The sequence below is a fragment of the Pleuronectes platessa genome, chromosome 8 (assembly GCF_947347685.1).
Source record: "Pleuronectes platessa chromosome 8, fPlePla1.1, whole genome shotgun sequence".
NCBI classification, from domain to species: Eukaryota; Metazoa; Chordata; class Actinopteri; order Pleuronectiformes; family Pleuronectidae; genus Pleuronectes; species Pleuronectes platessa.
The window spans coordinates 15,217,724-15,702,967 of record NC_070633.1 but is presented as its reverse complement, the minus strand read 5'-3'; the positions used below and the strand labels follow the sequence as shown (position 1 = coordinate 15,702,967).

General features: G+C 41.8%; 36 protein-coding genes, 2 long non-coding RNA genes and 3 other non-coding genes across 60 annotated transcripts in view; 22 read left to right on the top strand and 19 right to left on the bottom strand.

Moving 5' to 3' along the window:
- The first annotated feature begins 2,522 nt into the window (after positions 1–2,522).
- Positions 2,523–4,152, top strand: map1lc3cl (microtubule-associated protein 1 light chain 3 gamma, like). The gene is made up of 4 exons (XM_053429004.1): positions 2,523–2,712; positions 2,822–2,877; positions 2,983–3,089; positions 3,293–4,152. Exons 1-4 carry the CDS (start codon positions 2,655–2,657, stop codon positions 3,480–3,482), a joined length of 411 nt encoding a protein of 136 aa, XP_053284979.1. The 5' UTR covers positions 2,523–2,654; the 3' UTR covers positions 3,483–4,152.
- Positions 4,153–7,836: 3,684 nt separating this feature from the next.
- Positions 7,837–21,882, bottom strand: ehd1a (EH-domain containing 1a). Its single transcript, XM_053429009.1, has 6 exons — positions 21,101–21,882; positions 15,992–16,089; positions 11,387–11,628; positions 10,436–10,606; positions 9,307–9,471; positions 7,837–8,965 (listed from the first exon to the last, which is right to left on the bottom strand). The coding sequence occupies exons 1-6, from the start codon at positions 21,487–21,489 to the stop codon at positions 8,429–8,431; spliced, it is 1,602 nt and encodes a 533-aa protein (XP_053284984.1). The 5' UTR covers positions 21,490–21,882; the 3' UTR covers positions 7,837–8,428.
- A 3,668-nt stretch (positions 21,883–25,550) lies between these two features.
- Positions 25,551–29,767, top strand: ubxn1 (UBX domain protein 1). Of its 2 annotated transcripts, none has more exons than XM_053429091.1 (10): positions 25,551–25,640; positions 26,069–26,133; positions 26,232–26,285; positions 26,458–26,585; positions 27,128–27,209; positions 27,375–27,566; positions 27,929–27,980; positions 28,101–28,223; positions 28,303–28,486; positions 29,146–29,767. In XM_053429091.1, the coding sequence occupies exons 2-10, from the start codon at positions 26,075–26,077 to the stop codon at positions 29,184–29,186; spliced, it is 915 nt and encodes a 304-aa protein (XP_053285066.1). In that variant the 5' UTR covers positions 25,551–25,640; positions 26,069–26,074; the 3' UTR covers positions 29,187–29,767. The 2 variants fall into 2 exon arrangements, with proteins under 2 accessions (XP_053285066.1, XP_053285067.1); XM_053429092.1 differs by lacking the exon at positions 25,551–25,640 and adding an exon at positions 25,870–25,957.
- Positions 29,768–31,445: 1,678 nt separating this feature from the next.
- si:ch211-114c17.1 (pre-mRNA-processing factor 39) lies at positions 31,446–39,036 on the bottom strand. The gene is made up of 15 exons (XM_053429090.1): positions 38,949–39,036; positions 36,844–37,094; positions 36,593–36,718; positions 36,385–36,503; positions 35,882–36,049; positions 35,501–35,681; positions 35,268–35,372; positions 34,967–35,084; positions 34,719–34,873; positions 34,411–34,537; positions 33,775–34,046; positions 33,214–33,398; positions 32,783–32,857; positions 32,147–32,318; positions 31,446–32,037 (listed from the first exon to the last, which is right to left on the bottom strand). The coding sequence occupies exons 1-15, from the start codon at positions 39,034–39,036 to the stop codon at positions 31,966–31,968; spliced, it is 2,214 nt and encodes a 737-aa protein (XP_053285065.1). The 3' UTR covers positions 31,446–31,965.
- Positions 39,037–39,804: 768 nt separating this feature from the next.
- Positions 39,805–57,078, bottom strand: ganabb (glucosidase II alpha subunit b). Of its 2 annotated transcripts, XM_053429522.1 has the most exons (25): positions 57,021–57,078; positions 56,111–56,212; positions 55,895–56,003; positions 52,481–52,608; positions 51,609–51,788; positions 51,380–51,445; positions 50,115–50,172; positions 49,910–50,003; positions 49,698–49,794; positions 49,405–49,585; positions 49,060–49,213; positions 48,608–48,843; positions 48,333–48,459; positions 48,108–48,187; positions 47,632–47,772; positions 47,237–47,333; positions 46,541–46,642; positions 45,555–45,798; positions 43,707–43,771; positions 43,359–43,435; positions 43,117–43,191; positions 42,836–42,949; positions 42,626–42,735; positions 42,161–42,261; positions 39,805–41,357 (listed from the first exon to the last, which is right to left on the bottom strand). In XM_053429522.1, exons 1-25 carry the CDS (start codon positions 57,038–57,040, stop codon positions 41,248–41,250), a joined length of 2,868 nt encoding a protein of 955 aa, XP_053285497.1. In that variant the 5' UTR covers positions 57,041–57,078; the 3' UTR covers positions 39,805–41,247. The 2 variants fall into 2 exon arrangements, with proteins under 2 accessions (XP_053285497.1, XP_053285498.1); XM_053429523.1 differs by lacking the exon at positions 51,380–51,445.
- Positions 57,079–59,200: 2,122 nt separating this feature from the next.
- ints5 (integrator complex subunit 5) lies at positions 59,201–64,683 on the bottom strand. Its single transcript, XM_053429521.1, has 4 exons — positions 64,453–64,683; positions 63,210–63,462; positions 60,614–62,590; positions 59,201–60,341 (listed from the first exon to the last, which is right to left on the bottom strand). Exons 1-4 carry the CDS (start codon positions 64,545–64,547, stop codon positions 59,622–59,624), a joined length of 3,045 nt encoding a protein of 1,014 aa, XP_053285496.1. The 5' UTR covers positions 64,548–64,683; the 3' UTR covers positions 59,201–59,621.
- Positions 64,684–65,376: 693 nt separating this feature from the next.
- LOC128446460 (phospholipase A and acyltransferase 3) lies at positions 65,377–68,709 on the top strand. The gene is made up of 5 exons (XM_053429520.1): positions 65,377–65,534; positions 66,323–66,376; positions 66,652–66,760; positions 66,883–67,151; positions 68,031–68,709. The coding sequence occupies exons 2-5, from the start codon at positions 66,362–66,364 to the stop codon at positions 68,139–68,141; spliced, it is 504 nt and encodes a 167-aa protein (XP_053285495.1). The 5' UTR covers positions 65,377–65,534; positions 66,323–66,361; the 3' UTR covers positions 68,142–68,709.
- A 493-nt stretch (positions 68,710–69,202) lies between these two features.
- Positions 69,203–80,099, bottom strand: scyl1 (SCY1-like, kinase-like 1). Its single transcript, XM_053429519.1, has 18 exons — positions 79,908–80,099; positions 79,155–79,295; positions 77,668–77,790; positions 77,314–77,540; positions 76,997–77,087; positions 75,710–75,865; positions 75,245–75,403; positions 74,931–75,038; positions 74,362–74,475; positions 74,103–74,258; positions 73,807–73,995; positions 73,052–73,127; positions 72,297–72,494; positions 71,988–72,139; positions 71,772–71,852; positions 71,312–71,632; positions 70,858–70,936; positions 69,203–70,670 (listed from the first exon to the last, which is right to left on the bottom strand). Exons 1-18 carry the CDS (start codon positions 80,013–80,015, stop codon positions 70,546–70,548), a joined length of 2,604 nt encoding a protein of 867 aa, XP_053285494.1. The 5' UTR covers positions 80,016–80,099; the 3' UTR covers positions 69,203–70,545.
- Positions 80,100–95,145: 15,046 nt separating this feature from the next.
- On the bottom strand, positions 95,146–101,275 carry LOC128445402 (uncharacterized). The gene is made up of 2 exons (XR_008339454.1): positions 97,289–101,275; positions 95,146–97,031 (listed from the first exon to the last, which is right to left on the bottom strand). It is a non-coding gene; the product is annotated as an uncharacterized LOC128445402 (long non-coding RNA).
- An 8,338-nt stretch (positions 101,276–109,613) lies between these two features.
- Positions 109,614–110,043, top strand: LOC128445401 (uncharacterized). Its single transcript, XR_008339453.1, has 3 exons — positions 109,614–109,736; positions 109,826–109,892; positions 109,988–110,043. It is a non-coding gene; the product is annotated as an uncharacterized LOC128445401 (long non-coding RNA).
- A 5,288-nt stretch (positions 110,044–115,331) lies between these two features.
- rom1b (retinal outer segment membrane protein 1b) lies at positions 115,332–120,373 on the top strand. Its single transcript, XM_053428329.1, has 5 exons — positions 115,332–115,478; positions 116,867–117,109; positions 117,611–117,798; positions 118,316–118,562; positions 120,134–120,373. Exons 1-5 carry the CDS (start codon positions 115,332–115,334, stop codon positions 120,371–120,373), a joined length of 1,065 nt encoding a protein of 354 aa, XP_053284304.1.
- Positions 120,374–122,664: 2,291 nt separating this feature from the next.
- ccdc88b (coiled-coil domain containing 88B) lies at positions 122,665–164,802 on the top strand. The gene is made up of 28 exons (XM_053428543.1): positions 122,665–122,905; positions 124,057–124,199; positions 125,672–125,780; positions 132,178–132,247; positions 132,439–132,497; positions 133,680–133,763; positions 134,541–134,681; positions 135,928–136,073; positions 137,195–137,276; positions 138,192–138,350; positions 140,769–140,915; positions 141,227–141,407; positions 141,606–141,721; positions 142,056–142,118; positions 143,432–144,136; positions 144,971–145,150; positions 148,345–148,685; positions 148,873–149,032; positions 150,130–150,528; positions 152,467–152,628; positions 153,008–153,285; positions 153,531–153,674; positions 154,326–154,512; positions 157,696–157,841; positions 159,946–160,053; positions 161,739–161,890; positions 163,658–164,002; positions 164,614–164,802. Exons 1-28 carry the CDS (start codon positions 122,846–122,848, stop codon positions 164,649–164,651), a joined length of 4,905 nt encoding a protein of 1,634 aa, XP_053284518.1. The 5' UTR covers positions 122,665–122,845; the 3' UTR covers positions 164,652–164,802.
- rnaseh2c (ribonuclease H2, subunit C) lies at positions 145,210–310,725 on the bottom strand. Of its 2 annotated transcripts, XR_008339499.1 has the most exons (6): positions 310,613–310,725; positions 309,807–309,961; positions 309,572–309,684; positions 309,053–309,172; positions 308,277–308,415; positions 145,210–145,219 (listed from the first exon to the last, which is right to left on the bottom strand). XR_008339499.1 is itself a non-coding variant. In XM_053428556.1 (5 exons), the coding sequence occupies exons 2-5, from the start codon at positions 309,958–309,960 to the stop codon at positions 308,392–308,394; spliced, it is 411 nt and encodes a 136-aa protein (XP_053284531.1). In that variant the 5' UTR covers position 309,961; positions 310,613–310,725; the 3' UTR covers positions 308,177–308,391. The 2 variants fall into 2 exon arrangements, 1 of the variants encoding a protein (XP_053284531.1); XM_053428556.1 differs by lacking the exon at positions 145,210–145,219 and having other exon boundaries at positions 308,177–308,415.
- macrod1 (mono-ADP ribosylhydrolase 1) lies at positions 176,113–287,917 on the bottom strand. Of its 3 annotated transcripts, XM_053428552.1 has the most exons (11): positions 287,332–287,917; positions 286,414–286,512; positions 285,439–285,546; positions 224,715–224,744; positions 212,970–213,086; positions 193,367–193,488; positions 191,082–191,112; positions 187,793–187,866; positions 183,405–183,486; positions 180,739–180,768; positions 176,113–176,542 (listed from the first exon to the last, which is right to left on the bottom strand). In XM_053428552.1, exons 1-10 carry the CDS (start codon positions 287,738–287,740, stop codon positions 180,764–180,766), a joined length of 1,077 nt encoding a protein of 358 aa, XP_053284527.1. In that variant the 5' UTR covers positions 287,741–287,917; the 3' UTR covers positions 176,113–176,542; positions 180,739–180,763. The 3 variants fall into 3 exon arrangements, with proteins under 3 accessions (XP_053284527.1, XP_053284526.1, XP_053284528.1); XM_053428551.1 differs by lacking the exon at positions 180,739–180,768 and having other exon boundaries at positions 287,332–287,916; XM_053428553.1 differs by lacking the exons at positions 180,739–180,768; positions 212,970–213,086 and having other exon boundaries at positions 287,332–287,916.
- Positions 231,436–265,468, top strand: flrt1b (fibronectin leucine rich transmembrane protein 1b). 2 transcript variants are annotated; one of them, XM_053428545.1, is made up of 3 exons: positions 231,436–231,527; positions 258,758–259,787; positions 262,480–265,468. In XM_053428545.1, exon 3 carries the CDS (start codon positions 262,495–262,497, stop codon positions 264,688–264,690), a length of 2,196 nt encoding a protein of 731 aa, XP_053284520.1. In that variant the 5' UTR covers positions 231,436–231,527; positions 258,758–259,787; positions 262,480–262,494; the 3' UTR covers positions 264,691–265,468. The 2 variants fall into 2 exon arrangements, with proteins under 2 accessions (XP_053284520.1, XP_053284519.1); XM_053428544.1 differs by lacking the exon at positions 231,436–231,527 and adding an exon at positions 236,078–236,435.
- Positions 289,085–299,498, top strand: fermt3b (FERM domain containing kindlin 3b). The gene is made up of 15 exons (XM_053428546.1): positions 289,085–289,292; positions 290,391–290,515; positions 291,362–291,595; positions 292,881–292,997; positions 293,620–293,788; positions 294,425–294,527; positions 294,662–294,769; positions 295,138–295,272; positions 295,414–295,460; positions 295,656–295,780; positions 296,108–296,214; positions 296,422–296,643; positions 296,828–296,952; positions 297,403–297,544; positions 298,379–299,498. The coding sequence occupies exons 2-15, from the start codon at positions 290,392–290,394 to the stop codon at positions 298,556–298,558; spliced, it is 1,938 nt and encodes a 645-aa protein (XP_053284521.1). The 5' UTR covers positions 289,085–289,292; position 290,391; the 3' UTR covers positions 298,559–299,498.
- Positions 290,869–290,940, bottom strand: trnaw-cca (transfer RNA tryptophan (anticodon CCA)). Its single transcript has one exon. It is a non-coding gene; the product is annotated as a tRNA-Trp (tRNA).
- Positions 292,348–292,419, bottom strand: trnaw-cca (transfer RNA tryptophan (anticodon CCA)). Its single transcript has one exon. It is a non-coding gene; the product is annotated as a tRNA-Trp (tRNA).
- Positions 299,922–303,294, bottom strand: trpt1 (tRNA phosphotransferase 1). The gene is made up of 7 exons (XM_053428554.1): positions 303,033–303,294; positions 302,740–302,821; positions 301,631–301,800; positions 301,039–301,216; positions 300,880–300,936; positions 300,675–300,785; positions 299,922–300,582 (listed from the first exon to the last, which is right to left on the bottom strand). Exons 1-7 carry the CDS (start codon positions 303,096–303,098, stop codon positions 300,560–300,562), a joined length of 687 nt encoding a protein of 228 aa, XP_053284529.1. The 5' UTR covers positions 303,099–303,294; the 3' UTR covers positions 299,922–300,559.
- zbtb3 (zinc finger and BTB domain containing 3) lies at positions 303,317–308,133 on the top strand. 3 transcript variants are annotated; one of them, XM_053428549.1, is made up of 4 exons: positions 303,317–303,393; positions 303,671–303,785; positions 304,151–304,974; positions 305,164–308,133. In XM_053428549.1, exons 3-4 carry the CDS (start codon positions 304,154–304,156, stop codon positions 306,188–306,190), a joined length of 1,848 nt encoding a protein of 615 aa, XP_053284524.1. In that variant the 5' UTR covers positions 303,317–303,393; positions 303,671–303,785; positions 304,151–304,153; the 3' UTR covers positions 306,191–308,133. The 3 variants fall into 3 exon arrangements, with proteins under 3 accessions (XP_053284524.1, XP_053284522.1, XP_053284523.1); XM_053428547.1 differs by having other exon boundaries at positions 305,161–308,133; XM_053428548.1 differs by having other exon boundaries at positions 303,346–303,393; positions 303,649–303,785; positions 305,161–308,133.
- Positions 310,726–310,840: 115 nt separating the features above from the next.
- Positions 310,841–315,303, top strand: LOC128445732 (seipin). Its single transcript, XM_053428542.1, has 10 exons — positions 310,841–310,935; positions 312,348–312,595; positions 312,696–312,774; positions 312,873–313,016; positions 313,143–313,178; positions 313,774–313,908; positions 314,022–314,119; positions 314,431–314,587; positions 314,728–314,809; positions 314,940–315,303. The coding sequence occupies exons 1-10, from the start codon at positions 310,861–310,863 to the stop codon at positions 315,038–315,040; spliced, it is 1,155 nt and encodes a 384-aa protein (XP_053284517.1). The 5' UTR covers positions 310,841–310,860; the 3' UTR covers positions 315,041–315,303.
- Positions 315,304–315,603: 300 nt separating this feature from the next.
- On the top strand, positions 315,604–321,693 carry si:ch73-22a13.3 (inositol-trisphosphate 3-kinase A). Its single transcript, XM_053429294.1, has 7 exons — positions 315,604–316,630; positions 317,467–317,551; positions 318,307–318,520; positions 319,006–319,207; positions 319,313–319,414; positions 319,807–319,878; positions 320,064–321,693. The coding sequence occupies exons 1-7, from the start codon at positions 315,731–315,733 to the stop codon at positions 320,337–320,339; spliced, it is 1,851 nt and encodes a 616-aa protein (XP_053285269.1). The 5' UTR covers positions 315,604–315,730; the 3' UTR covers positions 320,340–321,693.
- Positions 321,694–321,836: 143 nt separating this feature from the next.
- On the top strand, positions 321,837–334,039 carry nxf1a (nuclear RNA export factor 1a). Of its 2 annotated transcripts, XM_053429292.1 has the most exons (23): positions 321,837–321,954; positions 322,123–322,217; positions 323,766–323,855; positions 324,322–324,532; positions 324,785–324,968; positions 325,056–325,139; positions 325,346–325,450; positions 325,713–325,793; positions 326,467–326,536; positions 326,722–326,810; positions 326,929–327,036; positions 327,129–327,238; positions 330,360–330,396; positions 330,773–330,841; positions 331,013–331,068; positions 331,255–331,362; positions 331,977–332,035; positions 332,336–332,451; positions 332,546–332,588; positions 332,692–332,770; positions 333,191–333,373; positions 333,464–333,524; positions 333,606–334,039. In XM_053429292.1, exons 2-23 carry the CDS (start codon positions 322,154–322,156, stop codon positions 333,642–333,644), a joined length of 2,046 nt encoding a protein of 681 aa, XP_053285267.1. In that variant the 5' UTR covers positions 321,837–321,954; positions 322,123–322,153; the 3' UTR covers positions 333,645–334,039. The 2 variants fall into 2 exon arrangements, with proteins under 2 accessions (XP_053285267.1, XP_053285268.1); XM_053429293.1 differs by lacking the exons at positions 321,837–321,954; positions 322,123–322,217; positions 323,766–323,855 and adding an exon at positions 323,474–323,700.
- A 1,610-nt stretch (positions 334,040–335,649) lies between these two features.
- Positions 335,650–356,399, top strand: atg2a (autophagy related 2A). 2 transcript variants are annotated; one of them, XM_053429291.1, is made up of 42 exons: positions 335,650–336,211; positions 336,560–336,722; positions 337,568–337,717; positions 338,210–338,312; positions 338,692–338,836; positions 339,220–339,456; positions 339,559–339,658; positions 340,481–340,645; positions 341,049–341,191; positions 341,526–341,604; positions 341,779–342,028; positions 342,210–342,351; positions 343,052–343,150; positions 343,907–344,062; positions 344,214–344,487; positions 344,804–344,876; positions 345,074–345,242; positions 345,342–345,484; positions 345,752–345,873; positions 346,010–346,158; positions 346,357–346,489; positions 346,636–346,820; positions 346,902–346,982; positions 347,350–347,456; positions 347,552–347,644; positions 347,788–347,858; positions 348,417–348,493; positions 349,249–349,419; positions 349,667–349,793; positions 350,313–350,536; positions 350,620–350,849; positions 350,942–351,077; positions 351,532–351,759; positions 351,964–352,065; positions 352,460–352,544; positions 352,813–352,966; positions 353,170–353,239; positions 353,359–353,441; positions 353,624–353,745; positions 353,858–354,012; positions 354,307–354,465; positions 354,682–356,399. In XM_053429291.1, exons 1-42 carry the CDS (start codon positions 336,041–336,043, stop codon positions 354,916–354,918), a joined length of 6,063 nt encoding a protein of 2,020 aa, XP_053285266.1. In that variant the 5' UTR covers positions 335,650–336,040; the 3' UTR covers positions 354,919–356,399. The 2 variants fall into 2 exon arrangements, with proteins under 2 accessions (XP_053285266.1, XP_053285265.1); XM_053429290.1 differs by having other exon boundaries at positions 339,205–339,456.
- Positions 356,400–357,196: 797 nt separating this feature from the next.
- On the top strand, positions 357,197–360,086 carry trmt112 (tRNA methyltransferase activator subunit 11-2). The gene is made up of 4 exons (XM_053428950.1): positions 357,197–357,387; positions 358,380–358,481; positions 358,856–358,948; positions 359,703–360,086. The coding sequence occupies exons 1-4, from the start codon at positions 357,313–357,315 to the stop codon at positions 359,802–359,804; spliced, it is 372 nt and encodes a 123-aa protein (XP_053284925.1). The 5' UTR covers positions 357,197–357,312; the 3' UTR covers positions 359,805–360,086.
- A 2,219-nt stretch (positions 360,087–362,305) lies between these two features.
- On the top strand, positions 362,306–372,863 carry tgfb5 (transforming growth factor, beta 5). The gene is made up of 7 exons (XM_053428927.1): positions 362,306–363,786; positions 365,000–365,163; positions 365,769–365,901; positions 365,997–366,107; positions 367,832–368,012; positions 368,364–368,517; positions 370,173–372,863. Exons 1-7 carry the CDS (start codon positions 363,423–363,425, stop codon positions 370,329–370,331), a joined length of 1,266 nt encoding a protein of 421 aa, XP_053284902.1. The 5' UTR covers positions 362,306–363,422; the 3' UTR covers positions 370,332–372,863.
- A 4,225-nt stretch (positions 372,864–377,088) lies between these two features.
- kcnk4a (potassium channel, subfamily K, member 4a) lies at positions 377,089–389,402 on the bottom strand. 2 transcript variants are annotated; one of them, XM_053429492.1, is made up of 9 exons: positions 388,914–389,402; positions 388,273–388,435; positions 385,721–385,859; positions 382,879–383,165; positions 382,440–382,557; positions 381,087–381,247; positions 380,568–380,754; positions 379,895–380,031; positions 377,089–379,804 (listed from the first exon to the last, which is right to left on the bottom strand). In XM_053429492.1, the coding sequence occupies exons 4-9, from the start codon at positions 383,065–383,067 to the stop codon at positions 378,710–378,712; spliced, it is 1,887 nt and encodes a 628-aa protein (XP_053285467.1). In that variant the 5' UTR covers positions 383,068–383,165; positions 385,721–385,859; positions 388,273–388,435; positions 388,914–389,402; the 3' UTR covers positions 377,089–378,709. The 2 variants fall into 2 exon arrangements, with proteins under 2 accessions (XP_053285467.1, XP_053285466.1); XM_053429491.1 differs by having other exon boundaries at positions 382,879–383,191; positions 388,914–389,400.
- A 346-nt stretch (positions 389,403–389,748) lies between these two features.
- si:dkeyp-115e12.6 (centromere protein F) lies at positions 389,749–406,703 on the bottom strand. Its single transcript, XM_053428677.1, has 18 exons — positions 406,688–406,703; positions 406,330–406,506; positions 405,351–405,547; positions 404,733–404,836; positions 404,361–404,422; positions 403,734–403,998; positions 402,299–402,495; positions 401,591–401,716; positions 401,310–401,438; positions 399,289–399,411; positions 398,261–398,396; positions 396,347–397,791; positions 395,235–396,038; positions 394,714–395,048; positions 394,465–394,555; positions 393,486–394,056; positions 392,561–392,692; positions 389,749–392,472 (listed from the first exon to the last, which is right to left on the bottom strand). Exons 2-17 carry the CDS (start codon positions 406,489–406,491, stop codon positions 392,574–392,576), a joined length of 4,866 nt encoding a protein of 1,621 aa, XP_053284652.1. The 5' UTR covers positions 406,492–406,506; positions 406,688–406,703; the 3' UTR covers positions 389,749–392,472; positions 392,561–392,573.
- A 4,930-nt stretch (positions 406,704–411,633) lies between these two features.
- On the top strand, positions 411,634–413,846 carry zgc:162144 (RD3 domain-containing protein). The gene is made up of 2 exons (XM_053428676.1): positions 411,634–411,941; positions 412,619–413,846. The coding sequence occupies exons 1-2, from the start codon at positions 411,634–411,636 to the stop codon at positions 413,004–413,006; spliced, it is 696 nt and encodes a 231-aa protein (XP_053284651.1). The 3' UTR covers positions 413,007–413,846.
- Positions 413,847–414,578: 732 nt separating this feature from the next.
- Positions 414,579–420,598, bottom strand: stx5a (syntaxin 5A). 2 transcript variants are annotated; one of them, XM_053429067.1, is made up of 12 exons: positions 420,474–420,598; positions 419,766–419,993; positions 418,609–418,679; positions 418,281–418,336; positions 418,103–418,173; positions 417,864–417,980; positions 417,565–417,621; positions 417,362–417,443; positions 416,307–416,393; positions 416,054–416,157; positions 415,828–415,949; positions 414,579–415,553 (listed from the first exon to the last, which is right to left on the bottom strand). In XM_053429067.1, exons 2-12 carry the CDS (start codon positions 419,826–419,828, stop codon positions 415,394–415,396), a joined length of 990 nt encoding a protein of 329 aa, XP_053285042.1. In that variant the 5' UTR covers positions 419,829–419,993; positions 420,474–420,598; the 3' UTR covers positions 414,579–415,393. The 2 variants fall into 2 exon arrangements, with proteins under 2 accessions (XP_053285042.1, XP_053285043.1); XM_053429068.1 differs by lacking the exon at positions 416,307–416,393.
- Positions 420,599–425,426: 4,828 nt separating this feature from the next.
- On the bottom strand, positions 425,427–439,244 carry vegfba (vascular endothelial growth factor Ba). Its single transcript, XM_053429014.1, has 8 exons — positions 438,293–439,244; positions 434,685–434,736; positions 434,395–434,591; positions 434,229–434,302; positions 434,079–434,114; positions 431,245–431,328; positions 429,602–429,835; positions 425,427–429,294 (listed from the first exon to the last, which is right to left on the bottom strand). The coding sequence occupies exons 1-8, from the start codon at positions 438,368–438,370 to the stop codon at positions 429,273–429,275; spliced, it is 777 nt and encodes a 258-aa protein (XP_053284989.1). The 5' UTR covers positions 438,371–439,244; the 3' UTR covers positions 425,427–429,272.
- A 2,181-nt stretch (positions 439,245–441,425) lies between these two features.
- dnajc4 (DnaJ (Hsp40) homolog, subfamily C, member 4) lies at positions 441,426–446,671 on the bottom strand. 2 transcript variants are annotated; one of them, XM_053428659.1, is made up of 8 exons: positions 446,582–446,636; positions 446,102–446,221; positions 445,892–446,009; positions 445,363–445,453; positions 444,785–444,966; positions 443,980–444,147; positions 442,604–442,690; positions 441,426–442,500 (listed from the first exon to the last, which is right to left on the bottom strand). In XM_053428659.1, exons 3-8 carry the CDS (start codon positions 445,981–445,983, stop codon positions 442,404–442,406), a joined length of 717 nt encoding a protein of 238 aa, XP_053284634.1. In that variant the 5' UTR covers positions 445,984–446,009; positions 446,102–446,221; positions 446,582–446,636; the 3' UTR covers positions 441,426–442,403. The 2 variants fall into 2 exon arrangements, with proteins under 2 accessions (XP_053284634.1, XP_053284633.1); XM_053428658.1 differs by lacking the exon at positions 446,102–446,221 and having other exon boundaries at positions 446,582–446,671.
- A 1,473-nt stretch (positions 446,672–448,144) lies between these two features.
- nudt22 (nudix (nucleoside diphosphate linked moiety X)-type motif 22) lies at positions 448,145–452,030 on the top strand. 4 transcript variants are annotated; one of them, XM_053429268.1, is made up of 7 exons: positions 448,145–448,217; positions 448,920–449,104; positions 449,868–450,573; positions 450,650–450,772; positions 450,996–451,093; positions 451,431–451,524; positions 451,641–452,030. In XM_053429268.1, exons 2-7 carry the CDS (start codon positions 449,016–449,018, stop codon positions 451,743–451,745), a joined length of 1,215 nt encoding a protein of 404 aa, XP_053285243.1. In that variant the 5' UTR covers positions 448,145–448,217; positions 448,920–449,015; the 3' UTR covers positions 451,746–452,030. The 4 variants fall into 4 exon arrangements, with proteins under 4 accessions (XP_053285243.1, XP_053285245.1, XP_053285246.1 ...); XM_053429270.1 differs by having other exon boundaries at positions 448,164–448,217; positions 448,947–449,104; XM_053429271.1 differs by lacking the exon at positions 448,145–448,217 and adding an exon at positions 448,221–448,354 and having other exon boundaries at positions 448,947–449,104.
- si:ch211-107m4.1 (heterogeneous nuclear ribonucleoprotein U-like protein 2) lies at positions 451,814–456,903 on the bottom strand. 2 transcript variants are annotated; one of them, XM_053429267.1, is made up of 11 exons: positions 456,257–456,903; positions 455,859–455,935; positions 455,496–455,738; positions 455,285–455,397; positions 454,913–455,179; positions 454,135–454,257; positions 453,886–453,987; positions 453,382–453,550; positions 452,770–452,997; positions 452,625–452,677; positions 451,814–452,218 (listed from the first exon to the last, which is right to left on the bottom strand). In XM_053429267.1, the coding sequence occupies exons 1-11, from the start codon at positions 456,757–456,759 to the stop codon at positions 452,159–452,161; spliced, it is 1,938 nt and encodes a 645-aa protein (XP_053285242.1). In that variant the 5' UTR covers positions 456,760–456,903; the 3' UTR covers positions 451,814–452,158. The 2 variants fall into 2 exon arrangements, with proteins under 2 accessions (XP_053285242.1, XP_053285241.1); XM_053429266.1 differs by having other exon boundaries at positions 451,814–452,677.
- Positions 456,904–458,110: 1,207 nt separating this feature from the next.
- Positions 458,111–462,252, bottom strand: zgc:153018 (Transmembrane protein 179-like). The gene is made up of 4 exons (XM_053429017.1): positions 461,790–462,252; positions 460,636–460,773; positions 459,653–459,731; positions 458,111–459,506 (listed from the first exon to the last, which is right to left on the bottom strand). Exons 1-4 carry the CDS (start codon positions 462,110–462,112, stop codon positions 459,306–459,308), a joined length of 741 nt encoding a protein of 246 aa, XP_053284992.1. The 5' UTR covers positions 462,113–462,252; the 3' UTR covers positions 458,111–459,305.
- Positions 462,253–464,497: 2,245 nt separating this feature from the next.
- Positions 464,498–464,570, bottom strand: trnaf-gaa (transfer RNA phenylalanine (anticodon GAA)). The gene has a single exon. It is a non-coding gene; the product is annotated as a tRNA-Phe (tRNA).
- Positions 464,571–465,240: 670 nt separating this feature from the next.
- Positions 465,241–467,996, top strand: hs6st2 (heparan sulfate 6-O-sulfotransferase 2). The gene is made up of 2 exons (XM_053428857.1): positions 465,241–466,144; positions 466,583–467,996. Exons 1-2 carry the CDS (start codon positions 465,570–465,572, stop codon positions 467,376–467,378), a joined length of 1,371 nt encoding a protein of 456 aa, XP_053284832.1. The 5' UTR covers positions 465,241–465,569; the 3' UTR covers positions 467,379–467,996.
- A 2,526-nt stretch (positions 467,997–470,522) lies between these two features.
- On the top strand, positions 470,523–475,001 carry rack1 (receptor for activated C kinase 1). The gene is made up of 8 exons (XM_053428674.1): positions 470,523–470,744; positions 471,511–471,682; positions 472,762–472,909; positions 472,998–473,093; positions 473,662–473,772; positions 474,165–474,305; positions 474,544–474,654; positions 474,889–475,001. The coding sequence occupies exons 1-8, from the start codon at positions 470,636–470,638 to the stop codon at positions 474,952–474,954; spliced, it is 954 nt and encodes a 317-aa protein (XP_053284649.1). The 5' UTR covers positions 470,523–470,635; the 3' UTR covers positions 474,955–475,001.
- Positions 475,002–475,089: 88 nt separating this feature from the next.
- LOC128446200 (nucleoside diphosphate kinase homolog 5) lies at positions 475,090–477,086 on the top strand. Its single transcript, XM_053429189.1, has 5 exons — positions 475,090–475,640; positions 476,105–476,310; positions 476,467–476,567; positions 476,653–476,771; positions 476,862–477,086. The coding sequence occupies exons 1-5, from the start codon at positions 475,515–475,517 to the stop codon at positions 476,958–476,960; spliced, it is 651 nt and encodes a 216-aa protein (XP_053285164.1). The 5' UTR covers positions 475,090–475,514; the 3' UTR covers positions 476,961–477,086.
- A 2,456-nt stretch (positions 477,087–479,542) lies between these two features.
- Positions 479,543–481,489, top strand: nme5 (NME/NM23 family member 5). The gene is made up of 5 exons (XM_053429273.1): positions 479,543–479,806; positions 480,278–480,483; positions 480,936–481,036; positions 481,122–481,240; positions 481,337–481,489. Exons 1-5 carry the CDS (start codon positions 479,681–479,683, stop codon positions 481,433–481,435), a joined length of 651 nt encoding a protein of 216 aa, XP_053285248.1. The 5' UTR covers positions 479,543–479,680; the 3' UTR covers positions 481,436–481,489.
- Positions 481,490–482,480: 991 nt separating this feature from the next.
- hnrnpaba (heterogeneous nuclear ribonucleoprotein A/Ba) overlaps positions 482,481–485,244 on the top strand; it is a 3,686-nt gene continuing 922 nt past the window's right edge. The window contains exons 1-8 of one of the 3 annotated variants that reach the window (XM_053428238.1): positions 482,481–482,566; positions 483,068–483,328; positions 483,742–483,910; positions 484,003–484,161; positions 484,245–484,373; positions 484,464–484,554; positions 484,686–484,841; positions 484,942–485,027. In XM_053428238.1, coding sequence (XP_053284213.1) covers positions 483,084–483,328; positions 483,742–483,910; positions 484,003–484,161; positions 484,245–484,373; positions 484,464–484,554; positions 484,686–484,841; positions 484,942–485,012 — 1,020 coding nt within the window. In that variant the 5' untranslated portion in view covers positions 482,481–482,566; positions 483,068–483,083 and the 3' untranslated portion in view covers positions 485,013–485,027. Of the gene's footprint in view, positions 482,567–482,807; positions 482,948–483,067; positions 483,329–483,741; positions 483,911–484,002; positions 484,162–484,244; positions 484,374–484,463; positions 484,555–484,685; positions 484,842–484,941 lie in introns of those variants that run through there. The other 2 variants (XM_053428237.1, XM_053428236.1) reach the window with 2 other exon arrangements.

The window sequence follows — 485,244 nt, the reverse complement described above, 5'->3', positions numbered from 1 at the left end:
AGCATGTTAAATCATCCAGTATCTAAAATCCAAAAATATAAAAGTAACTTTTAAGTAAGGCTGTCAAATATTTGTAGAAAAGTAGAAAATATTTTCTCTGAAGTGTGTATCAAAAGCAGCATAGAAGGAGACGAACACACACACACGATAATTTGTCCATCTTCTTATAATGTTTAGTTCCTCACAGAAATCAGCAGGTGGTTTGGCCTAGTCATTAGGGAGCTTGTTGTCCAACATGAAGGACCCGGATTCAATCCCCACTCTTTCCCATCTTCAAATTGGCAATATACTGAACTCTTACAATTGGCAGGATTTCTCCTATTAATTGCAAAATATCTTACACTATGTAAATTAAATTAATTAAATATAAAAACAGAAAAATTAAATTGAAAATAAAAAAAATAAGCTTCGGGCGCAATTCCTGCGCAATGGCCTTCTACGCAGGAAGCCCATTAAAAAAAAATAAAAAAATAAAAAAAAAGAATAAAATTAATTAAAAAAATAAAATAATCCTGGGCAGTCCGCTTCTGCGCAGGAAGTGCGCACTTTACTTCTGCGCAGGATTAAAACATTTATTTTAATTAAATTAAAACAAATGATTAAATATATAAAAATTAAATAACAGAAAATAAATGAAAAGTAAATTTTCACCACATTCTTATTTTCTGCAAATTTTGGTAAGAGCATGTTAAAGCCCTCAAGAAGCCAATTAATTTGCCTGAAAAATTATAATAATAATCCTTGCAATTTCAATAGGGTCTCAATCTCTGTAAGTGCCTGTCAGTGCTCGGGCCCTAAAAAGCATTTTTGTAAGGTTTCAAGCCTTAGTGTTAGAGTTTTCCATGATTGAAATCATTAAAAAAAAAAAAAAAAAAAAAGGGTTTTGAGTTATTTATATATATACGAAACTATTTATATATACAGAACTTTGAGGAGGTACAACTGCATCTTACTGCGGTTTGATATTCCAGAGTTGAGTTTAATGTTTTCAGTTTTAAAGTTTTTTTATTTCCCCACACGTTGTCACATGTGCTTTTCCATGCTCTTCTAAAGCCTAGTGGCACTTATAAAATGCAATAAATGGGTTGATAGGGATTCAGTGGCTATGGTTTAGAGTGGGTCGTCCACTGACCAGAAAGTTGGTAGTTCCTTCTCCATATCCTCAGTTTGCATTCCAAAGTGTCCTCGGCCAAGATACTGATATAGTCTACCTTACAGTTGTACTGACAGTGTATGAGTGGTGTGAAATGCTGTATGAATGTGTACGTTAATGTTTAAATGTGAGATGGAATGTAAAGCACTTTGAGTGGTTAATATTGTTGGTGTAACAGTCAAGAGGGGTTTTCAGTTATTTAATCAGAAATTAATAAAATATTAATATGATAATAACTTTAAACTGAGGGGACCAACCTTCAGAGGAAGGGAAAGAAGCCAATTCACTTTGGCACACTCGGTCTCATAAAGAATTACTATCAATATGGAGCTCTGGTAAATAACTAACTTGATAAATATAACCAAAATCACCACATCAGTAGTCAGCAGAGGTTTAATGGTTTGGAGTTCTACTGAGCAGATTCATCATTAGCCAAATTTAATGTGAATGAACGGATGAACAAGGCCCAACAATATAAAAGTAGATAAGTATAGTCTATTTACCATTTAAGTAAAAGCAACTGTATATGAAAAACCAGCAGCTATAGTGAAGTAAATGGACAGATACTCAGGTCCCATTTGCTGCTACAGTTTGGAGATACTACCCCTGAAAGACATGTGGGGGGTGTAATAAGGATGATGATGATTGGAGCATGGCTTTGAGGTCAAAGGTCAGGATTTAACTTAATGTTTGCAACAAATCTTATCACGAAGGAGCCACCAGCCGTGTCTGAAGACTTAGGTTACTGTGGATCATCACTGTCATGTGTTGTTTATGCTCTTCATATGCTGGACTGCCCTTGTTACTCTTGTGTTCTCCTCTCTCTGTGTGTGTGTGTGTGTGTGTGTGTGTGTGTGTGTGTGTGTGTGTGTGTGTGTGTGTGTGTACGTGTGTGCGTGAAAGTGGCGCTGTACTGTCTCAAGTAGATGTGAGAATGCTCTGCGGATAACCAGTACGTGTGAATCTGTTCCGAACCAGTGAGGAGGGAACACACACACACAAACACACACACACACACACACACACACACACACACACACACACACACACACAGAGTCGTGTCTCCATAACTTCAGAGGACATTACATTGACTTACATTTAACCTAAACCTGACTCTAAAACATGTCTTCATCGTAAAATGTAATGGTTTTCGTTTCTGGTGATTTGCTCCCATTATGTGACTGTTGTGACACAACAACATAAGTAATAACTGAAACATACACATACACACACACACACTCACTGATGCACCCCTGCATCCTCGCGCTGCCCATCAGGCCTCAGCCGCGGCAGTGTGGTGTTTTTGTTTGTGGGTGTCACATTTTGACTCCTCCCAGCTCCGCGGCCTATAAAACTTCACCGCTCACAGCTTCTCAGTGGGGTTTGCTGACTTCCAACCTGAGGGGACTTCACTGTCAGCCCAGGCTAAGCCTCCAACCAGTGCCACCAGCCTCCATCCCTACTGGTCTCTGCAAACCGCCCCAAGAAACAAAGAAAAAAAATGGCTCCTTTTGAGAAATCCATGGAGATGATGCCCTTCAAGCAAAGGAGATGCCTTGGTGAGTCATTTTCAGATCGTTCTTCAATGTTCTTGCGTCAGCAGTTTGGCTGTGCAGTTCATGGATGTATCTTTAAAATGTGTTTAAATTTGTACTAATCTCTGTTTAGAAACAAGAAAAGATGAAGTGAGCAGCATTCGCTCTAAATTCCCCAACAAGTTACCTGTGAGTTATTTTGATTCAGTTATTTTACAAAGTAAATGCATTTTACGCCTAGTTTAGCAATTTTTTTGCACCACTGGCTGATCACTGGCATGTTTTTATGTGCAGGTAATTGTTGAACGTTACATCCGTGAAAAGAGTCTCCCCCTGTTGGACAAAACAAAGTTCCTGGTTCCCTTTGAGCTCACTTTGGGTCAGTTCCTCTGCCTGCTCAGGTAAATGATCTGTGAAACTGTGTCATACATCTACCAGATTTTTTCTCACCTTCTTTTCTCCTCAGTTCAACCCTTCCTCCTTTTTCTTCTCTCGGGCTGTCAGACTTATTGCTCGCTCACCTCTGTCTCTTTCTCACTCTCTCCCCCTTTTTGTCCTTGGTGAATCTGCTGTTTCCTGACTTTTCATCACTTCCTCCTGTCAGGAATAAGATTGACTTGGAGTCTACACAAGCCCTGTTCCTCTTGGTGGCAGAGAGGAGCATGTCCTCTATGTCCTCCAGCATGGGAGATGTTTACTCTCGCCACAGCGACACAGACGGCTTCCTCTACATCACCTACGCCTCGCAGGAGGTGTTCGGAGCAGCCCAGCCGGCAGCCAGCCAGCACTGCTGAGCGTGAGAAAGAAACGAAATTAACTGAACCCAGACCGATGGTGCACAGTGACACCAGACAAACAAGCAAGGACAGACTGAGCCCAGCCAAGACTGATTTGTCCACTTTAATACCCACAAACTGCATCTCATTCTACCTCATGAACCCGCCGGACATTTAAACACACACAAAAATAACTGATTCCAAGAAACCAAGACTGGACATAATAGGACAAAAATCCCCCTGCTGAAGACATTTGTTATAGGCTGATTGATAATTTGATTTCTATCAGGAGATATCAGGAGAAAAAACACTGATGGGACTTGTTTGAGTTCTGTAAATCAACTCTGAGCATCGTGGTCACCCACTGTTGTTTGAGCTTCAGTGCAAACCTCCCAATTTTCACAAACTTGCACAGCCAGTTCTTGCAGGGTTAAACCAACACCTTCTTCTTCTTCTCCACTCTACAAACAGACGAAATGCAGCCAGTGTCTTGCTGGTAATCAAGCCCCTTCTTAGCACTTATCTCTCCTTCTTCCTCTCTTTTCTCTGATCGACTCTTTGTCTCTGCTTCTCCAAAAAATGTGAAATTGTACTCTGAACTCACGCAGATCATTGCAGGGACTCTTGATGTTTTCTGTCTCCAGCTGTCACTATTTCAATAAAAAGAGAAGACCTCTTGACCTTTAAATGAGTTGTCTTGGTGTGATTTTTTAGCTTAAATATGAAATGATGAAATATGACGCACTGCTGGTCTCTTTTACCGCACTTTGGTTTTTCTTGCTTGCTCGAAATGATGTTCCACAGATGTTTTGAGCTCATGAGCAGAGATTTCATCACGTTTAGCATCTAAAGCATCATTAACAGAGGTTGTTCTATCACATTCTGGGCTTCCTAGTGCAAATGAGTATGAGTCAATTCCCTGTGCTCATAAGCTTTGTACTCATGCATCCAGGGGCCTCATTCCTCACCTGCCTCTGAGAAGTGGCACTCCCTCAACACAACGGCGTTATATAAGCTCGACCCGGTGGACTATCTGCAGGGGTCAGTGTGTCAGAGGGCTGGTGGGGGTGATGGGGGGGAAACGTTATTTTTAGACATCCAAGGGACAATTGTGACCCAAAAACATGGAGAGGCGGCGGAGATAGAAAAGAGTCGAGGGAGTGACAGGAATACAGACGGAAAACAAAGAATCAGAAGAAGAAAAACAGGGAGACGCAGCTCTGCATAAACAGTAGAAGAAAAGGAAGGAAGAGGGGGATAAAGAGACGAGGGGGAAATAGTGACGTCCCTGCAGGAAAAAGGAAACAAAGTAAAGGAGAGATATAGATGGAGGGGGAGGGCCACAGCTATCTAAACACACAGTGTACAGAAACGCATGCAGGGGCGTGCGGTAGGGCCCCCGCTCACTTCACACCGCCGTGGCCATTCCAACAGCTTTCTGTCAATGTATTATCACCAGCAGAACAACAGGCACCACGGAGCTGCTTCCACATGTAAATCATCTATTCTGACCACAGAGGACTCAGGGTTGTCTTAGTTCACTCCTGTGCTTCATCGTCCTTATGACATGATTTGACATTTATCTTTTAAAACACCAAAATGCTTTACTCCTGATTTGAGGATCATAATCTCACATGTCGCGCACAACATCTGCGTCAAATTACATAAAACATCATGGAAGTTCAGAGCAGCACAACATTGTTTCATCATAGCTGCAGTCTGGGTGGTTATTTTCATACAGTTTATATAAAAGCAGGTGAAATGTAAGGTTTTCACAGTCCATCATGCTCCACATCATTTTCAAAAACTAGCTTCTGCATTTCGATGACATAACACGTCATAGGCTTATCAGAGCAACACACGTGTGTTCACCACTGGATTTTAATCACTGATTAGAAGATCGTCTGTCTCCACCAAGACCCTACAGTCTCCTTCAATTCAGTCAAGCTGCACCAATAGATATCGGTCAGATTTTATTCATCAAGATCCATGAACTTTTCCCTGGGAAATTAGTGAAAATGTTAACAAAACTGCTTCTTACCTGAATGATACAATATCATTCCACCAAGTTTCCTGGTAGTCTGACCGGTTTGTGTCATGCTGCTAACAATCAAACAAACAAACTAAAACAGAACTCCTTGGTGGAGTAACACACTAACAGACATTCACCTTTTGATAGTACTGCGATAACATTGAGGCAAATCGCTCTCGCTCTCTGTTACTGTTTAATTTGTGGCATTGACACGTATTGAGATCGATGTTGTTAAAGATTATTTTGTATCTGTTTTATGTAAATGTATTAATTAATACATTTCAGGAATCGCTATTTATCAACATCAACATCCCAGTTGGAAAGGTGAACTGGTTTATGTTCACAATTCACTGTTGCTACAGCAGAGGACACAAAACAAAACCATACATAGAGTTCCAACTGGCCCTAATATGACTCCACAGCCAGACACAATACCTGTAATAACCAATCAAGACACAAGGGAGCGCCTCTGGACTTTATCTGACATGACATTTCCTGCTGGTGAAAGCCGCAGGAAATGATGAGATGAGACAGTACTGACTGAAAATCTACTGGTTCTGTGAACAGAATCCTGACAAAAAGTGTCCCGATGAAGGAGAATCACACGTCGCTGTGTGTCATGTGAAAATAAAAGGAAGCACTGAGGTGTTGAGAGGCCGACTGATGCCCTCAACTCTGATTCCAGCTACAATTATCACCCTGCAATTACAAGCCTCCTCCAAACAGTGCAGTTTCAGTCTAGATACATTCTTACCGAGCTCATATGAGGTCACTGTGACGTTTGACCACTGAAATAGAATAATTGAATCAAACGTGACAACTGGTGAATCTGAGAGGAAATTAACTTGAAGCGACATGTTCAAGAAGCCAAAAACATGTTTTTTGTTAGGCCAGTGTGTCCTTGACCTTTGACCACCTAAATCTTATCAGTCGATCCGTGAATCTGAGAAAACATTTTTGCCAAATGTGAGTACTGAACAGAATATTGAAAAAAAGTTGTGAGGTCACAGTGACTTTGAGGTTTGACCTCTGAATTTTGATCATATCTTCCTTGAGTCAAAGTGAACGTTTGTATCAGATGTAATGAAATTACCTGAGGGTGTTCTTCATATGTCCCTTACACATGAGCATGTGGTCACCGTGACCTTGACTTTTGACCTCCATAATCGAATCAGTTGAATGAAGCTCAACATGTGTACTAAAATTCCCTCAAGCCTTCTCTGAGCTGTGGCATTCACATGCCCAAAACAAGTTTTGTGGGGTTGCAGTGACCTTGACCTTTGACTTTTGATCACCACATTCTAGTCAGATCAAGCTTGACTCTGAGTGAAGAATTTTATAAAAAATGAAGAAATTCCCTGAAGGCGTTGATGTGGTACTGTATTCACACAGATCAGGACGGTAAGATGTTAAAAATGAAAACGGGCTGTCGCCGGTGTGGAGGCATTAAAAAAAAAAAACTCAAAATGGAGGATAGGGGATGTGGACATGTGGAACTAGGTAACCACACATGACCTGACATCTCATGAGAAATATTCTGTTATGTGGAAATGTGTTTATGCAATTCTGTCCTTATATCACTGCCCCCGGTGATGTAAGGAAAGAATTTAAAACATAAAAATCATCATTTCCTTTTCTGTTATCTTCTTTATACGATTTACATTTCAGTTACTTACTTCCAACATCCCGTTTGAATTATGCAAACTGACCTCAGAGCAACTTCAGGCTTGCACAGGTTAAAATATGACACGTTAAGATACAAGACACAAACTGCATCTATAGTTAGACTCAAGTCTGAGTCTCACATGTGAGAACTTCCTGTCTTTCTGTTTATGATCTGTGCTCGTCTCCCTGGGCCCGCACTGAATTTTATTCTCTCTCTAAATTGTCTCCATATGTCTTCGTCTGAAGTTCTCCACAGAATGCGACGAGTGCCTGTCTGATCCACTGTTTTTCCATTTGCCCTCGGAAATATGCAGCCACTTGTTTCATGGCTAAATGGCCTTATATAGTAGATCCTCATGAGGCATCTGGTTCGTGTCTTCCTGAACTTCAGAGGGCAGTAGACCACATTAAAACTGTTAAAAGGAGGTCATTTCAAAATAAAGTTCAGGATGTGGATGACCTCTGAGTGACACAGTCCTTGGAATGACCCTTAACGACAGAGTACTACAAATAAGAAAAACCAAAACAGGATTCTTTTCAGATTTATTCTCAAAATTTAATTTATTTGAGTAAGTTTTCCCTCCATTTAATATGTAGCTGTTCCAGTTATGCGCTTCCTATTTGATAAAATCCAACATTATTAATCATAGAAATAAAAAGTCACATAAGCCTGAGCCGGATGGTACAGTTCTCCTTTTTATTTATCTGGCAAAATAATGAAAAGGGAAGCTTTTGGAAAGAGACAGTTTTAACAGTCAGGAAATACAAAAATATAGATAAAACAATTCTAACAGTTGTTTTGATTCATTTCCTCTTTCTCTCTCCAAATGGAAAAAACTATATTTTCTTTGGATGAACATATAATAATAATAATAATATGGACTGGACTATGCTTATAAGACATCTTTTACACAGGATGCACAAATCCATGTTCATCTCTATCATGCAACCTCCCACTATCCATCAGAACACAATCCAGTAATGTCCTTTTTTAATCAGGTGGTGAATCAAACCCCGCCCTCTTGTTAATTTCTAACAGATACCTGAATGCTTTTCCCTCCCTCCCTCCCCCCCACCTTCTTCCAAGAAACCCTCCAGTCTCTTTCTGGTGAAAATCACAGCAATGCCTCCTCGCGATGGGTCAGGAAGCCTGGAGGCTGGCAGCTTTGTGGCTGATGTTGTTGTTCATGCTCCTGGCTGGACTTGTCTGGAGAGTCCGAAACATGAGGCAAAGCGCTGATATTTCCGGGCTGCTACACCCCCTTCTCTACTCCTCCTCCTGGACTGTCCCACGTTTGGATGGCGGCACTAGGTGTTCGGGCAGCGTCGGTGGCAGCTCGTGGCCCTCCAGCTTCACCTTGATGAGGTGGTTTGCTAGGGCAAACTCCTCATCGTCCAGGAGCCCGTCTTTATCCACGTCGGCCAGTTTCCAGATCTTTCCTAGCACCGTGTTCGGCAGCTTAGACTTCACCATCTCCTTCTTGGCCGCAGCACCGGACACCTTGCCATTGATGGGAGAGAGGGTGTAAAAGATCTCGTCATATGTTGGCTTGTCGCGACCCACCACCCACTCCAGCTCGTCGATGCCCTCGCCGGCGCCCTCTCCATAGCCATGACCAAAGGGACCGCTCATGGTTCCTTCAAAGGCGCCACCCTTGACGGACTGGGTGGGCATGGCGGCCTCTTCCGTGCGCACCATGGACATGAGGCGGGCGATGTCGTTGGCGAGCATGTCCTCCACAGCCTCCAGCAGCTTGGGCTTCAGCGGCGCAAACTTGGTGAAGTCCTGGCCATTCAGCAGTTCCTATAGGGATGGAGAGGGGGTTGGGTGAGAACAGGAATTTGTGATAGAAATAGATCAGTCTTCAATGGCTACCAATGGGAGTAGCATACAAGAAACAGGATTTCCTGACAAACCAGGAAAAATAAATCTCATCCCCGTCCTGGCCCATCCTGGAAGGCAAGGGCAGGAAAGAGGGGCAAAGATGTGAAGAGAGCAAAGGTCAGAAGGTCATTCTACTCCGAGATAAGCACTTTACATAACACGCTGAAAATAGCCCAATTTGGTATATCATCAGGTCTGTAACTCTGGGTAGTACATCCCTATCTACTGCTGTGTACGTCTGGATCTTATCCTCATCTCACCTGCATCTTGAGCAGTTTGGGGAAGTCTCCAGGTGAGATCTGGTGCTCCTTCTCAATCTTAGTGTAAATCTCTCCCAGGTTGGCAATCAGCTCCTTTTTCTTGGAGTCCTTTCCAAACACAGTGGGCATCTCCTTTTTCAGAGAGCTGATAATGTAGGCCTGCACCTGGTCACCAAGAAAAAAAATGCAGAAACAAGTTAACTTTTGTGGATAAATGTCATTAGACACATTATTCAAAGCAGTCTATTTTAATATGTCTTTAAAACGTATCGGGGGGGTATTTCTACAGGAAAGATTTATTCTGTATAAATATAGACGGCAGCAGAAACAGAAAATAATCCATCTTACTCTTCTTGTAAGTCTTGTAAACTCTATTATCTTATTTCCCTTCATGGCCTTGAAATGGTTTGGATGTAACTTTACCTGTAACCTTTTAGAGTTTTTGAATATGCAAACTGTCTCAACCCCCTCCCCAGCTGCTCGCCTGCAGCTATGAGTCTGATCAAACTCAAACCTCTGACTCTGAAGACAAAGTAGAAGAATGAAGGAACCCAGAAGCCACAGGTTTATGTTTAAGAATAGTAATGTATTTTATGCATCAACCTCTACAGCCTGAGTAACATAATGGTAATAGATAAAACGAGCCGTATGTGAGGCTATGTTATCACCTGAGCTAACCTAGCTTGCTTCTCCACTCATAATGTTACAGCAGAGCAAGGGGAGAGGTATGATGAAGTATGACATGTAGAAACAATATGGAGAGCCCCGGCTCACACGTTGACACGATGGCTTTTGAAGTATATGACGTGTCACCCTGGCTGTGTGAATCCATGTTTTTCACATCCACCAGGAATGTTAGGTTTCATCTGTTGGTCTGTCTCTCTATAAGTTAGCAGGATTACGAAAAAATTTACTGGACTGGTTAGTAAAGAAGCCATAAAATGTTGGTTCAGATGTGGATCAGGTGGCAGATCCAGGATTATTTTTTTCTAGAGATTTTTTGCAACATTTGCTAGGATTTATCTGAGCAAAATAGATCTTGATGAGAAAATCTGGCATGATTAGGGGACTGGTATTTATGAGTAATGCTGCACCTAAAGGAGCTGCTATCTAACACGGCTGTACTGACCTTGGCGAGGCGTGCACGTTTGATGAGGTCGTTGAGTTTGCGTAGTGCTGCGTTACGTGGCAACGACTGGATGTCCATGAACAGGTCCTGCTCTTCCGCCTCAAACAGCTTCCTGTTGTCTGGGACCAACAGGGGCTGGGCCCAAAACGAGCCGATGTACACCCGCACAACCTGGAGTAAAAAGTTGCACAAGTTCATCACCATTCACCTTCATTGTCCCGCACGACCTCATTCGAGGAAATTCTTGCACAGTTCACAAACTTGATCCAGCACTCTGGCCAAAATATGAAGAGACTCAAAATAAACCAAAAGAAACATAAACAGGATTCGTGTCAACATAAGAAAGGAAGATGTGGTAAAAAGTGAAGCAAAAACAAATGAATAAATCATGTGCATTGTGGTCAACATCAAGTTGAGAGACTAAACAACTCAACACACCCTCAATGTCAATGAATAATTGTCTAAGTGATCCAAAGGTTTTTCTGCAGCCCGTTTATGAATATGGCCCTGGATCAAACATTAACTAAACAGTCAGTAAAAGAAAATCACAAGACAAGTCGGGTCACATGATGTCGTGTGGGACATAGAATCTAACGCTAAAGGTTTTTAAGCTGCCTTTCACTTTCATTACATTCACACAGTTTGTTTCGGACAAATTCTGTTTTAGTGACAGGCTGGGGCCATTGGCTGGAATGATTGAGAAATATATCACAATTAGATCTCTCTCGTCTTTGAGTGAAAAAATTCATGTGACCTCTGTCTAGAGCTGCCTAAGATGGCTGCCTTTCCCCCTCAGTTACAGGCTGTGACCACTGTGCAAGTCTAACAACTGATTACCAGCTGACAAAGCCTTATTCTGGCACATGATGCAGAAATAATTATTTAACTGTCGAATTAAATAAATGTATGGACTACACAAAGGCACAAGTGTGAAATGGAAATATATTTTACCTCAGGTGTGTTGATGATTTTGCCCAGAGACCACATCAGGGCTCCGTAGACCCTCATCAGCTGCTGAGTGCTGATCTGGTCCGCCTTGTTCAGCACCACGCGCATTTTGTCCTCGTGGTTCTTGAGAGCGCGGATCACCTCGGAGAACTCATCAGAAATGTCCAGCTTGTGGGCGTCAAACAGGAGGATGATGCGGTCCACGCGCTCGGCAAACCACTCGAGCACCGCGGCAAAGTCGTAACCTGGAGAAAGACAAGCAGAGGGGAGCGGATGTTAAAAGATGGGATCTATACGTAGTGCTGTGTGGAGTTCAAACGCTGCCTGGTGTACACAGGTGATAGTTTTATGTAACATGGTCAGAATAACATGAGGCGTGAACGTTTTTAGGCTGAAAACAACAGCCTGACATTTGCAACATTCCCGAGGTAGCAGCAGTGCAAAGCTCCAATCAGGGTTTTTTCAAAAAAAACTGTTTTTAGAATTATACTGGATGTGGTCAGGGTGTATAGATGGTTGTTCACTGCTACAACACACTGAGCTGTCAAACAGATGCCTTTATCTCAGTGGCAGCTGGAACATGGCTTTTAGGTCTGACGTCCCTTGTTCTCCAATGAATACAAACTCAATTAACAATTGCCCAATGCCAATTTCCGTCAATACAAGTCACCTCATATATTCCCCTCTTCCTTATTTCCAATAGCAATTTTAAGCTACCACGGAAAAAAAACCTTAAGACTTCTTTCACAATTTCCACATGCAGGTTTCCTTGTATTGCTGGGCTATTCATCTGCAAAGCTCAAGGAAATGTTAAATGGTTGCTTAACATCAGTCAGCAGATTGCTGAGGAAGTAAAACTACAGAAATCAATAGCAGTATAAACAGAGACTGGGAGCAGTTGCGGAGCCTGCAAGTATTTTTTACCACATTGTTGTTTTGTTAATAGGACAAATCTTCTCCTTTTTAGGACAAATAGCCAACACACACTGAAATAAATTAAGCTTTAAAGATTGTCTATGATTGAAAATTCAACTTGAAAGCTTATTCAGACATGCTGCGTATTTGCAAAAGGCCGGTAGTGGGAGATGGGCCAAGTAAAGAGAGAGTGTCAAATATAATAATATGTGTGGAGAAACACAGAGTTCAACTTAACAAAGAGCTCAATGGCTCCAATCGTTCAACACATTGTGTGTTGGAGAAGATTAAACTGAGGGTTCTAACGTTCATATGCCAACTTGTGTTGATCCAATAATGTTTAGATAAGGGCTTTCGAGAGGCCGGCCTTTTCATTTGGTTACCGATTAACCAGCCTTACTCAGACAGCAGGAGAGCGGCATTTGGAGGTAAAGATCATTTGAACCTGTCAGCGATGACACTGACCTGGGTTGAGCTAGAAAACATTTCTCTCACTGCCACAACAGAGAAACCTACTGTGCTGTGGACATTTGAGAAGCAACAAGGAGTTAACTCAGATTTCATCATACAGGACTTTCTCTGAGCTCTCCTCGTCCCCGAGGAGCTGTGCAGTGCAGAGAAAAACAGAGAATTATGGTTTTGATTAGAGTCCGTGTGTCATCTGATCAGAGAAGAATGCCGTTGCTCTAAAAGCTCATCTCAGCTGCCACACTATCAGTGCCAGATCTGCTGCATATGCATTCCAACATGGCCGTCTTTTGTCTGCGTCCAAACACGTGAATACAAAAGAAAGAACGAGTAATACAGTCCATATAAACAGAAAGAGAGAGGGAGACAAAATGAGAAAAAAGAAGAAGATAGATGAGGGGAGGAGATGGGGACAGGAGTAAAAGGGAAAGGGAAAGGGGGAGAAAGAGAAAGTCAAGGACAGAGTTAAAGTGAAAGTAAGAGAAAAACTGAAATGTAATAAGAGATGGACCCAAGAACATATCAGAGGGGAAAAGATGAGTAATCTTTTAGGAATTTTTGTAACACTACTCATGATGTGGGAATATTTTAAGTCCGGGAACCCCAAGGGACCCAGATGGGGACATTTGCACATTCTCTCTTCAGTCGGTTTTTAAAACACATGTCAGGGAATCAGACAGTACGACAGCTGCTCAAGCTTAGACTTACTTATAGCACATAGCATCAACCACTGCTGTCTCCCTAACACGTGCATTGACATTCTGTGAAAAACTCAGGCACTCGAAACGGGCCTCAGCATCAGAGAAGTTAACAGACGAGGCGGCTCTTATCTTCTTTGGTTATCAAATCTAAAAACCTGTTCATCTTAGAAAACACATTATCATTCAGATCTCCTGGTTCAACATGTTCTAGTGCTTTCTTGCTTAGAGTTACAGCCAGCAGACTGTTATCTTAGCTTAGCACAAAATTCGAAATGGGTAAACAGCTACTCTCAGCATGCTGTGGGATCATATTTAATATACAAACATGACGGTGTAGTCTTCTATTCAAATTTTTGTCCAGAAAGCAAATATGCTCATTTCCCGAAATGTCAACCCATTCCTTTAAACAATACTGCTGAGGTACGTTACAACTAACAATACTGAAAGTCTTTATTTAACTTCTTTTCTCACAGCGGAACTCGCTGAAACGGTTTTAACATGTTAAGAAACTTCTGCAAAACACTTTTATCGCTTCATGGTTCAACAAGGAACAAGTTGGGCGGAATACTTGCTGACCTAATCAAAAATAAATCCATAATCCAAGGATTATGCAATAAACAAAGCTCAGTGTACATGAATGGACATCTCAGTTTCACTGTGTCACAGGAACTTCTCTTTTAGACTTGAAGTAAATCTATGATATTGCTTTAACTTTTTATGTCAAGAAAATTTTAAACCTGGGGAAAGTTCTGTTACTGAGTGTCATGCTCTATGAATATATACCACGCTGCTCGACACACAGATGACAGAAATATTTGGTTATGATATTTAACAAGAAGCATGCAGCTCTTGTCAGGAGATTACAGCACTGAGGGAAAGTCTGAAATAACAGAGTAGCTTCCTCAGGTCTAATGCGAAGTACAGACACACACACACACACACACACACACACATGCGTGCCCGATACACTTCAGCTGCACTTTCCAGTCTTGTTTATATATATGACACAGGCTGTACAGTACTGAGGTTTGCATCTGTGTTTATACAGAAACAGAGCACAGGATAGTGTGTGCATGACAGAGTGTGTTTAAGCTAGAGAAGGGGAATTCATTTGTGTGTTTGTGTGTGTAAGAGAGTGAGAGAGAGAGAGAGATAAAGAATGTATAAGTATGTATGTATAGAAACAAAACTGTCTGAGGTATGAGGTGTCAGACCTCATCTGCTCTGCTCTACACAGGGTCACCTTCATGCCCCACGCATGCACGCACACACACCCTTTGGTTTATCATCTGATGACATTCATTTACGCCTCTCTATTTACAGTCATTAATTTGGCCTGTTGGGTCTCTTTGACAACCATCATGCTTTACTGTTGTCCCCTGATCCCTATTTCTTAGGACTGAAACTATTAGTTAATTATATTATCAGTTAATCTCACAATTATTGCCGTCGCCCAGGAGGTTCTGTTTTCACCCCCCTTTGTTTGTTGGCAGGAAAAATTCCATATGATGATCAATTATCAGAATATTAGCAGATACATTTCTGTTTAAGCTCTAATCCTTGATATTATTCTTTCATTTTCATTACAGTCCTGTAAGATATCTGACTCAATAAAAAAGATTGACTGACTGATGTGTCATCATTCAGTGCATCAGCGGTGGTGGTGGGAGGGGGGGTAGTCTTGGGAAACTCTCTGCTAAGTTTCCTATTTTACTCCATTTCCTTTCCCTAGAGTTCACAAAAACGCAACTGCTTGTAAGTGTGCTTCCTCTTAAAGGGACTGAGATCAGGAGAAAAGCAGAAGCTGTGTTGAGACACACAGTTATCTTCTGCTGCTTTTCTGTGGGATCATCAAAAGCAACCAGGAAAACTGAATCTGGCAGATCGCGGGTTGACCCTGCAGGTCACCACATTGTTTAGAGAAATGGATAAAAGAGTGATTTGATTTATTTCAGCAGAGCAGAGGGAAATGACTCAGATATAAACTGATAAATGACACAGCATGGGACAAACAGAGAGGGAGCCAAGAATGATGGCTACATAGTTTTTCCAGTGATGATAAATCATACTATTTGATGTATAAACCAAGCGACAGGCTGATCTGAAAACAGAAAGAAAAACAAAAAGGGGGAAGGAAGTAACAGAGGAGTGTTCACAAGAGAACCGCAGGTATAGACACAGGAAATGAACTTCAAAGTGCTCTACGTGAAGACCAACATAAAACTGGCACGACCTGTTTGACTTTGAGCTGAGGGCTTCCAGAGTGAAATATAAATGAGACTAAAGGTGTCTTTTAGAAAATGCTTAAGTTGCTTCAAAAAAAAAAAATCCTTTAGTTATTAATCCTTATTATTAAGACTTCCTGTGGTTTAGTTTGCGTGTGTGTGTGTGTAACGCTTTCTGATTAAATATTGTCACAGATTCTGAGCTGAGAGTGCGTGGCTCTGGTGGTGTAGTAGTATTACAAGAGAGCAGGCGAGAGCGAGAGCGGGTAAAGGAGTTTGTGTATGTGTGTGGAGCAGACCTCTGCTTATCCTCTGTTTCTCCCCGGACAGGATTCCAGGAGTATCGATGATACTGATGCTCTCCAGGACTGGGTTTGGCATCTGGGCACACATGAATCTACCAAGACAAAAAAACAAAACACAAGGATGAGAGAGGAGACAGTATAAAGCACAGATGGAGAAGAAGAAACAAAGAGACGAAAAGAAAGAAATACGGGATTTTAGGTGTGAGAGGGTGGAAAAACTGGTTTGCTGAGAGTATTTGTACATGTATATGAAGATTGACAACATGACAATTCCACAAGGATGAAGCATAACATCTCAATCACCCCTAGTGCCTGCCCAGTGCCCACCCTAGCTTTTTGAGGCTTAACTAAAAAGTACATGTCAAATAATTTTTTTATGGACATGGTTGTTTAAGGAAGTTCTTATCACCATTGATTTAGGTCAAAAATTCTCTTTCTATTAAGATTTGTTTTAATTAGTCATTTGACGCTTTGACGAGACTTCATGATTAACAGCTGATATTGACTCAAGAATGGATGGACCCTTGTATTGGTGGGAAGATAATACCATGGCTCCACTCCACAATCACTACTGCACAGACACTGGCTTCAAATGACATCACCAGAGCAAGATGGCAGCACCCAGGTCTAGAATACTTTAGGTTAATTATTGTAATATAGGAGGAAGTAGAAACTGCTTCAGTGACAGAATGTAGCTGAGGTTACGCTTCAGCTTGACAGGCTCTGCACAGGTATTAATCAGTTGGTCTGAAAGCTGACAATTTAATATGCACCTTTGTGAAGATTTGACTTTTAGATCTTTACAAGAAGTTTAACTGAGGACATCTCCTTGGGCCTGAAGATGTAATGGTCTGAAGACGTCATCTGGGAGAAGCATCATGGAACTGATTCCCTTTTGTGTTTACAGGCCAAACCATGAAATGCACTACTTGTGAGTTGCAGCCCTAGCTTACACCTACTCTAGTTGTTTGTATAGGAGAGAAGAAGAAAACACAATGGACAGAGTCATTTTTCCCAAACAGTGGGTGGAGTATTAGCTTTATGAGGTCTCCATTGATATAAGAATGTTAGGGAAACACCAGGAAAATACTTCATAATTCATTATTGGCCTGAGTCATACCCAATGTAACATAACTCACTACACAATGGTCAACTTTAAGCTGGGGTTTAAACTTTAAAGGAGAGTATCACTCTCCAAAGATTCATTCACGAACCCAAACAAAGACAGATGTACACACTGAGAAGCAGGAGAGGCAACGAGTGGGTTTGTGTAAACCCACGGTGTCCCACTCAGGACAAAGAAGGAGATTGTTCCCTTCTTCTCGCTCTGCTGCCTTTTGAATCTGTCTGAACCGATACTCACAACATGAGCTGAGAGGCACAAGGTCATAAGACCAGGGAACCATGCTTTTACATTCCATCTGAAACCGCACTGAGGGCCAGACGCACCACACACCCTAACAGAGGTCTTACACCACACGCAGAGGGGAAAAAGGAAAAATCAGAGGACAATGAACAAGTCCAAAAAAATGTGAGCAGTGTGCCTTGCATGGGGATCCTATGTATGCTATTACAATAGAATAGCAGTGACTGCCAAAGATAACAAACATGCAGGTTTTCCTCTCCATCTCAAAGCTGATGTGTGTGATATCAAGTTGGAACTTTGGCTCAGGTTTTCCATTGCACTATCTGTCACAACATTTTCCGCGCAGTAGGAAAGAATGCTCCAATGAACTTGAGCATGAATCCTTAGCAACAGAGCAGGAACCTACCAGGCACGGGGGCCCGAGGGCTTAAACATATCTGAGTCCTTGGCTGTTTGATCATGTCTTGTGAGAGGGAGAAACCCATCCCCTCTGTGAGGCCACGGTTCATTTGGAAAATCAGACCTATTCCAGTGATACTGGAAGTCTGGTTCCAGCTTATAACAGAAGGTCTTCCTCTCATGCCCCACCTCCTGATCTAGACCTTCCCAGTCATCGTAACCTCCGCTTCCTATAGAGAAGAGGAAACAGGGCCCTGGGAGGTTACAGCAGAGCCACTTTTCCACGACTGCCTACTCTAGATTTGTCTGGTTTTTGTGTATAAATGATGTATATACAATATATATACATATCTACACGTTTTTACTTATATTTGTTTGTTAAGTCTCTGCAAGGCTGTGCATATGACAATTTTCTATCTGAGCAAAGTGCAGAGTCAGTGTCCTGGAATAACAGGCCATGAGCAGGACAGGACGGAGCAGCACAGTGTGGGCCGGGGTGCGGAACTTAAACTTTGCTGACTATGGTTTTACTGACTAATGGCTTACAGAGAGAGCACAAACACACAGGGCCCCTCTGACTGCAGTGACATTTCAACTTAAAGGGAACGAGAGCTAAAAGATTTGAAAGCGGAAGAGAAGTATCCATCCCATCCATTTATAGGGAGGAGGTAGGATTTATGACCTAAACAGCAGCCAGCGATCAAGATGCTTTGGCTTCGCTTTTGGAGAACAGTCGTGTCATCCAACTTCATACAGTCTGTGGTATAAAATCACTGTGCAGGGGTGGGACGCAAATCCTGAATCCAGGCGGCTACAAAATACAAATAATGGTAAACTGTAAAGCAAAAACCAAAAAATTGGCAATGTATATCAGTTCAGTCCACTAGCTGTTACCTTTTGGGTCTGTCAAAGAGCAAACTGTAGGTGTGAGAATCCCAAGACTGATTTCTGTTTACCCTTTTCATAAATGACTGCTTATACAGAGGGCAAATCCTATCCCAGTCTGGTAGTTATGGGCTAATCTGCAAGTTGAATGATTATAGTTTAAAAATTACACCATGGGCTTGCCATCACAGCCCCCTCCACCCACCTCAAATCAGTCATTTGACAATCTGACCCTCTTCGTATCCCCTATCTTTTTTTTATGAGTAAAATACCTCTGACAAACCAACAGCTGAAGGCATAACCAAATACTTTCGGTCTCATGAGTGGAAAACTGGCCCCCGTCTGAGCTAGAGAAACATCACTGTTCCAAAGTTCTGTCTGTCTGGATCTGGTTTAATCAGCTGGAGGCCTGGTCCACGCTACATGCCACTAAAACCGATTGATTCAGCATTATGCCCGTACACAGTTCATGACCTGTACGAGTAGGTCAAGCACCTGCGGCTGCCATAAACATATATCCCGGTATGTATAATCATGTGAGAGTTCCCTGAGGCCGGTGTGCGACCACTCAAGTGTGAATATGCCACTGAGATAGAGATGCAGAATGAAAGAGAGCCACAAGTCCAGTGCAACACATGACTGTGTCCAACACTCTGATAAATGATGCTGGAATGGACAATAGCCTTTGTTTACCCACAATCTTATCTGGTTTCCCCTCAAGTCTGTAATAAACTCCAGAGAAGTGAATCGTGGCCTGAGCCTAACAACCCCCCACACGCACAGACACACGCACAGACACACACACACACCTTTAAAGTTTTATCTGAAATGCATTACTTCACCTTCCTGAGTTTGGCAGCCATTGACACTCATGCAAGATAAAACAAACACTCCACATAATTGAGGGAAAGGATTTCAATAGATAATGGGAGATAGGCCTCACTAGGGAAGTGTCAACTTTTTGTACTAATCCAGCACACAGCGACATGACCCACCTGATAATCTGATGCTAAAAACAGACCATGACAGTTCCCGTAGTTTTTTGAGTAATAATGTTTTCCTGGTGAAGGGAGGACACCACACTGGCTACCAGGAAGAGAAGGGGATATGCCCACCACATCCTCCACAGGAAGTGACACCTTCAACAATCAGATGTCAGGTATCTGATGTCATCACACACACACACACACACACACACACACACACACACACACACACACACACACACACACACACACACACACACACACACACACACACACACACACACACACACACACACACACACACACACACAGGATTAAGATGTTTGGCTGTCACCAAGTAGCTGGCTCTGATTCATAGCACCTTGATTATGAAGTTTCACCTTGTACACTGACTTGGGAGAAGGCCATGTCATAAACCAGGTGAAACACCGGCTGCTGTTCTTCATGGCTCCTTTTTCCTTTCTTTTTGTGTAACGTTACACTTCTCCATAATTTCCAAATCGTTGCCGCTGCTATCTTGCATTAATTGCTGAGTAAGACGACTTCTGAGTCATCAGATTTTTTTGCAATGACGGGAACACTGTCTCTGACGGATTAAATAACAGATTTAAGTGTCATCTGGAGTGATTCATCAAGTTTTTCCCAACTCGTCAGGCAAACTCCAATGGGTTGAATGTCCTTTCACTAACCTTCATAAAACTGAAAACTGCTGACTCAATGTCACAACACGGCAAGATGATAGGCTGTCACTCCAAAAACCTTTAACCCTCTGTGATAAGGCTTCACAAGACTCACTCAGGGGCAGTGAAATAAGGGAGTTGGCTCGTCGGCATCTAGTGATGTGGCAACACCTGTGGCACCGAGGACATGCAGGACAAGGTCAGCCTGCTCCTTGGCAACATGACTAACAACTATCCCTCTGCTGAAGGAGCCCCGCTGAGACCCTGAGACTGAAACCATCTGTCACCAGTGACTCTGCCAGGGGCTTTCAGACTGGGAAGAAGTGCATGAAGGAGGCCTAAGGTGCTCTGTGAACTGGTTTGGCAGAAAGTGAAAGGGAGGACTGGTGTGAATGATCAAATCCTGGAAAGCACCTTCCTGTGCTTCTGCATACACAGACAGGCTCTTCCACCTTATTGTTGACACTAAACACCTGCATTAGCACAGGTCGATGGAAGAGAGGGGAACTGTCACACACACTTGAAGATTGTGCAACAGCATACATACAGAGAAACTACTTGTACAGAGCGTGTAGGGACCTGCAAGGGGGCATTTAACCCACAGGTGAGTTGTTGTGACAGGGTTGTAAGCACACAGCTGTTTAGAGAGAAGCATGAACGGTACATACATATAGCTTCGCTTACAAATGAATAAATAACCGTTAAGATCTAGTTGTTATAATCCTAGTGTATGACATGTTTCCCACTGAACTCTTTGGTGTGGTCGTGGACTTGGCACCGGCTTTACCTGTTGAGGAACGCGTTCCCGAAGGCGTTGAGTTTGCGGAAGGGCTTCTTGGGGTCGACCACCAGAGCGTTACCCGGTATCACCCCGTCATGCTCGCCGTGCATCACCGCGATGAAAGAGTCAGTGGTCGGCTCGGGGCCAATCCGCATACCGGGGAAGTCCTGCTCCATGAGGTGCCGGATAAAAGTGGTCTTACCGGTGGAGTACTGGCCCACCAGGAGCACCATCGGCTTGTTGTCGAAGTCGGCATCTTCGAGAGCGGGGGAGTGGAAGTCGTGGAACCGATACGTGTCCTCCAGCGGGAACAGTTTGGTCCGGTAGAGCCGCCGCAGCCCGTCGGCCACGTTCTGGAACAGCTCCGGGTCCTTCTTCAAGTTTTTCCTGAACATAATTCACTGGCGGTGTCGGTGTCCCCCCCCGTTTAAAATCAAACGCTCGGGTTAAGAGGTGTGGAGCTCTCACACCGTCGAGAGAGTAGCTGCCTGCTGGAATGAAGCGACGGCTGGGCGAGGTCTCGCAAGTTTTTTGTCCCCACCTCCTCCTCCCCCTCGCTAGCTAGCCACACACTCACTCCGTCACCCGGTGGGACGCTCCCTCTTTCAGCTGACGTCCTCTCACCGATCCCGGGCAGACACACCCCGACCCGAGCGTCCAGCGGAGGGTAGTGAGGTTAAATCTAAAGCTACTCTACCGTGACAGCGGTTCGATCCTTCTGACGGGGGGCTAACGAGAGACCGGCGGACTGTTGTCGAGCACAACCGAGGAAGAAGGACGCGGACACCGGAAATCCACTACTTGATTTCACAATAAAAGCCTCAACTTTGCCATAAGTTGGCACAAACATCTATGAATGACTAAATGTATGTTTATAGCAATATAGTAATTCATGTATAATAAATATGTATGCTCCGAGCTTTAAATATAACAATTAATGTGTATTTTGTAAATTTAAAATTCCAAACGTATAACCTTTTTTTAGAAAGGTCGAAAGTTATATTGTGTATTTCTCACGTTTTGGGCCTGACAGAATTGCAATCTTTTCTTTATATGTCTTGTCAAGTTCTTTAAAATTAGTCACTCATTTTATTTCTTCCAATTTATTAACTTTTTTGAGTTTTGATGTGTGCACTTTAGGTTTGAATTTAGATGTTTGATTATTAGAAAAGTTTGTTTGACATTTATGTGTTATCTGAGCAAAAATATACATTCATTCATGTGAGGAAAACTCCCAGTCACTTATTAACATTAACAGGAAATGTTGCCTTTATAGTCACATGTTGTTTTGGTTTCAATTTCAAAGAGCTATATCAAACCGCTTGCGCAAAAACTAGCACACACATAACATATTGTAATGAAGAATGAATTGTTTGTCGACATCATTGTTTTGTTTTCTCTGCACAAACAGTAAGAGGAATAAACATCAAGAGAGTTATACAGGATTTGCTTTATTTGATCAAAAAGAGCAAACAGTACAGAAACAGGAAGGAAAGAGAAATTGAATGGAAGAAACAACTAAAACCAGCTCTAACTCTATTAACTTTTGAAAGTCAGATGTTGTAAGTGGAGTCCCGGCAGCATTTCGATGATAAAGGTGTCCCTCCAGAGATAACAGCAGCTCCACTGGAGGCCAGAGTTTTTCCATATGGAGATGCTGTTACAGCTGGTGAGACCCACAGAAACAACAGAGCTGACAGCGCTCAACAGGATTTATTTCACCACAGGATTGGCTGTGCAGTTTTCTGCTGACATATATTATTCAATGACACACAGAGATTTAAGTTGCTTGGAAATATTTGCATTTGTGATAATCCTCATTTGATTATGTTCCTTTTGAGATAATCACATAATGTATGATGAGTGTAATGTTCAGGTCTCCAGCCGAGGCCAGAATTATTCATTAAACTGCAATATTGTCACACTGGTTCAAAGATAAATATGTCACTAAATTACTTAACACACATGGCACCAGTGTCACAAGTTTCACGCATGTGAAATAATGCTGCCCTCTTTTGGTCGGGCATCACAACATTAAATAAAATCATACTCTACAGATTTTATGTATGAGCTCGTTTGATAAAACAACCCACACCTCATAAATAGTTAGTTGAGTATCATGCCCTTCAGCCTATTGTCTCATGATCTTAGTTTTTACTGCATCTAAGGTTACATGACACCCTTTAGACTCCATAAAACCAGGGTCATTCACTTAGTTAAAATGTGCCATGAGTGGAAAGGGAGCGCCACCCCATCAGATGAATCCTGGCCTTTAGTCCATTAAAATTAATCTTTTACATATTGGCATTGATATGGCTTTGAAGATATGTAGTAAACAGGAGACGACTCATTTCCTCGTGTACACCTCATGTCTCTAGTTTTCCAGACCGTCTTCATTTATCCTGAGTCAACTTTGACCCTTAACGCTCTCCTTCTGTAAAAAAACAGAGCCATAAATCAATTAAAGGGAGGAATAAAGAGACCTTTACCCCAATTGTGTCCTTTAACTTCACTCATTTGCTTTAGCAGACAATTCCACTGGAAGGTTTGAGGCTCTCTATCATTTACACCTTTGCTCTAATTCAAATGAATGTGAATGTGAAATCAAGGAATTCCAGTTTGAGAAGAAGTGTGATATTGTGATCAAGACATTTGCTCTGCAGGCTTGACTCATAACCTCCAGACATCTTTATGGTTACCCTTATCACAGGATTAAGTTGGCTTCAGAGTCCAAGGACATTACATTTTATATCCAGAACAATGGATATTCCAGTCAACGTAAAAACAAAACCTCTGCAATAGTTGCTGTGGTGGAGCAATATTTCAGGTAGAAGCCCTGCTGTTATTGAAATGAAACATGGAAAGTTTACTTAAGCTCCATTCACAGATGTGCAAATCTATTCAAATCATTCTAAAACACAATTTATAGAATGAGTCTACATTTATAACCACAGGTGTCAATAATTACCCCAACATTTTGTGTTTCTCTTTATAGCAGCTCGGGTCTTTTCAAATTATACAGCCGTTTTCAGTGTGATTTATAATTTGGGTAATTGGATTCCTAAAGACTAGTTGCCCAGGTTGCTGTCAGAGTAGGTGCACAGTATTTATCAATACAAAATACAAATGTCAGTTTAAAAACAAACAAGAATTTTCTTATATATGTAGCATACTTTACAAATGAAATATTTGATGCATATGCATAAGACTTTCTTTGAGTTTATTATATTGAAATATATATTTTAAAAAGTTCATACTCACCAAGTAAATGCAGGAAACAAGGCTTATTTCATAAATTCTGAGAGAAAAGAGGAGGATCAATAAGAAAAACTATTGAAAGTTTGAGGAAAAGCAAACAAGTGCATAGAGAGAAAAAGAGTAGGTCAACAAATCTTTCAAACAGAAAATAAGTGACACAGACGTGAGCAGACACACGTCTGTGTCAGAGTAATGGTGGAGTCGTGAATGAGGGCTGCTTAAGACTGTGTGGGGGGGAGAGAGAAACAAATTAATCATTACACTTACTGTAAATATGTAACAGACCCAACCTGCTCTTAAAGCTCAGCAAATTGCATCGTGTTTGAACATCCTTGGACTCATGCAGATGGGATACAATCATTCAACATGAAGAACAGCAAATATGAAACACCATTCACCCTCAGGCCTCTTCACTATGAGGCTGTTTTATAAAGTCATTAAATCATTTCTCTGCTGATATATTTTCTACAACCCTACAGAGATAAACCTCATGTGGAGCCAATGTAATTCTAATGAACTGATTATATCGATTAATGGAGAGATACTCGCAGATGACGAAACCAAGAAGAACAAGTCAAAGAACGGTTCCTTTTTTTCTGTTACTATAGGGAACTCAGAAAAATAGTTTAGGTAGGTTAGGTTGTCTCAGCCACAGTCCTAAAACTGAATTGGTAAGAATGAAACTGAAAGGGTTAAATTGAGTTCAGTCTGTTCTGATCTACTTTATGAGACTCAGACACATTAGAAACTAAAGGTTTGGCCATTTTCTTGAAGAACAAAGAGATCTGAAACACTGTGAGTGACGTTGGATGCTGATGCGGAGTATGCTATACTTATATATTTCTTAAAGCAATATTATTTTATTGCGGGCTACGATTTGTGTGAAGATCGGTCACAGGGAAACCTAGGGCCTGCTTTCCAGGGGGCGCTGTTGAGCCATTTTGTCACACCCATTTAAAATGATTCCAGAATAGTAAAGTCTCACCACTTTCTAATTTTCTGCAAAGTTTGGTATGATTTTGAGCAAGCCCTCAAATAAACAATTCATTTGCCTGAAAAAATAAATAGTTCTATCTAAACTGACTAAACAGTTAAAATACTACTTCCAGTTTGTCACATCAATAATAATCCAATGATTTAAAATATTTAACGAGAAAACGCACAAACACGTGACTTTACGGTAAAAAAGGATGACGTTGGGGTTTTGTGTTTTCGGGTTTGATAATCTCGTTCCGTTCGGTTTGACCCATCTAGGCTCTCGTACTCTTGAAGCGGTGTTGGCTGATGTGTGAGTAGCTAACTAACGTTGTCTTAACTGGTTTATTAGCTTATATTAGCCATGTGGGAAAAAGAACAACACTCTTGTGTACCTTAACGTGTAACATACAAACACACACTCGTAGATTAAGTGACGGAGCGCGTATGTGACTTCCTGGTCGTGTTTAATCGTGCTAGCTTCCCCAGCTAGCTTTCGTAATCTCAACGTTAGCCACATTGATGCTAATTTTAGCTCCCATCTCTAGGTTGGTTATGATATTGAACGGTTTCAACTGAAGACTTAATCCTCTACACAGCGCTGAGCCAGAGAAACGGTGTTGTGCTGAAGTCTGTGATATTACGATTCTCCCTTTTCCCCCACCAGCACGGTAACAATATGGCCACATGTTAATAACGAAACCTCAGTGATCGTGGTGGCGTGTTTACCATCTGTTTCAGGTCAAAATGGCAGAGTTAACAACACTAGAGACCCTGCTGGAGATGGGCTTCGACAGAAACAGAGCGTGAGTGACGACACATCCAATAACTGGTTCCTGGTTCATGTGATTTCAAGTAAAACGCCACAATGACCCTGCATATCCTGTTGTCTCTGTGTCTGTAGGGAGAAGGCAGTGGCCAACACGGGAAACCAGGGGATAGAACAGGCCATGGACTGGTGAGTCAGACAGAAAGCAAATAAAACAACTGCTCCAGTTTTTCTAATTCTCTCTGCCCCAGTCCAGTTCCACACTTCCCCCGTAGAGCCACCCAGTGCCTCTTATTCTCCTGGTTCTGGGATTCACAACAGTTCAGCCCTAACCTTTCTTCTTGTGATGTGCTTCCTGCAGGTTAATGGAACACGAGAACGACCCGGACATTGATGAGCCCTATGTGCCGCCTGTGGCCAAGGTCCTGGGAGGAGAGGCAGAAAGCCAGATGAGCACAGAACAATCCACACCAGCTGACGCCACTGAAGGTCAGTGATGTTGGGTTTTTTGAGGGCAGGAATTGCCCTGTTAATGAGATGGAAACATCTGAGAAGCCACCATTAAAACAACGTACCTACTGTAGATATGAACCGAATGACGACACGTAACTTGGGACTTATTTAATTAGCCTACCGTATATTTTCTAAGATATTAGTACCATGGTAACTATCTTCAGATATTTCTGGGTGCTGGTTATAAGATCATTGTAAACTTCTGTGTGTTTGCAACAGATTCTTAATTTGCCAGGTACTCAAGTCACATGATTAGACACAATCAGACATAATCCAATTGGTTATTTTATTTGTAAGGTTTCTTAATAGATTTTATTTACAATGTGAAAGAGTATTTTTATTCATATCGACCACGTATTTTTGTCAGTTGTTCTTTAAGATGTCATTTCTACCTGTAAAGGAAAAATTATATTTTAAATAGCTTAAGTAAAATTACATTGCTGTCGCTGTTGATTTTCACCGAACTTAATATTATGTGATCTTTCCCATGTCCATTTGTTTTCGCTTACCGACAACAGGTGGAGATATGCTGTACAATGAGGAGGACGACAGTTCAAAGCAGCCAATGACAGAGGAGGAGAAACTTGAGCAAGTTAGGAGGTCAGAGAGCATTAACAGTTGCTTTTACTGATCATGCAGGTTTTCAGATGTTGGCCATGACCTTTTATCTACAAAAATATAACCAGAGAGTAACTGTGTAGGTAGAGCGGGGGAGATTTACCACGCTTGAGCCTCTTTGTAATTAAACTCTCGTCTCTTTTTCAGACTCGAGGAGCTGATGCGGGTGAAGCAGGCGGAGAGGAGAGAGCGAGAGCGGGCAGAAGAGGTGGACAGGGAGAAGTCAAGGAGGAAGCATGGCCAAGAACTGCAGCAAATCCGCCAGAAACTACAGGACGATGATATGAAGAAATTAAGTGACCAGCGCATGAAAGAGAAGATGGAGGACAAAATGGCGAGGTAATATCTTCATTAAAAACATCTGAGTAAGCAAGGGTAGGTTTAATAAACCAGTTTATCATAATATGTTAGCCGTAGTTAAATTACCTCAAGGAGGCCATAGAGAAAGATTTATAAAAAAAGGCCAATTGATTGTTAGTCTGATAATCAACCTTGACTGTTGTTTTATTTTTATAATAGAAATAATCCCATTTGAGAAAATTCATGGTCAAAGCTCATAGCACTGTGTCAGTGAAGAAACTCATGGCTCAGGACCAATGTAGCCAGTATGAACCAACATTTTCACTAAACTGCCACAGGTTACAAATTTTTTCAATCATATTCTCAATGTCGTTGTGGTGCTTATGTTTATTTTCTGGCAGGCAAAGGGTTAAAGACAAGATTGCACGTGACCGAGAGGAGCGAGCGCAAAAGGTAACGCTGTCATTAATGTAATTCTTTTTTCCTTTTATTTGGTTCACTTCCCATTTCGTCCTATTTTCACGTTTGATGAAACCAGTAACTTGGATGACGGTTGTTTTTTGTCCCGTCTAGTTTGGAGTGGGCGGAACCCAGAGCGTGGCTACATCGTCCCAGCCTGCCCAGCCCAGCCCGTCATCACCCACCAGTCAGGGTCCTCCAGCCACTAAGAGGGATTATGATATGTCCAAGATACAGGTACAGTCTTCGGACCAATTGTTAGTTTAGACCAACTGTTTAGTGTTAGACAAACTGATGAGAATATCGCTCTTCACAGGTACGTCTGCTGGACGGCACAACCCTAACGACAGTCTTCAAGGCCCAGGAGCCACTGGCGGCCGTGCGCGTCTACGTGCAGGTGAACGGCAACACACCTGAGGGTCAGGACTTCACACTGCTCTCGCCATATCCCCGACACGTCTACACCGAACTGGACATGGAGAAGCCCCTAAAAGAGCTGGGTGAGCACTTGGCCTTGGAATGGGAATAGAGAAAGTTCTGGGTTCCATCATAGCATAGTGCACGACTGCAGCGAGGAGCATTGTAGCTGGGCTTTCTTTCACTGCACTGCAAACGGGCAAAGCATCAGGCTCGGGTTTGTTTTTCAACACAAAGGAAAGAATGCTTTTCAGGTCGGTCAGGCTGGGTTAGATTTCACTGCTCAATAATCAGGTTAATCAGATAATGGTGTCCCAAGCCGTGTTCTAGTGTTCACCTGGTGATCTTTGTCTGAATAGTTTGATGCAAGATACAAACGCAGACAAATAGTTTGATGTCCCTAGTTGGCTCATTTCCAATCCTTCCACCAAGTTCCATGGAAATCTGTTCAGCAGTTGTTGCATCATCCTGCTGACAAACAGACAGTGAAAACATAATCTGCTTGGTGGAGGAGGTGGAAGGCCCATTGTTCACAGGACAGATTCACACACAGATCCCAGGCTCATAGCAGGAGTAATTGGAGGCAACATGCACCTGAAACAAATGTGATAATGGCTTTTTTTTGGGCAATATTCTGAAAGGTATAAAAGTCTGTTCACATGATCACACAGGTTTTTCTCTGCTCAGACACCCACAGACTGTGTCGTACATTTTCTCAACCTTCCTCTCTGTCAATTTTTAGGTTTGGTGCCTACAGCTGTGCTGGTTGTTATCAAAAAGTGAGACCGGGATGATCTGCTCTGTGAGCCTACCTCACTACTTCCACCTCTTCACCACCAGAGACACCAGGAGCAGACTGATCCAGGAACAAAGCAGCCATGTTTTAGTATCACTCAATAAGCCAGCTAACTGAACTTAAGAACCAGAGAGGGAACTGGAGGCTGTGTTACAGTGTGTATAGTATCAAATATTTTTCAAGACGAACTGAAAGCAGCCCCTTGACATTCTGGGCTGATCTCACTGACTGTAGACATGTGAGTGCAGTGAGTTTGATAATTTATCAATTAGAAACAGAGTGGGGGTAGCTGGCTACTGACTGATACTGCTTCAAGGAGCACCGCACATGGTTTCAGCAACACATTTAGTCGACAACCGTACAGAACAATATCGTTCAGTTTTACCTTGATTCTTGCAGCAACGCACCACACATGACCTTCTCGATTGGTTCTGAAAGGGCCTTAAATTTAATCCCCACAATCTTCCTGATTTTGTGACATTCTACTTTTTTTATAACTTAAAATATGAAACTGACGTCGGCATTATCACCAAGAATCTACTGACAATAAAGCTGACTTGGAGAACTATTATGTGAACTGGATATTTCTTTCCTTAAAAAATCTAAATAAGTAGTCCTACCTTGTTTCATAATTTAAATATATTATATGGTATTGTGCATGCAGACTCACCCTCCCCACTTATTGTAACGCCTGGACAGAAATAACATGTTAGCAACCGGGTTTCTAGAGTCAGCCGCTTTCAGAGGCTCTAGTTTTAACTTAAACCTGCAGTCACTGAGTTTTTGGTCTCTTTAGGAGCAGCAGAAACCAGCTGTGGACACAACATCAACATAACATCACAGTTTAAGTCGATGTGACAATATCTTAAGAACCTTTCTTTGCTTATGTACACATCCAGCAGGTAATGAGCAACGTTTTCATTCATCTGGAGTCATGTTTGTGGGAATCTGATAAATGTCAAGTCCAATATTTACCTGACTGAGTTTTGACTTTTGGTGTCAACCAACTCCTGAGGGAAAAATGACTCAGGCTGCTAAATGCTCCTGCTAAATGCTGCTGTGTACACCAGCATGTGGCTTGGTGCTGAGCAGGAAGTGCACAGCAGGATTTTGAAGAAGCCAGCTAAACAATAAGCTGACACTCACTATAAAGTCCAGTACAACTGAAGGTAGTTGCAGATGAAGGGGGTAATCCTCTAGGTTTTTGCTACAACTGGTGACTCATTACATTATCATTTGAAATACTAATTGGAAAATATACAGGTTCTTCCACAAGGATATAGAGTAGTAAAAAATGTGGTTCTTCTGTAACATTCTAATCCCATCTTTCTTTTATATACACGGATCAAAATGATTGCACATTTTTATGAGATTGTCTAACGCGATGTTCAAGGCACTAATTCTCTCACATGCACAGTGAAATATGGCCAATTACACACCTCAGACAGAATTAGAATTAAAGGCCACAACGAGACTTAATAAAGTAACCGGCCAGACTTCAGTGGGCTACTTGGACAACAGCCGGTGCTTTGGAAAGCACCAATATTGATTTACGTATAAGATTCTGATAATCAAACTTACTGGTAAATTAAAAGAAGGAAGCATTACCCTCAACTTACCTCTTCTAAAGTTCTGTTATGGCCCCCAATGTTTTGTATATGAAGAACTGAGGTCAGAGACATGGACTGGTAATGATGCAATAAAAAGACAACCTGAGTGTTTTTCCTACTGAAAGTTACAGTTTACATTCAGCTAATGAGATGACATGATATTTTAGGTAGTATAATCACTCACAGAAATGTCAAGACTCTTAAAAGACTACTCGGCAGATTCTCAACTATGTATGGTTATAAAATCAAAACTATATGAAGATAAGCAATATCCAATTTGTCAAGTTTGTATGGTTTTTAAAATCTAAAGTACATGAAGATGAGAAATATTCCAAATCCCACTGCGTTTCCTTGACAAGGATGTCTGATCTTTTGTTGCCCAAAGTCTGTCGGGAGGATTTTTGTATCACTGACGGACTTTTCCAGTTTCTCTTGAACTACAGCCGACACTTAGGTTGTTTTCATGTAACCGCCCGCCGACAGTGGGAGTGGGGTGCCAACGGAATCCGAACACACTGGTGGAAATCAATCCACTACAAAGACAAGAGGACCATCGCAGGAGGCAATATTCTCATTGATATGGAAGAAAAAGGATTTTGAGAGTAGTTCTGGACTCGAACATTCAGGGTTACACAGTGGAGGAACTACAGAGTATGGAACAGGACACACAGGCCTCAGGTTCTAGTATTATTGCAAATAAAGACACTCAACACAAGGGAGAGCTGTTGTGACACACTATAAAAACAACTTTATATACATTAGGAAAAAAAAAAAGCCTATTGTGTGGAATGGTACAAAATGTCAATCATACGTTACCTGAAGAATTGTGGACAAACTTGGTAACTTTAAAACACGAGCAAAGGGGCTGCCTTGCAAACAAATACAAAAATAGTTCTGATTAAAATGCAGAGACATCGATGTACTGAAGATGAATGTCACGGTTTCCTTTCATCATCTTCCCATCAGTCCCTCAGACTCAACACTGAAATGACACGACATGCTAAAAAGAGCTCCACTCCAGCCTCTTGTTCTCACACATCCACAACTCGGAGGACGGACGGAGAGGAAAGCTTGCTTCAGTTTGTTGTTCAGCTGAGAAGTCGTCCCGGGTCAAACTGCTTCCTGTTGGCTCTGGGTGCCACAGTCGTCGTTCTCTTTAGCTGGGAGGATAGAAGCCCTGGTTGTAGTTCCAGGTGTTCTGATAACCGTAGTTTCCGTACTGCGATTGCTTGAAATGAATCATCAGACGCAGGAAATGAACATGTTTAACAACAGATTTACAAATAAGTTTTACATTCAAACAATCTTATTTTCAGAAGTGTTCAGATTATTTTTACCTGGTACCAGTTGCCGTATCCTCCGTAGCCGGCCTGTGCGCTCGGGTCGGTGCCCATCACAGGAGGAGGGGGCGTGGTTATTGGGACGTGCGGCACGGTAGGGGGGAGTTGTGTGGACACGGAGACAGCAGAGTCGTCCTCGCTTTTTTCAAGTTTCTCTGAATCCTCATCCCTAAAAAAACAAAACACTGAATCAACAGCAGGCAAACACTTCAACCTACTCAAAATCATCCTCATTATCAGTGTTATGCTGTAAGAACACAGCCATGAGTCTGATATGCACAACTGCCCTGTGGCTGTATTTCTCTGGCAACCAGTGCAGTTTCAGTCCACATTTATTTTTGGTCCAATGTCACGAGGTCTCCGTGATCTTTGCTCCCTGAAATCTAATCAGTTAATCTTTGAAACTATCAAACTTTGAAGAAATCTTCCTAAGGCAGAGAAAGGTTTAATAGTACTCTCTAGTCGATCTCAGGGTGACACGATCACAAAGAAAATGTTTTGAGAGGTCACAGTAGCCTTGACAATTGACCTCCAAATTCTGCATGGTCATTTCTGATTCCAAGTGAATGGTGGCAGATGAAACGAAAATCCCTGATTTATTACGTTCGCAAGAACATAAGGTTCTCCTCTCACCCGTTTTCTGCTCCTCTCTTTGTTCCACCGAGCTCCTTCACCAGTTTCTGATGCTCCTCAAAGACAGACAGCACACTGCAGAGGACAGAGGTCGATGAAGAACAGTCAGGTCAAAGAAGATGAATGGTTTGTTAGATACAAACAGGGTTTACATGACTGATAGGATTCAAAATATTTGCTAACTAGAACTAGAACTCAGCCCAGCACATACCTCCACAAAAGCCCAACAATTCCCTTATGAAAACAAATTTAAATTCACTGGGTCCTGGATAATTTGGATTGGCACTTAATTACACACACACTATAATCAGTCCCCTGAACATGCCGATCTTTTTCATTAAGATCCATGAATTATTGTCTGAGAAATCAATGAAAATGTTGAAAAACACTCTATTTCACAATGTGAACATTGTTTTACAATATATAATGACCTCTCAATAGAGTTGCTGTAGTCCTCTGCAAACTGCAGACCTCTCTGTGAGAAGAGGATCTTGGTGTGTGATGCGAGGGGAGCTGCAAGAGCTCGTGCCACACACTCCTGCACCGCCTCCGCTGAGGCCCAGGGGTCCCCGGACACCTCAAGCTCCAACAGGTTCAAGTGCAGTTTATCATTGTCCTGAGGAGAAGAGAGGTAATTCAAATAAGAGCTACCATATGTCTTCACCACCAAGGTTTTACTCCCTGAGTTACAAATATAGGGAAATTCATTCGCCAGGATGTGACGGTGTAAACATATCCTTTATACTGCAAATGAGATGATTACCACCGGGTACTTTCAGTTATTGGAAACTAGGAGGGGACACTATCATTCAGTCAATCGTTGTTAAATGTGAGGCTGATGGACAATCTGAACGTTTGGTGTGCAACCTCCAGATGTCACGAAATCAAGACTTTTTTCAATTTAAGGAACAATAGAAGATCAAAGTCCTTTAATGAAATTATTTGCTGAAATATTTGTGGTAGTTACTGTGTATATGTGTTAATTATCTCACCGGACTAATCTCCAGCGCCTCCTGTAAAACTCTCCGCGCTTTGCTGGGGTTCCTGCCGAGTTTCAGTAGCAGGCGAGCCAGCTTGATGGAGTAGAAAGCGTGTAACGTGGGCTTCTCTCTGGATCCAGCCACCGCCTCCTGCAGCAAGGCCTCGGATTTTTCCAGGTTGCCTGCTCGTCTCTCCAGAGCAGCCCGGCGGAGACAGACCACCGCCAACCCCGGCAGATTTTTCTCCAGGTCCTCCAGCACTCGCCGAGCCTCGGTTAAATCACCTGATGGAGAAGATGAAGGTGGTGGTGTTATTGCATCAGACTGCTTTAACATGGGTTTCTTCCCGTTCAAATAAATGGAGGAGCATACATGTTAGAAACACTTTCAAATATACAACACATCCAGAGAACACAACCTAAAAATGACCACACAGTTCAACCAACATCTCAGTGACACTGACAAAAGCTGCTGAAATTACATGGTTGTTTATTACGTCACTATATTACAATACAAAGTGACTATTTCATGGCCCTGCAGGGTTTTTTATCCCCCTGAAAATTATGAAGTGATAGTTTTACTTGTGGGACCAACATTTAGTTTGTGCTCATAATAAAGATGATCATGAATGTAAAAGATGAGTCGTACCGTGCCTCTCCTCAAAGGTGGCCCACTGCAAGTGGATGTTGGGTTTGTGCGTCAGGTGAACCTCACAGGCTCGTTTGAAAACAGCTCGTGCTTCATCAACACTCTGAGGCTCCAGGTACTGAATGTACTAAAAAACACACACCAGCACACGTTAAGCAGACATCTCTCACACACACCTTCTTAAGTTATCAAGAACATGCACACAAGACATTAATCAACAATAAAAGATTGATGATGAAGATAGAATGTTATTTTAGGAATCTTTCTCTACATGTGCGTGCGTTTCTTAAAGCACACTTTTTTCTTACCCTCATCCAGAACTCCTCATACAGAGCACAAGCGATCAGACATCGCTCGAACAGGATGCGAACCCTGTGGTCATCGGGGGCGACTGCAGCTTCCTCTGACACTTCATGAGGCTGAGCAGCGACCTCTGACCCCTCTGTGGCTGCCTGACTTGGATCTAGTAGAAGACAGTGGTGTCAAAAGTGCAAATGCTTCCAGATGTTGACACAAATTCACGAAACTCTGAAGACATCATCATGCTTGTATTCACCTGGGCCGGGGTCTTTGGTGTCCTTGTTCAGCTGAGCGATCTCCCAGTCCAGGTAAGAGTGCCAGGCTCGCAGCTGATGGCGGTCAAGTGACTTGACGTGGAAGTACGGCCGCTTGATCTGCAAGATGGAGAGAGAAATGGAGGCAAAATTAGATGTGTTTTTGATGAAGCACCAAGTGGGTGGGAGGAGTACAATTTGATTAATGTGGGTGAACTCAAATACTGTAAAAGAAAATAAAGGGAGTATAAGCAGAAAAAGACACAATAAAGTACTGGAAGTTCATTGGAAAACACAACTCACAGCATCCTCAAAGTTCCATCTTAGACGAACTTCTCCTTCGTTGTCCTGGTACACTTTGTCCCTGCGAACCAGCACTTCCTCCCTGATCTTCTGTATCAGTTCCTCCTAAACACAGGGACAAAAGTTGAAAAAATATATTATAAGAAGAATTAATATTTAACTACTTTATTTTACTATTAAACTAACTAAACTCTTAACCGGGTTGAGTGAAAACTAATCAGATCGTTACTCACTGTGTCTGTGCCCTCAGGTGTGGCCGGCTCTTCCTCCCCCGGCGGCCTCTCCGCCTCCTCCTCCTGGGCCTGCTCAGCGCGCTCAGCCTTCTGACTCTGACGGCACAACGTCCTCAGCTCATCGTACTCCTCCGGGGAAAGCACCTCTTTGGGTTCCTGGCTGTTCAGGTGCTCCTTGAACCTAAAGGGAAGGAAGGAGGACAGAGCAGGACACAAAGTGAAACTCATGAGAGGAGCAAAGACTAATAAGGGAGATGAAACTCAATGTGGAAGAACAACAGGGTTGATTTAATATATCTGTTAATATAGAAACTACTGATGAATGTCTAATAAGACATTCTGGCCGGGTACCATTTGGTCTGTGTATGTGTGTGGCCTCACTTGTCGTAGTGCGTGTTGTAGAGCTGGGTGGGGACTTTGAGGACTCTGTCCAGGATGGCTGCTGCGTTCTTCATGTTCCCCTGCTCCTTCTCCCACTCGACATACAGATCCCAAAGCCGGTCTGAGTGGAAGTCCAGACCTGCTGCTGCAACCGCTTCCTCAAAAACACTGAGGGCCGAGACCAGAAAACCATTAAAACACGGAAACAACTTTCTGTTAGTCTCCAAGTTTGGACGATCAGATGAAAATCAATCAGCAGATACTATAGATAGTTTACTTTAAAAGTTAGCAAAGAATAGGTTGGTCAAATTAATGTAGTTTATCTGCTATCAATTCGATAAAAGTTAAATCAAAAAACTATTTAGCTGAGCTCAGTACTGGAGACCTAATATACCTAACCTGTGTTAAACAAACAGTGATACTTCTTTTATGAGATCAAAATCTCACCAATCCTGGTGAAAACAAAAATTACAAATATGACTCAAATATGTGTTTTTGTCTACCTGCGAATCCGCATTGGTGACTCGGTCAGGTTCATGTCCAGTGTTCCCAGCAACAGATTGATGTAGTGGATCCACAGATCTACACTCAGAGGGATTGCTTGAAGACCCTGAATACACACCTAACACACACACCACAGCCATACATAAGAAACTGTAAAAAAAAACACTTCTTTATTTCACTTCATTAACATCCTCGCTGCTGTTTTACCTCCTCTGCTTTGCTGTTGTAGCCTGCACGGCGCTCCAGATCAGTGTATTTCTTCCAGTAGCCGTAACAGAGCGGGTAGCAAGTGAGGAAGGACACCAGCGCTCTGCGTGAAGCTGTCATGTGACTCTGAACAGGTGAGAGAAAATGTATGGCTAAATGTCATGAGGCTAAATCAGGCCTCCTGACCAAACAATATACACAAAGGTTTCTTATGCTCAACACCACTGGTTTTCCTCTGTCTCTCAACATACCTCTTGCTCACAGTATTGCAGCAGGTCGGTCCAGTTGGTGAAGTCATGAGGATTGTCCTGGGTGACCTTCCACAGACGCTCAAAGTCAGCAGGCAGTTCTCCCTCCTCATCCTCCCCAGCCAGAGGCATGGAGAAGGAAGAAGGGTCGAGGTCCACGGGAGCCTCAGGGGCCACAGTGGCACTGCCGTTCTCTTCTGACATCTCAGTCATCTCAAATGGAGGCGACGTAGGAACCTCAGAGGCCTCCATGGCTAAAGAGGGTAGAAAATCAATGGCTCTTATCTCAAATAAATCTATAAATCTCTATTGATAGCTGCTTTTACAAATAACTGAGATGACGAACGATTGATCATTTGTCTAGTTTAAGCAATTTATCTTTCAAAACCGCGAACATTTTCATGAAAGGTTCAAAGATTCACAAAGTATGTTTTAAGTGTTGTTGGGTTTTTTTTTCAACCAACAACCGAAGATTTGATTTAATTTATAATATTTAAGAGAAGGAGAAGAAGCAATTTCTCACAAATGTGAGAAGCAGAAACTACTATATGTTTGACATTTTTGCTTGATAGTGCATTTGACTTAAGCTGCTAATAAATCATTGATTACAACACTGGTTACTTTCCTAACTCATTGCGTGGTCTATTCACTCAGAAAATTATTGAAATTACAATTTTCAGTCACAATTTCTGAATCCCCAAAATTACTCATTTAAAAAACAATAGATATTCAGTTTACTATGACGCAAAACTATTTGACTGGGAAATTGATAAATAACTTCAAGACTAATAGTACTTCATGATCATTGACAACTAAACAAGCATAAACTGCACAAGAATACCAGCCTGCCTTGATACCCCTCTGTCAACCAGTAAATCAGAAATATCCAAAACAGCTTTTCTCACACAATAGATGAGAACTGAGTATTGTGTTGTCATTTTTGTAGCTGGCTGCAGTTCATGCTGAAAATCATTTAGCCTGTTTTTACACTTTAATTAACCCTCCCTCACACTAATTGCCATTGTTCATGAGGTGTGGTGCTGAAGGAACACAAAGCAAACATCTATGGATATGCTCCTCGACAGGTTGAATGCAGATTAGAAAAATTGCATTCAACCTCGATAAGAAAAAGGCATTGGCCAATTGAATGCAATTTTAAAATCATTCTTTCTTTCCTTTGTACATATCCAAATCAATTTCTTATGTGTTTGTGTGTCAAAGATAAAAACATTAAGAATGAGCTGTCAAACCTGTTGTGCAGGTGAAACTGAAAGTGAAGTAATTACTACCTGCAGCTGCTCATCCAACAAATCAAAAAACTGAATCAGTGTCAGTCTAATTGTGGACCTGCAGAATAAACTCACTCAGACTTCACTTCATTAACTGTGCAAGACTCTATTCTATCAGTGCAGCTGCAATCCTGATACATTGTATACATTCTGTTTACACCTTATACATTCAGATTTCACTGGATATATTCTGTTTACACTGCAAACATTATGTTTAAACCTTGTATACCTGGTTTGGATTGTAGACATTCTGACAGTCGGTATATATTATTTACATTTGATTAACTTCCTTGTTTTGTTTTGCATGTTTACTTTACTGATGTTTCTATTTTGACGGTTCTCTTTGTTACTGTAACAAGGCAGATGTCTCCGCAGTGAGACTAACAGATGATCATCTGATCTCAGAGCTGTTATCCTTGTAACGTGTCTGCACCTGTCCAGGTAGGTTTCATTCATTAAACCGCTCAGAGACCTGAGCTCCGGCTGCAGGATGTGTATGTGTGTGTATGTGTGGGTGTGTGTTTGTGTTCGGGCTGTGGCGGACGTCACTCTTGCATTTTGTGATGAAACGTGATAAAAAGCCTCGATAAACAAAGCGAGGTGAGTTCATGTTGGTTCAAGTTAGTTCACAGACACACTGTGGCGCTGGAGTCACGTTAGCCTAGCTTAGCTTATGCCGCTTACCCACAGGAACAGGTCTTCACTGAACACACCCGCACGTGAGGCCAGGGTCCGCACACACGCGCGGAACTGCACCTACGCGTGGAGCTCCACACACATGTGCGCGTGGTGAGGTGGACGCATGTTTATCAAACTAACCTGGAGACTCCTCGAGCTCCCCGTTGTCGCTCAGCTCTTCGCCGCCTTCAGCCGCCATGATGAGAAACCTCTTGTTGACGTCATCCATTCGCGACCAGACGCCGATGACGAAAATACACAAACGATGAGAACTGTCATTCTGATAACAGGTGGCTTTTTTTTAAAGATTTAAAATTCACTGAACACTTGATTTTAGGACTTTGGGTTTGTGTTGAAATTGCAGCAAACACATATTGCTTTAAAGAATTTCAAAAGTGGATTAAATAAGTAGAATTAACCAAATCTGGTCACAAGAACAGTACTCGTTACAGGCTTGAGTTTTTTTACTTCAAAGAAAAATATCATTCTACAGTTACCCGATTTATTTGATACGATTAGTTACTAGTTACTCAGTCGATTCAAATGAATTTATCCCTGCAGCATATAAAGCTGTTGATACCTTCCCGTTTACCAGCAGCATCAATAATTCATCAAAAATTAAAATCCAGTAATAATATTTTATTCAAAGTTTATACTTTTACTTGTAGTACTTGAGTTACTTTGTATATTCAGATCACAGAGAATATGAAAAAATATGATGTATAATCATTAATAAGTTCAAAATTACCCAACCTTTACCATCCACCACATTGAACAACAAATAAACTAAGTGTCACTGAGTGCAGGCTAAGTTCAATGGAAATCTGCCATGAATCAAATTTACTTGTGGTAAATGATAAAGTTAGGCACATATCTATTAATGGGCCCACTTGTTTTTCAGAGCTAAACTAATTTCCTAATGTTTTAGAAGTAAAATGTCACCTATGAACTGTTAAATGAAGTGGGCACACATGTTAATTCAGTCAAAACCAGAGACTTCTTCACATTTGGTCAACTTTATTTTCACTTGGTCTATTTTAAAGTACATCTGATAACTTTGACAACTGATATCCGTTCCTTCACGTTCATTTCCACCAGTTTGGGCCATCAGCAACCAAACTGAAGCAACATGTAACTTTATAAGAAACTCGGAAGAAAAATATCCCCCTGAAAAAAGGACAAAAGACTTGACAAGATGGGACAGAGTCTAAAGAGCATCATTTGAACATTTATGACTCAGTTTGCATTTAAGATCAATTTTCATGAAACTAAGAAGGCTATAAATTGATAATTGCCAGTGACATACCTTTCAAAAATGTAATGTGAACCTGCTCATTAAGATGCAAATGACACACTAGAAATCCTCGACAGTCCCAACATCAAGTTACACATGAAAATCTAAACAACTTTTACGTTCTCTCTCTTGGTCAAGTGCATTAAAAATAATCTAGTAAACAACCTTGAAAAAAAAAAGATGGAAATCTATAAACAAAGAAAGCACATCATCAGGATGATCCACACCATCAGTGGTTCAGTTCCCTGAAGTGATTGACACGGTCACGTTTTTTTCAAAAAGAGCAGGCAGAAAATCTCCTCTGTGCAGCAGCTGAATGACATGAACTATTGTGAAGCCATTATTATGAGTCACTTCCATGCACACAGATCATGAAGTCATGAAGTCAGGGAGAGGCTAAAAGAGAAAGAAATGGCTGGGATTAATAAGAAAGAAGATCCTTTTGTCAGTATCGGGAAAATTTGGGAAACTGCAGGATGGAAGTCAAAAAGAGAATTGTTGACATTATATAAAATATGGTATGGGTGTTGAAAGTCGAGCCCTCATGGCGTAGATTGAAGTGCTTGGCTTAAAAATAGAGGAATGGGATGAATGTTTGAGCAGTAATCAAGTCAGAAGCAGATAGAGGGGATCACCAGCAGGTGGAGCATGTGCTCTGAGTGTGAACTTTCATTTAAAAAAGGCAAACAATTCCTCCTACAATGATTTTTCGTCTGAGGCAAACTAAAAAGGGAAACAAAGAAGACAACAGAACCAAAAGTGAATGATTGTTTTGTTTCTTAAGCCCATTTGTTACAATGACGTGAATAGAGTTGCTCACTTGTTATCTTTCAGAAAAATGTTACAAACAATTTACTATCTAGTAATAACCGTTTCTGTCAGTGCGACTGAACAGGGGGACATGGCAGAGGGACATGGCAGAGATGTTATGTGGCTTAGTATGACTAACAGGTCTACATGGGCTTGAGTGCGTTTAAAGAAAATTTAAAACTGTGTATTCAATGTGTTGTGAGTGTCCTTTGTTTTCAATGGTTGTTATCCTGTTGTCTCGGTTTAGTTAGTCTTGGGTGTTAGTGCCCTCCCTTCTCTCTCCTCCTGTTAAATCCACTTCAGTCATCTTCTCCTCCTCCTCGCTCGTCTCCATGGTTACTGAAGCGCCACGGTCCAGGCTGCCCCCAAGTTCATGCCGGGCTTGCGGAGCGTCAACACAGACATGGACGCGTCAAACTCAAACTCAATCTGGCTCTCTTGACCATCTGCAAAGGAAAAGGAGACAGTATTAAAGACAGCAGACAGACTGAGGGAGAAAATATCACAAAAGACAAATCTCACAGTTATCAGATAATTTTTTCGAGAGCATGGAATTACAAAGTCTTAGTAATTCTAAAGGCTCATTTAAGCTCAACATTATACAGAAACAAACAGAGCCTTCTATCCGTACGCTGCGTTCATTTCATCTGTATTTGAGCACATCTTCTGAAAGCTCTGATACGGCCAAGGAAGACATTTCAACAATGGTGGAAGTTGTTGAGGAGAGAGTTGATAACAAACTACAAGCATCTATGCACCGGTAAAAACAGCCACTTGGTCCTTTTTCTTTAAGGGAACATTATAACACCCTCCTCGAACCATCGCCATGTTAGCTGCCAATCTCAACTGTGCATGGCCCTCTAGTGGATGTATTGCTTAACAACTGACAACTTTAAATCTGCATGGAAGAATGAGATCGTTTGAAACAGGCAGATCTCTTTTCATATGATAGAAATCAAGTTAAAATTCGCTCATTATCCACTCAGCACTATGCTGATGAATGGGTGGGTGACGTGTTTGATTCAACAAAACACTTTCGGAGTCTCAGGACTAAAAAGTTTATTATGATTCTGGGAAGTGAGTTTCTTCACTTGTTGTCATGTTAAACTGGACCAAAAAATATTTACAAAACAAAATGGTATAAAACCAATTGAACTGGCCCTTGTGACACAACAACAAATTCCATTTGCTTGTTTACAGACTAAACTATGAGACCCAACATGTGAGAAATGCAGTGTATAGCACTCACCAGCAGTTTTTAGGGTAACCTTGCTGGGTTTACTGGCTCCCAGTATGATAACACGTTCAATCCAGGAGAGGGTAGTAAAATGGGCATCTGGAGCCAGATCACTGAAGAACAAGAGAAGTGGATTTAAGAGACATTACAATCCAATAATTAAAAAAAAGAAAAAAATCACACATATAATGCAAATTATAAATGGTCTCACAGACATATAATAACCTTGAACACTCATTAATATTCTGATCACCTCCACCAAGGACTTCAAGGGAACGATTGGGCCTTGGTGGAGGTATGTGCCTACTCTGTGCCATTCTAGCTGTCACTGTTTTTTGCTTTTATCACAGGAAAGGCACTTTTAAAGTCTCTAGTTGTCCTATTGTGTATTTATCTCTTATCATTTTGAGTTTGTGGCAAAATAAAAAGGCAAGCAGTTTTCAAATGAACAGAAAGAAGAGAGTACTCATTACTCACACAGAAGAGAGAATGTTGTTGACGAAGGAGAGCCTCCTGTGGATGAACTCCTTCTTTTCATAGTTGAATGTGTGGCCGTCGTCTATGTAGAGCTCCCCCTCTGCAGTTCTCTGTCAGACAGAAAAGGTCAAAACGTCAAGGATGACAATTTGCCACTTGGCATGCAGCGTGTCACAATAACAGCAGTGAGTGTGTACACGTTTGAGTTACCTGGGGGTTAAGAGCCACATGTAGAGTGTACGGATCATGGTCCATGCAGGAGGAGGACCTGCGAACTCGAAGCTTCCTGGCAATAATGGAGCCACCGCGCTGGAAAACAGGGATCTGGAAAAAAAAGACAGACAACCTTGATTTAAACCTGAGAATTTAAGGAAAACACCTCAAGAATTCGAAATTTTTAAATTTGTAGAAAGTTGTGTTAATTATCTCCAAATATTTTCAGACACATAGAACTGTACAAAGGCACGTATACATCTTTGTGTGCATCTTACAGAACTCATGGTGACAGGGATGTAAAGGTTCTGGGCTCCATTGTGCTTCTGGAAGGTGTTGACATCAAACCAGACCTGAGGAATAAACACAGGTTAAGATGAGATTGGTCCACATAAGAACATATCAATCTATAGATATATCACTGACATGAACCATTTAGATTTAACACTGAGGTTCAGCCCCCCAAAAAAACTGAATGATACAATAAATTCAAGATGTTTAAACTTGTGTTTCCTCTTACCTCGTCTTTACCAGGCAGGTAGGCGGTGACTCCCCTGGCTCCCTCCTCAGTAACAGGGTGCACTAACAAGTCTCTCCCTGAAGAAGAGTTTAACAACTTCAGTGGAAACATTCAACATTTTGAAAAGCATCTACCTTTTTGATCACGGATTTCACATTTAAATTCTGGATTGTCCTCCTTTGCCTCAGCAAACAGGCCCGATTCAGATTAACACCAATGACATCAGTGCAGTTATTTTTGTGCAACGAGTTGCAGATCAGTTAAATTTCCAGCAAAACTTGGAGGCAACTTTGATGTTTCCAGTTTAGGATAAGGACAGCGTTCGAGTTTAGGTGGTTTGTGTCTCACCGATCAGGAACTCATCATCCAGAGCGAAGGTAGCGGGATCCTGAGGATACTCCACCCACAGAGGTCTGCAACAGAGACGCACACGTGAGCAGAGTAATATCAACACATTTATAATACGTTAATTTTGTGGGTGAGAGTGACATGTTCAAACACCTGCAGTAAATTCTAATTAATTTCACAATGTGTTGTGAACTGGCCTATGAAGCATAACTATTAGAGCTGTGAAAAATAACGCGTTAACGCGTTATGATTAAATTACAGGATTAATTCTTTTCTTTTTTTAACGCATTTAACGCATGCGCAGAAGGACCTTCCAATTCCGCCGCCTCTGCACTAGTTGCCGCTCTAACGCCGGGTTCACACCAGACGCGGAAGCGACGCCGAAGCGAGGCGTAAGCGCAGCGCCAATCCTCTGGCTCCCATCCACTCCCATGTTAAACCGCAGCGCTGAACACACCGGAGGCTGAAGCGTAGCGTTGTGCCGCGGCTGCCTAGCGCCGTGAAGCGATCGTTTCGGCGTCGAGTCTATTTTTTCCGCTTGACGCGAGCGTATCGCGACAGGAAACACACTGAAAAATGATTTTAAACGATATAGATGACATATTTTATATGATATAAATGATCAAATATACATCCCATACTTTGTATTCACGTTCTGTTGTCTTGGAGTTTTAATTTTACCAACCACATTATTTAATGTCCCCCTCTGCCCATTCACTACAGCCACACAAGCAGTCATAAAGATAAAAAGAGAGGGGGGGGGGGGGGGGGGGGGCTACGTATTCTCCACATAGGCTTGAGTGGAGAATACGTAATTTACCCTCGACACCCGACATTTACCGGAGCTAACAGCGGAGAAGTTCTTCAACATGGATGACATTAAATTAATCATTGAAGTGGAGAAGTAACTTGAGTTGTTGATTCTCAGCATATGTTGTATAAAGACAACACCAAAAAAGACACATGTTGGGACGCTGTTGCAGTTAATGTTGGAGCAACAAGTAAGTATATGCTTGAAAAAAATGATTAAATGCCGTTTTTACTGCAGGCTGATAACAGCAGAAGTATGTGATATTATTAGTAATGCGCGGCGCTTCGGCGGCGCTACCGCGTCCGGTGTGACCAGCCAAGCGCCGGCATTCAAGTGGAATGCGCCAAACCAGACTCACTCGCAGGACACATTGTGCAAAAGAAGCGGTCAGCTTTACTGTCAGAGAATTTGAACAAGTTAGTTTGCCTCACCACCTGGCTAAAGAACGAGTAGCTAAGAGGGCCTTTAGAGGCATTAGATTGTATCATGGTGCGGTTAATGGTTGTGTGACAAAAAATATAAAAAATGTCAACCATCCTATGGCTAAGAAGCTCAAATAATTTGTTTGATTTTAAAAAAAAAAGTTTTATTCAACCACACAATGGCTAAGGAGCCCGAATATTGTTTAGGATGAAGATTATATTAATGTTCCATATGGAAAAGCAATGATAACTGCTGAAGAACTGCTGAGTTGCAGCACAAAAGAAAAGTTAAATGTCATAAATCTTGTTTTCACAAAAATATTCCGAGAAAATCGGTAATGTGATTAATCATGATTAATCCATAGAAACCTGTGATTAATTTAATTAAAAATTTTAATCATTTCACAGCCCTAATAACTATATTTCAGATTAGGAGACAAGATTAGATTTAGAATAGTGATTTTTATTGATTTAGTCATGTGAGGTTTAATCAAAAAGCCAGGGCAAAACCAAGTACTGAAATCTGGATTTGAATGATTTCAACATAAAAGATGATTTTCCACTCCGGGTGAGTTCACATGAAAGAGACAAACACTCAGTCTTCCCCGCACTCACCTCATGACAGGTTCTCCGGTGTGGTGTGCGTGGTAGAATTGCAGGTACCAGTAAGGCAGGAGGGTGTAGCGCTGGCGCACTGCATCCCGAATTAGCGCTGTGTTCTCTGGACCAAACAGCCAGGGCTCACGGCGAGGAGTGTCCAGGTGGGCGTGGGCCCGGAAGAATGGCTGATACGCCCCCGTCTGGTACCAACGCACTAGCAGCTCGGGGCTCGGTGTCTTGAAGAAGCCACCAACGTCAGCTGTGAGACAGAGGTTAAGAGTAAGTGAAATCTGCGCATGAACTCCCAAGAATCATGTTTTGAAAAAACATAGCTTCTCCTCTGTTTTTAGATATTGAAACTGGAACTGAAGGGAATGAATTTCAGATTTTCTTGTTATAAAATTCTATTTAATTTAATGCATATCATACGACAACCAATTGGATTATAAATACAAGTCTCATACTCTGAATGGAACACGAGATTTACAGCTGGCATAGTTATTAAAGAGAACTGCAACTAGGTAATGCAGGAAAATGGACTTCACCATGGTAACACCTCCTTTGCCTTTGTCAGTGGATGTTTCCATGGAAATTGGGAGATGTGTACCAAAATCAAATGAATTTAATAAACTGATTTCAAAAGGTTTTGATGGTGCGTCTATATTATAAGTTCTGCTGTGAAGTGTGGCTCCACCTTATTTACATCATCATTAGCCAACCCTCTTTACATGTGCATTTAAAGATTGTGAAATCTAAACAAAAATGGCTCACACATTGCCAAACAGATTAAAATATCCAACTGCGATGTTTTCTAAATATGTTTTTCTTTTAACTATTTGGCTATTTAACACTCACAAAAAGGGAAAACTAGCAGCTGCACCATGTATGGAGACATGAATCTTTCCCACTTTCAGGCTTAAGACTAAAATGGCCAAAATATCAAATTAAAAAAAGATAACAAACTACCAGTGTAGCAGCAAACGACGTGTGATAGTACTCACCACCACAGAAAGAGATTCCAACCAGGCCCAGACTCAGACACATGGGGATAGAGATCTTGAGATGCTCCCACTCAGCAGCATTATCTCCTGTCCACACGGCACCTGCAGACACAAAAAGAGTGAGTTTCAATTTAGCCTTATAAATATACCAGTAAATAATGAACTCATTGTATTAATACAAACGAATTGCATGGCCACTGTGATTATAAGTTTGAGAAGATAGATTAACAAAAGACTGCAGGTCACTATGGACATTAATTATTTTGTAGTGTGCAGATCAAACTTCCAGCACAGTATCAGACTTTTGGATCCTTCAGATTCGACTAAAAACAGCCTCATTAACACCATTTTTTAGCCTAAATGTCCGCTTCTGAACTAGCAATGCTACTGCATACTCTGCATGCATCCTTGGGCGAGAGCATGAGTGTGGTGTGCAAAACTGTTTACCCCTGAAGTGTTTTCTGGACTCAAACACTTCACCAAACCCTCTATTGGCAAAGTGGTGAGTCGATAACTAGTGCATTTTCCTTTTTCTGTGAACTATCCCTTTAAGCACTTTCACAGCTGAATCTGAACAAAACTCAAACTACAGTTTATTCTGGCAAACACTGAATGTGACCTAAGACGATTCTATAAACGGGCGAGGGGATCATAAAACGTAAGCCGATACATTGATGTGTGCAGCAAAGGACTCACCATAACGCTGGGACCCAGCAAAGAAAGCTCTGGTCAGGACAAACGGTCGCTCAACTCCTCCCGACCTCTGGATCAGACCCTCAGCTGTGGCCATTTGCTGCAGGTTGTTAGAGGTATTTTTTACCAACATCACTTCATTTTTAGAGCATAGTATTAGTCTCTTAGAAAGCGGTTTATGATCAATGTACAGTATTACATGGAAAATTGCACTGTTTTGCTAACACAATGATTAGTGTTTAAAGTATCGTACTGGTTTCTGCATGGTACCAACATTTCTATAATTTTAGATAATTTTCGCCCAGAAACAGTTAGATTCATGCATTGATACTGGACAGAATTCATCTAAATATTTAACAGAGGAGTTCATTTTTCCACAAAAAGCCAGATGCGCTCACCACATAGAAGCCATAGATGTTGTGCACGTCCCGGTGCTCCCACTCTCCGTGCATTGCATCCTTGTGCATGGTGACCTCTGGCCCGTTGAAGACAGACGGTTCATTCATGTCATTCCACACGTACAGGTTCTCCATGGAACCCTATAGGGGAAAGAGATTGGGGTTGTCTCAAGGTCAGACTAACCATATTATAAAGTGTCATCTTTAAGACATAAACAGACTTGGTAAATCTGGGCCACAGAAGTTGAAAGTATTCTTCAATAATGTTTCAGATCCAAAAAGCGTTAGAAGAAAATTGGGGCTTTTGAGAACTACAAACACCACTAGGTGATGCAGAAAAAGTGACACATAAATAAAATTTACGGGGATTCATGATCATCACAGTCTTTTTGAATCATTGTCTTTTACTAATCAAAGCCGTGACATAGAGCACCAGCCAATATGCTTATCATGTGAGAAGTGCTCTCTATACTCACCTCATACTGGTCGTAGGCGAACATGCTGGCCCACCAGGCCCTCATGTCTGCACGGGTGAAATCCGGATAACCGGCGCTACCTAAAGGACAGCATCCGTCCCAGGAAGAGAGGAGGAACAGAGAGAGATGATCGATATAAGGAATATGTTTCTCACCGAAAACATAATTTGCAATTTATATTTAAAAAATAGTTTTGTGTTTGATGCAGAGCAGTCAGTCTCTTACCAGGCCAGCACCAGCCCTCATAGTCTCCACCATCTTTATTCTTGATGTAGAAACTCCGAGAACGTATTTCATTATGGATCTTGTAGTTGCTGTCTACTTTGATATGAGGGTCCACAATGGCCACCATCTAGCAAAAAGAAAATCATTTTAAAAAAGGAGATGTAGCAGAAAGTCTTGACAGTGTAAACATCTTAGAAGAAAGCCCACGAAGCTGTGGAGGCCAACAATCGATTGCTGGTACAGTGATGCTGGATTATTCATCATACAGTATGTACCTTGCGTTTCTTGTCCATGATGCCCTGCAGCATTTCCTTTGGAGTCGCAAACTTGTGTGGATCCCAGGTGAAGTAGCGCTTCCCGTCTGTGTGCTCAATATCAAGCCAGATGAAGTCATAGGGGATGTCGTGCTCATCAAAGCCTGCATCTACTGCCTGCACATCTTCCTGGTCATTGTAGTTCCAGCGGCACTGGTGGTAGCCCAGGGAAGTCAAGGGAGGGAAGGACTGGGTTCCTGAAGGGTCACAAGGAAGAGAGTCGAGGAAGAGGAGTCAAAATATGATACCCCATTGGACAACAACTTTACAATAGTGGTTTCAGGTAGTAAAACATTCATTTACATTAAATAACTAGATTATTTTGTTTTTAACTGAGCCAACCAAACCTCTTGCATCGGCCGTCTTAACCTGAGTTTTAAGAGAAAAGTAAAACAGATTGTTGATCTTCCTACCTGTCAGGGAGGCATACTGAGAGAAAACATCCTTGGGGGTTGGTCCAAGCATAATGAAGACGTCAATGATGCCGCTTTCAGAGATCCAACGCACATCTGTCTGTGGTGTCTCACTGGAGCCCTGAACATAATCCAGCATTTTCCCAAACACAGTCTGGGGAGAGACAAAGCAGGTGGACAAAAATAATTAAAAATATGAACATGACAGACAGTTGCTATGGTCTTTTTAAAACAAACACTGACCCAGGACCCAGGTTAAGTTCCTGCAGTCAAAGTGAAAATTCCTTTGTTACTAAAAAAGGTCCAAGGCTGTATGAGAAGGTTTTCGCAGTGGAAAAGACATACCTTTCCAGCTGTGTTGGAGCTGATGTCCACCCAGGTTTCAGCAGCATTGAGCCAGAAGATGCCTGTGGTCAGCTGGGCATTGTGAGCCAACATAACAGGGACGGCCCCGTAAAGGGCCATAGGATTATACAGCTCATACTGGAACACATCCAGGTTGTAGAGCCGATATGGATCTCCATTACTGGAACACACAAACACACATTGTCAGTGCCGTTCACTTTACATGTAAAAAGTAACATGGAAGAAAACTCCATAATCATTTTGTATGAGAAATATGACTTGTTGTCACTCACTCTGTGGTTTTGAGCCTGAGGGTGTCAGCGTGCTCTGGGATGCCGTAGACATGCTCCACCCCCGGCAATGAGAAGTCTAAGCTAACAGCAGATGGACCTATAGGATTAGATCAACCAATTATATGTGAGAGAAATGCAAAGTAAAAAGCTGCTTTGTCTAAAAAAGATGTTGCAAACACTAAACAATCCAACATGTAGATTGAATGACTCACCATTAGGTTTGCCGTCCGAGTGCGACTTGAAGGTTTCCTCCCACATCCCATCTTCTACTTTCTCTTCTTCTGCTTCTTTTTCTTCTTTTGCGGTCTAGAAACAAAAGCAGGACGAAAAGTCTTATACACAAGGAGATTGAGGAGGAGATACAGGGAAGAAACTTTGTCTTCTAAATAAGAGTGGCAGAGGAAAATTATATGGTACCTCGGCCTGGTTAGCCGCATCAGCCTCTTCTTTCTTCTCAGCCTCTGGCTCTGCTTGACTGCTCCGTGGCACAGAGAATGAAGGGAGAGGTAATTTTTTTTATTTAATTCTTTATATATTTATAAAAAATTATAATCACATTATCTTGCTAAAGTGGCAACTAATGGGAGTATGATCAAACTATGATAAAAGGAAAAGGATATACAGAGGGAGGTTGGTGTCTGCCCTCTGACTCAACACTAAAAACGATCATGTTCACTACAAGGCCTTGGATGACAAAGGAGACTGAGCAACTCCCTGCCTTTTGGCTATTTCAAGCTTGGCCTCATGAGGCAAGAGCTCTAGAGACGGCGGCATCTGAACGTAAGACTAGTTAGAGAAAAACAAAAACTGAAACCCTGGGAATCAAACGTACTCAGCTGCATTCCAGGCCTTAGTGCAACACCAAAAACCCTTTACACAAGCCTGGAACTGTGAATATTTTTTGATAGACAAAGACATTTGTGGCAGCACACATGCATGAGGCAATGGTGACAACGTTCTTTTACTGTACTCGAAAAGGTAAAATGTCCCCAATTCAAGGATGTTGAACACCTAATAAAGAGGCAGAAATGAAAACATAACCAAAAAGAGAGATGTTGCTGGTGGGTTTGGGAAGTCAACAGCGATGCCTGAGAATAAAGTGAAACCTAACTGGTAGGACACAGACTATATAAACACTCAGTACTAGCATCATTTTCAGCTATCGCGGTTAGGTCTACCCGTTAAGTGTGCAAGCGTAACTCATAGTTTCAACATAACTGTTCAAAAGACTCATTTAAGCAGGTGCAGTGTTAGATCAGTTTATTAGACGAGCTGCTGAAGTGACACTGAAGGTGTGCGAGAGATTTAGTTAATCCGACACAGTTAAGTCAGAGCTAAACCTAAAGCACATGCTGCAGTGTAATCTTCACGTGAACGTGCTTTCTGAAGATCAATTTTTTGTCCTTGTTTCATAAATTAAAAAAGTTCTCATTTATTTCTGTATTTAATTGATCTGTGAGAAAGAAAACTTAAGGACAACAATCAGGGAGTGATTAACTTAATCCTGGATCAAATCAAACACTGCCATGCACTCTCTCACCCACACCCCTCTCTTTCACTCACACTCATTGGAGGGTAATTAAAGAACTTGGTGTAATGGGAGTCCCTAAATTTGATGTCACTACTGGCAGCATTGGCAAGACGAACAGAATACACACTTACAAATCTTTAAGGATCTTTACCTAGTGAATACCCTCTTGATATTATCCCACACGCTAGCCACTGTGCTAGTTACTTTATAGGAGAAACTAGGATGATAGGGAAAAGAGGACAGAACAACGAGTCAGAGACAATACTCAAAAAATAAACCATTTAATGGGAACAAAAATAGAAATCATCCACTGAGTGAGAACGTTGATAAAAACGAGGGGGCTGGTATTTGTGAACGTGTGTGCATGCGTGGTTTCTCACGTGTCCTTGCGCATCCTCAGGTGCTCGAACGCCAACAGGCCGCGTGAGTTCAGCGACATCAGCACTTCATGTCCCTCCATGATGTCCAGTCGAAAGGGCTGGGCGCTAACGATGACCCTCTGAGACTCCGACCCCAGGGACAGCACCACCCCGTTCTCGTCCTGAGACAAGAGAGACAGGCTGAGGCAGAGAGGAAGGAGGGAGGAAGAGAGTGTCAAGAGAGGATTCAGTTTTGATTTTAACAACAGTATGAACAAATACCAAAAGAAAGAAAAAAATTGAAATATCATTTATCATTGGTCCTTTATCTTTACCAAACATGTAAGTGCTAATATCAAACCGAAATCGTACTCAACGTTCAGGTTGGACATTAAGATGAGATTGGCAGAGAGAAGATAAATGGTGAGCTCTTTTTCAAATGGCATACTTCATTATAAAAATGAACATTCAGAGTTTCCGTACCCACATTCCTGAAACCTTTACAGTAGATTTATGCACCATAAGTACAGAGAAAACATGTGTTTCTTCCCACTATTTACAGTCAACTAAAATGTTCTCGAGTGCCCCTCCCCCCTGGCCTTTTTCCAAGCAGCCAGTTATGCTGCTGAGGCTGCTTAATGGAATTCCATCATCATTAAGATTATTATTTAATTCCCACAATGATCCTGCCTTTTCTTCACCTTTTTTAAAACATCTCTTCTTCTCATCAAAATAGAGGCAGCAGAAGAAAAGAGTGGGTTTTAGCTACATGAATAAAACTGAAAATGACAGGAACCAATACAGACTGTTAACTTTGCCACCAGACCTCCAATATCAAAACCTCCACCTGCCCGCCCACACCACACAGTCACCAACTCCAATGGGAGACTTACGGCTCCGTGGGCGGTTCCCTGATGAGCACGTCTGGGACCTCGTAGCGAGGCTTCAGCGGCTTCAGCTCGTTAATCTTCACCCTCGTTATGTTTCCCTGGAGACGGTAGAGCTCGAGCAACAGACGCACCTGAGAGCCAAACACAGAGAGTGGGGGAGCGGGGGTAGAAAGAGGCAAAGGGGGGCACAGAGAGTTTCATTATTCTCTTTTAAACACTGAAGCAGAGGTTGGCCAATGACCACGAGGTTCATTATCACCTCAACATTCAAAACATAATGGAAGTGTAGTTTTGCAATAAACTATCATCATTACACTTAAAAAAATTATTCTCTATATGTTGTTTTTCTTTGAGCCCATTATTCAGTGGCCTGGCATGTGCCTGCACTGATCACTAACTGTTAACACATTGTAAAGAGTTAGTAATGTAATGCCACTCCAGAAAAGTACTGCTACCTCAGCAATAACTCAAAACCCAAATGTACTGGAGGTCTTCATGACATTAATAGGTGACTTTGGTGTAAATCCAATGTTAAAATATAGGTGATTTTGCAATTCAGCTTTAACTGGTCAGGGTTTCCCCCAGCACTATCTTGTTAAGGCGGCCGCCTTAACAAGACTAGGGCCCCGCCTTGACTACCAATGTATTAAAAAAAAAAAAAAAAAAGTTGAAAAAAAAAAAAAAAAAAAATGGCATTGATAATACTCAGGTAATACTGTTTACAACATTAAGGCCTCAGTATGCTTCTCCGAGTCCGTTTCGGAATGACGGACGGACGGATCGGACGGACCCTTTTTGATTTATAGTTCTACGAGCCTTTTTGTTGTGAAAACAATTCACCGCCAGAACAGTAGATGGCGAGACGGAAGTCGAGCTTAGACAAGCCTACCTCATGAGGTATATAGAAGAAGTCCACGCTGGTTTATTTACGTCCTCCCGGCTCCTCACACACAGTGAACGATGGCAACTAACAGAAAAAGGATGTTGATGACGCGACAGTTTTTGCTGAATAAAGTGACACCCAGCGGGTCAAATGCTTTTGTTATCGTGTCTTAGCGCAGCGGTTCCCCGGTCTTGTTTCCAAACTGCGTTGCTAATTCAACAGCTGCAACAGCTTGAAGCTACACGGAGGCAGCTAGCTCCCCCCAGCTTCCACACACAGTCAGCACGGACACCCGATACTAACTACTACCAAGTGTTTGCTTCTAACCTGACGGTGTTTGAGAAACAGTGTCATGACAGCCGTGGGATTAAAGTCAGCGGGTTTTTGCGCTGTTCCCACCGCAGTTAGCATGGTGGCTAGCCCGCTAGCCCCGTTATCAAAGTTCGTTATAACCGTATGTGACCGTACACACATGCTGTAAGTGCTCTAACCAGCCACCGTCAGCCGGACAACGCCGCTGGCTTAACACACTTGTCACATTAATCATAGAGTCGTAGTTGTGATTTTGGTTTATTGTGATGTAGGGAATGGAACAGGAAGTTTCCATTCCGAAATGCTGGCGTTAGCGGACCAATCACAGCCAAGTGCTATCCGTGGGCTGTCCGTCATTTCGACGTGTAGTTAGAAAAATGAGAGCGGCACGAAAAGCTCTCCGAGGAGCCTCGGAGAGGCACGGAGAGGGCGTTCCACGTTGGAGAGGGCGGTCCATCTGGTGGTTGAATATATTGTTGCATAGTCTATCATAGTCACCTGTCAATCTACCGCCAGTGACGTGCGGTGAGGTCAGTGAGTGGGTAGGCACTGAGTTCTGAAAGCCAGATTTCTCTAAACCTATATATTGTTAAATCAAAAACAATAAACAACAAACAGGCACGCACGGCCGATTTCAAATAAGTTCCTCCCTTTCTTTCTTTCTTTCTCTCTCACTCACTCACTCACTCACACACACAGACGGGACGTATATGAAATGTCACGACGGTGACTTCAGGTTTGCCCGTAGCCTACTGTAGTTTGGTCTAAATGATTAAACATCGCATCCATCGACTTAACGGACCCGTCCCTCACACCGAGGGCAGAATAAACGTAAGGCAACAAGTCAAACCTTCGCCGATTCAAACTACCGGTACTACTTCTATTCAACTTAAAAATAAAAGACAGCATTCATCATTATGTAGGACTACAGCATAACTGATGGCAACTCCACTCCATAAACTTTATCTTAATAGATATAGTACCAGTAGCATATGCCCCATGGACCTGTCCAGCATCAGAATGTAACCATTTATCCACATTGCAGAGCTTAGGTTTGTCCGTCAGTAACAATGAAAACACAACTGCTCAATTGAATATAAAATGCAGAATGGATTGCACTCGGTATCAATTCATCCAACTTTATTATTAAATAAACCCCCAAAAAGTTTCTGACTCACCAATCTGACTCCCTGGCTGTAGAAATAAGCAATACGATAGTAATCCAGTGACAGTCTGACTGACAGCACAGCTAGCTAGCATCCTTTAAAATGTTGTATTTAAAATATTAAATACAACATTGACTTCATTCACTCTATGTGTAGATAAAGACAGACCTGCGAAACAGGCTGCAGGGCAAGAGTCTTACAGCCTGCATGAAGATCAGCATCAATGGCCCACCAGTGTCTAAGTTTAATTTCAGCAGGGCGCTGGAACTGTTCTTTGCACAGCCACGCAGAATAGCATGCACTGATGCCTCTTGTCAGCTGTGCCGCAAATAAGAAGATCCAGAAAGGAACTGTAAATAGTTGAATTTGCCCTTTTATGTGCATACAAAAGTTAAGTGTATTGTCCATTATTTGTATTTAATTTGCACTGTTCTTTAATTTTATTTTGTAGTGTCTGCATGTTTTCCACAACATTTGTACCTACTGTTGTTTATTTATATTGAAATAAACAGTTGTTTATTTCATTCATGCGTACTGGCATCTTTGAGCAAAATACCCCCAAAAATTTTCGCCGCGCCGCTATGCGCCGCGCCAACAGCACCGCTGCGCACCGCGCCAACAGCACCGCTGCGCACCGCGCCAACAGCACCGCCACCTGCTTACCACCTTGACTGAGACATTTACTGGGGGAAACACTGCTGGTATAATAACTCAACGTGCTTTGATTTTTGTAATTGAGGTTAATATACTGTTACGATAAATACAGAGCTGGAAAAGTTGATATTAACCATTTTTTCGAGTCCCCCAAGAAAGTTCATACTTCGTTAGCCCATATCTCCCTTAATTATGATCCAAGATATACAATACTTGGATCTGTTGGTTTCTCATGTGACAAAATCACTGCAAAAATATTGAATAAAGATCTTTGACGCAAGAATGGAAACTGAGGAGGATAATGCACATAAGAAGACATCTCGCAAGAAGTGCTCCATAGTCAGTGCCTTACTGGAAACCAACACCCATCCAATGTTATCGGCCTTTTAGAGTGAGAGTTACCTTGTTGTTGTCATTGATGAGCTGCAGAGTGAGCCTGGTGTTGGTCAGCTCCATGGTCTCCAGCAGGGCTCGATAGGGAGACTCACCGGGCTTCAACGCTCGCTGACGCCTGTGCAACATTAAGGAGAGAGCAAAGTCACCAGGTTGTTTTTAGTTTTTAATTCAGAAAAACACTATGAGTACAATGTACTATTGTTCTCCCCATCTTGCACTCACTTGCAGAAGGAGCTCTGGTCACAGGTCTTGAAGTTGCCCTTGTCCACGGCCCACGTCCCACTGAGGCACACAGCCAGCCACAGCACGAAGACACACGCCATCCTGCAAAATAACATGAGGGAGACGAGCTCAAATTAAAAGAAGATTGGGATGCAACCAGGTCACCTCCGCAATTCAATGATTCACATTTGGTTGAGCAATGGCCGAGTCCAACTACAACATATATTCAGGGGTTATACAACACACACACACACACGGACTTTGATCTTTCCGAAGGTAAAATGTCTTCAACAGAGAGACAGCGCCAGAAAATGTCAGAGGCTGCAAACTGAACCATTTCCCGTTTCGTCGACCTGCTGCAGCTGAACTGCGCATTTACTAACATTTAAATCCGGATCCAGAGTTTCTCATGTAACACAATGAACATGCAGATATTCTCAGCCCTCGCTCTCCTGTCAAATCCGGGTCGACGCGATGAGCCGGTAATGATGCCAGGGGACAGCATTAGCTAACGTGTCGGCTAATATCAGCTAGCTCGTCTTAAATCGTTTTTTGAAAACATTACCACAAAACAGAAGTATGCATCATTAATGATGCAGTAGCGGCGTATTCGTGCTTTATGGTCATATTCGCCCCAGTGTCAGAGGGGCTGTGGTTATTTCGCCCTCTGGATCCTTCAGGATGTCATGCTAGCTGTCTGTCTGTCAAGCCGCTAATTCAATTGAAGGAGATTGAGACTTTTCCTCTCTGATTTTCCGCCCTAGCGGCCGTTAAACCCCCGAAATGTTCCGTTCGCTGACACGTTTACCGAGTGTGAACCCGGAGCAACCATCACCGGCTTCCCCTGATCTGATAACCTATCAAACACTCGATAAACCCTCGATGAAAGAGCGGAACTGCTTTGTCTTACCTTTCAGTGAAGGAGGCCATCTTGATTAGGCTCGCGCTTGACTCCGCCCATTTCAGTCCGTATCAAAGATCGTTAACGTAAGAGAGTGCTCACTGCAGATCCTTATATTTACGCTACTAAAACAATATATAAAATATCGATGAAAAGATTCTTCGTACTTTATGATAAGATTATTTTAAAGTATTTAAAGATTATAATTTCTGTGTTATCTGTTGATAAAGGATATGTGTGAACTCCGTATGAATGGATGACACGTCATCTCCGCCCTCCAGTCACTGAAGGGCACACAGTTGCTCAGACTTCAACCAATGCAACGTTCAAGAGCTAAACACACTTCCAATGCACTTCAGTAACCACGTGAAACAACCCGCGGTCCTTCAACAGCCAGTGTTCAGAAACAACATGGTTACAATATTTGAGAGCTACTAACTAATTTTTATTTTCACCATCATTCACTTAGCGTCCTGGAGCCCACTGTGATGTCATTGAACGTCTCGCTTCGTCTCTTATAAAAATCTATAAAAAACAGCTCAAGAATTTGTTATTTCTTTAGCACTTTTCAATACACGTAACAAAGTGCTCTAAAACAAACCCAGAAACGATCAGAATAAAATATATAATAATAAAGACACAGATAAAAATTGATTTCCATATTACCGTGTGGGAATTGTTTTCAGGCAGACTATTTAAACATTTACTTCTCTCTGGTTAATTCTAATGCCACTTTAATTAGTTTTTTCAACCTCATAGTCAACATATAACAGGTAGTGTGCATGTGTGCAAATTGCGGCTTTATATTATTGTGAGGCACCTATTCAACAGCCAGTGTTCAGAAACGACATGTTATTGTTATTCTGTTGCGCACAGCCAAATATAGCTGACTATATTAATTGTGCTGTACTTAACTGCCCCCAAAGATGGTTTTAAAGATATTCGATATTTCTTCATTATGAATAGAAAAGTGGACTGTAAAATGTCCTACTTGTTATACAATTTCAGGGTTGGGATTTTGACCCATCGGGCATCCCCCTGGGTCCAACAGCTCCGATTGTCTCCAGAGGGATACAAAGTACATTCACTTAAATAGTTGCATATTAAATTAATCCTGTGCAGTCCACTTCTGCGCAGGAGGTAAATAGAATAAAACAAAAAAATTAAATTAAATTAAAGTACATGTATGTTGAAGCGCTGCATGCGTTTTGCCTGAGAAAAATTAAAATAATGACTGAGGAAATATTGACACAGAGCTGTTCAGGCTTGGACTCTGATCATGAGACAGAAATTTGTCTCTCCAAACTGTCTAATTTTCAGCAAATTTTGGTAAGAATTTGAGCATGTTAAAGCCCTTAAAAAGCCAATTTATTTGCCTGAATAATAATAATCCTTACAATTTCAAAAGGACCTCACTGTCTGTCAGTGCCTCTCAGTGCTCGGGCCCTAAAAATCAGTAGACATCACATGATAAAAGCTTTTTCATAAAGATGTGTCTAAAATGCCTCCAGCAGAATAGGGGGAGGATCATAGAGGACATTTAGGCTCAAAATAAGATGTAAATGACAGATTCAAGTTGAATATGAATGTCGGTGTTTACGGACACTTGGATGACACCACAGGAACAGTATGGGGTCATTTTATGTTTTTTTGCCATGTTTTTTATGTTGGTCGCCATTTATTCAAATGTATTGGGTTTGACTGCAATGCTGTTTACTCCTTAAACTCCAAAAGTGTTATGTGGACTCAAACACTTCACCCACCCCTCCATCTACATAGTGGTGAGTAGATAATGAGTGGATTTCCATTTATCATTCCATTTAAGAAGTGAGACAACTAGTCAACCAGTCATTGACATTTCTGTTTGTTTAATCTTTAACATTGTTTTGCATGTTTTTGTCATGACATGGCATCTTTTGTTGCACAAGATTATACATGTATCTACTTGTGATTAGATTTGATAGGGTGTTCCTTTTCATTTAGCAAACGCTCTTTGCAGTTTTAAGCCGGAATAAATAAAAACTTAATAAATTAGAGGGAAGAACCACCTCCCTGTGATTTAGTGCTTTGAGTTTAAAAATGGCTGGAAACCACTAGCCAAGAGGACATATGGCATAGAATGCGGTAATAATAGACTTTGACATCATAAATTACCCTTTCAGCACCAACAAGGATGCTTAGTGCAAGAAATGTATCAGGAACAAATTTATTTTGAAAAGTGGTTGAAATAACATTTTGCGCATTACAACAAGAGATGCAAGCGATGGTTGCAGCCTTGATAGACATCGGCTATCATACAAAACTGTCTATAAAATTATGTTTTATTCTCTAAACCAAACTGAAAATGAAGGCTTTTGTGTAGAGCACACTCTGTATTAACACAATAAACAGAGCATGTGTTCCATTTTGCTTGTCCGTGTCTCTTTCTCACAATACATTTTTAAGTCGAAAAAAGATGGTACAAAAGGAACACACACACACACAATTACACACACAAACCCTACTTGTATGAAACTGAAGTACGGTGGTAGCAACTTTGCAGTCCGCTCTTGGAGCAGTGTAACAAAGTATTCCATCTATTTTTCTTCACTGTTTGCTCCCTACTTCACTTTAGAGCTGGAAACGCCAGCACAGGTGTCCTAATCTATCAATGTTTTTATGCAGGACGCTGTGAATCGGCGCCACGTATCTCGCCACATCGCCGTCCCGTGAGAAATCCCTGCAGAACAGCCCCTTCTCCGAGCTGAAGACAAACTTCTGGGGCATTGGTCCATTACCTCTCACATACTCCCACACAGCCAGGAGGAGCAGCCGCACCTCGAAGGGAGTGAGGTGGGGGAAGGCTTCGTGGACGTTGGCCATCACAGGAGGCAGGAGCTGGCCCTCTCCCATGCAAGACACCAGGAGGCAGGAGGCTTGGAGGTGCCAAGGGGAGTCTGTGGATAACATCTCGCGGGACGACTCCCAGTGGGCCAGCAGAGTGGCCAGGAGGCCTCTGAGCACAGCTGAGCAGTAGCAGAGAGCCGGGCGTCCAGCTGCTACCACCTGTAGTAGAGGGAAAATCACTGGGTGGGCCTCGAAGCAGCGTCGAATGTGGATGTCTCGCTCCACCGTGGTGCGGGCATGCTCCTCCGGGGGCCAGGACAGCTCCCCATTGGCCACATCCGGACACACGTTTTCCACCAGTGTGATTGCGACAACCTTGGCTGCCTCAGCGTTGATGGGCGACGGCTCGTCGGGGTCAGATGGGGGTCGTGAACCGTTGATAGATCCATTGAGACCATAGGAGCTGCAACACTGGACTACGACAGTCAGAAGAGTCTGGACGTTCTACAGAGAGAGGAAATTACAATTACATTTTCTGCTGCAACACATCAGACTCAAAATACACATAATCACAATTCTTATACAAATAAGTGATTGCATGTGATTTTTATTTTTTTTCATTTTCAAATACTTTTGAAGTAAGGGAATAACACAAATCAATATATTTGCAGTGTTTAAAATATACAGAGGTGATCACGACCTTTAACTCTACCAAATAAGAGAAAAATTTAATTAAGAAATTGCACAATAAGTAGCTTTAACTTTGTCAAACTCACCTGGATGACCCTAGATGGTTCAGGCAGCTGTGTTGCAGTGCGGACCTTCAATCCCTTGCCGATTACCCCAGCATGAAATACGGACCACACGCTACCAGAAAAGTTGCCCGTGGTGCCAAACCGACAGTTGATGTCTAGCAGCGAGGCTCCGACGCCGGGGGACACAGAGGGGGCAGGCAAAGGAGCACCAGACATGTCAGCAATCTGACCTCCAAACAGCTCAGCGTTGCCTTTATGTAGTGCTCCCTCAACCAGCTGCTGAAGCACCGCCTTTAGAGTGAGCGGGGAGTACGCTGCTAAACGGGACAGGAGCAGGACCGAACAGTTCACCGCCTCACCAGCCTGCCCAACATCTCTTCCCACCGTACCAGCTTCTCCTCTTCTCCGCAGTGCCAGAAAGAAATGAGTGACAGCAGCACGGGACAGCAAGAGCAGGTGTGCTGGCGAGGAGGTGCGAGGGAGGGGGCTACAGGACAAGAGGCGCACTGTGGCATGAGATACAGCCGGGTCACCATGGAGAAGTAGTGGACCGAAATCATGGAGGTATACTGAGACCGCTGAGCCCATCTGGATGGCCATGGAGGACTGAGCACCGGCTGATCCTCTTCTCTCCTCATCCTGACTCTGGATGGCTGCAGCCAGGTTAAGCAGGAGCTGCCTCAGCTGCCGGGGCCCCAGAATGTGTGTGTGGATCTGGGCCACACAGCGAGTCACTGCAGCGGGAACGAGTCCCGCCATGCAGGAGGAGAGCGTGGTGTGAAGCTGCCAGGCCAGAGCCAGCTCCTCTGGGTTACGGGCCTGTGTGAGTAGCTGGCAGAGGGCCTCGGTGGCCACACGGGGACCCCCATAGACTGAAAGCAGACACAGAAGCTGGTGCAGCCAGAGATGACGTTTTCTCTCCAGGCGCAGCGTCTCAGCACAGAGCTCACCCACATGAGACTGCAGCTCCTCCAAGAAGGGGATGACCCTCTGAGGTTGAGATGAAGCTGAGTGATGAGATTTTCCTTCTACTCCATCCGAGCGGTTGAAAACCAGTTTATGGAGATGCAGAAGCAGCATCTGGAGGAGGCGATCACAACCTTCTCTGACTCCTTCATGAGGGGAGGGTGTTGGGCCAGATATGATGACAGAGGCTGGAGTCGCAGTGTCCGCCAAAAAACGGAGGACCCGGGCCCCTCCTGACGGACTCTGGCTAATGAGATGGACAGCAAGGCCCAGCATGTTATCCAGCTCCTCTCTGGGGAGGCCCTGCAGCAAGGCCTGCAGCTGGAGTAGGACAGGGGGGCGTAACAGCTCTACCAGCTCTGCAGACACAGCACCAAAGAGGTTGGGCGACATTGCAGCCAGCTGCAGCAGAAACGGTACTGCAGCTCGACGAAGTTGAGGGGAACTCTCCCAGGAGGTGGAGGATGAAGCGGGGGAAAGGGGGCTTGATGGACTCAGGCTCTCCTGAAACATCCTGAGGAGCTCCTTCCTGATGCTGTCTGAGTGATGCGCTGCAAGGTGCCCTAGGATTCCCACCACTGAGCCAATTTTAGGAACTCTGCTTCCTTTATCCACTCCCATCACCATTAACCCTTGGTCCTTGGCACCATGAGAGCAGAAGTCCTTCAGTCCACATGCCAGGACTCGGCTGATAATAGTACCAGGGAAGGCAGAGCCAATGTGAGCCACCACCCAGTCAAAATGCGGGGAGTGCTGAACCGAGGTGTCCAACAATGCATCCACACAGGCATCAGGGCACCACGCCAGCATGGCCGCCAAACACTGTGAGTAGGCCTCCATGAGGGACCGGGTGGCAGCACAGGACATCCAGAGCTGGAGCAGCTCATTGAGGCTGGAGGAGTGGGGGGCCACTCTGCGGCCAGCATGCTTGCTGCTCAGCTGCCCTAACAAGTCCACAGCCCAGGAAGAAACCAGGGGGGCCCAGGCCCGGGGATTGAGCCGGATGAACTCCAATAGGACGCCATGGACCTCCTACAGACAAACAGAAGGAATTTAGACCATGTTCTTAAGAATTTCATAAATTTTTCATATTTTAAGTGACTTTGACCCCTGCGTTATGCACGTGGCTGTGAAAGGGTAAGGTTGTCCCATTTCTCTATTTGTTACTCCAGTGTCTCATATATGAACTTTAAAAAGATCTTCACCACTCATGTGATAATGTTTTCAGTCTAGGGAAGAAGTTTCTACTGACGGGATTAACCTTATATTGAAATAACCGATGTTAACACGCTGACTGATCAATAGATTAATCTGTGTGGTTTGTCCTGCAGTTGTCAGATTTGTCACTTTTTTAATGTTGGTTGAAAACGGTTGTTGATATTGTTTATCCCTGTAATAATGTGGTTAGCTGCTGATGACGTAGGGAGTGGTGTGTCAATTTCTCCCTTGCGGCTCTGTTAAGAAGGGAGCACTCCCAGTGAGGGCACTTCATATCTAGGGGTAGGGCCAAGGGAGAAGAATTGGGAGAGGGCGTAAATATGATTCTCTTCTATACGAAAACACCTCACTTGATGGATGCAAGCAAACATTAATATCTCTTCAAAGAGGAGTAAAAATGCTTGTTTCATTAGAAGTCACATGTATATCCCACCTTTATGATGTCCTCCAGATTGGAACTGACTCCAGCGCTGGCCTCCCCCCCGGTCTCCAGGTTGTGCAGGAAGGCGGACACATGTTCGTCGTACACACCCCTCAGATGCTCCAGAACGGCACCTCGACAGGCCGGGACCGAGCGCAGCAGCCGGACAGCACAGCGGGCGTGTTCCCGGACACTGAGCTTCCGGCCCTGAACGGTGTCAACGCCACTGATAAAGGACTTGATTTCCTGAGAGAGTTCCTGGGCACTAGAGCAAACACAGATAGGATGAGTGTAAAGGTATCAACAGAGTTGTGTTTGTCTGTAATGTATTTATGCAACATTAACAACAAGAAAGACGGACATACTCATAGTAATTTGAAGGGGTACAACAAACAATTGTTTTTGTTATTGATTATCTTGTCTTTTAATCGATTAGTCTATGAAGTGTGAAACAGTGGGGAAAGTACTACTGAGTATATATGTATTATATATATTTTAAGTTGTTAGACAATCACTATCTAATGAATACATTTTCTCTCTAGTGCCTAGTCAATAAAATACTTTAGCTCTCATATACATAGAGATAAATTGCTTATCAAACAATAAGACATGTAGCAATTTGAGTGAAATACAAAAAATATAACAATAAACAGTTTGGCAGCGGATTGACAATGAAGTTATTTATTGTGCTACAATGACACATGCTGTCCACAACTTTTCAAATTTCACATTTTGATGGCTTTGATGCTTTTAACGGTTTTATATCTTTATCAAATCAATATTGTGGTTTCTGGGTATTGAGTTTGGCAAAGAAAACATTTTGCTGACATCACTATGAGGGATCTCTGAAGTTTTGACAGTTGTTTATCAGTATTTTCCTGACAACTTAAGAAGATGATTATATTAACCAGAAAGGTTATGGCAACTAGATATATGAATTAACTATCTATACAAATGGAAACGATACTTAACTGCAGCCTAAACAAACATATTCGATTTATAAACTTAACATTAATATGTTATATTTGGCTTTTCCAAGTTGTTTTAGTCTCTGACATTTCATGATGGTAACACAGCTTTTCTATAAATCCTTCACTCGACTATATGCATAATGGATAATCTGATGAATACTTTCTGCGTGAGGTGGCTCTACAGATCAACAGGGTGACAGGTTAAACGTCTCACATCGTCGTCTACAGACATGAAGCCACAGACAGTGACTGTGTGAAGGGTCTGCTCCTCCAGCAGCACTCACCTCAGGGCGCTCTGCGGGCTGTGAGCGTGAGAGCTCTGCATCGCGTTCAACGGACTCCCGTCGAACACCACAGACATCGTTTGGTCTTTCAACATGAAGGCGTCACATTAACCTCCTCTCGGCTCACGGGGCTTCGACGTCAACAACTGAGGCTGTTTTTGTTAGTTTTTCTGCCCTGATATCAGATCACTACCACGGCGAAAGGGCGCAACAAAGCCGGAAGATGGGACTTCTTCGTTGCCAACAGAAGACACCGGACACAGGCGAGTGGCGTCACTGTCGACACCTAGTGGTGGTGACTTAATAACTGCACCGATGAGGTGGTGTTTTCATCTCTGCTCCGTTTATTTCATGGTCTGTTTGTTTGTTTGAATCTCGTAAGTGCTTGGGAACGTGGTGACGGATGTGATGATCACATTTTGGTGTGGATCAGGATCCAGTTTTTTTTAACACAGTCTTTTGAGATTCTGCATTGTTGAATTTCTCTGATTTCACACATCTTGACGGATGAACTCAGGCACATTTAGGGAACCGGCTTTTGTGAGCATGTGCAATTGGATGTGACTTGAATTTTTATTGAATTTAAGGGAACTATTGGGCCTTGGCAGAGGTGACATTCTGATTAATTCTAGTGTACTTACTGTTCTCCTCCGAGAAGACTTCAAAATGTCCATATCCTGTATTTATGTGTCTTCCCTTTATATTCCATCTATCAAAACGAATACAGAACCTTTTAAATAATGTGCTTTTATTGTGAACTGCAGCCTACAAAATAAAGTTTCACAAAAAATCATAATGGTCAGGGAAGTTGTATTGTTGGACTGTTGCTTCAGACTGCTTTATTTTTAACCAGGTGTACCTAATAATAACAATAATAATAATAAGATGACGATGATGATGCAGAAGAGGAGGAGAAGGAGGAGGAGCAGAAGAAGGAGCGAACTGGTTTTATTGTGAAGGTCACGGGCTGGCTGTAGGAGTGGTGGTGCATCGGACTGACACAACCAGTCGTCTGTCGGTGCCGGTGCCGCTGAGCTGACGTGGACAGTACAGTTCAGCGGAGCAGGAGTCACCGTCAGAAGGTAAGATGTCCGGACACGACCGTAGATCTCGTGACGTCGCGGGTTTTAACGTGAAGTAACGTCACCGCTGTTGTTATTTATAACCATCGACGCCGATCAGCTGACAACAAGCAGCTCAGTGCGACGCTTTTCGGTCGCATAATATTTGTTCATTTGTCCGCTAAAACTGTCAAACTATCTGACATGATACCGACACATGTATACTCACTCTACTGTGTCTAAATAACAGCATCTTCAGTCTCATTTATTATTTATTTATTTATTTTTATTTATTATTTTAGGTCATTCATGATAAATGCGGTCAGCACACAAATTCCAAAACCCTGTTGTAAACGCCTTCTCCTTCATGAAGGTTCTTAATGTTCAGAGACCAACTGTTGCAGACCGTGATTGATTGTGTTTACATTGCAGGCTGCACCTAAGTTTCTAATCTCCCCTCAAATGAAAACAAGGGATGACAACCTAAGATGAAAACCCACGTCCTTTGTCCGAGACTATGAAATCCCGGAAAAAGGACGTAGGAGAGAAACGAAAGGGGAAAAAAGCGAAAATGAAATGAAACAATCAAGCTTTGGTTGACTCATTTCTTTGCTATTCACCTTTTCAGTTTCATTATGAATGTCAACACCCTATTGTGGCCCCTTGTAAAGGCCAGCCTCAATAGGAAAAATATGAACTACATCCGTGAAACACTGATCTGTTTATAGACTCGTGTGCTTTTGACCTGACACATTTGATCTCATGTGATGTGCTGATATGTTGGCCAATAAAATCATTTCTTCCTGCAGAAGCTGAAAGTCAAAACTGGTCCAAGACTTACAGACAAAATGGCCCCAACTCTGGTTTGGAAACTATTACTTCAACTTAACTCAGAATACAGTTTAATATCACTCCATCAAGCTGTTTGTTTGCTGTTTTAGTGTTTGCTATAGCAAGTATTGGTTGTTATGCACTGAATAACTTTATAGCCTGTCCAATGTCTTATTAATTTGAGTACATTTAAGATACTGTATTTTTTTTCTGTTTAGCCCTGACTATGTCAGAAAGTCCAGACAGATCAAATGTGCTGCCGTTGCTGTAAAGTTAAACAGTTTTTTTCTGTGTGTTCTAATCCAAGGATATGGAGAAACTGCGGCTCGGGGACTTGATTGAAATTTCCCGTCCCATGTACCAGCACTGGGCTGTGTACGTTGGCAATGGCTACGTCGTTCACTTGGCACCACCCTGTAAGTCCTGCCACACAACCTCCTGGACTCACAAATCCTAGTCAGGCCTATGGTCTGGAACAAAAATCACCATGATCTGATGATAAATCAATAATTGGTGACTGATTCCTTTTTATTCACAGGTGAGGGCCCGAGTGTAGGCTCCAGCAGTGTGATGTCCGTCCTCGCTGACAGTGCCTTGGTGAAGAAAGAGTTCCTGTGGGCCGTAGTGGGAGATGACGAATGGCATGTAAACAACGACCTGGACCGAGAGCACAGTCCCCGTCTGGGTTTTGTCATTGCGAATGAGGCCATGGGATGGGTGGGCAGGACTGTGCAGTACTCCATCGTCAGCGGGAACTGTGAGCACTTTGTCAACAACCTACGCTACGGCAAAAACGTGTCCCGTCAGGTAGGTAAAGACAAAATGGTCTTCTATGTACAAGACGCTTTTTGGGACCAGCCGGTTTGGTTTGAGATCAGAGGAGGGTGAAGAGAGTAAGGAAAAATTACTTAAACTGTTCTCAGACATGACCTCCGGAGAATAGGGTGAGGACTTTCTCTGGAGTTTGACTTTCACACATAGACCCTGAGCAGGAGGTTCTCCACTCAGACGTGTTCAAAACAACACAGAAATCTTGTCATAATTGGGACGTAACGTATTAATTCCACTGCAAAGATCACGTTTTTCTTTACAGCACATCAATCTTATCACCACTCTTATCACCAAAAATCTTTACATCATCATCGGTGTCTTCCATGTGTATGGCACCTTTTTATTAATCGTGAGGTTTTTTATTTTTGTGTCTGTGGCGTGTTAGAAACGTCATCTTCGAACCCACACATTCGCGGTGTCTCCCGCTTTGTTCATACATCATTCGGACATTCTGTAGACTTTGTACATTGGGACTGGCCGGGGAAACTCCACAGGAAGTCCGGAGGCTTCCAGTCAAATATTTGCGTTCACACATACTGTACATGTACACAGCCTCAGGAGAATGTCTGGAAACTCTCTGGAGTTTAGTTCATGTCTGAAAGCAACTGTTTAGATCTATAGGATATAAAAACCAGTGGATATTTTTTCAAAAAGTAGACACTTCTACATTTCTTCTGACCATTATATTAACCAAAAAATGTCACTTTAGTTGTTTGAATAAAATGTAGCAAAACAAATATATAAGACCTAATCTGGAAGTTAAATTATTTTTCAATATGTGGATATTTTTATTTTGGGTTAAGCAAGTCAAGAAAAAGTCACTTCTTAATAAAAGATGCATGTTTGTCTCTAAAGGTGACTTCAGCAACAAATGTTGCCTTCGGAGTGGGAGCGGCCGGACTCGCAGTCTTCGGCATCCTGGCTTTGGCAAGAGGCCTCAGAGGAGAGAACAAAAACACAGAGTGATGAGTCACAAGTCGCCTGTTCGGAACCAGTGCCCTGATAAACTCATCACCAGCAAAGTCTAACTGGCCCTTATTATAATCAAACTAGAGCTCAGATTACTTTTTTCACCCTGTTTCCTAACTTTACATAAATTTGTCTCTAACACCTTTTGTAAGGTTTGAGGCAAGGCGGTTTGGTTTGGATCAGGTCTCTGTATTTTTTTTTACTTTTTGTAACATTTCTAAAAATAGGGATTTTCACTTAATAATGTGCCAAGATGAAATATGTAAAAAAAAAAATAATGTAAGAAGACAATTTGAAAATGACTTTCAAATCTTTTCTACAGATTGTGATTGTTGTTTTTTTAATTCTTTTTTTTCAAACTTTTTTAAACAAGATGTTTGGTAAAAGTTACTCATGAAGAAGTAATAGTGGCTATTAAATCTAAATGTGACCGATGTTTGCTGATGAAGAATATATAACAAACAATGAAGTTGTTAACGTCTCACAGGAAGGGCACTTTAATGTCATGTCACATCACGTGTTACTAAATTTGTCATCTTCTGATGATTAAAAAGAGGAAAAATCATTTGTGCGAATATCTGTTGTCATTAATGTTGTGTATTCCCTCTCCTGTAGTTTGTGCTTTTCCCCTTTGTGATTCTGCAGGTGTCTCTCACTCCACTTCTGCAACAAGTACTTAGCTATTACCATTAGCCTGTCACCAGAATTATTATTATTACTACTGTCAACTATATTATTATAGTTAGTCATTTTAGGGACTGTTACATCTCTACAGTACTCTACAGTATTGTTACATCTTTTACGATTCAAAGTGTTTTGTTCATCAGTGTTAACAATGATTGTAACAGATGATGTTGGTGCCGAGCACCTCTTGTGCCTCAAATTCTTTGAAATCGTCAGTGATTCATCATCAGCTAAGATATTAAATGACTTAATATATGAAAAGCTCAGATAATGCAACTGATACAATTTTCAAACATGGTTAATCAGAAGTCAGAGTGAATAATGTTGGTATATCACACCCATGACACAAGTGTAATGTAAACAAGAAGCAAAGGTTTACTTTTGTTCTTTTTATTTAATAACAGCTTACATGCTACATGATTGAGATACTCTGTAAACCACGTCTGCCATCTCAATTATGCAGGATAGTTTCTGACCCGACCAGCCCAAACCAGGACGTTAGCTCTGGTGGTGATGGTTACTGATTGTGTCAGCGGGCTTTTCTTTACAGTAAGTCGTATTGTAAGTGACACCAGACCGTACAACTGCATATATAACACAGACAGGAGATATTAGGGGCCACACTGGAAAGTTTGTTGGAAAGACAGAATCTTCCACGTTTAAGACATTTCAGGTCCACCTCTGAAATGTGCAGAGCAGACCTGCGATTAAATAAAGGCACAAATAAAAAGAGTAAAAGATGATTCAACTTTAGCTAGATCAAACCAAGTACTGACTTGACACGTTAACATCCTCACATAATCCCAAAGGATTTTAGGGAGATCTCTAGGATTATACATCTAAAAGAACTTCAATAGGTCCCAAAATAAAACCTATTGGATTTTAAAACCCCTCCACCGCTGCACTTGACCTCATGAGACATAAGGAATGGCGTGTGGACACAGACATTTATTTCCTCACTTCTCTGATCTGAAACCAGTCACAAGACCCAGGTCAGGTCAGGTCGGTTCAGAAACATATAGTGTTGTATGTCCAAAGCAAACTCAGCACATCAATAAAGTCTTTATGCTAAGACACAAATGAACAAGTGCATGCATGGATTGATTTTCAGTCTCCAATCTGTAATTAAGTGAAAGCTGAACTAAAACATTCATATCCACTGTGTGTGTTGTGTTTGTGTGCACATTTATGTACCATTGTATGTTTGCTTCTAAAATGTTGCTAAATATACTATATATTTCTCTCAGTTAAAAAAAAGGTATGATTTCTTTGTGTCATTTTAAGACAAGATGCACCATTTATATACATATACTTTACAACGGCAGGAGTTAGGAATAATTAAAAAAAAGAGTGGACATTTTGTTGGATCACTTCTGCTCTAAAGAATACTGCTCTGTGTTGTTTCATGTCTCTCTGGGTTTTGTTTTCCTCCATCACCAAACCTGCATTTATAGAGCAATGGATTATCACCCGTCATCTGTCATGTCCTTCAACGTTGAGAATCCTCGTCCTCAGCAGGGGTTTAATTTTCCCCATCTCAACCTAGAAACCTCCATTACAGCAGCATTTCACAGTATTCACAGCTGACTCTTCTTTCTGGTCCTTGACTTGTGGAATGTCAAGCCTCCATCACTGCTCTGGGATCAGTGATCAATCAGCAATCCATGCTCATCCCTATCTGTCCCCAACCTCATCTCTCGCTCGCTCTGCATCCTCGTCAATCCAGCTTGCGTGCACCCAATTTGAGAGGACCTTTAGCAGCTTTGCGCTCTGCCCGTTTCACCTCCAGCTCTTTCCTCCTCTCCTCCCGTTTCTTCTTGGAAAGCTCCGCCTTGCTGAGACCTGGGCAGCAAACCCGACCCCCCCAAAAGACAGGCAATTCAAGGCAAAGACATACAATAATAGCCATCTACCAAGAGTAGATAAGCATTAGTAGTGTGAATATAGGAGATGTGAAAATAGGTAAAACTGTCCAGTGATGTTTTACAGCAAATGGTAAGGTATAAGGGAGGACAGCTGAGAAACTTACCCTGGGCTCCGTCCACTGACTCCCAAGTCTCCTCAGCTCCCCAGTCTCCTGTTGCCTCTGCACTCCAGCCACCTCCAGCCTGACCAGAGGAAAACACTGAGCTGAAATCATCGTACCCTCAAGAGACCCTCAGCTCTGTTTAGCTTACTAATACCTTCTTATCTTTCAATTTATCTGCTTTCTTTCACTTTACAACTGCAAAAAGAAGTGTTTTGATTATTTGCCTCCTCCTCACCTCCATGTAGTATATGTGATGGACATCTATAGTTTAGTTACACAGATTTGATCTAACTCTTTTGAACTGGACAATTGTGAGTATTTTACATGGTACATTGGAACACTTTAAACCTGTGAAATAGATAAATATAGACACAGCTCTTTTATCTCTTTCTATTTACCACTAATTTAATCTGTCTGCCTTTTGCTCCTTTGTCTGTGTCTCCTCCATCCTCACCGTGGCAGCAGCAGCACTGGCTGGGTTTCTCTGGGACACACTGGCGAACAAGTCGTTGTGACTGGCTCCCTTCGATGCGCTGCTGCTGTCCCAGTTGTAATCGCTAGCTAACCGCACCCCTTCTGGAAGGCTGATTGTCTCATTGGTCAAAGTTGTATCTGTCTCCTGCTCTCCCCAGTCGTTACCCCAGCCCTCTTCGCCAGCAGAGCTCTGTCCCTGGCCTTCCTTCTCATTTGACCAGCTGTCGTCAGCGTCCCACCCTGAGCTGCTCCAATCAGAGCTCTGCTTCTTCACCGTGACGGGGGCGGTCGACCGGCCCACCTAGATATTAAAGAGACGATAAAAGACTGATGTTTAGACTTAAACCATATAGAGAACACAAACAACTACATAGACTACATTAAGTCCGTACAGACAGGTGAATGCATTTTGTGATTTATCCAAATTAAAGAGCTCGTACTTGTCGGTCACCAGCCTTCTTTTTGGATGATGACCAGTCAGTGTTCCAGTCTTCGGGCTCTGTGTGAGCTTTCTCTGGCTCCTTTGAGGAAAGTCAAAAATCCATGTAATTTGATATGTCAGTTACATAACAGTATGATCTCAAACCTATGTTCACACATGTATCTAAATGAACATTTTTAGTTTTCTATTTCAGTGAAAAGTGGTGAAATCCAACCTCCAAACTTCCCCAATCCTCCTCCTCCTCATCCCAGCGTTCTCCTATTGGCTCATCATATTTGTCTGTTACTTCAACAGTCTGTGATTGGTTCGCATGACTAGAGGCAGCATGGTGACTCAGAGAGACCTGTGGAGGTTTATCATCTTCACCTATGAAAGGAAGAACAACACAAGATAACGTTTCAGGTATCCTATCTATGACTTAGCTGGTCTGGGATAAATAATGACTGGAATTTAGTTCAAGATCAAAATAAAGACACACTCCGATCATCATTTTCTCAACTAGTTATCTAAGTTTGATAACTACCAGGTGCAGGAGCAGCGTCTGTGGTAGTAGTTGGGCTGGTGGTGTCAGTGGGCTCGCTGCCCTCAGCTGTTGCATCCCCCTCTGTCCCTGGAGCATTGCGGATCAGCTTAGAAGTCAGCGAGGACATGCCAGTTACGGCCCAGCCGGCCCAGCTAGAGGAAGCCCCTGCAGGCTGAGCACATGACGCTACATCCTTTTCTGCAAGACAGACAAATATCAAGTTTTTGTTTTTAGAATTTCAGAAACTAGGACTATTATGTGAGTGAGTCACCCTATTGTTATTACTTATTTCCCCGATTAACTTAGAAAGATAATAATATACAACATATCATCTGTAATGGATAATTCCACTGATCAATGTCTTCCTGCTGTTTTCTTTGCACTTAGCACACTAAGCACATTGTTCCTGCCCTTACTTTGTCATTTCACCTCCTGTTGACCCTTATCTGTTCAACTGTGTGCTGGGTTGGATTCATCTTTTTTGAGCAGTGACAGAGAGCAGACATTTCCTGCCTGCTTTCTGTCTTGTTTCCTTTTTATCACATTTTATAAAAACCCTCCTTCTTAACTACTCGTGGTTGCGCTCTGAGCCATGTTGCCTACTGTGTAACCCTCTGCAGAGCTAATTAATTAAAACTCTAAGACAACTCCGGTCTGAGAAACTCATAATTTCAAATCTCGAGATAAAATTTCATGCGTTTTCTTTGCTCAATCGTATAGAGAAAAAAGATCAGACTGCAGCTCAGACCACAAACCTATATCAGCCAGCTTGGAAGGGTCTTCTGACACAATCTCCATCTTGGAAAGGAAACTCTTGATGGCTTTGAATGCCTGACATAGAGAAAGACAACAGCACATCATGAGCAGAAACACATCAGCATGATCAAGTAAAAACAAAAACGGATATTTACAAATAAGGCAACAATTGTAAGAAAAGTTTGAAGCCAAAAAACGATTTGGCCAAATCAAAAACAGCTGGTTTCACATAGCCAGCTCAGCAAATTTGAAACTCACTTCCCTGCCTCGTCCAGGAATTGTTTGAAATTGGAGAGTAACTGATAAGTCATCAGTAAAAATAATCTACCTTTGCATTGCTCTGGAATGAATCATTTTCTCTCCTACATTATTAAGCTGCCACAGTTTGTCACTGTAGAATCTTTAATCTGCCCTTGCTTGAAGAATCAATGAAGATCTGCCTCTTAATCTTAACAGAAACAAATATAGTTTCTACGGGTCTATCTTGTTCTGCTGGTAAGAAGATGTGACTCATGCAGTGCTTACATATTGTGTTATTGTTGGAGGTAATACATGAGCGTAGTCATCACAACACTGTATTTACCATAGCCGTGTTCTTTCATGCAACGATAATGACAGTTAAAATGTAATTAACTACGAGCTTAAAATAAATGTATGATATGATGCTGATATTCAAGCACTCAATATGCTATAACGTTAAGAACAATTATATGAATAATAATTTTGATTCAGTGTTGTGTAATATCATGTTTACCTGGTCCCTGACGCTCTTATCAGGGTCAATAGTAATGGCACAGAGGGTGGGGAGGATGCGGGCAGCGATCTCCGTTACACTGTAGTAGTTGTGTGTGGCAGCGAAGCCCAGCACACCAGCAGAACGGGAAGCGGGGAAGGGGTCTTTCGTGGCTCGTGAGAAGGCGGAGATCAGAACACGCTGTCGAGTCTGTGAATGGAGGGATTAACATGTATTTCCATTTGAACAGATTCTTTCGTGTTTTTTTGTTGCTGTAAATGAATGAAGTGATGCATGGTGGCGTGGGTGTGCTTTACCCCGGCGTTGAGGTAGGAGGCGATCTTGCCCAGACAGACAGTGGTGTTACACCGGATTGGGCCTTGTTCATCTCGGGCCTGAAGCCGGGCAAAGTGACGCATGAGCTCCTGGTTCAGGTTGGCTTCATTCAGTTTGGGAGCCAGCAACAGCATCGACTGAAGAGAAGGGAAAAAGGAGAGTGGTGGCTATAGCAGGCTGAAACCTCCAGTATACTAGTCAAAAATTCCTTCTGCAATGTGGTTGTGTTGTGCCAACTACCTTAACAGTCTGTTCTCTGATGGCAGGGTTTGTGTCTGTGAAGCCATGAACAATGTGAGGAAAGATCTGGACGTTGACTGCTGCCTCATTCAGATACTGAATGAACTGCTCCATCTGAGATACAGAGAGAAGGACAGAAAGAAGGAACAACGTTAGAGGGAATTACTGCATTTTCTCCTTTACTATAGGCTAATAAACACTGTAAATGATTCTACTGCATTTCATTCTACTTTTTTTTCCTGGCTATAAAATCCAAGAGTTGCATTTGTTAAATAGGAGAGCTGAGGGAAATAAAATAAACACTAATTTCCCTGTACAGCATTTTGTCTAACTAAAACCCCAAATTAATACATATCTTCAAGTCCTGCATGAAGCTAAAACTGCTTCTCTGGGTGCAGATGAAACAGGCCTATATTAAATACACACTGGAGTGCGGCTCAGGCAGCAACTTTTTGTTGCTGAACCCTAGCCGAGCCCGTGTAAAAAGCATCAAGTATAAACCCCAGCCAACATGACTGCACCCAAATATCATTTCAATTTGTATTCTGTATCCACATTCTAATACACACCTGCTGCAGCAGTCGTATTCTCATGGCTCGGTCTGTGGAGGAGAACATCTTCACGATGACAGGGATAATCTTCTGTTGGTATTCTTCTGCCGAGAGGAACTTCCCTACCTGGAACAAAAGGACATACATAAGGAAGCTGAAAAGACGTGTGCACTAAGACATGAATACCAGTGTTACTATTTTATAACTCTGACTCATTTTAGACAATTACTTTTTTAAAGCTTTACTTTGGAAATATTCTGACCTGCAAGGAGATTCTCTGGTAAAGTCATTGATATTTCATAGGCTGTCATAGTTGCCCAGGGATGATTTACCTTGAAGAGTGGCGTGAGGACGACAGCGCCCGCACTGCCAAACTCGAAGGCGGTGAGCAGCTGAGGAAGAACCTTGTGTTTACAGAAGTCTTCGGGGAAGGAGTCCAGATTGTCACTCAGATCCTGGAAGAACTGCTGCTTCTCAGCCGGCTCCTTGATCTAGACAGGATCATTTTATACTTTGAATTTCACTGTTATTATATAAACTGATCAATTATGCTTTCAGATTGTTTTACACAATGAAAAAATAAACTCAAAGAAACATCTTAAATTGATTGTTGGAGTGCTTCTTGGAGTTAATTTTTTTTCTTATGTTGTGTCTAAATTATATTCTTCTAAACTTTTAGAATAAATCCACAGGAACTTTCTACTTTCAGTTTCTGTCTTAGTATACAATAATGTAGGTTGTGACTGTTCTAATGGGTGTGACTGTAGCTCTGATGTCTTGTGTTCAAGTCTGTGGACCTGTATCTCCTCCAGGAAAAGATTGCTTTCGACAAAGCTGTTGCTGAGGAATCCCCCGGCGGCTCTGCAGTTCTGAAGAAACCGGGATGGATTGGGCCGAGCCCGGGGGTTGGCCCCCACCAGCTCACAGTAATGAGGGACCAGGGCCTTTGGAACCTGCAGACACGAAGGTGACAAGAGAGATCTCAACTCTGTACATGACACGTCTCAACACTTCTTTTTTCAAACACGTTTTTTTTAGATCAGAAATAAAGGTTTTTATATGCGTTATAAGTTGCGCAAATATATCCTGTGGTATTTGGTGACTCAAAAAAATCTCAAAATATAAGGTATTATTCTCTGCTGGGGCGAGGAAGTTGATGTATTAATAAAAAAAGAAATGCGACAAAATATAATTGGAAACGACTTAATTATTAAATCATTATGCACAGTGGCTGTCGTGAGGCAAGAGACAAATAATGCTAATACTATGCTATTCGTTGTTTCCCTATATAAAATGCAAATTCTATAGTCTGCGGGAAAAAAAAGGGCACAGAGCTCACTGCACCTGAAGAACCTGAAGAGCCTGAAACACCTTGCTGGAATGCATCAACTTGCATGTCACCGGGTAATGCGTAACAAGTCCTACTGGCTAGTTTAGCTCAAAATAGCACAGCGGAATCACTGCTATTGTTACTGCAGCTACAGGTAAGGGGTGTGGCATTTCTGACGCACGGCCACCCATTCACACAAGCGAGGGCCAGCTGACCAATCAGTGCACACTGAACTTTTTGGGAGGCGGGAAAAGACACCAAACCGATATATTCCGTCACACAGCTAAAAAAAGGCAATGTACCGTTTGAGAAGAACAATGCATATTTTAAACATTACAGCATGTAAACATATTCATATTGATCCACAAATTCTAATTATGATCCTGTTCATGGCTAAATTATGGATATTGTCAAAAAAGTTGTAATACATTAAATAAATAGAAATACCATATTTACATCATGTTGTTTACATTTTTTCTCCGCTTGAGATTTAAACCGGTGCTCTTTCTATTGCATCATCTTGCCGTGCTCTCTTCTTCCGCAACTGTTTGATGGAAACTGCCAGTACAAATAGTGCCACCAGTTGTTTATCTACATGAACCAACACCTAATAATCAGTAATGGATGGAAACAAGCATCCATTTAAATGTATTTCCTACATTTGTATGGAAGAATATTTAGAGGATCTAAAAAGATATTTCATTGAACCCATAACAATTGTCAAGTAATTACAAAGAAACTCAAGGTGACGTACCTTTCCCAGTGAACGAAGGGAGGAGGTGCGAGGTAGTGGCCCATTGAATACTTCCCAGATCAGGCAGCCTAAACGCCACACTTCTCCTGCCCTGCAAGACGTGAATATAGTGCATTCAAAATGCAGAGACCAGGGTCAGGTTTACCATCATCTACTCAACACTTCACTCATTGATCTTTACCTCGTCCTAAACCTCCTTTGCCATTTCTACACTTTCTCCAAATATTCCTATTACTCCTCCCTTTTTATTCAGGAGTAACATATTATTATTCTGACAAGCTCTTCTCACTTTGAGATTATTGAGAATACTCTTTTACCATTTCTCTCCAGTGCTGTTGGACAACTCTGGGGGGTCATATTTCTCCATGTCTGGGTAAACAGCCTTCGGTGCCGGAAGCGAGACCCCGCTTGGGTCGCCCTGCTCAGGGGCCACATGGTCGAGGGCCCCTAGTTTCCACTCTCCAGCACGATCCACGAAAACAGACCAGACACCTAAGTTGTTATGAAGTAGGTGGCAGTCGTTGACCAGGAAACTAAGAGCTTTCTGTGAGACGGGGCAAAGGTAGATTAAACAGATAAACAGTGAGAGAGGGCCAGAGGAGGACAGTGACAGAAATGGCAAAACTACAGCTCATCTGAAAGTATCAACTGGCACAAAGTCCCATCCCTACCACTATCTGGTGCAGTCCCCAGGAGATCTCCAGTTCCCCGGAACCGCCCTTCTCTGCCTGGGCTTTCAGGTGGACTGTCAGGGGCGTCACCTGCTCCGTAACCAGGTAAAGGCTCTTCTCTGTCTGTAACAACCACAGAGAAGAGTAACTGGGATTTAATAGCTATTTTGTTGGACCAGCATCACTGTCAAAAAACTCAATAATGAAAAAGAAAGTACAGAAATACAAAACACACCAAAATATCATAGTTGAATTAATAGTGTGTCAGTTGTCCATTTATTCAATGCAACAATGTTACAGAAAACAATGCTAATTCATCTCAACAGGTTTCTATTAAAAGGCTATAAAAGCTAGGGCTGAATTATTATTCAACTACAGCAAGTGAAAAACTACAAGGTCGTGTACAAACAGTAACAATTAAAAAGACTTGATGTAAGGAATCATACTATGTTAAGGAGTTGGTAAACATCTTCGTTGCTACTCAGTTTCAGGCTGTTTATTCAGTGGTCAGCATCTTCTGAATTATGAGTACGCACAAACACAGACAAGAAGGAAGAAACTTAATATGGAAGCTATTTTATTTCAATATACGGTTCAAATTCTCTTGACAAATCATTGGTGTTGATGCACAGATTACTAGTTCTTAATAATAATTAATAATTTGATTTAATGTATGATCCAATTATAATCTGGTGGAGCAGAAAAGCTGAGGAAACAGCGCAAGAAGCTGAAAATATTAAGCATACTATTCACTACAACTATTGTAGGCCTAAGGTGGAATATTCAGACTCACCCCAATCTGTAAACATGCAGAAAAGAGCAGATGGTGGAGATGAGACACAAATAATTATATTTAAAGGGATAGTTCAGCGAAAAAATAAAATTCACTGATTTCCTACTCAGCACTATGCTGATGGAGGGGTGGGTGTTTTTGAAGTGTTTGAGTCCCCCCAAAAAATCTGTAGTTTCAGGGGTAAACAGCGCTGCATCCGAATCCAATACAATTGAAGTAACTGGTGACCACTTCTTTAGACGTATAAGAGATCAAATGCCTCCACACTGCTTCTGTGGTTTCATCAAAGTGTCTGTGAGCCCCGAAATTCAAATTCGACTCGAAGCAACGTCATTTACACCATGTTGACAGCCTCCTTGAAGGTGCGTTCAATTGCTACGTCCAGCAGTGGACTTTTAGTCTTAAAACACAAAGTAAATTACCTCATTTCGAGCCGAATAGGAATGTCTGGGCTTGCAAACACTTGGATGACACCACACGTGCACTAAGGAGGCATGTTGTGTTTTTTTTCTGTTGTTTTATTAAGTCTGCAGAAGAGGTCACTGCCTACCCCTGAAACTCCTAAAGTGTTTTGTGGACTCAAACACTTCGCCAACCCCTCAAACTATCCCTTTAAAAGGCATTACAGACAGTGGCAGCGTGCAGAATTGATGACGCAATGGTGCAAACGAACACACACAAAAAACACACAAACCTCTAATCCATCCACATAGGCCAGGATGTTGGGGTGTCGCAGGGTCTTCATACGCTTGAACGCAGCCTTGGCCAGCTGTGTCTGCTGCTCTGTACCCTGAGCCGAGTCGTACACAAACACAGACACCGGCTCTCCATTGGTCTGAGGAGACAGGATGGGGCACATGAATCACTCCTTTAAATTAAATTACTCATTTAAATTAAATTGACAGTTTTTCAACATGTTTTTTTATTATGTTCTGTAACCAAATCAAGTTGCCTCGTGTCACTACGTCATATTTAAATGAGCTGGATCAGGACGATAGAAACAGGAAGTTGTTATTTTTGCTGTCATTGTGCAGCCCTGTGAGGACGGCTGTCTAGATTCAGCTTCCCAACGCAGGGTTCTCACAGTGGGTTGTGTGAGGTGCTGTCAGTCGTCGATGAGAAACGTCCCCTGTTGAGTTGAAGCTTCAGTCGGAACAGGGATTGGATAAGAGGCGATAACTCGGTTAAAACCGGGTGACGTGGCGACAAATACGTGTCTGTGTGTGCAAGCGGGTAAACAAAGTCTGAGAACTGATCACAAGCAGCGCGAGCGCAACATTTATCTCGAGGCAGACATTCACACCGACGTGGACATATTGATGTTGTAAACACGTCAGTACGACACCTGACAACATAACTACAAGCTTACTGACTGACAGGCCTCCACAATGAAGCGAGCTGAAGCTAACCGCTAGCGGAGGCTCTGCAGCGGTCTGCCTCTTTTTACCTTCCTCTTCCCGCGGTGTAAAGTCCATATTCCAGACTTCTCCTGGGCGTCTGGAAGAAGTTCATAAGCGAAGTCTTTGACAGGATCCCTTGCGAAAAAGGACCACATCTCCTATTTCCTCCTCCACACCTCATCAAACACTACGGAGGGCTGTTGGAGGCTAGCTGCTATGTAGCACGGATGTGATATGGCTCCGTGGGAAACGTGTTTCTGCCCTTTAGTTCCGCAGTAAATTGGTGTCAGTAAAAATATAAAAAATCTTATTAAACTGTGTATTAAAATTGATCCGAATTTCTACATCTACATCAAATCCTGAATATTGTAACGTGCAATGTCACGAAAAACGATATGTAGGTCTAATAATGACTTTTTAAATAATAATAACATTTATAAAACATGTAGGATAATGAGATTGAGATTAAGGGCCTCTGACTCTTGCTCCACAGCTGTGAAGCAAATAGGCTCAAAACACAACTCACTGATTGTTTGCCATTTGATTTGAGGCAATTTGTTTTATTCAATTTTGGGACTAAATAAACTAAAATGTTAGAGGTTTCATGTAGAGACTGGCCGTTAAATTGGTTGGCTGATGATATTGGCTGATATGAGCCTTTCACAGACTGCATCTGTATTTATAATTTCAGATATGAAAATCTTTATACCACAGAATAAACAAAGAAGAAAAGCTATTTGTGTTTTCTTATCTTTCATTAAGTTTTATGGTAAAACATCAAGCCCCAATTATTCCTTTATACGATCGTTTGACAACCACATTTCGGGATTACTGTTGTGTTCTTTTTATATATGCCACTGCCAGTGTTTAAAAATCTGAACAATGTTAGCATCCATTTATTAATTATTCTAGTTTTATGTTATTGGAGAAAAGGTACATTTAGCAACACAAATTTTAAATGCATACGAGTTAGCTGTAAGATAAATTTTCATCAGCAATCACTTTGCCAGATGATATTAGGCATCCTGCACTTTCAAAATATCGTGGAATAGTAGAATATAATTTGCATCACCCTCGGACAAGGTCTACTTTTAAGGCATGCTCAACATTGTCAGCTTAAATTGAACTGTCATTATTTTGTTTATTTCTATTTTTGATATGGTAATACCTTGTTTTTACAGATTACCTTTACCAATTGGGCATTTCACTGTTAAAAATGTTGCTACTCTACCACTTAGTTCCCCAACAAAAGGACTTCTGCCAAATGTGTTCCATAAAATGAATAATCCAAACTCGTTGGGAACAAATGTCTGAAGGCCCCTCAATCAATCAATCAATCAATCAATCAATCAATCAATCCATCAATCAAATTTTATTTGTATAGCCCATATTCACAAATTACAATTCGTCTCATAGGGCTTTAACAGGGTGTGACATCCTCTGTCCTTAACCCTCAGCAAGAGTAAGGAAAAACTACTAAAAACCCTTTTAACAGGGTAAAAATACGTAGAAACCTCAGAGAGAGCCACATGTGAGGGATCCCTCTCCCAGGACGGACAGAAGTGCAATAGATGCCACGTGCAGGAAAACATCATCAAGATTAAAGTCTTCAAGATTAAAGATTAAAGTCTCTAGCAGCATTTGATGAGGGTAAGTATCCCGAAGTATCCATGCCAAGCAGTCCCGCAGCAATCACAGTCCATGGTCAGCAACCAGCAGGACCACGATCCACCATCCAGACCAGAACGCCACTCCAGTCCTCAGTCACCGTCCACCGCCGCCCACCACGAGCCGCCGCCGTGGTCCTGGTCCAATGCCCGTACCCGATGCCAACGCGACACAGGGTCCGCCACCACCACCACGATCAGCCCACACGACACAGAATCCGCCACACTGGGTCCACCACCGCGACCCCCGGTGCGCGATTCACAAACCGCAATCCATGGTGCGGCCACAGAGGCCCTGGATCTGCGGGTGATAAAGCAAAGGGATTCCGGGGAAGGGGGATAGGGATGGAGAAGAGGAAGGAGAAGCTGGAAAAAGAAGCTCCGTGTGTCATGTGTTATTAAATAGAACAAGTTACGTTCTGCCGCACTAATTAGCTCTAACTGTAAGCTTAATCAAAAAGGAAGGTTTTGAGCCTACTCTTGAACGACCAGATGGTGTCTGCCTCCCGAACTGAAAGTGGTAGTTTATTCCACAGCAGAGGAGCTTGATGGCTAAAAGCTCTGGCTCCTACTCTACTTTTAGAGACTTTAGGGACGACAGTAGTCCTAAATTCTGGGAGTGGAGTGCTCTAGGGGGTTTATAAGGTACTAACAGCTCTTTAAGGTAAAAAGGCGCTATATTATCAAGGGCCTTGAAGGTGAGGAGGAGAATTTTAAATTCTATTCTAGATTTAACTGGAAGCCAGTGTAGCGATGCTAATACTGGAGAAATGTGCTCTCTTCTCTTTGTTCTCGTCAGGACACGTGCTGTGGCATTTTGGACAAGCTGTAGAGTCTTTAACGACTTACTGCTGGAGCCTGATAATAATGAATTACAATAGTCAAGTCTCAATGTAACAAAGGCGTGGATTAGTTTTTCTGCATCTTTTTGCAAAAGGACATGTCTGATTTTTTAGATATTACGCAAGTGGAAAAAGGCGGTTCTAGAAATTTGTTTTAAGTGACTATTAAAGGATGAATCAGGATCGAAGATCACTCCCAAGTTCCTGACTGTTTTGTTGGAAGCAAGGGCAATGTCGTCTAGCGCAGCTATATCATTAGATAATGTATCTCTAAGGTTTTTGGGGCCAAGTATTATAACCTCTGTGTTGTCTGAGTTTAATAAGAGAAAATTGCAGGTCATCCAGGTTTTTATGTCCTTGAGACATGCTCGAAGTTTAGTTAATTGATTACTTTGTTCAGGTTTTATTGATAAGTATAACTGGGTGTCATCCGCATAGCAGTGGAAATTTACCTAGTGTGTCCTGATAATGTTTCCTAGTGGAAGCATATATAATGAGAATAAAACTGGGCCGAGCACAGAGCCCTGTGGAACACCATGGTTTACTTTGGTGCGCAGAGATGACTCATCATTAATTTGCACGAATTGGGAGCAATCAGAAAAGTACGATTTAAACCATTTAAGGGCGGTTCCATTAATGTTAATCAACTGTTTGAGTCTTTGTAATAAAATTTGATGGTCAATTGTGTCAAATGCTGCACTGAGATCTAACAGAACGAGGACAGACACAAGTCCCTGATCTGAGGCTATTAAAAGGTCATTAGTGACTTTTGCCAAGGCTGTCTCTGTACTGTGATTGGATCTAAACCGAGACTGAAAGTCTTCATATATATTATTTTCCTGGAGAAACTCACACAGCTGATTGGCTACCACTTTTTCTAAGATTTTAGACATGAAGGTGAGATTAGATATTGGTCTGTAATTGGCTAAAACCTCTGGGTCTATGGTGGGTTTTTGGATTACTGCTTTTTTAAAAGACTGTGGTACATAACCTGATGATAATGACAGATTGATTGTATTAAGTAACGAACTATCAATTAGGGGCAGAATTTCTTTAAGTAATTTTGTAGGAATGGGATCTAAGATACAGGTACAATCCAAGTAAACAATGTCATTATGATGACCCCCAAGTTATCACCGATGCACAAATGTTTTTTTGGTGGCACTTTGCTAAGCTGTCATGTTGCCAAAGTCAGACTAATGACATCATTCATTTAGGGCTATACTGACAAAAAGAAAAGAAAGTAGATATTTATGTACTCTTTTATTCTCAGCTGTCATTGTGCAACGTAAAAGACATTTGCAATCTTGTGCAGTTAACTAATTTTAAAAAAGCCCTTCTACCCACGGTGTAATCTGTCATCTTTGATTCACACAGTTAAATGCAAATAAGTAGTAAATAATGTGAAATTCTAAGAATTTAAACTGGACTGGGACACACGAAAACTTTGATCATTTACATATCTTCTTGTTTACAACCAAATCTTGTGGTTTACAAATTCAAAATGGGACCAACTTTCATTCCAATTTTTTTTGCACCCCATTGCACAGCATTCTTAAAAGCAAGACACCGCAGGGAATTGAACCCTGTCCTGACAAAGTCAGGAGTGCCACCACCGGAGTCTTTTGCTTTTTTGTTTTTGCTGTAATAAGGGCAAAAGCAAAACCTGGAGGAACAAAGCCAAAACTTTGTTCCCCCAGGAAAAGAAAACCACTCAGCACCTGGCTGCTATATATTATATCACCACATGGGGATTTCTCTCGGGCAGGAGGCCCTGTGGCCGAGGAGAAATGCTAGTAAAGTATTATTGTTACTAATTATTGGAGGTTAACATAAAACCAGTTCCAAGATGTAGTTTTTCAACTACAACATTGCAGAAGTTCATTAAGATAAGTAAAGCCAGCATCTTACTACATGCTCCAGGTTAGAGGCCTTTACTCGTTCTTGAGCCAGTCTCGCACTCTTATTTCTGTGAAAAGAAGTGCAGGGATAAACCCAACCAAACCCAATAGCAATATAAACTACTGCAACATATTTGCACTGCATTTCATACAAATTGAAACTGCACCATGCACAGCCTTATACATGAATGTTATCAGAAATGCGAATAAATTCAGTGACCTTACGTGATGCTTGAAGCGCAAGCGTTCTTGTACAAACAATGAGTTTGGAGTTCCTGGTGATCTTGGGTATTGGAAAGCGCACAGGACACAGCACACTGAAAAACGCAAAGGAAACAGCCTCTCCCCACAATACCCTTCCCCAAATACAAGCAGTACAGCACTACAAGACAATCACTGGAATAACACTTATCCTAATTACAACTGCCTTCAGAGTGCCAACTGTCTGAGTGAATACAATTCAAAGTGGAAACCTTTTTCCAGAAGAAGTTTTTAAATACCGCAGACCTGAACGCGAAGGATTCCTCCTTTATGAACCGGAGGTGTAGTATTTAATGTAGATTTTGCAACGGCGGCCCATAGAACTTAATCTGCAAGAGTCACAAATACACAGTCCCCTCCCAGTCAAACAAAGCAACTTGAAGCCTGTATAGAATTACAATGATTCTAGTAAAGAGACTTGTTACCGCACTCCCTGGGAAAACAGAACGTTTTGCTACATCTGGAGACTAGTTCTGAAGCTGCGATAGTGTCCATCTTGTTGGGTGCACCTGGACGTTTCCTATACAAGGCTTTTTGTGCCGGTAACATGGAGCTGTGAATTCTAGGGAGAGACTGATTAAGACCCCCCCCCCCCCCACCAACATTACCCAAAGCATGATACCCCATTTACAAATAAAATGTTATGCAGAGCTGATGTGCATGTAACATGTTGAGTTACACATTTAAGCTATTGCGTGTTAAAGAAAAATCAAGGGAACCGAAATTACTTAGCTTAGCACCCTTGAGACTCAAGTGATGCAGTATTAGGGAGACAAGCCTGCAGCTCTTGATCTTGATGTGACTGGATTCTCAGTGTTCCAACACAGGTTAGGCCATCCCAGATGACATACAAAGACAATTTGGGCAGTTAAACCTGAGAAACCGAAGGGAAAAGGAAAAAGGCACACACACAAACAGAGAGGGGGGCTTCTGCGAAGGTCAACAAGGATTCAGATTAAAGCTCAGCTACTGAGGAAGGCTGTTGCGCGATTTCAAGAACTTAATATGAGCAACCTACCACCTGCACAGTTGCGCAAGGGCTAGCAGCTGAGGGCTAATCATTTCAATCCATTGATCAAAAAGCAACCTGAATCCCATTGTTCAAACTGCATGTTGGTTGAGATGATTCCTGTGTTGTCTCAAGTAGACCGCATTCTTCCTTCGGACTGTTCTGCAAGATCAAACAAGAGGTAGACAAAAAACACCCCCTATGCCCCCCCAAGGTAATCGTAGAACTGACCATTGTTATCCTTGACCAAAAGCTTTACCGCAGATAATGTCAGAATCAATGAAGGTCCATCAAATCTTCCAATTATGGACTTATCAGAAATGTGAATAAATTGAGTGACCTTACGTGATGCTTGATGCGCAAGGGAACTTGTACAAACAATGAGTTAGGAGTTCCTGGTGATCTGGGGTATTGGAAAGGGCACAGGACACAGCTCACTGAAAAATGCAAAGGAAAAAGCCTCTCCCCACAATACCCTTCACCGAATAGCAGTACAACACTACAGGACAATCACTGTAATTACAGTTATCCTAATTACAACTGCCTTAGAGGGACAACTGTCTGAGTGAATACAATTCAAAGTGGAAACCTTTTTCCAGAAGAAGCTTTTAAATACCACAGACCTGAACGCGAAGGATTCCTCCTTTATGAACCGTAGGTGTAGAATTTAATGTAGATTTTGGAACGGCGGCCCATAGAACTTAATCTGCAAGAGTCACAAATACACAGTCCCCTCCCAGCCAAACACAGCAACTTGAAGCCTGTACAGAATTACAATGATTCTAGTAAAGAGACTTGTTACCGCACTCCCTGGGAAAACAGAACGTGTTGCTACATCTGGAGACTAGTTCTTAAGCTGCTATCCTGCGATAGTGTCCATCTTGTTGGGTGCACCTGGACGTTTCCTATACAAGGCTTTTTGTGCCGGTAACATGGAGCTATGAATTCTAGGGAGAGACTGATTAAGACCCCCCCCCCCCCCCCCACCAACATTACCCAAAGCATGATACCCCATTTACAAATAAAATGTTATGCAGAGCTGATGTGCATGTAACATGTTGAGTTACACATTTAAGCCATTGCGTGTTAAAGAAAAATCAAGGGAACCGAAATTACTTAGCTTAGCACCCATGAGACTCAAGTGATGCAGTATTAGGAAGACAAGCCTGCAGCTCTTGATCTTAATGTGACTGGATTCTCAGTGTTCCAACACAGGTTAGGCCATCCCAGATGACATACAAAGACAATTTGGGCAGTTAAACCTGAGAAACCGAAGGGAAAAGGAAAAAGGCACACACACAAACAGAGAGGGGGGCTTCTGCGAAGGTCATCAAGGATTCAGATTAAAGCTCAGCTACTGAGGAAGGCTGTTGCGCGATTTCAACAACTTAATATGAGCAACCTACCACCTGCACAGTTGCGCAAGGGCTAGCAGCTGAGGGCTAATCATTTCAATCCATTGATCAAAAAGCAACCTGAATCCCATTGTTCAAACTGCATGTTGGTTGAGATGATTCCTTTGTTGTCTCAAGTAGACCGCATTCTTCCTTCGGACTGTTCTGCAAGATCAAACAAGAGGTAGACAAGAAACACCCCCTATGCCCCCCCAAGGTAATCGTAGAATTGACCATTGTTATCCTTGACCAAAAGCTTTACCGCAGATAATGTCAGAATCAATGAAGGTCCATCAAATCTTCCAATTATGGACTTATCAGAAATGTGAATAAATTGAGTGACCTTACGTGATGCTTGATGCGCAAGGGAACTTGTACAAACAATGAGTTAGGAGTTCCTGGTGATCTGGGGTATTGGAAAGGGCACAGGACACAGCTCACTGAAAAATGCAAAGGAAAAAGCCTCTCCCCACAATACCCTTCACCGAATAGCAGTACAACACTACAGGACAATCACTGTAATTACAGTTATCCTAATTACAACTGCCTTAGAGGGACAACTGTCTGAGTGAATACAATTCAAAGTGGAAACCTTTTTCCAGAAGAAGCTTTTAAATACCACAGACCTGAACGCGAAGGATTCCTCCTTTATGAACCGTAGGTGTAGAATTTAATGTAGATTTTGGAACGGCGGCCCATAGAACTTAATCTGCAAGAGTCACAAATACACAGTCCCCTCCCAGCCAAACACAGCAACTTGAAGCCTGTACAGAATTACAATGATTCTAGTAAAGAGACTTGTTACCGCACTCCCTGGGAAAACAGAACGTGTTGCTACATCTGGAGACTAGTTCTTAAGCTGCTATCCTGCGATAGTGTCCATCTTGTTGGGTGCACCTGGACGTTTCCTATACAAGGCTTTTTGTGCCGGTAACATGGAGCTGTGAATTCTAGGGAGAGACTGATTAAGACCCCCCCCCCCCCCCCCCCCCCCACCAACATTACCCAAAGCATGATACCCCATTTACAAATAAAATGTTATGCAGAGCTGATGTGCATGTAACATGTTGAGTTACACATTTAAGCCATTGCGTGTTAAAGAAAAATCAAGGGAACCGAAATTACTTAGCTTAGCACCCATGAGACTCAAGTGATGCAGTATTAGGAAGACAAGCCTGCAGCTCTTGATCTTAATGTGACTGGATTCTCAGTGTTCCAACACAGGTTAGGCCATCCCAGATGACATACAAAGACAATTTGGGCAGTTAAACCTGAGAAACCGAAGGGAAAAGGAAAAAGGCACACACACAAACAGAGAGGGGGGCTTCTGCGAAGGTCATCAAGGATTCAGATTAAAGCTCAGCTACTGAGGAAGGCTGTTGCGCGATTTCAACAACTTAATATGAGCAACCTACCACCTGCACAGTTGCGCAAGGGCTAGCAGCTGAGGGCTAATCATTTCAATCCATTGATCAAAAAGCAACCTGAATCCCATTGTTCAAACTGCATGTTGGTTGAGATGATTCCTTTGTTGTCTCAAGTAGACCGCATTCTTCCTTCGGACTGTTCTGCAAGATCAAACAAGAGGTAGACAAGAAACACCCCCTATGCCCCCCCAAGGTAATCGTAGAATTGACCATTGTTATCCTTGACCAAAAGCTTTACCGCAGATAATGTCAGAATCAATGAAGGTCCATCAAATCTTCCAATTATGGACTTATCAGAAATGTGAATAAATTGAGTGACCTTACGTGATGCTTGATGCGCAAGGGAACTTGTACAAACAATGAGTTAGGAGTTCCTGGTGATCTGGGGTATTGGAAAGGGCACAGGACACAGCTCACTGAAAAATGCAAAGGAAAAAGCCTCTCCCCACAATACCCTTCACCGAATAGCAGTACAACACTACAGGACAATCACTGTAATTACAGTTATCCTAATTACAACTGCCTTAGAGGGACAACTGTCTGAGTGAATACAATTCAAAGTGGAAACCTTTTTCCAGAAGAAGCTTTTAAATACCACAGACCTGAACGCGAAGGATTCCTCCTTTATGAACCGTAGGTGTAGAATTTAATGTAGATTTTGGAACGGCGGCCCATAGAACTTAATCTGCAAGAGTCACAAATACACAGTCCCCTCCCAGCCAAACACAGCAACTTGAAGCCTGTACAGAATTACAATGATTCTAGTAAAGAGACTTGTTACCGCACTCCCTGGGAAAACAGAACGTGTTGCTACATCTGGAGACTAGTTCTTAAGCTGCTATCCTGCGATAGTGTCCATCTTGTTGGGTGCACCTGGACGTTTCCTATACAAGGCTTTTTGTGCCGGTAACATGGAGCTGTGAATTCTAGGGAGAGACTGATTAAGACCCCCCCCCCCCCCCCCCCCCACCAACATTACCCAAAGCATGATACCCCATTTACAAATAAAATGTTATGCAGAGCTGATGTGCATGTAACATGTTGAGTTACACATTTAAGCCATTGCGTGTTAAAGAAAAATCAAGGGAACCGAAATTACTTAGCTTAGCACCCATGAGACTCAAGTGATGCAGTATTAGGAAGACAAGCCTGCAGCTCTTGATCTTAATGTGACTGGATTCTCAGTGTTCCAACACAGGTTAGGCCATCCCAGATGACATACAAAGACAATTTGGGCAGTTAAACCTGAGAAACCGAAGGGAAAAGGAAAAAGGCACACACACAAACAGAGAGGGGGGCTTCTGCGAAGGTCATCAAGGATTCAGATTAAAGCTCAGCTACTGAGGAAGGCTGTTGCGCGATTTCAACAACTTAATATGAGCAACCTACCACCTGCACAGTTGCGCAAGGGCTAGCAGCTGAGGGCTAATCATTTCAATCCATTGATCAAAAAGCAACCTGAATCCCATTGTTCAAACTGCATGTTGGTTGAGATGATTCCTTTGTTGTCTCAAGTAGACCGCATTCTTCCTTCGGACTGTTCTGCAAGATCAAACAAGAGGTAGACAAGAAACACCCCCTATGCCCCCCCAAGGTAATCGTAGAATTGACCATTGTTATCCTTGACCAAAAGCTTTACCGCAGATAATGTCAGAATCAATGAAGGTCCATCAAATCTTCCAATTATGGACTTATCAGAAATGTGAATAAATTGAGTGACCTTACGTGATGCTTGATGCGCAAGGGAACTTGTACAAACAATGAGTTAGGAGTTCCTGGTGATCTGGGGTATTGGAAAGGGCACAGGACACAGCTCACTGAAAAATGCAAAGGAAAAAGCCTCTCCCCACAATACCCTTCACCGAATAGCAGTACAACACTACAGGACAATCACTGTAATTACAGTTATCCTAATTACAACTGCCTTAGAGGGACAACTGTCTGAGTGAATACAATTCAAAGTGGAAACCTTTTTCCAGAAGAAGCTTTTAAATACCACAGACCTGAACGCGAAGGATTCCTCCTTTATGAACCGTAGGTGTAGAATTTAATGTAGATTTTGGAACGGCGGCCCATAGAACTTAATCTGCAAGAGTCACAAATACACAGTCCCCTCCCAGCCAAACACAGCAACTTGAAGCCTGTACAGAATTACAATGATTCTAGTAAAGAGACTTGTTACCGCACTCCCTGGGAAAACAGAACGTGTTGCTACATCTGGAGACTAGTTCTTAAGCTGCTATCCTGCGATAGTGTCCATCTTGTTGGGTGCACCTGGACGTTTCCTATACAAGGCTTTTTGTGCCGGTAACATGGAGCTGTGAATTCTAGGGAGAGACTGATTAAGACCCCCCCCCCCCCCCCCCCCACCAACATTACCCAAAGCATGATACCCCATTTACAAATAAAATGTTATGCAGAGCTGATGTGCATGTAACATGTTGAGCTACACATTTAAGCCATTGCGTGTTAAAGAAAAATCAAGGGAACCGAAATTACTTAGCTTAGCACCCATGAGACTCAAGTGATGCAGTATTAGGAAGACAAGCCTGCAGCTCTTGATCTTAATGTGACTGGATTCTCAGTGTTCCAACACAGGTTAGGCCATCCCAGATGACATACAAAGACAATTTGGGCAGTTAAACCTGAGAAACCGAAGGGAAAAGGAAAAAGGCACACACACAAACAGAGAGGGGGGCTTCTGCGAAGGTCATCAAGGATTCAGATTAAAGCTCAGCTACTGAGGAAGGCTGTTGCGCGATTTCAACAACTTAATATGAGCAACCTACCACCTGCACAGTTGCGCAAGGGCTAGCAGCTGAGGGCTAATCATTTCAATCCATTGATCAAAAAGCAACCTGAATCCCATTGTTCAAACTGCATGTTGGTTGAGATGATTCCTTTGTTGTCTCAAGTAGACCGCATTCTTCCTTCGGACTGTTCTGCAAGATCAAACAAGAGGTAGACAAGAAACACCCCCTATGCCCCCCCAAGGTAATCGTAGAATTGACCATTGTTATCCTTGACCAAAAGCTTTACCGCAGATAATGTCAGAATCAATGAAGGTCCATCAAATCTTCCAATTATGGACTTATCAGAAATGTGAATAAATTGAGTGACCTTACGTGATGCTTGTTAAAAAACGAAGTTTTTAAATACAACAGACCTGAACGTGAAGGATTCCTCCTTTATGAACCGTAGGTGTAGAATTTAATGTAGATTTTGGAACGGCGGCCCTTATAACTTAAACTGCAAGAGTCAAGAATACACAGTCCCCTCCCAACCCAACAAAGCAACTTGAAGCTTGTACAGAATTACAATGACTTCCAGTAAAGAGACTTGTTACCGTACTCCCTGGGAAAACAGAACTTCTTGGTACATCTGAAGACTAGTTCTGAAGCTGCTATCCTGCGATAGTGTCCATCTTGTTGGCTGCACCTGGACATTTCCTATTCAAGGCCTTTTGTGCCGGTAACATGGAGCTGTGAATTCTAGGGAGAGACTGATTAACGACACAAGACCAACCCCCTCTCAAGCGGGGGGAACTACTTCTGATTGCAGGGGGTCGAGAAGTCCGAAAAGATGTTCCTCTCGCCAGCACACTACCAAGACATTCATCACAGCAGACACCACCACACTCATGTCAGTGCACAACCGGAGGGGTGACCACGGTACAAAACGACTTACACCGGTTGCCTGACAAGAGGAAGAGAGAGCTCTGCGAAAAGTTCTGTTCTACAACATCGGTTTCTAAAAGTAATTGAAAAGCTAAATGTCTGAGAGTGTTACAGAGATACCTCTACCCATTATACGAACCACTGCCTTGCTTTAACGTCTGAAGCTAGAAGACTTGTGCGCCCTGTCCCACCCTCTCATCACTGGCTGGCTTGTTCTGGAACTGCTGCTACAGTGATGGTCCCTCTCTGCTGCTCCTCTGCCCTGTGCCTCTGGCTCCCTCTGATGTACACATCACCAAAGGAAAATCCTTTCATATTGCCTTTAAGATTTTATAATGGAAAATCCTTTGAATGAAAAATGACTGTATTCTATACAGCATAGGTAATTATGAGCCATGTACAGGATAGTTACACCCACATGTAGTACAGGGGGTCGAGAAGTCCGAAAAGATCTTCCTCTAATAACTAGGTCCATTCCTCCCTGTGATAACTCAGTCCATTTCCCACAGAAAAATAATCTTCTGTCTTCTCTAATCATTAAAAAAATCTTGAAAAATTAATGTGTCTCTTATCTTGGCTTGATTTAGATTCAGAGTTGTGAATAATCTCTCATTATTTACTTTATACAATATTATGTTGTGTTTCTAAAGAAAAAGAAACGACCTCATTGACGCGCGATAACATTAATAGTGTTTGTATTTATAGCTTGATTGCTATCTTAATTAATCAGCCAATTATGAGTTAAGATACAGGATAGCTACACACACATGTACATGTCATGCATTAACTCACTACTGCGCTGTTGCTGGATCATTGAAGGGTTGTGGTATACACGCAATCGGCTGCACAGGAGACCATTAACTCTCACTCCAATGCTGAAACTTCTCTAAAAGTAATTGAAAAGCTAAATGACTGAGAGTGTTACAGAGATACCTCTATCCATTATACGAACCACCGCCTTGCTTTAACTTGTGAAGATAGAAGATTTGTCTCTGGATTTGGCTGGCTTGTTCTAGATCTACTGCTACAGTGATGGTCCCTCTGTGCTGAGCCTCTGCCCTGTGCCTCTGACTCCCTCTGGTGTACACATCGCCAACAGCTGCATCATTCAAAGGAAAATCCTTTCATGTTGCCTTTAAGATTTTATAATGGAAAATCCTTTGAATGAAAAATGACTATATTCTAAACAGCATAGGTAATTATGAGCCATGTACAGGATAGTTACACCCACACGTATTACAGGGGGTCGAAAAGTCCGAAAAGATCTTCCATTAATAACTAGGTCCATTCCTGCCTGTGATAACTCAGTCCATTTCCCACAGAAAAATAATCTTCTGTCTTCTGTTATCAATAAAAAAAGCTGGAGAACTGAAAAAAACGTCCACATAGAATAACCAGCCTGTGATTCCTCGTGCAGTTCTGGTTATATGAACTTTGATTCCTTTCAAGTTGCCTTTAAGACTGTAGCTTTCCTTTCATCAAACCACAGACCTTTCCAGTTGCATTTAAATATGTAGTTTTCATTATTTATTTCTTTGATCAATGCAAAGACTATTACTTGAAATAAAAAAAAATTAAGCGAAATTGTAATGCTTAAAAGTCGCTAGAGTTCAATTCGAAGAAATACGAGTAAAATGAAATTGCATCTCAAGATGCTTGCTCAAAAAGTGGTATTGACTGATTAGACCAACAAGCCATAGTGTAACAAATGTAAACACAGAAATTGATTGTCTTAACTGCATCTTTGGTTTTTCAAGGACAAAGTTGCTTCCTTTGTTGGCAAAACGAAATTAATTAGTCTCCTATCATTGCTGGATTTAGATTCAGACTTTAAAGGGATTTCTCATAATTTACTTTTCTCTCTTTTATGTAGCTTTAAAAAAAAAAAAACGACTGAATTGACACGCGATTCCACTAATTGTCTTGGTATCTATAGCTTAATTGTTATCTGAATTAATCCTTAACTTTGAGGTGGCAAATCCTTGCCAAATTTTAGCTAGATTAAATCCGTAATGTTGCGACATGCAAAGTTACCCAAAACCACATCATTCTAATGAGGCAGTTGAATAAAGATACTTTTAAAAAACTTGAGGATTCTGAGATTGAGATTAAGGGCCTCTGGCTCTAGCTCCATAGCTGTGAAACAAATAGGCTCAAAATACCAATCACTGATTGTGTCCAATTTGATTAGAGGTAATAAATTTAGTGAAAATGTTTGGACTACATAGACTTAACTGTTGGAGGTTTCAAGTATACTTGACGTTAAATTGGTTGGCTGATGATATTGGCCGATATGAGATGTTCACACAAATATGTATCTGTATATATATTTTCAGATATGAACATCTTTATACCACAGAATAAACAAAGAATGCCGTTTCTTTTTTCTTATCTTTCAAGTTTTATGGTAAAACATCAAGCCCCAATTATTTCTTTATACGATCGTTTGACAACTACATTTCGGGATTACCGTTTTTTAATATGCCACTGCCAGTTTTTAGAAATCTGAACAATGTCAGCATCCATTTATTAATTATTCTAGTTTTATATTATTTAAAAAAAAAAAGAAGGTATGTTTATCAACATTCATACATATTTTAAATGCTTGCGAGTTAGCTGTAAGATAAATTTTCATCAGCAATCACTTTGCTAGATGATACTAGACATCCAGCACTTTCATAATATCGTGGAATAGTAGAACATAATTTGCATCACCCTCGGACAAGGTCTACTTTTAAGGCATGTTCAACATTGCCAGCCTAAATTGAACGGTCAGTGTTTTCTTTATTTCTGAACTTGTAATACCTTGTTTTTATAGATTACCTTTCCCAAGTATGTATTTCACTGTTAAAATGTTGCTACTATTCCAGTTAATTCCCCAACAAAAGGACTTCTGCCAACTGTGTTCCATAAAATTAATAATCCAAACTCATTGGGGACAAAGGTCTGAAGGCCCCTCAATCAAACATAACAATGTTATTATGATGACCCCCAAGTTATCACTTTGAGTCTCTAAGCTGTCATTTTGCCAAAAGCCAGACTAATGACATCATTCATTTAAAGCTATACTGTCAAACAGAAAAAAAGGGGAAAAAATGAACAGAAGGTATTTATTTACTCTTTTATTCACAGCTTTCATTGTGCCATGCAAGACATTTGCAATCATGTGCAACTAACTGATTTCAAAAAAGCACTTCTACCCATGGTATAATCTGTCATCTTTGATTCACACAGTGAAATGCAAACAAGTAGTAAATAATGTGAAATTTTAAGAATTTATATTATACTGGGACACACGAAAACTTACTTAATCATTTACTCTAATAAAAAAAGTTTCAATATGGGAAAATATCTTCATGTTACCAACCAAAACTTGTGGTTTGCAATTCAAAATGGGACCAACTGTCATTCGAATTTTGTTTATACCCCATTGCACAGCATTCTTAAAAGCAAGACACCGCAGGGATTTGAACCCTGTCCTGACAAAGTCAGGAGTGCCACCACCGGAGTCTTTTGCTTTTTTGTTGTTGCTGTAATAAGGGCAAAAGCAAAACCTGGAGGAACAAAACCAAGACTTTGTTCCCCCAGGAAAAGAAAACCACTCAGCACCTGGCTGCTATATTATTCTGTCACCACATGGGGATTTCTCTCGGTCAGGAGGCTGAAACTAGAAGAAAGAGACAACTGGTTTCCCCTATCCCCAGCATTCCCCACAACGACACTGAATGGCGAATGACTAATTCAAAGATATCTTTTTATCCATATTAGCAAAGCCACGATACCAGCATCCCTGATAATATCGTTTTCCCGTTTGCAATTCGGCAGGATTCACGGGTCAGGCGATCTGGTATGGCTTTCTTTCCAAGTTTAACGCTGTAATGGGAAAAAGATAAGACAATGTAAATCTCCCCACCCCCTCCCACATGAACCCCACACTGAAATTCCAATGAGACAAATGATCAGTGCAATTTTTGTTTACCGCCAATGGCGTAGCACCTTTTACCACAGCTATCGGCCCTCCGCGATGCACAATTCGTCAAAGAAATAAAGACCCTAGAGGCTGGCTGTACCAAGACATCCCATGACTCCCTGCAGAGGGTTAAGTCGCCTGGCTCAGTCGCAAGTTAAGCTGAACAAGAAATCTGAAAAGAGAGAAAAGTGTTGCCCGTCCCCCCCCTCAAGAAAAACCCTTGACTGAACACTACTGCAGTGTTTGACAACGACTACATGAACATTATGTTGTGCATTACAAATAAAATGTTATGCAGAGCTGATGTGCATGCAACATGTTGAGTAACACATTTAAGCCATGGCGTGTTAAAGAAGAAAATCAAGGGAACCGAAATTACTTAACTTAATACCCATGAGACTGAAGTGATGCAGTATTAGGGAGACAAGCTTGCAGCTCTTGATCTTAATGTGACTGGATTCTCAGTGTTCCAACACAGGTTAGGCCATCCCAGATGACATACAAAGACAATTTGGGCAGTTAAACCTGAGAAACCGAAGGGAAAAGAAAAAAGGCACACACACAAACAGAGAGCGGGGCTTCTGCGAAGGCCATCAAGGATTCAGATTAAAGCTCAAGCGCACAGGGGGTTGGTACTTCATTCAGGGGCCACACTCATATTCGCTGACAGCTTCCACAGATGATTTGCATTCAGAGGCAGGCGAGATCGAGTGGACAGACGAGGATGATCTGAAACAAAGAGTGATCTACACAAAACACCCACCACACAATACTCAAAGATTTGAGGTCTACTCATCTTTTGGTTAAAGATGCAAAGCAGTAGGGCCCTGTGGCCAAAGAGAAATGCTAGTAAGAAAAGCATTGTTACTATTTATTTGAGGTTAACATAAAGCCAGTTCCAAGATGAAATTTTTCAACTACAACATTGCAGAAGTTCATTATGAAAAGTTAAGCCAGCATCTTACTACATGCTCCAGGTTAGAGGCCTTCACTCGTTCTTGAGCCAGTCTCGCACTCTTATTTCTGTGAAGAGAAGTGCAGGTATACACCCAACCAAACCCAATAGCAATATAAACTACTGCAACACATTTGCACTGCATTTCATACAAATTGAAGCTGCACCATGCACAGCCTTCCTCAGCTACTGAATAAATTTGTTTTTCTAATTCACGCAGTTGCGCGATTTCAAGAACTTAATATGAGCAACCTACCACCTGCACAGTTGCGCAAGGGCTAGCAGCTGAGGGCTAATTATTGCAATCTATTGATCAAAAAGCAACCTGAATCCCATTGTTCAAACTGCATGTTGGTTGAGATGATTCCTGTGTTGTCTCAGGTAGACCGCATTCTTCCTTCGGACTGTTCTGCAAGATCAAACAAGAGGTAGACAAGAAACAGCCCCTATGCCCCCCAAGGTAATCGTAGAACTGACCATTGTTATCCTCGCCCAAAAGCTTTACTGCAGATAATGTCAGAATCAATGAAGGTCCATCAAATCTTCCACTTATCACAAGAAAGCACAGCAGTGCTTACAGTCAAGTATAGCAAGTTGCTTTCATTCCAAGAACAATGAGGGCAGTTAAACCCATTAAAAAGATAAGTGACACCCACTAGGGTTGAGAATTTTTTGCTTCCAACATCAATATTTGATGGATTCAACTTATCTGCCTTCAATTTCCACTTTGAAAAGGGTGGCATACGAGCCCAGGTCACATCCGTGCTCTACAAAGATCCAAGCTTTGTCATACCTGAAAAAGCACAAGAAAAGCTCCCCCACACAAGCCCCCAAAAAGAACAAATGCATACCAAAACTGTATTCAATCACAACAAGCTATGCATTTATTATGCAATAAGAAAATCCTTTACAGATAGTTCACTCATTGTATTTTCAATACAAAGTATAGTAACTAATTGCAAAGGAATTGCAATGGAGGCATCTAGCCAGACAATGAATGTTAAGAGAAATGTGAATACATTTAGTGACCTTACGTGATGCTTGATGCGCAAGGGAACTTGTACAAACAATGAGTTAGGAGTTCCTGGTGATCTTGGGTATTGGAAAGCGCACAGGACACAGCACACTGAAAAATGCAAAGGAAAAAGCCTCTCCCCACAATACCCTTCCCCAAATACAAGCAGTACAACACTACAGGACAATCACTGGAATTACAGTTATCCTAATTACAACTGCCTTCAGAGGGACAACTGTTTGACTGAATACAATTCAAAGTGGAAACCTTTTTCCAGAAGAAGGTTTTAAATACCACTGGCCTGAACGCGAAGGATTCCTCCTTTATGAACCGTAGGTGAAGACTTGAATGTAGATTTTGGAACGGCGGCCCATAAAACTTAATCTGCAAGAGTCAGAAATACACAGTCCCCTCCCAACCCAACACAGCAACTTGAAGCCTGTACAGAATTACAATGACTTCTAGTAAAGAGACTTGTTACCGCACTCCCTGGGAAAACAGAACGTCTTGCTACATCTGGAGACTAGTTCTGAAGCTGCTATCCTGCGATAGTGTCCATCTTGTTGGGTGCACCTGGAAGTTTCCTATTCAAGGCCTTTTGTGCCGGTAACATGGAGCTGTGAATTCTAGGGAGAGACTGATTAAGCCCCCCCCACCCACATTGCCCAAAGCATGATAACCCATTTACAACATGTTCCAAATGATGAATAAAAAAAATCTAATGGATTTATTAAAAAATACCAGATACCTTCCTACATTTCTTTAAACCACAGTAGATGCACATGATCCCGATCCATAGCACTATAGAAAATAAGATGAGCTCAACTTGTAGCAAGCGGCTAGCGCGAGGGGATTCTTTCGATGATCGGCTTTAGGGGCCCAGGCCTGTGAAAAGAAGAACTCGAAACACACGTTTTAAATTCCTCCCCTCCCCCTTAACCCAATAACCATAATGGAAAATCCTTTGAATAATAAAAAAAAAAATGACTGTATTCTATACAGCATAGGTAATTATGAGGCATGTACAGGATAGTTACACCCACATGTACATTTCATGCATTGACTCACTGCTGGGTTAAGAGGTAGATGTAGCTGATGTACCAATGAGGCGCTGTTGCTGAAGCATTGAAGGGTTGTGGTATACACGCAATCGGCTGCACAGGAGACCATCCACTCTCACTCCAATGCTGAAACTTCTCAGGGAAACCTATTGAACGACACGAGACCGCTTCCCTCTCCAGCTGGGGGAACTACTTCTGATTGCAGGGGGTCGAGAAGTCCGAAAAGATGTTCCTCTCGCCAGCACACTACCAAGGCATTCATCACAGCAGACACCACCACACTCATGTCAGCGCACAACCGGAGGGGTGACCACGGTACAAAACGACTTACACCGGTTGCCTGAAAAGAGGAAGAGAGAGCTGTGCGAGAAATTGTGTTCTACAACATCGGTTTCTAAAAGTAATTGAAAAGCTAAATGACTGAGTGTTACAGAGATACCTCTACCCATTATACAAACCACCGCCTTGCTTTAACATGTGAAGCTAGAAGACTTGTGCGCCCTGTCCCACCCTCTCATCACTGGCTGGCTTGCTCTGGAACTGCTGCTTCAGTGATGGTCCCTCTGTGCTGCTACTCTGCCCTGTGCCTCTGGCTCCATCTGGTGTACGCATCGCCCACATCTGCTGTTCCTTTTCTTTTGGGCACCTCTGCTCCTCCCTGGTCCTGTCCTGCCTGGCAGCACTCTGGTCCTCCCTCGCCCCACGGTCCTGTCCTGCCTGGCTCCACTCTGGTCCTCCCCGAGTCCCATGGCCTCGCTCCAAGCTGGTCCTGCGATCTTCCTCTAATAACTAAGTCCATTCCTCCCCGTGATAACTCAGTCCATTTCCCCCCCCAAAAAAAATTCTTCTGTCTTCTCTAATCAATAAAAAAAAGCTTGAGAAATGAAGAAAAAAAACTCCACATATAATAACTTCAGCCTGTGATTCCTTGTGCTACAACTCTGGTTCTATGCGCTATGATTCCTCAAGCTGCCTTTGAGACTGTAGCCGTCCTTGGTTATTTATTTGACCAATGCACAGACTACATGCTAATGCTAAAAAGTCGCTCCAGTACAATTGAAGAATTATAATTTAAAAAAATGTTTATGCATCTCAAGATGCCTGCTCAAGTAATGGTATCGACTGACGAGTCTAACCAGGCGTAGTGTAACATAAATGTATACACACAGAAATTGACGTCAAGTAAAGTTGATTATTTTTTTCGGCAAAACAAAAGAAAATAGTCTTAGATTTTAACCGGTTTAGGTTGAGACCGGTCTGTCAATTCCCTTTCAATTAGTTAGATATAGCGTAGTTTAAAAGTTAAAAAAAAAAATTGACACACGATTACATTCATAATGTTGGTATTCATAGCTAAGTAACCCTTAACGTTTGAGTTGAGTCCGCTTTACTTCTGACTTTATTGTGCCATTTGTTAACCTCACTAATGACGACTACTCTTCTCGGTTTGTTACTCTTAAACTTGTAACCTCACTGCTAAATTTGTATATAAAGCGTCAGCCTCACACAATCTATTACTGAAGACTTAATAAATACTTGCAGTTTTTCGATGTAGCCTCGCACCGATTGTTGGCGTCTGGAAACATTTCAGTCTTTCCGTCTATTTAGTTTAAGATGGGCCACGTAAGAAAGTTATTCAAATCGTCCAATAGCCAATAGGCTCCTACGTCACGGCTCCCATCTTGCGCCGAATGCCGTTACGACAACTGACCTGAAGTAGCTTTTTTATTAACATTATGTAAACCTGTGGAGTTGGCGACTCACACAACCCATTTAATAGATATATATTGTGGCCACTGCCAGGGCTTCTATGTCAGTTACATTATTCTATATTTAAAACAAACAGCCTGGCGTTATCTAGCTGCGCAGTGTCGACAAAAGAAATTAAGGTTTGGTTTCGGTAAAGGCTGTTCTCCACGGAAATTTGCCCACTCAAACAAGTTAATTACACAAAGGTTGATGACAAATGTCATTCTTAAGAAAAAAACATAAAATAGAAGGCTTATCTTGAAATTAAAGCCATGTTTGTCGTCAAGGCGGGGCCTCGAGCTCGGTTACTGCCGTTTGTAAACAATAGGTTTAAATACCGATACGAATATAAAGTTAGGTAGAGAACATCGAGATCTCTTCGTGAGTAAAGACGGTTCTAAAGTTTTAAAAAGAAAAGAAAAAGCAAATACGATTTGACCTGCGCCGCGAGTCGGCTCTCGATGAATGGTGTCGTGGCAGTGTGAGCTTGTGCAGCGTCACTTGTGGCATTTATACTGTTTGGGTGATTCGGCCAGGACAAGCGGAGATATTCATCCGCGGAGAAAATAGTCACACTTTTACGCGACGAAACACGCTGACGGGAGTTGGCTGGGGTTTTAGAATCGAGTTAAAAACATCAGGGATCAATGATCTATCAGGATATATAACGACTGAGAGGTTTAAAAACACACTAATATATATAACTGTATAAATACGTTTCTGTTCTTGTTACAAGTGGCTCAAACAGACAACAGAGTGGGGGATTTGTGGTTTTGCTGGTGTCACTGGTTGGATTCATTAAATTTAACGTCTAAAAAACAAAACATTAAAGTTACTTCAAAATAAAAGGAGAAAATGGTGAAAACAGCTGACGTCATGGCGGACTTATCTTTGCTTGTGTGTAGCAAGGCCCCTGAAACCGGATCAAACCAGAATACAGTTGATTCGCCGGATCTACTTCCCCTTTACTGCAGTGATATGCGATTTGTGATGGACGAACAATAGAAAACAGCCAAGTCATCTGCTTTAATGTGGATGTTGGAGCTGCTCTCGGATCTGTCCATGAAAACAGATAAATAAACATGTCCTAAATGTCACTTCATAACCCAATCCCTGTCTTTTGGTTTGATGGTCAGTGTAAAAGCTTCAGTGTGGTATCATGGCTCATTGTAGAGGCCTTCATAGTGTAACTAAACAGACTCGAATGCCTCATTCAACATCAGCTGTTGATAAGTAAGACTTTAAAGAGTGGCTGAGATGGAAATATCCAGAAACATCGAGAGCCAGCCTGCTGCAGCAGTGGAAAACTACCAGTTCTGAAAAGTCAGGAGTGAGAAATACTTTTAAAAAATGTTTTAACCACGAGGGGGCGCAGTGCAAACAATTTGTCACGTCTCGTGAAACCTGGAACACGCCCATCCCTGGTGTTTCCATGTGCAGAACTGAATTTCCACATTGATCACTGTAGCTCGGGCATGTCTGGGCAACCTCCCTTATCTAACTACTCTCATGCCATTGATCAGCAAAACCCCAGTGTGTGGAGTTGTCCCTGGGATGAGTTTCAGCCCCTCCCTGGCTCCATGAATTGATCTCTTTCATGCTTAGGCAGGACATAGTCAGTGCCTGAGAAGAGGCCTCTCCTTTCATGTGATAATCATCACGCCACACATTGGTCTTTCACTTTAAATGATCAAGACCTTGGCGTCAGACTAGCTAATCACAGTCAAACTGTTTAACTCACACAGAATCTGCTTTATTTGCCACGTATGAGTACACATACCAGGAATTTAACTCACGTGTAGTTGCAGTCAGTGTACTTACACAGATAGACATAATATTAACAGCAGGCTACCAGAAACTAGCAGAAGAAATAGGACCACTGTGTGCAATAGAGTTTAAAATATACAAGACAGTACTGCCACGTGAAACCAAACGTTCAACGGTGGACTAGAAACATCGAACTACTAATTATCACACGGATAAAAACCCACACAGAGACAAAATTCAAAGGAAACAATTCAAAGTCAGAAAGCACAGTTAAAAACAAGCCAAATAAAAGAGTAGAATGAAAATTTTAAAAGAGGTAAAATAAGTAAAATGGATAAATCTGTATGCAATTGTGAAATTTGTTGATTTAGAAAAAAAATACATACAAATTTGATTGAACTGTTCAAGATAAAAAATAAAAATAGAAACAAAGTACAAGTACTCCACCGCACTGAGGGAAACGGGTTTGAAAAATCCCATCTTACCATCTCACTCACTGATTTGCAACATTACAGACAATTAGTTAGTACATCCTAACATATTAAAGGAGAGAATATCAAAATATTCAAAGGGAAAAACTGAATAGTAGATATATTGTCATATTGCTCATCCTAAATGTAATTACAAAGGCCTCGGGTGAATGACCACAAAAAACCTTTTAAAATCAATGGGGCAGCTGTGGGCAGTTCAATAGCTTTGGCTCATGCTTTTGTTTATTATTAACTATACTAATGAGAACAAAGTTAAAAAAAAATGTCACACAAGTTAATAGGATATAAAGATAAAGAAGATGTGTGAGGCAGAGCAACCACATGAGCAGACCTCACTTTCAACCAGTAACCATGGGTTAAACAAAGCTTGTTATAGATCCTGTCCGCAGGGCTCGTTTCGATTGTGTCCTCTATTGGGACAAATGTCCCGCTTTTTCAGCTGCTTCAGTGAGCACCCAGCTGTTACATCAGGCATGATGCAAAACCAATCCACCATTCAGGAGCTCATACATCCTTTGGTCACGAGCCGAATTCTATTATTCTGCAGCCAGATGCTGAGGGAGACAAACTTATTCAGAAATACTGCAGCTGGATCCTTTGCTAAAACACTTGTGGATTTATCTTCAGTAGAGACCTTCAAATTTTTGAAGGCTAATCAACTAGCCTAGGACTCTAGCCAGCATTTGATAATTGTCAGGTCTGAAGTGATGAGCTTTGAAGCTGACGTCGATACATATACTGTAGATTTATAGAGAAAAATATAGTCATTCAAAAATAATAGACCTCCTGAGAAGCAGTCGATTATTAACACGGACCTCGATCGTTGCCACTGTTATAGTAAACCAAACCAGTACAGCGTCCAGAGCCTAACACCAGGAAAGAGACGGGTGATGGAGAAGTATTTTAAGCCTGTTCACAACCCGTCTGACCCGGACGAGATCAAGCTACGGAGGCACCACCACCATCAGCATCCGAATTATCCCCATCACCAAGACCCTCAGTCACACAGGTAGGGTGGTTAGTTACATCCACGTAGGAGGGGATGTTTTAACCCTGGCTTTTTGTTAGTTTGGTGGATGTATAGTTTGTTTGTTATAAGCAGTATTACTTCCAGACAGATTACCACAAAACTTGGTAGAAGGCTGTGGTGTGGGTCAGTGGAGAACCCATTCAAGTTTGGCACAGTTCCTGGATTCAGTAAAACAATGTTCATGCTTTCTTTTTGTTATTTCTTTAACATTGTGAGATAGGGCTTTTACATTTTTTTTACAGTGCTGCCCAGGAAATGACTCATAGACTTTGATAAAAGAAAAATCAGGCATATTTACCGGACTGATTTCTATGAGTTTGTGCAGTTTGGTGCTGCTCGATTGAATTTAAGGGTAATGTTGGCCCAGGTTTATGTTAAATTGTAATGATAATTTAGCTTCAAAAGTTATTTATATTTGCCACTGTAATGAAGAGATGATGAATTAATGCATTTGTATTTTATAATTGATCCTTCAAATAAACAGAACCCAGAAGAGATTATAAGTTAAAAATATGCACAATCATTGTTTATGTATTTAATCATGTCAGGCATGTGCACTGATTGGTGCAGTTGCATCATTGACTTTGTTCATTTTCCTTTGCCTTTTTCCCCCCTTTAATGTAGGTACACAATGTTTGATGACTCTGACAGAAATACGGATGAAAGCCATGGTCACCCCCACCACCATCATGGTCCCAATCTCCATGACAGCCCTCACCAAGCTGCCCGCCATCGCCACCAGACACAGCCACTTCCCCTCAGCGAAGAGGACGAGATACTTTACAACCACCGCACCCCTGTGACTCTCTCAAGGGCCTCATCCTCTTCCCTTTCTTCATCCTCCTCCTCCTCCTCCTCCTCCTGGTTCACAGAGGGGAGCACTAATGATCCCTTCTCTCTCCGTCATGCTGTGCGGCCGCAGCACTCTCTGTCCTGCTCCAACATCGTAGACGTGCGCAGAGGGTTTCAGGAAGACGGCAGCAGCGAGCCCATCGTATTGGCCTCAATCAGACATGGCAAACAAGTAAGTGTTTTTGATGGGACACCTGGAAGCTCACAGCCGAGGGGAAAGCAGGGTTTTTCTACTCTTGACCGAGGTCACAGCAGGAGTGAAGAAGGCCTTCTGCAGTGCAACGAAAGTGATGTTGCTGGAGAACAATCCAGGGCTTCACACATGAACTATGGGCCTCTCTATAAGACAGCCAGTTTGAGCCGTAGTCTTGCTTTTAGTGAGGAGGATATTCAGCTTGGGGTATCCAGGGGCCCAAAGAGAGCGGTGTCCTCCATCCAGCTACCCTGCAAAGGCATCCTCAAGAACAAGAAGCCTAACGCTGACATTCGCAAGGCAAAGTCCATGGAGGTGTTGTCACCAAGAGTTCCCAAAGGACGAGATGCGAGTGGACAGAAAGGTAAAGGGACGACTCAAACTGAGATACAGAAAGCCAGGTCAAACTTTGTGCAAGGAAAAGTGCAATTCTCAGCCTTTCTAGACGAGATCACAAAACAGGTTATAAGTCCGTCAGATCTCACCACCTTGGGCGTGAACAAAAATAAATCTACTGGGAAGATGGCTGCCACTGCCCCCCCGACACCTGCTCCAGTCAAACCTCAGCTCCCACCCAAGAAGCACAGACAGAGCTTGGCAGAGGAGAGGGAGCAGCATCCCAAACAGCACAACAGACAGGAGAAGGCAGCTCGCAGCAGCTCTCGGAAACCCTCAGACTGCTCCGATCCTGACAAGCTGAACTCATATGCAGCTCAGAGCCATCAGGGTAGCCCCCCGCCTCATCACCAGGCTCAGTCTGCCGGCCACAATGCTCATCTCGGAAACATCCGTAAAGACAGGAGGCCGTCGCCCACTGGAGGCTCTGTGTCAAGAGACAGATATGGCAGGTGTGGCCCTCACCTCACTGATGGCACCAGCACCAGTCCTGAACCCAGCCAACCCAAACAACATACCCACCGTAAACCGCAGCACACAGCCTCTCACTGTCCACAAACCCAGTATCCCCACCATAACCCACCTCTGCAGGTGCACCCTGACTCTGGTCACCAGAGACCCGCCAGCTCCCCTCCATCCTCGGCCCAGGGTGCAGGCGCAGGCGTGGGATATGAGTCTTCATCTTCAAAATCGGATTCATCCAGGGCCAGAGACACAGTCTCCACAGTGACCAGTCACAGTTCAGAGAAGAGTGGTCGACAACATTCACAATATGTGGGGTACTCCAAACAACACAGGGTGAGTTACCTTTGATAATATATATTTTTTCTCTTTTTAAAAGGGTACAACACAATGAGACAGGAAACACAGAAGGGAAGAGGAGTTCACACTTTCACTTCATAAAATGGAAGTTTAATGTTACTGGTACAACGCACAAACCTTATTCCAGTTGCAGATCACCCTGAAGGGCCACAGAATTTGTGTTTTTTATGTTTTCATTTTAAGCTATTTCTTAAAGATTTAATAACATAATAAAATTCAGAAAGGCGTCATCCTCAATTCAAATTATGCCTGCGATAAAGATTTACAAAGGAAACATACCAATATTCAGACATAAGCAACTATTCAATAAAATATGATATATAAGCAGGAGAAGTTTTAAAAAAAGTTCTTAATTAAACAATTGGTTGAGGTAACATGGGTGCAAAATGCCAATAAAGGGACAGTTATAGATAAGTATGATAAATTACACGAATAATATGAATATTACAAAGTGTATTTTAGTGGTATGATAAATATGAAAGTTAGTGCACTGTTTTAAGGTAACATGATTAATATGATCATTAAGTATTGCACATGATATATGTGATACCATTGTACTGAGGAGATTTTATTTAAGAGATAGCAAGAACTCAGCAGTAAAACACAAGTGGCCTTCAAATTGGGAATCTGTGAGAACAAATAAATTATGGTTCATTACTATAAATAAAGAGCCCACTATCTAAAAACGAGCTTCAACACGACCTGTCTATAATATCTATATGCTTTACATACAGTATACATTGTATTTTGCTTTTATCATGAGTCACGCTCCTAAAAAATGAATCTGGTGCACTGCATGAGTGAAGAGTCTAACTGTGAAACCATTCAGCTCCTGATGGGAAAGCGCTGCATTGAAGAGACAGTGTCGGTGTAGAGAGAACGGGCCGAGCATAACAAGTGGAGGGCAGCTCTTCTCTTGCAGAGGCAGTGCAGCTGAGTCACCGGCTGTGGCAAACTACGCATTGCAAGCTGAGTCATTCTCCAGCAATGCAGCACATCCTGTACTTCTAGGGGAAACTCAACTTTAAAAGATATGATTCATCAATAATAATTGTCATAATAATAATGATAATGATAGTGATAGTGATAGTGATAGTGATAATGATATCAATAATCATCATCATAATAATAATGCTCAATGACACTGGGTGGAAAAACAGTCCTGCCCATAGCCACTGGATTTCTGTGGCATGTTTACCTACACACATCAGACACCCTCTGAGACATGAAGCCACCAGCAGCACCAAGCAATAAAGTGAGATTGACTTGGTTGCATAAGAGCTCGTATCACACTGCTCTTATACAACAATCTGCTCTGGCCTGTTCAATTATGTTTCCTACTAATAAATACACAACATTACATAACATGGCCTTTTTCCATGTTGCCGCTGTGCAGGGACGTGAGCCCATTTAGTTTGTCTGGTTGAGTAAAGGTTCGGTGAAATCACACACACACACACACACACACACAAACACACACACACAGAGCACGCACACACACACACAAACACACATGCATCCATATATATAATCTCACATACACAAAGATAAAATTCCGGGTACACTTTACCTTCACAGAACTGATTGATTCTAACGAACTCCATTTCCGGACTGAGGATAACTGAGGCCACAGCTCAATACAAATCCATCATGTCGTCAGTAGTGGAGTGGCGACCCACTGTAGGTGTAGTCAGATGGCTGTACAATGCATACGCCACTGAACAAGAATACGTATTCTTACTGTTTATCATTCTTTATATGTCAGTGCTGTTTTTTTTACATGAAGCACCAAATCAGGAATCAGTGCTGAAATATAGTTTTACTCATACTCAATAAAGCTGCACTGGACTTGGGCACCGACTTGTTTTTCCATGTGTTGGATCTCGTCCAGCTCGTTGGAATTCAAGTGAAACCACGACAACCAAGCCGGGTGTTCAGGGACTTTACTAAACTAACATTCCTATTAGTTTAGTAAAGAATGAGTTGTCTCCCATTTTCCTCGACAGGGACCAAACAATACAGTTTAAGTACATACAAACTCACTGTATGGAAAGTCAGCGACACTTTGTTTCATATCGGACCAAATGCCTGTATCTTATGAGGGTTGTTCACTTTTCTTTCTTCTTTTTCCAGGACACAATTTGTGATCCTGACCATCTCCAGTAAGTGTATACTTTCTGTCACATTTTGCATGTGAGCACAGCCTTTCATTCATTTCTCTCTGGCTCTCTCTGGGTGGGTCAGTGGTTATTGATCTCCTTTTAATGAGCATCCTCTCGTCCTCTACTCCTGTTTCAACAGGAAGAGGTGAAGAGTTATGAAACATATACACAACTTATTTATAACTTATCATGCTAGGTAGGAAAAAAAAAACATAATCACCAAACAAAATGCTGAAACTTCTTAGTTTTAATACCAAAATATTTATTTATACATAAATGCACAAGTCTCTCAGAGCATTTCCACCCAACTATCCCTCCATTTTTATAATTATATTATCAATACTATTATTAATATTATATTGTAATTTTCTCTTGATAGAGTTCATACCTCTACCCAAGGCCCAAAAGTCCCCTCATGAGACCACAGTTAATTTCATTAGATCCGTAATCCTACTCCTTTGTGGATGTCATAACAACCATGCATGATCAGTAGATCTCTAAAATGGAGGTGAGAGAAGGCCTCATTGGTTAATCATATATATTTATGTTCTATATAGCAACTATCAGTATGGAGTCAAAAAGGTGACACCCTTCTCCCGTCCTCCCTCTGTGTTCAGGGCTCTCCAGGAGGAGAATGCAGATCTTCACCAGAACTTGCTGCAGACAGTGGTTTGCATCGAGAGCCTGGAGGCGGAGCTGCAGAGGACCAGGGACGAGCTCAGTCACGTCAAGGAGAAATATAAAAGGTTTGGATTCGTGAACAGAGCTAATTTCAACAGCCACAATAGCCAATCACATACATGTGCAGGGAAACATCTCTTCCACTTGTAGCATGATGTGATGCAGTATAAGGGTAACATGCCTCTATATGAGAGGGTAATGCTGTGATGTGTGAGCACATATTGACCCTGCAGCCTCCAGTAATCATTAAAAACAACCTATGGCTTTACATAACCGTTCTTATAGATTCATTGAACAGTGGACCATAATGGAAGAGCAGCATAGGCCACATGTTTCCCCCTGTACACTCCTATGGCTGTTCTGATTTGGGCATGTGTTTACACAAGCAACACACACATGTGGACTACGTGAGCGTCTGTCCTTTCCCTTCACGCTCTCCAGTGACAGCAGTGTTCTGGCCTGGGTCATGTCAGGCCTGGACTACATAGCACACATTGTGCAGCAGAGCGGAGCAACTGGAGTGAAAGTTGTCTCACACTTGGCTTCAGTTTGGTGTCAGTTGTTGCATATTTATCAAGACAGCTTGAGGTGGACACTTGCCCTAACAAACACTTGTACTTACCCCCCTGTTTTCTTCTTACAGCCTTCTAGAGACCCACTCTGGGACCAAACAGGCCAATAACATGCTGGGCGAACACCTCCACATAGCGGTGAGAGAGCTGTATGGAGATTAGGATGGGTGGGGATGCATTCACAACCCACGAGCTGTTTTCATGCATTTTAATCACTGTCTTGTTACGTGCAGTCAGAGAGTCTGAGCAGTGAGAGGAAGTATCTGCTGAACCGTGTGTCCCAGCTGAGCTCCGAGTTGGAGGACACCCACAGGACCATCGCCGCAATGGAAAACATCAACGTGAGCACGGCGCCATCTAGTGGACACCCATGCACACACAGTGGAGGTTTCTTTTAATGAATACTCTAATGGGGTGGATAGGCTTGTAATGCTGTCTTAAAAGGGTCATTTCAGATTTAGAAATTTAGTATCATGAAACCACAACACACCATGTTCCTACTTTCACACACAAAGGTATTTTTGGCAATTGCACATGCGTTTCAGCCAGTACTAGATTCTCATCACACCCAAGTCAAAATATTAAAGTAATAGACACCATGAAATCAATGTTTGTGCCCCCACAACTCTCCAGTCTGCAAAAGCAAGGTGAGAGGATGTGTGATGAACTAGAATGGCATTAAATAGAGCGCAGCCAAGGCCCAACAGGCCAGTTTGAATTCATCAGACTGCACCAAATTGTGCACAATCATAGTTATTATGAATATTAATATGCCTGATTTTTTTTGCATAAATTTTCTTGAAATGTAAAAAAAAAAGCAGAACATGGGTTCCTCATTGACCCACATCACGTTCTTCCAATAAGTTTTATCATAATATGTGCTGTAGTTTTTGCATAACCATGCCAACAAAAGAACAATCCACAAAACCTCCTTGGTGCAGGTAATAATTGAATGTGACCGCTCGAGGTCCAAGGCCAGACACTGTCTCACCGACTACATACTAATTCGATACAGCATGTACTTCATACTAAACATCATAGTACTCTATTTAGCAGTCAGTAGATGCAATTATTTTAGCCTACTACTATTATTAACCTTTCTCATTTGGGAGCCATAAAATATAGATATTTCATAAATAATACAGAACATCTGTGGGTCTAGTGTTGAAATAGAAATTGTCCGCCTCCCTTAAAATGACACTTTAAACAAGTATTTCAAAAGAGTTGAGGTATAACAAGTGTATAAAGTTAGGTGTAATACCCATTATCGTAAAAACCTTCAGGAATGTTCAGACCATTCTTCTATTTCTTTTGCATGGATTGAATACAGAGTTACTGTTCGTGTTGGTTTGTCTTCCCCAGGTGCCGTACTTGATAAAGGATTTATTGGAGAAGCACTTTAACTCGTCTGAGGCCATACAGACGTTCCTGACAGCTTCATCTCCAATCAGCCGCCCCGCCACCTCCCTGCCAGGAGACGGCCGATCCCACTCTCCTAATATGGTGGAGGCTGCATCCGATCGCTTGACAAAGTCAGAGGCAGGTCTGCAGAGGGTCACTGCTTTCATGCCTTTTAAACAGGGGACGCCAACAACCGCCACTGAGGCCTGTCTCTCAAATCAACATGAGTCGAGCCACAGCCCACCTATCTCTGTAGCTGACATCAGCGCTGCTATATATAAGAAAATGGCAGCCGGTTATGCTGCCAGACCCCAACCTCTCTATCCCCAAAGCCAAAAGCAGCCTCCCCTGGGCACTAACCACACTGACACCCCTCTAGCCCCTCAGCAGGCCCATGTGGGTGGCGACAGCTGGGGTGGAAAGGGAGGGATAGAGGTAACGCTTTTGGAGCAGGACGTTGTGGATGTGACCTCCTTGTCAGCCCAGCAGATCCTGGATGAGTTCATACAGCAGCTGCAGGCCCATAAGGAGGTGGGCGGGGGGACGGAGCCGGAGGTCAGGCAGGAGTGGGTGGAAGGAGCGGAGCAAACAGGCAAAGTGGCGGACTGAAAATTCGATCTCAGTAAACAGGGCAGGATGAACGTACATTCTCGCCTTATTGTATATAAATATATATTCATTCATATATGTCACTGATGTTTTAATCAAATAATGTTTCTCCAAAATAACGAGACTAACATATTTTTTTCAGTTTGTTATTATATTTATTTTAGCTTGTAAATATTGCACTTCATGAATATTAATCTATAAGTGGAAAAAAATGTTTTAACATGAAATATCATGACAAAAGATATGATTTTGAAATATGAGGTACAATTTACAGGAATTTCATCAATAAAACAGACAATGGGAAAATGAAATGACAAAGTATGTTACAAAGAAGTTGAACCTGCAATAATAGAATATGTTTTTATCATAGCAAGCAAGTGTGATAAACTGTGATAAACTGACAGCATGTAATTAGAATTCAGTAAATACTCTGTGACATAAGTTATAGACCCAATAGTGAGTATCATCATGTGTTTATTATTTGTGGTGTAAAGAGACAAAGAGTTAAGGTCTTGAAAAGTAGGAGCACGTCGGAAAATCTGTAAATAGTGTACGTACAATAACAATAACAGATCCCAGGTCAGCTCATAGTATATTGTAACCAACCTCTTGTCAGTTTTTCAAAATGTGATTTTACGGGTTGAGCAAGTGTGCAGAGCCCCCCCCCCTCCTTCTCTCTTTTCAAACACTTCAATCTTTTCACACAGAAATAATCTTTTGTGTGTTTCCTAACAATTGTTAATTTCTAAGATTTGTGAAGAAGAACAACTTCTGAACTTTAGGGAGCAGACTCACAACAGATTTTCAGAGCTGACTAAAGAAAACTGCGTGACCTGGGATCCCACACATATACATATTTCCCCTACCTTCTCTGTAGATGTTAAATATAAGAAAGAACAAAAATATTAAGTTCAGATTTTAAAGTTGTAATTCTGAATATGTGTTGTGACAAAGTAGATGAGAAAACATATTGAAGTCGTTGTATTCTGTAAAGACCTTCATTAATTGAAATATAACTGTGTCATTACAGCTGTTCACCAATAAAAGTAGTCACATTAAATTCACCAACACCTCAGATTTTCAGTATTTGTTATTGTCTGTGTCTCTGTCTTTTGAAAATCCTGGGGAATATACCTCTTTTCGAACAAAGACCATAAACAAATCTCCAGTTTACCATTGACTTGGTTGTGTGTCTGTCTGACTGTACTCAGTGTGCAAGAATAAAATGTTGAGGACCTCAAAAGTAAGTACGAATTATATCTTTGGGTTTCAGAATATTGATACTGAATTTAATAGCAAAGTGGCTGATTATTGACAAGCTGATAAGATAATATTGGTGAATGGACTGACATTTCCCTCTCAGCCACTAGAGGGATAAACAAGTTTCCTCATTATGTCACTAGGATCAAATTTCACAACTGTTCATGTAATTGATGGTAGTGTGGTAATTGAATGATAATAGATAATGTCTGGAGTAATATGTTGAGTATTTGTCTTTTCGTCTCTGTTTGGTGTGTTGTAAGAACTGGTAGAGTGAGACTGTCTGTAACCAAGTGACAGCTCAGACTCCAGCTGTCATAATGATTTATAATAATCCCATTGATCCATTCCCACCCCCCCTATCCCAATCACACTTTTATAATCCCAAAGGAGTGTAACTCTCCCCTCCATCGTCTTACTTTCACTCTACATGAACCAGCCTCAGTCTGACTGTCCCCCGCAAAATCCCTCAGATCATTCTCGGGATAATATTCACTTAATGTCAGTGAAGATATTAACCACTTGATATGTGGGTTGCATTAAAGGAGAAGTAAGCGGTGTAGTAAATAAATAAACCACAGGCAAGATACAAAAAAGCCATCATTATATTGCCACCACACAACATAACACACACTTTTTTTAGTTTGGATGTTGTTGGGTTGGAGTAAGTTAAGTGATTAGTTAGTTCGTTTTAGGTTAACACTTCATGTTAAAGTAAGTGGTGAGCCTAGTTTATTTAGAGTTTATCAAAGGCAGACTGTAAAATCTACTAGTGTGTTATTTTAAGACTGATATTCATTCCCACCAAGGAGCTCATGATTCTATCTGTTCTGGTAGTTAGCAGGACTACACAAAAACTACTAGAGAAATGTCCATAAAACTTGGTGCGAGGACACGTTATGGGTCAGGGAAGAAGCCAATAAATGGCTGGAGGGGATCTACACCTATAATAATAGATTGGATTCAGGTTTGGCTACACTGCCACACGGTCATCCATCCCACATACGGCGTGAAATGAGAGCACTTGGGGGTCAGCTCCCGTTTGCCAGATCTTGGCCACCAGTAAGCTGTAGCAATTCCGCATGTCAACCAAAGGTGCCAAAGGTGGCCTGAATTAGTTTTACACTCTTTGGGCCAAATTCACCATTTACCACCTGGGCCACTTTAGGTTCACATTCAGATTATACCTTGCTCAGAGCACCGCATGTTTGCCAAGAAAGGCACAGATCTGGTCTTGGCTATTTGGGCCACATACTGTATGCAATTTTAGTAGTGGGCTCACGTCCATTTCGTCCAGGGGACTGTTGGGCCTTGGCGGAGGTCAGTGCTCAGTCCTTCAAGTTCTGGTCTGAAATCATCTCCCACCAACAACTACCAACTATATTTCCCTTGTTATACAAACACAGAGTGATGGTGACACTATAGTTTCACACTCTCAGGTATGATACTCCTTCAGTCACGATTCTGTCTTTTCTCTGTTGCTCCACGGTGCTACAGGCTGCTGATTGGCTCATGTGAGTTCACCTGTCATAATAATCCATCAGGCCTCCCATAGCTTACCACTTGTCTATCAGAATAAGTTTGCTGATCAGACACTGGCCTGCTTTCCCATTGGCCCCTGGACTTTAATAGGATCCCATGTACTCCGCCGGGGAGATTACGGCTCCAAACTCTCACATTTGGCCATTCTCTGCGTCCTCCAACGATGGCTACAGCGGTTTAGGGGGACACCGCACACGCACAGACCCAGAGGGGCGCCACCGAAAGACAACGTCACGTCAGGAGGAAGAAATCATTGGTTTCAGCTCGAAAGGGGGGGCTACGGCAGAGTAGCAGAACTTGAGGAGAAATATCGTTATCTCAGGCAAAAGGATTATATCTCTTTCTCCAAATTTCCTAAATAAACAATTTCTCAAATTTTTCCAAGTTTCTACAGGACTGCATTGGATTTATAAAAATCTTTTTGGATCAATGCTTGCATCCAGGTGAAAGTTTTCGGATTATCCTCTGAGGTCGACTGTGCTTTGCCATCTAGGGGATCTACCTGCTTATCCTCTCCACCTGGAACAACTTAGATGAGCTCAACCTGCTAATAACCATCCAAACAACCAGTTCGAGGCTGAATCGACGGCTGCAGCAAAACTGAATTCACCTTCTAGGGTTTTGTTTTCTACATGCAGCTTGCGACCTCTGGAATGACTAATTATCTGACCAGAATTAGCTGATTCTCATCTCTCCTGCTCTCCTTCTCTTACTCTCTCACTCCTGTTGTTGTGTTGATTGGTGTGTGGTAGTGGGCCCTTGAAGATGTTGTTGAAGATGAACTTCACCCAGCAGCGGCGGGTGCGTCTGGCACAGGGCCTCTGGCTTCTGTCATGGCTGGCTGTGATGTGCGGGGCCTTCATCTTCTGTCTGGGGGTTTACCTTAAGACAGAACTGATACGCAGGGATGAGGTAGAGAGGAGGAAGAAACACATGCACTCACACACACACACACACACACACACACTCACACACAGTCCACTAATCAGAAGGACAGCGCTTTCAGTCAGCTTGTTGAAGTGTCCTTTGGCGAGACACCAGAGCCCATGATGGCTGTGCCAGCAAAGTATGAATGGGATGTATGACAGAGAATCACTACATACAGGAGCCGTGAATGTGTGTACGCATGTGTGTGTGTGACTGTGTGTGTGACTCTGAGCACTTAAGGTGATTGATAAGACTACAAAAGTGTGACATAAATGCAGACCATTCACCAGTGCAGTGCGCATAATTCAATGTCAACATTGAGACTAAAAGTTTGGGAATGGGGCTGAAGTCGGAAAACACTGGAGTGATCTCAGTCAAAGTTACACAAACAGTGCTTTATGTGCTCAGGGCTTCGCTTTTGCTCGTGGTTGTTTACCGAGTCTATCGTGTTGTCGCTTATCAGCGATATTTATTCAAAATTTGTTTAATCCACAAACACAAACGCACTGCACTCAAAACACTGGAGTAAACATGCACTCAGGGACACTCTCTCACATAAATGCATGTTAAACCATGAGGGGGGAGGATGCAGCAACATTTCTTTTCCGGAGTCATCAGGAAAGGTGAAGGTCGTGACCTCCACAGATTACTAACTGGGCTTGATAAATCAGTGATCGATCAGGATAGGGTGTAAGCATTGATAACCATTGAGCTGCAGATGAAAGCTGCAGGGCTTGAATGCATGCCTTCAGACATTTATTGATCTTCAATGAGGAATGTGATTTTCAAGTCTCTTAGTTGTATAGCAAAGTGGAATTGATCGAAATTACTTAACTGAGTGTAATACAAGAAACTCTTGTTAGTGATATTGGTGTCAGGAAACAAAAGAATCGTAATGTCACTTGTTATTAACTCAGATATATCACCTCATTCAGAAAGTTTGCTTGGCACCAGATAACAGATCTATCTTTATGATCACATGTGGCTGCACTGATGTTAATTTGTGAGGATTTTAGACAGTTGCTACAGAACTGGATGGAGTTTTTTTTACGGTAATTGTCGAACAACAATGGGTCAAATGTGTGTTACAAGTGATCGGATTTCAACCACTCAGCCAGTAATAAACTAAGCCTCAATTGACTTTCCTTGTAACCAGGGCAAAGAATTAAATGTGCCATCTTATTACCATCCAGCATATCAGCAGCTACCTGAATCTCTCAGTGGCCAAGGTAATTTTTTTTATAGATAAGCCTAATTGAACGCAGGATTATTACCAGCTGAAGTGGGCAGAGGAAATGACAATGTGACCTGGGTTTGGCTGCAGCTCTTACACAATTATTATTTGACTGTGCTCTTCCTCTCTTTCTCTCGAGGTAATGGAGAAAACGGAGATCCACGTGGTGCCCAACATCCTCATGATGGTGGGCCTGGCCTCCATCGGCACCAACTGGCTCGCCAGTCGCATGTGTCAGGACTCCTTGGATGCGAGCCGCTTCCCTCGCTGGAAGGTTCTCCTGCTGGCTTGGTTCTTCGTGGCGGCGCTGCTCTGTTATATGCTCATCGGCGTTGTGGTGCTCAGCTACGCCCTGCAGGGAAGACTGGAGGAGTCCCTGAAGGTAGGGGCTTCCGGGCTGGGTAATGATTTGTGGATGACTTGGTGTCAAAGGAAAAAATAGGTGTCAGTATGGCGTTGTGGTTAAAAAGAGATAGAGAATGTTTTATATCAAGATGGTTTAGCTGTAACATTTAGGGTTTTAAGGTCACTATAACAATCATGATGATGATGATTATAATAATAATGAAGATTAAAATTGAAAATATATAATTCAAAACAAATACATATATATTAAATGTATTGGATTTATAACATAATAAATAGGCCACATAGAAGAGTGCTATTCCATATTTCTGCAATAGGTAAAACAACGATAGATAGATAGATAGATAGATAGATAGATAGATAGATAGATAGATAGATAGATAGATACAGTAGATAGATAGATAGATAGATAGATAGATAGATAGATAGATAGATAGATAGATAGATAGATAGATAGATGGAAAGAAAGAAAATAAATGCCCCCTTCTTTCTCTCTCACTTTTCGCTCCTCTTTCAGGTTGGCCTCAGGAATGGTATTCGTTTCTACAAGGACACGGACGTGCCAGGCCGCTGTTTCCAGAAAGAGACCATTGATCGTCTGCAGATGGAGTTTCGCTGCTGTGGAAACAACAATTTCAAGGACTGGTTCGAGGTTCAATGGGTCAGCAACAGATACCTGGACTTCACTTCCAAAGATGTCAAGGAGTGAGTGAATCACAGTACAGCAATGTGAAAATCATGAGGCACAGGGAGGTGCGATGATAAAGTAGAAAGTGAGGGGAAGGTGCTGATAAGGGATATATGGATAATGGAGAGGAAATTGGAGGTCTAGATGAGTGACAAATAAGTAGATTTTAAATCTAAAAAAGTCTGACTAAAGATATAATGGAAGGATGAATAGATGCTTGGAGAAAAAGAATGATGTGGGGGCAGAGGAGGAGTGAATTAAAAATAGATCTGGCCTTTAGTTTTGAAGCGAGCGGCAGAAGTGGTTGGAAAGGTTGGTCGTGAGGCGAGCACAGAATTAAATGAAATGAAATAAAAGAAAAAACAGAACAGACATGATGACACTTGTACAGAAGCACTGCTCATTTCTCACATATGTGGAGTGTTCATTGAGCTGAGAGTGAGACGTTTAACTTGAATTTTCTATAGCTACTATTAGATCACTCCACCTTCTCCTCCTTCCTTCCTTCCTCTCACTTCCCTCCTCTGTCTCCAGTCGCATCCGGAGTAATGTGGACGGCCGGTACCTGCTGGATGGCGTTCCCTTCAGCTGCTGTAACCCGGCGTCCCCTCGTCCCTGCATGCGCTACCACCTGACTGACAACAGCGCCCACTACAGATACAACTACCAAGAAGAGGAGCTCAACCTGCACATCCGCGGCTGTAGACAAGCTCTGATTGACTACTACATGGGCTTATTGAATTCAACTGGTCCTGGTGTGATTTCCGTCATCTTAATACAGGTGGGGAACCAAAGCAATACTCCACTAAGTCTGTAACACACACAGACACTGGTCTAACCATAAAAGTCACAACTAAATGCCTAACCTATACCTACTTCAAAACCTAACCCTAAAACCAAGTCTTAACCCTCAAACAACTATTTGAATTTGTGAGGACCAGCCAAAAAATTCTTTAAAATAGGGGATGTTGGAGGAGGTTTGGCCTTAAGGCAGAGTTAAGACAGGCCGGGGAGGCAGTTGGTATTTAAATCTGTGAACTTGTTAAACGGACCATTAATTAAATGGACGTGGCAAAAAGCAGGGGTTGACATGGGTTTCACAGGTGAACCCGAGGAACAGGGAGAAAAAAAGGTTTAGCAGTAACAGAAACAGAAAAGCAAACTAAAAGCTTAGCATCAGCGTTTGTGTAGACTTAATCTGGGATGTCAGTGTCTCCTCACAGCAGCTGGAGTGGCTGATGAGCAGCAGGCACGCATGTGAATTACAGGGAGCAGCTACAGGAAACTGATAAAGGATGTTGCACCTTGTTAAGCCCAATGAGGCAAATTGTGATGTGTGAATATGGGCTATACAACATTTAATTTGAAAACGTGGGGGGGAGGGGATAAAGGCCCAACCCACCAGATGCTCAAACACGTGTTAAACAGAGCATCATGCTAATCAATGACGTTATGTTTTAAATGCAGCAGCTCAGCTTTGTGTTTATTCAGAGGCAGATGAGTGACACGTGAGCAGATAAAAAGCCCTGAAGAGTAGATGCACCTGTTTCATTAATAACTCGGAGCCGAGCTATCATGTTACACAAGATCCAACTGAAGCAGGAAGAGGAAACATTAGATCAAATGTGTTAAATATGTTGCAGAGCACTCACTTTGTCACAATAAACATTTGTGTTTGTGTAAGGCTTTGGTGAAAGATAGAACCTCTACATTAATATCAATATTTTTATTTGAAATGTACATTATCTTGTTTGTATGGTTAACATATTATGATGCCATTTATATAACTATACATCACCAGAATGTGTATCTTATTTAGAGCATATAGATGTACCCACCTCTTCAAACTTAACATTAAACTTATATAGTATTTATGGTGAAAAAAACCGCGGAGCTCAAGAATAATAAAGGAAAAATAATGACCTCCCCCTTTTTAGTTCCCAAAGTCATTATTCCATCAAACTGTGCACTCCTGCACAAATGATCAATATAGAGGATTGTTGTAATGAATATCTTCATTCTTCCACGGTCAAAAATGGAAGTTGGTCTTGCACATGCCGAACAAATACGCACACAGGATCAAAACTTTATGTCTTCATGCAAGTGAGTCAAATAAGTGCAGAGAGTATGGAAGATTAAAGCATGTACAGGGAATGTCTGACTGAAAATATGTGCATCTCAGATGAATGGCAGTAGGACTGAATGCGTTTTGAATGTTTGTGACAAGAAAGGAGCAAGAACTGTTTCATAACCGGAAGGAACAAGTTTTTGTCTGCCCATCAAACCATTGTGCCATTCTGCCTGCTGACACTGATATTAGATGCAGCCCCTTCATTGCCTCTCTCTGTCCAGATGTCAGTGCTGCTGAGCCTGCGGTACCTACAGACGGCTGTGGAAGGGGCCATGGCTCTGGAGGACCCAGAGGGCGACAGCGAGGGTTACCTCCTGCAGAAAGGAGTGAAAGAAACCATTGAGGACGTCAAAGCCAGTGTCCTCAGCTTGCTTAAGTTTGGGCAGGTTGACCCCAGCGCCGCCGAAGAGTCCCCTGTGGCCGCAGATGTCGATAAAGCAGCTGATACTCCTGCCAGCTAGAGAGGGGGAGAACAACAATCATCAAATGCGAGTTGAGGAGGAAAGGATGCCAGGGTGTGGGTGGGGGGTGTCTGAGGTTCTTGGTGAGTTTGGATGGTGGCGGGTAGGACACCTGTTGGGTTTTGACACATTAGACTTGATTTATGCTCCACTGACGCAGCAGCCGCAGCTCCCTCACACATGGCCAAGACAAGGCGACACATGGGGGAATCTTATCAGGCCCTGCACAGACCCCACAACAAACACCTCCACTGTGCAGGAATTCATGAATGTGTAACCACCAGAGAACCTGCTCAGGAGATGCGTAGTACTTTTTGTCGTAAACTAGAACAGATGCAGCATACATATAAAGACATATACTTTAAATAAATGTTTTTGACTTAAATTTGTCCAAATTACAATCCCATGATTCTAACATTGATACCATGTGCAATGCATTATTTATTTCACAGCTATAGAGTTTTTACTAACCTGCAATATAATGCTTAGAAACCTTAAAATGTCAACGCATCTGAATGATACATTAAAGTTAGACGTTTTTAACTGCCTTGTAGTGTCGGCTTCCTTTTGTACATGTGAGGTCATAGATGGATAAACAGACAACGGGTTATCTGAGTTTAACAAGGAGAGATGGATTAAGTGTGTGCTGCATATGTGTACGTGAGTGTGGTGGCCTTTATGAAGCCATCATCTTGTCTATTCTAGCAGCTCTGAAACAATCTGATAATCCCGGTGTAGTTAATCCCAGAACTGCTGCACAAGCGGTATGAACGCACACTGACAGCCGCAGCACACACACACACTAACGCACACGCACACACACACACGCACACACGCACACACACACACACACACACAAACACACACACGCGATGAAAGTGGTTTTATAAAGCAAAATCAGTTGATAAATGCTTTTTGTATGCAAATAATATACCGTGATGATCTGCCCTACAGCTAGAAGCATGTCAAATGTGTGCTTATTCTTTTTAAATAAAACTCTATCACAGAATGAGGTCAGTGAATGTTTTATTCTACTCACAAAAAGCAGGTAAAAGCAGGTAAATTTTTTCAGCAGAAATACAGACACTACAAAAACACTAGCAGATGATGAAGCAGTGGCCTCGAGAGTTTGACCTTCAGATATAATTAAATTGTCTGCTCTTCCTCAATGGTAACACCAAAAACAAATGAATACACCGTTCAAATATTAAAATGAATTCATTAGTATGCAAGCAGCATTGGCAAGCATTTTTCATGGTGAATTCTTCTCAAATTTAAGATTCCCTGTATCTAAATGAAATACTTGATGTAAACACAAACAAACGAATTCTGTTTTACACACAGAGCACATGGAAATCAATCTATACATCTACATCCTCAGAGTTCTATATATCAACAAATCTTGATTCCAAATAAGATCAGTCAATGTGAAAGCAGAAAGATATACTGCTCCGCCGGTTAAGAGCCAGTGTCTTAAAACAGTGTTCACTGTGCAGGAGGTGCTGTACATAAATAAATACAGGGCTGCTGCTTGGTTACACATCCCCCAGTGACTGCGTGATGGAAATAGTGATGAAATTCATAAAATAAGAAGATAGGGACTTTGATTGTGAACCGTTAGAGGGCGCTATTGCACAGCGCTAGAAAAAGTCCTGACATTAAAGGACTTGGGAGGAGCACGAGAACGACCACAGCTGACAACTTGTTGGTGTAGTAAGTGAACTTAAAGCCTGGTTCAGGATTTTAGTCTATGTAAAGGTATACAGGTACATACAAACACACAATTTACCCATTATTTATAAAATATACCCATATTTTAAGTCCAAATGTCTATCTATCTATCTATCTATCTATCTATCTATCTATCTATAATGATTTCATTTATGTATTTATGCATTTAATGAATGTACCCATTATTTAATAGCAATTTTTTGTTGTATATATCTGGGTTACAACAATAACTACATTTAGCTTACTAGGTGCTACTCGTAGTAGCACTAGTACTAGTACTTGTACTAGTTACTACTACTTGTATACATACACACAAACACACACATACATTATACATAGGACAAATTATACATATATTTTTTATGTATATATGAAATTACATATATTATATGGTTAGCAATGTTGTATTTAAAGCACATGCAGCCTGTGTATTTACCAACAAAATATAGTTTTTGTTGAATATTGTCAGTCAGACAAAAGATTCAGTTGCGGTTGGCTCTGTGTAGTTCAGCCTTTGAGTCACAACCATGTGAGTTGAGACAGTTCCGGTGTGATTTTGGTTTTGCAATGAAACAGAGAGAGGAAGAGACAGAGAGGTGGAGGAGGGGAAGGGCCTGATGTAATGTCAAAGTACTTCACTTGAGGCGAGATGGCTTCTCTCTCTCCATTACTCACACTGCGTCTGTAATGGTTTTGAATTAGATATATTCTGTAGTGTTTCACTGCTCTTCTAACACAACAATGGACGCGGACATTACGGAGATAATAGAGGAATTCATGGAAAGTGCGTTGGCGCAATGGGTACGTCATTTATCATTTATCACTGTCAGCCAGAGGAAAGGTCATCATTTCTAGTGGGTAAGGGAGAGGAGGATAAAAAACATTGAAGCACGTTTACAGTGGCTAGTTCTGGAGTAAATCCTTAATTATTTTGAGTCACTAATACTCATAATATGTGTATTTTACAGCAGCCTCCTATTCGTCCATATAGACTTAGAACCATGAGTTAAATAAACAGCAGAATACCGCCTAGTTACGGTGTTTTTGCTTTTGTGCACAGCAAAACAAACTGCACTTCTGCTTTCGGCAGCTTCCTTTGCTTAATAACATGGTTTCTTCTGCTCCTAGCTCTGATACTTCCGTGTCCTTGTGCACATTCCTTTTCGACATACAATATCCACTGTGTGTTCAAGAGAATTTATAGTTCCTCTGAAATCAGCTGAGGTTTTGTTGTATGTATAGTGAATCTTCAGCTGGGTTTTCCACATGGGGAACCATTCGGCCCAGGGGGATTTGTTTCCCTTCTGCTCAATGAACAGTATTTATGTTGTGTGATATCCTGCTTAACCTTGTAAGGATACTCTTTTTTTTTATGGTGGGCTTCTTCCAAATCGGCGGTCAGAGGTCAGTTTTCAACGGGATGGCCTGCAGCGGGCAGAGGGACAGCATTTGCTCAAGGGCACTTCAGCTTATTCACTGACTGAGTGTTCCCCCCTCTGCTTCACATACTGTATGTTGAAGGACATCCTCTGCTTCCCTGTCGCACAGGGTCATGAGCTCACTCTGCCTCAGCTCATCAGCGGAAACAACCCGAGCTTGTGTTTACCCACAGTGCAGTTTTTAGAAGGTGCAGGTGGGAATAAACCTCATTATATTACAGTTTGCATTGGCACAGCTCTTTTTTAGCAAAGAGAGACAGACCTTGGCTGCAGTCCTGCTTGGCTGCCTGTCAGTGTGAAGTGTTTCCCAGTGGGAGGGCACAGATCCCACCTGTATAGACAGGTGCACTAACTCAAGTGGCTTCCTGTGTGAAAATGTTTATGCCTCTCCATCTCTTTCTCTCTCTCTGCACCTATTTTTTCCTCCTGTCTGTGTCTTCCTTGTCCACTTCCTGGTCCACTCTAATGCCTGTCTCCAAAAAGTCAACATAACACCCCCCCTGTCTCTCACAGGTTCAGATGTTTGAGAAGATGGTTGAGAGGGAGGACGGCATCTCACTCTACAGCCTGGAAGTGAACTCAATTTCCCAGAGTACCCGAGATCGCTACCTCAGGCTGACCAATGGGATTTTCCTCAATGAGGTCATGAGGCTCATGTAAGATTGATTTCAATTGTCTTGCCGTACAATATCAATTGTCTTGCCGCACGACACTGGTTGCAGTAGAAACGATCACTAGACAATGGAAATTATTAACTGATTTCATGATGATGGGGACATTGAGACAGTGAGACAGTAATGTGAGAAGAGCATTTAAATTTTGAATGAGAAATAAGCCCTAGGCGCTCATTTTGAACCATTTCTGTGGAAATTAATGATGAGAAATCTTGAAAAAGAAATGAAAGCTACAATAACCTTCAGCTAAAAATTGGTCATGGGTTTTATTAATATGTTAAAAACTGGAAAACAACTCGTTCTTAATTTAAGCTCAAGGCAATTTCTAGAGTGGCATAAAACATGTTAAAAGCACGAAATAATAAAGTGAGACCAACAAAAGTATCTAGTTTCTAAACATGTGGCTTTAATGATGGAGGATTCACTTCCTCCTCAAGATGAATCATTAACACCTCTGTGTATTTATTTGTTCAGTTCTTCATTTCATGTCCAAAAACTATTGACATTACCCTTATGTTTATTGCTAAAGTGAGCATGAACTGAACACCAAACAATGGACTGTATATAAGTATAATATGACGAGTATGAACTAACTCCCAATGTACAAAAAAAATTTGGCAAATATATACAGGCATCGCCATTTTGAACTTTGGATGCCATTTGGACCCAGAAATTTAAGAGTGTACTGCTGATCGTGGAGTGGAGCTGAAGTATCGACCAATCATGAGTCAGGCTTGGCTGTCGATTATGTTTCACCCCGTTTTTATAGCATTAAATAATTAAAACCACGGGTGTATTCAAAGTTTACTCTGTAGCCAGCCACCAGGGGGCTATCATGATGATTTGGCCTCACTATCGGGGAGATGGCTTGTTGTAAACTAAGATGGTGAACATAGTAAACATTAAACCTCATTAGCATTAGCTTGTTAGCATTGAATGTCAGCATGCATTAGCATTCCAGCCTGACAGAGCTGTTAGCATGGCAGTACACACTCAGCCTAATTCATTCGTGCACAAATTAGATATAACCTTGTTCACATAGCCATTTTTATACCCATATTGTTCGGCAGCCAGTGCAAAACTCGCATTTGCCACAAATTTCCAGTGAATCATGAAAGGAGGGTCTAAGTGCCACCCTGTTCGTTGACTCTGCTGAATTCCTTATCTCAGAGTTCAGCAAAATTAAACCTTTTCTCTCTGAGCTGCCGAGGCCACATCCTCGTCAGTATTTGCCGAACATCTGATTCCTTTTACCTGACCTCAGCCATGCCATTTCAACAAATAATTGCATGAGGATTCTCACTCCCTCCATTTCAGACTCATTAAAATTGTATCCACTCTCTGCTTAAATGCACAATTGCATAAGAATTTCTCATTGGGAGAGACGTGGCGCGGGGGCTGTTTGATCAAGCTGCAGTAAATACACCACCTTGTCTTTTCTGTGTTCATCCCAGAGACCCAAACCCCAAAGTGGAGCGGCTTTACAACAGTGGGAGAGATGACCACATGCTGAGAGTGCAGAACTTTTCTATTTTAAATCGACACCTCAGAGCCTTCTACCAGGTAGGGGAGGGTCACGGGAGGGACAAGGGTGAGGTCAAGGAGTTAGATCAGATCATCAGGAGGGAAAACAGGAGAGACGTGCTGAGAATCATCAGAGCAGGCTGGAGAACCTTAAATGGGGCACATCCATTGAATGTACAAGTTTCCGTCTGTTTAAGCTTTGCAGGGTATTTTGACTCTGAGATGCAATTTGTTAGATTTGGCAATGGAAGTAATGACAGATTCTCTTTCTTCTACCAACTGCATCTGTTGTGCACTTCAAAAACAATATTTTATGATTTCAATTTTGCTTAAGTAGGCCCACATTCGACCTTTGAATCAACTCAAGTACCAGTGACTCGAGATGTTCTGATTCCAATTTTCCCTTCCTGATAGAGAATCCGCCATGACTTTGCATAACGCAGCACCGATCCAATACCAGTGCATTTAAAAAAAGATTAATGAAAAACAACTTATATAAGGTATTTTTATGCTTGTCTACTACTAACCTGCAAAGTTTAAGAACATATGATATTACATTTTGTTCATTATTTGGGAATATTCCACTTAGCCTCTAGGAATGAATTGTTGTCCAGATGTGCTTGGTTTGTTGGGTGAATGCAAGATCAGTCGTATGTACTCTTTGTTTTGAATATTGTTGATCCACATATATGAACTAATTTACTGAAACAATATTATTTGTTCTTGAATAACAATGAGCAATGCATGACGTCCACCTCAGTGGATACTTTGTTCATTTAAATTTAGCAAAATTAAAGAAAGCTGATGAACAGGAGGCGAAAACTGAAACAACAGGAAAAAAACAGGTGATGAGAAAAAGCCAAAAAAACTGAAGCACAAGTAAAACCCAGAGCTGTTAATGGATGAACTGACAGAGGAGAACGAGGAGCACAGAGACTTATATACACAAAAGGAGGCAGGATAACTGAACTCAGCTGTGACACATTAGAGCAGGTGCAGACAATCATGAAGCCGAGAAACCAGACAAAGAAGGAAAGAAGCTTCAGAGTAAAACAGGAAGAAAGTCAAAGTGAGATTTTCAACAAAATCCAAATATAAAAAACTAACTCCAAAGACGAGGAAATATGTGCATATTCTGTTTTTAGGTGTGTGACCCAACAAACGTTTATTTTTTATAAAGTTATTTATAAATAAAGTCCAAACTGAATAACTAAATACGACCGATTCAAAAATTGTGTTTTACAAAATTAAATCAGACAAAGGCAATAACAGTCTCTTCAACACAGAGGCAGAATCATGACATGTTTCATCTAGTTTGTTAAATCATAATAATAACCATATTAGCAATGTTTCAGTTTTTACTGTGCCTGAGCACAAGCCACAACATGTCAGTTTTACTTGTTAAATTAAAGTTAAAGTTGATTAATTGGCTGCCCCTTCTAGCTTGTATTTACTCGACAGATACGAGAGTGATCATCAATCAATTGCCTCTTTTTCTTTCAGCAAGAGAGAAACAAAGTATTTTGTTGCAAGTAAAACTTCAACAAAGCTTATACAAGATATTTTGATACCATTTCAAGCTCCTCTGACCTCCGTTGATCGCTTCTCGGAGGAGTAATTCCGATGCAAACCTGCGACACAGTGATACGGACTACACAACCATTTGGAAATGGTCTGACTCTGGAATGAGCTCCATCTGATATGTTTTACAGAGACATTTTGAAAAGACCTATACACTTTATGAGGCGTTTCTCCCTGAAGTTCTCCAAGAACACCGGTGTAATGGCTTTTTTTGGTGGATGTACTGAAACGACTCCCAGTTTATTATGAATAGACAGGTTCTGTTGTTGAAAAAGCCCTCTCAAACAGAACTCAGGGCCACACCAAATGGCAGGGGAGAGCGGGTGATGGGAGAGAGGCTGGAGAAGCAGTTGTGCAGGTGTGAGGCAGTAAAAACACAGGACAAGATGAAGCTCAGCGATCAATCAAATATAATATGAGGTCAAATATTCCGCCTCAGAAAATTGTAGAAAGTTTGAAGTGAGTGGCGTGGGTGATAGAGCCCTCGCACGAAAGACAAGATGAAACACTGAATATTTCCATCATTAGTAGACGTGCGTGGGCAGCTGAATCTTTCATGGTTAGGGGACGTGTTAAGGAAGGAAAGAGAATAAAATAATCTATAAAGCAGCTCTCAGTAGCATGCTTTTCATAAATGTGCATTGTAGGGGCCTGTGGCATTTGAGGAAATGACACAATTCTTTTCCCCTGGAGGAGGAGAGGCCTCTGTTCTCAGCAAAGAACGCCTCCTCGAGCACCGGTCGAAGGGGAGTGAACGTGAGCTGCTTAGCTCATCTCACGACACAAGTCTACAAGGTTTCACTTCCATGTACACGAAGCACTGACGTCAACTGAAAGCTTGAAGGGGAAAAAGACACTGGCAATAAGTGAGAAGCAGGATGGTGTTGCAGTAGAATTTCACCTGTACCCAAAGTAGGTTCCATTGTTCCTGTGGACGGTTATTTCCCCATAGATCCTGTTTTTACTTGACCCTTTCTGTTTGTTTTTAAGCTGTGTATACTGTGTGTGTGTGTGAGAGAGTGTGTGTGAGTGTGCCGTGCAGCCTGGCAAGGCTTCATTTTCTCTGCTGTGACCTCAGCTTCTCTAATACAGTGACTGAGCTATTTGTGTCCATCCAATGAAATATATCTCTGAGTTAACAAAGAAAAAACAACAAATGAAATTTAGTTTGCTTACCTCCCAAAGAAAGGAGGAGCGAGTCTAGCTTGTGAGCAGTGTGATATGAGGAAAATCTTTGAACGCATCTCTGTTTATTCTGACAGAGCCAAATAACAACATCCTCTGGTCAGTTGTGTACATAAGTGGAGCCCCCTAATGACACTCAGTAGAACACATACCTCACCCAGGGCCTAACAGTCTTCTTTAAATCACATTTAAATTGACTAGATTTGGATTTTTTAATCAAGATCCATGAAGGATTCTCTGAGAAATGTTGTCTGGTAGTTTTGTGTAATCCTGCAAACCAACAGACAAACAAACACAGACAAAGACATGCCATGTTGGAAGTTTGTATGATCACAATGTCACAGATTGACTGTGGAGCCCTGAACATGTCAGGGACTATTTACAAAGATTTTGTGTAATTATAGCTGGACTGGATGATATGGCCAAAAAAGATATCAAGATATTACATCAGTCGATATCGATTAATTATCACGATAAATGTAATATTATTATTTCTTGAGGTTTTTAAAACTTTACACTAAAGATTTTTGCTCCTGTGTGAAAAATGTGGCTATAAACTCTTTATGAGCAGAAAATGAAAAAAAATTGATAAACAACAATTTAACAAGTCTGAAGTCGATCAGTTAATTAATAATGTATTACACCTCCTCACTGTGCTTTTCAATGCATACGCAATACTACGACATATACATATGATGTTATATTGCTATTTATTAAAGTTTTATTGCGATCATTGGTATTGTTTCTTATTATAACATTACATATTATAATATCGTAGACTCTGTCACACATACTCCATTGTTACGAGAGGGCCCACAAAAGAATTGGAAAATCAAAACAGGAGTTCTAGAAGAAATAAATGTAGAGATTGATTTGAACTCTCTTCATCACTGCAGCCGGCAAGTTGATGAATTGTTTAGTTTACAACTGCAGATTATTTTCAGTGATAGATTCACTGAGAGATGACATCAAGAAAACTCATATCTTGTTTTTATCTTGACATGGCTGAAAAATTACCATTTCATAAATCTCTTTTATAAGCAGGGCATAATATTGTTTAAGATGATATTGTATCAAATTGTAAAATTCCATGGAGGAAGGATTCAAGCTAATGCAATCCAGTGTGTTTCTTGGCTGTGTGACGCTGAAGAGGGAACTCTTCATTAGCATGCCAACAACAAGAAGCCACTTGTATATAATTTCCAGTCTGGTTAACCTCCAGCTGAAGTCTGTGTTTGGCTTCATGGACCAAACGACAATGACCGACACGGCGGCGCAGTGGCTGATGCTCCACAGGCCCTGAAGGGGCAGAAACTTCAGGTCGGCTGCACATGCCTCTGATGTCAAACTTGCACACGATGGAGCTGCTGAAGGCAGAGACTGTCTCTTGGTACATTGCTTTTCTCACTGTATGCATAAACTACAGTTAAAAAGCAGAGAGAGAGAGAGAGAGAGAGAGAGAGAGAGAGAGAGAGAGAGAGAGCTGTAATTGTGACTTGCTGCTGTAGTGTTGTGACTGGACAGATGCTTCATGGGAAAGATGGGCACAGGCTTTGATTGCAACTGGGAGAAGAGAAAGCCAACGTCAGCTTGTGGCGGGTCGACAGAAACTTTTGTTGTGATTTTTTTCTGCGTTAAAGACCAGTTAGATAAAGGAGTAGAGTAACAGGCTTGTGACCATTGGTGCTACACAAGATACCAATGTAACGGGAGCAGAGCACTGCAGGGCCCCACAAATGATTTTGTTGCCAGAAAAGTTTCAGAGCGGAGGATGTCTGAGGCACCATCAAGAATCTGTGAAGAGATCTGTCCAAGATCTGAAAGCAGATATTACAGCTTGGTGAAACAAGCTGACCACAGTGTCAGAGTAAAACACGTTATAAATTCTGTCTAGCACAGGACAAGAAACATCCCCATTCAAAAGCTTTTCTTTCCCGGCCCAGAGGAGAGACTCAAAGATTTACTCAAAGCATCGCTATTTAACTGAGGGGGAATGTGTCTTCTCATTTTTGAGATTCTGGTGCACTGCAAAAATGCCCTGTCAAATGTAACTGTCTGGATAAAAACATGATTTTACTCAAAATATGGCTGCCAGAGCAATAAGTGAATTTCACTTGACAAAATGTCTTTACATAAGTTGGTCTGTTCGACTGTCATTTTATAAATTCTTCAAATAAGATTTTAAAAAATGACTAATTTCAAGCCATCTAGTTAAGGTCAGCTAATGCTAAAATAATTCAGTTACCACTCAAACTTGGTTACTTTTTTTTGCATCAAATTACAATACTTTTTTTTCCTGTTTTTAAGGAGAGAATTCAGATATAGTCTTAAATAAGGAAACATTGAATTTGTATTTTATTTTAAAACTACAAACAACCAAACACAATGTCAACATAGACATATCCCTTGCTTATTTTAAGCAACATTCATGTTTATATTCAGACAGTGTTGCTTTAAATTTGACAAATTTTAATGTAAATGTTGTTTTTTTTAAAGCTTTCTGTTTGTAAACAAAAATAGCTTTTGTCAAACGTTATCTTTTAGTTTTTTACGCCCTGGTCACACATTACAAATAAATACAAATTGTCACAAAGATGCTGGATATCTATGCCTTTTTTTGTGAGATTACCATCATACCCATATCAGACAAGTTAGTAGAGATACAGTTATCTTGGCAGAATTGCAATCATTGAATGATATGTACCTATCCAGAGCCGTAATCTCTGCCTGTAGATTTAATTCAAGAAACAGGAAAGGATAAATTTCTCCAAAAAACACATATTCTGACTCAATCTTCCTCCTGATCTCATAATTGTATGTATCTAATGATATAATCTTTGCTTATTATAAACCTCTAGGCATTATGCCAGTTGCACTTTCACGAACTGCTGCAATAATTGTCTCTTTGGTTTTATTTATAGATGTTCTTTAAAGCCATCTGTCAATGTTGATGATTTAGCCTGTGCAATTTTAATGAATTGTGAGTGGGTGTTTGAATTGGTGAGTTTAAGTTAAAGTGATCTGTTATTAGGGTGTAACTATAGCTTCTGTTCTGATGAAGCTGATCAGGATCCTAATTACAGAAATTAGAATATATTGATTATATACCAATATTTATAGACCTGTCTGAAGCTAAAATCAGCCAATAATAATGCTCATGATAATGTACCAGACATTAACATGAGCTTTATCGGGCTCTTGTGAGTAGCTTGTTTGCAGGAGTTGTCTTTGGTTTGTTGTTAGTAAACGGTTCAGGTTGAGTTTGACATCTCTTGTGACCTTTGTGACTCTACACGTTGTTAATGTTGCCGTGTCTGCATCTCCCACATTACACAGACCTTTAAAGCACAAGGGCAACAATGGAAACGCTGCATTGATTTAGTTATTATTCATTCATCAGATCAGTTTCTATGTTTCTATTACCCTGAGATAATCCCGAGATTAAGCCACACTGAAATATATAATAAACCTGATCAGCACAAAGCCTCCCTGACCCTGAAGAACAGAAACAACACACTCTTATCGGATATCAGCTGTTGTTTACACCACAAACCGCAGCCGGCTGGTGTAAAGTTGTGTTGTTTATTCAGTCACACTGCGGGCAGACCTGCTGATCACTAACAGTTTTCCTTTTTTTGCTTAACTCGTCACATTTATTCTTTTCTTGCAGGAAGACCTGCAACAGTTGATCCTGATGTCCCTCCCGAATGTCGCCATCCTGGGGCAGGACCCCCTTACAGGTACAAGATAGCAACAAAATCCTATCAGCACCATGTCTGTCAGCAGCGAGAAAGTAATTATACTTTATATACGAGTCCATATCGCTACTATCTGTGAAACACATTAAGGGGATAATCATAGGAAGGATGGCGGTGGGGGCTGGAGACGATGGCGATGATAATGATGATGACAGTTATTTCTGTGTCCTCAGAGGCGGCGGTGGAGGAACTCAGGCGACTGCTCCTCCTCTTATTGGGTTGTTCCGTGCAGGTGATCACAGACTCACATGATAACCACACTCTTTAAAAAGTCGATAATGACACCAGCATTATTCTACTGAATCTTTGGACAACCAGTGCTTTGTATTTTTGTTCAGTATTTGAGATTTGAGCAGTAGCCCAGTGGTCAGGCTTTCGATTCTGGGTCCCAATCCTCTGCCCCTGAGTAAAACAATTACTGGATAGATCAACATGAAATCTGACACAAATATTATTGTTCCCCAAAGAGTGAATAATAATTATTCAAGTGACGGCAACACTTTTTATTTAGGCCCAGATTTGAATTTATCCAATGTTTCATGGCAGAATAAGGCCCCTGTTTTAGCATCTTTCAGATTAATCCCATGGCAACCAGGGCCGGGTCTAGGCAGGGGCAAGAGGGGGCCTGGCCCCCTCAAATAAATGTTGTGCCCCCTCAAACTAAATAGGGTTAGGGTTAGGGTTAGGCACAATGCCCCCTCAAGATTTGTGGCTGCCCCCTCATACATGCCTGTCTAGACCTGGCCCTGATGGCAACACTGTTTGTTTGGGGGAAAATAGAAATTCTTCCGATTTTGAATTGTGTGAAAGCTGAAATGATGGAGACAATAACAGAATAGGAAACAGCAAATTTGTACCGATAGAGAAAGGAAGGCTGAACGAGAGATCTGCAGCTTATTAAACTTGTTTGATTAGTTCAAACACAATTGTATTTATCTGGAAGGTCAAACATTTGGTTTATTCAGTATCAAGGAAAAACCTTCAAAATAAGCACATTGTTGTAGCTCTCAAGAGGGGATTAAATATTTTTCATTGGTATTCTACATATTGAATATTACCACTGTTAATGATAGATTAATAACATAATAAATTAGTTTAATTAGCAAATATTTGATTAATCGATTATTGTACAGCTGCAATCAATGATGGTTTTTATCAACAATTGTAACAACAAATGCCCGTCATCATGAGATTCAGCTTTAAAATGGACCAACAGCCCAAACCCAAAGATATTCAGTTTAAAAATCAGAGAGAATCTCCTAAATGTTTGACAGCTTTGCTTGAAAACACAGAAATGTTGAAATTTATATGTTTTTATCTAACACCCATCCACACCCATGCACAAACACACACACACACACACACACACACACACACACACACACACACACACACACAACCTCTGTGTCCGTAGTGTGAGAAGAAGGAGACCTTCATTCAGCAGATTCAGTCTCTGGACATTGAGACCCAGGCGGCCATTGCCAGCTGTATTCAGCAGGTACGTTCACTTCAGATATAAAAAACCTGCTGATCATCAGTATGAGGAAATACTGTCCAGGGGGAGACACTTCTAAAATGATTTTTATTCATAAATATGATTTAGTAAAGAATTACATCACGGTCTGGCCTGAAGGCTGACAGTGTGGAACTGTTACCTCTTCTGCTCCTTGTAAGTGTGAGCTGCCTGTCACTGTGCTGGCTCCCTCTTTACCTCTGGCTGCCACTTGTGACTGCAGGATGGATCCTGCTCCACTCTTTACCTCCACCTCTTTCTCTTCATCCTCTTCCTCATTTATTTTCTGTCATTCTCCGCTGTCCTCTCCAGTAAGGCATGAATGCCAAATTGTGCTCTTTTAAAAATACACCCTGTGGATAATTGCCAGTGTTAGAAAAACAGCATGTTGCATACCAGCATGTCTGAATTACAATAACAGCATGTTTCCACCATCGTTTTCTCTGCCAGCCTCATAAATCACTGAGGTGAGAGGAGTCCTTCCTGCAAGGGTGGATGCCCCTGCTTGCAGTTCATATGCCTTCTACCCGAGGACATTTCAAACCAGTTTACATAATTATTAGTTTTGCATGCATTAGTCAGGCATTTTTGGACACACTGCACATATAGAAATTTGAGGAAAAAAAATGTTTCCACTGCAAACAGATGCATTTCTGCTTAGTTTTCACACAACCTTCATACCTCCTGGCTAATTTGTCTCCACATCAGCCATTTTGTGTCAAGTTTTCTCATCGCAAACCTGAGACCCTGTCCTCGCTGCAGGTGACTCAGGATCCTCGCATGGTGCTGCCGCTGCAGTGGGAGGAGCTGGTGGAGGTGGAAGGTGCAGACTTACAGCCAGTGTTCAGCTCCATGGCCAAACAGATTCAAGGCCTGATGGCACAGAGAGACACTCACCTAGAGGTATGCATGTCCACCGTAAAAGAACATTTTGAGATTTCGGAAGATATACTAATTTCCTCTGCATGGTAAATGTGTGATTGCAGCCAGAAGCCAGTTAGCTTAGGTTAGCTTAGCATAAGGACTGGAAAAGGGGGGAATTAGCAGTATGGGCTCTGTCTAAAGGTAACAAGTTGTGCCGCTTTTAATCTAAATAAGTGTAAATCCCATAATGTCCAACTATCATTTGAAATGATATGATAATATTGACATTAATGTGAGAGAACCTCTAGAGCAGAAGCCAGACATGCTGTGATGATATCTGGCATGGTCATAAAAAAAATTCTAAATAAATCTTTCGGACCTTTGTGATGAAAGATGAAAAACATCTTATATAAGAACAATATCTCCGAGTATTTCCTCTATACCTCTGAAGAAAAGATATCCACTAAAAACAAAAGAGCAAATCCTAAAAATGGTCTTGATGTTTTTCCTCTGAGACCTGTAAGAAGATTTCACCCACACCAGCATGATAATGAGACATTTTCTTTTTTAAGAAGTAATAAAATTAGATTAACTGAAAAATGAAAGCATGCATAAGCAAGTACAGCACTTTTCATCGTGCCATATATTTGATCAACATTTTATACCTTATCCCACTTAAATCGCAGTAATTCTGACGTTATTGTTGTAGTTGCACTCCAGATGAGTGGGCGGTGGGAGATATTTAAATGCAGAAAGCATGAGTATACTGTGGAATATTAAGATGACAATTAAAATGCAGTGGACTGAGGTGCTCTCCTGCACTCTCTCAATAATGATATTGCAACAAAAGACTTTGAGATATATTATGTATTAAGAGCAAGATCATTTTTGCTCTGAGACGCAGACCACAATTATTACTCAATACATGACTTTGGTTTATTTTGACAACGGTGTGCAGTTTGACTGACATTTTACAAACCTTTAGTTTCTATGACAAAGTGTAACAAATTGACTCAAATAAGCCACCCTGGTTGTTTGTTGTTGTGTAACCACATGAAAACTGGATTGTTTTTCTTCTTCTATCTCGATTAGAAGTATATTTTCCATTCGTTTTCAACAGGCATCCTCGCGTTTAACATTATGAGTATAAACCTTTTAACAACCTTTTCGTCGTTCCTGTGAGTCGCTCTTATTTTCTCTATGACTCATTCTCAAATCTTTTCCTTCGACCTCTCTGTTCCTCGCCTCGTCTATCGACCCATCTCTGGCTCCTTCGCCCTCCCAGAGGATAGCAGAGCTTTGTCGGGAGCGGGAGGCCCAGGCTGACTCTACCACGGTGCCCCTGGGCGGTCAAAGCGACGAGCCACCCCAAGGTCTGGCACTCCAGCTGGCAGATAGCAAGGCCAAACTCCGCCGCCTTAAACAACAACTGTGAGTGGGCTTGTACTTGTACTTATATATTTAAGGGTACCATTTTTACCATTGACTTCGCGATGTGAGGACATTTTTGGAAAGTGAGGACATTGTGCACCATCCTGACTTTTTCAAAGGTTTGGTTAAGGGCTAAGATTTGGTTTCAAAGTTAGGGTTTAGAATTAGGTTTATGTTAGGGTTAGGAATTTAGTTGTGATGGTTAAGGTTCGGGCAAGGGACGGGCAAATGCATTATGCCGACAAGTGTCCTCACTAAGAAGAAGAAAAAGAATGCGTATCTGTGTGCGTGTTGGTGTGTGTGTGTGTGTGTCTGTACCAGTCTGTACCAGTGTGAGTGTGTTTGTGCCAGTGTGAGTGTGTGTGTGTGTGTGTGTGAGATGGAAATTCAAGAGAGCCTCTAGAGAAGTTTTGATAAAGGTCAACATAAAACATGTGCAAATGATTTATTCACACTTAACAATACACAAAACTGTGAGTTGTTACTCATTAGGGAACCAATCAGGGGCTCACCGTTCTAATCCAATTCACAGAGTGAAATAACGTAATATCACCGTTGGCCAATTATAATTCTGGATATACATGTCTCTTGCAAATATAACCCGTCATAATATTATGGTTAGAAAATTATGAACTGCTTTTTATTTTTAATGTTTTTATGCCTCCACAGTGCATTGTTTTTGTGTTGTCCCTCTGCCTCCCTGTGAACTCGAAATCTCAAGAACGCCTTCTTCAAATTTGGTACAAACCTCAAAAACCCTATTTGGCCTCACCCTTATCTGAAGAATGCATCAAGAGAATTCTTTCAACTAGGGTTCACACGGACTCACGGATGAACTGATTTGATTTTCTTGTTCAAGGTCACGGTGGCCTCACAAAATAGGTTTTTGCCTCTTGAGCGGAATTACTCAGGTTTGGCTTCTGGGGATTTCCTCAAATTTGACCAGTGTGACTCCAAGATGAACTGATGAGATTTCAGAGGTTAAAGTTCACAGTGAACTCATATCAATTTGGAAAAGAAATGTATGTAGTCTGAAAGTGTGCTGATTGGTGCAGGCATACAACCACAAGGCAGCAATATTCTAGTGAAGTAATGATGGTTTTATGTTTGACTGTTTCCAGGGAAGATAAAGGGGATCAGCTATTGGATAACACGCAGGAGATCCAAACCATGGAGGAGCAGCTGAAGAAGCTTCAGAAAGAGGTACAGACACATGACAGAGATCTGCAGTGAACCTGACCCAGCTGAGCCCGACTTGTACTGCCAACTCTGAGATGTTTCTGTTGTAACTTTTTTTAACAAGCTTTAGAGAACACAGGAAGAATTTATCACACATAAAACTTAACTAATTTGGTAATGGCTATAATTCACTGTATTTTAGGCTAAAAAAGGGTAAAGCACAGCCAGCGGCACAGAACACAGCTGTCGTTTTATAGCCAGTAAGTTGATTCCTCTTAGGTCACCTATTTAGCAGCAATAACACTGCAGCCAACTACTGTGCTGTCCAGAGGAGGACTACTGTTAAAGTTCAACTTCTGTCCCAGCTAAGCCTGACAGGTTGAACAATATTCAGAACAAATCTAGATGCATGATCCTGGGTCATATGAGGTCACAATGTTCCTTCACCAAATCATTTATTTGCATCAGTCCAGTAGAAGTAATATTACTAACAATCTAAGGTTTTGTCATTGAAGCATTATTTGTTACTATAACTAAATGTTTCAGTAGCTTCAATTAAATGACTTTTCTTATTCTGTTCATCACTATGCTATTATTTCCTAAATCTAAACCTGGTCAAGGTATTAAATTGAATCTGAGGTCTTGTAGAAAATTGTTTTTTAATCTCCTTTTATCTTTGTGAGGATATTTTATTGCTGTTAGGCACACACACACACACACACACACACACACACACACACACACACACACACACACACACACACACACATGCACACACACGCACACGCACACACACAGACACACACTATTCCTTCTCTCTGTATCAGACTTTGTCAACATTTGTACTGCTGCATATCCCATATCTGTATACAACCTTTATTGACCTCATTCCCACTGGTGTTTGAATATGTGTGTGTGTGTGTGTGTGTGTGTCTGCAGAACCGCACTCTGCAGGGTGAGGTGAGGGGCATGCGTGCACTGCGGGATGAGCTGGACTGCGCCCGCGAGCGAGCTACACGGGCCGAGCATCTCCAGACTGAGCTTCAAAGTTGTAAACACAGATTACGCACCCTGGAGCTCACACGGACTCAGCTGAAGGTACATACACATGCACGCTTACACACACACACTCACACTTACACACTTCGAAATAAGCACTTTACACCACAGAGGGAACAACCAGCACGTCTACATCAACACCATGAAATACATCCGTATTGTTGTGACAGTGTGTTACATATAGACATCAGACATTTTAGACATAAACACACAAAAAGCGACAAAAACAAAGATAGTTCATCTTATAAACATTACAAGTGAAGGTCGTATCCAGAAGATCCCCTTTTAAAAGTGTTCCCTGAGTAGCTATTATTTTTTTTAAAAGACGTTCTCTCAGAAGCCGTATATTCCATCTTATGGCTGTGAGCTTTTCCATCAGGAGTGAGTATGAACAATGTCAGAAAACGAGGTTATATTGTATGATGTCATCGGGATTTACTGCTGGGAGCTGCTTCATTGACAGAGAGCAGGAGTATGGCTTCGGTTATCAGAACTTTTATACCCAAATGAGATTTATTCTGTGGTAGTAGAGCTGTTCTGAGGCGTAAAATGTGCTCAAATCCTTGTAAAACACCCCAGTGTCCTCGCTGTCACCTTCTTATTATGATTTATTCTGCTTCCCTGTGACAGCCCAAATTAGACAGCGGGATGAGTTTTTCTTGTGTTGGGATTCATAATTAATTTTGACACTGTGAAGTTTAGAAGAAGAGCGAACATCAAATTTTTATATGCAATCTGTGCTGGAAAACTCCAGTTTCTAACAGTTCAGATCCTACCTTCACAGTTCAGGCCGTGATAATGGAGATTGCACCAAGTAAAGGGCTGACAATCTCGGTGACATCTCTAATAATGAATCACACAGGGAAGAATCACAAATGTTCACATAATTGGATCTTTATAGGCTCGTTTTGCTCAAAAATCAATTGGTTCATAATCATCATGTTGCCTTGTTTAGCATCTGTTTGTCTGAATACTTGTGTTTATTATCCTGTCACACATTATTTTAGTGGTAGAGTTAGCCTCAGCAATTACTCTGCTGAGGCTGCTACCATAACTAACAGACACAAACTCGATGCCTACAAAATAAGAAGGGACTTTAAACACAGTTTTACATGCACTGATGACACCTGTTATAGTTCTGAGCTGTAACCTTTCTTCTTTCTGAAGACGAAATCGTCATCGAATATGAGGTTATGGAGTGATGTTTTCGTTTCAAGAGGAGGAGATTCTTCCCTCTCTGGTGAAAACTGCCTCAAAAGATCCGAATGAAAAGCAGCCAGAAGTCATGTCAGGCTTTTGTTGCTGGATAAAAAAGGATGCTGCATTTTTTATACAAGTCTCAGTATGACATCTTGATTCTCAGATCCGATTCTGGAACAATACTATTTTTTCCATAAATTCTTTTCTCACACAGGGTTTTCATTTCACATACTCTGCTGTATTATCATGGTGTCAGTATTTAATTGTGACAAACTGCTGGATGAGAACTTCAATAGCATAACAAGATTAATAGGATTTGATCACACTACATAATAAGTATAGAACAGTTTTCTATGCTCTATAAACTCACATATTATCTTCCATACTAGGGGACCTTGATGCATCATTCTCTTTCTTTCCTTTCCACGCCACTTCCTGCATGCATTTTCATCATAACTACCCCAATTGAGGTTAAAGCCAATGCACGACTATAGACCCATACTACTTGTCTCTTCATGTTTAACTATAGAGGAAATTACTGGCCAAATTCTTTGAAATGTAAGAACAACTGTGGCAGTTATAGGTGTGGGCAAATTAGAGGAAGTGGTTGCATTGTAAATTACAATCGCTTCTCACAGAATACATGAAGTCCTGACTGTGTCCACAACATTTCATATTGTTTTCTGGTGCAGACAAGTGTGGGACAAAGATCAAAAAGCTTTGGTGAGATGAAAAATTTGAGCCAGACGAAGGATCTGGTTGGTCAAGAAAAATCGGTATTAGCATTTACATTTGCCAGTATAAAACATTTTATTATACAAATTAAACAATGCAGAAAGGATTTATAGTAAGGACTTTAAGAATGTTTATATTGTACATAAAAACATATTGTTTATTTTTTATTCAAGTTCTATATATTTGTTTGAATTATTATTTTCATCTTATTTATAATTTATGATAAAGTTTATGAGTAAACTGAAAAATATCAAACCTCAATTGCATTTCATGGTCATGAAGGTTGATGATGCCAACTCAGGAATCGTTGCTTGTTTTTCTTATATAAACATCGGTTGACGAACCGTATCTGACATTTTTTCTCACTAATATCGGTGTTGGCCTCCGCTCGCCAAATTTGGGTTCTAGAAAAAAGGTGGTCAAATATTTGTTCTGAGGGTCCACCTAATGTCCGGTTGACATAATGATGACTCCACTATACCATTCCATGTTATCTCTCCCTGTGTGCGGCGCCCCCTGCAGGAGCAGCAGCAGCTGTGCGCGGCGCTGCAGGAGACCAAAGCTCTCCTGGAAGAACAGCTGACAGGCGCTCGAGCGCGTTGCTCTTCGTTAAGGGAACTGGAGAGGGACAATCTTCTGTTGCGAAATAAAATCATGGATGTGGAAGCGGTGGGTGGAGCCAAGATGTCTAACTTTGTGTTCGTGATAATACATTTTTATACAGTTATTTACTTTAAAAAACATTTGCAAATATTTTTAATTTGTTTGTGTCTAATTTTAAATGGTAGTGTTGGACATATTAGTGTTTGTGAGGGTTCTGTTTGTATGTACATGTGTGTTTAATATGTAAGGAAATAATCAGTCTTTCTTAAAAACCTTGTATGACATAAATGTGGTAAATATCTTATATATTGTATATTGTGTGTGTGCCCCTTGACATCAATGTGTGTGTGTGTGTGTGTGTGTGTGTGTGTGTGTAGGAGCGGGAGACTGAGCGGCAGCGAGTTGACGAGCTGCTGGAGATGAACATGAGCCTTGAGGCAGACCTGAGGCACAGCAGCAGCGACGGAGGGGGCAGCGTTCCTGCTCTGGTCGCTGCGGTTCGCCAACGTTTCCACGAATCAGAACTGGACTCTGACGAGGAGCTGAGCGAACTGATTGGTCAGAGCCGCTGCCTCTCTGCACCTTGTCATTTAAGACATTTTAATTAACTGATAAGAGGAAATATGTTAAGGGGAATACTGGCCCACAGGTTATCAATCAGCTATAATCAAGTTCAATCTCTTTTCCTCCATTTTCCTTTTCCGCCTCTCCTCCTTTTTATGCTTTATTCTTTATTTATCCCTTCCTCTGTCACAGATCAGAAGCCGCTGAGCGTGGAGGTGGGTGAGGCTTCAACGCTGAGGCTGCTGGGAGCAGAGCAGGAGAACGCAGAGCTGAGGAGACGACTGGAGGAGCTACAGGCCCAGCAGGAGGTCAGAGTCGAGGCATCTAACTCTAACCCTAACAGTTTACCTATCCCCTGCTACAAAAATGTAGATAATGAAAGTGTGTTGGAGAGATCAGTGGTTAGAGTGAGGGACAGAAGAGAGATGACAGAGCTCTAGAAGAACATGTTCAACTCCATGCTATGTGAAGCAGAGCATAAACTGTGTAGAGTTTGCCGTTATGTATTATAATCATCACCAGAAAAAGTACGTTGGTGTGTTTATTGAAATCACTTGTAGACTTAGCATCTGTAAGTGTCTGAGCCGCTAAAGATTTTTGGATAAGCAGCTGTAGGAGTTAATTGATTTCCTGTCGCTACAGGCGGATTCTCCAGAAACAAAGGATGAGCTGGCGGAGCTGGAGCATCAGAACACACTCACAGAGGTGAGCAGAGAGGGACCTGAGGGTTACTGTAGGTTGTTAAAGAACCAAATTCAACAGATATAATAGAAATGTTTCATATACAATGTCTTTTTCTGTCTCAGAGTGCTATTTCTTACATACACAAGTAATATTATGCAATAATATTGTCTATAAACCTATAAATGAAAAACTTATAATAATAATAATGATTAAATTTGTATTCATAGGGGCCATTCACAGCATTCAAGGTCACCCGACAAAGGCAGAGATAAAAACAGAACAAAGGAAAAATAACAATGTGTGAAAAAGATAAATGAAATTAGCAGTGAATAAAACATAGTGTAGGTATGGCCAAATGGAAAACAACTAGACTGAATATGCCAGTTTAAAAAGATGAGTTTTGAGACAGGATTTGAAAATGGAGAGAGAGTCAATATTAAGGATGTCCAGTGGGAGGGAGTTCCAGAGGCGGGGAGCAGAGTGGCTGAACACTCTAGATCCCATGGTGGTCAAGCAGGCAGGTGGTACAGTGATGGAAGAAGTTTGGAACGGTAGGAGAGAAACATAATCTTAAAAAACAATGCAATATTTGACCGGGAGCCAATGAAGCTGCTGAAGGACAGGAGTGATGTGATTAATGAAGGGAGTTTTCGAAGTGATGCGAGTGGCAGAGTTCTGTACTAGGTGAAGCTTATGAAGGAATTTGGGAGGGAGACCAAGAAGATGGGAGTTAAAGTAAGCGATGAGGGAGGTAACCAGGAAGTGAACGAGAATGTCAGCACTGTAGGGTGTGATGGTCCGGCGGGGCCGATTAATGTTACGTAGATGAGTAGTAAGAAATTACTGGGATTTGAAAGATTTGAGTCCCATACGTGTCTCAAAATATGATTAAAAATAGCACAGAGCTTGCTGTTTGGATTACCAGCTGATGATCTAAAGTCACAGTACTACCAATGACCATGAATTGCTTCTCAATCATCGATCAACTTGTATCAAATCCACAGATAAATTAAAACACAGATAGGCTTGCAATGGGTTGTCTCTTCACATGTAGAAATGCAGTATTAATGGTTTATCTTACAGTGTATCACCATATTCTCTGAATTGTACAATAATCTGTGATAGCTGTGACCTTACTGTTCAGTTGCCTCTTTGTTTATATGTGTAGAGCAGAGCCTTTGTATTTTTTTTATAACCAACCAAAAATCATCTTTTTGCTCACAATGCATTCAAGTTGTTTCATGTTCGATGCATGGAATCACCAAAAGAAAAGAAACAGAAGAAATTCAAAGCTTTGAAAAGCATAAACATTTCTCTCCCATTATACTTTTCAGTTTCAAAACTTGAAGAATGAAAATGCCACATTGAAGCAGCACCTAGAACAGCTTGTGACCAAACTCCAAATCCAAGAAGACCAGACGAGGGGGAAAGGAATGAAGAAGCCTTGCAGAGAGGAGGAGGAGAGGAGGGAGAGGGGAGTCCAGGGCTCTGAATCCTGCCGTGGGGAGGGAGAAGGAGGGGTGAAGATGATGGAGGGGAGGGAGAGAAGAGGAGAAATCCTTGGGACCCAGCGGGAAGCAGGCGTGGGTGAGGAGGTTCTCCGCATTATAGGGGGAAAAGGTGAACCATGTGATGAGGAGATTGAGCTCAAAAGGAGGGGAGAGGCAGAGGGGGGGCAGAAAGACAGGGAGAGACAGGAGAGAGAAAGTGGACTAAAGGAAGAGCAGCCGGCGTCAACAACAACCTCCGAGGTCCAGAAGCATCCACAAAGCATAAAAGATAACGCCGAGAGCACAGCTGCAGAGCAGACTGAGTGCTGCTCGCCTGCTCCCGATGTGGAGCTTTTGACAACCCGACTCATGGAGGCCCAGGAGGAGGCTGACAGACAGGCTAATGTGGCCCAGGTTCTGTACTCCAAGCTGGGAGAGCAGAGCAAGAAAACTGGGGAGGCTGAGCAGAGGCTGGTGGTCTTGGAGGCTGAGCTGCTGCGCCTGAAGAAAGCCGCTGGAAGTCTGGGAGAAGCTCGCAGGCAGATCGAGGTAATGATGGATGGGTGGATGGATGGATGGATGGATTGATATAACATTTATTGTAACAAGTAATATCCCCCCTACTGGTAGAAGGTGCACAGATTCATTCCAGCACTAACTTATTGTAAGTCCTGTAATTGTCTTGCAATCTCCTAAGAGAATGTGTTTTAGTACAGTAATAATTATAGAATATTTTCATTTACTTGAGGTATTTATCCAGACTTAAAGACATAAACGTTTAGAGAGGTTGTAATGGAATCGAGTAGAGACATTCATGTACCTCACGAGAGGATTTGTAATCACTTTCATTTCACATGGAAATTTGCATTTGTCCATATAACTAATAACGTACCCTCTAGTCTTGGCTGTTCTTTGTTTTAGTGCTAATTAGCAAATGTAAGCAGGCTAACACACGACACTGTACATTATACATGCATTATGTTAACATTTAGCTCAGACCACCAGTGTACTGAAGTAGAGCTGCTAACCTGGCTGGAGACTTAAAATTTTTGTTGCATATTCATCTGATCTTCATATAGTGAGGTCCCGCTGATACACATGCTAAACCAAACGCGAGTCAGTCGTAGCTGTCAATCATATAACTAATTAAAACAAAACTTACTAGAAAAATAAGCACATGGTCGTCCATCAGTGTGACTTAAACTATTGCAATTGACAGAAACCATATTTGAGAAAAATGTATTCAAATGTGTTCTTTTATTTTTGTATTGGATTTTCATTCAGAGGGCTAAATAACAACAAACCTCTGATACAACACAGTTCAGCAGCCACACGAACTGAAGCCTCCGACAAGTGAATTTCCCCCTGTGTTTTTTTTCTCAGGTGCTTCAGTTGGACGGTCTGACCATGGAGGAGGAGCTGTGTCGCCTGCGGAGCCAGGCCGAGCTTCACAGGATGCAGACCACGGTCATCGCCACCCTGGAGGGCGAGCGGGCCGCACTGGAGAGAGACAAGGAGGCGCTCCGCAGCACGGTGGACACCCTGCGTACCGCCCAGCGCAAGGTTGGCGAGCACACAAACCCACACACCTGATGTGACACCAAAACATTTTCCTCACCACGGCACAGGTTACTTAATTTCAGCAAAAATGAACAGATGGTAGACAGAGAAATACACAAAGAAACCAAATGACAGGGAGCTGAGTAACCACAGTCCTCAATGACTAAATCTGATCCTATTTTTAATCGTAAATCTCATCTTTCTGTAAACTCTTGCAATAATTACAGTGAATGAATGACATTAGATAGAGACTCTGCTTGCCAGATTTATTCATTTGAAAACTAATTATATTATTAAACATAGACATTTTTCAGCTGGAGGTCAACTTGACAGCATGAAGTGACCTGCACGATTCAAGCTGTAAAACCACAAGGTCTTCATACAACCAGCATTGAGCAAGCGAGTGTGTTTTGAAGCAGAGATTCACATATTGACAAAAACTCATCGACAGTCAGACCAGAGATCACAGGCTGAAGATGTTTTACAATTTATTCAGTGCAAATCCCAGATGAAGGTTCAGTGAAAATCAAACCGAATCTCATTTTTTCAGACTCTCCTTTGTGAGTCTCTAAATACTTTGCATAATGTGCTACTAAAGTGAAGCATCGGAGAAATTACAAGCTGAATAAAAGAGCAGAGCTAAGTTAGCATTTCATAAACACTATAAAACTATTACATTTCTCCCATTCACAGAGATGTTGTAATATTCTAATGTATTAGCATCATTTTTACCTCCATCAAGGAGGTTATTTTTTCACCTGTGTCTGTTCCTGGTTTGTTGGGTTATTTCTTTTTATGATTATGCAAAATACGAAATGGGTTTTCCCCCTAACTTGGTGAAAGGATAGGGCCTTGGTCTGGGAAGGAACCATCACATATTTGAGTGGATGCAGATTAAGTGGCAGATCCAGTATTTCCTTGTTTTATGATTTTATGCCCCTTGGAAGCAGGCAGAGGGTTGATCACCTGGCTGAGGCAGCCTGTGGTAAGGTTAGAACACTGATGATGTGTTTTGTGCAAGTTTGAAGAAGATGTATGAAGAAACATGAAAAATGAATCATTAGATTATCAGACCATTATCCTTTTTTATTTTATATTTATACTCTAAGAACTAGATGATCATGTAGGAGTGTTCAGCTGAAGAGGTTGTCTGAGCTCTACTGAGCGCCATTCTAGTTTTATGAAGAGAACATAGATGTCATATATACACTTAATATCTACTTACCAAAAGTTTGCTGTACATATATTTTCAATACTCTTATGATCCATACATATTCATATATCTATACCGGTTGCTGAATGGGCTGGAGTCAATCCCATGTTCTGTTCACTTTGTGTTTGTGTGTCCTCTGCATCTGATTGTAAGCCAAGTTTCTCATCTGGGATAATGAAGTTAACTTGAAGTTGAACTTGTACCCACACAGACGATGCACACTCCACACAGAGAGACCCTGGCCGAACAGGGGTTCGAACCACGAGCCATCTTGCTGTGTGGCGGCGAAACACACATGCTTTCACTGTACAATATACAGTTTGATACAAATGAACATGTCAAAAAGTTTCTACTAACTTCATGTCAAGGCTCTTTTCATATAGAGCAGGTCTATACAATACTTTGTATAATATAATTTATTTGGCCCCCTGTGAGCGAGCACTTGGCAACAGCGGTGAGCAAAAACTTCCTTCTAACAGGAAGTAACCTCGAGTGGAATCAAGCTCTGGGCTGGCGGCTGTCTGCTTTGAGAGGAGAAGATGGGAAGTATTGAGGTTAAGGTGTACAGGACTCTGGCAGAATCAAGGCAGATGCAGTATAAAATAGTGAATAAATAAAAAGGCTTACAGTCGCTGGTGAGCAGGCAGGAAGGTAGGCAGGCAAAGGAAGGTCCGAAAAGCGAACAAAGAACAAAGTAGAGACATGGGGGATAACTAGGGGGTAAAACTCAAACACTGAACTCGAGCGGCTTGGAAAACAGAAGAGAAACACAGCTGAACCAAACAGAAGCAGGAGCCTCGACTGACTGAGACAAACTAGAGCACAAGCTAAACCGGGGACATGAACAGACCAACTGGGAGCAGAGAGACTAAACACACAGGGGACGAACCAGGGATAATTGGACACTCCAAAACCATTCCCAGTTTTTTTTAATGAAACTTCACAGTTATGTTAAATCGCTTAGTGAATTGGTTCCTTTGATATTAGGGGTTTAATACAATTTTTATTTATTTCTGTAGTCCCATGGCAACAAGTTTGACTCGGCCAAATTGGGAGCAGGTTTGTTTCTGGGGTAAAAATCCAAATATCTTTTATTATAGTATATATATATATTTTTGAGAATGTGAGTCAGGTAGTGAAGTGGTGCCTTTTGATATTCAATATTTTTATTTTCAAACTTTCCTTCTTTTATAATGATTCCAACTTTTGTCTGGCAAATAAATCGTCCTTTCCTTTCTGACCTAATTATTTCACAGCAAGTGATTCTCATCTGCCAACAACCAAACACAATATACACATGTAGATAACCATGAAAAACTGGGGAATAATGTTTTAACTATACAAAAACAAACAACTCTCTGAATTTTACAGCAGAGAAAATATTCTGCTATCAATTTGGTGTTGGAATAAAAAAAATCCCATTTGTTTGTCAGCGCCAAATTAAAATGTTAAATTCATAAAACAAAGCAGTTTCTTGTTACATTCTGAGCTGTAGTGGTGAATTAAACCCAAACAGAAAATTAAACCCCATCAATATACTCCACTGAATTAAAACTAAACACAATCGTTGTGTTGATTTGGTTTACAAGAATATTATGTTATTATTATGTTTTTTCTTTCTTTTCTTTTAGTATACGAATAACTCTTCTTTCATATACAGTTTTAAAGTTTAATTTCATGATTGTTGATTTATTTATTGATCCAATTTTTAGCTCTGTAACTTTTTGTTACATTTGTATTAATTCATTCTATTTTAATTGTTTATTTAACTTAAATCTTCTTGGAACATCTGTTATTTTGTGAGTTATTGGCAATACCATCATGTCCATCATATTCTGTCTATTTCTGTCTTTTGTCTGTCTTTGTTATTTTCCACTGTCCACAAGATCCCCAGCCGGTTGCCTCTCAGGCCATTAATAAAGGTAGCTAATCAAGCAGCAAGAATCAAAATAGCCTGACTCCTCCATCTCTCCTCTTTTACCAGAGCGACCAGTTGGAGCTCACCACCCAGACTCTCAAAGCAGAGCTGGATCGCCAGGGACGCAGTCTAGAGACGTCTCGCCGTCGGGAGGAGGAGCTGGAGGCTGAGCTGCGGGAGGCCACCCTGGAGGCCGAATCCCTGGCCAGGGCGCGAGACCAGGCGCTGCTGGAGGCCTCGCGGCTGGAGCAGGAGAAGGAGGTGTGTCAGTTGGAGCTGGATGACCAGCGAAAGAAGGGGAGGCAGAGAGAGAGGGAGGCAGCAAGACTGAGGCAGCAGCTGGAGAGCACAACCCTGGCCCTGGAGAGCAGCAACCAGAGAGCGAGGGATCTGGACGCAGAGCACAGGTACACACACACTTTCCTGTAGGCACACTTGACCCTGATCAAGAGCTGAGGCAGGCAGTTAGCTTTACAGGGCTTCAGAGAGAGCTGCTGGCTGCACCATGCATTTACCTGTAATGTCAACTCTATCTTCATTCGACCCTCTGTCTGACCTGTATTGCCTCTGGTGTCTGTGTGTTTCTGTATGCAGACGTGTGTTACAGCAGCTGTCTGAGTCTATGGAGCTCTGCACTCGGCTACAAGACCTGGAGAAAGACCTGAGCACTCGATTAACCAGCACGGAGGAGGGTAAACAGCAGCTGCAGGAGCAGTACACTGACGCTCAGGCCAAGATTAGCTCACTGTCCCAGGTGTGTGTGGGTGGTTGTGCATGTGTGTGTCTGTGATGTGTTGTCTATAGTCACTGACGGTAATCACTGCTGCAGGACTGTAGTGGAAGCTAAACTCAGTGTCTACCTTTATCTAGGAAGCAGGAATGGCCTCCTCAAACTGAGATTTGTTTGTTGAATATAAAGTCATATTAATAGCAGTCCACTCTATTCTATGATGTGTGTGTCTGCCCTGTGCAAGTGAATGTATATATTCTGTATTATTAGGTCTATAGGTCACACAAGCTGCACATCAATTCAGTCGGTTCATACTGAAAAAGCAAAGAAAGTCTGCATACAAAGAAAAGTGCAGTTTGACTAGCACAGTTTCTGGATTTTCACCAATCATTATCGCACAAAGCAGTGCATATGTTAAATAGAGGTGGAAAACCTTAAAACACCCCCAGGAACCCGACATTATTATGCCCTGTTAAGAACAAAGTGCACAGTGTTGATTATCACTAGCTGAGGTGTCTCAGAGTGTGAATCTTCTTCCCTGTGCAGTCAAATCGAAAACCTTCTTATAACAATCCCAAAATGCAATGCTTCATATATGTGTTATATATGAAGTTTAACATAATATATATTAAATATGCAACAAAGACCGTTCTGCTGCCAGCAATGACACAAATTGATGATGTTAAGCTTGAGTCAATCAATCAAAACAAACTGTTATGTCTCCTTTTTTTTTTATATTGGCTGCAGCCAAAGACACAGTTTGATTGATAGCTGTCAAGTCAGTGAATCATTCCTTGACGGCATGTATTAACGTCTGGTCAGTGAACATTACCGCATGTCATTAGTGTGCAGCATGGAGCTCAGCCAAAAATACACAGTGGTATTAACAGGATTATATGAAGATGGGTCCCTTTTAAGACTTAAAGACAAGCAAAACATTTGAAAACATGTTTTGTTAGATTTGTAATAAAACACCAATTATGGTAATACAATTTTCATAATTAGCAATATAACAAGAGTTCAATATATCGTTGTATTGCTTATGTTCAAAGATCACCAGACTTGTTATATAGATTTTAAACTTTGAAGACTTATTGTGTCATATCTCTCTCTCTAACCAGGACCTATCCAATGAGCACACACGTTTTCAGGAACTGTCCACTGAGGTCAAACGTCTGAGCCAGAAACTACAAAAAACCGAAGCTGAACAGAAGACGGTTACAGATTCCCTCAGCCAATCAGAGGCGAGAATAGAGTCGCTCTCCCGGTGTCTTATGGAGAGCGAGTCTCTTCTCCAGTTGGAAAAGCAAAGACGAAGTATGGAAGCGGACATTACGTCTAGTTCAGATGCAGACTCGTCAAACAAGACGCACCTCAGTCTGACACCCACCCAGGACACGTCACCTCTGGATCAATCCCCTGGAGCCAGCAAAGGTCATGACCTTTCTGTGACTCATGATTCTGCCACAGGAGAGACAGAGCGGCAGCTGAGTGAGCGTTTGGCAGAGCTGGAAAAAGAGGTGTGTTGAATGCAAGTCTTTGAATAAGCTGTGTGCTGGTGTCGGACTTTGAATCACATTTACAGGCTGTCAATGTGGATCAGTCCAACTGCTGCGAGTAGAAGGTGATCTATATTATTATATTATTCTTGCTCTAGGGATGTTTGACGACTATCAGCTCACAGTACACACCCACAAGTGCAGCACTTTATTTCCAAAGCTACTGCTTTATCTCTGCTCATCAGTTTTTATAATGTCACTTTGGCTACTGTTAATCTTCCTTATCTCCACTCCTGCTCTCTTGCTTCTGCTATTACTATTTCTATATTTCTTTCTCCCTCAAACACACACACACACACACACACACACACACACACACACACACACACACACACACACACACACACACACACACACACACACACATGCATTGAGCTATAACATCCAGCATTGCCAAGGTCAGAGATTTCATTCAATGCATTGCTCAGTCGGTGTGGTGCTGCATTAACATCGTCAGGATTTAAAGGTTAACATCCGGACAGAGGAAACAAAGCTGTCACCTTGAGGTTCCAATTCCTGGTTTCACTCACAACAAAGTGCAAGTACACATGTTGGGGCTCAAAGTGCCACTACAACAAATTTGAATTCATTTTTCTCCGGTAGTTTTTTCTTGCATTTCACCTTTCTTGGCCGGAAAGTAAGAGTGAAATTGGAGGAAGACACACCAGCAGCATCTGGTGGTCCCTCCTCTCCTCGTTGTCCCTCTGTTACTGGAAGACGGAAATGGCAACATGAGTGAGAGAGAGTTGGAGAGAGGGGTTTGGGTTTTTACTGAGAGAAACTGTTATGGCTGAGTCATTTTCTTATGGTCGTCCCTACACGTTTGCTCCAGAGTATACGGACCAAGAGTTCCAACAAATTGAAGAGCCAACGAGGAGAGAGACAGGGACAGGCAACGAGCAGAGGAGGGACAACTAGTTTTATGGTTTGGAGTGAGGCTTCTTGTTTAGCATGTGCAATTTTCCAGACTTTCAAGCTTTTTATTTGTTAAAAAGATAACTTCCAGTGGACATTTAGTATTTCACAGTTGCCTCATAAGGGGAGATTACCAGAATTCCTCTTTGATGGTGACAACAGCACACTGCTTTGTGTGTAGCATCACAAGCTAAATATATCTAACTACTGGTTTAATCCTCAACAAAGTGCAGTCATTTATAATGCAGGAGCCTTAATGTAAAATCTTAAACTGTGTAATAGTTAATAACGATAGCTTCCAGATTAAAGTAGCAGAATAAAAGTACAATATTTCCCTCTGAAAAGCAGTGGATCAGAAGGAGAGAGCAGCATCAAATGGAAATAAAAATTAAACTAAAAAGAGAGTAAAACTTGATCTCTAAATAAAAGTAGAGATCCCCTGTGAAGCCGAATGATTGGACCAGGTGCTGGTAGAAAATGTGACAAACTCCAAAGTGAATAAAGAGCTATGACACACACAGAGCTGAGCGGCAGACTCTGGAGACGATGAACGCATGAGGCGTGTTGTCGCTCTGCCAGTACTTAAAATATTCATATTAATTGTGCTGTGCTGCAAGTTCACTCGGAGTTTGGATAAAAGAGCAGGTTTTATACCTTCAGCAGGTTTACAAAATACAACAAGTTCTGATCTAATATTAGTATCTTCTTCTATTTATTTCTGTCTGTTTGTCTCTATTGTTATTATAGCTTTTAAAATGTATAATATAGTATTTAAATGTCAGTAGTTTATTTGTTTTTTCTTATTCTCGGCTCAGCAGTTAATTGTGAAGCGCTTTGAACTGCACTGACCTGTATGAAAGGTGCTGTGGAAACGTTTGATTGATTGATTATAGCTGTGAGCGGTGTGTGTTAGAGGTAACCCAGCCTTATACGCCGCTGCTGTTGAACATGGCTGTGAACAAAAGGGCTTTTTCTCTCCGTCAGAAAGCAGTGGCACTCGCAGGACAGGAGGCCTTGATGTCGCGTCTGTCCCAGTCCCAGGACTCATGTGAGCACCTCAAGGAGCAGCTGGAGGCTCTGCACCGGCACTCGCTCAGTCTGCAGGAGTCCTGCACCCAACTGCAGACACTCAACACCCAGCTGCAGGTCAGACAGAGAGCATGATTATGTCCCAACTTGGAACCTATTGAATTCTCATTTAATATTTACACACGTTATTTTAGTGTCTAAATTGAAGCACAGGTACTTTTTGCAGTAAATTTTGACAATTTTATAAAGACTGTAAGGATTGGATATGAAATATTTATATATAATTATAATGTATGCAAGGTAAATATGCATTTGACGTCAGCAGCATGTTAGCTTAGCGTAAAGACTGCTAACAGGGAGAAAACCATAAACTGCTAATAAAGATGAACGACACGCCTCTACTTCCTCCCACTCTCAGGAAATGAAGGGCAATAAATCTAGAGTCACATCTACAGACATGCTTTCTCTGTTTTGTACTACATATAAAAAAACATAGATGGACCAAGCATCACTGAGCTCCCAGCATTCAGCTTTGCTTGCATGCTGCAACGAGGGCGAGGCCCGGAGTGCCACCCTGGAGGCCGAGTCTAAGGTTTGGGCGCGTGAGCGGGTGGAGACGGTGGCGAGGATGGAGGCTGTGAGGCGGGACCACGAGCGGATGACGGCGCTGCAGCAGCGGCAGGAGGTGGAGCTGGAGGAGCTGCTGGACAAGCACTCTCAGCTGAGGAGCAATAACCGCAGCCTGGAGGCCCAGCACAGGGAGCTGGAGGCCAGGTACAAACACACACTGGCTGCATCAAATTAGACTCTTGAGGTGAAACACATTAAATTCTCACTGCAGCAGAGTTTTGAGTCTTTTATATATCTTTGTGAGGACGAGAGACCAGAGAAACACATAGGAACGACACACAAACCCGCTGATACAACATCCCTAAAATATACATCTTACATCTCACATCGTCATGTATTCCAAGTCATATATTTTTGTTGGGGCTGAATGTTATCTTTACAATCCCAAGGTACAAGGAGCTCCTGGACGGTAAAACCCAGATGGAGGAGAGAGAGCGGGAGATGAAGATGGAGCGCGAGGAGATGGGGGCAGAGACCCAGAGGAGACTGGAGGGACAACGAGAGCTGGAGAGGCTGAGAGACGACAACGTGAGGTAAAGAATTCAGTCGTCTCCTGCATCATATTCATGAGATCTGATCCTTCCTTCTTGCCACTCACTCTCACTGCTGCCACGTTCATTTGAATACAGGGAACAGCAGCATTAACCCGTCTACTATATATGAATTATAATAAGCAACACAGCCATTGGTTTGAATGCAAATTTACAGATAGGAATATAGAGAGGCTATTGGTGCTGAGGAGCCACAGTGAACAAAACACACAAAACAAGACAGAGAAGGAATAACTTCATATAAATACATTTTCCCCACACATAATTAAGATTATTTCATCTCGTTACAAAATAGGACAGGATGATTACTCACCTTTACCGTGCCGCTGCTCCGTCAGCGATGAGTGATGCTCCACAATGTGGTCCTCATTCATTTTGTCTGACATTATGTCAAATGTGTCTATTGGTTTCAAGCAGGTCGTCCAGTAATCAGATTGTCGGTGGTTCGATCCCTGGCTCCTCCAGTCTGCTTTTGAAGTGTCCTCGGGCCAGACACTGTACCCAAACTCCCCCTCAGTGTGCCGTATGAATGTGTTACAGGTTGAATGTGACTCGTCGCATGAAGCTACTTGAAATGCTTTTACCATAACAGTGACAGTGGTAATTGAAAGTCCCTGTGTGTGGGTGTTGCAGGCATCAGGCCCACCAGAAGGAATGGTTGGCATTGCAGGTGGAGCTGTTGGCTCAGGGCTCGGTGCTGAGGGGGGAGCTGAGCACGTCCCAGCTGGAGCGGACTCGACTGGAGGGTGAGCTCAGTGCCCTCAGGGAAACCAACCAGAGTCTGGACCTCAGCAACGGCCGCCTCACCAGCCAGTACCAGGTATTAACCAGACACACACACACACACACACACACACACACACAGGAACGCCATTACACACATGCAGATACACACCGATGTTTTGTATTCATGCTGCATGTTGACTATTGACATGCAAAAAAGGGATTTACTGCCTCACAGTGGAAACATTCACATACATTACACTCTTGAAACAGTTTATTTAAAGTGTTATTGGGCAATTACATATTTTTATTAGGATCTCATTGCATTTTTATAGACAGTATTTTACACAGATAAAATACATCATACTATCAGTGGGGAACAGCGACTGGTTTCGATCACTTGATACAAACCTAATTTCAGTTCGACATATCAGAAAAAATGATGCATTGGTCCAAACAGAAAATGAATACCAAGTAGCTAATAAGGAGCAGGGACGTCTTTTGCCTTTAGGGGAGAGTTTACTCATCCGTGTAATGCTGTCAAACACGCCCTGAATATTGAAAAACATCATTCAAGGAAACTCTCCAGAGTTTTTGAGGGATGAAACGGTTGGAGAGTGACTTTCTGATAAAGGTTCCAGAAATCCAGCAGCAGATGTTTTGTTCTGCTGCTTCATCCAGCTGCTTGTGAAACCACTGCTGAATCACCTGCTGGACACCTCATGAGGATCCTTTCAATTCTGCACAATTTGGACTCAAGTTGTACTGATTAGATTTCAGTGGTCAAAGTGATAATTTACAAGTCAAGAATTTTTTTTATGTAGACTGAAATTGCACTGATTGTTGGAGGCATCAGCCACAGGATGGTAATTGAAGTGGATTTGGATTTTTATTTATCACTGTCACTTGGTTGAGACAAACACAACTTTAGTTTAGGACATAACCCATCTATCCATCCATCCGTCAGTCCGTCCCTCCCTCCCTCCATCCATCCCTCCATCCCTCCATCCATCCAGCCACCCATCCGTCCATCCATCCATCCATTATCTATACTCCTTATCCTGAGAGGGTTGCAACGGGCTGGAGTCAATCCCAGTTGACATTGGGCGAGAGGCGGTCTACATGCTGAACAGTGTATCGCAGGGCCCACGTACAGAGACAAACACTAACACTAACATTTACACCTACGGACAAGTAACAGTCTTTGGTTAACCTAACTCCTATCTGCATGTCTTTGGAGTGTGGGAGGAAGCCTGATAACTCGGAGAAAACCCACGCAGACACATGGAGAGCAGTGTAACTCTCCAATGAATCCGACTAAGAACCCTCTTATTGTGAGGCACCCACTGTACCACCGTGCTGCCCACAATGCTGACCTAAGGGAATTGTTATTCTCCTACTCTCTTTCTGCCCAAGAATTAAATAAGAATTGATACCACACTCATGTCTGTATGGCAAATATGTGGCCGCAGCCAGGCGAGCCAAAGGTAACAAAGTCTACCTACCTGCACCACCACTGCTCATTATCATGCTATTGTTGTGTTGTGTCGGCTCGGAGTAGTTGTGTAGGAACCAGCAGAGGCCCCAACAGGTTACTGCACCTGGCCAAGAAATAGCTCAGCTCATAATTCACCATAGAACAATGACTTGTCATTGTTACACTCAGGGATTAAACAAATACAACAAATTAAACTGTGAGCTTCTAGTAGGTGGATTTTCTTACCTTCAAACAGAGTCAGGTTAATTGTGTTACCCTGATCCCTGAGCTCAGCATACAAGCTGCTGCCTGTTCAGTTTTTCATCTCATCTAACTAGAAGCAGATTAATGCAAGAAAAATATGAAGCACACAGAAACAGATTCTCCTGTTTAATATTTTTTTCAAATACAATTTTTGTTCCTTAAAACATTAAATTTATCTCTATCGGTATTAAAATGTCAGATTTCGGTCATTCTATCGCTTGGTATAAGGTCAAAACCAAATTTTGTGATATCACCCAGCCATAACTAAAACATTTTAAGTATCAGCATGTGTGTTTCACTGGATGCTTTAGTGTTGGAAGTTTATTTGGGCCCTGAAAATGTGAGAACCAGGACTCTCATTATACTGTTTTGCAGAAGGACATGGAGAAGTAGAAAAGTGGCAATTAAAAAGGAAAAGATGTGTTTAAGCTCACAATTAATCTCTTGAAGCTACTGAAAGACTTCTAAGTGTTTCTAAGGAAATTAGGATAGATGCTCAAAGAAGAAGTGGCCGTACCTTCCAGAGAGACCTTAATCATACGATTTCAGAGGTTTGTGATTTTATGGAATGTAAGAGCCCTTTTTTACTTTTTCCTCTGATTATACCATTCACACCTTGTGATGTGGCCTCGTATGTTGAACCATGGATGGACTCTGCCTTAACAAGCATCTTTATGAAACTCTCAATGCTCTGTTTTTGGTCACAGCTAGAAAAAGTTGAATAAAGCAGAATTAATCATGTGGTTGCAGTTTGTGGTTGTGTGTCTGTTGGTGGGCACCAGTAGTGGAGGACGTACACAAACATTTTGCTTAAGGAAAAGTGAAAATAAATAGACAAAAATATTCTCAAGTAAAGGTAAAAGTACCTCTTTAGTAACTTGTTGAGTGTAGCCTGTTTGCTAATGCAACTGTTTACTACATCATTCTGGCTGAGTGTTGGCAGTGGCCTCTTCCAAATCCATTTCAGGTGTTTCTTCTTCCTCAGTAATGCTGCAGGAGGCGGGATCAAATCTTACTGGATCAGTGGACCAGTTCCCCACTTGTTATTGGTTCATTTTAAAAAGATGAAGGAAAACATGTGACACAATGCATCGTAATGATGCAGAGGAGAAGAAAGTACAGATATTTTCTGATGAATGTAATTGTAAAAGGGAAAAGTATCTGAAATCAAAACTACTTACGCAATGGACACATAAAAAAAATAAATTAAGTACAGTGTTGAAGTAAATGTATTTTGTTGCATTCCACCACCGATGAGCACGATACAGACGATGACTAGTGAGTCTTTGTTCCTGTTTCTATGGCTTTGAAGGTACAATTTCATCAAATTAAACTACACTTCTACTTGCTTCTCTATTAGAGATGAATCAATCCTTAGAGAGATCCTTGTTTGTCCACCGTGTTTTCTTTGTCAGTTTTCAGTAGCTTCTCTCTTCTACTTTCTCAGTTTTCTGTCAATGAAAGTGTGTACTAGCACACACAGACACTACCACTATCCTGGGGAAACATGCATGATGTGTTATGTACTTGCATGTGCAGCTGTTGACCCAGCTGAAGGGGAACATGGAGGAGGAGAACCGACAGTTAGCAGAGCAGAACCAGGGTCTGCTGAAAGAGAACCGGGCCTTAATGGAGCAGAGCATGGAGCGCCGTGACCAGCACTATTCCCAGCAGACGGAGTACCAGTCAGTACACACACACACACACACCAGATCAATCTGTTGCGCTGAGAATTTCTGCCGTGAAAATTGCATCAGATTGAAGAGGGAATCGCTTTTACAACAAAGTATCTGAAATGTGTTGCTCAAATTGAAGCAACATGCATAGTTCATGTAGGTGTGTTGGAGAAAACCAAATTTTTGACCATTTGAAACTCAGTAGAACATCGTCTGAGCTCCTGCTATGTTCATAAAATAACACTTAAGTAAAGACAATTTCCCAGTACAACAGCACTCAACAGCCGTTCTTTTGAATGACTAATAGCAAGTAATAGCAGAATAATCCAGACTAGAAGTGAGCATGCAGAGCTGGTCTCACCTTTTTAAATGTTATGAGTCAAATACCACACAAATTACATCTGTTCATGGCATAACCTTACATTTTTGGAAAGAACACTTTTCATCTTTGCTCAAATTACAGACTAAAATGCTGATAATATTTCATATTTGAGTGTTTAAATTGAAATTTTAGGTTCTGCACATTAAGAGGTCTGTAGTCTCCCACCCCGGAAACACTCTGCAGTTTCTTATATCTTTATGTCTCTGCACCAGTGACAGATGTGGCCTGAGGCATTATGTTTTGGGGTTTTCCATCCGTCCCCCCTGCTCTCGTGAACATTATATATCAGGAACAACTTGGGTGAATTTCTTCAAATTTGGCACAAATGTTCATTTCGGCTTGAGGTTTGAAATGATTCGATTTTGTTGCGACAAAGGTCAAAGTCATTGAGACTTAAAAAAAGCATGGTTCTGGTCATACACCAATTACAGTACATAGTAATACTTTAATTCTTTCACCACGTACATGAGTCAGGAGAGAGATGTGAACAGCAAGGAAGTTATTTTAGTTTTTGTCAGTTGAAATATTCATTCATTTTGTGCAACGTACATCGGGAGAAATGTTGTGGATCCGGTGAGCAAACATGTGGAGGCATCAAACGTTTTCATAAAATGATTCAAACTGGCCTTCAAGGGTGGGTGCTTGATTAAATTCAAATAAAATTGATACTGATCTCCTACAATTTAATCACTTGGTTTTAGTTGATGCGGATACTGAAAAAGGGGGATATTAAAGAGGCGATACTGCACAGATCTGAGCACAGAAATAAACAGTATTTAATGAGAAAACATGTGATAAGATAGATAAGCCTTTTCATAAATGTGAAAACAAGGCACACAGCAATGCCAGCAGCTCTGTGAGGCTGTACAAAGGAACAATGGAGTTTTGAGCTTAATGCTAAAGTCAGCATGCAATATGATAATGCTAAACAAGTATTTTTACCATGTTAAGTGTTCAGCTACCCATAACACAAAGTAAAGCTGAGCCTGCTGCTAATTCGCTTTTAAGTATAAAATCGATCTTCAGGGCAATCTATCCTATATATATTAATGAGACATTTCATTTAAAACCACTGATGTGAACCTAGCGGTGGCCCTAGAGGAAACTTTCCTGATTTTAGAGTGTATAAGCGTTGGTATTACCAACAAATTAAAGCTAATTAAATCTGCACCAAATGATACATGTGTGTTGTGTGGTTGCCATGCTGTTAGCGTGGCTTAAAATGTACCAAGACCTTGATAGTAAACCAAAACATCTTATTTTCCACCACTGGCCTTTGCTCAGCTGATCTAATATCCCTGATATTTCCCACCCACGACGTGGCAGTAACCGACAGTCAGCTTGACAGTCACAGACTTTGTGTGCTGAACCTGCACACGGTTTCTAATCATGCTTATAGATTCCACAGCTGGAACTCTGAACCCTCTGCTCATCAGTAGCACATATGACCATGAACATCCTCATGCAGCCTCTTTTCTGATCTGATCATAGGATCTGGTGCTTTCAAAAGAATCCAGTTCAAACAGCACAGCGGGCTCCATTTCACAGCGGCCAGTTTATAGGCATGGCCTGAATCAGCCATGTTAAATGTACACACTTCCAGAATCAGTGAATCCACTCGCACTGATAATAAATGCCTGAAATGGATCAAACAGACCATCCTACTCATTTTTTTTCCCTTTATGCTCGTTGCAGCTGCTTCATTCTGATGCTTCACATGTTTTCCCTCAGGGAGAAGTTGGGCGAGCTCCGTCGGGAGAAGCAGAAGTTGGTGGAGAAGATTATGGATCAGTACAGAGTCCTTGAGCCCAGCATGCAACCTCCAACCATCAAGGCCAAGTACTGTATAAGTATTTTATATATACAGTATATACACACACACTCACTCACACATGCACACACACACACACACACACACACACAGACACACACACACACACAGACACACACACACACACGTATATGTATGTATGCATACATATACGTGTGTGTGTGTGTGTGTATATAGAGAGAGAGAGAGAGAGAGAGAGAGAGAGAGAGAGAGAGAGAGAGAGAGAGACAGGATCAGAGAGAGCAGAAAGAGTTTAATCCAACATCAATCACGTTAAAAATCCAGCTGGTGGCTGATTTATATCCCTGAAGTGAGAATTAGGCTATGGCTGTCGTCAGTGAAAAAGCTCTTGACACCACCTCATGACGTATACCATCTCCTCGGCACCAAGCACCAAGCAGCAGAAAGACAGTTAGCGTAGCGGCTGGAACATTTAGCAGCTACGGTAAAGGGCTGGATATTATCCACAGGTGTTGGTAGCGACCAAAAACAGAGCAAAAAGTCAATATGTGATATAAATTCATTGGATGGAAACAAACCTGACTCCAAATGATGACAATCGGCCATCACTGCGATAACTGCACTCAAAAAAAGACTGTTGATATTTCAGTCCTAGGTTAACCATTCGACATTTCTTCTGAGTCTTTGTTGGGCTGGGACAAGTTTCTCTGTAGGTGGCAAATCCAAAAATAATTAAATGACAATTAAATTAATTCATTCTATTGTTTTCACACTGTGAATGAAAGCTGTAATTTTTTCCTGTACCCACAAAACTGAATATGTTCAGGTTCACAAGTCATACTGTATTAGGGCCTTAAACTTAGGTCGTTTGACTACATACAACATTTTCTTCTATAAAATGTTGAGGTTTCAGAGAGTTTGATGTTTAATTCAATTCAATTCTATATGACTGTGAGGACGGTCTCTTTCTGGTTCCCTACAATGAGTCTAGTAGTGCTCTATAAAAGGAGGAGGATTTAACTCCGCTCTCACAAAGATGTTGCAGACATGCGTCAGAATAAGAATGCAAAGTGGTGAACTGAGGTCACAGCCTTTGTGTGTTTTGAGTAGAGCGCCCTCGGTTCACTCAGTGGAAGCTCGTCTGTGTCTCATTTGACGGTTGACAAGTATTTTGTGCCCTAAATGTAACATGTAGTGATTAGTATTGTTGTGTACAAATTGTTCAGCTGTCACCAAAGTGCGTTCTGTCCTCTGTGCTACGATTTAATATGGTAATGACATTTTAATTATATCATTTACAAATTGATTTCCTTGATGCCATGTTTAGTGTGCTTTGTTTAGCATGATAAATGACAGTCGCCAACTTAAAAGTGAAATTCTCTATCTAGTAACAAGCGCTGCATGATTCGCAATTCATCACTGTGAACAAGATGCAACTAGTGACACTTGGACACTCCTCCTCCTGTTTCCTGGAAAACCAGGGCACCACACTCACACCCACACGCACACACACACACACACACACACACACACACACACACACACACACTCACACACACACACACACACACACACACACACACAAACACACACACACAAACACACACACACACACACACACACACACACACACACACACACACACACACACACGCGCACACACAGACACAGACTTTCTTGGGTTTACCTCATCCCTCTTTGTAAATGGTTCCTGTCCTCTGTGTCCTCATAGGAAATCTAACTGGATTGCAGACAGGATGAAGAAGCTAATCAAACCGCGTGGAGGAGGAAGAGAGGGACGTACCCTCTTCACCGCCGCGGGCAGCGTGGAGAACCTGGCCGACAGCACTGAATTTACATCAGACACACACCCACCTCAGTCTGGTGAGAGACCACACATAAACACCGACCCTCTTTCTTTGTCTCTCACACAAACACAAGCCCATTGGTTTTCACAAAGATATGCTCTCATGCTCACCCCATCACGCAAGGCTACAGGCATGCATACAAATCATCTCATGACTACCAAGTGTGGTCAGCATTGATACCACGCTCTTCTCCTCAGATCTCCCCCGTAGAGCGCCAAGACTCACTGAGGCTGGCGTTCTCTGCTAACCACATGTTGAAAGGCAAAATTCGAGGCACAGACACAGAGAGAGGAAAAAAGGGAAAACCCTCTGCAGATGTTTTCAAAGCCTTAACCTGAGTTTACAACCTGCTTATCTCTCTTTTTGACACACTGTTACTGCCCATTTAAACTGTATTCTTCCCTGCTCCTCCTTCCTGGCTCTCTGTCCCTTGAGTTCTCTCAATTGCCTCGCAGGTGAATAGCACAAGTGAAATAATTCAAATTCTAGTTTTACTTGTCCTGAATAAACAAGAGAATTTGTGATTTTTGTTGAAACTGAGAGGGATTGTTTGAGCCCTAAACAATTCCAACAAAAACTCCACTCTTTTCTATTGACTAGGTTTTTGCGACCATTCCCATAGCACCATAGCACCTGCATTTAACCCTGACAGTGACCTGCTTTATAGCTGGTCAAAGTGACATTAACCGCTTGTCTCAGGTCAGTTTTTATGCTCAACCTGGTATTATGAGTCTCTGAACATACGACAAGTTTCTAACTAAGGCTCACAGTCAGAATTAAGTTATTTCTATTTGATATAATTCCCTGTCAATAGGTTAAGATTGTAAATCTCAGATAATAATCGAAACATGAAGATATACATTTCAGTTGCCTTGTTTATGCATTTAAATAGAGTCAACATTTTTATCTAAGGAGCATTCAAATTACATATTTAAAATGTATATTACTTCTCAGTAATAACTCTGTTATTATGATAAATTTATTTTCAAATATAATTCTACATTTAAATGTAATACTCTATAAGAATAAAGAGATGAGCTCCTGCACACAGTCAGTACATTTATTGAAAAACAACATTAAAGCCAATAAACTCAATCAAAAGATGCTGTTGTTCCTTTTTGAGTTTAATGTCTGAAATGTTGCTTTTTCAATTGTGTAATTTATTTTGTCTTCATTCTTTTCTTTGTTCTCATGTGTTCTTGTGCATTGAACAATGTGCATTAGACTGTTTTTCTTAAATACCATCGAGGCAAAGGGAATTTAAATTACTTTGCTACTATTTATACATAAATTGATAAATACTTGAGATATGTGCTCCACTACACTACATGAATGTGGGTTGCAAACCATTTACTTTTACCTGTTTAGAAACTAACAGTATAAACGGTTTAAAAAATGTGCTTGACAATTCTTCTGGTTCATCCACACACTCAGAGAGGCGTGGCCATCAGCAGCAGTTTTCAGGACATAATGAGCTGCTCAAGGACATTTGACATGTGTTCAGGAAGAGCCAGGATTCAAACCACTATACTTGTGATTAATTGCAGACGAGCTCCATCACCTGAGTTACAGTTACACACATTTCTTGATTAATTTCTGCACCTGCCACTAAAACTGCAGCTGGAAGAAAAGTTCTTATGCGCTCACAGATGATTACCTGAGGTCAAAATGTCGACCTATAGATCTCAACCTTCAGTATTAGATCACTACCTCTGTATAAACATGGGATTTAGATGATAATAACCATTTCTCAACTCCTGACTTCCTTTCACACTGTTTCCAGATCCCCGCAGTGCCCCGGTCTCTCCGTCTCCCTTGAGAAAAAGCCCATCCGAGACAGAACCAGACATTTCGCTCCCCGGGACTCCACCCTCACGCTCCGGCTCCGGGGGCCGTCGTAAACTGGGATCTCGTCATGGCTGGGGGCTGGGCTTGGTCAGAGGAGGCTCTGGAGTTTCCCAATCGTTCAGTCCTGGGGACAACAAGACACATCCCCGTCAGCAGCTGCGCTCCAACCTCAACACGTCCTCTGTCCTCTGGGAGAAAGACAGGGGCCAAACTGGCGCACCTCCGGAAGCAGATGCACGGCTGACCAATCAGGAAAGTGTCGAGGAGAACGAAGGGAAAGGTAAGGAGGAGAAAGTCCAGTGATGAAAATGGGATTTTATGTCTGTGCACTGTAGAGATGTCTGATCAGATGTTCTCTTGTCTGATTGTTTATTTGTTTATTGCATTATAAGACAGAGGATAAAGTGGTGAGTATTTCCGTCGGCAGTGGTGCCTTTTGATATTGTGGATCTCATTTGTCTTTTTTTTCTCTAATTCAATGAAATTAAATTTGACTTGTACAATTTGAGAGAAGATTTTTTTGGAGGAGAAAACCCCTAAATTGAGTTTTTCAAGGAACATACAAATGTTAATCAAGTAGTGAAGTGATAAAATTTGGTAATTCTGGGTAATTTTGGTTGACATTTTTATTTTTGTTTAATTCCATTCAGTTAATCAATTTTGATTTTTGTGTTTGTGTGTGTGTGCGTTCTTCATCACTGAGAGAAATGTTACTGTGATAGCACCAATTCTCATCTCATGATTACTCATATTTAAAGTGCTTGTTTTTAAAAGTGTGTTGCAGATCGGAATAGATCAATGAGGCGAGAGAGTCACTCAGAATACAGATTATAATTTTTTTAATTAAAACGTGTGTGTGCATATAACTCTGTGATCCTCTCTGCCTTCCAGACGATCAACAGTCCGGTGACAACACGCCGACGGCTTGAGAAAGACCTACAGTCTCCACTAAAAACACTGTTTTGTGCTGTGCGTCCAGAAAACTGTTTGGATACAGCTCTTTGTATGTCTGACTATTTTAAGTACAAGATCATTGTAGTATTTTTGAATATTTTTGAATGAATAAATCATTTACCAGTGTTGCTGAGTTGTGAATGAATAAACCACCTCTAAATAGTGAGGAGCTCTAAATATGACACAAAATTATTATTCAGACATTAGAATAATATCAGAAATAATAGAGAAACTAACTGTTATTTTTACTGACTGTATTTATCTTTAACCAGCTTATTTATATTGAACTCACTAAGTCTCTACTGGTTTGGTCTTAACATAAATGTACTTATGTATTTCATAATAACATTTCTTTCAATTTTACCCAAACTCATTCCCTAACATAAACCTTATTATAGGTAACTGAGGTGTCACATTAGAAAACACTGTGTTCAGTTTAATTTTTGAGACTTGTTGCTAACATCTTCAGAATAATTAAGGACTGAATAACACACTGAACAACATCCAACCTTTTCAGCTAATAATAGTTATTCAGCTTATTCTAACTTTAGTCATGAATCTACAGCAGCCGGTCGACACTGTGTTAATCATCCACAGATTGAAGGTCAAATTCAAAGTGTATACATTTATTCTGTTAATTATTTACTTAATCAGGAATATCAAAGTAAAGTGTTATATGTTCTCAATGGGCTTGGGAAAGATTATTGTCAAATCCCCTTTCATGGCTTCTCATATTACTTTTATGCAGACAACTCACAACTGTACTTTTCAGTATCGAACATTAGACCCAACAGTCTTGAGTTTCTACTTGTCTGTCAGGAATGAAGGAACGCCACCTTCAATTGGACCCCACCCATGCCAGGTTTAATGAGCAGCCATCCTTCCTTGACTAAGCTGCATCCGTCTCTCAGTCCTGCTGCTCTGCTATGACGTATGACTCAAGCTGCTCTCAGACATGGCCTGAAGAACTCTGCGTTTCTCCAGAGTGTTGGACCTTCTCCGCCTGGCCCCCTAGTATAAAGTCCGTAAAAAGTGGTGCCATAAATGTAGAAGAAACTGAAGAAGATGTCAGAATGAATATGTGACTCCCTGCCTCTTCCTGCTGTGTCCACTCCTCACCTGAATCCTGCGGAGGAGTTGTTGCTGCTGTGAACGCGTCTGAGCAGAAAACCTCCCACTGGGTTGTGCATGTGTGAAAGTCAAACTGTGGAGAAAGCCCGGACCCAACGCTCCTGAATTCCTCAGCAGGAAATGTCTGAAAAGTGCTTTAGTGTTCCGCCCAACTCTTGATACAAGCCACAGTTTTCTCTTTCTTCAACTACTTTAATATGCTTCTATCAGGTTATTTAACATGCATGGTGAGACCTTTGCAGAAGCCCCACAATGTGGTGTCACATCTGGTTTAGGATCTACCAAAAAGGCCATGTCACTGCGCTGCTCATCCACTTCCACTGGCTAGCCATGTCCACCTGCTAAAAACTCTCAGAGGATTATTATCTTGAATTGTTAATCCTTGCACACAAGGCAATCACGGTAGACTGTTGGTGCTTGTGGCTCCCTGATGTTGGAACGAGCCACCAAATGCTCTCAGAGCAGGGACATCCTTTTCTAACTTCAAGAACCTCATGAAGACTCATCTTTTCTGAGGGGACCTCCTCATCTAACGCCTCTACCACCCAGCTGGAACCACCACTTAGCACTTTCTGTTTACCTGATCCTCTTCACTTTGTCCTATTGAACAAATGTAGCACTTTGTTCTCTCTCCTCTCGCTCTGTACTGAAGCTTCAGTGTTGTCTCTCAATCACAAGTAGCTTCGCATGAAAGCGTCTCTCAAATGAGTAAATCTAAATGTAGTTCAGCAGTGGATGAAATAAACAAGTGGAGCAGAGCAGGTAGACGAGAAGCCCTCATATGCTAATTTGACTTTAAATTCAGTGCTAGAAGCGTCTCATCTCGTCTTTCATAAACCTTCATAGGATTAATTCTGAAATGTTCAGTGTTCCTGCTGTTTCCTCTGATCACCTCTTCCTCAAGTTGGCTCACTCAAAGTGAAGAAGTATCACTTTTAAGTGCTGATCACATCCTTAGTGAGACATGCTTCAAGGTAAAAGGGAGCCGCTGTTAGGTACCTGGTTGAATATTAGCTCTGAAACAAGGTCAACCAAAAGCATAAAGATCTCTGTAATCGACAAATCAGACAAATGTGCCACAGAAATTGTTTTGAGATTAATATTTAAGAAAAGACCTGAGACTAAATTATAAATAAGCCCGCAGTTGATTTTTGAGGCATCTCTCTGAAGGTCGCATTTCTCCAGTGAGCCGGATAAATTCGTATGTCTAATAATAAACCCCCAGATCAGAGCAGTGAACAATGGGATGAGCTTTGAGAAACTCCACCATCTGGCTCAAATATGGTTGAAAAAAAAACACTTCATTTTAGGATTCCAGAATAAATCCATTCATTGATCTAACGGCAGAAGAACTGCGCTTTAATGACAATCCTCCCTAACTCCTATCGCCGTCGCTCCAAATGGTGTCATTGTGGAGCTGGCCTGGCCTCTGTCAACACACAGACAGACAGATGGATGAAGAGAGGAGTATTAGCATGCAGCTCTCTGAATGAGCAGGCCTGAGAGATCATCATGAAGCTGAAAGGGTCCACTTATAAGACTGGCAAGGTCCAAAGAGCCTCTGCTTCGGATTAGGACGAGGACATGTCAGCGTTTCTGGTCAGGGTTGATTTTTTTTTGGGGTGCGCTCGCTGCAGAAGACGACACTAAGGAGACTGGCAGGCCTCCAGCCAGCCCGCTCCAAACACACATCCCGAATTACGCAAATGACAAATGGGCCGCTAATACAATTCATGAATTATGTAGTTGTCATGGTGACATTAATCAAAAAGCAGGCCCCTCTCTCGCATCCGAACATTGTGTTTGTGGAATTGAGATGCACAATGGAGGCTGCACACCGAGCCGCCTGAGTGAGCGCAGGGCAAGGCGATAGCAAGATATTGGTTCTGCCAGTCACTCAGTGGTTTATTATGAGTGCAATGCAACAATCACATGCCCTCAGGCCCACAGACAGACAGGGCCCACAGACAAACAGTGAAGGGTGAAGCTTTAAATCCTCAGCGGAGGAGGCTTGCGGTTGTCCACACAGCGAGTGCATTCACCAGCTCCTTTTTTTCCATTTATGAACCTCTGCGCATAATCAAGGAATTTCTTAAAGAGGCGCACTCGAGAAGAAGAATGAATAAAAAAAAAAAGCAGTAATGTGATTAATTTCCTAAATGACCCCTGTTTGTTCAGCACGATCTCGGGCTGCGTGCTGAGGGAGGCCGATGTCCCCGCAAGCATACGAAGCAGCAGTAACATAAAAATCTGTCTGAAAGAAAAAGCCTTGAAGGGATCAACAAAGTAGTGAGAGAAGAGTCTTGGCTCAAAGTGAGTGATTAAGTGTCATCTCCACTCTTGATTCCACAAGCGATGAATGATGGATGCCTGCCTCATCTGACATCACGCTTGGATCTCAAGAGTCTGCTCAGCTGCTTAGTTATTGAGCACCTGAGGGGAATCGAACTATCTGCGAAACTCACTTTTTAATCTTATGTTTTACCCTCCGTCCTCTTGTAAAGCTCCTTTTCTTCCCTCTCTTCCTGTTTCTCAGTGGAGGTTTTTTACCCTAATTTTTCCATCCAAGCAGACGCTCTCCACCTCTCTGGTCTTGTATATCTTTCCTCGTCGCCCCCCCCCCCCCTCTGCCCGTTTACCTCCATTCCTTGCCTGAGACATCAAATTTTAATGACTGTCTTACTAAAGAGCCCAGAGCGACCAAAAACCTCACTTAAACCACTTAGTCGGCTAACGGAACAGGTTGGGCATCCTAAACACTCAGACGTGCACTTTGTTCTGGTGACTGCGTCTGAGATGAGTTTGTGCGAATATCAAGTAAATTCAAATCAAGCTGCTTTCGACTCTTCACCGGCTCGTCTCTGCATTCCGGCTGATTTAGAATCAGCTCATGCCACTGAAACTTCGCTTTGATTTGATAAAAAGTTGTAATGAATTGATTGTTGTTGAGCGTTTCCCCCCAGCAGAGGCACCTCGGTTGGGGGAGGGGGGGGGCACAGGGACTACAGAGCGACGAGGTGATCTTTGATGGAGAAGTGGTTGTGTAATTCAATTCATTATATTTTGCCCCGGGCAACAGAATCGGTGAGGGGATCGCTGAGAGGGGAACACAATACAAGTAGGTGGAAAAATAACAAGTGGAGTGAGTGTGTGTGTGTGTGTGTGTGTGTGTGTGTGTGTGTGTGTCTGTGTCTCTGTGTGTCTGACCCTGCAACCTCGCCTCCTCCACAAAACTGTCAAAATCTCAGTGCTTTCAGCGAGCTTTTACTCAATGAGGTTAGCCCAAAGGTGAGTGTGTTCATCTATAACTTCCCTCCCCAGCCTCCATCCATCTCTCCCTCCTCTCCTTCTGTTTCATCATTCTCTCTCTCTCTCTCTCTCTCTCTCTCTCTCTCTCTCTCTCTCTCTCTCTCTCTCTCTCTCTCTCTCTCTCTCTCTCTCTCTCTCTCTCTCTCTCTCTCTCTCTCTCTCTCTCTCTCTCTCTCTCTCTCTCTCTCTCTCTCTCTCTCTCTCTCTCCCCGTCTTTCAGGATCGCTCCTCTCATAACAGTTTGTTCCTGCAGCTCCTGTCGCGCTTCCTCCTCCCTCCTCCTCCCTCCTCCTCCCTCCTCCCTCCTCCCTCATGCACTCCCTTTCTCTCCCCCAGTGTATTAAGGGGCTTTGACGCTCTCAGTAAAAGCTGATTTATTCTCTGGGTGGTATCGATCGGTTTCTGCATTAAAGATCATAATTCATTACCCCAGCCCCTTTTAATACATTAAACACTCAAAATAAAAATAAAACAACCCCCCCACGCCTCCCACCCAGACTCTCTGTGTCCTGAGGGTGCGGGAAAACACTCTTGTCGAGACGTCCGGCCTGTCGCCCTGCGCCCCGGAGCTCCCTCCACCTGTGTCTGTGTGTGAGTGTGGGACTGACTCAGACTTAGTTACAGCAACACACTCCTCTCTATACACACACACTTACACAGTCTGACACAGGGGAGACACATCGCATACAGACTCACAACGAGGAATCACAATTTAAAAGTTGAACAGTAGATAGTCTGTGGCAACTATTTAGAAAACCCGTCGCTTTAGTGACCTATGAGGACGGGAAAAAAACAAAACACTGTGTTTAATTAATTGTGAAAACTTTGATTATCTCCCGACTGTTAGTAAGTAACAGCAGCAGCAGCAGGTTGAGAAGTCCTTTGATATATCAGCAAGAAATGTGAGACCGACATTCATGTTCCCCTGAGGATGAGCTGTAACAACCTTAATGATCCCTTAGGTGCCATCAAGTTAAAAAGTTAAATGGATGGAGGGATGTTCCTTCCTTCCTTCTTTCCTTCCTCCCTTCCTTCCAAATCAAGTTAAGGATTTGTGTGTTGCCTACATCCTCCCCTCTGTTTGTCAATACAGCTGGGTAGTAAGGATTAAAGAGGCACCATGTGTCTCCTATTGATTTTCCCAAAAAGGCCGCACCAATTCCCTGCTCAAAACAAGGCTGCCCTTCCCCGTCGCCTCGGCAGATTGATTTTGTTTCTCAGCCGTGAGGACTTGAGGGGCAATCCCTCTGATTCTGCCTCCTCGCACTGTCACTCTGACGGACAATTTCCCTCTTCATCCCTACCGCACCCCGTCTCTCCTCTTTCTCCGTTCCATTAAAGGACTCTTCTACCTCTACACTCTAACTCCCCCCCCCCGCCACCTCCCCCTCCTCTGCCTCTCTTTCGCTCTGACAGGCTTTCAGACAGTAAATCAGAGACATTGATCCAGCGCAGAGCCCAAGTGTCCTGGATTCTGCTAAAGAGCCATTTTCATTTCACAAGCAGTTTACTGGCCTCCCTGCCCCCCCCCCCCACCCCGTAAACATCACCCTCCTCCCTCTTCTCTCGCTCTCTCCATCATGGCCTCATCCATACACATCACCCGACTCACCTAACAGCCAGATCCTCATCTCCTCTGAGTGCCGCCCGTTATTTTCTCCCCACTTTTTGCTGCCGACTCTTGATTTTCTTTCGCACAGAAATACTTTGAAAGCCTTGAAACGTTTCACTAATACACACTGATTGCACACACGTGCCTGTTACCTGCACCTACATTCTTCCACAACCATCACAATGTATTTACATATAAATGTGACATGGCAGTTGTAGCAAATTCCTCTGTCGTGCACCGGCTGCTGTGTCAAATAAACCAGGGAGAAAAATTCAAACTGTGGCCGATGTTTCTCTTGGTGTCGGTTGCATCTTGACATAAAAAAAGACTTATTGTGCTCATAAAACTCATATCCAACCTTGGTAGAGTTAATAATATCAGTTTAACGTGAGCTACCTTTGTTTGGCCTCATCCGCCATTTATAAGCAGCACAAGTGGCAGGGACAACACCTTACCTTATAAAACACTTGATTCGAAGCCTCTTTTTCATTTTCCATCTTAACTGAGTGACAACACGAAGGGAGTTCTTTTATATCAATGACTTTTATATGAAGTGATGTCTGCAAGTGAGGAAGGTTGCTATAATATTTTTTTTAATGTGGGTTTTCTCACATTTAGATGTTATACTTGTAGTTCAATTAGGCTAAATGATCTACTGCCGTGCACGCAGTGGTTTGTTAACAAACCTTCAAATAAGCTAAATTGATTGTATTAGTGTATTAGTTTTCTTGTCTTGTTGACCATTCTGTTGTTCTTCTGTTCTTCTGAATTTTCCTGATGATGGTGACTTGGGATAACAATAAGAATGTCACACGTGGTTTGAACATTACAACATGAATGAGGAATACACGTGTGTGCACTGATGTGATGAGACACTGTACAGTTCAGTTAGATGCCGCTGACATTTATTCTTAAGTGGCAGCCACACAGCAGAGTGATATGTGCGTGTCCATGTTGCGTTATTGAAGAGGGACAACAAAGCTGTCAGAGGAAACAAGGATCCTGACGGTCGCGCAACAAACTCATTATCTCAAAAGCTCGGCCTGGTCAGTAACAGGACAGTAAGTTCTCACTGACAAAGAAAATCAACTCATGTCTCATAAGCACTGCTCGGTTGTGGACCAGCTTTTACTCCAACAGAGGAGGTTAAATAGATTGAATGGTGCAGCACATCTTATATTCTGCAACTTCCTCCAACGCACTGTCAAGTCACGTGAATAATTTTTTTTACCTCCACCAAAGGGTTAACGTTTTCGTCTCTGGTTGTTAAGTTAGTTGGCAAGATAACAGAAGAACGAAGGATTGAATGAATGGAGCTTGACAGGAAAAAATTGGGTATAAAAAGGGAACTGATATTTATGAGTGTTTGTAATTTGCTGCAGATCCCCAAAAAGACAGCAGATGTAGTAAATTTAAAAAACTTTTTTAAGGGCTGCTCTAAAATCCACTGTGGAATTATCAAAGTCAAAGTCAACTTTACTGTTAATCCTGCCATATGTACAAGAAATAAACGAGATTGAAATGCTGTTTCTCTCTGATCCCCGGTGTAAACATAAGTGGACAGAACAGAAACAGAAAATATAAGTATGCAACATATTAAGTACTCAAAACATAGTACACAGTACAATGCGGGCATAAGGGTGGATAGGATGAGTGTAGTGCAAACTGGAATAGTGTAAAACTATAATTATTAGCAGTAATTAAAAAGAAAGAGAAAATAACATAAGCACGATAGACAATATTCAAGACACCACTGAGTATAAATCTCACTGCGGACACTTAATCAAATAGTGCAATGTAAACACAGCAAACGTAGACAGTGATTCCAGCTCTTAAGAGGACAAGCTGGGCCAAAACATTGATCTTTAAAATAAAAAGGCTGCATCTGAATTATTAAAATGTGCAGCTCTCCGCTCTTTTATATTCGACCATAAATTTAGGCCGACGACAAGAGATGAGAGAGAGTGACAATCTTCCAACACTGAGTGATTACAATGGCTGCTGTCAGGTAGAACCAAACTTTCATTATGAAGAAAAACCTATATATATAAATCTTTATTTCCCCGGCACATGCACTCAGAGAGATTTGTGTCACCTTATGCGATGCACATCACAAAACCTGGGTATAAACAAATTGGCTTATCACACTGTGATTAACTGCACTTCCCAGGCCTGTACAGAGACAGAGTAATGAACTACACATCCGGAGGGCTTAGCACAATCGAAAAATGTTGGTAAAAATTGCAAAAGCAGAAAATCCCCCTCATTTTATATGTAGGAGCATCTCAGCCACACCTGAAAAATACCGGATGGGAATAAGAGCCATTTAGAATAAAACGCCACGATGAAAACGCAGTAAAGGACAAACTAACAACTTCAAGTTTATTCCACGTCTTCCCTGCCGGAAGAAGCTCAAGCAGAACAGCAACAATTATGTTCAAGGGCCAAGTAAATGTTGACAGCGCAGTAACCTGTTAAACTGCAGCGAACCAAGTCAGCAACTTCAACCTGAAATAAATTGGTCATCAAACAGCGGAGAGTTCGACCCCCTTCACATGCTGTTAGACGAACAAGCAGCTGACATCTTTCAGCACACACTTCCACAGCCGTTTGCACACCGCACTTTTGGCCATTGAAGGTATTATAAGGTACAGACACACATTCGCTCGCACGCACACGGTGTGTTGGTGGGCCGTGAGCAGCGAGTAATTTCCAGGGCCAACAGGATTATCAGTGTATGTTCAGGAAGATGGCGGGGAATCAGCCTTCAAGTTAACGCAAGCGTTAGCGTAATTGGTCTTCATCTGTCATCTCCAACAGAGCTGTGGACTGTTATAGAGAGGAGGACAGAGGGAGGGAGGGGGGGAGAGATTACTGATGGGACAGTGATGAAAACTGGTCGGAGGATAATGAGTCTCGTTGTCGTTTCATCCTCTCATCCTCTGTCTCTCTCTCTCCCCCCCCCTCCATCTCTCTCATTATTCAGAGTGACTCGTCAGAGTTGCTTCACAGTCTGCTGCTTATTAAAAAACCCACAGTGCCTTTAGATGAGTTCATCAGGCTCTCCAGCCCTCTCTTTCCCTCCATCCCTTCATCCTCCCGCCAGCTCTGCATCCTCTCATCCCCACCTTTTTTCTCCTCTTCCCCTCTCTCAGTTTGAACATCCTTCCTCTCTCCTTCTCTGTATCCCTCTCTCTTCCATCTGTTTATTTTTTCACAATGTTCCTGTAGCGTAAAAACAGCAAGAAGGAGATATGAGGAGTGGGAGGAGGAAGAGGAGGAGGAAGAGGAGGGAGGAGGAGAAAAAACAGACATGGAGGGAATCAAAGAGCTCAGGAGAGGAAAAGACAATCCCCTTTGTGACAGATGAAGCTTTTATACAAAAAAGGAGGCATCTCCCAATTTCCTGTTGATATTCTTTGTAGTTTGTTCCCCCCCCCCCCCCGAACACCCCTCTCCACCTCCCTCCTTCCCGTGCGTCTGTGCCACCGTGGCAGATTGTTTGGAATCAATAAAGATGGCTGTTGGCAGATGAAAGTCATGGGGCGGGAAGGTGGCTTGCTAAACACTCATTTCGCTTCACACAAATCACTGCCTGCATCCCGCCGACATGTGACGGCTACATCCTGCAACCAACAATTAAAAAGTCATACAGATGCACTGTGGGGAGAAGCATGATAGCGGCTACACCAGACACATATGGTGTGTTGTGACAAGCAGGCAGGCCGCCGCAGTGGATGGGGTTTGGACAGCATGCAGACAATAAGGATATAAAGGAGGAAAAAAAGCAGGAGAAGGGGGAGGATTGATGGAGGTTGTTAAACATGAACAGGTGCTGCAGTCATCCCAAAAATAAAGTCAAGCTATCAAAGTGAAAGACTGTAAAATGATATTGCTGGAAGGAGAAAGGTTCAGATCCTTCACTCTAGCAAAAGTAGTAACGCTAATACGCGACTGCTAATATCTGCATTCTCATTATTATTTAATGTCAGTCAATTATATTGAGAGGAGATAAACAATCTGTTTACAGTAACAACCTGGAACACACTTCAGAATGATGGCCTCAATCGGCAGCTCACCTCGGCATTACAAAGAATTATAGGGAGTTTCATTTCATCCTGTCCGAGCACAGATTTACCGTGCTGCCTCAATCTCATTATTTACTCTACATACTCTGCACAGGCAGCTGTTTTCAGTGAGAACACTCCAACAAACGTGCAGGAAACAACCTGCTCAGGACCAAACAGCAGAGAGACAGTGACCAGCTGGGGAGCATAGTGGAGCGTTTAGCAGCTAAAGAGCCGGAGATCTCCCTGAAGGCTACAGACCAAAATAGAGAGCTAATACAGAGATGACTCTTACTGGCTCTGTTATAGATGTAATCATAAGCAGCAAACTGCAAGTCAACTTAAATAAATAAATGAAGACATTAAGACATAAGGATTCTAAATGACAAGGTGGATGTACAGTGGTGCAGGGATTAGCCTCAGAGCAAGATATCCCAGTTGAGCGGGGTTCTCTTCCAGTGTCCCTGTGGGTTTTCCTCGGGTCCACCAGCTTCCTCCCACAGTCCAAAGACCTGCCGACTGAGGGGGGGTTGACTGGAGGCTCTTAATTGACAGTAGATGTAAATGTGAGTATTGTGAATGATTGTTGATCTCAGTATATTGCCCTTGTTGCCTCTCACCCAGTGTCAGCTGGGACTGTAACCACCCTTAAGAGGACAGAGTGGATGGAAGAGGGAAAGGGTTCAATGATAATTCAGTATTATTGCTTTTTATTTACCTTCAGTGGAATCGTGTGGTAACAATGAAAACTGTTTCTATCATCATTCTGAGACTCAAACTTTATTATAAATAAATTATGTTACCTAAGTTCTAGAATTACACAAAACATTTTTAGTATTTTCTTTCTCTTCCTGCCTTATTTATTCACCTATTTGTCGAATTGTGGCACATTAATATTGGAAAAACACTAAACACAATATAAATGTTATATTGATATTTACACAGTCTTATACTGATGCTACTGCAGGGTATTCTCTACACATTGCAGAAGCAGATCTCAATCTTCAAATAGTAACTATTGTTGTCAGGTAGTTACAGTTGCTGTTAGATGTTCAGTATTTTCCTCTAAATTATAATAAGTAGAAGTATAAGAGAAGCATAAAATAGAAATACTCAATACCTACTTTACAATTATACTGAAATAAATGTACTTTTCCATCCCTGCTGACAGATAAACACAGTCCCTCTTTCTCCTTCACATACAGACACGAGGAAACAGGCAAGGAAATATTCATGTGAAGTTTTCCCTTGTGCCGCTCAGCTCACTGATTCATACCTCATGCATGTCGAGAAATAATCAATTCTCACACACCAGACGCCTGTGCAATTCATTTTAATAAGCTTTTTCTCAGATGCACTCACAGAGAAATCCCGATATTCAAAAAGCACACAGGGCAAAGAACTCAGGTTGTAAAGCAACTGATTACAGAGAATAAGGGTCAAGTTAAGAGTTTGTCTGAGGATACGCAGTCACACTCATCAGCATCATTTCACACTGGGAAAAAAAACAGAGGAATTTTTCCTCATCTGCAGGGAGGCCGATGTTCGCTTAGACACAGATTGACATTAACCTTCTAAATCCAGAATCAACCATTTAGCAGTTGTCTCCCGGCTGAGGAAGGTCTGGATCTGCGTCAGCGCCGAGGAGGAGGAATCTGGATGTGGAGCAGAGCGGTGTGTATCCAAGGCAACACAATCTGACAAATCCACTCTCAGAGTTTACTCTTGACAGTGGCTTCCTTGGGAGCTGAGAGAGAGAGAGAGAGAGCGAGAGAGAGAGAGGATGAAAAGTAAAACAGGGGAAGAGAGCATTTCACCTTGGTCATGCAGCGGTTAACAACAGTCTGGCTCTTGGAGCGCTGGTTGCTTCAGAGGGATCTGTTAGTGAGGGGTAGTCACCCCCAGTCCAATATGGCTGAAGTCACTTTTCAAAACATGCAAAGACACACACATACGCACAGAAAAACAAACACACACACACACACACAAACACATCAGTAACAGCCAGTGTGGAGTGTGTAGTGCCAGGTGTTGGAGACACAGAAGGTTTATAGCCGCGACTTGGAGGCCCGCCTGCAGCAGCTCTGTCACACAGACAGTTCCGGTCCATCTACCAGCCAAGCACCGCTACTGCTCGCTCACTGCTGCTACAAAATCTGCTGCACGACCATTAGACGAGAAAGACACAAGAAAGACTGTGAGCGAGCGACAACTTCTTCTTTTTAATGTGACACACCTGCTATTGTGGAAAATAATCTCTTTTGAGTCACCTTTCACATGTTGACTTTTTGCCTCATCACAGAGGTAGGAAAACTGACCAAGCACCTCTAAAGTTGGTTGGTTTATTATTCATTACATAAAATAACTTTACAAACTGAACATGAAATCCATCTAATGTTATGCACGAGCCTGTAGAGCAGCATTACTTGAATGTTTTAGCCGGCTGAGGCCAGAGGAACAAGCTGTAAACACAAACTGATTTATTAAGACCTTATAAAGTCATTGTGGCAAACATGTAAGAAAACAACAGAGCAACATCAACTCTCATTTAGAATCTGGTTTTCAAACGTAATACTCAACAAACTAAGAGAGAAATTTCTGACACTCAAACTGAAACATTAGGTAGTTGCCAATTTTGCCTCAACGTTCCTCCATTTAGTAACTCTGCTACATACAGTGGATTTATCTGTGTTTTTCTTTCTTGTTCTAGCCTGTATGCAGACCACAAGCTTACAACGGAATTTTAAGGACATTTAAATGGAAAAGAACTTGAGATTTTAAGAATAAAGTCACAATATTACAGGAGCTAGAAAGACTGTGTAGAGCGTATAGTTCCATCAAGGACCAACAGTTCCCTTAAATTCAATCAAACTGCACCAAATTTCATCACTTCACTTGAAGAGCCTGATAATTCTCTGGGAAGTTGGTGAACATTTTTTGTTTTTCCTGACCCATACCATCCAATCACATCCTTCCACCAACTTTCATGGTAATCCATCCTGCAGTGTTTGTCTACTGCTGCAATGCACACAAACAAACAAAACCTGCTTGGCTTAGGTAATTACATCTTAATATTACGAGAATAAAGTCATAAACCTTTGAGAATTCCTTGCTGCTTATGTCATAAATATTTTTTTAAGAACTTTTTCTTATTAAATCACGACAATATTATTGTGATATCATGTTTACGTTTGATCTGATGATGAAAGTGAATATCAATGCAGCTTAAAGTGATCAAGAGCTTAACTTCTGGCATTCTGTCTTTTTGACCTCTCAGTGAAATCATATTTTGGGGACTGGGATCGATGGCAGACTTTTTTAAATTGCATCTTTCAGACAATCACACATTTTACATTGCATTGAAATTATCTCTTCTTTGAAGCTAAATAAAAATCCTTACTCGCATGTGAATGTTCAATTACTTTTTCCAGACTGAGTTTCTGTGTAAAACAAGGAACAACAGCTTGTTACATCTGTTGAACTCAGACTCACAGCTGCACTATCTACTGTATTTTTATGTGGGTAGGTGCTTTTTCTTCATCATTGTTTTCAACAAAACACGTCCCATTAAACTCCCAACATGCTGTATTTAAATTTCGGTATAAAGCACAGAATATAAGAGCATCACAGTTTGAGATCCCGTCAGTGTTAGCGACTGATCTTCCCTGAGGCTCGCATTGAAATAAGAGAGATTTCCTTGCAAAATCCTCGACTCGTACCCCAGTGTCTGTTTTTAAAGCTCATGTGAGAGATACGGCTGCTAAGATGTTTGGATTCTGCTCCTTTATAACATGAAGCTCTTCTTTTCTCTCACACTCTTCTTGAACTCCTCGTCCGTCTCATCCAAGTGAAATATTGTTAATTCTCAGTTTATGGTATATTTTCTTGTCTCATATGTTTGACTGTGTTACTCTTTCATGTGAAAAGCTGCTGTTGCTTTACACTGCTACTTTATATATGTATCTGTTGAGCATCATGCATATTAATGTTATACTGAGTGATATATTCTAACCCCGGGGGCATTTCTCTGTTGTATTGACTTTAATGCCACGAGCCCAGGAAACTTCTCCTTTTATTTAAAATTAAACACAACGCTCCGTCCTTTGGTTTTCAGCTCAACCTTGTTTCACTGTGATCGCTTCTGTTGTTGTTGTTGTCGTCGTCAGTAGAGCGAGTGAAGCTATAACGGGTATAATCTTTGTTGTAAATAATTGTTCTCATTTCATGAAATTATTATTTGTCACATAATGACTGGAGTTAATTAAACTAATAAAGCCTGATTATTGTTACCAGTAGGTAATATGATTATGTTTTTCACCAAGGGAGATGGGGGAAGGTGTGTGTGTGTAAAATAAAACTCAAATAAAAAATGCAGGGATGGATTTTCATCAAACTTGGTGGGAATATTACTTGGGAGTGTGTCCCCAGTGGACTAACTTTCGGAGCTGATCCGGGACAACGCTCCTGCAGGAGAGAACTGAACGCTTGTTGCATGAACATGCACAGAGAAATGTTTTCTACTGAGATTATGCTAAATCCTGTCTGCCTTCCGAAGACGGTAAAATCTTACCGACGACGCGGGTAGAAATTCTACCAGCGCTGCTGATGGTCAATTAGACTGTGGCAGATGGTCAGTGTTTGTGTGGGAGAGACACCAAGAGCGACAGAGAAGCAAAGAGCGCCGTCCTTCTGTTCTTTCGATGCCATTCGGTTTCAACTTTTAAGGATTAACTGGGAACCCCATGATTTAGTTAGCAGCATTAACTACAGGATGCTCATAAGCACACACAAATTGTCTCTCTGCACATGCAGCACACTCGCTCATAAGGGATGTTGGGATGCCTGAGAGGGGATGGTAAAATCGGCAGGTTGTTTTAGGGGGAAGGTATTTTTGGTCGAGGACGAGACGGCATGATACGAATTGCCTGATGGATTTAACTGAATGGTACAGTCTATATGAAATGAATGAGGCAGCTGGTAAAGGCACTAATTCAGTTTTTTTACTTACTGTGTTTTGAGAATATGAGTTTCAGTGACCAGCTCTGTCTGAAGTTAATGTACAATTCTGATCAAATTAGATACAGGACTGTGGAGCCACGAGAGATTTTTCCTCAGCGACTTTCTGAACCTTTTGCTCAACTTGGGTTTATTTCTGTAGCAGCAGATGAAAAAGGATAAGCTCTATAAAAGCAGAAAGCATGAGATGTACGAAAACCATTCTCTCAAACTGTTCTGAGGAGAGACGTGAGTTTGATTTATGGCAGTGGTAAAGCGAGACATTAGAGGTTATGGTCTGCAGTTGTAATACCAATGCTTAATTTGAATAATTGAGTGAATGACTGATCAGGCTCAGGAGCCCAGACTGCTTGGCATTATAACGCTATCAATCACCAGCGTAATCAAAACAAATGGGTGAAGTCATCATGTCACAGCTCAAGCCAACATTGAAATTTACGTATTTACCAAACTTCATTTAACCACACAGATCAATCTGCAATGATGGCACACTACTTTCACTTTAGTCCATTTTCAAAAGTAGGTGAGACAGGATGCGCAGATGGAGCCAAGACGCTTAGAGGCTTCAATTGTGGCTGTCATTTTTTTCTCTCCACATAAACCACAAACTTTTCACCCTCGGAGGAAAAAGATTTTAACATTTTCGTCCACAGCAGAAGTTTGTAAATAGCCTGAGGCCAACGGTGTCCATTCCGGAATGCTAAGAATGCAAAAAAGCATTTTATTTAACTGAGGTGGAAAAAAAAAGCTGGTAATTTCCCCCCCCATAATGTGACAAGAGCTTGTAGAAGGAAATGCCAGAGTTTCTCTCTGTCACCAGTCCTTTACATTTCACACAGGAGTTAAAGCTGCCATTCTACTGTCAGATTAAATGTTATTCTCCTTAACAGAGCAAACAATCAATCAAACAATCACTCAATCAGTTACCTGAACAATAACCTGCTGCCGTCGGTCAGGCTGAAGGGTGGACACAGAAACGAAAGCAAAACACAGATGACTTAGTACGAGGTCCAAACAGGACCCGACAACGCAGCAGCAGATTGTCTGACACATTCTCAACAGCAGGGAAATGTGACGTCTGGTTAGCACAAGCAGGAGCCCAGACATGATGTGGGAAAATCACATGTTCTTGTTTATAGCCACAAGGTCTTGAATCTCGTTTTCTTTCCAAGTTGACACCTTTGCTGTCATCTTCTACGTGTATGGCACCTCCTCTTCATCCTGACATATTGGTAGTTTTCCAGTTTTGTGTTCGCCATGGAATCAGAAACGTCATCAACACGCTGTGGATGTATGGATATTTTCCTGCTGTGTTCTCACATGTGCTCACGCAGACTTTTTACGAAGGGAGCTGGCAGGGAAAGTCCGGGGCATCAGACAGCCCCTCGATCATTTCAGGAAAAGTCCGGACTTCAGTGCCTGAATGTCTGAAAACTTACAGCTTAGAGTACAGAACAGTTCAATGTCCTGGGAATTTTTTTTCTTGCTGTGGTCCCGAGAGTGAGATGATAAGAAAAACAGCTGAGTGTGGTGATTGTGTGCAGCTTCCCTTAGTTTGATCCTCACAGTTTTTCCCATAGATGTCTGATACACTGATAAAATCCAGCTGTAATGTCATTTACACTGAGCCACATATGTTGTGTTTACTCTGATGAGCCAAAACATTAAGACCACCTGCCTAATATGCTGCTGGTCCTCTATGTGCTGCCAGAACAGCTTCGACCTGCCAAGGCATGGACTCAGCTACACCTCTGCAGGTTGAAGGTGCTCGGTTGTATCTGGCACCTGGATGGATTTTAAAGAAAATGTTAAAATCCATCCAGATGGATTTTGCATAGGGAAATATGCATTAATATAGAAAGTCAAGGGTAAGAGAATGAGAGTAAGTTGGATTTAGTCTAGGCATGGACTCAGCTAAACCTCTGCAGGTTGAAGGTGCTCGGTTGTATCTGGCACCAGGATGTTAGCAACTACATCCTACAAGTCCTGTAATATGTGTGAGGTGTCAGAGTCGCTCTGGTTTTTACACATGCCCATCTGAGAGTAAAGGCCGAACACTTAGAAGGATAGACAACACATGTCCACTTCCTCCAACTATCCAGAAATGAAGCCAAAATATCCCGGATCCAAACGCTGCCATCTTGCACGGATGATATCTGAGCGTCCGGGGGAGGATGCCACAGGATAGAGATCCTGCCGACTCAGCTGCCAGTCACGATGTTTCCCCCTTTACTAATTAAAATCCTAACAACTTTCTCTTTTGTTGAGCCGCCATCATGTCATCCACCTTAATAAAGAGTGTCTGGGCGAGCCTTATTTTTTTAGGGCTCATTTGTGTACGTCTGTCTCTCTTTGACAGACCACAAATCTGATGGCATCCATCTTGGTTTTCAAATGCTTCATTTCAATCAGAGTGGGTCTCACTGGTAAGAACTGAAATCTTCAGAAGATGAAACACTTGTGCACTTATCTGAAACAGTGAAAGTTTGAACAGCTATCTATGAACTACTATACCAAACCAATACTAACACATGGATGACTTGCACAAGTAGACTTTACAAAGATGCTCCCTCACCCTGTCAAACAAACAGTAAGTGTCCGAGTACAAAGTTGTACTGTTTGTGAACAACAAAAATAAACAAGATGCTGCACAGGTGCTGACAGATTTTGTATCTCTAGACGATCAATATGCTACACCCAGCCCTAGACTGAACATTCTGACATAAGTTAACTGTCATATAATAATATGATAATCAATAACAAATAAATGTTTAGATCTCTACTGAAAATAACAAATACTTTATTATCATTTTATTCTTATATATTTTTAAGTCCTACTAGTGTCCCTTTTACTGGTTATGTGGAAATAAAAAAATTTTGCACAAACTTCTAGTGAATGCCTGTAAATGTCAGGTAGGAAGGATAAGAAATAACTAACTTCAGTGTTGCAATAACTGAAAAAAGATAAAAATATATTTTGTAGATCTTTTCCTGTATGTCTCTGAATGAAAAATTCCACAGCATAACTTACATGACAGAGTGTGTGTAGCACAGATTTCCATTTGTCATCGTGTGTTAACTCACAAGAACAAATGTGTAACTCAAAGACGTATTAATCACTGGAATCTATGTTCTGATGAATTAAACTGACTGAATAAATGAAAATAATTCATGAGTGAAGTAACAAGGCCGTTTCTCAGATTGTCAGCTTCAGGAGAGGCCATTCCAGTAAACACAAAATATACATCACAAGTATTATACGTAAGTATCTCTAAATGTCGTCATGTGTGAGTGTGTATTGTGTATTATATGTAATAAGACGCATACCTTTTATCCTTTGTGCATGTTTGTGAATGTGTTTTTTATATATATTTTGTGTCTAATGGCCTTGTGCACGTGTGAAAGTACTGAATGAGCAAACAGCATGCAGTGGATGATGCACAATGTTTATCACACCACTGTGTGTGTGTCTCTATAAGCGTGGGCAGTTAAATTGAGCTGGGCTGAGCTGTCCTGAGCTGTCCTCACTGTATATAGGCGTGCGTGTGTGTCCCGTAGTGCATGTGTGTATGAGAGAGAGAAAGACAACTCACCAGCAGGGAAGTAGAGCGGGAGGTTCTTCAGATACAGCTCCTTATCCGTCGGCAAAAACACACAGAAGATGACTCTGTCCAGCTGCACACAAACACACACACAAACACACACACACACACACAATGACCTTTATTACGAGGAAGCAACAATGTAAAAGTGTGTGACATTGTGCGGCGGTGATACCAGGAGGATGCAGTTAATGCATCAGTCCATTACTCCCCTATTAGCATCCTATTATCATCACGCCACAACACAGCGCTTACTACACTGAGCAATATGGACAGAAAGCTGTAGGATGTGTGTGTGTGTGTGTGTGTGTGAGAAAGAGAGGTGGGATGGAGAAAATGAAAGAAAGAGATTAGAGAGAGGGAGGAGTTCAGTGTTGATCTATAAGTACTTGTACTGTATTAGAATGTGTGTCAATGGATGTGTGTTATGTCGTGTGTGTGTGCACTTGGCACAAGGTCCTCTATCTATCTCATTAGTGTGTGAGAAACAAACAGGAGTAGACTCAATCCAGACCCATGGCATCAAACTCTGTCCACCAAGCACACACACACACACACACACACACACACACACACACACACACACACACACACACACACACACACACACACACACACACACACACACACACACACACACACACACACACACACACACACACACACACACACACACACACATTAAGTCACTGGGCGAGTGCTTGCAGCTCCTTTATGACAATAAACTTTGTGTTCTTTAGACCCCGGCTCTCTAGTCTATAATATTTACATTATGCTCTGTATATGTGGACATTCAGTAGAGTACATAACAATCTATGTCAGATGATTAAAGCTAGAGTAGTTACAGTAAAATAATGCATCCTGGGACATAAGCTCCAACATGTTCCCTTATTTCTCAGACTCTGACAAACATTATTACCACCATGATGTCTCTACAAAGATTTTCCGTTCTGGGCAAGGTAGTACAATTTATAGCCAGGCTGTTTCTATTACTTTCTGCCTGGCGTGGGAGTTAAGGTCTCATTGCTTTCAAAGACATTTCAGCAGCCTGCTTGCCCGCAGCCCGGGTTTTTCAGTCCCAGCTTGTTGCACAATTACGATCACTTGCCAGAATTTGAATGGAGGCTAAAAGGGAGATAGGGAAATGTGCAGTAAGTAACTACATCCCCTGGGCTACAGTTCGGAATCTCTAACCTCCGCACCGACTTGCCTCCACTTGGGCCATTTTGCAGCCTTTCTCATTCAAATGAAGGGAAATGCTTGTGAGGGAAGATGCAAAATGGCCTCCGGAAAATGGTAGCTGCAGAGAGCTAATTTGTTTAAGTTGAAACATGGACAGATTGTAAAGCTAGCAACAACCTCAGGTGAATGTAACATGCTCGCTCACGACTGGCTGTCTTTACGTGAAGCACAGAGGCTGTAAATATTCCTGTCTCATACAGAAAGTCTGTGTGAAGTTTGATGGAGGCAGAATACATCCCCACCCTGACATGGAATTTGTAGGATTATCCCCGTCTTATATGCTTTTTAATAAATTAAAAACCAGTTTACAGCACAAATAAAGCAACTGAATAAAACAATCACACAGCAAGGTCCATTAAGTAGCTGCTATATAACTTTCAGTCATAACACAGCATCCTCTTCAGAACACGGGGTTAGAGACATTTAAATGTCCAAATGTTTCAGAGCCATATTGACCCACAGCTCATATTGAACATCTGAAATTGAAAGTTCACTAACTACTCTCCTGTGAATGACCAGGAGGTTTGGAGGTGATGTGACATTTTTTGCTTTTCCAAACCCACAGACACATATACAAAAGTGAAAGGGATGGATTCTATGTTAAATTCAACAGTGCGTTTATTACAATACACAACAAGTGCTGGAAATGCTTGCATCAACACCTCATAGACTCCATATAAAGATGGAAAACAGAACAGCTCCCAAAAAGTGAAGCCAAACAGTCTTAATTGCCCCCTGGTGGCTGCCAGCAGTAGAGGTCATAAACCAAGTCTCATCCATGTTAGTGGATGGGACATGGACCAACCACTGATGTGTGTTTGTTGCAAATTTGTTCAATAAGTTTGGTTTCAATTAGTTATTTGATGCTATAAAAACAAGGTTAAACTTCACGATTGACGGCTGAGACTAGCTCCTGATTGGTCGAGCGTATGTATCGGCATGAACTGATACTACAGCGTCATCTCCCGATAATGTCGACGAGGACACTAGCTCCAAATTAAGTCATTGCCACAAGATGACTGCCTTCAAATGCAGGATAGCTGGTACCACTCCCGGATAGTGGGATGAAGTGGAGAAGCGTTGTCCATCTCTAAATACAGTCTTTAGTACAGCTATGGTAAAAAATGAGCATTACGCCGGGTTCACACCGGACGCGGAAGCGACGCGTAAGCGAGGCGTAAGCGCAGCGCCAATCCTCTGGCTCCCATCCAATCCCATGTTAAACCGCAGCGCTGAACACACCGGAGGCTGAAGCGTAGCGTTGTGCCGCGGCTGCCTAGCGCCGTGAAGCGATCGTTTCGGCGTCGAGTCTATTTTTTCCGCTTGACGCGAGCGTATCGCAACAGGAAACACAGTGAAAAATGATTTTAAACGATATAGATGACATATTTTATATGATATAAATGATCAAATATGCATCCCATACTTTGTATTCACGTTCTGTTGTCTTGGAGTTTTAATTTTACCACTTTTACCAACCACATTATTTAATGTCCCCCTCTGCCCATCCACTACAGCCACACAAGCAGTCATAAAGATAAAAAAGAGAGGGGGGGGGGGGGGGGGGGGGGCTACGTATTCTCCACATAGGCTTGAGTGGAGAATACGTAATTTACCCTCGACACCCGACATTTACCGGAGCAAACAGCGGAGAAGTTCTTCAACATGGATGACATTAAATTAATCATTGAAGTGGAGAGGTAACTTGAGTTGTTGATTCTCAGCATATGTTGTATAAAGACAACACCAAAAAAGACACATGTTGGGACGCTGTTGCAGTTAATGTTGGAGCAACAAGTAAGTATATGCTTGAAAAAAATGATTAAATGCCGTTTTTACTACAGGCTGATAACAGCAGAAGTATGTGATATTATTAGTAATGCGCGGCGCTTCGGCGTCGCTTCCGCGTCCGTGGTAAACCCGGCGTTAGAGTCCTATTTAATTTGAAAACGGTTTTCTAAAATCTCATACATCATATTTTCTGGTCAACTTTGACTCCAATATGAAAAATATAACTGAATCTCTTGGAGCTGTCTTGGTTATTACTTTCTTGCAGCACTTTGTCACAGCGTTGTTTGTGTTTTATGAATAAATGATTATGTCTTTATTCCACTTGATGGAGCTTGTTGGCACATTGCCCCTCCTTCAGTCCATTTTGCGCCTTAGTGTTTTTGCCATTTTCAATTTCATTTTCTACATTACAGCTTTCCAAGCCAGAGCGAGCCCAACAAAACACACTGTTAAATAAATCGTCAAATTTAAGCAGTTCAATTCAAGTGCAAACGCAATTTCCTCTGGTGAACAGTCTTATTTTATATGCATGCAAATGAAGTAAGTCTCACAATCTCATTTGTTTACAATAAAACTTTCTGCCCCCATAAAGAAAACACAGTGGAGCTATTTCCGAGCCGAACGTAAGTAAACGTCTCATTGATTTGGCTTTCTGGTCTTATTCTCATCCGTTTAAGGCTTGTTGACTGTTGTACTCTACGGTAAATTATGTAATGTTTAATGTTCGTTTATTGAGCTCGCAGATTGCATCAGTCGACTGGCATCGCTGCAGAGGCTCTGGAGACGCCAGCGCTAACAATAACATCGTCAACACCCTCTCTGGGAGGTGACACAGCCTGGTGCTTACAGAGAGAGAGAAAGATTGAAAAGAGCAGTGGGAGGAGATCTCAGAAGAGAGGGAGGAAGAAGGGAGGAGAGTTAAGAGCATGTAAACGACTGATTGGAAACTTTCTTCTTTGTTCCAATCTCCCATCAGCCCCCGTCTCCCCCTCTGTCCCTCCCCTCCAGTCATCTATTCCATCATTTTGTCTTTTCTTTGCTCGCCGTTTCTCCGGAGAGAAAACGTGTTTGTGTGTGTGTGTTTGTCCCGCAAGGAGCTAATTAAAAAGCAGACTTTGCCATGAGCATGAGAGACAGAACCTGGGAGTGTGTGTTTAAATTCATGTTCAGGTGTGTGTGAGTGTGTCACCGCGTGTGCGCGTGTTCTCTCAATTCACCCCTCGCCTTGCTCTCAACAGAAAACAAAAACAACAGCTGTGAAAAGAAAAATACCTGGAGGAAATGGTAGGGAAAATTTGCCAATCATGCAGACACAAGCACACAGAAACGCACACACATGTACGCACCTTGTCATGATGTGCATCCAGGTACTCCCTCACAGTTGCTAACGCCTCGTGCACAGCCTGTTCAGGTGGATATCCTACAGGAACACACACAACATCAGAAATACACACAAGCCGGAACAGATGCAGTGACAGATCCGTCTGTTTGCATTCGGTGCTGTGCACTGTGTTTTCTTTTTCCATACAGGTATCCATCCTTCCTGTTATTATTCTAACACTTGTGTTTTCTCACTTCCTCCCATCCCAACTTGCTTATTCGGGCGAGATGCAGACATAACACACTTGTTGGGTCGGAGCAGAGAGACGGAGAAAAACTACAGCGTTTCCTCTTTAATTCGTTCAGCTGACGAGACCTTTCGCTGCGAGAACATTATCCCCACTGTTGGAAAAGCAGCACAAAGGCTGAGAAAACTCATCAAGGGGCAAAGTGTTCGGCCTAAACAAACCGCTGTTGGATAATACATTAATTATTCCATACATCAAAACCGAGGGGAATACACACGGGTGAAAATTTGCACTGAACGGTGTATCGTTTAAGTGTAACATCAAAATAAACACAAGCAGTTTTCACACTACAGGAGATTTGGAATAAAGGGTTTTTTCGTGATTTATATTTAATTCGAATAAAGTTTGCCTGAAAAAGAATTACTAGAATTTGTGAATTTACCACTAACTACATTCATCGACTTTCAACAGCAACATCAACTCACATAAGAACCTAATAGGGAATTCTTCCAAAGGAATGAATTTGTAAACATGATGAATTCCAATATGGCTAGTTTGTTCAAATCACATGCTAGTTAAAAAAAGATAATGATCTTCGTTTAATATAAAAAAATCCACAGTGCCTCGAGGCATGAGACAGGACATATTTACTTTTTAAATATTTAATCAAAACCATAATCTTTAGTCAGTTTTAATGATCCACGTGTAACACAAAATGCAAAGGAAAATGTTTCTCACACCATTCACACTGATCATCTATGAAATAACTTAACTATTCCTAGTTTTGTTTCAAAAACATGTTTGCAAAAGGGTCTGGAACCTTTACATTCATTTTGGATTTCCCAAGAGTTTTCATTAACGCTGTGAGAACAGACCAACAACCAATCAGATTAATGAAACAGGGACTTTGTAAACTAACCAAGTAGTTGTTTGTTCCTGTGGTAAACTGTCGATTTTGTTAAATACTTTCACAATAACTGATTTAAGACACTGATCGACTTGATGGTAAATGAAAATGCTTTGGCAGGGCTCCATTTGGATGATTTATGTCCGTCATGAGGCCCAACCTGACCCATTTCAGATAAATGGTTGAGATTGGTCCAACCAGGTCAGATGGTTTCCAGGCCAAAACTTTACTTGAACGTAGAAAAAAAAAGCTTCTACTAAAAGTTATCAAGTCAGAAATTAAATTCTCACCAAAACGCATTTACTGATCTTATTAGTAAATGAAGTGACCTCATATAATTCCTTGGAAATGTCTGGCCACTAAACTATAACAAGGTCTAATCAGCTGGAAGGAAAGTAATTGCCTCTGTGGCTGCATAAATCCTAAACTTTAACTTTTCTTTTCGAATGAGACATTGGAGCGATGACTGGATGCCTGTGACGTGAAAACACTGGTGACAATTCTTTTCTCGTAACGTTTCACTTTCTTCAAAACACATTTTGGTTTTCAGCGCTTCAAATCCAACTTAAATCAAACAGGTGGTCTATAGCATTATTCAAAAACTAATACTGCGACTGGCTGGAAGCCATTTTGGCACCACAGCTTCCTTTCTTCCTCAATTTCATCACATCCCAAAGAGGGTGAACAGGGATGAGCTGAGTTCCAGGGATCAACAGCAGTTAAGTCACAGCTCTACCTGTAACCCCCCCAAAAACCTTTATTATATCCTCTTATCAAATGAGCATAGGGGGAAATATAGATGCCCCCCCCCCCGTGCTATTCAGAAGAGGTCTGAACATATTCTTGAAGAGAATGAGCAAATCAGGTTTTCCATCTTTCTTTTCATCCAGTTGTACTTGCAGACACTTGTATCCTACATCTGATGCAGAAAGCTGCAGCTTGTACTTTATCCAACACCAAGTTTAGGGCCCAGAATTGTATTCATTAGTTGCCAGTTAAATTTAGAATTGATTTAAAAATTATTTTAATAACTTTTAAAGATCAGCCTGTTCAGGCCCCCTGTTATTTTACTGAGCTCCTAACTCCTGATTCTTCAAGTTGTAATTTCAGATGGTCCAACCAACACTTGCTGGTAGGTCCTAAATCAAGGCTCTAACTAAATGTGACCACGCTGTTGCCATCAGGAACAAGAGGCTCTGAAACTCCAGAGAAGATTTCCAAACTTAATCTGCTTTTTAAATCATTGACCGAAACCTATTTATTTAGTAAAGCCTTTCATTACATGCTACGTAAGTGGTTTTAATGGATTTTATTTGTTTTTAACATTTTGTTTTTATATTATTTTTCTTATTTTGGTTTTGTCTTGTTCCGTTAGATGGTGTTGTATTCCCATGAATTTTGTTATGTACTTAAATTGTTATTTATATTGTTTCCAGTAAAATGAGATAACCTTTTGTTATGCTCCAGTTTCACTTACCGCAACAAAACCCTCCAGGAGACAGAAAGAGAAATTCACAGTCACAACAGGAAGACATAGGAAACTCACTGAGTCAATAAGAGCTTTGGCCTTTTCCTCCTTTCAAGCTATGGAATAGTGTGTTGTCAACGGGTCCACCCTGGGGAGTGCTTAAGCATCATCCTTAATTCTCTCTCCTGCCAGTGTGAAGGGGGATTACAGTCAATCTGACACTATCTCTGGTCTAATCTATCTTAATCTGCCAGTCTTAATCCAGGGCCTTAATCAGAGAACCACCTCTGGGCTGCAGGAGGATACTGTGACAAGTGGCACCGGGCGGCTCAGCACTCTGGTTAAACAGAAACACTGATACTGGAAACAAGCATTCTACGGAAAACACAGCCAGTGTGTACAGCGCATAAACACAGACACACAGATATATAGTCGTTGGACCAAAATGGTTTTTCTGTGTAACACAAAAAAACCTCAAGTTTGAGTTTAAAGCCCTGAGCGACCAATAAACAATTGAAGCAAAAAAGGAAGAAAATTAACGTAACTCATACATGCGCTCATGCACTCACTCATACACACTAGATGGAAATGTCACCCATTGCATTGCATTTCTTCTGGTCTGAGGATGAGACACACACACATTTATACACACATACACGCGCACGTGCGCGCAGACGCACACATACACTGACCGTAGATTCCAGTGGAGATGCAGGGGAAGGCCTGCAGAGAAAAGATGGCAAACAAAGTGGTTAGAGTCTGTTGCTGATTACATAACAGTCTCTCTCAGACGCATGCACGTTCACACACACACACACACACACACACACACACACACACACACACACACACACACAGACACAGACACACACACACACACACACACACACACACACAGACAGACAGACACACACACACACACACACACACCCCCCCTCCGCAGGATCTTTGATGATGTCCTGACTGGCAGCCCTTTTTTCCATCCTCTGATTTTCACTTGTACTTAAAGTCCAAACTGTTGATTATCTTGTTAGAGCAGTGTCAGTGGTGACAACCAGGCATTATTGTAGTAGTTAAAAAGATGGATATGCTGACCACCAGAGAGGAAACAATCACTTATTTACTGTATGTTATTATATGTCAGTAACAAAAAGGGAAAGCTGTATTTCAAACCATTTAATCTATGCTCTTTCTACCGCCAAGGGAGTTGTATTTGAACCCCTTCCCTCTTTTTTGTTTGTTTGTCAACAGGGCTACACAAGAGCTACTGAACAGATTTCCATGAAATTTGGCACAATGGCAAAGAAAGAAAAAGATCAGAGGTGTGGATCGAGCATCCCCTTTCTTTAACATTAGATTTCGTTAAGTAACAGGCGACTGTGTTTTCAAAATGAATGTTTTTAGTTTCAATTGTTTTTGTTACTATTGGCAGAGTCAGCAAGAACGACTACAGAAATATATAAATAACTTAAAAAGGTCATAAGGGGATTGTTTGAAATAAAAACTGAACCTCTCCTCTAGTCTGAAGCAGCAGCAGGAGTGATGTTGAGTTTGCATTAGCAGTAACTTAAGACACCTCTGATAATGGTCCAGGGGAGCCATCAGGAGATTAGGAGGTTTGGATCAATTACATAAAATTACAAACAGTAACAGTTAAGTACAGACATGCATCGTTTCCTGCGAGTCCCGTGTGAGTGCGGGGGTAATTTAAAACCTGCTCAGGAAAGACAGTACAACAGTAACAATAAAAACAACTGAATAGAGAGGCCGTTACGGAATGTAAACAGACACAATGGATTAACTGTATCAAAAAGAGGATTTGCAAAATAGAAATCTAAGCAACTGTAACTTGAAGTCATTGAACTCCATATCAGGCAGGTCCATGCCACATCCCTGGCACAGGGTTGAATCATGCAACCAGGAGACTTCAAACTAAATCAAATCTGGCAGGTTCTCAACCTGCTGTCAAACATGGGAGGATACAAGCAGATGCCAGGATGCTCTCTGTGTCTCCAGAACTGTTCTTTTAACCCGACTTTGAAGCTGGCAAGTCAGGGTGAGAGCAGATATGACTCAAAAGTTCCTCAAGAGAAAAGGTAAACATAGAAATCTATGGAAGTGAACCAGTAACAAAAAGCTTTAGGGGGTTATTTAAAAAAAACACACACAACAGTGTTGCTGGGCTGAAATTAGGTTAAATAAGGTTAAAACATATCAACATGTTTGGCTGACGTGCCTGTTTGCCTTCAGCACAATGAATGTCTTGTGTCTCCTGTTGTTTTTTTAATGTGCTATATAAATAAATCAGATTTGACTTGACTTTGTTTGCTCGCACGGTTGCCGTTTTGATTTTAATCTCCAGTAACATCTGTTTTCAAGTCTTGGGCTGTTTGCTTGGCCTGTGGTGATGCTGGTTGCAGCTGTCTTTCTAAAACTGTTTAAATGACTTGCAGTATTTGAGCTGCAACAAGTCAAGGCTGCTGGACTCATTCTGCAGAACCAGGATTCTTCTCCACCGCCGCAGCACAAAGAGCCGCTCAGCTACAAAGTCCAGTCGACTCGATTTGTACGGCAGAACCCCAAACTGGAAAATCACCCGCCTTAAGTGTTAAGATGAAATCTAATTATTCAGTCTCTCTCTTCTCACACCCTGCATGAGTCCTTTCTCATCCCGCATCGCTCTGAAGTTATTTTTGTGTTGCCATAGTGTTTTTCTTTGACTTTAACACCGCGCTCTCTTGTGAAACCTCCTGCCTGATGCGTTTCATAAAAGCTTCAGACGAGTTAACACTGTTTGTGTGTAATTAAAATAATCCTGACACTTCTCTCTCAGCTCTCAGCTTTCTGTTTAAACTCATCACACTGTCCTTGCCCCGCCGTCTTCACCGGTTCCCGTCCTTCTCTTTTTAAATGTAATCTCTCAGGTTTCTGCTCTCATTCATTCTCTCTCTTTCATCCCTTCATCTCTACTTCTTACCACAGAACGTGCACCCGTTTCAGTGGCTGCTTTCAGGCTGTTCTCGTAGCATGACCTCAGAGCGTTCCTTTCCTCCTCTCCAACTCCACCTTGAGCGATCGGCCCCACAGTGTGGATCACATCTGCAGAGAGAGAGAGGTGGAGAGATGATGAATTAAATAAAAATGAAATATACTCTAACCTGAGTTTTGAATAAATGCTTGACAGTCAGTCAAGCATTTATTCAGTATTTATTACAGAAACCTTGTTAATCTCTCTCACATTCAGGTTCAACATTTTAATTTGGGTTATTACTTGCAAAGGTTTAAATGCTGTAATGATCAGAAAACGCATCGCTTTCTTTAAAATGTCCTCAATTGCTGTAGCTGCTCTTTCTATCCTCTGTCTGAAACACTTGGTTTTAGTTTAGGATTGTTTAACCACTTCTTACTAGAAATGCCGGCCAGCATCATCTTGACTACTGCTGAGGTGTTTGAGGAACTTAAGGAACCTTGCCCAGGACTTGAGCCTTTGGCTATTTACTCTAACAAAAAAACGGAAAGGGAACAACTAAAATAATGTCCCCTTAAGTTTAGTGGAAATGAATTTTTGTGTTTTAAAAAAGCATAAATTTGAACCCTGAAACCAGTAGAGTGCATCAACAGATGACACTTGCAAACCATGTTTTAAATCTACTGAAAGCTTTGCACACACGTCACCTCCTCATGTAGATCACATGTTCTGTGCCAAAAGATCACAAGTGCACACTGCTAGACTCTAATATCACCCAGTTGTAATCACTGAAATGGTCGACTTTGTTTTTGTTGGTGACAGAGTCTCATTTTAATTTTCGCATTAGCATCCTCTGATCTGGAACAGCCTATTAATCAGACCTGATTTACCATGGCTCCATAAAGAATTTAGGCTCCCTCAATTTTGTACACTTGTGATGCCATTTTTGCTTTTACTCAACATACAGTAGCCTGCGATGCTTTTAAGTTAATGTGGGTTAGAATAATTGGTTAAAAACTGTAATCTTTCAGAAATCCGATTTCTTACTTTGTAGAAGCCTTTTTCACAGTTACATCTCAGATTCGTCTTGGTTTAGTCTTGAGAAGCTTTGCACACCTGGATTTGGGCAGTTTATCCCATTGTTCCGGACAGATCCTCTCAAGCTCTGATAGATTGAATGGAGTGTGTCTCTGCTGCCATGGCAGGACTCTTCACAGATGTTTTAGGAGGTTTAAGTCTTGAGCTTTGTCTGGATCTCTCAAGAACAGTCAGAGATTTGTCCAGAATAAACTCCGGCAATGTCCTGCCTGTCTGGCGTGAGCCATCACTCCAGTCTCAGATCAACTCTGTAGGAGATTTTCCTTAAAGATCTCTTAAACCTTAAAGTGCATTCATTTTTCCATAAATTCAGAACTTTTCCCCGTCTGTACCACTGAGAAGCACGATGCTGCCACAACCATCCTGCAGCGGAGGATGCTATTTGCCAGGTGATGGGCAAGAGGTTGGATTTCTATCAAAAGAGTAAAATGTTCCTCTCATCAGACCAGTGACTCTTTTGCTTTATGTGTCATTTAAAGGCTGTTTACAAACATAAGAGGGCAGCCGCATGCTCTCTACTCAAAGTAGCCTCTGTCCAGCCTCTTGTAATCCACGAATCTGATGATGGAACACGGCTGAGACATCTTCCTTCTAACAGGTCCTCGGTTTGAGTGAATGTTGGCCCTTCACTCAAACTGTAAGCAGAACTCTAGAATGAGTCCTGTCGTTTCCAAACTTCTTCCATTTCACAGTTATTGAGGCCACTGTGCTCTTGGCAACACTCAAGGCTTTTTATATCCTGGCCCTGTTCAATGTCTCAACACAACTTGAACATGGAAGTCTGAAGAAAGTCTCTTGAACTAAATCGTTTTTCTTTCCTGATTTGCAGTTTGAATTGTGGGACCTTGTAAACACACCAGTGTGTCTTTCAATCCTGAAAGGTCTGATCAACTCAGTTAACCACACATGGACGTGGATCTCTTTTTTTTTACAATTTGGACATGGATCCTTTACTGGATTAGAGATTTCACATGTAATTTCTCTGAGTATTTTCTCTTTGTACCTCCTACCAACGTACAAAGACATTCAGATTGGGGTTAAGTTAATTAAAGACTCTAAATTGCCCGTAGCTGTGAATGTGAGTGTGACCTGTCCAGGGTGTTTCCGCCACTTGAATGATGTCAACTGGTATTGGCTCTCTCCACCGCTTGACCCTCAAATTTAAGATTAAATCCACAACACGGTAAAGCAAAGATGAATTAAGATTTGTGTTTTATTAAATTGTAAAATATAAAAATTTACAGCCAAGAGAGGGAATTAGGAAACTGTGCAGTTTGTGATCTGTGTTATCCTGTGCTCCCACACAGGATTTCATTAAATATTCTGGACTGAGGAGGAATTCTTGAGTTTGACATTTATTTATTCACTGGTATTATTAAATGTCAAGTTTAACAGCACGTGTGTACTGAAGACATAAATGCACCACTGTCACTGGTTAAAATGCTGGGTTCAAATACAAATTTTGAAACATACAACTGGGAAAGAAACCCTGAAACACCTGAATGTCCAGGGCGTTTGTCATTAATTATAAAGTTAACTGTCCGAAAAAGTAGATTTGTGTCCAAATTGGGAAATCTGCTGGTTTGTTGGGCGCTGTGAGCCAATTAGCCTGATGACCTCTGGCTTGGCTGCCAGAGGATGTGTCAGGATGCCAAGGACGCTCTCTCGACTCGCTTTAATTGATCTGACAGAAAAGCTTTAAGAGTGTGTCTAGTATTACACAAAATGAAAGGAGCTTTTTCTGTGCCTCTCAGTAGGTTTACAGCTCAGATTTCTTTTAAGGTTTCTAATTGCTCGTTGCAATATTATATAACCTATGTTTTTCTGTCAGTACCTGAAACACTTAATTAATTCATACCGTGTTTCATTGTCAAGTCAATAACTATTTTGTGCCTGAAAAAAAAAATTCAGTCTAACTAACTAAATAAACAAAGCATAAAATGAACTAAAGTGCGTTGAACTGAAGGCAGAGAGGGAGGGAAAGAAGGGAGAGAGAACCTAAGGAAGAGAAAGTGAGTGTGGAGGTTCTAGCTGCAGTGGAGATGGAGTTTAACCAACCTCTGCACGACTACGCCAACGCCACCACACATTCTGATGAAGCTCAGCGTGTTGCTCTCAGCTTGAATCCCAACGGTGTGATAAAACCTAGTTGGACCACTGCCTCAGATCGCAAAGAGAAAAATTCCACCAAAACATTTAATCTAGTATTGAGACTTTTCTTTCCAAGAAGATCTCAAGGTGTGAAAACGTCTGGGGGAGGGCGTTGTTTCGTGTTTTTACAGATAAATCCTGAAAGTTCAGGTCTTGGTTCAAGAGACAGATTTGTGGGGCCTCTGGACTGAGCTGCAGCGATGCCAGATTTGACTGACACCCAGCAGCCCAATCAGACAAAGAAGCCTGACCACCATTTAGGAGAAGGTTTTTGACTGTCACATAACCTCACTAAAGCTGAAGTCTGGACATTTTCCAGAATTTTCCCATAAGGGCTTTGAGTGAGAACACAAATGTTCGAGTCAGTTGCTTTGCACATTTCTGGCACGTTCTCTGTCAGCCCTCTCGTGAAATGTCTGGAAAATGTCTTATTGAGCCCATGAGAGACCACAGCAGGAACATTTACAGACAATTCACAGCAAGTGAGTGGCCACATTGATGATCTTTCTAACATGCAACGGACATGAAACTAGAAGAATTCTAATATCTCAGGTTGTAAAAAAGGTGACAAATACTGTAGCCGATGCAGACAAAGATATCAACCTGGAAAAACATCAGGATATGAGAGCCTCTGGCGATAAGGGCCGGTGTCAATGTGCTGTAAACAAAGATGCTGTGCTTTCTGCAGCAGAATCTATACGTCATTTCCTGCCTCCTGCATTTTCTACCAAGCACCCCCCCTCGGCTTAATGCTCTGAACATGTTCCCATTGATGTGAACACGTCTGACCTACGCGTCTCCTGCTGGGTTCTTCACATGTGAAAGGCAAACTCAAGACCCACTCTGTGTGTGGCCACGGGGGGCTAATGCCTCACGGTGCTTACTTAGAATTACAGAATCTTGCCTACTTCTCAAACAAGACGACGATTCCCAGTAAAACAGGACAGGGAAATATCTATTGATAATATTTACACAACATTAAAATCATTGAAGGGCAGGAGTTCCTCTGTTCCTGAAATAGGGTCAGAAATAGGGCATTACCCTACTGGGCAAGATTTCTCTTTCACAATTCAAGACAATATGAGTCTAATAATTGATTGTATTAAGATGGACTTAAATAAGCACCCTTCCTCTCCATCTCTCACACACACACACACACACACACACACACACACACACACACACACACACACACACACACACACACACACACACACACACACACACACACACACACACACACACACACACACACACACACACACACACAATTAATAAGCTGCAGATTGCGCAGCAGAAGGCGGCCAGAGGAAGTTCTTTAATCCAACCCTTGGAGGATGGGAGACCATTAGGCAGAGAGATTTACCTCAGAGTTTGGGACTTTCTCAAACACAATCTGGTGATCCCGTTCACAATCAGGCTTGTTTGTTGTTAAAATTCTTAAAGCCACTGACAAGGAAATCCTGCCGCCTAACCACAATCAATGGAGGATATTTGGTTGGCAATGCAGGATCCGCTCATTACGGCCAGCCAGTGAACCAGAGCTCCTGCTGCCAGAGAACTGTTGTACTCTGTTTTTTCTTTACAAAGCTGGAAGAGAGGGAACTCTTGGGGAAAAAGGAAACCTGGTAACAACTTTAATCTAAAAATACTTCTTAAAGATGAATGTTGTAATAAATATTCTGATAACATTCTATAATGTTTAACACATTACTTTCTTTGACACATATTTTATAGAAACTTGTTGACACAAACTAACCTGAGGTAGCACCACTAGTCAGACATTTGAAGGTGTTTGAATACAATTCAGTACAACTGAATAAATGTTTTATTAAATGTAAATGGATTTTCATGCCTATAAAAACAACTCATAAATTAAAGGGGCTCTTTTATTATTTCATTTTTTCTTGGTCGTGTGTTTGGTTCTACTCTATAGACTGGAAAAAAAAATATTACAACCTCAATTGATACCGATCAGAAAGGCCAACTTGCTTAAAATTATCCAGATCATGTAAACCGGTGTACAATCGGATTTTAGGACAACAGTTGCTACTTTACACATTCAGCCGACATTTTTTTGAAAAAAAAAAAAGCACTGACCTTTAAGCTCTGTTTTGGTCTCCACCAAATTACACCAGGCTCTTTTGCCCCTAAATGCTCCACTATATTCACCAGGGTTTAGTCCCTAACTTTGACTGTCAGCAGTGAACAGTGGAAGATTTGTTCCTCAGTTAAACACATGCCTGCAATCGTTGAAGACAACACCGATGAGAGCTGAGAGTGAACCTATACCCCAATAGCAACAACAGCCATACACAGACCCTAAAAGACCCTAAAGTGCTTTACAGTACAAGTCACATTCACCAATGCACACACACATTCATACAACATCACTTTATCCCATCACACAGAATTCATACACTGTCAGCAGGTTGAGTATCTTATATATAAGAGAGGAACTGGTGATCAAACAACGCTATCTGGTTAGTGGATCAGCCACAGCCACCATAAGATGTGACGCTTCAGCAACCCGCTAGGACCAAAAGGGCAGGGATGAAAGCTGTGACACCGACTGGTAAGAGAGAGTCCTCAGAAACTTTGAAAAACATGACAATCCATCATCAAGATGCTCGCTTATGAAGGAGAGTGCAGTCCCTGAGAAATCACTTAGTCTGAGAGCATAAACCCACACAGAGAGAATAGTCAGGGTTCCATTCAAAGCCTGCAAATTGACAAGGCTATTACACAATAATATTTTCCGATTGCATAGATCATTAAAGGCTTATTCTGAATCATTTCTTTCATATCTCATGAAACAGGAGGTGGATCCACAAAAAGAGCGGAAGAATGTGGAACTCCTGTTTCTCCAGCTCCAACTTGGTGACCGGTGTAGACTAATCCCTGGGTTATTTAAATTGTTAATATTAATTGTAACTTCATGTATATTTCTACAGACCAAATTGATTTTATCGATATTCATTGTGTGCAACGTTTTTACAGCCGTGTTTGGGAACTAATAAAACGAGCTCTTGAAGGATGATTCCAGGCAGAATGATGATTCCAGGCAGAATCTCATAATTGTTTGAGCTGCTAGAGTCAAATGATCAACAAAACATTTATCTTTTAAATCTTAAAAGACCAAGAAAATCAACTAGTTTAGAAGCTGGAAGCTGTGATTCTTTAGGGCATTTTTGCTTGATAGTTGTTCTATAAACAATTTATCAAAACAGTTGCAGAAACTATGAATGTTGTTAGTTTTTAATGACAGCTTGCTTAGGATGATTAAGTAATAATATCATATCATAGTATAACCCATGCTTACTTCATGTTTCATTTGATTTTTTTAAAAGCTTTTTCATGTTCATTAGAATTTTTGTAACCTTTTTTTCTTGAGATTTGCTTATTATTCAAATGTCCTGGTGAAAAAAATCTTTCACAGTTCATTACAAGCACTGGTCATACACAAAGCAACTCCATACCACCTTAAAATACCCTGAATCTAAATGCTGTACAATCCTGAAGCTGCTGAGAGAGCCTGAGAAAACCCTCTATTACGCTGTCACATCAGGAAAAAAACCAAGGGTTTAAAACTGAAAATTAAAGAGCTTCCATGGGACTGGCTATAGAATGAATCACTATTGTGATTCATCACTTGGTGAGCAGCAACATTTTTATTTATAGTGTCTGAGGATGCTGCAGATGACTGTTTAAATAGCAGCGGAGGCAGATTAGAAGATGTGAATTAGTTCAAACACGGAGCAGATAAAACACTCGCGGACACATGAGTTTAATTACTGAAGTCAAACGTGCAGTCAAGCATGGAAGGACATTAACGAGAGGACAGCATGAATGGAGAGGAGTACATTGTGGTCATAGTATTACAGTTTGGCACATATTTGCTGTCCACGTATTTGCGTGTGAGTTGTGTGACTGTTTACGTTGTCGTGTTGAGTGTGTGTGTGTGTGTGTCTACCCTAAACTACTCTAGTATACTCGAGTAGCCCACAGCGAGTTTGTGCTCTCCGGTCAGCCGTGCCAACACATCCGCAGTGTACTCAGCGGTGGCCGGGTTCACAACTCAGTCATTTGTGTGTTTGTGTGTGTGTGTGTGTGTGTACGTGTGCATGTGTACGTGTGCATGTGTTTGTGTGGGTGCACAGTGCTGTAAGTCTTGTGCTGGTTCGGTTCAACAGTGGGTCACTTGGTGGTCATTCATCTACATGTCATCTGCTAAATGTCACTGCCACACACACACACCCACACACACACACACCCACAACAAATATATACTCGGTTTCTGGTAAAATTTAATTGTAATCTATAATTGCCATGGTGATTTGTCCTCATTGCTAAACCAGTCATCTGTTTTTCTGCCCTCAGTTTTTTGTTTACCAGGGCCATTTCCTCTTTTCCACTTTCTCTCCATCTTTCCTCATCTCCTCTCCCCTCCATATCTTCCTTGCTCTCACTCCATCTTTGGCTCACTCTCTCTGTCCTTTGTCATCACTCTCTTCCCTCCCTCCCTCCCTCCCTCCATCACCATTACCTCATCCAGCCATCCCACCTCTCGCCCCCATTACCCTCTCCTCCACTTCGTTTCCGTCCCTTCTTTCATTCGCTCATCCCTCCCATCTCCTTCTTTTTCCCTTTTCCATTTGTCCCTCTCTCTTCTACTTTGTCCCTCTCATCCCTCCATTATCTGTGCACCCCTGCATCCTTGTCTCTCTCTCCCCCCTTTCCTCTATTAGATATTTCCTCCTCCTTCCTTCTCCTCTCTCTCTCTCCGTCACCTGAGGTAGACAGTTCTGTCAGGAGTCTGCCTTATTTACTGCGTCTCTTTGCTCCTGTTTACATTATCGATCGGCAGGGTTGCTTTAGTTCCACCATACATCAACACTCCCTCCTCCTCCTCCTCCTTCCCACCCCAATGTTACGGTTGCTGGCTCATATTCCCCTGAAACAGCGAGGGGTGGGGTGGAGAGATGGAAAGCTAGCGGAGCATGTTGGGATGTATGAGGGATTTATGTGTGAAGGAGGATGTTGTGGTTAATGTGCTATGGGGCCCGTGCGAGCAGCAGTATTAAAGGGAGGGTACAGATGTGCGTCTTCTGAACATGTGTGTGAAACTGAGAGTAAGAATGTGTATGTGTGTCACGATTTTCTTTTTTTTACGGGCCAGACGTGACAATCTAGTCCTCTAGGCAGTGGAGCTCTGGCGCCGTGCAGTTCTATAGAGCATGGTCACACGAGGCTGTTGTCTGGTTATGAAATGCTCTCTTCGAAAATCTAAATGTAAATATAATTTAAACTACATGGTCAGAATGTGTGGACGACATTATACCTTTAATGTGAATATAAAACCTTTTCCAATGGATGTCAGTTGATGTTTCATGACATCTCAAAGCAGTTTTAATGAGGGTTAAGGTCAGGGCTCTGAACAGACACAATTTTTCTTCCTCACCAAACTCAGAAAATCATTTTTTTTTGTGGAACTGGCAGTGTGCAGGGTTAGAGTGAGCTTTTAAGTTCATCTTCGCAAACATTTCCTTCACAGTTCTGCACCAGATCCAATTATTGGTTCTTCTAGCTTTTCCTTTTGTTGGAGGAGTCGGTATCTTGACTATTCTTAGGAGTTGATATTTTTTCATCTGTGTCCAGCATAAATTGATGCTGAGACCTGATCCCTGTGATAGATATTATCAGTCTTCTTTTGTGCATGTTTTGGTATTTGGGAGGAAAGGGGGGCTCGGCTCTGCTACCCTAGTCTTTGAGTTAGTGTGCTATGCTCTTGGGACATGATCCAATCAATGGTGAGAAGAACCTAGTCTCACTCCAGACTCGTTTTACAAAACATAAACTCAAACAGAAGCTTGGATGATAGCTACAAACTTCAGTGAAATCCAACCAACCTTAAGCCTCACCTAGAACATAACAGGTCGGAAAAAACACAGGTGTCTGCATACTTTCGTCCACTTAGTCTACATGTGTGCAGAGTTAAAGGTAAAAAGTCATGATCAGAAAAGTGTTAAATCAAATTGTGCACCCTTTTCTTATAGATGACACTTACAGATGTTCATGTTATTGCAAATAGCCTTTCTGTCCTTCATTTATCATGACAACCTCTCATCTCTTCAATGGGTTTGTTGTTGAGGATCCTGAGAGTGGTTCTCGAAACCTCAACCGCAATCCCGTTTATTTGTGATGTGTCGTTAGCACTTATCAGTCCACACTTCATTTCTCAGAATTCTCAGCAACAAATCGACCAAGTTTGAAGTACATCAGATGAAAGGTTGTCGTGATAAGCAAATAAGACAGTAAAATAGATTTCTGGAATTGTTAGTGGCATTGAGGTACAACTTTCAAACCATCTAAATCAAATATGTTGGACTCGCATGCACCAATAAAATTGCATCTACCTCATCATATCAGGTATACAGAAATCTCTGTATGTCCCTTATCCTGTGTTTTTCAGTCCCTGCCTCTGTTTGTTGATTAATGAGGCAGAAACTTAACAGACCAGCTCGTTCATGCTGATTTTGCACAAGCATTTTTTCCCCCAACAAGCAGTTTTTGACCCAACAACAGCTATCATAGTTGCACACGGTGCAAAAATTGCGGATGTAATGGCCACATTTTATCATGCTGCCTGAGGTTAAATATTTTTAAATTGTCATTTTATTAACATGTGCACATGTTGAGCGCTTAAACCATTAGTGTAAGGTATGCAGAGAGGACATTTCAAACTGCCTGCAGATGAACATTAGTGTGCAGTATGAATGAATGGCCGTTATTACCCTGTGACTGTGCGTTTCAGTGAAGCAGTGGGTCTTTGCTTCTGTGGGGCTGAAAAGGTCGAACGTTCACACAGAGGAGGGAATCATGACCTATTGTTCAACACATGTGAGGCTATTTGGTTTTTGCCCTGCAGACTGTCTTTCCAAAACCTCTGAATAACAAGCTTCATTGAATCATAATAGGAAATTCTATGTAATGAACTGACTGTATCTAAATGTCAAATAATCTATCTGTGCAGTGCTCTCGCTGGATGTCTGATTGTTAACTCCTGCCGCTCTTGTTTTTGCTTACAGGCTTGTTTAAAGGCAGCAGACCTTTCAAGCTCCAAGCAGGTTTGGATGAATTCCGCCCTTTCATTGAATTTCGAAAGCACTTAGCTTAGCACAGCTAGTTGCACAATCAACATCTACATGTTTGTGTGTCAGTTATGCATATGTGTCGTGTGTAAACTTCTTTTGCTCGGTTTCATATTTTTATGACACTTAAAGAACCAGTCCTCTATTTAAAGGGCCAGAAAATGTCAGAGGGAGCTCACGTTAGAATGCAGCAGGAAAATGTCAGGAGAATTAACAGGGAGCGCTTCTAACACCCAACGGATGCAAAATCTAGAAACAAATAAAAAAAAACATCAAAAATATCTCAGGATGAAAGAGGAGCCATATGTGAAAGACAACCCAATTTTCCAGATATTTTCTGGAGTTCATGTCTGACGTTTGCAATTATTTATGTTAAATTACCAAGTATTTTATAGAACATATACAGTATTTCAACATGAACTAGAGTAAAAATTAGTAAAATTATAAGTTTTTCTTCAGTAAAAGCACAGAGAGGTTTCATCATTAAAACATTTTGATTAAAAGTTCTTATTATGGAGGCTGAATGTTCCCACTCAGTTCTTTTTTTACACATTATATATATATATGAATTCGATTTCACACTTAAATCTAAGCAGCAATAAAATGTTGCAGCTGATTAAAGTGGAGCTAACTTTACTGACCATTTATTTTTATGCACAGCAAAACATAAACCTGATATCTCCAAAGTAACAAGTATCCACAGTGGCCAGATAAATGTAGTAGAGTAAAAATATGTGATGAGAAAATGAAGTACTAAGTAACAAACAATGGAAACACTGAATTCATGTGTAACTAAGCACATTATATCATTAAATGTTCATCAAACATTTTGAGATCACTTTCCCTGACTAGTGACAAGTATATAAAATATAATTTAAAGTGAAGCACAGAGTGGTCAAGCGATATCTTTGAACAGTGACACTGACTAGTTCAATGAGTCTCACCTAGTATATGTTTTTTGAAAGTTGTTCTCACTTAACCCATTCACACCAACAGTAACATTTCTAAAGGATTCAGGTGAGGGGTGACGCCTGCCTGGAGCATGAAGGAGGAAGGACATGACGTAAAGATTCACATGTTTCTGTCACACTGACACCGGTGTCGGCCAAAGCTCTTGTATCTGGTTCCAAGTTCACATATCTGTCAGCTTCTTCTACAGGTCTGACACCTAAAGATATTTATATTGTTTTTTATTTCCAGTTTTGCATCTGTTGTGTGTTAGAAACGTTTTGCAGCTGTACTCTTCAAAGGGTCACTCTGACATGTTGAAATGGGGCTGGAATATGTCGGAGCAAATTACTGAATGAATGAAAAATTAAAGGAAAAATGTCCAGAGTTCAGTTTATGTCTGAAAGCAGCTTTACATGGCCCCTCTGCTCACAAAGTGCTGATGTCCACTGTAGCTCTGCTCATCAAATTGATTAGAGTACTTCCATCAGTTTGTAAAAAACACAGTTCAGTCTGATTACACTCCTAACATTGCACTTTTATCAAACTATGGATGCTCCGATCCACTGATCATCTGATATTTGCAGTTTGATCAGTGATCTAAAAAGACAGATCAGATGATATAAAACTTGCAAGAGCAGCTGAACCATTTCAGCTGAGGTGGGAAAACTTAGATACTCCGTCTTCACATTCCTATTTCCATGTGTGAGTGTGTGCTTGAGATAGATAGATAGATAGATAGATATCTATCTATCTATCTATCTATCTATATATATATATATATATATATATATATATATATATATAGAGAGAGAGAGAGAGAGAGAAAGATAGAGAAACCAGCTGTGTAACTCTCAGGACGAATTAAAGAGCTGGCACGAAAGCAAATGACCATATTGAAAATGTTCCAATTCAGAATTGATAAATTGTAACGTTGATATTTTTTGACAACTCCAGTGGCTCCACAGTTCATATTGCATGCATAAATGGCTCTGGCCTAAATGCTTGGTAGACCGAGCTATTGCTTTAAGGTGGTGTTGGGAAGTTATATCTTTAACGCTTTTTATCTTATCTGGTAAAATTATTTTCCCGTCACAAATAATCATCAATAAATTAAATCGTCTGAACAGAAAAAGTCGGCGCTCCTCGCAAAACTGAGGGACGATTCTTTTTTCAAGGTGTAGTCGGCTCAGCAACCCTATAGTTTTTCAAAGTTAAAATGCTGTCCTAGTTTAGGGTTTAGAAAGACTTATAAAATGCATTCAGGATATTTATATTTCTCTATTTTTTATTTAAAATTCTAAATCTTTAAATACTCTCTAACCACTTTCTATTCCCCCCCCCCCCCCCCCCCCCCAAAAAAATAGTCCCCGTCACAGGTGTGACTGTCGTGTGTGTGTGTGTATTGGCAGGCCTGTGTGTTCTCTCAGAATTGGGCGTCACACTGGTATGACCCTTAAGACAACTTGACAGAAGGCCATCCGGTGACACCCACCCAGTCTTTTCTTCTTTTTTGGCCATTCTAGCATTTTTTCCTGCTTTTTTCCCCCTTCCTCCCGTTCCTCCCCCCTGGTCTCTCACCATTCTTACCTGGGAGGCCACGAGTTGGTGCCCCCTGCTTTTCAAACTCAACAGCCCTCAGCCCGTCCGTCCATCCTCTCCCCTCCCCTTTCTCTGTTTCTTCTCATACCTCCATCTGTTCCTCCTCTTTCTTAATCGGCCTTTAAAGCAGGAGGCAGGCAAAAGGCTAGCTGCTCCTTTGTGTGCCGGGCCTCAGTTAATGCTCAGCCAAGCGGACACAGCTCTTAAATCCGGGGCCCGGCTTTGGCACAAAAGGAGTGCTCGGGTCTTGTAAGGGGCTCTAAGGCTCTCCCTATCTTTCCACCTTTCTCTGAAAAAGACAGAGGTAAAGTTATTCTAAACAGGAGGACAACAGTGGACAGGGCGAGCGAGATGGCAAAGCTAGAGCGGCCCTAATTCTCTTCATCCAAGAGCAGCAGCACCAAAGTCGTTCTCTACTCGCTCTCGCTCCGGCTCTCAAACTCTTTTTCCCTGAGCCAAGCAACAGCCGAGCTTTTTTTATTTGATCCCTGTTTTCTCCTTCAAGGCAAATTAATTAACTGAATGAATTAACACCAGGGCTGCTGCTGCTGCTGCTGCTGCTATGATCATCATCACGCTCCTCCTCATCAGCAGCAGCAGCTTTGATGAAGCTTTTTAACACCAAGTAGGGTCACACTGCTGACGCCGAGGCAGGAAGAAGCAAAGACGTCGGCAACCTTGTAAAAAAAAAAAAAACACTCCTCCAACTCACAAGGTATCACAGTCTGAGTGCTACAGTCTTTAGCCCAAAGCCTTCTCAAGTCTCTTGGCACTAAAAGAAACCTCACTTCTGATGACGGTAGGAACACGGGGGGGGGGGGGGGGGGGGGGGGGATGCTGAGGGGAGCTGTGGGGAGCGCGATACCAGTGAGGGAGGAACCAAATGCGGGCGTGAGGAACGAGGGACCAAAAAGAGAGGGGGGTGAAGAAACATAGGGCGAACAAGCGGATGAGGGGAAGAGGAGGAAGTGAGGTGTTTAAGTTGCTGATCGCGACAGGCAGAAACAACACGTCTTCAAAGAAAGGGAAACCGACAGGAGCGAGCGTCAGGGTGACAGGCGGAGCGGGGAGACGGAGGTCTGCGAGGAGAGAAAAGGGGGGAGTCCAGGGCAGTGCAGTGAGGATTTTAATTAGTGGTAATTGGCCACCGAGGGAACTGAAACCGGGAGAGGAGAGAGGGAGGAGCACAGCAGACAGTTTTTGACAAGAGTGATATCTCTCTTGCTTTGTACCTCTCTATTTCCTTTGGCACTTTTTTTTTCCCCCGACACAGGCCTTTCCAGCTCCATCTTGTTTTCCCTCCATCTTTTTGCACCTCCGACTGCGTTACTCCCACGCTTCCACCAGCTTCCCCCTAAATACAGTAGACTGCAAACACACTATACGGGATTTGACAAGCGAGACAAGATAAACCAACATGTGCAATTGCGCTGTAGAGATGTGAAAGTCGGAACTGTTGCAGCTTTACAGCAGTGATCAGCTCGTTGTTTGGCTTTTTCCAGACAAATACATCCAACAGCAGATAAACAGTTTGTGACTATAGCTGGTGAACGTAGGTTGCCTCTGCTGAAATGTGTCCCTTCGTGTTGACTGTACTGAAATGACTGTGAAAACTAATTTCCCTCAGGGGACAATAGAGTCCAAAGTCTAAAGTAGTGGAGCGTTTAAAGTGCCATGACTCCTGAGATGGTTTCAGACATGAACTCCAGGGGATGCCCACACAACGGGGTCTGGACTCTTAGGAACGCAGCAGGAGATTCTCTATCCATTTAGGAGCGTTCAGGTCAGGTGTGGCTCAAGGGTTATCGCAGCATGCAGCAGGAGGTAAGACGTTATATATATATTTGTGTTTTTTGTTAACAGCATTGGCCTAGGCCCGAATCACCAAAACTCTCAAATCTATCTTTCCCCGTTAACATTTCGTCTGCATCTTCTTCGTGTATTTCACCTCTTTTTCATCCTGAGTTACTTGTATTGGTTTTTATCAGTTTTGTGTCTGTTGTGTGTTGGAAACGTCTTCAACATGCCCACTTGCTCGCAGGGAATTCTGTGGAGCATCTCCTTCCGTATCGTCACATGACCTCACTGTGACATTATGCAGAGCTTATAACTTGAGGGTTGGCAGGAAAAATTCATTTTGCATTGACATTTGAATTCTCACATTTCAGCCCCTCTGGATAATATCAGGAGATGTCAGTGTCTGAATGTCTGAAAGCAGTGAAGGAGAATGAACGTGCTGCTCTGTGCCTGCTGTGTTAATAATAGGCAGCTGTTTTCTAGCGAGTTTGAAAAAACAAACACATGGAAGGTGATAATATGTCACAGTTCACAGTTTGTTAACAGTGGCAGTTAAAGGTGCTTGAACACGGCTGAAGACTGTGCTGAACGCGGGTCGACAGCAAACAAATGTGAGCAGTCAGACAATTACACAGGTCACACATACGTTGGAGTTTCAGCCCTTTATTCGCAGGTAAAACTGAAAGAACACACGTCCCTGATATCATCAACAAGAAAGATGTGCAGGTGCAGCTTCTGTAAGTTTGCCGCGCAAATAGTTTTACCATTCACCTTGTTTATGTCGTGCAAATATATTTGGCCGCCCAAGCTATTTGTTTCCGACCTGCACAACAGATCCAAATAAGTCAATGCATCTTTTTTTTTTCTTTCTTTAAACAAAAAAGCTGCAGCACGCAAACAATGATATATCCATGCTAAATCCATGAGAAACTATTAAGCTGTAACAATACACTGCCTGTTGAGCTATAGAACTACTTTTCTGCCTTTGTGTAACGTTGGGATAAATACAGAAAACTGTTTATCAGCTGATCTCTACAACAAGAGTAAATGCCTTTGCACACCAAATGCATTTTTAACACGTTATTAATCGGCAGGTTTTTAATATTTTACAAATCTGTGTCCAGTCAATCCATGTCTTCACATCAATGAAGCATTTTCAAAGAGCAATATTGAGGTTTTGTATTTTTTCCCGGACCGAGGTTGTTTCGCGGTAAACAAGGATATTATGTAGCCGACATGAAGTTGGGTCCAAGCGAAAGTTGACCAAGAAATTGAATGAACTACATGTGCACAGTTCAGAATGTTTACAAACAAACTAGATCCTCTTCAAATTAAATACTGAAGAAAAAACCAATGACCTTGGTGCCAGCTGCTGCAGCAGTTCTTCAAACTGTCCAACGGACACCATGAATTACTCCCTGATGCAGCTGAGGTGCAGTTTAAGCCTCTGAACCAGTTAAACTCATAGTTTTCCTCACTGTCATCAATAACCCAGATATCTCATCTTTCTTTTCTTTCACTAAGTTAAAGGAGCAGCTGGTCATCAGAACTTGATGTTGACTCCATCTTTCTTGTTTTGCGGCACCTTTTAAAAAATTAATTAATATGCATTTTTATTCCAAGAATTGATTCCCTGTATATCTTGAGCATAATGTAAATTATCCCTGGCACCGGAATTCACCTCAGAATTATTTAGCTATTTTGTGCCTTTTTTGGCATCAGAGTTGATGTGAAGAGGCCTTAGGTCTGTAAGGAGTGACGTATCAAAGCAGAGGGTTAATGCACGTGAATAGTGACTGAGTTCTGACCTCATGTTGTCTATTTCTCTCACCCTCTTTAGACTCATCCCCGGTTCCTTCCCTCCCCAGTGAGTCACAATGTCTTCAATGTATTCTGGTGGGTTTGGCAGGGGAGCGAGGGGTGACTGGGGAACAGGTTAGCCGTGTTTATCGGTACACAGGTGAGCTCTGGGGCGCTGAGTCGTCTGGACAACACCCTCTGCCCATGTTCCCTTGTCTGACAACCGCAAAACACACACAAACACACACCTCGACGTGTGCACATCGATGTTACAGCCCGCACGTGCCTCACAAGTGAACAACATGCGAATCGTATGCACACGCCAACAGACCGCTCCTAATCAGACCCTCATTTCCAGCGGCTAATATGCTCCAGAGCTGACAGATTGCTGATTTAACTGCCTTTAAGTTTCAGTTAATATGTGAATTTATGCAGGGCCTGCTTGAACATTTCCAGCTGTCATTTGCCAATATCCCAAATTGCATGTGACTCTTTGCTAAACAGCAGCAGTAGTGTGCCATGCGCTCTGCGTGTTGCTAGGCTACGGCACTGGAATGCTGCTGGCTAAGTGGCTGAGGGATCATCGATGGACACTCTGCATGGAGGGCTGGCAGCAGGTCCTCTGGACCATTTGGCAACTTGGGAGTCAGACTCAGTTGAAATCTCACATCTGGTGGCGAGCCCATACAAATCCAGCTCAAAGTGCCGGCTTAGAGACTGGATCTGTCTGTCACCCTCTCTGCCTCGCTCCTGTCGACTTCCATTTCACGTGTCGACTTATCCACATTTCTCCACACAGTCCCCCTCTTGCTTTGCTATCTCTCATTTGCGTTCCCCTCTGTTTTTGCTGTCTCGCCTCCCCGTCCCTCCTGCTGAGAGGTAATCAAGTCCTGTTGTGAATGTTTAAGCACTGGAGCAGATGCATGTTGAATTATTCTTGGGACTTAATATTTTGTCTGGGGAGAAGAGAACCAGTCTCCTCTCCACATGCTGGGTAATGGCAACGCACACCTGCCTGTGTGGACTCAGGCGTACGTACACGCACACACACACACACACACACACACACACACACACACAGTTTGTCAGTCAGTGAGTCAGAAGGACACTCAGTCAAGCAAATATCCCGCTGACAGATACTTACAGGTAAGAGTGATAGGACCTGACAGGTACCATGAACTGTGTGCACTGATACACTCAGAACAGTACAGATTGCATGTGCACAGTATCAAACTGTACAAGCGAGAGAAACTCACATGCACACAATTCCAAGCTCAAACACACACACACAACCATGCACTCATAAGGACACACAGCAGCACTCACACACAAACATTACAGCGGAGATCTCCTGAGTTACACAACTGAACCAACAAAGGAGAGCAGACAATGTTAGAACTCATCTCCTTATTATTCCCTCCTGTCATCAGCTCCCGTCACATCCGTCCCCTCCCCCACGCTGCTTTGTTTTTTATTTTCATTCTTTTTTACCATTCTCCCACTCCTTCCTTATCTATCTCTTCCACTCCTTCTCTCCATTCTGCCTTGAGCTCGTCTTTGTTATCGACTCTACTTCCTTTTTCTCCTCTGTTCCTTTGTGAACTTAAACTCTCCATTGTATACACTTAGTTCCCCTTTCATTTTTGTTGAACACGAACGCACACACCTGGGTGGTCAATATAATCTTTGTAGCTACTACATTATTACAGGTAATACAAGTTTATGCATATATATTCTTATACAGCATACGTTGTAGTGCTGCCAACCAACTGTCAACAGACTTTTATTAGTATATGGAACTCTTTAATTCCCATTTTGAGGACCCTCTGCTACAGCACTCTTTTATGCTTAATGTTGGATACTTGAAGAAACAGACGTTGCTTGTGTGTATTGTTATGTATGGCTTCTGAAAGCTCATGGATACAGACGAATCCTAGCAGTAACACTGGAAATAGTTGGGGCCAGTGAATCTAATATTTCAGCTGAGATGATCATAGAACACAAGAAAGACATATTGTAGAACTTTGCGACGATGGATTTTGTGAGATTTTACAAGAAACTACAGGCGCCTTAATTGAGGGGCTTCGCCCGGTCACAGGGACAGTTTACAACGTGGATGCTTCTGACCTCGTCTTGAGAGGTTCATTTTCATCCTCCACCATCGATATGTTTGTTGTCAGAATCTCTGCACTGCCGACGAAATAAACGCAGAGAACAGACAGAAGGCTCTGTCCTTTTGTGTATCTAGCACTGAGCACAAATGAGCCATTCGTGTCCACTCTGTCTTCAAATTGTCCTCAGAAAAAAGCAGAACAGCTGTAGGCAAAATGGGAAAAGATAACTGAACATGCATGACTTAAGGAACTGACCCAAAGACCTCACTCTTCATGTCCTCAGGGATCCCAGAAACAGAAAGAAACTGTCTGTACTTTTAATTTCAGAGTTTTTAGAGTTTAGTTTAATTGGAATTTGAAATGTAGTCACAGGTTTTGACCTAATGTCTGTTTTGACCTCTCACGAACACAATGTTCTTTGTGCTGTTCCTCTCATTAAGGCCTATGTTGAGTACTGATAACCTCACCCTAACTCTCGCCCTCCATCCAGAATCACATGTTCTGTTTCAGACGTCAGGACAGCTGGAGCAACTTAAAAAAAAGAAAAGTAAAACAGCAAGAAAAAGCTTTTTCTGTCATGTTGAATCTTCGGATTCGTCATGTGCTGCAAAGGAGTACCAATTTAATAATTCAGTGCCAGTCACAGCTATAAATGGAAAGCAGTTAGTTACAATATTATGTATACCTAGACAGGTTTCTACTGGTTGGGTAAGTTTGGGCTGAAAAGGAGAAACCTTATTGCTAAAATAAACAGCGTAACTCATGAGGCTGCTCAGCTTATATTTATCTTTTGAGAAACTCAACTGTGCAGTTTGCTCTTTTCCAGCAACCCTCCTCGCTGTCACACTTCCCCCACACAGTCACAACTGGAAACAGTCCAGCACAACCGGAGGGAGCAGTCTCGCTGGAAACACTAGAAGTTCCGCAAACACTCACACACTTTGTACTCACACTTTGCCGCCAGGCCGTAGCCACCGGTGATCTTGGCCTCTCCAGTCTCGCAGCCACAGAGGGAAGCGCACTCCTTTTTCAGCAGCGGCCCTGCAGCGCGGTGGATCGCTCCGTCCACTGCAGAAGAGACGACAGGAGATCAGAGAGTTGGCCTACTTATGTGAATCTCCTGCACGCTGACTACTTACTTAGAGGGAGTCAAAATGTTGTTTGAAGTCAAGCACACACATTTTTAGGTGTCAAAGATTAGCGCTGAAGACCCAGATAATGACTCAGTATTAGTGCTTTACAGTTGAATTTCCTGTCTTTGGCAGGATGCAAACCTTTCGCCCCACAAATCCAGATTTGTTCCCCTTCTTCCTCTAGAGCTTCCATCTCTCTGTACGTCACTCAATTTAATGGATTTTAAGACCACTGCAGTAGTTAATTGCTCGATTTAATGTATTAAGGACTCGGCTGACTCTGGCTTTTTGGTCAATTAGTCTTTATTAATTACATTTTCATAAATCTACATAGTATTCAGAAATGTGTATCCATCTTTGATTCGCACCACATCTAAAGACTGTGACTGTGTTCATTTCCAGGAGGGCAGTGATGCAGGGAAAAGCAATTCTACAGCTGTGCCAATTATAGTTTCAGTCAGAATCTTTGCACCCTTCCAAGTTCAACAAATTTCCTCAAAGTTAATATTTATGCAATCTTCAGTTCAACAGCTTTATTACTATGACTCTCAGCACTATGGGCCCAAAAAAGCAGCTTTTCAACTTAATTCAGCTTGAAACCAAAAAAGATGCAAGACCAACTGCAGACAATCAAATAAAAAAGGAATTTGTTCACACTGAAATATGTTCATGTTTTTTGCAGAAAAAAAACTGATGCATTCCCACATCATTTAGTACAAGGATGTGGGAATGGTCGGGGAAGAACCCATGACATTTTGGGTTGGATCCAAATCAGAGGCCGGATCTGGAATTTATTTTCTCTTCATGTTTATAGTTTTTCACAGATCTCAATGAAAAAAATCTGACACGTTCAGCAGACTGAGTGTGTAACATATTGGGCCTTGGCAGAGGAATGCGATCTGAGTGCCATCATTTTTCATGGAGTGATTCAAAATTACCGAAACAACACAACAGACCGGCTTTTTCTTTTAAATTCTATAGATAAAATGTTTTGGGAAATCAAAAGAAACCGTTAATCAATAGAGCTGTGTTGTGTCAAGCAGACTTACAGGCAGCAAATGAGGAGCTTGTTTTAATCAATAGTCCCTGACTTGTGGTATTGTGATTGGCTCATGGTCAGCGAGGTCAAGTCACAGACAAAGCACTGTTTCATTTCTGTACGGTTTTTTTTCTCCCTTTTAAGGATTTCTTTGATGTGAAGGTTGAGAGTAAACAAAAGGAACAAGAGATTGGAAATGACACATAACAAAGATCAAGAACAAACTAGGGATGAAGAGGTTCATGGTGTTCGGCCCTAAACAAACAGAGGGTGGTTGTGTTTCTGATGATAGTTCGTACACCCACTGCTGCCTCCGATTTTAATTCTGTGTATAATTGTAGCGCTCCCTATATTTGCCAAAAATGATGACATAAGCTCAATCTAACATTATTTTTCTTATGGCGTACACCTTACAACACGATATGAGTCACTGACTAAAAAGGATTGTGTTTTTATGATTATCACTGAGCACTTGGTCAAGGTTCAGGAAAGATTATCTTGTCATAATCACAACACTTTTTATTTAAGTGAAACCTAACGATACAGATGGGAACCCCAGGCGCTGGTGTCCTGGTGGTACGCCCACTGTCGTACTTGACCGCCTCCCTGTGACAGATTTATAACTGCAGCGCTGCCTTCTTTAGAAGATAACATTGCCTCTCAACACTTTTGTTTCCATCAAAATGTCATTGTCGAAACAAATTAGCCTGCAATGTATGTAGGCCATTTCTAGACGAGAGTCTGGACAGACTGTATACATTTGAATATCCTGGCTCAACAGTGCTTTTGTTTTTAAAGATTACTGAGGTCTAATGTCGGAGTCTGGTGTAAGCTTTTCATAATTAAACCAGAATAAAACAAATCTGTTAGGAATGAGTCTGTCACTGCAACGTGAGACTTGTCAGCACTCGGTGAAAATAGTACAATAACACCCATCCATATGTCACAGCTCAGCGTGTTGGCCTGTGGCTCTGATCTGTGTGTGTATACAGACCAGCTGTTGCAGCGGTGCGTTTCACGTTCAGACGGGGGTCTGGTGTTATCTGAACGCTATTGTGTAAAGTTGGCATATCACATGCCGTGCTGAGCTGTAGTGTGCCATGTCATGCTGTGCCATGTTGAACTGGGTTGCACTGTGAGCAAAGTACGAGGGTGAGGATGTGAAAGGCTGAGTGATGTACATGATCTGCCCTCCTCAGCCTGCACAGAAACAGAAGCTCAGACACAGTGCTCAACCTAAGTGTCCCTTTCTGTAGATGTGAAGAGACATTTTAGCTCAAAAGCATCAAAGTAAAGGAAACTCTGGACCTCACCTCTTCAAAGAGGTTTTTGAGATTCAAGACTTGCCTTTGAGGTTATACTTGAACCCCATTTGCATCTGGAATGCATTGTTCGGGATCAGTTTGCAATTGGATATCACTTGAAAGTATGGGTGTAAATGCACCTATGAGGCATAGAGGAACAAGATAGATGGAAATAATAAACAACTGTTACAAACCAATGAGGTAGCAGCAGCTAGGCAGCTGTCAGCCAATTACCAGTCTTCTCCTTAGTTCTCAATTTATTCAAGACACAGTGTGAAGTCGAGACTCATTGAAAAAAGCAAACCCAATAAAATACTGTCACTGATGTTTATCATATTCTATTCTTGTTGTTCTGTTTGTTGTTGTAACATGAGCTGGACGGAGCGATCAGTCCGCTGTTGGATCTCAATGTGGACACTGGAGACACATATTAGTATTAGGTGTAAATATAATCAGGTTAAAATCAAATCTAGATGATATCTGGATACAAAATGTGTTTCAATGCCAGGTGTTAATGGAGTCTGAAGGTAGATAAGGAAACAGGCATCAAAAACAGCACAAACTGAGCTGAAACATAAACCAACAATATATTTAGTTTTTTTACTTGCTTCATGAATGTGTATGTGTGTGCAAGGTGTGTTTGTGCAGGTGTTTGTATAACGGTGAGAACAGTCAACGTATTAATGAGTGCACAGCACAGCCTTTAGCTACAGCAATGCTTTTTGACCCAAGAGTCCCACACAAACAGATCTGCTCATGTGCGTTTGCAATAACAGCTGAAATACAAACATACCAATTCTTCCAAATGTACACAACCACACACATTAGTATATGTGTGCATGTATAGCAAATACAACAAAATATCCAGATTAAGTAACATGTGTCCAAGGAAAGGGTACGAGTTATGCAAGTGACTATAAATATATCTAACCTCTAATCCATGCATGTTACCATAAACCTCAGAAACCACATCGAGGCTTTGTTTGTGCAACATGAAGCATACGTGCCCTTTGTGTGAGGCAACAGTGGGGGGGGGGTATGGACTCTGACCGACCAGACCTGGTTCTAAGATAGTAGAAAGTTTGGCTTATCAGTGTCTTGACTGATCACTCAACGGACTTATTGGATACAGACCCAGGAACGTGGATAAAAGCCATTGAATTTATTCATAGAGAAATTATCACAAAAAAAAAAAAATTTAACATAGAAATAACAACATTAACATAAACAAAGTGATGAAAAAGTGGCCCAAAACAAGAGGAAAGATTATTTCAAAATGATGACAAAAGATAAAAACATGCATCAATGTTCCTAATACAGATGTCATGACAGTGTTCTGAGAATCTTTGGGTAGCTGCATGCCCTGCCATGTCCACACACCCATGGAGGAGGTGGTCAGATTTTTTATTTTTCTTCTGGGTTTCTTAGTCGAACTATGAGGAAGGACCATAGACTGTAACTAAATATGGATGACATGAATTCTCCCCAAAAGTGAAGCCAAAGCATTGGGATCGCCCCCATAGGTTGCTGCAGTAAAAGGCATCTGGCGCCACCATGTTAGTGGATGGGAGGTAGACTTAAAAGTCAAAGTTCATGTCACATAAACTCCTTGACTCCTTCTATTTAAGTAGTTATTTGATGCTGTATAAACAGACTAAAACATCATGATTGACAGCTGAGACCGACTTGTGATTGGTCAACCACATGAAGTGGCTCGGCGATCATTTCCAAAATATTTTGGTTTCACTTCTGGATAGTGGCAGTCTTGTATGCATTCTACAGGAAGGACTGATGTTGGTGGGCCCTGCTTGAGTACACCAAACTGCATTAGTTATCGCCATGTCAAATGTTGTTGGAGAAACCTGGAATCAACCAAGCAGTGACTTCAGTGTCCCTGTTTTAACAACTCAGACTGCAGCCCACACATCCTGTCCTTTTAGCTGCAAATAATGTCATTTGGACGACACACTCCACTGCATTCGCTTTCCCATGAACCACGCTTTGTGCATTCAGATGAAGAAGGCTTTGATGGCCTCATGGTTAAGTTAGATTGCTCCTTGTCAAATGGAGATTAGGAGAGCAGAGACAGAATGGAGCGCTCCCTCTCTCTTTGGACACAGCCTGAACCTGCTGAGCAGGGCTAATAAATATCCATGCATCTATTCAGTCTCTCGGTGACTCCCACCTCTCTCATGTAGAGAGTTGTGCCTTTATCTACATTCACTGAAGACAGCCTGTGTTAGCTTTCTTTCAGACTGTGGTAACTTCTGACTCTGTGGGAGCCGGTGTAATAGCACAGCATGATCACCACACGCTACTGAGTAGATACAGACACTATTCTGTCACTTCAATGCAGTCCGAAATATGAAGGGGGAATTCATGAGCGGAGGGGAGTGCGAGTGAAATATGTGTTTCAAGGAAAGCTTCTTCAGCGCAGACACATGAGCAGGTGTATTAGTGCCCAAGGACAGCATGTGACTGAGGGTATAAATATGGTCTCTTACAGAACAATATGAGGAGTCCATCTGGTCCCACTGCGAAGGGCAAAATGAATGAATTAAAACTGCACCATTAAATATTTATCTTTCTGTAATACATTTTTAAAATAAGGGGAAATTAAAGATTTCTCTGCATTGATTGTCCCATATACTGCTGGTGATAATTTTGTAGAAGGGATACTGAGACCTTACTAAGTCTTTTTTGTTTTTCCTGTGATGCAGCACTGGTACAATACTGGTAATGGTTCAGGTGATGTGCTTGAATCTTTCAACCGGAACTACCAAAATGGCACTACAGATGGCAAAATTGGTCTGAAGGGTGGTCACAGACATACATGCATCCCTCAGAATGAATTGCCATAATTCTAGCAGTGACAACCTCACACCATAATAAAAATGTCTTTCCATCAGCTGTCATTGTTGTGTTTTAGGCCTTTGTTATAATTATAAAACAATGAAGTAAGACGGTGAACATCGCAAACATGTTGACACATTGTAATAATGTTAGGATGTTGATGTTAGCATATCAAAGTGCCACAACAGGCACTCAGTCAGTGAGCTGGGTCTGAAACTCCTCCCACTTTGACTTGTTTACTTGTCACTACCTGAACAAAAAATATTTTTGGATGCATCATTACAACAGGGATTTTTGCATCCAAAAATGTAACGCGTTGAGTTGGGGATTATTAGCACATTGTTGTATACATGCTACAGAAACTGCTAATTTAATAATAAATTATAATTAAATATGACAACCAAGGGAGTAAAAAAAACAAAAGAGAAACAATATTAAATTAATTTTGGGCCAAGATTTAATACAAAACTTACTAATGTATCCTTCATTCAGAGTGGGAAGCCCTCACCAAATTAGCATCACTGCAGTGTCAAAGGATACTTGTTGTTCATACTCCATTGACTTTTTCGCATGCTAACTGCTCAACAATCAGCCATAATTGGCTGCACCTAATGACACCAACGCACATTAAATGATTATAATGAATTAGTCATGAACATAATTTATACAACTTAACAGAAAAAATATTTTAAGACGTGTCAAACTGATTTACATATTTTTTAAAACACCGATCATTATTTAGCCTTCGTTGCTTTCCGAAATAATATGTTGGGACTGACATGTATATAAAAACATAATGGCGAGAAAGAGAGACACAGACTGAGGGGATTGAAAAGGGAGGGAGGGAGACAAAAGATAAAGGGGGACGAGGTGAATGTTAAGCAGGGTGCAGGGAGGAGAAAGGATATAAAGGACGCAGTGGATGGATGAGTGCAGGAGAGGGAGTAGAAATTAGTGTTTTGGCCTCTTTAGGCCAGTCACCAGCCAGCTTAGCAGGCAGCTGACCAGTTTAGGTGTTATCATGACTCCCTCACAGGCTCTATATTGACCAACCCTGGGGGAAGCAGGAGGGAGGGAGCCAGAGAAGTGGGGGGACCGGGAGGTGATAATTGGCGATATGCTTACCTGGCGAGGAGCCTGCAACCCCCAGCAGGCCACACAAACACACAATGACGCACACACCTGCCTGCAATCTTATATGCCAGGACAAGCTTTAACTCCCACAAACCACCACCTACACTGCACACACAAACACACACACAGACACACACATAAACACACACACAGGTAGATTGACATTAGAGTAAAACCAATCCGGAGGTCTCTCCTATGGAATACTAATATGGCTGCCCTTGCCAGCTGACCTCTTATAGGCCAAACAGGCTGTCCGTCAAACTAATGGGGCGGAACGCTGGCATATTGCTTTCCCACAATCCCTCAGCAGAGCTAGGACACTCATTTACTTCAGTCAGCTTGTTGCCAAGGCAACATTTAGGATGGCTCTGGTGGTGGATGCACGCACACACACGTACACACTGCTTCACACTCAGTTGTATATGCAGACACACTTGTATGCACAGACACCACACGTATGCACACAGACATGCAGCAACGTGTTAAAACTTATTAACACACACACACACACACGTTGCCAACAATGTGAAACAGGCACATTTTTGTGTGCAGCCAAGACACTGACAGTATTGCTGTATATGGAAGGTACACTAAGTGCTCTTTGTTGCTCGTCTCATCTCAGAGCCCCAAAACCAATCTTCTGCTCCCTCCCTTCATTCACAATACATGCTCCGTTGTTCATTTGTTCTGAAGGCAAGCAGACAAGCCTATCCCGCGCCCGTATTTTTCTCCTCACCAGGAGAGAGCAGAGAGAGAGAGAGAGAGAGAGGTGCAGACATACAGGGACAAGAGCCGAGAGAGTGCAGGGCATCCAAACCCATCCCTGCTCCGGAGGATTGATTATAGATGTCAGCACACACAAATTCATCCTGGCTTTTTCAGCTCTGCAAGAAATCCAGCGCGGCAGGATTTCGTTCTTTTTTTAACCCCCACCCAAAATTAAAAAAAATAAAAAGGCTAAGTGGATGACGTTTTAATTGGGATTGTGCTCATCTATTGTGTGCTGGATATGGATGTCTTGCAACACCTAAGCCAATCAAAAGCCTACGGTGTTTTCACGGCTGGTTCACATCCTGTGCACTCTGTCCCCACAGACCCCAAGCACAGTCTCTGATAGCAGCCGCCTGTTCCTCTCTGTTTGCAACCGTGCGGCTACGTTTGATCGGGAACTTGTTATTATTCAATTGCGGCACATCACAGCAGGTGAGGGCTTTGGATAGATGATTCCATTTGCTGCAAATATGACTTGAGATGTGTTGCTGTGACAACGCTGAAATGACTTTCGACTTTTTTATCTTAATCAGAACACAATACCTGCGTGTCAGATATTAGCATTAAAACAGTTATTTACTGCTTTATCCTTTCCTCCTGTCTACAGCTGAATCATCAACCATACAACTGCCACGGTGTTACCCCAAAACCTCAAGCTGTTTCTCATTTCAGTGGAGATTGTTGATATTGAAGAAAAGTTAAAGAAAATTAAAGAACTAAATCACACATACTTTGATCTTGGAGAGCCATACTGCAAACCTAGCTACAGTCGCACCAATATAGCTGAGAATGCATGAGCCCAAACACGGACTGCAGTAAGACTTCTCTTCAGTAATGAGAGTGAAACAAGTCCCCGGGAGCCCACTATCGCTCAGAATGACAGCGTAAATAAAAAAATGTGAGCACAGTTCAGCACCTGATACAAACAAACATTCAAGCAGGGGCCTGATCATGAACAATACACTCGTCTGGACAGGTGCAATACATTTCAATTCAACGGGTAAAATCCGACACTGAACAACAAATAAAAACGGTTCGGATATCTACATGACCACGCTCTTGTTAATCCCTTGCATCAAGTACAAACCCAACTTGAATTCGGAAGTTTATTCAAACTTTCCCTGAGAGATGGGAATTTATCATAGATACAGAATTAGCTAAAATAGGAACATAGGACTCAAATCAGCATAAGGCAAGGGATTGCTAGTGGATTCAGCAGACAAGGAGAAGTTTCTGAGCAACTTTTCTGCATTGGAGAAAAAGGTCAAATACTTGTGGGTGTGGGTGGGCTAAAATATACCAGCATTTCACAGTGGATGACTGGGAAGAAAATTCCTATTAACTGATGAATACAAGTTTTGGATTAGGTTACAGGATGGTGTATGCATCAGACAAATAAAGTCTGGAGGGGTTTCATTGGACAACTGCACTGAACTGACTCTAACCCTGACCTAGGAGAAATTGTGCTCCAATCCTCAGAGATAACCTGGTTTGTAATTTTGTGGAGGAGGATTCAAACTGTAGCTGGATAATGACCATGATCGAGCTCAAAGCTCCACAAGAACTACTTGAAGACCAAAGGAGACAGATGGGTCCATACTCTTATGTGCTGCTCTCAGACATGAACTGAACTCTGCACAGTCTACTGAAATTATCCAGAGGGGCTGTGTGAGAGTGTGTGTGTCAGGTGCCAGAGAGAGTTTACAGCCCCCTAGAAGTGTCAGAGTGAGCCCATGTGAGAATAGAGCAGGATAATGTCCGAAGAATTCAGAGCGGGCAAATGTATGTGTTGTTCAACATTTCTAACATATGACAAAGAAAAAAATATATCTCAGGATATATATTTCAGCCACACACGTAGAAGATGGGAAAGAAGAAGTCAATTTTCAAAGACAACGAGATTCAAGAGCTTTCGGTGATAAGGTCAGGCCTGAATGCGCCAGACATTTTACTCTGGCTGTGAACACATCTGACTCGGACGTTCTCCCGCTGCGTTATTGATATTTGAAAAGCAAAGTCCGAGGACATGCACCGCCAATCATCATGAGTTCATGTCTGAAAAGGGCTATAGACTTTACTCCAGTCGCCTCACCTCCATCCCATTGAAAATGTATGTGGGAAGCTGAAGACTGAGAAAGACCTGAATTCTGTGACATCCCAAGAAGCTCTTTGGCACATTGTCAAATCATGGTGGGCTAACTAGGGTCAGCAGGGAGTCCATGCCAGATAAAGTCCATATGCTATCATTTAAGCGAACCGAGGACAAACCACACACTTAGATATTCTGAAATAAAAAAACAACAACTGGCTACTATTATTATTTGCAACGAAATAATTTATATGAGGTTCGAAAACAATGCATAATAGAAATATGTTGACTAGTGGTGTCAAGTTCATTGTAGCTGTCTGCCTGACTGAACTGAACGACCTGACTGTCTCACCGAACTCCAATCATCATCATGGCCTTGCTTTCCCATTTGGATAATCCGTCAAAGCAATGAAACGTTGAAATTGCAGATAAGCTCTGGAATAAATGAGCAACAGCAGCCAGTGGACATAGAAAAAGGTTAATTTCCTGCCCTTGAGTTTGTGGTTGAAGTGCTGCCTGAGCCTGGTCCTCCTCTAGATTGAAGTGAGAAAACAATGTCGGCAGGTGAGCATTTGATCTTACTGAATGACATTTACCCAGGTACCCTTGAGACCGAGAAGTAGAGCACTGTAAAGACCTTTTGTTGCCTCTTGTCTGATGAAAAAACACACTCACTGAAGCTGAATGAACACTTGGTTATTCAGTGCACTGAGATGTATACCCCCTGATTTTTGTGTGTCTTTCTCCCCACTTAGCTCTCTTAGAAGCAAGATAGCACCTTCAGTGCTTTCTCTTTCTTCTTCTACTTCTGGCTCTAACCATCAACTCCCTCTCATCTCTCTTGTTTATTCTATTCTTCTCCCTATCTCTACGCTTACGTCTCTCTCTAATTATCACCTACTGCAGGCCCTGCCTTAGCAAACCCCTGAGGACAGAGCTGGAAAGAGAGACACAGAGAGTAAAAACATGAAGAGACAGATGAGAGGAGTCAACTGCGCAGGAGAGAAATGTGCAAAGAGCGACAGAGAAATAAAATAGATGAGAAAAAAAACAGATGCAGATGGTGGTTGGTCGACAGGTAGCCTCATTCAGTGGACACTTTTAAAATGAAAACAGATGTTGTCATTAAATTTAACGCAATAAAAATAAATGGAAAATAATGAATTAAAATAGCATAACCAATGAAAACAACATAATGTTTGTGTGTGTGTTTAGTCTGGTTTTGTTATTTTACATAGACACACACAGTTTGACGACACACAGGCTCTCTTGAAACCATCTGTCTTTGTAGAACCATCAGAGACTTCAGGACAACATCAAACGCTGCTGCAGATCTCGAGGTGCTTGACTACATACACAGTGTGTGTGTGTGTGTGTGTGTGTGTGTGTGTGTGTGTGTGTGTGTGTGTGTGTGTCTGGGTATGAAGCCACAGGACACAAGGGTGTGCAGTCCATTTTTATGGCTTGAGGCTCAGCTGGTGTATATCAGTAAGGGTGGAGCTCCAGTGTGTGTGTTTGTGTGTGCGTGTGCAAGTGCGTGTGCGGGTGCGTGTGCGGGTGCGTGTGCGTGTTTGGATGCAAAGGACTTAATAGCTTCATCAGAACGCTTGATACAAGCAAAGATAATGTTATGAATTGAAATATGAATGCACATGCACACACACACATTCACACACAAAGGAAGGTTAAAAATGGCGTTGCAAATGTCATGGTCTGAGAGACGAAAGCTGTTTGTCCAAATGAAGAGAAAGAAAACACCCACAGGCAAATACACCAGCACCCAAGATTTGCAACCATCAACTGTGTGTGTGTGTGTGTGTGTGTGTGTGTGTGTGTGTGTGTGTGTGTGTGTTTGAGCAAATGTGGCTGCCGCATTAGTAGTACAGATTTATTACAAGTATCGATTAACCACGGACGTCCAACATCACACGCACGCAGCAAAGCACTGAGTCAACAATACACTGAAAAATGACTGTTTATATCCACAGCACTCCACACCCATAAATTATGAACTATCGACTGTGCACCTGCGCGTAAACACACACATGCACACACACACACACACACACACAAACATACACACACACAGCGCAGCATGCAAACGCACTTTGAACACCTGCCACAACAAAGAGCTACCTGCTACCGAACACAAAGAATAAACAGAAAGACAACACACACACACACACACACACACACACACACAAACACACACCCTTTGGCTAGCCCATTGCACTGCATCATCTGATTAAAAGAAGTACGACATTTCCAATTATTTAGTGCCCAGACTGGATTATTTGCACCACAAAGCTGGCCTACGAGTGCCATGGCAGCACCGGCGCTCACAACAAACGGAGCAGGCAGGTTGTGACTTACCTCCACCTCCACCGAGCAGAGTCCTGTTGGCTGAAAGAAAAACAAGACACAGAAAATATTAATGAAAAAAATTACTTTCGCAAAATATTTTTCAATTCATTTCAATAGACTGACATATCATTCTAACAATGAATCCTCTTGTGGAAGGCCAGAGCATTAGTTGCTTTGTCAAAATAAATTGGCCTTAACAGAAGGGGCATGCTGATATTCTCTGGTTCTGGTATTTTTTAAGTTGCTTTACAGTCATTAGGTTGAATTTATTTAAAAATGAGACTGAGGTCAAAAAAGATATGGTTTCAATTTCAATCATTCAAGTCACCGTTATTGTTTTTCACTTTCTCAGTCCATTAAACCTGTATAAAACATAATTCGTTCATTAACTCATCAGATGATCGTCAGAAAATTAACCGGCAATTATTTTGATAATCAACAATTTATTTTGTTTCCCAAGCAAAAAATGTATCTGGATTTTCTACATTGGTATCTTATCATTGTAAATTTTATATATTTGAGGTTTTGAACTGTTGGTCTGACAAAAACACATTTAAGATAATGAAATAATTTTGAGGAAGGTTTTTGAATTAATTATTCATCAAGAGATTAAGTGATAAAGAATAGAATAATTTATTAAAGTATGTATAACAAACCACTGCTGAATTTACCTTTGTACTTTTACTTGCATGCATATAAAGATTTTCCACTTCATGAGTTACTCGGTTTTTTGTGGTCACTCGACCTTAAACCCTTTCACCACAGTGTTAAAAATCATCACAGTATTTATTAACTGAACATTTCTTAATTTGCACTGTGTGTGTGTGTGTGTGTGTGTGTGTGTGTGTGTGTGTGTGTGTGTGTGTGTGCGCGCGTACGCGTGCTGGTCTGAAAATAGCAGTTAGCTTTTGCTTGTATACTTTCTATGGGGATAAACATGCTCCACGTTTGTCCTTCACAACATCATTTTGTTATTGGCGTCAGCGTTTCTCACTGACTCGTGCCACCGCTGGTTTCGCCAACCAGCGAGTTAATTGCATTCACCTGACATTGCAGGTGTAACTCAGTCCTTGTCAGATGGACAGGATGGAAACCAGTTGGCTTCAGGTCCCTTCACTGGGGACTGATAAGAGCTGTACAATAAGAATGAATAGCCTCACTGGCGGCAAAGCTAATAATTATAGTCATGCTTAAACTACAGAACCAAAGGAAAATAAATAATTGAGTGATAAGCAAGTGACACGGGCAACAAAGTTCAATTCGTCTTTTAGTTATTAAAAAAGTCAATCATAAAGGAATTTTCCACCTGGATAACAAGCAGGTGATTAAAGCTTAAATATAATAACAATAAAATGAGCTTTTTTTGCCTGCAAAGAAAATATTGAATTACTGCTGCTAGCCTGGTTGCTGTGTGCCAGATCATTACACCATCCCAGTTTGACTGAAGCCACAGCACATGTTTAAAGAGTGTAAATTGCTGGCTTGGTGACAAGGCTGACTGCGGCTGACATATGCGATATCCAAGAGTTGTTCCTCTCCCGCATATCCATAAACACACAGTGGAGTCTGCAGCGCTAGCCCAAGGACATCTGCTGTGCGTTCAGGAAACTAAAACCTGACGTCTGAGTCATAAAATTTAAAAAAAATCCTGTTTTTCTATTCTTTCTCTGCACATGAATCTGATTTTGGGTTGGCCCTGACCGTTTTATGAAAATCTGCAAGGGACAGTTACAATGTTATGTCAGAACTCACAGGGGATGTCTCCTGTATTCGTTTATCTTTGTTTTTCAGTGGGAAATTTGCCAAATGGGAACATGCTCACATAATGAATCAGCCAAGTTGGTTTAAGAGAAGGAGAAAGAGAGTGTAAATCACACAAATGCCTTTCTCTCTCCAGAATCATTTTCACAATCCCTCATCGCCTCATTATTGGTGAATCTCACTTAATTTCAGCCTTTAAACACACTATACGTCTCCATATAGGTGTGAACCACAGTTTCATTAGCATCTCCCTATGTGAATATCTCCACTCTGTCAGTTGGAAAATGTGCAGCTCAGTACGGCGTGAATTTATTTAATGTGACAGTGTGAGTCTGTTCCAGGTGCACCGCTTGTTTAAGAGCTGATAGATCTTATGATGAACTGAAATAAAATACATTCAGGTGTAAAAAGAGCAGACAAATAAAATGTCTCCATTACAGTAAGGCTCCCATTCACCCATTTGCTGATGAGCTGCAGGCTGTACATAGAGTAATATCAGACACTGGGCCCTGTTAATGCTCGTACATGCGCCCCAGGCCATGTGAAATACATCTGAACCTGAGTGATGAAAGCTTCTCTTATTAAGAAAAGACACTGCATTGAAACCACGCTTTATTACAATGTGATCGGTGGAGTGAACCAGTGGGTTCACCTGATCCACCAGGACGGAGCTGCAGCTAAAAACATGCCAACAGCTGGGTTTCAAGTCTGGGGCTGCATCCCACTGAGGCTGCATGTGAAGACCGATTGCGTCACAGCAGTAGGACGGGACTGTGCCATTTCGAAGGCTGCTTCAAATGCAGCCGACAAATGCGTCCCTCCATCCCTGAGAAGGCTCCAACAGGTGGATCCTCAGCGGCCCGACAGGTGCTCAGACTAATTATACTTTAGGGACGAACCATTTTTCAGAGAGGAAATGGTGCTGACAAGTAAATGTCCAATACTTGAGTATCACACTTCTACTCAACTGAAGAGCAATCAGTACAGGGGGTGTTAAAATGTTCTTTTTGAGAAGTCCTCTGTGGACCAGACCGCCTGATTTCAGTTCGGGCAAGAACCTGAACCCCGAGAAAAGCTGCTGTGTAAAAAACGAATGTATTAATGTCGGTGTGAACTGGTCGATAAATAATTTACTGTAAAGCGCTTTGAGTGGCATAGAAAAGCTACGTATAAATATATTTATTATTTCAGATTTTTACAGTTCCCAATGCAATCTGACTATTTCTTGGATATTCAACTTTTGTTCTAGATAGATTCTCCGGACTATCCACTGCACTTATTTCATCAGAACAATGCAGAGTTACATCAGATCATCCCCCTAGCCCTATTCTACGAATACTGTTAAACTACCGTGAATGAAACCCTCGACTTCCTTCAGGATTTGCAGCCATCTCTTTCAGAGGCATTTAGTGAGAATAAAGATGTTTTGTTGACAGTAGCAAAACATCAATCTGCAGAAGGCAAAGAGGAAATTACTGGAGTTAATTGTAGTGTGAAAAACTATTTAGAAAACAGGAACTGAGAACATTAGAAGGGTAATATGACTGCTGTTGTACTAATTGATTCACTGTTTGCTGGTACCACAGCTACTAAACTACAAACAGAAGCAGTATTTAGTTTTATTTGACTGTATATCTGCATTAATGGAGAAATATGTTTTTTTCAGGCTTAATAGGATTCATTGAGTGAAGTGAGTGGGATGAATTGCATTGTGCTAAACTATATGACTATTCAGCCATTAAGGCCTATGTTACTGGAGTTTATTAAACTGGGATGTGTCTTTTGAAATGTAGTTCCCATTTAAGATTATTTGAATTTTTTGCTGTTAGTTAGCAGGATTACGCAAAAACAACTGGCTGGATTACCATGCTGCAACTTGGTGGAAGGATGTGGTACGAAGAGGAAAGAACCCATTCAATTCTGGTGCAGATCCAGATCGGAGGGTAAATCCAGAAAAACTATTTTTTGTGGATTTCTCAGAATAATTCATAAATCTTAATGAAAATAAATCTGGCATGTTGAGGGGACTTAAGAGAAAGCTTCTTTTGTTTTATTTAATACCATAGCAATTTAATAATGTATAGAACAAAGTAAATCTGGTTTAACTTTGTAATTGAATATTGTGACTGATGTGTTATGAAACCAGCGACTGTCTCACTCTAAAAGGCGGTCAACAGCTTAACTATCTGGACCATGTGGATAAAACCTGTCAATATATGAAAAACACTAATGCTTTACCTTTACTGCACTTCACTGCCTGATGCTTTTACTGTTGTATATCTATTTTATGATGTTTGATGCATTTCAGTTCTTATCTTCTGATGCAGTGTTGAAATTAAAAATGTTTTCTCGATTTGCTTTCCTTCTCTCTGCCCTGTCTACATCTATGCCAGTTGATTTCCCAAAATGTCATTGCAATAAAACCCAGAGAACACACTCCGAGTGATAGTGAAATTTCTCCGGGGTGAAAAAAAGGGCTCTTGTGTTACTCATAACGCAACATGTTTTATAGCTGCATCACCCTCTGGGTTTCCAATGCTGCCATCAATGTTGAAATTTGTAAAAATTGGCTCCCCAGCAATGGATTCCCCGATCAAACCAGATGAGCGCTTGCTGCAAAATGGTGTGTAAAAAGAAGCCCCCCTCTTCCTTCTGAGAGACATTTTAGGGATGTTTTAGATTATGAATTTTTTTCATGCAATGTCTTCTCCATTGTAGATGCTGGAAATTTCCCAGTGAGAGTTGACACTGTCTGTGTCTGAAAAGTTATCATCAGAAACAAGTAAAAAATATACTTCCAAAGAATATCAAAACTGCCCCAGAATTGCAGCGTTCATGTTTATGCAGCATATTATGTATGAATTTGCATGAGCTGAACATTTCCACACTCATCTATCTACTAATGACAGAAATCTCTTCCCTGTCTGTCTGTCTGTCTGTCTGAATGTGGAGGGCATTTCTCCAGAACCATTCATCGTATCTGCTTCTCACTCTGTATGTGTATTGTTAAAATCCCAAGGAAGCTTCAGAGTTCTGCAGACTGAGTCCGCTTCACCACAGACCAAGCAAACAGGCAGCGCCTTAATTTAACCAATTACACATATCGATATGAATAAGAGCAACATCCAAAACAAATGTCAGGCTCTACTGTAAGGGCCTTTGTAGGTTTAAAACAAAATACTTGTTGTATACAGCTCTGATGCTTCAGGTAACGGTGAGGAGTTCAGTAAAGATAAAAATGATGTTAACAGTGTATCAGAGACAAAACACATGAAATATTATGAAAAAATGTCACTGTTTCCTACAGCAATGCTAAAAGTGAATACAGCTCATCCACCAGGACTCAGGTTCAATTGTTTTACCACGGCACTCTGTATTTTGCCTTCTTATTTTGGTCCATGTCCCATCCACTAACAAGGAAGAGGTAGGGTTTATAACCTGTACTGCAGACAGTCTCCAGGGCGGCAATCAAGACATGTCATCCATCTTTATACACAGTCTATGGGCTCAACAACATCTGAAACCTTTCTGACGTCAGCTTCAGGAGGCTGTGTCTAAGACCCTCATCGTGTTTAGAGCCGAGGATACACCACGAGAACCTTCGAGGAGACTGTGTCTCACGGCACCTGTATCCCCACTTGTACAACCTAATGAATCAGGACACAGACATGCAGCAGACACTTTGTTCTTGGAGAGAGAGCAGAGAGGCAGTGCCATCCGGCCAGGAGGAGGCTATGAAAGCCAGCTACCCTCCCCACCTTTGTGTGTGGAGCCTCTAAACAGGTGTGAACACCTCCGCCTTCAGACGAGGTCAGACAACACGTGTTCCTCCTGGTTTGTTTCAAGGATACTGAGCCGAGCCGATGCTCTTCTCTATCTTTCTGCTGTTTGACAATAACTGATGAGCATATAATCACACACAGCTGGCTGCCATGGGAAAAGCTCACAAGCTATTTTCATTTATTTCACCTTTCAGAAAAGGTGTCGAGTTCAAATTAAAGCTGCAAGTGTTACAGGGAACTAACTTTAATATTATCTCATCATTCTGAAGTCCTGTTGCTAGTCATCTTAAATCGTGTGAATGCATGATTATTAAGATTGTCTCATGTATGGTGCAATCAACATGTACCCATGTGACAATTCTCTTCCAGACTGCGAGCCCGGTGGGGAAACAAAGGCATCAAAGCAACCAAAATACTCATGTGTATGCACAATCACGGAGTCGCACAGATAGGGACACACCGATCGCGGGCACACACACACACACAAGTGCACAGGAGGGTGCACACACAGATAGGCTACACCATAGCAGCAGCGGCCTCACATACACACAAAAGCAGACCATTTTGGTTTTTGGGTAACCATGGCGACGGCAATGCCCAAAGGTTTGTTACTGAAACCTAGTTAATTAGAGAGAGAGAGAGAGAGAGAGAGAGAGAGAGTAATGTCAATGCTCCAGGGAAGATGTTTCACCATCTGTTAAAACCCACATATATCTTCTACCCGGTCAAGTGTGAAGTGAGTGTAACTGTGAGTGTGTGTTTGAGGCGTGCGCACGTGCACTGGCCACAGTTGCTGTTGAGGCAACAACAAACACACGCTCTCCCATGGCGCTCTGTACAGGGAAGCTAACAGTTTACTTTTCTTATTGGTATTAGATGACTAATTGTTATAGCTAATACTCAAAAGCTAAATAAAGCCAGCTAGCATCTGCCGCCGAGACACACCAATTATCAGAGTGGAGCAGGGATCAGGGTGATAAGTTATACAACTACACACACAGGGTGAGAGCGGGGGGGAACGAGAGAGGGACGGAGGGTAAGTTGACAGGGAGGAAGTGGAGGAGGAGGAGGAGAGTGCTAGGTGTCGGGGGACAGGGGAAGGGCTCGGGGAAGGGGAGAGAGAGCGATGGCGAGGGAGGGAGGGAGGGGTGACGGAGAGTGAGTGAGAGAGACAGAGACGGAGTGAAAAGAGAGTTGAGGCAGGAGAAGGGAGACGCAGGACTAAATTTGCCGGGGACATAAAACAACAAGATGGAGTGTACTACTACTTTCTTGGGAGGTAAGTAATCATACTGAGGGGGGAGAGGGACACATGGGGAGAGAATGGGGGGGGGGGGGGGGGGTGTTGGATAGATTGATGCATCAGTGAAGGACAAGAGCTAATAGCCTAAAACCTGGCCAAACAGAGGAGCAAGAGGAGGAATAAGTTGGCTGTGATAGAGAGACTACCAAGAGGGTAAAGCACATGTCTGCTCCAGATGATAAAATAAAGGTGGGTGTGTGTGTATTATAAATAATAAGGAAATGAGTGGTGATGATGAATAGAAGCAGATCTTCTTCACGTGACGCTCTGACTTTAAACAGTGTGTTTGCTTTCTGTGGCCCTCCATCTTATTTTTCTAACCCTCCACTCTCAGTACCTCTTATTCCCCAGGCCCCAGTGCAACCTGTTTGTGTATTCCTCCCTCTCCTGCCTCCCTCTCCATCCCTCCCGCTCTCTCTCTCTCCTCTCACTGGTCTTAACCACCATTACACCTCTTTCAGTCTTTTAATTTCTTGCTATGATTTAGTTGGTCCACTTGAGAATGCCAATCAATTTGCTGGTGTCCTTAAGGAAAAGGAGACAAAGCTGCACAAATATGGTGCAGGATGAGTGCAGCCACAGTTCTGTACCTTTATCTAAGATTAAATGAGAAGATTGGAGGAATAAGTGGATTTTCCAGCAGAGGGAGATGGAAAGATTAAAAGAAGAAAGTGAACATACAACAGAGAAGAAAAGAAAAAAAAGATAATGCTTTTGCTTTCAACAGCAAACCCTCCTGTAGCTGATCAGGTTTGTAATGATGGGGGATTCACTAATGGCTGCCCCACCCTGAACTAAACACACAGTGCAGCTGGGCCAGTGCAGTGCTGCATAATTAATCGATGATTGTAAAAAAATATATACTAGCCTGTTTTCATTTTGAATAGGAAATCCATCTCATTGTAGTTCCTTTTGTCTGCAGCTCACTTTGAACGTGTTTTTAAGCTTCCTGTATTCTTATTCACACCTTGATAGAAGGGACCCGTATTTCACCTCATGATTAGATGCAGTGAGCAGTATTTCATCTTTTAACACAAACAAATCATCATATTCAGATTTACTGACACTGTCCTCCACAAATCTACAGTTGAGGTACAAAAGCTGCAGGAAAGTTTGTATTTGTTTGTTTGAAGTTAATGTTTAAAGAGACACGATAAACTAAACAATACTTATTACCAATTTATTTTTACCATGTGAAGTAAAAGCAATTTTTTCTTCTTTTTAGGGATGATTGCATAAAATGCCCAGTCCATTTATATTTACATTAATTAAGAAAGGAATTATTGTTTCCTGTTTCTACTACTGGTCTGTTTCGGGGTTTTCTGTTGGTAAGAACATGCAAATAATCTAACAACATCAATATTTATTCTTTACCGATTTGTGATTGACATTAAACATGATTTCCAACATGTTATAATTTAAAATTTTGCATTATAACTTATTGAACAGTTACCCCGAGTTCTAAAGTTGGTTGTCAATATATTTTCAGTTTGTTGTGTTTGCTCTAGCATTTTGTTTAATTCCTCTACCATAGGCTGTTTATCAGCTTGACTCCTAATGGGCCCTAATATGAGTCATTTCCAGATGGTCGACAACACTGACCAATCTTTCTTATATGATCCTACACATGAAAAGGAGGGAACTCATTTTTGACTAATTTTGTTCAGCGATTCTCAAAGATATGAAGATCCTTCTGCAGCTAGGTGGTGTTTACAGCTGGAGTCTTTGCATCCATGTCACGTGAACAAAGGCCTGGGAGACATTTTTCAAGACAGTCTATGCTTTAATTAAATTGTATGTGATTCTGGGTGAATTTAGTAGATCCTAATACTCCAGAACAGTTTGTCATTGCTCTCATTAGCACAGACATACAGGACACCACTTAAGAATATGACCAACATGCAGAGCACTGAGCATGATGACATCTTGGAGATAAACGTTTTATTTTGCCTTCTCTGGTCCAATTAGAGGTGAACATGTTACCACTGTGTTTAACTTACAATTATCAGTGCATAACATCTACCGTTTAATATAGAGTGAATCAAATAACTGAACTTTCTTTGAAACCTTATGTCCAATCATTAGATATCTCATCAATATCAAATTAATATTTGATAAGTTGTGACCCTCAGAGTCCAAATGGTTTGGCCCACAACTGTTTTATTCTCACCCTCATCAGTTCATCAATCTTTACACTATTGTCTTCTTGGTGGTGTTGTTTATATGAATGAGTTGTTTGGGGCATTTAAAGGGAATGTGCAGCTAACATAGTTTAACCTACTTTTACTTATAATTGCCTGCACAGGGCTATTAAATTGATACCATGTGTGATAAGTAGACTATAAATTACCGTAATTTACTGCATGTGTACTAATAGTTCCTGCAGGACTATTGCTGCATTTTTTTAATGGAAGAAACTGTAAAAACTACATTTATTTAAAAGAAATATATACTCCATATACTAAACTCATCCTGCTTTTGTATAATGAGCAAAGCAATATGTCAATATGCAAAACAGCAGCGCTACAATCAATACATTTAAAGGCATGTGTCTCTGGAGAGATTAATAAACACTTCCTCAATATGACCATAACAAAAACTGACTATTTATTAGTATTTGCATTATGAATATTATTTGCATTATACTGTATTATTCAGGTGTTCACTTTAGTGTGTCCACCCTCATTACCCATTACAAAATAAAACTGGTCACATAGCACATTAATATGTAAGGGGTTTCTATAAAAAAAAATTGAAGCTGAAAGATAAATCAGACAATTTCACCTCAGGGCATCGTATTAGTGTCCATACACTCGAATAGCACCTTAGTAACAATACACTGCAGTACAGACATGTAAGATCCTGTTAGTTTGTGATCGTTTAGAAACAAAGTAAATATTTGTGTTAGCTTGAATGTTTGTTCATGTCATGTGCTGCTGTCAAAAAAAGCTCATCATTCAGTTTTGAAATTCTCATTACTGATGTCAGTGCCACACATTTCTTCTGTTGGGAGTAATACAGTCTCTGTCTAAATTTGGTAGTTTGACTTTGGGATTCACTTGAATTGAATTAGACTAAATCTTGGGAAGCGATCTCTGGCATGGCGCCAGAGGGTGCTGGTGGTGCAGCTGCACCCAGGGCCCCAAGTGGCCCACGCCGAGGCTACAGATGCTACAGATGCTCTGTGTGCAGATGAGCAGTGCACGTAAAGTTGTGTATGAGTGGGTGTTTAGACATGGTAGGGTTGTGTCGGCATTTTCTAGGTCTGCCATGTTCTCCCAGCGAAAGCTACACCTAATATTGCCTTGTATGCTATGCAGCATCCAGAGGGCTAATCGTGGTCAGTCTTTTGTGACATAACAGCTCAAAGGTAGTAAATGCTAATTAATTGTGAGGTTTGCCTCCAAGGCAAATAAAAATCATTGGTCACAAAGTCTGAATTAAAACACACAATAACTATTAAACTTGTGTCATTAGCTAAAAACACACCCTCAGGAGCCTTATCTTTCATTCCCGAGTCTTACGATGCCACTGATACCATCAGTGTCAAACTGGTCTGTGTGTCAGAACCAGGCTTACTCTCTACATTACTGCCAAACATGTGAGAATCATTTTCCTTTCCTCAAGGAATAAAATCCACTCATTCTCCATCTGAAGGGGCCTCAGAAACCGACTGCATGTGGGTGGGCTCGAGCTCCAGCTAACGGGTCTGTTGCTTTGTGTGTGTGTCCGTGTGTTCTTGCTTTGTTTCCACCTTTTCCAGCGAGAACACTGACCTTTTAAGGACCAGTAGAAAACATAGGGACCAAAGCCTGGTCCTAAATGGTTTAGGTAAGTTCGGAGAGGGGTTAGGGACAACGAAATGAAGCTGAAAATATGAACAACGTAACTCAACTGATCTTTAAAAGATAATAACAATAATAATATAACACCCCATAGAAATTAGGAAGACTTTACTAGCAGGTAGAACTCACTAATTCTTTTCCAATTCGTATGCATCCATCTCCAGGCAGCATGTTATGACTAATTATTTGACATAAAATTCATTTTCCATTGCACAACAAAGTCCACTAGTCGCTTTGAAAATTTACCGTTGGTTATCTAGCTCTCGGGCTGTTGAAGAGCTAAATACAGGGGTCCAGTATTATCGTCTTTCAAGGGGCCCAAACATTTCTAGCCGTGCCCCTGGGTTTGGGTAAGGGGCAACGGGGAACGCATTATGTCTATGAGTATCCTCACTGAGACGGAGGTACCAGAGTGTTTGTGTGTGTGTGTGCGTGTGTGTGTGGGCGCGTGGGAGCGTGCGTCCTCACCTGTCAATCTAATTCTCGGAGAGTTGTAGGTAATTGCTGGAGCGTGGCGACCCGCTGAACCCCTGTAACTGAGCTCAAAGAACCGATGTAAAGAGTGCACCCCCACCAGCACACACGCGCTCTCACGCACGCACAAAATCACACAGCGAGAGAGCGAGAGAGAGGGAGAGCGCGAGCGGTGGAGAGAGAGATAGAGATAGAGAGAGAGGGAATTAACCCCGCGCGCAGTCCCGGCGCAAGAAGAAGAGGAGGAGGAAGAGGAGGACAGAGCGCGCGCTGGAGGTGACACCTGTCAGTCCGTTTCCAAACATCTACCGGGTTGTTTAAAGAAAAAGAGAGAAAACCTGAGACCACCCGAGGACCCGCGGGATTAACCGAGGTGGACATAGAGGCTGGCCGCACATACCGCCGCTGTTTGCCGCTCGGGGGAGAGACGGACACGGAGTGGAGACAGGAGCGTGTGGCGGCAGCGTTATGACAAGACGTGCCCGAGTTAAAGTGGAGGAGTTGACGCAGGTTGGATGTCGAGTGACTGCCGGAGAGAGAGAGGAGGAACGGGACTTTATCTGAGGTCAGTCGCCCTCTCTCACACACACACAGACACACACAGAGTGCAGAGTGGATCTCCGGGGTGGGAGATAACTCGTGCTCATCGCGGAGCTCTCGGTGCGGACACACCGGGCTCCGTCGCCCCGCTGCCGCGCAGAGCTGCTGCCCGGGACTTAACACACCCGCACACGTATCCGTTAACTTCCCAGGAGGATTTGCCGCGGGTGATGGGAGGGAGGCGAGAGGATGGATGACAGAAGGTATGAATGATGTGGTTCTGGTTGATGACTGATCACCGGACACACATGTTCATCCTAACAGGCTTCTTCTTTTGTTTAAGGTGTATGTGTGCAGCTTGTTTATATGTACGTGTGTGCATGTGTGCTGTTCTACCGGCTGGACCAGCTCTACACTAAATAGAACAAAACGAGTCAAGAGATTTGAAACAGCAGGGCTTCAGAGAGTTACTAGCAGAGGGAGATTAAAGTGAGAGATTATACTTTTTGAAGAGATAGAATTCCCACTTGCACGTTTTCTCTCATCTCTCCCATCTTTCTTCCCCAGCGCCCGCCCTCTATCTCTCATGAGAGCAGTGTGTGTGCGTGTGTGTTTTCGTAGACTATATATGAATAATTGCATGTATGCACCCTCCACCTTAAAAAACACACACACACACACACACACACACACACACACACACACACACACACACACACACACACACACACACACACACACACACACACACACACACACACACACACACACACACACACACACTTTGAACCTACAGGCAGTGTAAGACTAAAATCACACAAACAAAATGTTGCGTCATTCCACTCATCTCAGCAAAACATGCCTCAGATCTCTCCATGGATGTAAACAAACACACATCCACATACTGGTATATATACGGGATTAGCGGTCATACAGGGCCATATTGAGGCAGCAGATTAGAATGAGATTCTCGGGGTCAAAGCCGTACAGAACTCGGGATTAAAGAAGAAAGGCAGAGATGGACGGATGAAGTGATGGACAGCGAACAGGGGCAAAGAGAGCGAGCGGCAAAGAGACCAAAAGGAGAGCATGACAGAAAAGAGAGAGAGAGAGAGAGAGCAGCACAGAACATGAGATTAAAGTGTAATGTCCTAGAGAAGCCGAGAGAAAGAGCGAATCCAGGGCAAGTCATGCAGTTACTGGGAATAGCTTACTGGCAGAATGTGGCTAGAATAAAGAAAAAGAAAAGGCAGCAGACACTCTTTCTGTATCGCCTCCCTTTTGATCTCCTCTTATTCACCCATCTGTCATAAGCAGTGGAGCGCCGCTTACATAACTCTCCATTTGAAATACAATAAACCAAAGAGGGGTTGAATAAAAAAAAACACGTCTTGGAGAATTTCAAAATTGTCCCCCATAAAAACAATCTGTGAACAGACAATGCATCGTCCTTGTCCCTGAATGGGGGATATTACATTTTTATTCTAAATTCTGTCACATTCATTGTTCAGCCTGATTACTTGGCTGCTTAGAATCCTCAGAACCTGTGTGAGGCTCAGTCACTGAGCTTCTGCTTAGTTCTTAACAGCCCATGTGTTTTAGTGCCGGCGTGTTAGGCACAGCATGTGTTGGCTGTTAACACGTTTGTAGACCCTGGCTGTGTGGTCTTTATTTGAACTCCACAAATGATTTCTGACAGAGCAATCTCTTCTTTAAAGCAGCTTTTTGTCATTTTGTGTCGGGATTATTGACTTGGCTCTGCACTCAGGACGCCGATGCAAACACCAGGTACGATCCAAGAGCCTGATTTTCTGCCTCTTTTTTTTTCAAAATGACAAATAAGGTATTAGATCTCCCTCATCAGAGTACAACCTTCCAAAGCGATAGACACACTGAATACAGCTCTGTAGAAGGAGTCGTAGAGCATGCTCTATGTGGACTTTATGTAACTGAGGCTCTATTGCAGTCTGTGGTGACGCTGAAATGAGGCATGGTTGGATGAAGCTCAGTCAATTTGGGAAACATATATTTAACATCAGATTTAAATTATCCTTGTTGTATTTTTTGATATGACAATGAATCTGATAATAGCTTAACATGCACGAAACATGTATTTTGGCCATTTACAGGCAGAGCAACAAGCTGGAAACATAACATCAACCTCCCACTTTAATTTGTATACCATGAACGTGTTTGAAGAGATGGCTCTTTGTATGCCTTCAGCAGACAGAACAGTAGCATCTGTTTGGAGTTGCATTTCTGGCAAAGAGACTAATCCAAGTCCAATATTCATTCTCCTTTCAGCTCTGATTTGGTCTCCACACTCTCGAGATAAATATCGGACAGCCTAGTTGCTAAATGCTCCTTAATGTTACAACAGATTTCCATTTTGTCTGTCTGTGGGTTATCCGCTGCTGGAAATACTAGTTGCGGGCCATAAAATGCTCCAGATAGCTGAGAGGGAACTGCGGAGTCATGTGATCATTTTCTTTGGTTTGCTTCCAGTAGCGGGAAGTGAGGGCAGTTTTCCCTGGAGGCAGTTTGTTCAGTGGTGAGCAGTGTTCAAGACTCTGGGTCAGCGCCCCGTGGCAAAAAGAGCAGGTGTCAAGAGGAAGAGATGACTCTCTGTGCTTCATGTGACTAAGCGGTGTATCTGCTATCCTGAGGCCAGTTTACCTTGTTATCTAATGTGTCTACCTGAAGGATTTCAAGTTCTATTCATCAATTTATTCATTATTTCACTAAATCCACCTTCATCATTCTAATAATCTCGTAATGTAGGTAAAGTCAGGGACAGCTTCACAACATAAGACTGTCCTCTGGTTTATTTTCATGCCATAGCCATGATATTCTGTATAAATATTTCACTGCAAAACATAAATAATTGAGCAGTATGAAACCAGGACTGGACTGGTACTGAGCATATCACTGCTCGTCAACTTTGGCATGCTCTTAATATTTCCTTTCATTAATGATTCAATATTGGAAATGTGACTTGTCCAAATCAATATCTAATTGTAACAAGTGGATGAAGTCCATGCTACACTCCATTGGGTTTTGGCCCTAAAAAAGTTTTGCACTTTGTCAGGGAGAGAATTAGATAAATCCACCGATCAGTCAGATGAACTGAATCAGATCAGGATTGATTTATTGATCAAACTGGGAGGAAATTGTCATCTTCATCACCATGGCACACATACAAAGGGAAACTGCAGCTCTTAATAATAATCTAAAGTTAGATATAAAAATGGATATGAAAATACTATGGCTTATAAAATATTTTATTACCTCCTCAAACATATAGAACAAACCTACATAAATGCACTCAAGTCCACATCTCCAGCAAGACTGAACAATCCTGCACATGATTGTTTAGTTCTTACAGTTTAAATATTTAAGAAAAACTAAAGTGGCCCAATGGCCTACATGATTTATTTGTCATAAAATATAGTTAAAGTGTGAATAAAATCCTGGATTTGACACTTTGTAATTTTTGCATAATCCTGCTATCAAATACACCGACCAACAAACCAACAATCATGGCTGAACACACAACCTCCTTGGAGGTAGTGAGCAGGAGTAGGAGGAGAGTGCCTGCTATATACAGTATATGGGTCTCCAAATATACCCGCCGCGCATTAATGTTTCCAGACTCCCCGCCCTATTAAAGCATGTGTGGGAAACATTACACTTGTTGCCAGATTTGGAGTTTAACCCACCCCCGAGACAATGATGTCATAACCCTGTCCTGAACGACTTTACAGAAACACAGACTGAGACATCACGCAGGATGATTGACTGAGGATTTTCAAATCTTTTAAGATGAACTCAAACTGACAATGACTGAATCTATAGTCAGGGTTAAGATTCACAGTTTCTGTGACCAACGACCAACCTCAACCCAGAGCATGTAGTCAAGCTCTTGTTTTTGCACAAGAATCAAAACATATCCAAGCACTAGCTTTGCATAGCCTACATGCAAACAACAGTGAAGCATAGCCTACTTTTTGTTTATATTTTAAGTCAACTTTTATTCATTTTATTTAATTTACCTTTTATTTATTGTTCAAAAGTAGCCCAAGTGGCATACTTGGGCTTAATCTGTCAGTTTGTGTGCAGTTGACAGGGGCCATACAATAATAGGGCACATTTTTATTTATTTTCTCTATTGGCTGACCGGCTGTCATTAAGTTAATGTTAATATTTGAAATAAAACTTGTAAAGCTCTAAGTGAATTTGACTGTTGTATTAAAAGGTATGATTCAACTGTTTCAATGGTCCAATATTAAAAAAAAAAAAACGCAAGAAATCGTAATATCAAATCGCAATACTTACAGAATTGCAATACATATCGCATCGCCAACTAAGTATCGTGATTGTATCGTATCAGGAGGTCCCTGCCGATTCCCGTCCCTAATGTTAGTACAATAGCACGCAGTAGAAGACATAGCTCCATCCCGGTCATTCAAATCTACAAGATCTGGATTTTTATTTCCAAATTCCCCTCACACATAAATATCAGTCCCCTAAACGGGCTTGATTTTTCATCATCATGATCTCTGCATTCATCTCTGGGAAAATCAGATAAAACACATTATTTTGAAATTCCTGGACCCTTTTGTCTAGATCAGTAGCTAAATTGAATGGGGTTTTCCTTGGTCCATGTCCCACCCAAGTTTTAATGAAATCAGTTGTGTAGTTTTTCTATAATACTGCAAACAGTCAGACAAACAACAGCGACAACGCAGCCTCCTTATTGGCGGAAGTAAATATACGGGCCTGCAGGCTGAGGCAGAGACTGTGAGCTGTTAATATGTGATGTAAACATTAGTCATCTCTTATTTCTGGTTCTCTACAATATATCACCTGAAAATGTGTGAAAGAAACAATCCTGCCTACAAACAGACGGAAGGACATGGGCCCCATTTACACCTGTTTCTGTCACGTGATCCACGTCCAGATAATGACATCTCCTCCACAGGACCTTGCACTCACACCTGGTATTAATAAGTGTGCTTGTTATCTCAGTTCTTCCCGCGTTGTGATTGGATCTTAATATGGAAATGAGTTTGACTGGACTGCTGAACAACAAACATAACACAACCCAGGGAAAGGAAAGGAAAGGCCGTGGATCCAGCTGCTGGTAGCTGTGTCCAGACTTGCTTAGGCAACAACTGAGAGCAGAGCTAGCTAATATTTCAATTTATTGGGTGATGTTTCAGTTGAAGCAGCAATAATCTGTAGCTAAACTTAATAATAATGCATATAATGACATTGTAAAAGTGATCGCTTGCAGTTTTGAACACGGAGAGACTCATCGCCTGAATTTAAAGCTCCCCTTGGCTTTATGAAGTTTCAGGTCATTGTGAGCGATGACTCACATTGCATAATTTTTTAGGGGCTGTTATACTGACATTGTTTAATCCAGACTTTTAGACATCAGTTTAGCCCAAACCAAAATAACATGTGAAAATGCCTCGTCAGACCTGGAACCAAAATTTAGCAAACGAATAACTTCAACTTAACCATCGATCAGATAATTTGCAGTGTGAAGATGTTCCTTTGGACGGTTTGGACTTTTGAACCAAACATGAAGTTTTGGGAGCATTAAACGATAAAAGAAGAAAAAGAAGATTGCAATTACAGTTGCAATTACATTAAGAAATTGAACCTGTTTATTAATTTACTCCGATGAAATGGAAGGACAACTTTTTTCTATGCACTTTGTTCCAAAAAAGTTTGTGAATCCGATAGCTTAACTGACAAAACACCGCCATCCGACACACGCCTGTCTAAAAACAAGTCAGGGACTAAAAACAACACCCAGAAGCCAGCGAAAACAAGTGGGTTTTAACCTTAAACATGTCTTTGGAAGGGAAACACTTAATTGTAAATGGTAAGCTGTCCAAAAACCTTGGAGAGGCTACAGTAAACGCATGACTGCCTTTAACCTCGACCAAAGGTAAGCCACGAGCAGCTGGTCAGAGGATGTAAGAGATTTGGGAGTGGAAAGGGAGCAGAGAAACAGAGATGTATTTTGAGGCCAGGCCATTTAACACTTTAAAACCCCCCAAAAAAGAAACCCGTACTGAATGCTTGACCGTGAGCCAATGCATTCACGTCAGTGTAAGAGTGTTGCTTTATCTCTTTCTTCCTGGTAGCAGTTAGCAGTCTTGTGTTAGCATTCTGCACCAGCTGCAAATGGGCCAGGGATGACTAGCTAATGTCCAAATAGAGGACGTTGCAGTAATCCAGCCGTGATTAAACGAAGGCATTTAAAACAATCTTCAGGTCATTAAGAGGGAGGAAGGGTGGCCACATTAGCCAGGTGGCCAGACGTTCACCTCCAAATGAGTGATAATATTGCACACACAGCTTGCAATAACATACATTCACATTATCCAGATACATCTAGTGTGTGACATGTTGTATATTAGTACCAGGTGCACTTTGGCTAATACAGTCAGCTTATACCTTCTGGCACCAATGATAAGGTGCACAAGCACATAGTTGATATAGTTAATATGATATGCATGACATAATCTACTTAGCTTTACATGAAAATATAAGACAAATACTCTCTGTGTTTTTTTAAGAGTGAAATCCACTTTTCTCTTTTGTTTTTCCGCTTTGTTTGAGAGGAGAACAATTTGTAGAGCTGGACATAAGAGGACCAACAGATGTATTCAGACAACGTTACAAAATGGATTCTATGTGGGTCTATTCACTGTCTTAGATTATGGCAATCTATTGTATGAGGCACACAACGCTGAAACAGCTGCTTCTATATAATTGAGGTTATGCCATGTTTTGGCTGTGACTGTCCCGAAAAAGCAAAATAAATATAATCTCACAAAAATCTGAAATACACATATCACACACTAGATGCCAGATAAGAGAGATGCATTACACAAATAGAGTTTTTTACAATTTAGGACACAAAGGCATATACACACAAGCACACACAATAGCAAACAATTGCCTTGCATTAGGCGGCGTTACTTAGATTATGGCTATATATATATACAGCATATTTATAGTATAGTTGTGTGTCTGCCCATTTGCAGGAGCAGAGAAAATAGTGTGGCAGATGCAGGTCTCAGATAGTAGGAGTCACACAGAGACAAGTTCAGAGATGAGCTGTTGTTTGAGCAGAGACGACTTCACAGCGCTGCTCTCTTCCTCGACCTAACCCAGCCACACACGCCTCCACACACACTGGCAACTTTGATTATCTGGTGCCGGGAAAAATAAGCTACATAATTGTAAAATCAAGAAATTAAGTGTTTTAGTTATAATTAAAGAGATTAGCCTCACTAATACAAAAAGAGACCGAATGGTTGTATTCAAAACAGGAATGTTTTCACAAAGAAAAATATGAGATTTGTTACAAAGGGGTTTTCAGAAACGCTAATAATGACCTCTGATACAGTCATGTGTTTATATATATATAAACAGTGTGTAGCATTTTAGATGTAATAGCAAGATATGCTAAAAGCAAGATTGAGGTCCAGTTGTAGACTAGAAAATGTTACTCCTCCAAGACACTAATGTTGAAAAAGTTGGGGAATTCAGAATTCATGATTAATCAGCCACTTTTTTTCTTATTACTCATTTCATCTACAGTTTGTCAGAAAACAGTTTAATGTGCCCATAACAATCTCCTAGAGCTCAAGGTTATGTCCTCAAATTGCTTGTAGAGTTCTGTTATCTATAATATGCAACAAAGACCAGCAGCAAATCCTCACATTCCAGCCTGGAAAATTACTAAATTAATTAACTGATTATCACAATAGTTGCTGATAATTGATCGACTAATTTACAAACCAACCATCCATTTAACCTTTAGGAAGGATATACACCGTTTGGTTGTCACTGTTTAACACCAGTAACACTATCACTAATACCTCACACTCGAAAAACAAACTGTTGTCATGAAGCGTTTATATTTATAGGTTAATGAAAAATAATTACTAATTATCTCATTCTTTACCTGCTGAGCGTCGCTGTCGCCGGTTAAAATAACAGACGTGCTGGTGGTGCCAGTCTCAGCTTCAGTTAATTAACCTGATGACGGGTCTAATTTAAACATGGGTGTAGTGTGTTTGTGCGCTCTCTGCACACCACCGTCAGTGCTCATCGAGGATAGCATGCGAGAGAAAAACAGTCACTCTGTAACACCCCTGTACAACCATGAGTGTTTCTGCAGTTTTCCACAAATCCAGCAGAGTGAGACATCATGTCACTGTCGTCGATGGAATTCTCCAAAATGAGCTTTCATTGATTATCTCGTCAATAAATTAAGCTCATAGATTTTATGTTTCGACTTTCATCAAGGAGCTTATAACATAGATTATATGTGTGGAATTAACTAGTTAACAGCTGTGGTAGATACACAAACTGATTAAGACTATATAAAAAAAAATATAAAGCAGTTTGATCGAGCCAAAATAACTTAATCAGGGTACATCTCATAATAACTCAAAACAACATAATAAGAGTATATTAACAATGATAATTTATAATTTAAATAATAGCAGAGACATTGAAATGGTAGTGTGTGAGGCAAGGTGCAACTGGCTATTCAGGGACTGTCTGCCATCTGCAACGGAAGATCAGCCCAGCCCTAGTCCCGATCACTGAAAGCTAAGATTTCTGACTTATTGCTCTTCTTAGAGGAAATCATAGCCCCTGACAAGTTCATCTGAGGAAAAGAATGATTTTGTTTTGATCCTTCTCGGATCAAAGGCTGAGAAAACTAATGAAGTGGGACAAGTATTAAAGTATTAATGCATGAATCAAGCACCTATGGCCAGAGGCTAGTGGTTATTTGGGGAATAAAAAGCCATTCATCTTCTTATTTATGAACATTTTATATTGAGTTTGTACTTATTTATAGTTTGTGTCATGACTCGAACATTAAATATAAAAAGATAAAGACATGAAAGTCCTTGTTTCAGGAAGTCAGGCTTAGTTAGGAACTGTATTTGATCTGCAAAATCATAACCAATCATATCAATAATTATTTTGATGTAATTTTCATCAATAGCAATGTAACAAAAATCCAATCTTTATTGATATAATGCTCATCTATTGTGTAAGTACAGTGAGGGGGTATAACACATAATTGCTCATACAGAAGAGTGAAAATGACAATTGTTGTGATAATCATCTATATCTAACAATTAGTTAGTTAAAGCTCAATTTACATCTCTGATATTTGCACATAACGCAGAACATTTTCATGCCATCAATGTGAACAGTGATGCCATGGTGAACAGCAAACACAGCCACGCTATCTAATCTGATGAAAGAACAAAGTAAGTGTAAAAAAAGGCAATTATTGAGCCGTGTTTAGAAAGTGCTGCACTCTCACTCAAAGCATGACAAGATGGAGCGTCGTTGTGAGGACGACTGGGACGAATACGCATTTGACCTGATGAATTGAATTGGAATGGATCCCACAGGTATGCAGGGCTCGTGCCTGACTCTGCGCTTGAATAAGCTTTGATAATCACCTTATTGCCTTTTCTGGATCGAGCTCATTGTCTCTTTATAATGAGGAACAAAGGTAAACACAGCGAAAATTGAACGACGGCTGACTGTCAGACTGCCAGGAGTTGCATCGTTTCCTTTTTTCCGTTCACTCGTATTTCACGCCCAAGTTCTTCCTTTTCTTTTCAAAATGTTTGGCTCCAGTGAAATCTTTTTTTTCTTCCCAGGATAATAATGAAATGGAGAGTGACAGGAAATAATAAAGAGCGAGAGATAAAGTGTTGGAGGGTGAAAGATAACAAAGCCTGTCAGCTGGATTCGAACCTTCAGAAAGGTGCCACAGCCTGCCACCAGGAGGCCATGTGTACCTCATGTCTTATTGGATTTAAAATAACTTGTTAACACAGGCACACACACGCACGCACGCACACACACACAGACAGACACGCAAATAACTCCAGGGATTCTTCTGCAAAGGCATAAGTGCTGAGTTCAACCTAGCAAGAGTTATTGTATCCTATCTAAGAGTGCCTTCTGGTGGACTGTTTTGCGTGTGTGTAGGTGTGTAGGTGTGTGTGTGTGTGTGTGTGTGTGTGTGTGGGTGGGTGTGTGTGTGTAGGTGTGTGTTCGTAGGTGTGTGTGTGTGTGTGTGAGAGGGTGTCCGGTCCGTAAATTGCCTGTCTGTTGATACTTCCTGTGCATACCTCATTCCGAGTGAGACAGAGAGAGAAAAGAGATGGAGGGAGAGTGCAAATGCTTTGAGCCGGAAAAACCTTCCATCATATTTAATGGGATTATTTATCCACATACTGTCATGAGACAATGTGTATGCACGCTGGGCCTGGTGTGGAAGTGTGTGTTTTGCTGAGAGATGGGGCATATCAGAGCATCTCCTGGCACATAATATTGCAGGCAGATGACTGTGTTTGTTTTGTTTTTTCGGTACAGATAAATTTAATGAAGTCTCTCCAGTGTTAGACTGATACAAGAAACCAATATTAAAGCTGTTTATAGCTGCTTTCAGAAATGCACTGAACCCTGAAGAATCTCCTGAAATCATCTGGAGGTGGAGCGTGTGGGAACGTAAATGTCCAAGCATTCTGGAGAGGCCTTCCTGCCAGCCCCCTTGTGAAAAGGAAATCTCAGAGCAAGTCCATGTGAGGATACAGAAGGATCAAGTCCGTAGATTCTCAAAGTTGTCAACTTGGAAGGACAAAATCTGAGAGCTTTTAGGGTTAACACGCTGTCAACAAAAACGTAAACGTTACGTCCTACCCAGACATCACCTCTCGTCTGAATGTTGCCGACATTTTCCTGTTGTTAACATGTCTGAGCCGAACAATCTCCAGCTGGGTATCTTCATATTTGAAAGGCAAAGTCAGGAAGATGACATCCTCCAGAGTTTACAGCAGCTCATGTTTCATTCAGACGCTGGCCTCTTCACGTCGTCTGCTGATGTGATGAAGGCCCCTCTCTAAACAGGCTTTTATAAATATTGTCCCTCTATTGCAGATGGTTAAGTAGAGAAATCCTCTGTGCGTGGTGTGGGAGGATTTTTACTCACAGCTTCAGGGGTGACAGTCTGTAAAACCTGCACTGAAACCCTGCCTCAAGGAGCTGCCAACACGACCTCAAAGCTTTCATCTGTGAGAGTATTACTGGCTTTTCACTGTCCCATGGTGTAATTGCAGACGGCTTTTCTATCTTGTCAAGACTAACATGCTGGGAGAAACAGGGAATCATTTCAAATGAGAGCCTCTGTTTGCCATTAAAATGCCCAACTTTTAATTGAAAGACAGGGAACTTTTGGTTAGCCGCTGCTTCAGTCAGGAAATGTGTACGCTTGTCATTAAGCCTGCATATTTGTCAACACTGTTGGAGGACGAGCAAGTGGTTGAAGGAGCTGGACGTGAGCTCACAGCGCTGTGAATATGTTGTCAGCACCCAAGGCGGCAGTGCTCTGAGATAATACAGTTTATTTACCGCTTATGAATAAAAATCTGTGTGCTGTCTCTGTAGCCCACAGTGTGAGATCTGACTATTTTAATTACGAGCTGCTGTGGTTAAAATAAAGCCGTCAGCATTTTTCATTATTCGCAGCATATTTTTGCAAGGCACCTCCACTCTGGGTGGGTGGGTGTTTTTCTGTGCGTGTGTCTTTCCTTCTCATGGTTACCTCTTTCTCTCTCATCTCTACTGCTGCCCTCCCTCTTCACCTCCTCGCCTCCTTTCTCCAGTCTTTCCCCACCTCCTCCTCCTCCTCCTCCGTTTTCCTCTCTCTCCAGCAGCGCTCTATCTCTCCCTCCAAGTCTCGTTTGCTCCCTCCTCTGCTGTTCACTCCCTCTTCGGAAACCAGCTTCCTCCAGGGCAGAAACTCTGCAGCTCACTTTGTCTCCCTGTCCGCCTCCATCTATGCATCCCTCGTTCTATTTTTCGTCTTTATCCTCTCTCTTTCACCCCTTTTCACTTCTTTTATCATCTTCTCTCTCCCTCTGACAATAGGTCTGAGGACCCATCTATTGAAAATTCCCATTTGCACTGCTTGCCTCTCAGTAGCTTGCTCTCATCTTATCACTGCTGGAGTTTGTGTCCCGGCTTTACTGTTCAGAGGATGTGCAGGGAGAGAAAGGAGAGAAGGTAGTCACAGTGAGGAACACTCCCAACACACACAGATAAGGGAGCAGGAAAGGATTTAATGTAAAAGCTTATCTATTTTTTTTTTTTTTGTGCTTTTTTTTCTCCAATAAATGAACTGAAATAAACTGAAGCTACATGTAAATGTAGGACTGAGTAGTGAAGATGATAAAATTATATAACCGTGACAGCGATGGAAAATTTCCAAGGCAAGAAAATTCTTATTATATTATTATCCTTTAATAAACAGTCGATAACTTGCGTTTCTTAAAGTACTAATAGCCCAATCAAACCAAGACATGACTAATGTATATAAAGTTTAATCTTTAGACAGGTGAGACGACCTCAGCCTCTGAGGAAACCTTTTCAAGTCGGCACACAGATCTACAGTTCCAGCAGCTGCAATGTAAAGAGCTGTTGTGAAGAAACAAGCTGTAGGAGGTGCGACAGTCCTGTGGCTGGTTAAAGTGGACAAGACAGTCCCAGATAAGACGAGGCAGACTTTACTTTAAGTCTGACACAAAACACACGTTTACTGGTCACAGAGCTGAAAAGCTTTTCCAACGACAAGGAGAAAAAAGCACAAAAAGTGAAGGTGACCTGACGAAGTGCTTCAGATCTCTCCAGTAATTAGAACCAACCGCAGGCACAAGGAGCAATGAAAGATACTCACATCTCATTGACAGTGACATTAGTGTATGCTGTTACCTCTGAAGTACATCTGATGTGTTTTTTTAAGAGCAGGACATGGTGTCAAAAGGTAAAAATGAAGGATTTAAATTGAAATATTTTAATTGTAACGTAAAGCTACGAGATCTCTAGCTGTAAAGATAAAGATTTAGCCGTTTCGATTTTTGTCCAATTCATTTATTCAAATATTTTGTTCTTTTTGCACTTCTTGGTCATATTTTAGATTCACAATTCAAAGAGGATAAACTATCATGGAAAAAAAAATCTTGTATAATGAAATAATGAGAGAAAGGTCAGAAGAAAGTAAATCTGACATGGTTAAAGACAGAAAATTAAACAAAGACTCCAAGAAGAAAGAGAAAGAAAACTAGAAGGGGTGGCAAATAGAGGATGATAGCACAAAGGATGCAGACAGAACAGAATGAAAGTAGAAAAAGAAGAACACTGAACAGGAAGAGGAGGTGTCGGACGTGACGGCCTTCTGTATAAGCATATTCAGAGATAATTGACCTCAACACTCTTGTGAGTGAGCTGACAGAGACAGAAGCAGAGACTGCACCATGGTGTGAACTGCTTTATAAGTGGGAGGTAGTGTTGTCACTGTGCATAATGCTGTTGCTATCATTATCACTGGCTAAAAGAACAAAGAACAGTGTGCGTGTGAGTGTGTCTGTGCAGTGGTGTCGGGGACAAAGAGAGAAAGTCACTGCAAGTTCACAGGTCGAAGGCACTAGAAAAACTGTGTGTGTGTGTGTGTGTGTGTGTGTGTGTGTGTGTGTGTGTGTGTGTGTGTGTGTGTGTACGGGTGTGTGTGAGTTTACATAAGAGAAACGATGACTCTGTCGCTGTTTATTTCTGTATGGAAAAGATGTGCAGAACTTTGCATGCGTGTGTATTTGTGTGTGAGAGGCATCCATTTTAGAGGAGCAGCTGCTGATCGAGCCTGGTGGCGCACAAACCATTGAGGCAGAGATCTGCGTAAAATGTTACAGACGGCGTTAACCCTCTCATACGTGAATTATGAAAACCTCACTTGCATTTAAAACATTTCACCTGTTTTTATTCTTCTCTAGGCAGGAAAATAAATTTGAGAGCTTTCCACATATCCATGCACTAGAGTGGACAACAGGCATTTGAGATTCCATCTACAGCATTAAACCAATGAATAAATTATATATTATGTGAATACTTTAAAAATAACATGCATCTTATGCCCGGTAACGTAAAGCGTTCACATATTTTAACATATTATAATTTTGTTTAAAGCAATGTTAAATTTGCTTCTGACTATTCTGTCTACTCCTCTCTTCACTCCTCCCTCATTTAGCTCCTCGACTCTCTCAGCCTCCCCCTGTTGAACTGGGCTTTTATTTCTATTCTTCCATGCCATTTTCTATCTAATCAAAACAAGGGCCTTCCTTTGTTGACCTATACATTTTTGATCTTATTAATTCAATTTTTGCCCATTTTATTTTCTGCGAATTTCTCTTTGGACAAGGCCAGATTTTCTTTTCATTCTGGAGTGCACACGAGTTTGTATCGTGCACCATTTCATTTATCAGATAAATAGTAGAAAATAGAGCGATAAAGAAATCTCTTGGTTCTGTTCCCCTCAATATTCACTTTCCACTCCTTCAGGTCTCCCTCAAGCTGGTCGGTCGTCTTTTTGCTTTCCAGACAGTTCTGCTTTTTGTCCTTGAGCGCTGTCGTGTAGTGCTTCCTCCCCTCCCCCAGCTCCACTGTCACTATTACCAGTATTTGTTAATGCTTCTTCTGCTGGCAGCCATTCATCATCACTGTCACTAGCATCATCCTCACTTAACTCAGATGGTATTCAGTCATCTATTCTTTTGGCCTTTTTGTCACAAACCTGCACCTGAGCTCCACAAAACATGAAGACATTAACAGTTTTTTATAAAATGTAATAAAGCGGCATCAAATATCATTTTTTGTTAAAACACTGGGAGTTACAGATTATAATTCATCACATATGATATTAATAAATGTTATTTTATCTACAAGGGTGTCCTTCAATAGAGGGACTCAGCCATATTGGTTATTAGAAATTTCTGTTACATTTACAACAGCTGGCCAGTAGGTGGCATTGTATCGGATAACCATAGACTGTATATAAAGATGGACAATATCCCACGTCTTAAAGTGACACCAAAAAGTCTTGATCACTACCTGGTGGCTGGCTGCAGTATATGTCATAAATCCTGCCTCCTTCATGTTGATAGATGGGAGGTTGACCAAACTAAAAAGTCAGAGTACAGATTTTTGTAATCTGTTTCGATAAATCTGATCATATGTAAACCTGTTCAAGGGATTTTAGTCCTTAGCTGTAAATGGGGGGACAAAGTAGCTCTAGAAAATAACATTAGACTGTGGATTCTTTTTTACCAGCTCATTAAAACCTAAAGAAAGCATCAAATGGATCAAATGCTAGACAAAAGTGAAGAACATTGATTCATCAATGCCACTTAAAAGTGACTTTACTGCTGTGCTTAAACACTGCGCTTGCATGTGCGAGTGTCTGAGCATCAGGAGCAGATTCTTTTTGGCTCCAAATCAGGATGAAGCAGTAAGCAGCTCCAGTTCAGGCAGGACGAGAGTCCACATGTCACCCTATAAATGATCTGGGACAGGCACCTACAGCCAATCATCCATTTCAAATGCCATGTTTTGCAGAGAAAGCCATTTCTGAACTGAAAGCAGGAATAAGTTAGGGAAGACATCGGACAAATGAGATATTTCATTTTTTGTCTATGACATACAGGCGGCACACAATCAGTCCGACGGCTCAAAGCAGGTAATTTGGTGCACAATCTCCAACTGATTGGCTATTGTTAACTCCACCAAGGGGGCTTTGTCTTTCATCGGTAAAGGTCTGCTGCAGATTGTGATGCAAGGCTTTGTTTTAAATTCATTGTTGCAGAAGAAGCGACACTCTGTTTATCAGGAACTTATTCATCAGATTTTTATAAAGATCAGTTCTACGTGTGAGTAATAACAAAATGGCATCAATCATTATCGAGGTAAAAGTTTGAAATAATGGTAGGAGGAAAAAAACTCGGGACTGATATTTATGAGTGCGTGCAAATTATTGCCAAATGAAAATCTGAATCTAGTGAATTTAAATGTGTTTCATAAGGGGGGAGTTGGGCCTTGGCGGAGATATGCACTCAATTCTCATTCACTCTTTGGTTAAAGTTATGGTCAGATAATAGGGTAGCCGATCTTCACAGAATAACTGGGTGGACAGAAACAGCGCAGTAGAGCTTCTCAGGATAGAGTGAAATAACATGAATATTATGGTACAAACATTTACCAACAGTTCTTTGCTTAATGGAAAATCTGCAGGCATTTGGCACTTGGCGAACACGTGGGTCCAGGTATGGGTGATAGACACTCTAGTCTATTTTTAATCAGTGAAACAAATAAATCAAATGTGTATCAATGCCTTACTGAAAATAACCCCCAAACAAATCCACAATTTACTCCAGTTTGATTAAGGTTTCTCAATATCAACAGTGGCCAGCTGCTTAAGGACATAAGTGACAAATGGGCTTTGAGATGGGTTACAAAGGTCAAAAGGTATTGAGTGAAACTGTTGCAATTAATTGATAAACAATAAATGAAAAGAAGCGATGTTTTTTTAACTGTAAAAATTACCAGAAAAACCAACCCCCAGTGTGTCTGTGTGTGCGTGTTAAAGCCCAGTGTCAAAGTGATGCTGGAAGTGATTGAAAAAAGCAGGGTATCGAGCCTTCCCCTCCCTTCAGATCTTTGCTGATTATCCCTGCTCTGTCGCTTTCCTCATCTCTCCCCGTCTCTGCACCTCCCTCTCATGCTAAATGGAAGCTGTGTGTAGCTGTGTTAGAAAGCTAGTCACATCCTCTCCCTCTTCTTTTTAGCCCCTCTTTCCAGTCTCTCCCTCTCTTTTTCATTTCCCACCTCTACCTTTCTCTCTGTGTATCCTTGACACTCTCTCTCTGTCTCTCCCCTTTCTGCTACCCCCTCCTTCCCCCACCCTCCATCCTCTGGCCACGCCAACACCCGCGACTGATTCTGCCGGAGTCATGGCCTTCAGAGCCTGACAAGAATTCAGTGCCTGCGACCATCCGTGTGCAAGTGTCTGTGTGTCTGTGTGTCTGTGTGTGTGTGTGTGTGTGTGTGTATCTGTGTCTTCAAGCATGGATGAAATATGAGCTGTTAAATATGAATGCTGGGCTGTGTTCTTATGCCAAGTGCTCACGTCACTCATGCATGGAGCACTAAAAATGTGCGTGCACACACACATACATGGCGTTCAGTGTGTATGACACGTAACTGCAGAGCTTCAGTGGCATTATCCTGCATCACATTTGCTTTCCATTTGTCTGTGATACTTGCCACACAGACACAAAACGCGCACAGAGGCGAACCCTGGATTCAGGCTTCACTGACTTTAAACCTTGCTCAGTCTGACAGTAATTTCTGCCTCCAAATTACATTCCAATGGCTTCATAAATCTGCTGCCTCCTCCACCGCCTCTTTCTGCACCCCCCCCCCTCGCCTTTGCCTCTCTATCTTTCCCTCCTCTCTGCCGTCTCTCCTCTCTCCCCTGTTACTCCAGCTTCACTTCATTTTTCCTGTATAAACCTCTCTCTATCCTTCTATCCCTCTATCTCCCTCTTGTTTTCTTGTTTCCCCACACTCCTTCTCTCTGGCTCTGGCTCAGTAAATGAGAAACAGGGAGGCAGAGATGGGGAGGTTACGTGTGCGGGGTAGTTAAACAGTCACACTCAGACAAACACACACGCATAAATCCATAAAGATACATATGCACGTCCACACAAACACAGATGTGCACACGCTCTCAGTCACAGATGTGCCCACATAGTACACAAGGAAATGTGTAAATACACACATTCACAAGCACACATCTACAGTCAAACATCATAAACAGCACATTACACTTGGATTGAAAGACAAGCGTTTGTGCTGCCATATATTTGTCGGGCCTCTAAATTGACTTGTGTGGGCGTACGTGTGTGCCCCCTCAACACAAACACACACATTCACACGCGTGTATGTGCACACTCCTTGCGATTTTAATGAGAGTGTTCATTTTACAGATCGTGCCTCTCGGTGAAATAATTGCCAATGTTTGGCCCTGATGGCGGGTCCAAGTGTTCTCAGGCCAGTTGTCTTTATGGGCCATGGTGGGCCGCAAACACACCCCTCATCTCCCTCACTGCCACTATAACTGCTGCTCTGCTGCAGCCGACACACACACACGCGATGAAGACACAGGCATAATATGCATAAGCACACAATGTAGACCAACTTACGCCTTAATACTAAACACACACATGCACACGCACTGAGGCAAAGGCCAGCGGAGAACAATAGGGCCGTCTGACAATGGGGCTCGGAGGAATGCTCTGCTCCATATTAATATTCAGCAGAGTGGATGTAGGGAGAGTGTGTGTCAGCAGGGACGCAAGCTCATCAACCTCACTAACACTGGGGTTAGGCAGCCACATGATTACAAAGTACTCAGACTTTGGTCCCCAGCCCCACAACTATTAATCCCTAGCTCCTACTCCCTCACTTCCTAGCTCCTAGCTCCCTACAGTGCAAGGAGTGAGCGCGCTGCCAAATATCACAGCTGTCACTTTTCTGCGCTTTTCCCTTTGGTGAATTATTCTGAAAGAGCCTGATGGAAGCAAGGGGGTGGGATGGCATGGAAATGTGTCAATGTCCTGCCATCACCATATAAAGGATTTCAAATTTGTGATAAAGCAGATAGAAGGTCAGCTGGAGGAGACTTTGAAGGAACAAAAGATTTAATTTCTCCCTCGTTCTCACTCTTGATGAAATTGTCAGAACCACTCGAGTATCCACTCATAGACGGTTCTTAGTCTCATTCGCATCTTTTCCCTCTGTCAGAGCAAAGATGTATGCATGTGTAGTACCAGAGTCTCCTCAGAGTATCTTTCTTTCATCTTTAAACTGTTCAGGTAGACTCCTGACATGCTCTCACCACACTTCTGTACATCTGTAAATCTGTAAGTACAACATCTGTGTTATTGTTATAGTGCGTTCTTTTGTAGCTCTGATGTTTTTACTTTTTTTTAATCTGTGTATAAATATTTCTCAGTTTATTCAGTTGTCTAACTACCAGCCTCCTCTACCGGTTCCCTCTTCAAGCAAAGAAAACAAAAAGCTTAATATTGAATCGATATATTGTACAACAGAAAGAGGAAAACAGAACAGGGAGAGCATTTGGAGTGGCACTGAGGCCACAGTGAAAGTCACGTACTGTATTGTGCCTGCAGGATGCACAGTTGTCATTGACTGGCTCACAAGAACAGAGTGATTTCTGTCCCCTCGAGGAATGAAATGCTCCCTGCGCTCCCTGTTATGCAGAAAAAAACGAGTACACAGAAAAGACTCACAGTCGAGGGTCAGTGAGAAATGCTTTTGACCTCAACACTGCATGGGTCATCCGCCCAAAGTGTGGCGACTGCTCTCTTCAATACTGCTTTTCCTCCTCTCTAACGGTGTGAGAGTTTTATAAAAATAATAAGAACAATCTAGACTGGCACGCAGAGCGCATACCTCCACCAAAGCTGCAGCAAGTTTCACACACTTCAAATCAGTGTCCTGAAATGTGCCCGATTTCTTTTATCAAGATCCAATAATTGTTATTGTTATGACAAACGCCCTATCGCACAATGTTAAAGATTCTCCCCTGACCCCTACCAAGGTTTGTGCTAATCATTCTTTTAGTTTTTGTGTAGCCTTGCCTACAAACAAACAAACAAACTACCCTGCACATGAATGGAAGTGAAAACATAACGTCTTTGGCAGAGGTGAAGATGCTGGAATTGTTGGAAAAGTTTCACCAAATTAAAAGGAAAATACTGAGATATTTAACACTACCTAACTATGTGTGTGTCTCTGTCCTACAGGTTATATGGAGACCTGCAATAATGAGACACATTTCACCATTAGATCCATATAAAAATCTGAATCTAGTGAATTTAAATGTGGTTTCAAAAGGGGACTGGTGGAAGTATGCACTCAATTGAGAGCCATTATAGTTGTACTTAACGTTTGAGCTTTAGTGTTTGCTCATCTCTTGGCTTGGACTTCATTTTTGATTATGTGGTCTTATAGTTTTGTAATTTTGGGGCCTTAATGCCCAACTTTACGACATATTCTAATAAGGGTTCTTTTAGAAACTGCCCCTTTTTAACATCAAAACGGTTGTAATATTTTATAAAAGATGCAATAAATTCAAAGAGCACTCAAAGCTCTTTGTGATCCAGTGAAAGACATCTGGCTCCGTGTCCAGGTTTTCATTTCATTTTTTCTGAAGTACGTTTAATCTCTGTCTTGGATGTTCACAGGTAGCTTCAGGTGTTCGATAAAGGGAGATATTTGCTTTGAGAGGTGATAAAACTGCTGCCACAATGAGCTGAAATTCATTTATGACTAAAAAGGAGCCAATAACCTTCATTAAAACTGCGACAAACATACTTTTCAGTAGTTACCTTCTTCGAGATGACTTGAGTCCTAAATCCCTGCTCTGATTCATCCTTCCATAATTTCCTCCTCCTCACCACACTCCCCTAGCAAAGCTTGCTTCTGAGAATCCATCAGAAAACATTTTAAGGACAGCCACGACACTCGGCAGATAGAGCTTCACATATTGATGACTGATGGGCAATGGCAGTGAGCTGTGGGAATGCTGCTGATGTTCAATATTCACATCTTGTCCGACGCAGGCAGACATTTTGCCTGCGGTATGTGAAGATTAGTGGCGAGTGTAGAGGGTCTTTTTTGGTCCAGACATTGCAACCAATTAAAGGGACATGTTTTAAAAGCGACAGCCACTGTTATTAAAGGCGACATCTACTATTAATACATGACTGATGGCATCCAATTAAAAATCTTCATTTGAATTATGATTTGAATGTGAAGCCACTTAAAAGCTTTGGCCCAAAATACTAACACAAGAGGCCTTAATCGTTTTGAAGTATTAGATATCAGTCAGTGGATTACAAATGAATGGAATGGTGAAGCACTTATTATGTTACTCTGGCAGCAAATATAAAGCTCTCGATACATCGACACTGTCCTTGAGCAGACCATTATCTAATTTCTCCTGAAGCGTCAGTCACAATGTCGGCGCATTTTGCAACCAATGTCTGTTTAGCATTCTGTCCTCCATGTCGAGCTGTTTCCGTTTCGCATGTTAGCCGCACTCTGCACTTATAAATCAGTTTACTATGCCACAAACTGGATATCCGTCTGGAGCCGTTTTTTTTTTTTAAAAAGGACAATTTATTTCAACACACGCTGCCAACTTCAGCCCACAGCAACCACATAACTTCCCCTCTAAACTGTACCCGCTTTAACAGAGTCCAAGTCCATTTGTGGAACCAGTTAAAACACCTAAAACAAACACACACACTTGCATTTAGGATGTTTGCTGAACAATTTACGACCTTTTTAAATACCCTTCAAGGATGCACACGAGCACAGACAGCCTGTTGACCGATCTCTTCCTCCTTTTGCTACAGCATGTGTTCTTTGAAAATGAAAATGAGGACAGCTTTATTTGTCTCTATTTGTGTTTAAGCAAACTGCATGATAATTTCCCAGTTGGCTGTGTAGTCTACTTACTCTGGGATGAAGTGAACAGACGAATGTGAGCAGCGGTGCAGTTAATGGTCTTGATGAATCTGTCTCTGTACACTCAGTATGCCTGATGAAAACCTTATATTTCAAAAGCCAGCGTTCACTAGGGGGTTAGATTTTGCAACAAGACACAGGCACTTAGTGCGTGGTGGTTAATGAAAGCTCCAAAGCTTTGTGGGAGTAAAAAAAAACAAAAAACACACAGATAAAAAGCATGGAGCCACCTTAATGGGAGGTTTTTGTCCGTTGGGAGCTTAGTGGTGCGCATATGCAGCACTGACCTTCAGGAATATTTACACGAGGTACTTAATATTAAACGGTATAACAATTCTGATGGGGATAATTATTTAGCCAGTGCCTTTTAGTATTCCATATTGTGTCAATGTTGAAGCCCCAAGATTGCGTCTTGGTGCCATTTTAAGAAAGCTGGTGTTAAAAAGAACTGAGACATGACATTTATGCAGACACTTATTGCAGACAAAGTAGAGATTTATTTTAGCATTAAACACATATTTTTGCAGTAAAAACTTGTTGGTGGTGTGAGGTAATGAGCCACAATTCAAGTTTTCTGACATTTCTTCAAACATCTCAAATTTGGAACTCATACACCTCAGTAACTCCAATGATTTAGGTATGTTTCATAAGCCATGTTTATATCTGCATGTTAAATTGTGAAACATAAAATAATTCCTCTAACAGAATCATAACTTTTATGGAAAACGTGCAGCCAAACAATTACAAATTCTAGTCGGTCTCATGTGCTGCTGATTCTCTATGCGTTAAATCCTGAATGACAAATCTAAGACTGTACTTGTCTTCTCTCTTTTCCAGGTTGGTGCTCAGTGACACTCGTCCAGCTTTCCTGCTGAAGCAAACATCACTGACGTCCACCTTCAGGATAACAGACAGCAGCCCGCTTCACTAATCTGTGGGCGATCTTTTCACATCAAGCCACGTGACCGACCATCATCACAGCGCAACTGAGGACTACAGACAGAAAACACTCTCATTAGGCTTCACTGCGTCACAAGTGGATCTGTCTGAAGTGACAAAGAAGCCATCAAACATTTAACAGAGGAAAAGAGCCCTACTCTTGTATTCAGAATCAGGTCAACCTCTCCATCACAGCCTCTACACGTGCTCACTACTATCACCAAACTGTGAAATTTATGTTGTCATAATTGTGACAATACAACAAATAATAACAAGACCTTTTTACTGGATTTTTGAGAGCACTGGAAGCCCCACGTACTCTCATCCCACTGCTCATTAATTAAGACCAGGACCTGGCAATTCAAAGCAAGCGTAGAACGACCATCCCGATTTTTGCATGACCCACTGATTGCATGAATATCCAGGATTACATTTGACTTCGAAGAAGGACCCCTTGAGCCCCCAACCATCTTCTGGCTGTCTCCCAGACTGTAGCATTTGGGTGTGGAGGAGTTGTTTCAGAATTAGGCCTCTGGACACCCATTGAAGATGACTTGAGTTGGCAGGCATAAAACCCCTTACCAAAAAAGAAAAAAAAAATACCCAGAGAGAGAGAGGGAGCTTGGCAGCAGGACACACAAACACAAATGTGGGTGCCGGGGCGGCTTTGAGCCATGCTGGTGTCTCTGCTCGTGGAGCCCTGGAGTACAGGCTATCATCATCCCTATCATCATTCACCCAAGCTGAGGAAGATTCAACGGCCCGAAGGAACGAGGCGACACTTCTGAACAGTTCAAAGAATCTGAGCTTACACACAGAGATCCAGAGCGACGTCCTCCATCACACATACAGACACTCTCACGCTAAACCTTGATTCCGAAAAAACAAAACTGCAGCGGCGGACGTGAAAGGCACAGAGACTGAGCAGGTTAGCAAGCCCTCGGCAATACACCTTTTAAACACACACGCACTCCACTACACTACACACGGACACACACATCCCCTGCATTCACTGAAAGGAAGAAAACCACATTTACACTTTGCTGTCAGCTACACAATAGGGAAACAACACAAAACACACACACAGGCTCTATTCTCCAACAAAGCCTTTTTTTTTCATGAGCATGATTGAAATGTTAGAGTTTTTTTTATGGCAGGGGGGACCACAAATGGAAGAGGAAGGGGAATGCGGAGGCAAGAACACTGAGGCCAAGAGGGAGTGGGAGGTAAAACAGAGAGGTGGGGTGGAGAGGGGGGTCTGCTGAAACTAAATGAAAAGGAGAGAGGAGAGGAGAGGAGAGGAGAGGAGGACTGAAAAACAGCTGATTGATCAAATCTAAGTCTATAGGACTCATGAACGACTTAAGAGGAAATCAGACGATTAAAAATTGTTCGAGACGGGGAGGAGAAGAGGAGGATGACTACACGGACGCTTCTGTAAGCAAAGCCGAGAGTGGATATATAAAAGATTGTTAAGGGATGGAGGTGAGGGTGGGCGTACGTGGAGAGGTAGATGACATTAAAAATAAAGGTGCCGAAAGAGGAGCGCAGCTTTAGAGAAGGAGAACGACAGTTGGAAAGAATGAGAGAACGAGCCAGGAAGCAGAGAAGATAGAGGATCATTAAGAGGATGTGTCGATAGGAGACTTTGGCATGTAGGCAAAAACACACATAAAGGTTTGTGCCAAGAGGATATTTCTGAAAGGAAACCAGGGAAACTGTGGAACAGAAGCATATGCTCGTTGATATTCATGGTGCATTTCCCAATATGGTCTTTGCTCCTACCTTGACACTCCCTCTTGTGTGCATATGTTCATCCTCCTCACTTTTTCTGTATCTCAAAGCTGGGTCTGCTTAAAATAGTAATATCTAAGCTAAGATAAATGCTATTAAGAAACCAGAGAATTATTCTGGGTCCATGCCAAATTGTGTGGCACCCTCCTTGTCACCCATATCAAACGGTGCCTGTGTCAAGCTGAGACAGGAGCTGATGACTGTTGATACTGATATTGTTTCACACACACACACACACACACACAGACACGTACAGGTACAGAAAGTGTAGCTATTTTTACACCTATCTTACAGGAAAAAAACAACACCCGACCAATCTTTGGAACCATTTCTCTTTTTGCAGCAAACTCAGCTGATACTGACTTGAGCCTTCATTGCCAAGAACTCATTTCCCCTCTCCTCCTCTGACGGACTGTCCAACACTCCATCTGTCTCCTCGCCACCAACCCTCCCTCTCCCCTGCCCCCCTCCCTCCATCTCTTCTATTGTTGCCATCTCTTATTTTGCTTTGCATGGATTTTGACTACAGCCAAGGGGCGATTTTGCATCTAGCACTGAGTGCACATATGAACTCACACGCACACACATGCCTGCATGTTCCCGAGGGGGAGAACAAAATACTTGCCTTTAGAGGATTTGTTTATCAAATGTGCTGTCAAATCATGTCAGGCATTTCATGTCAGGGCACATTTTCCTGCCTCAGGCTTCTCAGAAGAAAGAGTTCAAACAAGAGTGTGGCACAATGTAATTTCCACAACTTTCACCACTGTATATTATTCATATTCTATAAATAATGTTCAGTGTATGCGAGTGCACAGGGATCATTTTATCTGAATTGTAAATTTGTTATTGATGTTGGTGTCAGAAATTCGCTTCGAGACAAGTCACAAAACATCGACAGAGGAACATATTAATGTTGCAGAAAAATGTTTCTTTGTAAAACATCTCACTAAAACATTTCTGGGGATTTCAGAACCACTGCTGTTAATAATTTACAGAAATTTCACGAACAATAACAACCAAGACAAAACATGCATTATACATGTCAGCTTGTAGTGAGACTGTTCTGTATGAGAAAGCTGTGTGCTTTGTATATTTACTGATTTGTATGTGCATTTCTGTGTGTGCTTTGGTCACAACCCAATATATGTACAATCAGTTGCTTTTCTATTTCTCCTTCCACATTACTTATGTTATATATTAATAACTGTATGGCAGTGCGGTTAACTGTAGTGCAGTCATAACAAGTTTAGGATTTCTGTTGTCTTCGACGTTATCAACAGCACTGTGGGCAATTAATCTGATTTCCTTCCCCCCGATCTCCCCTTCATTTTAGTTTCATGTCACTCACTCGATTTCAGTTAATCTCTGGGGAAAAAAATCTTCCTCACTTATTTTCACTCTCTGCAACTGTCACTGTCCAATTTTCTCCATCTCTGTTGTCCGTTTGCCTCCTCTCATTCTTGTAATCTTTCTTGCCCACTTACTTCACCCCTCATCGCACTCTGCCTCGATATGTCCGTTTGTCTTCTGCTTGGTCGCTCTGACCCATATAAAAGTGGACAGGCCGTCTAAATTACATCTGACTTTTCAATCCACGAATCTTCTTGACTTTAGAGATAAAAATTACTACTTTTAACAGCATGTCCAAGAAACAGCAGTAGTAGTCAAGGAATTTTAAAGAAGGGTTAACTGTGTGGTTCGTTTAAATCATTATTTTAACAACAGATCTTTCTACTTTCTCTGTTGAATGTAGAGATGCCTCTTTGAATTACAGCCTTTGCACCATTTATAATACACCTACTGATTTCTTCTCTTTCAATCAGGAGCTGTGTACCAACATGGCAGCTGAGAGTCTTGCTGAGCTCCGCGACTGGCTCTTTCTGCTTCTCCTGTGCCTCACCTTATTGGCTGAGGTGCTGGAACTGGCGGCAGCGGCAATTGCCATGGAGACGGGCGAGGGAGATGAGGGCATTGTTTGTCCCTCAGTGTGCCGCTGTGATGAGGGCTTTATCTACTGCAACGACCGTGGCCTCAGCCTAATTCCTCCACTACCGTTAACAGCTGCCATCCTCTACTTGCAGAGCAACCGGCTGAGTAATGCCGGACTGCCTCCCTCACTGGAACGTAGTAATTCCATACGAGTAATTTACCTGTATGCTAACCAATTGGATGAATTCCCTTTACACCTCCCACCTTCATTACGAGAGCTCCACTTGCAGGATAATAATATACGAACGTTACCGCGGTCAAGTTTGGCCAAATTACCATTGCTAGAACGTTTACACCTGGATGATAACTCTATATCTACGGTTAGCATCCAGGAGAGAGCTTTTTCGGGGACTCCGCGGCTTCGACTGCTGTTCCTGTCTCGAAACCACCTGTCAAGCATCCCTGCGGGCATGCCAGCTTCCTTGGAAGAGTTGCGACTTGACGACAACAGAATCAGCACCATCCCCACACATGCCTTCCGGGGGCTTTCCTCACTGCGGCGCTTAGTCCTGGATGGGAACCTGTTGGCCAACACACGCATTGCAGATGACACCTTTTCCCGTCTCTCCAACCTGACGGAGCTGTCGCTGGTCAGGAATGCCCTGCAGTCACCACCTGTCAAACTGCCTTCAGCTCACCTGATAAAACTCCATTTGCAAGACAATGGAATGACCCACATACCAAGGGGGGCACTTGATGGGATGCGGCGGCTACAGAGGCTGGACCTGTCAGGAAACAATCTTACCAGTCTCCCCCGAGGACTTCTGAAGGACACAGAAAGCCTTGAGATGCTACTAGTGCGAGGAAACCCCTGGTACTGTGGTTGCAACCTTCGCTGGCTACACGCCTGGCTGCACAGCCGGGGGGCAGGAGTGACAGTCAGAGGTCTGACCTGTCAAGGGCCTGAGTCTGTAAGGGGCCAGATCTTGCGAGACCTAAATGACCTGATGGAGCAGTGTGAAGGCCCTCCTGTTGGTCCCAGCACTGGAGTCGGGGTGAACCCAGCAGAAAAAGATGGAGGAAGTGAAGATGGTGGAGGCGGCCAAGCAGTGGCTTCTGAGCCACATGGCAGCACCACCACTTCCTCTCTGTTGGTCTCCACACAAGGTTCCCTCTTTACCCTGCGAGCCAAGCGGCCGGGCATTGTTATGCCTCTGCCTCCCAGTGAAGGAGGACATATATCTGGCGAGGCCTTGGAGCTGACTGTAAAACCTCTCTCTTCAGACAGTGTACTGGTCAGTTGGCTGTGTCCACAACCAGTACCCTCCTTCCGCTTGTCGTGGCTGAGATTGGGTAGCAGTGCATCTCTTGGTTCAATAACGGAGACTTTGGTTCCTGGGGAGAGGACACAGTACCTCCTTAACCAGCTCAGCCCACACTCACATTACCTCATCTGCCTGCTGCCACTACGACAAGAGCACTCATTTGGGGGTTCTAGCATGGGTTCATCTCGATCTGGCAGCATGGACACGGACAGTAAAGACTCAGCCCCTGCCTGTGCTCAAATAGAGACTGGAGATGCTCTGATTAGCTCAGGAGGGGAGGGGTCAGATAAAGATGGCCAGGACTCAGAGATAACAGCCCTGCCATTAGCTGGGATCATAGGGGGTGCTACAGCTTTGGTAAGCCTGTTGTTGATATTTGGCATCTTCTGCTGGTATGGACAGAGGGCAGGTTACAAGTCCGGGGACTCGGGCTCATACAGCAGGGGCCGAGGTGGAAAAACTTATGATGACTATGTAGAATCGGGCACGAAGAAAGACACTTCCATTTTAGAGATTAGGGCCCCTCCTCCAGGGTTTCAGATGACAACTATGGCCCATCAGCCACTGCAACCGAAGCTGGAGGACGTCACCTATATCCACACCATTTTCCCCTCCTCTTCTTCTTCCTCCCAAGCTAACGGGACCTACCGGAGCACCCTCGGGGCTGGCAGCCTAAATGGCACCATTCTCAGCCAAACCAGCCACCATCATGTCACTTACGGCACCAACCGGGGCTACAGAGATGGTGGTATCCCCGACATAGATTATGCCTACACGTGATGATACAGGGACACTGTCCTTAAGCCATGTATGCCAGAGGTCCCATTTAGGATGACGACCCTTGGCTATTGGCCATTTTGTCCTTGGTTTCCAAAGTACCCTCTGTGCCTCTGCTGGTTCAATTCTGATTGGTTTGTTTAGTAGAAAAGCCTGATTTTAGCAATGCTGATTGGGCATTGCTATTGAGTGAGAGAAATTACTGTCCTGCTATACTCTGCTACTGTATACAACAATATACGGTAGGCCTTTTCAGCTCTACTTATAGTTATGAATGGTTACGTTTTCTCTTTTGGATATCTCAGTGTCTTTCAAGTTCTTCTAAGCTCATAATATTACACAGTAACTTATTTGAGGTTGATATAGTAGGCTTAGCTGATTTAGCAGGAGATATATTTATTATATGAGGAAAAGGCACTTGATGTGTATAGCGATAGCTCTCGTATCTCCCTACCAACTGTAAGCTCTGTGCTGTATAGATAAAAAGGATAACAGAGGGAGAATTCAATGGTTGTTATAACCCACAGATGACAATGCATCATGGTTGACATGAAAAGATGTGTTTCTAGTCCCCTCCGTTCCCCTGCTTTTGAATTTGTTCTCCTTTCTGTCCCTTTTTTTTTGGCTGAGACTCTTTCCTTTTATTGCTCTCATGTCTGTCGTTAGCAGAGGACGACTTTGTTCTCTCCAAGGGAGCTGACAGAAGTGATAACAGTCCTGACAGAGACTGGAGACACAAACCACAGCATGGGGAGACTAATGAGAGGGAGAGAGAGAGAGAGAGAGAGAGGGAATGGGGGTGATAAATGGATTGATGGATGGAGGGGGAAAACATGAAAGAAGACAAGGGGGAAAGAGAAGGGTGCCAGTTTGGGCTGAGAAAGGTGTGTTGCTCAAGGCAGAGAGTGAGGACAGAAAAGTGGAGAAAAAAGGCAGATAAGTAAAAAGCAGGACGTGTGACAAATGCAGCGGCAGGAGGTAAAAAAGCACACAAAAGGAAAAAAAGGATGGGGGATCGAGAAGCGTGCGGGCGGGGCAAAGCAGAGGGGTGACAACTGGAGTAATGTAACATCATCATCCCAAAAAATGGCTCAAGTTCTACCCACAGTGTATCCACGACTGCACTCAGCTAAAAAATTGTGATAACAGGCTGCACTCTTCTTTCCAAGACTGAAGTCTCAGCTGCCAGTGAGTGATCATTATCATAACAAGTCAAAGACTCAAATAATTATACCTGAGCTTTCACCTTATGTAACATGTTTCATCATCAAAACATAAACGTTTACACCCTTTACTAAAAAATCTGAAAATCAGAGCAAAACACGAAAGAAATGTCAACACCGCAGGAGAAATGACAGGCTTGTGAAGAGAGACTGTAAAAGAGCTCCCTCTCAGATTGTTAAAAAGGTACAGCATGTTCCCAGTTTCTCTCGTGGACTGGTCTCATTATTAAATTACATTTGCAAATGAAGACAGAGAAATAAAAGTCTTATAATAGTAACCCATTATCATCTAGAGGCTGGCTAAATTTTTTTAATAAAACTTTGAAGAAAAATGTTTTAGCAGCTAATAATCTCTTGGTGGAAATCAGAACTACTGTGGTCTTTTGGCTAAAAATTTCACTTAGAAATAATTAATTTCAATCTTATTAATAAAACCGTTTACCATTTTTATTGGCATTAGAAAAAATCTACATACAAGAGGGTATGATTAGACAAAATGTATATACATAGAGGATTACTGGACTTGGATATTCTTAAATGAATAACTGAGTATAGCTCAAATGACCATGATGCTTTTGGAAAAAATAAAGACCAAATGAAAATTGTATAACTTCATCACAATGATGTAAACATCTGTTTAAACTCCTGTGTTGTCATCAAGTAGCTTTGCCTGTTTACTTTGAATCTGCAACAATCATTTTCTAAGCAAAAAATATAAAAAACTTGTTTCACCGTCTTAATTGAGAGTATTTTCTACTTTTCTTGTGAATAAGAAAATGTTTTAACCATCATTTAGATTAAACAAGTCATCACCTGGGGCGGTTTTAAAGGGGGTGTTTCTTCACAATTTCTTGACAATTAAAAGACCAGATTATTAATTGCAGTTCTACAAAATTAGGTCATTGTATACCATCTTAAAACAGGGTATTTTAATTCTTAATGATAGTAAGAATTGAAATTTCAGACTTGATGTGGTGCATTCTGGGAGATAAATTACTTTGGTTGACTGTGGTCGTCCAGTTCAGTCTGCGCACAGCATCGATACCGTTGTATTATAAACAGGGATCACAGCCTGACCGCTTCACTGTGTAGTTCAATGTAAACACACTACCCAGCTACACTGCACCTGCTTCCACTGACCCTGTGAATATACTGTAAAGGGAGGAAGAACTTCAAAAGACAACGCTAACAAAAAGTGAGAGATTTAGAGAGAAGGTGGAGAGAGAACAAATAAAGAGTGAGGCTGTGGAGGGGAGGTTGGGGGAGGCACAATTTAGAAAGAGCCTGTGAGTGTTGAAGCCCATTCTTGCTTTCAGTAGCTCTCTTCCTCTTTTCAAGCCTGTGCGACTGTGCAGGAGTAATATTGGAAGAGCTTAGATGTGAGGTTTGATTTTTTTATGTCTGCATTTGTTTTTTTCTTTTTTACAGAGCACTGAAGAACCCTTTCATTCTGTGTAGAAATCCTTTTTCCTTTAAAAATGTGATAATGAAAACACTCTTATGTATAAACATAGAAATGGGTGCAAAACGCTATTCCATTCATCGGTCTGTCGTCTTTTTTCTATGCAGAAGAATAAAGACTTGAGGAAAAGCAGTTTTTTCGTGACTTCTCTTTGTGTCCGTCTGCGTGGGGTTCATTAATGGCTGGAGAGTTTAAATAATACACTGGGATGTCTTAAACAAAAATAAAAATCAATGAGAGGCTCAGATTATTAATATGATTTATGACGAGATGGAGCGGACCTCATTAAATCACACACACTGGATGAATGCATCAGCTGCTGCAAGCTCCGATTCGGTTTAGAAGAATCTGCCAGCCAAGAGGAGACACTTGTGTTTTTATCCTGATACATTAGTGTGTTCGTTGTGTGTGTGTGTGTGTGTGTGTGTGTGTGTGTGTGTGTGTGTGTGTGTGTGTGTGTGTGTGTGTGTGTGTGTGTGTGTGTGTGTGTGTATTTGTATGGATGTGTTTATTCTCTACTTGTGTGTTTGGGTGAAGACATGCCTCTCATTCTAAGTGAGTGCTAATGCTAGTGTAAGCATGGATCAATATAACGAACGGGGGAGTGTAAGTGTCCATCTTGAAGTAACTGCTTGTGATGATTTGTTAAGAAGAAATACACTGCATCAGTGGCATCTGGTGATAAAATGTATTGGGGGGGCGCAATGTTTCGGGGGCAAACAAACTGAAGCCAGGTCCAACAAAAAAAAACAATAGGCCAATCCTGTAGTCTGAGCAATACTAAGGCCTGCTGCAAAAATGTAGCCTCATTGTGTTGTCTTGGTGGAAATCAGAACTTTCCTCTGGCAACTTTCATGCCATTTGCATTTTTTCAGACACATTTCAGGTCTCACACCCACGTCGTTGTCCACAGAAACTCCGTGCCAAAACTTTGAAAAAGCAAACAGGAGAAGCAATCAAGGCATTACTTACACCACAGTTTGTTATCTAACATCTAACCTTGCGTCTTAATTATATTGGCTCACATTACACCCAAGCAGAGTCATGTTCATGTCTGCTCAGTGCAAACGTGATCAAGGTTATTTATTAAAAAAAATACTTTCATTAAGTTACATCTACAAAAGCGTTATCTATTTAAAATTTAAATACTGTAAAAATATGCTGACATTATTGCTTAAAACGTGTTCAAATCATAAAGTGATATAAAGATGGTCAACATGACAGCTTCCTGAATGTGAAGCCAAAGTGTCTTGATCACCACCTGGTGGCTGGCTGCAGTATAGGTCATGAATCCTGCCTCCTCCTTGTAAGTGTCCAGGTCATGGAACCAAACTAAAACGTTTTTTCAAAGATGGTTTCTGTCATTTTAAGTAGTGCTTATCACATTGACGTCCAAGTGTACATTTTTCAAGTAAATATATGAATTAATTGTTTGATGCTAAAAACGGGCTGAAACGTCATGATTGACAGCTGAGACTGACTTGTGATTGTAACGGGACTTCTCGACAGCGGCTCCATCAGCTGATTGCTACTGCACAGACTCCAAATGGCACAGATTGTATCCAGGATATTTTGGCTTCATTTCTGGATAGTGGGAGGACGTAAATGTTTGAAATCACAGTCTATTGTTCAAGGTATCAAGCAGATGTTGGAGAGTGAACGTCATTGGTTTTAATGCCTCCTCTTTTAATTCAATGCATTTTTTAAACAAATAAGCTCACCCCGCCGACTCACAATAAAGCGGCGAGCTGCATTATGAACTCCAGACTCAGTAGTTTCTTTACCACAGCGCTGTCAAGAATGATGTAAAGCTGCATCGCTTGGTAAAGTGTTTTCCAGCGTTTGCATGCATTATAAGCTCCCTCAGTAAAAGGTCAATGTATTTCTGTAAATGCATGCATTTAGCAGGCTTTATGTATGCCTGCAGATACCGTCTCTCTCAACAACAGAATATGTTTCAACACCACACCATTTTGTTTCCACTTATTTTGGTTAGAAAAAAAAATCCACACATTTTTCAGGTAGTCACTTAAGACAAGTTAAAAATTAGATGCCTCAGGACTGAGAATGAATCTTTCAGACGCAGATTGAACTCACAGCAGTCAAGAGAACAGTGGAGCGAAAATATAAACAGCTGAAATACACAGACATGGGAGCTCAGGGACTGACTCCCTCGGAACTACAGCTACTTTGCACATAAACATCAACTCATGTACAAGCAAAGCACTGCTAAATCTGAAATCATATTCCACATACACACATTTACCAACCTGTAACCCCAATCCTCACTTCAGCTGTAAATCAACTCGAGATAAAGATATACATGAATTTTTAATTAATTCCAACAGTCATTGCAGTTTGACACACAACCGTGCACCGTAGAGCGACGCGGGACTCTGGAAGGGTCCCAGAGGAGCTGGACGGAGCTGGATAACAAGCACCGACACAAACACACCGCAAGAAGCTGGTGAAATACCTCAGAGATATGAAGTGATCCAACAACAACAACAGGGTTCCTTTGTAGCGAAGGATGGAGAGGACTTCACTGGAATAAACAAGGCAGAGAGAAAACTAAGAGAGCCACTGGGGGATTATAACAATACCAACTGTATGAATTAGGCTGTCTATCAGTGAGCGAGAGCCACTTCGGTGCGACTGCGAGATGTCTCTAGTGAGAAGGAGGGGGGGGGGAAATCCTTCCAAAAGAACTTCCGCCATAAGCATACTGATAGCATGTAAAAAAAATATATCTAAATTGCCCATGTACTGCGTCATCCTCCATGCCATTTGCAAAGCCTTGTGTGTTTAATCCTTTAATTTGCTTAATTATGAGCCTGTTTACCCACAGAATTTTGGGGACCTTTGCCGTCAGGAAAAAAAGAGTATCTGAAAAGAAGTTAATTATAACCTTAAGTAGTCTTTGTGCCGTTTGCCTCATTATCTGTCTTAACCTGACAAAGTGAATAATGGATAGATTCCTTTCCGTGGTATGATAAACCATCAGGCATTCGGTTTAATCTGCTGCCAACATGAGCAAACTGGAGAGAAACAACGGGCCGAGGATTGCTTCGGGCGGCGGGTTCCTGCTGCATGTGGTCTTCCAGAGCTCTCAGCCTTCACTCATGGTCGGCTTGCTGCCCACCTCTCCAGGGCTACACTCTGGACCTCACTACTTGTAGTTATGGCAACTTGTGATTTCTCCAGAGTACCGACTCACAGCCGTTCTTCAGCTCAGGCAGACACATCACAGCCAAAAAATAAATGAATTCCAGGAGCACAGTAAATTATTCATTACTTAGTTGAAAATGCCACAGAGTGGATTGTGATCATACCAGAAGTCCAGCGTGGACACAATGATCTGCTGGGCATTTCGTTTCACTTAAAAAAGGTAACAGGCTGGGTCGAGGGTAGAAAAAACAGGAACAAAAAAATGTTACAGAAGTAATGAAATCACATTATTAATCACAGCCATTCATCCAATGTAAATTAACAAGAAAACAATTTAACTGCCACATCTTCAGTTTAAAAGACTTGTAATGATAAAAAAAATTTGAGGCAGGTGATACCCCGTAATTTACAAGACGGAAAACCCACTCCAGACGTCTCCTAAGTATCGTCTGTGTAGCAAAAGCCTGATTCGTCTTATTTCTCTGTAGATCTCTGCTGTCTTCAAAAAAATCTATTAAACGAATGATTAATCCGTACACCCTGGTGACTTGGTGGTTAAGGTCAGACCACGACAACCGACAAACAATAAGATGAAGCACATATTATTCCACTGACAGAAAAATAATCTGTAACTTAGGTAATGATTTCCTTCAATTCTCTGTGTCCAAACTGTGAAATATGATGCTCAGCTCTGGGCTCTTTTTCATGGATAAAAAAAGAACAATTGTTAGCTGGAGCCCTTGTTCCTGGTTTGAATGGGCTGGGGACATTTATCGGATTTAATTTCCAGTCCTATCCCTACTGTGAACACAAAACATATCCAATTATACGAATTTAATAAAAAAAAAAAAAAAAAAAACTATCTATTGGCCAATATTAGGATATTGAGTTTAATGTAGAATATTGAAGCCATGAATATGTAAGACAAAAGTACCAAAGTAAAAACTGCCATAAAGAAATGCCCAAAATACCAAATGGTTGAGGTAATGTAGTAAGCATTCAGAGGTTAAATGGTTTGTCCGGCAGGGATGTACTTACCAGCAATGAAACTTTATTGTTCAGCAGTATCAGGTGTGTCTGAGTACAAATCTCACACAGGTCACGGTTCTTAAAAAAAAATTACATTTTTATTTATAAACTCAAATATCATAACCGTATTGGCCTGAGCAATACTGCACAAGTTCTTGTTATTTATGTTCTCTGGTAACATTCCTGTGCAGCTATGGACTAATACATATTTTCGATGTCATTTGAGGACCACAGGGATACATTTACTCATGCACTTAAAATAAACATAATTTCTTGAGGTCTTAAACACAAAATATAATGATTTAATTAACTGGAACACAGTGCAACAACTGCGAATACACAAGTCAGTTGAACAAGTGAAATGGTCTGTACATTACAGGCTAAAACTAAATATCAAATCTCTCTCCTCTGAACTTCCAACATCATATAAACTGTGAAGGATATTTGAAATTCACCATACACCGCTGTGCACAGCTGAATCCACTGGCTCATGTCCCACTCAAGCAAACACCGTACTGTACACGATGACACAGTCCAGCCCTAACCAGGGCGACCACTTACACCCGTGGACAATGGCAACAACAGGATAAGTGGATAAATAGCTCCTATAAATAGCCCTGTCATTTCCTAAGCTCTGATAATGCAGCGGGGCCGACGGGATGCACATCGGGTACCACTTCACAACAGTGCCTGAGAGAAAATGACAAGATTGCAATTATGTGTGTGCCATGTGTACTCCCTGTAGTCCCTTTGCGTGTCCGTGTGTGATAATGTGACAAAACCAGCATCTGTGATGGGGACACGTGAGCCGACAATGAGGGCCCCTTGTATTTGCATGCGGAGACAGTGGGGAGAGGACTCAGGTTAGCTCTGAGGGTTACAATGATACGTCCTTTGTATTCTGTTCACTAAGCTGTGATTACAAAGAGGAGACAAAATGGAGGCTCATTGTCAGCCTGCATTATACTTTTATCATTATCTATTATTCAAACAGCTCTGCCAACAATGTGGATAATCTTCCCAAATGTGCCTTTAATTTCCATATCATAATTTTATTCTTGTTTCGTATGTGTGTCTCAGGTCTCTTCAGAAACATTTGCACAGCTGGTTCAGTGAAACTGGGTGAACTCAAATGTCAAAAGTCTAAATAAACAGCATCAATCATCAATCTTCAGAGGTTGATAAACTCATTAAAAGAGCTATTTATCAGGCGATTGTGGCTGCAATTAATGTGTGTGTGTGTTTTATTTTTTTTAACAACTGCACAAGTGTTCGACCTGAGCGGCCAAGGAGACGAGGACTTTGGATGCAGAGCCAAAACCCCGATGCTGGACTGATTACGTGTCTGGCACTTAAACCAATATTTGAAAAAAAGGGCAGGCAGCACACTATTATTGTCATAAAGAACTGCAGATGCTAATTATAATAGCTACACGAAGGAGTGCATTAAGTGAGGCTGCACAGAAAATTGAACTCTGCCCTACACAAGGGAAGACACACAAGTTTGGCAGTTGGCTGCTTTACAAGTCACACTTTATTATCACACTGGCAGAACCTCAGAGGACTTTATGTAATATCAATAGCCCCTGTCACATTTAGTCAGCCATTTTGAGTGAGAAATAGCCTCAGAAGTGTTCAAACAAACGTGTAGAATCTGATTTTAAGATTCTTTGGATTTTAAAGGACTTAACGGACTAACACTAGCTTCCATCTATGATCTCCTTGGATTAATAACTCATCGCTATACACATTCCCAGTCAGTCATAGACTGTATATAAAGTTGGACAATGTGTCTCCACTTCCTGCCACTATCAAGAAATGAAGCCAAAATATCCCGGATATGAACAATACTATCTGACGCTGACGATATCATTTGGAGCCCGAGTCTGCACAGTAGCAATTGGAGGATGAAGCTGCGGTATCAAGATCCAGCCAATACACACAAGTTAGTCTCAGCCTTTAGTGAGAGAAAATCCACTGACAATGACAGAAAGCATCTATGAGACACTGTATTTGATGTGAACTTTGAATTGTTATGTCCCATCCATTAAGATGAAGGAGGCAGGTTTTATGACCTATACTGCAGCCAGCCACCGAGGGAAGTTCGAGACACTTTGGCTTCCATCTCTATATGCAGTGTATAGTCTTTTCCATTGCCGCTACCAAACTGTTGAACATTTTATTTAACACATCAACCAACATTTTCAAATTCTTCCTGGACATATCTTCTGTGTTTCAACACTACTTGTTTTTAAATCTGCTCAACATGTTGAGTAGCCCGGTATTCGGAGGAGTGAAGGTCAGACTTGTAGATCTTCTCTGAAACTTTCTTTAATTTTTCACTCGACTACTTCCATCAATTATATCAAAGGTGGACCTTCCCAAAGTAACACACTTGTATCAAGACAACATGGACCTGCAAAAGACACAGGCCCGTCTGGTCCAGCACAGAAGTGACGCATCCAGCAAAACATACGTACCACTGCTGCATTAATCAAATTGACGCAGCAGACATGAGAGTATTTGCAAGGTGTGCATCTCCCCTCATTGCATATGTATTTATGGTAGGATCACATAAATAACAGATGGATCCATGTTAACAGAAGCTGATTCTGTATTCTGCTGGATTTACTGTGGTCATACATCTCTCAGTTTTGCAGGGAAACTGCCTCTGCTTTTTAAGACCAGGCATAAACAAAGCCTGGACTAGATTTACATGAGACACAAGAGCTGCTGTAGTGGAGAAAATAAACAAAGGGGAAAAAAAGTATCCAAAGGAAACATTAAGAAATTAGATTTAGTCTTTGTTCATTGAACTTTAATTAAAATGCGCTTGTTGCCTGCTAATGCATTCAAATTAGATATAGTCTTAATATTATGGTATGATGAGTAGTTTGAGTGGCCTGATAGAAATTAACCACTTCAGGAGCTGTCCAAAAAATCCAAAGCATGCACTTGTACAAAGGAATCTGGCCCAACAGGTTTAGGTACCAGAGTCAGCCAGGCAGGATGGGATGGGATTCCATCGACTGTGGCCGTGAAGACTGAAGAACCACAAGGTATACACACTTTTGCTTTTAGATGTGGTCAGGTGCACAGTCCAACTCGCTCCATCAAGTGCAATGCCCTCAGATGCTCGGTCCACTCTTGTTTTGCCTCAGTTTCTATCACTCTCTGTCCTCTCTTACGCCTCCTCCTAGAGCAGGGCTCTTTTTCTTTTGCCGGGATCCGAGTTGGAACAGTCAGTCATTTCCGCTACCTGGGTAAAGCCACTCATATCTATCGGGGAAAGTGAAAGTGCGCCTTCTTTCTGTTTTGGTTGCACAGTGCAGGAAATATGGGACAAAAAGCACACACATCTGGTTGGAAAAAATTCCAATAGGTGCTGGATACTGTAGATAAAATATTACAAAAGTTTGAAAAGAGGAGAAGATCTAAAGATTGAATTTGATATGGTGTGAAGCTTTTCCTCTGTTCTAACTTCTGCGCAGAGCCAGACACACTTCCTCTGTGTCCTTAAATCGAGGGCTAATATTTCTGTGAAGTTTTTGTCCCAGCCACGGAAAAATCATTGTGTCTTGACAGTGAGGAGTATAGTAAAAAAAAAAATCAAAGCTCATTAATTTCTCATTACATTATTCAATCAAAATTCAATTCATAATCATGAGTTGAACCAAAATACTACAGCCACATTACCTCTACCACTAACTCCATCAATGGCCTCCCACTCAAACCAGGAGCCTTCAGAGGATCATCTCCGGACCTACCGCGAGTCACAACTCTGCACAACAAACCAACACACTTGAACGCAGCACATGCCTTGATGACAGACATTCTGATGGACCAAGTGCTGATGATCAAGCGGACTACTTTTCTCTTTTACTCGCTCATTCACTCCATCTCTTTCCATCTCCCACATCGGCCCAATCAGACTAATGAGGCTCGCACTTCCTCCATCTCTTCCTGCTCCACTAAAGTGGCGATTGATTGGAGGGGTGGGAAAGCTTTTAACAGGGGAGGGGTGGGAGAGAAATAATTAGCACAAATGAGCTTTTCTGCAAACTCCTTCAGTCTGGCCTTTCGTTTTCCATTTATTTACCGACTCGGACAACATTAGGGATTAACTCTCCAAGGGTATGTTAACTTCTCAGTGTCAGGGTGTAAATCAATCTGAAGCTGTAAACTGAGGACGTTTGTCTAATGCCAGTGTCTCGCTCCTCTCAGGTCACAGCCTTGATGTGATGATGTCTAAATGGAGTGGGAAAGGGAAAAGGGAAAGGCGAGACGACAAAACTCTGGAGATGCACAATCCAGCAGTTAAGCTCTTCTTCCATCTTCCCACTCAAATTGAGACACAAACTGGACATCGGAGCATGCCGTGGAAACTCAGGGCACTGGACCTTGAAAGCTCCAAATTTTCAGTGCACAGCGAGCATTAATGTCGCTGCCCAAATGACCAGCAGAGTGGTCTTTCTGACAGTTGTACCGTAATGAACTCGGACAGATCTGGACTGGAGAACTAGAGCAGCGGCACTGTTAAAATTAATGCATTTGAATTCACACAATTCAAGCGGAGACGCAAATACAAGAAGACAGAGTGGACACGACAACACAACTCCAGTGCTGTGATTCAAAGTATGAGATATAAGCGTCTGGATTTAAGCTAAGAAAAGACAAGGGTCAAAATGTATAAATGTAGAGACTGAATTCTAAAAAAAACAGCAGAGATCTATGGCTGCACATAAAACAAATGTCGGTCACCTTTTTAAGCGAATTTGAAGCATTTAGAGTCTGATTCCTCACAGTGGTGGAGCTCATCATCTAAAGCCTTAAAGATATGAAATACGCCTGCAGCTGTTACCATCAAAATGAACCACTTCAAGAGGGTGTACAAATGTAAGTTTGGAAACTGAAGTCATACGATGAGCATTTTTAAATCATAAAGAATATTTATTCAAAATCCTCAAAAAGATGCTCAGAGAAACGACTCTAGCTTAGATGTGAGCTCAGAAGCTCAGAAGCTATTTTACTGGTACACAGTGTATACAGAAACCAAGGTTCCTTCATGCTGCAAAACTAACATTTTAATTTAGATTTTACACCAGTTCTACAAACCACCTTTTAATATCCACAGCTTCCATAAAGTCCAGTCATCTCTTTCAGAAGAAAAATATGCTGTATAAAAACATGGATATTGGAGACTTTAGCAGCTGTGTTTATACATTTAATCCACTGATATAAAGGTGTAGAGATGTATTTGTCACTGCTCTTTGTGGCTGAGAATCAAGGATGGCTCTGCACTAATGCTTAAACACCATCCTACAACACGTTGACTTGAGCAACAGGACCTGTATAAAGCAAGTCTTCGTCAATTAGGTTTTTTATTTGACTGACTGAAAATTCTGAAGCAGCTATTTTGATAATTGGTAATCATGCAGTATATTGTATAAGTAAAAATAGCTTAATGTTTACTGGTTGCCGTTATTCTTTGTCTGGTATGTAAACAGTGAGGCTGCTGACCACCCAGCTAATATGAGAAGTCTAATTCAGCACTAAACAGCTGCTCCATCAACAAACCGACGAATATTGGCTTGCATAGTAAAATGTGATTTTGTTAAATCAAAACTTTCAGACCCCGTCTGTGAGAACGCAGTGTGTCGACGTGAGAATACAGAACGAAAACATCCAGAGAATTCACCATGAGCAAGTGATTTCAAACACATCACAAACGCAGAAACTGTAAAGCACCTGAAAGGAAACAAATATCTCAGGATAAAAAAAGAGGTGTCATACATGTAGAAGACACAGATGAAGATGTCAACCTTGAAGGACAATGAGATTTAAGGGCTTTTGGTGATAAGGGCCGACACCGGTGATAGCCAGGGATTTCAGTCAGGTCCTGCCTCCTGCTTGCTCTACCCAGGTACAGCCCCTCACCTGAATATTGCAGACATTTCCCTGCTATTGTGAACCAACTGACTCAGACTATCTCCTGCTACGTTTCTCCTAGAACATCCTGACCATATTGTGCAGACATTTTCCACTCTTCACGTCTGATAACAGCTATATATCTGAACATGGCCTTTGACACTGCCAATCGCCTCCCTGCTTACTGTCGACCTCGCTGATTTAAATCCATTCAGACCACATTTACTCAGGTGCATATAACCCTCTTACTCATTTTATTCTTCCCACTAAAAAAAGGTGGGTGGGTTTAATGTTTCCATTTGTCACACTCTGTTTGATGCTCAACACAGTCATTTTGTCCTGGTTTTATTAGCTGGTAGGTAGAGTGGGGAGAGGTGGTCACCACGGAGCAAAGTTTTGACAGCACATCTTATTTACTCTGAAACTAAAGCAGAATCAGCAATGCCTCTGTAAGTGCGTGAGTGTACCGACAGTTGACAGGCACATTGTGAGAATATGTCCATTAGGGCTGCTTCACAAAACACAAAGTCAGCTTGGTGGGGTTGCTGCTATAGGAACTAGAGGTAAGGAAGTGAGTCCAGTTACTACGGCGGGGAGACAAAGTGCAGATCATGAGGGATCGGTAACCTGCTTTGCTTCATAGCAGCAGCACGGGTACTCATTTTATGTTTGAGTAAACAAAACAACTCTAGCTAAATGAATTTTTAATTAACTGAAGATGAAAGGTATGAAAAGAGGAAGAAATATATTTTAATTTGATCAAATTTTAATCTAAGCACTGCACAAGACACACAAATGTGCTCAGACCAGTTTTAAAGAATCTATTTTAAGGATTTCTTAGAACACACACACACACACACTTAAAATATTTGTCTGCGACTGAAACTTGGTGTGACATTTTGCATCTTGTAATATGAGCCTAACCTAAGAGGAGCTGACAAGAGCTGTGGGGGAGATGAATGGTGACTGCAGCAGAGGGAGCGACAGAGAGCGCACAGTGTGGAGCCTGTGGGACCTCGGCGGCACGAGAAGTCTCTGTTGTGGGCTTCTCGTCACCTCCTCGGGCTCCTGGTACTACCAGAGACGGGTAGATCACAACAACTTGCCTCCCTTGATTAAAACTCCAAATAAGCGATTCGATGACAGACACCCTGCTCATACATGTTGTAAACATGCGTCTTCAATCCCAACCGACAGCTCCGAGTACGTGATTTCACACCTGGCATTAGAATGCTTCTACATGTGTCTCGAGTGACCACTAGTGATCGCGTCTGCTTTCTCAGTCTAAGTGACCCCTTTTCCACCAAAGGGAACCGAGATCTAGCGCTGGTTCTTAGCTGGTTCCACTGGCAAACGATTTAAGAACCAGTTTGAATGTCTACGGGCAAGAGCTGCCGTAGAGCCACATCATTGCGTCACTTTCTACATCTCTGATTTCCCAACAACACTTGTGCCGACTTTAAGCACAATATCAAAAATGCTTCAGCTTTCGATTGCTGCTCCTGGATTTGCAAACCTTCCCTGGCAACCAAACACAGCAAGTTCAAATCATTTGTTCGGCTCGCGGACGGCAATTACGTTCAAAAAGGTAACAACCTAACACGTGTCGTTTCTTATTATCACTGAAAGTAAGATGTTAACCTCAGTCACAGCCTGAGCCTTCAGCTATCACCTACACTGTTAAGTCGTTAGGTCGCGCATCCTCAGCGTGTATAGGCTGCGTTCACACCTGAGCTTGAAAGCCCTTCACTTAGATAATACAAGCGGTGAATGGAGCCGACTGAGTTTATTGTCAATAGATGAAATTCTGCCTTGAAAACATTCATTTGGAAGCCGAATATAATACTACACAACTGGACAATAATCGGATAGCTGCTACATGGTGTAAATACTTAAAATGAACAGACTCAACAGCATAAGCACAAGCAACCGGAGAACATACTGTAGCATTAATCCTTGGCTTGATGTTGTAAAATCCCTTCTAAAGTGGTTAAGTAAGCAAATATTGCCACTGTATGTCCCCATATTACTCCATTCAGGTAGGAAAAATGTAGCTCAAGTTAAATCTGGGAAATAATTTTAGCTGCTCTGAAGCAATTTAGAACAACAAGTCAGGCCTGACAATCTGCCATATACACTGTAGCAGCGTGGCGACAGCGGGGACGTCTGCCAGGCTGATGCTGGCGCCGAGCACATCGCTAAGCCCCGTTGACAAAGCCAGCTGAGAATCAGTGAAGCCTCGCAGAAGGAATATGACGCCACGCCACTGTAAGGTAAAGCTCATGTAAGGGGCTCTACCTGCAGAGCAAAGGGTGCGCCTATTTTATCCTCCTGGAATCACCAAACAGGAGCACTGAGCACAGGCCTCTCGCTCTTCTGCTCCAGCTGTTCAAGTCGATGCCCTGCTGCTTGTCTGCCTGTCTGTCCGGGGCCAGTCATCCATGTCTTCTGAACACCCGCATCTCTTCATCCTCTATAACCCCCCCCCCCCAGTCTGCCCCACTACAGCTATCAGCCATCATCAGCCATGGACTCCACTGGAATCAATAAAAGATGCTCCACCGCTGGGTGGAATATATATTGCAGCCGATGGAAGCGCCCAAGCTCAAAAAACACTGATGTTGAATTATTGATGACTGCCCCATGCATCCATCCTAATATAGAGCATTGTAATAATGAAAAATTAAGCCGATATAGGAAAGTTACTTTACTGATGTACGTACAAGATGACACAGATTTTTAGAAAGTACGTTTTTTTAACCATTTCATTGTTTCAGATCAGTTTAACATAATTGCAATAAGGAGCGTATAGGCTTACATATTACATACAGGCCCACAGTGCAGTTAAAGACGGCCACCTTTTACAAAAGAGACCACCTCCACTAAAATCATAAAAACTGGAAACCGATAGTTTCTTATTTTGGCTTTGGCCAAACATTCAAAAATAGCTGCAGGTTAATATTTGGTTTAATTGTTGTAGCTCTAAAAAAACACTTAAGGAATAAATTATTATGTTTCTGAGGGAAAGCAGACGTACCATTTCACAGCTAAAACTCTACTCATAAAAGACTTGACTGTTGTTTTTTGCCATTGTCTGCTTCTTACATTGATCACAGGACAAGCAGCTTGATTTGTCATATTTGATACCGTCATGTGACTTTGAGCTGAGTAAGCATCTGACCTTTGCAATAAATACACATTCAAACCTTTATTATTGTTCCAGATGAGTCAAGCTTCAGGCTTTGATTAGCGTCTCAGGTTAACTCTGTAAATATCACTGAACTTTTCAAGCCTGCCATTAGTCATAACAGGCTTGTTTGTGCCGAAAATTTCCAGACATCTCTGAGGAAACGCTCAAACCCTCTGACCCGCCGCGTTCCTTTTTTAAAAACGTTCGTCACCGTGTGTTGCCGTGCTGAAGGTAACATGATGTATTTCTGTGGAATTTGCAGCCGAGACATTAAGTGTTGTTGCCCTTCAGCTGCTTCTGACCCTTATCCCTCCTTGTCTGTCAACTTACTGTCCTTGCAATCCATCTCCTCATCCATCCATCAGTGCTTCCTTTACAGGTTTCTTATCTGTGAGGAAGTTATAGTGTAGTGTATAGATGCTCCTTCTCTCTCGCTCTCTCATTCTGCCGTCACCTGCAGGGCAGGAAAACTATTGGACCTAATCTTGTATCTCTCAGCTGTTGCCACAGTGAGTGCGTTTCCAGTGCCAACCAACAGCTTTATCTCTGACCTGCAGAAGAAAACCTTGGAGACCCTATCTCGTGCACATACACACGCACATGATACCTGCAGAGTGCACACAAAATGCACAAGCCACTCATGCACCAGACATTATACTGCACACTGGCATTCATAAGGCTGGAATTATGCACACTGTTTCTGCCACAAGCAGGTGCAGCTGTGCACAGGTGCGCACTTACACACATACTCTGCATGTATGTGATCTTGCCTATACATTCAAGCACATGTGCACAGGTGCGACATACACACACAGTCCTGTATATACACACACACACACACAAGCACACACACTCCCAGAGACTCCCAGCAAGCAAAAATTGTGACGATGACAAGTGGTTCAGCTGTAAAGACTGAGACCAGAGCAGAATATTCGTTATCATTTGACGGTGCATGGCTTAATTTTAGGGACAGTTTTTTATAGTCGAGCCTGAAAGATTTATCAGCCTCCTCTCACACATGGTTAGCGCCCCTGGAGAAAAGGACATTACACAAAAATACCAAGAGGTTTAACCGGTCCAGTTTTTAAATATTTTTCTATTAAACTTTGGTTCTATGCTGAGAAATGGGGAGGCCACAATAAGTAGCAATTAATGTCGCACACAGTAAACAGTGCACAGCGGCTGAAAGTACAGTGAGTGCTAGAATGGAAATGAGGAATAAAACTTTTTGCGAGTAAAAATACAGCTCAGTAGAGCTAAGCAAATTTGCATTTAATCAATTTGGAAAAAGGTTTTAATGCAAAGTTAGCTGCTGAGATGTTGTGCACACACACACACACACACACACACACACTCTCACACATGCACGCACACTCCAAGATCTCATCAGTCCAACGACATTTCATTGTGCAATCCATCTTAATCAGCTAGCCCATCAGAGACAATATATCCTCCCCTCCATCTCGCTCTCCTTCTCCGGGCGGAGTGATTGAGGGGTGTAAAAAGGAGGATGTTTCTGCCCCTCCCCCCTACACCCTCCTCCCCTTCCTCCCACCTCCCCCCTCTCCTCACCAGGACGGCTCTTAAGTGCTTGTGGGTTTTTACGTTTATAGTGTTTTATAGGAGTGGGCAGGAGCCAGGGGCTGTAAAAGTGTGGAGGGAGAGTGGGAGAGAGGGAGTGGAGGGGCAGTAGGAGAAGTGGAGGATAAGGAGGAGGAGTGGAGAGTTACTGTAAATCCAATCTTTATTGAGAGCGACACAAATGGCAAACAGCGGCCGCCCGGCCTCCCCGCAACGCCCAGCTCACCTGATCGATGAGTTCTGACTGAGGAGGAAACAGGCGGGAGCAGCAAATAACCAAGTTCCCACCTGTTAATCCACATCTGCTTCAGTGTATCTGCATGGATCCACCCACGGTGTGCGTGGGCGTCTCTGTATGCATCCATATCCGTGTGTTTATGTGTGTGTGCCGTCCACTGCTCACCACCAGCCAGGCCTGGAAGCCCCCCACCCACCCTCCCAACCTGCCGACCAGTCTGTCAGTATCGCATATAATTGGCCACAGTTGGCTTCAATTGAATGTTTGCTGCCTCAGGGGCTAAATGATGCTTCAAGGCCTTTCAGAGCAGCCAGAACAGAATTCTGCAACACTCCCCTCCACATGTCAAAAACCACAGGTGCAGGGTGGCTGCTCTGTAATGCTGGAGCTCTGCTGCTCCAGTCATTTTCTAAACGAGCGTGACTAACCTTCACTTCTCTCTTTCCCCTCGATGTCCGTTTGCTGCTCCCTGGTTTTTTAACGGCTTATCTCTTTAACTGCGACTCTCTGAGCCTCTTAGTCATTCAGTAAGTTCAGCTAGTCATCAAATGAAAAGGTCAGCCACTTAGTCAACAAAATGACCACAAAGACAGTCAGCCCAGCCGACCAATCAGTCACACAGAAAAGGATGAACTGGCCGAGCTGCCCAAAAGTCCTTTGAGGGTACCCTGTACCTGCTTGTTGCCATGGCAATGCAGTCCGAGATTTAAATACAAGCCTCAGTCGCCCCCCCCCCGCCTCTCTTTTATCGTCTTTTCACTCCTCCAGACTCTGCATGCTTTTTGTCAGCTGGTGTGTGCTGACTGTCTCTCAGTCATGTTTCCTCTGGCACTGTTGTGTTTTCCACTCTCCCTCCCTCACCTTGCCTCGTCCTCTCTCTGCTAAACGACACTTTACTGGCAGTTTCCTCTTGTTAATTCCGTGCTACTTTGCATCGTGCGACTCTGTAAAAGCGCCAGTAAAACACGAGACAAAGTCGCCTCTTCAGCCGCTCAGAGACAAATTACAATCGCCCGCTGCACGTACACACATAATTACTTAAAAATTCGTAGGCAGATGCATTAATGAACGCTTGCCAGAGCACGCACAAGCAGTAATGTCATAAATGAGAGTCAACGATCAAAACATTCACTGGATGCTGGCACAGCATGTACCTGCTGACAGTCAGCTGCCATTGGAAATCTATCATTTTCTGCTACAGCCTCATCATCAAGCATCATTTAGGCGTGCTGGCCTGCCTCACTCCCCCCCCAATACTAGTCTGTGCCAAGTCGCGATTACATTTCTCCCAAAGGTCCAAAGAGCCTTGTGGGAAAAGGCCTTCAGTGCATGAACAGGTTTGTGGCCCCATCTAGTGGCCAAAAGAAACACCCTAATCTTTCTTGATGCTGGTGGTGAAAGTAACAACTTAAGGGAGTAAATTCAGAGTTTTTTTAAATAAAAGCTTTTTAACAAGGAGACAATGGTTAGAGATTAAATGATTCCTTTATTAAAGCTGTACTAGGCTCAGACTACTCAGTAGCACTTGCGCCATTATTAGCTTTTGGTGTTGGCTATATATTTTACCTGTTATTCAACTGCTACAATGACTGAAGTTACAGTGTTTGCGCACTAATTACTCTGTATGACATTGATTAGTCTACGAAAAGCCCAAATTTATCAGAGCTCAGAAATTTTAAATATCTTCTCTTAGTAACAATTCCTGATATTTGAGTTTTTATTGACTTCTGTTTCATTTTAGCACTTGAATTTGTTTTTTGACATAGTAACAAGGAGGCTCCACATTAAAATAGATAAAAAATATATAAGTTTAGCCAGAAAATGTATCTGCAACAAATTGATGATCCATCTAATGCTGGAGTTGCTTAATTATGCAAACGAACACATTAGTTCCAGTTGTTTTTGTTTTTTTAATGAATACCTTTGGGGTGTTGACTTTTTCTTCTAAAAACTTCTAATGGGGAAATTTTAGCTATTTTTTTTTAACATTTAATTGACCACAACAATAAATTCATTAATTGAAAAAAAGAAATCAACAAGTTAATTGATGATTAAATTAATTAGACGTTGCAGCGGTAGCTAATTAATGGTTTCTTCCCAATAAAGAAGTAGTATCCCAGGACAAATTACTAGAGGAAACTACATAAACAAAACAAAAACAAAAATGTGTTTGATGGGACCATCAACGCCCTTCAAGGACATATGCACTAGTACAGATTATTTGCGGTACCCAAACAAAATATAGGACTAGCTGTGCTCATTGACACTTGACTATCATGGTTATACCCTAACAAAACACCAGAAGTTACAGTTTGTTTGGGCTTTTAAAATTAACATTGATCCATTTCAAAGGAGCACATAATCTTTTCAGGACTGAGATTTCTCATCGACCCTTTGTGTTGCTTTGCCTGCTTTGGATTCCAGTCCCCCTGATTCTCAAACATTCTGCTGTTCTTTTATTTTTCTGTACTATACACTAGTTCGAAGCAAACTTCCCAGTATGTTGGTAACCATATAAAAGCTTGTACATTCCCTCCCACACACACAGAAAGCATCACCCATTATCACAGCACAAACCGCCTTCTCAGGTGTTTTGTGCTATATTTGTGTACAGTACATGCACAGCACTGCACAAAGGGAACAGAGGGTGTACTCAGTTTAGCACCAAGCTTTTAAATCCTTAATCCGTTCTCATATTTCCAACTGGATGGCTTTCTTATTCATATTATTCTCGTGCATGAGTTTTCTCTTTTCCCCGATGAAAACTATGACTTTTGCAGCAAATAGTGGAAATAAAAATGAAAGAAAACCGTGCCTTATGCCATTTTACATTTTTATTTTACATGTGTAAAAATAGATCCTCTGTGACCATGTTGGATGACACACCCCCTCACTGTTTCAACTAAGAACATACACTTACACACACACCTACCTGCATTAACAATAGCATCAATCTCCAGCTTGGTGATGTCACCGCTGTAGAGGGAAATCTTCTGGTCAAACTTCTCATTCCTCTGATAGCGGCTTGGCTCAGAACCACCTGACAATGAGACACAGAAATACAGGATGAACATTCAGTCTGATGATGAGCCATTTTTTATCTGGTAAATTTACACAAGGGACGTGTGTTGGTGGTTTGGTCCCATACCTACCATCAAAATAACAAAATTAAAGCCACTGGACACCGATAGTCCACCCACACAAGTGATTTGTGATTAGACCTCTTATGTGGGTGTGGACAAATTGGGTTTGACTGGCAGCTTAACTCTCCTCTTGAATTTGTAGTAACTGTTATCCTTACTGATACTTGACATTGATCTTCCCAACACAGTCCCACACATTTTTTTACATCACCAGATCTACTCAGCCAGATTCATTTATTAAAAAATGATTAATTGTAACAGAGACTTTACATTAGTGGTATCTTGCTTTATGATTGAATTATAAAAGACAAATGTGTTTCCATTACCTCTAATCAACCATAGTTCTTGGTCTTCAGCGATAAAGAGGACATGCAATGGCTAAATTAAGACAACCTAGCCTCTGCATAACAATAGCAACAGCATCAGAGCAACTTGGATAGCAAAATCATGACAGCGCCTAAATATCTGCTGTATTGTACAGTGAAAAGAGTTTACACATCACGTACACTATGCACTATACACTATTTATGCATAAACATTTATATTACATATTGAAAACAAGGTGCTTCAAAGTCTCTGTGTTGATCATAAATTCTTGATATGCACTTGGTGTAGAATTGTATAAGTTCTTCGATGTAGTGAGGTCAAAAGCCAAATAACACTTGTACACATGTCTTTACTTCTCTTCGAGAGAGTTTCACCACCACAGCTCCCCACTCCTGAGTAAACAAGACAGTGACTTCGACTGATGTTGGGTTTCTGACCTGCAGTGGGGGTCCACACTGGGATGTCGTCCAATGGCACAAAGTTAGACGTCCTGTAGTGCTTACGCCGGTCCTTCACTGACAGAGACAGCAAGACATCTGAGGTATATAATGAAGATAGAGACCAGATAGCGAGATACTTGTTACTTTGTGGGCTGACATAGCCATAAGCTGGGTACTATTTTCACCCCTGTGAGTGTGTGTGTGCATGTTTGTACAAAACCCAACAATACATGCAAATATTTCTTCTTATGCAGGTATATCAGGGCATAGCAAAAGCACGATCTACCGAGTTAATGGTGTATCGGCCTGCCAGTTGAGGACAGCAATAACATTCTGGTTGTTTTAACAGGACATAGACGCGAGGGGATTGCTCCACGTGCTGCCAATGGACTGTCTGTCATTTATGAACTTACAACTGATATTCATCAAGCTCCACTTTACGTCAAGAGAAAGACTTTCAAATGTTACTGATATGTTTATATGTTTCATCTTATAACCTTAAAGCTCCAGTGTGTATGATTTAGGTGAAAGGGTTCAATTGGCAGAAATTGAAAAGAAATAAATCCTACTGATGTTTTCACTAGTGTGTTTCATATAAATTGATTTGTTTACCCTAGCATAGGCCCTTTATAAATAAATGAATCTAATTATATTTAAAGTGTCTTATAGTGCTGTACGGTATCTTGTGAACTAACTCGACTCTGACTCGGGAAAGTGTTAAAACAAATTTTACTCGTTCAGGTGATGTTTGTGCAGCCATAAGCTCTTAGATAATTGTGCTCATCATCATCTTCATCTTACATGCATGGGGCTGGTAGTTAAACTTTAGTGTAAACTGTGTACATCTATCAACCAGTGGCAGGTTGACAGCTCTGTTAAATGTGCATCTTCTCTGGTTTCGTGGCTCGGGCTCACCCTTGGTCTCCTTCCAGTCTCCCTCCGGGGAGTTCAGGTTAACTTTGACGGGCATGGCGGACAGGGTCCCGGTGTGGAGACACCTGACCAGCGCGACTGTGCTCACTCCAACGGCCGCACCGAGGGCGACCTTACCCAGCCAGCCTCTCCTCCCCTTGTGGCCCAGACTGGACTTCCAAAGAGCGGCCGCCGCTGCTGCGGAGAACTTCTCTGCTCGGAGGGCAGCGTTAATATGGCCGCGGGGAGGACCTGTGGCTGGCTTCCATCCCGACCGGGGACTTCCTGGAGCCGCTGTGTGTTTGAACTTGGCCGCGACTCTCTGGAAATCGGCCCGGATACGGAGAAGGGAGCCGGAGGAGCGGGGCAGGGCTCTGACATGTGAAAGTAGAGCTGATATTTGCAGCGCCATGTTAGTAACGGGGAAGGGGTTGCTGCGATAGCGGGTCGAGTTACAGAAGCTTCACCGGAGACGGATATCGGCTACACGTTTCGTTTTCGGTTCGAGCCACGCACCGGACGTTTCACTGCACGTCTGACTGCCAGCTTCCATGTGCCATTTTTGTTTTGGAAGCAAAACGTGTGGACTTTACCATCTACAAGAGGAGGGGGGGTGGCCAGTTAACTGTCACTCGAAATACTCATATTAAAACGTGTAAATATGTGTTAACATGATGTATAATGCTGTTTTACAAACGTTTTGTTATAACCAGAGAAAATGAAATGTAACAGTGTGGCCAATACTACTTTTATTTTTTATTTCACACAGTCACATGACATGCGAGAGCCGAGGCCGACAAAACAACGCCGAGGCCGCCTTAAAAATTTACGGAAATAGTTTATCATGGCAACAAGTATTATATACATAATTATTTTACCGATCACAGAACGTTTCTTAAATTTTATACACATCTGAAATGTGAATATTTACAGAATATTTATTCGAAAGGAATCAGGGCTTTAACAAAAGTTAAAATAAAATAAAAATATACTCATACGCATGTATTTTTTTTCAGTTTAAAATAATTACATATTAGGACTATCTGTCTAATGACTTTCACACATCGTATTGCAGTAGGATGCAGTAGTATAGTTTTCTATTCACACTGTTGACTGTGTTTCTCTCCTTCAGCCCAAAATGCACAACGTAAAAACGGTCCCTAAAGGCAACTTTATGCTTTTTTTCCTTCATTTGAGCGCCCCCTAGCGGCTCGTGCAACTGAATATCAGTAGACTGTGTCCATGATTGTAGTTCAGGAAATCAATATTCGATTGAAGGATTTTTTCCCTCAACCAGTCAACCCTAATCAGGTTAACATTACTCTCTGACTTTGCTGCTCACACAATGTACAGGAGATTCCCAGTGGACAGTGCCAACTGAAAGGCTTAGCTATAAACCCATTATCCCTTCATTTCAAACTGGAGGTAAAATATTTTTGCATAATACTGCTAACAAACAAACATACAACAAATATAGATGAAATATAACTTTCTAGGCAGAGTGAATAACACATATCCTAAGACTACTTATTGCTAATCTTGCAAAACTCCAAATGGGATCTGTGGTCTACCATGAGTTGTGTGTGTGCTTGCTAACTGACAAATGGAAGAGAGTGATACTGTGTATTGTCTGTCATTCAACAATTCCTCCACATATTCTGTAGGAATATGCACATGCACATTTCCTGATATGAGTAACTCACACGGCCTGTCAGTCAAGATTGAGCCTATTTCACATTTCCGCCTGGCGGAAACTGACAAAAAAAGGAACAAGCCTTTCTTGACAGAAGTGACAAAGGCACCCCAGATGTAGCTGCACAGACCACAACCCAACCCGAGAGACGCGACAACTCATCACACAAAACGTTCTCAGAAAACGTGGGGAGCTTCTTCAGCGATCTGGCAGAGGCACAGGGGTCCCTCCACTTTGCTTCTCTCAAAACCTTGAACAGAGGAAACTGAAGGTAATGTTTTTGTACTGTGTGATGGTGTGTGTGACAGCATGAGTGACGGAGAAAGTTAGGATGGGGTGTGTACATGTGAGGCTTCTGTATCACAAAAAGGTTACGCCGCTTTATATAATACAATGAAACTGGTTCACTGGTTACACATCGGAACCCACTCAGATAAATGTAAAGTAAGTTTAGACCTCTAAAAGAGGTGAGGAGTGGTGCGGACCCAACATCTCTTCATTTCCATGGTATCGTTTGTGATACCAGTCTTTGAAAATACAAAAAACTGAGGAACTAACACATATCAACTGTAATTTCTTGGAATCGGACTCCCTCTCAAACACACGCAGTAACCGTTTGAGCTCGAGATGAACATCACACTGTGGGAGCGTCAGAAAGCGGAAGTGTGCGTCCATGGCGATAGTTTGAAGCAGAAAAAGGAAGTGCTCTTTAAACTGGACATGTCAGTATAAGGTCATCCAGTTTGTGTATGCGTGTGTGTTCGTGTTACTCCGTATCATGTGACTTTGAACTGTGTAATATAATATGCAAGTTTTCTTTGTCTCGTATAATAAGTTTAATATTTAGTTCCCTCGTGCTCTTTTAACAGGATGTGTAATTTACCTTTTCACAGCAGTTTTACCCTCTTGGAAAATGTCTTTCACATTTTTGACACACAATGCTATGATCTTTTTTCATACTTTTAAACATGTTAACAATTAGTTCGGAGATTAAGTGCATAACCTCTCACTACTGACAGGAAAATAATGATTAAATTATAAAAATGTCCATGAAGAAACATCTGATCAATTTTAATACCTCACTTGAAGAGTTGATGTTGGCAGTGAAATGGATGTTTTATTTTGATATCATTCAATAAGATCTGTCTTGTTCATCTTTTGTACACACTGGATGAATCACATTTATCAAACATTTAAAAATCCCTCTCTGACCACCCTTTTTAACAACTTGTTTTCAGTTTGAAGAAATCTAGAGCTTCTTTCTCTCCATGTTTGTCTCTGCTGCTTTCCTCTCCTCTCCTGGTATCTGTCTACTCCACTCCATCACACCTTACTCCTTCATTCCTCTCTCTCTCTCTCTCTCTCCCAGTATGGCAGCGTGGGACCTGGCAGTCACAGTTGAGGACCTGGGGCCCGATTCCCCACCTGTCAACCTCAGCGTGACCTCTGAACTCCACGTCGGAGGGGTCATTCTCAAGCTGGTGGAAAAGACACGTAGGTCACTGTCTGTCTGACGCTTTTGTCTCAGTCTGTCTCTCAATCTCTCAAATAATATTATATTTATCTCTTTGTACATAGCCGTCATTTGCAATCTCTTATACGTCATTGGGGGAATTTAAGTCAGGTGGCTGCTATGCTATGCTTTTGGGATTTCCTGTGAGAGAATTAGGACAAAAGAAAAGACGAGCAAGGAGCTTAGTGACCATTTTATTCTAATCATCAACTGATTTATTACCATTAATAAAGTTATCACTACATTTATTGTGCTTGGTGCATTAAAGCCACAAACTCACCACATAATGATCCACACACAGTCCAAAGAAAATTCTGAAATTGGTCAGAGTAACTGACCCTGACGTGATTTGAACACGCAACCTTCTGATCTGGAGTCAGACGCGCTACCGTTGCGCCACAGAGTCACTGAACATTGAGGTCCTTATCAAACTACAAATACAAATATCCATGACTCATTCTCATTTACTGCCACAACTGTTTAAATATGTAGTTTCGATAAACGTTTTTCACAGCAGACATTTTTACATAAAACAGAAGGTAAACACCTGTGTCTCTTGAAGCCTCTATAATTGAACAGAACAGAACCATAATTAATATAAGTAATTTAATAGTTGTGTCTACTGTCCACTGCATCACATGCAGTCACATAAAATGGATTGTTCCTAATGAAATGAACGGTAGCACAAGGCTACATAAAACGTATACGATATAAATTAATAGTTTTCCTCTTGTTGTCACTTTACTGTTGTGAGTGCTTGAAACAAACGAATGTTAACTCATCCTCAGCCTTCAGTGACATTTGCTTGTTCTGTGTGTCCTCTGCAGAGATCAAGCGGGATTGGTCGGACCATGCCCTGTGGTGGGAGCAGAAGCAGCGGTGGCTGCTGAGGACGTCCTGGACTCTGGAGAAATACGAAATCCATGCTGATGCTCGGCTGCTTTTCATGCCCCGACACAAGCCCCTGAAGCTGGGTCTGCCCAACGGCATCACCCTGAGGCTCCACGCCTGCTTCTCCAACCCCGTCTTCCAGACCGTGATGGGCATCTGCAGGATGCTCAGTGAGTCCATTCGTTCTTTGTTTGTTTGTTTGTTTCACTCTTTCCTTAGTACCTCTAATGTAATAGAGTAATTAACTATTCCCTCAGTTCTGTTTCTTTCTACTTCTACTCAGTAGCAGTTCACGACCTAATTATTCAGAATATGTAAAAGTGTCTCATTAATATGTTGCAATCTATTTTGAATGTAACAACACACACACACACACACACACACACATACCATTGACTGAAAACAAGTCCTCCACCATCTGCTGTGCTTTCATTAGGTCTAATTGTGGCACTTCTTGATCTCGATTCCTCACCAGAAAATCCCCTGGAGGTGGCAACTGACTGGAAAGGTTTTTGAAAAGCAGCAGACTTAGGGGAAATAATGAAATCTGTCAGTAGAAAAGCAGCTTAGAGGGAGCTGAGGTACAGTTTAAGAAAGCTCTGATTTCTATCAAATTTACCATGAAGCAGGTTGTTAGACGCAGACACAGAAATAACTCTCTGTAAACTCTCTTGTGAACGGATTATAACTCAGTACATAAAGACTCAATCAGCCTATTATTCCCAGTGGTTTCATTCCAGGGATTTTGTCATTACTGTCCGTGGGTTAGGGTTGGAACATCTTTTGATGTGATTCTTGAATCTAATTGTTGATTTACTGAATGATCACGATAAGAAAAGAATAGAACATTTTACCGTCACTTTTTGTTACAGTTTCAAAAGGCTTGTGGCACTTAACAATAGTTTAAAAAAATTATCCATCCTGACCCTGACGTGATTTGAACACGCAACCTTCTGATCTGGAGTCAGACGCGCTACCGTTGCGCCACAGAGTCACGTGGTGCAAACAGGTTTGTCAACATATAATACCATAAACGGTGGTAGAGCGTATCGTATTGAAAAGCCTTTGGATCGGCAGATACAGTATATATACACAATTCAACTCACTGAGGATGAGAACAAAGCTGATCTATGAGATCAGTTGTATAAATTGGTATAATTGTATAATTGTAAAGAATAAGCTGAGCAGCACAGGCCAATTCGGAGAGTTTGAGTTGTATACTCTGCAGGTTTCAATACGCTTTGTATCATAGGTTTTTATGTATTAGCACAGATTTGTACTGTGTTTACAGTTGTTTAGAAGAAGAAGTTGAAAAACGTGTTCCCCACTTTGTTTAACACACCCTCACACACGCATTCTTCTGACCTGGAATCAGACACACTACCATTGTATTACAGCTGAGACAAACTCTGCTAAATAAATCAAATGTCTATTTCCTCTGTGTTACCTCTACAGACATCCGTCACCCTGAGGAGTTCTCCCTGCTTCGGCCTGTAGAGGAGAAAAAGAAGAAGAAAGACAAAGACTCAGCGGAGGAGATCTACGACCTGACCGAGGTGCCTCTCTCCTCAGGTACACAGCTCACACTTCATACTCCGCGCACCCGTCATGAACACATCCGAGAAGTGGTGTCTCTGAGAGAATTTATGTAAAAGTTTGACATTTCTAAAATGTTTATGTGGTAGAAGTAGAATATGTCAAATGTTGTCATTGATTGATTTACTACTGCCATTTTCACCTTTTTATTTGTCCTTAATGGTATCCCTTTGTATCCGTGCCATCATAAAGAAACTGATTAAAATAACCTTTTAACCTTTTTCAATATCTGAGTGGAGGCTAAGGTAATAACAATAATCACTGAAAGATCCTGATTTGAGTCTGTTTTGCCTCTGAGAAGAAACTGAGGGACAATCAAGGCTGAGATAGTTTATCCTCAGGAGCTTTTATACAAACAGACAATTTAATTGAAAAAAGATTGTATGATTAATACAGCTTTTTAAGTATACTTCGTGGTGCTTGTCTGAAAGGTGCCATACAAATAAATAAACCATAGTAGCAACTTTCTTCTCTTTCTTTTTTCTAAATCAGCTATTGTGCGTTTTACAGTAAAAACTGAGACATTAATCGGGGAGGTCAGATTTTATTTATATATTTTTATATTACTGTAACCTTCCAACTCACTCCTCATTTACAGTGTCCCGGCCTTGTCTGTACAATGGCATGCCAGCTCACTTTGCTGACTCACCTCAGATGGAGGCAATCTACAAGATGCTGTCGGTTACTCAGCCTCCCCCCGCCCCAGAAGTCATAGCCAAGCAGTACCGCGCAGCCAGCGTGGTAGACAAGGCCCATATCAATGGCAGGTATGTTCATACACATACACGTGTGCTAAAAACCAACCTAAACTTAATTAACAAAGTGAGGAGCTGTGGCTTTTAAGACAAGAACAAACTAGGTTAAAGCTCTACAGCCCCACAGTTTAATACTATATATAACAGGTTATATACAAAGTTTTGCTTCAGGCCTCCTGTCTCTCTAAAAGAGTCTGAATCTAAGGAATCATGGTTCTGACTTTTAACTGAAGAGAAGTGTCTACATTGTAGATGTGTCATACTAATTCACTGACTCAAGCCTCTTTCACATCTCAAATTTTGACTTGTACTTTGAGAAAAGTAAACATGTTGTTAACAAGGACATAGAACTTTTCAGTTGTACCAGTCTTGGTTGATAAAGGTATTACTACTACTGCTATCTGCCTATTCTTTTTTTCACTCTTTTCTTCCAACCGTCTTTCTCAAGTTTAAAGTGAAAAATCAAATGAAAAAATATACAAATGAATATTTATGAAGGAAATTCTCCTTTTGACAGGTCTCAACAATACACAGACAGATACACAGTAGATCTCAGGAATTGTGGTACTTCTCCTGTACTTGGCAATCACAAAAATATAAAAAATATATACGTATATTGATATATTTCACATATAAACTTTTTCTCAGGTGGTTGGACTCATCCCATTGTCTTATGCAGCAGGGCATCAGAGAAAATGATCGACTCTGGCTTCGCTTCAAATACTTCGCCTTCTATGACATAGAACCCAAGGTGTGTGTGTGTGTGTGTGTGTGTGTGTGTGTGTGTGTGTGTGTGTTAAAACAGCATGTTTTTGTTTACAGTACAGTGACAGTATAACCATTTTTTCACCTTCACCCTCTCATTCCTCTCGTGTGTCCCTGCAGTACGATGTTGTGCGTCTGACCCAACTTTATGAGCAGGCTCGCTGGAACATCCTGCTGGAGGACATCGACTGCACCGAGGAGGAGATGATGCTGTTTGGAGCTCTGCAGGTAGAAAACTCTGCTGCTGAGGGAGACATGGGTGCCTCACCAGAAATGGAACCATTATATTGAAAATGCTCTATGGGAAGTGACCGATTCCCCTATGAAACTCTGAAGTGTCCCATTTTACAGGAATTGAAAAGTTCATCTGGACACTAGTCATAACTTCTTCTACACCCAATTCTTATAACTTTAATAACAGATTTATGTTAAAGATACACCTAGTTGCAAAGGTTCTTCCCCTCTTTAAGACAAGTTACAAAATGTCACCATTTATAAACTGATTTTTGGATCTACATGAAAATAGGAAGCTCCAACACATTTAAACATCTCGTACATGATTATCACTCTCCTGTCTTACATTGAAACTCGTGTAGTACCACATCAGTAAGGTGTCTCAGTCGGAGCCCCAGATGTTGAGCTCCAGTGCAGCCATGGATGACCTGGAATCAGCCCTGCAGTGTCTAGAAGTCAAGATGGAAGGAGAGAGCAGCTCCGCCTCCGATCTGCTGGTCAGACATATTTGACTCACGTTCTTGTTTATTTTTGTTTGAAGTATGAGTTTAAAGAGAGATTTCAAAGAATAATAATGTTTACGTTGTTCTTCATGGAAACACGAGAGTGAAATGTGAATCATTTATCTATTCCTCCAGGAAAACATGACTGCACCAGAACTCAATGACTATCTGAAGATATTCAGGTGAGATTCATGTTCCAACCTCTCAGGTCCACATTAAATCATCTTTATAATGATATAAACATAAATAAACATCTGCTATTGAACTAATATTTGACTTTTGAGCCAATGTCCAAAACAAATTCCTTTATCATTTCTATTATACATGGACCGGTAACAGTTCATTTGGTGAAACCTATCCATGTGACTGTGTTTCAGACCAAAGAGGCTGACACTGAAGGGATACAAACAATACTGGTTCAAGTTCCAGGATACATCCATCTCGTATTTCAAGAGCAAAGAGGAGAGCATCGGAGAGCCCATCCAACAGATAAACCTCAAAGGTAATGAACAGACTATCATACTTTTTATTAGTATCATATTTCCTGCTAAGTCAGGTCAGCAATAGTTGTAAGTCAGTATGTAACCATTAGTGGCAGACGAACCGGCAGTCATAGTTTAGCATCCTGTTTATTCAGATCTGTGAAACGTCACTGCTCAGAAATGATCACCTACATTACTACAGCATTACTGTTACATTACTACTTCCATATATTGTGGATAGCCTAGTTCCCCTCCTCGGTATGTTCCAACACTATTCCATCGCCATGTCTGACCCATAACTGTAACATGTCAGTTTTCTTAGACTGTAATATTGACTCTGCACACAGGGTGTGAAGTGGCGCCAGACGTTAACGTGGCTGCACAGAAGTTCCAAATCAGACTCCTGATACCAGCACCTGAGGGAATGAACGAGGTCTATCTGCGCTGTGAAAACGTAAGGCCCCCCCCCCCCCCACACACACACACACGCCTCTCCTTGTGTCTGTATGTGACATCCTCTCAGTTCCATCACCTCTCTTTCAACACCTCATGTCGTTGTCTCACTATCTCACATCTCTGACCCCAGTTCCACCTCTCCTCTACTCTCACTCACTAACTCTCTCTCTTGCACTACACTGTGTCTCTGCCTCTCGCCCTCCAGAAGCAGCAGTATGCTCAGTGGATGGCTGCATGTCGGCTGGCCTCCAAATGCAAGAGTCTCGCCGACAGCAGTTTCCAGAGTGAAATACAGAGCATCCACTCCTTCCTGGCAATGCAGCAAACCAACACTGGTTCCCACGGTAACGCACCTGCCAGTGACGAGAGCATCAATGCCCACAGTCTGGTATCGCCACGCTACCACAAGAAGTACAAAATCAAACAGGTACAACAGCCACACAGGAGGAGGAATTTCTACATAGAAACCAAATTATTAAAAAAATTGTCGATGCAAGGTTTCTTATTTGTATTAGACATCTGCAGCAGCCCAGGGATGGATATCGACTGAATCAGTTTGTGCAGCAAATGTATGTTTACATCTGATCTTTACCCTGTGCCTGTTCCTCCAGCTGACCCCTCGTATCCTGGACGCGTACCAGAACGTGGCTCAGCTCTCGCTGACTGATGCAGTCACGCGCTTCCTGCAGATCTGGCAGGCTCTTCCTGACTTTGGTCTCTCATACTTCGTTGTCAGGTCACGTTTACAGTTGACTTAGAAGCTTTTTCAGAATTCATCAATTTAATCTTTTTTGTTCACAACATGATGTCCGAAATCTAGAACTTTCATAATTTTACATATTTCCTCCTTTTACGTAAAATGTAAATACACATTTGTTCATACACAGCATAAATATATCAATGACTGTTAAAGTTGAAGGTCTTTTCAGAAATGAAGAGTAAACAGTTTAAGGCCAAACAATACAAACATCTAAGATCCTTAAAAATGTTGTCAAAATGACTTTCAAATGTAGATTGTCTGCAACTACCACCTATTCGCTTGACACATTCAGAAGATGAATTCTGAAACTTTCAAACATTCATTCATGAGTCCCTGCTCTTGACACAGTCGTGGTGTAAACATGAGTGTTGATAAGAGTGATGGTATCCAAAGCAAGAATTTAACAAGACATTTTCTGACCAATAGGTTCAAAGGTAGCCGAAAAGACGAGGTAATGGGCATCGCCCCTAACCGTCTAATCCGCATTGACCTGGGGGTGGGTGATGTGGTCAAGACATGGCGTTACAACAACATGAAGCAGTGGAACGTCAACTGGGACATACGACAGGTCAGAATCTGTAATCTGGTTTATTGCGTGATGTGCTGGTGAATTTGAGTTTTCTTAGCATTCATGGAATGTGGAAAATCTTATGTCACTAATCTATTTGTGGTAACTTAATGAAAAGTCAAAAATGTCAGTCTGACTGAATTTGCCACATTAGAAACCTATAAAAAAACTTTACTTAAACACAGAGAGAGAAACTCTACGTAACACTGGTGACTTGATCAGCAATAAAACCTTAGAAATGGGAATACACGAAGAGACCCCATTAACACTGACTAGAAAACCAGAGGAGTTTTAGTTCTTACAGGGAAGAGTTATCTTTTAAAAGAGACACATTGTCTCTTTAAGACCCCCCTCCAAAGCCCAGTCTAATCTGATTGGCCGGCTGACTCTCTCTGTTGTGATTGGTCAACTGCTTCCGGTGCATGTTAGAAATGTCAGCCTCCTCTCTTACTTTACCTGGCTTTATCAGGGGGGGACCAGACTTCCTGCTGGCATGCATTATGTGAAGGTGGGTGATGTCCCTGACACCTCGATGGTGCGGACGTATCGGCCGAACCACTGAGAAGGTGTTTCAGGAGCTTCAGGAGCAGTGTGTTCTGTGCTGGAGAGGAGCTGTGGACTTACAGCTTTTTTAGCTTTTCAGAACTTTTACATAGAAACAAACCAATTATACACTAGGGGAAAGAAAAATTGAAAATGTCTCTTTTAAAGGATCCCCTAATAAATTGTCAACATTGTATTTTTTCGCTGTCTTATTATCATTTCTGATATTATACATTCATCTTTAGCTAACAATTGTTTCCTTGTGTGCGTGTGTTTCTCTGACCCCTCCAGATGGCCATCGAGTTTGAAGGCAACATCAACATCGCGTTTAGCTGCGTGACTGCTGACTGTAAAATCGTTCATGAGTTTATTGGAGGCTACATTTTCATGTCAACACGCAGTCGTGAGAAGAGCGACACGCTCAATGAGGAACTCTTTCACAAGCTGACCGGAGGCCATGAAGCTCTCTGAGACGAAAACACACCGTGCATTCTAGGTTGCATTCAGTCGAATGCAAAAAAAGTGTCAAAAAGAGATATACTGCTCATATGTTAATGTGTAAACCCACTTTATCAGCCCACTTATGTTTTTATCTAGTGTTAGATTCACACACACTGGTTTTCGTCAGAGGATGGAGGACTTCACATGAGTTCAAGTCGACGGGTCCTCATGCTGACTTCTACTTGCCTTCAGGACGGAGTAAACATCTGGTTCAGCATCACTGGGACAAAATCATTTTGGATGAGCCACCAGCTACTTTTCTTTTTCACCCTTTAGTATTCAGACTTGTAATCAGTATTATTCAGTATGCAAAGCTAAACTTTGTCCACCGCTGCAGTCATATTATCACTTAAACGTTTGTAAGTAATGAATATCACATAAGTGCTACATTATTATGAGAGCAAACAATTAGAAATACAATATTTGCCACATGAACATATGGATAAACAAAGATTTATTAGGATAAATACAATAATCCACTTTTAATGATCTGTTGTCTTCCCTCCAGGGTAGTCGTGACATATGGTGGTAACTTCTGTTGTTTGTTACGCAGGAAGCTTTCGATCAATTATCTCCTCTTACATGCTGTGAGTGTGTCCATATCTTACAAGTCACAGTAAAGTCAGTCCGTTAAATAAAAACCACAGTTTCTGCACCCTCTGCTTTCCTAGAGTCACATGGCTAACCACACACGCAAATGTTTGTTTGTTTGTTGGTGCAAGCAGGCAGAGTGTGTGCGTGTGTGTGATTGTGACTAGTGTTATTTTACAACTTTTTAGAAAGATTGACCAGGTCATCTATTTGGGCCATAGTTTATTTAGCATTAACAATACAATGGGAACATGTAAAAAGTGACATTCGTTAGCTTAAGTTGGTTAATTTGGTTATAAATAAAGATGTTTCCCTACAATTTTCCTGTTTCTTTCCATGACAAGTTCTCCAATTTAGTTTAATTTAGGATTAACTCTGAATTGACTCTCCTATTCCCGAGGATGCTCATGCCAAAGTGCCAAGTGTTACCAAGGGAACTAGTATGAGCCTCAACCAATCACGGGATGGTAGCCCAGTCAGGTGAGAACTTCCTGCAACCACAGATGAATTAGTATCCCCACACTGATGGGATTTCTATGATGCTTAATCACAGCCAACACTTAGGGGAATGGTCAAGGGCTCTCTAATCAGAGCAGGAGAGAAAAACCCAGGAACATATTTAGAACCCCATAAACATGCATGTTTGATACTGTAAACTCTTCATAAACAACATGTGTAATGGTCATATTCACAATAAGAACTGTTGTACACTCATAGATGGACACATTCAATATCAACACAGTAAAGTTCCACTAATCAAAGCTTTAATCAGATCTTTCTAACTATTCTTACATTTTTCAATCAAAAGAAAATTTGGACCAATTCAAAAATCAACTTATAAAAAAAAATATATACATATTCCTTTATTTAAACTCTCACTTTTCCTACAGCACTTTTATTCATTTTCCAGATTGTTTTCACAATTTCAGTTAAAATACTCCAAAGTAAATTTAGCATGTTCACTGGAAACAGATGGGAACAACTGGGCAGCTTAATATGTATTGTGATTTTACATTGTATAAAATAATAAACAATATATAACCTGTTAAGTGGTGATGTTTAAAGGTGCTGTGAAGATGAATTTGTTAACTAAATATTGACAGAATAAGGCTAACTGGATAAATCTGTCTTTTTGCTAAGCTAAGCAGCTGCTTTGTATTTACTGTACAGATATAATGGAGAGTCTCAACTAACTCTTCTTTGTAATAGTTTGATACATTGTTTAATTAGTTAGTAAGAATCATCACCATTGTTTTGAACCCACCTAACGCAATCAATCAAAACATTGGTTCCTCCCACTGGCGGACTTGGCTGGAGCCGTCTTCCAGGAAGCCTGAGGTGTGTGTCCCCCAGGTTACATAGAGGTGATGCAGGCTGCTGCTACTGAAGTGGCAGGATGCTCCCTGAAACACAGGACCAGAGTGACCTCAGTGAACAAGGAGATGATAAATCCTTCAAAACAAAATCAGAAAATCCATGTGATAGTTTTTCTTACGTGTAGGTCTCAGTCTTAAGGCTCGGCTAAAGTATTTTGGGAGAAGTTTTCCCTCTGCGTCACCTGCAGTCAGCAACACGCCGTTTTCTGACCAGAAGAACTCGATACCATCTGTTCGGTCACAAATACATATAAAACACACATTAGAGAGATATTGGCTCAACATGTGGACTGAATTGGGCAACAGTCAAAAGGCTAAAATTACCAGCGAGAGCTTTTGGGACGTCGATGAACACGGCAAGATCACAGTTTGTTCTCATTCCTGGAGGGAAATGAATAATGCTGTAGGACCAGTTTTATCAATGTCCAGAAGACACGCGTGTGTGTCTCCTTTTCTGTCACACACACCACATGCAGAGTTTACCACTGATGACGCCATCCTCCCCTGGGAGTCCGGTTGCCAGGTGGATGTGCGTCCTCTTCATGCGGCTCAGACCCTGCTGCTGGATCGAGCTCCATTTGCTGAGGTAGGAGCCATGAACGGCCTCAGCAGGATAGTCTGAAGAACCAGGCAGGACCGGTTTCAGCTCCAAATCCCTCACCTGACACCAGCAAAGGAACCAGGGAGAAGTTTGATGGACTAATTACGATTACGAGTTTTGTTAGACTTTGTAAAGAGAATGTCGGGGATGTTTTAGCTTGATTAGTTATAAAGATCTATAGTGATAGTGAAGTAAACTACTATTTGGGAAAAAGTTGGAAAAAAAACTGTACTGGATACAGTGCATATAAACTTATCATGTTAGTCCACGAAGAGGAAAAGTGATCCATCTAAAAGCCGTTTTGGTGCACATTAAATGAACAGCACAAATATAACACTGAATACAACATATCCCCAAACATCCTGGCAAGGCATTCTGGTTTGCTGTTGAAAACTATTTTCTGTGTCAGCCACAGATGTCCACATGTCTCTGTTCTGGAATACAAATGATCCGAAAATACATTGCTCTGTTTACCTGGACCGAATGGCCCTGGTTGGCTCGAATCTCCATCCGTCCATCCTCTGGGTGCGAACGCAGCTTGAAGCGCTGCTTGTCATCTGTGACAACGACTCTCTCGATGTCTTCCAATGAGTAAGAGCGAAACTGCGGGTGGGCCAAGAGCTCCTCCACAAACAAGAAGCCATCTGTGAAGAATGATAGCTGTTATAACTCTGGTCACAGTTCCACTTTCCACTCACCTCTGTGCACTGCACGCTGCACTGGAATACATTTACAGTCTAAAAGCATTCTGTGAAACTCAGAATAGAGAGGATGGTTTTGTGAAGGATGTAGAAAGAAAGCCACTGCCATTTCTAGACCTGTCCATAATAGCAAAGGCAACATTTACCACAATGTCAATTATTATCTCATATGGTCAATTGTAACTTTTGCCTGAGGAACCTACGTATGTTAAACTATAACCCTGATTTTTTGGATTGCTTTGACTATGGTTCATAATATGAATATTAGTGACTCTGGCTGGGATTGAAGCACAGACCCAAAACATTTGCTGTTGTTCATCATCTGTGTTTAGTGAACAAATTGGTCACATTAAAATCAAACAGTCCGATATGTGAAAATAATACAGTATAGCATTTCTATTTCTATGTCATAGAGGCTTAAGACAAGAGTAAACCCACAACATAATAATAATTTTAACTTTATTTGTATAGCACTACAGATTGAATTCAGTTGAATTGTATGTGCCAAATCACAACATGCTAAGGTGTAGACCTTAAAATTTATAGGGAGATCCAAATTTTGTTTGTTAAAAGGAAAATGTTGTATTATGGTGTCATCAGGAGTTTCTGCCTTTTATTCACAATTGCGTTAAATACACACATATTTCGTTCAAGTGCTCTACCTCAGATTAATAAAATAGTGTTTATCATAAAGAAAAAATGAAAACCTTCACTCAGGAGAAAAAATCAGTCAGTAAACCTAAAAGAAATAATAATGTGACGTTTATGGTGATAATCATTGATACGGACTGATGTGAAAAGATAAACGCTTCATACATCCAGACTTTGGACAGAGACTGTGGCTGTATAGGTGAAGGGACATTTGTTTTATGACCAGCTCACCTGCTCTCATTTGAAGACCCATCTGGCTGGCTCCATGACGCAGAGCATAAGTCATGGATTTGGACAGTCGGACATTTCTGTCCTGGTCAGGGAGGACAGACAGAGACACTCATTCTCAGCTCTGTATATAGCTGTGGTTTAAAAATACAGCCCAGACTTTACGATTACAATCTACCAATGCAGCCTGTCTTAGTTTTTTTACATATCACAGCCATGTCATGAGCTAGAAATACGTTTTTTGAGCTGTTAATAAAATGGGCACAATCTCATTCTGTGACGCTGCAATCTCTCACCTCTCCACCACGGTTCTTCCTTCCTCTTCCTCCTCCTCCTCCTCTTCCTCCTCTGTCACTGTCCATTTCAATGCAGTGAGCGTTATCACTCAGATCATGATTTCCAGCTGCTGGGTGATGTAATGTATAAATCTGCGAGTTTAGTAAATTACTGTCACAAACTACTGTTACTCATGAATCAGAGGAGTCGCCACGACTTCTGTCAACAAACATGCAGCCAGCTACCTACTTCCTCATGTTCCCGCAACCCGCCTGTGGGTGGCGGTGTGGCAGGTGGAGTGCGGCCGTCGCAACCCAAGCACCAAAGAGGAAGAGCTGCATTTTGTCTGGGATGGAAACAAACAAGCAGCATCTGTCGCAGGTAAGAAAACTTTCACCGCCTCTCTAAACGCAGGAGTTACACCAGAGCAGGACCGCTGCGCTCTGTTTCAAGTCAATGCTAACGGGTGCTAACAGAAACCATGGGGCCGTGGAGCTCTGGGGTTGTAGACTGAGGCTGAGCTGACCTGGCTAACAGATGTTAGCACGGATGATCAGGAACTACCTGTGTGCCTGGAAGAATATCTCTGTCATACCTTTCTTACGCTGTTAGCTCTGTCGCCCCCCCCCCCCTCAGTGACTGTGTTGTTTGTATGTAGTGTGACACGCGATGCTAAAACAGCGCTGAGGGGTTTGGTCGGATCACCATGGCAGCGCTCCGAAGACTCACCTTTCATTAACGACAGTTGAAGAGATACACGGGCCACACTTCCGGTGAGTACCCCGCTGTTCTGCCTTACTGTTGATGTCATGAAGTCATTTAGTCATTAAGTCAGTTACATGTTGATGTTCCTCTGTTCTTATTGCTCACACTGTATTGGAATTATTTTGTACGGTGGCCCACAAGTGTTGAACAGAATGTAATGAATATTGCATTTTATAAAAATAACCTTCATCAAATATGAGTGGTGTTTTTTTTGTAATCAGAATGGACTCACCCTTTATGGATATTTTTTGCCAAGAGATGACCCAATTTTAAATTGGTGCAGGTCATTATTATCTGAAGAAATCATACGATAACGTTTCTTTCTAGCTGACCCCAGAGCTGTCTGTACTGATTCATCCTCTGTCTTGTACAGGTGATGGAGTTCCCCCAGCATTCCCAGCAGCTCCTGACCGCGCTGCGTTCCCAGCGTCAGCGAGGCTTCCTCTGTGACTGCACTGTCCTGGTGGGATCATCCCGTTTCATGGCTCATCGTGCTGTCTTGGCCTCCTGCTCGCCTTTCTTTCACATGTTTTACTCGGATTCCCCAGGGAGCAATGGTGAAAACAAATCGACCTGCTCTGTCACACTCGACAGTGACATTGTCACGGCTGCTGCTTTTGGCTTGCTCTTGGACTTTGTTTATGAAGGTGTACTGCAGCTGGAGGAGGCTCCACCAGTGGAGGACATATTGGCGGCTGCGAGCTTTCTGCACATGAATGAGGTGGTGAGAGTTTGCAAAAGACGACTGCAGAGACGAGGCCCTCTGGCTGAGGCCGACAGCACTCGCTCCGAGGAGAGTGCCGGTGTGAGGAAGGCAATAGAGATGGGAAGAGAGAGTGATGGTGGTGGAGCTGAACCTGTTGTGGCCATGGCAGGAGATCACTTGAATTCAGTTGCAGCGGCAGTGCGACTCTCACCAGTGGTGGTGGAGAGGCAGTTGGAGTCTGTCAAGTCTGAGCGGAGGACTAGTGGGGGGTCATCAGAGGCACGGATTCACACTCTTCTGAGCCCAGATCTTGCTGATACCACTCAGCCAGGTATGGATTCCCCTCCTTTCCCCCCAGGCAGAGAGTTCGTGCAGGGCCTCACCACTGGTCAATCTGTCCCTGCCTCTGGAGGTCACACAAAGCTGGGAGTTGGAGGTCGGGGGGAGGGGTCAGCACTCAGCAGTCCCTGCAGCACCACAGAGATGTACAGGTATAAATCTGTTGTAAATGTATCGACTAACATTTTAGAATATTCAGAGAGAAGTAGAATTCAAACGGTAGTTCCAGTAAAATATACAGGGTATACCCAAATTTGCTGTGTACTAATGGGCATTCTTACTATTTATTGTTGTTATTCTTTTTATCCTCATTCCTTTCTTTCTTTCACCTGCCGCAGCAGCAACCAGCTGCCCTCTTCCTCGTCTTCTTCCTCCCTGATCCCAGTGAGTGTGGCTGGTGGGCGGTCAGGAGTTGCTCTGTCAGAATCCAGTTTCTCTCCAAGCCTTCATCAGGACGTACCACGATTACCCCGTCACAATGATGTTCGGAAACGCCTAGAGACTGACCACAGAGGTACATCAGACGGAGGACAACAGATGGTCATGTTAATCCACGCGTCAGCACCCAACTCACACCTACAATCCAATCCGGCACCATCACCAATCCAGCGTGCACCTCCCCAAATTCGAATCCAGAACACCTTGTCACTCCAAAGCCAAAGCTCAGACTTTCACATTCACTGTCAGCCACCAAACCTTGGGAGACCTGAGGGGGATACCGGAGCTTCACCCACCACAAGAAATGTGGGCGGTGTGCGTACAGACAGCAGTAATGAGAAGAATGTGACAGTCAAAGTGGAGGCCATTGTTATATCTGATGAAGAGCTGGAGGAGGAGAACAGAGAGAGAGAACCAGTGATGGAACTGGACAATGACTTTGAAGACGACCTCCAGGAAGAGGAGCTGAACAGTCCTCAGTTTCTCCACTCCCACCCGCAGGCCCTACTACAGATGACATCCCATTCAAATGACTACTCCTTCCCCCTCTCTCCCTCCTCTTCCTCTTCAGGTGCCGGCCCTTCCTTGCAGGAACCCTCCTCTTTTGCTGCCTCCCTCATTACTCCGTCCACAGCTCAGCAGCATTTAGAGACTCCAACGTACTACCAGGACTCTATGGGTAACTTCATGGAGGACGTCCCCACTTGTGGCGTCTGTGGAAAGACATTCTCATGCACTTACACACTAAGGCGTCACGCCATTGTGCACACACGCGAGCGCCCTTATGAGTGCCGCTACTGCTATCGGAGCTACACACAGTCCGGCGACCTTTACAGACATATTCGCAAAGCTCATGACCAAACGCTGCCGGCCAAACGCAGCAAGGCAGACATGGAGCTCTCCCCACAACCACCTCCGGATCTCAGTTAACACACAATATTAATATACACACACACAAAAATTGTATCTGATATACTGACTGTAATAATACCTCCACCCTAAATGAAGTGGGGATGCAGTTAGCAATGACTTTTTCATTCAATTGATGAATTGTGTCGACTTAAAAATGTTACAAAATGGTGAAAATCTCCTTTACAATGTCCCAATGCCCAAAATGGTTTCTTCAAATGTTAATTTCTTATTTTATCCGACCAAAAGTTAAAACTGAAACACCAATCTACAATAATCTAAATATTCACGTTTGAGAGGCTTAATTGAGTAATTTTTTCGCCGTATTAAGTAACAGCCAATCTGCTTTCAAAGTATTACATTTCTGAAATAAATACTGAGAAAGCCTTTTTTTAAATATAAACACTAATCTGTTTATCTAGATATGTGCATTATTTACCTTCTTTCATACTTAACAATACATTTTAACATTTGACACTTCCCCAAAAGGACAAGGCAAATCTATGATAGATTTTTTTTTATTAATTTAACAACATTTTAAATCAAATTACTAAAGAAGCACTCTTCCCTCTTGACAGGTCACTCTGAGGAAGGCTGTTTTAGTCAGGGTAAAAAGGGTGCTGTTTTTAAATTATCCATGTGGTATTTTCACCAAAATATGTGACACACATTTCATTAAGACCCCAAGGAACCATATCAACTTGTGGTAAAATGGGCATAATATGTCCCCTTTTAAAGTAACACTTTTTAACTTTTATTGAGAAGGAGCGCCCTCTGCAGCAGAACATGGTGATTAATTCTATTTGACTTTATGTCCAGGCAATTAATGGGTTAACAGTAGGAGAAACAACTAAGTCTATCTATGTGTTGCACAGTCCCACTCACCCAAACTGAGGGGTGGATATAATCCCATGATCTCTGGCTTCCTGAAACAGAGGCTACTCTCTGTTCACTCTGTTCAATTCTTCATATTTCAAGTTTTAATGACTGACAAGTCTATTTAACTTATCTACAGTTAAGCATAACTTTTTCACTGGCTGTGTCTGATGATTGAAGCCGGTCAGTTACACACTTCTCAACAATCGTATCCGGTTACCAAAATTACATAGAGGTGATACAGACTTTCAGGATAAGGAATGGAAACCAAAGCTGCATCAGTCTCCTTAATTCAGTCAGTGAACCATTGGAACTCAATTCGAAGCTGCTATTTTAAGGTTAAAAAGTTGCTTAGTGTTGCTTGAATTGATCAAATTGCCTTTCCAGTGTGACTGTGTGCCAGCAGAAATCGACCCATGTCCTCCCATGATGCACTGTTTGTTGTTTTATTAACAGGATGAAACGATCTGTCCTTTATGTGGCAGCACATATCTTCAGAAAGTATGTAATCAGAATCTGATCTTGATAGCTGCTCCACAACTTCTCTGCTCTAAAGTTATATAAACGACAATTAATAAACTGTAAATTCTCTCAGCACTGTGCCTTATGATGTCCTGCCTTGCAATTTCTCTATCACATGTTTCATAGACTCATGAATTTTCCCATCAGCATCTAATAAAAGTTGTTAGAAATGGAAAATAAGTTCGATTCAATGAGCCTACATTACCTGGTAGGATTGTAGAGTGGGGGTGAGGCAGCAGTGAATACCTTTTGTGTTTATCTTTGCTTATTCTGTATTTTCTCCTGTCGTAGCAAACTGCATATACAGTGTGAACACATATGCCTCCTGTCTTGTTGAAATTTTTAACTGTATATGTGCCTCAATGACTGTTTGACACTGTGGAATTTGTTCTTCTGCACCATTTCACCTGTTTTTGGAGCTGTTTTAATGAAATGTCATTAGTATTGGTATTGCCACAGAAACCTAAGAATCATAAAGGAAAGTTGAATCAGTTATTTCGAGTTTTATAGTAGCAAGTGTGGAAAATCTAAATGTTATCTTGTGAATAAACTCTGTTTAGAATAAATGTGTAAATATTCATGTTTCAGTGACTGAAAATGCACAAGTGGGTCTTTTCACATTTTTTATTATTTCACAACAAGAGAACATGTACAAAAATATAAATGTTACACTTGTAACTTATTGCTCTGCAACATTAACACTACACATGTATGTCGGAAGTCGTTTTACAGGCCGGTAACCAGCAGTATCTGTACATTTCATTCCAAACACGTTGAGGTGATATCAACCAGTCTTTTCTCAGCAGGAGGTTTGGTCTCTAACTTCAGTCTTCGACCGGCCCGTGGATCTGTGAAGAGACAAAATATCAGTGTCCACCTACAAATCTGTCTACCTTCGTGTCCTTGTATTTCCAAACAATGATATTCTGATTAAATATTGTTGTCAATATAATGTTTGTCTATTTTCTTTAATTGAATTTAAACAAAGAGCAATGCCACTGTTCCAATATCAACCAGAATATCCAATATCTACCCAGAGATCCAATTTAATTGAACCATTTGTATCTTATCTTCATATTTTTAAGTTGTATGGGGACTGAAAGACTCAAGTAATCATAAAGCTTTTAGGATGCAAAAGTAATTTCAACATATAATGCATATATATGCTGATGTGACATAAACTAATGTGTGATTCAAATTATTGTTTGATAGTTTGCTGTTAGTGAACAAAGAATCGAAAAATGTGCAAATTTCCTCCGTAAAATGTGAAATTCATTATTTTTATTCACTACATGAATAAAAAAGCTGCAGCTTTAGTTAACTCATATCCTTAAAGCCATGCTTGTGATTAAGAGTTAAACATACTTAATAAATGAACCCATCTTAAACTAAAGTCTAGATAATGTAAGATCAATTTTCAAATATTAGGTGACACAGGCAAAGTCTTAAACCAGCCAAGTCAAAAATCCTCAACCAACAACTTACAGCTTCAGCAAGCTCTGGCCAATCCATTGCCATCACAACAGTGTCGTCAGAATTCGGAGATGTCTCCATGTTCCAGTAAGTCAGCTTGTCGAACACAGAGGACACCTTCACTGTCCTGTCCTGGAAACACACATACAAACACAACATTCAGCATCATGTATACATTTAGTTGTTCACAAAACTTGTGGCAACAGTGGTCAAACTGCATATTTGTTGATGTGTTTTCTTTAGGTGAAAAGAAGTTAATTCAACCCCAGCAAAGAAAAACAAGAGTGTCTATCAGATTGTTTTATTTCATGAAGTTCAAGAATAGAAATTGCAGCATGTGCAAGGATGCTTAGTGACCCTGCTTGAGGCAGATATCACTTTTAGTACCAACCTTTTATTTCATATATATATTTTATTCTGGATTGAGTCATTTTAACCCACTCTCTCCACCCACACTCCTGCACATCTAATTTTATGCCTCATGCATTCAATGCTATGATGACTGGTCCAGACAGATTCAGTGGAGTTTACCTCTTGGTCAGAGCCGGGCTTGTTGATGTCTTTCAGCACCAGGCCAGTGTAGCCCTGTGGACAGCTGAGCTCCTGCCCCTTCAACCCACGCCCCCTGAATGACACCGTCTTCTCTGTAAAGGGAGAAATACACACAAGTGAGTCTCAGCCTTGGTCTGATCATTTTCCCTATGAAATGCAGCTTTCATTTGCAAAAGTAAAAATCGGACGGAGATTAAAGAGACTGTGTATGTACCATATTTTCGGTCTTTAGTGGTCGCTGTGAAATATTGTGCGACCTGGGCTGGCCCGTCGTGTTCAACCTCACAGGGCAGTAGATGGACTGGAGCTGTCTGTGCCTGGCCCACTGACGACATACGGACACGAGTCACACTGGTGTTACAGGACATCCTGCAACAAGAAGATAGGAGAGGACAAATTAATAACAATTATTTGCACTCTGCTATTCCACTTGTACCGAGTGGTCAGCCTCTGCAACCTTCACTATGATGGAGAAAGCAGGTTGTCTGGGTTTTTGCTTACTTTACATTTTAAATAGCTCTACTCTCTTTTGTCAATTTTACTTGGCACTTAGTTTTATGTAATTTAAGTAATTATTTGTCCATTGACGTGATATAAAGAATCCCAGCAAATAGATGCTTAATCAAGTTAGATCACCAATAAATAATCGGACACAGTTCAGATAAAACTGCTTTTCTCTGTTTTGTATTTTGATAAATGTCTGGAGGAGAAACTGGGATGAACATTTTTGCTCTATAACTTCACTGTAAAGTATTCAGACAAGTTATTATAATATTTGAACCTATAAATAACTTATGAAGTTGTAGTAACAACACAGGAAGACGTTTAATTAAAGTTGGTCAAATGAGTATCATTTCGAGAGGAATCGTTTGTGTCACTATCTGTCAATGACCACAAACATCTAACACTTCCCCTAAAATAAACAGCACGTCGCCTCTATTACAGACTTCAAAGTGTTTTTAATGTTACCTGTTAAACATTATTAAACAAACATGCTGTTTACGATTAATGAGACTTTACCTTCCTGTAGTTCTCCGTTTAGCGCCAGTCGCTGTATGGTGCCGGAAGTGTCTTCTTCTTCTACGCTCGATGATATTCTATCGGGTGTCTTCGACCAGGAGGTACCGCCCCCTGTCGGTGAGAGAGGATTTTGCTGTTGCAGGATGTGGAGCCCTTCTTTTCATGTGGGACGAACCTAACCCTGTCGTCCAATCGCAGCTGATTAAAGAGCCAAAGATAAGTTAGTGTTTCTCTGTTCACACCACTTCATGGAGGCAGTGTTATGCTGTGGATCAACACAAGGAGAAGTCTTTCCTCACAGTTTGGTGGCAACTGAACCAGAGGTGAGGATCTTTTGCATACTAAAGGCAGATGACTGTTGCATGCATGTCTGATCTGGATGTTGAACTAAAATGCTTCAGTTCACTATATTCTCGCCAAAACATAAATCTGGATATATTGCACATACAGTCATATTTTTTATAGTACATATTATTTTACTTTTATACTTTCATTTTTATATATTTAATATAGCTTCTTTGATTAATATTCTTGTGTTTTAGACAGGTTCCCATCTTTACTTTTCTCCCAGAGCTACAGTGCTCGCCTCTCACTTTACTTGCTTCTTCATTTTTCTAGCAAGGTTTTTCTGCACCAAACACCAAAGCAAATTCCTTGTATGTTTGGCGATAAACAAGATTTTCATTATGATGTATATTTGCTTCTCACCAAAGCCAATATTAGAGCTCACATTATTCCCATTTTCTCCTTATTGGCTTATTTTAATATTTTCTCGTTGATCTTCAGGCCTGTTCTCAACTTGGACTCCCTCAGCAAAAGGCCTTGCTATTCTGAAATCCCAAATCCCTTGAGATCTCTCTGACATGCTCCTTATCCTAGTTTAAAACTCATTATAGAGAAATAAAGTGTGTTTACCGAGGAGTTGAGGTCTGAATTCATATTGGACTCTATAAAAACTATAGTTAAAGTAAAAAAAATGTTTTGTTATCCAGGCTCTGATCTTATTGGTTAATTTTATAATTTCAGTTTTTTCTTCTCACATCCATAACATTTTATGTTTATTCTTCTGCCCTAATGTTTTCTAATTCAACAAAACAATTTGTTTAAAATGATTGTTTCGTATTGTTTGCCTTTACATCTTCAACTTTATTATGATTATTTGTGTTTAATAAGCAGATATGATTAAAACTTGAATTACCTGAAACAAGAAAAGAATCATCTCCGTCTTACGTTTACATGTGATGCTTAGTGAAGGGTTTCCTCCTCCAGCATCTTGTACAATTTATACCAAAGCTACAAACAGCTTGATGGTTTCCAATTACATGTAATAAAGTGAAAGTTGCAGTCGACCATTGACACAGTTCTGAGTCATATGATGTGCGAGGCCTCTGCTTGTGACTGAGATTGGACTCGGTGGTTTTACACTCATCAGTTTAATGAATGTAGCGACCTGTCTTTCAACCTCAGGACATGAAAATATCAGCATCATCACTGAGTTGCTGTGACCGTGTACAATTACCATGTCTCTTTTTTCAGTAAAAGATGATCAAATCAAATAACACATTTCATTCTCAGTGATGCAAGCATTCTTCTTTTAATGAATCTGTACAATCCCCTTGTAAAACATGCCTGTGACATGGTTCATTGACCTTTGTGGGTATATTTGTATGCCTTGCTCTGCAGCTATTCTTGATGAATCATTTTTTCAGTTTAATTTTTTCCGTTGCATTTCCAGATCTTCATGGATCAAGAAAGTCGCTCGCGTACATTAGAACCGACAGTCCTCATTGGTCGGGCTCTCCAGAGGCTGCGGGATGCTGTCGCCATGATATTGTCAACTGTCCAGCAGAGAGTCATACGGAGCTTTGTTCTGTTCTTTGTCATCGCGCTGATCCTGACCCTCGCTGCCTTCTTATACGGGAGCTTCTACTACTCGTACATGCCCGTGGCGTCTTTTTCCTCACCTGTTAACTATTACTACAGGTCTGTATGTGAAGTGCTGAGGGCCACACTATAAATACAGTGTGTTTTATGTTATGGCTCATGTCTTACTGTTACTCAGTCATTCACCTTTTGTGTGCAGGTCAGACTGTGAATCTCCCAGCTCTTTTTTGTGCACTTATCCAGTGGCCAATATCTCTCTGACGAAGAACAAGAAACCTGTATGTATGAGCGTATGTATGTGTGTGCATCTTACCGTCTGTGTTTCAAGTCTGTACTACTAGTTGAAGGGTGTCCTCTTTTCAAAATCTTATTGCAGGTGCTGTCGTTTGGCCAGGCCTATCAGATCTCGTTGACCCTGGAGATGCCTGAGTCTCTAACCAATCAGGAGCTGGGGATGTTCATGATCAGGACGACCTGTTTCTCTCAGGAGGGAGTCCAGGTCGCCTCCTCTGCTCGCACTGTGAGTTGCACTGAGATTTGCTCAGCTCCCATCATGTGAACTTGCAACCAACTGCTTTATTATTAGAGTTCCTACAAACTCCAATGATTCACTGGTGCATGTTTGCTTTTGCTGTGTGTTTCTCAGGCAAGACAACCGCTGTCCGCCTCCAGCACTCGCTTCGTGAGTATAGCCCTGACGCACAATAGCCTCCTAATCACACAACCTTGGCAGAGCCTGCAGAGATCCGCTTCTTCACAGGCAGTACCTTAACCGTCCATTATCTATACCTCTTATCAATCTGACTTTGGGCGCGAGGCAACATATAGAGACAAACACTCATAGTTTATCCTCGCCTACAGTCAATTTAGAGTGCCCAATTAACCTAACCCCAGTCTGAATGTCTTCGCACTGTGGATGGTACGAGGAGAACATGCAAACTCTACACAGAGAGCACAACCAGGGTATCAAACCAATCACCTTCTTGCTGTGAGGCGAAAGTGCTAACCGCTGTACCACTGAGCTGCCCTAGAAACCTTTAGACACTATCTGAGAGGTGTTGATCTTGTTTCACTGAGATCAGCTGAACACACAACCCAGTCATCGGGTCATACAGACGATAAAAAGTGTCAACATCAATCTTCCTGAATGTTCATCAAGGCACCACTGAAAACATCTTTGTTAGTTGGGGTACCCCCCATCAGAGGGTTTGAGGATTGTATAAAGTACTTTCTGGTAGTGTGTTGTCAGGGTGACTGTGTGGTTGTGTTGTGGTCAGAGCATGCTGCGATACCGCTCAGAGCTGCTGAAGACGTTGAGAACGCTGCTGTTCCTCCCTGCCTTCCTGATCGGAGCCACTGAGCAGAAACAAATGCTGGAGGTGGAGCTCTTCTCCGACTACACAGATGACCCCGTGAGTAGCGCGCAATCCTTTGTGAGAGTGTGTGCGTGTGTTAAGTCTGCTTGAACAATCGATAAAAGTATTTTGCACAAAGTCTAACCTGTAAATTGTGTGTTCATGTTCAGTATGCCCCCTCCGTCACAGCCGTCGTTGAGATCCTGTCCACCAGGGTGCAGATCTACTCATCTGAGCTCTACGTTCATGCTCATTTCAACGGAATCAGGTGAGAGTCACTTACAAACTTGAACATGAATCTGTATCATAGAGCTGATAGTTGAACATGATAGACAATCTCTTCAGATTTGTTGCTTGGACTCAAAGATTACTTGACTAGATTTTAGTGGTCAAAGGTCAAAGTGATCTCATATAAATCTGGAAATGAAAATGGGAATAAACTGAAACTGCACTGTTTTGAATGAATATTTATTATTTGCCATCACCGTAGTTCTAGTACATATAGAGAATGAGTCTTAGCAATATTGTTTCTTACCTTAATTACATATTTCTTTGCTTTTCTCTGTGTCCTTTCATCAGATACTTGTTGTTCTACTTCCCTGTCACATCGGCCCTGGTGGGCGTGTCCAGTAACTTCATCTTCCTCAGCGTCCTCTTCATCCTCAGCTACCTGAGGATACTGGTGAGAGAGGAGTGGAAAGTGGAGCAGCCGGGAGGACAAGCACAGCAGACATCAGTGAACTTACCACACACAGCTCCCTCTCTTTAGCTGCACTTCATGAGTTTGTGCTTAAGCAGAGTGTGAATTGAATCCTCTCTGGTGTTGTGGCTCGGACTGGACGGCCTCTGAGTGCGTGTTCTCCTTGTTGTTTACAGCTCAGAACAGATGGACCTGAGTCAGAGAGGGAAAAGAACATGAACAACAACCAGCAAGAGGATGAAAAAGATGTTACTGCCGGTACAATGAAATAACTCAGACACACTGGCAAAGGCACACAGATATTTTATGTTATTTTGAGCTATTAGCATCATTCACTTGGCACTGACAAATTGAGCATGTTTGACTGCAGAAACAAATTCTTTGACAGGTACGGCAGAGCTGCTGGAACCCCTCCAGGTAACCCCCACAAATCAGAGCTGGAAGAGGCCCGATTGCACTGTGGCGACAGCACAGAGCAGCAGAACATAAATACACGTTGTCAGGAGAAAATAAATGAATTAGAGGCAGCCCGAGGACATTAGAGAAGAAGAGAGAGGGAACAAAAAGAGCAAGATGCAATGATCGAGATTTAATAGCGATATGTGGTGGAAAATTACTCCGAAAGAGTAAATCCAATTCTGACAGGAATCCTGAGGAACGACCTTTACTTTCAAATGTTGTCAATATAATTTTCAGAGAAAAAATTTCAAATTCTTATTAAAACATATTGGGCAAACTATGAATCCTTTTTAATCTACAAAAATAATTTCAATTGATTGCATTTTATGTCAAAATGCTTGTGTCTTGTCCTGTCTAGAATGTACTCTGTTTACCTGCTGCAATAAACCCTTTCAAAAACCTCAAGACTATTTGTTTAGTTGTTTGTGTTGTCAGAAAACACAACCCAATACAGTAAACTCAAAAAGTACACACTCATTCAGTGTGAGGACACCCGCTATCTGACACAGGCGGATGTCATTCCTGGATGTCCTGTTGACGCGGGACACAGTTGGCAAACTTCCAGCAGCTGAGGCTTTGGAAACGTAGTAACGTCACTGCATGCAAAATATGGAACAAGCAGAAAGAGCACGAGAGAGAGATTCAACTCACCGACACAGGCAGAGAGCTTTCAGTCACTGAATACTTACACCTGGAAGAAACAGGTAAGTTCACATAGACATGCTGGACTCAGGTGGAGATTCACCATCAGCCTCCTCCATGGATACAAAGAGGGACACAGAGGATAACCGCATGGAGGGAATGACGATGGAAAGAGAAATTAAACACACAATGGGTGATGACTTTTCTGACGACATGCACCAACTCCCATCATTGGGAGAAGGAGCATCCAACTGCACGAGAGTCGGAGAGAGATCAAGACCCAGTCTCCTGTGGACAAAGAGCTTCCCCCCTTACAGTCAGTGCATCGGTGGACTCGGAGACCGGGACAGTGAGCTTGATTCAGAAACAAGCATCCATCACCAGCAACATCTCAACCATGATGAGATGATGAAGGATGAAGACTGGATGGAGGGTTTTCAAAGCACAGAAAGAAAAGATGACGTTGAAGTGAATCCAAGATGTGCAAGGGAGGAGATGAGGGAAAAATGGAAGGCAAAAGTGAAGGAGAGGTCAGGAGGGAGCTATGAGGACGATAGAGACAGATGGGACAGAGGAAGGTCGGGTGGGAAAAGAAGAGTGGAAGAGAACGGTGGAGAAAGAGTCTGTGATGATGAGGAAAGGGTAGGGGGCACAAAGAGATATTGGACACACAGAAAAGGTAGAAACTCCACTTTTGAAAAAGAAAAGAGGGATGAAGAGAGGAAGAGACTTTCCGTTTTAGTCGAAGATGGAGAGAACAAGGGGAGTGGGGAAGACCTTAAGGAAGAGGCTGAGGAGCTGCCGGGAACAAGAGAAGGCTCCACGTCACATCAATGGTCCTCCCCACATCCGATCCTCTCCAAGCTGTTAAACTCCTCGTCCACCACCTCCTCCTGCTCCATCAACCTCTCCTCAGTGGAGAGCGACGACGTCTTCAGTGAAGGAGAGGATGATAGCAAAAAGAAAACATCCAGGAAGGTGAGAATGGCGGAAGTAATAACAGATAGATGTAGTAGAAAAAGTCTATATTTACTATACTATAAGCACTGGTTGGTCGGTTTTTCCATGGAAGGTTTAAAATTATATTTCTCAACCGTTCTTTGCGCCTGTGGTCCTGGGGATTTGCATGGGATTGAATGAGGACTTTGACAGTGTCAGATTTGAATGGTGTTTGCATGTCCGTCTCATGCTGCTGCTGCAGATAGAGGAGGATAACAGAGGAAATGTTACCATGTTTTTGCAGTTTGGGTTTTAATGCCATGTCTGTGTTAAGCAGTAGTTTTCTTTTTATCTACATACAAACAGCTCAGTTTGTTTTGTACACTAAGACCTATAATGGGTTAATATTATATAATGGGCTAAAACAAACTTCGGTCAATCTCAGATATAATATCAAAAAGTGAAGGGTCTTTGTGATGTTTTATCAGGTTTCTCTCGAAGAGGGAAACTTAATTGGTGGACACTTTTGTCTGAAGAAACGTACAAATAAAGAACAGGCGTTCCACAAGATGAAATTAGAGATGAATATGCAGCCTTGTGTTGGTTCTCACGTTTTTTTGGATCAGGGCCCTGATTCAGCAGTGCTTACAGGATGAGGTGTTTCCACTTAAAGGCATGCGGACATTCAGGTTCAGTTGAATTGGGATGGTGAATATCTTTGTCTTTATTCTTAAGCTTCATAGGCTCCACTCCCTGTACCTGATAAACAGGCTGCATACAATATTCATAATGGGTGAGACTTCACATACTACTGTACTGTCTCAGCATCTGTGCAGCGTGAAAACAACATAACCTGCTCTGCTCTTGTGCCTCAGTGTCATTCCTGGAAAACCTACCTGACCATGATGCACTGGTCGCTGAGGCGGCAGAGCTCCTGGGCCCAGCTGGCTGGACATCAAGGTGTGTGTGCAACAGATCATCCAAAACAGAAACTTACAAGAACTCAGATACTGCACTTCTTCAATCAAGTCTGCAAATCACCTATTTGTTTCTGAAACTTTCCATGAAGAACTACATTTGTTTCTCTACAGAACTGATAACTATTAATGGCCTACATTGGCCCATATAAAAATAGTACTACTTTCATCTCCATAGTCAGATATCTTTTTTATTTCAACCAGTTCAGGTTTTTGGTTTATTTATTTAGGTTTTGAATCAGGTTTCATCAGGTTTAGGATTTCTGAGTCTCACTTGATCCATCTCCATGTGTCACTGCACCCTTTATTGTTCCAATATAGGGGAATATAAACAATTCCCCCCATTTTTTTAAGTGGAACATTTACACATGAGGTATCGATCCCTTTCATGAAATTCCCTAAGAAAATGTTACAAAAAGACTAAAAGATAAATGTCGACTGTGTGACTGTAAGCAAACCTAATCATTCACTGACATTACAACAGGAAAACTACACAAATAAGCCACAGACAAAAATACACAATTGCTCCTCTCAGGTGGTAATGAGAAACACATAACCTGTATGGGATATACAGATTATTTTAGAGATTAAGATTTTGGTTTTTAAGCCTTCAAGCCTTCTAAAACTGAAAGAGTGGTCCTGAAATCAGATCGTATATTCTCATTTGGCCTCTTGTTTAATATTTGATATTGAACCCTAATCATTTTAACTGTTGTGCCTTGTTGCCTGTGTCACCAGGTAACTTCCAGCTGAGTAGCGAGGGGGAGGTGCTGAAACTGCACAATGAAGAGGAGGCGAAGTGTCTCGAACGCCTGATGAGGGACCCACTGAGACCCTTTGTCCCTGAGTTTCACGGAACGGTCACCAGGGGGGAGCGCTGCTACATCCGGCTGGAGGACCTGCTGAGCGGCCTGAGGAAACCTGTGATCATGGACTGCAAGATGGGAGTAAGGTAGAGTTTGAGTTCTTCCTCTAGAGGGGATGAGTTCGGATCGGATTGTGGAGAGTGGTATACGTTCTAGATCAAAAATAAAACTAAATAAAGTAGCTTTTCTGCAGTTTTCAGTCATATTCATTTGTATGTCAGATGGATTTGAGTACTTTAAAGACATTAAGCAGATTATGAATTTCTGTCTTCTTCAATTTTAGTCTGAAAACTAAAACGTTGGCATCATATCCTAATTTTTAATCAACATTACATCCCCAATTTATTAAGTAATATGGATTTGGTAGTATAACTTTTCATTTCCATACAAAGCAAATGTTTCCCTGATTATCATCTGTATTTTGTATTTATATGTAACTGTATTGGTTGCTGTATTTATAGATCTGACATGCCTCTGGTGTGGCTGGATAGATTAATACTGGACATGCTGGTTTTTCTATGTAGCAGTATATTTTTCAACACAATGTACAATATGGGAGTTCCCTTGTTAGGACATACCAGGAGGAGGAGTTGACCAAAGCTAAGACCAAAGACCTGCGGAGTGACATGTACCAGAGGATGGTGAAAATAGATCCGTCCACCCTGTCAGAAGAGGAACACAGACAGAGAGGTGTGACCAAGTGGCGCTACCTTCAGTGGAGGGATACAACCAGTTCTACATCCACACTAGGTTTCAGAATAGAGGGCATCATGGTAGGTGTGAGGGGCCGGTAAAATAACTGTTCAACTCATACTACCCAAAATGATCTATTTATCAGACCCTGTCTGTGCTGTTGTGTTTTTGTCTTTGTGAGTCAGATGGAGGACGGCAGCGTCCAACGGGACTTCAGACAAATTAAGACTTTAGCTCAGGTCACAGAGGCATTGCTGTACTTCACCAGAAAGCAGCTGGACGTCCTGGTCAGTTCTGTCGATCCCCAGAGTACCAGTTACATTGCACTGCTCTCAACTTTAAAAACTGTCCTTAATCATACTGGGGGATGTGCTCCAATTTAATGTATTTGAATGCACACAAAAGCACTGCAATAGCAACCAAAGAAATGATACATCATATAGAAACCATATAATTAATAATTTCTAAACTAGCAATTAAATTCAAAATCAAATCCATTTTCAAAATACAGCCAAACCGGAGAAAGATGCAAATCTTAAATAACCTCCTTTATCTTCAGAATTCAAGCTACTATCTATCTGCTGTTTTAACTTTTGATATTTAACCTGTGAAAACACTTTGTGTTTCAGTCAAACATCTTAAGTTTCAGTCTCCCCTGTCTCTCTATCTCTGCCCTCAGAAAGCCTACCACTCCAGACTACTGGCCCTGAGTGATGCATTGAGGAATTCAAGATTTTTCAGAACCCATGAGGTTGGTCGAGAGACTTTTTTTTTTATTCGATTCTAGCTGAAGTGTCAAATGTGGAAATGAAATATAAGCTAAAGCAAATAAAGATAAGAAATTCACCAGGACATCTCTTGGCTGATCCAGTTTACTTTCTGTTTACTTTGTTTCATAATGAATCTACTGCTTTTTAATATTTTTGACCTGATCAGGTGATCGGCAGCTCGCTCCTCTTTGTCCATGACCCTAGCAGCATGGCCAGCGTGTGGATGATAGACTTTGGGAAGACGACCCCAGTGCAGGACACAATCAAGCTCCGACACAACATCCCGTGGGTCGAGGGGAGCAGGGAGGATGGCTACCTCATTGGCCTGACCTCCCTCATCACGTCTTTGAGCCAGGCCATCAGTGCGGCCTCCTTTCACAAGGAGGAGGGCGGCAGAGAGGAGGAGAGCATTACAATGAAGCAGACTGAGGAATGTGGTTGAGACTACCCTTATGAGACACTAAAATGCACCAGCAGATGGACAATGCTTGTGCTGTTACCCCACTGAACTTCATTTCCTTCACCGAAAGGGAGGACTCTAGGTCCTCAGCATCAGAGATTATATACCAAGAATTGCCTCCTCATTTTACTCATCCTTTTGTTCATACAACATCTTTAGTACCATGTCAAATGTAAGACTGAAATGATAGCGACGAGCAATACTAATACTCTGGATAGAGAAAATCAAAAGCATATTTTCATATCAAACATATCAATAAGTCTATTGAGTATATATTCTTCTATTTCGTGTTTTATTTTGCTGATCTATCTATTGTTAGCTAGCCAGAAAAGAAGCTAGCTAGCTAACAGCTAGTTAGTATTGTACATATTTCTCTTTCTCACTAGTTATAGATTGTAAAATAGGCCTTAAATCCATCAGATGTGCAAAAGCAGCTGTGTGAAATGAAGGGTAGGTGTTCCGTAGTGAACACACACTGTATGGGTCATTTTTTAACCATGTGTGAAAAAGTGATGTAGAAATATAAAATGTACCTTTGTTTATAAAGTCAGAAAGGAAAAAGGATAATTAATGGTTTCTGTTCATCAAAAATAAGATATTTAATGATCAAATATATTTCTTTTAAAAAATATAGAAAAGAAACACCCAGCCATGCATGAAATAACACAGGAAAAGATTGTAATTGTTTACCCATGTTTTGCATTAGAAGGGTAGTGATACACCGTGACTTTGACTCAAAAAGTAACAAAGAAAAATTTAAATAAGGATTTGTGAAAATATAAAACAAATTAATTGGAGAATACATGAAATAGCAAATGATGAAAATTATTCACTGAAAAGATATAGAAAATAAAAACTGAGCCAGGGTCACTTTTGACCCATGTTGCGTATCAAAGGGTTAGAAGATGATTATATATTGATAAAACATGTTTTGCAATATCATTATTGAGGATTTTAATTATTCACATTCTGTATGATTTGGAAAGTGTTATACTGGTGAAATAGTGAAAAAGACAATGAAAAGCCTTGATTATTACTTAAACAAATGAATTGTAATTTGTACCAAACTTCTTTGCAGGAAGAAATAATCAGAAAAATTAAGTATTGGAAAAGTTACTTTAAAACAAAGCATCACAAATAATATGTGGCGGAATAACAACACTCATGTAAAGTACAAGTTCCTCAAAACCGCATACTGAAACCCAAATCAGCTGCACCAGGTACTACAAGCGACCATTAAGTTGAATTAACGTCTCTTTAAAATAGTTTGAAGTCCTGACTAGGACCCTCGCGGATTGTTGATGTGTTCTGGGTGTGGTTTCTAAAGTAGTACAGGTGCAGCCATGAGGTGCACTGCCTCGAGGTTCCAAGTAGCCCCGCCCACCGTCCACTGGGCGTTGCCATGTTTTTTTCTTGGCGCACTGGAGCAAAGTGACGCTTGACAGGCAAACTGACACCCCCCGGGACAGTAGACGGGTGCGCCACATTTCATCACAACACAGTCACGGATTACTACGGAAATCGAAATAACGCGGTATAATCGGTGGATATTGTCGGAGTGTGTCTGAGTCCTGAAGGATGCTCCGCAGTGTTGATGGTAGCTAACAGTTAGCTAACTGTTAGCTAGAGTTAGCTAAAGTTAGCTAACTCTAATTAACAGCGCACCGGACTGAGGCGAAGCAACAAAAAGTTCAAACTTACATTTATAATCTGTTTCCGTGTTTTTTCTATGCGACACCGTAAACTCCGGGTGGATTCCCTGAAGGCTGAGCGAGTTTGACAAGTTTTCCTGGAGGATGAAGTCTCTGTTTCATAAAAAGATTTACCCCAACCTGGTGGTGACACGTGCTGTGAATAGCGGTGAGTCTGCTCTAGTTACATCCATGTTTGATACATCCTTGGTACCTGTCTCAGGCAGAGAGGTCAGGGAGACGTCTGATGGGGACAATAGATCTTAAATCCCACGTATTTAAAATATACAAAACTTAAAATGTGCCTGCATCACTGTGATGCAGATCTTATGTACCACTGATTATGTGCAATAGATGCATCAGATGTATTATAAACATTTTTCAAAATGTTGTTTCGGTGTCAGAAATCTGTTGTATGATATTGTTTTATTTAATTTATTGTTCAACCCTGATTGTAAAATCTTCTGAAAACCCCTGACTTTGCAACAACAATACTGTCCCCACTGTTATTGTGTTCATTGTTTTAAAGAGGTAGTTATACTAATGACATGAATTAAACTGACACCAGGTCAACACACCTGTGAATTTATCCTCAGGTTACTCTTGTTTAACTTTGGAAAACCTGGAAATCAGTGTTTCCAAAAGCAAACCAATGCGAGTTTTCCCATTTTAAATTAATTTTAAATTAAAAGTTTGGGAGAATATATTTTTAACAAGAAAACAGGGCAGCAAAGAGCTGCTTGTAAAGCAGTTTTGTTGATGTAACTACTTTGGAAGTATCTTAAGGGTAGCTTTACAGTACATGTTGAATAAATGATCAAGTAATGGATACATATTTTTTTAAATAGTAAACATTCAAGCCAAAAAAGAATCTTGTGATAGTTTTTCGATAATTCCTTCAATTCATTATGCATTTTCCACCAGATACGTCCTAATGTGTTTTTATTTATATGACTCGACGTGAAGTCCAGATTCAAATATTAATATTAAACTATATTTAAAGTTATTTGGAAATAATTCAAAAATATATTAATATTAAAATGTCAAACTATATTCAAAAATGGCTCTGTCAGTGTTATTACATTTGTTCAGTTGAATCTTCCTGCAGGCTCATCACAATAAAAACGACCTAATGTGTTTTTGTTGTTTATGACTTGACTTATTTGTTTGTGTAGCTCCATGAAGAGCGACTGTAACGAGCGCTGGTCTCCGTTTGAGTATATTTATCATTATTTTGAAAACATAAATATCAACGTATCATAAATAAATATAATGCATCCCGTCTTACGTGTATGTTAAGCTTCACATTGGAAATTTATTCATTTTTTTTTTTTTACATCGCTTTAATTTTTTAATAATACAATTTCAATTTCCCGCACCATTTCCATGACCCCGGAAGTTGAAGGCTTAAGAACTACTTCCTCCTCCCATCGTGACGCATTGGGCGCTAACGGCTAACAGCTAACATTGAAGAGACTCCGCCATCAGGGCGCCGTCTTATTTGTCCTCTCCCCCGCTCCACTCGAGGCGTCGGGAGTCGCTTCCACAGTCTCAGCCTCTGTGTTGTATGAAATAGAGAACACGGTTTTATTGGTGGGGCTGTGGCGAACAATAATCGAGAACCATGGCGGATGGCGGACATTACTACAACGGTAAGAAACCATTTTCACTACCGCATGAGTCTTACACGTTCCGCACCTTGTACCATTGTTTTCAGAACATGGAGACTTTACCAGGAGGAGAGAGTTTAGGAGCGCTGATATCGAGGTCGAAGGAGGAAAACCAGACAATTACGAAGCTACCCGAGGTTCTAATCACGGCAATTTACCGACATAAGCATACTTTATTATTTCAACAGTTTTTTTCCCCATTGTTATGAAAGTACCAGACTATGGATTATAGTGTAAACACAGACTACATCTATTGCAGGTATTTCAGCGGTTAAAAGGAGTTGGTCTGTCCTGTATCATAATTATTCCCTTGAGTATAGTTTATTTATCATTATTATGATAAAAAATAAATAACAATGTATCATACATGAATAAAATGTAACATGTATGTATATCACTTTTTTATACGGTCAAAAATGTGATATTATACATGAGTAGGACCTTATATTTTCTCTAGGTTATGTGTTGAAGTAAATTTATAACTTTAGTTGTACTTCCCTGATGTATTAGTTGATATAATTGCATAACAATGTTTGATCTTTCTGTTTTGTTTATGATCTTTAAGTATCTTATTTAACTTTTGAATTCTGTTCCTTTTCTAAGAGCACGATGATAGAGCCGGACCAACATTTCGTAACCGCAAAGGCCGAGGCTCTCACAAGGGGCGGTCGTATGACAGATCTCGCAGAGACCGCCCGCGGGGAGGCCATCAAGCTGGCTTTGCAGGTCCAGGACCACGGTCTAGGCTTGATGACATTGATGGAGATGTAACCATGGGTGAAGGCTCTCAGGACAACGGCTCCCAACACAGATAGTAAGTTTGCCCGATGGGCTAAGTTCCTGTTTTGTGGTTGAACTTTTTCATCAAAAATTAAACATCATTTTTGTGGGATTGTAGGGGAGAAAGAATCACAACAATACAACAAAGATTACTCTAGAAACCCCAAAGGAAACTGCTTCAGTGAATTCTGGGTTGTTTTAAAAAAAAATTCTGCGCATAGCAAGAGCAGGCAGACATTGGATGAAGGAGAGTTTTTTTAATTTGTCCTTGTTTTGACCTCTTTAGCGTCCCATATGGGAAATCTGGTCGAAAAGGAGAAGGACGATTTGACAGAGACAGGCAACAAGGGAGAGGAGGTGGTGGTGGTGGAGGTGGTGGTAGAGGTGGAGGTGGCGGCTTCAGAGGAGGAGGCCGAGGTGGAGGAAGCGGTGGTGGAGGAAGAAACCAGTCAGGCTGGTCTAAAGTAACAGTGAGTATTGTTAATATACAAATGCCAAAAGACAGATTACCTTGACATGTGTTGAAGAACATCATATTTTCCTTGTCTCTTTGACAGATACCACACGGAAGAAAATATGACAAGAAATGGTTAATGACCGCTCTTCAGGACATCTGTTCAATTCCCTTCACAGCTGTGCAGGTGAGGTTAACTTGTTTCTACTCTATGTACATGTTTACTAATCACAAAGCTAAATTGGTAAAGGGTGCTGTGAGTCCCTATAAGAGAAATTATTTTACTTTGACAACACACTAAACTGCGGATGTTGTGGAAGGAGTGGTTTTTTGCACAATGTCTTTATATGTAGATTGATCTTGATTGTTTTTCTCTCTCCCTGAATCATCCAGTACCATGTCGACCACGACAGAGCCCATTTCTATGTGGATGATCCCTCTACTTCTATCGCTTTACGCAAATGTTCTCACAAGATCTTAGACACAGATGGTTATAAGGTATGTTGGAGTAATAATGGAAATCTTTTACTTCCATTGAAAAATATCCATTGTCCTTAATGATTATGGCATGTATCATCAGATGCTAGTAACATCTTACACTATTACGTGCAGCTTGTAGTTTATTGGTACATTGAATTGGTATCTTAGTCATCCCTACTTCTTTTCTTTTGTATTTATCTTATCACATTTCATCTAAAACTCAATGTCTACAGTGTATCTTTATTTACAACCTCTCGCACATTATATTTGTTCTCTGAAGGTTGAGGTACATGTAAACTCCAGCGCTCCACCATCCTTCCTCCTTGCTGACCTGAAGCCTGAACACTTGGAGCACCTGAAGGTGAGCTAGAGGAACTCATGCCCTGTCTGAGAGATCTGAACATGTGAATGGGGCTGTTGCCGTCGTTGTTCCACAGTACCTCCGTGCCGACACTTTGAAACAGCAAACAGGGGAATCACTAAAGTACATTACTTACACCACATCCAGTTAGCCAACTCTGTTTCTCATATAAGAACAGCATAAACCCAGGTGTACAATTGTCCTCATCGCTGGCTGCTGAAACTGTAATTCAGGTCGGTCCGGACCAAGCTCCTTTATCCTCTTTTTTTTTAAATTTTATTAATTTTCCTTCTTGTTGGGGTGAGTTTTGTAAAAAAATTACAGGATCTGCCGAAGTTACACTTGGAGTCTCCATATCTTAACCGGTCAGCTCGCAGCAGGAATAACTCGGTGGATGAACCTGCGACATTTACTCAGTCGAGGGTCGACCAATCACATTAGATCAACTAACGTTAACATTACCTATTCGCTGTAAATAAAAGTGGAATTGTCCGGGGCGCAAAAAGCTTCGTCCCGTGGACGACAACCAATTAAAGAGCAGCTTCGGGTCCCGTGGTTGCCAAACGTTTAAGGATCCACATTTACTTCCTTTTGGCCGGCGCCCCTAAATTTGAAAAAAAAAAATCTGGGCGTATCTGACTTCTCACGTCTGCTGTTATGTTATCTTTCACAGCAATGTATGGCAAAACGTTTTGATGGCTCCCAGCAAGCACTTGACTTGAACAACATCCGAACAGACCCAGGTAATTAGAATCTCATCTCTTTCTTTGGCATCTAGCCTTTCTGTGATCTAGGTAGACGGTGGGACAAACAGTCTGTGCTTGCTTTTATTACTTCTCTGGGACTTGAAATTATGGTGAATTTTTTTCTAATTCAAGGTTTTTATTTTAGGAATTTGAATTGTGGATTGTTTTTTTGTATGTAACAGACCTGGTGTCCAACAAAGTGGAAGTCACCTTGAATCGGAAGACGCACATGGAAGCTGTCATTACTATTATTGAAGAAAACATTCCAGAGGTAAGATTAATACATATCTCATATCTTTGTGAAAAATAAGTGACAAATGTTTTTTCACTGTTTATGCTAAATAATTGGTCAAACTGAATGTATGTGCATCTTATCTGACTGTTGCCAGCTGACTTCGTTGAACCTGAGCAACAACCGTATCCACAAACTGGATGAACTCTCTGAATTGGTTTCCAAGGTGCCTAATCTGAAGACTCTGAACCTTTCCCACAACGAGGTAAAATGGGCTGCTCTGTTAATCTCGACTAATAACCGCACAAATTTAAAATTCCTCCTCACACCATGTTGTTCTGTTTCTGTGGGGTTTAGCTCAAGTCTGATCGGGAGCTGGACAAGGTTAAAGGCCTGAAGCTGGTGGAGCTGTGGCTGAACAGGAACCCTCTGTGTCTGTACTTCAAGGACCAGGCCTCATACATCAGGTCAGTCAGCGAGTTTGGGGGATGAGGGGTAAAGTTGCTATGGTCGGGACACAGTGGTGTGACTGCTTGGTTGCAACTAAGGGTGTCCACGCATCTTTCCACTGTAGTAAGAGTAACCAGTATTGTGCTGCAAATAGGGCTGGGCGATATGGAAAGAAATCATAACACGATAGTTTCTTATATTCGCATATATCACAATATAAATCAATATTGATATAAGATATATAAAATCAGCGGCAATCTAATCAGTATTACTCTGCGCGGGTCAGTGTTGTGTTTGAACGTGACATGACTTATCTACTACTACTGAGACCAGTTTGTTTGACACAGGGAGCGAGTTTGGAGTTTACAAACACAGGACCCAGGGCCCCACCCCCACTCAATCACACAGCGACACATAATCTAAAGACCTGATCAGTACAAGTTTACTTGCCATTTGTTTGATCTGCTCCAGAGTTTGAAGCTGCATTTAAACATAAAAATATGTCAATAGATCAACACGATCTGCTGGAAGAAGTTTTTTCTGTCCGCAAGAGTGTGTGTGTCCGCTCAAATCAACACACAAACTGATAATCACTTGGGATATTCACCATCTAGTCCGATATTCTGAAATGGTTATAAATCGATGATGTCAGATCATGACTCCGGATCGTTTCAGTCACTTTAACCCTGATGTCCTGACTGTGTGTCATGTTATGTTATGTTGTTGAGCAGGTCTAAACATGTCTCATAAACACTCAAGCGGATCAAGCAGCAAGATGCCTGTGTGATAACGAAACTGTTTCCTCAACAGTCAAAGAGGATTTCAAGGAGCCAGCTGACATTCACTCTTTACTCCATGTATTTGTGTATATCGTGTTTTTGTTTTGTAGAATGGAAAGCCTCTATTGTCATTTTATAGTGATAAAAACGAAATGTTTAGTGCCACTCCATGAGGTGCATAAGAATGTACTCGAATGTATAAAAAAGATAAAATGCATATCATACACATTTCACCAAAGTAGGAGTATAAAGTGGGTAGATTGCATATTATTATTGCACAATCCATAATATTGCACAAGAATGGGGGAGTAGAAATAACTAAATGAACCTGCAATTACTTCAAACAGTAATTTGTTTATATATATTTCTTCCTACTTAATAATTAATCTTTCCTTCTTTCAACATTCTTTAACAAAGATTTCTATAATTTCGAGTTCCTGAGGATCATCAAACCAAGATGCACTTCAACATTGTTTTCCTTTCATATTGCTTAAACTCTCCACACTTCCTGCAGTTATTCACCTTTGATGAGGAAAATCCTATCATGCTTTGGTCTCTTTTATGGTGCTCAGTGATTCTGTACCCAGCACTCCTCTGTTGATATCCTGGTTAGTTTTCCAGTAACTGCGATCAAATTTGCCACCACTCAACTGCAATCAAAGATCCTTGATAAGACACATTAAAGGAGACCGTCAGCATGAAAGTCCTCCTACATGATCTCCTGCTTTTAAAGTATGAATACAACACAATCTCTTAAGCATTATTGTCTCACAGCGTAGTTCTGTTTATTGAAGAGAGGGCAATCCACAGGTGTCTTTACAAATGTTTGGATGAAACAAGAAAAACCACTGCCAATGATTACCATCCCCTGGTAGCATCTTTGCCCACTGGGACCCCTAAAACAGGCGAGTATGGAAGGCTGGATAGCCCATGACGGGTAAGATCCCCCCTCAAAAACCTGGGACAACCTAAGGCAGGCACAGTCACGATTACTCAGCCTCAGTCCCCATGAGCTCTGGCTCACTAAAAATGTGAAGGGAAGAAACTGAGAAGACTGGACTCCACAGGAGAAGCCGTTGGGCTGAAGCAAAGAGGATATGTGTCATTATTTATGACCAATGATGAGCCAAAGAGAAAAGGCAGTTTGTCTCTTCCACTATCTTGGTTCTATCTTGCCTGAAACAGGCCGCCTCTTTTCAGTGAAGGAAGTGAAAAGTTGGACAAATACCCTTTCCTAACTTCTGAGGGAATGATTTCTGAACTCCAAAGTTCACTTTTGACCTGAAATAAGTCAACATAAGTGAAAATACACTGATGGCTGTGACAAGTACATTACGCTCAAATATTCAGCAGAGAGATCATACATGTTTAATAATATCCCAGTCCTTCTGTAACCAGAGGATTGGGTCTAAATTAAGGAGGAATATACTCTGTCTACTATTGGTGCATCAAGACCCATCTGTTCAGAAGAGATGGTGACTATGAGACAGTTATTACTGTTCTGCTTGTGCAGTAGAGGAAGACTCTAGGATGAGTGGTAGGACTGCTGGGTCCAGCTCACGTTGAGGCCACCTATCCTTTTTGTTGACCTCTGTTCTCAGGGTTGCCTTTCTTTGCTGATAATCATGGGCACACCGGAAAAATCACTAACATGATAATTAGCGATTTTCACCTCTTCTGAATGTTAGACCACTGGTGTTAGTGTCTGTGTGCATTTTACTTTATATATTCTTTTTACCCAGGCCCTGTGAGGTTTTTTCGTGATGTAGATTCATCTGCTCCCCCACATCTGGGCCAGAGTTTGGCATGGAGTTGACACAAGACTCCTGGCCACCTCTCTCCCAGTATTTTACTATTAAACATGGACATGTTTGCTGGTTTCCAGTGCAGTCGTGGGCCTCTGTATGTTTGCATGCGTGTGCTCCTAGAAAGTGTGCTTATGTTGCTTCCCCATGTCATATCTGTGTAGAGATCCATATTGGGGAAGAGGGTGAGTACTTGCTGGTAAGTACAATTTGGGGTGGGAGATCAGCCAAAGAATACAGCATGAAACTGAAGGGAGGGTGACAGTGTGTACAAGACATCATTTGTTGTTGATTCAAGAATAAATTCTTTGAGACACTGGATGTTTTTACACAATTTTCGTGTATCTGTACATGACTGTATTCTCCAAAATTTTCTTGCAAACCCGACAGCTTTAAATGACAACAACTGAGCCGCATAAAAAACCTTAAGGGGGTCTGCGTGTTTGACTGTCTGTGGCATCATAGTTTTGGACAACAAACACATTACAACTGTGTGGGAATGTGGTGTTATGTAATGATAACTTTCCTGCCCTTGATTTTTGTTCCCCTACCAGTGCTGTGCGGCAGAGGTTTCCCCGGCTTCTCAAACTGGTGAGTCCACACGTTTATCTTGCCTCATCATTTATCATTAGCCCCTGTTCTTTCAATTCATTTGAAATTGGTTGCAATTGAACCACACAGAGTAAGGACGTAGTAAGAAACTCTGGGTATTCTGGCACCCTCTTATTAATACAACAATATATATTTAATAGCTTTTGCGTCATTTTATAGTTTGACTGCACTTCTTTACATATCTATGAGCTTATTGTACATTTGATTCATATTTGTTACACTGCAGTATTGTCGTTTGCCATTTAGGCAGTTTTACAAATTTAAGCTGTTAATGAGTAGTATCAGCATCTCAAGTCAGTGACATCTATAAAGAATTGCTAATTTCTCTTGTGTGTTTCTTTTCTCTTTTTTTTAGGATGGTAACGATCTCCCCCCACCCATTGGATTTGATGTGGAAACACCCACCACTATCCCAGCGTGCAAGGTTACTTGTTTTACCTTATGTGATTTCATATTTATTAATATTGAAACATTTTATTCTTGTCTTTTTGTACATATGTAAGTTTAAGATGCACTGTCCTCAATGTGAAACTCAAGTCTCAAGATTATTTTGTTAATGACCTGACAACATTTTCTTCTCTATTTGATAATCCAGGGCAGCTGTTTTGGATCTGATGAAATCAAGGTTCTCATCCTTCGCTTTTTACAACAGTGAGTGTCTATATAAATAGTCTGTTAATCACTGGCTGTTTTCCAGGGTCAATGCTCTGGTTATGTGACCCCAAGTAGTGGCTTGTTTATTAGTACTGCTTTCAAATTTAAATTCTATAAAAAGGTATTTAAGCAATTTAGGATCTCAGGAACCGAAGAAAAGATTTGCATTTGATTGTGTTGCAGGTACTACAGTATATACGACTCTGGGGACCGACAGCCACTTCTTGATGCTTATCATGATGGAGCATCGTTATCCATGACAACACCTTACTCCACCCAGAACCCCTCCAGGTAAGAACATCCTCAAAGAAGCTTCTACATATGTGCAACATTGGTCGAAGGAATGTGATGAACTAATTACTTTAAGATTTTTGTGGAGCTCCAGCCATCATGGGCTGCTGTTATCTCTGAGCCCACTCCTCCATATCTGACACCACATCCACACCTGTACGGTTTAGTTTTATAAAGATATCCATTTCGCAACAATTTTACTGGCATCCACACAATATTTAGTACCTACAGTGGAGACTTTTGGAAAAGCTTCCTGCCCTTTTTTTGGTTTGAAAACTCAGTGGTTGTGTCTTAGTCAGGACGGACCGATAATGGAGTTAAAAGATGATGCAGTCATCCACATTCACGTCTTGATTTGGTCTTAATAGTAACTACTGGACTAACAGAGGTGAGTCCAAGCAAGAAAAAGGAGGGACTTACTTTTTACTTTTGCTGATTTGTTCATAGCATCTTCTGCCACCTAACCAACCTTATGCAAATAGACAGTGTGCTACAGAGCTAGACTGTTGATCTGGACGGTTTTAGTTCTAAATCCCTGTTTTAAAATAAAAACATCAGTGTGGATGTAGTCTGAGCTGTATTCTCATTGATTCTGTCTCTCTCCTGGCATTTAGGAGCAGTCTGGGAGAATATCACAAAGACACTCGAAACCTGAAAAGGATCAAAGATACAAGTGAGTTTACCTTTCACAATCTTTTACTGATGGGGAAATGGCCGTGCTGCCATTGTTCTGCTACAAACAAAAAGAACAAATAAGCAGTACGGGATTCAGTGAATTACTATCATCACAATAACCTGCATAAGAATAATATCAATGAAACATTCTTATATAGGTTAAACACATGGGTGGGTTTTGTGGTTGGTTCTACATTGGCTGTAACCTAGTAACTACATAGCAACCATCATGGTATCTGAATAGTTGACACTGAATTTTTTTGTGAATTTTTCCCTCTCTGGATCTCTCCTACTTTAGCAATGAGGTTTCGACTACTGAAGCACACACGACTGAACGTGGTTGCTTTCATCAACGAGTTGCCCAAAACTCAGCACGACATCGCCTCCTTTAACGTCGATGTAAACACCTACACAGTGAGTTGATGTTCCTCAGTTTGGGGTGCACCTTTCTCTGAACACTTTGTATCACTGTGAATCATTTCCATTAACTCCTTAAAAATGTTTACAGAACACTCTGCTGTCATTCACTGTAAGTGGTGTCTTCAAAGAAGGTGAGTTGTTTGCTCATATTGATTTTAAATTTGGTTACCACCCACTGTAAAGGTTAAACAATGCTTATTTGTATTTCTAATTTATGTCTTGCCTGTTTTATAGTTGCTGTTGACGGTAAATCCCGAGACTCCACCATGGCCTTCTCTCGAGTTTTCATCACAGTTCCAGCAGGGGGTTCTGGGTAAGTTAAGTGAGCTCCCAGTGGTTCCTTTCATCTTCCTGTTGTCCATCTTGTTTTCCCTGTGGAAAACGCCTGTTTCCAAGTACAAACATAGTAGCAGTTGTGGGTCACCAAGAAAATAATGTCCTTGTCTTTTGCACATTAAACGTCATGAATGATAATTAAAAAAGACAATCTAACTTGCATACGCTTGAGATTTACTAGATTTTTCCACATTTGGTCCTAAATTCTATTTCTAGCCTTCTCAAAAAGTAAAAGTTTTTTTATTTAAAATAGTAACCGCAAGTATCTTAGTATCTCAAAACCTTTTATTAGCAAATAAAGACGACCACAAACACTTTTCCGTGTAGTAAGCCCACAACCTCCTGAAACACCTGAAGCGTTCAAACTTAATTCTCCATCTTTTTTTTTGTGTCGTAGTTTGTGCATCGTGAACGACCAGCTTTTTATTCGAATGGCCACAACAGAGGAGATCCGCCGCGCCTTTGTAGCTCCCGCCCCAACTCCATCTTCGAGCCCTGTCCCCACCCTCACCGCACCGCAGCAGGAGATGCTCACAGCCTTCTCACAGAAGTCTGGCATGAACCTTGAATGGTCCCAAAAGTAAGGCTTTTTTTCCCACGTTGTGTTTGTAGACATGACATCATTTATTTCAATAACTCAAAATATCTTAACACTTGTTCTGTGTCACAGGTGTCTGCAAGACAACGAGTGGGATTTCAACAGAGCGGCACAGGTCTTCACTCAGTTAAAGGTAATATGTTTTGCAGTCATTCATTTAATTTCCATATGTGATCATTATAGCAATGCTCTAAAATGCTTTCTCTCTTTCCAGGCGGATGGCAATATTCCTGAAGTTGCGTTCAACAAATGAAGAGTTAAATCTGCAGTTGTCTTATTTATCCTTATTGTTTAATCTTTCTGTTGGCTTTTTTTTGTTTTGTTTTAAAAAAGGGTCGAGTTTACTTTCCTTTGATTATTGCTTTATTTTAGCAGCCAAATGTCAACAGTTTGACCAAACAACTGAGCTATTATAGTAACCTTAGTGTTTGGTTTGTATAGAAATTCACTTCATGTTTTCATAGGAATAAAGAAAGATGGCTGGACTTTGTTCATCTTAATTTTGTTGTATTGTGTTCAACAATAAAAATATTTTGTCACAACTGATACATTTCACTTTGACCATAATACTATATGAACATTGTATTGAGTATCAAAGTTAAACCCTTAAACTTGGAAATACTAAATAAAAATGAAGACATCCTGTAATTATGACTTACTTTTTATTAATTAATTATTAGAAAAGGTGAAGTCAGTTATCAATCATTGCTATTTTAAAGAACACAAGGAATATGGCATTTTGTTTTACGGTATCCAACACACATTATATAGACAAAGGTGTTGGGACACCAACCGAAGCTTTTATGACATCCCATTCAAAATCCGTAGGCACTGGAACCTCCTTTTGCAGCTAGAACAGCTTCCTCTCTTCTGGGAAGGTTTTCTAAAAGAGTTTGGTGTGAGTCTATGGGAATTTTTGCCTATTCATCCAGAGGAGCATTTGTGAGGACAGGCACTGACAGTGGACGAGAAGACCTGACTCGCAATCTCCATTGTAGTTCATCCCAAAGGTGTTAGGTGGGGCTAAGCTCAGCGTTCTGTTGGGGCCAGTCAAGTTCTTCTGAATGGCCCCCACAGCTATGAGGAACTGTTGTGAGGTGAAATGAAACTCCCTTCTTTTTTCTGTTCATGCTGAAATAAAGTGGATTCACTTGGTCTGACGTCTCCGATCACATCTTTATAAAACACCTCATTAGCTTCACACTACAAACCCTATGGAGGGGGAAACATTTTTTTGAGAGAAGATTTATGATTCATTCACTAGACTGGCACTCAGTAGAGTGCAACAGAGCCGTATAGGTTCAGCTCTGATCCATGCAGCTTCCTTCTACCAAGTTGTGTGGTTATTGGTCCAGTATTTTATTACATAAACCTGTTGACTGACAAATCAGAGGTGAATAAAACCTCCCCCAATTTATCAAGGACATGTCACCAACATTAATAATTATTAGAAACACAACAGGAAATTAAAAAGAATGAAATGTTTCGAGAATATCTAAATAGTTGACGGGTAATTTTCTGTTGGTCGACTTATCAATTCATTTATTAAAAGCTAATTTCCCCCTGCTACTTAGTCTATAGGGTTTTTATATTGTGTTTTATTTACATTGTATATATTGGTTTATTTTTGTTGTGCACTGGTTGCTGGTTGTACATCAAATCGCCCTTGAAGGATATTAAAGATTTTCCTTTATGGACAACTTTAGTTAATCACAAGCTGCACAAACCAAGCTAGAGCAGCAGAGGAACCCAGCAGCCAGCAGGGGGCAGCCTCAGGACATCAAATGGAAACAAGCTGCAGCAGCCTGTGACTCTTGTAAAGCGTCCGAAGAAACTACTGGGTTATTCTCTAACAATAGGTTTTTAAAGCATGTTAAATTATCCAGTATCTAAATTCCAAAAATATAAAAGTGACTTTTAAGTATGGCTGTCATATATGTAGTAAAGTAAAAAATATTTTCTCTGAAGTGTGTATCAAAAGCAGCATAGAATGACACGAACACACACACACACACACACACTATAATTTGTCCATGGTCAAGTGGTTGCTCTCCAACAAGAAGGATACTTTAAAGACAGTTACTTTAAACGTTAAAATATTCACTCGTATAAACAGTTCTCCAGCTATGTGTGAATATTTTGGAGAGTTAAATTGAAAGAAATTGCTCATATTAAATTGTTTGGACCTTACAAAGATGGCGCCGGAGTTGAGACTAGAATCGAGCGCCTCGCTTCCGGGCTTCGACGTGATGACGCACGTACGCTCGCCATACCATCAGTCGGCGTACGATAACAATAAACAACCCTGAAACAAGAGATCAGCACAGACGGGACCTGTCGCTCCGAATCAAGTCGAACTTAGCGGAAACATGAGCTGACACAGCCGCGGACGTTTGGACTAAAGTGTCTTCAAGTAACGCGGGAGCCTCGTCCGCCCTGACACCAAGTATTTTCTGTCTTTTGTGTCAGACATAGGGGAGAAGTAGAGTAGCGGTTCGCCCCTTCCTTAGCCCCTTGTAGCTAGCCGTGGCTCATTCCTTGTTCTTTGCACACTTCGCGGTCGCCTGTTATGCAGTTGCCAGAGGACTGTAGCCGCACTCGTTCTCCTGCGCCACCTCTTCGCTCCCTCTCCCCGCTCTCTCCGTCCCTATGTCTCGCTGGCTCTTCCCCTGGTCGGGCTCTATCAAGAAGCGGGCCTGTCGGTACCTCTTGCAGCACTACCTCGGCCACTTTCTGCAGGAGAGGCTGAGCCTGGACCAGCTGGGCTTGGACCTGTACAACGGCAGCGGTGTCATCAAGGAAATCAACCTCGATGTCTGGGTGAGTTACTGGAGGATGTTGTTTTTGGAACTGGTGGCTGTCTCCGGCCACAGCGGCAGTCGCCGTGTGTTTTTGTTGGACTCGTGCTCCCCTGACTGTTTCGCAACTGCTCCCGGAGTTCAACAACAATCTCCAGCGTCATGCTCTCAGCCAGGCTCGCGTTTCTTCGAAGAAGTGCACTCACGGGAAAGACATCATCAGGCCACCAGATTAGCTGCATCTGTCATTACTGTCTAACACTTCCTCTTCTGCTAGCTATACACTTCACCTGCACCTTGAGACAAATGTGAAACAATTACTCTCATTTCTTTTACTTTGACACGTCTGACTCTTCCCTGTTTACTCAAGGCGGTCAATGAGCTGCTGGAGTCTCTGGGAGCTCCCCTGGAGATAGTGGATGGCTTTGTGAGCAGCATAGTGGTGACCATTCCATGGCAAGCGCTCCTGACTGATCACTGCACCCTAGAAATTTCTGGTCTTCAGATAACATGTCGACCAAAGTACCGGACCAGTAAGTTTACTCAAATACAGCTCTTGACATCAGTCAGCCTCAGGATGAGTGAGGGGATCTCCACAATTTGTATCCTCTCCTGGTTTGAGGTGTTTGGACCAAATACCTGATTATTCTAAAGACTAATTTGTCCCTTTATTCATCACTGTTACATTCATTCTATTGACCTCATGGTACACAATAGTACACAGATAAATGTCTAATATTCGACATGTAAGAACAACAGAAAAATATGCAAACATCAGGGTGGATGGCTCCAAGCATCCAGACGGCATCATTTCAATGCAAGTGTATTTATCATGTGTGTGTTCTCCAAAATTAAATCATGTATCTACAGCTACAATTAATCACTTACATGATGTAATAGATAGTTCTAAATATTAGTTCTTAATTAATCCAATCCTGTGGTGTTTTATTTCAGTCCAAGGTGGTAAAGACTTTATATAGGTGAAAGTCCAAAAACTTAACAAAAATAATCAGTAATCTGTTACATATGAAGAAGAACAACACTTTATCTTTACATGTGAGTAACTGGCTCTGGAGGTTTTTGCGTGACCGAAATTATTAATTTGCTACCATTATAAAAATAATTTCCTGACAATCTCAAGAAATCATCTCAGCTCTGAGTCTACAAATTGCCCTGGAGGTGCCACACAAATCTCCATGTTTAAAATTCTCAATTCAATGTAGAGCACGCATGTCACTTACATGTTGTCTCTGCTAAAGCACAGAGAGAGAGTGAGTGTGAATAGTCGATGCAAGGCTGGTTTTTAGTCTTCAGCTATAACGCATTTACACTGAAGTACAGACATGACTGAATCACACATGGTTTTGTTTGCATTCAGGTGGGGGCTGGGACTCCCAGGGCTGGTCAACCAGCATGACCTCCAGCATGCAGTTGGCTCAGGAGTGCTTGAAAGACCCCCCAGAGGCGTCCGAGGAGCCGCCTGCCCCACTGGAGGGGCTTGAGATGTTTGCACAAACCATTGAGACTGGTGAGTCAAAGATGTGTGTGAGTTAGTGTGTCCTGTCTTTGTAAACAAATCACACAGTCAACATTAGACAAGCAAACTTTCCCTCAGTAAACTTTGTACACACGGACAATAGTAGTGGGGCAAAGTATATTTTCATACAAAGTATAAGTAAATGCACTTAATTCTGTTGTGTTAAATTGACACATTTTTCTGGAATATAATTCAAAGGGATTATGTGTTTGTAAGATCCTAATGAAGATCTGTTCTCGATACAGGTATGTGTTGGTCTGTCTTTCCTTATGCTTGTCACTCACAGAATAAATTAAACTTATTCCGCCTGAGGAGTTTTTTCCCAAGTAATCAGCAAGACTTCTGTGATCTTGTTTTTACGATATTAGTTAGAATATTTGTCCACTTAGATGAATACGTGTTCACAACTAAGAAAAGATATTCTGAAACATCAGTACTAATGAAACTTTGAATGTCTGTCATCTCTTCTGTGTGTCTGTGCAGTCCTTCGTCGTATTAAAGTCACCTTCATTGACACTATCGTTCGCATCGAGCACCAGCCCCAGGACCTGGAAACAGGCATTGCCTTAGAAATGCACATTAAACGGTAGGTTTGAGTTCATGTTTCAAGAAACACTTGGCTATTTTTTGTTGTGTAAGGCCTTTGGATTTTTGCCCCTCCCTCTCTGTTGTGAAGAGATCTAGGTGCTTGTGATGTCACTGTACTTCAGAGGTTCAGACCACAATTTTAAGTACTACTTCTACTGATGATATCATTCAGTGGGATATTGATTTTCAAAGCGTGGCATCTTAAACTAATTCCCTCGCCGTCACAGTGCAGGTGTGGATGCCTCATCATTGGCTCTGGAGGAATAGCAGCCCCCCTTTCTTCTCAATTCCTGACAGCTACCCTTTTTCCTAGATGTAGTGAATATATATTTTTTGTCATAGCACTAAATAATGTTGTTTGCATGGTGTTGCTCTAGGCTGGAGTACTTTGACGAGGCGGTGCGAGATCCAGCCAGCCAGACTGCTGTGCCAGTCGACATCCACCAGCCACCTGCCTTCCTGCACAAGATCCTCCAGCTGAGCGCTGTCCAGCTGTTTTATGACAGCAACGGCACAGTGCAGGTGATGGACACCACAGTGACTTACTAAGCAATCCTTTTTCTGCACAGTTATCTACCCTCATAAAACATTTTATGCACTGTCTAATGTGTGGATGTGAATCTGAGGGTTCTAAAGGTGCCATGTTCTTATTATTAAATCAGAGGAAGTCTCAACCTCTTTCAAACTGAGATGAGTTAATTTAGTTCTCCTGCAGTGATGACTGCATTTTATGCAAATTAAGAAAGCTTTTATTTTGTATGTGAATAAATGGCAGCGATTGCTTTTTGTGAACAAGGATATGTTTCACTATATCTTTATCCATCCTGACAAAAATCCTAAAGTAATATTTTATGTATCAACAATATATAACAAGAAACTTAATTTTTCAGAGTTTTCCTGTGCAGGTACACCCAGATTCAGCACAGGCAAGTGAAGGAGAGGAGGAAGAGGAAGAGGAGGAGGAGGAGGAGGAGGAAGAGGAAGAGGAGGAGGAGGGGGGTGAAGAAGTTGATGACGCAGAGCCAAAGCCCCTGGCTGCCCCTCACTGTCCTCCATCTCAGCCACTGCTCATAGGAAGCTGCTCTGGTTTCATCGAGACCACCGTCAAGATCAAAAAGAACGACATGCTGCCTGGACCAAAGGTGTGTTGGCGTGTTCATGTGTGGTCATACTGAAGGTTTAGTAAACGCAGCTGTTCTCTCATATTGACTCTTGTATCCTGACTCTTTCTCTGTGTTCATTAGTTGGAGTTGGATGGGAAGGTGGGCTGTGTCCACATGTTGCTGACTCCAGATCAAATAACTCATCTGACAGACCTGCTGGCAGCCCTCTGCATAGAAACTGGTACGCTCCCTAAAACATTGCTAAACTAAACTAATGCAAGGGCAAAGACTGCTTTTTCACTGACTGCTCCAGATCTAAACAGTTTCAATTACATTTTAATTCAAATTGGAATTAGCATGTGATTAATCTATAATGGGTATAATGTCACTTGCCCTTTTGATTAAAAAATAAAACCTAAGGCCAGTTATGTAACCAATTTAAAATTGCCCCAAAATGCAGACACTAATAAATAAATATCTCCTAAATATGCTTGATGTCAAAAAAATGCCCCACCTTGCAATGTCAAAGAAAGATTGAAAAATTCCTATGTTTATGTTCTATCTTTCCACCACGTTTAATGGAAATCGATTCAGTAGCTTTTGCATAATCCTGATGACAAACTAACCATCCAAACAACAGACATTTGAAAATATAAACTCATCTTTGGAGGTAATAATAATCAAATGGATATTAGATTTTTTTCTTATTGCAGATATAGAATTTATATTCAATGTTAGAGAACTATCCACCACCCATCCTTCGTGTTTATGATGAGTAAAAGGTACTCTCTTGCTTACACACATACACACACAAAATAAGACCATAAATTCACTACTTATTCATTTCTTATTACTTGTTTGGAAACTAGGAGGAAATTGTGTGCCCCCGAGACACAGCATAATAATCCTGAATAAACCTGTTCTGTTTCCCCAGTAGCTCATAGCAACACATTAAGATCTCAGACATCTACAAATGCCTCATAAACATGAGTTCACACACTCTCCGTCTGGTTCCCTTCCACGCATATTATGAATTCATTTCTTTGTCCTCTGTCTCACTCAGAGCCAGATACTAAGTGTGGTGGAGTCCACAGCCGCCCGTTGGACTCAGACGACCTGCGTTTGATTGAGGATGATCTCAGTAAACAGCTGGGTTCCAGTCCCAGGGACAGGGAGTGGGATGAAGAACCCGACCTGGAGCCCTATGTCACCGGCCTGGAGAATGGAGGTACACAGAGCAGCAAACGTTCACGTGTTATGTATCTTTCTGAGATGCAACACAACTTTAGTAGACCTGAAACTGAAGCATGAAGTTTATAATCATGCCAGACACTGACATTTTTATTTATAATATATAAAAAGCCTCATTTCAAAGTGAGGTATTGTTTTACTTTAACTAGACAGACATCCAGTTTACTTAATGGTAATGCAGCTCCAGCCCATCAAGGACCTGCAAGACAGGTTACACGCAAATATACAGGACCAGAGCTCTTGGGCCGTCACACAGTACATATTGAATAAAATGAGCACTGATTTGAAAATAGTTCTGCTTCTCCCTTCCCAACATTTTGGTATTTAATGCTATTTATGCTTTAAATGTTGTTCATGTGTGTGTGTGTGTGTTCCTACAGAAATGTTTTTCTCAATGGGTCCTGCTGGGATGAGCAGTAGCGTGACATCTGTGCGATCAGGCAGCGAGCTGTCAGACAGTGATATGGAGTCCTCTACACACAGTCTTGCCAGCTTCACACAGCCTGTATCACTTTCTGGACAGGTACTGTGTGTGTTTGTGTTTGTGTTTGTTTGTGTGTGTGTTTGTGCGTGCGTGCGTGCGTGCGTGTGTTAGCAGATGGCTGTTGTCCCAAGACTGAAAACCATCAGAGAATGGAAGATAAAATCCTTGATTTTTTTTGCTCCTTTATCAGAACAAGAAGCTTTAATTAGGAGCCAGTCAATATAAGTATTTCATTGTATTTGTATTTTACATTAGTATTTTTAATGATACCAGATTAACAGAGAACAGAAAAACACAGAGCTGGAACTTGTGGCTTGTAAATGTACTCGTCAATTCAAAGCAATCTTATTTCCACTTTGATTTTTTCTGCCAGGGCATGATGAACTGTCCCAGGAGGTATCCTGTAGCGGGCTCTCTGTCGAATCTACCGCAGGCCAGCAGTCGCACCAGAGGTAAAATCTGAAATCTGAAAACTAAATATAAAATACTACACTCACAGTCAGACTTTAAGTTGTTCTTTAACATACTTACATCTTAAGCTTCCTTACTGACTCTCCCTTACTTTTCATTCATTTCTGAACAAAATATGATGACATAAGTCAGAACTCTCGTCCTCTTCCTTGCAGGACGCTCACACAGTGGCCAATCAGAGCAGCTGAAGCCTGAAGCTTTGTTGCGTCTGACGCTTGGCGGGCTCACCCTAACCCTTCTGCAGGAGGACCAGCCCACTAGCCTTGACAGAGCCTCATCATTGACGCAGGTGTCTCAGGTGTTCTTCCGGGAGTTGGCCTTCTTCAAAGACAGCATGTTCAGTGAGAGAGACTTCCAGCATCTGAGAGTTGGCTTTGCCAAAGCCTGTCCACACTCTCATCTGAGGTAGAAAAACACAGACACATATTTGTCCTTGCACAGTTACATTTCATTGGACATATCTTTACCATTAAAATGTCTTATTGTAGAATGCTGCAAGTTTTAAGGCACTTATTTAGGATTTATTCTCTTCACTGAGAGTGACTCATTTTTCTGTCTCTCCTCTCCTCTGTGTCCTCTTTCCCAGGCTGACGGGAGCAGCAGTGCAGGTTGCTTGTGAGACACGAAGCGGCAGGCGCCACAGCCGAGCTGTGACCTCTGACCTTTCCTTCAGCAGACTGGAGCTGTTAGAGTGCCTCTGGGAGGACGGAAATCCTCAGTACAGTGAGGTAGAACTCTTAAGACAGTTACTCTTAAATTACAGCTTCTTCACATTAGGTCATTGTATTTTAAATGAAGCAATTATCGAACAAGAAGGGCGCTCGGTGAGTGCAACCGCCCATTTACTGGGCCCTTCCTTGGGTCATGCCGTACTTCACTAAATTTGTATATCAATTCAAGAGTTTTTGAATAATCATCCTGACAGACAGATGGCAATGAAAACATCCTTGGCAGAGGTAATAAGGGATCACAAAAGTAATTGTAAAGTGTACATGTATGAGTGAACACTCTTAGCACAGCTGCTCTTCACAACGTCTTATGTTTGACTGAGAGCATGGAAACATGATAAGCGGTAGGCGTATAGATAACCCATTACTGCAATGTGCGCAGTCCAATTCCTAACTTGTTGTAGGTCATGACCCGCTCTCTCTCGGCTCTCGATTCCTTTCTCAAGGCTATCCATTAAATAAAAATCCCCCAAAACAATGAAAAATCACATGCATAGTGTGAAGAAAATTACCATTTATACTGCAATATGAATAACAAATATGTATCAGATTTAAAACCACAAATGGAATGTGACCGAAGCTAATCATTGTAGATGGTAATGTTTTTTGCCTCTTGTCTGAAGGAAGTTTATGTTTGTTTCACTGTAATTTAGCTGATGATGATGAATTTAAATTTCAATGTGTCTGTGTCCCTTTCCAGCTGCTTCAGTTCCAGAAATCTGGTCTGTTCACAATTGGAGCTGCAGCCAGACCATGTGCCCAATTACACTACAGCCTCAGTGAAAGAACCCTGCGCAAGGTACACTTTTAAACACACACATACACACAGCCCATGTTCCTTCTATTTCGATGTACACAATAAGCTGTTATAATAACTTTTGGTAGGTAAGTAGTTAAATATTTAAGTGCCTCAGTGTTAACACCAGATTGGACAAAAACTGCTGTTTGTGGAAGGCCTGTGAGAGTTAGCATGATCCCATGTTAAACAACTTTAAATAGTAAAACAGCAATTCTTTGCAGCAGCAATTGTTTTGTCATGATAGGTTTATAGTTACAAAGTTACATTATATTGGATTTTACTTTTAATGATGTATGATGTCAAAACTGGTACGTTTGTTACAGCCTTACAATTAATATTAGTAACTGCTTTGAAAAAGTTCCCAAAATCCTAGATTTTCCAGTATTACATACCTTTTATTGTTTTCTAGTGTTAAATAATAATAATAATAATAATATAATTTGAATAATAATATTCAAATTATACTATTTTTAAAAAGATATTTCCATTTATTTACTATTTGTTTATCTAAAATGTTAAACTTGGAGAAGGAAAACAGCTTTGGCCCCAATAAAACTAAATAACTGGACTTGAACTGGGACACTGCAATAACTGTATGTTTACTGATGCCAACATAAATATGTATTATAAAATCTCAAATGTGTTTCTACGAAAAGTTTGTAACAAAGTGTGTCATGTCCCTGGAGCATGACATGATAACAGATCAGAAATACATCACTATCAGTCTTGAACATGTGTGTGTGTTTGTGTTGCCAGGGTAAACAGCGGGTAGTGCGGCGGGACAGTGTGGTGCGGGTGGAGCTGGGGGAGCTGTGTGCCGAGTTGGACCTGGACATCCTGAGTCGCCTGGGGAACCTGAGCAAAGCCTTCAGCCACTGCCCCACACAGAGAGCTGGACCTGGACTTGTACAGGTTGGAGCCCACATTCCATTTTGAAATAATGTTAGATTTGCCTGATATAAAGTATCCCACCATGTCTGACCAATCATATTTGACATGAACAAATCAAATGTAAAATCCATGTGCATCTAACTAAGATGTGTCTCACTTTCTTTTCTCTCAGACCCAGAGCAGTGAGCTGTGCTCCTCCTTCACCCTCCTCTCCCCACACGCTGTCCTCAGGCTGCGTTTCCCCATTCCTGACCTGCGGCCCCTCCCTGAGCGTCGGCCCCCAACTCAGAGGGCAGTGCGGCAGGAGATCTTGGTGCTTGAGCTGACAGACCTAGAACTGAAGCACCAGGAGGCCCCGGACCTCCAGGGCAGCCAGACCACGCCGGGACAGCCGTGGGCTCCCTGCCTCACCCAGCTGCTGGAGGCCTCCTTCACCGATCTGCACGGTGGGGAGTCTGCAATTGTTTCTGAAGTTGTCAACCGATGATCAATGAAAAGAGCAACTAAAGCTCGAATCTCTGGGTACATGTGTTAAAAAGACGCCATAAATAAGATAATTATTGCCGTGGTCAGGCTGCATGATATCAGCCTGAATAAAGTCTGACCCTGAAGACCTGGGCGTCAAATGGAGACTGGAGTTCAAACATATTATAAATCACTGTGTTTAATGTTGACAAATACTGATGAACATTTATTGGATATTTATATACATGTTTCTAAATAATAAATAGGGAGACTTACTGATGTGTTGTGTCTCACCAGGGTCATATGAGGGCTGGGAGGGCGGCTCTTTCCCCTGCATCAGAGTGAAGAGGAACCGTGACTCTCTCCCCAGGTCAGTTGTGATAATCTAAAAATTACGTATTTCATGAAAACTATATTATCTATTTAGTCAATAATTTGATTGCAATCAATATTAAAGCTCTTCAGGAAAAATGTCTGCTTCTAAAATGACTCATGATCGATCTTCAAATCAGACAGATATTGTTAAAATCTACTCCCCTTTGAAAATGGATCTTTCCCAATGAACAGGTTATCAGTGCATGTGCGTGGAGGTGAGGCTCAAGGCCCGGCAACCGGTCTGAGTGGGACCAATCTCATCAGGGACCTGGGGGCCGCCTTCTTTGAAAGTCACTGTGAACTCAACGACAAAGCCAGCTCTCCGTTCTCCTCCAACCGCACCATGTTTGAGACTGAGGAGGTGCGGTGATGCACACAAAATATGACCTATCTCTTTTATCAGCCATTTTATCAACATTCCCTGATTTAAACCTTGTTCTCTCCTCCGTCCTGGTTTCAGATGGTGATTCCAGCCGATCCAGAGGAGATGCGTCAGTTTCAGGCGCAGTGTGTTGCTCAGTGTCAGTGTGCTGTTGACATTAGCCTGCCGCTGGCCTACATCCTTCTGCCCAGCAAACAGGCTTTCCAGAGCGTCTACAACAGGTATTTAGAGACTAGTGTAAAGTGATCTTTTCATCCAAGCTCAGATCATCCAGGTATCACCTCAAAACTTGGAAAATGCTATAAATTATCATAAGTAGATTATCTTCGATAAAATAGATTATTTTTGGTTTATAAGATTTTATTGTTCTTCATGTTCACTCAAAGTGGTCGGTTTTATTGACCTTTTTATAATGCTGCTTTTTCCTTGTACGTTGATCATGAATCCGATGACCAATACTTTTCTCCTTCCACCTCTTTCCCCAAAAGGATCAACAATGACCTGTTGATGTGGGAGCCTCCTCCCCCTCCTCCCCCCTCAAGCCACAGCCCCGACCACAGCCGCCATCGTCTTGACGAGTTCCAGCTCTGCAAGTCGGCCTTCAGACTGGGTGAGTTATACATGTAGTTCCATGCCTGCCCAAACTTCTTTTTATTAATCAAGCAGGTTTAGTGTTATATTTGACGGTTGATCCTCCATTGTTGAATGACAGTAAACTGTATATTTCCATCTCTTTTCCCTCACAGATTCTGATTCAGAGGAGGAAGAGCCTCCATTCTACTTGGCCAGTGAATCAGCTGGAAAGTCAGGTCTGCGCCCAAACCACAACCTGAGCCTCCTCTCCCTCACTGTGATTATCGGCCAAGGACGGCTTCAAGCCAGAACAGACAGAAAGGTTAGGCGGATGACTGCTCAACATACATTAGAAGGACATTTCCCATCATGTTGGCACTGATGAGTTTAACGGCATCAGGTCTTAAATATTGAATCTGGTCATTTGTTTTGTTTGGTAGTGTTACAAATCAAAAATTATGTGTATTTATGCCATATAATTTGTGTGTTTAACCCTCCATATTCAATTTCGTTGATTCAGGAGGACCAGAGTCATGGGGAGATTGTACTCGACCTGGAGGGAGGGAAGATTTTCAGTGTGGCGCAGCACCAGAATGACCCTAATCTCAATTTCCTGTGTCTGGAGAGCAGACGAGTAGAGCTCTATCACAAAGGTTCACATTGTCCTGTTGTTTGCAAACTTTTATATGCAACATAAATATTATTAGCCTATTTATATTATGTTACAGTGTATTTAATACTAAGTAGGAAAGGTATTGTATCTTCATCAAGCCTATTTTATTTCCCGTCATCACTGCAGCGGTGGTAAAAGACACCCCCATCCCACAACGGTTGGAGATGCCGAGCTTCACTCCCCCAAAACACTTGGACCCTACCATCTACCCCACAGAGGTGGGTGTGAGCAGCGTGAGCGGCAGGGAGGGGGAACTACAGATGTTATCCACAGCCATCAAAATCACACTGGACCTCGAGAGGAATGTTAAGGTACGTCCTCATCACTTACCTGAGTTTGGTGTCGCTACTTGTTTGAACTGAATTAATGCTTGTTTCCGTGTCTCCTTGTAGGAGTTCCTAGTTGCCGTTCGACTTCAAGGTGCCACCATGAGACATCACATGACGCAGACCAATCAGAGCTGGCATGAACAGGTAAGAAGCGTTTCAGATCATGTTTTCTTCTGTGTTTTCGTAAGCTTTTAAAGTTCATCGACTTAAAGCTGCTTACACTGTACACTCTGTAAGTGGTTTCTGTTTGTATTTTATCTGTCCTTATTGTGCACACCTTGTATCACATTTTTGAGGGAATGACCATGAAAGGAAATTGCGGGGATTAAAACCAGTTACTGGTTATAAAATTATTAGTTCTTGGTATTTTACGATTTCATTTTCAAGCATCTTTATATGTTTTTGTCTTATTTCCTACTTTATTTGCATTTTGAGCAATCTTCAGTTAAAGTTATCAAATTAAGTGGATATACTTTGTTATATTCTGTATCTAATACTGTGTTTCTTAAAGCTGGTCGACTTCCTGGATGTCATTGATGATCCCATTCTGGGATACACAGCACCTGCTGTCATCACTGTCCTCCACACGCACCTCGCTACCTGTGCCGTCGACTACAGGTTTGTTAATGAAAAGATGTTTTACATTTAATAGAAATGTAAATTATGCCCTTTGACTTTTTTCCACTGTCCTCATTTGCCTCTCTGTTCGACAGACCTCTGTATCTGCCTCTGAGAGTGTTGTTCACTGCAGAGTCCTTCTCTCTGTCCAGTAACATTATCGTCGACACCGCCACCTTCCACCTCAGGTATAGCATCCATTTAATACAGCACACACTGAAATCCTCTTGAGAACGATAAACAGCACAGTAAATGTTTTTTTAAATGTTGTTGTCGGTGGGTAGCAAATTATTAAAATAAGATATTTATGTATTTGCTGCGTTGTATTCAGATTCATCCTGGATGACTCTGCTCTCTACCTCTCTGACAAATGTGAGATGGACACCGTTGACTTGAGGAGAGGTAAGGCTCATGATGTACATGTGTTGCTGTGTATCGTGGTAGAAAATGCAATTGAAACAACAAAACCGCTGCGCTTAATGCTGATTCTCTTTTAAATGATACAATTACAATTTGAAAGCCCACTTGACTTATGATGTATCTGCCATTTTGTCTTTCACAAAATTTCTCAAGGACTTGCAGCACTGTCAAGTACAAAGTGGACAAAAAAACAGGAAGACAAAACATCAAAGACTACAACAAAAATAATACAATAACATTTGAAATCAGAGAGAGCTAATTATATATTACAAAATCTAAAAACACAGACAACAAATTAGATAATACAACATAATTTACACGTAATGACAAAAGGACAGGATAAAGGACACACAAAAAATGAACATTTAAGAAAAAGTACATTTTAAGAGATAACACAGAGTCTAAACTTCTTCATCAGGCACAAACCAACGAAAAGGTTTAACATTTTCATCTATATTTTTTAACCTGCACATGAAATATGTGTGTTTATGTTTTTTGTTCACTGTAATGAAAACCACCACTTGTCTGTTTGTCACACAGATTATGTGTGTGTCCTGGACATCGACCTGCTGGAGCTGGCCATCACCACATGGAAAGGCAGAGATACAGTTAAATTGGTGAGTACTCGCCATTTGTTTATATACCTGTTTCCTTCACTAACACGCAATTATGATGCACCACAAAAAAACACAGAAAAAGAAAAAAGATTATCATAATTCCCATCACAAACCACTAACAAGCAGAGGCCCTGTTTATATTTATTTTCACCATAATGAAGTTCCTCTGTAGGAATAGCTTCAGATGTGAGACCTCTAATTTATGACGAGGATCACTTTTCAGTCGGAAATGGAACTTAAACAAACAAGGGGCAGTAAATACGATGATGCAGCCGTCCTTTTAGCCAATCAGTAACAAGGTGGATAAATGTGTGAAAGGTCAGTTTGAAGTCTGCGTGTGCAAATATATTTTGTAGGATTGATTTTAATTGTCCAGTCTAGTCAATCTTATGTTAATATCCGGCAGGTGTATTCTTATTATCAATTGTTTCATTTAAAATGTCCAGCTTTCTTGACATTGGTTTACAAGTCTGGTATTTACCTACACTTCCCTTGAATTTCAGAAACACGACGGATCTAATCTGAAAAACACAAAAATACTTAACAAGTGCAGAGGACAACTATATTGATTCTTTGTCACTTCTTTTACTCGAAAATTGAAAAATCTACTTCTCAGAAAAATGACTGCAGACGTGAGATTAACAATTTACAGATTTATAATACATGGTTTGATTTTAAACAGAAAAAAATCGTATAGAATGTGAGTCTGTTGTTTTTCTTTGTGTTCTTATTATGTGACTTTTCGTCACCTCCAGACTCAGCCTCTCTTCGAGCTCCGTTGCTCCAACAACGTGGTCCACCTGCACACCTGCGCTGATTCCTGCGCCGCCCTCGTTAATGTGCTGCAGTACCTGGTCGCCCAGGGGGACCTGCACCCCCCACTGCGACACGCCTCACCCACTGAGATCGCCGGCCAGAAATTACCAGTAAGGACTGTGTTTGCACTGGAGAACAACAATGATGAATGGATAAGAATTTTTAATGGATTTTATGTTGTGATGATTTTCCCTTGTACTTCAACTCAGAAAGCAGTATGTCATGAATCCAGTGACACAATTCAGTAAATGACACATGTCATGAGCAACGATAAGAATATAATGACTTGAGTTAATGTTGACAAGTGGTATAAAGATCCCGTGAAGTTAAAGTCTGTGTGATCTTCTGTCTTGTCAGCTGTCAGAGACCCCTGCCTCTGTGCTGCCCTGCCCTCCAGCTGAAACCGCTGAGATAAACCAGTACGATCTGGCTGATGCCTTAATAGACACAGAGAAGAGCTACCGAGAAGACAGCTCAGATCCAGGTACTGCATAGTTTCTCACTGTTTTTGCTTTTTGCTTAGATACAATTCAGGAAATTAGAACTTTAGTATTGTGTCTTTGTGAGTATGTATTGTCACTTCTTGGCTTTTATTGATTATTCTTTATCAACACAATGTATAAATTGCCTATCCAAAATGCATACAAACGGCACAATGAATGTATTTTGTTTTACCTTGGTAAAAATAAATCCACCAATCAGAGGACACCATCAACACCTTATTTGCTATACATTTAAATGAAGGACGATGAGCTCCTCATATGTGAAAATGAATATATTTCTGAGCTCATACAATTGTTAACATACATGATAAATTAGTCCCATATTATACAATGTAGCATATAGTCTTAAATATATTGACATCAGTGCCTTTATGTACCTTTTAATGTAAGTTTTATACCTCTATATTTATGTTGTGGTAAAGTGAGTTTAACTGATTGACAGTGATTGAGCTGCCATTCCAACACAACCTCAGATCTTTGCATAATGTTGGACTTTCCAGGTTCTCCCTCAATGCAGAGAGGCTCACCTGTCTCGGTTTACCTGTTCCCTGGTGAAGCCTCGAAGCGCGGCCCCTCCATCCTGCAGGCGGAGGACTCTGAGCTTGATGGATTGGTTGCCACAGCAACAGAGGCTCAGGTAGATATGATGTCGGAGGAAGGCTCAGACGGCTCCACGGACAACGACGACTTCTGCATCCTGGAGGCTCCTGGCATGGGCATTCCTGTGAGTCTTGAATAACTTCAACTTTTCTCTTTTGTCTTATAAACGTTTTCTTCAACTTGTACCTCACGTGGGATTTGTTACAGCCCAGGGATGGGGAGCCTGTGGTGACAGTGCTAGCCCAGGGGCCAGTCAGGGTGAAGGAGAGTCACTTCTCGAGGCCTCGTGGCAGCTGCGATCTGCTCCGAGCTCCCAGTCGCTTCCCAGTGCCCCAGAGCAGGGTGGTGCTGCGGGAGATCTCTGTTGTCTGGCATCTATACGGGGGGAAAGACTTTGGCGGCAAGCCCATATCCATACATGCCCAGCAGGCAAACCGGTAAAACACACACACATGAAGGTTGATTTACTTTTAAATAATTTATTATACAAGGTTTAAACATTTTTTTTGTCTGTCCTCCTCTCTTCCAGAGGTCGTTCGACCCCTGCTGGTATTCGTGGGTCCCCCTCTCGCTCTGCGGCTTCCTCTCGCCCCCAGAACTCCTGGCGGTGGGCGGGAGGCACCGGCCGCCAGCACACACTGCTGATGGAGATCCAGCTCACCAAGGTATAGTGTTAACTGATGTTTAAAAAGTTCCAGATACATATGGCACTTACTTGTAGCACTTTGTAGTTTGGCTTTTTTGATGCATATGTACTAACATGATTCTTGCTGTTCTTGGTCTGTACACTCATGGTTGAATGCAGTTATTGTAAGATGTTTTGGATCAAAGCCTCAGCTAAATTAAATGTAATGAAATGTAATATAATGTAATGTTAGAATTAAAATAAGAACCCTCAATCCGGTGCTATATTTACTGTAAGTATGATTCCGAGGTGCATGCACTCTAGTGAATCGATTCCATTTTATGTGAATTCATACTTTCAACTTACCTACTTAAAAAAAGGAAAATGTAATACTATTTACTCATGTACTATTTTTACTATTTTTAGCACTTTACATATTAGAAGTTTTTTATGCAGTTTTACAAAACAGTCGCTCTTCCGGCTTTGTCCTCCAGGTTTCCTTCCAGCATGAGTCCTACCAACAGGCAGTAGCAGGGCCGGACGGGGAGGTGTCGCTGCCAGCCGTGGTCACAGCCGGTCCCTTCAACGAGCAGCCCCTCTCCAGGCAGGTGTTCATCGTCCAGGAGCTGGAAGTTCGAGACCGACTGGCCTCCTCACAACTCAACAAATTCCTCTACCTCTACACCAGCGAGAGCATGCCCCGCCGAGCCCACTCCAGCATGGTGAGACCGCACGTGATGAGAGGTTTCTGTGATTGAAATGAACTGACTGGGATTGAACCAACCTGATGCAGCTTAGAGGATCCTTGTTCAGGGAGGGAGGGAGAACTGAATTGAAATATGTCAGCGGCCTTGTACTTTTTTTAGAAAGTATTGATAATGTGATATACAATAAAAGATATTGATTGTGTGTTTTTCTTTTCATAGCTGACAGTGAAGGCCCTGCAGCTGTGCCCAGAGTCTGGCCTTGGTGGTCCAGAGTGCTGTCTTCGGGTCAGTCTGCTGCCACTACGACTGAACATCGATCAGGTAACTCCAGCACCTGAAACTGAATGTTAACAGAAACTTTATCATCCTCTGCAGCCAAACCTGGTGAAGGATGTTTGAATGTGACTGAGTAGAATATTTTTTATAAATGCTTCAGCCAAGGAGAAACAACAACAACAACAAATACATCATTTTGAGTATTAATCAAGCAATCAGTATCAGTATTTTCAATTCGATTCGATTTCAAATAAGTCTTAACAACATTCAGACTAAATAAGGTTTTCAAGGTAAATGATTTCACTTTTTCTTTGTTTTGTGGCTGATAAAGTTTTGCCACATTTCGCATGAATGTTTTTGGGGTATAGATGAGTGAGCACCATTTACTGTGACAGGGCTCCTCCCCTAACCAGCCGGTTTCCTTCTCCTTTCTGTCCAGGATGCACTTTTCTTCCTTAAGGACTTTTTCAGTAATCTGGCTTCCTATGTTAACCCTTACCTGCCTGTGGACCCTGCAACTGAAGGTGAGCTTTGTTGAACAAAAAAAATATATTAATATTTCAAATAGGATCCATTATGCAGTCTTTGCTTTGCTGCTTTTCATGGCGTTATCAATTGAAGTACTATGTATGGTCATTGTGGCATGATACATTGTCACTGGTGGCAAAACGTGTTTAAATTATGACTTAAGTGGATTTTGAGCATGTTTAACATTTCATCCAGTATATAAACAAAAACATGTTGTGGTCAATATGTTTTTTTTTTTTTATATTTCTCTTTACTTATTTTCAGTGAAGGCAGACCCATCCCCGAAGGCGTCTGAGGAGGGAGAGGCAGCTGCTGGTCTGGGACCTGACCTCACAGCATCCGTTGAAACTACCTTCAGTGAGCAGAGCTCCTCCTCTGCAGGTTCCACTTCCTCCTCTGACCAGCCAATCTACTTCCGGTACGTACACACTGATCCACCAGCAGACACGGTCACAGGAGAAAGAGGATTTTGTTGTGAAGTTCAAAAGTGTTCAATCTGTAAACCTAAGGGTAATAAAGAAGAACATGGCTTAGAGCGAGTGCACTCTGCCAGCTTGTCTATGATGAATAAAGAGTTAGTTATTGATGAATCATTTTTCTCTTCTTCTCCCTTTTGTTCAGGGAGTTTCGTTTCACCTCTGAAGTGCCTATCTGGCTGGATTATCAGGGCAAACATGTTGTCATTGAACAGGTGAGAGTCTTCATCTGTCAGCTGGTGTGAGCATCAGATCTGTAGGATTCATTTGCATTTACCAGGAAATAAGTGTCCCCATTATTCACTCTTCTGTCCTGCTCTTTTCTTTATCACAGGGAACGTTTGCAGGGATCCTGATTGGCCTGGCTCAGTTAAACTGTTCAGAGCTGAAGCTAAAGAGTCTCTGCTGCAGACATGGGTACGAACACAAACACCTCTGTCAAAACAAACTGTCTCCTTTGTTGTTTGAGATAGATCGCTCTCCTATGTCTCTCTAATTTAAAACTGACCCAAATTCTTCAGTAGTTTGAGAATGAATCATTATGTTTGAGAAATGTTTTGGTGTTAGTCTCTAAGTCTTTCTTCTGCAACAAATCCTAGTCTCCTTGGTGTGGACAAAGTGATCCAGTACGCCGTCACAGAGTGGCTCACAGACATCCGGAAGAACCAGCTGCCGGGGCTTCTGGGAGGCGTTGGCCCTATGCACTCAGTTGTCCAGCTCTGTGAGTTAAAAGTGCTTTTGTCTGCAAACATATCGTCAGCTTAACATTGTTCTTTATCCTGTTTCATCTACTTGTTAAAACACCTCTTCTCCACCTCTCTGTGTTTCTCCAGTCCACGGAGTGAGGGATCTCTTCTGGTTGCCCATAGAGCAGTACAGGAAAGACGGACGCATTATCCGAGGTCTCCAGAGGGGGGCAGCATCCTTCGGGACCTCAACAGCATCAGCTGCTCTGGAGCTCAGCAACAGACTAGTGCAGGCCATACAGGTACTTGGTCTGTAAAGACAAGAGAGCAGTGACTGTGAATTAAGCAATTTACCTAAGTGATGATATAAGATGGAGAAAATATTGTTGCTGTGTTCAATGTGTGGATAATGTGGAAGTATTTTAGAATATACACAGCCTCAAGTATTTGGTGTCAGGTCAATTTTATATAAATAGCTTAAAATAATACATTTGTCTGACAGCTTTTTACAATATATATATCACCTAATCTATCCATAGACTCTTACTTCAAATGAGGAAAACTAATTTGTGGTTTCTGTCTGCTAATTTTCAAAGGCCACCGCAGAGACGGTGTACGACATCCTTTCGCCAACACCACCTCTGAATCGCTACGCCATCACTGAGGGCCGGGCCCCCTCCAGCCGACCCCGCAGAGCCGCCCAGCCTGCTGACCTCAGAGAGGGTGTGGCCAAAGCCTATGACACAGTCAGAGAGGTATGTCCCCAACACGACCCTCACATTGTGCACTCATTTTTTTCCCCTTTTATCAGTAACTGTGTTGTTGACCTCCTGCAGTAATCTTTAGTGACCTCAGTGTAAATAATCAGGGTGGGGAATCAGAGGTCACAGCCTGAAGGAATAAATATCCTGGTCGTATATTTCACCAAGTTTCCAGCCCGTGCATGATGTTCATTCTCTCTGCTCCTCCAGGGAGTGATGGACACGGCTCAGACTCTGTGCGATGTAGCATCCCGCGGCCACGAACAAAAGGGTCTGCCTGGTGCTGTGGGCGGTGTCCTGCGGCAGATCCCTCCCACTGTGGTCCGACCTTTGATAGTGGCGTCCGAAGCCACGTCCAATCTGCTCGGTGGCATGAGGAACCAGATCAAACCAGACGCCCGGAAGGAGGATTTCCTGAAGTGGCGCACGGAAGATGGTCAAGAATGACGGCGGCTTTTTGTTTCTGTGTGAGAGAGAATGAGTGTGTGTGTGTGAGCACATGAGTGAGTGAGAGTGTGAGAGACATTATTGATATTATCATTTGGGAAAGTCTGATCGAAGGGAGTGAATCATGAGTTTGAATGTGTATTTGCATGTGTGTATGGTCTAAAGAGAATCAGCCTGTGCTCCAATGCAAAAGCAAAGCAAAGACTAATTACTACTGCAGTTACTAACAGCCAGTGTTTTACGTGGCTCCATCATACATGGACGCAGCAGATTTAATTGTTGAGTTGTGCATTCAGCAAGAGCTCTCCTCATATCCTTCCTCTGAGTTAATCACTAGTCTGCAGATGTTCTGTGCAAACATATCACCGTCACACTGATTCTCGATCCTACAAAGGGCAGGAAGGATCATCTCTCTCAAGGTTTGTATTGCTTGTAAGAAAGACACTGATGGGGGGGGGGGGGCTTTTTGTACTCTGAAATGTGCTGCTTTAAACTGTTTGTGTTATGATTAAAAGTAGTGGCACAAGTTTACCTTCTTCGCGTGGAAGCAAAATAGTCTCATGAGCGTCACAGCTCCAGCAGCACCTGTGAAGCTTGTAGCAGAGACAGAGAGTGAAGAGTCAAGGAATTGCCTTTTCCTAACACGCTCCAGATGTTGGCAGATGGTTTTCACCATGACTTCCCAACACCACACTGTGTGACTGGTTCAGCTTCGGCCCCACTACGCACCCACTTCTCTCAGTGCAGTTATTTGTGCCATAAACCTTGCAGAGTGCTCTGTTTGATGAGCTTGTGTTGCCTTCCTCAATCCTGTTCTCTCCCTCTCACAGATAGAATGACACACACCTGACTGAACAAAATCACCTGATCACATGAAGCATCTAAACTGTGTAGCACATTGGATTTTGTTAAAGCTTCTCAAAGTCAAGTTAGACTTAAGTTGTTAACTGTTTTACAAAATGATGCCAGTCGACGTCCCTGCATTACAGCTCATTCGTGCTTGTTTCCATGAGGAGCTTAGAGCCCGGGGCCCTGAATAAACCGACAGCAACTGTCCTCAGAAACGCTTTGTCTACGTCTTTAGATGCCTTCTGCATTTTGTTTCTTTCTTTATGTGTTTTTTATTTTGTCATAACATAAGTATTGTTGTACTCATTTGGAAAATAAGAGTTGAGAGGATGTGAATCTGGTGATGATGGAGGAAGAATAAGGGGTTTTGTGATTAAAAAAAAAAAAAAAAAAGGTTTTACATTTTTATCCTTTTTGTTATTTGGCGTAAGGGATATGTGCGTGTGTGTATGTGTGTGTTTAAGTGCGCGCATGATGCATGTCTGTGATGGTGACAGGCTGATGCCTGTTACATCTCTCGTGTGTAATTACTATTTACTATATCATAAACTGTATGAATGACCTGTATAATACAAAGACAAGGAGTATACACAATTAATACAAAAAATAAAAAATTTGAGTATAAAAATAAACATCGTCTTTGTCTGCTAACTAACACAGTCAACACAATTTAGCATATTGTGTAATTTTAGGTGGTGTAATTTAACAAAATACATTCAGTAATACACTGTTTAATTATACTATTGTACATTACTTGACTATCTCAAGTGAGTATTATGTTACTTTAAAATTCTAGGGTTAGGGTTTTTTACCTTATACATTTATCTAAGAGCTAACTTAGTTACTGCTAACTTTTAAAATGTTTTAGAAAGTTATCTATTAAAAATACATAAATCATGATTCACTAATGAGATACCATCTATTATTTAATGTAAAAATTCAAAAAAAGTATGTATGGTAGCCCGCACTGGGTAACACTCTTATAAGTTTTGTAAGGTGTCAGAAGCCAAGGTTGGAAACTACTGGGTTATTCTCTAACAATAGGTTTTAAAGCATGTTAAATCATCCAGTATTTAAAATCCAAAAATATTAAGGTAACTTTTAAATAAGGCTGTCAAATATATGTAGTAAAGTAGAAAATACAATGGTTTTCTCTTAAATGTTTATCAAAAGCAGCATAGAATGACACAGACACACACACACAATAATTTGTCCATCTTGTTGATGTGCTTAGTTTATTATGGGAATGAGCAGGCGGTTTGGTCTAAGGGGTCATTCATCAAGTGGGTTTGGGTTTAAATCCCACTCTTCCCCATCAGCGTGCCGAAATGTCCTTGGCAAGATAACTGGCATGTTCAACCACCTATTCACTAAAGAAGGGACCTAGGAACCAACAAAGCTGAGGCCAAGGTTCCGGGGAACCGATTCAGCGACGCACAGTCCGCTTTTCCGGTCCACATGTAAATGCTATAGCGTGATTTACATCTCGAAAGACTCAAAGTGTGTATTTGTTGTTAGTAAATCAATCAATCGTTGTGTTTAAACATGAAGCTGCTCACACACAACATGCTGACGTCTCACGTGAAGGGCGTCACTAAAGGATACCCGCTGCTTATCAAGGTAAATTCTCACATCTGCTTAGCATCGCTGCTAACGTGGCTAACACTTTAACATAACATCCCATTAGCTTCGTGCTGCGTGTTGTCTCTTCACCAGAGAACTGAACTGTCATCATGAGGCCATTCAACATTTTATTCATATTTCCAAACGCATCGGTTGTGTTGAAAGTAATTGAGCTGGATCAGGGTCTGACAGTGTTATTACATAGAAGTGTTTCTTGTTTTTCGTTTCATTTAGCTCTACTTAAAACGTAAATAAAATACTGAAGTTAAATATTTGTTTTATTTGGATGTCCTCCACTATCTTGGCCAGTGTCAACCAAAGAATTATAAATAACACCTAAGTAGAAAGTAAAGCAGATTAAATGTGTTAAATTTTTTCACGTGTACCTAATGAAGTGGCCATTGAGTTTATATCCTGCTAAAGTCCCCATTTAGTTGTTTGTAAGGCTCAAACTACCCAAATAGAGTCACAGCTTTGATCAATAATCCACATTTTACATGTACTTATAGATTTTTTAATCCAAATATTATATATTCAGCTCAAATGGAAATATTTAAAGAGGAAAGGATATGGAAAATGTGTCCATCCTGTTCACACACAAGAGAAAAGAATAATATTTAAAACACCATAATGACCATAATTCAGTTAAGTACAATAGCCACTAAGTATGACCTGTATCCATTTAAGTCTTCATTACTAATCATTGAAAACCATTGTGTGTTAAAGGTTTTATAGGGACACTCCGGTAGTTTATTATTCTTCATCTTTAAGGAAAGATCAAGTTCTTAACCTCACTCACCAGCCCTCCTGGTTGCAGGTGTTAATGTGTGATGGCTTCTTCCCTGCAGCCGCACACACAGACAAAGCCGTAGATATAGACATTCTTATAAACCTCATTTGTTTACATACATGTCTGAGGCCTAGTTATAGGACTCTGCATGTTGATGCTGACAGGTTGTTTTTTTCTGTCTGGTTGTTTTTGTGCGTAGGCAACTGAGGTGAAGGTGAATGAGGTGGAGTTCAACCCTCAGTTCGTCAGCCGGATGATTCCCAAACTGGAGTGGAGCGCTCTGCTCCAGGCAGCAGAGGGGGTGAGTCCGTCCATGCTTTAGTCACTGGCAGTCTTCAAAGGACAATGCTTAACTGTGTGGGAGTGTTTGAACATATGAGAAATGTTAACAAGACGTCTTCCCACGACCACGAAGGCTTCATGTTGAATCCTTAATAAAAAGCAGCCTGCTCTGTGGTAGACAAAAATGAAAACACAAAAATCTGAGGACAAACATTCATTAGTCATCCCTGAGATTCTGGGTTTCAGATCACTGTGTTCCCTTTGCCCACCACAGAGATTAATTCTGAATTTTTCAATCAAATATTCCAGCCAGTAACTTCCACTTGTGAGGCTCATATTCATCTGTGATGGTGCAGCAGTTTGAATTCTCACTTCTTTGTTTCCTCTCTATAGCTCGGTCATCGGCAGGACCTGCCGTCTGAGCTGGTGTCAGAGTACGAGAAAGATGAAGAGTTCCTGAAGAAAGTGCACCGGGCGCTGTTAGAGGTAAAATTTCAGACTGTCATCAACAATCTGCCCTTTGTCTAACCAAGTCAAAACTTTAGTGATGTCATCAAATGTCTTGTTTTGTGTTTAACTTTTTCAAACCCAAAGATATTGAGTGTCTTGTGATAGAAAGCAGAGAAGATCAGTTTGACAGTTTTGCTTAAAAATAGCTAGAACATTAGCATAAAAGAAGCAGGTAAATTTTAATTTACATATGTACCTCTCTACAAAGATCTCTTCTTCAAATTTAATGTTACAAATAGTATTTTTTGTTGATTTGTGTTCCAGGTGTGTTACTTATTCCTGTTTCATGATGAATAGTTCATAATGTGACATCTTTGTGTGGGACAACATGTCCTGCTGATACTGAAAGGTGCTCCTGTGACCGGTCCACAGTTACCGTAGTTACTAAAAAACGTACTTTAATAAAAAAAATCGGTGTATTGTATTTGTTGGGAGAGTCAGGATGAGTGAAACTGCACCGAGTTCAAGATAATAACTTCAAACAATAGCATTTTAATTATTAGACTTAATTATTAAACACGAGCCAGGGTTTCGGAACCATTGGTCTAAAAAAACTCCACCAGCTGGAGCAACAGAATCTTCCTTAACTGGAACCAAGGGGCCGAGGCCAAACCAAACAAACCAGAACCCAACCAAAAGTATGGCAAAAGTGGTGTCCATATACTTTTGGCCATATATGTATTTGCTAGTGGTGGCCTCATATCCTTGACTGTGTGTGTGTGTGTGACAGGTGGAGGTGATCGAGGGCTGTCTGCAGTGTCCAGAGTCAGGACGAGAGTTCCCCATCTCCAGAGGAATCCCCAACATGCTGCTGAGTGAAGAGGAGGCGTAAACACCCCCTCAACATTTCCCGTTGCACAACCCCTTACTGTCACTGAGATGGGTTTACATTGAATCTGGTTTGAGTTGGTTCCAAGAGAAAGAATGCAGCACTGTTTGGTTCATTGTAGTTATGACATGCGAGTGGCCGATGCTGCCAGTGGAGTGAAAAGATTGGAAAAGTAATGAATGGAAATGTTTCCCTGAGAGAAACCCCCCGTGGTTTTATCTGTATTTATTTTTGTAAATGTTCACTCTTTCATTTTCAATAAAAACTGTCCTTATTTCCATGACAGCCAGAACTCTCAACGGTTTTTGTAGAAATTATGGATTCAGTTATATTACAGACATGCTTTAGTAAAACCCCACTCGTGTGTGTGTGTGTGTGTGTGTGTGTGTGTGTGTGTGTGTGTGTGTGTGTGTGTGTGTGTGTGTGTGTGTGTGTGTGTGTGTGTGTGTGTGTGTGTGTGTGTGTGTGTGTGTGTGTGTGTGTGTGTGTGTGTGTGTGTGTGTGTGTGTGTGTGTGTGTGTGTGTGGGGCGGTGCTGAACCCCAACTCGCCCTCTCAGTCTCAGAAAGTGCTGAGGACCAGATGACGTGGCAGTGGCTGCTCTATATTTGGTTCTGCGTTAAGGAGGAAGAAAAGGAAGGCAGGCAAGAAGTTGTTTTTGAGGAAGTCTTTCTTTCTTTTCTTTTTTTTTCTTTTCAGCCACACATTAAATCAGCCCAGCTGGGTGGGCTCCTGTGACGTGAGGACCCCACAGTGTGTCTGACCTTTTTAAAAGAGAATTTTGAAATGGAAGAGGGGGTGCACAGAAACAGATTTTCACTGAGACGTTGCAGCAGTCATGTTGGAACAGGATCACGTTTGTTCACAGGCAGTGTTATATTTTAGAAACGGTGCCAGGACAGATGATGAAGGAGCCCTGACCAGAAGCCCGGAGGCAGCCTGAGTCTCTCCTACCTTTCCCTTCTACTTACAGCAATTACAGGCCTGCGCCCGCGACTATAATAACGGTATAATGGGATGGCAGCAGAGCAGCAATAAAAACCACCCCTGACAGATTAACAGTCCTCTCCGAGTCCTTAACTGTAATTAACAATGAGACCCAAGAGGAAGAGAGGAAAGAAAGGAGCTAGATTGAAAGGCAGTAAAGATAAAAAGGGATGGGCTCTGTGTGGAGGGTTTTAATAAAATTAGGATAAGCTTTTAAGTGACAAGGCATGAATGAGTTTAAGCTGGAAATCCCACCGAGAGCCAGACTAAAGCTGCGTTTTGAAATCAGTGGCTTTGACTAATGCATCACATTTCTCCATCTTCCACTTTAACTTTGTCTGGTGACGATCACAGCTGCGCTGGTCTGTGCAGAAATATGAAGCTACAGCAGAGTCTGAGAGATGAATGCAAAACAAAAAGGCTGGAGTAACTCGACTGGCTGAAGTCTCTGAGCAACATCAGCAGTGACCACAGGGGGCGCCGTCACATTCATGTATTTGAAAGAGAATGTTTTTCGTGTTTACGACTTCTGACAACTCAAATTGTGCACAGACATTTAAAAGCTGCATTCACTCAAATGTCGGCGGAATAGAAAGAAATGGAAAAACACTGGTGAGTCTCAGGGTGTGAATGCATCTTTCTGAGGTTGTTAGCCCGAGTGCTAGGTCTGCTAACTGTGCAGTAATACAGTCTAACAAACCAGATACACTTTTACAGATCTTCATAAAATTCCATGAATTGTCTGTATTAGTGTTCATGTTTATTGTGTAACTCTCAGCAGTGATGCGTTCACAATCATTCCCTGTAGTTCTTTTCAAACTGGAAGATTTTGTCTATGCCAAATGTGATTTTCAAAAAAATTTCCCCCGTTGGCTGTTGAATATATTAATTAAGACAATATGACTTGAACGAAGCAAAAAATATATCAATTTAAACATTTTATTAATAATGGTTCCATGCGACAATTATTAACAAAGCATTTAAAGCTTTTCTCTGTCACGACAAACTGTATTAATCCAAAAAGGAACAATATTTATTTCTACCTTTACCAAGGAAGTAAACATATGTTTAGTTTTTCTCCTCTGTCTGTTTGTACGTTTGTTTTTTTCATAAGATCCGTCCTTTATAAGTCTCACAATGGGGGAGTTACCATGTTAACTCATGGTAACTCTGTAATGAACCGAATAAGAAGAGTCGTGAAAATGCAGAACTGGTCCTTTAAGTCTGATGTGGCTTCATGAGATGTTTACCTGCGGACAGAGGGTGATTCAGGCATTTTTGTGGAGGGAAGAAATTGCAACTTGTGTGTGTGTGTGTGTGTGTGTGTGTGTGTGTGTGTGTGTGTGTGTGTGTGTGCGAGTGTGTGCCAGCTTTAGAGAGAGGAAGATGGGCTCTTGCCTACATAATCACACACTGGCTTCACTTTGGTGGCAACCGGCCCCTCCTCCTCCTCCTCCTCCTCCTCCACCACCACCACCTCTCTCTGCATCCAGTCCCTCCCTCCCAGACTCCCTCTGTCTGGAGCTCTGTGCTTTTTCTCCCAGACAGGATCTGCAGAATAATGGAGTCGCATCACACAGCAGCTCTCAGTGTCTTCAGCACAGCAGACTTCACACTGGAGCTCATTTAAACCCGGGATGTATAAATTACTCTAAAGTTTTCTCGACTTTTCACCTTTTTTTTAATATACAGCACAAGGTCTTCTTTCATACGTTTTTCTGCGTCATTTATTTTTATGTCGTCTGACCTTTCCCGTGTTTTTATGTTTATCTGAGGGGGATTCACAGACCCACCATGGTCTCTCCTACATAAATCAACTTTTTTTTCCTATGACTGCAGGCTGCTCCGTGTTTACCTATATGAAGGGATGGGAGGATCTCACTTGGTCTTGCAGAAGGCTGTAACTAGATTTTTTGGGAGCGGGCATGGACCAGTGCGGTGCTCCGTGCACAGATGGGCGTTGTGGAGGTAAACGCAGCCTCGGATGAAGTGAGCAGCTCCGGTTCTTCTGTTTTCGGGCTGTGCGTCATGGGCTGAGCTCCTGCGATGACCCTTTTCTCCGTAAAGCTGTTTTGAGTTATCCGAGGATGGACGACGGAGACGGATAAAGACTTATCGGACAGACAGAGTTCAAATATCTTCACCTTTACCCGAGGAAACTGCGCGCGCACGGAGGCGCACCGGAGCCTTGGAGCGCACCAGACTGGAGCTGGAGCGTCAGACAGATTTCTCTCAATCCGAGGTTGTTACAGTGGAGTTTGGTTGTTGAGTTGAGTTTTATAGATAGATAGATATATCTTCAAGTAGTGGTTTTATAAAGACATTTCCCTCTAGATCTGTTCAATTAAATGAGTCTAAATAATACATGACCATGCGTCTTTGTGCGTCTGGAGTTAAAATAGACGGTCCCGTGATTGGACATTGTTATAAAATGACTTCAGCAGAATAAATGATGTGGTTTTAGTTGGTTTGACCGGGACACGCTGTTACAGTTGGATACTTGGCTTCGGGTTCATTGGTTTAACCCTCAGGTGTAAATGTTAAATCATTTTACGCACACTTCACTTCGTGTTTGGCTTTGAGGCTCCGCTCAGTTTGACCCCACCAGAGACCCTCGTCTCCTCCACCCTCCACCATGTGGCTCCCCCGCCTTGCGCTGCTGCTGCTGCTCCGGTTCTCCGGTGTGTCGCCGGTGGACGGACTCAACACGTGTCAGACCATAAACCTGGACGCGCAGAAGTCGCGGCGCATCCAGGCCGTGCGCGGACAGATCCTCAGCAAGCTCCGCATCCGCAGCCCGCCGGACGACGACGACGAGCAGCCGCCGCCGCGCCCGGTGCCACCGGAGGTCATGCTGCTGTACAACAGCACGCGGGAGCTGCTCAAGGAGCGTGCGCGTCTGGCCGAGTCCACGTGCGAGCGCGAGAGCAGCGAGGAGGATTATTACGCCAAAGAGGTTCAGAGGATCGACATGAAGCCTCCACATGCTACTGACACAAGTGAGTCCCTGTGGGTCTGGGTGTGTGTGCGTGCGTGCGTGTGGGTGTGTGTGTGTGTGTGTGTGTGTGTGTGGCCAGGGGGCCTCCAGGCCACGAAATGAACCTGGTAACCTGTAGAAATGATCCAAGTGAAATGATAAAGTAATGTTCACAACCTTTAAAATGAAACCACTGCATGGTTTCCCTTCTTTTTGAAAGGTAAGACATTATTATGGTAGTGATCCCTTTTTATTTTAGTAAATAACATGTCAACAATAAAGTGAGATGAATTAGTCATAGACTTCACCTCCAGCAGCTGTGTTCAGTGGTGACAGAATGTTCTTAATTAAATGTGTCATTAGATATTTACAGTATTTGTTTCAAACTGTGTTCAAAATCTCCCTCATATTACGAGTATTAGCAAAGAAACTGATTTGTAAAAAAAGTCAAACTTGGTAGATTCCTGACAGTTGCTATGAATCCACAATATTTAGCATTTAAATGCAGCTTATTTCGATACCTGACCTTAACATGTTGTAATTTGATGGTAAGCAACTATATGGACATTTTATTAATTATTTAATTATTTATGTGTCCCAAGCGTTGCAGTTGTTGACACTGAAATCTGTACAACTACACTTATGTGTGTTATAAACATGCATGTATGTGATGTTTATTTGCTGCTAATGAATTCTAAATAGGGAAACTGAAAAAAAGTCAAACTAGTGGTGTAAAAACTATATAATCTCATTTAAAAATAGTAATTATAAATAAAGTACCAGATATTTAGACGTTTATGTAATCACAGTATTTTCATATACAATATATCAACAGAAACAGTGGTTGTCATCGCCTGCTCAGACAAGATTGATAGTGGAGCTGCGTCTCCAACAGAAGTAGTGGTGTTTGGAACGATGAGTGACGGGTGGAGAAGTTAAGCTATCAAGACCCCGCCCACGTCCATCAACAGTTCAACCTCTAAATTCAGCACATAAATACATGACTGATGTTTCTTACAGTAAAACACTTAAACTTAAGACCAGACACATTTCCTCACGAGGCTTAAACATATCATTTAGTTTGGAGACGCTCATCAGCAGCAATTAAGTCTGAGACAATGCATCAGTCCAACAGCTCTGGTTTAACCAGCAGCTCCAATACGATAGTGTTTTAGAATTTGCGTGATGTTGTTGGAGCTTCAGTCATCCGTGTGTGTTCTTCTCCCCCCGTACAGACGCAGTGCAGCCGGACGCACCCAACCCCCACCACAGAGTCGTGCACTTCGACGTGAGTGGAGTCGACCTGACCAACAGCACCCTGGTTATCGCTGAGTTCAGGATCTTCAGAGCTCCCAACCCGCAGGCCCGGGCCTCAGAGCAGAGAGTGGAGATCTATCAGGTAAAGAGCAGCTTGTCGTCATAGAGCACGACCATGAGGCACCAGCAGGAATATCAGTGAGAGACAGAACATTTTTTTAAGCTTTCACAACCAAATAAACACCTTTTTTTCTAATGGAGCAGACACTAAATCACTCAGAAGAATCAGGTGTAAAAACAAAAGTGCCAAGTGTATACTGTATAGGAGTATGTATGTATACTGTAATTATTTATGTGTGAAACCACTGAGAAAATCCTGCACACTTCTTTTTCATCTCTATGAAAAATAACGTTCCTGTGCGTGATCCAATTTAAAATTATCTTTTTGATTTTCGCCTTCAAGCCAACAAGACTTTTACGATAATAAATCTTTGTCAGTGAAGCTGAATTTACATGTCGGCTTCAAGGAGATATTTTAAACCTCTCAGAGAAAAATGTTGGCCCCAGGACAACAAATCACATTATTGAGATGTTTGATTAACGCTCTGCAGGTTATTATGGGCTTTTATAATGACACAATTTTGTGATCTATGCCTTTCATGTGGTCTATAAAATCCTCCTGTCAGGAGGAAGAGACGATGTTCTATACATCAGCTCCATCACTGTCTCTTATGTTTTCTGTGTCAGCTGCTGAAGCCCGATGAGGACAGCACCTCCACTCAACGTTACATCGACTCCCGCACCGTTCAGCCCAGGGCCAAGGGATCCTGGATCTCTGTGGACGTCACAGAGACCATTAAGGACTGGTTATCAGACACAGGTCAGCCTCAGCACCAGGCTTCTGTTTCCCCCAACGATCTATAGAAGCTATGGTTGTATACTTCATCATCGTGTCTATTCTTCTTCTTGCTTCAGAGAACAATCTGGGCCTGAAGCTGGGCGTCCACTGTCCCTGCTGCACCTTCGTCCCGTCCACCAACAACATCGTTCCCAACAAGAGTGAGGAGCTGGAGGCCCTGTTTGCAGGTTTGTTGCAAGCTAACAAACATATGTATATTCTTTTTATTTCTGTGTCATGCCAATGCATTTGGTCCATCTCTTGTTTGGATTTGGTAAAATGGTCAATGCATTTATATAGGGTTTTTCTAGTTTTAATGACCACTCCACCCACTTTATAGTACAATTGTGGCATTCACCCTTTCACAAACACACATTCATACATGTATGTGCAGCCTTTTCTCTATCACACTTCAACCGCACACTTCAAACCGCTGACCCGCCGGTAAGTGGATGACCCGCTCTACCTCCTGAGCCACATTAGCCCCTAACATAAAAAAAAATATGCATCCTCCTCCAGTATTATACATACAAAATATTTGGGAATAAGAAAAGAAAGATCTGGGTTTACTATAAATGTGTAATAGATGATTAGAGTGGTTTTCTGTGGCTCAGATTACCCCCCAGCGAAAATAAATCTTAAAGTGCACTTATATTTTTAGCTTAACGGGGAGAGCGTGTTCCCTGTGTTTCTTTGAGAAGCTGTTTCACATCAGGGGGAAGACCTGAGATTTGAGTCTTTCCTGTCTGAAGAGGTTGTGTGTCTCCAGATGTCTGGTCAACAAAGATCAGACGTTAAACTGACCAAGACAAAAAACAAATAAATCAATAAAGACGACAGGCAGTGAGCCAAAAGTCTGATGAAGTACAGTATCGATCAGACAGAAGTTAAACCACAGTTCAACAGTCTCACCCATAGGCGCCATGATGATGAGAAATGTGTCTTTAACAGGTTCGGTTGTAAATGGCTTTGTTTGGGCATTAAAAGCACTTGTAGAAGATTTATCTGCACAGTAATAACCCTGCAGGTCACAGAATGAGAAGGTAAAGTGCACACTCCTCTGGAAGACGCCTCGAGGGATCCTGAGTCACTCGCAGACAAGGAATCATCGAGAAACTGCTCTTTTACACACTGTGACACTACTGAATACCAGACTGTCTGCCTTACTTCATTTAGGCCCCAAATTATGGCACTTTCCTATCGACACTCAGCTGAGCCAAGTCAGTTTTTTTTTAACATGACATTTTTCATAAAGTGACACAAGCAAGAGCTTGTTTTGAGCTCAGAGGAACCAGGAAACCAGGTGCAAGTAGTCAGACCATTGCTCCTGGACTCGGAAGGAACATCATGGATATGTTTCTATCTGTATGCATTGAATTATATTATCAAAATGTTATTTGGTGGTGAATGTGTGAGTTTGTGGGTATAACTGCATACGGACTGCTTCTTTTTTCTGGCATTCAAAATATGCAAACCACAGGAATTCCAAAATACAAACCATGGTATTAATGCAGTGCCTCCCAATCAATCAGCCTTGTCACAGTTTGCATGAATCAGTTAAACTAATGATTGATGTTGTCTGAGAACGTTTCATGTGAATAGTTTTTGTAATCCTGCTGAGAGATAATTATCCATTACTTCACGATAAAGATGATAGAATATCTGACATAAGGTTATTGAGTAGTACAGTCACTATCTTTCCTTATTTCCTCTCTTGGTCAGTATCATGTGACTCCTCAGGGTTTATCTATTGGATCTGTTTGTATTATTAATCTCAATACACAGTGGAAATCGTCACGAAATGTATCAAATACCTGGAAGTAAAGACACATTATCTCTGAGATGTGATGGAGTGGTAGTGTTAAATAGATGTGATCTGTAACGCTCCACCACTGGGCCCTCTTTTCCGCAGGTGTTGATGACGAGCAGCTTCGCCAGTTCAGAAAACCCGGTCAGGTCAAAGGTCAGGCGGATTTCAGCTCCAAGACGCCACACCTCATCCTCACCCTGCTGCCCAGTGACAGAGTCGACAACCCGACCAAGAAGAACCGCAAGAAGAGGGCGGCCGCCACAGAGACCACAACCTGCTCCCGGTAGGCCGCCATGTGTGTGGTTATGACTGACAGCACTGACACTGTTTCCAAGATTCGTAGTTCTAGTTGAGATCTAGTTGTTGTGTAGTCGGTGGATTTGTGGCAGCAGTAACAATGCTGACCCTATGTTTAGACTGCAGGCCAGCAGGCATGCAGTGTTTTCATGAGACTACCTCACGCTGCAGGGGAAAACTCTGGCAACCCTGAACCCTCATTACCTTGTGTTGGCTGCTTCTTCAATGGTGACCCACGGTCATTTTCCCATGACCCAACTTTGGGCCCTTGCCCCAGACGTTGAAGAGCAGGATGGGAGCTGAAATGTGTTTGTGTGTCTGTCTGTGTGTGTCTCAGTGGCTCAGACCAGGGCTGCTGCTTGCGCTCGCTCTACATCGACTTCAGGCGTGACCTCAACTGGAAGTGGATCCATGAGCCCAAAGGTTACAAAGCCAACTTCTGTGCCGGCAACTGTCCTTACCTCTGGAGTGCCAACAACCACTACAACATGGTGAGTGGGCCTTCATAACTTATCATAACCTGAACGTGTCTGTCGTAACCAGTATCGAAACAAGTTCATAGCACTTAATGCCTAATTACTAATTTGGTTTATTAATTTTCTTCTGGCTCATTTAACATTTTCTTTTCTTTTATTAAATGGAGAAAGGTGCTTTAAAGAAAAAAAAATGTTTAAAGCCGCAGTTTGACGCTTATTTTATCACTAAATATACTAATTAACACATTAATCATGAATATATCATGTTTGTCTTCCTGTGTCTGCCCGAGAAATAGCTTCAGTAAACAGCGCTCCCTGATACCACAACCTGTTTTTGTAGGAGGGAAACAAACAAGGATTTTCTCAGAATGTTGAACCATTCCTTTAAAAGTTTTAGTGTCAAAACTCTTATTCAGACCATATCCAGCCCTGTACTTTACGACTGGGCCCAGGCACAAATATGTTCTTATGCTTGGTTTGGTTTGAGAACAGCGGTTCATTTAGTTTATGCTCTCAACCGAGAAACACAACATCACAAAAATATATGAATGAACGAAACTAACAAGCAAAAACACATGTGTACAATTATATTTTGTTTAATAATTTGGATGCACAGTGACAGAGACACAATCAAACATTACAAATGTCTGATCAGTCACAAACACATGCTCCAGGTCAAACAAAAACAACTCCTGAAACATCAGAATAATCGACGTAGCTTCTCAAGCTCTGTGGTGAAAATACTGCGGTTTGGACCAAACTGAAGTCTAGGCTGTAATGTACAGAATCCTAGACTGTGGCATCTTAAACATTTTCCCTAAAAAGAGCTTCATAGTTATTGTTTTTTGTAGCGAAACACCATGGTTAACCCTGCCGTCAAGTGGGCGGTCACCTCGCAGACTCCTGCAGCAGAACATATAGGGTTACCCAACATGGCCTTTTGTCTTGTAGCTTATTGGCCTGTAATCACTTCGGGTTTATTCATATTTATTTGACACTTCAGTTTGCTGCAAAAAGGTCACTGTGACTTTTACTGACTCCGATGTTAAGTATGTGAAAAAGAAATATGTACACACTGGAGAGTTCAACTCAGGACTGTGTTTGTGCGGTTTGATCAAAGACAGAGTCATCTTAGGAGGCAGGTTTATTTACTGTCTGAGTTAAATAACAGGATCAACAACAACTCTCACATCTATAAAGTGAATATGAGGCTGAACCACCAGCAGCTGGTTAGCCTGGCTTAGCACGAAAACACAATCACATGCAAAACTGTCACAGGAAAACGCTCCACCAAGGCCGGTGTCTACTTTCAAAAAAGAATTCCCAGAAACATGCATTATTTTACCATTAAGATCCATGAAGTATTCTCTGAGAAAACAGTAAAATTGAAAAAAAAATAAGAAAGAGTCTATCCTATCTCACAATCTTAAAGAGAGTGATAAGAAAAGTCCTGGATTTACATCCTGCTTTAGATTTGAACCAAAATTGAATGTGTTCCTCCCTGACCCATAACACATCCCTTCACCAAGCTTTGCAGTAATTCATCCAGTAGTTTTTGCGTGATCCTGCTCACAAACAGACAATGGTGAAAACACAACAGTTGTATTATGAAGTGAAAAACATGTGTCCAGGTCTTTTAAGTCTCCTTCATGTCTCTGTCCCCTGCTCAGATCCTGCCCCTGTACAACAAGCTGAACCCTGAGGCCTCCGCCTCGCCCTGCTGCGTCCCTCAGGACCTGGAGCCGCTCACCATCATGTACTTCATCGGCCGCACACCTCGTGTTGAGCAACTCTCCAACATGGTCGTCAGGTCCTGCAAGTGCCGCTGAGGGAGGAGAGCTCGGAGATAGAGGTCAGGGGGGGCAGACAGGAGAGGAATGATTACTGGACTAAAAAAAACATCAACAAACTGCTTCGCTCGGGGGGAAATAACAGACGAGGACAGACGGATGGATCCTGTGTTCATTAATCTAGTTTGATAGACTTTAGCAGACTTTTTCCAAATACCTGGATTTTTTTCTCCATTTCTTTTCAGGCTTGAGAACGTATCAGATCATTTTACTTCATTTTCTGGAACTTTCCATCTGATATAGGACACTGTAAATATGACACATAACTCTATTAAATCTGTATTTGGACATCAAAAACAGGCTGTTGTGTGATTTGGCTACATTTGCTGCTGCATAAGAAAGAACCTTTTTATCAGGATTTTGATTTCACCTCGGTTGTGTTGCTGCGGCCGTGGGCAGCCAGACATGTGCTTGTTTGCTTTAGGTTTCAAGGTGTTGATTGGGAGGAGGCGTCGTGGAAAGGTTTTTGCAGACGGAGATCTTTAGGCGAGGGAGGCAGGCAGCAGATAGAAAAGAGAGAGAGGAGCTGTGTCCAGGCAGAGGCCCTGCCAGCCCTCTGCGGTCCCGGGCTGAAATCTGCCCGGCGTAAACAGGATGTGAAAGGTTTCCAGACACCGAGCCGACCACTCACGGAACGCTACATTTAAATGCTCCCCTCATCTCCTCTGTCTCTCACTCCCTCTCTCTCTCTTGCTGCTGCTGCTCGAGGTTCTGGGATTTGTGGTGGGAGGAGAGACAGAGAAATAGAGGCTTTGAAAATGAGACGTGGGATGATAGGGCTGCATTTGGAATGGCTACAAGTTTGGAAGGTGGTATTTTGCAGCCTTAGCAAATTTGTAACTGTTTGGGTCGGGCTCAAAAATTCTGTAATCACACACTCTGCTCATTTTCTCAATGTATGTTTATTATCTTATTGTAAAAAGCTGTTGACTCATAGCTGTTCTTATGCTATGATTATATTCTGTCATACCTATGTTTATCATCAATCTCTCTGATAAACACACACACACACACACACACACACAAAAACACAGGCACACACCCAAGTATCCACATCGACCACTTTTGATAGAATGTCTAAATGCTGAAAATAAAAAACATCCCCAGGGCTCATTTTAAAAATAGGGCCTCTGGTATGCAAGTGGTTTGTGTGCGTGTGTGTACAAGATGTGTGTGTCTGTATGTGTCTGAGTGTATCTAAGTGTGCGCGTGCTTGTGGCTGGTGAGGTCATGCGCGATAGCTCAGAAAATATCCCCTGTATTTTATTGTGTATTGTGTTGTATGTATTTTAGATCTTGAGGAGTGTGTGTTTGTGTGTGTGTGTGTGTGTGTGTGTATGCTTGCACGAATATCTTTGTGAGGACCATGTTGAGAATAGACCTTACAGAGTGAGGACATTTTGGGTGGTCCTCACTTTTCAAAGAGCTGTTTGAGAGATATGACTTTGTTAGAACTGATATTACTTAGTCAGGGTTAGGCATTTCGTTGCAAAGGTTACTGTAGGGGTATAGGGAATGCATTCTGTCAATGAGTGTCCTCACTAAGATAGAAGACAAATAAAAGCGTGTGTTTGGTTCAGGTATTTCTCATGTTGTGTGGACCTACATCTGTTATCACACATTATGGGGACTTGTCTTCCTTTATAGGTGAATGTATGTTTTTAAGTTGAGGCTGAGGTTAAACTTTAAATTTGGGTTAAGATTCAGGGTAAGGGTTAGGTTTAGGCAAGTAGTAACGCTTAGAGTAAGTCAGAGCAATTAAATAAAGAACACAACTCTCTGTGTGTGTGTGGGGGGGGGGGATATCTATCTATAGGTATGAAGGCCAAGTTTGGTCCTATACCATCATTCTGAGGACATTTTCACGTTGTGAGGACATTTTGGCTGTTCCTCACAAATTAAATTGGCTTTTTGAAGGTTAAGACTTGGTTTTAGGGTTAGGGTTAGAATTCGGTTTAGGTTAGGGTTAGGCATTTAGTTGTGATAATTAGGGTTAGGGTAAGGGGCTAGGGAATGCTTTATGTCAATGAGAAATTTCACAACTATATAGAGATACACATATGTGTGTGTGTGTGTGTGGATAGTGAAGTTTGAGCTGAAAAGGAAGCAGCCCAGTCTGACTAATACTTGGTCATCAAAAGGGCATCCAGTTGTGGATCTATTAACAGACTCTGTGGTTTTCATGCAATTAGTCAAATGATTGCGCAGCCACATAAAATACTGGGTTCTGATTGGCTGCCAAGTGCTTGTTAAAGTAACGTGAACGTCTCAAATATCGAAATAACAACAAAGTTAAATACTCAAAGTGCGTTAAAGGGTTAGGTAACACATTTTCTCATTTAACTCTAATAACATAATTATGGTTTGTTTCATATTCAGTGGAGGTAAATGGGATTATTTTTAATACATTCTTGTAACAGTTTCAATGAAAAGTGTTAGAGTTAGATATTCAAATCATGTTTCTGCAGAGACTCCAGGAATTTCACAGTGATGTTAACACAACAAACAAAATGACATGACCGACGATTGAGGGTGAAGAAACACAAAGTGGAGTTTTTATAATCTGGATCAACCGGGCCCTTAAATGGTCCGTCACCATAGCAACAGTGCTTCTGCAGTAAAGTCTCACTGGTGGAATTCACAACACTATGAAGCAGCTGAGGATTTAAACAGCAGCTTTTATTTGACTGTGGTATGTGTCATGGTCGTGGTTTAGACGTGATAATGCTCTTGAGTCTTGTGTAAAACTAATTGGTCAACAGGAAGCAGCAGTGGTGCACAATAAAAGTTTATTTACTCCCATAATGTGTGAAAGTTACAAAGAGTATTTTCATTTTATGCCACTTTATACTTTTACTACACATGATTCTCCTTTATACCGCTCTATATGTTTCCTTTAACAGCTATAGTTACTGGTTATTTTAAGGAACATTTTATATAATAAAACACACTTTTGAGTTATGAGCTCAAAATATGATGCATTTTAAACTATCAAACTGTATTTGAATCATAATATAATTCCGTGATGCGGATTAAATCTTTCAATAATATATTATTGTGGAATTATCACTGTTCATATCTTATTAAGAGTTTGTAAGATTGAATTTGAACTTCTTTTTAACATTATTTTTATCAAACAGAAAAATAACAGAGACCGTGCCAAAAACTTACAATAACTGACCATTTACTTTCACTCCATGATACATCTATCAATAATAATGATAATATATATTCTAAGTATATATGCAAATGGTAAAAAAATTACGGTACGCCAATATCTTTAACTTGATCAGCTGCACTATTAAAACAGGTAACTGGCTTTAATTCAAATCTTAAAACCACATTGGCCGCAGATGAAATTAATGTATTGCACTTATAAGTACAATTACCTGCCACTACCTTTATACTTTTACTTCTCTAGGATTCAGTATTTTCTACGTTCTTGAATTCGTATAGGTTACTTTTACTTGGATAAAGGATCTGATTATTTAGTTTTCCTCTGAGGAGCAGAGCTTTTAGGTCACGGGCATTTGTTTCAACAGGTCCCATCTCTGCCTCGTGCATTAAATAATAAAAACAGGAGACACAAACACACACACACACACACACACACACTTACCTCCGTTCATTTCAGAGACTAATTAATGACTTGTTTGGCCAATTCAGTCACTTAAAACAATAATTTGAATGAAAACATAAAAAGGACTTCAAGAAATGGTTGTGGACCCCAGATAAAAACCTGTTCACCTTCATTGTGTTAAATATTAAATACATGGATATGTAAATATAAATGTAAATGAAACCAACTAACAATGTTTTGCCCCTACAGGTGTTATTTTTTTCCTCATTAATTTTGGTGAACTGAACCTTTAATATCTTTAATACCTGACTTCAGTCGTTGCTAATGGTACGTCTGTCTGAACTGAGGGGAGACAGGTTTTTATATCAGAGCTGCTTCTGCTGTTAAAATAGCTTAAAGAGATACAAACTGTTCTCCAGCCATTTCTGTAAAAAAAAAAATTCTAAACCACAGTGAGAATGCTGTGTGTGTGTTTGTGTGTGTGTGTGTGTATGTGTGTGTATGTGTGCGTGCATGTGATTGTGTCAGAGTGCTAGTGCATGAGCTGTGGTGAGGCTCCCTCCCCCCTGAGTAAACTTGCCCCAGCATCTGTTAGTCTTTTCCACTTAACTACCCCTTGCTATATCCAACCTGTACTTATCCCACAGCACAGCGCCCTGCTCTGTCTCATACTGGGTCCCACTGTCCTTGGGAGGGGAGGCTGCTGTGGATGTCGACCCCCGCTCACTCACACACAGATCCGGCTTGTATGGCCATAGAAAAATACATTATGATTTATGACTCTTGTTCCTGACACACGCCCCTCACTCGTGTTGTAAAATAGAGCCTTTGATTAAGGTTGTAAAAAAACAATTCTCTCCCACATGCACCTCCTGGATCCGGCCGAATCAGCCAGATTGAAATCATTCCTCGGTTTTCTAAGTTACATTGAAATTCTGCTCTTGGGGCACAAAAACCAGAAACCAGCAGCATCTCCTTTTTACTTCTTCTTTACCAGTAAACAGAAGATACTGATCTGGGCCCACAGCCTTATTGAAGCCATATCCTCCAGGCAGTTCATCTGGAGAGCAGAGCAGAGGCCTGGCTGTTCCGTTGTTAAACAGATGAGGGCGACATCCTGCGATCCCTTCCCTGTAATTGATTCGTGTCAGACTGATGTTTTGGGATTAGGGTCAAACCTAGTTCTACATTAAAATTACCAATGAATTAAAAAAATCCTCTGTAATCTATTACATTTTAATTAACGTTTACGAACAGTATTATACTCAATGTTTGTCGACATTGTCTGAAATGTGTAAACTCTGGTAGCTGCTGGTTACTGAGGTCACAGTTAAAGGTGTTTTTTACTTGAATACTATATATTGAGAAGAGGTTCTAACCTCTGGTCCCACACACAGGGGTGAGAAGGGGTTAAACACAAGAGGAGCGGATTAATAGAAGCACCTCTGATTGAATGATCACTTCACTAATTATTAACTATAAACAAATAATTAAGTTAAATTAAAACCACTATGACAGTGTCAACAAAAACTGAACATTATAATACTTTCAAGCAAATCAATAATATTAGACTGTCTATGTGTACCTAATAAAATGACAGATTCCTGTATATCCAGCCAAATGTCCCCTTTGTAAAGTTCACACCAACCAATTAATGTATAACCCAAATCTAGTTAGTAGTAATAGTAAATAAAGTAGATAAATCTACTAACTACTTTCCTACAGGTTGAAACTTGTGTCCTCTAAAAGGAAACAAAAGATTTGTTCAATATAATAGATGTTAATGTTTTTTCAATATGTTGTTTTTTAATGTCTTTTTACTGGTGTCCTGATAACTTAAGGAATCAAATTCATTTTGTGGAGAACAATATTTATATCCAGTGAGGAACTAGAGGGATAAAATTGCATGAAAAGAAAATACTTATAATTTACATTTAACAACTGGGATTTACTTTCAGGAAAATGTATTATGATTATTTAAATGTTTAGATGAAGGGTTCAGGTAAAACAAACAGTGCCCTCTATCGGAGATATAAGTTTAGAGTTTAATGCCTCATATTTAGTCTGAGACTGATGAAAACTTGAGTCACCAGTGAGACGCAATTTAAACATCCTGTCTCCCCACTTTCCTTTTTATTGCATATAAAGAAAAACAGAGCAAGAGGAAAAACCTCGTTCACAGGTCAGGAGTCAGACTCATAATGAACATGATGGTCAGCAGTGTATGTGAATATCTTTCTCCTTCCAGTCCACTGTCAACAAATTACAAAATATATGGGAGCCTGAATGTGTGTGTGGATACAGTGTGTTACTTATTTTGGCTTAAGCAGACGACGCGCTGCCACAAGAGCCTGGTGTCGTAGCTCCTGGTCCTGAGTAAGCAGGAAGTGATCCCACATCCACAGAGACGAGTTCCTTCAGGATTTTCAGGGTTCAGGTCATTTCACATCCACTGCTCCTCCAGGGGACAGAGGACAACACACTTATTCTGCAACACTGTATGCCACAGAGTTTCTGTTGGTTTAAACAAGTTAAAATAAAGCTTTTTAAGACCATAATGGAGGAAATTTAAGATCTATCTAAGTACAACAGATCTGAAGGAATAGCCCCAGAATGACTGACGCTTCTCCATATTGCAGATAAGGTGAAGTACCCCAGTGGAGAATAACTCAAACTACAGTCAGAAACAGCAGGTATCCAGAGTTATTGTTTTTTTTATTACATTGTGCAAATAAAAAAAAAGGTGTGCTGTATCATTGAGAAAGAACAACACACAGACATAACAAACTATGTATGCCATCCAAACAATATTGTAAAGCATGATGGAAGTAGTGTTAAATGAACATTAACACAACTAAGACCTGCCTAAAACTTATTTAAGACTTTTGAAAGCCTAGAATTCTAATCATTAAATTTAACTCTTTTGTAAAACGCTTTAAGACCCTGCAGACACCCTGGTAGTAGCACAGTAAACTAAATGTTACTCTTGCACAGGTTCTACAATATATACTACAAGAGATATGTCAATTGAAGAGAAAGCAACAGGTCTTTCCACTTTATTTGTTTTCCAAGAACTCTTTATTTATATTTATAATATTAACTATTTTGAGTATTCAGAATTTTGTCATTTTCCAGCATGAACACACTCCGATACAGTTTAGAAATAGTAAGTAGTATATTCACACTTTTTCAACTTTAAGTTTTTGATTACATTCACTGTAAGTCTTTGTGTGCATCCCTGAAGTCCAACAAACCAGCCCCGTAAAAAATTAGATCGCTTTTATTGTCTTAAGTCCTCGAAACCCGAACTGTTTACATCTATGTTTACGAGCCTGACATGTGCGATGAGCTGTGACCATTTGATCAGACGAACAGTGTAAAGCCATTGGCTGGAGGTGTGATGTGTCATCAACGTGCACTGGAACAAGTAAGAAGTAAAAAAATAAGAAAATAAAGCTCCATTCTGTCACAATAATACAAAAAAAATCCTAAAGGCATCTGCACAGACAAGTCATGTTAGTGTCAAATAACAGTGTGTGTGTTAATAGAGATCTGATCATCAATAATCACTTTAATGTGTCGCTGGAGGAGAATACGAGGCAGCTCACAGAGTTCAGCCAACGACCAATAGCACTTCAAGTCGAAGGGCACTCGATGGCACAGTTGGTAAACACCACAACATTAGAAATAACTTTGCTCGAGTATCTCTCTGACCACTTCTATCTGAGGCGAACACACAAAGATGCTTGTCATGGTGTAAAGCAGCACAAACATTCGAACACAAAGCGGTGGACACAAACTGAACAATGAAAAACATTCAAGAGTCATTTCATGAACCAGCAGATTAAATAACGTTTAAGAGAAGTTGTTTGTCGTCCATTTTATCCTTAAAACTTTTGGACAGTTTTAAGATTGAGGGCTTTAATGGGTCAGGACTTGGTTGACGGTTTGAGCGTGAACTCTGACGTACGGTTGTTGTGGTTCATTTCCTCCACCCACCACAGGTTTTACCACAGGAATGGTTTTTAATTTGAGGTGAAAAGACACCATGAAGAACTTGTGATTATCTTCGTTAGTAGATGGTGGCCTAAACAGCATTATGGCACCTGCCGTGTAAAATCTTTCCTCTGTTCATTTTCCCTTATAATTTGAAATTCCGTGACGTCATTTTTGATGTTGGTGGAAGTGGCCTCCACCTCAGCTGTAAAACCCTGCACTGAATTTAAGGCTGATAGTCCCTCGTCAAATGTGAGCCTCACAAATCCACCTTAAATCTGACACTTAGTGAAGAATCTGTCTGAGCAGCATCGAGTGAGCTCAGCGCCTGGGGGTCAGATCAACTTAGAGGATAATTATGTGTAATGATGTCTGGATCATGATGTGACTCATTGCCTCCTGAAACCTCGAGAACTCCCGGCCAACTATTTAAGGCAGGTGTGGTTGGTTTTAAAGTCAAATATTATTCCCTCATTCTAAAAGGCCCATTTGTCTTTTTAGATAATTTTTTGAGGAAAAACCTGGAGTTTCTCTGTGGAGGAAAACAGCCATAATTCATCTATTGTGGAGATTTCTGTCCTGAGCAAATATCTATTGAGCTTTGTCAAATCACAAGGTAACAAAGCAAAGTTCCTGGGCTGACTTTGCGAGGTCAAACACAAATAGCAGGGGTCACTTGTTGACTTGTGAAGTGAGATGTGGATATGGTTTGCATGTTGCTTGAGTGTCAGGTTTGTTGTTTGTGGCTCTGTGTTGTCATGTCATGTTGTGGCTGTGGTGGTCAGAGTGCAGGGGCGGAATCTGTCTGCTGCTTCGACGAGGGCAGGTCTGACAGAGAAGAGTCTGGGGGTGGTGTAGGGGGATTTGATGGTGGCTGCATGTCACTGTTGGGCTTCCTCACCGGCAGGGGGCTCCACCTGTGTGGCAGCTGCCTCCTCATGCTCCTCCTCTTGGGCTTCCGCGGCCGTTTCTTCTTTGCCTCCGGCTGGGCGCGGTCGCTCAGCGTGTCTGAGGACTCGTCGATGTATGCTAGGTTCTCCCCGAAAAAATCCAGTAGCTGGCAACTGGCCGAGGAGGCTGTGTTGAGGGGAGGGGAGGGAAGGATAATTGATGGCGGATAATGAGGTAAAATGGGGGGAGGAGGGGAGGAGCGTGGGCGAAAGGCTGGGGTATGTGTCTGTTTGTAGGTAATGTTTGCTACAGATCCCCATTTCTCTGCTGGAAGCCGTTTGTATTTCTCTTGTACTGCGTCCATGTCTGCGGCTCTCGCTCCTCCCTTCTCCATGGTGCTGATGGTGCAGCAGGGCTGGAACTGGTGGAGCGCCAGGAAGGACGAAGAGGCCGAGGAGCCGTCTGATCTGGAGTCATATGGTGACTCCGATCCAGACAGAGATTCTCCCTGCATGGCTGCAGCTGCCGCGTTCAGCTTTGAGGTGGAGATGGCCATCGGGACGGAAAACGAGCGGGCCAGCAGGTGAGGAAACGACCTTCGCTCCACGTGCAGACCCACAGTGGGGTCGACCCTCAGCCCAGGCCCTGCTCTTGGGACTGTTCCCCCTCCAACAGCACTGATCCGTGGCCTGGACTTCGCCACCACCGCCCTCTCGATAGACGAATGGGCCTCCAGCTGGCTCATGGAATTGGAGAGAGCGCCCCAGCGGTTCGGCAGGTATCCATTCTGAGATCCCACTTCAGCCCAGTATCCCAGAGTGCCCTCAGCTCCCCGACGGACGCGACGGCGCTCACTGCGTTTCCAGCGCCGCCGCTGCAGGAGGAAGGGGTCGTTGAACTCCAGAGGGTTTGGAATGCGGAAGTCCATGGACATGTTCTGGATGTTCTGGGTCCAGTCTGTGGCATGGGCTCTCAACTCCTCCATCTGAGCAAGGGAGAGACGCGGGATCAGCAGAATAAAAAAAGTGCAACTCATCCTCTAGTGGTAGAGATTCCTGCACCATACATCTCTTACCTCAGCGCGAGTCTTCTTCGACAGCACCCTCAACCAGTTGCCGATCATGGTGAGGATGGAGGCAAAGTAGGCGAGACCAAAAACTATCCACAACCACACCAAAGGCTTGAAGAACAAGCCGTCCTCACGACCACCACCTGGACACAGAGACGGTGGGATTGAATGTGGTGTGGTGTGGTGTTTATACAGTAACATCTCCTGAGTCAGTCTCTTCTATCATTCGTTTCTTTTACCCCCGTTTCTATCGCATCAAATACATAATTAAAACCATATATTTTTTTTTTACGTGTATTTTGACTTTTTTGATATAGTCCATGTCCCATCTACTAACGTGCAGGAGGCAGGGTTTATGATCTATACTACAGCCAACCACCAGGGGGCTATCATTGCACCTTGGCTGTCTGTGATATCCCCACAATTGGGTCAGGGATGCAGTTTCAGTTTGAGGCTGTAGACCTTAATGAAGAGGTCAGTAGCTCTCCCCACTACACCAGTGGCTCTCAACACATTTGAGACGGGTTGCTAAATCGCTCCGAGTGGTCATCAAGACTAGAAAAGTGCTATATAAATACAGACCATTTACCATTTAAGCCAAACTCACATTGAAAAACTGAATACAGTTTTTGACCATAGCAGTCCAAAAGCCAGAATCCCCTTGCTATTCTGTCAGTACCTGGTACGTAGTCTCCGAAGCCGACAGTGGTGAGAGTGATGACGACAAAGTAGAGAGACTCCAGAAAGGACCAGTCCTCCACCCTCTGAAACACGACCGTCGGCACGGCGAGGAAGATCAGACAACCAATCAGGATGGAGAGAACCGCAGAGATCACACGCACGGTGGTCGGCCTTACCATACGTTTCTATGGTAGAGAAAGAAAATGGAAAATACAAGAGGCAGAGGGAATAATGATTAATTGAGTCTGTCGTGATAGTCACTAATTTCAAAATGATAAAAAAAGAAGACAAGGTAAAGACCTGGATTATATGAAACAACTAAATCATTAGATTTAAAAATTAACAACTCCAGTTTAACAGGGAATTAGATGGAAGACTTTTAATTCTGATGACCATAAATGAATGACATTTTTGAGAGCTGAGACAGCGATAAAAGAACAAAGGTGCAAAGCTGTGAATCAGATGAGTATAAATCCTAATGGGATTTGGAGTTCGGGGCAGGACAGACCAATCTCACCAGAAAGAGGGTTTCAATCTTGGCCACAGCTCTGCGCAGCACGGTGCCCATGTGATCGCTAACTCCAGCCAGCAGGATGCCAAACATGGGGATTCCCACCAGGGCGTAGCACACGCAGAACAGCTGCCCATACCACGTCCGAGGGGACAGGTTCCCAAAGCCTGTAACAAAAACAACAACACTGACCTTTAGCTAATTATATAAGTAAATATCTATCTCCTTAGGACAAACAGGAGGGGTCGGGGTCTTGAATTCATACAAATATGAGGGTCCAGTTCATTAGATGCCTAATATTAAAGATCCATCCATCCAGTATCTATTTATCACTTGAGGGTCACAGGGAGCTGGAGGCGATCCCAGCTGACATTGTGGGAGTGGTGGTTGGACAGGTTGCCAGAGGATCAGCAGAGCCAGCATACAGAGACAAACTATGATCATATTCAATTTACAGTCTAATTATCCTAACCACAACCTGCATGTGTTTGGACTGTGGGAGGAAGCTGGAATACACAGAGAAATCCCACACACACCTATGGAGAACAGAAAGAACCCGGCTTAACCAGGATTTGAACTGGGAACCTTCTTACTGTGAGGAGACAGTGCTAACCAGTAAATTAAAGAGACAAAAATAAGAAATAGTACATAACTACTAGAAAATATACATATAATGTAGTTTACTGAGAGGCAGTCCTCAGTGGATCAAAATGTATGTTCCATTCATATATTCTTTAATACTGGCCCAGTTTTTGCTGCATTGACACGTTAGTGTTATTAAATGTCCAATCAGCAGTTTTTCAGAACACATTTACACTTCGTCAGCATTATTCATACGGTCCTGAGTCAATGAAACTGTCGACAAACCAAAGCCTCATTCACAAAACACAAAAAGAAGCTCTTGGAAGAATCAGGAAAAACTAAACGTCAGAGATGAATAAGAGACCAAAATAAACAAAAGCATTTTTTAAAATGCAAGTCAAATTGATAAATATCAAGTCAGCTCATCTACAATGGGAAACACTGGAGATTATAATTTGTACGAGTTCACTGTGGAAAAATACTGTTTGCAGCTCTGATGGCATTTCCCAGCAGCATGCCGTTAAATCGTCACAAACTGAAATAAATAAATTTTCCATCGTTTGAAGAAAACGAGACTGAAGAAAAGATCCTTTGTGAACGTGGCCCCGGGGCCCGAGCGCAGAAATGCTGAATATTACAGAAGCTCACTGTGGAAAATTGTTTTCCTGTTAATCATTTCCACAGCATATCAGGTATTTAATCTTTACTACAGAGGTGAGGCATTTTATAGTAGGAGGATCTTACAAGTTTGTCCTGAGGGGAGGTGAAGGCACCTACCTATGGTGGTGATGATGGTGCCACAGAAGAAGAAGGCGGAGGGTCCGTCCCAGCGGCTGGTGAAGTTACCGGACAGTCTGCTCACGTCCAGGCCTGCGTCCACTGCAGACACCACTCCCTGCAGGGGAGGGATGGAAGTTATTTAGTTCAAAGTAATATGATGTCACTTTAATATAATATATGATTTAATATTTAACATAATTAACTGTTTCATAATGTTAACCTTCAATTTTTCACTTTTAACCTGTAAAGCACCTTGGAACTATTTTGAAGGTGCTATACTAAAAAAGTTAGTTATTGTTCTTATTGTACTAGTTAGATGTCTATTTTTGTGTAGTGTGCCTTTAAATGGACATGCATCTTGTGTCTTGCAAATTTTTTTCCAGATAAGAGTAAAGTTTGTATTTATAAAATAATGAATTATGTGACGAGTTGATACCTTCACCAGCTTGTGGAAGTCCAGCTCGGTCACACAGGAGTTATTATCCAGGAAGGTTTGCTTGGTTCTGAGCAGGTCTTCGTATGACGAGCTCTCCTTGGGGGCCTCCAGGGTGCTGAAAACCAGTGCTCCCATCCCGAGGTACAGCATGACCCCAGTCAGCAGGGCCAAGAGGGTGGTGTACCGCATTTTCTCCACGCCGGCCCCCCCGGCCCTCCAGGGTTAGAGGTCAGAGCTCAGATGCCAGGATCTGGTCGGACTCTCAGTCAGGATACAGTGGGGCACAGCTGGCCATAAACAGGAAGTTCCTTTACTGTGTGTGTGAGCATAGAAACATGTAAACAGGTAACGAGAGTTCCTGGAAGGCTGACAGATATTAACATTTATTTATAAATCTGTGCGTCAGTGTTTGACGGGGATTATGCAAATAAACAGTAGCTGAGAGGAAAAGTGCTACTTTGGTGTAAAATAACATCAAAATAACAATTTGAACTGTACAATCTGTTCAGAGAATACAGTGTGATTAGTTTGGGATAAACATCGTTAAAGAATAGGTTCAAATAATAATGTTGTCATCTGTAATATTGCAATTTTTATTGTAAGGACTATGAAAAAATTATAAGTTCCTGCAATTTTTATTCCTGTCCATAGTATTGGCTGAGAGGATCTTATATAATGTGATTAATTAGCAGTGTTGTGCATGAACGAACGCAAAAGAACGCGCTCATTGAACACGTTCACTTTTATGAGAACGATGAACTGAACGCAACTCAATGACAAATAATGAATTTGAACGGTGAACACGTTCATATTGTAGCGTCCTCGCGTATAGACGACAGGAAACTTCTCTCTTTATGTGTAACTTTATTAAAGTCCAGCGAACACGACACGCTTCTTGTGTTTATATATATATATGGTAGCCACCCCCCCCCCCCCCCCACAGGAGATTATGTGCTTGTGTGTGTGGCTGCGGCGCTTCCTGGTTCTTCCCGGCACTACGCTGCCGGTGCGAACAGCCAAAGAATTTACCATGGGAGAGGAAAGGAGGCGGAGCGCTTTTCACAGCGCTTCTACCTCCGGTGCGTCCCGGGGTTAGAGGATGATGGTGTGACGTTAATGTATTGTTTTACATGGCATGTGTCACGTCATGATAAATCAGTCTCCTATGTCGCCTGTACCAGGAGCCGCCCCTGTCACAAGTTATCTTGGCTCGCTGTCTGGCCGGTAACCAGCCGTCCGGACCGCTCCGTGAAGAAGGAGGAGGAAATGTTTCTTTACTTGGAATGCGGCCACTTTATTTCTCGGATATGCAGCAGGAGCAACACTCGCATCACCTCTAGGTGCTCCGTCACTTCTTCTTATAAACACACTTTTAGCGTATTTTCCCACAATACCCTGGTGCACTACGTCACACACTACAAACTTTCCTTAAAGGGGCAGGCCATACCTGCAACACAACAGCTCTCGGTCTCATATACAGATGGCAAGAGAAAGCAGAGACGCAGACTCAGCAACTACATCCGAGATCCGATGCACCTCATTATTATCTGAGGGATTTTTACACACTGTCTGATAAACATTCCGACAGTAAAGGCAAGGGGTAGTGATGGATAAGGTTTTCTTTAACAAGTTAAGTCTTTCATTCTCACTGTCCATCTTAAAACTATGAAATGAACTGAAATATGAACTAGTTCAGAATTTAAATGGTGAACTATGAACGTGAACTATTCATGTTTACTTGTATGAACTGAACTTTGAACTTGTTCATGAGAGTAGTGAACTTGCACAACACTGTTAATTAGTTAGTAAAGATTAGGAATGATCTGACATCACATAGCCTTAAAAACAGTAACAATACAACAAGATAATTGATAATACAGGGTCAGTTGAGACAAAGCTGAGTTTATCGAATCAAGTGGTTAACCATGAACATGTATCAGTCATTCAGTGAATGAATTCTGCACAGAACAAGGACTGTAGCTTTCCTCCCTGACTCTTAACCTGTAACCAGACTGTTCAACGTCAGTGCACAGGCCTCAACAGAATGTATTAAAGATAATCAGGTTTCTATTCTATAAACCTTCTGATGCCAGTCAGGGTGAGAATCAGAGATACTAAACCAAAAGTTACTGAAGCACAAAAATTGTCAAATAATACATTTTCTTGCCTCAATGGGAATGTAAAGCCTGTAGTTGTGTCTTTTATGAAGAAAATATTGTGTCGTGACCTCAAATCTGATTCAATTCTGTGTCAGCAGTTACTTTGGTGATATGAGGATCCAGATAGAATCAGGAGACGTGGAGATTTCGAGTGTTGTATAATCTGTCAAAGTTGAGTGACGACTGATTCGAGTACAGATCACAACCCACCTATAGAGCTACCAAGGCCAAAGTGTCCCACAGGTGTAATGCTGTGTTTCAAAGGGCTGAAGCTGAAGTTAGGCTTTACAAATTAGACAAATAATATACGTGTAGCTACAGGAGACATGTGACTGCTTTTACAGGCTGAGTAGAACAGATCAAGTCTAAACTGAACTGAACGACCCTTAAAGCCACCAGGTAAACAAATTTCAAGCAAACAAAGCAGTTTGTTTCCTTTGTGTCAATCTGAAGTTGTGTGAGATGCCGATAGAGTTGAGCTCTGCGATCGAACCCGAACAAAAGGTGCAGTGTGTCGAAAAGAGCGTCCAGTGTTATCACAGCCAAATGCAGCTTTTATATTATATTATTGAAAGGGACTATTCTTCACTTTGAAATGTTTTCTGGGGTTTTCTTTTATGCCAGCTTTTGCGATAAAAGGGATAAAGAACGTGTTATAAGTGAGCAGACGATAAAGAAAGTACCTTCAGCCGCTCATCCCATGTTAAAGCTCCACTAGTCAGGTGACCGAGAAATCCTCGACTTTTTCTTTCCTCTGCTTTTTCTCCGGTTTCGCTCGCGTCCTCTGGGTTCAGGAGTTGGATCGGTCCATTTCTTTCTTCTCTGCTCTCATGAAAACAAGTTGAGATGAAAGTAAAAAACACAGACGACTTGATTGAGTGTACACGCACGTTGGCACAGTTGCGCTTCCCTCTCTGTTTTAATAGGTTATGAGCAGAGTTGTTGAGTGTTCACGTTCACAAATGAGAGTTCACATAGTTGGGACTTCGTCATAATAACCAGGGAGGGACTGACACACACCAGGCTGCCCTGCCAGCCGCCGCACACACGATTAGACTCTGCCAGAAGTCCAAACATACATCTTGACATTAATCGAAAACATGTTTATCCCTTATCTTCATTTGGCTTCTAATAATTTCTTTGAACCGTGTTTACCTTTGAGACACACACACACACACACACAGAAGAAACACACAGACAGACACACACAGATGAAACTAACAGACAGTCACACACACACAGACAGACAGACACACACATAGATTAAACACAGACAGACACACACAAAAACAGACACACACACACACACACACAGATGAAACAGACTGACAGACAGACAGACAGAGGCAGAGAGATAGACAGACACAAACAGACAGAGAAACACACCAGGACACACGCATACCTTGACATAGGCAGACACAGACACACAGATGGACACTTACATACAGACACACACACACACACATAGAAGGACAGATGGACACACAGAGATCACACACACACACACACACACACACACACACACACACACACACACACACACACACACACACACACACACACACACACACACACACACACACACACACACACACACACACACACACACACACACACACACACACACACACACACACACACACACACACACACACACAGGAGCTTGTCTTTCTGCTCATCTCCACATGACAATGTTCTGAGATTTCCCAGAGTCACACAAACTGTTAGCATTCTGCCCTAATGGACCGCTGGCTCCTCTTTGTGAAGACGGTCTCTCTCTGCACTGACACATATTATTAGTTATCGCTGTCTAAACCTAAGCTGGCATAGTTTGATATTTTACTAAGATATTGAGCGAGGGGCTTAGAGAGAGCTGGGCTGTGATCTTATCTGAAGTTAAACAGAGGGGGGGGGCATAAATCATGAGGTGATCTGTTTGAAAAGAAGCATGAGGCTGGAAGAAGATGTTCATGAGCTATTCTTATCTTTTACATGTACGGCAGGTGAGTCGAAGGAATCTCACCAAACTGAGCAACGACAGGAACTAAAGAAAACTATAACAGCTGCAAACATCAGACATTTGTAACCCGTCTCTCCCTCAGGTTGTGTTCGTGTTCCCGGTGACGTTAGGCTCTGATTTAACAGCTGAAAAACTAAACTGTAGACCCCCGTCCAATCAGAAATGGGCTCAGTTTCTTCCTATTGGATGTTCGAGCTTTGCTGTGCAGAACTGTAGATGTTTTCATTTTGATAATATGAAACATACACATAATTGATGTTCACGTGCACTGAGATCATCGTGTATCCAGCAGTTTAACTTTGGAAATGATCCTTATTTCTTTTAAAATTCTCTTTTTATTTAGAAAGGCACATTTCCATCACATACATTAAATACAGCTTTAGTCTGTCAAGGACATAAGAAAGGATGTATGTAGTAAGTTTGGGTGATTTTGTTCATACTGCCTTTCTGGGGTTTTGTTTTATGGACCTAAATTACTCCATGTGGGAACAATAACAGAGGTGGAATTGATCCTTATTTCATGACGTCTGGGTTTTGCATAATGTATAAACCCTAATAAAAAGCAGTTGAAAAAAGCTTTTGAAATCAATAATATTGCATATGATTCAATGAGTTTCTTTGACGAAAATAGAAATATCCAACACAAATTAAAGTTCAAAGTTGTAGATTATTTGTGTGTGCTCAAACATGTCAGGGAGGGTTTTAACATTGTTGTTTCAGCTTTTCTCATTTTTCGAGTTGTGTCTAAATATTCTTTGTCAAACTGATGATGTGTTCCAGAAATCTACTAAATAATGATGAAATACTTCTTGTCACAGTGATAAAAAAGCTTAACACAATTTTATAAAGGGTTTATGGAAGCTCTATATCCATGATTGATGTCAGTAAATCATACACAGCTCTACTTAACCCAAAGCTACATGTCTGATACTGTGGTTCATAAGACCACTCTGACCTCAAACATAAGTCACTTCATTATGTAAGATAAAATGCAACACGCAAACAAAAAGAGTGTCTAACATATGATTGTTTAGAAGGTACACATATAACTAACAACAGCAAATAATAACAGTGATTTATGGCCATTCCTATAGTTTGTATTAAGGGGAGTGATCACTACTTCAGTTTATATATAAATATATATAAATCTTTAGTAATATTATATCAACACATGTTGCTGTGGATCAATGAGCAAACAAAGGTTTAGAGACTCACATCACTGGATTTTAGTGACTGACGTGTTCCTGCTCTACGTCAGTTGACAGCAAGACGCCTATTTACGAACGTGACTCTGCCTCAGCCTGAGAATCAAACACCTTTGTCCCAGCCCTCCATCTGTGCCCACGAGCTGCGGAACCTCCGGAGTGAATGAGCCGGTCTGCAGGGGAGGATGAAATCATTTAGAAGTTTACAGCGCTGAGGGAAAGTAAAGCCCCATAAGATGTAATTACCCCCCAAAGTATTTGGCTCTATTTCTCAGTGAGCCGACACTGACGTCAGAGCGAGATCATGGGTTTACATCTCTTCTTCTCCGATTCAGCACACTGGGAATTACTGACGTAAAAAAAAAAAAAATTGGGATGGTTTTTGGCTAAAGAAGAAGCCAAGAAAACGATAAGCTGGCTAAGAAAAATAAACTTTGAACAATAAGATACTATCTAATGCAAAAGCTGCACACACGGGAAGACAGTTGCATAAAACTTTTCTGTAGTTGAGATAACTTTTATGGGCATCGTCTGATTTTACATCAGTCTGACAGTATTTCCTATATCATCCAAACAAAATCTACATATGAAGAGAGAAATCACTCACTGATTTTATAATTCATTTGAAAAAAATAAATGTTCACGTCTTACCTTCAGTTTGGAGAAGTGTTGCTTTCGCCTCATGCAGCATGTGCTGTTCTCTCACCATTCACCGAGGAACTGCGCGCGCGCGCGTGTGTGTGTGTGCAAGTCTGTGTGTTGTGAAAGTGCATGTGTGTTTTCTCCTTGGAAGGTGTTTCCCCATTCTTGGGACCCTACATCACTCTGACAGAGGAGAGCAGATTGGAGGAGGCGGAGGGGGAGAAGAAAGGGACGACGCGTGAGTGCATGTGAAGTCCATCGCCGCGCAGCGAGTGTGATTTACTGCCTTCAACGCAGAGGAAGAGCAGAGGGCCCAGAGTTTCCTGAGCTGGACGTGGGGGGGCTTGGCTCTCTAAATCCTTCGCCTTTCCAACCCTTGTCTTTTTGGGAAGTAAAAAGGGACACTTGTTTCTTCAAAGTCAAAGTTATGCTCCAAACTATTTTTCTTGCACTTGAGGAGTTGAAACATGAAATAAAACAGCCTCTTAAAGTTGGAGCGCCCAACTCGTCCATTCACCCTCTCATTCTCTGCTGCTTGAAATCTCTCAGTAGCTTCTCAACAATGTGTGCATGACCAAGAGGCACAAAGACAGGACTTTGGTAATTGAGGAAATACTTATGTGATTTAACCAAGATATTCCACTTATACCCTTTGAGGCTCTCGTCATTGAACCAAGGAACTCATTTAGGCTAAATTGAACGCCAGAAGTAAAAAAACTAAAAGAATCCTCTCACACACTGACAGCGGACCCAACAGACCTACCATGACGAGGAACACAGCCCGACTGCGCATTCTCAAAGGCGCTGACGGATAAACGAATCTGACAGAGGGACAACAGATACATTCAATTCAAGCCTTTTATTCTAGTCAAAAACACAACACAGATACATTCACATCAAAGAGTCCAAAACAAGGCAACAAGATACACAATGAACCTCCCTGCTCAGCCCCCCCCTCACCGCACTGCCAAAGCACTACAGATCTCAGAGATATGAAGGCAGCTGGAAGGGAGGGAGTGTGTGTGTGTATGTGTGTGTGTGTTTGTGTGTGATTGGTGACAACATTGCAGATGAACACTGATGGTACTGAATCATAACTGTCCAATGTTGTTAGTTAATAAGACCAGGAAGTGACAACTCTCCCTTAAAATAAAATATAAACAAACATTCAAAAAACTAGATCAATCCACACTTTTAACACTCACGTGTCAACACACCTTAAGACTAAATTATTTCAAGTAACACTGAAAGACAGCACAGCAGGGTTTTAAAGGATAGGTTCACATTTACTATTTAAAACTACACCCACATGCTTATCTGTAAATTGAAAAATAAAAGGTTGTTTTTATTGTTCAACTTTCAAAATTGGCTGCAGGAGAACCTTTGTTAAATCAATGTCAGTGTTGTTAAAGGGGGACAAAGTCACAGGTCCTATTTCTGAAGCTGGGACACGCCTTCAAGAGTCTGAGTTATACACAAATCAAGCATCTATATTCTAGCGTTGTCTTTGTAGTAAGAAATTCCATCATTCAGATACAGTCGCTCCACTACATCTCAAGTAAACACTGCCCAGTAGAATCTTAAGCAGATTAAGTTATATAAAGAATATTTGTGGAGGATAACCACATGCTTTGGTTAGAGGTTTGATTTGAAAACTGAACAAATATTAAATTATTTCTACATTTCATTGGAGTCCCTGTGATTGGTGGAACGTCTCACAGTGGAGAAGTAAATAAGATAAAAATGTACCTGTACCAATCTGTGGAGTCATGTTTAACTTTGTGCTTCAAAGTCACACCAATGTCCAACAGCAAGCTATCATGACAGGGCTGACCAATGAGAGGACAATGAGCCAGAGTCCAAAATGGAGCACGTCATTGTAGCTCACTTGTATATATTTGTGTTGTACCAAGTATTTTTATTCAACTTCCTCTGTGAGTACAAAGACTGCTCCGGAAAGAGCAGCAGTTCGCAGGTAGTTAATGGGACAAATGTGTCTTTGGCACAAATTGCGTGAAGCTACTGTCCCGACCATTAAGGACAGAATGGTTTTTAATGATGAAGGCAAAAGTCAAAAGAACAGAGCAGAAAAAATTCAATTCATTATGTGGGAGCTGTTGAGACTGACTGGCAGTAATCATTTACAATAGTCCTGACAGTATTGTCACCAAATTCCAGAGCAAATCATTTCATACAGACGATAGCATTGCTGTGACAAATCTCCTTAATCAGACGACTGGGGTTTTCTGCATTTTTATAAAGAACGCAGACTGTGGATTTTGTCCTCCATCTTTCACATGAAGACTGCTTTAAAAAAGGATCTTTGCAGCCAGGAGCCGGCAGAATGTAGACTGTACAATGTGTCCATGAGCATGTGAGTATAACTTTAAGAATAGAACCTGTAATAATGTGAACCTGTCCTTTCACTAACAAGTGAAACCTTGGAAGCGAAGCAAAGTGGTGATTATCCTCTGGTAGGAGGTATGATGAAACTGTACATGAATCAAAGTCATTTACAAAATCTACACTATACATACATGTGGGCTGCTGGTGTCTATGATGCAGTAACAAATGTGCAATCCATCAAATTAGTCAAATAAATAATCAAGAAACCAGCTGAAGTAAACACATGTTTAGATTTTGGTCAGTTCATCACACAGTTACTGACTAATGAGTCTTCATTAGAAGGAGAAGCAAAGCAGCAGAAGGAGGGGAGAGAGAGAGAGCCAGTGTGCATCTCCATACATGGAGCGGAAACCACTGCACTGAGTCATAGACGTGTGCTCGGCCCTCTCTCTCTCTCCCGCACACACACACAGGCGCGTATACAAACAGTAACATCCAGAGAACACGCACGTTTTATTCACATCTAATGTCGCACACGTTTTCACTTAAGTTTAACGCAAGTTTTGTAAACACTTCCTCCTCTACTGAAACACATTCAAGTGTTCATAAATAAGCCACCTCATGAATCAAAAAAGAAAAGAAAAAAATATCATATTTCCACAAGAGGCCCTTCTTGGCTTCACCCTTTTGGGGAAAAAAACAAGTCAAACTTATCTTGACAAGTGCTTGTTTAGAAAAGCATCAGCGAGGCACTGTTTCGTTCAAAGTAGGCCGAGGCTGGACTCGTACCCTTCTTCTGAGGTACTGAAAAACTTAACAGTCCCTGTGTAGTGGTTAACTTCCAGAAAAATCAACAAACATCACTAAATCACCACCTCTGCACCTAAATAAACAGGCGGGTGTAACGTCACTGCAGCAAGACGGACAATTATGTCTCCTCACAGCAGTTAGAGGATAAACTAGTGACCATTAAGTTATTTCAGATCCACAGTGGAGGAGTTCATTCTGCCACTGCAGGACCTGCTACCTGCTAACACTCATTTAGAAGTCCAGGGTGAATGCGTCATTTTTTATACTGGTTCTGTGTTGGTTTGAGGAAAGAGGTGCTTCATGTTGCTGGTGACTGGAGTGTCCTTGTAGACAGGCCGTTGTTCATCACTGAGGTTCAAAGTGAATCATTATGATTCGTGATCAGTTCATTTCCACCCGACCTGAAGACAACCTGCGTGAAAATCAAAGATTATCTTTGAGTCCTGGACTGAGTCAAAACCAAGTAACCCCGTAGTTTATGGTCTTTGTCTGGAGGTTACCTGTGGCTGTGTTTTAATCCGTCTCCTCCTCCTGTCCCAGGTCTTTCTGCGGGACAGGCACAGCAGACGTCCCCAACAAACCTCTTCTCACGATGTAGGGACACGAGGGACCACTGGGGATGTCGGCAAAACCTGCAGCATGGGAAGAAGGGGAAATGGAGAGATGAAAAAGAGGGTTTGGGACAGTAGATGAAGGACAGAGTGAGAAAGCACAAACATCTGGAGCCTTTGTTTCTTCTGCTTCTGTAAATTAAAACGGGTCAAAAACTTACAGCAAAGATTCTTGATTTTGTTTTGTCAAGGCAGAATTTGAACTTGATTTTAAATCCTCTTCTCTTTGGTTTAAATCTCTCTATCCGTCAGACCCATAGTAAGATCAAAGGATCGTACTTTTCTTCCAGATTTAACCGATCTAAGCCAATTTACACGTCTGTGTTTGACTTGAATGTGCAGGTACCGCGTACCCACAGACCCTACATCCCTGTCTCTCAGTGGTTGGACAATCACACAGATCTCCCCCTCCTTTGGTCTTAATCAGCTCGATCGTACACATCATCTCCTCTGACGTCTTCTCTTTTGTGTGTTGCAGTAATTTCAGTAAAACTAACCGTTGGTAAACATCTATTAACTCCAATTTCAGTTGCTCTTGTTAGAATGCACACAGACAAACTGGTGTCACACGTGGCATCTGTTGCACTTCTGTCCGTCCTGTGAGAGGGATCACTCACATGTGGCTCACGCTGACCTTTTCCCCCCCGTTACTCTTGTGGAGGAAATGTTTTCACTTAAAATAGATGATAAAATATATCACCATTAAGGTGTGAGAGGTTTTGTATTTAATGTGCATTTCCACAATTCTACACACAACCCAAAGTGATTCAAGCCTGAAAGTTTAGACTGTCAGTGTTTCGGCTGGTGAGGTTACCTCTCATGACGACCTCTGGCAGTCCGTACGGTTCATACTCTGTGTCGTCAAAGGCAGCCGACAGCTGCGTCCTGTTGCGGCGGATTCTTTCTGCTAAACGGGCCGGGTCAGACGGGATGGGGAAGGAACCTGAAAACAACATCTTGTCTCTTGACTTTAACCCCTCTGATGATGGGATAAGAGCCGCAGGAGGGGATTCCACTAAAACTAATTCCTGTTCCTCCTCCTTCTCTTCAGTCTGTGTGTAAGCACAGTGAAGTTCAGATGCTGTTGGAGCGCTTTGAGGACACAAGCTCTCCTCTGTTTGACTGCTGACACTCTTCATGTCTCTGCTGACTGATCTCTCTGAGGAGCCATTGGTTGTGTTTATTTCACTGGTTGTTCTGGAAGTGTTTGGTTTGCCCACTGGATTCTCCCTGGGACATTCTGCTGTTTTGGTTTTAGTTGGTCCTTTGGTGACTTGTTGATCAGTTTTCTCTGAAGACATTTGGATGAGTTCAGAGTCTCTCTTGTCTTTGTGCTGTGATGGACTGGTGTCTGACCACTGCACAATGTTTTCTTTCTCAGATTCCTGTATCAAAACACAAAATACACAATTAAAAGGCCTGTAGGAAATATGTGGACTAAAATGTACATGCATAACAGTAAACAGTCAAATTTAAAAACTGATCAAAAACCAGTATTTGTATTTTTTTATGGCTCCTCATTTCCTTCTGAAGTTTCCTGGAAATAAAATGCTTCCCTGTAGACATATTTGACATTTTGTCCTGTTCAGCTAATCGTCCTGGTAACGAGCACAAAACGCTCTGAGTTACACTTTTTTTTTACCACAACTTTTATTTTCAGAAAAATTACACATTACACAGCTCTTTACAGCAACTTCCTGGGAAATTATTTGGGAATTACCGTCCCTTATTTGGAAAATTAAGCTTTAGTGGAAAAACTAATTCAGTCTTCACTCCTTCTGAAAGGAAATCACCTTGTCGGGGTCCTGGTTGTATTCCTGAAGAGCTGCAGTCTGTTTAAATTGAAGGAAACTCTTTGGCTCAGGAAGGTTGCTGTGCTGCAGTCTTAGAAAAAGATTAAAAAAAAAAATTCAAGCAAACATGGTAAGACAACATACAGTACATTCATCAAACCGTGCAAATGTACCCAATTGTATTGTACTGTAAGTCTTTTTATTTTTTTTAATGTTATTGCTTCTCTCGCTATAGTGTGAGTGTGTTACCTGGAGAACAACATGCGGCCTGGCAGTTTGTTGGAGGAGCAGGAGAGGAATAACTCATCCTCTCTGATAACTGTCACATTACTGTTGCTCTCCTGAACCTGAGCAGTGGGAGCCTGGCTCCTGGTCCCTGGTGGGATGTGGGTCATCTCATCAGTCAGTAGCTGCTGTGACTGGGATTGTCGGACAGCAGAGTTTTGGTCCTGGTTGTCTTTGTTGGGAAGGTCTTGGTCAATAGTTGGAGCTGGTTGTGAGGCCAGTCTCCACAGAGTGAGCTCCTCGGTCTGCTGCTGAGTCTCCTCAGATAGAGCCTGAATCTTCACCTGCAGCGCCACCACCTGGACAGGAGCGAAAGTACAAGACAAGAAATTGGATTAATCTTTTACTACAAAATTCAGTTCCCTGAATTAGTGGGAATTAGGTGCTGAATAGTTTCAGGAGAATGTCAGACTTAAATGTATGTATGACAGCTTCTTAAGTGTCTAAATTGTGATTAAAAAATAAACACAGTACACAGTCGCTACCTTTTGCTCCAGAAGGTTGATCTCAAGACAAGATGCTTCCTCCAGGTCTTCTTCTTCCAATGTTGTTTGGTTTTCGTTATTCTGCAGTAGTGACTCCTGCCCTTCAGGGGTGATGTTATCTTTCACAGTAGGTGGCCTCTGCTCTGTCAAGCAGGGCAGAGCAGCATCTCCTGTGTATTGGCTTTGTTTGACTGGGTCTTCTTGGTTTTCACCGTCTGTCTGTAAAGCCAGGTTTCTGGTCTCTGACATGGTCACGCCTTCTATTCTTTGTTTCAGCAACTGATTCTCCTGTCGCAGAGCGAGCAGCTCTGACAGCACGTCTACTCTGCCTCCATCTCGACTGCTCTCAGTCTCCTCCATCACACAGGCAGAATCAAGATAACTCTCAGTCATGTCTGAGTCAACAGAAACTGGATGCTGTTCACTTAATGCACGGTCCCCTTCCAGTGTTGGTGTTTCTGCATCAGTCTTAGTTTGATCTTCATCTCTCTGTGTAGTAGAATCTCCACCAGCCAGTGACTGTGTAGTGTGCGATATGACAGAACAGTCCTGTTTCTTGTATGGTTGTAGCTCTGTGATCTCCATCGACGACTCATCTCTACTTTCTTTTCTTTGATCGTCATTCCGCAACTTTGTAACTTCTTTTTCAGCCTTGAAAGCTTGCAGCTCTTGCTTATATCGCTGCAGTTCCTCTCCCTGGCTGAGGAGGGCACCCTCCTTCTCCTGTAGCTCAGCTAGAAGGCCTGAGATGTGCTGACTCTGCTTCTCGAAGGCCATGGTCAGCTGCTGGGTCTGACGTGTCACCTGAGAAGACCAAAAAAAATAAGATAGGAACAGTGGAAGAGAGAGAATAACATAATAAAACGAGCTCCTCTTTGCTGCTTTGTTTTGAGAACAACTACATAGAACATGGCATCATAAAAAAACACAATCACACGTGCAATATGAAGGTAGATATATTTATATGTATATTTGTTAATATTTACCTCTATAAGTCAGCTACTCGCAGCCCAAGTGTTATGATTTAGTACATAAAATATTTTCTTTGTATTATATAAATAATAGTCTTTTTCTGTGACTGGATAAATAAACTACGCCAATGTATTATTTACCTGGGTCTGTAGGACCTCCAGTTTAACCTGGCTCTGTTGAGCACGTTGCGTTTCCTTTGCTTTCTCCTTGTACAAGCGGTTCACCTCTTTTTCCATATCTGGGGAGGTAGACCCACATTTCGGGAGGTGAGAAAGTTCTCCTCTCTGGTCTAACAGTGGAGACCCTGCCAGATACTCTTCTGAGTCAGAGGCCACTTGACCCATTGGTCCCTCATCTGACAGAGACAGGCGTTCGGGATCTATCACTGTTGGTTCTTCTTGCATGAGATCAGCTGTTGCCTGAGACACCAGCATGTTGAGTTGGTTAGTGGACTGACAGAAGAGAAGGTGCTGCTCTGGAGAAGGGAGGAGTTTGTTGTGACAGTGAACAATGTTGGAATTGAGCTCATCATCATGGAGAGTCAGGTACTTCAGCGGGCTGTTGGTAATCAATAGTTTTTCCTCTCCTCCTCTCTCATCTTCTTCTCTGCTGCGCTTCAGTTCTTCCAATTCAGCTTTAAGTTCTGCAAGTTTTGTGCTCAGCTCCTTTTTTTCATCTGTGACCATGTTTTTTATTTGGTTCCTCTCCTCTTCCTCTCTCTTTCTCTCCTCTCGTTCTAAAGCAAGCTGGGCTTTTACCTCCGCTAGCTGCTTCTTCAGCTGCATATTAAGTTCTATCATTTCACTCTCTCTGTCTTCTATTTCTTTGTTTTTCTCCTCCTCTCTCTCGTTCTTTTTACTCTCCTCCTTTCTGCTCTTCACCTCTGTCTCCAAAGCAGCCACGGCCTTCCTCAACCTCTCTGTCTCAGCCCTCTCACTCTCCAGCTGAGTCCTCCATTCCTTTTCCATCTCTTCCTTCTCCACAGCCTGGCTGGATTGTTTGCAGCTGAGCTTTTTGAGCCGGGTCCTGGCCTCTGCCTCAGCCCTTCGTTGGACTTCCAGGTCGTCCAATCTTTTCTGGAGTTCTTCGCGCACATCATTTATCTCTGATCGCAGCATGGTGTTAATTCTCTGGAGGTCTTCAGCGGCTTTTGCCTGCTCTAGCTTTTCAGAAACATCCACAGAGGAGTCGGTGGGCATACAGAGTACAGGATCAAAGCTGGAGTGCTTCTGTGTTCCAGAGCTGTCACACTCTACTGCTTTATTCCGCCTCAAGTTCCCTTCTTCCTTACTTTTCCTCCTGAGTCCTTCCCTTTGTAAACTCTCAGACTCTGAGGAGATGACGGCAGTGATGTGTTCACAGTCGATGCCTTCTCCTGGCTCTCTGTCAGAGGGGTAAAATGCTGAAATCTCTGGTCTTTTCTCAACCATGCTCTCCTCCTCCTCCTTCCGTTCGGCTCGTACGGTAGGAGTTGTCCTCTTGGTGTGAGTTGATGTTCGAGAATTAGGAGCTCGAGAGGGCTGAGGGGAGAAACTCTGTCCAACTGGGCAAAACTGAACAGGAGGTGCTGGTGCAGCTTTTTGCTCTGGATTTTAAGTGAAAGAAAAACAAACAATTTCTAATAAACCACACATGAACTGAGAAATAAAAGCCTGGATAAAGATTTGCCTTTATAATAAAATGAATGCATCACTAGATTAGTTTATAGTATTTTGTGAAAATTATGTCATGAACCAGCAGGAGGCAGCACTGAGGTAAGAAACTGATGCGTTTGTGTAGAATTAACATAGCATGAACTGTTAATGTCAAACATTCACAAGTCATTAAAACTAACTCACCAAAATTATGAATGTGCATCTTTTTTTGAGTGTACTAACTTATAAATAAATCAACAGGGAGTCGACCAGAGTCCTGGTTCAAACCCCTGGGTCAGCAATTATTTTCCCAAGACAGTGAAAATTATCTAAAATGTGTCACTTTCAATAACATATTCAATGAGCATTAACAATTTCAGTGTGCATCTCATGATTGGTGGATTTGTCTTCTCTCCTCACCCTGCAGGTCTTTGAGGAGACGAAGGGCGTCGGCTCTCTCCTCTGCCAGTCTCCTCCCCTCCTCCTCCAGATCTCGCTCTCTCTTTCTGCTCTGCTCAAGACTCACCGCCACACCCTCTGTCTCACGCAACGCTTCCTAATGAGGAGGGAAAAAATAGGGTGGATTAAACACAATCAAAATTTCCATTGTAAGGACTGAAGTTGGAGCCGTCCGTTCTCAGCTGAAGCTTATCCATATACAATGGCCTCTTAAATTGAACAAATAGTAAATGTCATATATGAATAGTATATTTGTCTGTTGACTTTTAAGCATCTACATCTGCTTTTATTAAACTGTCCAGTTAAAACACCTTTAATTTCTTATATTTGGACACTTGACCATTAATAACTAAATAGCAAATGTGTCCAAACTATTAGTTTTAATATTTGCACCTGTATCTGTGCAGCAGATCTTCAGATAAGGACTGAACTATGTGTTAAGAGTTGAGCTAACAGAGCTTTGTGTCACAACAGCAACAAACAACAGCATTGTAGCTGATGTCGAAAGCTGGTACACACATAATCAGCTCCCAGTAACAAATAACTCAACTTAGCTTTTTGACTGATTAACTTCCTCTGCAGTGTGTTGGCACCAAGCTGATTTCTGATATATGAGGTGACAAGCTTTTCTTATGTGCAAGTTCATCCAGATTCAGCATTTCAGTACAGTCAGATATGAAGTGTTTCTTTTCAAAGTGACTGGTTGGGGAAATGGCTAAAAAAAACTAGGCTCTTAAGCTTCCTGGTTTTCTCTCGATGCTTCCTGGTTTTTCTCTCGATGCAACGTCTTTAATAAATTATCAGAAAGCATCTGGATACTTAAATAAGCCACTTATTGTCTAAGACTGACATATGACACATTGAGGTGTTTTTAAAAATTTACAGAGTTCATTAAAACCCATTGACCAGGTAATGAATAATTGATGCATGAAGAAAGGACCATCACTAGAGTGTGTGTATGTGTGTGTGTGTGTGTGTTTGTGTTTTACCGTTAGTTTGGCTTGTGTCTGTGCTTCTTTTCTCTGGCTCTCCAGCAGCTGTCCCTCCGTCCACTTCAGTTTCTCTTTCAGAGTCTCCAACTCTTTGTCCAGTGCTTGTTTCTGTAGAGACAGCTAATGGAGAAAATAATGAATCGGCAGCGGATAAAAAACATGAAAAACCCAAGATAACTGGAGGGAAAGGATGTGAGAAAAGAAAAGATCAAATCAGGGGTAAAAGAAAAAATAAAGACTGAATAGCTGCTATTGCAGGTGTAGGAATCAGGACCAGCGAAGGGAATGGGAGGCAGGAGAGCGATCTGGGATCAATAGCGAGCATACGCTGTGTCCGATGTATGTCTACATCTCTGGGGAAACTAATGAAGACTTAAGCTGATCGGCTTCCCACCAGTGCTGATATTAAGTACATCCAATTTAAGCTCTCACATTATAATTATTTATCCAAACAAACGCTTTGTTACTGTCATGCTTCTGTCACGTCATGTTGAAAAAAACAACATATACAGTCCAGTGTATTCAACAGGGAGCAAGATATAAGATAAATCTCATAGTGGCAACTCACTGCTGTAAACACAAGGTAATGTTTTTCTGTCATAAATCAGACATCAGCTACTAGATTGTTCTATGATGTCAACTTTTCCAAATAATTCGAAGAAAGCTCAGAATAGCTAATTTGGAAATTACTGCAATTCTATGTCATAAATAGTTTAACTTACTAATTCCCTCAGGCTCGAAAATCATAACTATAGAGAGAAATAGCAGGAACTGTTTATCTTTTCACTTATTTTCTTCAAAAACTAAATTCTCATTAATTATGCCTACAAACAAACCAGATAAGTTGATAATTTACTGCATAGAAAATATTAAGAGATTCTATAAAATTATTGAAATAGTATGGGATACTCATCACTGAAACTGCATGCACGATCAAATAATAAAATACACTCCATTAAAAGGCAGAGTAAAATATTCACATGAATTGAATTAAATCTACTATCAGAAGCCCCGATTAGTTTAAAGCAAAACTGTGCCTCTATTGTGTGTTTACTCTATGTCGCCTTATCAGGTATAACAAGATAACATCTGTGTGGTTTACAAAGGGCTTACAGTGAGGTGTTAAGGGACAATGTGGGTAGAATGAAAGGTCATTGCTAAGAAATTTTACAAAATGTCTAATGTTTGTTAGTGGTTAGAGGCTCACCCTCAAAATCGGTTCTAACTGATCTGCTGATAAATAATACCAAAATCCACCGGGTAAAAGAAATCAGAATAAGAGAAAAAATTTAAAATTCAACACTGTCTTTAACCATAAACACACTCCTCCTCTGAATTCATGCAACTCGCCTCAAACACACATCTTTGCACAAATGTTCAAACCCTCTTCACCCTCATCCAGTAGCCATGCCTTCACGCCTCACTCGATGAGAACGGATTATTCCTCACACACAAGTTACGAGCTATGAGTTTTATTTGCATGCTTCACCGACCAAAGCATTCTGCATCGTCAAACACAGTCACACCGTCATTACCTTCGCTGCTCAACCTTTCCACTGGAGAGAAACCGAGAGGAGAGGAGGGCGAGGCGGAGAAAAGAGCAGGTGGGGGAGAAAACAAAAGAAACACAGAGAGCACGAGAGTGAAACAAAGAGTGAGAGAAAACAACAAGGGCAAGGAGCAAGCGTGTGAGAGGAAGTCAGAGACGTTATTATTACTGACGTTCGGTACAAATCATACAAGTTCGAGGAGAAAGGGAGAGGGAGAGAGGAGAGGGGATGGCGAGAGAGTAGGAAAGAGAAAAAGGAAATAGCTGAAAAAACAGATATATCAACTAAAATATCAACAATATGTACAGAACAAAATGTTGGTCCTTAATTTCCAGTGTTTTTACAAATTGGATTTTAAACTGATCTTATCTAATCTTGGTAAATCCATTAGTAGGAAAATGCTATCAGAAGGATTGTTTACCAAGTCCATGTGTTTGATTGCGAGCAAACGTAGGTGTGATAATTTACCTTGTCATTCTGCGCCTGCAGGGCATTGTGGAGCGTCCTGGCCTGCTGCAGCTCCTGGTTGAGCTTATTCACCTCCTGCTGATGCTGCTTCTCAAGCCACTGCCTCTCTTTCTGAAACTCTGACATGTCCTGAAGGCAACACACAAGCATCTCTGAATGTGAGCTGCTATCTTCAGCTGTAATGTGGATTAAGGATGAAATCAAACTGAAAGTGATCAGAGGTTTTCCCTCGCTTCCTTCAGTTTCCCCATGTGTCTATCATCCATCCGTCCCTGTCTCACCTTCTGATGTTGTTTCTCCATCTCCTTGGTGCGCTGTTGGTGTTGCAGTCGGATGCTCTCTGCATTTTGCCTTTGACAACGAAGCTCGTCTTGTGACTGCTTCAGCCTTTGCTCAGCTCCTGATGCCTGCCACACAAAAAAGCACAACTCACACTCTTTAATACTGACAATAAGACAACCTTAAGGTGTCATTATCTTTGATACAACTATGGGCTTTGAGTGCGTACTACAGGTATTGATATAGATATTGGAATTACTGCACAGAAGTAAGTCATATATGCAACTACTCCACTCTGCCACAGAGTTAAAACTAGTTAGCGGTTTTAGGTTGTGTCTTATCTATGTTTTAATATGATGTGTTTGACTGTTTTTAACTTTGTCTAACTTGTACATCAGGAAAGCATTAACATTTTAAGGGCAAATAGAAAATTATTGGTAGAAATGCATCCTCTCCCCTTCTCTCCACAGTAGATTTCACAAAATATTAGCTTGATTGTTTTACATCACATAACAAACAAGTTTTCACATGTTCAATGTTTGTGATAATAACAGACTGAGTCACAAGTAAAATGAAACAAACATGTTTGTCATTTTAAGTGAGGTCAAAGATCATTGTTTTGACAAATGAGGCCAACGCCCACTTTGTGACAAAAATAGCAGGGCCTCCGGAGAATTAGCACTAGTATGAAACAGTAATCTGTTTTTTACCCGTTCACTCTCCTGGGTGACACGTGTGTGAGACAGAATGAGCTCATCTCGAGCTTTCTGCAGGCCGATCTCCCTGGAAGTGACGTCTTTCTTGCTTTGCACCAGGTCGTTCTGAACGGACTTCAACGTCCTGGTCTTCACAGACAGCTCCTCCTCCAGACATGACACACGGCTCTTTATCTCTGATAAAGATACTGCTGTATGGAGCAAACACACAGACATAGTAGTTAATAAGCTGATAGAAAAAATAATTACCCCCCAAAAAACCTTCAAATACACCACTGAGAGAATTTTATGTAGGAAACAGTTGAACAACTAACACTGATATTATCAGTATGAGTTGGTTGATTTCTTACAGCTGACCACCAACAGCAACACAGCAGCAACACACAGTTGGAGTCAACAAATAAGGTCAATCCATACAGACTGATTCACTGACAGCTGCTGGAAAAAAAGCGAGGGATGAAATCAATAATCCTGACCGTGCAGTATGTTGTTTGGTGCTAAGGTGAAATGTTAAAAAAGCATGACTAAAGCAAACACTGCATTGCCCCTCTCCCTCTGTGTCCTAGCAGCAAAAGAAGAATTTTGTAACAGGATGAACTGATCCCATCCTCCTCCCACAGACACACACACACACACAGTGCAGTTGACAAACAGCTCAATGAAGGAAGAGCCACTCTACAGTGGATCCAGCAGGAGTCTCCAGCTGAGCCAGTACTTTCTACACAGCCTCTTATGTAACCCGTGCTGTTGACGTTATACAAAGTACACGACATTCAGGATGATTACATTGCTGTTCTTGTTTTTTGTAAAAAAGAAAGTGAAATCAGAATTTGGCTTATAGGCAATAGTCATCAACAAAGTATTTTAACTAGAACTTGCTGGTCATAAATACAAATGTAAGACCATGTGCATTTGAGCCTTCGCCGCTTTGACTCAGACTCTGGAACAACACAACAATTGGTCAACAATTTTAACTGTTGTAAATAGAATATTTTGTATAGTTAGTTATAGAAAGTCTTTTTTATTGGCATCTGTATAATGCTGTATTTGAGCTAGAACATCCTACATTTAAGGCTAAATAATAAGATAAACACCTCTCAAACCAGAATTACTGAGGTAAAAGGTTAGCAAGGGCTACAACTAATGATTCATTTCATTATCAATTATTCTCTTTATTATTTTCTCAATTAATTACACATAAATATCTCTCTGAAACCAAAGAATATTATATTTACAGTAACTGAAAGACCAAGAAAAGCCGCAAATTATCATATTTTAGAACATGGAGCCGTCGCCTATTTGCTTGTTAATCCTGATGTAAGATTCAAGCTGCCAGGCTGAACTGTGTGTGTTTATTTTCCAACTGCAGATCGACAAAACCCATTGGTGCCTTTAAACCAAGGTGTCATCATGTGTTCTCCACACTCACTGTCTCTCTCTGTCCTGTTGTCCTTCTCTTTCCCACAAAGCCCCACTGCCAACTGGCCCTGAGTGATAAAATCAGAGCTGGGCGTCTTGGGAGAGGTCTGGGATTGTCTCCTGTTTGTTGGCCTGGTGTCATCCCGCTCCCACGGAAACACAGCCGAGGGAGTGGAGAAGGACTCCGATTGGTCAGACGGGTGGCGTTGGGGTGTGCTCCTGTGCTGTTGTCTTGGCAGTGAAGTTGTGGGCGCATCTGAGAACTGGAGCTGCTGCTAAAGGGCAAGAGAAGAATTAGATAAAAAATAAAAAAAAACAAATGTGGACTCGAGTTCTAAAACAAGATTTTATTGAAAATGACTCATTCCTGTTGTTTTCATGATTCAAGAGTAGAGTAAACATTATGAAAATCTGTAGAGCAGGGGTGGGTGACGTCTGACCTCTGGACCATATACGGACCATGAGACAATTTGATACATCCCGTGAGACAACTCAAAATACATAAAACAAATAAGCAAAATAATGCTAAAGTGAGTTTATCTCAAGAAACTCAGATTACTTGCGAAAAGATATAAAAAAACTTTGATGAACACTCCAATTGAGGATATTTAGGTTTGATTTAAATGCTGGCACTTACTCGGATGTGCTTGCTCTGCGTTTCATCTCTATGTCCCAGCTTTTCCTCTTCCTTTCTGCTCCCTGCAGGCCAACAACACAACATATGCATTGGACTTACAATACCAATCACTAATGCTGAAAAGAAACATCAGCAGCAAATAACCGAAGTGGTTTACTGACATGGGAGCAAAGAAAAATGCATCAGTCCCCAGAGAAAGAAAAGCTGGGAAAGGATAGGGGATGATGGAGTTTGTTTACAACACATAAGTTCCCTTGGGAGTGTTGTGGTTTTATGTTTAATTTTCCAAACTATGCAGGGCCTTAATAACAAGATAAAGACAAATAGTTACGGGAGAATAAACATGGGAGTCACAAAGTTACAGGGACGTACCATTATGTTCCCAGGGTGAGGATGTATTCCAGCAGGGAGTAGAAAACAGAGTGGTATCTGCCGACCTGCTGCTGTTCTGCAGCTTCTCAAGCTCTGCCTCCAACCTGCCAGAAAGACAAACAACGGTCCAATGAAAGATATCAAGGATTTGTCTTTTATTATAAAGCTTTAATAACAACTGAGACTGATAACAGTTTCATGCAATCTAAAACAGGCAGGCAAGGAAATACAAAAGATAACAATGGGCGTATTTTATTTTTATTCTGCAAACAGTAGCCTCATTAGGAACAGACCTATATTAGCTTAATACTAATGATGCTAATTCACAATGCTAATCTGTTCCTTCGCTGCTCTACTATAATAGTTTGGATTTACTGGACATCATCAATTGGGTTGATGTTGTCAATATAGTCAAGGTTATCCATTTGCCTTTTGCAGGGAATTCATATTATTTCTCAAATGTATGAAACAAGGCAGAAAATATCAAATATCCAATACAAATCATATTTACTGCTAATTTAAATTCTAAACTCTTCTTAATGAGAATGCAAAACGCATTAAATAAAACACAGCAGACAGAGAAGTTCATTGTCTCAGATGATTTCCTGTGGCTCTAACCTTTTGACCTCCTGGGTGAGTTTGTTGTTGAGGGTGCGGGCAGCATCTAGCTGGCCCTCAAAAGAGCAGACTTGTGCCTGCTTGGTCTGCAGCTCCTGGGCCAGGCACTCGCTGCTGCTCACTGCTGTTTTGGCCTCCTCGTGAACATTCTGGAGCTCCCTCTGCACAGAGTGGAGCTCCCCGCGCACCTCGTCATACTAATGAGGGGAGGGGAGGTGCATATGTTAGGATAACAAAAACTGAAAACCAAAAATCCTGTGGGAGACGACTGGCTATATGACAGTGTATGGCTGAATCATACATCTTGTCAAGTACAACTCATTTACTTGTTAAAGATTGCGTCTGAACTGTGTTATCCCTGAATGCTCATACACTTGTTATCATCTTTCAACGGACAGATATGAAATAGATAAAAATAACTAAGTGTCAGACCGGGTTACGTCTGGCTTTTATATTGAAAGGGTGTGGCTGACTATGGGCACACTTCCGTCTAAATCATGGACTGTATATAAAGATGGATGACACGTCTTCACTTTCTCCCACTATCAAGCAATAAGGCCAAAATAACTCAGATACAGCTTCAGCCACCTTGCACCCATTAAGTTATATGGAACCGGCGGAGTAGCATTCGAGGGATGGAGTAGTGAGGTCACGGCTAAACAAGCAGTCGACCAAGTGTGAGTCAGTCTTTGCTGTCAATCATGATGTTTCACCCTGATCAAATAAGTAATTAAAACCTAATTCACAGTAACATACATCATAGTGATAAGAATTACCTAGATGAAAGAAAACATCCTTATCGTTCATCTGTATTTACAGGTCAAAATCAAATAACACGGTTGATGTTAGCGCCTCTGTTTTTTGTTTGTTTTTATACTCATTTGTCACAATGATACATTTAGCAGAGAAAGGCAAAAGGTTTAATGGTAAAATGGTTTCCCACACTCGACCAGATATAACAAACGTGGCTGATTTTTACCTTTAGAGTCTGTTTTTCAAGGTTAGTCTGGATGTTGTCCAGCTGCAGCTGTTTCTGCTTGGTCTCTCTTGACAGTCGATCATGTTGGACCTGCAGCTCCTTCACCTTTTGCAGGACCCGTCCAGACAGGCCCACTGTCCAGTCCTCCTCAGCCCAACTCATCTCTCTCCGTCTGGGCTTGACAAGATTGGAAGATAACATCAGCACAAAAAACTCAAATACATTTTTACTTTTAATATTTTGTTTGCCTGGATTATAAAACAATCTGAAAGTATTATCTTTCTAATCTCAAAGCCCATGTGGGTTCAGAGAACAGGGAGTTGATGATTGTCAGCAACCAGGAAATGTGCCAGCTGACCTGTCCTATTGCTGCTTGACATATCCAGAATGAGCGTCAGTGGGAGTCAGTGGGAGGAGTGAAGAAACCAGTGACTCACACAGTCTGAAACAAAGAGGAAGTACAGGCCTGACAAATAAGGACTGCAGGTAGGTCGGGACAGAGGATCCAATCCATACCACACTTATTTAAACACATTTCATCTGTGTCTGTGTCTCGAATATGTTATGCTGCTAAGGCTTTGATCCCTGGAGGAGACGCTGGTTGTCACCGCTGGGCAGCTTTGACTCATTTTTCCAACACAAGTCGTCTGCAATGTTCCAACAACAGCACTTCAAGTTGATCATAAATCCCTTCTCTCTCTCATAGTTCTGCAATAACAGCGACATATAAACATAAAACCAAACATTTATACTCAGCACATCACATCCGACAACTGCCTGCAAACACTGCATTTACCAGCTCTTTGTATAAGGCAGGTAAACAACGTATATACTATATCCACACACATACTGTATAAGCGGTGGTAAGAGGGAGAGTGTCAGGTTATGAAAAGCTGATCGAAAACGAGAGCCTAGCCAAACCTGTACAGGTTGATTCTGAACCCTGTTTTGACTTGCATTCCAGTCTCAAGGCTATTAAAAGCCTCGAGTCAGACTGTTTCCTTCACAGCTCACAGGTTGTAACACTTTGTTTACCTGCCACTGGAAACAACAGGCTCAAATACTAACCTGAACTGACACATCTATTAGTGAAATATACAACACAAACCTGGAGCGGTGAAAAGAGACCTTAGTGGAGGGATTTCTTCCAAGTCCGTGATTTCATGAAGCTGACATGTTGAGCCTTGTATTCATGAGAACTAGATCCTGGTTAAAACGCTTCATTTGGTTATATATAGGCTGAAACAATCAGTTGTTTTCAATAATTTACTGAGTTTAATGTGAAAAAAAGTAACATCTCAAATTTGGTTATGTTGTCCGGGTAAAAACACATACTGGTTTCACAGGCCACAGCCATTTGTCAAGCTGGAGACATGTTGGCTTCCACTCTGACCTCGTGGTCTAGACACATATTGTGTACTTGCAACATCAGTGGTTTGACTCCAGCTGGAGACCTGTGTTGAATGTCATCCCCCCTGCAGCTCTCACCCTGTGTTTCCTATTTATATCTTCTATTAAATGTCATTTGGACAAAGTTTGAGACAGACTTGTCTGACCAAAGTCCAAAAATTAATCATATGCAAGAAAGAGTTTGCTCCAAGAAGCAGACAAAGAAGATGGTTTAACAGAAACCAAAATAACCACATCGTAAACCACAGCAGCTGTGTGACATATGCTCAATAAGCAAACATTAAAATAGGGCCGAGCAATAAAACAGAATCATTGCACAAAGAGGAGACATAATGTTCTACCTCGGAAAATGTCCTGCTGTTTATTAAATGTTTGTCACTCTCTGATCACAAAGAAGAGTGCAAAACCACAACCTTCACTCAGGAGCATTAATCAATCTTTAAACTTAAAAATAATAATAACACATGTATCATGATTATTATTGATATAGCCTGATTTAAACGATTTTTTATCTTGATATAGCCTTACTTTTGGCCATGTCCAACTAAGACCTAAAAATGGCCAAGTGAATAATAGAATTAATATAGTGTTTTGTTCCAGGAAGACCACGTGGAAGGATTGTCCCTGACAGCCAGATATCCACATCATAAACATCAGCTGGAGGACGTTGCTCAATAACATCACAACACATGAAACGACATGTTAGTGTGTGTGCACACTGTGTGAAAAACCATCTGAGAGCTCAGGTCTATTTGACACCTCCATGAATGAGGGAAGCTGCTCATCTTCCAGAGCTACACGATGAGTTGATCCAGCGGCTGATAGACAGCATGGGTCCAGAGGCTGGCCAGTGTGCAGAGGGATCACGAGGTTCAAACAAAACAAAAGACAACTCACATCATCCACAGAACAGACACGTCAGTTAATTGTCCCCCAGGAACAGTGTCAGTGCCAGAGTCAGAGCTGCTGCCTGCCTGTGAGTCCTCTGTCTGTGGGCAGCGACTGACCAGGTGACAACTAACTTAGCCGTGTAGCTCCGAGCTAACCCAGAGGCCACTTGGAGCTAACCCAGCTCTAAAGCTACTTACCGAGGCTGTGAGGCGGTTACAAAGAGCCGCCAACTGCCGGGCGGGCTCCCGCGAGCGGCAGCGGGGACGGAGCTCTGATGCCGCGGGTTAAACCTCCAGCACTCACCCGGTGTTCACTGACGACCGAGTGAGTTTGAACAGAACCGACATAGTGACTGACGTTCACTGACACTGTCTCTTTCTGACCTTTTTCTGACCGTGTGTCTTTGGCACGAGGCGGGGCGGGAGCTCGTGACGTAGCACGATGTTTTGGGCTGGGCTGAGGTTGGAGGAGCACGCGACGAACCTCTGATGACCTCTAGTGACAGATCACACGAACACACACCTCTCCGGTTTCACTGGGACGAAACGTCACTTTACTTTACTTTACTTTACTTTACTTTACTTTATTTTATTTTATTTTACTTTACCTTACTTTACTTTACTTTACTTTACTTTACTTTACTTTACTTTACTTTACTTTACTTTAATTTAATTTTTTTAATTTTCATAATTTTGTTTTTCATTTTGAATCATAGGATTATTATTATTATTATAATCGTCATTATCATTGACACTATCTACAAAAAATAAATAATAATAATTAGTGGTAGTAGTAGAAGTAGTAGTATTAGTAGTACAACAGCCCTTTTCCTAAATAGCATTTTATAAAATTGTAAGGGAAAGTGATAAGAACACATTCACCAATAGGAAAGTGCTATATGATTTGAAAGATATCGATAAAAAACGCACTAAAATATATATAATATTCGTAAACTAGTTCCAATGATAATAATGATAATGAAAGATTAACATATTTCACACTTCAGAGGGTCTACATACATAAGTAATGTGCAGAATTGAGTAAGACACAGCTTCATCCCTGACCAGTGAACACACAATTATTAATCTACTTTCCGGACACTAGAAACAGTGACTGGCCAACAAACTTCACCATCACAACTGAGCTGGGTCAATGAAACTAACACGCCCATTACATTAATAATGTGATGTAAAACACAACATTTTCAAGAGATAATTGGTAGATGAAATATAATGGAGTCCAAAGTAAGTGAATATTACATTTTTTGATTGATTGCACAAGTACCACAAAATTGTACTTAATACCATACTTAATACTAAATGTATTTAGTTATATTTCACTACTTCTTGCCTACAGGTGCACAAGCAGACATCTGTGTCAGTCTAAGAGTTTTGTGGTTGAGCTGAAAACGTTTTATCGTGCAGCAGAACCATAGAAAAATCTTTCTTTGAGTCTAAAGTCGATTACATCAGAGTGCGTCTCATTCTAAAGCCTCAAAAAGATGGCTCCTCTGCACTTTGTTTCCTGAATTATATGGTGAGGGAAGCTTTGGACATGTAATCATATGCACTCTGACACTTTGTGACTGTGTGTTTGACTGGTGTTAAATTGGGGGTCTGATGTTGGAGGAAAAAGCAGAAGGATTCCTTGAGGCATTATTGTACATGGTTACATGCAGCACCAGCCATGTTGAGTCATAGTATTTTAAATCAAAGTAAAACAACTCCAGTCAAACAACCCTGGTTAAATGTCACAGTCCTGCACAGCCGTTCCCATTACAGCAGTAACAGCACCCACTCTAGGCAACTGTAATTAGATTATAATCATTTTCCAGGTAGCCTCTGGATTTGGTCGTAATCTGGGATTTGGTTGCTCAGTGCTGAGTGGTGCGGAAACCCAGGAACTAGCCTGTGGTCACTCTGCATATGATACCATGTGCAAACATTTACCATATGCATGGGAAAAACACTGCTAACACCTGAGAGTTTGTAAGTGTGAGAACAAGGGATTATTTGGGTGGTTGTGTAATATTTATGCTTGACCATATCAGTTTGATGATTATAGGTGTACATGAAGGATTGTCGTTTGCAGAGCATTTTTTCAGTGTGTTATTTTAGAGTACTGAGTTGGGTGTGATAGCAGTAGCCCAACAGGCTGAAACCAGAAAGCAGCTGGTTAAACTTTAATGAAGGCCCACTCTGAGGAATCTTTGAGCAAGTAAGTATGAGCTGAATAGATTGAAAACGTTATGGCTTTAACAGACTTATAATAAAGAAGGTGAACCTGGAAAACACATGCAAAAGAAAGTCAAGTGTTTAAATGAATCACAAACAGCTTTATTATCCATGCATTATGTCATTATGTAACCCAACCCCCCATGAATTTCACACACACACACACACACATACATACATACATACGCACTCCTCACAGCAAGGTATGCTCATGCCATGAGATAAGCTCATCCCGTCACTCACTCTTTATTAGTACAGGATTACATTTATTCTCAATCCCAAACTCACACAGACACTCAGTACAAGCACTGTCTGCCAGGGACCGTCAAAGGTAGCCAGGCAGTCAGGTTGCTTTTGGATTGTCTCATGCTCATGGAGGTCTGTTGCTCATTTGGCTACTAACAGAGGCTTTACCAAGAGACAGGTGGATTTCTGTCAGACAAAAAAAAACACTCAGTTTTGTGAAATCAGTTTCATGAAGGTAAGACAATGATCCCTCTTATTTGAACAGATGAACGGTGATCTGTACTGACCAGTGAGCTGTTTGTGGTCATAACAGATGAAATTAAACTGCCGTGGAAGTTGTAAAGTTTATCAGAGGTTTCTGTCTGCATATGAAACCTCAAATTCATTTACGATACGTTTTTGGATCTGAAATGTACATACAATGGTCTCCAAATGATATTTATTTAACAATATAGTTCAGTAATACAATATATTTGTGCCTAAGGTAACATAACCATCCGCCAACCCTGTCCTTCTTCCCCAGATGTTTCCTTGGTCCGCGGTTTTCTCCCTTGAGCCCAAGGTCCCTGGCCAGCGCACAGCGGAGGAGCTGGTAACCAATACTCTGATGTTGGAGCTTGGGGCCATTGTGAAACGCACTGAACGCATCCGTTTAGAGAGGATGACAGAGGGCCTCCGCCGCCGTCGCAGCTCCTCCTCCACAGCCGACTACAGCTGGCTGGCCAACACCCCCACCCTACAGCCCTATGAGCTGACCCCCAACGACCTGCTGGAGCTGCAGGAGCTCTGTGCCAAGATCCCTCCGGCACAGTGTGGCCCTTTGATCGTCAGGTGAGGAAGAAGACATAGTCGAATAAGAGAGAGAAAAAGATGTGACAAGAAGACGAGGACATGTAGAAATATACAAAGTAATAAGAGAAGGAGAGCCAAAGACAATCACAGAGACTGAAAGAGAAAGACGGGCAGGCGGGAACACAGCATGAAGAAGAAGAAGATGAGGAGAGAGCTTCAGGGTTTCAAACTGATCCCTGTAGAACCCTTCAATTTAACTCAAGAAGAGAGCTGATACTTTAATAACTTATTCTTTCCTAAGAGATAATATTACATGCACAGCATCTTACAAATGACATCATCGTCACAACACGGAAGGCAAAGCAAGCAATGGCCCGGGGTCTCAAGCTGAGAGGAGAGGCCTTGAGAACGATTGGCAAATGCCCCAAATTCACAGATCCAGACTCTAAAGTAGTTGCTTGTTTTCATTACCTTCTGTGATAGTAAATTTAGTTAAGTATAATGAGCGCTCATATCCTACCACGGGCGTAGTTGGGGATTATTGGACCCCTTTAAAAACTGCCCTTTAGGCTCTACATATCTGTCCGTGTCATCAGCTTTGCTATTCTGACCTTGTTTGGGTTGTGTTTTGAGGTGATTCTAAAGCTCTGTAAGTGTATGTGTTGAATGATCCTGCTGGTCCTGATCATCACCATTCCTTATTCCTCCTGCTGCAGGTTCAGGAGGATGGTGTCGCAGATGGAGCCCGAGGTTCACGAGGTGGCCCGGCTGTTTCGCTCGGTACTGCGCGACTGCGTGGACGAGATGAACGGAAACGAATACGTTCAGGAGCAGGACACCGTGTTCGAGAAGCAGCAGCGCAGCAGGAGCCTCTCCTTCGTAAATTTCCGCACAAAGTTTCGCACGGGGCACTTCTTCAAGGGCAGCGGCATGAGTGGCTCCAGGGGGAACCTGCAGCAGCAGGTGGACTGGTATGACGAGGAGGAGGAGGAAGAGGAGGAGGAGGATGGAGCAGAGGAGGAGGCCATCAGGGCCAGGGCAAGAAAAGGAAGGAGCAGGAGCATGCCAGAGATTACCCCTATTGAGCACAGTGCCCAGGGGTGAGAGGAAGGAGGGAGTCAGGTCAATCCAGAAGGGGTGTTAGAAGGGCGGGAACTTGTGGAGGTGTTTTGGAGGGGAGATAAAGTGAGCCTGGATTACAGAAGGCCAACATAAATCAGGGGGAAGGGGTGAAAGGATAGATATGAAAAATGTTCCCTAGATTTCCTCTAACCTGGCCAACCTGGAGAGAAGAGGCCAAAAAAAGATGTCTCTACCTTCAGGAACACTGTCCATTAGCTGATGAACTTTAGTCCATCACAAGAAGCATCATTGTTCTTGTTTCGACATGTGGGAAGAAGAGTGGTTAACATTTTATTTTGTTTGGCTGATTTATGTCCCAGATTTTATGAGCATCCACTAGAAATACAAATGTGAACCTCATGGTGGCGCTGAAGGAAATTTTTAAAAGGTTCACCAGAGTCAGCATCATTAATGATCTGTGGACAACAGTTACCAGGCTTGCATCTCACGGTAGGTTCTCTAGTAGACTGAAGGACGCTGCCATCTCTAGAGGTGAGACCCTAATGTAGATTAAAAACTAAAATGTGCTGCATTGAATTTTCTAGAGTAAGATCTCCTGACTGTTTAACATTCACATGCTTCAGGTATCTCTAAAAACCATGTGACTGATGCTCACCAAACAACAGAACAGCTGTCAGCGTAGAGAGCGGGGAAGTTCAGCTCAGGCCATTCCTGTGGATAGTTCAACTGTTGGATAAATCAGCTCAGTTAGCAGGTGCTCACATAGTGTATCCATTAAGCAAATCCTCATCATGTCAGTCATTTGAAATCTTGTTTTTTATGGTGTATATGAAATGTATTCGGAGAAATAAACATATGTGATTAAAACACTTGTTTTTTCACAAATGCCACTGGGATTTTTGGAATTAAATGTATAGTTGAGTAACATTTTAGACTAAATATAATTTTGGCCACAAGAGTCACCGTTAGGTTTACACTAAATGGACAAATGATAATGGATGTTTGGCCATTTGTGACTGACAAGGTAAAAATATTTACCGTAATAATTGACAGGAAGGAAAAGTAAAACCCCTACAACTGTGGGGTAAATATTGGGAATATAAACTGCAGCGTGGCCCGATTTAGCCCGTCTCTGCTGGTGAGTCTCAGCATGGCTAATTATATCCCTGCTGACTAATCCTATTATCTCAAGAAAATCTCATCCAAAATGCCAGCACCCCATTATTCTTTTATTAGTATGCACTTCTTATCAATACATCATTATCACTATTTACACTGAAGTCAAGGCATTTGGCTAAAAAAAAAAAACAAGAGGAAAAACAGGAAGGATGTTTTCTTTCTTCTTAAAAAGCTGTGGTCATTTCAAATACTGCCTGTACATTAGATAAAGGAGGGAAGCAACTACAACAGTGATATTCAACCAGACACTTCAGGGAATCTGGCTGAACGAGTCACTTCTTTAGCGGGCCGTCAAAACCAGCGCAACCCCGTCAGAGGCACTGATGTCAAACCCGGGTCCCCTTCAGACACTCGTAGGCTGTAGTCTTCCTGCTGCTCCAAATGTGGAAAGTAAACACTTTCCCAACAATTCAACATGCTTCACGGCTGCAACCAGTTTAATTTAAAACAGTTTTCTTACATAGCTCAACATGTCATACAGCTCGTTCCTGGATGAAACTAACAAAGTCCCCTTCATTAACTGTCTCTAACTGCCTCCTTGTGCCTTCAGGAGACGAAATGCCAGCCCACAGAGAATGTCTTCTTATTGTGTCACAGTTCATTCAGAGTATTTGTTTGGCAAAAAAGACATTGAAAGAAAAACAAAAGGGAAAAGGATTAAAAATATTCCTCATCATAACTCAATGGTGTTAAGGGAAATTTCACTGATAAATGAGACAGTTATTCTCTTCAATAAAAAGCCGGTAAAGTAAGAAGCAAAGGAATCTGAGGATAAAGTCCAGTTCTGTTGTTTGGCTTTGGAATAATGATAACGGGTGAAATGTGGAAAGGGAAGACAAGAAAAAAAAATTGAAATTAAAAAGACAGTTTGCAGAATCAAACCATTAAATTATAGCCATTTGGATTAAATGTTTATGAGAAGTTGGTCAAAGTAGAAGGGCAGTTTTCCGCTCTCTCTATACAAAGCAAGGATTTTAGATAATTAATTCTTTTTTGTTTGGACAGAGTTCATCATCTTCTTTCTTCACTGAATCTTTGAATTAAGATAGAGTCTGGGGCTTGGGAATAACCGACAAGTCTGTATTAATCTGAGTGGATCCCAAGCCTCCATCAAGCCGTCACTTTGACAGAGGAGCCTGTCCTTCAAATTTTAAGTCTGGATGTGTTGTCTTAGTCCAGCTTTAGTTTTAACGTCCGCTTCCCCTGTCCTTTAGCCGGTCCTCCCTTCTTTAGGCAAAGAAGACGACAAAGATGATGAAGAACACGATGAGGACGAGAAAGATCTTGATCATCAGCCAACGGTTGGAAGAGACCGACTGAAAGTATTTGAGGATCTCTGTGTGGGCGCCCTCCACGTTCAGCTGAGTGTCCTCCACGTTTGCATCGATCCTGTAAATACACGACAGGGAAAAGGATCAGTCCAACTGAGCTTTTTAAGACAATCAAATCACTTTACGGCTTATTTATTTTCTTTAAATCTTACATTTTAAAGCACTGAATGACAATGATTTACTAATCAATACTTTGTGTTCACATACTAGAGTGCACTTATTTATTTTTCAGTTTCCATTTACAGAGTCTTGCTTGTCAAAAGTTTTTGTATTTTATGTTTTAGGTTTCTGAGAGTCCTCCGTCGTTGATCCTCCATCTGTTTCCATCTCACCTCTGAATCGTCTCCTCTTGCTCTTTGACCATGTGTGCCAGCTGCTGGAATATAGAGCCCAGTTCCACAATGGTGGTCTCGATGTTCTGCATGGTGTCTGCACGGCTCTGGATGTACGAGTCCTTCAATGACACAGTGAGCAGGATTTCAAAAAGAGGCCTTGTCAGGGAACATATGCACAGTTTTCCTATTTGGTACAAGTTTTGGGTGAAGGTTTTCATTCTACCTGCTCATCAATAAGTTGGAGCTGCAAGGGATTGGCCTGAGAGTCCATATTGATGGCCACGTCACCCAGACTCCGGGACTCATCCTGCATGAGGACTGAGCTCTCTGAAGGGACACAACAAGCAAAACACAAACACATTTTCAATAGGACCAGATGGAAATGCTAAATGGTAGAGGGGAAAACAGTGAGAACAGCGGGCAGATACAGTAGCTAGTTATACCCACTGGGAGAGTCAAACAGACCAGGGAAATACCTTTTAAATTTGAGGTTGTATAGCCCTGGTAGTCATTGCGCGGCTCACGAGCTGCATGCGGCTCCTGGGCCCCTTTTTTGCGGCTCCCTAAAATATTTTTTAATTTTTGCATTATAGATGACCAAATACAGTATAAATCATTCACATGGACTTCGAGCAGTTCCCTACTACAACAGCTGGTTGTTCTCAGAAATACACTGGCAGCTCAAATTTCTGTTCAACCTGAATTCATTTCAAGCAATATGCCCATTGTAGATACCGTCGAATTCAAAATATGATGGAATAGGTATAGGTGCAAAGACAAACATTTTATCACGGTAATAATAATTGATAGTTTGTTTTACTATGCCATGAGGAAACATTAGCCAACTGTGAGAGTTTCAAACATCTTTATATATTTCTATTTAGGTAGCTTTTTGTGAAAAAGCTTATAAATCATGGTGGGTTTAAAAGTCAGAATCACTGGATGTTAAAGTGAGTCTCAACTGTTTTAAGAATTATGATCTAATGTCATGTTCAAGAGTTTATTTGTCTTTATAATTCTCAAGGTATTTAGAATAAACACTTTGCTTGAAATTTTGTCAGTAACACCTGAAGACTACAGGCTGCACATGAACTTTCCACTGACAGTGTAAATGCCTGCACGGGAAGCTCCCAGTGATAATTAGAGGGTCTCTGGTAAGAAGCCAGTTTAATTATTTCCCCGGCTCCTCCTTAGTTCACATTTTGCCAGATATGTTGAATTTTCCCTTAAAGCAAAAACCAAGCTTAAATGAAGGTGTGTTCACTCTATTACACTTGTTGGAATTGCCAGCACAGTTTTTTATGAATTACGTGATCAGATGAAGGATTTTTTTTATAGGAAAAACTGATTTGTAAATGTGGAGAAGGATGGACTTGTTTTGTGAGGGCAGATATTTGAGACCAAACTTTGCCTACCAATAATATCATAAAGTGAACACTCCCTGAAGAGGCTAGAACAGCATGCATTGTTTACCTGTTGCTGCCATTACTTTAATACTACAAGCCTGAAGCTAAGATATGGACGGACTTACTGAAGTTGTTGGCCATCAGAGGAGAGGACGAGACAGGAGGCTGCGAGAACTGCTCTCTCCTGGTGCGCTGCTGCTTCAGGTTCTGTAGGAAAACAGACGAAGGATGGAGACAGTGAACAGGTTGAATAACTGTCTGATTCAAAATGTTGTTGTGTCTTCTGACTTTGAATGATCGAGTATAGAAAATGTTAAGTATGGCTCACCTCTGTTCTTACTTCTAGGACTGATTTGAAGTCATTGGACATTGAAGCCAGTTTGGACTGTGGATAAAAGAAGTCGAAGTAAAGTTAAAAAAAGTGAAACTTCATCAAAACTACTTCATAAAATTGCCCACTTTATTTCATTGTACATCAACAAAAGCAGAATGTTATTAAAAATGTCAAGAAAACAATATTAACATGTGGACAATGAAGAAAATAATCTATTCTACATGTTGTTAATTGGAAAAGAACCAATTCATTCATCACACAATTCATTGTGAATTAGACCTTGTTGAATATACCTGTAATGACACCACTATAGTGTTAGAGTGGGTTTGGATATGTCGACCACCCGGAGCACCGCGGGACCTTACCAAGTCCTGCAGTTGTGCTATCTGTTTATTTAGACTGTTGATGTCCTAAAAACATAAACAGAGGAGATGTAGAAATTAATTTACAGGATTGTAGATAGCTGCTCTATTCACAAGTAATGTATAGTATATTTAACGCAAATTTCATGAGATATTAACAATTTACTCACCTGTTTTATGATGTACGTTAGCTCCTCAATCTCCACCCCCTTGTCGTCAAATAGAGATTTTCTCTTTGCCACTAAAGCATCAAAATGACAACATGCCCAATCAGAGACCTCACAAACAAAGCCAGGAATTTTTATAAAATCTTAAAAGATGCTAAAATAATAGAGCTGGAACACTTACAGATAGTGAGCTTTTCCAGTTTGGCAAATGTATTGCTGAGGTCTTTCCCAATTCTCCTACAAGGAAACAAACAGAAATATGGCTGTGAAACATGTTTGCTTGGATTCTTACCAGGAGTTAGAGAAGATGATTATATCAACTTAATCTTCTTCTGTGTCTCACTGCTAACAGTCTATAAGATAAGCTAGGCCAAACAAATATTATGCAATAAGCATGTGGAGGATAATAATGTGTGAATAAAAATAGCTGAACACACAAAATCAACTTAAAAGAACAAACAACAATGAGCTGTTGAAACTCATGAAAAAAAATTCTGTCTGGAACTTACTTGGCCATAACTGTGAAGTCACTGCGCTGCCTGAGAGCGCTGAGAGCTGGTTTACTAGGCTGTATTCCATTCTGCAGAAGGAGGGAGTAAGTACAGTATGACATAAGAGTATGTATGACAGGCAACTGCGAACATATGAAAGGTCTTCTCAACATGACTGATAGAATGGTCAAGTGGTGGGCAGTTCATTGTTTGCTATTCTGTTGACCAACTAAACATTATAGTCAATAATACGTCCTTCTGATATCGCTAAACAATCAATTCTAAGTTTTAGTTTGTTGGTCAAACTATGTGAACGTAATTGTCACTGAAAAATGAGTGCTGATATCTTATAAATGTAATCAAGTGGTGTGATCTTTGACAATACTGCCAATTTAACATGACAAACAACTATTTCTGATTAAGATCCTCGAAAGGTGTTTTATCGATTGTGATTAAGTTTTCAACTACTAAAGGTCAGTATATTGGCATTGCTGACTGCCATTTATCATAATCATTTTGTTGCCAGTTGTTTTTGGAGGATAATAGACATCTTATCAGGGCTGTAGAAGTAAAAAAAACAACAACAATGTTTTCTTAACTTAATATTAAATTGGCAGATAAGAGTATGCTAAGGGTTGTTTAGCTCAGCAAATCAACAGGTCATAATAAGCAATATTGTTCTGTGGTCTTTCTAAACCTCTTGCTATTATTTTGTGGCCCTTTGGGATACTTCTGTCTGTCTTTAACATCTTTCAACAGTGTCCTTTGACTTTCAAACATGAAATATCAACAGTGACTTCATACAGACGCCCCTGGGCCTGTGTCTTATACGCTTTTGTCTTGGATCCATACACGTCACCTTAACAGGAACAAGAATCTACTTTGAAGACGTGTAAATGTCAACACACTTGTGTAGTTTATAAATAATCATAGGCTTTTTTATAGGACACTGGACAAAACCCTGGTATTTTATACTTTTTTGCCTTGAGAAATTAACTAAAGAAGTTAAACAGGCATCCACCCATAAGACATTAAATGTGTTATACAACTGAACCCTTAGTGAAACCAACCGGAGGGGATCATGAACAAGGAACCAAAACCAAAAGCAGCCGAGGCCTTAATTTAGAAAGTCTTCATTTTAAATTTCGTTTTAATTTTGTGCTGTCCAAACATACCTGTCTGCCCTGGAGAGATTTACAGGCTGACTGGAACTCAACAGTCCGGTCACGGCACGTCATCCTGCCGCCGGGAGAGTGTCACCTGCCCGCTGAAGACCACAAGCCGCCCGGGAGCGTCGGTGTCCTCCTCCGATGTGAGGGTGGGTGGATAAGAAGACCTCCGGCTCTGTGGACGAACTCACATCCAAGGGGCGGTGTTCTTCACGGACACATGCGACCCACCGTCTGAAAACAAGGCGCGTTGCATGACAGCTTTTAGGATTTAACACTGTTAAAGCCGCTTGTCGCCATTTCACAGACAGAATTGTTTTGAATCTGAATAAAGCTCCCGGTTTGGTTCCAGGTACCGTTAGCTCACAGTTGTCGTCACACCGACTGAGCTAAACAACAACAGCCAGGTGACACGTAGGGGATGACGCCCACGACTCGTAAATAAAGCCATGGCCGAGCTAAATATACACATAGTTAGGTAAGAATGATTATCAAGAGACGGTGCGGACGGGTCCTGTGTAAGAGGGAAGGCCGCCCGTCAAGACCCAGCTGATCGCGGCCTCACCGGCTAGCCACATGCTAACGTTAGCTCCAGAAAGCTAACCGGGGTTTTCGTACGTTCTCTCCTCTAACCTCCTTTCTGTTCGACCTAAACCAACCCCGCGATGTTGAGCTTAGTTCGGAAGACGAGAAAAACCAACAGACGGGACTTACTTCAGTCGATATTAGATAATATTTCGAGAGCTCCCGATGTTTCTGGTGAAAACTAAATAACGCAGGAGTTAAAGTTCCGATCCGGGTCATTTCCGGTAGTGACGTCACTGCCACGTCTACTTTACCTACACGGAAAAATCCCTGCAGGTGCAACTTCCCGCCACCAGATGTCGCCCTGTGTCCTGTTCACGCTGTAGTTTATGTTAATGCGGACAATTATTTACTTGAATTACTGAATGTGACAGTTCTCTGGAAAAGGTATCAATGTAAAGTTAATGTTAAGTTAAAAATATTGCGGTAAAGTGAATATATAGTAAAGTGGAGATAAAATAACTAAATAAATCCAGTATTCAGTGTAACCAATTCTTCTCTTGCTGCATTCGAGGTGTATTTTTAAGGGAGGTTGTTCCAAACGTCTTAAAGAAAGTGCCTCCGTTCTTCTGTCTCTTCACATGAACACTGACTCCATGATGTTAAGATCAGGGCTCTGTGAGGGCCCACACCATCTGCCAGGACCACTCAGACACCTCCCCCCCAATGGTATTCTGTGATGGATAAGAATCTGAACATGTGAAGTGCCTAAACTTTCCACAGGACTGAATTTCCATTGTGGTTGATGATGTAAAGAAAGTAAAGATCCAGGTGTATATGTGCATATCCTATTGTCAAGAAACATACCATATTTACTCCAACACAAATAGCTAAATTTGATGGTTTGTGTGATTTCCCATAAAGGTGCATTTTACCATGTCCTGTCCATGGCTGGATTAACCCACTATGAGGCCCCAGAGCCAGAGATAAGGTGGTGGGCCCCATTAAACCCCTTGTTGCCCCTACAACGAATACAAAGTGCAGTCTGGTCTGGCGCCAGGTTTTCGTCACGGTCATTTGATGCAACAACAATTGAAAGATATGCAACATATGTGCACAAAACTGATCAAATTAAGACACTTTGACTAAGCAGATCCCAGGATTAGCAAATGAATTAGGCCCCAGCTCAGAGGCCCTTATCCTTTTAACTGATAGTTCGTTATGTATATTCACAAATAGGTTTTAAATTAAATTAACACAAACCACTTCACATTTGGACAATAATGTCTCTCAATATTACTGCACTATAATCACAGTAGTGATGATGTTTTGGATCACTGTTTTCAATAAATTGGAGTTCAAGAGAAGTTACTGTTATACAGATACATAGCATAATAAATGTAAACAGTGTATTGTTTGGTATTTGGACATTCATTTGTCTCCGAGGAAATATTTAAAAGTCCTGCACAACAAGAGAATTTTGAGCCAGTTGGGGACTCAGGTTGTATTCACATTGTCAACGTTGATTATAAAAATTTGGGTTAAACATTCAATGTTATCAAACCTTCTTTATCAACAGATAATGAAAAGTATCATCATAATAAGAAAGTCAAGCCACTGGGTCCCCCCAAACTGAATTCAGTCTCAAGTGATTGTTGATGTCAAGATGCAGGAGAAACAAGCCCTTTGAGTTTGATGGTGCAGCAGAGGAATGAGCAGGCAGACAGCGGCGGACTGTGATTGGCTGCTGCCTCAGGTGAGTCGGCCTGCTGGTACAGTAAGGTATGGGGGGTGAAGATAACATCCAGCAGGCTCTCTGATCCCCTCTCAGTCCTACTGGTACCCGCATCCTCCACCTGACAGGACCGAGCATGTCAAACCACAGCTATGTCCTCACCTATTTAACTGCTAGACCCACAACCACAAACACCCCCTCCTCCAGCCTTTCTCTCTCCCCCATGGCCTGCACCACCCCTCACCCACTCATCTCCACTCCACACCACATTTTATACTCCACTTTAAGCCACCTAACATATCTCACTCATTGTGTCACACATTGTTTGATGTTTCCATCTGATGTAGAAAATTACCCTGCTCTGTTTGATTTTGCTTTCGACATCACATCACATACAATTGTTGAGGTTATGTTTGTGTGTTGGTTGGTTTGCTTGTTTGTATCCAAAATTACACAAAGTTGCTGAATGGAATTTCTTTGAACCTTGATGGAAGGATATGGGCCAAGAGAGAAACCATTCAATTTAGGTGCGTATCTTGGAATAATTTTTTCACTTTCTATAACTGACATTATATTTTTCATTTAGTACATATCTTTTGCCATGATGGAAGCAGGGCTGTACGAATTACAATTGCATGTTTGGTCCACCACTAAATATCTTAACAATGATTAAATGGATGAAGATGACTTTTTGTACAAACACAGACGATGGATCCTATTGACCTTGAGGATCATTTGACTTTTCATATAGTGTAGGTGAACTAATGTTAAAACCATTTTTACATTCTGAATTACTAAACTCATATCATAAACACTGAAAAACAAGTTTTGATAAAACTGGACCTCATTGTCCAATGGAGAAAATCTTTTGAACATGGTCTTTATTTACGAAATGAGGGGAATCAAACCTCCTATTAACTGCTGTGAAATCTAAGCCTGATTTCACAGATGCTGTTTTTTTCCACGTGGTAAAAAACGGCCCGTAAATCTTTCATCAAGGTTGACGTCCTTCAGTGGACTGAGACAGACGAGGCCTGTGGATCCATGTTTCTGTCGGAGATAACGCTGCTTGTTTGTTTTGTAAAATAAAGTAAAGTTCTCTGTGTTCACAAGAGACCCTAAAAAACATTCACTTTCCTGTCAGCAAACACACACAACCTTACCCTGCACATTTTGAACTCAGTCTCTCCCTCTGTCTTTCTGTCTAACTCTTTCATTTCATCCCTCTCTCTCTCACACACACACACACACACACACACAAGGGCTGATACCATCTAACAACACACTCTTGCAGACCAGATAGCATACAGTACCTGCTTCAACACACAGCTGCTGCTACAAAGGCAGGGAGGAAACCACGACTGGGGTCATTAGAAAAACACGACTGCGAACGCAGAGAAAGCAAGGTGGAAAAATACAGGAAGTCCTGGTACATGTGCAAAGACTGAGCCAGGCAGAGGGAGAGACTGATGATAAAGTGAGGGGTGCAGAAGGATGGATGGATGCAGGCGAAGAGAGAGAGAGAGACGTGAGCTGCTAGTTGGAAATCTAGGAGGTCAAATTGATGTATGAGTCGGGGGACAAATGGTCAAAGAGCCGATGGAAAGTGTCAGTACTTCTGTCTAACCAGTATTCATTATGCATTATGACACATGTCTGCTAAGCTCAGAGCTTTAAAAAGCAGATTTTAGAGTAAAGGCATCTTTTCGGAAACATGATGCATGAGTCACTATGTCCTCTTCTGTTTCTCTCCTCCTCTGTCTCCCTAATCTTGCAGCTATATTTAGTACTGGCATAATGCCCTTCCAGACAGATAGGTTGGCAGCAGTATCAGCTCCTCTCTTTTTTTCCCCCTCTCCTCTCTTTTCATCTCCTCTCTTTTACTCATCTCTGCCCAACTTTCCTCTCCTCTCCTCTCTTCTCCCTTTTTCTTACTTTTTTACCTTTCCTTTCCTCTCCCCCTGTTTGTCTCCCCATCCCCTTTCCTCTTCCTAAAACCCTCACACATGTGAGTATTTAATTGGTATTTACTTTGCTGCCTATACAGTGTGTCATCAGGCACTATTGATAATGCTGTTGGTCATACATTTAAATCTGTGACAGAAATATGCAGCTATTAACATAATCACCCAGACTTTATTCCACTGTCTGCTCTGAGGACACAAATATGAGGGCAGCACCTCATCTGTGCATCGTCACCATCAGCGTCATCATCAGCGTCATCATTATGATCATTACTGACGCCAGGGGGAAGAAAGGCCTGGTACTCAGCAGCACCGGTGCAGACATACTGTATCACGCTGTAACCTTTATAGAACAGCGTCCACTGAGGCTATAATCTATCATGTGCGGTAGTGAAACACAAACAAAAACACAGCAAACTCACAGCCTTTCTTTTGAGAGCAAATCAATTTTTCACCTGGGTAAAAGTGCAGATTATCTGCAAAACATGCTTAACAACTATAAATGTTGGAATAAAGGTGATGCTGCAGAAAGGTGATGCTGCTTTATTATCATGATAATTACTATTACCACTACTGATGCATTAAACTATAACCAGCTTTGTCATGTTGTACCTGGTCGAAGTGGAGCCAATTTGAATGACCACAGTTAGTTTTATCTATAGAGAGGCACCATATTTAATGTGATGGGGGTGTTGTTCTAACAGTCGTGTTGGATGATTTGAGCAGGAAGTAATCCAGCTTTTAAAGTTATCTCCTATAGGAAATGGTCTAACATGAGCTGGGTTTTAGTAATTTCAATTTTTCCAAGCTATGTAAAAGCTGCTATACCCTCTGACTATATGTGGAATATCTGTGACTTCGTCTGTGAGAGCAAACTTTAAATCATGGTTTGATATTTCAAATTATAGTTTGATTTATCAAAGTACTACCTAGACATAGTCATAGACTTCAGTTTATCTGATTATATAAAGTCTGTGACTATTATTAACGATTGCATAAATAGGAATACAAATACACAGTTTCTGTAGTTAATGTTTCCTGCATGGCTGTGATATAACAAAAAGTACATTATTTGCCTCTGAAATGTGTTGGACAAGAAGTATAAAGTAGCAGAAACTGCAAGTACAGTGCCAATACTTTGTCACTGTACATGAGTCAATGAGTAATTTTCCACACAAAGGCGCGTCACACCTTTGTACTCGCTGAGCGGCTGACTCAGCAGAACAGACGAGAGGAGGAGAGGTAACAATATTATGTCTCATAACACCACGTCACAACAGGGTGGCACTGTAATCAAAAATGCCTGTTTGCCTTTCATTACTGTCAAATGAAGGATTAAAACAAAAGAAACAGTGGGGGAGGGGGCGCTGCTGTCAAACCGGAGGGACGTGAGACGCCCGGGACATGAGCATGGATTAACAGCCACAGGAAGAAAATGAGAAGTTTATATGAAAAATAAGACATTTCCTTTAATAACATCTGTAACATCACGGTTGTATCCTGGTATCATTTTCAATATAGTTGACGATGCAGTATACACGTTCATGTGGACATTGAGTTGATTAATTGGCATTTATACTAATACAACAAGAAACTGCATTGTTTCCTACAAAGACATAATAAAAGGGCACAAATGGTGTAGCAGCAAAAAAAGAGTGTACGTTTTTCTTTATACATGTAGGCTACAGTAGTACAATGTGTTTGCAGAGAAGGGATTCATTGCAGCTGGAATGAAGATACGAATACATTTCTTACATATGCTGTACGTCATACACAAAGTCATGGCTGAGTATTAGAGATTATAAAATATTACATGGTTAGTTAGGGGTCTCTAGGCTACTAAGACACTGGAGGCGAGAACAGGGCTACCTTGACAGTACAATGTAGACTGTGCGGATACAAAGCACACGGATGTTTAATACTCACACACACGATCCGGACATTTGAGTAGGATGCTAATGTGTCCAGGCTGTATATCTGAAAGAGTTGTGCTGCAGAATAAGAACTTTTCTCTTTTGGCGAAATGTCTTCAACATATAAGGCATGTCTGCATGAATGGAGCTTTGCTGTCTGAGTCCATTGGGCCCTTTGTTTCTGCCGTCAGCAGAAGTTCTTTTTTTCCTTATTATTGTCTAATATATATAACATGTGCTTTGCAACCTTGAACACAAGTGCATCTGTACTGAGGTTCAAGGTTTCCCTAAAACATTTCCTTGCTTTTTTACAGAATGCAATATTAGTATTAGGAAAAGAAGGTTGGACAATGTGTCAGTTTACACAAATAACAAATGCATCAGCATAAAAAAGTTGAAAGTGAGTTGGACACTTTGGGAAATACACATTTTCTCTTTGATCGAAGTGTTGAAATATTACATTGTGAGGTGACAAAATAAAATTGTTCAGAACAAATTTTATGTAAATCTTGTAGGGTATGATAAATATGTAGCAAAACAGGCAGTTTGCTATCTTAGCTTAGCAGACTTGAAACTGGGGGAAATCCATAAGCGCTGTAGTTCATTTGTTATATTTCGATTGTTCGGTCTGAGTAAAAGTAGTAATTAAACGTTTCACAGGGGGTCATGAGACTATTTCTTGGCTAGGAACAGTTACTTCCTGGTTTTTGCAAAATAGTTCTGAACAAAACTGCAACTTGTCATTTTCTCATATATATGCATATATAAAAAAAGAGATCTCACATTTCAATTCGTTTATGTTTTTGTGGTGCCATACAGATTTAGTTCCATTTGATCATTGCTTTGCTAGCTGCTTGCCAATGTATCCAGTCAATATGCAAAGTTCAGCTAACTGACTGCTAGCCTCTGTTTCATTTTACTGTAAAAGCATGAAAGAGGTTTAAATCTTCTTATTTAACTCTTAAGTGTATTTCCCAAAATATGAAACTTCCCTAAAAAGCCCAGAATGGTCACCATTAGTTTTAGGCTAGAAATGCTTTGGAAAACAATCTACAGTCCCACACAGTGTCTGGTCTGTACTCAGAGGACAAGCTCATCTCTCCATCTTTAAAAAGTGTTTCCTTTCAGATTACTAAAACACACTAAGAAGCCCCCTGTAGGTTTCTCCACACCAGTGATTATCACTACATATAATCTGCTGCGTATTGCTGCATGTAAATAAAACATAATTATCTTTGAAGAGGTCTGACATAACACAGAGACAGCAACAACAATGCTCTAATACTTGGTCATTAATATGATATAATATAGAGGTAGTGATTGAAGCATTGAGTGACAGTTATAACAAACACTGAACAATGAACGTGAGCGTGGAAAAAAAAAATCTCATCTCAGGAGAGTATAAATACAAAGTTTATCACACCAACCACTGAAAGAAAGTTCTTTAGCTTCAAGGCCGGAACACAAATAATTCAGACTCTGGACTGCAATCTGTTTCCAGGTGACACGTCATTAATCAGCAGGATGACATTAATGCTCGGGGAGAGCGTGGACATGAATCACGGAGTTTCACAGCTACTGTTCCTCATGGAGCTAAGACGTCGCCAATAAGATTTACTCTGAATGAGTGTCAAAAATGGGTTTCAACTCTCTGACCAGCCACTGTGGGTCCTCATCATTGGCAGCAGCACTCTGGCTTTAGCTCGTCATGCTGACTGGCACGCTGCTCGAGACCTCATCCTTTTCTGGACCAGACACAGCTCAACCAACCCCCCCGTTCCCAGCCGGCAGCCAAGCAGCCATGAGCGATCATGGAGTTAAACCAAGAGATTCAGTCAGAATATAAACAAGTCATGTTCCAAATGAATAATACTCTTTCCATCCCGAGCTCGAGCGTGTAACAACAACAGCCATGTTTTCCTTTCACAGCACTGGGAACGGCTATTTGCTTGGTTTCTGAGTGCCGCGGACAACGCTGCCCCACTGATTGTTTGAAATACACATTATAATGTATATAGTCTCCCATTCGTGGCCTGTGTGAGCCGTCTCTGTTTAAATTCAATACATTTGGGTATCGGTTTGGAGGCTGAGTGTGTTCATAGCAGGCCACCCAAGGCGACTCTTTATAAGGGTGGATTAGGGATGAACAAAAACAAAACAAAGACACATTCTGCAATATAGAATAACTTTTCAATCATCTTTACAGAATTATAATACAAATATAAACCAAAGGCGTATAATACAATATGAAAAATAAGTCAATAAGAGGACTTAACATTAAATTGCAAATATAAACAACGGATAATTATTTGCACACTTTGTGTGGCATGAACAAAAGCTTATGGCTACCTGCATTCATTTCACATTGTGTGTGTGTGTGTTTGTGTGTGTGTGTGTGTGTGTGTGTGTGTGTGTATGCCTTCTACAGCTCAAAGAGAATGTGTTTCTGCATTTGCAGTGTCGTCTGTGTTCCTGGTATTATAAGTGTGAATGTTTGGTGGTGAAGCAGTGGACAGCCGCCAGGTCCTCATTATTGTCATTCTCCTCACTGCCTAAAAGCGAGGCAAAGGGAGGCAAAGCGGCTGCTTTCAATCGAGGTGCCGAGAAAAAGATGGAGACAAAAGGCCCAAATTAAACAAATGCCGGAAAGCAGCTTGGAGAGCCAGCCTGTGGTCATACGCTTTGAATGAGAGAGAACGGCTGCAGGGATAACCCATCTGGGTCTTTCAGAGGGAGACCACACAGATACACTCCATCCCTGCATTCAGCTTCACTATAGGTCCTCGCACACTGGGGTGCCAGTTCATGTGCACGTCCTGTGTTCTCCTGCTATGTCTGAGTGCATATGTCCACCAATAATCTGTTTTTCAAATCCTCTTCACTAACATTAGCCTTGACTCAACGTCCCCATGTGTAGTTTCCCTGTGAGCAAAATGTCACAACTTCTACTGCAGCGTCAACACGTCTGATGCCTGTGTCGGTCCACTTCGTCTCTGTGCTTCTCGTTCGGTATGATCGTTCCTGTTTCATCCCTCTACTCATGGGATGAGTTTAGTGACTCTACACATCTGAGGATACATGTGCATGTGGACTGATGGAAGCTTTTCCAAAGAAGCAAGCAGGTGGTCAGATGTTTGGCTGCACACACACACACACACGTATGTAGCTCTACGGTGTATTGAAGCAGTGATGCTACACGTGTCGCTTTACTAGGGCGCTACTACGGGTTCTGATGTGCTTCCGCTAATATTTCCTTCAGTCTGAGATAGTGGATGTCCAAGTGTCTGTTTGCTCCATGGCAGTGATGCTGAGTGTGGACGATGAATCAGCAGGAGGAGGCGGAGGGGAGGAGGTGAAAAGAAAGTGGATGGACAAGTCAAGTCCTCATGGCATCACACCTGCAACAATAAATAATATTAGTAGACAGTTTTAGTCGGACATAGTTTTGACAACTATGGAGCTAATTCATGTAGGATTCTTCAACTTTTCAGAATATGAGCTTGGTGTGAGCGTACTAAGTCTGAAATGGGTTACCCCCCCCCCCCCCCCCCCTTTAAATATACCCACACTGTTTGGGGTTCAGTGAACATACAGCTTCAATTTCTATGAGTTTAACTTCCTTCACTGATTCCTCTAACATAAAACTCAGTGTGTTGTGTTTTTGTTGCGTACCTGTGTGGAGTTTTTTTCTGTGTGTGAACTGACCTGCAGCGGTGAGGGTTGAGCCTTCGGCCTTTACGGCTGCAGCTCTCAGCTTTTATTGTGCAGCGGCACTGACATGTTATCACATCCAGTGCCCACTTCCTCCCTTTGCACGGACGACAACAAGGTGTCGGTGAGGGCGACGGTGAGGGAGCCGGAGTGGAAGAGAGGGTGGTGGGAGGAGGAGTTGTAGGGGGATGAGGAGATGGGGGAGGAAGGGTCGGGGGAGGATCAGTCCTGGAGGGAAGAGGGGTGTAAAGTAAGGATAGAGGCTAAATGTATTTACTCCTTGTCATTCTTTAAAGCACAGCAGAGCCCGGTGGTTTTGCAGGTTTCCGGTTATTGAGTATTGGACAGATGCGAAATTGCGATGAATCCTACAACACTGCTGCATAAGTCACCATCTGGGACCAAGACAGGCTCTAAAAGAAGCCGCTATTTTGCTATTAATGTTATTCAAGGTCGCTAGCAAGGCTAAAAATGAGATGCAATGCTTGTTTGAACCTGCACAGTGTTTGTCTGAATCACACCCACATGATGCAGTGAGTGGGAGATGCATGACCAATGGTGGATATTGTTTCTTTAGCTGTCGACAAACTCTCTGCTCTTTCTGTCCGTCTGTCTCTGTGTCCGTTACCATGGCTTTAGTCACTTGCCTGTCAGGCCGTCAGTTTCTCTTCCAGACACTCTGTACATTCTGTGAGTCTGAGAAAGTCGCCTGTGTCAGTTGGTCCATTAACCGGAGCTGGTTCTGCCCACGTCTTCCCGGGAGGCTGGCGGCCCTAATGAAGTTACTTAATGAGGCAGAGAGAGGCCATCTTTGTTCACATCCTGATGACCACGCCTGCCGCTGGCATGGACAGAGGAGGTGGCATTTGGGGGTAAATTACCCAGATTTCACCCCTGCCAGAGTCTGAATAAAGCCTGTTCTCAGTGATGGATGGGTGCTGAGAGACATCACACCCCAACCCAGCCACCTCTGGCCCCCGGGGGACGGAAATGACTGACAGCAAAGTGAAGGGGAAGCAGATGAAAACAAAAGTTGTGGGGAAAAAGAGCACTAACCCGTTTGTCCTTCAGTGGACCGAAACATGGGAATCATGGCACGTAGCTGCACCTCCCTCAGATCCCAGTGTAACAGGTTAATAGTTTCAGGATGTTTTCACAGTGTCTGCATGTTTCTGCCTGACCTTCTGAACAGTGTGAGCTGAGAATTATTTACTATCGAGTTATGTTGTCACCATTTTTGTTTGTTTGTGTGTTAGCAAGGTTACGCAACAAGTCCTGAACTGATTTGCACCTAACTTGGTGTATGGGCCACAATACAGTATCTCATTGAGGTGACTCTTTGAAGTAAGCTGTGTGTGTGTGGGTGTGTGTGTGTGTGTGTGTGTGTGTGTGTGTGTGTGTGTGCTTGTGTGTGTGTGTGTGTGTGTGTGTGTGTGTGTGTGTGTGTCCTTGACTGGTGTGGCTGTAAAACAAATTGTCCTTCAGTTATAATGTAGACCAGATAACCTGGTTTTGTTCCTAATCAAAACATTCCCACTGAGGCTGACGGTATCAGCTCGGAACTTAGCGCGAAAGTTAAACTCAAGGCTCGTAACTGATTTAAAAACAGTGATTTGTGTTCAGACTATTCAACATACGCAGCTCTGAGGTCTCCATTCGTCTTCTGTCTGGATTTGCCTCTCTCCCTTTTCTTGTCTTTTCTCGTTGGCTTCAGATGTGACCTGAGAAAAAACAAAATGTGGCACAAAGATAATCAAATGGAGATAAATACACAACTACATTAACATGTATCTACAGAGTGAATATGTTGACTGATATGACCCCAACGTACTTGATGTCTTTATTCAATGTTTTTTAAGGTTTACATAACGTTGATCCGACGTATTTTATTTTACTAAAAATTTGTCTACAGCTGTTAGACAACATGTAATATTTGATATGTTTGGCAAAATTTCTTAAATGACATAAGGGGGAATGGCATAATTGTCACAATGAGGGTTTCTTAATTGGATTTGGGCTATAGTCTCCTATCACATCTTCAGTGGGTTATCTCTTCTGTAGTGTGACACAAAGTCAGTGTTTGCTGTTTGTACTTATCTTTATAACAGTCTTTTTGGCCGAACCCATTTTGTTGAATGAAGGAAAATTAAAGAAATTAAGGGCATTAGTGCTGAAAGTCAGACATGTGTCTGCTCAGGAAAAAAAAACAGATAAAACCCTGATGCAAACAGTTAAGCCTTGAACAATCTTCATAAATCTCTTTTTCAAACTCAGACAACTCACAGCCAGGGTTTAGTGGATTTCAAGTGAAAATAAATAACATTAACTGAGGATATTTGTCTGCTTTTCTTTGTTTTATTCCTCACATCTATCAAACTATGTCCTAGCCTCTGAAAATGAGTTTCGAAAACATTTTCCCACATGATTTTGCTGTGCTTCACAATGAGTAACATTTGATGAGGAAATATGTGACTTTTCATGAAATGTATCTTACAGATTGAATGAGTGAATGAAGAAAGAGAGGGAGAGAGAGATAGAGAGAGAGATAGAGAGAGAGAACCAGAGAGAGAGAACAAGAGAGAGAGAGAGAGAGAGTCAAACACTTCTGAGCTTTGTATTTTAGGTCCTTGTCCATCCTGCCTGTCCTTTATTTATTTGTCAGCTCATGTCCTTCTCATCCTGAAAGTGTCCAGTGTCTTTACTAGGTTGAACCTGTTTTATAATTTAATATGTACTGGTGCCCTCAGTGCAAAGAGGATCTGCCACATTTTCAAGGTTTAATTTCTTTAGCTCACGCTTTTCTTATCCCATCGGCTGTAAACTGTATTGAACTTTAACAGTTTGTGGGGACAGGGTTTACCAGCTTCGCCCTGACATTATTAACTGAGTCTGTTGCTGCTCCTGTCGTCTTTGTGGCTCTATTTACTATCATGGATGCGTGACTCTGCTCCATCGGTCTGTGAGAGAGCACATGGCAGGGGAGATAAAATCATCGCTATGGTGACAACAGGATGAGAGCCGTCCCAGGGGATGCTGGGAGAGAGTCACACAGATGCTTACTCGCCGAAGGACAAACACACACATTTGCACATACCACACAGAAACAAATATTTGCACACATAAAAACTCCATCACACATTTATACTGCTGAGTCTGACCACCTATATGTAAATATTCAACAGGACAACATACACATGAGCCCTGACTGACTTTTAAAACAGGTCAAATCTACACACACATACATTGGAATCCTTTATTTATGTCCACATCCTAACAGGAAGCAGGGGGACATAAACATTAAAGATGCAATCATTTGATTGTGCGGATGGACCTGCCAGTATGAGGCACACAAACAAACATCAGGGACTCAGCATCAGTGTCTGTTTCACAGTATACAGCTGTCAGTTCCGACTGACACTCGACAAAACAACTGCCTACTCCACCGAAAGGCTTCATTTGAATTGTTGCATGAATTTATGAACCAAATTTCACCGACCTTTAATGTATCACAACTGATTCTAGAACATTTTAGTCCACTGACTTTGTATTTGAAGCCGCACAAGCAACTTGCATGAGCCAAATAAATCATCCCAGTGAAATAATTGTCGCATCCAACATTTTTATTTGTCTATGTTATTTTGCATAATCTTGAGCCAAATCTCTGGTTGTGTCTATGCGTCTGGATTGATTCCACCACAACGTCTTCATGTTTCCTGCTGTTGTCGATCATCTAACAAAGGCAGAAAAGGCGGTATTTTGTTCTGTAAAGGCAACTGTGTAGATGATCAATCAAAGGAACTACACAGCCGGCCTCAGAAAAGAATAATATTAAACTGGAATCAGAGTCCTGCCTGGTGTTTTTTGGAAAATTGGTATTCAAATGCATTAGTCCGACAAGCACGAGTGCATATATTCTGATTGATTATTCTATGTTTAACTGTTGGTTCACTTAACGTTATGTAATGTGCAAACACTGACATGTTTCATGGAGTGAGAGAAAATAGAGCAGGTGAATTTGGGAAGTTCTTGTATTGAAAAATGTGAAATACTGGACAGACTGAGCCCATTGAAGCGAGTAGAGTTTCCAAATGGTAATATTAACCCACAAAACTAAGTGTTTGTTGTTTTAGCACATGCTGGCACTGGATAATAAATAACAAGGAGCTAATAAGTGTAACCTTAATTTAACACTATTAAGTCACTTATAGTTACTTGGGCTCAATCAGGAAGTGCAGTTTATGGCTGAAACACTCCTCTGAATATCTCCTCCTCATTAGAAGCATCATAAGCAGAATCACAGTGGCATCATTAGTGCAGAGCTTGGACATTAGTTGATGGATGGGGTCAGATAATGTCGTAAGAAAAACTGAGTATCGGAGAAGCAGCTGCTTTAAAATAATATTTAAGACAAACAACAAGAGAAATATCAGAGTTCAGAAAGATAGAGGGAATGAAACAGAGAGTTTGTTACCTTGTTGTGGGTGTTGGCTGGAATTCTTCTTTCAATCTGCACAGAGATAAAACCCACAGTGTCAGAGCAGAGGCTCAGTGAGGTCACTGAACAGCAGGTGCATCATGAATCTCTATCTCTGTGCACAGACAATAAAAGCGTTTTCATTACCTGCACTCACACTGGCTGTGCTCGACAAAGGGCAACTCGATGAGCTCATGTTTCATGAAGGACGTCCTCATCAGCTGCACACAGGGTTAGAAAATGTCACGTTAAACCACAGACACGTCTCACTGGTTCACTTCTAGGGATTTAGTGTGTGAATTTGCATGGATACCTCCATGGTGAGTGTGTGCGTGAGCGAGGGCACACACTCCAGGGCCTCGTCGGCACAGCAGCCGCCACATCGCCTCACCGACACACAGGACGGGACAAAGAGGTGGTGGGTCTCCCCCGGCAACTCCCGCCAAACCTCCACCAGCGTGTCCCGAGGCTCACACCCGCTCCTCGAATACACCTCCAGCCACCGGCGCACTGGTGGACCAATACAGAAAAAGAGTGTGTGTTAAATTACCTCTTTCAGATCTATGCATGAAGATGGGTTCTTTGTAGGAAAAGGGAACATACCTTCTCGACCCTCTCTGGATTTGGGCGAGTCTGCCGGCCGCCAGTGAGCAAGCTGTAGGGAGAAATACAAATATTTCGAAGGTTAATGAGAAAAAACACTGTTTAACATCAAGTTGACCTGTTAGCACTTTAGAGTCATGATGAAGGTTTCATTTCTTTCATTATTTGATCTTTTGGACACATAAGTCGTAAGTCGTAAGCTGTTAACTAGCTTATCTGCTATTTGACTCATTTCAATTATAAAATAATTTCCTGTACACAAACTCTACAATAGTTCACACCTGATAAGATTAGTAGCACATGGTGGTAAGTGACAACCTGAGCTTTGATACACATGCAGGTGGGCAGGAGCAGGAGCAGGTCTACAGTACGGTAACAGCTAAATTAAACATAACTCACTCCAGGCTCTGTTATGAAATATTCACTGCACGGTTTTGGTCCAGTGGTCACTAAAACAAATTCTGTTCACGACCCAAAATCCAACAATATTCTCAAGTCTGAGGGAGGGAGCCTTTTGAGCAGCCGGTATCTGTAACCTTTGCTCTGTAGTCTATCACCTGATTACGGGGTTTGAAACACCTTCCGAGACTCTGCCTCTGGATTTCACTACCATGAACTGCCACAGTCAGAGAGTAGCTCGGAGTCAATGAGCAGGACCAACATGGTTATTTTATATAATGAACTAAAGGAAGCCTGCGTTCTGCAGCTTGGTCAGGGTTGGGTCTGACAGTATTCTACCAATCCAACATTTTGTTCAGATCCTACAAGTCTTTTTATTTCATCTCATGTTACCCAGATGCAGTTTACTTTAATGTATCTAGTTATGTAACCGCTGCTGCCTGGGTGAGACAAATCCAAGTGGGGGAAAGTACAGTTACTCATAAACCTTGTGTTGTTCTGCTACTCAATAAAATGTCAATAATATCCTTTTACTGCATTATGTTTATCTTACAGGTACTTGTTACAGATTTTTCATTCAAAAATATATGTTTATAAAACACCGTACGATACCCAACCTATTTGTTTGGTGACCCCTCAGAAAATCAGACATGACACATTCACTCTAAACTTGAAATTGACCAATATTTCACAAATAAAAGCAAAGATTTGTCAAAAGATTTAAAAAGATTTGCGAAGTGGAATACTTTTTTCCTACAACTAATCAACTCATGACTTCTGAGGTTTCTGTTGAGACCCTTTGGACGGGCCACACTCCTGCAGGTTGGAATTCACTGGACTTAATTTCCAAATTGTAAATAAGAGGTCAAAAATATGACGATCTATCAAGCACAGGAGACATTTTGAGAATCAGTGCATTAACTGTTGATATTTTACATATATTTAGTTGATGATACTTCTATATCTTTACTTGAACAGGATTCTGAATGAATGACATTTACATCAAACTTCATACATGAATAGTTGTAACACTACTGAAAAATCACAAAAAGAGAAACTGCATTTTACAGCCCTGTTTTATTCTCTCTAACAAACACACACACACACACACACACACACACACACACACACACACACACACACACACAAACACACTAACACAAACACTCACACACAGCCGTTATTTGACTTATGAGTGTAAAGACCAAGGCCACTTGTAAGGGAATGTAGACTTTGTCCAGTTGCCCCCTTTTGACTGCTCCACCCCCTTCTACCCAGACACACACAAACACAACCACAGACCCACAACGTTCTGAGTTAGGCTGGGACTGAGGCCATTTTGTGACTAGTAGGATGGGAGCTTTAGTAAGTGTGTCTTTTCTGGATCAGTCTTGGAGATGGAGTTAAGATTACCTCCTTTTGGCAGCCTCATGTGCAAGGAGCTCTTTCTTTTCTTTCTCTCTCTCTTTCTTTCTCTGTCTTTCTCTCACACACAGATACACACACATGTGCACACACACTTCAGAGTGGCAGCCCAGTGCCATCTGCACTGGTATTGCTGTGTGCCTATACTGTCTAACACATCAAACTCTGAGCCAGTCCCAGAGCACCCTGTACAGATGGGCCAAGTGTGTGTTTGTGTGTGTGTGTGTGTGTGTGTGTGTGTGTGTGTGTGTGTGTGTGTGTGTGTATGTGTGTGTGTGAACGAGACCTTGCCCTGCGGCTACACACCACCTCTCCCACTCCCAGCCCAAGCTTCATCGCAACAGGAGGAAGAGGATGACCCCTTTTTCAAATAAGCAGCCTGAGAAGCAGACGGCACGAGAGCTGAGCGTCTCGGGTGTGAGACAGCAGCTGTGAGCTGGTGAACAGGCTCCTCTGTGCAGGTTGACGTGTGCCATGTAGTGTCTAGGAGGACGAACCACTAAAACATATAAAGCAGCACTAAGTCAGAGCTGGATCCCACACTGCCTCTGAGCACTTCTTGTTCCAGATAGAAGTCTCCAGACATAAATAAAAAAAACAGCACATGCAGGTCTCTCCATGTATGTGCCACTGTGTGTGTGTGTGTGTGTGTGTGTGTGTGATGACAAATAAAATGTTAGATGCAGCCATAAATGAGTCCATCAGTGATTATTCAATTATGTAATGAATGCTTTATAGATCAGTTATATCTGAGTAATAAAGAGTAACGTTTGGGTTGCCAGATTGGAGGCTGAACAACGCTTTAGCAGAACACTTGTCAGTTTCGCTAGGCAGCTCAATGATTCCACGGGAATATTTCAAAAAATGGAATGGCATCAAACTGATACATTAAATTAAATGAATGAACTCATTAACTCTCCAATAGTTAGATCAGACAATTTGAGGTATTTTCAAGCCTGCACAATCAATATGCTCTACGAGGTTAGCTCTGGCTTTGACAATCTGTTTAGAAAAAACTTGCAATATCTTAAACGCTCACTGATTAACACATGAAGTATATTTTGTATTCCAATTAGTATTTACCATATTCACCATTTTACAGGTGGTTGGGTGCACTCATCATGTCCACGCCAACAAATAGATACATATTTAGTTTTCTAACCTAATTATTAGTATAAATAAAACAAACTATTTAAAAATGTTCATAAATGAAGTTTAAAGACACTGAGCCAGGCGAGCTGTTTCCACTCTGTTTTCTAAGCTAAGCTAACTACAGTCTTTAATTGTTTAAAACTTGAATACAAAAAAAACAGTTAAACTTATATATTATTGCCATATTGCTATGCCAGACCACAGAATAGCCATATTCCAGGATGTCAAACGCTGGGGGAGGATTTTTCACAACATGGCAACCCTGAAGTATGATCTTACCAGTGGCTCATGATCTGCAGAGCTTTAGTGATTTTATTTATTACGGCTTATAAATGGTGCCTCATTAGAAGGTAGCAGTGAATGAGTTTATGACAGGAGACCATAAATACCAGAAAGTGACTGTAAAGTAATCTCTCGACACTGTTACCGCCCATAGCGAGGCTTCCTGTCACAGGGCCAGAGAAGTGACAAGTGTCATTGACCTGCGGGATAACTTTCACAAAAGCCCCACGTGATCTCCGGCAGACCCAAACCACACAAATACAGAAGAAGTCATTTCAATCAGGTGACTCTGAATATGAAGTAACCTGACAGGTCCCGCAGTCCTCTCAGGTCAAACCATACATTCATACCTTGGCATGAGACGCGGGTATTCTGGTGAGCAGCAGGAACTGAAACATTCCTAGAATAACTTGAAGCATAATCCCCATTGTGCAGGAGTCCAAGGGGCACGCAAAAAATATTTTTGGAGCAATCCCCCCCACCCCCCAAAAAAAAGAAAAGAAAAAGAAATGAAGGTGCACGTCGGTCTGTCTCCAATTCAGCTCGGTGTCCAGTAATCCAGGGTCCCAGCCTCCTCCCGGGGTGGCATCCTCACAACTGGAAGACAAACTTAGACCCTGAACGATCAGGAGACACTTCGCATTAGAGTTTCCTCATTGGACTCAGGAGCGGGCTGCGCGGCGGCTGCAACACGCATCCATCCCGGGCACATGCAACGCGCCTGTCTCAGGTCATGCTCTCACATCTGACTCGAAAATCCGCTTCTTCTTCTTAATGACACTTGCGTAAACTTTAAGTGACGCGTCCTTGTGAATTCAGGACGCCGTCAGTCTGCTGGTCCTGATCCCGTGGAGCCGCGCTGAGAGGTCCGGGCTGGCCTGACTCATTCCCGCTGGAACGTGCTGCCTCTCAGAAAAGCCCGAGTCGCCTGAAAGGAGGAGAACAAATCACATCCTCCAGCCACGGCTCGTTGATCCGGGGACGATCCGACGCGTCGGGCCGACAGTGCCGCATATTCCTCTCCCCGGCTCGGTCACAGTCCCTCCACGCTGTCGCTCCTTCTGGAAATGTGACGTTCCCCCTCCAGGCGCATCTTCCCCTTTTTTTTTTTCTTCTTCTTTTTTTTTTTTTTTGTATCCCCTTATAAATAAACCTGGAATAATATCATGCAGCGGAGCTACAGCATATAGCAGCACAGGCACACACACACACACACACGGACAGGTCTGGAAATGTGGCAGTGTTCATATGTTGTTGTGATCGCTTTCCTCATTTCCTCTGCCCTTGAGACGCACGCAGCGTAACCATTGCGCTGCCAACTTTTTCCAAACGGGACAGGCGCACTGAATACAGGTGCTGCGTGTCTGTTGGTCACGGTGGGGGGGGGGGGGGGGGGGGGTATCCAAGGGCCCCTCACAAGTGGGGGACATGGCTGAAGGTGTCCCCGGGTTTTTTCATATAAAGGTGTTTCAGTGGGTTGAGTCTTCAACTTAAGTATTTCATATACTGATTCTTCTATTCAACTGTGTCTAATGAGCTGTAAATTGTCGATGGTGAATTGACAAACCAAAATGAATCTGCAACTGTTTTGATTCAAGATTTTCAGTAAATTGAATGACAAGATGTCGCCTTGGAATCTGACGGAAGCAGGACTGTGTTTTCTGGCATTTTTTCAGAATCAATAAAGTATCTATCCATCCGTCTTCAACCGTTTTTTGGGATCTATGAAGTCTCTCTTTCTATATATATCGATATAGATATATCTTCTGGCATTTTTCTGGATCGATAGTCTCTCACTCTCTCTCTCTTGTATTATTTGAGAAAATAACCAATAGATGAATGATGTATTTAAATTGAACAACTTTCTGTCAAACAAAACAAAAGACTCCTGTATTGTCCTGATGTCCCGGTCGTGTCAAGAAGAACTCAACTCTAACTGAGATAACAGCACTGTGTCTCTACAGGCCTTACTACCTGCTGACAATTTAAATTATAGTGCGAGTGTTAATAACAGGTGCGACCAACATGACTGATGGCTGTTAGATTCAAGTGTCCCAGTGAGACATGACACAGTGACACCAATGTGACACGCATGCACAACACCTTTCACCCTGAGAGTAACTTGAAATCCAGACACTCATTTTAATTATTTACAACAATTGTTTATCCTGCTCTGACAAAATGTCTGATGTGGAAAAAGCTTTTCGGAAAACTAATGTGACCTAGACCCAGATAATCATACAAGCAAATTTGACCAACTTGAGAAAACCCAAATAAATCAGAAACATATAGCTTTTGGATGTCAGGAGATGGGCTGTAATGTTGTTGGGCAGACATCAGTAATACATTTGCACTATAATTTGACCCAGTATTTGCAAACACACTGCATCCAATCATCTCAGGACCACATCAAATGCGGCAGCGTGGTGTGAAAGTCTAAGAGTCAATCTGTAGCTGATCAAGACAATGATTTATTATTCTGCTCCGTATCACAGTCTTTTGTTTTCCAAATAATAAATCAGAGGGGATACATGTCAGACACGCAGGGTAATATCTCACCGCATGATTTGACACTTTTCTTCTGCAGCTCAGATAAAAATCAATTCCTGTCGTCTTTTAAGGATGGTTTCTATTTTGCAGTAGCTCCCTTTCCCATGAGCCTCGTCTTCCAAATGTGTGTGTAGGTATGCTGACACCAGAATCGCAGTCATTATAGTGTGTTTGGGTTATGACAGGGCACTCACACGCCACATGAGGGTGAGGGTGTCTGTATGCTATGCGGGGATAAGTTATCTCCTGCTTACGTCTCAGGACAGGAGCTGCTGGTGACAAGAACACAAGACTAGCACAGAGAAGAAGGGGGGGGGGGGGGTGGGGGGGGGAAATAAGAAAAGGCAATATGCAAAAACAAATCACATACATTTTTAGGATTCCATAAGTTCCGTCCATACATGTGCAAGTATTCTTAAACAGAAAACCCTGGAGAATGAAGCCTTTCCCCCCATCGTATCATTAACAAATACTGTGTTTGCAGAGAAGATTTATGAGCAGCAGTTTCATAACCAAAACGACACATGCAATTTCAATATTTGTACTGTAACTGCAATCATATATCTGCTCCAAATGTGAGTGCAGAGGTTGAGCAGCACTGTGCAAATTCACTTTCATAAATGATGGCCACTGAGATCATGGAAAATACTTTTGAATCTTAGAGCAGACCAAATAAATAATTATCTCTCTGCTGTGGTTGCTCATTAAAAAAAATGGTCGACAAATGCATATCAAAGCCCCTTGTTATTTGTATTAATTAGTTTCTCTGTTTCAAAATGCTCCTCGAATATGTTGTTCCTCAATTCTCTTCTCATATTCTTTGGAGGGAAATAAGAAAAGCTGGAGGCAAAGTTTGAAAGGCAGCGTCTGCAGAATGTTCTGCCTCACAGTAACAAAGTGTGTGAGAAAGAGAGACGAAACAAACAACAATGATTGATGAGGAAGAGTTGATCTTTTAATCATTCCTCACTGAAAAGCCTGCAGGGAAAAGACGAGGCAGTCGAAAACAAAAAACAACCTCTAATCTCTAAAAACCAAAAGGCAATATGGTCAAATGGTTTATACAATAACCAGTGTACTTTCCATTCAATGTGCACATTTTCACAGTCTCAATGTCATTAAGATTAACATTGTTTTCCGATACCATCACTTCTTAACTTATTAAATATCTTTTACAGTCTGAAACAAATGTGTATTTTTCAGTTGAATTGGCTGGCAGCAAGATCCTGAACTTCAAAAACTGGGAATCTTAAAAATGCCTTGAAGTGATTCATGTTTCCACCGCACAAAATGGGGGGAGAAAAAGATTAATGAAGAGAATACTTTGCACTTTCAAACCTCAACAGAGTGAGGTCTTAAAACAAGCATAGAAAAGCATTAATCTGTCCCTTCCCATTGTAACCACAGACATGATCTTGTTCAACTTCAGTTAATACCAGCAAATGTATCGGCATTCAAGTCATGACTTAATCATCTGATCTCATGTGCCATTAATTCACTGTCATCTGTGAGCCTTGTGTGTTGTGTACCTCTGACACAGCTGAGGACAATAACTAACATGAACCTTTGAGGTTCACATTGTTCATTCAGGCTCCTTCTAACAAAAAGAGGAAAAGGTCGGAGAATCTTCTTCTTAGCGTGCACCTGATGCAAAGAGAATTCCCTCTATAAACGGTTCAGTCTTATATAAAACTCAGCTTGGTCAGAAATTCACACCTTAGAGAACCAGTTGAAAATATTCACACTTCACAACCTGATTCTTGTGTTTCTTCCTGAGGATCGAGGCTGTCTTTTTTTTTTTACTTCAACCGAAAAATTTTAAATTCTAAAACTAGCACCACATTCAGTCTGCCACCCTCCACCTGCTGAGACGTCAGACTCCAGCATCACAGCACGCAGCAGGAGACTCTCCTACTTGGCGTCTCCGCTGTTGGGGTTTTTGATTTTCTCCTGGAACTCGGCGTGCTTCTGCCGGAGGATTTCTGTCTGTTTCTTAAAACCGTTGACCCTGTGGAAGAGCACGGGAAAACACCTTCAGTCTCAGCTTCATATTCAAGCATCACAAAACAAGCAGTTAGCAGCCACATGCGCCTTCACTGAGAAGACCTCACCTTGCTCGCTGCTTGGAATCATTATAGATCTCTGTGATCACTCTATCTTTCTCGTCCATGAAGTTAGTGTGCACGTCTTCCAATTTGCTGAAAGACACGGAGAAACAAACACTGGAGTTGCAAACGATCTTAACACAGAATAAACTTTGCTCAAGCTAAAAGAAGCCCAGGGCTCAGCAGGCCGCTCGTGTGCTCGGTCGCATTTATGAGTTTGTTCAGCTGTTAGAGCAGCTCCTCTGACCACAGAGAGGTGAATCTCCACAAACAGACCCGGCACCGAGTCAGTGTGTGAAAACAAATACGGTGACACAAGCCCAGAGGTTGTGTCTAGGGACACATGGCACAGAGTCATGTCCACAAACAATCTCATTCAACTGGGTGTGAATTCACAGCCAAGAGACCTCGAGAGGGCAAAGAGAAGAAAACATAAATTAAGGAAAACAGTTGAAGAGACAGCGGGAAGATGGGGTGGGGCAGCATCCTCCCCTAAATACATCCAAATATTTGCAATGGATATACTTGTAATGACAATGCATCTAGCAATTCACACTTTCCACACAGCGAGGAGTGGACTGGGGCCTAAACACAATGGAGACCACACAGACACACACACATACACACTGAGGCTAATGCATTAACATCAAAGAGCATCCTCTTCCTTGCACCTCTTCAACACGTGCGCATATCACTTTAGTTCCTCCGGTTGAACACCTGATTAAACAGAAGTCATGACAGTGCACTGAATCACTGAAGTCTGGATGGAAGGTTACCAAACCTTGTGCAAACACAGGACATCCGTGACGTCAGCACTCCATGAGATCAGGTGGTCATTAGTTTGTAGATGCAAAACAAATTGATCTTTAATCTTTTGATTAATTAAAGATCATGATGGGCATGAAGCGGTTATTTCAGCAGCCGAATAATAACCGAATGAGTCTGAATGATCTCACGGTCCCTCAGTTGTTAACATACTATATTTATCTGATGTGTAAAACTCAATGAGTGAGTCGAGACACTTTGTTCCTAGACATTTATTATAACAGAGATCAGAGCCTGCAGAGCCCTTCAAGTGTCAAAAGGTCTCGCAAAACGAATTTTCACAATATATAACGAATCTAAGGTCATTGAATGCATTTGTGTGGCACTGGTGTCCCCCGCTCATGGACGCAGACACACCTGCTGAAAACGAAATCCTTGGGGAAACCCTGCTACAGTATTTAACGGACTTTCAAAATACAGTTATTTCACATGTTTACTGTAGCAATAGTTCTGACTGATCTTTTTCATTCTTCTACTTTCTGACAACCATTGGTGAAAGGGTTCCGATTCAATAAGTGATGGAAACATGGCGAGCATCACATCATGTACGTTTTTACCTGAAGAAGACTATGTGAGCTCCTACGCTGAGAAACATAGTGAGGACGCAGTAGCCCACCAGGCGGAAGTTCCTCCTCCTTCTCTTCTGCTGCTCCTCTGACAACATCTCAGGGGAATGAGACCGATGAAACTGATCCCAGTAATAACTGTTGTCCTGAGCGTTCGTACTGGGAGGGGAAGTGGTTGAAGAGAGATCATGATTGTGACATTTAACACAGAGCACACCAAAGGTAAAAACTAAGAAATCTTATCACAAGCCACAGACTCAAGCAATACTTAAATGTACTTTATCACTCTGTCAAGCACATTCATGCAATTTGCTACTTGCTGTGCAACCATACAGTTGATGTATCTGTATCTATGGCTAGATTTTGCCTATGGTTTTCCAAAGTACTGCAATGGACAAATTACTTCTGATCCTTTCATTTTACTGATGAAACACACAGAGATTTTCTTGTTTTCAAAAAAAAACACAGTGCATCTCCAGCGATCCGAGTAACAAACAATCAGCCACAGAGTGGTGCACAAGGTCGAACAAAGCCTGAAACATGAAACTATGCAGCACCTCTGGCTCGCTACTCGACAGATCATTTTGTATTATTTTAGTTTCATTGCAGAGGTGGAGGATTCAGGTGTGTAGCCATCCCAATATCATATCCTGTGTTACAGCAAGCAAACACAACCCACATGGACTCAGTGTTGAAATGAATTATGAATCTTCTGTATTTATTCAAGAGTGTTGGAGTGTGAACCAATGTTAGAATTATAAACAAGCAATGCCTGACAGGTTGTGTGTATCTTCACCTGGCTCTGTACGTGGTGTGGTTGGAGGTGGATGTAAAGGCCTTGCCCCCGGTGTATCTGTGTCTGATTTGGAAGTCGTACGCCTTCCTGCTCGACTCTTTGCTCAGAACATGGTAAGCCTCATTCAGCTCCACAAACTGGCCGTGCAGCGCTGGGTTCGACAGGTCGCTGTCTGGGTGCAGCTGCAGAAACATGGGAGGAGGGGAGCAGGGATGATCAGGTGTAGAAAAAAAAACATCCAACCAAGACATTATGGTGCAGACCCAGCTTATATACAACACACAATGTTCTTTCTGTCTCTGTTTAACAGAACAGATGCTTGAATATGTACTGTCACAACCAGGATTTTGTCTCTGAAGGTTGAGTTGCATCATCCCTCAGTTATTCTACAATCACAAGGTAAATACACACGTCCATCCTTATTTACACTGGATGCTACTCCAGGAAAACAAACAGTCAGGAAGACCACTGTGGGAACAGTTACAAAGTAGAAACCTGGCTGTGAGAGGCTGCCATCAAGTGGCCAGACATATGTTTTATTCTGGCACATGTTAATGAACCCAGACCAGGAATCCTACCTTCTTAGATTTGTCAAAAAAAGCATTTTTGATTTCCTCCAAGGAGGCATCAGATTTGATTCCAAGGAGATCGTAGTGGTCCAAAGATTTTCTATGGTGAGAAAGCAAATAACTCAAAATGAAATAAAGGTCTTCAGATCTAAACAAAGCAGAGTACATTCAATTCATTTAAAATAACTGTATTTAGCTATAAGTAACTTTACTTATGTAAAAGCATCAGTGCGTGTCATACCTATATCACAACGACATACCATATATAAGATCCGGAGAGCAATCGACTGTGGTAAGTGCAGCTTGAAAATTCTTAATAAATAGTGATAAAATGAATAGATTAGAGTCCGATGGATGTAAGCACAACGCTCTGCATGGCTCTCTCTCCCCATTGTGTGTGACCTGTGGCTCCAGTCTGAGGTTAACTGGGTGTATTGGCTGATAAATGCGTGTGTTGTTTCTATATTTGCATCCCTACACATACACATTAAGATAACCACAGTGATTAAATCCAACACTGCCACATGCACGAGTCTACCTGTGAGCGTGGCTCTGAGAGAGCAGACGCAGTCCACTCCTGCAGCACCACACACATCTCTGACACAGTTTGAGCTGGGCCTCCAGCCGCATGGTGGGAGGATTTCAACGCAGATGACCTGTGTGGGACATTTTGACATCAGCAAGGAAACAAACATGAACAGGAGAAGCATAGAAGCCTTTGAGAGTTTATACAATAAACTAGACTCACCAAGACTCAAACAGATGTTTATGTTGCACTTTGAGCTCACACAGAAACTGGAGGGATTTGATCTGAGGATTTTGACTCAACCAAAACCCGACCTGTCACTCACTGTAACATGAGGTTCTGCTGCAGGGGGCGTGTTGACCGTTTGAAATACAAGTTACTTCTTGATCTTTAAATCTGGGTTTAAAAATCACTGTGACTGGCTGCATCACCACGCGCACACACACTACTGGCTGAGGTCACATGTCCACGCAGTGTGTCGAGTTAAAACACAGAGAAAAAACAGGGTTTCATGGAGGAACACTTTGTTCTGCTGCCTCAACACACAGGCTGCTGCTAGCTGGCGTTAGCTTCAAGTCGTCCTTTGCCACTGTTAGCGTGCTAATGCTAAGGAATGTTCTGGTAAACGTGAAACAATGACGAACGTGAAGTCGTGATTTAATAAGTAGAAGAGAGTGAATCGAAGGAGTGAAAGTGACAAACCTGCAGCACTTTGCTTCATAACAGTGCAGCTGGTCACTGTTGCATAAATTCAGAAGTGACGCGAGCCAGGGCACCACCGGAAGAGGGGAGGCTCTCTTTCGTAATAAAAGCACCCAAGTTAACTACAGTTATAAAATGTAACTTTCAACAGCTCAGACGTAACTGTAGATTTATTTTTTACTATTTACACAAATAATGTTTGATTAGAGTATTCGTAAGGAGTACAGTTTTATGCAAAAGTTTGAGGAAACCTTATGATTTTATTTCCATTCGCAGCGGAGGTTTATTAAGAGAAGGACAACACAATAACACGCCCCTTCACGTGTCTTCTCTCTGGAGTTAAACAATCTTCAACACCTGGAGGTGAAATAACTGGGTTCTTTCATTTTCATTGTTCCGAAACTAAGTCCTCGAGATTTCAAATTGCCCCCCCCCCCGAACATACACACGCAAACTGCCATGCATCCCCAAGAACGTTTGGTCTGTATACAGATGCACACACAGGAAGACAAAATTGTGAGCTATAAAAAACAATAGAAATATATAATAAAAAATATAAAAAGAGTCTGAAATCAGCTGTACTGATAGCATATAATGTCACGTCGACAAAAATAAACGTTAATGATTCTTACTCACTATATTGTTCTTTCTTCTCCTCCTATACTTTGTGGTGCTTTCTGAATTGTGCACCTGATAATTTAATATTTTTTTGATTCATCTTTGACTGACGCCGCCTGACTGTTCACACAGGGAGCCATCGAGGAGGATGTTTTAGATGCTGGCTTGCCTGTCCACGGAGCCACGGGTGGTGACATCAGCAAATGTCCCTACTATGCTGACGAAATGAGGAGGTTTTTATACATCTCTTTGTATGCATCATGCTGCTATGAGGAACTGTTGTGAGGTTGTTGTTGTTGAGGTTTGTTTTTCTCTTTTTGTGCATCCAGTACTCATATAACCATTGGGACTCCATTTTCAAGAGCTACATCAATATAGGAACAAAAGGCCTTTACAATAAATTACATGTCTGGAATGAAACATTACTTAATTGTTTCACCTTTCTTTCTTTCTTTCTTTCTTTCTTTCTTTCTTTCTTTCTTTCTTTCTTTCTTTCTATGTAAGATTAATTATAGGGGCCCCTTTAGCTGCCAACCTGCCCTGGTTTGAAATTCTTTTCTGCAAGCACAGTCTGTGCTAATGGACAAAACAACTCAAATTCAATTCGCAGGATTTAAAATTAGGATGAAGTTGAACACAGTAACTTGGCACTTTCCTTACACGTTTCCTCCCAGCACCTCCTGAGTGGAGCAAGCACTGGAAAAAGTAAAGTGAGGACTACAAGATAATGGTACTGGTCCATAGTAATACAAAATTGCAAATGTTATTGATATATATTATTTTCTAACTAAATGTAAGTACTGTAACTCAGGGAAGATGTTCGTCCTCGGCGTTTACTTGTAATAGAGTATTTTAGTGTGGTAGAAGTACATTTATTTTAGTAAGTGATCTGCATACCACCTCCATGGCCACAGTTACGTCTATTAGTCACTAGGTGGTGATAATGCGCACATTGTACATCTGTCAAAAAAAGAGGAAGAAGCTGGTCGCATGTTTGCGGATGTTTGCAGAGAGGAAGGTAAGAGAAACTAATGTGTATTAATGCATCACATTACAACACATGTTCACGGTACTCTCACAACGTTACACTCCATTAAAAACCGCTGACACTTTTACACGAGAACCCGTGATCTTCATCTCGTGCTCAGCTTCACGGTGAGTGAAAAGTTCCGTGTTGTGACTGTGTCCGTTAAAGAAACAGTTAACCACAGTCTTCTGCGGCCGCTGCTCTTTGGCTTGAGACGTCCGGTTTCTTCACTGCAGCTTTTTCTCTATTTCTCTTTCCCTTTATCTACACAAGTTCATATAAATCCAGAAATGGTAAGGGAATACATATAAAACAGTAACATAGATTATTAAATACAGAAAAGCAAATTTCCTTGCGTCCATGACATATTTATCAAAAAGCTGTGTCCAGAGTCTGTCCTTGCACGAAGAGTGAAATATTTTTTCTGATATATTATTTCAAATTCTTAACACCTTTTTTTTCTAGGTTATCTTCTGCTTGTCTTTACTGCTGACAGCTGTGCCTTTGCAAAACTATTTCATGCATACGTTTACACATGTTGCGTAAATATGAGATATGGGACTAAGTCATGGTTGATAACGCTCAACTGACAAATACATTTCCATCATCTTTTTTTTTTACCGATTCTGCTTTATGCATGTTTACTTGATTAAGACCAATTCTTAGATTTCTAATCTGTGTGGTTTTCATAAGAGAACATCCAGAGGTGACATGACACAGAGGTGACATGACACAACTGCAAAGCTGTGAGTGAAGAGATAAGACCTGGATGATGATCCCCAGTGAGAGATGATGGACCCTGACGTGTCTGTGCTGCTGCACTGTGCTGACTGGAGCGGCCTGCTGGAGTCTCAAGTACGAGTGGAGCTCTCGGAAAGGTAGGAACGTAAAGGGAGGACTCTGAACTGGGTCCAGCACACAGAGGTACATATAGTAGATATACTGTACATGTGATGTTTCAAACCTGTGATGTAGATACTGAAGTGCAACCTATTGACCAATTGTGACAGATCAGTGTACAGGTGTTCAGTGCTGGAGGAAGAACTCTCACACATTTTACCTGAGTAAAAGTACTCGACATTAACTTTTCTACTTGAGAATAATAAGTTATTGCTTTGAAATAAACATAAGTAAAAGTACTTTAGTCTATTGCCTAATGCAGTCTACTACATCCTTAACTGTGCCTGGTGTATATTTAGTTAAATACAGACTCGGATTTGATAGGTAAAACAATTTCCCTCTGGTTACTGATTACTTCCAAAAACTGTTTGAAAATGTAACTCACTGCATTGTTTACTGCAGTGGAGTAAAAGTACAGATATTTGCCGATATATTTAGTTGAGTAAAAGTGAAAAGTATCCGAAAGAACATCTAGTTAGGTAAAGTGCAGATACATGAAAAATGTGCTTAAGTACTTTATTACATCCCACCACTTTAGGTACTTGCAGTAAAGGGTAGGAATCTGCAAAACATATATGTGCGATTTATGTCCTCACACGCTATATGAGGACTGCAATTTACAGTTATTTTCATTGTTAATCTGCAGATTAGCATTTCAAGAAATTGAAATGCTTGTTATAACTTCCCAAAGCCAAGTCTCAGATGTCTTGTTTGGTCTGACCTCCCCTTTCCTCTCCCCAGATTTAACAGGCGGATAGATGCAGCTCTAGAGCACCACATAGAGGAGGTGTGGACTGAACGTGTGTCCAAGGAGCCATGGCTTTTCAACGGGGCCAAATTCCGACTGCATTCTTTTTGCCTGGCCTCCCCTCAGTGTCCATCTTCATCATGTGATTCCTCAAAACCTCCACCCTGCACTCATTCATCTTTTGTAACCTCCTTAGACTTTGTGGAGGGTCAGGAAGACAAATCACAGAGCAGACAAAGACCACAGGGTTTGTATGACTCTGATCCTCTGCGTGATGTTACCCAGAATAGTTTGGACCAAAGAAGCAGGTCCGTAAATCACACAGAGAATGTTGAGGGTGTCATCCAACAGACGACCAATTCCCTGGACCAAGATGGCTCGACTTGTAGAAAAGCTGAACTTCCTCCACACGCCGGTAAAAACACAGATGATCGAGACACTGGGCCACTCCTCACTCTGAGCCTCGGCCTGACATGCTACAAAGACTACCTGGGAACCAACTGGTCATGTCGGGTGGCGGAGCTCCGTCAGCGTGGAGGCGCACAGTTCAGCGATCCACTGGCGCTGCTGGCTCAGCCTCTGGGTGTGGGCGCTGTCCTGTGCACAGGTGACAGGCAGGTGGTGTTGATCAGGAGGAGCCAGAGGGTGGCAGAGGCGGGGGGGCTACTGGACATCCCCGGAGGTCACCCTGAGCCTCAGGTGACGTGGAATGTTAAATGAATGCATATCACTAATGTGCCGGAAGCGTTAATTACACTGGTTCTGCTCTGTGCAGGTGGTGTGTGAGCGTCTGGGCCAGACAGCGGGTGATGTGGTCAGTATGGCCACGATGCAGCAGAGGCCAGAGGCCGTCGTCTCTGAGCTGTTTGCATCAGTTTGCGCTGAGATCAGAGATGAAGTGAGTTTGTAGACGCTTCAATAATTTACTGTTAACTTTATATTTCATTCAATAGCGAGTGATTACCTCTAAAGGCCACGACAAAGAGACACACATAAAGATTAAGTGAAGCTGCGTATTAAGAGAAACCAAACAAATTACATGACAAAATAGAATGTGTGCACAGGTGGTATCCGTAATTTACATTGACGATGAATCCCTCACTTCCTTCATCCGTCTCCAGGTGAACGTTCCACTGAGCTGCCTCGGGGAGCCGGTCCTGATGGGAGTCGCTCTGAATCACACCAGCGCTGGAAGACCAAGCGCCGAGTTCTACGTCAGGTACTCGTGTTCCTCCATTTGAATCCTGATCACAAACTGTTTTCTCTTAAAGCAAAGATCCCTCAAGGTGGAGCCATGAAAAGTAATTCATGTGAACAAAGAAGAAAACTGTAAATCCACTGTTAATTTTATTCAGAGAGAAATGTTTTTAATCACGGAATATTATTAATGTACATGAATGATATAGGAAATAAACAAATGTAACCTCACCCTAAACCTGAGCTTGTTCTTTTTCAAATCTCTTATTTTAAATAAGTTTAGCAATTATAGCTAAAAGGAGGCAGCTAATAAAAGGAGACATGATCTGATGAAGACTCAGTTGTCTGTTTGTCCTCAGGTGTTCACTGACCACTGATGAAGTCAGAAAGTTGTACTGGAAAGGAGGAGCCGAGGCGCACGAGTCCACGGACATCGTCTTCCTCAGCAGAGAAGTGAGTCAACTGAAGTTACAGATTTGAACATCAAAAGCTGTGTTTTCCAAAAAGTTACCAAAGTTGAGGCGAGAGAAGTTCGACGATCGTGATATTTGACATTTAGTTTTTAACAGGAAGTGTTGCAGCTGGACAGGAGCAGCCCTCTGTGGTCGGAGCTGTGTCCTTCAGCTAAAGGAGCCATCCTGCTGTATCAGACGGTGGAACCTGACAGAGAGTGAGACCAGAGGAGACACCCACACACTCAGGTGATGAGGGACCCATATGATCCAATGAACACACCAAACGCTTTCATCGAAATTTTATTCACTCTTTAAGCATTCTGAACAATACTGGTGTTAAAACTGTGCAAATACTGTTTTCATCATTTGTAAACTGTACAGTAAAAACATTTTTTCTTATTTTGAGTAAAAATTATAAAGTGACCTGGTTTTTATCGTCAAATTTCTTAAAATACTACAGCACGGATGGCATTGACTGATTAAAGCACTCCCTGCAACATACAATCTGCAGTTCTCCATGATTTAGTCACCTTTTTTATACAAATTTCTATAACTTATCAAGAGAATTACTGTCCTTGTAAAAACCTTGTATATATGTAGTAATGAAGCAGCATTGGTTTCTTCAATAATCCTCATATCTGAGCGAAGTCTCTGCTGTAGTTGTAGCTCTGGTCCCGATAAGACACGTTCCACTAAAACATAAATGACACAAAAAGGCAACGTGACTTTGTTTAAACAGTGAAATCAACTTGGGCTGGCTGTTGTATAACTTAGTGTTTGACAAGCTGAGTGTTAGACCAGGATCAAATAAACCAAACCTTTAGCTTTTTAAATAGCAGATATGAGCCAGATATCCTGATCAGTACAAACAGAGGAGCTCACAGTCAAAGTGTTGTTTAATTCTGTTTAAGGAAGAAAGAGGCTGTTGAGACCTTTTCCTAATAGTTGTCTCTATTGTTAATATAGTAATTTATATTCTAGTAGTTGTAATAGAATAGTAAAATCACTTCAACTGTAAAACATCGTTCTCCAGGGAGAGAGCGTGAGGTTGATTTGTGGTAAAGGTTGTGTAGGATTCCACAGCTGCATGATACTCACATATGTTGGGTGCTGACTCCATGGCTGCATGTTGATTCTCGGGTTGTTCCACGCTACAAAGACAGGAATAAATAAATAAATGAATAATATTATCCTAAAAAGTCTCAAGTGCCCCAAAATATTGTCCACTGTTTTCCCGGCTCACCATTCATACCAGTCCACTGGATCCTGTGTGATGGTGGAGGGCCATGAGGGAGGGGTCTTTTCCTGTGAAGTCGGGGTCTCTTCTTCTCCTTTTTGGGGACGGGGGGCAGCAGTCTGCGAGCGCAGTCTTTGTACTCCTGCAAGAGCGTCTGCGCCTGCTCCTGGGGCAGGTCCACATATAGCAGCTCCTCCAGCAGGTCAGTCTGCCGCTCTGGAAGACTGCAGCTCACTGGAATGAAAGTGACCGAGGTGTTACTTCGATTATTGCAGTGAACTCCTGGTTAATACTCTGTTGTCACATTGTCTTTGTTATCAGAGGCTGTGGTGTAGTTCCTTACACTACTGTCCACATGGGTTTTATGATTAAACCATTATAATAATAATGATACCAAAAGAACGATGAGGCGAAATCCAGAATTAAATGAAGCGCTGATCACATTTTAAGACCAAGACTAATAATCCCTATCTGAAAATTGATCGATGGACCAATTACAAATGATTAATTAATTTATGTTATTACTCATTATGATTTGCATTGTGACAGTGGTCGCTGTGTGGCACTGGGGACATCCTCTTATGGATCACCTCATGATAAAATGTACACATGTCAGACCTTGGAGTTTGAGCAGGGCCGTCTCTGGGATCTGGTCCTCCTCGCTCGTCTGGTGCAGCGACAGTCGTCTTCTCCACTCGTCTGCAGGTGGAAAAACGACCACCGCCCTCCTCCTGTAGCCCGAGAACAGCTGCAGTTTGTGACGGCGTGCCGAGAAGAGGATGTTGCACTGGAAACAGAGAGATGAAAAAGGGTAGAAGATAAAGGATGCAGAGGTCAGTGTGCTTCAAAAACATTCTGCAACTGACGTCACAAGTGGGAGGACGGGGTTTGTACATTTTTGTGACTTTTAGAAAGTGACATTGCGACAACCAACCCACTGATTGATTAAGGATCGAGACGAGAAAGTGAGCACAGTGCGAACTGTTTGCTTTTAGACTTGGTTGAATACAAACTACGTATAATGAACAACTATTTTTTTTAGCCGTCACACCTGACAAAGTGTTTCACAAGTCTACCTCATCCCGTTTTTAGTCTTAAAGAGACACAGAAGTAAAGGCTCACCTGGTCCAAAATGTAGTTGCCCGGAGTCTGAGCAGCTATTTTAATTAAATCAGTCAGACACTGAGCGGCCTGTCTCAGCCTACTGTCCCTCTGTTCGCCACTCTACACACACACAGGTAAACACACACACACACACACACACGCAAACACACACATGTTTGAGATAGATAGATGAGATAGTAAGAAGTTAAGATTCAATTGTAATTGTGAATATGAAAAATTATGATTAATAAAGCAGGTTTGACTGACAATCGTACATGCGAGCAGCTCCTCTGTGCCCAGCAGCCTGTAGCGTTTCTCTGGATGATGCTTCATGTGAGACCGGGCCCAGTGGCTCTTCCCAGAACCAGGAAGTCCCATCATCAACAAAACCTGGAGGGAGGAACAACAAAATCCAATAAGTTTGTAAAATGTCATTCTAAATTGACAAATCCTTTCAGTGTAGCACAGACCTATTTTGATCTGTTACATACAGACCGGTTTACTTGTGTCACTAATCATCAATTCTGATTCTCAGATGTTGACTTGGAACTCATTCAATACAAATCTTACCTGTTAATCTCATCTATCTCATGACAAAAGCTAATTACTTAAAATATTACCAAAATTCCTATGATGCAAGTTATTCTTAATCCTCTTTTTGGCATTGCAGTGACAATTTATATTCTACCACTTTTCTACATACGTTTACTACATTTCTGGCTCGATGTCCTACTATTCTGAAATGGAACGATGATTCGCCAACGCAGATAGAAGCACTATATCAAGTATTGAACTGTATAAAGATTAAAAAAACTATACAATAAAGCTCACTAGAAACTTCCTATATGATCACATAGAAACTTTGACACTTCCAGATGCACAGAAAAGCTCATAACCTTACATTCTCCTTAATTTTGTTTTCTTTATGTTGTTTTGAGTTGGAAAGGTTGAACTGGTTGGATGGGTTTATATGTATGTCTTTGCAAGTATTAACATTAAAATCTTATTTGTAGATAAACATGCAGCCAAAAACCCAGTGTCTCACCTCACACTGTGCTCTGGAAGAAGGTCCCAGTGTCGAGCGCACCCTCTGCCCAGCAGGGAGAGCTGCCAGTGGAGTAAAACCTGGAGGGCTAGGGTACCAGGGAGGAGCTGTGGGGTCCAGGAGGAATCTGACTGAGCAGCTCTTACAGAGGATGTGAGGGATCAGAGGTCGACCCTGCAGCACAGAGGCGCCCAGGGAAAAGGCCACACCTATGAAACGACCGTTCTTATGGAAAGAGATCTGAACGGCACCGGCTGCAGAGAAAGACTGAGTGTAAAATAAACACATGCATGGTTGAGATTAGTAAAAACTCATTTGATACCTGGATCCCAAAGAATATAAAGAGAAGAAAAAGAGGAAAATATAACTTACAGCGTAACAGCCAACGATATCCCCCTCTGAGAAAGATTCTCCAAACTCCTCTTCCTTTCCATTTGACACTTTTTTACTGTGTCCATCATAAGCAAAAGAGAGCTCATCCTCACCTGGTATACCACACATTGAGGAACAGAGGGTGTTAGAAGGGTTATCAACTCTATAAAAAGCAACTCTGTCTAGAGATGATGAAGGAGCTCATCCTTACCAAGCAGCAGGGAGGAGTGAGCCACTGACCAGCCAACTCGAACACCACAGGGCTCCACCCCCTCTTGTTCCTCCTGCCGTGTAGTCAACAAGTTCCTCTCCAGCCTCACCTCAAAGCCCACCCTGCCTTGCAGCACCCCATGGGTGAGCCTGCAGCCCGACCACAGTGAAGGGAACTGATTCCAGAACCGGGGCTGCCCCCAGGATCCGTCAGCGCCCACCTCAAAGTGGAGATGACTGTCATCTGTGGTAACAATAAATAAAGATTTTAAAATGTCAATAAACCACCTCTCTAGGAGAACCATCTTGACTAAATGAACTCATTAGAGCTCACTGTAACCACATGAGTCTCCACCAGACTCACATAGATCCAGGCTGACTCTATTCTCATCCTTTTCCTCTGCCTCCTCTCTGTCCACTGGAGGTTGTGGGGATTTCACTCTGGTTGAGAAGGGATACATAACGACACATGCTGATTTAAAATATTAATTGTATTTAATTGTGCATTCAAACCAATCAGGGGTTTTTTAATCACAGTACTGTGCAGAAGTTTAGCCACTGTACTCACAGTCCTTCTGCAGCACGACATGATCCCAAGACATAAAGATATAGAACCATATTCAGACAAATTACCCCCCAAAATGTCCTGACCTCAACAATATGGAGTCAGTCCCGGTTTATATTAAGAGACAGAAGACACAAGTCCTACAAGATGCTTAGAAAACCTGCTCATTTCTGTTGTTTGTGTGTGTGTGTGACTACCTTTTGTATCGTATCTCCTCTTTAAACTCGTAGAAAGCTCTCCCCCTGTTCGTCTCCTCGGAGGACGGATCTCTCCTCTCCTCCCCGGGACCCTCCACCTCTCCTCCTAACTCGGCCTGGTTCCCCTTCACCGACTCAGACACTAACTCAGAGCCGAGCTGTGGTGCAGTCACTCCGGACTCGGCCTCAGTCTGTGTCCCGCTGTCTGTAAACTCTCTGGTGCTGTCCGGGCAACATGGCGCAGTAATACAGGCTTCTGCCGCCGGCGGCGAGGAGGACGGAGCGAGGTCCTCCACAGTGTCTGTTGGTGCTGCTGGTGTCGGTGAGTCGTCAGGTTGTGGTTCCACCCGCGTCTCCTCGCCTCTCGCGCTGAGTCCCGAGTCTAAAGCGGACCACAGCCTGACCACCAGCTCAGCCTTCAGTCCTCCGCTGTCCAGCCCCACTTCTCTCAGTCTGGACCGCAGCTCCGCCACCTTTAACTTTTTGATTTCCGTCAGCTTCATTGTGTCCTTGTGAGGACAGACTCCAGTGTTGTCTTATTTTAACTGTGGTTCCTTTATTAAAAAACAACCAAAACCACAAGTAAAAAGAAGTAAGAAGCAGAGGTTCGGATCAAAACAATTCAATATGGTGCCCTGGTTTGTGATTGGCGCTTTGCTTCTTCGCTCTTGTCATTACTGTCACATTCAACACTCGTAGGGCTCTATACTTCCACTCAACGACAGGAAATGGTACTACATCTGATGTTTGGTCATGCACGTCCACAATTATTGAGGCAAAATATATTATGACATATTTCCGAAGTATGTAAAAAGACTCTGAAGCGAATATAATTGTTTTTACAGTGACTCTGGATCAGAAAGGTTAAACAAACATTGAGACGTCTTCAACACATGTTTTTATGTTTTAGGTTCAATGTATGCACCTTTTTTACCAAAGAAAATTCCAGGTAGGTGTAAACCTACTTGGCAATACATCCTTATTGATTCTGATTCTGAACCTGCGTTCTTTCTAATGACCAGCACAGTATGACATCATTAGACTGATTATAAAGATGGGCGACATGACCGCTCCGCAAAAGGGAAGCCAAAGAGTCTCAATCACCACCTGGTGACCGGCTGCGGTATTGGTCATAAATCCGACCTACTCCGTGTTAACAGATGGGACATGGACTAATTTCGAAAGTCAAAATAAGAAAGGTTTGGTTTCAGTTATTTGATGCTGTAAAAAGCATGTAGTAACATCATGGTTGACAGCTGAGACTGACTTGTGATTGGTCAAACATGTGTGTCAACACGACGTCGCTACCGTGGCTCCATCGTGCAGACTCAGGCTGCTTATGAACAACATGGTGGCATTCGTATGCAGGATATTGTAGCTTCATTTCTGGATGGTTGGAGGAAGTGGAGATTATTTTATTCATTAAACATTATCTTAGAAATGTAAAGTATTCTTCAAAACATGATGTTCTTTTCGTAAATTATGGTCCTTGATAGTAAAATAGAGTTTGGTTTAGTGTGTACCATGCGATTGACAGCTGGTACTTTGCACAGCATGTTGTTTTTCATGTTTTAGTCATGTTCCTTTTACAGGGCAACAGCTTGTCTGTCATGTAACAAAGTTCTGAACTAGTGTTAAAATGATTACTCATACTGTTAGAATACTTACTCAATAATTATTATTTTCTTTAAAACCACCAAACATTTACTGGTTCCATTTTTGTGAGAATTTTTTTTTCTAATATTACTGTTGTTTCTATTATTACAATGTCACCTTTGACTTAAGGAGTTTTACATTTTCACGATTTGTCAAATATAAAGAACATGGTATGTCAGAATTAAGACAACATTATTTCATACTGAGAAGCTTTTTATTCAGTAAACAAGACAAGTGCAAAAAACATAAATATGCATAAGCACAAACAGGTACAAGAGGTAAAAAGCAAGACCATAGTCAGTTATAATACAAAAGGATTCATATGCTACATTTGATTTCAAGTCACAACGCTATCTCGTCTCTGTAAACTTCAGATTTCTTGCTCCGCTGTCTGCGTTTCATTACAACCCCTTCAGTCAAAGATAAAGAAACTTCAAAACAGCTAAGAACAATTTGTTTATAAAACTCAGCATCTTAGTAACTTTTGTCTTCTTCACTGAACCTTTGGGCTCCACACAAATGTCTTTCCCAACAGGAAACTCTCACAAATCCTTGAAAGTGAAACTCCTAAATTCATCTTCGACAGACTCTGCCAAAATCATTAGAGGAGATTTGTCTGATTCACTAACACCCTGAGAGCGGTTGTATCCACACAAACAGCATCATTTAGAAATCATCACAAGAGGAGAGAGTCAGCAGCCATTTTTCTGTTACACAACAGAACATTGAGGTCATGCTCACACAGTGAGCCTGTTTCACATACATAGTGGCTCAGTCACACTCTTACCACATGCTTCACAATATATGCGCATCAGTGCTACATCTGAATTACACACTTGGAACAAAAACAACAAAACAAAGTGTATTCTCCCTGATGAGGATACAACTGTGCAAACGGTTAGACTCAAGCAGAGCTGTAAACAGCCATGCATCCTGAGTACACTGAAAAAATTTTCTGTGTGTGATGTCATCAGTGACGTGAATCAACTCTAATGCATGGAGAAAGACTCACTATGAGGTGATGCGTGCTTGAGTTAGCAAGGCCGTTATGTAAGTGATGTTGGCCCTGCTCAAACATCACATGATTATATTATAAAGCCTGGAGGATATTGTATTTTTCACTATAGATGGTACCAATATCCATTTGAAAAACAAAGACCAATTAAAACATTTATCTTAAAGATCCCTTAAATTTGGTTATCAAAGTATTTTGACCTGCTTTACAGAGGAAACATAAACCTGGAACATAAAGTTTCTCGTTACATATCAGCGGATTTATACTCCAGTAAACTACACTCATGTTATTCATAACCTACATGCTGTGAAGAACTGTATTAATTTAGATATTGGGGCAAAGGGTAACACCATACAGCACTACCTCATTCCCTCTGACTCAGACTAAGATGGTGGGTGTCACCGGGGGATGTGGAGGTGAGGGGGAGCTGCCACTCTCAGATGGACTGTGTCCCAGGAGGAACTCTTTCTCTCGGGGAAGACACGGCCCACTGATGTGCTGTCTATGGGAGTGGTAGAGCCGCAGGAAAGCCAGGATGGACTGAGCCAGCCACAGAGCCGTCACACCCCACAGAGAAACCTGAGGACACAGGGTCATTCTTAAAAAACACACAATTTTAGATCTATAAATAACAGGAAACCTCACAAATACATAGTCCTGTTGTGGCAACTACAAAAGTGAATGTGACCTTGACTGTGTTTGTGTGCTGCTGTTCTCACTCTTACCTGAGCCAGATTGAGCTCTGTGTAGAAAGAGGAGGTGTCCACATCCAGATACAATGGAACAGACTGGGACTCTGCACAGCTAAACACAGGCAAACATGAGGATGAGAAAGATCCACGGTGGTGGAACTAGTGGCAGAAAGTTGGACTGTGGGCAGAAATCTGATGGTGGTCTCTGGTTCAAATCCACGGAGTGACAACAACAACACCTGGACAACACCTGGATCTGTTCCACACTGTCAAGGTGCCTACCCCACCCCACCGTCTAAGTGCCCCTGAGCAAGGCACCTTACTCCCCTAGCACCTGCTCCCCGGGGCGCCTTGCATGGCTGCCCACTGCTCTGTGTGTCCTCCTGTGTACACCAGATGGGTCATAGCAGAAAACAAATTTCCCCCCTTGCATGTCGTTTGTGTGTGTGCATGTGTGTGCGACAATAAATGATTCTATCTTATCTTATTGCATAGTTATAAATATCAACCGAAAATACATTAAAAAAAATCAAATTCAGCCCTATAATATTTCTTAAATACATGTAGGTTTGTGTTAATGTTTTACATTAACTTATATTTACATATTTTGTGAGGCCACAGTGACCTTTGACCACCAAAATCTAGGCAGATCATCCTTGAGTCCGAGGGAATATTTGTAACAAATTTGAATAAACTCCCTCAAGACATTCTTCAGATATGGCGTTCACGGATATGGGATGGTCGTATGGACAGACAACCCCAAAACATAACACACTGGCAAAAAGGCATAAGAACCCTATTAAATAAATCTTTATCAATTCATAATGACCACACAGTTATGAGATATAGGCAGACATTTGAGCAACAGCATCCCCAGTGTTTACCTGTTTTGGTTCTGGGTGGCTTTGTGCAGACAAACTTTGCACTACAACCAACTTATCGCTATATCACTCCAACAACATTTGTAATTTGATGGACAGGACAGCAACAGAACGTTTCAAGAGAAGACTTCTTACCTGAATGGTCGTGTGTTGTAGTCAGTCACAGTGTCGCACCACGAGGCCAGACCCAGAGACAAGAGGACACTGGCCCCTCCAGACAGGAAGAGCACGCACACACTCAGCAGCACAGTCAGGAAGGAGGAAAACAGGGTGCTGAGCAGAAACACAACAGTACAGACATTACACATACTGTTCATACTTTGCAATAAATAACCACTAATGATTATTTCCATCATCAATTAACCTGTTGATCAATTTCCTGAATATCTGGCTAATTATTTGGTCTTTAAAATTGTGCAGAAAAGTGACAGATGACCACCACAAAACAGTCCTCAGATGACTTAAAATTTTGACTATGAAATACAAATAAATACTGATTTAGCACACAATAATATTTGAGTCCAAGGTGCCTGGTTTTATCTGACAATTTATGTTATTTTCTTTTAAATAGACTCCAAAGATTTATTTGATTATCAAAATAGTTGCCACAAAATTTTCTGTCAATCATTAATTTACCCACTATAATAAAATATGGCAACCCTATTAATTGTTTGTGTGGTTTTTCCAGCAAACTGTCCTCAACTTTTCTGGCCTCTTTTTTATTTCATGAATACTTTTATTATATGTCTTTATAAATACAAGCACTTTGTTACTTGGATTGAAAGTTATTATTATTATTATAATGTTTAAGACAACTTAGAGAATATATGCACACATCTTAATAATGTATTTCTGCATGTATGCAGATGTCATTCATTAGGGTAAAATTAGCACTTTATACCTCTATACTACTATCACCATTACATTGAACTAGCAGGAACTGTTCTGAGGTTTCAGGAGTCAGAGGGTAAATTATAAAAACCTTAGGGGGGGGAGGGGGGGGGGTGATGATGACACACAAGATCAAATAAAGCTTTACTCCACACATTTGCGACATGTTCTCCTCTTAGCTTGATTTTTTTTACTTGTTATTTACTATATCTATAAAAAGTCACCAGAGAAAACATGTAATGTTATATTGTAAGATGTGCATTATTTCCTTATAAACCCAGGGGACTATGCAGTATAATTGAATATGGAGGTAATGATGTTAGTGTATTAAAACCCAGTTCTTTGGTTGTGTGTGTGCTCAGTTGTGTGTGTGCTCTTGTGTTGTGCAGTGGACTCACTCGTCGTGTCGTCCATGCAGGTAGAAGAGACACCTCCATCCCTGGGCTGCCCCGTACAGCACCGAGAAGATACCGACGAACGTGGCGAACTGGCAGGTGGCGAGTGGCCCCCACTGCTGCACCAGCAGCTGGGAGACGTCCCCCGGCTGCTCCGGCGCCTCGGCCCGGCTATCGGTCCTCCAGTAGCCGGTGGTGAAGAGGGCGCATCGGCCTTTGAAAGCGGAGCCGTTGAGAGCCATGGGCACGACCACCAGCAGCCCCGCCGCGATGGACAGGGCGTGGACCGCACAGTGGGCCAGCAGCAGCCGCCGGTCCAGCTCCATGCTCCCGATCAAACTAAACCCAAATACTGAACCGGGGGAAATAAACGATAGAAACCCGCACAGCCCCGTGTGAGTCCCGTGTGATGGTTCACTGTGCGGGGTATTTACAGACACTAGTGCGGGACCCACCCGATGCTCCGAATTCCAGCACTACGCAGGAGCAGCGGACACCGACAGACGTATCACTCCGCCACATTCTGCAGGACCAAGGGAGAAAGAAGAACGATCGTCATCGTTACACAACATTAAGATGTATCACAATCAAGTGTCCCATTAGCAGCAGATAGAGAGTAGAGCCACTGTATAACAACATGCTTGTTGTTATAACTTCACTTATATAAACTACTCATATTTCGACTTCTCTGTAATTTAGAAAATAGTGTAATACTTCTTACCTACATTTCATGTAATAGGTCTTTTAAGTTACTTTGCAGGATTCAAATTACCAGTCAATATTGGAAAAGTACATATTTTACTAAAGTAAATGTTGTAATACAAAGTTAATAAACATTGCAAATACTCAAGATTTGTCAAAGTACTAGGATGAAACTGTCTGGATTATTTATAGTATTGAACATATTTGAAACTGTACATGCTGCTGGGTAGTTTGTGAGTTTCTTTCTTGGCAGCTTATCGTTATAGTACATCATCATTTATTTATTAATCACACTTTGAATTATAAATTTGAACCTAAGAACTAACCAAAAAATAAGAACCCTTTTTCAGACTTTCCGATCACTCTGACAAACTGACATAATCCAGTGAAGAACAAGCACCTAATATTGTATTTACGTACGGTACTATTTTAGGTAAACTACTGTTATTTAAACGTATTATCCACGTATATTTTATGACGCATTAGGAAAGCCGGCAGTGAACAACACAATTCAATCATGGGAGACTGAGTGGGGATTTTAGACCAGAGTGATACATCTGTTCACACCAACGATCGTTAGGCCTACGAATTCCTCCATCTGTGACGTATGACGGGGACTTCTCGTCTGTTTTCAGCAGTTGACCTCGTTTCTTTAAATCCTCCTGCAGACAGACCTACAGTCTATGAGACAGACACACTAATCTGTAGGTCTGCTCAGGGATGTCAGCACACAGCATCATCACTCAACACAGGCGAATTATTATTATTAGTAGCAGTAGTCGTACTGGTATTATTATCAGTAGTAGGTACTATCCTCATGAATATGCTTTAAAAGGAAACTATCTTTTGCATTAAACTAAACCAAGAATGTTTAACTTTCACAATTAAGTTGTGTCCTAAACATTTGGAATTTGCTGCTTGTGTAGATGTTGCGTTTTACAAGAGCAACAGTTTACCATGTCAACAAATGAGTCCAATACACTGCAGCAAAGACAACGACCAGGAGTGTTGAGATCAGCATAATAACAATGTATTTTACATTGGCCCTGGGGGGGGGGGGGGGGGGGGGGGGCACTTTGGATGCTGCAGTTTGGTGGTGACTCATGTGGGCTGGAGTTGGGGGTGAAATTCCTCTCTCTTCGTTGGAAAAACATTGGCGTCCATCCACTAACCCCCATCCTACGGACACACCAAAGTGGATAAGTGAAGCTTGTCGTTGCGTGGTCATTCATCCTAAATATGAGAGGAGCCGAATTCGGTTTGGTTCAATCAAGTATTTATTTAGAAAGGAATGAAAGGTATCAATCAGCAAACAATGGGCATCCAACACACTGCCCGGCACTAGCTGTACCGGACAGTCTCGAGTCATATCAGAACGCATCAAACAGCCGGAGTCTGTATTAGTTTATAACAGTAGGTAGTCCATCCTCTTGGCATTGGAATAAGGAAGTGACCAGGAGCCACTCCCGGACAGCCTTGACACAGCTGACGCCATGTAGTGTTGTGCATTGGAGTAAAAATATTATGTTCCTGTTACATCGGCTGAATTGTTTTGCTTGTACAGACATTCGAAACAACTAAACCAATAAAACGAGACGACAATGTGACGCAAACACATTCTAATTTCAAGATTAAACAATAGGAAGGAAAAGGTTATTATTAATAATTTGTTTGATGACATAATATCTGGCTAAACTGTTCATGTCCCCCATCCTATCCTTATTTGTTAAGAGTTCAGTCAGACCCACACTAGCTCAAATTTAAATTCCTAACAAGCTCACAGGCACATATCTAAATGCAAGTAGCTCAAAATATGTTTGGTCTAAGTGACAGACAAAACTTCTTGTTTGAGAGTAAATCAAACTGACACACCGACCAGAAAATTATTTTTTTTAACAATAAGGAAAATTCCTACTCATGTGAAAAATAAGTGATAGGATTTATTGCCACGTACATTTACGAATACAATGCATTTTCTCTGGAGTGTTTGTGCATAAGAAAAAGATACCTGCCGAAACCCGGGATCGAACCAGGGACCTTTAGATCTTCAGTCTAACGCTCTCCCAACTGAGCTATTTCGGCGGTGAAAGCAATTACTCTTAAATAAAGTATTTATATAAATTTAGTAGGTTCCATAGATAATTTACGGTGTCTACCAGGAACATAAATGGTGGCGGAACTCTGAAAGGTTGCTAGATTAACACCGTGTCATTGTGACTGTGATCCACGGGAGAACGTGGCTCCAGAGGACATCGGAGGTAATTTAGGCTGAAAACATGGTGTCTTGACAATGTTTCAAGTCGGATCTAAATGTCGGGTCTTACGGACACGTGTATGTTGCATTCTATGGTTTTGATGTTGCTTTACGTTTGAAGAAGCGGTCACCATCTACTTCAACTGTATTGGATTTCGCTGCAAAAGTGTTTACCCCAGAAAAGTGTTTTGTGGACTCAAAATCTTCACCCTCCGTCAGCATAGTGGTGAAGAGATTGTCAATATACATTTTTGGGGTGAACTATCCTTTTAAATGACACTTTATCACGTTATTTGTGAGGTGGATCTTTGTGGAGAGGACTGACCCTTCTTCCAGTCGATACAATCAAGGTTGCTTCAATGAAATGCTGCTGCAGGGACAGAAAGCATGTTGTTCAGAAGCAAAGCGCGTATTCTGCAGTTTACACAACTCCTATTCGACTGGTCAGGACGTTACCTCCGTGGTGACGTAACTACACTCCCACATCCAGCGCAGGGGCTGCTGGGAAGAAAAGGGTCAGGAATCGCAGGCTGTTGATCGCACCGACCTGCCGCTGATCCAGAGATGACCTAACCAACCCCACAAGGAACAACGAGCCTGTTGTTTCAGAGGAGAGCGGCCCGGCTGGTATTTCATGACACAGAAGAAGTTGCTTCACGCTATCGTCTCGTTTTCTTGCCGCTCAGCCACCTTCAGTCTGGCTAGCTAACGTTAGCTGGCTAGCTGCTGCATTGTTATTGTTTTCGCTCGTTTGGCGACCATATACACACTACTAGAGGCAGGGGTCCGGACCGCCTGAGGGATGTGGTTCTGCTCCTCCCGGGAAAATGGATGAGAAATCCAGCGGCAGCCACCAGCGGCTCCTGATCGTCCTGCTCATGTCGTTACTCTTTGGCGTCATTATGGTCCAGTACGTGTGCCCGAGCAGGTCGGAGTGCCGCATGCTGCACCAGCTGGGGTCCTGGCTGAAAGTCGGCGGGGCAACTGGTTCCCGGAGCGGAGGTAATGGAGCTCAAGACGGGCCCCAGAAGGATCCGTACATCGCAGAGGACGGCGCCCTGGTGCGCTTTGTCCCGCGATTCAACTTCACCAAAGCTGATTTGAACCGCGGCGTAGACTTCAACATCAAAGGGGATGATGTTATAGTGTTTCTGCACATTCAAAAAACAGGGGGCACCACCTTCGGTCGACACCTGGTGCGGAACATTCAGCTGGAGAGGCCGTGCGAGTGCCACGCAGGCCAGAAGAAGTGTACCTGTTACCGGCCAGGTAAAAAAGAAACCTGGCTCTTCTCCCGCTTCTCCACCGGCTGGAGCTGCGGACTCCACGCGGACTGGACCGAGCTCACCAAGTGTGTCCCGTCACGCATGGACACGAAAGAAGCTCCACTGAACCTGCTCAGGTAAGTGAAGGTGGAGAAGGGACACACAATCACTTCACATTTCTCACAATCACTGCAGGCGACACAGCAATGAAACAGAGGGCAAGATAGTCTATGTCTTACTTTTACACAAATCTATAAACTGTAGGGATGTGATATTGAAATTACGTGTTTAACATATACACCTAATCAAACTGTTTAATGGGTCAATTTGCAGTGTTCATACTTTACTTTCATCTTAAGTGTGGATTTCATCCTCGGAGGAAGTTTAAATACTTCAAGCAGGATGAGGTTTTATCATGATCTATGGATTTTTACCAATAGACTAAATAACCATGTGTCATTTAGTAGCTAAACTTTTACATTGTTTGCAGGACTGCTTTTTTTGCTGTTGTCATATCTGATTAAGGCTGTTTGAATTGGCTTATTGCATATCTAATGTCCTCTTCTTCTTTCCAGGAGAAACTATTATTACATAACCATCCTGAGAGACCCTGTATCGCGCTACCTGAGTGAGTGGCGTCACGTGCAGCGAGGTGCCACATGGAAAGCCTCGTTACACGTGTGTGAAGGACGTTCACCCACGTTGTCTGAGCTGCCGAGCTGCTACTCTGGAGATGACTGGTCGGGTTGCTCCCTGCAGGAGTTCATGGACTGCCCCTACAACCTAGCCAACAATCGGCAGACCCGCATGCTGGCTGACCTCAGCCTGGTAGGGTGCTACAACGTCTCTTCCATGAGTGAGGAGGAGCGGTGGGCAGTGCTGCTGGAGAGTGCTAAACGTAACCTACGGGGCATGGCCTTCTTTGGGCTGACCGAGTACCAGCGTAAGACCCAGTACCTGTTCGAGCGCACCTTCAACTTGGAGTTCATCGCACCGTTCACGCAGCTCAACGGCACGCGCGCCTCCGGTGTGGACGTGCCTCCTGAGACGCAGCACAGAATCCGCCAGCTCAATCGATGGGATGTGGAGCTGTATGAGTATGGCCGTGACCTTTTCTTACAGCGTTTCCAGGTGGCGAGGCAGCACGAGCGCAGGAAGGCCAGAGAAAGGCGTCAGCAGGAGAGGAGGCGGCTTCGTGGAAGGCTCGCAAAGCAAGGGAGGCAGCTGAAGCCTACAGGAACACCGCGACAGCCGGACAGCCACTCTGCAGTTACTGAGGAGCAGCAGAGGGAGGTGCTACTCCCAGAGTGGTGGGATCTGGATGAGAATAGCACCATGGAGGACTACATGGACAATGTTGAACAGTGGTAGCGACAGGAACATGCAGTTGGGTCTTAACACTAAATGTGCCAAGTTCTGCCTTGCTGTCTGTTGTTAAAGAATATATTTGAGTATACGCCTTCCACTACATGTGTATCACCAAGAACTGTTTCAACTGACACAAATTTATTTATTGATACTGATTGTATTTCTTTGAATCAACTGACATAACAGATAACGGATGAATTTCTCGACAGAAAGAGAGGCTGCTCTAACTACCTGTAATCCTATACTGTTCACACAAGCCTTGTCGACTCTTCTTTTGGCTTTTGAACACATCTGAACTCACATAATGTAGCTTGGAACGAGTGGAAATTCTTAATTTCTTTGTCAAAAGAAACAACGTGAAACCTGATTCTGTTTTAAAAAAACATCTGCAATTGTTTGTGATTAACAATCTATATGTTTGACAGATTGTTCTCTTCTATGAACTTTATACATTTTAAAATGTACCTTTGTTTTTAAGTGCGTCTTACGTGACAGAAAAGAAGAATGGGATTTTTTCATAGATACCTCAATGTGTTGTATTAACTGCTAATGTTGTAAAATTACTGAATGTCTCTTGAGTCTCGATTTTTATATAAAAATAATCATTTTACATCTACTGAACTATTGGTCTATTCTTACCATATAGATATATCCTGTCATGTGCACACATATACATGAGCCCCTGCCCCTTTTCTTCCTACAAAGAAAGTGGCACATTTTCTCGGGTGCGTTAAAAAAAAAGTAATTAAATATATATATTAATAATTCCTCTTTGCACAGAGTCCAGATTAGACTTGGTGTCTGCCCTCCACATCTCCTGCACAGTGGTGAGCACATAGTCATCACAGACAGGCAGCACCTCTCAGTTTACAAATACAAATATGGTTGTCTTTCATATTGTTTGTGTACATGCATGAGCTAATAGCTACTGTAAAGAGATAGGGCATACAGGCTAATGTACTGTACATTAGGGGAGGCCCTACAGTTGAAGACAGTATTTATCACGTCAGTATAGGGAGGCTGAGTCTGAGGGATGAAGTGGTCGTCCTCCAACCTGAAGGTCGGCAGTTCCATCCCCATCTGCATGCCGAAGTGTCCTTTGGCAAGATGCTGAACCCCCAATGGCCCCCCATAGAATAACAAAGTGCTGCGAATAGATGCACTGTATGAATGTGTGTGCGAATGTAAAACTGTACTGTAAAGCGCTTTGAGTGGTCATCAAGACTAGAAAAAAGCGCTATATAAATACAATACTATTTATTTCCCCTTGTAGTATTAATATAATTGTAGATAGAAATCTATATATGCAAACAGAAAGATGGTAAAACAAACAGCATCTTAATGTGTATTTTTGGAAGTTTTCTTGGAAGAGATGGAAGCGAAATAGACCAAAATCTGAAAATTGACCAGTACTTGAAAAAACAATGTTTTTGCCTGTAGTGTCCTGCCTTAAACTACATGGTTTAGATTTTAAGGCTCCTCATCTAATAACTATTCATTTAACTAATTTGTTGCATATAGACCTTTATCAGTACGTGACCAAATGTGAGAGGAAGTAAATGGTAGGTACACTGAAAGTAAGTCCTGGTCACCATCAGTAAGTGTGTGCGTGTGTGTTAGTGGTATAAGTCTTATAAGTGTTATAAGTCTTATAATAATAATAGCTAGAAAAATTCCTCATGATGAATTTTGAATTTGTGCCTGAGGCTTGGTGCTGGTTTGACAGAGAGCGAGAGGCGAGTAGAGTAGTCAGTGTGTGTGTGTGTGTGTGTGTGTGTGTGTGTGTGTGTGTGTATAAGATGCTTGGTGCGTGTTTTCGATTCCAATGTTTCCAGTAAGTAGTAACTCAGTGAGGATGTGAATTGATCCAAACTGCAGATTTCCTTCTTTGTGGCGGTCTTTGTTTTTGTGTTATGCAATAAGTTTCTTCCATGTATCCATCTGGGGGCTTTTATTTTGATTTTTTAATGGATTCTTGTTGTCCTGGTTTTGTACCCTCATGGTTGAAGGTACTTCTTGTTAGTTGCTTTGGATAAAGCGCCAACTAAATGTAATGTAATTTTGCACCATCAGCCTACTTTATTTGTAATGCTACAACGTCTCTGCTATGAGTGAGGAAGGGTCTTACACGTACCAGTGTAAGACCCAGTACCTGTTCCTTCAACCTGGAGTTCATCGCCCCATTCACGCAGCTGAACAACACGCGTGCCTCCATCGTACCTGTTTTACCCATTAGGCAAAATCAGCATTCTCTGAATTTTAATTGCATTTGATGGCAGTTGATGCATGTGGTGGAGAACAATAGAGCATAGCACACAATATTAACATCTGCTTTAATTGTGTGTCATGTTTTGGACTGTAATTCCAATTGCAAGTTTATACAAATAACTTTATATTTGTAGATTGATGTTAGTGAACATTCAATTGGTGCAACAATTATCGCTGATCACCAAGTGTTTTGTAAATGTTGCATATTCAATTATTTTATTTTTTGACATTCCCAGTTTTCAGGAAAGACTTCTATAATTTGTTGGTGTCTTTATTCCTCTTGACATACATTTCCACAATATCAGTGTACAAATATGAGTATAACAATAAAAATAGCAAATAAGTGAAAATAACGAAAATGTGAAATATTTTAAATATATATAATATTTGTACCAAGAAATATGCAGTTTGTTAGTTATTGTTATTCTCGTTTGCTTTGATTCGTTAACTTTAGAATACATGTTATGTCCTGTATTAAGTCATAAGGCTTTTTCGTATAGTCTTGATTTAGCTGTTTGTCAAATGTTACTATTTAAATGTGTTTTCTTGGTGTCTGGAATGTTGTGTTGATCTTCAGTTCTTGGTGATGACTTAACCCAACGTGCTTAACCTCAAAGTTGAATGAATGAAAATAAAGAGTACAAAGAATAATTTATTAAATGAAAATGCTTCTCTCGGTTGGACTATGTAATCCCCGCTATACCTCAGCACATTGTCTGAGTGTTAGTGAGCAGTAAAATAGTGAGCAGTAAATGAATGAGCAGTGAATTCATTCGACGGTGACATCCTGTGGAAACACTGTAGTCCCGGATGAAAATAGCAAGTCTACATTTCCCAGAGTGCTCCGCGGCTCGTTCACCTCCTCTTAGCTTTTGCATCCGGGTCTGAACTTCCTTTCCCTCCGTGGCCAGATGCGATGAGGACCTAGGTATTTTCAGACCTCTGAAATATCCGATTCCATCCTCGTCAAGGCACCACCAAACCTCGCCAAAATGACCGAGCAGATGACAGTGAGGGGGACCCTGAAGGGGCACAGCGGATGGGTCACCCAGATCGCCACGACGCCCCAGTATCCCGACATGATTCTGTCGGCGTCCCGAGGTGAGGCGTCCTCCCCGCCGGCTCCGCCAACATGGCTCCCGTAGCACTAGAGCTAGCCGGTTTGCAGAAATAACGTAAGACTACAGACTTTACCGACGTACGTGGCCCATGTCGTGTTTATATAACAAGCCACGAAGTAATGTGTGTTGGTTTTCGGTTTCCATACCCGAAACTATGAGCGCCAACCGGGAAGAAAGGTACCCGCTAGCCGTGCTAGCTAATAGCATCAGGCGTCATCTGCTATTCAGTTGTAGTTACTCTCTTCTGTAATGTGCTATAGTTAACAGTGGTTCAACCACAGGTGTACCACACACTAGTGCAATTAAAGAATATAATATCCCTCACAACTGCGCTTAAAAGTACCACGACTCTAAAGTGTAACTTGCAGTGTAATAACAGAAGTTTAATTTAAAATGTAACGTGCACAAATGTGTATCTACTAGTACAATTCATTAGTTCAAATAAAAGTATATACACAAGTGTTAAGATACCATAAGATATAAGTGAACCTGGCAACATATGATAGACAACTTTAACTAAAATATGCTACCATGCACAGGTGTAATCACACATATCACATACGCAAAGATATGGAGCATCCATTTATGTGTGGACATAGTAACAATCCATTTTTAATATATTGTGTCTGCTTCCTGTTTGGCCATTTTGCTTGTTCGTTCACTTGCTCCCTGCTGATTCATACATGGTTAACATATCTGCTTCAATTGAGCGTATTTGAATTGTGGGATGTATTTCTGTTTTGCAGACAAGACCATCATCATGTGGAAGCTGACCCGTGATGAAACCAACTATGGCATCCCCCAGCGCTCCCTGAAGGGCCACTCTCACTTTGTGAGTGATGTGGTCATCTCCTCAGATGGACAGTTCGCCCTGTCCGGTGCCTGGGACTCGACCCTCCGCCTGTGGGATCTCACCACGTAAGTTCCTGGATCAGACATGTCTTTAGTTACTGGTTTGATGTGTGGGTGGAGTTGGAGGCTTGTAACTTGCAGTGGATGGTTTGTGTTCATACTGAACACTGTTGAGGTTATAGGGAAAAGTCAGGCAGGATAATGGGGCAGTGATGAAACTTTCAATGCCAACTGTATTCTATGATGATAAAGAGGCTGTTTCTGAGCTCTAACGTAGTCCACTTTGTTTGTATTATCCTTTGCTACAGTTGAATAGTTGTTTGCCTTTTTCTTCACTTAGAGTAGGATCTTCACCAGGTCGTCATAAAACCCATTTCTACACAGTTACATAATTTGACTGGCAACAACCACATGGGTGCATAGATGGACTAATCAATGACTCATCAATAATTGTATTTCTCTTGAAATGTTTCATGTCAATTTTCAAAGAATCTTTAAAGGATACCACCAGATTAACATATCTGTCAAAACTCTTAATATAAAACTCTTAACTGAAATTTAAATGATCTGAGAATTCAGACTAATGAGTCGAGATCAGGTTGCTCAAATTAACATATGGTACCTATAGGTTAAACCAGTTATTCTCCCCTGCTTTCAATCGGTTACAATCTCGTGGAAATATGGTCACAAGTCTTCAGTTTTGTACGAGGCAGTTATAAGCCATAATATCTTACTTGCAATGTGCTGTCAAGATTCATGCTAGGAATAAATGATAAATATGCATCCATAAACATAGAAAATGAATATAAGATGTCTTTTCTTCACTCCTGAATTTGTAGCTCCTAGTTTCGTTTTACCAGTATTATTGGGCACAACCATGCTTACTTCTTAAAATGTCAAACAGTTGTTTGACATTTTGATATCATGTTGATATTCATCTATGTACAGGCAAGGACAAACCATGATGTCATGATACTGTTTGTGTCTTTGAAAAAAAGAGTATATACTGGTTTTGTATTATATGACAGACATTCACCAGTCTAAAAGGGACATTTTTTGTCCTGTACAATGGTCAAAAGTGCTCGGTTACAGCTTACTCATTGAATTGATCAATGGTTAATTTGAAATGTTTTCTGTTTCCCCAGCGGTGCCACCACTCGCCAATTTGTTGGACACACCAAGGATGTTCTGAGTGTGGCCTTCTCTGCTGATAACCGCCAGATTGTGTCTGGATCCCGGGACAAGACCATCAAGCTATGGAACACTCTTGGAGTCTGCAAATACACCATCCAGGTGAGTCTTTCTGACGGTGAAATTAAAGTTTAGTGGTTTTAAGTGCTCAAGTGTGAATGTGAGATCATTGTACCTCTTCAATTTTCAGGATGAGGGCCACTCTGAGTGGGTGTCCTGTGTGCGCTTCTCCCCCAACAGCAGCAACCCCATCATTGTCTCCTGTGGCTGGGACAAGCTGGTTAAGGTAATGTTTAAATTTTTTTATTCCCCTAAGCTTTAACTTAGTTTGTGTACCCCTGACCAAGAAGGCTAGTGAGACTTGATCCCAAATTTCTCTCGGATGGTTTATGTTTGTTCTGAACACCATTGGGGTCACAGGGAAAAGTCGGGAATGATATTCGGGCAGTGATGAAACTTTCAATGCCAACTGTATTCTATGATGATAAAGAGGCTGTTTCTGAGCTCTAATGTAGGCCAATTAGGTTTTTTTCTTCACTTCAAGTAGGATCTACACCAGGTCGTCATAAAACCCATTTCCAGACTATCAGATCTAAGACAAACTCCCTCCTAATGTGTTTCCAGTTACATAATTTGTCTGACAACAACCACATGGGTGCATAGATGGACTAAATCACCTTAATCATTTCCCCTTTAACAATTTGTTACCCCTGACCTACTATAAAAAGGTTAGAGACTTGATCTTAAATCTGCCCAACGATTTTAAAAAGCTAGCCTATATTATCTTTTTTTCCATGGTATGATCTAAAATGGTTTCATGGTGTAAATGCTAATTGTATGTCCTTTTCTCTAAGGTGTGGAACCTGGCCAACTGCAAGCTGAAGACCAACCACATTGGCCACACTGGCTTCCTGAACACAGTGACTGTCTCTCCTGATGGCTCCCTGTGTGCATCTGGTGGAAAGGTATGATGTAAACTTTATATAATGGTAGACTTGCAGAAAGAAGTATCTCTTTAAATGGTGATATTAAAGTTACTAGAAGTAGTAAGATTTCAGTAAATATGTGGCAATTCTACCAAAGTGTGTTACCCCGGTGATTATACCTATTCACATTAAATTCTGATGTAAACTGGTGACATACCTGCAAATATGAGGGGAGACTAGAAACACACTTTGAATGCTCTGAACATATATACAATATATATTTTTAGTTTGTCTTGGTGCTTTTGATTAGTGAAGCTTTTTCCTCTAAAGTCTAGTTGTAAGCTCTCCGTTATTATGTAAATATCTTATACTAGCTATATATTTTGCTTGGACATTTTATTGAAGGATACTTTTGTCTCTCTACTCTACAGGACGGTCAGGCCATGCTCTGGGACCTGAATGAGGGCAAGCACCTGTACACCCTGGACAGTGGTGACATGATCAATGCCCTCTGCTTCAGCCCCAACCGTTACTGGCTGTGTGCCGCCACTGGCCCAAGCATCAAGATCTGGGTAAAAGACTCTATCATGAATATCTTATGACCAGTATATAAAGAATTGAAGGTTGAATTGCGGTGATGAAACTTCCATGCCAACTGTATTTCTTGATGATAAAGAGGCTGTTTCTGAGCTCTGTCATGGGCCAAATGTTCATTGTGTTCATTCATTTTTGATGTATTAGTGTCTGTGATTGACTCATTGCTGCAGTTCTGTTATTGACGCCTCTGTGGTTTTCCTTCTCTTCTTGTAGGATTTGGAGGGCAAGATCATTGTGGATGAGCTGAGACAGGAAGTGATCAGCACAAATAGCAAGGCTGAACCCCCACAGTGTACTTCCCTGGCATGGTCTGCTGATGGACAGGTACAACACCCTGATCTCTAGGACCTTTCAGTATTTATGTGGCAATTCTACCAAAGTGTGTTACCCCCGGGGATTATACCTATTCACATAAAATTCTGATGTAAACTGGTGACATACCTGCAAATATGAGGGGAGACTAGAAACACACTTGTTTGAATGTTCTGAACAAACCAACAGACTTTAAAAAGTAATAATTGAGTCGTGTGTGTTAATGTCTGTCCCTCTTCTTTTCAGACCCTGTTTGCTGGCTACACTGACAACCTGATCAGAGTGTGGCAGGTCACTATTGGAACACGATAAGATCTTATGGTTGAATCAGTTTGAATAAAAGACTCGTTTGAAATGAATGTGTGCTTTCTTTGTTTCAATGCTGCATGATATCAATGATTTACATCGCGGGGGGGTACTTTAACAGAAAAAGTGGATATAAGAGTTTATTAAAAAGGTTAGTTAGGCTGAAGGTTTAAACATGACAATAACGTTTGGTAGCTTTTGTCTAAACCAATATTGCTCTGTGAGGAGATTGTACTTTTTCAATTTTTCATATACAAAATGTTTAATAGTCTTGCACCCTAAAATCTGAGTCGAGGGTATTCAATTTCAAATTTTGGAGCTAAAGGAAGCAGATTAAAAAAATAAGGTGACGTCATGTCTGGGGTTTAGAATCTGGTGTCGAGGTTAAGCAAATGAAATGGATTGTCCTGCTTGGCTTGCCGTAGAACGGTAATGGTATCATGGCAACCGAAACATAGACATTAGGACCAAGGGGCAGATTGAAGTCTTCAGTCGTTCACCACCTTTTCCCAATTTGAGTTGATCAATAACTAACTTTACCATCTTAGTGAACTCAATTGCTGAAGATGGAACCGAACTCATTTCGTCGCATTTACGTAGAGAGAACCCTGGCTCTCATTAAACCAGACGCCATCCACAGAAGTGAGGAGATCGAAGACGTTATCCTCAAATCGGGATTCGCTGTCTTGCAGGTGGGTTTTGTTTTTACATTTGTTGTGGACATTATTTAAATGGTGGTAGATCTGTAGCTATAGTTTCAGATCCTCCTACATGGACGGGCGAGCAGCTTCTCAAAATGTAGGTGAAGTCTCACAGACGGGTTGTTGAGGAAATAGAGAAACACTTCAATACTTCCAACTTGTGTCCACCAGGGAGCGCTGGCGGCACATATAATGGTCCCATCAAAAACACAAGCTGCATAATATTCAAATAAATGAGTAGTATTTTCTTAGGGTGCAGCATTGTCCAGCCACGTGTATTCTAAGATTATTGAAAACCCTTTAGATGACTGCTGGCACACCACCTCACCTATGTCCATAAATATTGCTCTTACTACTCGAGGTTTGAATATCTGGATTCTTTCTGATGCACCAAACTTGACTCTCCTCTCTCCACACATCTCTGGGAAATGTTCAATATTCCGTTTCTGCTGCAGAAGCGGAAGCTGCAGCTAAGTCCAGAGCAATGCAGCGACTTCTACACAGACCAGTATGGAAAGTACTTCTTTCCCAACTTGACTGCCTTCATGAGCTCTGGCCCCATCATCGCCCTGACGCTGGCCCGCAGCAATGCTGTTGCCTACTGGAGGATTCTCATGGGGCCTGTCAACAGCCCCAAGGCTCGAGAAACTCACCCAGGATGGTCAGTTTGTTAATTTTTAAGGTGTTACCTCAGACTTTCGCTCTGTTGATTTGCTATAATAATTGTTGTCTTTAATTCAAAGTAGAAAGGTAACAGTTTGTGATCAAGACAACTTAAGCAGGAGTTTACTTCTGAAGGTGTGTTTCTCCCCACCAGCCTTAGGGCAAAGTATGGCACTTGTGACCTGAAGAACGCACTCCATGGCAGTGAGTCATTTTATGCAGCTGAGAGGGAGATCAAATTCATGTTCCCAAACTGTAAGTTATTCACACATCACACATACTGTTTCTCATATGGAAATGTTCTGTTGAGTGCATATAATTTTGTTCTTTCTCTCTGCAGCTGTTATTGAGCCCTTTCCTTCGAGAGCAGAAACCGAAGAATACCTGAGAAAGCATGTGAATCCAACTCTGGTTCGAGGGCTAACTCAGCTCTGCAAGCACAAGCCACTCAACCCCTCTGTAAGTGTTTAGTTCAATACATTTTAGATATATACGAATGGATAAATTTATTCATTAGCCCTTATTTATTGTTATCATTGTTTGCAATAGGTCTGGCTAGCTGACTGGCTGATCAAAAACTGTCCCAACAAGCCTCAAATATGTGATGGAGCAGCTGTGGAAGACAGGAAGAAAGAGAAGAATACATAACATCAGATTGTATACATTCTAACAAACGTCTTCAGTCTTTCGATAAATAAATTAAAAACTAAATGTTTTTTCAGCACAAATAAACTGTAACGTGAAAACAAAATATATAAGGAGTGTGACTTGACACACGGCTGCAAATCCTAGCTGCCATATGTGGTCTGTCAGAGAGGTTGGGTAGAGTTGAGGCCAAGTACCCTGCCACAACAGCCAGGGCATCGCTGCATGGGAACTCAAATGAATCCTCCCCTGACAGGTTACCCTCCATCAGGAGGAGAATGTGAATTCAGCCTCATGTTCTCTCTGTCCATGCTTAAATTTCCTTTTTGGAAGTGATGAGCAGTCTGATGGGGCTGCTGGGCTGGAGCAGCCTAAATCCACACAATTTGAGGGGGCGTCAATCCTCAGCAGCATGGGTGACAGTGAGCCTTCCCCCACGGCCGTCTTCTCAAAGGTTACAATTCTGGCAAAAATTGTGGGGCTGAACCTTCCAACTGAAGCTCCTGCTCCAATGGATGGGATTTGGGCAGGCATCCCTCAGTCCCATCAGTCCCATCAATCAGTAACGGTTCCTGTTGCTGGTGACTTTTTGCACAGGCTCATGAAGGCATGGAGCATCCCTAGTGGTGCATCTCAGTCAAATGCAGGTTGCCGGAGACTGGCTAAGATCAAGTATGCCCCCGAAACATGAATGGGGGATATGCCTCCATTTGAGCGGGAGATGGCAGCCTTAACGTTTCTGGGTCTACACCGGGTAACTGCTAATCCACGCTGTCCTCTGAAAGAGTGTGATAAGTCTGACCGACTGGTGTATCGGCCTTATAATGCAGCAACACAAGCAGCCCGTTCGGGCAACCTGCATTTGCCACTTTATTGGCAGCTCTTAGAAGAACAGCCAAACCAGAGGACATCGACACCATGAGCCTATTAAACTCTGCCCTGCCACTCATTCCCAGCTTACAAGGGACATTGGTGCAGTTATGTCATTGGCCATGACGTCAAAGAGGCAGATTTGGTTGGCGCAGACTACTCGGCCTGAACATATCAGGAAAGAACTAATCAATATGCCAATCATGCCAGCAAACATGTTTCATCCTGACTCCCAGGGTGTGTAAGATAAGGCTGAACAGACTCGGCGTACCAGAGAGTGTGTACAGCCCAAGTTCTGCAGGGCTGTGACTACCAGGTATAAACCTAGGGGCTCCCAGCCTCCCAACCAATCATCCTGGGTTCATAAAGAGTCATGAGTGCACTACTATAGGGTGCAGGATTTACAACCTCTGGTGACTCCAAACAGCCATCACAATGTCGACAAGGGTTTCATCCCTGTCTTTCATTTAGAGAAGTGTGGCCAGAAGTGTGGCCAGAAGTGTGGCCACTTCCTGGGCTGCGTTAGTGATTTCTTCTGCTGGGCCATGATGTGAGGAGGTAGAGTCATCTGTTCATCTGGAAACTGATGTTTCTAGTCATCCAAGGTAAAGACTGTGGTGACGGTCTGAGTGATGTTGAACATAGATCATAAGATAGGCCTCTAACTATGGATCTATGAGACCAAACAATGACCGTCACAATCTCTTAGAGAAGGCTGAGGCGTTCGGGCCAGGGGAGGAGGCGTGCTCACTGGGGGAGCTTTATGGGTAGCGAGCCAAGGCTCCAAAGGTCAGTCACAAGACTTTGTTCATATGTGTTCTTGATGATAGAGAGATGAGGGCGTCATTCAACGCAAAGACCAGGATGAACCTCATAGTTTGGTCTCCTAGATCCATAGTTAGTCATAATTTACGTTATACGGCGTGGGTTGGGTTTATTAGTGTGGCACACACGCTGAGGGTTCTTCTAATCTGTGGCTCCAGCAGAAATGCATTTTGGATGACGGGTGGTCACCATGTTGAGTTTGTAGACTGTTCTCTGTTGCCATTTGCCACGGACGCAGATGATTCCTTTTGTGGACGATGGACATGCGATGGTACTGGTCAAAATGGTGGTAATTGCATGTATTGGCACCATGTAAATGGCGAAGCATGAACTGCCTGACTGGATATGTAAGATTAGGTAGATATTCTAGATACTAGCTATATATTTAGCTTGGAAATTTTATTGAAGGATACCTTTTGTCTCTACTCTATGGGACGGCCAGGCCATGCTCTGGGACCTGAATAAGGTCAAGCACCTGTACACCCTGGACAGTGGTGACATGATCAATGCCCTCTGCTTCAGCCCCAACCGCTACTGCCTGTGTGCGGCCCAGGGCCGGGTCTAGACAGGCATGTATGAGGGGGCAGCCACAAATCTTGAGGGGGCATTGTGCCTAACCCTAAACCTAACCCTATTTAGTTTGAGGGGGCACAACATTTATTTGAGGGGGCCAGGCCCCCTCTTGCCCCTGCCTAGACCCGGCCCTGGTGCGGCCACTGGGCCAAGCATCAAGATCTGGATAAAAGACTCGATCCTGAATATCTTATGACCTGTCTAGTGAGAATTGAAGGTTGAATTGTGGTGATGAAACTTCCATGCCAACTGTATTCTTTGATCCTAGAGAGGCTGTTTCTGAGCCCTGTCATGGACGGGTGTTTACCACATGAAAGGAACATAGGAAAATAAGAACGTAGGTTAGGAGACATTAGGACCAGGGGGCAGATTGAAGTCTGAAGTCGTTCACCACCTCTTCCCCATTTTAGTTGATCAATAACTAACTTTACCAGCTTAGTGAACACATTTTTAGTATGGAACAGAACTCATATCCTCGCATTTACGTAGAGAGAACCCTGGCTCTCATTAAACCAGACGCCATCCACAGAAGTGAGGAGATCGAAGACGTTATCCTCAAATCGGGATTCTCTGTGTTGCAGGTAGGTTTGGATTTTACAGTTGTTATGGACATAATTTAACTGGTGGTAGATCTATAGCTACAGTTTCAGATGCTCCTACATGAACGGGCGAGCAGCTTCTCAAAATGTAGGTGAACTCTCACTGACGGGTTGTTGAGGAAATATAGAAACGCTTCAATAGTTGCAAAATGTGTCCACCAGGGAGCGCTGGCCACACATCAAAAATACAAGCAACATAACATACAAATACATTTTTAAGGAGTAGTATTTTCTTAGGGTGCAGCATTCTCCAGCCACGTGTATTCTAAGATTATTGCATACCCTTCAAATGCCTGCTCGTGCCTGCATGCACACCACCTCACCTATGTCCATACATATTGCTCTTACTACTCGAGGAGGTTTGAATGTCTGGATTCTTTCTGATGCACCAAACTTGACTCTCCTCTCTCCACACATCTCTGTGAAATGTTCAATATTCCATGTCTGCTGCAGAAGCGGAAGCTGCAGCTAAGTCCAGAGCAATGCAGCGACTTCTACGTAGACCATTTTGGGAAGTTCTTCTTTCCCAACTTGTCTGCCTTCATGAGCTCTGGCCCCATCATCGCCCTGACGCTGGCCCGCAGCAATGCTGTTGCCTACTGGAGGATTCTCATGGGGCCTCTCAACAGCCCCAAGGCTCGAGAAACTCACCCAGAAAGGTCAGTTTGTTTACTTTAAGGTGTTGATTCAGACTTTTGTTCTGTTTTCAGGCTTTTCATGCATGAAAGGTGCTACGATGAACCACATGTTGAATGAATGTACACACAGGCAAAGCTGATCCATCCAAATAGCAATAAATGTTTCATTAGAAACAAAGGCTGCCGACACTAAAATAGGCCGTCACTATACTTGGGGGAAATATAAACATTATTTAAACTGCCATGACAAGTTCAGTACTCACACTTTATGACTAATAACAGCACATATTGTGGTTTCACAACACTTGTAAACTCCTTTGATAGAACATGTTAACTATGTCTTATCAATGTAGTTAATTTATTTACTTTGCTATAATAATTGTGGTCTTTTATTCAAAGTAGAAAGGTAACAGTTTGTGATCAAGACAACTTAAGCAGGAGTGCACTTCTGAAGGTGTGTTCCCCCCCCCCAGCCTTAGAGCAAAGTATGGCACTTGTGACCTGAAGAACGCACTCCATGGCAGTGAGTCATTTTATGCAGCTGAGAGGGAGATCAAATTCATGTTCCCAAACTGTAAGTTATTCACACATCACACATACTGTTTCTCATATGGAAATGTTCTATTTAGCGCATATGATTTTGTTCTTTCTCTCTGCAGCTGTTATTGAGCCCTTTCCTTCGAGAGAAGAAACCGAAGAATACCTGAGCAAGCATGTGAATCCAACTCTGGTTCGAGGGCTCACTCAGCTCTGCAGGCACAAGCCACTCAACCCCTGTGTAAGTGTTCAGTGCACAATATTTTTGAGGTGCATGAATGGATAGATTTATTCATTAGCCATTAATTATTGTTGTTGATTTCATTGTTTGCAATAGGTTTGGCTAGCTGACTGGCTGATCAAAAACTGTCCCAACAGGCCTCAAATATGTGATGGAGCAGCTGTGGAAGACAGGAAGAAAGGGAAGAATACATAACATCAGATTGAGTACATTCTAACAAACGTCTTCAGTCTTTCCCTAAAGAAATAAAAATAAAATGTATTATGAGCTTAAAGAAACTGTTTTATGAAAAATAAAATATATATATAAGGAGTTTGATTTCATTCATAATAAGAATAAAAACTCAGTAGATCTACATAAATGGTCCAAATGCTTTCAATAAATGACAAACATCAAATTGTCAGTTTGTCCACCCGTGTGTAGGGTTTCTGTGTTTTCATCGTTTTGGTTTTGTCTATTTGTATGATCCCGGCTGCAAATCAATTTCTCTGAAAGGGACCATGAAGACACTTTTGTATGTGTTGTAATGGTATTTAGTAATTATATTCTTTCTACATTTCCCCCTGTGTGTTGCTGTGCCAATAGTTAATTTCCTCTTTGGAGGATCAATAAAAGTATTTCTTATCGTGTCCTAATTACAGTAACAATACATTTCAGTGCAACACAGCAAGATTTGGCCTTATTACTTGTTGAATCACCGGCTCTTTGATCCTCTCAATTAAATTAGATGCAATCTAACAAAATAGCGTTTAGTGTGGACCTGTTTTATTAAATATTGTATTCATTTAAATTTATATAATGGTATCTGTTTCTTCGTTCAACCCATGCTCAGAATATTTCATAAACTTATACTGTAGCCACTGGATAGCATATTCATAAAGCGCACCCTATAAACATAATCACAATAATCTACACTGTGTACATATTCCATCCACTGGCCGTTGCTTTTCCACACCACTGGATTGTGCTCGTGTTGGGTGTTGCTGCAGATTCGTCAGATCCAGATTGGCCTGCGATCCGAGCCAGTCAACCGCTGTGAGAAACATTATTCGACGCAACGTTGGCGGATGAATCATTTGGATCTGAAAATGTGCTCCGAGTCGCTTCCTGTGTGAGGAGGGCGTGAACAGCTCCTGCGTAAAAAAAAGAAAAGAAAGCACCGCGCCCGCAATTGGCCACCACCGAGAGTGACCGCTGCGATCAGCCAATCAGACGCCGCCTCCGCAGAAAAGTGTTTTTTTTTTCTACCGGTTCTAGAAAACCAACCACGAGTTGTCGTCGAGTGGGAGAATCCATCTTGAAGAGAGCTCTCCGGCTGTGTGACGAGTAAGCTGCATTTCCTTCTGTTTTAGCCTCGCTTTATTTCACTGCGGTGTCGCGTAAGTACCCGCTCGGCCGCGGACATTCGGTTCACTGTTGTTCATGGCGTCGGTTACGTGTGTGTAAACAGCAGAAGAAGCGGCCCTGGTGTGCGGCTGCTCGGCCTCTGCATTACGTAACCGCGAATTTGAGTTGTACAGTGGGGGCTCGGTTTATCAGTGTGGCACACGCGCTGGGCGTTTTTTAATCTGTGGCTCCAGCAGAAATATATTTCGGTTGATTGGTGGCCACCATGTTGACTTTGTAAACGGTTCTCCGGTGCCATTTTCCCGCACGCAGACTGTTCTTTCCGTGGATGCACGGAGCGCGAGTGTACCGGTCAAAATGGTGGGAAATGCATGCATTGGCACCATGTAAATGGCGAAGCATGAACTGCCTGACCGATTATGTAACCGCCGGGATTTTTCTAACCTTCCAAGCTGACGTGTTTTGTCTTCTGTTTTCTAGGTTTAACAGTTCAAACATGTCTGAGACCGAGCAGCAGTACATGGAAACATCGGAAAACGGCCACGAAGTCGACGATGATTTCAACGGAGCCGGCCTCGGCGAGGAGGGGATCGAAGACAGCGCCGTGAATGAGTGCGAGGAGGCTGCGGGGCCCGACGCGCAGGCTGACGCCGACGCCGAAGCGGACCTGGACGGGGATTCGCAGAACGGCGGCAACGAGGGCGGACAGATCGACGCCAGCAAAGGCGAGGAGGATGCCGGGTGAGTTTTAAACGCCTCATCGCCAACCTTTGATGAATCCGGCGATTGATAATGGCACTCGTGGTGTGCCATGTTTCTTTGTTCAGCCGGCCTTTGTTGGCGCCATGTGCAGAGTAGAGGGGGGATGGGCGCGTGAAGGAGAAATCTAATGTATTGGCTAATGGGGAATTACGCACATTGCTCATACGGCATTTTTTCCCCATGTTTTATTAATGTGGTAAAATAGCCACAAGCTATGGCAATTGCAGCGGGCCGTCCCACGTCATGGGGTCAACAGATGTTCTGGAACAGTGTGTACATTTACACCCCCTCCGGCCGGCAACCACCCCACCCCCCACAGCCATTTATAAAGTTGGAGGAGCAGTAATGCCTGTAAAACTAAATGCGTGCCCTTCCCTTATTTGTGTGTTTAGGAAAATGTTTGTTGGTGGTCTCAGCTGGGACACGAGCAAGAAGGATCTTAAAGATTACTTCTCCAAGTTCGGTGAAGTGACAGACTGCACTATAAAGATGGACCAGCAGACAGGCCGGTCAAGAGGCTTTGGCTTCATTCTCTTTAAAGAGGCAGTCAGTGTAGATAAGGTGAGTGAGGAAGCAATTGTATCCGGAACCAAATGGTTGCTAGTGTATACAGGGTGGGCAGTTCTGACAGTTTTCTGCTATTTTTCCTTCAGGTTCTTGAACAGAAGGAGCACAGGTTAGATGGACGACAAATTGACCCAAAGAAGGCCATGGCCATGAAGAAAGACCCGATCAAGAAAATCTTCGTGGGCGGCCTCAACCCTGATACTTCAAAGGAGGTCATTCAGGAGTACTTTGGAACCTTTGGAGAGGTAAAAGTTTGTCTGTCTGTTTATCAAGTATCTGAATGGCTTTTATGATACTGGCCCCTTAAATTGTTTGTTCTCTTGTTTAGATCGAGACCATTGAGCTTCCCCAAGATCCAAAGACAGACAAGAGGAGAGGATTCGTGTTCATCACATATAAGGAAGAGGCTCCCCTCAAGGTTATGGAGAAGAAGTACCATAACGTTGGTGGAAGCAAGGTAATGGAATAGCATGCATTTTGCAGAGTGATGGCATTTTATTATAATATACTCTTTTGTAAAGCTCTTATTCCTTGTTTGTTGTTCCAGTGCGAAGTTAAAGTAGCCCAGCCCAAAGAGGTCTACCAGCAGCAGCAGTACGGTTCTCGTGGATATGTTGGACGTGGCAGGGCCCGTGGAGGTAAGTGTCTACATGTACATACCATCAGGGTCTGTCTATTAACCCACATTCAGTGGTAGAATCCTATTGGGGTGAATTAATTGTCTGGTATACTTCAGAGTTGTGACAATGGCTTCGTCTGCTGTTTCTAGGCCAAGGCCAGAACTGGAATCAAGGCTACAATAACTACTGGAACCAGGGATACAACCAGAACTATGGTTATGGACAGCAAGGATACGGATATGGCGGCTATGGCAACTATGACTACTCTGCTGGTTATTACGGCTATGGGGGTGGCTACGACTACAGTAAGCGATAAGTGCCCCCAGGGAACGAAAAAGAAACTTTATTTTCTTGGTCCTCCTTGTTGTACAGAAGAACTCAGTCCCTTTTTCTCTTGTCCTCCAGACCAGGGCAATACAAGCTATGGGAAAACTCCAAGACGTGGAGGCCACCAGAGTAGCTACAAGCCATACTGATCACACGTAGTGCAGGTATGCATTTTTGCATCATCCGTGGTAGTATGAGAACATAGATGTAACCATTGGTGCCTTTTTGATCCCAAAGATCTCCATCTACTCTAAATCCATTCGAGCATTGTGGTGGGGTTAGGGTAGGCCGTGTTGTGGGGGTCTGTGATCATTAAAGATGGATTCATTCCACCTGTCAGCCATCTTAAGATGCATCTCTACAAACACTACTTGATCACTA

Coding starts and splice junctions, on each gene's coding strand:
- map1lc3cl (XM_053429004.1), top strand. CDS start 2,655: ATGGCTCCTTTTGAGAAATCCATGGAGATGATGCCCTTCAAGCAAAGG. Junction 2,878..2,982: donor AATTCCCCAACAAGTTACCT/GTGAGTTATTTT, acceptor TTTTATGTGCAG/GTAATTGTTGAACGTTACAT. Junction 3,090..3,292: donor CAGTTCCTCTGCCTGCTCAG/GTAAATGATCTG, acceptor TCCTCCTGTCAG/GAATAAGATTGACTTGGAGT.
- ehd1a (XM_053429009.1), bottom strand. CDS start 21,489: ATGTTCAGGAAAAACTTGAAGAAGGACCCGGAGCTGTTCCAGAACGTG. Junction 9,472..10,435: donor AACGTGCACGCCTCGCCAAG/GTCAGTACAGCC, acceptor CTTGGTGACCAG/GTGCAGGCCTACATTATCAG. Junction 8,966..9,306: donor CCAAACTGCTCAAGATGCAG/GTGAGATGAGGA, acceptor CCATCCCTATAG/GAACTGCTGAATGGCCAGGA.
- ubxn1 (XM_053429091.1), top strand. CDS start 26,075: ATGGCAGAGTTAACAACACTAGAGACCCTGCTGGAGATGGGCTTCGAC. Junction 26,134..26,231: donor GGCTTCGACAGAAACAGAGC/GTGAGTGACGAC, acceptor CTGTGTCTGTAG/GGAGAAGGCAGTGGCCAACA. Junction 28,224..28,302: donor ATGATATGTCCAAGATACAG/GTACAGTCTTCG, acceptor CGCTCTTCACAG/GTACGTCTGCTGGACGGCAC.
- si:ch211-114c17.1 (XM_053429090.1), bottom strand. CDS start 39,036: ATGGATGACGTCAACAAGAGGTTTCTCATCATGGCGGCTGAAGGCGGC. Junction 32,858..33,213: donor TACAGCAACTCTATTGAGAG/GTCATTATATAT, acceptor TGTCCTCTGCAG/TGTGCTGTCTGTCTTTGAGG. Junction 32,038..32,146: donor GATACGGCAACTGGTACCAG/GTAAAAATAATC, acceptor ATTCATTTCAAG/CAATCGCAGTACGGAAACTA.
- ganabb (XM_053429522.1), bottom strand. CDS start 57,040: ATGGCCTCCTTCACTGAAAG. Junction 42,736..42,835: donor ATGTGGCTCTTAACCCCCAG/GTAACTCAAACG, acceptor TCTGTCTGACAG/AGAACTGCAGAGGGGGAGCT. Junction 42,262..42,625: donor AACAACATTCTCTCTTCTGT/GTGAGTAATGAG, acceptor CTTGTTCTTCAG/TGATCTGGCTCCAGATGCCC.
- ints5 (XM_053429521.1), bottom strand. CDS start 64,547: ATGTTGAAAGACCAAACGATGTCTGTGGTGTTCGACGGGAGTCCGTTG. Junction 62,591..63,209: donor ATCTGGAGGACATCATAAAG/GTGGGATATACA, acceptor GTTTGTCTGTAG/GAGGTCCATGGCGTCCTATT. Junction 60,342..60,613: donor AACCATCTAGGGTCATCCAG/GTGAGTTTGACA, acceptor CTCTCTCTGTAG/AACGTCCAGACTCTTCTGAC.
- LOC128446460 (XM_053429520.1), top strand. Junction 66,761..66,882: donor CGTTCACTTGGCACCACCCT/GTAAGTCCTGCC, acceptor TTTTATTCACAG/GTGAGGGCCCGAGTGTAGGC. Junction 67,152..68,030: donor GCAAAAACGTGTCCCGTCAG/GTAGGTAAAGAC, acceptor TTGTCTCTAAAG/GTGACTTCAGCAACAAATGT.
- scyl1 (XM_053429519.1), bottom strand. CDS start 80,015: ATGTGGTCCTTTTTCGCAAGGGATCCTGTCAAAGACTTCGCTTATGAA. Junction 75,404..75,709: donor TTTTCCTGGAGGAGATACAG/GTCCACAGACTT, acceptor GATCCTGTCTAG/ATCAAGGAGCCGGCTGAGAA. Junction 71,633..71,771: donor AGAAGGCTGGTGACCGACAA/GTACGAGCTCTT, acceptor TTTAATATCTAG/GTGGGCCGGTCGACCGCCCC.
- rom1b (XM_053428329.1), top strand. CDS start 115,332: ATGTTGTTGAAGATGAACTTCACCCAGCAGCGGCGGGTGCGTCTGGCA. Junction 117,110..117,610: donor GACTGGAGGAGTCCCTGAAG/GTAGGGGCTTCC, acceptor CTCCTCTTTCAG/GTTGGCCTCAGGAATGGTAT. Junction 117,799..118,315: donor ACTTCCAAAGATGTCAAGGA/GTGAGTGAATCA, acceptor CTCTGTCTCCAG/TCGCATCCGGAGTAATGTGG.
- ccdc88b (XM_053428543.1), top strand. CDS start 122,846: ATGGACGCGGACATTACGGAGATAATAGAGGAATTCATGGAAAGTGCG. Junction 154,513..157,695: donor GCCTCACCAGCCAGTACCAG/GTATTAACCAGA, acceptor TTGCATGTGCAG/CTGTTGACCCAGCTGAAGGG. Junction 164,003..164,613: donor CGAGGAGAACGAAGGGAAAG/GTAAGGAGGAGA, acceptor TCTGCCTTCCAG/ACGATCAACAGTCCGGTGAC.
- flrt1b (XM_053428545.1), top strand. CDS start 262,495: ATGGCAGCTGAGAGTCTTGCTGAGCTCCGCGACTGGCTCTTTCTGCTT.
- macrod1 (XM_053428551.1), bottom strand. CDS start 287,740: ATGGCGCTGCAAATATCAGCTCTACTTTCACATGTCAGAGCCCTGCCC. Junction 193,489..212,969: donor CTACGGCCTGGCGGCAAAGT/GTGAGTACAAAG, acceptor CTCTCTCTGCAG/ATGTGATCCACACTGTGGGG. Junction 176,543..183,404: donor CCCGCTCTACTTCCCTGCTG/GTGAGTTGTCTT, acceptor TCTCTCTCTCAG/CTCCCAAGGAAGCCACTGTC.
- fermt3b (XM_053428546.1), top strand. CDS start 290,392: ATGGCAGCGTGGGACCTGGCAGTCACAGTTGAGGACCTGGGGCCCGAT. Junction 293,789..294,424: donor AAGGCCCATATCAATGGCAG/GTATGTTCATAC, acceptor ACTTTTTCTCAG/GTGGTTGGACTCATCCCATT. Junction 295,781..296,107: donor CCAACAGATAAACCTCAAAG/GTAATGAACAGA, acceptor CTCTGCACACAG/GGTGTGAAGTGGCGCCAGAC.
- trpt1 (XM_053428554.1), bottom strand. CDS start 303,098: ATGGACAGTGACAGAGGAGGAAGAGGAGGAGGAGGAGGAAGAGGAAGG. Junction 301,217..301,630: donor ACCAGGGCCATTCGGTCCAG/GTAAACAGAGCA, acceptor TGCTGGTGTCAG/GTGAGGGATTTGGAGCTGAA. Junction 300,786..300,879: donor CGTCCCAAAAGCTCTCGCTG/GTAATTTTAGCC, acceptor GTGACCGAACAG/ATGGTATCGAGTTCTTCTGG.
- zbtb3 (XM_053428547.1), top strand. CDS start 304,154: ATGGAGTTCCCCCAGCATTCCCAGCAGCTCCTGACCGCGCTGCGTTCC. Junction 304,975..305,160: donor AGCACCACAGAGATGTACAG/GTATAAATCTGT, acceptor CACCTGCCGCAG/CAGCAACCAGCTGCCCTCTT.
- rnaseh2c (XM_053428556.1), bottom strand. CDS start 309,960: ATGTCCTGTAACACCAGTGTGACTCGTGTCCGTATGTCGTCAGTGGGC. Junction 309,173..309,571: donor AGCCCGGCTCTGACCAAGAG/GTAAACTCCACT, acceptor GTGTGTTTCCAG/GACAGGACAGTGAAGGTGTC. Junction 308,416..309,052: donor GGCCAGAGCTTGCTGAAGCT/GTAAGTTGTTGG, acceptor GTCTCTTCACAG/ATCCACGGGCCGGTCGAAGA.
- LOC128445732 (XM_053428542.1), top strand. CDS start 310,861: ATGGAGGCAGTGTTATGCTGTGGATCAACACAAGGAGAAGTCTTTCCT. Junction 313,179..313,773: donor CCGCCTCCAGCACTCGCTTC/GTGAGTATAGCC, acceptor TGTTGTGGTCAG/AGCATGCTGCGATACCGCTC. Junction 313,909..314,021: donor CCGACTACACAGATGACCCC/GTGAGTAGCGCG, acceptor GTTCATGTTCAG/TATGCCCCCTCCGTCACAGC.
- si:ch73-22a13.3 (XM_053429294.1), top strand. CDS start 315,731: ATGCTGGACTCAGGTGGAGATTCACCATCAGCCTCCTCCATGGATACA. Junction 316,631..317,466: donor AAAAGAAAACATCCAGGAAG/GTGAGAATGGCG, acceptor CTTGTGCCTCAG/TGTCATTCCTGGAAAACCTA. Junction 319,879..320,063: donor GATTTTTCAGAACCCATGAG/GTTGGTCGAGAG, acceptor TGACCTGATCAG/GTGATCGGCAGCTCGCTCCT.
- nxf1a (XM_053429292.1), top strand. CDS start 322,154: ATGAAGTCTCTGTTTCATAAAAAGATTTACCCCAACCTGGTGGTGACA. Junction 325,451..325,712: donor TAGACACAGATGGTTATAAG/GTATGTTGGAGT, acceptor TGTTCTCTGAAG/GTTGAGGTACATGTAAACTC. Junction 326,537..326,721: donor CAACATCCGAACAGACCCAG/GTAATTAGAATC, acceptor TGTATGTAACAG/ACCTGGTGTCCAACAAAGTG.
- atg2a (XM_053429290.1), top strand. CDS start 336,041: ATGTCTCGCTGGCTCTTCCCCTGGTCGGGCTCTATCAAGAAGCGGGCC. Junction 336,723..337,567: donor TCGACCAAAGTACCGGACCA/GTAAGTTTACTC, acceptor GTTTGCATTCAG/GTGGGGGCTGGGACTCCCAG. Junction 348,494..349,248: donor GCAGAGATACAGTTAAATTG/GTGAGTACTCGC, acceptor CGTCACCTCCAG/ACTCAGCCTCTCTTCGAGCT.
- trmt112 (XM_053428950.1), top strand. CDS start 357,313: ATGAAGCTGCTCACACACAACATGCTGACGTCTCACGTGAAGGGCGTC. Junction 357,388..358,379: donor GATACCCGCTGCTTATCAAG/GTAAATTCTCAC, acceptor TTTTGTGCGTAG/GCAACTGAGGTGAAGGTGAA. Junction 358,949..359,702: donor TGCACCGGGCGCTGTTAGAG/GTAAAATTTCAG, acceptor TGTGTGTGACAG/GTGGAGGTGATCGAGGGCTG.
- tgfb5 (XM_053428927.1), top strand. CDS start 363,423: ATGTGGCTCCCCCGCCTTGCGCTGCTGCTGCTGCTCCGGTTCTCCGGT. Junction 365,902..365,996: donor GGACTGGTTATCAGACACAG/GTCAGCCTCAGC, acceptor TTCTTGCTTCAG/AGAACAATCTGGGCCTGAAG. Junction 368,013..368,363: donor GAGACCACAACCTGCTCCCG/GTAGGCCGCCAT, acceptor TGTGTGTCTCAG/TGGCTCAGACCAGGGCTGCT.
- kcnk4a (XM_053429492.1), bottom strand. CDS start 383,067: ATGCGGTACACCACCCTCTTGGCCCTGCTGACTGGGGTCATGCTGTAC. Junction 382,558..382,878: donor ACTTCCACAAGCTGGTGAAG/GTATCAACTCGT, acceptor CCTCCCCTGCAG/GGAGTGGTGTCTGCAGTGGA. Junction 381,248..382,439: donor CACCATCATCACCACCATAG/GTAGGTGCCTTC, acceptor TTTTTGTTACAG/GCTTTGGGAACCTGTCCCCT.
- si:dkeyp-115e12.6 (XM_053428677.1), bottom strand. CDS start 406,491: ATGAGTTGGGCTGAGGAGGACTGGACAGTGGGCCTGTCTGGACGGGTC. Junction 404,837..405,350: donor CTCACCCAGGAGGTCAAAAG/GTTAGAGCCACA, acceptor TCTTTCTGGCAG/GTTGGAGGCAGAGCTTGAGA. Junction 392,693..393,485: donor GCCAGAGGTCGTCATGAGAG/GTAACCTCACCA, acceptor CCCATGCTGCAG/GTTTTGCCGACATCCCCAGT.
- zgc:162144 (XM_053428676.1), top strand. CDS start 411,634: ATGTTTCCTTGGTCCGCGGTTTTCTCCCTTGAGCCCAAGGTCCCTGGC. Junction 411,942..412,618: donor TGTGGCCCTTTGATCGTCAG/GTGAGGAAGAAG, acceptor CTCCTGCTGCAG/GTTCAGGAGGATGGTGTCGC.
- stx5a (XM_053429067.1), bottom strand. CDS start 419,828: ATGACGTGCCGTGACCGGACTGTTGAGTTCCAGTCAGCCTGTAAATCT. Junction 418,337..418,608: donor GACTTCACAGTTATGGCCAA/GTAAGTTCCAGA, acceptor GTTTCCTTGTAG/GAGAATTGGGAAAGACCTCA. Junction 415,950..416,053: donor TCCAACTTATTGATGAGCAG/GTAGAATGAAAA, acceptor GTGTCATTGAAG/GACTCGTACATCCAGAGCCG.
- vegfba (XM_053429014.1), bottom strand. CDS start 438,370: ATGGGGATTATGCTTCAAGTTATTCTAGGAATGTTTCAGTTCCTGCTG. Junction 434,592..434,684: donor ATCCAGAGAGGGTCGAGAAG/GTATGTTCCCTT, acceptor TTGGTCCACCAG/TGCGCCGGTGGCTGGAGGTG. Junction 431,329..434,078: donor CAGCCAACACCCACAACAAG/GTAACAAACTCT, acceptor GTTTTTTCTCAG/GTCACATCTGAAGCCAACGA.
- dnajc4 (XM_053428658.1), bottom strand. CDS start 445,983: ATGCGGCTGGAGGCCCAGCTCAAACTGTGTCAGAGATGTGTGTGGTGC. Junction 444,967..445,362: donor TTTTTGACAAATCTAAGAAG/GTAGGATTCCTG, acceptor ATGTTTCTGCAG/CTGCACCCAGACAGCGACCT. Junction 442,501..442,603: donor GATTCCAAGCAGCGAGCAAG/GTGAGGTCTTCT, acceptor GCTCTTCCACAG/GGTCAACGGTTTTAAGAAAC.
- nudt22 (XM_053429268.1), top strand. CDS start 449,016: ATGATGGACCCTGACGTGTCTGTGCTGCTGCACTGTGCTGACTGGAGC. Junction 449,105..449,867: donor CGAGTGGAGCTCTCGGAAAG/GTAGGAACGTAA, acceptor TCCTCTCCCCAG/ATTTAACAGGCGGATAGATG. Junction 450,773..450,995: donor GCGCTGAGATCAGAGATGAA/GTGAGTTTGTAG, acceptor ATCCGTCTCCAG/GTGAACGTTCCACTGAGCTG.
- si:ch211-107m4.1 (XM_053429266.1), bottom strand. CDS start 456,759: ATGAAGCTGACGGAAATCAAAAAGTTAAAGGTGGCGGAGCTGCGGTCC. Junction 455,398..455,495: donor TCACTCCTCCCTGCTGCTTG/GTAAGGATGAGC, acceptor GTGGTATACCAG/GTGAGGATGAGCTCTCTTTT. Junction 455,180..455,284: donor ATATCGTTGGCTGTTACGCT/GTAAGTTATATT, acceptor TTTTACACTCAG/TCTTTCTCTGCAGCCGGTGC.
- zgc:153018 (XM_053429017.1), bottom strand. CDS start 462,112: ATGGAGCTGGACCGGCGGCTGCTGCTGGCCCACTGTGCGGTCCACGCC. Junction 459,732..460,635: donor TACAACACACGACCATTCAG/GTAAGAAGTCTT, acceptor GCCTGTGTTTAG/CTGTGCAGAGTCCCAGTCTG. Junction 459,507..459,652: donor CAGAGCTCAATCTGGCTCAG/GTAAGAGTGAGA, acceptor CTGTGTCCTCAG/GTTTCTCTGTGGGGTGTGAC.
- hs6st2 (XM_053428857.1), top strand. CDS start 465,570: ATGGATGAGAAATCCAGCGGCAGCCACCAGCGGCTCCTGATCGTCCTG. Junction 466,145..466,582: donor GCTCCACTGAACCTGCTCAG/GTAAGTGAAGGT, acceptor TCTTCTTTCCAG/GAGAAACTATTATTACATAA.
- rack1 (XM_053428674.1), top strand. CDS start 470,636: ATGACCGAGCAGATGACAGTGAGGGGGACCCTGAAGGGGCACAGCGGA. Junction 473,773..474,164: donor TGTGTGCATCTGGTGGAAAG/GTATGATGTAAA, acceptor TCTACTCTACAG/GACGGTCAGGCCATGCTCTG. Junction 474,306..474,543: donor GCCCAAGCATCAAGATCTGG/GTAAAAGACTCT, acceptor CTCTTCTTGTAG/GATTTGGAGGGCAAGATCAT.
- LOC128446200 (XM_053429189.1), top strand. CDS start 475,515: ATGGAACCGAACTCATTTCGTCGCATTTACGTAGAGAGAACCCTGGCT. Junction 475,641..476,104: donor CGGGATTCGCTGTCTTGCAG/GTGGGTTTTGTT, acceptor TTTCTGCTGCAG/AAGCGGAAGCTGCAGCTAAG. Junction 476,568..476,652: donor CAAATTCATGTTCCCAAACT/GTAAGTTATTCA, acceptor TTCTCTCTGCAG/CTGTTATTGAGCCCTTTCCT.
- nme5 (XM_053429273.1), top strand. CDS start 479,681: ATGGAACAGAACTCATATCCTCGCATTTACGTAGAGAGAACCCTGGCT. Junction 479,807..480,277: donor CGGGATTCTCTGTGTTGCAG/GTAGGTTTGGAT, acceptor TGTCTGCTGCAG/AAGCGGAAGCTGCAGCTAAG. Junction 481,241..481,336: donor ACAAGCCACTCAACCCCTGT/GTAAGTGTTCAG, acceptor TGTTTGCAATAG/GTTTGGCTAGCTGACTGGCT.